This window comes from Salvelinus alpinus, chromosome 8, assembly GCF_045679555.1.
Source record: "Salvelinus alpinus chromosome 8, SLU_Salpinus.1, whole genome shotgun sequence".
Classification (NCBI taxonomy): Eukaryota; Metazoa; Chordata; class Actinopteri; order Salmoniformes; family Salmonidae; genus Salvelinus; species Salvelinus alpinus.
Window position 1 is genome coordinate 36,917,583 of NC_092093.1, and position 486,539 is coordinate 37,404,121.

The 486,539-nt window shown below is 42.8% G+C and overlaps 9 protein-coding genes across 18 annotated transcripts; 6 read left to right on the forward strand and 3 right to left on the reverse strand.

Moving 5' to 3' along the window:
* Positions 1–79,130: 79,130 nt before the first annotated feature.
* Positions 79,131–103,114, forward strand: LOC139583069 (mitogen-activated protein kinase kinase kinase 7-like). Of its 4 annotated transcripts, none has more exons than XM_071413800.1 (17): positions 79,131–80,043; positions 80,642–80,752; positions 80,870–80,935; positions 81,072–81,117; positions 82,656–82,794; positions 83,669–83,793; positions 85,160–85,288; positions 85,788–85,918; positions 86,166–86,247; positions 86,502–86,620; positions 86,898–87,045; positions 92,504–92,584; positions 94,953–95,020; positions 95,895–95,997; positions 96,482–96,665; positions 97,156–97,271; positions 99,290–99,426. In XM_071413800.1, exons 1-16 carry the CDS (start codon positions 79,963–79,965, stop codon positions 97,232–97,234), a joined length of 1,692 nt encoding a protein of 563 aa, XP_071269901.1. In that variant the 5' UTR covers positions 79,131–79,962; the 3' UTR covers positions 97,235–97,271; positions 99,290–99,426. The 4 variants fall into 4 exon arrangements, with proteins under 4 accessions (XP_071269901.1, XP_071269898.1, XP_071269900.1 ...); XM_071413797.1 differs by having other exon boundaries at positions 79,144–80,043; positions 96,604–96,665; positions 99,290–103,114; XM_071413799.1 differs by lacking the exon at positions 92,504–92,584 and having other exon boundaries at positions 79,151–80,043; positions 96,604–96,665; positions 99,290–103,114.
* Positions 103,115–124,177: 21,063 nt separating this feature from the next.
* On the forward strand, positions 124,178–260,929 carry LOC139582239 (transcription regulator protein BACH2-like). 2 transcript variants are annotated; one of them, XM_071412217.1, is made up of 5 exons: positions 124,178–124,467; positions 234,138–234,392; positions 244,149–245,732; positions 253,854–254,060; positions 255,499–260,929. In XM_071412217.1, exons 2-5 carry the CDS (start codon positions 234,150–234,152, stop codon positions 255,982–255,984), a joined length of 2,520 nt encoding a protein of 839 aa, XP_071268318.1. In that variant the 5' UTR covers positions 124,178–124,467; positions 234,138–234,149; the 3' UTR covers positions 255,985–260,929. The 2 variants fall into 2 exon arrangements, with proteins under 2 accessions (XP_071268318.1, XP_071268319.1); XM_071412218.1 differs by lacking the exon at positions 124,178–124,467 and adding an exon at positions 187,966–188,057.
* Positions 260,930–262,103: 1,174 nt separating this feature from the next.
* gja10b (gap junction protein alpha 10 b) lies at positions 262,104–265,753 on the reverse strand. The gene is made up of 2 exons (XM_071413802.1): positions 264,347–265,753; positions 262,104–264,210 (listed from the first exon to the last, which is right to left on the reverse strand). Exons 1-2 carry the CDS (start codon positions 265,751–265,753, stop codon positions 264,172–264,174), a joined length of 1,446 nt encoding a protein of 481 aa, XP_071269903.1. The 3' UTR covers positions 262,104–264,171.
* Positions 265,754–267,453: 1,700 nt separating this feature from the next.
* LOC139582241 (CASP8-associated protein 2-like) lies at positions 267,454–278,403 on the reverse strand. Its single transcript, XM_071412221.1, has 10 exons — positions 277,899–278,403; positions 277,098–277,197; positions 275,781–275,858; positions 275,523–275,626; positions 275,313–275,387; positions 274,896–275,011; positions 272,213–274,677; positions 268,796–271,613; positions 268,587–268,686; positions 267,454–268,440 (listed from the first exon to the last, which is right to left on the reverse strand). The coding sequence occupies exons 2-10, from the start codon at positions 277,150–277,152 to the stop codon at positions 268,381–268,383; spliced, it is 5,871 nt and encodes a 1,956-aa protein (XP_071268322.1). The 5' UTR covers positions 277,153–277,197; positions 277,899–278,403; the 3' UTR covers positions 267,454–268,380.
* A 6-nt stretch (positions 278,404–278,409) lies between these two features.
* On the forward strand, positions 278,410–321,942 carry LOC139582240 (midasin-like). 2 transcript variants are annotated; one of them, XM_071412219.1, is made up of 101 exons: positions 278,410–278,692; positions 279,058–279,284; positions 279,539–279,763; positions 279,920–280,027; positions 280,127–280,319; positions 280,516–280,725; positions 280,895–281,026; positions 281,158–281,261; positions 281,357–281,471; positions 281,671–281,864; positions 282,791–282,872; positions 283,370–283,465; positions 283,583–283,695; positions 285,924–286,072; positions 286,191–286,251; positions 286,382–286,596; positions 286,831–286,934; positions 287,059–287,203; positions 287,362–287,458; positions 287,566–287,679; positions 287,783–287,930; positions 288,040–288,147; positions 288,319–288,470; positions 289,168–289,346; positions 289,479–289,687; positions 291,258–291,404; positions 291,491–291,632; positions 291,807–291,941; positions 292,437–292,575; positions 292,775–292,913; positions 293,144–293,274; positions 293,461–293,599; positions 293,908–294,037; positions 294,270–294,527; positions 294,716–294,913; positions 295,129–295,337; positions 295,638–295,760; positions 295,907–296,104; positions 296,233–296,340; positions 296,796–296,984; positions 297,083–297,172; positions 297,360–297,623; positions 297,948–298,215; positions 298,769–298,928; positions 299,108–299,224; positions 299,306–299,514; positions 299,661–299,809; positions 300,040–300,239; positions 300,399–300,628; positions 300,773–300,886; positions 301,028–301,157; positions 301,370–301,476; positions 301,601–301,734; positions 301,891–302,051; positions 302,298–302,418; positions 302,622–302,835; positions 302,930–303,173; positions 303,409–303,532; positions 303,694–303,861; positions 304,159–304,373; positions 304,576–304,981; positions 305,152–305,264; positions 305,400–306,069; positions 306,198–306,359; positions 306,687–306,969; positions 307,190–307,428; positions 308,133–308,228; positions 308,578–308,672; positions 308,883–309,007; positions 309,230–309,391; positions 309,526–309,709; positions 309,841–310,024; positions 310,279–310,432; positions 310,657–310,803; positions 310,916–311,042; positions 311,208–311,313; positions 311,494–311,609; positions 311,861–312,265; positions 312,381–312,601; positions 312,774–312,911; positions 313,193–313,374; positions 313,622–313,783; positions 314,006–314,143; positions 314,373–314,511; positions 314,749–314,930; positions 315,058–315,186; positions 315,358–315,508; positions 316,200–316,492; positions 316,597–316,755; positions 316,840–316,941; positions 317,218–317,416; positions 317,564–317,731; positions 317,821–317,975; positions 318,090–318,179; positions 318,328–318,443; positions 318,638–318,812; positions 319,315–319,388; positions 319,497–319,611; positions 319,784–319,850; positions 320,384–320,526; positions 320,715–321,942. In XM_071412219.1, exons 1-101 carry the CDS (start codon positions 278,597–278,599, stop codon positions 320,898–320,900), a joined length of 16,638 nt encoding a protein of 5,545 aa, XP_071268320.1. In that variant the 5' UTR covers positions 278,410–278,596; the 3' UTR covers positions 320,901–321,942. The 2 variants fall into 2 exon arrangements, with proteins under 2 accessions (XP_071268320.1, XP_071268321.1); XM_071412220.1 differs by having other exon boundaries at positions 313,196–313,374.
* A 101-nt stretch (positions 321,943–322,043) lies between these two features.
* Positions 322,044–323,246, forward strand: lyrm2 (LYR motif containing 2). Its single transcript, XM_071412228.1, has 3 exons — positions 322,044–322,194; positions 322,501–322,641; positions 322,715–323,246. Exons 1-3 carry the CDS (start codon positions 322,129–322,131, stop codon positions 322,799–322,801), a joined length of 294 nt encoding a protein of 97 aa, XP_071268329.1. The 5' UTR covers positions 322,044–322,128; the 3' UTR covers positions 322,802–323,246.
* A 769-nt stretch (positions 323,247–324,015) lies between these two features.
* Positions 324,016–384,908, reverse strand: LOC139582242 (ankyrin repeat domain-containing protein 6-like). 5 transcript variants are annotated; one of them, XM_071412226.1, is made up of 16 exons: positions 384,783–384,908; positions 339,298–339,625; positions 334,947–335,045; positions 333,479–333,577; positions 332,692–332,790; positions 332,283–332,381; positions 331,680–331,778; positions 330,995–331,093; positions 329,965–330,042; positions 329,289–329,393; positions 329,080–329,190; positions 328,815–328,970; positions 328,234–328,386; positions 327,824–327,937; positions 325,281–325,578; positions 324,016–324,873 (listed from the first exon to the last, which is right to left on the reverse strand). In XM_071412226.1, exons 2-16 carry the CDS (start codon positions 339,421–339,423, stop codon positions 324,233–324,235), a joined length of 2,376 nt encoding a protein of 791 aa, XP_071268327.1. In that variant the 5' UTR covers positions 339,424–339,625; positions 384,783–384,908; the 3' UTR covers positions 324,016–324,232. The 5 variants fall into 5 exon arrangements, with proteins under 5 accessions (XP_071268327.1, XP_071268328.1, XP_071268326.1 ...); XM_071412227.1 differs by lacking the exon at positions 384,783–384,908 and adding an exon at positions 379,440–379,914 and having other exon boundaries at positions 325,281–325,575; XM_071412225.1 differs by lacking the exon at positions 384,783–384,908 and adding an exon at positions 379,440–379,914.
* Positions 384,909–394,975: 10,067 nt separating this feature from the next.
* On the forward strand, positions 394,976–431,045 carry ube2j1 (ubiquitin-conjugating enzyme E2, J1). The gene is made up of 8 exons (XM_071413803.1): positions 394,976–395,309; positions 414,691–414,764; positions 414,984–415,115; positions 415,791–415,875; positions 418,888–418,993; positions 423,288–423,414; positions 423,685–423,804; positions 429,637–431,045. The coding sequence occupies exons 1-8, from the start codon at positions 395,279–395,281 to the stop codon at positions 429,901–429,903; spliced, it is 942 nt and encodes a 313-aa protein (XP_071269904.1). The 5' UTR covers positions 394,976–395,278; the 3' UTR covers positions 429,904–431,045.
* A 3,017-nt stretch (positions 431,046–434,062) lies between these two features.
* LOC139582244 (gamma-aminobutyric acid receptor subunit rho-2-like) lies at positions 434,063–465,493 on the forward strand. Its single transcript, XM_071412229.1, has 10 exons — positions 434,063–434,283; positions 443,581–443,690; positions 448,268–448,335; positions 462,816–463,039; positions 463,233–463,315; positions 463,425–463,565; positions 463,848–464,000; positions 464,179–464,387; positions 464,499–464,522; positions 464,671–465,493. Exons 1-10 carry the CDS (start codon positions 434,165–434,167, stop codon positions 464,977–464,979), a joined length of 1,440 nt encoding a protein of 479 aa, XP_071268330.1. The 5' UTR covers positions 434,063–434,164; the 3' UTR covers positions 464,980–465,493.
* The last annotated feature ends 21,046 nt before the right edge of the window (positions 465,494–486,539 follow it).

Here is a 486,539-nt window from a genome sequence, read left to right on the forward strand (position 1 = left end):
AGTTAGGGTCACCACTTTATTTTAAGAATGTGAAATGTCAGAACAATAGTAGAGAGAATTATTTATTTCAGCTTTTATTTCTTTCATCACATTTCCAGTGGGTCAGAGGTTTACATACACTCAATCAGCATTTGGTAGCATTGCCTTTAAATTGTTTAATTTGGGTCAAACGTTTCTTGTAGCCTTCCACAAGCTTCCCACAATAAGTTGGGTGAATTTGGGCCCATTCCTCCTGACAGAGCTTGTGTAACTGAGTCAGGTTTGTAGGTCTCCTTGCTCGCACATGCTTTTTCAGTTCTGCCCACAAATGTTCTATAGGATTGAGGTCAGGGCTTTGTGATGGCCACTCCAATACCTGGACTATGTTGTCCTTAAGCCATTTTGCCACAACTTTGGAAGTATGCTTGGAGTCATTGTCCATTTGGAAGACCCATTTGCGACCAAGCTTTAACTTCCTGACTGATGTCTTGAGATGTTGCTACAATATGTCCACATAATTTTCCTGCCTCGTGATGCCATCCATTTTGTGAAGTGCACCAGTGCTCATCGGCTTGCAAGCATCCCCCTTTTTCCTCCAAACATAACGATGGTCATTATGGCCAAACAGTTCTTTTTTTGTTTCATCAGACCAGAGGTCATTTCTCCAAAAAGTATGATCTTTGTCCCCATGTGCAGTTGCAAATCGTAGTCTGGCATTTTTATGGTGGTTTTGGAGCAGTGGGTTCTACCTTGCTGAGCGGCCTTTCAGGTTATGTCAATATAAGACTCATTTTACTGTGGATATAGATACTTTTGTACCTGTTTCCTCCAGCATATTCACAAGGTCCTTTGCTGTTGTTCTGGGATTGATTTACACTTTTCGCACCAAAGTACGTTAATCTCTAGGAGACAGAACGCGTCTCCTTCCTGAGCGGTATGACGGCTGGTGTTTATGCTTGCGTACTATTGTTTGTACAGATGAACGTGGTACCTTCAGGCGTTTGGAAATTGCTCCCAAGGATGAACCAGGCTTGTAGAGGTCTACCAATTTTTTTCTGAGGTCTTGGCTGATTTCTTTTGATTTTCCCATGTCAAGCAAAGAGGCACTGAGTTTGAAGGTAGGCCTTGAAATACATCCACAGGTACACCTCCAATTGACTCAAATTATGTCAATTAGCCTATCAGAAGCTTCTAAAGCCATGACATCATTTTCTGGAATTTTCCAAGCTGTTAAAAGGCACAGTCAACTTAGTGTATGTAAACTTCTGACCCACTGGAATTGTGATACAGTGAATTATAAGTGTAATAATCTGTCTGTAAACAATTGTTGGAAAAATTACTTGTGTCATGCACAAAGTAGATGTCCTAACCGACTTGCCAAAACTATAGTTTGTTAACAAGAAATTTGTGGAGTGGTTGAAAAAATAGTTTTAATGACTCCAACCTACGTGTATGTAAACTTCCGACTTCAACTGTAGATGTAAAAAGCTAATGTTAACTAGCTAAAGTTGCCCTTGAAAGGAAGTTAAGCTAGCAAGTAAGCATTTTAGCCAGGTAGCCTAAGACAACAAAAAATAAAAACATGTACTGTATGAGTCATAGACCGGTTCGGCAACATGATAGGGAGGATGGCATTGGCATTTCTCTATAAGTAGGGTGAGTCAACATGTTTTTTCTACTTGCACGAACGCACACACACACACACACACACACACACACACACACACACACACACACACACACACACACACACAGATATCAGAACCATGGACAGCCACATCATATTTAGCTTACATTGATTGGACTAAATAGTTTTACTATCTTTTATTTGTCACTGCAGAGGTGATTTGATGAAATGTTAAAGTTCAAATGGTGCTGGAATAGTGGAGGCAGCTCCTGTTTTCTTTGCGACTTGTGGTAACTCTCTGGGGTTCTAAATCAATAGTTGTTTATTGGTCTGAAAATGTTGGAAACATTAACTTGCCTGACGATGCTGTAGGTCATGTAACTGTTTCTTACATGCAATATGCTTTGTGGACTTCACCGGACAGAGGTTGCATTCCGGTATGGTGATGAAACAAAGGTGTGGTTACATTTATTCTGCCACTGTGTCATCTTATTGTCTCTGCCTTTAGGCATATACTGTGCATTCGGAAAGTATTCAGACCCCTTGACTTTTTCCACATTTTGTTACGTTACAGCCTTATTTGAAAATGTATTAAATATAATTTTTTCTCATCAATCTACACACAATACCCCATAATGACAAAGCAAAAACAGGTTTGTAGAATTTTGCCTAATTTAATTTTTAAAAAAACATTTACATGGGTTTTATATAAGTATTCAGACCCAATAATTTGTTGAAGCACCTGTTGAAGCGATTACACGAGTCTTCTTGGGTATGACGCTACAAGCTTGGCACACCTGTATTTGGGGAGTTAGTCCCATTCGTCTCTGCAGATCCTCTCAAGCTCTGTCAGGTTAGATGGGGAGCGTTGATGCACAGCTATTTTCAAGTTTCTCCAGAGATGTTGATCAGGTTCAAGTTTGGGCTCTGGCTGGGCCACTCAAGGACATTCAGAGACTTGTACCGAAGCCCCTCCTGTGTTGTCTTGGCTGTGTGCTTAGGCTCGTTGTCCTGTTGGAAGGTGAACCTTTGCCCCAGTCTGAGCGCTCTGGGGCAGGTTTTCATCAAGGATCTCTGTACTTTGGTCCGTTCATCTTTCCCTCGATCCTGACTAGTTTGCCTGCCACTGAAAAACATCCCCACAGCATGATGCTGCCACCACCATGCTTCACTGTGCCAGGTTTCCTTCAGATGTGACGCTTGGCATTCAAGGCCTGACAGGTGTGTGCCTTTCCAAATCACGTCCAATCAATTGAATTTACCACAGGTGGACTCCAATCAAGTTGTAGAAACATCTCAAGGATGATCAATGGAAACAGGATGCACATGAGCTCAACTTCGAGTCTCATAGCGAAGGGTCTGAATACTTATGCAAATAATCTATTTCTGTTTATTTATTTTTATTTGCAAAAATTTAAGAAACTGTTTTTGCTTTGTCATTATAGGCTATTCTGTGTAGATTGGTGAAAAAAATAATTGAATCCTTTTTTAAATAAGGCTGTAACGTAACAAAATGTGAAAAAAGGAAAGGAGTCTGAATACTTTCCGAATGCACTGTATATCACGATCACAAGGCATATGAACTAACAAGTTGTAGCGCAAACATTTCCATTATCACAACAGGTTGTAATATTGCTTTTTTCTGGTTTCCCCAGTGATTTTACCCACACATCCCTACTGCTGATGAGGCCTATTTTATGTGGCACATAAAAAGTTTATAATTGCAAAAGTGCTGCATAATGCATGACGACACTGTTACTACTACCACTGGTACAAAGTCACAGATACTTAGAGGTATTTTGGAAAGTATTGTTACATGTCTTCAAGGTATATGCCCAGAGCAATACCAAAGTATTTGATGCAAGATCCAGGTTTGTCACAAGTTGTTATCAAGCAAGCACTGAATATTGTGACTGAGGAAGGTAGAAGATTGACCAGTAAAAAAGTGGACTCAATACTGCAACACACCAGTCCCTCAGCACTGAAAACGTTTTCATGGGATATAGTTGGAAAACGTCAGCCCTAAAATTTCTGGAATTTTTGCGATGTCTGAGCACTTTCTCCATGACTGTTGCTACAGGAACAAGGAAAAGGCCTTCAGACTGCAGAAAATGTGTGCACAATGGCCATGGCAGGTGCCACCCTTTTAAAGGACACGTTCGACATTTAAGTGTGCACCAATGTTACGTAAATGCGCTTGTCATGCATCATGGTGCGGACAAAAATTAATTATTTGACCAACTATCCAGGCTAGGTGTCTGTGTGTCCAGGAAGAGCTGTAACGCTCGTCATCCTCCTCATCTGAGGAGGAGAAGTTTGAAGGATCGGAGGACCAAAGCGCAGCGTGGTAAGTGTTCATGATGAAACTTTAATAGAACAAACTGAACACTGAAATACAAAACAATAAATTGAACGAACGAAAACCGAAACGGTTCCGTGTGGAACACACAGACACGGAAGACAACCACCCACGAAACCCAGGTGAAAAAAGGCTACCTAAGTATGATTCTCAATCAGAGACACCTAACGACACCTGCTTCTGATTGAGAATCATACCAGGCCAAACGAAAAAAACAACATAGAAACACAAACATAGATAACCCACCCAACTCACGCCCTGACCATACTAAAACAAAGAAATAACAAAAGAACTAAGGTCAGAACGTGACAAGAGCACAATGACAAAATGTAAATAGATTGTTGAGTCACAGGATGAGAAATGCCATCAGTGGAAGAGAGATATGGAGAGTCCAGACTGCAGGGAGTATAGCTTGTCTTGACAACCCAACACAACACAACGGTGACTGAATGGTATGTACAGTGAATTGCGAAAGTATTCACCCCCATTAGCATTTTTCTTATTTTGTTGCCTTACAACCTGGAATTAAAATGTATTTTTTAATAACTATTCACCCCCCCAAAGTCAATACTTTGTAGAACCACCTTTTGCAGCAATTACAGCTGCAAGTCTCTTGGGGTATGTCTCTATAAGCTTGGCACATCTAGCCACTGGGATTATTGCCCATTCTTCAAGGCAAAACTGATCCAGCTCCTTCAAGTTGGATGGGTTCCGCTGGTGTACAGCAATCTATAAATCATACCACAGATTCTCAATTGGATTGAGGTCTGGGGTTTGACTAGGCCATTCCAAGATATTTAAATGTTTCCCCTTAAACCACTCGAGTGTTGCTTTAGCAGTATGCTTAGGGTCATTGTCCTGCTGGAAGGTGAACCTCCGTCCCAGTCTCAAATCTCTGGAAGACTGAAACAGGTTTCCCCCAAGAATTTCCCTGTATTTAGCGCCATCCATCATTCGTTCAATTCTGACCAGTTTCCCAGTCCCTGCCGATGAAAAACATCCCCACAGCATGATGCTGCCACCCCCATGCTTCACTGTGGGATGGTGTTCTCGGGGTGATGAAAGGTGTTGGGTTTGTGCAAGACACAGATTAGATTTTGCTTGATGGCCAAAAAGCAAAATGTTTGTCTCATCTGACCAGAGTACCTTCTTCCATATGTTTGGGAGTCTCCCACATGCCTTTTGGTGAACACCAAACGTGTTTGCTTATTTTTTTCTTTAACTTTTCAGTGATACCCATCCCGGATCCGGGATCCTCCTCATCAAAAAAGCTGACTAGCATAGCCTAGCCTAACGGGACAGGGATATCATATAATATAGTTTTCATGAAATCACAAGTCCAATACAGCAAATGAAAGATAAACATCTTGTGAATCCAGCCATCATTTCCGATTTTTAAAATGTTTTACAGCGAAAACACAATATGTATTTATATTAGCTAACCACAATAGCCAAACACACAACCGCATATTTTCACCATGTTTCCACCGCATAGGTAGCTTTCACAAAACCGACAAAATAGAGATATAATTAGTCACTAACCAAGAAACAACTTCATCAGATGACAGTCTTATAACATGTTATACAATACCTTTATGTTTTGTTCGACAATGTGCATATTTGAGGTATAAATCATAGTTTTACATTGCAGCCACCATCAAAAATAGCATCAAAGCAGCCAGAATAATTACAGAGAGCAACGTGAAATACATAAATACTCATCATAAAACATTTATGAAAAATACATGGTGTACAGCAAATGAAAGATAAACATCTTGTGAATCCAGCCAATATTTCCGATTTTTTAAAGTGTTTTACAGCGAAAACACAATATAGAATTATATTAGCTTACCACAATAGCCAAACATACAACCGCATTTATGCACCGCAAAGGTAGCTTTCGCAAAAACCAGCAATAAATATAAAATTAATCACTAACCTTTGGACAACTTCATCAGATGACAGTCTTATAACATCAAGTTATACAATACATTTATGTTTTGTTCGAAAATGTGCATATTTAGAGCTGCAAATCGTGGTTATACATTGTGAATACGTAGCAACATTTTCCCAGAATGTTCGGAGATATTTTGGACACTCACCTAATCTGACCAAAGAACTCATCATAAACTTTAGATAAAAATACTTGTTGTATGGCAAATGAAAGATACACTGGTTCTTAATGCAACCGCTGTGTTAGATTTTTTAAAATAACTTTACTACAACATACAAAATACATTATTGTGAGACAGCACTCACATTCTCCGCCCTGTTGGATTCTACATATTCCACAGAAATACGAAATAACATCATACATTTTTTCTTACTTTTGCTTCCATCAGAATGTTGTGCAAGGAGTCCTTGGTCCAGAATAAATCTTTGTTTGGTTTTAGAATGTCCATTTCTTCTGTCGAATTCGCGCCACAATGCTAGCCAAGGTTGCTAACATTCCCATCCTCTCTTGGCGCAAAGAACGGAAAACTCCAAAAGTCCCAATAAACGTTGAATAAACTGATAAAACTCGGTTGAAAAAACCTACTTTATGATGTATCAAATAAAATCAGAGCCGGAGATATTCGCAGTGTAAACCGAACGCTTTTCAGAAGACAATGTGGAGCTCCTTCGCGCGCCTTGGAAAACTGACAAAATGGCAGACCTGTCACTCCAAAAGCTCTTGTTCGACCTCAGATCAGTTAGACACCCCATTCCACCTTCCACCGCCTGTTGACATCTAGTGGAAGGCGTATGAAGTGCATGTATATCGATAAATAAAAGCCAATTGAATAGGCAGGCCCTGAAACAGAGCCTCGTTTTCAGATTTTTCACTTCCTATATGGAAGTTTGCTGCCAAATGAGTTCTGTTTTACTCACAGATATAATTCAAACAGTTTTAGAAACTTGAGAGTGTTTTCTATCCAATAGTAATAATAATATGCATATTGTATGATCTAGAATAGAGTACAAGGCCGTTTAAATTGGGCACGATTTTTTCCAAAGTGAAAACAACGCCCCCTTATTGACAAGAAGTTAAGCAATGGCTTTTTTCTGGCCACTCTTCCGTAAAGCCCAGCTCTGTGGAGTGTACGGCCTAAAGTGGTCCTATGGACAGGTACTCCAATCTCCGCTGTGGAGCTTTGCAGCTCCTTCAGGGTTACCTTTGGTCTCTTTGTTGCCTCTCTGATTAATGCCCTCCTTGCCTGGTCCGTGAGTTTTGGTGGGCGGCAGGTTTGTTTTGGTGCCATATTCTTAAAGATTTTTAATAATGGATTTAATCATGATTTAATGTCCAAAGTTTTGGATATTGTTTTATAAAACAACCCTGATCTGTACTTCTGCACAACTTCATGGTGCCCCTTGCTTAGTGGTGTTGCAGACTCTGGAGCCTTTCAGAACAGATGTATATATACTAAGATCATGTGACAGATCATTTAACACTTAGACTGCACACAGGTGGACTTTATTTAACTAATTGTGTGACTTCCGAAGGTAATTGGTTGCACCAGATCTTATTTAGGGACTTCATAGCAAAGGGGGTGAATACATATGCTTGCACCACTTTTCCATTTTTATTTTATTAGAAGTAATTTTTTTAATTTCACTTCAGCAATTTGGACTATTTTGTGTATGTTCATTACATGAAATCCAAATAAAAATCCATTTAAATTACAGGTTGCAATGCACCAAAATAGGAAAAACGCCAAGGCGGATGTATACTTTTGCAAGGCACTGCATATAGCCATTGAAATGGGTTGATGGTTTATGTTCATTCTATATCCGGCTGTGTACAGTGCATTTGGAAAGTATTCAGACCCTTTTACTTTTTCCACATTTTGTTACATTACAGCATTAAAATAGATTTTTTTAAATGTTTCCTCATCAATCTACACACAAAACACCATAATGACAAAGCAAAAAAGGGTTTTGACATTATTGCAAATGTATTCAAACTAAAAAACAGAAATAGCATATTTACATACAGTACCAGTCAAACGTTTGGACACACCTACTCATTCAAAGGTTTTTCTTTATTTTTACGATTTTCTACATTGTAGAATAATAGTGAAGACATCAAAACTATGAAAAAACACATGTAGTAACCAAAACAAATCTAAATATATTTTTTATTTGAGATTCTTCAAAGTAGCCACCCTTGCCTTGATGACAGCTTTGCACATGATATATTTCATGAGTGTGTGTGCTTAACATCTGCCTAAGTTACTGCCCAGATCTTCCAGTCTGGACGACCAGACGACGGGTCCGGAACGGCGACGCCATCCGGACATCCGCTGCTCAGCCTTGGAGCGGACTTCTTCATTTGCAGACACCCTACCCGGGTCGACCACCAGAGGGGGGACTGCAACAGCGATCACCAACTGGACATCTGCTGTTCAGCCTTGGAGCGGACTTCTTCATTTGCAGACACCCTACCCGGGTCTACCACCAGAGGGGGGACTGCAACAGCGATCACCAACTGGACATCTGCTGCTCAGCCTTGGGGCGGACTTCATTCGCATAAACCCTACCCGGGTCGACCACCAGATGGGGACCACAATGATGGTCCACAACCAGGACAACCCACGGTAATTTTTATGTTGGTTTGCAACATGCAGGTTAATCGCAAGATTGAACCCAACATGGGGGGACTGTCATGACGTTGGCCTGTGGGTACGGTTTATGACCCCCCCCATAAATACATTTCTCCCTTCCCTCTCACTCTTGAATAGCCTTTGTTAAACATAGAGAGCCTGGGAACATCAAACAAGTGGAGGGAAAGGAACCATATTTCGGTAATAGAACCAATTGAAAATATGCGTTGGTACTTAATGAATATGATGTCAGTTCAGTTGTTATCTGAGCCATTATGACTGATGACAGGACGACCTAAACAGTATCTGGGAATACAGAGTCTACACATTATAGTTATCAGATTCACATGGAATTGTTGTGCAATTCAAATGTTTAAATATACAATTATTGGTGAAGAGATGAAATTTAATTTTAGCTTCCAAATGAGAGATTTGGGTTTTCATGAGGTTAGGGCTCTGCTCAATCAGTGTCCCGCCCCTGTGAAGAGACATGGGCTGTAGACTGTGAAACACGCCCTTCTCCCTCCACTATATAAGCCCTTGACGAAAATGTAACCTCCTATTCCGGGAACATTAGGATGACGATCCGATGTCAGAAGGGTTCAGATAATAACTACAGAATGAAGCCAACCTCAGCGTGAGCTTTGGTTGCGAATGGTATGAACTTTGAACTCTTATTCGCTACAGAAGTGATACCTCCTAGCCGTTGAGTTAGCAGCGGCCGCTGTAAACTGGGCTAGGAGAGGACAGACAGAGTATCCCGTCTACCACACAACGACGACACTACAACGTTTCCCGTTCACCACCAGAGACACTCTTCAAAGGACAAAGGACTCTGTTGGGCAACACGGCCTTCCATCTACCACCAACCTATTGAAGCGCAGCTCAGAGTAAATATTTATTGCATTTTCCTTTTCCAAATGGGCGGTAATTTAGAATGCATAAGATTCTGTATTTATGATAGAGTAGCTGCCTACGGCCCGATAGAGACATCGTTTCTCCCTTTGTTCTTCAGTCTTCCTGCTCTTTCACTCAAACGAAGCCCCCTTTTCTTTGTGTATCCAGCTGTCATTTCTGTTCCATCCGCTAGGGACGTTTTCCTTTATGACATCATTTGTAATCAATGTATGATTCATTCTGTGTATATGTAATTCTGTGTGATTAGTTAGGTATTTAGTAAATAAATAATTAAACCCAATTTTGTATTTGTAACGGTCTTCTTCATCTTCCTCCTCCTCGGACGAGGAGGAGCATGGATTGAACCAAAATGCAACGTTGTAGTTCGACATATTATTTATTTACAACAAACAGACGAAGACGAAAAACTCTTGAATAAAATACAAAACAACAAACGAAGTAGACAGACCTGGACTACGAACTTACATGTAACGAAGAACGAACGAACAAGTACTGACTACAAACAAACGAACGAACGATACAGTCCCGTATGGTGCAACAAACACAGACACAGGAAAACCACCCACAACATCCAATGTGAAAACACCTACCTTAATATGATTCTCAATCAGAGGAGATGAAAACCACCTGCCTCTAATTGAGAACCATATCAGGTACCCATAAACCAACATAGAAACACAAAACATAGACTGCCCACCCAAACTCACGTCCTGACCAACTAACACATACAAAAACTAACAGAAAACAGGTTTAGGAACGTGACATAACCCCCCCCTTAAGGTGCGAACTCCGGGCGCACCAGCACAAAGTCTAGGGGAGGGTCTGGGTGGGCATCTGACCACGGTGGTGGCTCAGGCTCTGGGCAAGGTCCCCACCCCACCATAGTCAATCACAGCTTTATTATCCCCCTCCCAATGACCACCCTCCAAGTACCCCCACCTAAAATAATAGGCCTCAGCAGGACAAGGGGCAGCACCGGGACAAGGGGCAGCACCGGAACAAGGGGCAGCACCGGGACAAGGGGCAGCACCGGGACAAGGGGCAGCACCGGGACAAGGAGCAGCACCGGGACAAGGAGCAGCACCAGGATGAGGGGTAGATCCTGGCTGGCTCTGGCGGATCCTGGCTGTCTGGCTCTGGCGGATCCTGGCTGGCTGGCTCTGGCGGATCCTGGCTGGCTGACGGCTCTGGCGGATCCTGGCTGGCTGACGGCTCTGGCTGGTCATGGCTGGCTGACGGCTCTGGCTGGTCATGGCTGGCTGACGGCTCTGGCTGGTCATGGCTGGCTGACGGCTCTGGCTGGTCATGGCTGGCTGACGGCTCTGGCTGGTCATGGCTGGCTGACGGCTCTGGCTGGTCATGGCTGGCTGACGGCTCTGGCTGGTCATGGCTGGCTGACGGCTCTGGCTGGTCATGGCTGGCTGACGGCTCTGGCCGGTCATGGCTGGCTGACGGCTCTGGCCGGTCATGGCTGGCTGACGGCTCTGGCCGGTCATGGCTGGCTGACGGCTCTGGCCGGTCATGGCTGGCTGACGGCTCTGGACGCTCATGGCTCGCTGACGGCTCTGGCAGATCCTGTCTGGTTGGCGGCTCTGGCAGATCCTGTCTGGTTGGCGGCTCTGGCAGATCCTGTCTGGTTGGCGGCTCTGGCAGATCCTGTCTGGTTGGCAGCTCTGGCAGATCCTGTCTGGTTGGCGGCTCTGGCAGATCCTGTCTGGTTGGCAGCTCTGGCAGATCCTGACTGACGAATGGCTCTAGCGGCTCCTGACTGACGAACGGCTCTGACGGCTCGGGACAGACGGGCGGCTCTAATGGCTCGGGACAGACGGATGGCTCAGACGGCGCTGGACAGACGGATGGCTCAGACGGCACTGGGCAGACGGATGGCTCAGACGGCGCTGGGGAGACGGATGGCTCAGATGGCACTGGGCAGACGGATGGCTCAGATGGCACTGGGCAGACGGATGGCTCTGGCCGGATGAGGCGCACTGTAGGTCTGGTGCGTGGTGCCGGAACTGGAGGCACCGGGCTAAGGCCACGCACCTTCAGGCTAGTGCGGGGAGCAGGGACAGGGCACACTGAATTCTCAAAGCGTACCTTGGGCCTGGTGCGTGGTACCGGAACTGGTGGTACCGGGCTGAGGGCACGCACATCAGGACGAGTACGGGGAGAAGGAACAGTGTGTACAGGGCTCTGGAGACGCACAGGTGGCTTAGTGCGTGGTGCCGGAACTGGAGGCACTGGGCTGGAGACACGCACCATAGGGAGAGTGCGTGGAGGAGGAACAGGGCTCTGGAAATGCACTGGAAGCCTGGTGCGTGGTGTAGGCACTGGTGGTACTGGGCTGGGGCGGGGAGGTAGCGCCGGAAATACCGGACCGTGCAGGCGTACTGGCTCCCTTGAGCATTGAGCCTGCCCAACCTTACCTGGTTGAATGCTCCCCGTCGCCCGACCAGTACAGGGAGGTGGAATAACCCGCCCCGGGCTATGTAGGCGAACCGGGGACACCATGCGTAAGGCTGGTGCCATGTATGCCGGCCCGAGGAGACGCACTGGAGACCAGACGCGTTGAGCCGGCTTCATGGCACCTGGCTCAATGCCCAATCTAGCCCTACCAGTGCGGGGAGGTGGAATAACCCGCACCGGGCTATGAACACGTACAGGAGACACCGTGCGCTCTACTGCGTAACACGGTATCTGCCCGTACTCCCGCTCTCCACGGTTAGCCTGGGAAGTGGGCGCAGGTCTCCTACCTGCCCTCGGCCCACTACCTCTTAGCCCCCCCCCAAGACATTTTTGGGGTTTCTTCTCGGGCTTCCAGCCACGTCTCCTTGCTGCCTCCTCATACCACCGCTCTTGGGCTCTCGCTGCCTCCATCTCCTCACGAGCGCGGCGATATTTCCCAATATGTGCCCAGTGTCCTTTTCCCTCCAATACTTCTTCCCATGTCCAAGACTCCTGTTTAGTAGGCCACTGCTCGAACTTACGCTGCTTGGTCCGGGTTTGGTGGGTGGTTCTGTGACGGTCTTCTTCATCTTCCTCCTCCTCGGACGAGGAGGAGCATGGATTGAACCAAAATGCAGCGTTGTAGTTCGACATATTATTTATTTACAACAAACAGACGAAGACGAAAAACTCTTGAATAAAATACAAAACAACAAACGAAGTAGACAGACCTGGACTACGAACTTACATGTAACGAAGAACGAACGAACAAGTACTGACTACAAACAAACGAACGAACGATACAGTCCCGTATGGTGCAACAAACACAGACACAGGAAACAACCACCCACAACACCCAATGTGAAAACACCTACCTTAATATGATTCTCAATCAGAGGAGATGAAAACCACCTGCCTCTAATTGAGAACCATATCAGGTACCCATAAACCAACATAGAAACACAAAACATAGACTGCCCACCCAAACTCACGTCCTGACCAACTAACACATACAAAAACTAACAGAAAACAGGTCAGGAACGTGACATAACCCCCCCCCTTAAGGTGCGAACTCCGGGCGCACCAGCACAAAGTCTAGGGGAGGGTCTGGGTGGGCATCTGACCACGGTGGTGGCTCAGGCTCTGGGCAAGGTCCCCACCCCACCATAGTCAATCCCAGCTTTATTATCCCCCTCCCAATGACCACCCTCCAAGTACCCCCACCTAAAATAATAGGCCTCAGCAGGACAAGGGGCAGCACCGGGACAAGGGGCAGCACCGGAACAAGGGGCAGCACTGGGACAAGGGGCAGCACCGGGACAAGGAGCAGCACCGGGACAAGGAGCAGCACCGGGACAAGGAGCAGCACCGGGATGAGGGGTAGATCCTGGCTGGCTCTGGCGGATCCTGGCTGGCTGGCTCTGGCGGATCCTGGCTGGCTGGCTCTGGCGGATCCTGGCTGGCTGACGGCTCTGGCGGATCCTGGCTGGCTGACGGCTCTGGCGGATCCTGGCTGGCTGACGGCTCTGGCGGATCCTGGCTGGCTGACGGCTCTGGCTGGTCATGGCTGACTGACGGCTCTGGCTGGTCATGGCTGGCTGACGGCTCTGGCTGGTCATGGCTGGCTGACGGCTCTGGCCGGTCATGGCTGGCTGACGGCTCTGGACGCTCATGGCTCGCTGACGGCTCTGGCAGATCCTGTCTGGTTGGCGGCTCTGGCAGATCCTGTCTGGTTGGATGGCTCTGGCAGATCCTGTCTGGTTGGCGGCTCTGGCAGATCCTGTCTGGTTGGCGGCTCTGGCAGATCCTGTCTGGTTGGCGGCTCTGGCAGATCCTGTCTGGTTGGCAGCTCTGGCAGATCCTGACTGACGAATGGCTCTAGCGGCTCCTGACTGACGAACGGCTCTGACGGCTCGGGACAGACGGGCGGCTCTAATGGCTCGGGACAGACGGATGGCTCAGACGGCGCTGGACAGACGGATGGCTCAGACGGCACTGGGCAGACGGATGGCTCAGACGGCGCTGGGGAGACGGATGGCTCAGATGGCACTGGGCAGATGGATGGCTCAGATGGCACTGGGCAGACGGATGGCTCAGATGGCACTGGGCAGACGGATGGCTCTGGCCGGATGAGGCGCACTGTAGGTCTGGTGCGTGGTGCCGGAACTGGAGGCACCGGGCTAAGGCCACGCACCTTCAGGCTAGTGCGGGGAGCAGGGACAGGGCACACTGAATTCTCAAAGCGTACCTTGGGCCTGGTGCGTGGTACCGGAACTGGTGGTACCGGGCTGAGGGCACGCACATCAGGACGAGTACGGGGAGAAGGAACAGTGTGTACAGGGCTCTGGAGACGCACAGGTGGCTTAGTGCGTGGTGCCGGAACTGGAGGCACTGGGCTGGAGACACGCACCATAGGGAGAGTGCGTGGAGGAGGAACAGGGCTCTGGAAACGCACTGGAAGCCTGGTGCGTTGTGTAGGCACTGGTGGTACTGGGCTGGGGCGGGGAGGTAGCGCCGGAAATACCGGACTGTGCAGGCGTACTGGCTCCCTTGAGCATTGAGCCTGCCCAACCTTACCTGGTTGAATGCTCCCCGTCGCCCGACCAGTACGGGGAGGTGGAATAACCCGCCCCGGGCTATGTAGGCGAACCGGGGACACCATGCGTAAGGCTGGTGCCATGTATGCCGGCCCGAGGAGACGCACTGGAGACCAGACGCGTTGAGCCGGCTTCATGGCACCTGGCTCAATGCCCAATCTAGCCCTACCAGTGCGGGGAGGTGGAATAACCCGCACCGGGCTATGAACACGTACAGGAGACACCGTGCGCTCTACTGCGTAACACGGTATCTGCCCGTACTCCCGCTCTCCACGGTTAGCCTGGGAAGTGGGCGCAGGTCTCCTACCTGCCCTCGGCCCACTACCTCTTAGCCCCCCCCCCAAGACATTTTTGGGGTTTCTTCTCGGGCTTCCAGCCACGTCTCCTTGCTGCCTCCTCATACCACCGCTCTTGGGCTCTCGCTGCCTCCATCTCCTCACGAGCGCGGCGATATTTCCCAATATGTGCCCAGTGTCCTTTTCCCTCCAATACTTCTTCCCATGTCCAAGACTCCTGTTTAGTAGGCCACTGCTCGAACTTACGCTGCTTGGTCCGGGTTTGGTGGGTGGTTCTGTGACGGTCTTCTTCATCTTCCTCCTCCTCGGACGAGGAGGAGCATGGATTGAACCAAAATGCAGCGTTGTAGTTCGACATATTATTTATTTACAACAAACAGACGAAGACGAAAAACTCTTGAATAAAATACAAAACAACAAACGAAGTAGACAGACCTGGACTACGAACTTACATGTAACGAAGAACGAACGAACAAGTACTGACTACAAACAAACGAACGAACGATACAGTCCCGTATGGTGCAACAAACACAGACACAGGAAACAACCACCCACAACACCCAATGTGAAAACACCTACCTTAATATGATTCTCAATCAGAGGAGATGAAAACCACCTGCCTCTAATTGAGAACCATATCAGGTACCCATAAACCAACATAGAAACACAAAACATAGACTGCCCACCCAAACTCACGTCCTGACCAACTAACACATACAAAAACTAACAGAAAACAGGTCAGGAACGTGACAGTATTGCTGATTTAACTTGTTAGCCAAGGTTCGTGAAGATAACCAAGAATTTACAACTTTCAGATGAGACTGAAATAAGGTGACGATTAATTTTGACTGCTATTGATGTAAAATATTACTAGGTCTTTAAGAGTTTATTCGGAAGATAACAGCTCTATAAATATTATTTCGTGGTGCCCCGACTTTCTAGTTAATTTCATTTACATGATTAGCTCAATCAGGTAATATTAATTACAGAGAAAGGATTTTATATAATAGCATGTCATATCACTTAATCCGGCATAGCCAAAGACACGACAGACGCATGCTAAAAAACTTTAATGAGCAAGCTTTCCTTTATTGTAACTGACAATTAACCTGTCAGTCTATGTCCTTGTTTTTTGTTTGAATTGTTTACGTGTTCACTATGCGGGGGAAATGGTAAGACAAGCGGAACTACGTGGCTAAGAACTGTTGTAACAGGGATTATTATCGTAGCAACACACTTTTAGAGTGAAGGCAATCCCACGCTGTGTTAGCTAGGTTTTTCGTGTCTTCGGGTGTAGCTCGTAAAGGTTGAAGCGTGTATGTTAGGATGGTAACATTGTAATAATTAAGGATGAAGCGTGAATTCATGCCAGGAATAAGAAATGTGAAGCTTTTGATTTCCTCCCTTCTGTAATAAGCAGCCAATAAGGTATTTTCCTTTATTCATGTGTTTAATCAGATACTGTTATATCTCCGGATAAACTGTTTTTATGCAGGTAAGCACTTCAGAGTAATATCAAGCTAATAAGTCACTCATAAGACAAGAAAGTTGTAAGAGTGTCCTTAACTGTATTTTCATTTACTTAATAGTTCTCACAGAAGGTGATCATTCTGACTAAAACTACAGAATAAAACCGGCAGTTAAAATCAAGGAACAGTTGTGTTCGTGGTTACTGGAGGGAGCTACAGTGAGAACTTAATGCAAGAGAGAAAGAAGAATCTCATCCAGCTGTAAAATGTCTACAAGATTCCCATGTCCTGGTAGGCCCTGTCATCTGCCAGATAAGAGTTTTGCACCTACCTGCAACCTAAGAAGAAAATCTAAACATAAGGAAGCATCGTGAAGCAGCATAAGGTCAAGGCTAACAGGAAAGTCAGACACGCAAGTACAAGTCAAGGTGTTTGAAGGTGGTCCTAGCCTGGTGAACTGCTAATAAGAGACTTTATTTTTGCAATTCGTAAGGGCTGGAGATATGGATTGTGTATTTCATCACTTGCTGGTATTATGCATCTGCTCTTTCTATCTTAATGTATAGCTGGTATGTGTATTACTGGAAATTATTTGATACTTACTAAATAATATATATAGTTGCAAAACATTAAGGGTTAGCGTACACCTATTAATTATATTTTCCCCTGTAAGTTAATAGTGTAGTTGTTTGGTAAAGTATTTGTTCAAGCTTTTGTTACAAGCGTTATACATGTTTATACCACGTACCAAGGTTTAAATTACAGTGAATTAGAGTATAATTTACCTACTCACCTATCCAAACCTTACCTACATAAGGGACGTGAGTGGCATTTCCCGTATGGATGATGAGGATCTCCATATTGCAAATGTACGGTCCCTTACTAGACGTCCGCGAGTGTTCTTAAAATAGGCTGACGACCTCAGGTCGTGCCCCATTGCCCGGTATTCCGGGAAATTATTGAATAAAGTCTCTCGGACATTTGGTTTCTGTCTTTTTTTAATTCTACTTTTTTTTTTAATTACATTTTTTAATTTTTTGTATTATATTTAGCTGGCATATGGAGATCCTGGCATCGAGGCCTCAACACTTTTTGAGTTAAGTCCCATTTTCTGGGATTAAAGGTCAAAAACGGTAATACAGTGCTAATTTGACCGCTTCACGTCAAAGTACATAAACCTACGGTGTAAGGAAAAGAGAACCAGCCATTTATCTATCGTAATTTACAAGAAATCGTACAATGTCCATTTGGTGAAGGTTTACAAAAAGGTTATAGATCCAGTTGCGGCGTGTTCTGACAAATCCGTTAAGGCGGGTTTTGGAGCTCTACGGGATGTATGTGATTTTCTGAACTCACACACACACACACACACACACACACACACACACACACACACACACACACACACACACACACACACACACACACACACACACACACACACACACACACACACACACACACACACACACACACACACACACACACACACACACACACACACACACAGTCAATGGGGAGTGACACAGGGTGAGGCTTACAGACACACACAGCCTGCAATACATTTACATTTACATTTAAGTAATTTAGCAGACGCTCTTATCCAGAGCGACTTACAAGTTGGTGCATTCACCTTATGATGTCCAGTGGAACAACCACTTTACAATAGTGCATCTAACTCTAAGGGGGGGGGGGGGGTTAGAAGGATTACTTTATCCTATCCTAGGTATTCCTTAAAGAGGTGGGGTTTCAGGTGTCTCCGGAAGGTGGTGATTGATTCCGCTGACCTGGCGTCGTGGGGGAGTTTGTTCCACCATTGGGGTGCCAGAGCAGCGAACAGTTTTGACTGGGCTGAGCGGGAGCTGTACTTTCTCAGAGGTAGGGAGGCGAGCAGGCCAGAGGTGGATGAACGCAGTGCCCTTGTTTGGGTGTAGGGCCTGATCAGAGCCTGAAGGTACGGAGGTGCCGTTCCCCTCACAGCTCCGTAAGCAAGCACCATGGTCTTGTAGCGGATGCGAGCTTCAACTGGAAGCCAGTGGAGAGAGCGGAGGAGCGGGGTGACGTGAGAGAACTTGGGAAGGTTGAACACCAGACGGGCTGCGGCGTTCTGGATGAGTTGTAGTTACCTTGTAGTTACCTGCGTTCGAACTATCAAAGAACCGTCAGACCTAGAGCTCTGAAACTTTATATACATGTTTTAGAACTTAAGTCGATAGTGCACGGTGGCTCTAGAAGGTTCTCAGGCCGAGAAACAGCCTCGTCCATTTGCAATGACTTCCTGTCAGCAACGACTGTGGCTGAATTAGCCGAATCCACTCATTTGAAGGGTTGTATAGATACTTTTGTATATACAGTGCATTGGGGAAGTATTCAGACCCCTTGACTTTTTCCACGTTTTGTTTCGTTAGACTTATTCTTAAATTGAATACATATTTTGTTCCCTTATCAATCTACACACAATACCCCATAAAGAAATGTTTGCAAATGTATAAAAAATAACAAACAGAAATAGCTTATTTACATAAATATTCAGACACTTTGCTTTGAGACTTGAAATTGAGCACAGGTGCATCCTGTTTCCATTGATCATTCTTGATTGGACATGATTTGGAAAGGCACACCCAGTTTGGCCGGGCGACCAGCTCTAGGAAGAGTCTTGGTGGTTCCAAACTTCTTAAATTAAAGACTTATGGAGGCCATTGTGTTATTGGGGAATTGTTTTGGCACCCTACGGACAATTCCTTCCTCATGACTTGGCTTTTGCTCTGACGTGCACTGTCAACTGTTGGACCTTACATAGACAGGTGTGCCTTTCCAAATCATGTCCAATCAATTGAATTTACCACAGGTGGACTCTAATCAAGTTGTAGAAACATCTCAAGGATGATAAATGGAAACAGGATGCACCTAAACTCAATTTCGAGTCTCATAGCAAAGGGTCTGAATACTTATGTAAATAAGGTAACTTTTTTATGTTTATTTGTATTGGCAAAAAATTATAAGAACCTGTTTTTGCTTTGCCATTGTGTGGTATTGTGAGTAGACTGAGGATTTTTAAATATTTTTTATTAATTTTAGAATAAGGCTGTAACGTAAAACAATTTGAAAAAAATCAAGGGGTCTGAGTCAGGGATGTTGCTAGGCCTATTCATATTCATTAGCCCCCCCTAACTAAATCAATATATCAGTCAATATATTTTCTCTGTGATTTCTTTTTTTGTCAACCATTCCGTCGCATCTTAAACTTCTTACCGGGCAGGCACTAGGACCTGAGGGAGGTTGCTGCTGCAGAGGGTGCTGCACGCGCTAGTGACTGTTAGGCCTACTTATAGCTAACATTTTGGTTAACGTTAGCTACTTCTGTGGCTTGAGACTGCTAGCTCCCAGTAAACGGACAGGAAAAGGCTCTGACAGGACGGATTCATGCAGATAGGCTACGATGTAAATGTGTGGTAAGTTTGTTAACCAAGAACTTTGTATGTGTTTTTATGCTGCCTGTTTTATGCTACAGTGTAACAGACGTTGCGAGCTAGCTGACAGTAACATTAACGGTGTCTTTTAAAATCGACATAAGTTATGTGGTGACGATATCTAATTAACGTTGTATTTAATGTAGTTTTGCTATCTGTGCCAGGCTATAAATGAGACTGACTTAACATCATGCACATATCTTTTCATACTCAATTGCTTTCATTCAGTGGGCCATTGCAAAACAATTATCAGTAGGTCATGTGTAAAAAAGGTGACAAAGTGTTGATCACAATGTCATTGTATTATCCTCAATTTCTCAACTGTAGGCTACAGTAGCTAACGACTAACGTTAGATGGATATATGGAAATTCTTCGAGAGGCAGTGCCAGCAGCTCTGTCGAAGGCCAATCCGGTGAGAAATTAAGATGCAATGTGTTCAAACAAACAAATTAAAACTTAAACTAATTAATCACGTATTAAGCCTTGAGTTATTGTAAATATGATGATACATGTCAAACACAGCAGACAAGAATGAGGGAAAGAAGCTGAAGTCTGACAGGGCTGAGGGAGCATGTCTGAAGTTTAGTGATAAAAAAAGCGAGTAGATGTTTAAGCTTTCAGTTAAATTTGTACAGCATATGAGAGCATACAGTGAGGGAAAAAAGTATTTGATCCCCTGCTGATTTTGTACGTTTGCCCACTGACAAAGAAATTATCGGTCTATAATTTTAATGGTAGGTTTATTTGAACAGTGAGAGACAGAATAACAACAAAAATATCCAGAAAAATGCATGTCAAAAATGTTATAAATTGATTTGCATTTTAATGAGGGAAATAAGTATTTGACCCCTTCTCAATCAAAAAGATTTCTGGCTCCCAGGTGTCTTTCATACAGGTAACGAACGGAGATTAGGAGCACACTCTTAAAGGGAGTGCTCCTAATCTCAGTTTCTTACCTGTATAAAAGATACCTGTCCACAGAAGCAATCAATCAATCAGATTCCAAACTCTCCACCATGGCCAAGACCAAAGAGCTCTCCAAGGATGTCAGGGACAAGATTGTAGACCTACACAAGGCTGGAATGGGCTACAAGACCATCACCAAGCAGCTTGGTGAGAAGGTGACAACAGTTTCTGTGATTATTCGCAAATGTAAGAAACACAAAAGAACTGTCAATCTCCCTCAGCCTGGGGCTCCATGCAAGATCTCACCTCGTGGAGTTGCAATGATCATGAGAACGGTGAGGAATCAGCCCAGAACTAAACAGGAGGATCTTGTCAATGATCTCAAGGCAGCTGGGACCATAGTCATCAAGAAAACAATTGGTAACACACTATGCCGTGAAGGACTGAAATCCTGCAGCGCCCGCAAGGTCCCCCTGCTCAAGAAAGCACATATACATGCCCGTCTGAAGTTTGCCAATGAACATCTGAATGATTCAGAGGACAACTGGGTGAACGTGTTGTGGTCAGATGAGACCAACATGGAGTTCTTTGGCATCAACCCAACTTGCCGTGTTTGGAGGAGGAGGAATGCTGCCTATGACCCCAAGAAACCATCCCCACCGTCAAACATGGAGGTGGAAACATTATGCTTTGGGGGTGTTTTTCTGCTAAAGGGACAGGACAACTTCACCGCATCAAAGGGACGATGGACGGGGCCATGTACCGTCAAATCTTGGGTGAAAACCTCCTTCCCTCAGCCAGGGTATTGAAAATGGGTCGTGGATGGGTATTCCAGCATGACAATGACCCAAAACACACGGCCAAGGCAACAAAGGAGTGGCTCAAGAAGAAGCACATTAAGGTCCTGGAGTGGCCTAGCCAGTCTCCAGACCTTAATCCCATAGAAAATCTGTGGAGGGAGCTGAAGGTTCGAGTTGCCAAACGTCAGCCTCGAAACCTTAATGACTTGAAGAAGATCTGCAAAGAGGAGTGGGACAAAATCCCTCCTGAGATGTGTGCAAACCTGGTGGCCAACTACAAGAAACGTCTGACCTCTGTGATTGCCAACAAGGATTTTGCCACCAAGTACTAAGTCATGTTTTGCAGAGGGGTCAAATACTTATTTCCCTCATTAAAATGCAAATCAATTCATAACATTTTTGACATGCGTTTTTCTGGATTTTTTTGTTGATATTCTGTCTCTCACTGTTCAAATAAACCTACCATTAAAATTATAGACTGATCATTTCTTTGTCAGTGGGCAAACGTACAAAATCAGCAGGGGATCAAATACTTTTTTCCCCCACTGTATGTCTTACTTTTGTTAGGCATAAATAAATGATGTTCATGATTAAAGGGTCATGCAGAAAGAGAGGCTTCTGTGCAAGGCAGAGATCAACATGCGAGCTGTATAAGTGAGAGTATGCCCAGTTCCCCCCCCCCACCCCCCAAAAAAGAGGCTTATCCATGAATGACGTCCCTGGTCTGAATACTTTCCGAAAGATACTGTATACACAAGGAGCAAAGTTATCATGCTGTTTTTATATGGCTGCTATGAAAGTGAACTGTGTTTGCATGTGATCAGGGGTGTATTCATTCCACTGATTCTCATGAAAAACATTTCTTAAACGGAAGCAAAAGAAACGGGGATAAACATATCTGAATTTGTCCAATAGAAACTAATTTGCAACTGTTGGACTAATGACTACACCCTTGATCAGCTAGATGCAGGCAAGAGTGTGCAAGGCGGTATTGAATGTGTCAGTGTCTGTCACCTTGATTACTCAAAATTCTCTCAACCTGTGCACCTACGTTGTAAACTTTAAGAGCGGGTGAGATGGCGATGACGAGACTGGCTTCCTCTCTCACATCAAAACATACCTGCAGGCGAGAGACAGATGGATAGAGAGAGAGCATGATTAAGCCTTGTTTTTTTTATTCTAACACGGTCAGTCATCATAATCATCAGGAGGTGAAATGCAAAACTGACCTTGGATCATTAACTCTGAGACTACTACATCTCTGTCTGTATTTCAATGTAAAGCATCTCTTTAATAATACTTCCTGTTGGCCCGACTAAGTGACATCTCACCTATGACCATGCAGTGCCCTCTGTGTCAGCCAGTTCAGATGCGGGAGGGGTTCACCAAAACAGCTGATATAACCTAGAGGATTTAGGGAGAAGGGGGAGAGGGATGAAGTGAAGAAGATAGACTGTTATTGTGTGTGTGTCTGTGGTCTCACCTGGTGTCAATACTAAGTGGCTACAGAGTACTTTAAGCTGAAAAACAGACACATGATGACAAACATTTTTTTACATTTACATTTTAGTCATTTAGCAGACGCTCTTATCCAGAGCGACTTACAGTACAGTGCATACATTTTATTACATTTATTTTATTTTTTATTTTTATTTTATTTTATTTTTTATATACTGAGACAAGGATATCCCTACCGGCCAAACCCTCCCTACCGGCCAAACCCTCCCTAACCCGGACGACGCTATGCCAATTGTGCGTCGCCCCACGGATCTCCCGGTTGCGGCCGGCTGCAACAGAGCCTGGGCGCGAACCCAGCCCAGCCTGGGCGTGAACCCAGCCCAGCCTGGGCGCGAACCCAGAGACTCTGGTGGCGCAGCTAGCACTGCGATGCAGTGCCCTAGACCACTGCGCCACCCGGGAGATGAACAAACAATAGAAGATACTGTATGTGACGCAGACACCTATCGGACTGTACCTGGAACATTTCAATATAGAGGGCTATGTGTCTCACCACTTGGTTATTGCAAGGCTAACCCCCAGGGAAATCATGACTTGGCAGCAACAGATAATCCAGTGAAAATGGCTATGTGTATGTGGTGTAAATCTGAAAATTAGCAGCTGACATCTTAAGGGTTTTTTAATTAATGCATGTGAGACAGGTTCCATGTACAACAAGACAGGCAGAGGTGAAGAGAGAAAAAGAACACAGTTTAATTACCTCTGGTTATGGACACTTTAAATAAAGCTTCCACGGCCTGTTCCTCGGACAGTGAACATCTGGCAATATCTACATTTTCGACCCCTTGATCAGCTCGCTCTCTGAAAGTAAAGAAAATAGCTTATTTTTTGTAGATATGAAAACAATAACTAAGATATGACCGTTCAATCTAAAGCAGCAGATGCCATTTTCAGGATACGTCAGTACAGCACAGAAAGCTTAACAGCAGACTGGTATTGTGGTTGTTAATTAGGTGATGGGAAATATGCAATGATACCTGCACCATCTACACGCTGCAGACAACCCTATCTCTTCGTGACAGACAAATTGTGTTCTTTCATCCTTCAGTAAAAAAAGCTAACCGTTATGACTGTCATGAAATATGAATTATATATCGACTATGAAAGAAATATGACATGGCCTGTTTATGAGATGAAAATTGCGAGAACAGGCGTTCGTAGCTAAATGCTTTTGGTTAGCTTGAGAAAAATCATGCAATTATTAATCATTCTACGGTATGTATGTAATGTATGTAATATAGTAGAATGTTATGAACCGACACTGAATCGTAGGAGCTATGTAAAAGTTGGACGGAAGAACGCCCAGTTCTTATATATCTGCTTACCTGAGATGCCATCATCACACAGTCCTTCTTCGTAGGTGTCCGCTATGACTTCCTTTGTGTCGGAAAAAGGTTGCTTTCAGAACAATTTTGATTGGAATTTTTGATTGAAACAAGAACACACAAATGTACCTCCATAGCATATAACAATTTGCCTGTGAATAACCCCACCCTCATACAAATGTGCTTCTGTAAGCAGAATTCTTGACACACAACCGAAGATGCTGCCATACTCTGTCAGCACGCCCACAAGCAAGCCACTCAGGTGCAGAATGATGACATGTGGAAGAGGGAAAGGAACAACAACAATTTGTTGCAAGTTGGGGAGGGGGGCTAATAGCTGAACAATAGACTATTCAACCTTTACTAAAGAATAGTCTAATAGTGGAGATAGGTGTGGGAAAAAAACTCCTATCACAGACCAGATTTGCCCTTACGACCAAGGGGTAGCTTGCTACTCAATGTAATAAAGTAATGACTTTTCAAATAAGTTACCTTACACGTTATGTTGGCTGACAATTTGTTAGCTACACTGTCTTTATGAACCATATATCATTACAGCAGTATGTACAGGTTTGTTAGCTAGCTATCTACCTAACGTTAGTAGCTATACATCAATATACATATACATCAAACATGACAGTATATTAACTATAGGCTATCTAACTACCCAACGTTTATTGACTTGATTATTCTCGGTCATTCTTAGCTTAGCTAAATGGTATAGTCGTTGTGCGTTCTCAATGGACATTTGGGTGCTTTCGTAAATTCGCTTTGGCTATAATTTACATTTACATTTAAGTCATTTAGCAGACGCTCTTATCCAGAGCGACTTACAAGTTGGTTATCTATAGGCTGGACAATAGAACGAGTCAAAATTCACCCAAGGCTGAAAAACGGCTTAAGAACGTTGGCTAAGCTGGAGCACTAGCGCAAGCCCATAGCAAATGAATGGAATCGAACGAGCCTGTTTTGACTGGAGTGATGCTTAGAATTCCATTTAGCCTAAATGGCACAAAAAAAGGTATCCTTTTTTATTTTATCACTATAATCTGTTCTTCGGACGAAACTGGAAAAAAACAACTTGTGTAGAAAGTAAACATCCACACCTCAATGGTGTCAACTGTGCTTGTCTGCGTAATAAAAACTTCTGACTATTTCTGGTCTAGCGATCGATGACAAACAAGCTCGCTGCCCAGACTTACATACATGAAGGGAACATTTTGACATTTGCCGTATGGTTGATGAGAAACTCCATATTGCAAATGTACGGTCCCTTACTAGACGTCCGCGAATGTTTGTAAAATTCGCAGACGGCGGCGGGCCGGGTACGGGGGCCAGATCTTCCGGGAAGTCATCGAACGAAGTCTCTCGGACATTCGGTTTACGTTTTTTAAATTTTCTAATTTTGGTCATTTTTCCGCTGTCCCGGTAAATCCCACCAGAGGGTGAATGGAATCAGATTACAAATGTACAAAACATCACCAATCACGACGTAGCCTTTTCTCCTAAACGGAAAAGACTTCGAAGACAAAACTTGGTGAGCATAGGTTTGGCATAATGGGCAGTTGGCCCCGAACAAGATGGCGTCGAGGCCTCAACGCTTTTTGAATTATGCCCATTTTTCTGGGATTAAAGGTCAAAAACAAAAATAGAGCGCTAATTTGACCGCTTCACGTCAAAGTACATGAACCTACGGTGTCAGGAAAAAAAGAACCAGCCATTTATCTATCGTAATTTAACTTCTTTGATATAGGGGGCAGCATTTTCACTTTTGGATGAATTGCGTGCCCTTAGTGAACTGCCTCCTACTCTGGCCCAGATGCTAATATATGCATATTATTTTCACTATTGGATAGAAAACACTCTGAAGTTTCTAAAACTGTTTGAATTATGTCTGTGAGTATAACAGAACTCATATGGCAGGCAAAAACCTGAGAAAAAAACCAAGCAGGAAGTGAGAATTCTGAGAGTGGTCGATGTTAAAGTCATCGCCTATTCAATTCCCTGTAATATACTTCCTACGCCTTCCACTAGATGTCAACAGTCAGTAGAACGTGGAATGAAGCTTATGCTGTGTTGTGGGGCCAGATGGGAGGTGTTTGAGTCAGTGGTCTGGCAGAGTGCCAGTTCTTGGTCACGCACTTTCCTCATGATATCGTCATGCGTTCCATTACTTATAGAGACTGAAAAGAATGCTCCGGTTGGAACGTTATTGGATATATATGATAACAACATCCTGAAGAATGATTCTCTACTAAGTTTGACGAGTTTATTCGACATGTAATATAACTTTTTGAAGTTTTTGTCCGACGTTTGCCTGCATCTGCGCGAGCGTTTGGACATGTGTACTACACATGCTAGTAAAATTAGCTAATTAGACATAAGTAATGTACATTATCGAACAAAACAACGATTTATTGTGGAACTAGGATTCCTGGCACTGCATTCTGATGAAGATAATCAAAGGTAAGGGAATATTTATGATGTAATTTCTGTTGACTCCAACATGGCGAAGAAATGTTGTTAAATCTGAGCGCCGTCTCAGATTATTGCATGGTGTGCTTTTTACGTAAAGTTCTTTTTTAATCTGACACAGCGGTTGCATCTTTCATCAAAGTTTATGATGAGTATTTCTGTTATTTGACGTGGCTCTCTGTAATTACTCCGGATATTTTGGAGGCATTTCTGAACATGGCGCCAATGTAAACCGAGATTTGTGGATATAAATATGCACATTATCGAACAAAACATAAATGTATTGTGTAACATGATGTCATATGAGTGTTATCTGATGAAGATGTTCAAGGTTAGTGATTAATTTTATCTCTATTTCTGCTTTTTGTTACTACTATATTTTGCTGGGAAAATGGCTGTGTTTTTCTGTGGCTATGTACTGAGCTAACATAATTGTTTGGTGTGCTTTCCCCGTAAATCCTTTTTGAAATCAGACATGTTGGCTGGATTCACAACATGTGTAGCTTTAATTTGGTGTCTTTCATGTGTGATTTCATGAAAGATTGATTTTTATAGTAATATATTTGAATTTTTTCTGGATTTTGGCCAAGTGGGACATTAGCGTCCCACATATCCTAGAGAAGTTAAGAGAACCTTTTATGGCTGCAGTGGCAGTATTGAGTAGCTTGGATGAAAGGTGCCCATTTCAAACGGCCTGCTCCTTAGTCATAGTTCCTAATATTTGCATAGTATTATTAATATTGGATAGAAAACACTCCAAAGTGTCTAAAACTGTTTGAATTATTTCTCTGAGATTAACAGAACTCATATTGGCAGGCAAAATCCTGAGTTGAAATCAAACCGGAAGTCAGAAATCTGAGATTTTCTGTATTCAACAGAGTCTCAAAAGAATTCCAAATGACGTATGGCTGAAGTTGCACTGCCTAGGGGTTCCACTAGATGTCAGCAATAAATAGAAATTCCAGTGAGACCTCTATGGTGTTCTGGGAGATAATGAGAGCAGAATCAGTCAGGTGACCATCAAGCACCCATTTCCTGATCATGCGTTTTCTTCATGCAAGCCACTGCCGTTCCATGGCTCACGCAGACAGAAGGAATATTCCGGTTGGAACTTTATTGAAGCTATATGTTAAAGACATCCTAATGATTGATTCAGTACTTAGTTTGAAATGTTTCTTCGACCGGTAATATCACATTTTGAAGTTTTTGTCCGATATGAAGCTGACCAGAATTAGCGTTTGGATATGTTTACCAAACGCGCTAACAATTGGACATAAATAACGGATTTTTTCAAACAAAACAAACATTTATTGTGCACCTGGAGTTTTTGCTAAGCCTTCTGATCGAAACCAACAAAGATAATGAAATATTTATAATATATTTTGTTGTTTATAGTGACGCTATCTTTGTTAGCTGTGACATGCTAATTTGAGCGCTGTCTCAGATTATAGCGTGCAGTTATTTTTCCTTCAAGTTTTTTTTAAATCTGACATTGCGGTTGCATTAAGGAGAGGTATATCTATAACTCAATGTGTATAACTTGTATTATCATCTATATTTATGATGAGTATTCATGTTGAAATGACGGGCTATGCAAAGTCACTTGATGTTTTTGCATTTAGTGATTCTTGTAGCCTCAATGTAAACTCAGATTTTTTCATATAAATATGAATTGAATCAAACAAAAAACGCATGTATGGTGTAACATGAAGTCCTATGAGTGTCATCTGATGAAAATAATCAAAGGTTAGTGAATCATTTTATCTCTATTCTGGTTTTTGTGATGCTATCATTAGCTGGGAAAAATGCTATGATTATTTTTAGTTTTGTGGTGACCTAACATAATCGTTTGTAGTGCTTTCGCTGAAAAGCCTATTTGAAATCGGACAGTTTGGTGGGATTAACAACAAGATTATCTTTAAAATGATATAAGACACATGTATGTTTGAGGAATTTTAATTATGAGATTTATGGTTTTTGAATTTGGCGCCCTGCACTTGGACTGGCTGTTGTCATATTGATCCCGACTTAGGGCTTGCAGCCCAAAGAAGTTTTTAAGAGAAATCGTACAATGTACAATTGGTGATGTTCAAAAAAATGTGGGTTTTTTTCAAAAAAGTTACAGATCCAGTTGCAGCGTGTTCAGACAAATCTTTTTTAAGTGGGTTTCGGAGCTCTGCGAGATTTCTGTGATTTTCTGAAATAACACACACTCATTCAACCCTCTGTAAATAAGTCAGTTCTTAACATAAAGACTTAAAACTCAAAATTCTATAAGAGCATACCCCAATCAGGATATGTGTTCACTTTCAGCTTCCTGTGTCAACCGGAAGTACCTTAAAATGGTGTCACAGTGGCTGTTTTGAAGGGTTAAAAAGGTCAGATCTTTTCAAAGCTTCATATGTGTGATTAGGCAACCCTCATGAACTGTAAATCAGTCATTTCTCCCAACAGATGTCAAAGAAAAGCTCACACACACACACACACACACACACACACACACACACACACACACACACACACACACACACACACACACACACACACACACACACACACACACACACACACACACAGCAAGGATGGAGTGAAAAAGTGCGGTGCTTAAAGACACTCAGAGCCTGCAATGGCATTACCATAATCTCGAGGCTGTGCCGAGTTCAACGAGATGCCCCGCTTGACCGTAGCTCGCTCGGTCTGAGTGCAGCGACCGTGAAAATAAGAAGGCCCAAAATGAAGCCTGGCTCTAAATTTCAGGTGCTTTCAGGTGTTCCTGAGGTCCTCCCGATCTGTGCAAGCCTAACCTTGACTGTGTGGCATTACCCCTAAACAGTGAAAAGAAGGTGTTTACATCAAACAGTTTGCATTGACTTCTCTCCCCATAGGAATACATTGCCTGCACCCCTAAATTCAACCTGAAGCTTATGTAGGTTATTAATGCCTTATGAACCTGTCTTCGATGACAACTCATCAGGCCATTATGAGGTCTACCTGTGTTGATTCTAAGCTTCCTGGAGCAACCGGAAGTGGTTAAATTCACCCTAAAGGTGTCTTGATATACATAACCTGCAATTGTGAAAATCACTGCATTCAACCCTGTGTAGATCAGTCAATTCTTAACGTATAGACTTTAAACTCAGGATTCTGTAAAAGCCTACCCCAACGAGGATATGTGTTCACGTTCAGCTTCCTGTGCCAACCGGAAGCGCCTTAAATTGGGGTGTTAGTGGCTGTTTCGAAGGGTTAAAAAAGTCAGATCTTTCCAAAACTTTAAATATGTGATTAGGCAACCCTCATGAACTGTAAATCAGTCATGTCTCCCATCAAATTTCCAAGAAAAACTCACACACAGCTAGGACGGAGGGACACAGTGTGGGGCTTAGAGACACACAGAGCCTGCAATAGTTACCTTTGTTCGAACTATTAAAGAACCGTCAGACCTAGAGCTCTGAAACTTTAGAAACCTGTTCTAGAGCTCAGGTCGATAGTGCACGGTGAGTTATGTGGCTCTAGAAGGTTCTCGGACCGAGAAACAGCCTCGTACATTTGAAAAAACTTCAATTCATTTTGACCATTACGAAAATGACAACATTTAGAAAAGTCCCAGAGTCGCAAGACTAGGTGCATTGAAACCGGCTCGGCCCATAGAGACGGACCCCAACGTTTCTGTCCAATAGCTCATTCAAGGACCCCGTAGCAAGGCATGGGAAAAAAGTGGATTTTCAGCACCAATTAAGGTCGTTGCTCGGGCACCGAATAACCTATCGAGCCGAAACTCGGGATTCGGGGTCGCGTCACATAGGTCTACACATAATGTCAGAACTGGACCTGCAGCTAGAACATAACTATGTGTTTTATGTTTTTATTATGTTTTAAACTGAAGGCGCTATGAATTATGGGCCTGCTCTGAAATATGTGATAGTTGGCTTCTAAACGAGTTGGGAAAAGTGGGTCAGTTTGTATCAGTTTGGTGTCATAATGATATCTAATTGACTGATGGACGATGACTTGCTGGCTGACTTTGTCCATTTGCAATATGTTTAAACAGTGAAGTACCATCACCAAAATGACATTCTGAAATCAACACCAACGAGTGATGGAGAAGAACCAGAATCACTGCCCGGCCATCCCGAGTTCATCGGGCCAGTCAATTTCGCATTCCTGCAGTTTTTTTGAGCATGTCAAATTCGTGATGGTAAATGCCCATTGAAACATATTGCAAATGGACAGCTGTGCGCCTGGTGATTGGAATGGGTTACCAGGATAACATTTTTATAATGGTTTTAAATGCCTTTAGGGGTGTGCAAGGGGTCCACGGTTGGGTAGGGAGCACTCCCCCCCCATCCGTGCCCATCCATTTTGGACGTTTTTCAAAAAATCTTTATTTTCGACTTTGACTTCCTATGAAATCATATTGCAAATGGACAAAACATATGCCTTATGGACAAGTAAAAAAGTTTTTGAAAATGTTTTGACATTTAAATTTTTTTACTCTTGGGTCTTGACTTGTGTTACAATTGCAATATGAAAATTTACGGTGGAGCGCGCTCACCATCTATTGGATTTTTGGAGTGTTACACTTGACATTTGCAATCAGTTTTTAATGAAACAACGTCCAATTGAGTGGTATTGTACATTGTGTATATGTTTCGTACGGTGCCAATAACATCCCATTCATTTTTGTCCATTTCAGGGGGATGTTCCCTTACATAATAACAAAGAGGAGATTCTCCTGATTAAATTGGTGCCTGACTTGAAAAAATCTAAATACACACAGTGAGATATTTGGCGAAATAGACCGGCATGCCTATCCATAGGAAAACAATAGGGGGAGCTCAACAATTGTTTACAGACAGATTATTTCACTTAGATATCACTGTATCACAATTCCAGTGGGTCAGAATTATGCATACACTAAGTTGGCTGTGCCTTTAAACAGCTTGGGAAATTCCAGAAAATTATGTCATGGCTATGGAAGCTTTTGATAGGCTAATTGACATCATTTGAGTCAATTGGAGGTGTACCTGTGTATCTATTTCAAGGCCATCCTTCAAACTCAGTGCCTCTATGCTTGACATCATGGGAAAATCAAAAGAAATCAGCCAAGACCTCAGAAAATAAACTGTAGACCTCCACAAGTCTGGTTCATCCTTGGGAGCAATTTCCAAATGCCCAAAGGTACCACGTTCATCTGTACAAACAGTAGTACGCAAGTATAAACACCATAGGACCACGCAGCCATCATACCACTCAGGAAGGAGACATGTTCTGTCTCCTAGAGATGAACGTACTTTGGTGCGAAAAGTGCAAATCAATGCCAGAACAACAGCAAAGGACCTTGTGAAGATGCTGGAGGAAACAGGTACAAAAGTATCTATATCCACAGTAAAACGAGTCCTATATCGACATAAAAAGGCCGCACAGCAAGGAAGAAGCCACTGCTCCAAAACCGCCATGAAAATGCCAGACTACGGTTTGCAACTGCACATAAAATGTCAGGAATTGTGAAAAACTGAGTTTAAATGTATTTGGCTGAGTTGTATGTAAACTGACTTCAACTGTAGCTAGCAAGCTAGCCAATGTTAGCTTGGGTGCTCGACTGCCTTTGTAAGGCCAGAACACTCAAATCAACCCTACTCCTCGGCCCGAACGTCCAGTGTGCGCTCAAACTGACAATCTGACAGCGCTCTGAATTTATGAGCGTCACGTTGTACAGTGCCATATTTTCTGTTCCATCCTAACGGAAACCCAGAGGGTTTTTCATTTTTCATGGAATAGAAACACCATAATATTAATCAAATTCATTAACCTTTCACGAGCCTCTACCCCGGGTCCGGGATCACCCCCCACCCCCCCCACACACTGATTAGCATAGCTAGCATAGCTTCACAAGTAGATAGTAGCATCTAAATATCATTAAATCACAAGTCCAAGACACCAGATGAAAGATACAGATCTTGTGAATAAAGCCACCATTTCAGATTTTTAAAATGTTTTACAGGGAAGACAAAATATGTAAATCTATTAGCTAAACACGTTAGCAAAATACACCACTATTCTAACTCCATCAGTTTCTTACTCCTTCAGGTGCTATCACCAATTCGGCTCAACTAAGATATTGATAGCCAATAACCTATAAAAAAAACCATCAGATGACAGTCTGATAACATATTCATGGTATAGGATAGTTTTTGTTAGAAAAAAGTGCATATTTCAGGTAGAAATCACAGTTTACAATTGCACCGACCATCACAAATCGACTAGAATTACTAGATAGAGCAACGTGTATGACCAATTTACTCATCATAAAACATTTCATAAAAATAGACAAAGCATAGCAATGGAAAGACCCAGTTCTTGTGATTTCAGACCATATTTCAGATTTTCTAAGCGTTTTTCAGCGAAAACACAATAAATCGATAAGTTAGCATACCACATGTGCAAACGTTACCAGAGCATCGATTCCAGCCAAAGAGCGCTATAACGTAATCACCGCCAAAATATATTAATTTTTTCACTAACCTTCTCAGAATTCTTCCGATGACACTCCTGTAACATCATTTTACAACATACATATACAGTTTGTTCGAAAAGGTGCATATTTAGCCATACAAAACCGTGGTTATACAATGGAAATAGTCACAACTCAAGCCTCAAAATGAGGAACGTCAGCTTTCAGAGTGATCTAGTTTAATCGAAAGCTAATCATATACTTGACTAAAAAATACAGGGTTGACAGGAATCGAAAGACAAATTAGTTCTTAATGCAACCGCTGATTTACATTTTTAAAATTATCCTTACTTTTCAATACAGGGTTCGCCAAGTGAAGCTATACCAAACAAAATGGCGAAATATGCGTTTAAAATATTTCGACAGAACAACAATTTATCATATTAAATATTGCTTACTTTGAGCTGTTCTTCCATCATATTCTTGGGCAATGTATCCTTTCTATGTTATAAACGTCTTTTGGTCGATAGATGTCCTCTGTCCTTCGAAATATCCACTAACGATCGAACGGGACCCCAAAACGTGTCCAAAGTTTCAGAGTGCACAACAAAGAAATTCCTCAAAATCGCACTAAACGGATATAAATTGCTATAAAACGGTTCAAATTAACTACATTATGATGTTTTTAACAACTATAACGACTGAAAACATGACCGGAGAAATATTGCTGGTTAGACAAGGATTTGGAATGAGGCAAGTCCGATGTCCTTCACGCTTCAGGCGCGCGACGAGAAAGGGCGGTCCCTATACATTTTGTGGTTTTATAATGGCTGGGATTGTGCAATAGACTCCATTCAAAACGTGATGACGTACAGACACCCAGAGGAAGACGTAGGCAGTGTCGGTTTCTTCATAGCATTCACTGTCGCCTTAAAAACAGACTCCAGATCAGGGGTAAAAATTTCTGAAATCTGACCCCTGTCATGAAAAGTGCTGTAGATATTGTTCTGTACCACTCAGAGACAAAATTCCAACTTCTATAGAAACTAGAAGGTGTTTTCTATCCAATAATAACAATAATATGCATATTGTACGATCAAGAATTTAGCACGAGGCAGTTTAATTTGGAGACCCAAATATGCTAATGCGGAACAGCACCCCCTATAGTTGCAAGAAGTTAAGCAAGTACCAGTCAAAAGTTTGGACACACCTACTCATTCCAGGATCACAACTATGAAATAACACCGGTCTCCCGTGTGCCCTGCATTCTGTAGTACAGACATGGCCTGCTCTCCTTGATGTAAGGAATTAGGCACCCTCCCATGTTTACTACAGTATGTATTGTAGACTGCACAGTAGCCTAATAAACAAATAAACACATTTCTTTAATAAAATTATGATTAAAAAAATACTCTTTCAAATTGCAGATGTTGATTTAGTTATGGATCCATAACGAATTACTATGGGAATGAATATCACTGATTTACAGAAATATTGGAACAAAGTTGTCTAATGAAGGCAAACAATTTAGAATCATCCAATCCTGTAGCCTACTCCCTACCGTCACATTCGACAGCGCCATATTTTCCATTCCATCCTAACGGAAACCCTGAGGGTTTTGTTTTTCTCTGAATAGGAACACCATAATATTAATAAAATTAATTAAGCCACATTTATTCAAATCAATCCCATATACTATGTTATTACAAAAAAAGGTTTTAAATTCTCTGGTAATGCCAATACGGAGTACTATCAAATGCTTCTCAAAGATGCCCTCTGGTGGTCAAACTAGCAATAACTTGCAGTAACAGAAAAAATTGTTGACAATTTAATGACGTGCCTCAGAATTCTGCGGCAGCACGCAGGTGCAACTTTTAAAGGAGGAACCACTGTAGCTAAGCGCACTGGCCCATGCAAAAACAAACTGGTCCACATGGATCAAGCATGGTGTTTGGGGATGGAATAAGCTAGCTAGCTAATTAGAAAGCAAGCTACAACTCCATCAACACTGTATGCTTTGCAGAAATGAATGGTTAAATACCAATTGGATTAATGTCATTGTTTATTTCAAGGTATGTCTTTATTTTTGTTGAACTTCTTGACCTTTATTGGCTGATATAACTTGCAGGATATCATGGTAGCCAATGTTTGTGTTAGCCATTATACCTGGATTTACTGTTACTGCTGCTAGTAACGTTAGCACTCAGGTTAGCATGTGGCTAGCTATAGCTACCATCGGCCAATAACCGAGTTTTAAACGTTCAATGTCTACTATGATGGTAAAGGTTTATGTTGAACTGCTAATAAGTGATGTGTTTCAATGATGCTAGTGGGAAATATGCAGGGGTGTAAAAGGAACTATGCTAAAAGCCTGTGCGCTGTATAAGTGATTAAAACATTTTTACAGAATAAAGAAAATCACTCGGTATGATGTGGGTCTTTACGGACTTATGTGGACAGTGGCTTCACTCCTGCTGTGTGTTCACTCGTGTGTTCTCTTGACGTCACTTTTCCGAACACTTTTTGGCATGACTTCGGTCAAATTCTGATCATAAGTCTCTCCTAAAATGCAAATGTAACGTGATATGTTGTATTGGGACATTTAGTTGGAAGGATGAAACCAATCAGAATGTTTAACAGTAACCTAATTCTGCAATCTTCCCTTTAACTTCCCTTATTCGTCTGTGAGATCACACAGTCTTCACACAGGCGGTGGAGACGTTATGAGAGTGTACAAAGTACCCTCCATTTATGTGGACAATTGATTAACTCATGGCCTGCCATGTCACAGAACAATACAGGCGATGAATGGGGCTGACCCAGCCCCAGGAACTATTCCCTCACCGGAGCCAATCACAGCTCTCCAGACAGGAGGCCTCACCTCTTCCTGTCCAGGACTATAAACTGAATATGCTAACACCACTCCTTGTGTTCTGACGGCAACCAGCCATATGGTTGCTGTCATTTATAAACTACAACATCATTCAAGGTCTACCTCCCCGCTGGGACCTTGAGATACTGGACTCTTTTGTTTTGAACTCTACACCATGGAGAGTTCCCTGAAGACTTGGTTCCAGACAGGATATACATAAGAGTATCCAGCTCTATCTCACCTATCTTTTCCCTGATTTGAAAGTGTAAGCTGTATATGTTATTTTTATTATTACTATCTACAGTATATTTCTCCTGTAATCCCTTCCTTGTTTCGTTCTGAAATATCAAGAATAACTGTCTGTTTGATGTTAGGCCCTCTAATTCACTGTTTGTGATTGATTCTGTAGCCTATCACATTAGTATTTAATTTTGACATCACAATCTCCTTTATTCATTCATCACGTACATTCATTGCTTTACCCTAGTTATTTCTAAATACATTTTTGTTTTCTAAAACACAGTATCCACTGTCTCCAAGAATGCATTTCCATGTCATTTTATGACCTTAAAAAACTTTCAAAATTATAAGTTAACCGTAGTTATAATTGTCACCATTTTTTGGTTTCTTGCTGAATCATAGCAAGTGTTAACCCGTTAATAATTTCAGAGTAATAAGTGTACACTCCCTTACACAGGCGTAAAATAAATGCTTGAGCGGGGTCACTACATCTGTTTTTTTTAGGGTAAAAGGAAGATAGGTTGAAGATACTGAAAACCGGATGTTTCCGGTTTCTCTAGACACATTGGAGGGTGGGGTTGAGGCTAGGTTTAGGATTGAGCCGGTATGTGGATATTAAGATAGGGTTAGGACTGAGGCTAGGATTAGGGTTGAGGGTTCAATAGGCGCTCCCGATCAACGCAAGCCTACACATAAACATGTGAAATGAACTCTTCACAGTGAAAACTTGGTCCCACAGAGAACAAGGTCTTTCTTCCATAGAAAACCATTACCTACAGCCCTCACATAACCATGACGTACCCATGGACTGCAATTGAGCTAGCTAACTGTCCTTCAACACAACCCACCATGACCTGAAAGGGATACCCTGTGTTGAGATTCAGTTTACTGTGGCAACAGGAAATGACATGATGCTTCATTCTCTCCCTGCAGTTGCACAAAAATACTGTTTTCTATCCTCTGTAGAACTGTAAATTCTTAACATAAAGACTTTCCATTGTTAAAGAGTGTCCACAGGAGGCCACACATTGAATTTCAATTGCAGGAAGTGACTTAATTAGGGGTCATGAGGGAGGTTTTGAAGGGTTAAACATGTTGAATCTTCCCAAATTGTACATATTTGTGATCGGGGGACCATCATGACCTGACATATGAAATTTGAAGTCAACGACCCAAAAGCATTTTTGACCTACGTTGGACACAATGTTCTTGCAGTTCTAGAAGCTAAAAGCCTTATTATAATTAATTCTGAGGAGGATATTGTTTTTTTTTTAATACTTGAAACTGTCTGTCTTTCACCAATTATAACTCCAACTGTTTTGCCTTGAATGCATTGTATTGACTTATGCATCAATGCCCTTGATGCATATTTATGCATCAATATCCTGTCTGTGGAGGTGGTAGAGAGGAGGAAGAGAGAGGAGGGAGAGAGGAGAAATTGGAGAGGGGGGGAGAGAATGGAGGGAGGAGGCAGAGAGAAGGGGGGAATGAGGGAAGGGGAGAGGGAGGGGTGAGGGAGAGAAAGAGAGAGGAGGGAGAGAGGGGGAGGGGTGAAAGAAGGGGGATGAGAGAGAAGAGGAGGGGGATGAAGAGAAGGTAGAGAGAAAGAGACGCATCGAGGCAAGGAGAAATAGAGGGAGGGAGAGAGGGTTAGAGAATAGAGAGAGGGAGAGAGAAAGAGATGTTTGTCTGTGAGTCATCTTTTCCCATTGACTGGAAATGTATTGGCATAAGCATCAACCCTGTGACACTCATCTTTTCCCATTGAATGCAATGTATTGACATATGCATCAATTAGTTAACACATTTTCCCATTGACTGCCAATGTAGTTGACATAAGCATCAATTGGTTGACACTCATTTACCCATTGACTGGAATGTTCTGGTCATGTGCATCAACCTTGTGACACTTATTTTCCCATTGAAATTAATATATTGACATAAATCAAATCAAATCAAATCAAATTTTATTAGTCACATACACATGGTTAGCAGATGTTAATGCGAGTGTAGCGAAATGCTTGTGCTTCTAGTTCCGACAATGCAGTAATAACCAACAGTAATCTAACCTAACAATTCCACACTACTACCTTACACACACACACAAGTGTAAAGGGATAAAGAATATGTACATAAAGATATATGAATGAGTGGTGGTACAGAACGGCATGGCAGATGCAGTAGATGGTATAGAGTACGGTATATACGTATGAGATGAGTACTGTAGGGTATGTAAACATAAAGTGGCATAGTTTAAAGTGGCTAGTGGTACATGTATTGCATAAAGATGGCAAGATGCAGTAGATGATATAGAGTACAGTATATACATATGAGATGGGTAATGTAGGGTATGTAAACATTGTATTAAGTGGCATTGCTTAAAGTGGCTAGTGGTACATTTTTACATAATTTCCATCAATTCCCATTTTTAAAGTGGCTGGAGTTGAGTCAGTATGTTGGCAGCGGCCGCTAAATGTTAGTGGTGGCTGTTTAACAGTCTGATGGCCTTGAGATAGAAGCTGTTTTTCAGTCTCTCGGTCCCTGCTTTGATGCACCTGTACTGACCTCGCCTTCTGGATGATAGCGGGGTGAACAGGCAGTGGCTTGGGTGGTTGTTGTCCTTGATGATCTTTATGGCCTTCCTGTGACATCGGGTGGTGTAGGTGTCCTGGAGGGCAGGTAGTTTGCCCCTGGTGATGCGTTCTGCAGACCTCACTACCCTCTGGAGAGCCTTACGGTTGTGGGCGGAGCAGTTGCCGTACCAGGCGGTGATACAGCCCGACAGGATGCTCTCGATTGTGCATCTGTAGAAGTTTGTGAGTGCTTTTGGTGACAAGCCGAATTTCTTCAGCCTCCTGAGGTTGAAGAGGCGCTGCTGCGCCTTCTTCACAACGCTGTCTGTGTGGGTGGACCAATTCAGTTTGTCCGTGATGTGTACACCGAGGAACTTAAAACTTTCCACCTTCTCCACTACTGACCCGTCGATGTGGATAGGGGGGTGCTCCCTCTGCTGTTTCCTGAAGTCCACAATCATCTCCTTTGTTTTGTTGACGTTGAGTGTGAGGTTATTTTCCTGACACCACACTCCGAGGGCCCTCACCTCCTCCCTGTAGGCCGTCTCGTCGTTGTTGGTAATCAAGCCTACCACTGTAGTGTCATCCGCAAACTTGATGATTGAGTTGGAGGCGTGCATGGCCACGCAGTCGTGGGTGAACAGGGAGTACAGGAGAGGGCTCAGAACGCACCCTTGTGGGGCCCCAGTGTTGAGGATCAGCGGGGTGGAGATGTTGTTACCTACCCTCACCACCTGGGGGCGGCCCGTCAGGAAGTCCAGGACCCAGTTGCACAGGGCGGGGTCGAGACCCAGGGTCTCGAGCTTGATGACGAGTTTGGAGGGTACTATGGTGTTAAATGCTGAGCTGTAATCGATGAACAGCATTCTCACATGGGTATTCCTCTTGTCCAGATGGGTTAGGGCAGTGTGCAGTGTGGTTGCGATTGCGTCGTCTGTGGACCTATTGGGTCGGTAAGCAAATTGGAGTGGGTCTAGGGTGTCCGGTAGGGTGGAGGTGATATGGTCCTTGACTAGTCTCTCAAAGCACTTCATGATGACGGAAGTGAGTGCTACGGGGCGGTAGTCGTTTAGCTCAGTTACCTTAGCTTTCTTGGGAACAGGAACAATGGTGGCCCTCTTGAAGCATGTGGGAACAGCAGACTGGGATAAGGATTGATTGAATATGTCCGTAAACACACCAGCCAGCTGGTCTGCGCATGCTCTGAGGACGCGGCTGGGAATGCCGTCTGGGCCTGCAGCCTTGCGAGGGTTAACACGTTTAAATGTTTTACTCACCTCGGCTGCAGTGAAGGAGAGCCCGCAGGTTTTGGTAGGGGGCCGTGTCAGTGGCACTGTATTGTCCTCAAAGCGGGCAAAAAAGTTGTTTAGCCTGTCTGGGAGCAAGACATCCTGGTCCTCGACGGGGCTGGTTTTCTTTTTGTAATCCGTGATTGACTGTAGACCCTGCCACATACCTCTTGTGTCTGAGCTGTTGAATTGCGACTCGATTTTGTCTCTGTACTGAGACTTAGCCTGTTTGATTGCCTTGCGGAGAGAATAGCTACACTGTTTGTATTCGGTCATGCTTCCGGTCACCTTGCCCTGGTTAAAAGCAGTGGTTCGCGCTTTCAGTTTCACGCGAATGCTGCCGTCAATCCACGGTTTCTGGTTTGGGAATGTTTTTATCGTTGCTGTGGGTACGACATCGTCAATGCACTTCCTAATGAACTCGCTCACCGAATCAGCATATTCGTCAATATTGTTGTTGGACGCGATGCGGAACATATTCCAATCCGCGTGATCGAAGCAGTCTTGAAGCGTGGATTCAGATTGGTCGGACCAGCGTTGAACAGACCTGAGCGCGGGAGCTTGTTGTTTGAGTTTCTGTTTGTAGGCTGGGATCAACAAAATGGAGTCGTGGTCAGCTTTTCCGAAAGGGGGGCGGGGGAGGGCCTTATAAGCGTCGCGGAAATTAGTATAACAATGGTCTAGTGTTTTTCCAGCCCTGGTAGCACAATCGATATGCTGATAGAATTTAGGGAGTTTTGTTTTTAGATTAGCCTTGTTAAAATCCCCAGCTACGATGAATGCAGCCTCAGGGTGTGTGGTTTCCAGTTTACAAAGAGTCAGATAAAGTTCGTTCAGGGCCATCGATGTGTCTGCTTGGGGGGGAATGTATACGGCTGTGATTATGATTGACGAGAATTCCCTTGGTAGATAATGCGGTCGACATTTGATTGTGAGGAGTTCTAGATCAGGTGAACAGAACGACTTGAGTTCTTGTGTGTTGTTATGATGATCACACCACTTCTCGTTAATCATAAGGCATACCCCCCCGCCCCTCTTCTTACCGGAAAGATGTTTGTTTCTGTCGGCGCGATGCATGAAGAAACCAGCTGGCTGCACCGACTCCGTTAGCGTCCCTTGAGTTAGCCATGTTTCCGTGAAGCAGAGCACGTTGCAATCCCTGATGTCTCTCTGGAATGCTACCCGTGCTCGGATTTCATCAACCTTATTGTCAAGAGACTGGACATTGGCGAGTAGTATGCTAGGGAGTGGAGCGCGATGTGCCCGTCTCCGAAGCCTGACCACGAGACCGCCTCGTTTTCCCCTTTTTCGGCGTCGCACAGGGTCGCCGGCTGGGATCAGATCCATTGTATTGGGTGGAAGGCAAAACACTGGATCCGTTTCGGGAAAGTCATATTCCTGGTAGGAACGATGATGAGTTGACGTTAATCGTATATTCAGTAGTTCCTCCCGACTGTATGTAATGAAACCTAAGATTACCCGGGGTACCGATGTAAGAAATAACACGTAAAAAAACAAAATACTGCATATTTTCCAAGGAACACGAAGCGAGGCGGCCATCTCTTTTCGGCGCCGGACATAGGCGTCAACGCTGTGACACATCTTTTCCCATTGAATGCAATATATTGGCATACAGTGGCTTGCGAAAGTATTCACCCCCTTGGCATTTTTCCTATTTTGTTGCCTTACAACCTGGAATTAAAATAGATTTTGGGGGGGTTGTACCATTTGATTTACACAACATGCCTACCACTTTGAAGATGTAAAATATTTTCTATTGTGAAACAAGCAAGAAATAAGACAAAAAAAACTAAACTTGAGCGTGCATAACTATTCACCCCCCCCCCCCAAAGTCAATACTTTGTAGAGCCACCTTTTGCAGCAATTACAGCTGCAACTCTCTTGGGGTATGTCTCTATAAGCTTGGCACATCTAGCCACTGGGAATTTTGCCCATTCTCCAAGGCAAAACTGCTCCAGCTCCTTCAAGTTGGATGGGTTCCACTGGTGTACAGCAATCTTTAAGTCATACCACAGATTCTCAATTGGATTGAGGTCTGGGCTTTGACTAGGCCATTTCAAGACATTTAAATGTTTCCCCATAAACATCTTGAGTGTTGCTTTAGCAGTATGCATAGGATCACATCTAAGACACAGTATGCTTCCATCGTTCCTTCAATTCTGACCAGTTTCCCAGTCCCTGCCGATGAAAAACATGATGCTGCCACCACCATGCTTCACTGTGGGGATGGTGTTCTCAGGGTGAGAAGAGGTGTTGGGTTTGCGCCAGACATAGCGTTTATCTTGATGGCCAAAAAGCTCAATTTTAGTCTCGTCTGACCGGAGTACATTCTTCCATATGTTTGGGGAGTCTCCCACATGTGTTTTGGCGAACACTTTAAGCAATGGCTTTTTTCTGGCCACTCTTCTGTAATGCCCAGCTCTGTGGAGTGTACGGCTTAAAGTGGTCGTATGGACAGATACTCCAATCTCCGCTGTGGAGCTTTGCAGCTCCTTTAGGGTTATCTTTGGTCTCTTTGTTGCCTCTCTGATTAATGCCCTCCTTGCCTGGTCCGTGAGTTTTGGTGGTCGGCCCTCTCTTGGCAGGTTTGTTGTGGTGCCATATTATTATTTTAAATTATAATGGAGTTAGTGGTTCTCTGTGGGATGTTCAAAGTTTCAGATATTTTTGTATAACCCAACCCTGATCTGTACTTCTCCACAACTTTGTCCCTGATCTGTTTGGTGCCACTTGCTTGTTGGTGCCCTTTGCTTAGTGGTGCCCCTTGCTTAGCAGTGTTGCAGACTCTGGGGCCTTTCAGCACAGGTGTATATATACTGAGATCATGTGACAGATCATGTGACACTTAGATTGCACACAGGTGGACTTTATTTAACTAATTAGGTGACTTCTGAAGGTAATTGGTTGCACCAGATCTTATTTAGGGGCTTCATAGCAAAGGGGGTGAATACATATGCATGCACACACCACTTTTCCGTTTCAATTTTATTTTTTATTTTTTTGAAACAAGTAATTTAAAAAAATTCACTTCACTAACTTGGACTATTTTGTATATGTCCACTACATGAAATCCAAATAAAAATCAATTTAAATTACAGGTTGTAATGCAACAAAAATAGGAAAAACGTCAAGGGGGATGAATAAATTTGCAAGGCACTGTAAGTGTCAATTAGTTGACACATCTTTTCCCATTGACTGCAAATGTTATTGACATAAGCATCAACCCTGTGACACATCTCACATTGACCCCCTATCACTATAGCTCTACTGAGCCACTCTCTTCTTCCCATGACTGCAAACCAAATGGAAGCAATAGGATTCAATAACAGTGTTCTTTTTCACTGAATTGTTTTGTAGTCAATGATGAAACAAAAATGTGGTACTTGGAACCATGATTGTAGAAAAAAATACAAAGCACCTTTAAAACATCTTGGCTCACCACTTACTGAAACAGTTTTAGATTGTGAAATCTTATTCATTCACAAAGCAATTGGCCCGCAGTTAGGAACCGTTTATGTAACAGTATAACTTTACGTCGTCCCCTCGCCCCGACACGGGCGCGAACCAGGGACCCTCTGCACACATCAACAACAGTCACCCACGAAGCGTCGTTACCCATCGCTCCACAAAAGCCGCGGCCCTTGCAGAGCAAGGGGCAACACTACATATTGGTTTCAGAGCAAGTGACGTAACTGATTGAAATGCTACTAGCGCGTACCCGCTAACTAGCTAGCCATTTCACATCCGTTACACTCACCCCCTTTCAACCTCCTCCTTTTCCGCAGCAACCAGTGATCCGGGTCAACAGCATCAATGTAACAGTATAACTTTACGTCGTCCCCTCGCCCCGACACGGGCGCGAACCAGGGACCCTCTGCACACATCAACAACGGTCGCCCACGAAGCATCGTTACCCATCGCTCCACAAAGGCCACGGCCCTTGCAGAGCAAGGGGCAACACTACATATTGGTTTCAGAGCAAGTGACGTAACTGATTGAAATGCTACTAGCGCGTACCCGCTAACTAGCTAGCCATTTCACATCCGTTACATTTAGTTAAATGAAACTGCAGGGGAGGCGGTCACATTAAGCCATTTGTGGAGGATATTACCATAATTTAAGAACAGTACAGACCTGATTGCCTGGGTACACTGTCTGTCGAGGTACATTTCCTGACGTGCTAACTTGGTTAAAACTTAAATTATTTTATTGCATTTGTATTCAACTATTTATAGGCCTAAACTCTCATATGATTGAATACCATTTAGCTTACAATCAAACTCAGACCGATTTTAATTCTAATCTGTATGTAATTACCTTTCCAGCAACGCAAATATCAAGCATGTGCATGTGGGTAAAACGAAACTAAGTCTCCAATGACAAAGCATTAATTGTGAATACGCACTGTCAAATGTCATGTCAGGATTGAGCCTGAACCCTCAATTCAACCTCTTTAATAATCAATGCCAATAAACCAGGCTAATACCAACATATTTAATACTCAATAGGCAAACACTTCTTCACCTTGAACATACCACCTTTGAAAATCAAATGGTAATTCATTCCTAACATTTGTTAGAAATTGCCTCATTGCTTAATATGCCCGGTCCTTTCAGTCAGTCGCCAGTCGCTTGTAGCAGCCAGGGGATGAGTGAGGCGTTAATGATGCTTGGTACACTACAGATATGCTTGCTGCTGTAGCCTGGCACAGCACAGCCCAGACCAGCGTTCTCTAATTAAATGCTGCAGACTGTATGCCATCATTACTGCTGGGAGAGGGAGCTAGCTCATCTTCTCCCATTGGGGATCTTCATATCATGACAGCAGGGATGTGTTCCACTGCTTTAACTTTCAACTAGGTACTTCACACAGAACACTGAACACAAGCCACAACAGTCTTTATTTTTCTAACCGCTCAAAACTATGATTTGTTTCTAATGGTTTGAAATGTACTGCTTACTTAGTTTATATGGGGATATCACGACCACAGATCAGTTATCAAATATTGGATGATGGCTGGCCGCCCAACCCTTTGCCTTCAGGGCCAATTGTTTCCTCTTGTGTGATAGTCCATTGTTTGCTGAACCCTACTTATGTACCTCAGACAGACATTGTCTGGAACGTCACGAGTCAAGATCCACAGATCCTCTTTTTTTCATATCATATCATATATCTCCATCTCAGATTAGAATATCAGTGACACTTGGGTAATGATAAGCAGACAAAATAGATAATATTATTCATGAAGATTTGCTGCCCTCTGAACTACATTGTTTATGAGAGAAAAGGGACGCTCGTTCTTGATGGTGTACTTCAATGGACATCACAAATCCTCTAGGCCGATTGTCCTAATGCGGGGGAAAGAGTGGAAAGATTTCTTCTCTCATGATGATGGCCTCAGCCTCACACAGCTGTCATTGGTGTTCTTCTCATTAAAGATTAACAGGATTCTGTGCATAACGGTGTACACAGGTTGCCCCTTATGACTTTTTCGTTTTTCCCTTTCATGTTTCCTGAGACCAAAAGCCTGGATAGGACCCACTGGCTCCACCTCACTCTCTCTGTCATTCCCTTTGTGGCTGGACAATGAAGTGTCTTAGATGTGAAATTCGAGATGTAACAAACAATGTCGCTGGGTCTCCTTTTTCTGGCCCTATCTCCACCAGCCGATCAAGGAAACAAAGGGAGGATTAACGTTTGAATAGATTTAAACAGCAGTGTTTCTACTCGGCCATATTTGATCTAATCCCCCCCGTTTGAGTTTCCATTTCAGCCTCGCTCATCGAGTCATTCTTTTCAGACCAACAGAACATGCTGAAACGTTCTTTCATTCCTCCCCTCTCACTCCCTTTTTTCAATCCCCGAATGAGTCCCTCTATAGGTCAAGTTAATTTTGGTGCTCTTAAATGATTGGGAAGTTTTGTAAAACTAGAAATATAGAGTTCTTTTTCACAGCAAAACAAACTAAACTGCCAATGTCAACCTTGGCACAGGGGCTTGAAGGTAAATTGCTCCTCCTTCACGTTGACATGAATGGCACATCTGCATTGATAATGCCAGTTTCAAAGCACTGTACTGTAACTCTGGGAAATAACAACAGCAACTCAGCTGGCAATCTTCACAAATAAACAAATCTTAAAATGCTGGGAGTAACATGTTTTTCACATTGACTATGTCAGCACATTAATAGCATTGACATGGAAATATGTCAATGACATCATTCAGCTGGTGGCCAGTGGGCATATTGCAATTGGTATTCTCTGATATGGTACAGTATGTTTTACATAGGAATGAGAAACATGTTGGTCAATTATACTACATCCATCCAACCATATCACATAACATAAATCGTTTCAGATGTTGGTCAATTATACTACATCCATCCAACCATGTCACATGACATAAATCGTTTCAGATAGGCTCATTATGGAAATGCACAGGTAGTAAAACCGATGATAACGTTACATTAAAAGACAGGGTGAGAAGCTCTGGAGAAAAAACTGCCTCCTACCCTAAGAACAGTCACTTTAACAGAATAAAGATCCTGCAAGCAGAGGGAGAAAGCATTCGGCCAGGCAACTGCTTGTCAGCCTACACGTATGTGGCATTCACGAAATTGCCAAACTGATTTCCATAGGCTCCATTTCTCAACCTGGCCCCGATAATAATTATAGGAAATGTTTCCTGTGCATGCACACCCATGGAGAGCCTGCTATGTGTTCCCAGCCTGTCGTCTGACAGCCACGAAGCTCGTATTAAAAACACAAGTTGCCAGTCTGAAAGAAGACTCATGTGGGTTGGTGGATACGCCAGCCGCACCCTGAAAATGCTCTGGAGATAATAATTGGGCCCAGCTAGCTGGGAATTCAGCTCCAGCACATTTCTATCCAAATGTGGTGAGTTGTGAGTGGCTGGTGCTAGATTGCCTTGGATATAATCTCTCTGCTGAGGTTGAAAGAAGGCTCCAGAACATGGGCTGATGAAGAGACCGACAGGTCCCTGTATTAGACACTGTGGTGCATTGATTAGGAGGACAGTAAGGCACTCAACCACCAGTACTGAGGATACCTGTGCTGGACCAGTCAATATCAAACCATCTTGGGGAAAGCATCCCAAACCAATCAATCAATGGGTAAAGTATTCAATCAAGGAGCTGAGGACATGAGTTCAGATTACTTTCCTGAATCAACATCATTTGTTTTGCTGGAACGAGAATTGACATTTATTTAATCTGAGCAGCAGGACGTCAGTGCTCGTTGGTGGAGGACCTTATTGTGCCAATGGTGTGTGGAGATGACGTCTGTCTGTTGTGCATGTGCATGCAGCGGTGTGTGTATCAATGTGAGTATGCAGCATAGGACTCTGGAGAGTACAGCCATAGAGTTGATCAGGCTATTGGTTGTGGCCTGTGGAATTTTGTTCTATTCCTCTTCAATGGCTGTGCAAAGTTGATGGATACTGGTCAGAAACTGGAACACGCTGTCGTACACGTCACTCCAGAGCAAATTTGAGAGAAATAAGCTTTGTGGGGATAGAACATTTCTGGGATCTTTTATTTCAGCTCATGAAACATGGGACCAACACTTTACACGTTGCATTTATATTTTTGTTCAGTGTATATACATTTTACAGACACAGTATATTTTTACATATTTTTTTATTTCTTTTTTACACCCTTCAGCTATCCTCAACCCCTCTCATCTATCTCTGGAAACCATCCAGTTTTGATTACTAATTGCCATATATTTTTCAACTGTGCTGTAATGTTGAATAAATGTTCTGAAACCTTCTATTCTCATAGTTTGTACAGATTGTAAATTAAAGATACCATTTTTGCTAAGAGTATTATCATGTTATTGATCAGTTGACTGTGACTTTTCAAAATCACCCAGCAGTGCTATTTGCAGAGTTAGCTCCAGGTAAACATTGCAATTCTCCAGCCATTCCTGAATCTGCGACCAAAAACAAGCTACATAAGGGAAGTACCAAAACAAATGATCTAATGATTCTGCCTCTTCGCAGCAAAATCTGCATAGCTAGGATGGTGTGTTCGGAAGTATTCAGACCCCTTGACTTACAGCCTTAATCTAAAATTGATTAAATTGTTTTTGTCTCCTCATCAATCTACACACAATAGCCCATAATGACAAAGCAAAAACTGGTTTGTATACATTTTTGCAAATGAAATATCACATTTACACAGTATTTAGACTTTTAGACTTCTTGGGTATGACGCTACAAGCTTGGCCCACCTGTATTTGGGGAGTTTCTCCCATTCTTCTCTGCAGATCCTCTCTACCTCTGTCAGGATGGATGGGGAGTGTCGCTGCACAGCTATTTTCAGGTCTCTCCAGAGATGTTAAATCGGCTTCAAGTCCAGTGCTCTGGCTAGGAAACTCAAGGACATTTAAGCCACTCCTGGGTTGTCTTAGCTGTGGGCTTAGAGTCGTTGTCCTGTTGGAAGGTGAACCTTCGCCCCAGTCTGACGTCCTGAGCACTCTGGAGCACTCTGGAGCAGGTTTTCATCAAGGATCTGTCTGTACTTTTCTCTGTTCATCAGGCGGCCAGCTCTAGGAAGAGTATTGGTGGTTCCAAACTTCTTCCATTTAAGAATGATGGAGCACACTGCGTTCTTGGGTAGCGTCAATGCTACATATATACTTGATTGGAGTCCACCTGTGGTAAATTCAATTGATTGGACATGATTTGGAAAGGCACACACCTGTCTATATAAGGTCCCACATTATACAGTGCTTGTCAGAGCAAAAACCAAGCCATGGTGTCGAAGGAATTGTCCGTAGAGTTCAGAGACAGGATTGTGTCGAGGTACATATCCGGAGAAGGGTACCAAAACATTTCTTCAGCATTGAAGGTCCCCAAGAACCCAGTGCCCTCCATCATTCTTAAATGGAAGATGTTTGGAACAACCAAGACTCTTCCGAGAGCTGGCCGCCTGATGAACAGAGAAAAGTACAGACAGATCCTTGATGAAAACTTGCTCCAGAGTGCTCCAGAGTCTCTTTGTGGAGATAGGAGAACAATCCAGAAGGACAACCATCTCTGCAGCACCCAACCAATCAGGCCTTTTTGGTAGAGTGGCCAGACGGAAGCCACTCCCCAGTAAAAGGCACATGACAGCCCACTTGGAGTTTGCCAAAAGCCACCTAAAGACTCAGACCATGAGAAATACGATTTTCTGGTCTGATGAAACCAAGATTAAACTCTTTGGCCTGAATGCCAAGCGTCATGTCTGGAGGAAACCTGGCACCATCCCTACGGTGAAGCCTGGTGGTGGCAGCATCATGCTGTGGGGGGTGTTTTTCAGTGGCAGGGACTGGAAGAATAGTCAAATCAAACTTTATTTGTCACATGCTTACTAACAAGCCCTTAATCAACAGTGCAATTCAAGAAAGAGTTAAGAAAATATTTACCAAATAAACTGAAGTAAAAAATATAATAAAAAGAAACACAATAAAATAACAAAAACAATTAATTGTTCAGCAGTCTTATGGCTTGGGGGTAGAAGCTGTTAAGGAGCCTTTTGGTCCTAGACTTGGCGCTCCGGTACCGCTTGCCATGCGGTAGCAGAGAAAACAGTCTAACAAATTTTGGTGCTTTTCTCTGACACTGCCTAGTATATAGGTTCTGGATGGCAGGAAGCTTGGCCCCAGTCATGTACTGGGCCCTACGCACTACCCTCTGTAAGTCCTTACGTCAGATGCCGAGCACTTGCCAAACCAGACGGTGATGCAACCGGCCAGGATGCTCTCGTTGTGCAGTTGTAGAATTTTTGAGGATCTGGGGACCCATGCCAAATCTTTTCAGTCTCCTGAGGGGGAAAAGGTGTTGTCGTGCCCTCATGACTGTCTTGGTGTGTTTGGCCTCCTTGCTCGCACACGCTTTTTCAGTTCTGCACTCAAATTTTCTATAGGATTGAGGTCAGGGCTTTGTGATGGCCACTCCAATACCTTGACTTTGTTGTCCTTAAGCCATTTTGCCACAACTTTGGAAGTATGCTTGGGGTTATTGTCCATTTGGAAGACCAATTTGCGACCAAGCTTTAAAACTTCTTAAGACTAGGGGGCGACATTTTCGTTTTTGGCTAAAAAACGTTCCCATTTGAAACTGCCTATTTCTCAGCCCCCGAAACTAGAATATGCAGATTAGGATAGAAAACACTCTGAAGTTTCCAAAACTGTAAAAATTTTGTCTGTGAGTTAAACAAAACTGATATTGCAGGCTAAAACCTGGGGAAAATCCAATCAGGAAGTGACCCTGTTTTTGAAACCTCTCTGTTCCTATGCATACCTATTGCCCATTGAAAGGGATATCAACCAGACTTCTTTTTCTATGGCTTCCCTAAGGTGTCAACAGCCTTTAGACATAGTTTCAGGCTTTTATTTTGAAGAATGAGCGTGAAAGGGCACATTGCTGAAGTGGATAGGTGGGGACTCTCAGAGTGAGTTCTGCGTAACAGAGAAAGGTGGCCAATGTTCCTCCCTGTCCTAGTGAAAAGCCAACTGTCCCGGTTGATATATTATCGAATAGATATTTGAAAAACACCCTGAAGATGGATTATAAGAAACGTTTGACATGTTTCTGTGGACATTATGGATATAATTTGGGATTTTTGTCGGTGTTGTCGCGAGCGCTCTTTCCGGTGGATTCCTGGGCATAACGCATCAAACTAACGGAGGTATTTGGATATAAAAAATATCTTTATGGAACAAAAGGAACATTTGTTGTCTAACTGGGAGTCTCGTGAGTGAAAACATCCGAAGATCATCAAAGGTAAACGATTAATTTGATTGCTTTTCGGATTTTCGTGACCAAGTTACCTGATGCTAGGTGTACTTATTGTTTTGTCGAGCGATCGATAAACTTACACAAATGCTTGTATTGCTTTCGCTGTAAAGCATAATTTCAAAATCTGAGACGACAGATGGATTAACAAAAGGCTAAGCTGTGTTTTGCAATATTGCACTTGTGATTTCATGAAATTCTATTATATTATATACCTGTGGCGCTAGGCTAGGCTATGCTAGTCAGCGTTTCTGATGACAATTATCCCGGATCCGGGATGGGTGGTTTAGAAAGGTTAACTTCCTGACTGATGTCTTGAGATGTTGCTTCAATATATCCACATAATTTCCCCCCCTCAAGGTGCCATCTATTTTGTGAAGTGCACCAGTCCCTCCTACAGCAAAGCACCCCCACAACATGATGCTGCCACCCCCATGCTTCACGATTGGGATTGTGTTTTTCGGCTTGCAAGCATCCCCCTTTTCCTCCAAACATAATAATGGGCATTATGGCCAAACAGTTCTATTTTTGTTTCATCAGACCAGAGGACTGAGGACTTCTCCAAAAAGTACGATCTTTGTCCCCATGTGCAGTTGCAAACCGTAGTCTGGCTTTTTTATGACAGTTTTGGAGCAGTGGCTTCTTCCTTGTTGAGCGGACTTTCAGGTTGTCGATATAGGACTCGTTTTACTGTGGATATAGATACCTTTTGTACCTGTTTCCTCCAGCATCTTCACAAGGTCCTTTGCTGTTGTTCTGGGATTGATTCACACTTTTCAAACCAAAGTACGTTCATCTCTAGGAGACAGAATGCGTCTCCTTCCTGAGCGGTATGACGGCTGCGTGGTCCCAAGGTGTTTATAGTTGCGTACTATTGTTTGTACAGATGAATGTGGTACATTCAGGCGTTTGGAAATTTCTCCTAAGGATGAACCAGACTCGTGGAAGTCTACAATTTATTTTCTGAGGTCTTAGTTGATTTCTTTTGATTTTCCCATGATGTCAAGCAAAGAGGCACTGAGTTTGAAGGTAGGCCTTGAAATACATCCACAGGTATACCTCTAATTGACTCAAATTATGTCAATTAGCCTATCAGAAGCTTCTAAAGCCATGACATTATTTTCTGGAAATGTCCAAGAAGTTTAAAGGCACAGTCAACTTAGTGTATGTAAACTTCTGATACAGTGAATTATAAGTGAAATAATCTGTCTGTAAACAATTGTTGGAAAAATTACTTGTGTCATGCACAAAATAGATGTCCTAACCGACTTGCCAAAACTATAGTTTTTGTTAACAAGAAATGTGTGGAGTGGTTGAAAAATGAGTTTTAATGACTCCAACCTACGTGTATGTAAACTTCCGACTTCAACTGTATACACCTGTTCTGAAAGACCCCAGAATCTGCAACACTGCTAAGCAAGGGACACCAACAAGCAAGTGACGCTATGAAGACCAAGGAGCTCTCCAAACAGGTCAGGGACAAAGTTGTGGAGAAGTACAGATCAGGGTTGTGTTATAAAAAATATCTGAAACTTTGAACATCCCACTGAGCACCATTAAATCCATTATTAAAAAATTGAAAGAATATGGCACCACAACAAACCTGCCAAGAGAGGGCCGCCCACCAAAACTCATGGACCATGCAAGGAGGGCATTAATCAGAGGCAACAAAGAGACCAAAGATAACCCTGAAGGAGCTGCAAAGCTCCACCGCGGAGATTGGAGTAACATCCATAGAACCACGTTAAGCCGTACACTCCACAGAGCTGGGCTTTACGGAAGAGTGGCCAGAAAAAAGCCATTGCTTAAAGAAAAAAATAAGCAAACACGTTTGGTGTTTGCCAAAAGGCATGTGGGAGTCTCCCCAAACATATGGAAGAAGGTACTCTGGTCAGTTGAGACTAAAATGTAGCTTTTTGGCCATTAAGGAAAATGCTATGTCTGGCGCAAACCCAACACCTCTCATCACCCCGAGAATACCATGGGGGTGGCAGCATCATGCTGTGGGGATGTTTTTCATCGGCAGGGACTGGGAAACTGGTCCGAACTGAAGGAATGATGGATGGTGCAAAATACAGGGAAATTCTTGAGGGAAACCTGTTTCAGTCTTCCAGAGATTTGAGACTGGGAAGGAGGTTCACCTTCCAGCAGGACAATGACCCTAAGCATACTGCTAAAGCAACACTCGTGTGGTTTAAGGGGAAACATTTAAATGTATTGGAAAGGCCTAGTCAAAGCCCAGACCTCAATCCAATTGAGAATCTGTGGTATGACTTAAAGATTGCTGTACACCAGCGGAACCCATCCAACTTGAAGGAGCTGGAGCAGTTTTGCCTTGAAGAATGGGCAAAAATCCCAGTGGCTAGATGTGCCAAGCTTATAGAGACATACCCCAAGAGACTTGCAGCTGTAATATCTGCAAAAGGTGGTTGTACATTGACTTTGGGGGGGTGAATAGTTATGCACGCTCAAGTTCAGTTTTTTTTGTCTTATTTCTTGCTTGTTTCACAATAGAAAATATTTTACATCTTCAAAGTGGTAGGCATGTTGTGTAAATCAAATGATACAAACCCCCCAAAATCTATTTTAATTCCAGGTTTTAAGGCAACAAAATAGGAAAAATGCCAAGGGGGGTGATTACTTTCACAAGCCACTGTATTTATTTGAATTGACTGATTTCCTTTCATGAACTGTAACTCAGTAAAATCGTTTACATTTTTGCATGTTGCATTTATATTTTTGTATAGCTAATAGTAGACAACAAAATGTACAGCTATCTAGACTTGGGAGCCCATGGGCACATAGGCTACATTAGCCAACTGGTTAGACATGATTAACTTCTCTGGGATATGTGGGACGCTAACGTCCCACTTGGCCAAAAGCCAGTAAAAATGCAGAGCGCCAAATTCAAATAAATTACTATAAAAATCTAACTTTCATTAAATCACACATGAAAGATACCAAATTAAAGCTACACTGGCTGTGAATCCAGCCAACATGTCAGAATTCAAATAGGCTTTTCGACGAAAGCAAACGATGCTATTATCTGAGGATAGCACCATAGTAAACAAGCCAGTTTTGCTGGCTAGCGTTGGTGTTTCAGCTGCCCACGTTTTGTGGTCATCAGCTATTCCTTTAGCTCGATAATCTACCGGCACTTTTGTGCAACGCGACTCGGACCGGAGCATACCGGGCCTTTTTTTTCTTCTCTCAGTTTCCCCGGATTTCAGCCGCAGGCTCTGGACATTTGCACCTTGATTTCGCAGCTAGCTAGCTGCAAACCGTGTGACTATTGGCTTACGTCGATCCCGGAGCAAACTTAAATTATTCCGGAGCTAGCCAGCTGAGGAGTTCCATCAGCCATTCCTGGGCTACAGTCACCTATCCGGACCCGTTTTTAAAAAAGAAATTTAATTATTATTTTTTTTGCTGCAGATACGGAGCCCCACCGGGCCTTCACGACTGACTGCCGACGTTATCTGCCCGAGGGAGTTATCCAACTGGCACCTCCGTCGCGACGTTACCTGAACGCTCATCTGGGGCCCGCTAATCGTTAGCTGTCTTATCGGCTGCTATCTGAATAAGTATATCGGACAATTTTTTTTCTTGGGTCACTATATCTCTTTTTCCTAATTGGATTGATCCCCTCTACCACACGGAACCCCACTAATCTACCGACGGAAACGCACAAGGTGTCTAAAAATAGACCTCCATCCTATGCTATCTTGCTACCGATAGCCATCTACCCGGCCAGCTGTCTGGATCGCCGTGACCCCAACCAACCTCTACTCACTGGACCCTTATTGATCACTCGATTAAGCATGCCTCTCCTTAATGTAAATATGCCTTGTCCATTGCTGTTCTGGTTAGTGTTTATTGGCTTATTTCACTGTAGGGCCTCTAGCCCTGCTCACTATACCATATCCAACCTTTCAGTTCCACCACCCACATATGCGATGACATCACCTGGTTTCAATGATGTTTCTAGAGACAATATCTCTCTCATCATCACTCAAAACCTAGGTTTACCTCCACTGTATTCACATCCTACCATACCTTTGTCTGTACATTATTCCTTGAAGCTATTTTATCGCCCCCAGAAACGTCCTTTTACTCTCTGTTCTAGACATTCTAGACGACCAATTCTCATAGCTTTTAGCCGTACCCTTATCCTACTCCTCCTCTGTTCCTCTGGTGATGTTGAGGTGAATCCAGGCCCTGCAGTACCTAGCTCCACTCCTATTCCCCAGGCGCTCTCTTTTGATGACTTCTGTAACCGTAATAGCCTTGGTTTCATGCATGTTAACATTAGAAGCCTCCTCCCTAAGTTTGTTTTGTTCACTGCTTTAGCACACTCTGCCAACCCGGATGTTTTAGCCGTGTCTGAATCCTGGCTTAGAAAGACCACCAAAAATTCTGACATTTTCATCCCCAACTACAAGATTTTCAGACAAGATAGAACGGCCAAAGGGGGCGGTGTTGCAATCTACTGCAAAGATTGCCTGCAGAGTTCTGTTTTACTATCCAGGTCTGTTCCCAAACAATTTGAACTTCTACTTTTAAAAATCCACCTCTCTAAAAACAAGTCTCTCACCGTTGCCGCCTGCTATAGACCACCCTCTGCCCCCAGCTGTGCTCTGGACACCATATGTGAACTGATTGCCCCCCATCTATCTTCAGAGCTCGTGCTGCTAGGCGACCTAAATTGGAACATGCTTAACACCCCAGCCATCCTACAATCTAAGCTTGATGCCCTCAATCTCACACAAATTATCAATGAACCTACCAGGTACCACCCCAATTCCGTAAACACGGGTACCCTCATAGATATCATCCTAACCAACTTGCCCTCCAAATACACCTCTGCCGTTTTCAACCAAGATCTCAGCGATCACTGCCTCATTGCCTGCATCCGTAATGGGTCAGCGGTCAAACGACCTCCACTCATCACTGTCAAACGCTCCCTGAAACACTTCAGCGAGCAGGCCTTTCTAATCGACCTGGCCGAGGTATCCTGGAAGGATATTGATCTCATCCCGTCAGTAGAGGATGCCTGGATATTTTTTTTAAATGCCTTCCTCACCATCTTGAATAAGCATGCCCCATTCAAGAAATTTAGAACCAGGAACAGATATAGCCCTTGGTTCTCTCCTGACCTGACTGCCCTTAACCAACAGAAAAACATCCTATGGCATTCTGCATTAGCATCGAACAGCCCCCGTGATATGCAACTTTTCAGGGAAGCTAGAAACCAATATACACAGGCAGTTAGAAAAGCCAAGGCTAGCTTTTTCAAGCAGAAATTTGCTTCCTGCAACACACATTCAAAAAAGTTCTGGGACACTGTAAAGTCCATGGAGAATAAGAACACCTCCTCCCAGCTTCCAACTGCACTGAAGATAGGAAACACTGTCACCACCGACAAATCCACTATAATTGAGAATTTCAATAAGCATTTTTCTACGGCTGGCCATGCTTACCACCTGGCTACCCCTACCCCGGTCAACAGCACTGCCCTCCCCTCTGCTACTCGCCCAAGCCTTCCCCATTTCTCTTTCTCCCAAATACAGTCAGCTGATGTTCTGAAAGAGCTGCAAAATCTGGACCCTTACAAATCAGCCGTGCTAGATAATCTGGACCCTTTCTTTCTAAAACTATCTGCTGAAATTGTTGCCACCCCTATTACTAGCCTTTTCAACCTCTCTTTCGTGTCGTCTGAGATTCCCAAAGATTGGAAAGCAGCTGCGGTTATCCCCCTCTTCAAAGGGGGGGACACTCTTGATCCTTCAGGTTTCGGGGCTGTCGCTGGGCAATACGGACTTTCAGCTCCCTCCAAAGATTTTCTATTGGTTTCAGGTCTGGAGACTGGCTAGGTCACTCCAGGACCTTGAGATGCTTCTTACAGAGCCACTCCTTAGTTGCCCTGGCTGTGTGTTTCGGGTCGTTGTCATGCTGGAAGACCCAGCCACGACCCATCTTCAATGCTCTGACTGAGGGAAGGAGGTTGTTGGCCAAGATCTCGCGATACATGGCCCCATCCATCCTCCCCTCAATACGGTGCAGTCGTCCTGTCCCCTTTGCAGAAAAGCATCCCCAAAGAATGATGTTTCCACCTCCATGCTTCACGGTTGGGATGGTGTTCTTGGGGTTGTACTCATCCTTCTTCCTCCTCCAGAGTGGAGTTTAGACCAAAAAGCTCTATTTTTGTCTCATCAGACCACATGACCTTCTCCCATTCCTCCTCTGGATCATCCAGATGGTCATTGGCAAACTTCAGACGGGCCTGGACATGCGCTGGCTTGAGCAGGGGGACCTTGCGTGTGCTGCAGGATTTTAATTAATGACGGCGTAGTGTGTTACTAATGGTTTTCTTTGAGACTGTGGTCCCAGCTCTCTTCAGGTCATTGACCAGGTCCTGCCGTGTAGTTCTGGGCTGATCCCTCACCTCCCTCATAATCATTGATGCCCCACGAGGTGAGATCTTGCATGGAGCCCAGACCGAGGGTGATTGACCGTCATCTTGAACTTCTTCCATTTTCTAATAATTGCGCCAACAGTTGTTGCCTTCTCACCAAGCTGCTTGCCTATTGTCCTGTAGCCCATCCCAGCCTTGTGCAGGTCTACAATTTTATCCCTGATGTCCTTACACAGCTCTCTGGTCTTGGCCATTGTGGAGAGGTTGGAGTCTGTTTGATTGAGTGTGTGGACAGGTGTCTTTTATACAGGTAACGAGTTCAAACAGGTGCAGTTAATACAGGTAATGAGTGGAGAACAGGAGGGCTTCTTAAAGAAAAACTAACAGGTCTGTGAGAGCCGGAATTCTTACTGGTTGGTAGGTGATCAAATACTTATGTCATGCAATAAAATGCAAATTAATTACTTAAAAATCATACAATGTGATTTTCTGGATTTTTGTTTTAGATTCCGTCTCTCACAGTTGAAGTGTACCTATGATAAAAATTACAGACCTCTACATGCTTTGTAAGTAGGAAAACCTGCAAAATCGTCAGTGTATGAAATACTTGTTCTCCCCACTGTATATCCAAAATGTCCATTTATTTGGCACGTTTGATCCAGAAAAACACCGGTTCCAACTTGTGAAACGTGACTACAAAATATCTCAAAAGTTACCTGTAAACTTTGGCAAAACATTTCAAACTACTTTTGTAATACAACTTTAGATATTTTTTTACGTAAATAATCAATCAAATTGAAGACGGGATGATCTGTGTTCAATACAGGATTAAAACAAACTGTAGCTAGCTTTCTGGTCACGCGCCTCTAACAAACAGGACACTTCGAGTGACCCTCGTTCAAGATGGCCGTACTTCTTCATTACACAAAGGAAAAATCCTCAACCAATTTCTAAAGACTGTTGACATCCAGTGGAAGCGGTAGGAACAGCAAGAAGGTCAATTAGAAATCTGTATTCCCAATGAAACCTCATTGAAAAGAGAGTGACCTCAAAAAAAAAGAAATCTGAATGGTTTGTCCTCGGGGTTTCGCCTTCTGTTATACTCACAGACATGATTCAAACACTTTTAGAAACTTCAGAGTGTTTTCTATCCAAATCGACTAATGATATGCATATCTTATCTTCTGGGGATGAGTAGCTGGCAGTTGAATTTGGGTATGCTTTTCATCCAAACGTGAAAATGCTGCCCCCTATCCTAGAGAAGTTAAACCACAGGCAACAATAACTGGCGACTAGTTTTTTACTTTTTTCAGACAAATATTTTAGGAGGATAGCGAATTACTTAAATGTAGCTAACTAGATCACTGGCCAGGCAGTAGCCACTAACTGTGGTCACAAGCACAAGCATTTCGCTACACTCGCATTAACATCTGCATGTGACCAATACATTTTTATTTGATTTGATCTATAACCTATAACCTATTCTTTGGTTAACTTGCTCATATTAAGCTGCACATACCAGAATGTTTGTGGAAAGGTAAAAATAATGAGTTGTTTTATTCTTATCGGACAGTGAAACTAGATTGGTAGCTAGCTGGTGAGGCTTTCATTAATTTCACAACTAATTTGGTGATCAAAGTGAAGCTGGGTTTCCCAAGTTGCTTGGTCGGTGCTAACTGCTCATGCCGGCGGCAAGAGCTAGCTAAACAGACGGCTTCGTAGAACATCTGTGTGACGTAACGCACTCGAAGGCTCAACCAATCACCTGACGGGTTATATGTCGAGACTCATACATATTCATGATTGCACAAAGCCTTCTAATGGAAGGAAATTTTGCATACTGTAACACCAAATAGCCAAAGAAACTTACATTAGGTAGGGCATTGTGACAACTGATACATCAAAATGATTCGATCTTTGCTTAGCTTTCACAAAGTTCTATCAGCTGCATACTGACTCTTCCGCAAAAATCCACAAGAGCAAAGCCTGACAGGTCATCTTAAAACAGCTGATTTGTTGCTTTTACAAAACAATCTGAAAGGTTTATACTGCCAACACAGAGAACACTGACTGCATCGTGGTTGAAGCTGGAAAATAAGGCACTGGTTGTATGTGACCTTTGCTTGACAGTTTTGCTGATGTGCCTGCTGAGGCTGGCATGTATAAATGAATCTCAATTTCCTTTATTAATTGCATGTGTCACTATAAATTTGTTTCTAAGTGGACCTGTCCTGGCATTTAAGCTTGCTGCAGTACATTGAGAAGTCCCTCTCATTCTCAATCGCACGGCATCATACACTTTTCTAAATGAGATCCCCAGTCTTTACCTTAAATAGCTGCAAACAAATGCCCATCTTTAGACATCCAGTTGGAATTACACAACTAATGTCACTTTTACATACAGACTTTGCAAAGCCTTCACTTTTTAAACAATGAATAGCAATGAAGAATGGGGAGTAAATGAACCCTCTGTCTGAGGATTTTGTGCCCATCTGGGTTCAAAGATAGAGCCTTACCTAATCAACAGTCTTAGCATCTGTTCAATTTTAACAGACACCATGCCTCCCATTCCCTTCCCTATTGTTTGAAAGACAAACATTAGCCAGATCTCGGAATAGCTCCCCATGTGACAGGCACCGGCGTATGGTAGAGGGGGGTAGATTGAGCCATAAACATTTTTTTAAACATTTGACCAAATAGTTACCACATGTAAAGTGGTAAGAAAGGTTAGGTCAACATTTTCACCAAGTCAAATAAATGTATTGTGTTTGAGATTTCATGATGCTTTTATCTAAACCAAAGTAGACTATTTTAAGATTGTTCTATACATCCGTTGACGTTTCTATAAGCTTCAATATGAGGTCTTAAACCTAGCAAGAAAGTGCATCCTTACAGCTGTGTGGGATAATAGTCCAAAGGTTTGCCTTTGGGTAAGTTGAGCCAATAACCATGGGGTATGTTGAGCTAATGGTTGAGTAAATGGCAAGTTGAGGAAATTGAAGTGTTTTCTTCCAAGGCGTAATGCAAGGCATTATCACTGGGATATGAGGTAACAACAGAGGCTGACCTATGTGAAAAGTGTTTGTTATATGTTAAGCCTGTGGTAAAAGATGCTTAAAATTATTAAAAGACAAAAAGCTATTTAGATTGTGTTGAATTGTGTTTGGAAAATAAAGATATTTTAATAAAGGTAGTGCTAATATTGAATGCAGTACAGAAATCTATAGTTAAACTTAATTTACCCTGCCCCATGTCTCAACTTGCCCAATAGCCGGGGTAAGTTGTGTGGCAAGGGACCACTTTTTTTGGACAAGCTACACTATATATACAAAAGTATGTGAACACCACTTAAAATTTGTGGATTTGGCTTTTCAGGCACACCCATTGTTGACAGGTGTATAAAATCGAGCACACAGCCATGCGATCTCCATCGACAAACATTGGCAGTAGAATGGCCTTACTGAAGAGCTCAGTGACTTTCAACGTGGCACCGTCCCCGTCATGCCACCTTTCCAACAAGCCAGTTTGTCAAATTTATGCCTTGTTAGAGCTGCCCAGGCCAACTGGAAGTGCTGTAATTGCGAAGTGGAAACGTCTAGGAGCAACCACGGCTCAACCGCGAAGTGGTAGCCCGCACAGGCTCACAGAACAGGACCGCCGAGTGCTGAAACGCGTAGCGCGTAAAAAATAAAAAAATATCTGTCCTCGGTTGCGACACTCACTTCCGAGTTCCGAAGTGCCTCTGGAAGCAATGTCAACACAATAGCTGTTTATCGGGAGCTTCATGAAATGGGATTACATGGCCAAGCAGCCTCAGACAAGCCTAAGATCACTATACGCAATGCAGTGGAAACGTGTTCTCTGGAGTGATGAATCACGCTTAACCATCTGGCAGTTCAACAAACAGACGAATCTGGGTTTGGCGGATACCAGGAGAACGCTAACTGCCCCAATGCAAAGTGCCAACTGTAAAGTTTGGTGGAGGAGGAATAATGGTCTGGAGCTGTTTTTTTCATGGTTCGGCTAGGCCCCTTAGTTCCAGTGAAGGGAAATCTTAATGATACAGCATACAATGACATTCTAGACTATTCTGTGTTTCCAACTTTGTGGCAACAGTTTGGGGAAGGCCCTTTCATGTTTCTGCATGACAATGCCCCTGTGCACAAAGCGAGGTCCATACAGAAATGGTTTGTCGAGATCGGTGTGGAAGAACTTGACTGGCCTGCACAGATCCCAGACCTCATCCCCATCGAACATATTTGGGATGATTTGAAACGCAGACTGCAAGCTAGGCCTAATCGCCCAATGTCAGTGCCCGACCTTACTAATGCTCTTGTGGCTGACTGGAAGCAAGTCCCCGCAGCAATGTTGCAACATCTAGCAGAAAGCCTTCCCAGAAGAGTGGAGGCTGTTATAGCAGCAAAATAGGGACCAACTCCATTGTAATGCCTATGATTTTGAAATGAGATGTTTGACGAGCAGATGTCCACATACTTTTTAGTCATGTAGTGTATGTTTTCAAAACTGTACTGTTTACATGCATTCTGATTATTTCCAGGAATACACAACATCCTGTAATATATGTAGATATCTTTGTTAGAAAGTATACTATATTTCCCTTGACTGAGTGATGCTGAATGTAAAAAAAAATTTTTAACTCCACTCTCCCCTACATATATTCTGGCTGTCAGAGTCGGAATGCCAAAAAGAGAGAAGGGGAATAACTTTATCTGAAATATGATGGCATCTGTCTCTCAGACAGCAGAATCCTCATTACAGGCAGTTTCTTTGACTGGTTGTTCAGACATCAGCTGTCTCAGTTCATCAGCCATGCCAAGACAGAGGCAAAATAGGCAAAACAGCTGCCAGAAGAATGCTCAGTATCATCAGAGCTGCAGACAGGCAAACACTGAGACAATGTTATTTAAGAAATTCTCCAAAGGCTGGCTGATTATGTAATAAGATATTGTTTGAACTTATGATAGTGAGGCCTCTCATACTATTGGGTAATAATAGCAATAAAATAAATACAAATACAATACAAAATACAATCTGCAATATTAAAGCTGATCTACCTCCTAATTTTTTTCAACTAAATAAAAGAAGCATACAATGACCAGAATCTTTACATACAATGACCAGAAAAAAGTGAGACCTTACGACCACCAAACGGCCCACCATATGCCTTTAATAATATATGCTGTAAATAGCAACAACAATTAATGAAACATATGACCTGCCAAGTGCAAGTGGGTATGTAGAGGGCTGTGGGAGAGGTAGCGTTTATTTAAGCGGTGCTGTGAAAAGGTACAAAACCCTAGCAGGTAAAGGGACCTAACAGTCTGCCATGTCCTCCTGTCTGACCCTCTGTGCCTTTATCTTTGGGCCAATTTGATAAAGCCCTCATCCCTGCAGGGCTTTACTATCCTTCCATCCCATCGGCATGGAGGCGCTCCACACACCTGCTCCCACTCCCAACGCTTCCTAGTGATCCCACAGCCACATTCGGAAGAGCGCGGAAACTGAAAAGCTGAGGCTTTGCTCAGACCGCGGTCATTAAAGTCAGTGGTCAGACGGGAAGCTGTTGCTAAAGGGTGGTCATAATCCTCCTAAATCCTTGGAAGCTTGTATACCTGACCCGATGGCACTGAAAATAAATTAGTTCCCTGCTCTGTACAGATTTATTTTGGGAGGTTCCAACTCTGCCATGAGCTGCTCTCTAAGACTCTCTCTACTTTTCAGGCTTTTTCTTATCACCTCCAAAAAGGAGTCCTGCAGACACAGAGGAATCATCACAAATAACAAGGATGTCCTTGATCCCTGCCTGACCTCCCTCTGGAGGCTGGCCGTCTGTCTGACACATTCTGTCCCTCTGTGTTCTATCCGTGAGACTGTCCGCCTGCCCGGCTCATGGGTACAGACATCACCTTATCCCAGTCCTCCAAGCGTCTGACACAAGACTGACATGTCAGAGGTTGCATCCAAAAGGCACCCTATTCGCTATATAGTGCACTACCTTTGACCATCACTGGTCAAAGGGAGTGCACTATATAAGGAATAGGTTGCCATTTATGGCGCATCCTATGTGTATCTGAGAAACCTCCATAAAAGTCACTGTGATAGTTCCAAATGGAGCATTCTCATGAAATGAAAAGCCAGTCTATCTTTCAGTGTGTATATATTCATGGAATTCTTGGAAATAGACAAGTCAACAAATGTGTGATAAATGACTCTTTATCAGAGACTCTGGAAATGTAATCTTAATCTCATCTCATGACTCAATTCTAGAACATTCTTTTAGGCAATGTAATCTACGAGGCCTGAAATAACTGCACATTACATTTCCAATGAAAACAAAGCATGGATTCTGAACCAGTATTTACCATCGAAGGTAATGAGTCATTTACATAGTCTAAATAACCTCACAAACAGATATGTTGACCTGCATGGCTCTGAATGAAATGGCTGCTTACTGAGATGAGTCTCAGGGGAGAATCTTTTTAAGCGAATCTACAACTCCTGACACCGTCCATGAGTCTGAAATCACTTTAAATATGATTCATTCTCTATGAAATCAGATATAGGTACTCTGAACTAATTGGAGGAAATAAGAAAGAAAATAATCAAAAAATTATTTCACAAAGACCAAAGACGCAACAAAGACGCAGAGATATTCAACAGGCGCATGTTTCCTACATGTGGCTGATAATGGTGAAACCCAGACTGTTGGAATCAGGGCACTGATTGTAATGTGGTTTACTAAACATAGAACACACTTTCTAGTCTACATTCTATAATATCTTCCGTTGTATTAAATGTCAATAATTCATTAACATTCTGTGAGCTAGATCTTTTTCCTATTACCCTGTAAACATGCCTCCATGGCTAGGACCAACTCAAAAGCCAAGAACCTTTTCAATCAAAACCTATTTAACCTAGTATTAAGGACCTTTTTGTTTTATTTTTACTTGTGCTGCAAGACGGTGCTTATGCCGTTTCGATTAATGTAGTCAAAAACACAACTTATTGAGTGGATCATAAAGAAACAACTGTAGGCCTATAATACGTCAAATATGCTTCAAAGGAAACTGAATTGGTTTGGATTGACGACGAAGATCATGGCGTCTAATGACACATTTCCCTCATTAAAAAAAAGTGCATTATCCCAACTTGTCAGAGGATAAACAATTAGCCGAGTGAGAGACCTAGGGCTGGCACAATTATTATATAATTGTGTAAAGGACAATTATTATGGACTATAGACATATAGACAGAGTCTGTATTAGATAGAACGTCTCGGCCCCGCCCGCCTGTAGGGAAAACAACCTGTGGTTACCTAGGTTACCCCACTTGCTCACAGAAAATACTTGGCCTTTCTCAAACATCATTTTACTTTTGCCTGCATGTTTTAGTCAATTGCAAAACGACATTTAAGCAAAGTACATGTCTAAATATTATTTTTCAACATTGCCTGCTCCAGAGTGTTCTCACTACTTAGAAAAATACGTCAAATTGTAGGGCTTCCCTCATACCCCTTTCCGTGATGGTGCTAGCAGCAACATGAGTGAGTGAGGGCTACATTCTTAGAAAAAAAGGTGCTAGAACCAAAAAGTGTTCTCCACCTGTCCCCATAGGAGAACCCTTTGAAGGGTTCCCCAGAGGGTTCTACATGGAACCCAAAAGGGTTATCCTATGGGGACAGCCAAAGAACCCTTTTGGAACCTTTTTTCCATGCAGCTATAGCTACCAACCGAAACATTAAGCTAGTCAAAAGCAACAACACAAACAAACAGACTAGTAGTGAGTGGCGTTACAAACGGACTATACTAAACAAGTTAAATGTCTTACCTGTGATTATATGTTTCCACACACATAGCTACGCATAGCTTACTTGGACACCGGGTCCCTACATTTCCCACTCTACCACGCTGAATAGTTTGAAGCCACAATACTCTTATCTGTGACCAACAGATGCATATCTGTATTCCCAGTCATGTGAAATCCATAGATTAGGGCCTAATGAATTTATTTCAAGTGATTGATTTCCTTATATGAACTGTAACTCAGTAAAATCTTTGAAATTGTTGCCTGTTGCATTTATATTTTTGTTCAGTGTAGAAAGAAACAAACCTGTCTACATAAGGTCTCACAGTTGACACTGCATGTCAGAGCAGAAACTATACCATTAAGTCCAAGGAACTGTCTGTAGATCTCTGAGATAGAATTGTAATGAGGCATATATGTGGGGAGGGTTATAAAACAGAACCTGCCAGAAGGACAACAGTCTCCACAGCACTTCACCAATCTGGGCTTTATGGGAGAGTGGTCAGACGGAAAAGGCAAATGACAGCACGCCTGGAGTTTACAAAAAAGGCACGTGAAAGACTCAGACCATAAGGCAAAAAATTCTGTGGTCTGATGAGACAAAACATGTATTATTTGGCCTGAATGCAAAGCACAATGTGTAGAGAAAACCACATACAGCTCATCACCCGTCTAACACCATCCCTACCGTGAAGCATGGTGGTGACAGCATTATGCTATGGGGATGTTTTTCAGAGGCAGGAACTGGGCGATTGGGTAGGGGTAGAGGGAGCAATGAATGGAGCCAAACACAGGCAAATCCTTGATGAGAACCTGCTTCAGAGTGCAAATGAACTGAGACTGGGGTGTAGATTTATGTTCCGACCAGACAATTACCCCAAGGATACAGCCAAAGCAATGCTGGAATGGCTTCAGAACAAGAATGTGAAAGTCCTTGAGTAGCCCAGACTTGAATCCCATTGAATTTCTGTGAAAAGACTTGAAGATTGCTGTTCACTGCCCCTCCCCATCTAATTTAACAGAGCTTGAGAAAATCTGCAAGGAAGAAGATCCCCAAATCCAGATGTGCAAAGCTGATACAGACATACCCAAGACGACTCAAAGCTATAATCACTGTAAAGTATTGACTCAGGGGTGTGAATACTTATGTAAAGGAGATTTCTGTATTTCATTTTCAATACATTTGCAAACATTTCAAAAACATGTTTTCACTTTGCCATTATGGGGTATTGTGTGTAGATGGGTGAGAGAAAAAAAAATATTTAATCAATTTTGGATTGGCTGTAAGACAATAAAATGTGGAATAAGTCAAGGGGTATGAATACTTTCTGAAGGCACTGTATGTTGTAGCTCATTTTCAAAGATGCATTATGTCATATGTTTGTTTAGTCAGCATGTGTTACAATTATGATACATTACAAGCTCCAATCTTTTTTTACAAAAATGACCATTATGACCATAACCGTGGCTATTTGCATGACAATTAATCGCTACCGAAAATTCCATAATCGTCACTAACCTAGAGAGACCATGTCCAAAAAGTTAATGTCACTGTTTGCGTCAAAATTATAAAGGTCACTCGCTCACCTCAGTTCTTTAAGCCTGAGCGGAGAAATTACAACAAAGGGACAATGGATGGAGGCCTTATCACTGGGATCGGAGAGGTGGCGGCATGACGTGGTGAGGTGCAGAGCCGGAGAGAAGAGGGGCTGCTGCTGTGCTGGCCCCTCAGCCCACACGCACAGCACCACCACTTATCAAGCGTGATGTATCTGAGCTTGCACGGAACAATCGGGAAAGGTCATTCTCAGCTGGTCCCCGTGTGCAACAGTCAATCTGTGAGGAGGAAACAGCAGCCACCAGCTGCGTAGGGGGAGATCAGCTTTGTCACCTGTCGGCCAGGAGGGCCTACCAGTCTGATTCAAATCAGCTCGCTGAACTAGAATGGAGGGCAGGAATTTTAAATAACATGGTCTATGAAGCCGGCTTCAAATAAAACCCTGAAGTTACCTATTAGTATGGACCATATTATTCCCTGGGCCAATCTTTAATCTGCTTTAATCTAACAGTTCCACCCATTGATCTAGACTAGAGCTTTAGAGCTTCTCATTCGGGAGGGCCTCTTTGAGTCACAGGGGCTACTATGTTCTAGTGGGTGTTCAGCCACCGCAAACTGCAAGCAGAGTACCTCAGACTAATAATAATTAGGCTGCAGGAATATTTTTCAGTCAATTTTTTTTACTGTGTCACATAAATTCAGTGTAAATGAATGGAGCGTTTAGATAAAGTTAAAATGATTTAGCAAAATGACTGCATCGTGGTCCCTGGTGCCTGCGCTGTTTACTTGTCGGGGTGCAGCCCTGGGAATTGCTCTACTTACATTAAATAATTTGTGTGAATATTTGCAAAGAGTGGTCTTTTTTTCTCTCACCACTCTAATTAAACAATGTTAGTTATTATTTAGGACATATATATTCATAATGCCAACCTAGGAGAACTGGTGGTAACTAAAAGCCATAAACATAAAACAAATGTTCATCAGCTGCAAGAGTGTTATGTCATCAATCTTGTGATTTATTGGATGAAACAGATTATTTCCAGTGTAAGAGAGTGCTGATCCTGGCATAACGATATTAATGAAGGCATTCTAATTGTATAAGATCTATTCATATACCCAAATGCCTGAAATATGCTGTCGGTTTTTTTCACTGATTAGGCCTAGACCATAAAAGGAGTAGCACATCACTCTCAGCAGAGACCAAGGCCTCCTCTCTGAAGTACACCAGCATCACCCTGTGGTGATAAAACCACAGCACACCAACTACAGGAGCTCTACAATTGCATATCGTAAGTCTGTGACCTTTTTTGCTTCAGTTGAATTCATGCTCCTTGATCATGAATGATATATGCCTAATTAACATCACAAAGACATTAAGCCAATAATGCTACAAAAGAGATAACAATTGGGCAGACCTTTCAAAAGGGCCAACATCAACATGATTAGATACCTCATCAAATCTACAAATATGAACAAATTGACTACGACGGATGACGAAATGTGATAAGTTAATATAATTGGTCAATCATGATTATTCAAAACTTTAAACGTATCTGGCTACAGAGGGTAAACAAACCTGCTAGATTCTGAAGAGCTCAGATCCCCAGCCATATGTTGGTAGTCTCAGATAACACTAATGGAAAAGCATTTTAAACAACCTTTCAGTCATATGATTAAAAATTATTATTGCTGTGGGATTTGGAAAGCACTTGCACACTTCCAGTTCAATATACAAAAAATAATTTATGCTCATTAGTACAAGTTATGCTTGCCTTGTGGTTTACCAAGCTTGATGTGGGAACTCCTTTGAGTGCTCTTTGTAAACAGAGATCCATGTGTTACTGTTTCATCATGCACTGTGTTTCTAAATACATAGCCTAATTTCTCTTTTACAAAGCGTGGTAAGCTAGGATATTGGTTGTTAAATGTTTACCACAATATTACTTATTTGAAATATTGTTCTTATGGAGCAGCACTGATTTACTTGTATGCGAAAAGTATTCTCATGAGACACTTACCTCGACTGCTGTCTGCCTCAGCTAAGAAATTAGTTGGAAGGGACATCAGCTGTATCCTTTTTTGGACTTGCATTTGGTCTGAGGGTCCTTCTGAAAGTGACATGGAGAACATCGGTAAGTTGGCCCAATTACTAATAGATGTACAGTAGATATTAGACCAATATCAGAATAGCAAGTGGAAAATCAGTGTCTTTCAAAGGAACTCCTATCTATCGATGCTTCACCAATATTGAAATGAAAAGAGTATGTATTTATTGAATGTATTGTAGTGCCTCAACATTCAGCAGTTAATCTAGCCCTACAGAGCTTGCCATCACGTATACAGGTACAGTTGAAGTCGGAAGTTTACATACACTTAGGTTGGAGTCATTAAAACTCGTTTTTCAACCACTCCACAAACTTCAGGTTAACAAACTATAGTTTTGGCAAGTCGGTTAGGACATCTACTTTGTGCATGGCACAAGTCATTTTTCCAACAATTGTTTACAGACAGATTATTTCACTTATAATTCACTGTATCACAATTCCACTGTGTCAGAAGTTTACATACACTAAGTTGACTGTGCCTTTAAACAGCTTGGAAAAGTCCAGAAAATTATGTCATGGCTTTAGAAGCTTCTGATAGGCTAATTGACATCATTTGAGTCAATTGGAGGTGTAACTGTGGATGTATTTCAAGGCCTACCTTCAAACTCAGTGCCTCTTTGCTTGACATCATGGGAAAATCAAAAGAAATCAGCCAAGACCTCAGAAAATAAATTGTAGACCTCCACAAGTCTGGTTCATCCTTGGGAGCTAGTAGTAAGCAAGCATAAACACCATGGGACCACGCAGCCGTCATACCGCTCAGGAAGGAGATGCATTCTGTCGCCTAAAGATGAACACTTTGGTGCGAAAAGTGCAAATCAATCCCAGAACAGCAGCAAAGAACCTTGTGAAGATGCTGGAGGAAACAGGTACAAAAGTGTCTATATCCACAGTAAAATGAGTCCTATATCGACATAAAAAGGCCGCTCAGCAAGGAAGACGCCACTGCTCAAAAACTGCCATAAAAAAGCCAGCCTACGGTTTGCAACTGCACAATCATTGTTCTTCCTCTGTCAACCATGGTTACCCGCAAGGAAACACGTGCCGTCATCATTGCTTTGCACAAAAAGGGCTTCACAGGCAAGGATATTGCTGCCAGTAAGATTGCACCTAAATCAACCATTTATCGGATCATCAGGAACTTCACGGAGAGCAGTTCAATTGTTGTGAAGAAGGTTTCAGGGCGCCCAAGAAAGTCCAGCAAGCGCCAGGACCGTCTCCTAAAGTTGATTCAGCTGCGGGATCGGGGCAGACATCCTCCAAAAGTCTGACACCAGGCCATCCTCAAAAAGTCTTCGCCTCACTGTGCATGCAGATGCAGTCACACCTTAACATTGGAGAAACGTTAGAGTTAAGGAAGCAGCAAATTACTGTGCCTGTTTTGTAATGTGTCGACATTGGAATGTACAGTGCCTTAAGAAACTATTCACGCAAATGTACTTTTTCAACATTTTGTTTTGTTACAGCCTTAATTTAAAAGGGATTAAATTGAGATGTTTTGTCACTGGCCTACACACAATATCCCATAATGTCAGTGGAATAATGTTTTTCAAAATTATTACTAATAAATTATTCACTGTGGGCAGTAATTATGTTTAACATGATTTTTTTATGATTACCTCATCTCATTATCTGAAAGGTTCCTCAGTCGAGCAGTGAATTTCAAACACAGATTCAACCACAAAGGCCAGTGAGGTTTTCCAATGCCTCGCAAAGAAGGACACCTAATGGTAGATGGGTAAAAAAATAAATGTTTAAAAAGCAGAGATCCCTTTTGAGCATGTTGAAGTTATTAATTACACTTAGAATGATGTATCAATACACACAGGCACTACAAAGATACAGGCATCCTTCCCAACTCAGTTGCCGGAGAGGAAGGAAAATATTTTACCATGAGGCCAATGGTGACTTTAAAACAGTTACTTTAATGGCTGTGATAGGAGAAAACTGAGGATGGATCAAGAACACTGTAGTTACTCTACAATACTAACCCACATTTTATCAGGTAAGTTGACTGAGAACACATTCTCTTTAAAAATAATGACCTGGAGAATAGTTACATGGGAGAGGAATGACCCAATTGGAAGCTGGTGATGATTAGATGGCCATGATGGTATGAGGGCAAGATTGGAATTTTGCCAGGACACCCCTACGATTTAACACCCCTATGATAAGTACCACGGGATCTTTATTGACCACAGAGTCACGACACCCGTTTAACGTCCCACCCGAAAGACGGCACCCTACACAGGGCAATGTTCACAACACATCACTGAGTACCACTCTTTATATTTTCAAGTATGATGGTGGCTTTACATGTTATAGTATGCGCGTCGTCAGAAAGGACTAGGGAGTTTTTAGAGCTAAGCACACGCAAAATGCAAGAGGAAATCCTGGTTCAGTTTGCTTTCCACCAGACACTGGAAGAAATTCACCTTTCAGCAGGACACAACCCAAAAGGCCAAATATACACTGAAGTTGCTTACTAAGACCTGGAGTTGCTTACTAAGACTGGCCTAATTACAGTTTTGACTTAAATCGGATTGAAAATCTATGCCAAGAATAGAAAATGGCTATCTTGCAATGATCAACAACAAACTTCACAGAGTTTAAAGAACAAATAATGCACACATATTGCACAATCCAGGTGTGCAAAGCTCTGACAGACTTACCAGAAAGACTCACAGCTATAGTCGCTGGCAACGGTGATTCTAACATGTATTGACTCTGGGGGTTCAATACTTATCAATATCAATATATATAGATATCAATATATATAGATACACACAGTGGCCAGAATATATATATAAGGTATGTGAAACCTTTTGAAATACTTGGATTTCTGCATAAATTGTTCATAAAATTTTATCTGAACTTCATCTAGGTCACAAAAATAGACAAACTGTCTACATAAACTAATAACACACAAACAATATATTTCCATGTCTTTATTGAACACACACAGTGCAGGGTCAAAAAAGTATGTGAACCCTTGGATGTAATAACTGGTTGACCCTCCTTTGGCAGCAATAACCTCAACCAAAGTTTTCTGTAGTTGCGGATCAAACCTGCACAACGGTCAGGAGGAATTTTGGACCATTCCTCTTCCCAAAACTGTTTCAGTTCAGCAATATTCTTGGGATGTCTGGTGTGAACTGCTCTCATGAGGTCTTGCTACAGCATGTCAATCGGGTTGAAGTCAGGACTCTGACTGGGCCACTCCAGGAGTATTTTCTTCTGTTGAAGCCATTCTGTTGTTGATTTACTTCTGTGTTTTGGGTCGTTGTCCTGTTGCGTCACTCAACTTCTGTTGAGCTTCAATTCGCAGACAGATAGCCTAACATTCTCCTGCAAATAGTCTTTATAAACTTGGGAATTCATTTTTCCGTAGATGATAGCAAGCTGTGCAGGCCCTGAGGCAGTAAAGCAGCCCCAAACCATGCTGCTCCCTCCACCATACTTTACAGTTGGGATGAGGTTTTGATGTTGATGTGCTGTGCCTTTTTTTCTCCACACATAGTGTTGTGTGTTTCTTCCAAACAACTCAACTGTAGTTTCATCTGTCCACAGAATATTTTGCCAGTTGTGCTAGGGAACATCCAGGTGCACTTTTTTAAACTGTAGACGTGCAGCAATGTTTTTTTGGACAGCTGTGGCTTCTTCCATGGTGTCCTCCCATGAACACCATTCTTGTTTAGTATTTTACGTATTGTAGCCTTGTTAACAGAGATGTTCGCATGTTCCAGAGATTTCTATAAGTCTTTATCTGACACTCTAGGATTCTTCTTAACCTCATTGAGCATTCTGCTCTGTGCTCTTGCAGTCATCTTTGCAGGACGGCCACTCCTTCAGAGAGTAGTAACAGTGCTGAACTTTCTCCATATATAGACAATTTGTCTTACCGTGGACTGACGAACATCAAGGCTTTTAGAGATACTTTTGTAACCTTTTCCAGCTTTATGCAAGTCAACAATTCTTTATCTTAGGTATTCTGAGATCTCTTTCGTTCGAGGCATGGTTCACATCAGGCAATGTTTCTTGTGAATAGCAAACACAAATGTTGTGAGTGTTTTTTATAGGGCAAGGCAGCTCTAACCAACATCTCCAATCCCGTCTCATTGATTGGACTCCAGGTTAGCTGACTCCTGACTCCAATTAGCTTTTGGAGAAGTCATTAGCCTAGGGGTTCACATACTTTTTCCAACCTACACTGTGAATGTTCAAATGATTTTTTCATTATAGACAAGAAAAATACAATAATTTGTGTTATTAGTTTAAGCACACTGTTTGTCTATTGTTGTGACTTAGATGAAGATCAGATCAAATTTGATGACATTTTTGTGCAGAAAAGTGTTCACATACTTTTTCTTGCCACCGTATATATATATATACATACACACACACACACAAATATATATACATATTAATACATACAGTTGAAGTTGGAAGTTTACATACACTTAGGTTGGAGTCAATAAAACTCATTTTTCAACCACTCCACAAATTTCTTGTTAACAAACTATAGTTTTGGCATTTCAGGTTAGGACATCTACTTTGTGCATGACACAAGTAATTTTTCCAACAATTGTTTACAGACAGATTATTTAACTTATAATTCAGTGTTTCACAGATCCAGCAGGTCAGAAGTTTACATACACTAGATTTAAACAGCTTGGAAAATTGGCTTTAGAAGCTTCTGATAGGCTAATTGACATCATTTGAGTCAATTGGAAGTGTACCTGTGGATGTATTTCAAGGACATCCTTCAAAATCAGTGCCTCTTTGCTTGACATCATGGGAAAATCAAAAGAAATCAGCCAAGATCAAAAAAATTAAATATTAATAATTGTAGACCCCCACAAGTCTGGTTCATCCTTGGGAGCAATTTCCAAACGCCTGAAGGTACCACGTTCATCTGTACAAACAATAGTAAGCAAGCATAAACACCATGGGACCACGCAGCCATCATACCGCTCAGGAAGGAGACGCGTTCTGTCTCCTAGAGATGAATGTACTTTGGTGCGAAAAGTGCAAATCAATTCCAGAACAACAGCAAAGGACCTTGTGAAGATGCTGTAGGAAACAGGTAAAAAAGTATCTATATCCACAGTAAAACTAGTCCTATATCGACATAACCTAAAGTCCGCTCAGCAAGGAAGAAGCCACTGCTCCAAAACCCTGATTAAAAAAGCAAGACTACGGTTTGCAACTGCACATGGGGACAAAGATCGTACTTTTTGGAGAAATGATCTCTGGTCTGATGAAACAAAAATATAACTGTTTGGCCATTGTTATGTTTGGAGGAAAAAGGGGGAGGCTTGCAAGCCGAAGAACACCATCCCAACCGTGAAGCACGGGGGTGGAAGCATCATGTTGTGGGGGGTGCTTTGCTGCAGGAGGGACTGGTGCACATCACAAAATAGATGGCATCATGAGGCAGGAAAATCATGTGGATATATTGAAGCAACATCTCAAGACATCTGTCAGGAAGTTAAAGCTTGGTCGCAAATGGGTCTTCCAAATGGACAATGACCCCAAGCATACTTCCAAAGTTGTGGCAAAATGGCTTAAGGACAACAAAGTCAAGGTATTGGAATGGCCATCACAACGCCCTGACCTCAATCCCATCGAACATTTGTGGGCAGAACTGAAAAAGCGTGTGTGAGCAAGGAGACCTACAAACATGACTCAGTTACACCAGCTCTGTCAGGAGGAATGGGCCATAATTCACCCAGCTTATTGTGGGAAGCTTGTGGAAGGCTACCTGAAATGTTTGACCCAAGTTAAACAATTTAAAGGCAATGCTACCTAATACTGATTGAGTGTATGTAAACTTCTGACTCACTGGGAATGTGATGAAAGAAATAAAAGCTGAAATAAATCACTCTACCATTATTCTGACATTTCATATTCTTAATATAAAGTGGTTATCCTAACTTACCTAAAACAGGGAATTTTTACTAGGATTAAATGTCAGGAATTGTGAAAAACTGAGTTTAAATGTATTTGGCTAAGGTGTATGTAAACGTCCGACTTCAACTGTTTATGTGGAATGAGTAATGTAAGATATATAAACATTATTAAAGTGGCATTATTTAGAGTGGCATTGTATAAAGTGACTAGTGATCCATTTGTTAAAGTGGCCAGTGATTGGGTCTACAAGTAGGCAGCAGCCTCTCTGAGTAAGTGATTGCTGTTTAGCAGTCTGATGGCCTTGAGATAGAAGCTGTTTTTCAGTCTCTCGGTCCCAGCTTTGATGCACCTGTACTGACCTTGCCTTCTGGGTGGTAGCAGTGTGTACAGACAGTTGCTCGGGTGGTTGATGTCCTTGATGATCTTTTTGGCCTTCCTGTGACGTCGGGTGCTGTAGATGTCATGGAGGGCAGGTAGTTTGCCACCGGTGATGCGTTGTGCAGACTGTACCACCCTCTGGAGAGCCTTGCGGTTGAGGGCAGTATAGTTGCTGTACCAGGCTGTGATACAGCCTGAGGATGTTCTCAATTATGCATCTGTAAAAGTTTGTCAGGGTTTAGGGTGACAAGCCAAATTTCTTCAGCCTCCTGAGGTTGAAGAGGCGCTGTTGTGCCTTCTTCACCACACTGTCTGTGTGGGTGGTCTTTTTCAGTTTGTCTGTGATGTATACGCCTAGGAACTTAACTTTCCACCTTCTCTACTGCTGTCCTTTCGATGTGGATAGGGGGATGCTCCCTCTGCTGTTTCCTGAAGTCCATGATCATCTTCTTTGTTTTATTGACGTTGAGTGAGGTTGTTTTCATGACACCACACTCCGAGTGCCCTCACCTCCTACCTTTAGGCTGTCTCGTCATTGTTGGTAATCAAGCCTACCTCTGTGTCGTCTGCAAACTTGATGATTAAGTTGGAGGCGTGCATGGCTACGCAGTCGTGGGTGAACCTGGAGTACAGGTGGGGGCGGAGCACGCAACCTTGTGGGGCCCCGGTGTTGAGGGTCAGTGAAGTGGAGATGTTGTTTCCTACCTTCACCAACTTGGGGCGGCCCATCAGAAAGTCCAGGACCCAATTGCACAGGGCAGGGTTGAGACCCAGGGCCTCCAGCTTGATGATGAGCTTGGAGGGTACTATGATGTTGAATGCTGAGCTATAGTCAATGAACAGCATTCTTACATAGGTATTCCTCTTGTCCAGATGGGAAAGGGCAGTGTGCAGTGTAATGGCGATTGCGTCGTCTGTGGACCTGTTGGGGCGGTATGCAAACTGAAGTGGGTCTAGGATGGCCAATAAGGTAGGGGTGATATGATCCTTGACTAGCCTCTCAAATCACTTCATGATGACAGAAGTGAGTGCTACGGGGCGCTAGTCATTTAGTTCAGTTATCTTTGCCTTCTTGGGTACAGGAACAGTGGTAGCCATCTTGAAGCATGTGGGGACAACAGACTGGGATAGGGAGCGATTGAGTATGTCCGTAAACGCACCAGCCAGCTGGTCTGCGCATGCTCTGAGGACGCGGCTAGGGATGCCGTCGGGCCGGCAGCCTTGCGAGGGTTAACACGTTTAAATGTTTTACTCACGTCAGTCCTTGTTAGCGGGCCGCAATGGTGGCACTGTATTATCCTCAAAGCGGGCAAAGAAGGTGTTTAGTTTGTCTGGAAGCGTGACGTCGGTGTCCGTGACGTGGCTGGTTTTCTTTTTGTAGTCCGTGATATCCTGTAGACCCTGCCACATACGTCTCATGTCGGAGCCGACTTATAGGAAACAGTCAGGATGCAGAAATAAAACACTTTCATATTGTCCAACTTGAAATAATAAACACTGATAATCATACTCAACACTTACTGTACCTTCTGACCACAACTGCAACAGTTGTCTTCAAGACAGCATGGTTATCAAAGGTTCTAAAACTGTTTCTCAAACAGACGTGATGCCAGGCAGTCTTTACAAACTTCATGTAGGCATGCTCTTACACATTCTTCTTCTTCAATGAGGTTTAACGGCAGTTGGCATCCAATATGTGTCATTACCGCCACCTACCAGACTGGAGTACAACTCCCTTATACCTTGCCTGAATTTTTTTTTAAATAACCCTACCATTTAACACTACACTCATAAAAAATACTAAATAACACCACCCTACTCCACTATTTAAATATATTTAGTCCTACCTCATGCCAACAACCTGAAAGGATGGGACATCACCACTTAACACACCATGTAACTCTTCTGATGTTAAGTCTCGCACACCAAAATACCTCTCTGCAGCTGCCACCACAACCTCTTTTCTACGACTTACATTCCATCCCTGCAGTACAGTTGGTAACCATTGCTATAAATGCTATTAAAAACAATCTTACTGAAACATATCACTTGTTGGCCTATCCCTCTGTACTGGTACAGATCTACTCACACCACTCCTCTCAGGATCCCTCCCACCCATCTTCCTCTACTTTCTTCACTGCCACAGCATATGACAACTTCTGCACTACTCTAACCCTTGAAACCGCAACCTGCCTCTCTCGCACAGGACATTTCTGATCCCCAGCCCCATGGGCATCCCTACAATTAACACACATACCACTACTTTTCCCAGTGCTACACATTCCTTTGTCTCATGCCCTTCTGCACACTTCTCACACCTAGGAACCTCCCTCCTACACATTGCTGCCACATGCCCATAAGCTTGACACCTGTAACAGCGTAATGTATTTGGCACAAAAGCTCGTACAGGATAACTTATATATCCTAACATCACTTTGTCTGTCGGGCAAAGACAACATCAAAATTCTAAAGAACAGACAATGACTCTTATGTTTCACCACTCTCGCCAGCCTGTCTGCGTCGCACCAAACGACGAGCATCACAAACACCGGGAATCTTCCCCTTCAGTTGGTCAACTTTTAAATTTACTGCTACCCCAGTAATCACTCTTCAATGGCGCCCTTTTCTTGAGAGAGAAACAATTCACATTTACTGCCCCCCTTCGTTTAACGCTGAGCGCTTTCTCCCTCTGACCAGCAGAAACACAAACAATTATCACAAGACCACTTCTGGTTACCCTCACCAATTCCAAAGTACCAAAAATGTTTTCACCCACCCTGAAACCACAAATGTTTCAGCCAAAAGGCAAGGGTCCACTTTTTCCAAAAACTTAATTTCTACTGTCACAGACTCATCTTCATACTGACCCTCGGTGCAAGCCTCGGGCTTACACTTTGTACCATTCTTCTTTAACAAACGTTTTCTCCCTTTTTTCCGCCATTTTTAACCGACTCAAGCTCACCGTCTTCCTCCCTCTCTCTCCCAGACCTCCTCTGCCTCTCTTTTTCCCTCCATTCCTCCTCCGTATTCCAAGTATACGTCTCCTTATGATAATACTGCCCTTCTGACATACATCTTGTTCTTGCTTTCTCAAGAGACACCTTTTAACCGGCTGTCACAATTTCCGTACAATCAGCATGAACCCCTTGGGATATAGTGCTCAACAGTACATCCCACTTATAAAGCAGCTGCTTCGTCTTGATGTTATTCTTTATCAAAAGCTAACACAACACTTTTCCATTTCAAACAAGCACGCTCTTCCAACCACCATCCCGTGTTTATAGCTCACTCTGGACATGTACTCTCAGCTACATGTACTCTCAGCTTCCCTGCTCTTATACATCTGCGCTATTATACTTTTTGAACTGTCCACACCCTAATTAGGCTTCCCTGGGAAACGCTGACCAAAATGATGGTTCCTACTCTGTCACTTGATTCTGGGGTGAATAGGGATTTACAGATTTAATCAGGGGCGAAACTTTCACTGGCGACAGGGGACATGTCCTCCACCATATTCTGAAATTGCACCCCCCCAGTTTTATCTTTGGAATGTGATACAAAACGAGGCAAGGATGTGCTTTAGGACCATGCAGACGCCTCCGAGCGGGCGGGTTGGCTGTTTGGAGTGTTTATCCGACTGGATATTGTTTTTAAATAATAATAAATTATGTCCCTCCCACTTTTAAAACCAAAACTGCGCCCCTGGATTTAATCCACATTAAATGGGCAACAACTGAATTGTATTTTGTCCTGAGTACCAGACAAACTCTGATTGATGGATCATGATTGATGCGCCATTTGATAAATTTACAATTTCATTTTGAAACACTAAAATGAGTAGCATTGTATTATACCTGTGTCACTCTAACAACGTTTCCATTCAGGCAGTAAATCACAGCTGTCATTTGCGTTTTACAACTGTATGTATATTATTAACATGTACGATACTTATACAAGAGGCACACACTTATGCATGCATCTATTGTAATAATGTTAATAAAACTAGCATCCTTTTTATTATAGCAACACTATTTACGAAGTTGCATCTGCATGCCATTCGGGGAACAAAATTGGTGGGTCATAATTAAGGTAGCAAACTTCCTGGAGCTGCTGCCTGCAACAACTGCGGGGGAAAAACAAAAGTATATAATGGAAGAAGTATCAGAGTCGTCATTTTAAAGTTATGTCCTCGAGTCAAATCGATTCTCTGAGTTTTAAATGTTGAGGAAATCAATCACCCAATGTCTCGAGCCACTGGTACCGGTGGGGTGCACCTCAGTCTACCGCGGCGACGGGCTGGCATACTAGGCCAGCAAGCGGCCTAGTGTCATGTATAGCTAGCTAACTTGCTGAATTACTTTAGTCAACAAACGTCGTTGGCGTACATGATATGGCAATTGAAAATTTATTTTATTCAAATTGTTCGCTAACTAGTTAGCTTTTTAGGTAACGTTACTAAACTGCCTTAGCTAGTTAACTAGCTACAGTAGCTAGCTCAGTTAGCTACCAGCTGGCTGTGTATGATTGTACTGAGCTGGCTATCTAGCCAGCTAACACAGTTTATGAGCTCCAGTTTTTAAAGTTTATTTATTTCCGTGTTAAGTCCACCAGTGTCTTGGCAAGTTATGTCATGCAATATTATTTTTAGCTGTTTCTTCGAGTGCGCGTGTTATGCATGTTTTAGCTATTCATTGATTTGATTTTGGAACATCTTGGTTTTAATGAGTAACGTTAGTTAGCTAGTTAGCAATGTCTTCCGCCGATATGCTCGAAACTCCACCTGGATATCCCTTTGAAGAAATAGATTATGTGGATATTGAAGTTGAGGAGGTAAGTAGTTCAAAAGCTATATATCAACAACATTCCATTTGATTGGCACGTGTGGGGTCATCCTCTTATGTTAGTGGCATGACCATATACATTAAAACCAGGTCATGACACTGAAGTTGCCACAATGCTTTATCTCAATCGTCATACTAGATAGTTCTACCATGCAAGGAATGTTTGTTTATTCTGGTTTTGAAAAGCTTGGTAATTAAACATGACCATTAACTATGTCACTATAGCTATGCCATTCATCAATGATTTTGCCCAAGCCATAGACATGATACAGCTAGCTACCTATGTTCCAAATCGATTTGGCAGTTCTTGTTTTGATTATGTATCGAGTTAGTTAGTTGCAGTTCCCCACAGGTGGGCCCTACACATAGACATAAGACCCCTCTCCATCAGCTGATGTTGACTGCGCACATACTGTGATTGATATGCTGGATTGTGTAATGGAACTTGTCCACAAAAAATAACGACAGTGTTAGCTAGGCCAAATATATCCAGGTGGAAAGTGGATTTAGTATTGTCATGATTATAAGGGATTAATAACAATGCAACCAACACACTTTGCTTATGTTGTCTACCTCTTCTCTTTCAGGTCGTGGGGAGAGGTGCTTTTGGTGTTGTCTGCAAGGCCAAATGGAAAGGGAAAGATGTCGCAATCAAGACAATAGAGAGTGAATCTGAAAGGAAAGCGTTCATAGTTGAGGTACTGTCATATTATCCTGGGCTACAAGTAGAGATGTTCTGCAGAGTGGTGACAATGCTGTTTATTACAACTAAAGGAAACCAATCTTGATTGTGTTGCCTTCTCTCCCCTCCCTAGCTGCGGCAACTTTCACGTGTGAATCACCCCAACATTGTGAAGTTGTATGGCTCATGCAATAATCCAGTAAGTCAGCTTTTAAACACTCCAATATTTCAGTGTGTTATAGCCTATGGTTTTGCCAGTTGTTGTTGTAAATACCTTAGAACAGTACATTGTTAGCCTTCTGTTATTCTTGCCTAATGCTAATTTTCCCATCTAGGTCTGCCTGGTGATGGAATATGCTGAAGGGGGGTCCCTCTACAATGGTGGGTCTCTGGGCAATTATGTAGGATGGCCTACTGCACTACCACAGTAGACTTGGCCATTGCAAATTAGTGCAACACATGCCATGCCATACCAAACAAGTGGAAATATTGCAGTCAATGTGTCATTAACTCCAATACCCACATGCAAACTATTCTCTTAATAAGCACACTATTGGCATGATTCCTTAAATAGCCCACTATTACATTGGTCAGTCCTTGCACAGTGAACTGCAAGTGGAGTATCAGAGTTAGGAAGTGTAAATGGTCCTTTACCTGCTCAAGCACTTTACCACCTTGTCTCCTGTGATCCCTCTGAATCTCTATCAAAGTAATATTTTAGGATCATTAAAGTTGACGTTCTTAGTTGTGGTCGTCAAAACTTTGAATACTTGAAACTATAACTTTGATGTTATTCGGTGGTTATTTGTGTATTTGAATGGTGTATACCTACTCTCTTAACTCTTTGTCTGACATGTCTGTAAGAGTGTGTTCTGTGCAGTGGTGTAAAGTACTTAAGTAAAAATTATTTAAAGAACTACTTAAGTAGTTTTTGGTGTATCTTTACTATTTATATTTTTGACTACTTTTAATTTTACTCCATTACATTCCTAAAGAAAATAATGTACTTTTTACTCTATACATTTTCCCTGACACCCAAGAGTACTCGTTACATTTTGAATGCTTAACAGGACATGAAAATGGTCAAATTCACGCACTTATCGAGAGAACATTTCTTGTCATCACTACTGCCTCTGATCTGGCGGACTCACTGAACACAAATGCTTTGTTTGTAAATGATGTCTGAGTGTTGGATTGTGCCCCTGGCTATCCGTAAAATAAAGAAATAAGGAAACCTGTCCCTTCTGGTTTGCTTAATATAATTAATATAAGGAATTAGAAATTATTTATATTTTTTGTTTTTACACAGCTGTTTATTATCTATGCATAGTCACTTTACCCATACCTACCCAGTCACTTTACCCATGTACAAATTGCCTCGACTAACCTGTACCCCCACACATTGACCTTGTACTGGTAACCCCTGTATATAGCCTCGTTATTGTTATTTTATTGTTACTTTTTATTTTTTACTTTAGTTAATTTAGTAAATCTTTTTTTAAACTATTTCTTGAACTGCATTGTTGGTTAAGGGCTTGCAAGTAAGCGTTTCACGGTAAAGTCTACACCTGTTGTATTCGGCACATGTGACAAATACAATTTGATAATTTTTTACTTTTGATACTTAAGTATGTTTTAGCAATTACATTTACTTTTGATACTGAAGTATATTTAAAACCCAAATGCTTTTAGACTTTTACTCAAGTATTATTTTACTGTGTGACTCACTCACCTGAGTCATTTTCTATTAAGGCATCTTTACTTTTACTCAAGTATGACAATTGGGTACTTTTCCCACCACTGGTTGTCTAGATGAGTGTTTGCATTGGTTTCGAGGTCTCTGTGGAGATGTGTGTGGTGCATCTGTTCTGTGTTTATTTGGAGCTCTCTGTGGTAGTGACTGTGTTCTCTGTCCACAGTTCTGCATGGTGCTGAACCTCTCCCCTGTTACACTGCCTCCCATGCCATGAGCTGGTGTTTTCAGTGTTCCCAAGGGGTCGCCTATCTCCATGGCATGAAACCAAAGGCTCTCATTCACAGGGACCTCAAACCACCCAAGTATGCTCCTCCCCACCTCCTCACTCTCTGTTGTCTCTCGTTTCACTGCCCATAAAGTGGCCGCCACTCAAGGTTTCATTTGTTAGTTGTAGCCTATGTTATACTATGCAATAGCGTGAAATGCGTTATCTGACTTTTTAAACCAAAAGAGCATAGCTTTTGTCATCTTCTAGTCCTCTGTTATGATAGACCAATGTTTGTTTATTTTTTTATCTGGCTTCAGTAGTGAGGCCTTAGTGTTTTTATAGTATGCCTCTGACTGAATTCCTTAGAGTAGCTGTACCGGGTCCAGAGGTTATTTATTGGGCTCTGACGGGGAAAAAGTCCCTGGCAGTGGCAGGGCACTGTGGGAATGACCAGCTGGTCCATATCCTAGAAACCTGTCCAGAATTTACTCCCTGGGAAGAAATGGGTCAGGCCTGTCGACCACTGGCTGAACTCACAGGCTACATCCCAAATGGCACCCTATTCCCTTTATAGCACACTGCTTTTGACCAGGGCTCATATGTAGTTAATAGGGTGCTATTTGGGATGCTGCCACAGAGTGCTGTTAACTTAACCTTCACTTCCTTTGTGTTACACAGTGGGTGCTGCCAGAATGTTTGTGTGGTTGTAGAGTTATTTTCTATAGGGGATTTGACTTCTCCCCCTTGTATGTTTAAAAGTAAGAATCTTACTTACTGTATTTCCTTTTTCAGTGTTTTTTATGATTAGAAATGTTTGCATGGAATCAAACGTGGATTTATGAAGTGTTTGTAACCCAGTAAGACCTCAGCAGCCTCTGGTAGTTACCCTCACGTAGTCTCACACGTCACCAACCACTAAAGTTCACGTCTAGCATTTGAGTAGATCTTTGTTTCCTTGTTTGTTTCAGCCTGCTCCTTGTTGCCGGTGGCACCGTGCTGAAGATATGTGACTTTGGGACTGCGTGCGACATTCAGACCCACATGACCAACAACAAGGGAAGTGCAGCTTGGATGGCCCCTGAGGTGTTTGAAGGCAAGCATGAGCTGCATGGGGAGCTTTTGAAACACATGCAAAGAGATGTCTGTCCGGCCTAGATAGCACACATCTGAGAACAAGGGCTATCTAAACAGGTGTAGCCTTTCACGAATGCGTTCACCTAGAGTTCATTGATAGTCGGCGTTTAAGTGATACTACTGTTAAGACCAGAGTGTTTATAGTAGAGCTCATGTCTAGTGGTGGAAGTGCTCATTAATTGTAATAGTGCTCCACTTTCGATTTGTCACTCACTAGATCACTGGAAGGCACTGCAAACACGTAGACGCCATAATTTCTCAAAGGATGATTTATCCAACTTTTGTTAGTATTCTCTTAATTTACAATCATTCATATCTTGAGTGGTATGCATGATTACTGCACACAGACTTTTAGGTGAATGCAGTGTTTCACTGTTAAATTAAACGACTTAAACCAGATATAAAGTATGTAGAAAAATGGCGCTATATATTTTGAAATAAGATAATCTTTAAGAACTACCAAATAAAAACAAGACAGTCAGGGAGAATCTAAAATTCCCATAGATTTAGTTATGTTTGAGTCACTCGGATAGCATAAGCCATGGCAAAATGTGTAGAATTGCAGGAAACTAGCTTTTAAACAGCAACATTTTGTCTCTACGCAAACTTTGCCACCACTGCTGAAAATCCTCAGAGAAAAACTGGAATGGAAGGAAAGGTTTCATCCCTGAGAGAATGTAGCATTTGAGTCTATGCTCTCGGGTGGTAGCCTAATGTACTTTGTTTTACAAAACACATTGAGGCGGTCAGGAGGAAACACAAATGAGGTAGTCATTATCTTGTTTGTTGAGGGAGTAACATGACTCCATGCAATTAAGCACCTCACATTTGCCCCCAGAATGACCTCCTTAAAGCTAATTTGCATCACAGGGAGAAATGTTTTCAAAAGGCCTAAGCAGCACATCAACTTTAAGGCTGAGTCCCAAATGACACTATTCCTTATACAGCGCACTACTTTTGTCCAGAGCCCTGGTCAGAAATAGTGCACTAAATAGGGAATAGAGTGCCATTTGGGACACAGACCATAACATATGTGTGAAGAGCAGTTTAATTCCGCAGTAATAGCCACAGTAATTATGCATCTCCGGAGAGGCCCTGAAGTAAAATTGCCTCCTTGTTTTCATCACATTTGTGGTCTAAAGGTGCAGACCAAATAAAGGCTTCCTGTGCTTTCCCATAAACATCCCCTCCCTCAACACTCCTCACTTAACTGTGCCTCAGAGAATTACCTTTCATCAGTCAATCAGAGCTATGTCAAGCCCATCGTTTTTTTTCCCATCTGAAAGGCCCTGAGTTGGAGCTCTTTCTCTCCTCTGTGCTTTCAGGCAGCAATTACAGTGAGAAGTGTGATGTGTTCAGCTGGGGAATCATTCTCTGGGAGGTGATCACGCGTCGGAAGCCCTTTGACGAGATCGGTGGGCCGGCCTTCCGCATCATGTGGGCGGTGCACAACGGTGAGTCCAAGTGGTGGGGGTGGAGGTTGGGGAGGTGAATTCGTTCATGGTGGTGCTGACATGTCAATCGCCCTGGTGTTTCAGAGCCAGGTCCCCAGTGAGACCTGCTGAGAGATTAAATTAGTTACGAGGCTGACGGTGAAGAGCAATTAAAAGACACTCGCCTGTGAGGCGCTCCCCGCGGTTTCTTCCGTCACACACAGAGTGATGGCGCAGAATGCTAACGAAACACTGACTGTCTGAGAGCAGGAGCACACCTGGGGCCACGACACTGCTGCTGCGCCCGTTTCTCTGACACGTTAGCAGAGCCTCCACAGCAGGGGCTGTCATTTGCAAGTGTTCTTCGTGTTTTGTACCGCAATGAACTTTCTGGAACGTCCTCATGTTAACAGATTTGAGTTTCCATACGTTTTACTGTGACTGTTTTGTGATTGTTTGTATTCATAGAGATGAATATTGATCTAATTTATCCTTATCTGTTTGTGTTGATGGTGTTCAGGCACCCGGCCACCGCTCATCAAGAGCCTTCCCAAGCCCATCGAGAGCCTGATGACCCGCTGCTGGTCCAAAGACCCCTCCCAGAGGCCCTCCATGGAGGAGATAGTCAAGATCATGACCCATCTTATGAGGGTAAAAGCCCTCCTAGACACACTCATACTCATAGAGATGCATTAAATGAAAGATTGCTTGACCAAGATGGCAGCCCTGCAGTCATTAACCGCCACAATGTCCATTCCAGTGTTCTTTTTAATTCTATGCCGACACTAACCCTGGATGCATGCAGGACTCTTTCCATGGTGTCCTGTTCTCAGACTGCTTATCTACCGGTCAGTGTTGGTAATGGCACTCTTACATTCTCTGTCAACCTCTTTTCCAGTGCTTCCCAGGATCTGATGAACCCTTGCAATACCCTTACCAGTATTCAGATGAAGGGCAGAGTAACTCGGCCTCGAGCACAGGTATTTTACTGAGTAATGTTGTTGCTCCTATGCTGCTGATTGGGTTATTGTTGAGATGCAGGGCTCCCTTGTAAAAGAGACCTTGGTCTCAATCGGACTCCCTGCTAAAATAAAGGATAAATAAATAGAAATCTATATCCTTGAAATAATGGAAGCTTTTATTACCTGCACTATAGTTTTACCTTCATGAAACATCATTGACGTAATGTGGAAATATCTCCATTGTCTCACTACCTCTCCATTGGGTATTATAGGTTCCTATGTGGATTGCACTAGCAGCAAGAGTGACACAAACATGGAGCATGGGGACTCTCAAGGGAGCAACGACACAATCAAGATCAAACCTCAGTTTGCACATCAGTTCAGGCCAAAGGTAAGGCAGCAAGCTGTACTGTACATTGCTAGCCATTTCTACCACAACAATTAAACTGGAACAATTGACTTTGTCAAGTGACTAGAAAGAAAAGGTAGACAAATTAAGGCAATTACGTTTGTGTTGATATAAACAAAACGATTTACACAAGCCTCGTATGAAAGTAATGGTCATTTTGAAGTAACCATCAGTACTCTAACCCATAATTTGGTGACCTAAGTGAATATTAGTAAAATGTACAGTAGCCCAACAGTATCTGTTTTGTCTGTGCTCTCAGGGAGACCCATTGCGAAGCCTGCCTCTGTCCAGAGGGGGCAGTGTTGAGAGCCTGTCGGGGCGAACCCACAGCCTGGTGGCCTCCGAGAGCAAAAGAATGAGCGCAGACCTGTCAGAGCTGGAGCACAGGGTGCCTTTCGCTCCTGCAGGTAACGTCAGAATCTACAACCTACATACCCCACAATGGATTATGCAAGAGGACAAGTATAGGTCTACATATTTTCGTAACACACCCACACACTGCTGTAGAGTATGGAGATCAGTGTTGCGGGTAACAATATAACGTTTTGCGGTAATGAATAATATAACAGAGTTACTGTTCCAATTTGAGTAATAATATTACAGTTACTGATCAAATAAATAGGTTTTTACTTTTGCTATCATTCCCTTCCTATTACAGTTATTGATCCTAATAAATATGAGTGATTTATTCCCTCTTGGCGCAATATAAAAATATAATGAATTTGTCTTCTCACCAAGTTCCTGTTTATACACACACTTTTAATAACTGTTTTAGTGAGGGAGATGAAAAATGTCAGAAGCATCTAAAACATTGACTTTCTCAGCATGGTAGTGCTCCCATTACTTTGATTTGGTAGGACAAAATGACAAGAATATAACTGTAAAATGTCAGCCGTGCCCAAGCGAGAAACACGTCTCCACTGCTAGAACCACGACTTCCAATCTCTTGAAGCACCTGCAAAGGCAACACGCCAACACAAAACTCTTAGCGGAAGACCCCCGAGACCTGACCGTTGCTGCTGAAGATTACTGTAGTCCAGTGTTCCCCAACTGGCAGACCTGGTTTTATTTGGCCTTGAGTTTTCTGCGCTAAAATAAATTAACTAAAAGATATATACAGCGCCTTCAGAAAGTATTCAGACCACTTGGCTGATTCTACATTTTGTTGTGTTGCAGCCTGATTTCAAAATGGATTAAACTGATTTTTACACACAATACCCCATAATGGCAAAGTGAAAACATGTTTTTAGAATTTAAATTGTTGCTAATGAAATACTGAAATATCTCATTTACACATTGTAAGTTTTCATACCCCTGAGTCAATACTTTGTAGAGAATCACCTTTGGCGGCAATTACAGCTTTGAGTCGTCGTCAGTATATCTATCAGCTTTGCACATCTGAATTTGGAGAATCTCTTCCTTGTAGATTTTCTCAATGGGATGGGGAGGGGCGGTGAACAGCAATCTTCAAGTCTTTGCACAGATTTTCAATGGGATTCAAGTCTGGGCTTTGGCTGGGCCACTCAAGGACTTTCGCATACAGCCATTGTCCTGTTAAAATGTAAATCTTTGCCCGAGTCTAAGGTTGTTTGCAGGTTCTCATCAAGGATTTGCCTGTATTTAGCTCCATTAATTATTCCCTATATACTTTCCAGTCTCCCAGTCCCTGCCGCTGAAAAGTATCCCCATAGCATGATGCTGCCACCACCATGCTTCAAGGTAGGGATGGTGTTAGATGGGTGATGAGCTGTGCTTTGCATTCCGGCCAAATAGTACAAATTTTGTCTCATCAGACCACATTGTCTTTTGCCTTATGCTCTGAGTCTTTCACATGCCTTTTTGCAAACTCCAGGCATGCTGTCATGTGCGTTTTTCACAGCAATAGCTTCCGTCTGGCCACTCTCCCATAAAGCCCAGATTGGTGAAGTGCTGAAGAGACTGATGTCGTTCTGGCATTTTCTCCCATCTCAGCTAAGGAACTCTGCAGTTCTGTCAGAGTGGTCATTGGGTTCTTGGTCACCTCTCTAACAATGTCCTTCTAGCCTGGTTTCTCAGTTTGGTCGGACAGCCAGCTCTAGGCAGAGTCTGGGTAGAAAATGTCAACACTCTAGAAATAGTTGTATACCCCTCCCCAGATATATGCCTCGTCACATTTCTATCTCGGAGATCAACGGCCAGTTCCTTGGACTTTCTGCTCTGACACTGTCAACTGTGGGACCTAGACAAGTGTGTTTCCTTCTAAATCATGTCCAAACAATTGAATTGGCCACAGGTGGACTCCAATCAAGTTCTAGTGACATCTCAAGGATGATCAAAGGATATTGGATGCGCCTGAGCTCAATTTGGAGTGTCATAGCAAAGGGTTGTGAATACTTATGTAAATGAGAATTCTGTATTTCCTTTTCAATACATTTGCTAAAATTTCAACAACAAAAAATTCCTCTTGTCATTATGGGGTATTGTGTGTGGATGGGTCAGAAAAAAATATTGAATTCAGGCTGTAACGCAACAATGTGGAATAGGTCAAGGGGTATGAATACTTTCTGAAGGCACGTGCTCAGTACCAGTCAAAAGTTTGGACACACCTATTCATTCAAGGTTTTTTCTTTATTTTTACTATTTCCTACATTGTAGAACAACAGTGGAGACATCAAAATAACACATGGAATCATGTAGTAACCAAAAAAGTGTTAAACAAATGTCAGAGATTCTTCAAAGTAACCATCCTTTGACATGATGACAGCTTTGCACACTCTTGGCATTCTCTCAACCAGCTTCACCTGGAATGCTTTTCCAACCGTCTTGAAGGAGTTCCCACGTATCCTGAGCACTTGTCGGCTGCTTTTCCTACACTCTGCGGTCCAACTCATCCCAAACCGTCTCAATTGGGTTGAGGTCGGGTGATTGTGGAGGCCAGGTCATCTGATACAGCACTCCATCACTTTCCTTGGTCAAATAGCCCTTACACAGCACAAACCAGATGGAATGACGCTATCGTTGCAGAATGCTTTGGTAGCCATGCTGGTTAAGTGTGCCTTAAATTCTAAATAATTCACCGACATTGTCCCCAGCAAAGCACCATCACACCACCTCCTTCATGCTTCACGGTGGGAACCACACATGTGGAGATAATCTGTTCACCTACTCTGCGTCTCACAAAGACATTGCTTGTGTTTCTTGGCCCAAGCAAGTCTCTTCTTCTTATTTGTGACCTTTAGTAATGGTTTCTTTGCAGCAATTCAACCATGAAGGCCTGCTTCACACAGTCTACTCTGAACAGTTGATGTTGAGATGTGCCTCTTACTTGAACTCTGTGACGCATTTATTTGGGCTGCAATTTCTGAGCCTGGTAACTCTAATGAATTTATCCTCTGCAGCAGAGGTAACTCTGGGTCTTCCTTTCCTGTGGTGGTCCTCATGAGAGCCAGTCATCATACCGCTTGATGGTTTTTCCAACTGCAACTTTTCTGGATGGACTGACCTTCATGTCTTAAAGTAATTGATGGACTGTCGTTTCTCTTTGCTTATTTGAGCTGTTCTTGCCATAATATGGACTTAGCCCTATTTGGTAAAATAGACCATCTTCTGTATACCACACCTACCTTGTCACAACACAACTGATTGGCTCAAATGCATTAAGAAGGAAATAAATTCCACAAATTAACTTTCAACAAGGCACACCTGTTAACCTGCATTCCAGGTGACTACCTCATGAAGCTGGTTGAGAGAATACCAAGGGTGTGCAAAGCTGTCATCAAGGCAAAGGGTGGCTACTTTGAAGAATTTCAAATATAACATATATTTTGATTTAACACCTTTTTGGTTACTACATGATTCCAATTGTGTTCATAGTTTTGATGTCTTCACTATTATTCTACAATGTCGGAAATGGTCAAATAAAGAAAAACCCTTGAATCAGTAGGTGTGTCTAAACCTTTGACTGGTACTGTGTGTGTGGTGTGTGTGTGGTGTGTGTGTGTGTGTGTGTGTGTGTGTGTGTGTGTGTGTGTGTGTGTGTGTGTGGTGTGTGTGGTGTGTGTGTGTGTGTGTGTGTGTGTGTGTGTGTGTGTGTGAGACATCAAGTTATAAAAAATATATTTTTTTTTTAAATGATTTATCTGTTCACAAGTATTCCCACGCGTAATAGAGAGACGTGATCGTATACAAATGTAAGAAAGGTTTGAAATTATTGTTTTAGTCAAATATTATATATGTTTGGGCTTCTTGCGGTTAGTTTGCAGTCTACAATTATTTGTAATTATGTTCCGAATTTCGGTTGAAATTAGTTGACGATCCCTGCTTTAGGCCTATCTCATCCAAACAACCAAGATTTGATTTGAATCGTTTTGGAGGACACGCTGTAACCCATGGAGAGCTCAACAAACTTGTAGTTGAGGAAATGCTGCCCTTATCAACAGTAAAATCTGTCATTATTGGGCTACTTTTTTTAAATGTAACCTTTATTTAACTAGGCAAGCCAGTTAAGAACAAATTCTTATTTACAATGATGGCTTACCCCGGCCAAACCCGGACGATGCTGGGCCAATTGTGCGCCGCCCTATGGGACTCCCAATCACGGCCGGATGTGATACAGCCTGGATTCGAAACAGGGATTGTAGTGACGCCTCTTGCACTGAGATGCAGTGCCTTAGACCGTGCCTTAGGCTTACGTAACGTTGACATTGTTTACATTGAGTGAGGACGCACAACATTTTGGAGGTGTAATGCAAAAGTAATATAACAAGTAGTGGAACTAATTACTTTTCCCAGGGAGTAATAAGTCAAGTAATTTGTTATTGTTAAAAGAAATAATAGGTAATATATATTTTTTTAAATTAGTAAAGACCCCAACACTGATGGAGATACAGATTCTGTCACATTGAAGTAGGCCTAGCCAACGATATAGTCCTCAGAGATGTACATATGAATATGCAATTTTTTTACATAGACTGCCCATGGCGTTCTGTAAGAGATTGATAGATACACGCATGCATACATACATACATACATACAGTAATCTTACATCAGCTACTGAAGTGGGTTTCATCCCAATACGAGAGATGGAGAAATGTCTATGCCATCAGAAGCGACTATCATGTCTCCCTCTCCGTCAAACTGCATGCCTCACCCCTCATATAAGCGCCTCCATATGCCCCTCTGGTGCCAATCATCTCCCCTCCCTCACACAGATCGAAGGCTGAGAGGATGTCTTGTATTCATCATCAGCCCTGTCATGTCTAAATTTTAAGCTTCGGAGGCAGTCAAATACTGTTTGGCATGAAAAAGCTATAATTAAGTCTCTTGTCAGGGTTTTCCCTCATGCTTTCTTTCCAGCTTTCTTTGAGAATGTTTTTGCGATGTCAATTATTTTCAACGTTCCATGTGTTATTGTTGTCAATGGTATATCATGAATAATAATCATGTATTTAGCTTTAATCTGTATATTCTCAAAGCTCTTCAATAGTTAAATAAATTATGCTGTAGTTACTGTGTATATTACAATCTTCAGAGCCATCTATATGATTTGATCATCTTTTCTAAGTGGATTCATAGTAAATATTCCTATTAGTACATTCAAACTGCTTGCTACGTGTAGCTGAATGCCTAACATGTCTGTGCTGAGACTTCCCATGCCGGGCCTAAATCGGCATCGCTAGCACTGTGATGTCGAACCAATCAACTAACCACAGGACGCATACTTCCCGTGCAATGTGCATGTACTTTTGTGCTCTGCATGCCAGTAGAGTCCAGAGAGGAGTGAGGGGGAGAGGGCACCATCTGACATGTATGCTCCAGCTCTGGGCCCTCTCTCTTTGTCTGCATGCATGTGTACGCCAGCTGTGTGTGTGTGTGTATCTGTTGCAGCACGTCCCCAGTATAAACGAGGCCACCGTAAAACGGCGTCATTTGGCACCATTCTGGACGTTCCCAAGATCGTCTTCACAGGTACCAGTGCGGACCACCAGGCTACCTGGTGCCCTGGGTGTAGCTGGCTTGACTGAACTGAATCAGCGGGTTCCTCTGTTTGCACTGGGCTCTGACACTGCTGTTCATGTAGTGTCTGTTACTCCAGGTATCACAGGCTACAAGGGTCACTGGCTCCTGTAGGGGCCAACTGGCCAAACACCTTATACTTATACTTGTCTTTGCATTTTCCATTTGAATTGAAATATGGGGATATTAAAAAACGAAATATTCCCCAATCTAAATAATCATTATTTTATGAATGATGATAAACCTGGAGTAACACAGAGTTCTCTTTCCTCTCTTGTCTTTTGTGGCTTTGACAACATGTTAAAAGGGGCATGAGTTAACATGGTGGCGGTCTTATTGGGGTTTCCGCCATGGTGGCGGTCTTATTGGGGGGGGGGGGGGGGGAAATTGGTGTGACGATAAGATGCATAACTCATGGTCCTGTTTGTCGCTCAGATGTCGTTCTGGTTTTACTGCAGGCAGGGAGGGAGTAAATCAGTTGGCTTGGTTGCTAGCTCCCCTCTCAGCTCTCTCCTCTCAGCTCGTCCTTGTCTCTCATGCATAGAGGACGTCTGTTTAAAGCTCTGCGAATATATATTTTTTTGCTTCTTCTCTTTACATCCATTAACTTTGTAAAAGTCATTTTGATTAATTTCCCTCACATTGTGGGTCACACAGCTATTATTACCATCCGAGATAAGGATGAAAGAAATGGGGACAGCAGCCCTGGATATCACAGGCCTTTTCTATTTAGGAAGTAGGAGCTGTTTAAGACATGTTGAATGAGTAGTTAATTAAACTGAGTGACTAAGGGAGAGGGCTGACGTAAGGGGATATTAAAAGTATGACAGGGTTGTTATCACTGTATGTGGCACACCTGGGTGTCACTCATTCCTACAGTTCATTTGACACCAGTCTCTATTTAGTAGCTCAATTAGTACGAAGCGTTACTTTATTTTTTTGTTGTTGACGTTTTGGATTGGCATTCTAATTCAATTGTCTTTGGGTTTTGTATCGTAGTGAGCTGGAACTTAAAATGGCTATAGTCGCAAAGTATTATTTTTAAACACAACACGACAATAACAGGACCTTGTTCTGATGTATAGGCCCTAGAGCAACAATCACTGCAGTGACAGATGAGCATGCGTCTCAATCCAACGTTCAGTGTATTGTTTCTGTGTGTCTCTGCCTGTGTGTCTCTGCCTGTGTGTCTATTTAAACGTGTTGTGCTATAGATATATCCTACTTTGGAGAGGTAAAGTTAAAATGGTAAGACCATTAGACCAGTACTTAGACCTACTGTACCAGAAAATAGACAGAGGACCAATTTCCCCCATCCCTGTTTCCTGTAGTGCCACATTTCACAAACCTACATTCCTGGTAGTTTTAGATGTTAGGTTCCATATCAGGAATTTTATATAAAAAAATAACTATTTCAGGTGTTGGCAAGTATTTCAAATTACAACCCTAAACAGGTTTGTCATATTGCAATGTCATATTTCTAGCAACTGACTTCAATTGTCCCAAATCTAGTATTTTAATGGTTACCTTTAATGTTTCTCACATTGCAGTAGTTCAAGTGGTATTGTATGGGTCTCTGAGATTGACAGCAAGGAGTGTGCGGGGGTAAAAAGACCACAATGCTCTCATTGTCAGATCATTTCCAGCAGCTTGATATTCCAACAGTAAGACGTGACTCTGAAGACATTGTTCAGAGTTCTCTGGCAGAGATGGAACTAATAATATCTTCAACTGCCAGATGGCTGGAATTTCTCCTGTTATTCTGAAGATGCCAGGCAGGTCAGAGCCAACCTCAGGTTTACCTTGGCTGGGGATTATTGAGGAAGACTGCAGGACAGGGCCAGGCCTGCTAGTCTTGTCTGAGACCCTGCAATGTGTTGTGAGCCCTGAAATAGCCTAGTTCCCCATCACCAGCCCCACCAACCCAAACAAGCAGATCTGCACAAACACGTGACACAGTGAGGCTTACCTATTCATGTGGTACAGTAGGTGTGGTCTGCAATGGAGTGATGGTAGTGGTGGTGATTGTCTACGCGTGTGTTGTGCCGTGTTAGTGTAAAGGTTGGGGGGATAACTGCTGCTCTATGGTCATTTTATGGCCATGCCATAGCACATGTTAATAGGCCAGGGAGTCGGGGGTTAAATCTGTGCAGCTGTCCTGGCTCTGTGGATCGGACCCCCCCCCCCCCCCCCATCCCACACCACAGGCAGGCAGACAGGCAACAGACAAGTCCCCCTGGAACTGTCTCTGGGTCTCGCTCATGTCCCCCCCCTCCATTTCTTCTCTCTATCTCTCCCTTTCGCTCCATCCTTTCCACAGCCTCCTGTGAGGCGCAGAGGCGTAGATCTGTACAGGACCTCCCGGGGATCGGCACAGACTCCAGCCAGGTAAGATGCTCTGCAGTAGAACAGGGCCTGGGTTATCGAGTGTAGCACCGTACAGAAGCCTTTCATTTGATTTCCTTTTCAGAGTGGTATAGTATATTCTCTCCCCTCTTTGGATTGTTTTGCATTTTGACTGATCACGCCTATCATGTTTTGCTTGCTCTCGGAGGATTTGATACATGCTCGGTCAAACAAGGTGTCCCATGGGGGGAAATGCTACAGGATGTGACGGAGAATACTGTTTGATATGTCACTTTTGAGAAGATCAAGATATTCCAGGTGTAGAAAGAACATTGTCTTTCCCCCCCTACGGACAACCTTCAAATAAGCCCCTACATCCTTGCATTCTGAAATGTTGATTTCTACAGTATATTTTGTTAAAAGGCACACCTCTTCCTGTGCAGAGCTATGCAGTAGCAAAGTTCACTGAGTTTAGTAAGAAACTAGACTTTGGACACGGGTTTATTTATTTTTGTGTTCTTATACCTTTTGTGAATTAGGAAAGAGAATATTTTGATGAATTCCCAATAGTGTGACAGAGATGGTGGTTCCTCTGATTTTCTTCCGTGTTTCTCTCTTCCGGAAGTGTGTACATAACCACAAACAGACTTTAGACCTTGTTTTTCACCCTTTTTATACTTGACACTTTTTACTTGACAAACTATGCATTGTTTTACCCCACTGGGACAGGCTCAGGATTTCCATGTGGGTTTCTGTTGCCATAGTCATTGTTGACTTTGCTTGAGTGTCAGATGTTGTATGCGCCATGGACAAAAACAAAAGGGCCATTTCTTCTATCTGTATGAGTGATTGACAGTGTTGTTGGCCTGTTACAGGGGCTGTATGAGTGATTGACAGTGTTGTGGTTCTGTTACAGGGGAGTAGGAACAGCAGCAGGTCTTCCAGTCCCAGTGTGAGGATGATGCCGCCTGATAAGACCAGCAGCCGAGGGTACAGCTTCTCTCCCGATGACCCCACAGGTATAGTAGTCTACCTCTCTCACTCAAACATGCTCATCTCACTGTCTACAGCTACTTCTACAGATGGAGCTGGAAGGAGTTTGGTACATGTACTAATAATAATTTGATGAGCAAATTCACTCATACTGCCCATGTTCCTTACTGTATTATCTTATATTGATGCTGGTGCTCAACTTGTTGCTTAATGTAAGATCCCAAGACATTGTATCCCATTCCCTTTGTACTGTTGAGAGACGAAAAAGTGAAGGTTGGCGTTTAGAACCAGTTTGATTGAATGAAGTCAGCGTCTCGTGTTGGTTGTGTCACCCTCTCACAACCCTGAGTGCTGTAATGGCATCAATGTCATTGTGGATGGGGGTGTAAATCACTTGAGCAGGTTCTGCAGACATTACGTAATCCTCATCAATGATTTAAGGCGCTGGTCTCCTGTCACACGGAGCCTGAGAGGGGCGGGGACACTGACACAGGTCTATTTCTGTTGAAGGACTTCTGGTGTCTATTGATAACTGTGTGCCTGCCCAGTCGACTCATCTTGCACCGCCTGGGCCTGTGCTGGTGTCACTGTCAGACCAAAAACAAACACAAGTCTTGCTCTCTCCTGCCCAGATACCAACGGCTCAGACAACTCAATTCCCATGGCATATCTCACTCTGGACTACCAGCTGCAGGTAGGGTTCCATTTCATACCGGACCTCCCCCGACCCTGTCCTGCTAATGTTAAGCATTCTTTTATGCCACAAAACAGCTTGATCCCACTCCCATCCCATTCAAGTGTTTGTGTGACCTGTCAAAATTGGCCTCGAGATTGGCCATTTGACAAACTCTTGATTATTTTTCTTTTGTAGATTGCTCTATTTTGTGTTTGTTTGAATTCAAATGTTGAGGTTTTCCTTCTCAACGATGTTTTCAAGGACACTGCAAATTGACTGTATTAACTCAATTAGTGCAGGGATTACGTCTGTTGTCAGTGAGAAAATGATGCTATCTCAAAAGCGGAATGTCTTTATAAATACCCACCGGCAACGGCGGTGAGACATGTTGTGTATTTTTAAAAGCTCAGACGATTCTGAGAGCTGATAGATGTATTGCAAAATGTATTTCTAACTGGCTATAAGCTCCCTAGATCAATTAATGACAACATGCGTGGTTTATTTTCAGCCCCTCGCTCCTTGCCCGAACTCCAAAGAGTCCATGGCCGTGTTTGAGCAGCACTGTAAAATGGCCCAGGAGTACCTGAAAGTGCAGACAGAAATCGCCTTACTGATCCAGAGAAGGTGAGTAGTGAACCCTTACTGTACCTCTCCATCTTGTAGGGCAAGCGTTCAGCCACTACCAAAGTGCTGAGGTAATACTCTATTTGTTCATTCTGTTTTTTTGTTTTTTTAAGGGACTGATGTGGTACTGCAGTGTCTAATGTAATTAACTCTTGTATTGTAAGCCCTGCTGAATGTGACCATACACATATATTTTTCATATAAACAGACAACAAATCGTCTCCCGTGTTAAGGGGTGGGCTGTCTTGTGATTAACATAACAAGCAGCTCCATCAGATGTGTAGCACGTATTTAGGCTTGGGCGTATGACTATGCAGAAGGCCACCCAAAGGCAATTACTGAATTTCGATGACAAATCCAAGGCAGACAGGCCTTCTATGCAGTGGAACAACTGGCTGTGTTTGGCTAAAGAGCTCAGCTCATATTTATAGACGATGACTTTAGCAAGGAAACTACCGTGTTTGTGGAGTCAGCGTTTTTCTCACACGAGCTATCCGATGCTTTGGTGCTCCTTTGCATCTCTCTCCAGCCTCTGTTGTGCTTATTGTGAAGTGCCCCTGTTTAAGCACAGCTGAGTAATTCACAATTATCGGAATAAAGGCCCAATGTAGTCAAAAGCGTGATTTTTCTGTCTTATATACATTTCCACACTATGAGATGCAAATAATACTGTGAAATGGTGAAAATTATGATCATGCCCTTTTAGTATAAGAGCTGTTTTGAAAAGACGAGCTGATATTTCAGCCTGTTTTGGTGGGATTTAGTTTTAACCTGCCTGGTGACATCACCATGTGGTAAATATACCAATAGAAAGAGTTCCAGACCTCTCTGCCAATAACAGCTAGTTTTCTCTCCAATCAGAGTACTCTGACAGTGCTGAGTTAAATTATTGCTTGAGAAAGTGCGCTTTGCTGAGAAACTATATTTGTTTTAAATGAAAACTGTAACAAATAAACAAATCACAGTAACACAGTAAGGTACTTGTTAACCAGAAATGATTTGATATTGAGACAAAAACGGCTGCATTGGGCCTTGTAAATGCAACAGTTTCAATGATTTTATCCAGTTACAGTTCATATAAGGAAAAGTACATTTAAATAAATTACTTAGGCCCTAATCTATGGATTTCACATGACTAGGCAGGAGTGCAGCCATGGATGGAGCTAGGCCCACCCACTGGGGAGCCTGGCCCAGCCAATCAGAATAAGATTTTCCCCACAAAAAAAGACAGAAATACTCCTCAGTTTCATCAGCTGTCCGGGTGGCTGGTCTCAACGATCCCGCAAGTAAAGAAGCCGGATGTGGAGGTCCTGGGCTGGCGTGGTTACACGTGGTCTGTGGTTGTGAGGCCGGTTAGACGTACAGTACTGCCAAATTCTCAAAAATTATGTTGGAGTCTGCTTATGGTAGAGAAATGAACATTCAATTATCTGGCAACAGCTCTGGTAGACATTCCTGCAGTCAGCATGCCAATGGTGCACTCCCTCAAAACTTGAGACATCTGTGGCATTGTGTTGTGTGACAAAACTGCACATTTTAGAGTGGCCTTTTATTGTCCCCAGCACAAGGTGCACCTTTTTAATGATCATGCTGTTTAATCAGCTTTTTGATATGCCACACCTGTCAGATGGGTGGATTATCTTTGCAAAGGAGAAACACTCACTAACAGGGATGTAAATACATGTCTGCACAATTTGAAATAAATACTATTTTTGTGCGTATGGAACATTTGTTGGATCTTTTATTTCAGCGCATTAAACATGGGACCAGCACTTTTACATGTTGCGTTTATTTTTGTGTGTGTGTGTATAATATTATAATAAATAAAAATGTATTGTTCTTTCTGTTTGCATTTTTACCTTTTCTCTTGTGCAATGTGCTTCTCTTTTTAGTAATGTTCTTGTTATCTGATGTAAGCTGCAGCACTGCAATTCAGTTTTCCATATTGTAAACTGCTCAAGTCCACCATTGTGGCAGATATATTTGTATGTGTAAATAAAACCAATTTATATCTCCAGGAAAGAGTTGATCGCTGAACTGGACCAAGACGAGAAGGACCAGCAGAACACGTCCCGCCTGGTCCAGGAGCACAAGAAGCTACTGGAGGAGAACAAATCTCTGTCCACCTACTACCAAAAGTGCAAAAATCAGCTGGAACTGATCCGTGCTCAGCAACAGAAGAGACAGGGCACCTCGTGATGGGCCACAAGCTGGCCGCCACCTGGATCATGCTGCAGAGACACACAAACAAACTGTCCCCATGTCATATCCCCTGTTCTCCTCCCCTGCCTCTGCTCTTTCCTGGGTCACCTGTAGTCTAGTCTGAAACCCAGACCCTACCTGCAAAAGAATTGACACTATCTCTCTCCTCCTCCTCCCTCTGCCCCATGACAACTATGATCTCAACCTAGGTGCCCACGCCTTCACCCTGTAGGTTCCAGTGAGTGGATCTTGTTTTACCTTGTACTGTAAAGAGACCTGTGTTTTACTGTGTACCTGCATGTTGCGTTATAGACACACCCTGCTGATAACATGGAATGGAATATGAGGTGTGCACTCAATCAAGCTGTTATGGAATGTCTCTTGCACATCTTTACAGTATATTCTTTGATAGCAGGCCAAAACAATCAGCATGCATCTGCTCTCTCTGCCCATAAAGAGCTGGAGTCCTGGGGTTGCCTGCCCTGGGTTCAGTGAACACACGGGACAGAGAGATGGGCTTCTAGGCCTCGATTGTCAGCCATCCTTTTAGTCAGGATGCGATGCTTCTTGAGGTGTGTGAGCGTAGTACAGTAACTGCTGCTGCTTCTTGAAGTATGTGAGTACAGTAACTGCTGAGCCTGATTGGAGGGGGAGGCCAGTGAGGGGTGTGAAATATGTTTGTCTCTATTGCTCTCAGGGCCCCTCGGACCCTCCCCTGGGCTGCCTGGTCAGTGTGTGTCCACCCCTCCTCCCACAGTCCAGTCCTCCCATTGGTTAGTTTTACCCTGACCTGTCCTCCTAACTGGCCAATGGCCATGTGTCCTTGAGAATGTGAAAAACAAAGACGGTCTAGACGACAAGTGTGAATTATGTGCAGAAGTTGGTGTTTTAATGAATTATGACCAGAATCTATTTGACTAATCTTTGATCTCTAAGTGTTTTTTTGTTGTTGTTTTGTTACCCTTTAATGAAAAAATAGCCACCCTTTTTTGGGGGTGAGCACAACCCCTTACAAAAGAAATCCACCACAACCTATCTGAAAGTATTTAATGTATGTTCTATTTATTTTACCGGGGGATGTATTTTAGATATACCTTGCACATCCATGATGTCTTTGATAAAAAGGAAGGACTTGGCTTGTCACAAGTACCTGGATAGAAACATGGGTCGGGCCTCAAACAGAGATTAAATATTTATAGTTTGCTTTCAACAACCACAAAAAACGCAAGCAAAGACGACAGACTTCTTATCTCAACCTGTATAATTAAAATAAACTATGCACGAGGTTCAAAGTGTAACATGTTTATCATGACTTAATTTAGTTTCCTTTTGTTTTTTTCCTATCCATTTTGGTGTTAGGGATTATACTTTTATCTGGTATGGGAATGCAGAGATGTACAAGAGGCCTATCCCTCGCCTATATGTATTTCGTTTTTAGTTCACATGTTGCCTTAGAATTTGATTGCTAGATTTGAAAGTATTTGACTTGTTTTTCGTTCCTTTATTGCGGTGTTCACTTGCGCCTCATTTGAATGTAATGGACAGTCAGTCAGTGAGAATGGTATGACTTTTGTTTTAAGGGAGAATTGTATATATAAGTCGCTCTGGATAAGAGCGTCTGCTAAATGACTTAAATGTAAATTATGCCAATGGTTTACCAGGAGGCTGATTGTCTGGTCAAATGAATGATGTCAATAGGCTGCAAAAGAAATCATGATCTCTGTCACTGCTTTTCCCAATTTAACAGAATGAATCCCAGTAGGTTTAAGTATCCATGCAAGAAGAAAGTTGATTTAGAGATCTACACTTACAATGAGAATTGGTCTTATTTTGTCTTGCCGTTTCATTTGACCAGACCTGACGTCGCTGCTACAGTCCTCCAAATGTTTTGCACACTCCTCTGGTTTTACTGATTTACATGTAACTAACTGGGTCTTGTACTTCAAAGTGTATATATTATGATGGTTTACAAGGGAGGTGACAGGTGAAATTGTGTAAGGGTTCATTTGCTGCAGTTATATCCCTACTTTTTCCCTTTTCTTAAAGTTATATTCACAATCATTTTATTAACCATTACTGTATATAAAATGTTTTCTTAAACTATTGGGAACAGGTACAGTGCCTTCGGGAAGTATTCAGACTCCTTGACTTTTTCACATTTTGTTAGGTTACAGCCTTATTCTAAAATTCATTAAATATCTACACACAATACCCCATAGTGACAGAGCAACAAAAAAAATGACATTTTTGCAAATTAATATAAAAAAAAAAAAAAAAAAGGCTGAAATCACATTTACATAAGTATTCAGACACTTTACTCAGTACTTTGTTGAAGCACCTTTGGCAGTGATTACAGCCTTGAGTCTTCGGTATGATGCTACAAGCTTGGCACACCTGTATTTGGAGTTTCTCCAATTCTTATTTGTAGATCTTCTCAAGCTCTGTCAGGTTGGATGGGGAGCATTGCTGCACAGCTATTTTCAGTTCTCTCCAGAGATATCCGGGCTCTGGCTAGGCCACTCAAGAACATTCAGAGACTTGTCCCGAAGCCACTCCTGCATTGTCATGGATGTGTGCTTAGGGTTTTTGTCCTGTTGGAAGGTGAACCTTCGCCACAGTCTGAGGTCCTGAGCACTCTAGAGCAGGTTTTCATCCAGGATCGCTCAGTACTTTGCTCCGTTCATCTGTGCCTTGGTTCCTGACTAGTCTCCCAGTACCTGCCGCTGAAAAACATCCCCACAACATGATGCTGCCACCACCATGCTTCACCGTAGCGATGGTGTCAGGTTTCCTCTAGAAGTGACACTTGGCATTCAGGCCAAAGAGTTTAATCTTGGTTTCATCAAGCCAGAGAATCTTCTTTCTCATGGTCTGAGAGTCTTTAGGTGCCTTTTGGCAAACTCCAAGCGGTCTGTCATGTGCCTTTTACTGAGGAGTGTCTTCCGTCTGGCCACTCCATAAAGGCCTGATTGGTGGAGTGCTGAAGAGGTGGGAGAACCATCTCCACAGAGGAACTCTGGAGCTCTGTCAGTCTAACCATTTGGTTCTTGGTCACCTACCTGACCAAGGCCCTTCTCCCCCGATTGCTCAGTTTGGCCAGGCGACCAGCTCTAGGAAGAATCTTGGTGGCTCCTAACTTCTTCCATTTAAGAATGATGGTGGCCACTGTGTTCTTGGACCTTCAATGCTGCAGAAATGTTTTGGTACCCTTCCCCAAATCTGTGCCTCGACACAATTCTGTCTCGGAGCTCTACGGACAGTTCCTTCAACCTCATGTCTTGGTTTTTGCTCTGACATGCACTGTCAACTGTGGGACCTTATATAGACGGATGTGTGTGCCTTTCCAAATCATGTCCAATCAATTGAAGTTACTACAGGTTGAAGGACATCTCAAGGATGATCAATTGAAAGGATGCACCTGAGCTCAATTTCAAGTCTCTTAGCAAAGGGTATGAATACTTATGTAAAAAGGTTTTTTCAGTTTCTTTCTAAAAACCTGTTTTCACTTTGTCATTATGAAGTATTTGCTGAGGCTATAATGTAACAAAATGTGGAAAAGGTCTAGGGGTATGAATACTTTCTGAAGGCACTGTATGTGCCTGGGAGGGAGGCATCATGAAATAAACTTTAACATTAAGAAATTGTATTTTTTAACATGTTTTATATACACTGCTCAAAAAAATAAAGGGAACACTTAAACAACACAATGTAACTCCAAGTCAATCACACTTCTGTGAAATCAAACTGTCCAATTAGGAAGCAACACTGATTGACAATAAATTTCACATGCTGTTGTGCAAATGGAATAGACAAAAGGTGGAAATTATAGGCAATTAGCAAGACACCCCCAAAAAAGGAGTGATTCTGCAGGTGGTGACCACAGACCACTTCTCAGTTCCTATGCTTCCTGGCTGATGTTTTGGTCACTTTTGAATGCTGGCGGTGCTCTCACTCTAGTGGTAGCATGAGACGGAGTCTACAACAAGTGGCTCAGGTAGTGCAGTTCATCCAGGATGGCACATCAATGCGAGCTGTGGCAAAAAGGTTTGCTGTGTCTGTCAGCGTAGTGTCCAGAGCATGCAGGCGCTACCAGGAGACAGGCCAGTACATCAGGAGACGTGGAGGAGGCCGTAGGAGGGCAACAACCCAGCAGCAGGACCGCTACCTCCGCCTTTGTGCCAGGAGGTGCACTGCCAGAGCCCTGCAAAATGACCTCCAGCAGGCCACAAATGTGCATGTGTCTGCTCAAACGGTCAGAAACAGACTCCATGAGGGTGGTATGAGGGCCCGACGTCCACAGGTGGGGGTTGTGCTTACAGCCCAGCACCGTGCAGGACGTTTGGCATTTGCCAGAGAACACCAAGATTGGCAAATTCGCCACTGGCGCCCTGTGCTCTTCACAGATGAAAGCAGGTTCACACTGAGCACATGAGCACATGTGACAGACGTGACAGAGTCTGGAGACGCCGTGGAGAACGTTCTGCTGCCTGCAACATCCTCCAGCATGACCGGTTTGGCGGTGGGTCAGTCATGGTGTGGGGTGGCATTTCTTTGTGGGGCCGCACAGCCCTCCATGTGCTCGCCAGAGGTAGCCTGACTGCCATTAGGTACCGAGATGAGATCCTCAGACCCCTTGTGAGACCATATGCTGACACATGCACATTTGTAGCCTGCTGGAGGTCATTTTGCAGGGCTCTGGCAGTGCACCTCCTTGCACAAAGGCGGAGGTAGCGGTCCTGCTGCTGGGTTGTTGCCCTCCTACGGCCTCCTCCACGTCTCCTGATGTACTGGCCTGTCTCCTGGTAGCGCCTCCATGCTCTGGACACTACGCTGACAGACACAGCAAACCTTTTGCCACAGCTCGCATTGATGTGCCATCCTGGATGAACTGCACTACCTGAGCCACTTGTGTGGGTTGTAGACTCCGTCTCATGCTACCAGTAGAGTGAGAGCACCGCCAGCATTCAAAAGTGACCAAAACATTAGCCAGGAAGCATAGGAACTGAGAAGTGGTCTGTGGTCACCACCTGCAGAATCACTCCTTTTTTGGGGGTGTCTTGCTAATTGCCTATAATTTCCACCTTTTGTCTATTCCATTTGCACAACAGCATGTGAAAATTATTGTCAATCAGTGTTGCTTCCTAAGTGGACAGTTTGATTTCATAGAAGTGTGATTGACTTGGAGTTACATTGTGTTGTTTAAGTGTTCCCTTTATTTTTTTGAGCAGTGTATTTTTTGAATGTATGGTCTACACGCCCACCCAAATAATTCATAAAACTTATTGATCCACATGGCTCATTATTACAAAAAATGCCAAAACGTTATCCCTTTTGTTATGATTAGATGATGAGCTAAATTCATCTTGCAGAGGTGATTTCATCTTATATCTCAAAGCTTCCCATAACACCCTTCTGTGAGGGTTGTGGGGTGCTGGGTAAGGTGTTTGTTCACACCTGAACTGGCAACACAAACAAATTAGTCTGCTAAAGGACTGACTACTGATGACTGGCATCACATCAGTCAAGGACCTTACTGTGTGTAAGTTCAATCATTACTGGTTTTTTTTTTTGTCCCGCTCATCTTTTTTTGCTGTTCTTTATCTTATATAATGGGGATTTCTGGGTGTTGGGGTGTTCTGCCAGGAGGTGGCGTACAAGATCTAGACATGTTCTCTGTCCAGGAACTGAGGCTGTTTTTCACAGACAAAGAAACTGAGCGTTTGCCACTGTATGGTGTAACAATTGAGGGGCTCAAACCTGACCCTTAGTACTTTGTGTAATGATTCAAGACTTGTAACCTAATTTATTGATTGTATGAAATTATAATCTTGTTTTATATGGCAAAAATAGGATTAGTTACACAAGTCCCTAACAACGCTGGTCAGATTTGCCTTTGAAGTCTTAGCAAAAACCGATGATCTGATTCCTCTTTCAAGGTCAAAAGGTATGTAACACAATGTTTATATTTTTTGTTAAAATTATCTCCCTTCTGCTTACAAAGGCTTTGTTTTCACCCTCACAATAGAGTTAATCTGGTGTGTTTTGAAGTTGACAGCTAAAGAGAAGACAATTAATAATTTTGAGGAGAAATTATGTCATCTTCCTTGTGCGGCCAGGTATTGTTGCTTGCTTTGGCTGGCCTCCATGCCCTTGTTGAACTGTTGAGTGTGGTGGAAATAAAGAACTGAGCGTTTTGTTAGCAGGCCTATCCTGTGCTGCGCTGCTTTGTTCTCACAGTGACATTCTCATCTTGTGTTTTGCTTCTTGTCTCTGCAGAGAGGAAATGGATGGTGAAGGTCTGTGTCTGGCCAAGGAAACAAGAATGCCATCTTTGGGTCTGTCTCCCAAATGACATACTATCCTGTATAACAAGGGTAGTAGGAAACCCTGGTCCTGGAGTGCCGCAGGCAGTGTTGAATTTGTCCGTGTTGAATTTAGGCATTCACTGAACTGATCAATTAGCTCACTTGGTCAGGTGTGGTGCCTAGTTGGTGCCTACCCCTGCCCTATATAATGCACTACTCCTGGTCAAAAGTAGTGCACTATAAAGGGAATGGGGTGCCATTTGGAATGAAGTCCTTGTCTCTTGCCTAGATATGCAGATGTCTTTCTTTTGTGAGTGTGTTTGTATGCACACATCAACACTGATTTCAAATTCTATGCTTGGATCCAACTGTTACATATTTATATTCTTGGTAGAGGATTAGTTAAATATGTAAGAACTATTGTGCATCTGTCTTAGGAAGATATGACATACTGCATTACATGATTACAGCCAAAAATACCAGTTTTGTTGTCAGTCATCATGCTTTTGCAGTCTTTCCTCTAGACTTTGTCTAACAATGATGTAAGTGGTTGGCAATATGAATGCCTATAGTACAACCATTTCACTACATCCACAATAACATATGTGCGTGACCAATGCAATTTTATTTGAAATATTGAACAATGATATTGTTTATTACTACTATTTGTAGACACGGCTGTTGAGGAGAAATTACTGCTTGCGTTGAAGTTTAACAATGTGTGTAGGCAGAATGATCATTCATCTTCTGTCTGAAAAGGAAAGTTGAAGTTGCACTTAATGTGCACTAGAATTTCTCTATCTCATGGTAGCCATGGAAACTGTGTGACATAAATAGGCTAGAAATGGTCAGAGAGATGTTGCAGTTTTTAATAATGGACAGAATTTGGGTCATAATATCGTGTATGTTGGTCTATAAATTGCACTGTGTGCCAGATACGTATTCCATTAATCTGTATGAATCCCTAGTTGGCCTTCAAAAAGGCTGTGGGTGATTATTTAAGTTCTCGTCTGCAGAGTCAAAGACATCATGCAGAAAATGACTGCGGTTTCAGCTCTGTTGTCAGTTTACTTTCTGTAGGCTACATCTTACCAGGTGTAGTATTTCATGTGCATTTCATATATTTGGATGGTAGTAATTTAACTTTGACATTGTCTTATTACATTTTTCTCTATTTTACCATAAAAATAAACAATCTTATTTTCTTCAATTACTTGATCAGAAACAAATTAGCAAATGAAACAGAAAATTGATTGCCCACAAATAACAAAAATATTGGGTAGTAACCCACTGGGCACACACTGTTGTTTCAACATAATTTGTCAATGTATTGTGATGTAGAATCAATGTGGAAAATACATTTAGATTTGAAAAAAGTCATCAACCAGTACTGTTTTCATCTCATTTCAACCATTGTTTTAAACATAAATACATTGACATAAGTACATTGACTTAACCTGATTTAACAGGTTGTTACATCATTCTAATTTCAACATAATCATCAAACCACAGTACCTGTCAAGTTTGGACACACCTACTCATACCAGGGTTTTTCTTTATTTGTACTATTTTCTATATTGTAGGATAATAGTGAATATATCAAAACTATGAAATAACACATGGAATCATGAAGTAACCAACAAAGTATTTAAAAAATCCAAATATATTTTAGATTCTTCAAAGTTGTATTTATTTTACCTTCATTTAACTAGGCAAGAACAAATTCTTATTTTCAATGACAGCCTAGGAACAGTGGGTTAACTGCCTTGTTCAGGGGCAGAACAACAGATTTGTTTTACCTTGTCAGCTCGGGGATTCGTTCTTGCAACCTTTCGGTTACTAGTCCAACGCTCGAACCACTAGGCTATCTGCCGCCCTAAGTAGCCACCTTTTGCCTTGATGACAACTTTACACACTCTTGACAATCTCTCAACCAGATTTGTGAGGTAGTCACCTGGAATGCATTTCAATTAACAGGTCTGCCTTGTTGAAAGTTAATTTGTGGAATTTATTTCCTTCTTAATGTGTTTTAAGCCAATCAGTTGTGTTGTGACAAGGTAGGGGTGGTATACAGAAGATGGTCTATTTTAAGAAATAGGGTTAAGTCCCTATTATTGCAAGAACAGCTCAAATAAGCAAAGAGAAACGACAGTCCATCATTACTTTAAGACATGAAGGTCAGCCAATCCGGAAAGTTTCAAGAACTTTGTTTCTTCAAGTGCAGTCGCAAAAATCATCAAGCACTATGATGAAACTGGCTCTCATGAGGACCGAACAGAAAAGGAAGACCCAGAGTTACCTCTGCAGGGGATAAGTTTGTTAAAGTTATCAGCCTCAGAAATTGCAGCCCAAATAAATGCTTCACAGAGTTCAAGTAACAGACACATCTCAACATCAACTGTTCAGAGGAGACTGCATGAACCAGGCCTTCATGGTCGAATTGCTTTAAAGAAACCACTACTAAAGGACTCCAATAAGACGAAGAGACTTGCGTGGGCCAAGAAACACAGCAATGGACATTAGACCGGTGGAAATCTACGTCATTGTTTCAACATCAATAAAGAGGTACATTGAAATAAAATGTGAAACCAGTCTAATGATTTCTGCCTGAACAGTGACTCCTACTGGTATTTGAGGGGTGATGCACTTCAGTGAGAACAAGTCTACCAGCCAGAGGCCTACCTCTATGTACCCAACTTAGCTTTAATTCAGCTGAGCTATCATGTCAACACAGTTAGACAATGATCAGCTTCCATACTAAATAACATTGAATAGTTGAAAGTAACTACTCTAACTTTTCTTACACAAGCTGTATGTAAAAGTAAAATAAGAATGAGGTTGGGTTTATGTAAGCTATATTGACATCTAACTTGCCCAACAAAATGCACCATCATTTCAATGTGTAGGTAGGTATACTATCATTCATCCATGGTTGATTGGATCTTTAGAAGTTTAGAAGTAATTACTATAAATAGGATGGCAAATTCATAATATTAACAATACACTTTTACCTTTTGGATATTGTCTTGTACATGAAGGATGGTTGGTTGGTTGATTTCAAATGTAATCTATAAGTTATTAATATGTTCGATTCACGTCTCCATCTCAACCAAAAATCTAAGTTGAAGAATAGGACTAAATCAAATCAGACTTTATTTGAAGTGCATTTAAAGTTTGATTTGATTTCATACCATTCTTTAACTTAGATTTTTGGTTGAGCTGTAGATGTGAATCCAACATATCAACATACATTTTTAGACAAACTGGATATTGAATTTTGAATGCATCAAATTATCAACATTTGAAGGAGATGTGTCTTCTGCTTGGATAGTATATTATGAATAACATATATAAAATACAATATTAAAAGGCTAAAGTTTCTTATTAATATCATGAATTTGGCATCCTATTTATAGAGCTAATGGTAACTACTAATCTTCCAAAGATTCCATCAACCATGGATTAATGATAGTATTCATATTATGGTGTGTTTTAGGCAAATCAGATGTCAATGTAGCCTACATAAACCCAACTTCACTCCAAATTGACTTCTACACACAGATTGTGTAAGAAAAGTTAGTGACTTTCAACTATTCAATGTTATTTAGATAGTCTACGTTAATGTAGTCTATTTTTAACGTTTCTATGTGGAATTTTCAATGCCCTTTCAACGTATTCATAGTTCTGATGATTATGTTGATATTGTATCAACTTGTTATTCAGGTTAAGTCAATATGTTTAAGTTTTAACCTCATTTCAATGTTTACAACGCTGATTAAAACGAGATGAAAGCAGTACTGGTTGATTACTTTTTTCAAATCCAATCTATTTTCCACGTCGGTTCCACGTCACAATACGTTGACAAATTAAGTTGAAACAACGTTGATTCAAACAGTGTGTGCCCATTGAAAATACTGCCTCCCTCCCTTGCCGTTCACAATTATCCTCATTAGCACCCGTCTTAAGATAGCCTGGCATAAAATGTTCAATGGAAAATGATTAGATCTAATGGCAATTAAGCAAAGACACCCTATTGTATAATTATGTGCTGAAATTGGCAGTTGTAATGTTCACACATGTTGATGATGTGAAAGGTTCAAGCTCTCTGCAAAGCATGCGGAGGAAAGGACTGAGGATAAGTACGTATACATTATGCCATTCCTAGTAGGGCTAGCACAATTATCGAATAATCACTTAACCAACAATTATGGATAGTTCACCAAATAGCAGTTTTTCATTTTTACGTGAAGTTGGTAATCATTTTACGAGCAAAACGGCACAGGCGGGAGGAGAAGCTTCGTTTCCAAAAGTTCAAAGCGGTCCAAACCATTCCTTTTTGAGACAGAGGTGTCGCCGAAGCTTTGTTGTATGATTAGGTATACAAACGCAGAAAGTTTTTCTACATAAATGCCAATTATAACAATAACCGTGCCTATTTGCATGACAATTTATCGTTACCCCAAAATGCCATAATTGTCACAGCCCTCATGTCTAGTCCTGTTGAGGGTGACAGTGACGTTCTCCCACCAAGACGGAGGCAGAGAAACACGAACAAGAGGTCTCCAATGTGTATGTATGACAGACCAGATGTAAGGTGTTGTGGTAGAAAGGGTAACACCAGGGAAATGTCTGTTGGCATGTTATATTTTTTATTTATGTGCTGACAAGGTGTTTCCATTGAGATGACTCGCTGTCTCCTGCACTGTACTCTGTACAGTGTGGGTGAGAGGTGACGTGTCTATCTTTTATCTTCGATCATGAGAGCCGCATACCGCATCTTCTCCCCAGATGGGTCTGGGGTGGGGAGAGGAAGGAGGGAGGCCTGGCTGTATAATAAGGGCTAGCTATATAACAATCCACCATTCCCTTGCACCATACAATCTGCACATTTTCCTCCACGAAGCAGACAACTAATACCAATAAAACAGTAATCATAATCAAAATATGTGTGTACAATTGTATGTACTGTATATGTGACACAGAGAGAGAGAGTGGGAAAAGAGGGGAGCGCGCTGAAGCGCTGGCTGTGTTGTGACTGAGTGGGACAGTGCGACAAGCTGTTATTTCAGGCCCATGTGACTGACAGCGTGTGGGCGAAAAGCAATTGCATTCAAGCATGCGTGTGGTGACGACGGCCTCTAGGGGAGCAGATGTGTAGAAGACCGAGGCTCTCAGACAGAGAGAGAGGCGGCCAGCTCAAAATGTGATGACTTATCGCTCACACCCCATTCACTCTGTTTGTTTACTCGGCCCGTTCATCGACAGAGAAACGAGCGAGCGTGGTGATGACAGGGCACTGTCTTAAAGGATTTCACCTGTTCAGCCATACGGAAAGCAGCTTAGAACACAGTGCATATTGGTCCGCTTCCCATGTAAACAGCCCGTGCAACCCCGCTGAGTCTGACGAGAGTCTAGACTAAACAGGGAGCTTCTCTGTTTACTGCGCTATCCAGGCACACAGTGAATTCTTCAAAAGCATCTGTGTATAAACTCCTTATCAACACAAGAGTTGTGTCATGGCTATACCCTCTCCAGCTTATCTGCTTAAATACTTTTTCCTGGGTGGAACTGGCAGCCACTCAGAAATTCCTGTTCCTGTTCCTGCTCCTCCCTCCCTCACTGGCCAGAACACACACCAGTGGCTAAAACTGGCAGTAAACAAAGCTCTGTTACTGTTTGGGTTTGTGTAGACCATATGGGTGATTGAGGGTTCTGCTTATGAGCCAAGGCATTGGTTTGGCATTGGTGTGAACCCTGCAACCCCAGCCTCACCGCCCACGCACATACACACACTTGTCCACACTTGATGAACATAAAATAACAATCTGTCAGCCAAGGAAGTTCTGGTTTTTATTTTTCCATCTCAAAGGTAAAGAGAAAAAATGCAAACCAACTAAAACTGCCAGACAAGTATTGTATGGGGCCTGAGGCAGGCACTGACTGTCTGTTATTGTGTTTGAATGTGTCACCTGTTCTGAAGGTAACCTGAGCCAGGGAAGTTGTTCTGTGGCAGGCTTTGTTATGAATGGTGGTAGAACGGTCCCCGGGGCACTGTTAGAGCTACTGTAATTGACGTAATCAAGGTATTTGGCTTTGGGTCTCATGCTAGCTGACAACAAGGCTGCATTTACGTCTGTGCCTAGGTCTGAGCTTGCCGTACTCCTTAGCCAGCAAATTCATGCATGATTTCTGTCTCTGGGTCCTATCGTTTGACCGCAAAACCCAATGAATCCCTTTGAAATGAGTCATCCCTCCACGCACTAAGATGTGACTGTTTGACCGACTTGTCTCTCTCAGTTTGTGCAGAGCTTTTGTTTCTGGTTTTACTCCGAATACTTTTGCTATGAGTCACTCATTTCGACAAATGCAGGATTGTACAGGCTTTGCTTGCGATGTAGTAGTGTATATACTGTACCTTTAAATATACAGTGTATACATGAAGTATAAGTAATGCATGTAATTAATAAACATCAAAAGCCATTAGTGTGTATGTTCTACTCTTTCCAAGAACTGCATTTTCAAGATGGAATTTCAGCGAGGTGACTCTCCCTGAATGTACTGTATGTAGATATACAACTCCTGTGTGGTCTGTCTGGATTGCTCTGAGGTACATCAGTTAATCTGAGTACAGAACACAATCATGGGATAGTATGACGTCCCAGGAGAGTTGAAATGTACTTTTCAAGATTTCTCAAAATTGCATCGTTGTATCTGTATTCACTTATCTCTAGTTTGTGAAAATTGTTTCCTCATAATGGATAGCCTTCTGCCTATTGTTTATGCAACTCCACACAAAACAACATTCCTCCCTGTTGAGCAATCCGTGCAACTGCCTTTTCCTCACTGCTGAAAGTTCATGGTTTCTCAGATTCCACTCTGTGGGTGAGTTGAGTCAAACCTTTCTGTAGTGTCTCACTACACTATGCTACCATACCTCCAATGTCTTGCCTGAATGTCAGACACTGAACATGCTGTTTAGATTAGTTCTAATTAGTCTTTCGGACATAAACTTCAGTGTTTGTCCCCAGTGAAGGCGGGAAACCAAGGCCTTGCCATCCCCACTTTAGACTCCTTATATTCCACAGACGTTTGAAATGAACTTCTCCTCGTGCACTTTTGAGCATTCTCAGCATAGGCACGATGTTGACTTCAGGAGCATTGTCTGCTGAGACAAAAGAGTGAGCCATGTCTATCTGTCTCTCAGTGCTAAGATATGGGACACCTTCCCTCTGGAGGCCCCCAGCCCAGCTTTGGTGCTAAACCATTTGCATGGGTATAAAAAGCTTCAGATGGCCTGAAGGTTTCTGTGGATGAATATGAATGTCTTCTCTAATCTGCTGGATTACTTTGGGTTTGTCAAATGGTGTGTCTCTGGCCTCCCATAAATCTCTCCTTCACGGACCTCCTTGTCTTCTCCTCCCAAAATGTCTCACTTCACACGTTTCCTGTCTTTTTTCCTCTAACAAGGGTCAGTTCATTTTGACATTTTACATTTAGTACCTATTATCTCAAATGTAAGTTTAACTTTTGTGTGGGTTACACATTGACTCTAAAATTACAATCGTGCATGTTGCTTTATCCTAAAGGCAAACGAAGAAGAGCAAGATCAACCATGACCTGACGCAGATGTCTGACCACGGAACTCAAAAACATCCACTTGTCATGGGCAGAGGCAAAGAAAGTAGCCCAAGATCAACAGCGTTGGAGATCTTTAGTACGAGTCCTATGTTCCTACAGAAATGAAGGTGATTAAGTAATTCTGCTTCATATCTAATTGACACACAGTACAGTAAAGGGGTAAAAAAGAGAATCTACAAATATGCATCTAGGGGTGGCCTACAATTACTCATGCATACAAAAGCCACCCTGTAATAACGGTTAATGTTATAACTCTGGTTTATGTACTAACTTTGAGATTTTTTGATGTAATAAAACCGGTTAATAACACTGGTTTAATGTAATACCTTGCCGGTTAACGTAATAAAAGATTGAACGGTTAATGTAATCATTTTTTCTGCTAAATGTAATGTTATTACATTAAATGTTAGTTGTTACATTAACCAGTGTGTAAAAAGGTATTTTTATTAATAATGTGAATACTCATACATAGAAGCACTCACAAGCACACATGTACAGTCACACACTCGATGGAGTAGTCCCAAAAGTACAAAACTCATCAATCTGGCAGTCCAGGCAGGCTCAAGCAGCTTAAAGTAACTATTTGAAGGATTTCAAATGCTATTTGAACCCAGATCTGGATGGTATCAGGGCAAATGCTGTAATTTTAACATGTTGAGTAACCTTGCCTGAAACCTGAAGACTATTAGCTCCACAAGCTAACACCTTGGCTTAAGCTGAGCAGAGGCTATCAAAGTCTTGTGCTACGCATAACTAACCCAGTCAGTAACACCAGCAACCATCCAGCTCAGTCTCACCAGACATTTCTACTATAAAATAACAACCAATCATTGACAATGCATTACCGCGAGGTTGATCGTTTCCGGTTCATTCCTTCCTGTAGGCTAGCAATTATGATTTACAAGATCAAGGTCAACCAAAATCTAAGTGTCTCAGAAAAGTATATCAGATTTCTTCAATACTGGTATAGCCAACCAAAAAAACCCGCCATCAGCCTCAGTTCTTTGAAATCGGTGGATCTGGTACATTCAGAAATAGAGAGAAGATTCGACCAGAAAGAGCTAGGGATATCAGCAAGATGAGAGAAAAACATCATTAACGCTGCAAAAGGAAGCACAACTCAGCTGGATGAACAGTCCCTTGACTCCCTTCACCCCCCCATGCAGCTATACACAGGCCACCTGCTGCTCTAAGTCCACATGTTGGGAGACATCACAAAAAATGCCCCATGCAGCAGTCCCAGAGGATGCTTCAACTTCTTATGGCTGGGGGCAGTATTGAGTAGCTTGGATGAATAAGGTGCCCAGAGTAAACTGCCTGCTACTCAGTCCCAGAAGCTAAGATATGCATATTATTAGTATATTTGGATAGAAAACACTCTGAAGTTTCTAAAACTGTTTGAATGATGTATGTGAGTATAACAGAACTCATATGGCAGGCAATCCAACCAAGAAGTGGGAAATCTGAGGTTTGTAGTTTTTCAACTCATCGCCTATCGAATATACAGTGGGATATTGGTCATATTGCACTTCCTAAGACATCCACTAGATGTCAACAGTCTTTAGAACCTTGTTTCAGGCTTCTACTGTGAAGGGGGAGAGAATAAGAGCTGACTGAGTAAGAGGTCTGGCAGAGTGCCATGAGCTGACCACGCGTGTTCACGTGAGAGTTAGCTTGCGTTCCATTGCATTTCTGAAGACAAAGGAATTCTCCGGTTGGAACATTATTGAAGATTTATGATAAAAACATCCTAACGATTGATTCTATACATCTTTGGACATGTTTCTACGGACTGTAACGGAACTTTTTGACTTTGTCTGCTCGAGCGTCATGAATTTGGATTACTGGGCTAAACGCGCGAACAAAAAGGAGGTGTTTGGACATAAATTATGGACTTTATCGAACAAATCAAACATTTATTGTGGAACTGGGATTCCTGGGAGTGATGAAGATCATCAAAGGTAAGTGAATATTTATAATATTATTTCTGACTTTGTTGACTCCACAACATGGCAGATATCTGTATGGCGTGTTTTGTTGTCTGACCGCTGTACTCAGATTATTGCATGGTGTGCTTTTTCGGTAAAGCTTTTTTGAAATCTGACACAGCGGTTGCATTAAGGAGAAGTGTATCTATAATTCCATGCATAATAGTTGTATCTTTTATCAATGTTTATTATGAGTATTTCTGTAAATTGATGTGGCTCTCTGCAAAATCACCGGATGTTTTGGAACTACTGAACATAACGCGCCAATGTAAACGAACAAAACATACATGTATTGTGTAACATGAAGTCCTATGAGTGTCATCTGATGAAGATCATCAAAGGTTAGTGATTAATTTAATCTCTATTTCTGCTTTTTGTGACTCCTCTCTTTGGCTGGAAAAATGGCTGTTTTTCTGTGACTAGGTGCTGACCTAACATAATCGTTTGGTGTGCTTTCGTCGTAAAGCCTTTTTGAAATCGGACACTGTGGTGGGATTAACAACAAGTTTATCTTTAAAATGGTGTAAAATACTTCTATGTTTGAGGAATTTTAATTATGAGATTTCTGTTGTTTTGAATCTGGCGCCCTGCACTTTCACTGGCTGTTGTCATATCGATCCCGTTAATGGGATCCCAACCATAAGAAGTTTTAAGGTGGCGCCGAAGAGGATGGCTGACGTTTTACATGCTCGTAACCAATTGTGCTATTTTGTTCTTTTATTTTGCGTTATTTGTAACTTATTTTTTTACTTATTTTGTACATAATGTTGCTGCTACTGTCTCTTATGACCGAAAATAACTTCTGGACATCAGAACTGGGATTACTCACCACGAACTGGAAGAAGCATTTTCCTTTAACGAGTCCGACGAGAAAGATATACTGCTCTCCCGGGAACATGCCCAGATACCCGTCATTTGCATGAAGAAAAGACGGAGGAAAAGGGCGCAGATTGGGCTGCCTTTTGAGAATCAGTAGGCGAGCGAGTAAACTCCCACTGCCATCAATTCTACTTGCTAACATGCAGTCATTGGAAAATAAAATTGATGACCTACGATTGCGATTATCCTACCAACGGGACATTAAGAACTGTAAAATCTTAAGTTTCACCGAGTCATGGCTGAATGACGACACGGATAATATAGAACTGGAGGGATATTCAATGCACCGGCAGAACAGAAAAGCTATGTCTGGTAAGACGAGGGGTGGGTGTGTGTGTCTTTTTGTCAATAACAGCTGGTGCGCAATATCTAATATTGCTCGCCTTAAGTAGGATACTTTATGAAAAACTGTAGACCACACTATCTACCAAGAGAGTTTTCATCTATATTATTCGTAGCCGTCTATTTACCACCACAGACCGATGCTGGCAATAAAACCGCACTCAACCAATTCTATAAGGCCATAAGCAAACAAGAAAATGCTCACCCAGAAGCGGTGCTCCTAGTGGCCGGGGACTTTAATGCAGGCAAACTTAAATCAGTTTTACCAAATTTTTACCAGCATGTCACATGTGCAACCAGAGGGAAAAAAACTCTAGACCACCTTTACTCCACACAGAGAGATGCAAACAAAGCTCTCCCTCGCCCTCCATTTGGTAAATCTGACCATAATTCTATCCTCCTGATTCCTGCTTACAAGCAAAAACTAAATCAGAAAGTACTAGTTACTCGCTCAATACAGTAGTGGTCTGATGACGCCGATGCTACACTACAGGACTGTTTTGCTAGCACAGACTGGAATATGTTCCGGGATTCATCCAATGGCATTCAGGAGTATACCACCTCAGTCATCGGCTTCATCAATAAGTACATCGACGACGTCGTCCCCACAGTGACCGTACGTACATATCCCAACCAGAAGCCATGGATTACAGGCAACATCCGCATTGAGCTAAAGGCTAGAGCTGCCGCTTTCAAGGAGCGGGACACTAATCTGGACACTTATAAGAAATCCCGCTATGTCCTCAGATGAACCATCAAACAAGAAAAGCATCAATACAGTATTAAGATTGAATGCTATTACACCGGCTCTGATGCTTGTCTGATGCGGCTGGGCTTGAAAACTATTACGGACTACAAAGGGAAACCCAGACACGAGCTGCTTAGTGACGCGAGCCTACCAGATGAGCTAAATGCCTTTTATGCTCGCTTCGAGGCAAGCAACACTGAAGCATGCACAAGAGCACCAGCTGTTCTGGATGACTGTGTGATAGTGGAGCGGGTCGAGAGTTTCAGGTTCCTTGGTGTCCACATCACCAACGATCTATCATTGTCCAAACACAGCAAGACAATCATGAAGAGGGCACGACAAAACCTATTCCCCCTCAGGAGACTGAAAATATTTGGCATGGGTCCCCAGATCCTGCAAAAGTTCTACAGCTGCACCATCGAGCGCATGCTGACCGGTTATATCACTGCCTGGTATGGCAACTGCTCGGGCATCTGACCGTAAGGCGCTACAGAGGGTAGTGCGTACGGCCCAGTACATCACTGGGGCCAAGCTTCCTGCAATCCAGGACCTATATAATAGGTGGTGTCAAAGGAAAGCCCATAAAATTGTCAGAGACTCCAGTCACGCAAGTCAAAGACTGTTTTCTCTGCTACCGTATGGCAAGCGGTACTGGAGCGCTACCTACATGTACAAATGACCTCTAACCTGTACCCCGCACACTGACTCGGTACCGGTACCCCCTGTATATAGCCTCGTTATTGTTATGATATTGTGTTACTTTTATAATTTTTTACTTTAATTTATTTGGTAAATATTTTCTTAACTCTTCTTGAACTGCACTGTTGGTTAAGGGCTTGTAAGTAAGCATTTCACGGTAAGGTCTACACTTTTTTTATTCGGCGAATGTGACAAATAAAGTTTGATTTGATTTGAACTCTGGCACAACTTCACCCACAAACGAGAGGTCTCTTCAGAGAAGTAGAAACCCTAATCAAACTGTGCCTCTGTCTTCCGATCGCTGTCGCGTCCTCGGAGAGGATAGTGTGTTGCTTACTCTTGTGCTTTATGCGCAAAAGCTTGTGGGTAGTATGGTGTTGGCTACTGAAATTAGTCAACTGTGCATTTTCTCTTTAATGCAGTTGTTGTGTTGTGGTTTGTTGAGCAATTATTTCTAACGATTGTGTGCTTTGGTGGGAGGTTCTGTTGATAAGTGGGTCAACTTTGCTGGATTTAGTTGGGTGGCATCGGTCCAATTCTGCGTGGAGAGTTCTCAGCTCTGTTTTGTAAGCGGTGCGCTCATGATTTACGCTCTTATCTATTCAGTTGTGATGGTTAGGAGTTGGACAAATGCTCTGCTGTATGATACACAGTTTAGTTAGAGTTTAGTCGGGTCTCTCTCTCTCTCCCTCCTATGGCCCTCTCCCCGTCTCTCTCTGCCTCTTTTCTCCTCTCCACCTTGTGGTGGATATCAAGTGATCTGGAGTAGTGCTCACAATTACTCTTTCACTTTTTCTACTAGTTTACTATTCTCAACTTGGCGAAAAGGGAATGGGAACAATATCAAATAAGGGACATGGCACTCTTTCGCCCTCAACTCGTAGGCCTGTTCCTGCCAAACAAGTAGGTATAGGCTTATAGCTCACCACACAGCCCTGCCTGTGCTCGATCGATCGAGGTGAGCACTTTTTTCCACGATGGCTTGCATAGATGTCCATGGTCCTGAAACCATCTCTCACATACACCCATTGTAATTATGCAGTACCAAGAAATATGCGTGCTGTTCACAACAGGCTTTTTTGCAAACAGCCATGATATGAAATTAACTTAGGCTGCAGTGATACTTTTACCAAGTCTTGTCCTACTAATCACATTGGGAATAGTATTTTGTTGTAAGTCTGCATAGATGCATGCAATGCTTTATTATAAAGATTATATATTTTTGATGGTATTAAAAAAAAAAAAACTCTAAACAACTTCCCGCGGCTATGCACCGTACCCAACCCTATGACACACCAAACACATAACAGGCTTGACGTAGAACACGGTCAGCCTTGCCCTTGTAACAGTTTAGGGACAAAGTGCCTTATTCATGGCAGGGGATTGCACCTGAAAAGTGATTTAGGTGTAATTAAACTTATCTGAGACCTAAAGATTTGTGTAAGCTCCCTGATCTAATGCCTATGCTTAAGCTTAGCAGGGTAACACAGTCTTGTGGCCTGCAGGAGACCTACACTACATGCCCAAAAGTATGTGGACGACCTGCTTGTCGAACATCTCATTCCATTAATATGGAGTTGGTCCCCCCTTTGCTGCTATAACAGCCTCCACTCTTCTGGGAAGGCTTTCCATTAGATGTTGAAACATTGCTGAGGGGACTTGCTTCTATTCAGCCACAAGAGCATTAGTGAGGTCGGGCACTGATGTTGGGTGATTAGGCCTGGCTCCCAGTCAGCGTTCCAATTCATCCCAAAGGTGTTCGATGCGGTGCAGGTCAGGGCTCTGTGCAGGCCAGTCAAGTTCTTCCACACCGATCTCGACAAACCATTTCTGTATGGACCTCACCTTGTGCAATAGGGCATTGTAATGCTGAAACAGGAAAGGGCCTTCCCCAAACTGTTGCCACGAAGTTGGAAGCACAGAATCATCTTGAATGTCATTGTATGCTGTAGCGTTAAGATTTCCCTTCACTGGAACTAAGGGGGCTAGCCCGAACCATGAAAAACAGCCTCGGACCATTATTCCTCTTCCACCAAACTTTACAGTTGGCACTATGCATTCTGGCAGGTAGTGTTCTCCTGGCATCCGCCAAACCCAGATTTGCCCGTCGAACTGCCAGATGGTGAAACGTGATTCAATTCTCCAGAGTCCAATGGCGGCAAGCTTTACACCACTCCAGTCGACACTTGGCAGCTAATGCTTGGCATTACGCATGATGATCTTAGGCTTTTGTGCAGCTGCTCGGCGATGGAAAGTCATTTCATGAAGATCCCGACTAACAGTTATTGTGCTGACGTTGCTTCAAGAGGCAGTTTGGAACTTGCTAGTGAGTGTTGCAACCGAGGACAGACGATTTTTACGTGCTGCGCGCTTCAGCACTTAGCAGTCCCGTTCTGTGAGCTTGTGTTGCCTACCACTTCGCGTCTGAGTTGTTGTTGCTACTAGACATTTTCACTTCACAATAACAGCACTTACAGTTGACCGGGGCAGCTCTAGAAGGGCAAACATTTTATGAACTGACTTGTTGGAAAGGTGGCATCCTATTACGGTGCCACGTTGAAGGTCACTGAGCTCTTCAGTAAGGCCATTCTACTGCCAATGTTTGTCTATGGAGATTGCATGGCTATGTGCTCGATTTTATACACCCGTCAGCAACGGGTGTTGCTGAAATAGCAAAATCCACTAATTTGAAGGGTTCTCCACATACTTTTGTATGTATAGTGTAGGTTAGACACCAGTCTGTCCCATTGGTGCTGTGACCTGGATAGGAATCTGTGAGGAGTTGAAATGGGTGGTGGGGTGTAACGAAGGTGGTCTGTAAACTATTCTTGTTGTGTTTAGAAACCTTTTTTGATACCTAAAGAGATTAATTTGGTAGTAACTGTAAGGCCAGTAACTGTAAGGTTGCCGTTTTGGGCTGACAGGCTAAATCTGGCAGGTGTGAGCCAGACAGTTGCTGGTGTCATTGACTAAGTTCAAACTTGGGTCACTTGTTACCTTGCCGAACTATAGGCAAGGTAACTATAGGGGGGCAAACAACCAGAGGTTTGCTGGTTTGAATCCCAGGTCTGATTGGAAAAATCTAGTCTTTGTGAACCGGCAAATGGAGGGTTTCTGGTGTCTAATCCTAGATGCCATATCCTGTCATTGTGCCCTTGAGAAAGGCACAACCACAAAACGGCTCTAAAGTGTAATATTTTTGTATCTTGGGGGAGCTAACACAAGTCTTCAGGTCTCACACGAGGTTACTCAACATGCAATTGTGGTTCACCAAACTACAGATGTAGGATCTTAATTACACCAGTTTCTCACAGCAGGAAAATAATCCTGCAGCAACAAGAAATGTGAATTATTGTGTAAATTCTAATTAATATACATTTTTGTAGAAAAATCAAGTCATAAACAAGGTGATCAAATTAAGATCCTATATCTGTACCAAACCACCTCTGTTACACTTCCAGGCACAGACTAGATTCTAATCCGGGTCTCTCTAACCCCGTCTACCACAAGGTCTCAAGCAAGGTACTCATCCTGATATATAGGTACTGTGATAGCAAAAAGGCATGTTCCAGTTGAACAATGCCCAGGATTCAATTTGAGTCTTGGGAGCTGCGTTGTAGCACGATTGACATTAAAGGTTTGAGCGGACATCTGCAGTGTTTACTGAATCTTCGCGACAAGAGTCAAATTGCCTTTAAATGGTGGATAGCCGAAAAGGGCGGATCGGATTGAATCCCAGCCTAAATTGATCTTGGGGCGGCAGGTAGCCTAGTGGTTAGAGCGTTGGACTAGTAACCGAAAGGTTGCAATATCAAATCCCCAAGCTGACGAGGTAAAGATCTGTCATTCTGCCCCTGAACAAGGCAGTTAACCCACTGTTCCTAGGCCGTCATTGAAAATAAGATTTTCTTCTTAACTGACTTGCCTAAAAATAAATAAAATAAAGTAAAGATGTGTTCTATTGAAACCTTTATTCGAAAAATTAATGTCAGGAATGGTTTTGTAAAGGTTTCATGAATGCCAATCTATAATCAAGTAAAGTGTTACCCCGTGTGTGTGTGTCAAATTGAGGAAAGTATAAGGCTACATAAAAACATTTATTTGGTATGTTATTACTTGATTGAAGTTATTCAATTATTCATCAAAAAAGTTGCTACTCACCGATTAATGTAATAACCACCTGTTAATGTACTGACGTATTACATTTAGCAGGAAAAGTTCTTACGTTAAAGTTCATCATTTTATTATGTCAACAGGCAAGTTATCTTACCCGTTTCATTCCATAACAAATCTAAAAGGTATTACAAATAGAAAAGTTATTACATTAACGCTGTTCGTACATTAACCGTTGTTACACCCCCCCCTGAGTCTACCATAGTTTACATGAAGAGCAGTACATAGTTTGATCTAGTCTGCTGTCTAACATACCATTGCAAGCCTTCCAAGAGGCTGCTCTGAGCCTGTCTACTTGGAATCAATTGTCCCTATCCGTGGGAGTGTGCTGAACTATCCAATAACTATGCAATCCTTTGTCATTTCCAGAAATATCCCTTGCAGGGAATGTGTTTTATTGTTTGTGATGCTGTGCAGCTGAAAGTATTGAGGAATATCCCACAGGCATCTATGAAAATCATCATGCATTTATTGTTTGCAGGAATCATCTTTTTGAGGAGCACACAGATGCTCAGGCAGGCTTCTAGATGAATTGTGATTAGTTTGTTGAGTTGTGGAATAGAACTGGGGAACAGTATAGACTAACACTAGGCCCACATTTCAGGTTTCAAGTCCCAGTGCAATACATCTCAAATAACATGTTTAATGTGTTTTCTTCCGTTTCAAATGTAAGTCTTACGTCACTCATAATAATATGTTGTTCCCATATTGCTCTGCTGTTGCATAAACAAATGCCTGTTGGTATTTTGATGTCCCTACCACCAGTGAGACACGTGCAGCAACATGGGCTGTTACAGCACTCATTGAGTGCCACTGTAAAATGTCGAGTGAGTGAACTGAATATATTGGGATGAAAACTAAAAGCTGTCTGTAGCATCATGATCATGCATAATTACATGCAAACTCCCCTGAGGAAGAATCTTACATTATAAATGAAAACATTTCCAGCCAAAGCTCTCTTGTACAAACAGTATGTGGGCTGATCCAGAACAAAACGTGCCTGAGTAACATGCCTCATGTTCTACCGCCAGCTTCCCTCCATGCCTACACTTTGTCCTGAACAACCACATGGGTTTACATGTTCAAGATCTACTTAAACTCTTGTAAGAATGTATGTTCTCTCTAGTAAAAGGAAGTTGCCGTTCTAGAATCAAACTGTACATCAAACATAAGGCTACCACATCCTGTATTCTTTGTTCCTTGATTTGGAAATTCTCATTGGTAATAACGTAATTATAAGTATATTATTCAATTCAAAAGGCTGGTTTCAATATCCTCCTTTGTAAAGGAATATATATTTAGAGCTGTAACTATGCCCATCCTTGCAGCTTTTGTGCATGTTCCTTAATTGCCCTGTATATTGTATTAGTCATGGCAATATACAGTCCGGGTTCGATTCCGGGCTGTATCACAACTGGCCGTGATGGGAAGGGCAGCGCATAATTATTTTTTATTTAACCTTTATTTAACTACGCAAGTCAGTTAAGAACACATTCGTATTTTCAATGCCTTGTTCACTGCCTTGTTCAGGGGCAGAACGACAGATTGTCAGTTCGGGGATTCAATCTTGCAACCTTTCGGTTACAAGTTCAACTCTCTAACCACTAGGCTATTTGCCGCCCGCGTCGTACGGGTTAGGGGAGGGTTTGGCCGGGGTAGGCCGTCATTATTATTTACAATTTGTTCTTAACTGACTTGCCTAGTTAAATAAAGGTTAAATAAAAAATTAAATACAACTGCTCATATTGACAGAGGCTGCTTGGACAGATTAGGGTGGCGCGTTGCACGTACTCGAAATAGGAATTCACAAACCTCAACTGCGGACATTTTTTTTGAGTATGTGCCTACTGCCCGGGGCGCTAACGCAATCTGCACCGCGTAATGTTGTGAATGAGGGATAGAATGACGTCAGTGGCCCAATGTCAACAATGTAGCCATTCAGAGTAGGCGTTCCATTCGAGTGTAATAAACAGCGGAGACGGAGAAGCACGCTGCAAAGGATCATCACACACACTGACATTTGCCGAAGAAGAACAACAACACTTTTTATAACCACAAAACTTAATAAAAAAAGAAAGAAATAAACGAATAGTGTAAAGTAAAGGTATTCTCCCTGCAGTCGGGGGCTTTAGGAAACTGCAAGGAAGTCACCATGTGATAAAAAACTATTTGGTAAACGGACAAAAAGGCTGGATTACAAGAAAACAAGCGAAAGTTAAAAGGTGAGCTGCATGCATATTTCAACCTTTTTACCGAAATGTGTTATCGAATGTCTTAATTATTTAATTATTGTGCAAGTGCTCGAATAGACTATAGTATGTTTATAACGGCGAATGGAGTTCCAAACGTATACGGTGAGAGGACTGTTAATGTTTGGAGTTCGAAGATATGAAAACCTCTCCAAAATAATACATGCGTAAATCTCCAACACTTGGCGGCATGCTTCTGATCATTTTTGTCTGGTTGTAGCTATTAGGCTAGTTTTGCTTGTGAACACTCGTTTTAAGAGTGAAACATAAGGCTACCACATCCTGTTATGCTCTGAGTCAGTCCGATTTGAGCTCCCTCCGATTTGAGAGTAGTGAATGCATCGCTATCCTGGAGGAGGAGGAGGCACGTCTGGGTTAGGCATGACTCTTGTTTTCGCTGAGAGAAAAGAAGCTGTCACTTGCAAAGGCCTTAACCGTTTAATGGGCCATGGAAAATACCCCCAGTCCGAATTCCCGCCCTCATTCACTGCAGAAATGAACTCGGAGTGATTCAAATGTGCAATGCAATTCAACTTAAAACGAGTATAGCTTACACATTAACGATTAGGCTACTCTAACTGACAAATTCTATTGACGATAATAATGATTAGGATTAGTATCATTATTGTTAGGCTAGTATTACGTTATTTAGTAATTATATTATATTCCTTAAAGCTACCCAATGTGCTCCTGCGACGAATCGGATGTTGGAAAATACTTTACTCGCACACCTTTTACAGTGCAACTTGTTGCTTTTGAGTAACAAAAGCAATTTGGCAACAGTTGGCTGAACTGCACTCATGTAAAACTAGTATCCATTATACTACAGTCACCCCATTAATCCACAGAAAATCTGCGAAATATTTGCTGTGTAAGGACTGCGAGCTTTATTTGGTTCAGCAGCCAATGCGATCGGCTCAATAGCCCGAGGGTGACATTTAAAGAGCCAGAACATATATTTCAATGAAACCGGGGGAATGTGATCCCCCTCTCCATATTTGCATTATAGTCCTAACTCAAGTGTAATTGAGGTTACATGTGTTTACAATAGCTCATATCCTCAGCCTGGTCTCATAGCAGCCCAGCATTTCCTACAGCAATGTGGCTTGAGAAACGATATACTGTATAGCCTACCTGCCACAAAAGCTTCGCCTTTACGCACGGACGGTCCTCGTGCTTTGTCATCGCTCACTTTGCATTGGCAACAACGTGGAGGGCATTATTGCCGTTATACATATTTAGCCTATTTCCCATAATTTCATTTTCTATTCAATGTTTTTATTGACGTTTTAATTGACGATGGGATAATTGGTGCAGTGACTTAGCGGCTTTGTCCTCATCTTGAAATCACCGACGGAAAGCGGCTCTGATCCGTCCATTAGGCTACTATAGTTTACACACCATCTCTCGCATGCTGTGCAAAGGCGACCACGCTGTAGTAAGAATGTGTCATGTGTGTTCTCTCCGCGACGCACATTTAGGCTATCTGAGATTGCGATGCGTTGGCTACTTCCAAAGAATGACACCAATAGCCTTACAAAACAACGAAATCATAATCTCTAACATCGGCCATGTGTTGTCATAATAGAATATGTCTGGAAAAAATAAGCGTTGCGTTTCAAATGAATGATGTTGACATTTTAATGCAGTGTTACCGCAGTTTGTAGCCTATAGCAGTGTGACATGCACCTAGAGGATCAAGACATTCCTTTGTCTACTAGTGCATTTGAACCGAACTGTTCATGCCACGGAATAACAGTGGCTGATTGTGCCAATGAATGTGCGCGTTGAAAATATGTTTTCAGTGATCATTCATGATTTGGACTGATGTATGTAATTTTGAAAACGAATTTCCCATTAAATTGAGCCTCAACGCTTGAGAAGGCTATAACACCATTATAACTCATAGGCCTAGGTATAGGCTATCTAATTGGATTACATTTCCTCTGTTCTTGAACCAAGAAACAACAACAGTAGAAAATATACACTTTTAAACTATGCCTCTATCCCATTGGTGTAATTGATGCGCATTTTATTAATCAATATAGCAATGTACGCTATGTAGCACTTGTGTAATCATGTGCTGCAGATATGATGCCATTGTTCTGCTGTCTTTATCTTCTGTACATGTGCATGCTTCCCCTATTAGTGTCAGTGTATGCTTCACTTTCCCAGTGAATCTGAATCTATCATTTGAGGCATTGACAGTGAACCTTGGCTGGATACAGTATATGATGCAATATCACACCAACAACCTACATCAGAAATGATATAGACTGTTTAGTTTTTTTGCTTTGATGAATTTGTTTTGGTTGGAACAGTTCTTTCCTTTTATACGTTTTTTTTGTTGCATTATTGTAACTGTTTTCAACAGCATAATTTTACAGTCAAGGAAATTATGAGAGTCAGTTACTTCTATTACCTACGAAGACAAAGAAGAAAAAAGCATATACCTTATGTTCCAATATTATCATAAAATCCAAGTTTCCCTCACAACTTACCGTTCATCACATAATGACAGACATGATGACTGGTCAATGTCCCTCTCATGCAGGGATTGACTATAGGGAAGGTGTCTCAATTTGACTGTCCCCGTCTCAAATGGCACCCGTTTCCATACATAGTGCACTACATTTGACTTACCTTTGATCTGGTCAAATGTTGTGCACTATGTAGGAAATAGGGTGCCATTTGTGATGTAAACAGATTGTTTGGGGATCCACACATAATGAGTCCCAGCTGGTTCCCTCCCAGCGCCTAACCACCACAGAAATCCCACACTTGAACAAGATCTCTTCACCTGACACTGTTTGTCCCTCCCATGCAGACTTTCCATTCTCATTCTACGTCCTTAAACGCAGAAGTACCAGGCCTACATACTAACTCATCTTTGTGTTTCCTTTGCTTTGTGGTTATCAACCCAATTGTGTTCCAACAATAATGGTGTCTTATGTTGCCATGTTAGCAATGCCCTGTACCTTGCATGTATTTAAAACAACCACACACAACAACAAAACACATTATTGTCCTTGGAGTAGGCTAAGAGCACTCCAAAGTTAATGATTCATGAAATCACACTTTCCCATTTTCTTTTGCACTGTGATTTGTCAGGTGATTAAGACCTAGAAGAGCACTACTTATCATGAATTTTGTTGAATAATCAAGACAAATCTGTTTTAATGTATTTAGGCACCTAGAGTGGCAAGAAAAAGTATGTGAACCCTTTGGAATTACTTGGACTTCTGCGTCTAAGTCACAGCAATAGACAAAACACAGTCTGCTTAAACTAATAACACACAAACAATTATACGTTTTCATGTCTTTATTGAACACACTGTGTAAACATTCACAGTGCAGGGTGCAATAAGTCTGTGAACTTTTGGATGTAATAACTGGTTGACCACCCTTTGGCAGCAATAACCTCAACCAAACATTTTCTGTAGTTGCGGATCAGACCTGCACAACGGTCAGGTGGAAATTTTTCCACTTTACAAAATTGTGTCAGTTCAGCAATATTCTTGGGATGTCTGGTGTGAACCACTCTCTTGAGGTCATGCCACAGCATCTCAATCGGGTTGAAGTCTGGACTCTGACTGGGCCAGTCCAGAAGGCATATTTTTATCTGTTGAAGCCATTTTGTTGTTGATTTACTTCTGTGTTTTGGGTCGTGGTCCTGTTGCATCACCCAACTTCTGTTGAGCTTTAATTCGCGGACAGATAGCCTTGCATTCTTCTTCAAAATGTCTTGATAAGCTTGGGAATACATTTTCCCGTCGATGATAGCAAGCTGTCCAGGCCCTGAGGCAGCAAAGCAGCCCCAAACCACGATGCTCCCTCCACCATACTTTACAGTTGGGATGAGGTTTTGATGTTGATGTGCTGTGCCTTTTTTTCTCCACACATAGTGTTGTGTGTTCCTTCCAAACAACTCAACTGTAGTTTCATCTGTCCACAGAATATTTTGCCAATAGCTCTGTGGAACATCCAGGTGCTCTTTTACGAACTTCAGACGTGCAGCAATGTTTTTTTTAACAGCAGTTGCTTCTTCCGTGGTGTCCTCCCATGAAGACCATTCTTGTTTAGTGTTTAACGTATCGTAGACTCGTCAACAGAGCTGTTAGCATGTTCCAGAGATTTCTGTAAGTCTTTAGCTGACACTTTAGCTGATTCTTCTTAACCTCATTGAGCATTCTGCGCTGTGCTCTTGCAGTCATCTTTGCAGGACGGCCACTCCTAGGGAGAGTAGCAACCGTGCTGAACTTTCTCCATTTATAGACAATTTGTCTTACCGTGGACTGATGAACATCAAGGCTTTTAGAGATACTTTTGTAACCCTTTCCAGCTTTATGCAAGTCTTCTGAGATCTCTTTTGTTTGAGGCATGGTTCACATCAGGCAATGCTTCTTGTGAATTGCAAACTCAAATTTTGTGAATGTTTTTTATAGGGCAGGGCAGCGCTAACCAACATCTCCAATCTCGTCTCATTGATTGGACTCCAAGTTAGCTGACTCCAGACTCCAATTAGCTTTTGGAGAAGTCATTAGCCTAGGGGTTCACATACTTTTTCCAACCTACACTGTGAATGTTTAAATTATGTATTCAATATAGACAAGAAAAATACAATCATTTGTGTGTTATTAGTTTAAGCACACTATGTTTGTCTATTGTTGTTACTTAGATGAAGATCAGATCAAATTTGATGACCAATTGATGCAGAAATCCAGGTAATTCCAAAGGCTTCACATACTTTTTCTTGCCACTGTAGATATTAGGTAGATTATGCACATGAATGGAACTGTCTGTAGGAAAATAAATAGGTGTTTTTTACGAATGAACAATCAAAAAGGCAATGAAATGTATCTGTCTTGAGCAAGTTTTCACACATGCAACTTTGTTTTCGGCATCATTAAAGGGGCAGTCTGCAGCTGCTACATAAATGTTTTGACATATAAATTATAAACGCTATATACCCATTGATTCTTGAAGAATTATAGATGTCTCATGAGTTTAGTTCAACTGTCACACCCCATCAGAACCCAAAATATAAGCTTGTTTAACTCAAATGTTTGTAAACATTGCCAATGTGAACAAACACTGTAAATAGCCTCAAAACATGTTTATAATCATTTAAAACATAGAATAAAACTATAATTTTGATATCTTGGATGGTCAGTCCTTGCATCCATAGCTCTGACTATGAATGTGATAGTGGTTACATTTTCTCCAGGCCCATCCTTCAGCTTTTTACCAAAACAGAGGCGGGGATTCCCTTTTTGAATTGTTTCAACTGCGGATTGCCACGTTAAGACGTTGTTCTCATCCCTCCAGGCATTTTGAGTAACCCCTACCAGCAAAAACTCAACATCTCTAATCACAGTCTTGAGTACGAAAAAACCGTGTTCCCATAGTTCACCTACGTCAGCACAAAGGCATGTTTGTTTGACTGGGCTCCAGCCAGTGGGAGCCATAGATGGGACAGCACTGCTGGGAGAACTCTAAGATCATGCAACTCAGACCAAGTGCTTTTATTTCTCTCTCTCTCTCTTTCCTGGGTGTTTTGTTCCTCCTCTCCCATTGTCCGGGGCAGTGATGCTTACTGACATTATCATGCACCATGTGAAATCAGACTTCATTATCGTGCCAGACCCAGCTCCATCTGCGGTTGCAAAAGCCCTCCATGAAACAGCCCTGTGTTGCCTGCCCCTCACTGTGTTCCCTTCCAGTTCACTGCACCTATCCGGTGTATGTGACGATAAAACATATCACAGACAGAGTGCCAAAAACATATCACACGCAAAACACTACAGGCACGATACTGATTGCTTTGTTTTGCTTGGAGTTTTATACTGCCTGCGAGAGATTATCAAGACCCCTAAATAACCCCGGTGACTGTGTCATCAGACTGTCTGTGATAATCTGCTGTATTTTCCACCAGGATGAGAGTGACTGACTAGATCACCTCCGCGCCCCACCACGTGGCCTCAGGCCTTGACGCAGACAGTTAACTTAATGCTCATTAGGAACACACCCTGTGATCATCCATTACTTTTTAATTGTGCAAAACGGATTTCAGCAAACTAACACTCACATCTGGTCTGAATTGGGCTTAAGTGAAAACAACAGAGACTAGGGACGATGATGGAACCACTAGTCACACAAAATAATAGACATCCAATGAAGTGAATCATTCAAGGAGAAGTACTAATGAGGCCATTCAGATCACTTTGCAGTGATGTCTTTGTTCAGAAGTTAATTGGAAGACGCCACCATGTTTGATCACTTTCCCTAATGGGCGCTCGGCTTGGAGGTGCTGTGTGCTTGGAAGTGTCCTCACATTGCTGGATCCTCTGGTTTCCTTTGTGAAGCGTAGAGAGGGCTGGGGGAGTATGAGGAGCGGCCTGGTAAAGCCGGCACAGCTGCCATTTGGACACGGTGAGCCCCTCACAGAAAGGGCGCCAGCATAGGAGTGCTCTCGCGCTCTCTGGTGAGAGAGACAAGACTATGCCAAGGAGTGGGCTTGCAGTGCTCTCAGCCTCAAGTGTCACTGAAGAGCCTCAATAATCAGCTCTTATCTGAGGGCAAAGGCGTGAGTATCATGCCAAAGGAGTCCCTTTCAGCTCCTGCTTGACAGTACAACTGTTGTTGTATTGGTGATGGGATACCAGTGTGCTCCTTAAATGGGAAGTCAATACAAACACCTGCATTTCCTGTCCAGTTCCATTGAAATGAAACCGCTTTTTCAGTTCCACTTGTAGATGTATAGCAATGGTATTCATAGCCTAGTGTCACTGTCAATGTCTGTTTTAATTATTTTTTCACACCATTGTTTTCTGTACATTTGCTCATTTGTATATCTTCTTATGGTATCACGTGAGAGTGCATGGCTACATATCTTAAAATTGAGTATTTAAATGTAGGCTGTGCATGTTTTCACCAGCCCTGCCACTGTGTGTGGTCCTCTCCTCTTAAGCAATTGAGGACTTGAGTGACGTACGTGATGCAAGTCATTTTTTTCTGTAGTTGACTCGGAAGATGGCGGCATAGGAACCACATCAAGAGCCTCAGCTGGGCCTATTTGTCTGACTGTGTCAGGCAGCACAGTTACAGTCCAACATGCACCAGGCAGGCATTGGTTCTTTACCAGAACCACATCCAGCTAAGGAACGGCCAAAGAGCAAATGCACCAGTGTGTCATGGGAGTAGTTGTATAATTTACATGACAAATCCCTGTCTGCATTTTGTTTCGTTTCCTAAGCCTTTGTTAGTGTTCCTAAGATGCCTGTTCTATATTTAGAGCAAAGCAAAACACCCAGTTCTGTTCCAGGTGTTGTCTACTCCCTTGGGGCCCCTCCTCTCATAGTGGTGATGACATGCATGTTACACACCTTATCAAATTAAGGCTGTTTTGCTGTGAATTTGAGGCAGAACAACTGGATGTTGTCTGCAGGGTGTCTGTGTTGTGTATGGGGAACTCAATAGATCATATAAGTCATCTCCTCCTAGTTAAATTTAGAGCCATCCCCTCCCGCCCGTCAGCATTTTCCATCTGCAGCAGCTGAGTCAAATGTGGAGGCGAACCTTAGCCCCTCTGACCATTGACCGACCGCTCACTCGTCAACCTCCCATTACTAAACCAACCAACTTACACTGCCGTACTTTCAGCTCCAAGTGGAGCAGAGGGGCTCAACAGTCCGATTTACGGTATCTAGACGTTTTATTAATCACTCGTCTGCCTGTCTCTAACTTACTCAATGCGTCCTCATTCACTACTTGTTTTACACTGCTAATGCTTTCCTCTTAAATAGTTTAAAGCATGAGTCTGCGAGGGCTACTCTTTTTGTAAAGGTTACCCTCTATCTCTGTCTGACGCTAACTGATTGTGTTGGGCCACAGCCTGACACGATGTCAAACAAAAGAATGCTGTTCTGTTGTCTTCCTATTTAGCCTGAGGTCATATCCTTGCTGTTATCCCTGTGACAATCTCTTTTGTTCTGCTGGTGTTCAGCATTACAGGACGTATTGTTGTGCAGAGAAATGTACAGCTCATCAATGAGGGTGTGCCAGAAAGCTAATGTGTGGGCTTTAAGTAGAGTTAAACTGTATCTCTGCACAGGGTCTACACAAACCTGTGAGGGAGGACATACAGTAGGAGTCACATGAGTGGCACACATGAATCACATCAACTATTGCATGTCAACATCATGCTTTGTCGTAATCTACAGTGGCTTGCGAAAGTATTCACCCCCTTGGCATTTTTCCTATTTTGATGCCTTACAACCTGGAATTAAAATAGTTTTTGGGGGGCTTTGTATCATTTGATATTCACAACATGCCTACCACTTTGAAGATGCTAAATATTTTTTTATTGTGAAACAAACAAACAGAAAACTTGAACATGCATCACTATTCACAGCTGCAAGTCTCTTGGGGCATGTCTCTATAATCTTGGCACATCTAGCCACTGGGATTTTGGCCCATTCTTCAAGGCAAAACTGATCCAGCTCCTTCAAGTTGGATGGGTTCCGTTGGTGTGCAGCAATCTATAAATCATACCACAGATTCTCAATTGGATTGAGGTCTGGGCTTTGACTAGGCCATTCCAAGACATTTAAATGTTTCCCCTTAAACGACACGAGTGTTGCTTTAGCAGTATGCTTAGGGTCATTGTCCTGCTGGAAGGTGAACCTCCGTCCCAGTCTCAAATCTCTGGAAGACTGAAACAGGTTTCCCTCAAGAATTTCCCTGTATTTAGCGCCATCCATCATTCCTTCAATTCCGAACAGTTTCCCAGACCCTGCCGATGAAAAAAAAGAAGGTAATTCTTGGGGTGATGAGAGGTGTTGGGTTTGCGCCAGACATAGCGTTTTCCTTGATGGCCAAATAGCTCAAGTTTAGTCTCATCTAACCAGAGTACCTTCTTCCATATGTTTGGGAGACTCCCACGTGCCTTTTGGCGAACACCAAACGTGTTTGCTTATTTTTGTCTTTAAGCAATGGCTTTTTTCTGACCACTCTTCCGTAAAGCCCAGCTTTGTGGAGTATACAGCTTAAAGTGGTCCTATTGACAGATACTCCAATCTCTGCTGTGGAGCTTTGCAGCTTCTTCAGGGTTATCTTTGGTCTCTTTGTTGCCTCTCTGATTATAGATAATGTTAAAAGTGCAAATCTAAAAAATATGATATTGTAAAATGTAATTTGAGTGATGCAACAGACCTGCAAAATCTCAACTGAACAGTCCACAGGCATACTGTCAATATTTCCGTAATCTTCATTTCACCAGAGATATGGTATTAGGTGTTGAGGTATTCCTTCACTTCATTCACCTTGGCAACCCATGTCATCATTGGATTCCTCACAATCCTGCCAACAACAATTCTTCCGCAAAAAATGTGGATCTTTTTTCCATGTGTGCTCTCTCTCTCACAGAGCTTTATTAAATTACAAGGGTTTTGTCGTCGTTGTCGGTCATTTAAAATAATATAGGTTGATACCTGAGTGAACCCGAGTCCCAGGGTGGCTAGAGGGCCCAACGTTTCCTGCCAAGGTAATTTTGTTTCCCCCCCTTTTCCTGTTTCTCTCCTTAGTCGATGGGGAGGGGGGGGGGGGGGAAGAGGCAGCAGTCTTTCAAGCATTGGAGAGTGGAAGGTATTTAAAACAATCAGTGGAGTCCTGGTAAGGGGAGTGAGTTTGTTGTTATAGTGAGGGAGGGAGAATAGAGGGAGAGCTGGGATGATCCCGTGGCAGTCTGTTGTCTGTCTGCCAGACCCAGGCCCAGGGCAAGTCAGCCATTACTGTGAACTCTGAGGTAACCCTTGGCTTTGGCAAAGGTCACCATTCCTTCTAGACGTATTTATTAGTACTGCTTAGCATATCAGAACGGCTCGCCCGAAAAACAAAATATTCCCTGTGTGTGTGTGAGGGGATGGTAACACAGAGCTCCAACATCTGTGTCTGATGATTTACACTGTATGAATAATGTTTTTTTTCTTTTCTCGAATGAGTCCCTTTCTCCAGGGTCAAGATAAACAAGTCAGGACATAATAATGATTATCTATGAATCAGCTTCATTGAACTTCTCTTTATTTGTTTTTATGTGTAGGCTACTTCATTGATTTGCCCCTGCAGTTATACAAGTATAACCATTTCATACTTAGAATCATGCAGTTACTGTCAGTTATTAAAAAAAAAAATTTGAAATGTGTTTTATTACGGTCAAAATACAAGTTCCAAAAATACAGAACAATATTTTCATCTGAAATCATTGAAATCGAAGCAGTGGAGTGTAAAAGTACACAAACACGTACGTAGTGTGGTTTTGGGTATGGCGCAGCTGTAGACCTAGCTAGTGTTTATGAGACTGGTGGGTGTTGGGGATCTTCATCCTGTGAGACTTGCACAGGTGGTTGGGAGGAGGGCGGAAGGAGAGGAGGTGGGCGTGGAGGAGCAGGGGCGTAGTGCCCACTTCCTGTTGAAATACTGTAAACCAGTTGGCTCACGACCAGATCAACAGGATTTGCCTTGCGGTGGCAGCTCTCTCTCTCTCAATAGGCTGCCATTGGTGGAGAAGCTTTGTGTGGTGGTGTGGCTAGTTGTGCCTGTTTCTTGTATATGGTGTGTTTTCTCGATAAAAGAAAACAAAAGTGTAGCAAAGAAAACACATTCGTAACAGAACATTCAACTCTCCCATAAAGAAAAAGAATAGCAAAAAATATACAATTACAAATTTGCTAGTATTATTAAATATGAATATTTACCATTTAAAATGGTGCATGTTTTAAAAGAGAGAGTGAAAGTTAAAACCACGGACAAAAGGGATGGATTTTCCATTTAGTTTGCACACTTGTGGAATGGAAAACATTAAAGTATGGCTCAGTAAAATCCACAATGGAGTTTGACATTTTGGAATGTAGCTCTTCCTGTACAGAGTATTCCTAACGTGGCTACTTGTCACTCTGTATTACCATCCTATAACCTGCATTATAAACTGGGTGGTTCGAGACCTGAATGCTGATTGGCTGACAGTCGTGGTATATCAGACCGTATACCATGGGTACAACAAAACATTTATTTGAACTGCTCTAATTACGTTGGTAACCAGTTCATAATAGCAATAAGGCACCTTGGTTGTTTGTGATATATGGCCAATATACCACACCCCCTCGAACCGTATTGCTTAAATATGAATAGACTGAACCAAGAATTCTCAATATTGATCATTGAGAAAGTTACAGACCCACAAATATCATACCCCCAAGACATGCTAACCTTTCACCATTACAATAACAGGGGAGGTTATCATTTTTGGGGGTGGTATTATATTTGTGTGTCTCACTCATCATTATTCGGCAGGGGCGGTAGGTGGTTAGAGTGTTGGGCCAGTAACCGAAAGGTTGCTAGATCGAATCCCAAGCTGACAAGTTCAAAATCTGTCGTTCTGCCCCTGAACAAGGCAGTTAACCCACTGTTCCTAGGCTGTCATTGTAAATAAGAATTTATTCTTAACTGACTTGCCTAGTTAAATAAAGGTTAAATAAAAAATTACATTCACAATTCATTCAGGATTATCCGTAATCATGGTAGCATCCACATTAATGTAGAAGTGTTTAGAAACATATTCCCTTCTTGTTTACAATAAAAGTACTCCAGAATTATTTACCATTCATTTTTATTGGGCACAAAGTAATCTGAAACACAACCAAAATAAACAGCGAATGCTGTAAAATTACATTGTAGTTTGTGTGTATTTGTTGATATGTAGGCTACGTGTGCTTTTTTCAAATTTATGTAGTTCTGTCCTTGAGCTGTTCTTGTCTATTAATGTTCTGTATTATGTTTTGTTTGGACCCCAGGAAGAGTAGCTGCTGCTTTCGCAACAGCGAATAGGGATCCTAATAAAATACCAAAATACTAAAAATACCAAATGCCTATTTAAAATTATTTTCGCTCTTCTCACTAACGGCAAATGATTGCATCTTGTTATTATATTTAGCTACCTGTTTTTTTGTTGTTATGAATAAGAGTGTCATCATACATTCCCCATTTGTACAAGGCTACGAGGCTACTTTTGCCTTCTTGCAGTGCAATACTTCAACCACTACAAACTGTGCGTACGCATGGTCTAAAGTTTGCGGGAGGGTAAGCACATTCTCACGTCAAGTTTGGTTTTTATAAATACTAACTTCTATGTGAAAAGCTGACACACGCATGTTTTGTGGCATGTTTTGTGCATTCGCAACATTTATACATGAGGTCCCAGGCGTTTACATTTGTTAGATGACATGACAATAGAGTTCTTTGGCCACGCACAACGGTGTTGGGTTTGACGTCGAAATAAGAATGCATGAGCATAAAAGAACCCCATACCTACTGTAAAATATGGTGGTGGATCTTTGATGTATGTATGTTTTACATAAAATAGGATGTTGAAGGATGTTGCTTGGAAAACCACCCCCATTGTTACAAATGTGATGTTCCCTTTTGAGTCTCCTTTTAGTCCACACAATTAATAAATGTTCATGTATTTATCTACATACACTACTGTTCAAAAGTTTGGGGTCACTTAGAAATGCCCTTGTTTTTGAAAGAAAAGCACATTTTCTGTCCATTAAAATAACATAAAATTGATCACAAATGCAGTGTAGACATTGTTAATGTTGTAAATGACTATTGTAGCTGGAAACGGCAGATTTTTAATGCAATATCTACACAGGCGTACAGAGGCCCATTATCAGCAACCAGGACAAGTACATTAGTGTCTAGTTTGAGAAACAGACGCATCACAAGTCCTCAACTGGCAGCTTCATTAAATAGTACCCGCAAAACACCAGTCTCAACATCAACAGTGAAGAGGCGACTCCGGGATGCTGGCCTTTTAGGCAGAGTTGCAAAGAAAAAGCCATATCTAAGACTGGCCAATGAAAAGAAAAGATTAAGATGGGCAAAAGAACACAGACACTGGACAGAGGAACTCTGCCTAGAAGGCCAGCATCCTGGAGTCGCCTCTTCACTGTTGACGTTGAGACTGGTGTTTTGCGGGTACTATTTAATGAAGCTGCCAGTTGAGGACTTGTGAGGTGTCTGTTTCTCAAACTAGACACTAATGTACTTGTCCTCTTGCTCAGTTGTGCACCGGGGCCTCACACTCCTCTTTCTATTCTGGTTAGAGCCAGTTTGCGCTATTCTGTGATGGGAGTAGTACACAGCGTTGTACAAGATCTTCAGTTTCTTGGCAATTTCTCACATGGATTAGCCTTAATTTCTCAGAACAAGAACAGACTGACGAGTTACAGAAGAAAGTTCTTTGTTTCTGGCCATTTTCAGCCTGTAATTAAACCCACAAATGCTGATGTTCCAGATACTCAACTAGTCTAAAGAAGGCCAGTTTTATTGCTTCGTTAATCAGAACAACAGTTTTCAGCTGTGCTAACATAATTGCAAAAGCGTTTTCTAAAGATCAAGTAGCCTTTTAAAATGATAAACTTGGATTAGCTAACACAACGTGCCATTGGAACACAGGAGTGATGGTTGCTGATAATGGGCCTCTGTATGCCTATGTAGATATTCCATAAAAAAATCTGCCGTTTCCAGCTATAATAGTCATTTACAACATTAACAGTGTCTACACTGTATTTCTGATCAATTTGAAGTTCTTTTTAAAAACTTTTCTTTCAAAAACATGGACATTTCTAAGCGACTCCAAACTTTTGAATGGTAGTGTATGTTTTTGACCTGCACTTTGTATTTACCCAATCATGCTTTACAAAATCAAATTTATCATTTTGAGGCATTTACACATTTCTAATACACCTACAACTGAAGTACATGAGTTTTATCTAGAGAGATGTTTCACAAACCATAGTATTGTATTTCTTCTCTATGGTTTGATCACCGCATTCAACCCACATATTGCGTTTAAAATAATAATAAAATAAAATAAAATAATTATCCAAACCCCAATTCAAAATCTGTGATAAGTTAAAAAAATTATCGAACCGAAACCGGACCGACTTCAAGAAGCACTAATTGCTCAGCACTACTTTGAACACAAAGGAGGATAGTTTTAGATTAATTAACTTGATAATTCTGTAGTATAATCAATTGTCAGTTGTATCTATGGCCACGTCAATAGCATTTGCTCTTTTCTCTCACTTGTTCTCGAGACAATAGCTCCTCTTGCCGTGTTTTTTCCATCACCGACAGAGAGAATCTGGATCGATAGTGCCGCCTGCATGAAAGGCTTTAGTAGCTGGCGTTAAGATGGATTACTGTTGCGCCGCATCTCTTTCATCTTACACTCAGAAACTGTATTTGGAGGGGAGGAAGCAAATTAGTCCTAATCATAATTAGCATCCACTTTTAGGTTAGCTTAGCGTTCTCTTACTGTATTCATAATTGGCATTGTGTCATCTGTTTGAACAGGGTAATGAGTAGCTATGAAGCATTGTAAAGTCAGTGTGATTCATCAATAGATTGCGATCAATCCAGTGACTGAGCCCCAGTAAACTACGCCATACTACAATATGTTTGCAGCTCTTAAGCACCTTCCTTGGTTCAGTGGTTTGATTATCATGCACAGTCAACCATGTTCAAATTTATAGTGTAGTATTGCGGTTTACAAGCTTCTTCAATTTGATTTGCCGCCTCTTTGGTGGACATCAACGTTAGAACTGTTAGCACTTCAGATCTTTTGTTGTTATAATGTGATGATGGTGCAGATTTGATCTGATTTTTATTTGAAGGGTAAATTGTGGCGTAACATAAACTACGTAGGCACATCTGTGCTTTGTGACCTTTATGTGCGCTTGTGTTTGGAATGTTTTATTTCATTTGTGATAAGATAGTTAGATTGACATCACACATATTTGGTTGTGAGTCTTTGTCATTGGTCTGGGCCATAAGCCAATGGGAAGTGCTACTGCGAGGTGTGTGTGTGTGTGTGTGCGTGCGTGCGTGCGTGCGTGCGTGCGTGCGTGTGTGTGTGTGTGTGTGTGTGTGTGTGTGTGTGTGTGTGTGTGTGTGTGTGTGTGTGTGTGTGTGTGTGTGTGTGTTTGTGTGTGTGTGTGTGTGTGTGTGTGTGTGTGTGTGTGTGTGTGTGTGTGTGTGTGTGTGTGTGTGTGTGTGTGTGTGTGTGAGAGAGAGAGAGATACATGAAGCCCACACTACAGACCACTGAGCTGCCAATCAAATGACTGGCATAACACCTCAACATAGCAGTGCGACTGACGTTATAGAGTCACTGCTGCTGGTGAATGACTTGTTACTGATTACTAACACCATGGACGACAAACCTGTAAGTAACTGATGTTCTCAAAGTAACATTTATGTTGTCAAGGAAGCTGTTTTCATGTTATACAGCAAAGTGTTTTTGTGGTCACAAAGGCTACTTTTTATTGCTAATGTGACTATAACCTCTATCGACTATTTACCACTTATCTAGTATTATGTTTATAAAGTCATATTCATCAGCACATGTTACTTGCTAGAAATACGTTTCTTTGGGTTTACTTTTCCCCCATGTTTTTGAACTGCATAGCAAGAAAGATGTCCTCAGTTGCTTAGCTTATGGACCATATCAGAAGAAAGAGGAGAAAATCGACAGGTCTATCTCAACCTAATTCACGGAGCCCTGGTTTACGGCAAAGCCGGGAGGAAAGACGTTGAGCCACAAAACTCTTTAAGAAAGCCTTGGAGTCAGATGATTGTAGTCTCTAGGAATTATACCCCAAGTTGAACTGTGTTGTCAACTGTTAGTTGACAGAGTTCACTGCAACACATTTTCAGCCAGACTAAATATATTTAAGCGATTCAATTTATTTAAAAAAAATTGCTACGGAAATAAAGCTTCCTTTTGTGACTTCCTCTGCAGGTGCTAGAATTTTGGCCGTAGCCAAATTTATGTACAATTAGTAGCACAATGGATCATTGTGTCTCACTGCTGTTAGTCTCATATACAAGGTTTGTAGCTTAGAGCTAATGCTAATGGATAATTATAGTAGGAGTACAACCCATAAGAACGCTTAGCCCCGGACCACACCGGACCACATGGAGGGCCTCTAGGCAGCTATGTAACATGGCTAAGACCTGCTCAGAGTACATGCTAGTGCCTTAGGATCAGTGGCAAGGTCTGTCTCAACCCAAATGTCCTGATTCATTTTTTTTATTCCATGATGCCTATCTTGCAAAGGAACCTTTTTGGGGGGCTAATTGAACTGTATAGTTCAAGAGCAGATGCCTGTGAGTTAAAGGGACATTAACCAATGCTTGGATTCCTTGAATGTCTCACGATTATCCACCAGCACCACAAGCAAGCAGTCTGGCTCCCATGGTGCACCTATTCTCATCCAGCATGGGGAAGGCAGTGAAACAGGCCATTGTCTGTGTCACTCTGAGGCATGATGCATGTAGGTATGACACTGAGAGGGAGATATGATGCCACTTTATACATCGGGAATATCTTTGAATCAATCAATTGTATGAGAACAAATACATTTTATAACCAACTTCAATTTGAGAAGGGCAAAGTAGTTTAAATAAAGTTGTATTCATTCCAAATATCACTGTATGCAAATATCACTGATAAGTAGGATAATTTAAAGTTACAATATTGTGAGATAAAATTAATGGAAACACTCAGTTCCCTCTTTAAAACCAAGAGCGTAGCAAAATTAGAATTGTTATATTTCATTGTTACGCAGAAGAAATGGCTCATACAATAACATGACTCAGTGCTCATTGTTTACGGGTTGGAGAATAACTCGACCTCCGGAGTGTGATTCAGATGTCTGATCTATTGAATCAAGTCTTCTGCTAAACAAATAGCTTTCAGGGATCCTCTCTACCTCTGTCTTCCCTTTCCTTCAGAAGGCATTGATTGATGTGCAGTAAACTGCACCTGTCAAGGTTTGATTTCTCACTTGGATTTTTCTGGTGTGATGTAACGTTTTCATGATCCTTAACATGGTAAGATGTCATGTATAGCAGCACTGACATAAAAAAAACAACAAAGAATACCTCTATCTGAAAAGGCAGGATCCCAGGTCTTTTCAGGGTTGTCTATGCCTCACGGATAACATTAGCCCCATTTAGACATTGTGGAACACTTTGGATCAGCGAGACAAAGGCATTTGTGAGAATGTTTTTGTTGTTCTCATTGGAAGCCGAGCATCTCAGACAGACGCACAGTATGTTTTCAGTGGTTGTTGTTCAGCATCTTGTCTGGAGTGCACCATTTCTATCAGCGGTGCTGTGACATTCTCCCAGAGCTACATAGTCACCACGCAAGAGTGTAAATGCCAGAAAAAAAAATCTGTATCTGTCCCAGAGAGGCCTATTTTTAACACCTACTGTGCTACTTATCGCCTCTTGCCATTTTGGTATTTTGTTAGGTGAGGATGATATTTCCGGATGTTCTTGAGTAGCCTGGCGAAATGAGGTAGAATCTCGTCACAACAATCCATCTTGTGACTGTGTACGTGTGTGTTTGCTGTGCGAGGTGAACCCGACATCCAGGACTGACCTGTTGCAAAGCTGCAAATGCACTCATTTCACAGCCTGTGCCACTACCAGAGTTGTCACTGCATCTGCACTTCCAGATAGAAACCAGATGGCAGTCTGGAACACCCGTGCAGACCTCATAGGAGCTGAACCTATACGGTAAACAGCTATGAAATTATTTAAAGGAGCTCCACGTCAGGACATTCCTCATTGCATTTGCAGCACTTAAGTCTCTTGCTCAGCGCCAGGACCGCTACTCCTCAGACTTAAGACTGTTCAGATTGATGGCCGGATGGGGGGACTTCAGTTCTCTCTCAGAGCCCAGAGAAAGTCTGCTGTGTTCATGTTTGTTTCGGTTGGATTCTGGAGGCTGGCTCTGAGTTTGCTGCTCTGTTTTGGAGTGATGTCTCTTTTATAAATTTGGAGTGGGAATGTTTACAGGAGGGGCAAATTGGGAGAGTGAGTGAAAGCACAGGAATTCCCTCTCACTTTGGCTCATCATGTATTCGTTCTGCTACTCCCCCCCCCACTTTCTCTTTCAGTACTCCCCTCTGTTGAGAAAAGGGGAATGCTTGTTGTTGGAATGCTCTCAGCACTCTGAGCCGTGCCCAGCATTAGAACATCTTTGTTCCGAGCTGAGCGGGTCCTCCCGGAGACGCTGCGTGGCGCGGGGGGAACTGGGAGGCCAGTTATCAGGGGGGACCGCTGGGTTCATTCATCCGCCTGTCGTGGGCTCCGCTTTCTTTCATTTTTAGCCAAATTCACCAGGCTTGACAAGCGGGTAATTTGAGCCAAATCGAGGGCAGAGCTCCGGGTCCCTTCCACAAAGTCATTCTTCGTCCTCCTGGGAAAGGCTCTGGACAGCCCTCTCCAGGCCCAGAGTTTTGTTGAGTCATGTGAGATCATGTACACACAGAGACAGAACCACACCAGGGTGAAGGGAGGGGTGAGGACAGGGGCAGCAGGGGGGTTAAACGCTGCTCACAGGCTAGGGGAGACAGAAGAATGCACTGGAGCCAGCCTTGTATAAGGTAATGTCTGGCGAACATGCAGGGGTGGGACCTGTGCACAGATTTATTTTAATACACTGCTGGCAGAGCCAGAGGGGAGGGGAGGAACGTCCAGCTCCCTGCCAGCTTGTCCCAGAATCACAGTCACTCGTCGGACAAGACAGGACATTGTATTAGGTTAACCACCACAGACGACAAAAACACACAAAGAGGCAAGTTTCAGTTGACCTATTAATCTGCTAGTTTGACCTATTAATCCGCATGATCAGATTGGGTTGTTTTTCGTTCCACTGTCAGGAGCTTGTATTCCTTTTCCATGGGGTTGTTGTGCTTCCCTGCGGTTGGAGTGATTCCCCTGACACCAGCATGTTTTGAGTTCACTGCCCTGCAGACAGATATGGATTTGTCATGTCAGTCTGGCATTTAGCATTGCAGTGATGCATAGAGTACGTACATGTAGAGGCTATATAGAGGTTTGATGTTATACTGTAGTGGTAGGTTATGTTGCGGTGCCCCAAAGCTATGTATGGTTATAATCAAAAGTATAGTAGTGTATTGTTCATAGACTGATGGACATTATAGGTTAACAGATAAAATCCCAGAGGAATGTGACGTAGTAGCCTACAGTGCCTTCGGAAAGTATTCATACCCCTTGACTTTTTCAACAACAAATAAATGGTGCTACAAAGTGGGATTAAAATGGATTGCATTGTCATTTTTTGCATTCATAAAAACAAATCTGAAAAATAAAACATTAATATATGCTGATTAGATAGGTATTCAACCACATGTTAGAATCAATACATGTTAGAATCACCTTTGGCAGCGATTACAGCTGTGGGTTTTTCTGGGTAAATCTCTAAGAGCTTTCCACACCTGGATTCTTCAGGTCTTACATGTACATTCACTATCTTCTTGGTAAGCATCTCCAGTGTATATTTGGCATTGTGTTGTAGGTTATTGTCCTGCTGAAAGGTAAATTCATCTCCCAGTGTCTGGTGGAAAGTAGACTGAACCAGGATTGTGTTTAGCTCCATTACATTTATTTTTTATCCTGAAAAACTTGCCAGTCTTTAACGATTACAAGCATACCCATTACATGATGCAGCCACCGCCATGCTTGAAAATATGGAGAGTGATACTAAGTAATGTGTTGTATTGGATTTTCCCCAAACTTAACACTTTGTATTCAGGATAAAAAGTGATTTGCTTTGCCACATTTTTCGCAGTATTACTTTAATGCCTTGTTGCAAACAGGATGCATGTTTTGGAATATTTGTATTCTGTACAGGCTTCCTTCTTTTCCCGCTGTCAATTAGGTTAGTATTGTGGAGTAACTGCAATGTTGTTAATCCATTCTCAGTTTTCTCCTATCCCAGCCATTAAAATCTGTAACTGTTTTAAAGTCACCATTGGCCTCATGGTGTAATCCCTGAGCGGTTTCCTTCCTCTCTGGCAACTGAGTTAGGAAGGACGCCTGTATTTTTGTAGTGACTGGGTGTATTGATCCAAAGTGTAATATTAACTTCACCATGCTCAAAGGGATATTCAATGTCTGCTATTGTAGATGTTTTACCCATCTACCTTTGCTAAGCATTGGAAAGCCTCCTTGGTCTTTGTGGTTGAATTCACTGCTCGACTGAGGGACCTTACAGATAATTGTATGTGTGGGGTACAGAGATGAGGTAGTCATTAAAAAATCATGTTAAACACTTATTGCACACAGAGTGAATCCATGCAAGGTATTATGTGACTTGTTAAGCAAATCTTTACTCCTGAACTTTGCCATAACAAAGGGTTTGAATACTTATTGACCCAAGACATTTCAGCTTTTAATTTTTTATTCATTTGTAAACATTTCGAAAAACATAATTCCACTTTGACATTATGGGGTGTTGTGTGTAGGCCAGTGACAAACAATCTAAATGTTATCCATTTTAAATTCAGGCTGTAGCACAACAAAATGTGGAAAAAGTCAATAGTGCCTGAAGGCACTGTAAATGTATAGAAAACGAAAACGTTTGTTGAATCCAATGTTATCCAAAACCCTCAGTCAGGACAAGGAAGTAGTATACCAATAGATTGTAACCATAGCTTTTTTTCACAAAAATACATGTACATATCTTTAAACCCTTTAAATCCCTTGCCTTTACATCTCCTTATGAAAGGTTTATGCAAATAGAGGCAGTAATTATGCGCTTTAAATGGGTGTTTTTGGGGGGGGGGGAACAAGCAACTAAAAAGCATTTTTTCTTAATAAACTGCCTGTAGATGCTGTTGATTTTACATTACATAGGTACGTAGAAAAAGAGGCTAGTGGCTTCAGCATGAGAAGGCACATGATGTCAATGTCTAGCTAATGGATTAAAGAATAGAGTGAAATTGAGCAAATGTCTACAAGAGAATGTGCATACTGCCCAAATGTTCCCCCAGAATGCACTTTGTAGCATTAGCTGGTCAGTAATATGAAAATGGTCTCAAGGCCTAAACCACTTTGCCAGCAGTGGCGGTGTGTTTGTTTGTGAGCTGGCTCCTTAACTGACAGAGCAGCCTCTGGGCAGGGCAGGGCAGGCAGTGGTTGATCTGGATTTAGCTTTCCCACTGACCCCTGTGGACCCTGTGGCCCTGCTCAGACAGACTGAAGTATGGAGTGCCCTTGTTCACTCTGAACTCTATACTGTAAATAATTGAAGTATGTGTAGCAGGTTAATGGATTATTGACTACCAGACGGGTGCTAAGAAGAGCTGGAACAGTTGGAGAGAATGGAACCCCAGTCATGCTCAAGCTTTAAGAGCTGGTTACAGTTAGAGCTGTTTTTGCTGCTTGTTTTTATTAAAACGACTTGCTTCTAAATCCACATCAGTAGAACTCTTTACTTAGCCAAAAAGCCTTATCAAAATAACTAATACATGGTTAGATGAATAAAAATAAAGTCTCCCTCCCTTTGGGGTTTCATGTTTTTAGCTCTGTGTTATCTTAAGGAAGCGTTCTCGTAGCTGAAGACCTCTATTGATGCATCGAAATTCCTGCTGAGCTTTGGAGACCGAGGACTGAAAGGATACTCTTGGGATAAATGTTCTTGGAACTCTTGGGATACGGCCACGACTCATAGGAACAGGAGTGCTGTGAGAGGAATGGCGAACAGCCAACAAAGGAAGAGTCCTTTTTCCCAGCGAATGGAAGTTTGTTTACTTCAGGACACTAAAATGAACAAAATACTTGTGTAAAAATGTCCTATAATATGGAGGTGGGAAGTTGTTGGCCATTGATCATCTAGTTCATTTCTGGACTAGAGGTTTGCAACCGAGATCTTAAAGTCTGATTGCCATGGGAAACCATTATGTGGGACAATTGTCATGGTAGACCACTTTAGAAATCTCCTTGGAATAGCCTCTATATATTATATATTACTATTACTTATATATTACTATCCTACTCTCCTCATCTTCAACCTCTCGCCATTGGCTCAGACAGTTTACTTCAGCCTCCTTTCTCAGAATTGCAGTGGGCTACTAAGCTCGGGAATTAACCATTTATACCCTGTCTGTCTGCGTAATGTACAGATTTGATATCTGTAGTGAGGCGTTTAAGAATAACAAACATCTCTCATCCATATTACAGTATCTCATGATTTATAATCTTCATCACATTTAGACCTATGTTTACAGTATATCACATTTATGCTCAAAGACGAGAAATGAACATGCCCTCATCCTCTGCCTGGAACGCTTAGAGCAGCAGTCTGGCTGTGAGACCGATTTTTGCTGTTGCTTTCACCTGGTACTGGGAGTGACTTCAATTTGGAGATTCATCAGGCAAGTAAAGTGGGTTGTGCAGCAGCCTTGAATAACCACTCATATTTTCCCTAACATGGCAAAAGCCCAATTTAAATTATGAAGACTTCATTCAGAACAGATGTGCTGATATTTGCATTCTGCCTTTAAAGTGCCATTCATTCAGTATGCCCACCTGTTGTCGATGAATTGTCAAAGCTGCTTGATGAGTGTTTTCGAGGACAGGCCTGCTTGGTTATTAACCTAGATCTGCAGTCCCTTCTGGCTGGCCAAATGGACTCTGGACTGATCTCAATATCAAAGTTTTAAATCAATGACTCTTTGCCCTTCAGAGGCACTACTTGGTCCTATTAGAGAAGTGTTCAGTAGCACTGTGTGTAATCGTCTGAGCAGTCATGAATCTTCAAATGGCTCTATAGGCAATTTAATCAAACGCTCTTCTTGAAATCCTTTCCATTTTAAAACCGAGAGAGGAGGAAAAAAAGCAATATTCATTTCTGCAGCTACTCCAGTTAGTGGGCCGGCGATGCTCACATTTATTATGCAGGAAAACAACCTTCCTCGAAGATCTGCTACTAACCCATCTGGTTGAGGTGATTAGCAAAAGCCGGGGCAGATGGCGCCACGGCCAGATTCTGCATTGCTTCAGGCAGGGTGTATTAATCTGCATATACTACTGACTGGCTTGTTTGAATGCAAGGATTATTTTGGTGTAGTAATACATTTCTAGCCATGACATTTCTAGCCATCAAAGATTTTTAAAAACACCCTCTTTTCCAGTGTTAGGTTTCTGAAGGAATTGTCCACCAGCACAGGGCTCATTTACTGTGGTGAGTGGAATTATGTTTTTGTTAGGGACAAGGCAGCCGCTAATTTGGCCTTCCTCCTGTCCTCTTCTATGTGCAGTGAACACGCTACACTGAATAAGACCACAGCCTCCACTGGCAGTCCGTCAGGAAATGTTGACACACCATTGGAGAGTAGAGAGAGAGAGCAGCCTCAGAAACCCCAGGAATACCCGAAAAGAGACTTTGGACCAGATGGCGGGAGGGTGAGGTGGAGCCTTGGAATGCGTTCAGAGCAAATGACTTATTTACTAGCTGAACCCAGTGACCCCTGCCTGAGTCGGCGACTTCCCAACCAGTCTCTCTCCTGTCACAGTTGGTGAAGAGTCCGCCCCTCCCTCTTCTCTCTTGCCACCCCCTCTCTTTCTCTCTCTCTTGCCTTCTCCTTGTCTATAGGACTCCGTTCCCCACCCCCCCTCATTGATCGAGACTCGAGGCTGCTGCGAGCCTATTGGCTGGGCTGTTTGCCCTGCTCTCAAAAACAACCCTGTCCACCCCCCTCCCTCTACCACCACACCCCACCTGACCCCCCGTAACTCGCCCTCCAGTCCCAGTGTTGAGGTCAAGATGAAAATTTGTTGAGGGATGAGTGATGAAATATCAATGTCAATGTGTTCCAGCCTGGCAGTGGAAAGAACAGTGCAAACGATCAGCCACGCACGGACATTTGGAACACACGCTATTTATCACAGTCTGATAAATGGTTGTTCGTTTGTAGAAGTGAAATTACCGTGTCCGCACCATCTCCCACCCCTGTTTCTAAACAGGATAATCTCCCGCTTGACCTTCTCAGCTACACATTTTACTGAATATCTTTGTTAAGTACTGTGTGGATCCTCGCTTGGCACCAGCAAGGAATAGACGCTGAATCTGTCTGTGCCCAGTGGGAATGGTACAGTGTACATAATGAATGAACAAATATTTTCACACTGCAATATATTCATGTCACCCTGGATGTAACCTGAACCCTTTGTGAATATTGGATTGGCAGTCTATTCACAATCAAGTCCAGATTAAACATGGAGAGAGAGAGAGAGAGAGGTAGAGAGAGGGAGGGAGAAGAGGAGTAGTGTAATTCAGATCAGATTTTCCTTTGAAGACAGTATGTGTTTGTGCACTTGAACGTCTGTCTGCATTGTGTGCCTTTTAAATGCCTGGCGTGGCACGCAGTGGATATTGAATGGACTGTCAGAAGTGGACAAGATGTCTGGTGGACAAGATGTTCTCACGTGGAATTATAGTTCCATGTCGCAGCCAACCATATGCTGTATGTGTTAGTCCTATGTGCATGCGTCACCCACCCTCTTATGACTGCACTGGTCTAGTATCTAGACTTTTCTCTCAAGGGGTTTGCAGTTGGTTTTCTCTTGGTTGTGGCTGGACTTTCCTCGGTTCCCCGTTAGACCTCTCTCGGTGGTTTACACACTGTGATTTCCCGGCTTGTGTAATGCACACATTATCATCCCAAAAGATCTACTCAGAGCAGAGTGGAGCCCGCCAGTGCCAGAGGCCGATGGAGACGGTTTGTGCACGCTAGTGACGAACGAACACACAGGCAGATGTGTGTTCGTTGGCTGGCTCACCAGATCATTGCTTGACTAGCCTGATGAAGGATTCTGATACAGCTCATTTTTGGGGCATCTAAAGCTAATTTCCCATTTCTTCACAATCTAATATGACTCATTTGGGGTCTTTCAAGGATCACTTTTATTATTAAATAGAATAGAATATGTTTCTAAACACTTCTACATTAAGATCCTACCAGGATTATGGATAATCAATCCTAAATGAATGATGAGTGAGAAAGTTATAGACGCACAAATATCATACACCCCCCCCCAAAAATGCTAACCTCCCCTGTTATTGTAATGGTGAAAGGTTAGCATGTCTTGAGGTTATTATATTGTGTGTCTGTAACTTTCTCACTCATTATTATTCACGATTCATTCAGGATTATTCATAATCATGGTAGCATCCAGATTAATGTAGAAGTGTTTAGAAACATATTCTATTCTTATTTACAATAAAAGTGACTCCAAAATGACACAATACATTACCATTCATTTCTATTTGGCACAAAATAATCTGAAACACAACCAAAGCAAACAGCAAATGCATCCAACAAATGTGTAGAGTCACAAGCTTGATGTAGTCATTACGTGCTATGAATGTGGGACCAAATACTTACCTTTTTACCACATTGATACACATACAAGTGAATTTGTCCCAATACTTTTGGTCCCCTAAAATGGGGGGACTATGTACAAAAAGTGCTCTAATTTCTACCCTCAAATTACAATTTGCACTTTAACTTCATAGTCATTGTTTGATTTCAAATCAAACTTTTGGAGTATGGAAGAAAAAATGCTTCACTCTCCCAATAATTATGGAGGGCACTGCGGTTCATATCATAGGCCTAATAGTACTGTAGAGCTCTTTTTACTTTACTTTAATATAGCTGGGTCACATCGTCCTGTCCCTAGGGGTCCACGGCCCTGCAGCACCTCAACCCAACACACCCCACTCAGCTTTAGGATCTTAGTGAGACATTCATTATTGGTTTCAGGTGTGTTAAGCCAAGGCCAGCGTGAAAACCAACAGTACGGCAGAACCCCAGGGCGAGGACTGAGCAGCCCAGCAGCTAGGGATTGCCTAAATAGGTACCTCCCCTGACGTGGGCACGTTTTCAATACAGACTCCTTTTGTCATACAGTATTCCATATAAGCATTCAGACCTTATGAAAGTTGCACAGTATATCTTTCATCTTGTAATAAATCAAATCTAGTGATACATAACTTGACATTTCTGCCATCCATTGTGACATTGTGGGAAGGTAACCAACCTTCCAATTAATGGCAATGCATTTCTTAGCCGCTATAAATGCTAAGAGAATAAAGTGTTGCATCTGTAAAAGTTCATCTCAGCGCCGTCACAGACTGGTCTTCCCTGGTTTCCGGACCCTGCTGAGACCCCTGTCACCATTTTATCCTGCTCAGATGAGGAATGAAAAATAATTACCTCGGTGTACATTTATACATTATGTTATCCAGGAATAGAATCTATGGTTCAATAATTGAAATTGAAATTAATCCCAGATTCCAGACTGTACCCATCAACTCAAGATGGAACTTTGTATCCATTCACTGGTTGTTATAATATACTGCAAAATTCACCTCAGCTCCGTAGACTGGTCTTCCCTGGCTGTCTGACCGTACTGCGACACCTATCACCACCTGATCCTGCTAAGAAATGATGAGCATAGTGTTGTGTACTGACTGTGCACCATGACAGTGAAGCCTGTAGAGCTGTTTATAGTGTGTCAGTGTGAAAAGTAGGGAATGAGAAAAAAACTAAAATAATAGCTATAGTTAGTGAGCTAGCTAGCTAGCTAACATTAGCCAACTTTTGGCTAGCTCTAATGGTACATCTACTGGCAAAAACCAGCCAAGTTAATTTACTTCTGTTGAAACGGGACAAAATAAAGGCTTCAAAACATTTCCATACACACAACAGCGCTTAGATACTGCTACTTGACAGATAGCTAGAGGATAGAGTGGAACTGGCTGTGGTAGCTATAGCTAGTTAGCTAGCTAGCTAGTTTATTCACTTTAGACAGAACTTCAGTCAAGGATGGATGAAACATGTATTGCATTTGCAGTGGTGTAAAGTACTTCAGTAAAAATACTTTACTTTACTATTTATATTTTTGACAACTTTAACTTCTACTTCACAACATTCCTATAGAAAATAATCTACTTTTTACTCCATACATTTTCCCTGACACCCAAAAGTACTTGTTACATTTTGAATGCTTAGCAGGACAGGAAACTGGTTAAATTCACACACTTATCAAGAGAACATCGCTGGTCATCCCTACTGCCTCTGATCTGGAGGACTCACTAAACACAAATGCTTTGTTTGCTTGGTTTGTATATGATATCCTAGTGTTGGAGTGTGCCCCTAGAATTGTGCCAGCTGGTTTGCTTACTATAAGGAATTTGAAATTATTTATACTTTTACTTTTAGTTTTGATACTTAAGTATATTTGAGCAATTACATTTACTTTTTATACTTACTTTTACTCAAGTAGTATTTTACTGGGTGACTTTCACTTTTAATTGAGTAATTTTCTATCAAGGTATCTTTACTTTTACTCAAGTATGGCAATTGTGTACATTTTCCACGACTATGTATTTGCCAAAGTTACGTGCCAGTTACACTACTAACTCCACACTGGTGATCAATACATTTTTCTGTTAAGTCAAACAGCAGTTACTTTGCCAGCTAAATCCAAATAAAGAGTAGGTAGTTTCTGTTCTGCTTGCTTTTACAACTCGGAGAAAATGCACAACACACACAGACAACAGCTGCCTCTGCACGCTCTGTGCTGTCTGCGCGGTCCTAAATCCAGCTGGTTTATACCACCAAACAGCCTACCCGACCACTCTAAAGCATCCGCATGGTCCTAAAGCACACCGATGCCGCTTTTTGTATCACAGTGCAATGATAGCTGGGGGGGGGGGGGGGTGGATGAATGAATATGAACCTCAAATATGGTGAATTGCTCTTGATGTCTCGTTGTGTCCTATTGCGTGTGAAAGCCGACGCTGGTCTGATGCTTTGAAAGTGTCTCTTTAGTACTACTCAAGGCCATAGCAGGCCCTTGGTGCGTCGCTGCAGAATGCATTAGTTGTAATTGCGCGGAGGGAGCGAGCTTGGCATTGTGATAATTGTGGTGGGTGAGGTGTTCTATCTATAGAAAAGCAGATGATGGGGAGCAGTTGGCCTTTGAAGCTGGTGCTAAGTTGTTGTTCAATTATCACCGTTGAACCGTTAACTCAGACAGAAATACTTGTATTTCTCTGTGCATAATAGAGCCTTACATCTCAGCATGATGATTGCTGTGTTCATTGACATTGTAGAAATGGGTCCATTTGAAAAAATAGCAAAGCAAGGATCCCCTTCACTTCTTACGCTGCGGGTGATGCTTATGTTTAGCTGTTTTTCTGGATTTCGTAGACGGATATGATGTGATTGATGTATTGTGCTCAATTCAACCATGTACATGAAGAAGTACATCAGTTTTACTAACATGAAATGGAATTCAGTGTGCACTACCTGTACTGTCTGCTTGTGGAGATTCAGAGAAGTTTAGCCAAGGGCTAAACACACAATATGTGACTATTGTGCTCCAACTCTATTTCCAAAGCAAGCGCAGAGGGGTGAATGTGGAATGTGTGTGTTATGTTTTTATTTTGTTTTGACTCTTTCCAACACAGCCGAAACTGGGTCACAATCTGACAGAGGTAAAGGATGAGGCAGCAGTTTGCAGGGCGGTTGGCCCATGAGAGAGAGAGGCTGCATCTGTCTCCAGGAAGCTTGTTGCAGAGGAGACGTTAAACACAGAGTTCCTGTTTGACACCTGTTTCCACCGAGCCAAGTAGACCAGGCTTTTCGCTGGCAGGCAGGTTCATTCATCTCTCTCTCTCTCTCTCTCTCTCTCTCTCTCTCTCTCTCTCTCTCTCTCTCTCTCTCTCTCTCTCTCTCTCTCTCTCTCTCTCTCTCTCTCTCTCTCTCTCTCCCCTCCCTCTCTCTCTCTCTCTCTCTCTCTCTCTCTCCTCCCCTCCCTATCTCTCTCTCTCTCTCTCTCTCTCTCTCTCTCCTCCCTATCTCTCTCTCTCTCTCTCTCTCTCTCTCCCCTCCCTATCTCTCTCTCTCTCTCTCTCTCTCTCGCTCTCTCACTCTGCCAGGGAAAAGAAGCTGTCTTTTCAGTTTAACTGCTCTGTGACCCCTTCCTCCCCACCCTAAAGAAATGCATATGATGCTCCTATCGATTGACCTGGTGCCCAGAATAACTAAATGCCAAGAGATAAAAATCAGGCAAGACAGGTTCTTACACATGCTGCTAGCTAGACTGTTGACCTGCAGGATTGTGAATAATAAACAAGCTGTATAGAAAGAGAGAGAGAGAGAGAGAAAGAGAGAGAGAAAGAGAGAGAGAGAGGAACAGGTCTGAAAATGTGTGGAGAACACTTCAGCAAAGGTGACTGATTCCGTTGCAGGCTACCAATTTACAGTTCTTTCACAAGATCTCTGACCAAACTACAACCTTAAAGTATGTGTTAAGTAACACCACTTGAAGGCCCACAAGTAGCTACATTACAAAAGATAAACATGTAGGCTTATTTTTAAAGGAAGAACAGTGTATTGGAACAATTCTGCTCCATTGTTTCCATTCTGGTCACTTTGAATTATCTCGTATTTGTTTTTCCGTCATCAATATGGCCAATGTAAACCTCCTGCCCGGCTACCTTCTGCCCGGGCTTCCCCACCCCACATGTGAGCGAGGACACACGGCGTCGCAGTTTATTTTTTGCATCTAGCCATAGGGTGACCTGCCAGACATCGGAGGACCGATTATACACCTACTACACCTTACTTTACATGAAACCCTGGAATGTAGAGCGGAGCCACCCAGGCCTTTCAGGCACTAATGATGTCAGTGGTGGAGGCTGAAAGAGGACACTGAGCCAGTGTGGGTGACTGAGCCCGGGCAAAAGGCCAGCCATGCAGGGAAGGGGCAGGGCGAAACGTTTCATTCAGGACCGGCCCTAGCCTTTTGGGGGCCCTAAGCGAAATTTGGTTGCCCCCCCCCACCCACCTCACGGTCGGTATTTGGCCATGATTACTGCAAGTTTAGATAGCTGGCTAGACTAATTTACCAATCTAAAATCTCCTGTTTTTCAAAAGTGCATTGAAAGACTGAAACGTCTCAAAAGGTTGCCTGGTTGCTCATCAATAGATTCAATTGATGCCATCGTTACTTCCACCATTCTTAGAGGAGATAAGTACCCCTACACTTAAATAATGTTTTACATTTTATGGTCATATAAACCCTGCACATTTTTCCCTGTATGGAAACTCTGAGGGGTATAGGCACAACCCACATTTCCACAGATTTTTGTCTTCATTAAAAGTGACTGTTTAGTGATTCATACTTTCCACATACAGTATGAGCCACTTGGCAGACAGTGATTTCTTTGTTTGTGAGTAATTTGTTTGCTACATGGTGTGACACCATTTTAAATAGTTGCTCTACTGCATGCCTAACTACATCACATAGAGAGTTGACAACTTAGCTTCAAGGATAATCAACTGACAGTTCAGGTAATATAACATAAGCTTTATTGAAAGTCAAGGCCATTGCCTCTCTTTAACGGGCAGTTTAAGTTTCAATCAGATATATTTCCATTAACTGTACACTACAATTAACGAGTGACATTTAAGTCACCGCGCTTAATGCATATATCAAGAGTAACATGTTGTCCCAGAGGCAGCCCATTGTAAGTGTGTGTCTGTGTCTGTGATGCTGACACACAGTCACCTCAGTCCATTCATCCCGATGGATAGAGGGAGAACTTATTCACTTACGTGCAGTGTAAGAATTGAGAGATGCAGGGGGAGAGACAATGTGAACCCAGCACGCTGTCTGGGTAAGAGAGAAAGGCAGGGAGGGAAAAAGAGACAGACAGACAGACAGACAGACAGACAGACAGACAGACAGACAGACAGACAGAATGCTGGTTGGTTTAGTGTGGCTCTGCAAGGCTGAGATCAGCCTAATCAATAGAGAGGATAATGTGGGATGAGTAGTATGACATCAATATTAGGCTCACAGGTCCAGGAGCACCATTGTTGCCTGTCTCCCCCTCTCCTCCTCTCCCCTCCTCCATCCCTCCCTGTACTTAGTGAACAGTGGGTCCCCAGGGAGAAAGGCAGTCATTGATGGGCGCCGCTGGCTTCTCAGGCCTGGCAGTCTACTGTGAATTGTTACAGGCCCTGAATAGAATCCATAGTGACCTCATCCATGGACAGGGACCCTTACCTATCACCGGCTGTCATAGAGGTAAAACAGAGAGAGAAAAACAGGTGAGATTTATTCGATTACCAGTAAAATACGATGATGTCGGGGGTTTTGACATTGACCAAGTGCTTTGTGCCTCTTGTGGCTCGGTCTTTTTATTGAATCGTAAAATAAAGCGTTTGACTTGTGTTGTGTTCGGCGAATCAGGGCATATTGAGGTGATCATACTATAGGCCTACTCCGTCTCTGACATCAGAGGAAAGACGTGCCCACTTCACTAAAGGAATGCATGTGGGGTATCGGCATGCTGTGTTGCCTCAGGAAATCTATGTGGCAGGATTATAAATCAATATTTATTGGAGAAAGAAGATATTTATGTGGGGCAACTATATATGTTTGAACTAAAAGATTACATGCAACAACGATTAAATGAAATGTAAACAAGAAAACATGAAATTGAATAGTAATGATTTATGACGTTAATACTATATACAATATTTAATCATGTTGCAGTATGATGGTGAAAATAATAGCCTAATATATTCAACATGCTGTAAACCAGTGGTTCCCAAACTGTTTATAGTCCCGTACCCCTTCAAATATTCAACCTCCAGCTGCATACCCCCTCTAGCACCAGGGTCAGCGCACTCTCAAATGTTGTTTTTTGACATCATTGTAAGCCTGCCACACACACACTATGCAATACATTTATTAAACATAAGAATGAGTGTCACAACCCGGCTCGTGGGAAGTGACAAAGAGCTCTTATAGGACCAGGGCACAAATAATATAATCTTACATATATAACCTTATTTGTTCATCGAAAATTGTGAATAACTCACCACAGGTTAATGAGAAGGGTGTGCTTGAAAGGATGCAAGCACACCCTGCAATGTTGGGTTGTATTGGAGAGAGTCTCAGTCTTAAATCATCTTCCACACAGGGTCTGTGCCTGTATTTAGTTTTCATGCTAGTGAGAGCCGAGAAGCCACTCTCACATAGGTAGTGTTTGCAAAGGGCATCAGTGTCTTAACAGCACGATTTGCCAAGACAGGATACTCTGAGCGTAGCCCCATCCAGAAATCTGGCAGTGGCGTCTGATTAAATTCCATTTTCCGCAGAACCGCTTGTTGCAATTTCGATGAGGCTCTCTTGTTCAGATATTGGTAAGTGGACTGGAGGCAGGGCATGAAAGGGATAACGAATGCAGTTCTTTGTGTCATCCGTTTCGGGAAAGTACCTGCGTAATTGCGCACCCAACTCACTCAGGTGCTTCGCTATGTCACAATTGACATTCTCCGCAAGCTTGAGTTCATTTGCACTCAAAAAATCATACAATGATGGAAAGACCTGTGTGTTGTCCTTGTTAATGCAGAAAGAGAAGAGCTCCAACTTCTTAATCATAGCCTCAATTTTGTCCCGCACATTGAATATAGTTGCGGAGAGTCCCTGTAATCCTAGAGTCAGATCATTCAGGCAAGAAAAAACAGATAGGCCAGTCGTGTGACAAACTCCTCATCATGCAAGCGGTCAGACTTGCATGAAAATTATGGTCAGTGAGAAAACTTTAAGCCCGTCTCTCAATTTTAAAAAAACGTGTCAATACTTTGCCCCATGATAACCAGTGCACTGCTGTATGTTGTAAAAGCATTACATGATCGCTTTAACAAAGTTATTTTCACTGTAGTGTCCAAAATGTCTTTCAAGCTGTCAGGCATTCCCTTGGCAGCAAGAGCCCCTCAGTGGATGCTGCAGTGTACCCAAGAGGCGTTTGGAGCAACTGCTTGCACGCGCGTTACCACTCCACTATGACTCCCTGTCATGGCTTTTGCTCCATCAGTACAGATACCAACATGAGCAGCAGCTACGCTTGGCTACATACGGACCGTCAGTGGAATTCCCCCGAGAGAGTAACGGTTAATGTGATTGGATGTTAATTATTTGACGAGGCTACCTGTATTTGACATTGTGTTGTTATTTCGCTGAACACTAGATGGTTGAATTTTATTTTTGGCAGTGAAACGAGGCTACTCAGGCGAGAGGGGAAAAAACTCACCCAAATGTATAGCCCCGTTGGGAAATATAAATGGACTGTTTGAAAATGTGAATAAACATTTTTATTTGGCGTACCCCAGTTTGGGAATACCTGCTGTAAACGATTATTTTTTAACAGTTCCACTTTTTCATGTCTCATCACTCTGTGGTCGTTGGTTGCACAAATTGTACTGTTTGTCTACATAACCCTGTTCAAGCATTCATGATATTACCCTGAGTAAGGCACTATGATGCCGGGAACTGATCTAAAAAGTTTGTGACTCTATTTATTTATTTTTATAGTCTACAATTTACTTTCCGTTAGTCAGCACTAGGGATTAACATGGGTAACTGGGATCCAGGGACTGTCCCAGGAACACTCTTCACATTTATCCGAAAAATGTCATGAAAAGACCCGGGAAATTACAACATTTTCCCCCAAGGTCACACTAATGCAATTCCACAAAATACACATTATGCGCAGCAGCAGATTAGCCAAATGATGATCAATCTATGTTGTTCTGTTGCCTGGCTACCCATCCACATCTGGCCAAACGCCGCGTCCACTAACGTTTCTCCGCGATGAGTTTGGATTTGCATCCTCCCCGACGACTTCTCAAAAGTGAACACGTTCAAACCATTCTGATTGGTCCCAGAAACGGATGGGTTGGACCAGAGCTGGCCTACACGAATCATGAACCACATAATTTTGACATCAGCACAAACAACTCTAGGATGACAGGTTCAGACTGATGTATGGAATGATCGATGGAGCAGCGGAATTAAATTCAGGATGAGTCGTCAGGCAAGTTGTTCTGACTCCTACTAGAGATACAGTATCATGCACTGCCTGGCATAAAAAAGCTGAAGTACCAAAGTATACTATAGCCACCTATACAAGACCCCAAAAGACCTAGACACCTGGCTTGAGTTATATTGCAAGAATGTGCTTTGTGTTTAGTTTGGATTATTTCAAGAATGTCTGCTGCTCTGTCATGATGTATATGAATGCAGAGTAGTCTCTTTCAAAACTGTCTGTTCTAAAAACACTGATACCTTGATCACAAAACTCTGACAGGCTCCCTCAATACATCGAACAAAAGACCTCTTTCACGTCTCACCAAAAGAAAATCCTGACTCTGTGCACTGGGTGCAGAAGGTTTGTTTTGGGTGAATAGCATGACTAAGTTGACCGCACTTCAAACAGCGGCGCACTTGTAGTGCTGCCCAAAGTTTGATGAATGGCTCCTATCCCTCCGTGGCTCACATGGAAGGGCTGAGGTATTATGTGAGGAATCATCCATCACCTCAGTTCGTCCCAAATGGCACCCTATTCCCTGTACAGTGCAGTAGTTTTGGGGGATAGTGCACTTCGTGGGGCATAGGGTGCCATTAGAGACGCTACCTTACTCCTCCTCCCTGCCTACACTACAGCGACAGCTACTTTCTACTGAACACTACTGTCTTCAACCTTGCGGTCTATATTCCAAACCAAATTCCTGTAAAGCTTAAAGAGGATCTCATGTTAAGTACTGTTTAAGTAATATGGCTACAGGTTCATCTGCCTCACCTAAAGCCCGTTCTTGTGGGAAGCTGACATAGACCACCAAGTGCTAACAGTCAGTATCTGGATAATATGTGTGAAATGCTTGATAATGTACAGGTCATTCGGAAAGTATTCAGACCACCTGACTTTGTTCACATTTTGTGACGTTATTTTATTCTAAAAGGGATAAAATAGTTTCCCCCCCTTATCAATCTACAAACAATACCCCATAATGACGAAGCAAAAACAGGTTTTTAGAAATGTTAGCGAATTTATTAAAATAAAAAAAATGGAAATATCACATTTACATAGGTATTCAGACCCTTTACCCAGTACTTTGTTGAAGGACCTTTGGCAGTGATTACAGCCTTGAGTCTTCTTGGGTATGACGCTACAAGCTTGGCACACCTATATTTGGAGAGTTTCCACCATTTTTCTCTGCAGATCCACTCAAGCTCTGTCAGGTTGGATGGGGAGCGTCGCTGCACAGCTATTTTCAGGTCTCTCCAGAGATGTTCGACCGGGTTCAAGACTGTGCTCTGGTTGGGCCACATTAGGACATTCAGAGACTTGTCCCAAAACCACTCCTGAGTTGTCTTGGCTGTGTGCTTAGGGTCATTGTCCTGTTGGAAGGTGAACCTTCGCCCCAGTCTGAGGTCCTGAGTGCTCTGGAGCAGGTTTTCATCAAGGATCTCTCTGTACTTTGATCCGTTCATCTTCCTCTTGATCCTAGTCTCCCAGTCCCCGCCGCTGAAAAACATCCCCTAAGCATGATGCTGCCACCATAGGATGCTTCACCGTAGGGATGGTGCCAGGTTTCCTCCATTAATGATATGCATGTCAGTCTCTCATGGCTTAAAGTAGAGGAGTGATTGACTTCATCACTATTTGTTTTTGTAAGAAGTGCTGACAAGCTGAATGCACCGAGCTGTCTGTTTAAACTACTAGCACACAGCTCGGACTTCCATGCATACCCCAGAAGACATCTTATACCCCACCAGAGGTCTCTTCACAGTCCTCAAGTCCATAACAGACTATGGGAGGCGCACAGTACTACAAAGAGTCATGACTCCCTGGACCTCTATTCCACATCAGGTAACTGATGCAAACAGTAGAATCAGATTTTAAAAAACAGAAACAAATACACCTTATGGAACAGCAGGGACTGTGCTGCCAAGGCAGCAGCTAATGGGGATCCCTAATAAATACAAATACGCCTTAAACCTCTGGCATTGGTGGCAGAGAGGGAAATATACAACGTAAACTGCCTTCATTACTTTGATCTGATCATGGAAGGTCTCTGATTTGGGTTTGAGTTAAAACACCCATGTAACAAAACTTTACCTTACCTTGATGTGTGATATTGCTTGATATAGTGTACTGTTGTAGTATGAAAGGTGTGGACCTCAAGACTTCTATAAGTCAGGCTCTGTGACAGAGCCATCCATGGGCACCATGACTATACATTGTCTAAGAGCAGTGATGTTGGGATGGAGAGGTGTTCCCAGGGGTGTGTTTCTCTGCGTCTCAGGGGAGCAGCTGTCTGGAGAGAAGCCTGACTGAATGGGTAATTAGAAAGGACCCTTCATAGTCACGCCCTGCTCGTCAGCCCTAGCCCTCTGAGTGGAGCAGGGGAGACCCGGTCTAATTGGCCGAGCTTTGATGTGATGCACGCTAAGCCTCTCAATGCAGCACTTAGCACTTAACAATACACTTCTCTTTCATCTGCAAAGCCAATTAATTTCTATTGTGGAATATTATTTCAAAGAGAGAAAAAAGCTAATTTTGAGACTGTGGTAACGGTTTATTATCATATGTGATATATTTGACGCTACGCGTGAATGTATTACATGTTCATAATAAAGGGTCGTTGGCATAGAAAGCTGTTCATATGTTCTTATGACTGATTGTGTCATGAGATTATGCATATACTGTAGTATCTCATTCATAATACCGCAAACAACAGAAGGAAAAGGCCATTTTATAACATTTCTCTACTATAACTGGTTCAGTCTGATGAAGGAAAACTAGACACTTGAGAGTCTGTCATGGCGTTCTGACAATGTCACGTTCTTGGAAATGAGCGGACCAAGGCGCAGCGTGAATTGAGTTCCACATCTTTAATTACAAAGTGAAACTAGAAACAAAATAACAAAACTTACAAAGACCGTGACGACATTGTGCTCAAACACACTAACACAAACAATATCCCACAAATGCAGGTGGGGAAAAAGCCTACCTAAATATGATCCCCAATTAGAGGCAACGATTACCAGCTGCCTCTAATTGGGAACCACACAAACCACCAACCTAGAAATCTATAAACTAGATAACCCCCCCCCCCCCCCCCAGTCACGCTCTGACCTAAACACCATAGAGAACCTAGGGCTCTCTATGGTCAGGGCGTGACAGACAATGTACTATTAGCCTTGTGGAATATTCTCTGACTCATTCCTGGCTTCCTCACTGAAATTATGACTCAGAGGGAGGGTGCAAAAAAAAAAATCAGACATCAGAGCATTCTTGGAGTGCATCTGGGTGGGGGGAGTTGGAGGTGTACACGTGGTTGTGTCTGTGTGTGTGTGTGCATGCGTGTGAAAATGTGGAAGTCAAAATGTGTGTGTGTGTGCACGCTTGTGTGTTTGGGGGGGGGGGGGGGGGGGTGTATTCCCTGCTGTTGCCTCAGTCCTTTGCGAGCTGTTTATGATTATCCTCTTTAGCCCTGGGACCCCTCTCTCTCCCCACCTTAGCTTACCTCCACCACCCTTTGCTCCCGCTCTCCCCACCTGACCAGGAATGGTAAAAGGTTATTCGATTCGCTCAGGCAAGATGTGAAAGGAGTGGGATGAACATTACTGATAGAATCATTATGGTATGCTACAGTACATTCCCCCCGTGCATTTCCCCATGCACACTAGTCATCTGAGTCGACCTTCTTCAGCAGGACTAGGGGAACAATTGACTGGTTTACATCAGCCAACCATTCCCTCAGATGACCTTCACTCTGCAGAGAAAGCAGTGATGAATCCTGCCATGACTCACTGCTGGCTAGTGCCTTGACAGTTGGAGTCTGGGCTTGGTTTTGGAGCTCTCCCAGTGAGAAGCAGGTCTTATGGTGTGGAGTAAGGGGGTCTTTCTATAGATAATGGGGCCAATGTGTGACATTGGGATAAAAATTTCAAAATGGTTTGAAACAAAAAATGTAAAGTATTTTTGTGTAGTTCCACGTGTGTATTTAGAGGATAATATGCAAATTGCCCATAACTCCAGCTACACAACAACATAGGACTAGGACGATACATCCTTAAAAACAGGGTTAATACAGACATTGGCAGGCACTTCATTGTAATGTTCAAGGACCTCAATGTTACAAAACTGTGCGGCAGGTAGCCTAGAGCTTAAGAGCATTGGGCCGGTAACTGAAAGGTTGCTGCTTTGAATCCCTGAGCCAGCTAGGTGAAAAATCTGTCGATTAGCCCTTGAGCAAGCCACTTAACTCTAATTGCTCCCGTGAGTCGCTCTGGATAATAGCGTCTCCTAAATGACTCAAATGTAATCATTTATGTACATATAGATGTACATATAGGGCTTAATATAGAACCACCCTCCCCAAAAAAAATAAAAGCATGCTGAAAGTGTCAAAAAAGTAAGCAATTACCACAAACTAAAGTGGCCACATCTCTCACAAAAACGGATCAAAAATTAAATCACTGATTGATGATAATAATAAGGGAGCAGGAGAACTTATAAATTGGCAACAATGATTACAAAGACTTTTCTAGCACCAAATTGAGGAAATATCTACATTTCAAGATAGGCCTATTCCAGTACTTGAATTTCTGAGCTCCAAATTCAAGTTCTTGTATTGTTTAAAATTGCAGGTGTAGCATGGAAAACAAAATGTATTTGTCATGTTATTTCATTATCAGATCATGTCGTGAAGAAGCCATCTAAACTATGTAATTTGTTGTCACTCTATCCAGAATAACTCATAGGAATAGCGTTGGGTGTAGTGTATCCTACACAATTGCACAGAATAGACTCGGTGTCCAATCTGAGGCACAGAAACATATGAAAACGTGAACTTATTACCTTGATGCTTCCTCTGTTAAATCTAATGAGACCCTGCTGTAAATCAAGCAGACAACAACAGATGATCAGCATCAATTCGCTAGGGATATTAGATCCAGCGTGGATCCAGGTACAAATGTCTTCACCGGCATAACGAATGAGACACCAAAATATTATGGACATTCCTCGCATTTGGCCTGTTGTAGCATCACATGTGCTATCACAACAGCTGTTCATCACTGGATCAGATGATGATGTGTAATTAAACAGCTTGACACCAAATGCACATTCAACAAGTATTATACATAATTATTGAAGAACACACATTAATGATAGTAACAATTTTGTTTTTAAGTGTCAATGTCACTCTTTCGGTTAGAAGCATTCTATTTTTCCATTGCATCATTCTTTGGGGATTGTTGTGCCCATGAAAACTGTTTTCACCACGTAACATAAGGCGGCACAAAATGTTACATAGTTACACTGCATTTCAAAAGATCTCTACATAAAATTGTCTGACAGCTAGATCCAGGATTCTTACAGGGTTCAAGTTCAATGTCTAATTTAACTGATTAATGCTTAATATATGATACAATGACAATTTAATCTACCATAAATGCAAGGACAGAAAAGTCATGTTTTATGTCACACGATTTTGGACAAATCTGTCAAGACAACAACCATGAGAAAGGGTTAAACATAGGCTTTACATCAACTTGGGAATTTTATGGAATATAGCTATGTTCCCCCCTTATATCTTAAGGTAATGACATGAAACAAATTGGCAGATTATTATCAATGACTTATCAACAGCTGTAACAAGTTGTCCAGTGTAGGAAATCCTCACCGGTACCCTAGTTTATAGAAAGACCCAAGGACAGGGAGAGACTCTTCTGCATCCCAAATGGCACCCTATTCATAGGGTTCTGGTCAAAAGTACATAGGGAATTGGGTGCCATTTGGCATGCATCCACAGGCTCACCCTCTGACATGATGACTCTGCTGTTATTTATCCTCTTATACCAGTCGGGATCAGGCACATCGTACATACACTCTGCTTTAGTGTCATGAGTAGTTTACAGAGTTTTTCCCCTTGAACACCTTACCCAAACCTCTCATCTATACTGAACAAAAATATTAACGCAACATGCAACAATTTCAAAGATTTTACTGAATACAGTTCATACAGGGAAATCAGTCAATTTAAATAAAGTAATTAGGCCTTAATCTATGGATTTCACATGACTGGGAATACAGATATGGTCACAGATACCTTAAAATAAATGGGCCTCACAATGGGCCTCAGGATCTCGTCACGGTATTTCTGTGTATTCAAATTGTTATTGATAAAATGCAATTGTGTTCGTTGTCCGTAGCTTATGCCTGCCCATACCATAACCCCACCGCCACCATGGGGCACTCTGTTTGTGTTATTGACATCAGCAAACCGCTCACCCACATGACGCCATACATGTGGTCTGCATTTGTGAGGCAGGTTGGACGTACTGTCAAATTCTCAAAAATGATGTTGGAGGCGGCTTATGGTAGAGAAATGAACATTAAATTATCTGGAAATAGCTCTGATGGACATTCCTTCAGTCAGCATGCCAATTGCACGCTCCTTCGAAACTTGAGACATTTGTGGCATTGTGTTGTGTGACAAAACTGCACATGTTAGTGGCTTTTTATTGTCCCCAGCACAAGGTGCACCTGCGTAATGATCATGCTGTTTAATCAGCTTCCTGATATGCCACACCTGTCAGGTTGATGGATTGTCTTGTTTTAATAAAAAAAATTAGGGGTGGATCAGCTTAATATTGCGGAATGATTGTTGCTTCCATCAATGTAATTGTCTGCATAATTTCCAATCCCCCATATCTTTTGGGGGAAATATATATATCCATATACATACATGTACATACCCATACATATACATATGCATACATAAACATTCATACATATACACATATATACATACATACAAACACATACCTACAGTTGAAGTAGGAAGTTTACATACAGCTTAGCCAAATACATTTAAACTCAATTTTTCACAATTCCTGACATTTATTACCTGTCATAGGCCAGTTAGGATCACCACTTTATTTTAAGAATGTGAAATGTCAGAATAATAGTAGAGAGAATTATTTATTTCAGCTTTTATTTCTTTCATCACATTCCCAGTGGGTCAGAAGTTTACATACACTCAATTAGTATTTGGTAGCATTGCCTTTAAATTGTTTAACTTGGGTCAAATGTTTTGGGTAGCCCTTAATGTTTCGGGTAGTCCTTAAGCCATTTTGCCACAACTTTGGAAGAGATGTTGAGATGTTGCTTCAATATATCCACATGATTTTCCTTCCTCATGATGCCATCTATTTTGTGAAGTGCACCAGTCCCTCCTGCAGCAAAGCACCCCCCAGAACATGATGCTGCCACCCCCATGCTTCACGGTTGGGATGGTGTTCTTCGGCTTGCAAGCACTCCCTTTTCCTCCAAACATAATGATGGTTATTATGGCCAAACAGTTCTATTTTTGTTTAATCAGACCAGAGGACATTTCTCCAAAAAGTAAGTTCTTTGTCCCCATGTGCAGTTGCAAACCGTAGTCTGGCTTTTTTATGGCAGTTTTGGAGCAGTGGCTTCTTCCTTGCTGAGCGGCCTTTCAGGTTATGTCGATGTAGGACTCGTTTTACTGTGGATATAGATACCTTTGTACCTGTTTCCCTCAGAATCTTCACAAGGTCCTTTGCTGTTGTTCTGGGATTGACTTGCACTTTTCGCACAAGTAAGTTCATCTCTAGGAGACAGAACGCGTCTCTTTCCTGAACGGTATCAGGCGTTTGGAAATTGCTCCCAAGGATGAACCAGACTTGTGGAGGTCTACAATTTTTTTGCTGAGGTCTTGGCTGGTTTCTTTTGATTTGAAGGTAGGTCTTGAAATACATCCACAGGTACACCTCCAATTGACTCAAATAATGTCAATTAGCCTATCAGAAGCTTCGAAAGCCATGACATCAAGTGAAATAATCTGTCTGTAAACAATTGTTGGAAAAATGACTTGTGTCATGGACAAAGTAGATGTCATAACCGACTTGCCAAAACTATAGTTTGTTAACAAGACATTTGTGGAGTGGTTGAAAAACGAGTTTAATGACTCCAACCTAAGTGTATGTAAACTTCTGACTTAAACTGTATATAGATATATATACTTTTTTTTAGAATATACCTTTATTATTCCCCGCAAACCCTACCACCCTTCCAGCAATTGAAGTAAACCAATAAACAATAACACTTAGGCTTCTACCTTCAGTTTATACATATTATACACATTTTACAGACACAATCTATTTTACAATAGTTATATTTTGTTTGTTTTTAGTCCTTCTTCTATTTCTGATGTCCATCCGGTTTGATTTCTATTTGTAACTGTGCTATTTCACAAAATGTCTGAACCTATATACATTTTACAGACCCATATGTTTTACATTGGTTATCTTTTTATTAGTCCCACCCTTCAGCTCCATTCAACCCCTCCCATCTATCTCTTTACACCATCCATTTTGGATTTATATTTGCCATATATTTTTCAACTGTGCTGTGATGCTTCACAAAAGTACTGAACCTTTCTATTCTCATAGCTTCTACAGATTGTAAATTAAGGATAACATTTTTTGCTAAACTAATTATTATATTATTGATTGATTGACTATGGCTTTTCATAGCACCCAGTAATGCTATCTGTAGCATTAGTTCTAGGCAAATGTTGTAATTCTTCAGCCATTCCTGTACCTGTGACCAAAAACGAGCTGCATGTGGATGGATTATCTTGGCAAAGGAGAAATGCCCACTAACAGGGATGTAAACAAATTTGTGCATAACATTTGACAGAAATAAGCTTTTTGTGCGTATTTCAGCTCATGAAACATGGCACTAACACTTTAAATGTTGCGTTTTATATTTTTGTTCAGTGTACATGTACATCACTGTATGCTACTGAAAAAGTCAGCTTTGACACACTCTTTGACTCAGTTTCAAGGTGCTGCTTAGGGTTTCAGAGAGTTCGTGCAGAGAGTTCATAGACTCTGGAATACGTTTGTCACAAGAGACTAATACATACAGTACATGTAGAATGTGCTTCTGTTGCTTTAGCCTGGTATCAATACAGACACTCACAGTACTGCGCTGTATGCACAGACCTCACACTAAATGAGATCCATAGGCAAGGCCGACCTGACTGACATGCATGTGCTGCAAGTCACTACTCTGGTCCTTTCTTACTTTTGTTATTATCTATACCCTGCCTACTGTATATGTACATATGTACTTCAAATACCTCATTTGTCTGGTGCTGTTACTCCCTGTATATACTGTAGTTTAATTCTCGTCTTTCTCTATTTGCTCTGCTGCCCCCCCCCCCTCCCCCCAGCCCTCTCTGGGTTTGACTTCATTACACAGCCTCACCACAGGCACAGGACAGAACAGGGCAAAGCCGCCGCTGGGTTTTCCACCAGACACAGGCTGGAATGTGGCCCATTCATCAAATAGAGAGCAAATACATCACCGAGCTACTATCGCTTCATCACAGAGAGCAGATCATTATCAGGGTGTTGCGTGTGGAGTTTAGATCCAAGGCAGATCAGAGCCTATCGTCCGATTGTCTGGGAGTGTGCCAGGCAGGCTCGAGAGGAGAGCGCTACATAGAGAGTTGATGTGTTTGTTCTGACTGAAACGTGCCTCATGCCTTCCCCTGTTTCAGCAGGACTGCATGTTTGTTTGTGTTTTTACTACTACTTGGCTCGTTATTCCTTGTTGTGCGTGTTTAGCCCCCCCCCCCTTGTGAGAATTACGATGTGCGACTAGACAGTTTCCTATTGGATTACGCTGACTCATTAGCAGGCAGGCTGCAGCTATAAAGGGCATTTTTGTCCACAGTGGGCTGCTGATCTGTTTCTTTCTTTAGAGCCCTAGGAGGCAGGCGAGAGGCTGAGGCTGAGGCCAGTCAGTTAGTCAGAGTGTGTTTGTGTCCCCCAGGCCTTGTTTCATGTGTGGTGGGAGAAGATTAGAGCAGTTTGTTCCTAATAAAAGCCTAAGGATGAACGAGCAATGTCTCTCTGTGTGAGGTCATTTTTGATCCGGAGCTACAATAGAGACAGTACATTAGCAGCAGGCTGGGGGCATTAATGTGCAGTGTAGCAGTATGTGTAGGATCTGGACTGGACAGACAGCAGCGCTAGTTTGTTATAGCTACCAACTGAGTTAATGGAACTGAGTGAAGAATGCACTCAATGAATATAGTGGGTTGATTTCCTAGCCAATGAAATCCTCCGACTGGTAGTCATCCTGGAAATGTGTTAATGTTAGACAATGTGTCTGACGTTTGTATCTAAATGTAACAGTGTTCATACTGTAACTTCAACATTTGGTTCAGAACACAGGTCTCGCAGTCCCTACCATTAGTTTTTAAACCTGGGATATTTTAGGAGCACAACTAATGAGAGATCAGACAAAAAACCTGTGTGGGTACACTTTAACCACATTTAACCTGTTGTTATTCATGTTTTTTCATCTGCACAATCTGAGCCATTATAAATCCATTGATGGATTAGACTTCCATTAATAGCCGCTTACGAGGGGGGACTTATTGAGGTGAATAAAAGTTCCAATTGTTGAATATCCCCACTCTGGCTGGATTCCAATAGGAATTTAACATCACTTTGCAAGCCAGCATAATGTGACTTGTAGGCCTGATGTGACCACTGTGTTAGGGGAAAAACTAGGCCCTCAAAGTAAGGCTTTATGATATATGTAATGTATTGTCTGAAATAATTATGTACTTTGATGCTGTTTTTGCTGGTGACTAGCAAATGCAGGCACATTGGTGACCAGCTCATGTTGGTCGTCAGTGTCCAAAACACAGGGCAAGCTGGCCACCAGCAAAAACACAGCAAATGCTGGTCCCCAGCCAAAACACAGCGAAGGCACCAGCAAAAACACAGCAATTTTGGTCGACACTGTTTTTTTTCAGCAGGGTAGTTAGAGTGTGTTGGTGTCCCCAGGCCTTGTTTCATGTGTGGTGGGAGAAGATTAGAACAGTTTGTTCCTAATAAAAGGACGAAAGACCAATGTCTGTCTGTGTGTGTGCTCATTTTGATCCGGAGCTACAATAGAGATTAGCAGTACATTATAGTACATTAGCAGCAGGCTGGGGGCATTAATGTGCAGTGTAGCAGTATGTGTAGGATCTGGACTGGACAGACAGCAGCGCTAGTTTGTTATAGCTACCAACTAATTGAATGGAACTGAGGGAAATCCCACGACTAGTAGTCTTCCTAGAAATGTTTTAATTTTAGATAATGTGTCTAACATCTGTATGTACATATAACAGTGTTCATAACCTGAACATTGTTGGTGCAAAATACAGGTCTCTCAGACACATCTCAGTTGAATGCATTCAGTTGTACAACTGACTAGGTATCCTGCATTCCCTTCCCCACATAAAAAAATGCTCTAGTATACTATGGTATAAATGCTAAAGTATTCACTGTAGTGTTTTTGCAGACTTTACTGTAGTATTTACTGTAGTGTTTTCGCGGACGTTACTGTAGTATTTGTTTTATTATCTTTGATATAGCAGTGGGGGCTTTCTCATTGAAGAAACAACCTGGACAAAATACTCAAAGAGCAAATTTTCAGTAACCTGTAGATAGGTAGGACAGGTTTGAATGGATAGTTCAGAGCTTCTGCTCTTTTCTATAACCTGTAGGGAACACAATATATCAGCTACTGACAAAACAATGTTTGTATATTTACTGACATGCATGTGTAACTGATAGATGATCACACACACACACACACACACACACACACACACACACACACACACACACACACACACACACACACACACACACACACACACACACACACACACACACACACACACACACACACACATGTATGTACAGTGTAAATTGTAAAGTATTTTGTATGTAATGTCTTTTTCATTATATGTCAGACCCCAGTAAGACTAGCTGTCGTGGGTGGCGCCAATGCCGATCCTAATGAAAGTTTTCAGACCCCTTGACTTTTTCACATTACAGCGTTATTCTAAAATTGATTAAATTGTTTGTTTTCCTCATCAATCTACACACAATACCCCATAATGACAAAGAAAAAACTGGTTGTATTTTTTGTGTGCAAATTTGTAAAAAATAAACAAGCTGAAATATCACATTTACATAAGTACAGTGGGGCAAAAAAGTATTTAGTCAGCCACCAATTGTGCAAATTCTCCCACTTAAAAAGATGAGAGAGGCCTGTAATTTTCATCATAGGTACACTTCAACTATGACAGACAAAATGAGGAGAAGAAATCCAGAAAATCACATTGTAGGATTTTTAATGAATTTATTTGCAAATTATGGTGGAATTATGACACGTCGACTATTTCTCTCTATACCATTTGTATTTCATATACCTTTGACTATTGGATGTTCTAATAGGCACTTTAGTATTGCCATCCTAATCTCAGGAGTTGATAGGCTTGAAGTCATTAACAGCGCTGTGAATCAAGCATTGGTAAGAGCTGCTGGCAAACGCAGTAAAGTTTGAATGAATGCTTACGAGCGTGCTGCTGCCTACCACCGCTCAGTCAGGCTGCTCTATCAAATATCAAATCCTAGACTTAATTATAGTATAATAAACACAGAAATACGAGCCTTTGGTCATTAATATGGTCAAATCCGGAAACTATCATTTCGAAAACAAAACCTTTATTCTTTCAGTGAAATGCGGAACCGTTACGTATTTTATCAAACGGATGGCAACCCTAAGTCTAAATATTGCTGTTACATTGCACAACCTTCAATGTTATGTCATAATTATGTAAAATTCTGGCAAATTAGTTCACAACGAGCCAGGCGACCCAAACTGTTGCATATACCCTGACTCTGCGTACAATGAACGCAAGAGAAGTGACACAATTTCCCTAGTTAATATCACCTGCTAACATGAATTTCTTTTAACTAAATATGCAGGTTTAAAAATATATATTTCTGTGTATTGATTTTAAGAAAGGCATTGATGTTTATGGTTATGTACATTCGTGCAACGATACTGCTTTTTTCGCGAATGCGCTTTTGTTAAAGCATCACCCGTTTGGCGAAGTAGGCTGTGATTCAATGATAAAGTAACAGGCACCGCATTGATTATATGCAATGCAGGACAAGCTAGTTAACCTAGTAATATCATCAACCATGTGTAATTAACTAGCTTGTCCACATAACTAGTGATTATTAATAACTAGTGATTATTATTATTGTTTTTTGTAAGATAAGTTTAATGCTAGCTAGCAACTTACCTTGGCTCCTTGTTGCACTCGTGTAACAGGTGGTCAGCCTGCCACACAGTTTCCTCGTGGAATGCAATGTAAATGGCCATAATCGGCCTCCAAAATGCAGATTACCGATTGTTATGAAAACTTGAAATCGGCCCTAATTAATTGGCCATGCTGACCACTAGTTTCATCAGACCAGAGAATCCAATGGTTTCAGTTTTTGAAATATTAAGGACTAACTTATTCCTTGCCACCCATTCTGAAACTAACTGCATCTCTTTGTTACGTGTTGCAGTCATTTGAGTCGCTGTAGTAGCTGACGTGTATAGTGTTATAGCCTTTACTCAAAGCCAGTGTGTCTGACATGTCATCGTAAAGATTGAAAAAAGTTAAGGGCCTAGACAGCTGCCCTGGGGAATTCCTGATTCTACCTGGATTACCTGGATTATGTAGGAGAGGCTTCCATTAAAGAACACCCTCTGTGTTTTGTTAGGTAATTCTTTATCCACAATACAGCAGGGGGTATAAAGCCATAACACATACAATTTCCATTAGCAGACTATGATCGATAATGTCAAAAGCCACACTGAAGTCTAACAAAACAGCCCCCACAATCTTTTTATCATCAATTTCTCTCAGCCAGTCATCAGTCATTTGTGTAAGTGCTGTGCTTGTTGAATGTCCTTCCCTATAAGAGTGCTGAAAGTCTGTTGTCAATTTGTTTCAAGTAAAATAGCATTGTATCTGGTCAAACACAATTCTTTCCAAAAGTTTACTAAGGGTTGGTAACAGGCTGATTGGTCAGCTATTTGAGCCAGTAAAGGGGGCTTTTCTATTCTTAGGTAGAGGAATAACTTTTGCTTCCCTCTAGGCCTGCGGGCACACACTTAAATTGAATATATTCCTGTGCTATTTGTAACTACCCTGGTAGGTTGACTGAAAATCTATACCAGGTGGCAGGCACTGGTTACAGTTTGAAGTAGTGATGCCATTTTATGACATTTGACATTTTTGACCGAGACCGATATCCGATATTTTCCTTGCCCAAAAAAATAACACATTTTAGAATCCAGGTTATATCACATCTGGCTGTGATTGGGAGTCCCATAGGGCGATTTGCCCAGCGTCGTCTGGGTTTGGCCGGGGTAGGCCATCATAGTAAATAAGAGTTTGTTCTTAACTGACTTGCCTAGTTAAATAACGGTTACACACTGACCAAAAAGTAATTTTGGGGGCATTTACGTATGTCCCCATTACCAGTAAACACATAATCAAAACCTATTTCTTTCACTTACTTGCTGTGCTGTTTCATTGTTCAGTCATTTAATTCACAACCAGGATTTCTCATACTATGGAACGCCGTTTGGGTCTTTGTGTGTTAAATAACACTATTTCACGTGTCAAATTAGCTTGTTGACCAATCAGGACCTGAATATGACTGCACGTCACATAATAATTTAACGCGTTCATAAAAATTGTACGTAGTTATTACACATTGATTACACTATCACTCGTATTTCATATGTCACAACGATTCATCGATACGTATGCTATGATGCTGGTAAAGTTGTCTCGTGCACCTACAGTGCTGGTCATTTTAAAAAAGCTAGCTAGCTCATGGATGCAAACAATGTTCTTCCACAAAAATATAGCAAAATTACATAATCTGTTTCAGTAGCTATAGTTAGCTAGCTAACTATATAGCTAGGTGTCATCATCTAAACTAACCCTAATTTATGAGACAGTTCTTATTTGATTAATGGTGGTCGAACCCATCTATGTGAAGCTAGCCACAATAAGGATTAGCCACAATAGTGGACTTTGCAGTTAGCCTTCAAAATAAAAGTATGTCATTGACAGTGATGCAAATGAATACAAATAGTAGAATTATGCCATAATTAAATAGATCATGCTTAACGAGGTTGGAATGTTGTTATATAAAATCAACAACAAAAAATCTGTTGAAATCACACTGGATGTATTATACTTTAGAATTGCATTGGGGGGCATACTTATTTCACTGTACAGCCTTACCTATGGATTGTGGATCAATGACATGGGGTATCAGTCTACTCAGTGACACCCAGAGAACATTAGCGTCGTAGCTCTTATTGCGGGACTCTGAAACAACTGTGAATTGAGCCACATTTATTGTCAACCTATGTGTATTGAACACTACTCTGGAGGAAAAACAATACTGCATGGATTTTTTTGAGTCTGATAACTCTGAGGAGGACGTTGGGAAAAAAATATCTTGGGTATTGAGTAGACTGATACCCTATTTCATTGATCCCCAATTCTTAGGTACAGCTGTACAGTGCACTATGAATGTCAGTACACACAATAGGCTGACTGGGGAGGTGATTTCACACAGTCACAGTCCCGCGATAAGAGCTACAACGCTAATATTTGCATAAACTCTTCACAGTTTTATTGTGCCTAATCCTTATTGTGGCTAGCTTTACAACACATAACCCGGTCCAGTCGAGCGCCCACTAGCCAGATGAAGCTAGCTGGCTGCTTATAACGTCAGCTGTGGGCAACAGGATTAAGTACCTGGCTAGATATTTATTTTCATGAACTGAAGTTCAATTTCAATAGGTGAACAACAAGTGGCTACCTAGCTAATACTTACTCGCAAGGATTCCTAAATAATTTCTAAGAAAAATGACTGCAGTTTCTACTGGTCATTGTTTTAAGGCTGGTGGTATTGGTGCTAGCTAGGTACCAAGCTAAAGCTAGCTAATATCAATGCGGTATTGTAAACACATCATTCGTGGCCGGTGTTTGCTTGTTTGCAGATTTTTTTGTACAGCTTTGACAGTGCTACTGAGAGTAGGGATGGCGCTTGGCTTGCACATGCAAATTCAGAACATGCAACATTCTAAAATAGAACTGTGTTTGCTTTATCTTGGCCAGGTCGCAGTTGTAAATGAGAACTTGTTCTCAACTGGCCTACCTGGTTAAATAAAGGTGAAATATAAAAATATATATATTTTCACCGATATATCGTGCATCCCTAGTTTGAAGCCTTTTCTTGAGTGCATTTCATCGCCATGCTAGCTGTGCCTCTAGAGATTCTGGGTTCGAGGCCAGGCTCTGTCGCAGACGGCCGCGACTGGGAGACCTATGGGGCGGCGCACCATTGGCCCAGCGTCGTCCGGGTTAGGGGAGGGTTTGGCCGGCAGGGATATCCTTGTACCATCACGCACTAGTGACTCCTGTGGTGGGCCGAGCGCAGTGCACGCTGACACAGTCGGCAGGTGTACGGTGTTTCCTCCAACACATTGGTGCGGCTGGCTTCCGGGTTAAGTGGGCAATGTGTCAAGGAGCAGTGCTGCTTGGTTGGGTTGTGTTTCGGAGGACTCACGGCTTTCAACCTTCGTCTCTCCCGAAGGTCGAGAGGCGAAGGAATCCTTTTCCAACAGTCTTGAAGGAGTTCCCACATATGCTGAACACTTGTTAGATGCTTTTTCTTCACTCTGAAGTTCAAAACACCCCAATTGGGTTGAGGTCAGGTGATTGTGGAGGTCATCTGATGCAGCACTCCATCACTCTCCTTCTTGGTCAAATAGCCCTTACACAGCCTGGAGGTGTGTTGGGTCATTGTCCTGTTGAAAAACAATTGATAGTCCCACTAAGCACAAACCAGATGGGATGGCGTATTGCTGCAGAATGCTGTGGTAGCCATGCTGGTTAAGTGTGCCTTGAGTTCTAAATAAGTCACTGACAGTGTCACCAGCAAAGCACCCCCACACCATCACACCTCCTCCTCCATGCTTCACGGTGGGAACTTCCGGCGCCGACCGAGATGCGCAGACCAGCGGCGCCGACCGAGATGCGCAGACCAGCTGAATTCTCGAAGAGAATTCCCTTGGTAGATAATGCGGTCGACATTTGATTGTGAGGAATTCTAGATCAGGTGAACAGAATGACTTGAGTTCCTGTATGTTGTTATGATCACACCACGTCTCGTTAATCATAAGGCATAGTGGTAAAAATGTACCACTAGCCACTTTAAACAATGCCACTTAATATAATGTTTACATACCCTACATTACTCATCTCATATGTATATGTATATACTGTACTCTATATCATCTACTGCATCTTGCCATCTTTATGTAATACATGTATCACTAGCTACTTTAAACTATGCCACTTTATGTTTACATACCCTACATTACTCATCTTATATGTATATACTGTACTCTATACCATCTACTGCATCTTGCCTATGCCGTTCTGTACCATCACTCATTCATATATCTTTATGTACATATTCTTTATCCCTTTACACTTGTGTGTATAAGGTAGTAGTTGTGGAATTGTTAGGTTAGATTACTTGTTGGTTATTACTGCATTGTCGGAACTAGAAGCACAAGCATTTCGCTACACTCGCATTAACATCTGCTAACCATGTGTATGTGACAAATAAAATTTGATTTGATTTACACAGGCGTAGATCATCCGTTCACCTACTCTGTGTCTCACAAAGACACAGCAGTTGGAACCAAAAGTCTCACATTCGGACTCATTAGACCAAAGGACATATTTCCACTGGTCTAATGTCCATTGCCCGTGTTCCTTGGCCCAAGCAAGTCTCTTCTTATTACTGGTGTCCTTTAGTAGTGCTTTCTTTGCAGCAATTTGACCATGAAGTCCTGATTCACGCAGTCTCCTCTGAACAATTGATGTTGAGATGTGTCCGTTTTTTTAACTCTGTGAAGCATTTATTTGGGCTGCAATGTCTGAGGCTGGTATGTCTATTGAACTTATCCTCTGCAGCAGATGTAACTCTGGGTCTTCCTTTCCTGTGGCGGTCCACATGAGAGCCAGTTTCATCATTGTGCTTGATGGTTTTTGCAACTGCACTTGAAGAAGCTTTCTAAGTTCTTGAAATTTTCCGGATTGACTGACCTTCATGTCTTAAAGTAATGATGGACTGTCGTTTCTCTTGGCTTATTTGAGCTGTTCTTGCCATAATATGGACTTGGTCTTTTACCAAATAGGGCTATCTTCTGTATACCACCCCTACATTGTCACAACACAACTGATTGGCTCAAACGCGTTAAGAAGGAAAGAAATTCCACAAAATAACTTTTAACAAGGCACACCTGTTAAATGAAATGCATTCCAGGTGACTACCTCATGAAGCTGGTTGTGAGAATACCAAGAGTGTGCAAAGCTGTCATCAAGGCAAAAGGTGGCTACTTTGAAGAATCTTAAATATAAAATACATTTTGATTTGTTCCACACTTTTTTGGTTACTACTTGATTCCATATGTGTTATTTCATAGTTTTGATGTCTTCACTATTATTCTACAATGTAGAGAATAGTAAAAATAAAGAAAAACCCTGGAATGAGTAGGTGTGTCCAAACTTTTGACTGGTACTGTGTGTACATTTAGGCAGGGAGTAGTAGAAAATGACTGGTAGCAGGATTGGTAATAATAATAAAATAAAAAAATAATAGTATTAATAATAATAGTAAACAGTATGGCAGCAGCATAATTCGTGGGTGGGTGTGTGCATGTAAGTGTAAGTATGTGAGTTCAAGAGTGTCCGTGTAGGCGTGACAGGTGGATATGTACTGTTTGTAAACAGGGCTGAAAGTGACTGGTAGCAGGAATATATACAGTTTAAGTCGGAAGTTTACATACACTTAGGTTGGAGTCATTAAAACTTGTTTTTCAACCACTCCACAAATGTCTTTTTAACAAACTATAGTTTTGACAAGTCGGTTAGGACATCTACTTTGTGCATGACACAAGTAATTTTTCCAACAATTGTTTACAGACAGATTATTTCACTTATAACTCACTGTATCACAATTCCAATAGGTCAGAAGTTTGCATACACTAAGTTGACTGTGCCTTTAAACAGCTTGGAAAATTCCAGAAAATTATTTCATGGCTTTAGAAGCTTCTGATAGACGACTAATTGACATCATTTGAGTCAATTGGAGGTTTACCTGTGGATGTATTTCAAGGCTTACCTTCAAACTCAGTGCCTCTTTGCTTGACATCATGTGAAAATCAAAAGAAATCAGCCAAGACCTCAGAAAAAGAATTGTAGACCTCCACAAGTCTGGTTCATCCTTGGGAGCAATTTCCAAATGCTTGAAGGTACATTGTTCATCTGTACAAACAATAGTAAGCAAGTATAAACACCTTGGGACCACGCAGCCGTCATACCGTTCAGGAAGGAGACGCGTTCTGTCTCCTAGAGATGAACTTACTTTGGTGCGAAAAGTGCAAATCAATCCCAGAACAACAGCAAAGGACCTTGTGAAGATGCTGGAGGAAATAGGTACAAAAGTATCTATATCCACAGTAAAACGAGTCCTACATCAACATAATCTGAAAGGCCGCTCAGCGAAGAAGGAACCACTGCTCCCAAACCGCCATTAAAAAGCCAGACTACGGTTTGCAACTGCACATGGGGACAAAAATCTTACTTTTTGGAGAAATGTCCTCTGGTCTGATGAAACTAAAATAGAACTGTTTGGCCATAATGACCATCATTATGTTTGGAGGAAAAAGGGGGAGGCTTGCAAGCCGAAGAACACCATCCCAACCGTGAAGCACGGGGGTGGCAGCATCATGTTGTTGGGGTGCTTTGCTGCAGGAGGGACTGGTGCACTTCACAAAATAGATGGCATCATGAGGGAGGACAATTATGTGGATATATTGAATCAACATCTCAAGACATCAGTCAGGAAGTTAAAGCTTGGTCGCAAATGGGTCTTCCAAATGGACAATGACCCCAAGCATACTTCCAAAGTTGTGGCTTAAGGATAACAAAGTCAAGGTATTGGAGTGGCCATCACAAAGCCCTGACCATAGAACATTTGTGGGCAGAACTGAAAAAGCGTGTGCGAGCAAGGAGGCCTACAAACCTGACTCAGTTACACCAGCTCTGTCAAGAGGAATGGGCCAAAATTCACCCAACTTATTGTGGGAAGCTTGTGGAAGGCTACCCGAAACGTTTGATCCAAGATAAACAATTTAAAGGCAATGCTACCAAATACTGATTGAGTGTATGTAAACTTCTGACCCACTGGGAATGTAATGAAACGAATTAAAATCTGAAATAAATCAGTCTCTACTATTATTCTGACATTTCACATTCTAAATATAAAGTGGAGATCTTAACTGACCTAAGACAGGGAATTTTTACTAGGATTAAATGTCAGGAATTGTGAAAAACTGAGTTTAAATGTATTTGGCTAAGGTGTATGTAAACTTCCAACTTCAACTGTAAATACTTACGGTAATATACTAATGGTAATATACTGTATACATGTAAAAAGGAGTAATAGTGACCAGTAGCTGGATAAATCGATACATACTAATGGTAATGGCAATCAATAATCAATGAACAGCAGTGTAGTGGTAGTAATAAATCTAATCAATAAAATGTGTAGCGGCAGCGTAGGTATGAGGGGGAGCAGTAGTTGTTAGACATTAACAATCTTATAGCCGTGGGATAAAAGCTGTTAAGGAGTCTGTACTCTATATTATGGTCTGTACTTGGCATGTAAGTTTCTGCCATTTGTTTTTAAACCTGGGATATTTTAGGAGCACAACTAGTGAAAGATCAGACAACAACCCCGGGTGGGTACACTTTAACATGAACCTTTTTTTATTCATGTGTTTTCATTTGTAAACTTTGAGCCTGTATTAGACTGCTAAAAATAGCAGAGGAGGACGTGGAGGAACAAAAAATATATTTTCTCCGCTGGCCTGTCTGCCTGCGATTCAGGGAGTAATTTGTGGTTTGCCAGAGGTTGACCTTGGTCAGGAAGCGGCAGCAGGCGGCGGGATAGAAAAGTGCTATTTAGCCCTGCTGTATGTTGGGACCTGGAAGAGTGGCCTTCTAGCAGGCAGGCAGGCAGACAGGCTGAGGCCGGTAAGGCTATGTCCAGTCTGTGCGTGGGTGCTCTGGCTAGCCCACAGACTAGAGCTAAACTGCTTAAGATGCAAGAGCATGGCTCAGCCAGACACGTCGCATTGATCATTGCCTTCCAAGAACTGTCCTTTCCTCTCCTCCCGCTGGAAAAGCAAATGTCCCTCCTGTTCGTAGACCTCCGCCTGGCCCAATGTGTAATTTCAGTCAGCGTCTTGCCCTAATCTGCAAATAGCAACAGCCTGTGTGTGTTCTTTTTTTCCCCCACGAGATCCCTGCTTCCAGAAGAAAACACTGCATGGTCTGATACATCGGTCATTGTTGTGTTTGTTCTGCACTTGACTTCAAACAGAGCGCGAGTTGAAAAGGAGAGTGACCTTTGGGAATCACACAGTCAGGAGCCAGGGCCGGAGTCAGACTCAGCCCAACATCTACTGTGCATATGGGAGGAGTCCTTTATCGCGTATAAAATAAATAATTTAAAATGTATGCATGCACACTGCCTGTAAGAATAAAAGTGTCTGCTAAATGGCATATATTGTTATATTATTATACCATTCACCTCTTTGTCTACCTTCAACAGGGAAAAAAGCACGTATTAAAAGAGAAGTTGGACAGCTTTAGTTGCATGAGGTTGTCCTTATACCTCAGATGTCCTTGCATAAAAAATATGACAAAGCTGTTGATACGGTTCTTTATCTTTGTACACATTTCTCTAGATGTGTCTTCTCCTTCTTTCGAGTGGCAGCCCACAGGTACAAGTAAATGTATATGATATAAAATGCAAATATGATAACTAAATATGTGAATATATCTGAATCACTATGACTTTGAATGTTATACCTGTACCTGTAACCCCCTTCTGAAAAAAGAACAAACTAAATATATCTTATATTTGAGATTCTTCAAAGTAGCCACCCTTTGCCTTGATGACAGCTTTACAATGTAAAAAATAAAGAAAAACCCTTTAAATGAGTAGGTGTGTCCAAACTTTTGACTGGTACTGTACATGGAAGGAATGACTAACTGTATCCAGTAGAGTCCTATTAATCTACCGGATCTTTACAACACACTAAGCCCTGAAGTATAGAAACCAATTTTCATTCTCGTTTATTTTAATATTTGCGGGGCTGGATAAACCTCTTGAGATGAGACGTCTTGTTTTCGAGGGCATCATGAGAAATATAGTTACTTCACTAACAGAATCAATGTTTAAACAATGAAATAAATAAAACATTTCCTGTTCTCTACCTCCATGCAGCCTATAGATATGGTCCCTTTTGATAGAAACTCAATTGTACTAATTTCAAGCAACCATTTTCAACCAGCCTCTTCTACAATATACTGTACACTGAGTATACCAAACATTAAGAACGCCTGCTCTTTCCATGACATAGTCTGACCAAGTGAAAGCTATGATCACTTATTGATGTCACTTGTTAAATCCACTTCAATCAGTGTAGATGAAGGGGAGGAGACAGGTTAAAGAAAGAGTTTGAAGCCTTGAGACGTGGATCGTGTATGTGTGCCATTCAGAGGGTGAATTGGCAAGGCAACAGATTGAAGTGCCTTTGAACAGGGTATGGTAGTAGGTGCCAGGCGCAACGGTTTGTGTCAAGAACTGCAATGCTTCTGGGTTTCTCACACTCAACAGCTTCCCGTGTGTATCAAGAATGGTCCACCACCCAAAGGACATCCAGCCAACTTGACACAACTGTGGGAAGCATTGGAGTCAATGTGCCAGAAAATCCGTGTGGAACGCTTTCAACACCTTGTAGAGTCCATGCGCCGAAGAAATGATATATTGGTATACTCGGTGTATATGCTGTATTTCTATAATGGTATACTCTATAATGGTATAGATACCATTTTATCCAGTCCACCTACCCCACCCGTAGCCTATTATCCTGCTGTTTATTTGTCTTCTTTTCCACAAGTTTTGCCCTTCACAAGACCTTGTGTGCACTCAGTGTACCCACTCCTCCCTCTTTCCCTCCCTTCCTGGTCTGGAGGTCTTATTAAGATGCAGTGTTTTAATCAAGTGGAAATCAATTGCTACAGAGATACAGTGCCTTCGGAAAGTATTCAGACCCCTTGACATTTTCCACATTTTATTACGTTACAGCCTTATTCTAAAATGGATGAAATTGCTTTTTTCCCTCATCCGATCTACACCCAATGCCCCATAATGACAAAGCAAAAACGTTTTTTTGGAAAATGGAAATATCACATTTACGTAAGTATTCAGACCCTTTACTCAGTACTTTGTCGAAGCACCTTTGGCAGTGATTACACTCTTTAGTCTTCTTGGGTATGACGCTACAAGTTTGGCACACCTGTATTTGGGGAGTTTCTCCGATTTTTCTCTGCAAATCCGCTCAAGCTCTGTCAGGTTGGACAGCACAGCTATTTTCAAGTCTTAGTCTCCTAGTCCCTGCCTCTGAAAACATCCTCACGGCATGTTGCTGCCACCACCATTCTTCACCGTAGGGATGGTGCTAGGTTTCCTCCAGACATGAGGAAACTCTTAGGCCAAAGAGTTCAATCTTGGTTTCTTCAGACCAGAGAATCTTGTTTCTCATGGTCTGAGAATGAATTAAAAAGTAGGATTATTATTTTATTTTTTAAATAAATGAATAACATTTAAAGTCAAATCGCCAATTGGCAACCCTTATGGGATTAATTGACACATAAACAAGCATTACAATAATTCACTATGGTAATTATTGTCTGAGAGTCCTTTAGGTGCCTTTTGGCAAACTCCAAGCTGGCTGTCATGTGCCTTTTACTGAACAGTGGCTTCCATCTGTCCACTCTACCATAATGGCCTGATTGGTGGAGGGCTGCTGAGATGGTTGTTCTTCTGGTAGTTTCTCCTATCTCCACAGAGGAACTCTGGAGCTCTGTCAGAGTGACCATCGGTTTCTTGGTTACCTCCCTGACCAAGGCCCTTCTCCCCCGATTGCTCAGTTTGGCTGGGCGGCCATCTCTAGGATGAGTCTTGGTGGTTCCAAACTCCTTCCATTTAAGAATGATGGAGGCCACTGTGTTCTTGGGGACCTTCAATGCTGAATAAATGTTTTGGTACCCTTCCCCAGCTCAATTTTGAGTCTCATAGCAAAGGGTCTGAATAGTTGTAAATGTAAATAAGGTGTTTCTGTTTTTTAACAGACTTTCAAACATTTCTAAAAACCTGTTTTCCCTTTGTCAATATGTGCTATTGTGTGTAGGTTGCTGAGTTTTTATTTTTATTTGATCTATTTTAGAATAAGGCTGTAACTTAACAAAATGTTTACAAAAGTCAAGGGGTCTGAATACTTTCCCAAGGCACTATATATATTGATCTCTCAGCCCCAAGAGTGTAACATAGTCATTTTCCCAGTGGCTCTGTACTACAGCATCTTAATTTCAGCCAGTTTGGCAAAGTAGGAAAGTATTCCTGCAGCATCAGGAAATGTGAATTATTATGTGGATTATAATTAATGAATATTTTTATAGGGGTTGATACATTTTTTGTTACGTCAAATCAAGTCTGACATTTTGATGTGGAAATTGCAAACTTTAGAAGCCTTTTTAAACCTTGAACACACTACACGTTTGCATTTCTTAGCCACAAAAGAGCGATCAAATTAAGATCCTACATCTGTATGGTCATGCAAACAGCCTGATGCTGTGGCTGTTTAAAAACACAGGCAATACCTGAGGGCGGTATGAAGGCTGAAACATGTCTGGATCAAGTTGAATTTGAGATTTGAGCACCATTGATACTAGACAGCATTTGTCACATATAGCAGCTATCTGTCCACAGTAAGTGGTAATATCAGATGTCTGATGAAGGCCGAGGATAACCATATCCCACTTTACCAAAATGTGGTGGATGAGAAAACCCCCCCCCCCCCCCCCCCCCCACTAAAACAATACTTCAACCAGTACTCATCTCAAAAAGCAATGGTGAGTGTTGCTCATGTACATAACATTTGCATTGTCTATTGTTGTATCTAAAATCACCTCTGTCAGTGATGGACATGAAGGTACTGTAGTCAAACTGATCATCGCCACAGATACAGTCAGTATCTCCTCCCTCCGAATATTTCCACCGTGTCTCAAGTCCCTCATCCGTACAACAATAGTACATATGGCTTTCTCTTCTCACTTTGAGTCACCAACAGCTCTGTCTGTCTTAACCCACACTAACCACAGTATGTGTCACATCTTCAACAACTTCAACCATAACCTTTCAGTCCGTGCCCTCACAATGTATTTCAGACGCACGTGGGTTGTATTTACGTAGCTTCACCTCCTATCTATGACTGAGCACATCTGGGGTGCCCCAGATTGATTGTTCCATGTCAGTCCCTCATTAACCTTATCATGGAGACTCCATAGTCGAGTCACCACTGTAAGAGGCCAAATCATGCAGATGATGCATTTTGAAGAAATACATCATATGACTTGCGTGTACAATGAGTGGGGAGTGAGTGGTCAAATGTATTAAGATGATTTTTTAGGATCTGCATGGCGTTCATTTCAGAACATCTAGACTAACCTACTCCTCTGCTGATGTTATGGCTTGTCTTTTACATTTTTTACATTTATTTAACTAGGCAAGTCAGTTAAGAACAAATTATTATTTACAATGACAGCCTAGGAACACTGGGTTAACTGCCTTGTTCAGGGGCAGAAGGACAGATGTTTACCTTGTCAGCTCAGGGTTTCGATCTTGCAACCTTTTGGTTACTGGCCCAATGCTCTAATCACTAGGCTACCTGCCACCCCTTTCCCATCTTAGTGTGCACATGCAGACTAATTATCCCCACTCACACATTTACGTATCCATACTGTATGTGTTGTAGCCCCACCTTAGTTCCAAAATTAGCTTTCTTACACTCTTGTCAGTGTTGCTGCCAGCGGGTCATCTGACTTGGTATGGGCACTGGCAGTCACTCTCTGCCTGTGTAATGTGAGCTAGCCCCGCTTGGCCAGGTCCAGGGACACTTCATGTATTGGTATGTGTGAATGTGCTTTAACCCCTCACCATAGCCAGGCAGCCACAGTACAACAGTCATGAACGGGTTTACAGGCAGGCAGTGTATCACTAGAAACCCTTACTAGCACACTACATGACATCCATTTATGACACCTGTCCAATTAACCAATAAGGCCCGAGGGGGTGTGGTTTATGGCTGTATCCAGGCACTCCGATGCAAAATGGAGTGCCTGGATACAGCCCTTAGCCGTGGTATATTGGCCATATACCACAAACCAACGTAATTAGAGCAGTACAAATAAATGTTTTGTCATACGCATTGTATACGGTCTGATATACCAAGGCTTTCAGCCAATCAGCATTCAGGGATCGAATCACCCAGTTTATAATTTACCTTATAGCATAGTAGAGGGAGTGATGCTTTGTTTAACACAGGCCTATGAAAACTCTGGACAGATTATTTTTATGGAGTCTACTGTTGGTATCTATGGAGGATCCTTCTTTTTTTAATCATTCAATTGGCATTACAGTATTTGTGTAACCATATTTAATTTATTCATCTTTTCATCAATTCGATTTTGAGGACACATTTTGCGGATTTTGAGTTTAAAGAGGAAATGCTGACGGGGGTCAATGTAAAAAAATATGAATGGCTGAAATTCTCAGTCACATTTCACAACATTGGTGGAAAAACTAAAACTACAGACTTCATTAATGATTACGTCGTTTTTCAGCTTTTATGAATGAGCGATAGCCTTCACAGCGATAGCCTTCACAGCGATAGCCTTCACAGTGATAGCCTTCCTTTGCACCATTCGTATGGTTCTCTTTTCTTTCTAGTGTATGATCGTGCTTCCTGCAAGAACTGGGCTTATTGTGGCATATAATGACAACTGTAAATAACCATAGAAACAGGATTGTCATGTGAAAATGGTGGATCTTTTTTCTGTGTCCTAAATGGCACCCTATTGGTCGAGATTGGTGTGGAAGAACTTGACTGGCCTATACAGAGCCCTGACCTCAATCCCATCAAACACCTTTGGGATGAATTGGAACGCCGACTGCGAGCCAAGCCTAATCGCCAAACATCAGTACCCGACCTCACTCATGCTCTTGTGGCTGTATAGAAGCAATTCCCCACAGCAAAAAAAAAACGCTTTTGATTTCACCTCATTTTAACATTCTGTCATAAAGAGCACATGTTCATCTTCATAAAAAACACATTTTCCCATCTCAAGAGGTCAAATAAAAAAAATGACTATAGTTGGTGTCTATTAAAGATAGACTGAGTGAAATGAATTTGCCATGAGCAGCACCGTATCTATGCATTTGCACGGGTTCTCTTCGCGCTGTTACAGTGTGGCAGCCTCTGGGCCAATTTAGCAGAGAAGTTGAGCCTCACGGTTCAACGCTCTTAGTTGTTGCAGAGATTGACCCACTATGATGTTAACTTTCTGCATCTAAGTGCCAAATAAAGTAATAGGGGTTGACTAACAAGGTTGATGATTTCATCTTTAAATAGCCATAAATCCCTTTGTGACAGGTGGAATGGAAACTTGTTGTGTACAACAGGGTGTGGCACAAAAATGTTTTTATTGTTAAAATATTTTTAGCCTGTCTATCTGTGGGTAACAGGGATGACATGTTATGTTCGACACGTTCAGTTTTCCACCACAAAAGACAAATTGCCAGAAGGAGTAGAACTAGCTCACCTGCTTTTACACTATGATTTCACTATTAGATGTTCAATGATTCTTTTGAAAAAAAATATTTGAAAAAATAGTAGTTTCACCATATTAAAACAAGAGTACAGTTCAGGTAACAGGGTTCACATTAACATGAGGGACAGATGTAAATGGATCACTAATCACATGAAGTAAATAATAATCTTTAGAAAATGACTTTGTCAACGCAACAAAATAACTCGGGCTTTACAATGATGGTGACAACTTAGGGAAATCTTTGGGTCAAGTGGGTTAAAATCTTCCTAGAAGTCACAGAGGGTGCATGGAGGGTCATGTCAAAATGCTGAAATGTGGCACTTTAACAAGTCTTTATTCATATGACAAATCGGATTTATTGAATTCTCCATGTGGTTTATATTAAAGGGCACTTTGTTTAATTTAACAGGCTTTTAAATTGAATATTGGTGCACAATTTCTACTTCAAATATCAAAGGGACGCAAAACGCACTCATTTCCTAGAGTGACCTACATACACATGCACGTTCACATACACGCACACACACACACTGAACAACACACTCAGCCTTTGAAGGCTTCATGTGGGTGGTTTTGTGTGTCATATTTTTCCTATGGGGAGAGTCTCCATTTGCAAGGTGTTGTTTTATTTTGTTTGTTGTTGAGCTGTTGAAGTTTCATTTCATTGCCAATTATCACATCAACTTTTCTCATATGAGCTTTTTTCTTTCTCTGTATTGTTGTTTTGTGTAAAGCCCTCCATCTGGTCTCTCTCCCACCACTACCCCCCATCCCCTACCCATCATTCCCTACCCTCCTACCCCTCATCCTCCAGCCAGCCCCTTCCATTGGGCACCATTAATAATGCAGGGGACAATCCCGCCTCGGAAACAGTCCTCCCCCCTGGCCTGCCAATCACCCGGCTTAATTAGCACGTGAGGGCATGGTCGCCAAGCGCCCAGCCACCCATTCACCAATCACCACACACCTCTGTCTCTGGTGGCAACGCTCAAAATCCTCATGGTAACCAGATTCATCTGAAATACCCCCCAATACTAACTTTATCACCTTTTTGGCAGTTTCAGGCCAAAGTGATGGTGTGAGTGTTTTGCTTGTGTCAGAGTTTTGTGTGGTTGATATCGCCGAGGTGTCTGTGGTTGCTGTGGTGTAGCTTCATTAGAATGGGTTCTGTGATTATTGAACTGATCACAGGAGGAGGAAGGGGGTCATTAACCGACGAGACAAAGGAGATTTGCTTGAGGTGCAGATTAGGATAGTTAGTGATTATCCTGTTGCTTTAGTCAATACCAATGTACTCTCCGAGATTAGACACACAAAAGCATGGGCGCCACATGTATTACTTTTCTACCATTTCTAACTTGTAAGTAACAAAAAGTTGCTAGTTACAATTCAAGTAGAAACAATGTCTGGATACAGTGGATTGTCGTACTCTTCTTGGAGACAGCCATTGCCTCATCTACCTTCCAAATCAACAAAATGTTTGTCACTGACACTGGCCAGCTCAGAAATACAGTAATAGAAACATGTTAAAGTATGGAGGAAACTACTCTACTGTATTAGAAGTGTGGCCACAGCGTTAATATCAAAGTAGACACAGAATGAGATACAACAGTGAATATTATTTACATTTGAGTCCATGCAGAATTACAGCCAAGGTCTATAGATAACTCCGTGTTTCTATCACATTTGCAGTCTGTTACCATATAAGACAGCGTAATGACTCACCCTGCTTTCTGACCTACAATGTGGGAAGGGAAGTCATGATTCATGCAAGCTGCAGCTAATGCAGGCCGGAGCCTAAAATACTCTGGTATGCCATCTCACACACTCACATGCACACCCACACACTCACATATGCACAGATGTACTCAGCTTGTGAGACATGAGAAAGTTACCAGAGTTTGGAGAGTAACAGAATGACTGGGCAAGTTGAGAAGTCTTTCTGAGGTAATGCTAGCATGTTTGTCTATATTGTGAGATTCATTCCAGGTATGAGCTACATAACTTGCATTTTGTGTCAGGAAGTGGTGTGAAGAGTTGCTGTGTTATTGTTTTTGGTAAGTCACGTAGTTGTAGTCTTAACACTCTTGTCGTAAAGTAGATTCTGCAATTAAAGCAATTAAAAGCTGAGTGATCACTCCAACCTCATTACAACTTCATCTAAATGAGGGACTGCTTCAAAGAATCTAATTAAACGTTGCTGCTTATGTTGACATACTAATTTGACTAAGGCACTGTGCGGTGGAATTAAAGAGCACTGATTAGATAAAAAAAAAAATCCCCTTAACTTCATCATTAGAATGAATTTGATACTCTTAAAGAGAGGGATTTACTCTGTAGGTAAGATCAGAGGGAAGGCTATACAGTACGATGTATGTTTCATTTCAATCAACAGTAAGTCATGACTCATGAGAGAGGTGCCTGTAATGTGGACTGTATGGAATAACTTCTCTGCTAGCTACATGTATAAGGACCACCCTCTTGTCTCACAGGCAATACGTGAGGATTTTAACCTGCTTTAATCTGGCTAACAGTTGTCTTTGATAGTTTAAACAGTGTATGCTATTGTACTTTTTACTAATTGTTTTCTTTCTGAGGGTGAATCCCGATGGTGTTCTTAGTATTGATTACATTCTGAAGGATATGGCGCTCTGCCTGCCTCATTAAGACATTAACTACCTTTGATTTTAATGGTAGATTGTACAGAACTCTAAGGGCCGGTTTCCCGGACACAGATTAAGCCTAGTACTGGACCAAAAAATTTGGGGGGGGATATTCTCCATTGAGTTAGCTTTTTAGTCCAGGACTAGGCTTAACTTTGACACGTACCAACACACAGGTGTAATCATTCTACAGTGGTCCCTGCAGCGTACGCTCAAACTGGTGTGATTAGAATGCTTATTTAAAGGGCCTCCCGGGTGGCGCAGTGGTCCAAGGCACTGCATCGCAGTGCTAGCTGTGCCACCAGAGATTCTGGGTTAGAGTCCAGGCTCTATCGCAGCCGGCCGCGACCGGGGGGCCCATGGGGCGGCACACAATTGGCCCAGCGTCGTCCAGGTTAGAGAGGGTTTGGCCGGCAGGGATATCCTTGTCTCATCACGCACTAGCGACTCTGGGTTGTGTTTCGGAGGACGCATAGCTCTCGACCTTCGCCTCTCCCGAGTCCGTATGGGAGTTGCAGCGATGAGACAAGACTGTAACTTCTAACAATTGGGGGAAAAAAGGGGGTACATTTTTTCGATTGATGCAACAGTCCGCATTTGAGCTGGCCACGCTGTTTTTTCACAGAAATTTGTTTCACAATCACAGTCCTTACAACGTTATATCCTGAATGTGACCAGTTTATTTTTGGATGCAATGTTCAGACATCCACAGAAGTAGCGTTAGCATAACACATTCATCCAAACCAGAAAATGTAGGCTACATTAGTCCCAGCGCTAGCTGAGGAAAGATTGACGTAACACAAGCGGTCAACTCTCAGCTGACAGAAACCATAATATCAATTAGCGAATAGCAATTACTATTTACAAGTCATCACATCACGGGTGAGCTCACCATTGATCAAAATAATTGAGTAAAACACGTTCTAAAAATGTGAAGTAATCCAACGATGGGTAGTTTGTGCGCGCCGCCATGTTTTTTTTTGAGGCAACCAAAGAAAAGAAGATGAGACAAGATGAGTTTGGTCTGTTTGCAATATGCATGTTGAAGAGGGTGTGTCGTCTACCATCATTCACTTCCCTTCATTCACTTCCGGAAGTTTACTTGAAAGATGAGTGAACCATCCCACCTCATTTTGTTATAACATCTTTTGTCTGATAGACTTTACGTGACACCCAGAATGCATTGTATAATGTCAACAAACATGGCACCACACATAGCTGGCAAATAGCTTAGCATTAGCTCATCAAAATCAGTACAACCTTCATAAAAGCATTTTACACACATCATATGTGTCCATTAAAATCTATGCAAGAATCGGTGTCACCAGTACTTGAAAACGTGAATAAGACTGTAAATACATTGTACTCCATATATACATACGGTATGCTCCACTAGAAATGACAACACGATATACAGAAAATAAGGCACTTACTTTGATAGGAACGCACACACGTCCAAAGTTATTATTTGTAAGGAAAACAACAATGAAGGCAATTCGAGCACCAGCCAGAAAATGTGCCAGGGGGGAAAAGTTTGTGCAAGACTGCGCAAATGTCTGCATACTTGATCTGCGGAAACACTGGGGAAGTGCTTGGCCTCTACTCGAAGAGAGAAGTTTGTCCTGCTCAGTAAAGCCTTAAACATAAATTGTCCGCAACAGTAAAATGGGCTACTTCTATGTGAATTAATGAGAAGACGGAACACACCTCAATTCAAAATGTTGTTAGAAAATAAAACTTGAAACTAATTTGAAATTGACAAATTTAAGCATAGCCTATAAATAATTAGCAGGCAGCGTGTCTTGGTTTGAGGGCAGCGCGGGTTAACTGTCCTGTTGCGTAGCAATCACATTTTGGAACAGTGAGTGCATTCTGAAATCACGCGCATAAGAAGAAACTCACAAGTGAAAATGTTAATCTGTGTGCCCGGAAAACCACCCCTTAATGTTATTACTGTGCAAGTCTCCCAGTGCTCCGGCAGGTGTGCAAAATCAGATGAGCTCTCTCCTCTCCTCCCTTCTTCCTTCCCTCTCCTTCCTCCTCTCCTCCCTCACTTTTCTCTCCTCCCGCCTTCACAATCACCAGACACAGAGCTGATCCCATTCATCAATGTCAGCAGGCAGGAGCTCCAGGGTTTGGTCTGCAAAACTGCAGAGAATCACCTTAGGGAGTCATAGACCCAGAGGCTCTATTCCAAAAGACCTTCCCGAACCAGGTCTGAGTAACATTGCATACCACACCTGGGATCATATTATCCACTCATTTCAGACTCTAACCATTGTAAAGCAATGTTCCATTTTTCAATTATGAACATGGCACATGCACAGTGTCTTACAAAATTCCTTAAATTAATATTTCAAGTCTCTGGCAACCAGAGGTCATGGTCAAAAATGTATGATATGCTGTTTTTAGCTCTGGCTCGGGATCAAAGCGTAAGGAGACAATATCGATCTCTATCTGGGTGAAAAGGCTCTGGGTCCATTTGTTGATTGAGTTGGGCTTTAATGAACCCCTGGCATAGCCTGACTCATCTCTGTGTCTTTGGCCCAGCTCTTTGCCTTGAACTCTGAGGTCTCCCCCTAACCATTTATCTTTCCTGCTTACGGTCTGTCTGCCACATCTGTAACCCCTCTCTGTGGCCTGAGCAGACCCATAGTTCAATCCAGATGCACTATCCACTGTGCTCTCATAGCCACGTGTTCCTGTTGAGACCTCTGTTACTGAACACATCATAGATTCAGCATGAATCTCGCTTGCGTAAATGGTTCTACATCATTTAATGAGTTAAAAATTAGATCAGAAGTGACAGAAAAGTAACCATGCAGTATGACCGGGCTAAACCAAAATTGTTCCACGTTAAATAGGTTCAACAAGGTCAGTTCAGTGGAGTCACATTGTTTACAGGTAAACTGTATTCCATAGAAAAGCTCAGTCAGCGCCGGGATAGCACGTCGAGCGTCTGTGTCCTGTATGCATGGTCTCAGGTTCAATATGAGTATCCCATTGAACTGATGGAAGCCAGATTGATCCATATCTTGGCCTCTGAGAGCAACAGCTTTTCTCAGCCACTGACGTCACTGTCTTTATCTGTCTGCGGTTACACAGTCAGCTGGAAACCCCCGCTGAGAAGAGATCCTTTCTTTCGCTCTCGTTTCTTACATTTTTCTCTCTCAGGCAAGAGAATCATTCTCTCTCTTTGCGTGATACATTTCTTTAACATTTTAGTCATTCATTTAACAGACGCTCTCATCCAGAGCGACTTACAGTAAGTAGCGAGTGCATACATTTTTGTACTTTTTCATACTGATGATCTGCTGTAGTACTTAAATGTACATTTTGTCGTAAGCAAAACGTGTTTACGACAACATATGTTACATTGCCAGCCTCTGTCATTAACCAGTCATTAAAGCCCCGGTTACTCCTTAGCCCAATAAACAGTATCGGTCCTTGAATGGTGCCTTGAGGAACACCAGACACTGATAAAGCCCAGTGGTACATACCGCTATGTGTGTGTGTGTGTGTGCACAATGACCAGAGAGACATCTAAGGTCACTTAAAGGCAGCGCTTCTGAGTCCATTCTCATTACAATTCTTCATTAGCCCTCTGATAGTGATCTCTGTTTCAATCAATTCCTATTCTCAAACATCCTCACTCTGCATATTCTATAATGAAGCATTAACATGTTTCCATCGCTGTGGTTTGGCTCGGAATGAACTGCCACCTTCGGTGTGATATCACAGATTTTTGCTGAATATCAATGAGACCTACAGTATGTGCTCACTTCGACTTGTCTGTTATTTATATATCTTTGTATTATCTATTTATATGCAGAATTAGGGAGAAACATCTCCACAAATTCTGTCACCACCTTAACAGCTCTCTGCCCAGCCCTCTCAGGTGTCTGACTGTCTGCGCCTCTCAATGATTCTACTACAATTAATTTACCCAAAGCCCCAGACCAAATCCCTCTAACAGGCTGAGGAAATAATTACCTTGATGGCAAGGAGAACATGTACTACATGTATTCCTGCATCACTGTTGTAATATCAAGACATGACTTCATGATTTAATAGAAACAGTTGAACAACTACCCATGAGGCCCTCCAGGTGGTTTAATAATCAGAATTCTGTCATTTCCTGCGGGAGAGAGAGAAATCTAGCTGCATGAAGAGAACCATGCAGGAGCCTGAGAGCATTGAGTTGAGGAAATTGCCACTTAGGTATAATGGAATAGTCATCTGGGTTGACCTTCATGTTGCAGTGAGTGGAGGGATCTGCTCCCTCATTTTAGAGAAATTGCAAAGATGAATGTATGCATTTATAGGAACATACAGCAGGCACTGGGAGAAACTCATGTCTGTCTGTCTCTCTCTCTCTATCCCTTTCTCTCTCTGTCTGTCTCTCTGTCTCTGTCTGTTAATATTGGAGCACTATTGAAACATATCAACCCCTCACAATAGAGTGACTGCCTTTAAAAACCAACAAATCCCTTTGAAAACTGTAGCATCAATTCGATTCAGAAACCACTATTCCACTGTCAAAATGTAAATAGGATAATTTGGGTCATGAAGTCAGTCTTGTCTAAAACGGAGTTTGGAACATCCGTGCGTCATAATGGGTAATTGAAGGTTGGTTTTTGATTTGACGATGTCCAGTTGCCCGCTAACATGCATGGGTAACAGCTGTGATTGCTCTCTATCCAATAGCATAGGCAGTGATACAGACCTGCCCAGCAGCTCCGACTTTGTTTACATAAGACAACATGTCACACATTTTTTTACTTGACAAATACTGCACCAAACACCTTTGTTAGAGGTAAAATTGTCAGTTTACTTATTTGATTTTAATTTCTCTAAAGATAGATCACATCCAGTCTGAACTGTGCGATGTAGTAGGGAGTTTTAGTTTGCAACTTGCCAATATTATACATAGTTTAGCGCTTAAAATGTGGTAATGAACTACAAGGACCATAATCCATTGCACATCTACTTGTCCAGTCTGTGTTTCTTTTATGCCTGCTACAGAAGAGACAAAAGAATGCACGATTGTGAGGTTATATAGAGAGCAGCTGTTGCTTTGTGAGGTATCTCTACCTGAAAATACATGATCTAAGTGATGGATAGTCAGTATTCAGCAGTCCTAAAAATATGCCTTATTTACTTATAAGAACTACTGATAGTGATTTTGTCAGAGAGCATAAGCAGCAGCTCTACAGAGATGAGATGACTTGGAATGAAATAATAAAGTCTTCAAATTAAACAAATGTAATATACACAACAACTGAAATATTTTATTAAAGTCAAATAATGTGAATAAATGATGGTTAATAAGTGATCAGTAGTAATCGGCTGTCACCACCATCATGGGACTTCAACCCACATCACAGCATTCAACCCACATAATGCATAGCGCATTTAATGTTTAAAAAAATTATTTAAATCGTGATTTATTTTTTATAGAACCAACTTAATCGCTCAGCACTTAGAAACAGAAAAACACACGTGCCAATCGACGTGTTCAGTGGCTCTTTAAAGCCATGTTTGACATCTGCTGGGGTATACCTCTACAAGCATATATGTTATTGCAAGCTACTTCATTTGGATTCTGTCATTAAAGCCATGCTCATCCTCGGAGTAATTACAGACATCTGTCCTAATGGTACACAGTAACACAGTGTTCTCTCCCGTTCCTCGTAGCCTTGCTACTATCCTGCTTAGGAGACTTGGGCTTTCGTCCCAAATGGCACCTTATTCCCTAGATAGTGCACTATTTTTGGGCCAGAGCCCGATGGGCCTTAGTCAGACAGGGCTTGTTTTACGACCAGCAAACGCAATCATAGAGAGTGATTCTGACTTTTTGAATGGGAACTGTGCTATTTGTTTGTTTTCGAGGCAGAAACTTTCGTAAAACTCTGGCCAAGCTGCTCCCATGATGAAGAAACTCATTTAACTCATGTTCTTAACCACAGCAGGTAAAGCACTTCAACTTGTTTGGTTTATACTGTAAGCATAGGCCTATATGCTTTCAAAGAACGATAAGGTATACAAATATAAGGGTTTGTCGTTGGGGTGTCGGCACTCAGCACAGTAGTTCTATTGTTTGTTGAAGAAATACTTGTTTCAGTTTTGGAATGGGTGGGGAATAACAAGACAAGTTATTCAGATGAGAGTTGAGACTATCAAAGAGACCCCAGTTTAAATTCATTCCTAATCGCTCTCTTTCTCCCCTATATTTCTCACATATACTGTAAAGGGAGATACCTAGTCAGTGTCTCTGAAATATGTCTTCCACATTTAAGCCAACCCCTCTGAAACAGTGTCACGCCCTGACCATAGAGAGCCCTTGTTTCTCTATGGTGTAGTAGGTCAGGGCGTGACTAGGGGGTATTCTAGTTTAATGTTTCGGTGTTGTGTTCTAGTTTATACTTTCTATGTTGGTGTTTTGTATGATTCCCAATTAGAGGCAGCTGGTAATCGTTGTCTCTAATTGGGGATCATATTTAAGTAGCTATTTTTCCCACCTGTGTTTGTGGGATATTGTTTTGTGTTTGTGCATGTGCACCACTTCTTCACGTTTCGTTATTGGTTTATTGTTTTGTTTAAAGTTTCACCGAAATAAATTTCTGGAACTATACTCACGCTCCGCTCATTACGACAAACAGAGAGGTGCAGGGGGCTGCCTTAATCAACATCCTCGTCTTCGGCGCCCGAGGAACAGTGGGTTAACTGCCTTGCTCAGGGGCAGAATGACAGATTTCTACCTTGTCAGCTCAGGGATTCGATCCAGCAACCTTTCGGTTACTGGCCCAACGCTCCTACCCGCAAGGCTATCTGCCGTACATACACACATTGTTATTGTAGACAATACATGTTAAATGACTCAGGTTTTTAAGAAATGTGTTCATATTACTCACTCACGTCATCTCAATAGCAGCAACATCAGTATGCTCATTACCTGCATGTTGTGCACAGGGCCTCTGGAGGACAAACCTCTTACATCATGGTCGTCTATGTTTAATTTTAATGAATAACATTATAGCCTTGCATTGGAAAATATATCAATTCCAGATACATTTCATGTTGAACAGGTCTGTATGGCCTGTACAGTGGCGTCATTGCTTATAGCCTATATAATGCCTCTTGAAGGTGAATTTATACTAGTGGAACAACAGGATTTGTCATAGAGACCCATGATTAATGCCAAGTGGATCTTGAACGTAATGAGCCATTGAATCTGATTCTGTGTCAGAGCCAATGAAGGAAATAACTCACTGCACACTAGACTGGCATTTCCTACCAATCAAAGGAGCTCAGTGAGGCCCGTCTTATATAAGACAGCAAGGAGACTTCGAATTATATATTTCCTAAGCACAGGAGACTGGGTTTTGTAGTTTCCTGAAAATGCAACTGCTCGGTTTTCAACTTGATTCTCCTCTAAAGGGAAGATGGCGTAGTGAACGATGTCAAAACAGTCTAACCTTTCTCTTTTCCTTTGTTGTCCGTTAAGACACCTCACATCCTCCTCCAATCTGTGGAAATGGCTGGAGAGAAATAGAGGCATGTAGGTCTGAAGAGGAGTGCGCTGTAATGGCATCCAGGGTGTATGTGTGGGGGAGGGGGTTCGGTCGCCATTAGAGGGGATGATGCCCTGCTTCTGGTATGAGTCATGTGACCTCTCTCTTGTCATGAGTGTGGCGCTCTCAGCTTTGTTTCATGCTCAGAGAGAGAGAGAAAGAGAGAGAGAGAGCCCGGGGGCTGTTGGTGTGGAGCCCTCCCCATTTCCCCCTCCTCTCCCTCCTGTCAGTCCCCTCTCTGCATATGGCTCCTCAGAGACACAGAGAGAGAGGAGACATCACAGAGCCCATCATGATGCTGTCATCGCCCCCTCTCCTTCAGAGCCCCCTAAGCTGGAACACATCTTACTGCCATGTCGTAGGTGTATGAAACCATGCACTGTTTTGTCATACACAAGAAAAAATGTTTGCTGTGAGTAGCTCCTTTGTGTACTGTACTGTATGCACATGCTGCACTGTAGTAACACATACTATACTGTAGTAGCACATACTATACTGTAGTAGCACATACTATACTGTATGCACATACTATACTGTATGCACATGCTGCACTGTAGTAACACATACTATACTGTAGTAGCACATACTATACTGTAGTAGCACATACTGTACTGTAGTAGCACATACTGTACTGTAGTAGCACATACTATACTGTATGCACATGCTGCACTGTAGTAACACATACTATACTGTAGTAGCACATACTATACTGTAGTAGCACATACTGTACTGTATGCACATGCTGCACTGTAGTAACACATACTATACTGTAGTAGCACATACTATACTGTAGTAGCACATACTGTACTGTAGTAGCACATACTGTACTGTATGCACATGCTGCACTGTAGTAACACATACTATACTGTAGTAGCACATACTATACTGTAGTAGCACATACTATACTGTATGCACATACTATACTGTATGCACATGCTGCACTGTAGTAACACATACTATACTGTAGTAGCACATACTATACTGTAGTAGCACATACTGTACTGTAGTAGCACATACTGTACTGTAGTAGCACATACTATACTGTATGCACATACTGCACTGTAGTAACACATACTATACTGTAGTAGCACATACTATACTGTAGTAGCACATACTGTACTGTATGCACATGCTGCACTGTAGTAACACATACTATACTGTAGTAGCACATATTATACTGTAGTAGCACATACTATACTGTAGTAGCACATACTATACTGTAGTAACACATACTGTACTGTATGCACATGCTGCACTGTAGTAGCACATATTATACTGTAGTAGCACATACTATACTGTAGTAACACATACTATACTGTAGTAGCACATGCTATACTTTAGTAACACATACTGTACTGTATGCAAATGCTGCACTGTAGTAACACATACTATACTGTAGTAGCACATACTACACTGTAGTAGCACATACTGTACTGTATGCACATGCTGCACTGTAGTAACACATACTATACTGTAGTAGCACATACTATACTGTAGTAATCCATACTGTACTGTATGCAAATGCTGCACTGTAGTAACACATACTATACTGTAGTAGTACATACTGTACTGTATGCACATGCTGCACTGTAGTATAACATACTATACTGTAGTAGCACATACAACACTGTAGTAGCACATACTGTACTGTATGCACATGCTGCACTGTAGTAACACATACTATACTGTAGTAGCACATACTATACTGTAGTAGCACATACTGCACTGTAGTAGTACATACTGTACTGTAGTAGCACATACTATACTGTAGTAGCACATACTACACTGTAGTAGCACATACTGTACTGTAGTAGCACATACTGTACTGTAGTAGCCCATACTGTACTGTATGCACATGCTGCACTGTAGTAACACATACTATACTGTAGTAGCACATACTATACTGTAGTAACACATACTGTACTGTATGCAAATGCTGCACTGTAGTAACACATACTATACTGTAGTAGCACATACTATACTGTAGTAACCCATACTGTACTGTATGCAAATGCTGCACTGTAGTAACACATACTATACTGTAGTAGCACATACTGTACTGTATGCAAATGCTGCACTGTAGTAACACATACTATACTGTAGTAGCACATGCTATACTGTAGTAGCACATACTGCACTGTAGTAGTACATACTGTACTGTAGTAGCACATACTATACTGTAGTAGCACATACTGTACTGTAGTAGCACATACTGTACTGTAGTAGCCCATACTGTACTGTATGCACATACTGCACTGTAGTAGTACATACTGTACTGTAGTAGCACATACTATACTGTAGTAGCATATACTATACTGTAGTAGCACATACTGTATTGTAGTAGCACATACTATACTGTAGTAGCACATACTATACTGTAGTAGCACATACTATACTGTAGTAGCACATACTGTACTGTAGTAGCACATACTATACTGTAGTAGCACATACTGTACTGTAGTAGCACATACTATACTGTAGTAGCACATACTGTACTGTAGTAGCACATACTATACTGTAGTAGCACATACTGTACTGTAGTAGCACATACTATACTGTAGTAGCATATACTATACTGTAGTAACACATACTATACTGTAGTAGCACATACTGTATTGTAGTAGCACATACTATACTGTAGTAGCACATACTGTATTGTAGTATCACATACTGTACTGTAGTAGCACATACTATACTGTAGTAGCACATACTATACTGTAGTAGCACATACTATACTGTAGTAGCATATACTATACTGTAGTAGCACATACTGTATTGTAGTAGAACATACTGTATTGTAGTAGCACATACTATACTGTAGTAGCACATACTGTATTGTAGTAGCCCATACTGTACTGTATGCACATGCTACACTGTAGTAACACATACTATACTGTAGTAGCACATACTGTACTGTAGTAACACATACTATACTGTAGTAGCACATACTATACTGTAGTAACACATACTGTACTGTATGCAAATGCTGCACTGTAGTAACACATACTATACTGTAGTAGCACATACTGTACTGTATGCACATGCTGCACTGTAGTATCACATACTATACTGTAGTAGCACATACTACACTGTAGTAGCACATACTGTACTGTATGCACATGCGGCACTGTAGTAACACATACTATACTGTAGTAGCACATACTATACTGTAGTAGCACATACTGCACTGTAGTAGTACATACTGTACTGTAGTAGCACATACTATACTGTAGTAGCATATACTATACTGTAGTAGCACATACTGTATTGTAGTAGCACATACTATACTGTAGTAGCACATACTATACTGTAGTAGCACATACTATACTGTAGTAGCACATACTGTACTGTAGTAGCACATACTATACTGTAGTAGCACATACTGTACTGTAGTAGCACATACTATACTGTAGTAGCACATACTGTACTGTAGTAGCACATACTATACTGTAGTAGCACATACTGTACTGTAGTAGCACATACTATACTGTAGTAGCATATACTATACTGTAGTAACACATACTATACTGTAGTAGCACATACTGTATTGTAGTAGCACATACTATACTGTAGTAGCACATACTGTATTGTAGTATCACATACTGTACTGTAGTAGCACATACTATACTGTAGTAGCACATACTATACTGTAGTAGCACATACTATACTGTAGTAGCATATACTATACTGTAGTAGCACATACTGTATTGTAGTAGAACATACTGTATTGTAGTAGCACATACTATACTGTAGTAGCACATACTGTATTGTAGTAACACATACTGTACTGTAATAGCACATACTATACTGTAGTAACACATACTGTATTGTAGTAGTAGCACATACTATACTGTAGTAGCACATACTGTACTGTAGTAGCACATACTATGCTGTAGTAGCACATACTGTACTGTAGTAGCACATACTATACTGTAGTAGCACATACTGTACTGTAGTAGCACATACTATACTGTAGTAGCACATACTATGCTGTAGTAGCACATACTGTACTGTAGTAGCACATACTATACTGTAGTAGCACATACTGCACTGTAGTAGTACATACTGTACTGTAGTAGCACATACTATACTGTAGTAGCACATACTACACTGTAGTAGCACATACTGTACTGTAGTAGGACATACTGTACTGTAGTAGCCCATACTGTACTGTATGCACATGCTGCACTGTAGTAACACATACTATACTGTAGTAGCACATACTATACTGTAGTAACACATACTGTACTGTATGCAAATGCTGCACTGTAGTAACACATACTATACTGTAGTAGCACATACTATACTGTAGTAACCCATACTGTACTGTATGCAAATGCTGCACTGTAGTAACACATACTATACTGTAGTAGCACATACTGTACTGTATGCAAATGCTGCACTGTAGTAACACATACTATACTGTAGTAGCACATGCTATACTGTAGTAGCACATACTGCACTGTAGTAGTACATACTGTACTGTAGTAGCACATACTATACTGTAGTAGCACATACTATACTGTAGTAGCACATACTGTACTGTAGTAGCACATACTGTACTGTAGTAGCCCATACTGTACTGTATGCACATACTGCACTGTAGTAGTACATACTGTACTGTAGTAGCACATACTATACTGTAGTAGCATATACTATACTGTAGTAGCACATACTGTATTGTAGTAGCACATACTATACTGTAGTAGCACATACTATACTGTAGTAGCACATACTATACTGTAGTAGCACATACTGTACTGTAGTAGCACATACTATACTGTAGTAGCACATACTGTACTGTAGTAGCACATACTATACTGTAGTAGCACATACTGTACTGTAGTAGCACATACTATACTGTAGTAGCACATACTGTACTGTAGTAGCACATACTATACTGTAGTAGCATATACTATACTGTAGTAACACATACTATACTGTAGTAGCACATACTGTATTGTAGTAGCACATACTATACTGTAGTAGCACATACTGTATTGTAGTATCACATACTGTACTGTAGTAGCACATACTATACTGTAGTAGCACATACTATACTGTAGTAGCACATACTATACTGTAGTAGCATATACTATACTGTAGTAGCACATACTGTATTGTAGTAGAACATACTGTATTGTAGTAGCACATACTATACTGTAGTAGCACATACTGTATTGTAGTAGCCCATACTGTACTGTATGCACATGCTACACTGTAGTAACACATACTATACTGTAGTAGCACATACTGTACTGTAGTAACACATACTATACTGTAGTAGCACATACTATACTGTAGTAACACATACTGTACTGTATGCAAATGCTGCACTGTAGTAACACATACTATACTGTAGTAGCACATACTGTACTGTATGCACATGCTGCACTGTAGTATCACATACTATACTGTAGTAGCACATACTACACTGTAGTAGCACATACTGTACTGTATGCACATGCGGCACTGTAGTAACACATACTATACTGTAGTAGCACATACTATACTGTAGTAGCACATACTGCACTGTAGTAGTACATACTGTACTGTAGTAGCACATACTATACTGTAGTAGCATATACTATACTGTAGTAGCACATACTGTATTGTAGTAGCACATACTATACTGTAGTAGCACATACTATACTGTAGTAGCACATACTATACTGTAGTAGCACATACTGTACTGTAGTAGCACATACTATACTGTAGTAGCACATACTGTACTGTAGTAGCACATACTATACTGTAGTAGCACATACTGTACTGTAGTAGCACATACTATACTGTAGTAGCACATACTGTACTGTAGTAGCACATACTATACTGTAGTAGCATATACTATACTGTAGTAACACATACTATACTGTAGTAGCACATACTGTATTGTAGTAGCACATACTATACTGTAGTAGCACATACTGTATTGTAGTATCACATACTGTACTGTAGTAGCACATACTATACTGTAGTAGCACATACTATACTGTAGTAGCACATACTATACTGTAGTAGCATATACTATACTGTAGTAGCACATACTGTATTGTAGTAGAACATACTGTATTGTAGTAGCACATACTATACTGTAGTAGCACATACTGTATTGTAGTAACACATACTGTACTGTAGTAGCACATACTATACTGTAGTAACACATACTGTATTGTAGTAGTAGCACATACTATACTGTAGTAGCACATACTGTACTGTAGTAGCACATACTATGCTGTAGTAGCACATACTGTACTGTAGTAACACATACTATACTGTAGTAGCACATACTATACTGTAGTAATCCATACTGTACTGTATGCAAATGCTGCACTGTAGTAACACATACTATACTGTAGTAGCACATACTGTACTGTATGCACATGCTGCACTGTAGTATAACATACTATACTGTAGTAGCACATACAACACTGTAGTAGCACATACTGTACTGTATGCACATGCTGCACTGTAGTAACACATACTATACTGTAGTAGCACATACTATACTGTAGTAGCACATACTGCACTGTAGTAGTACATACTGTACTGTAGTAGCACATACTATACTGTAGTAGCACATACTACACTGTAGTAGCACATACTGTACTGTAGTAGCACATACTGTACTGTAGTAGCCCATACTGTACTGTATGCACATGCTGCACTGTAGTAACACATACTATACTGTAGTAGCACATACTATACTGTAGTAACACATACTGTACTGTATGCAAATGCTGCACTGTAGTAACACATACTATACTGTAGTAGCACATACTATACTGTAGTAGCACATACTATACTGTAGTAGCACATACTGTATTGTAGTATCACATACTGTACTGTAGTAGCACATACTATACTGTAGTAGCACATACTATACTGTAGTAGCACATACTATACTGTAGTAGCATATACTATACTGTAGTAGCACATACTGTATTGTAGTAGAACATACTGTATTGTAGTAGCACATACTATACTGTAGTAGCACATACTGTATTGTAGTAGCCCATACTGTACTGTATGCACATGCTACACTGTAGTAACACATACTATACTGTAGTAGCACATACTGTACTGTAGTAACACATACTATACTGTAGTAGCACATACTATACTGTAGTAACACATACTGTACTGTATGCAAATGCTGCACTGTAGTAACACATACTATACTGTAGTAGCACATACTGTACTGTATGCACATGCTGCACTGTAGTATCACATACTATACTGTAGTAGCACATACTACACTGTAGTAGCACATACTGTACTGTATGCACATGCGGCACTGTAGTAACACATACTATACTGTAGTAGCACATACTATACTGTAGTAGCACATACTGCACTGTAGTAGTACATACTGTACTGTAGTAGCACATACTATACTGTAGTAGCATATACTATACTGTAGTAGCACATACTGTATTGTAGTAGCACATACTATACTGTAGTAGCACATACTATACTGTAGTAGCACATACTATACTGTAGTAGCACATACTGTACTGTAGTAGCACATACTATACTGTAGTAGCACATACTGTACTGTAGTAGCACATACTATACTGTAGTAGCACATACTGTACTGTAGTAGCACATACTATACTGTAGTAGCACATACTGTACTGTAGTAGCACATACTATACTGTAGTAGCATATACTATACTGTAGTAACACATACTATACTGTAGTAGCACATACTGTATTGTAGTAGCACATACTATACTGTAGTAGCACATACTGTATTGTAGTATCACATACTGTACTGTAGTAGCACATACTATACTGTAGTAGCACATACTATACTGTAGTAGCACATACTATACTGTAGTAGCATATACTATACTGTAGTAGCACATACTGTATTGTAGTAGAACATACTGTATTGTAGTAGCACATACTATACTGTAGTAGCACATACTGTATTGTAGTAACACATACTGTACTGTAATAGCACATACTATACTGTAGTAACACATACTGTATTGTAGTAGTAGCACATACTATACTGTAGTAGCACATACTGTACTGTAGTAGCACATACTATGCTGTAGTAGCACATACTGTACTGTAGTAGCACATACTATACTGTAGTAGCACATACTGTACTGTAGTAGCACATACTATACTGTAGTAGCACATACTATGCTGTAGTAGCACATACTGTACTGTAGTAGCACATACTATACTGTAGTAGCACATACTGCACTGTAGTAGTACATACTGTACTGTAGTAGCACATACTATACTGTAGTAGCACATACTGTACTGTAGTAGCCCATACTGTACTGTATGCACATGCTGCACTGTAGTAACACATACTATACTGTAGTAGCACATACTATACTGTAGTAACACATACTGTACTGTATGCAAATGCTGCACTGTAGTAACACATACTATACTGTAGTAGCACATACTATACTGTAGTAACCCATACTGTACTGTATGCAAATGCTGCACTGTAGTAACACATACTATACTGTAGTAGCACATACTGTACTGTATGCAAATGCTGCACTGTAGTAACACATACTATACTGTAGTAGCACATGCTATACTGTAGTAGCACATACTGCACTGTAGTAGTACATACTGTACTGTAGTAGCACATACTATACTGTAGTAGCACATACTATACTGTAGTAGCACATACTGTACTGTAGTAGCACATACTGTACTGTAGTAGCCCATACTGTACTGTATGCACATACTGCACTGTAGTAGTACATACTGTACTGTAGTAGCACATACTATACTGTAGTAGCATATACTATACTGTAGTAGCACATACTGTATTGTAGTAGCACATACTATACTGTAGTAGCACATACTATACTGTAGTAGCACATACTATACTGTAGTAGCACATACTGTACTGTAGTAGCACATACTATACTGTAGTAGCACATACTGTACTGTAGTAGCACATACTATACTGTAGTAGCACATACTGTACTGTAGTAGCACATACTATACTGTAGTAGCACATACTGTACTGTAGTAGCACATACTATACTGTAGTAGCATATACTATACTGTAGTAACACATACTATACTGTAGTAGCACATACTGTATTGTAGTAGCACATACTATACTGTAGTAGCACATACTGTATTGTAGTATCACATACTGTACTGTAGTAGCACATACTATACTGTAGTAGCACATACTATACTGTAGTAGCACATACTATACTGTAGTAGCATATACTATACTGTAGTAGCACATACTGTATTGTAGTAGAACATACTGTATTGTAGTAGCACATACTATACTGTAGTAGCACATACTGTATTGTAGTAGCCCATACTGTACTGTATGCACATGCTACACTGTAGTAACACATACTATACTGTAGTAGCACATACTGTACTGTAGTAACACATACTATACTGTAGTAGCACATACTATACTGTAGTAACACATACTGTACTGTATGCAAATGCTGCACTGTAGTAACACATACTATACTGTAGTAGCACATACTGTACTGTATGCACATGCTGCACTGTAGTATCACATACTATACTGTAGTAGCACATACTACACTGTAGTAGCACATACTGTACTGTATGCACATGCGGCACTGTAGTAACACATACTATACTGTAGTAGCACATACTATACTGTAGTAGCACATACTGCACTGTAGTAGTACATACTGTACTGTAGTAGCACATACTATACTGTAGTAGCATATACTATACTGTAGTAGCACATACTGTATTGTAGTAGCACATACTATACTGTAGTAGCACATACTATACTGTAGTAGCACATACTATACTGTAGTAGCACATACTGTACTGTAGTAGCACATACTATACTGTAGTAGCACATACTGTACTGTAGTAGCACATACTATACTGTAGTAGCACATACTGTACTGTAGTAGCACATACTATACTGTAGTAGCACATACTGTACTGTAGTAGCACATACTATACTGTAGTAGCATATACTATACTGTAGTAACACATACTATACTGTAGTAGCACATACTGTATTGTAGTAGCACATACTATACTGTAGTAGCACATACTGTATTGTAGTATCACATACTGTACTGTAGTAGCACATACTATACTGTAGTAGCACATACTATACTGTAGTAGCACATACTATACTGTAGTAGCATATACTATACTGTAGTAGCACATACTGTATTGTAGTAGAACATACTGTATTGTAGTAGCACATACTATACTGTAGTAGCACATACTGTATTGTAGTAACACATACTGTACTGTAGTAGCACATACTATACTGTAGTAACACATACTGTATTGTAGTAGTAGCACATACTATACTGTAGTAGCACATACTGTACTGTAGTAGCACATACTATGCTGTAGTAGCACATACTGTACTGTAGTAACACATACTATACTGTAGTAGCACATACTATACTGTAGTAATCCATACTGTACTGTATGCAAATGCTGCACTGTAGTAACACATACTATACTGTAGTAGCACATACTGTACTGTATGCACATGCTGCACTGTAGTATAACATACTATACTGTAGTAGCACATACAACACTGTAGTAGCACATACTGTACTGTATGCACATGCTGCACTGTAGTAACACATACTATACTGTAGTAGCACATACTATACTGTAGTAGCACATACTGCACTGTAGTAGTACATACTGTACTGTAGTAGCACATACTATACTGTAGTAGCACATACTACACTGTAGTAGCACATACTGTACTGTAGTAGCACATACTGTACTGTAGTAGCCCATACTGTACTGTATGCACATGCTGCACTGTAGTAACACATACTATACTGTAGTAGCACATACTATACTGTAGTAACACATACTGTACTGTATGCAAATGCTGCACTGTAGTAACACATACTATACTGTAGTAGCACATACTATACTGTAGTAGCACATACTATACTGTAGTAGCACATACTGTATTGTAGTATCACATACTGTACTGTAGTAGCACATACTATACTGTAGTAGCACATACTATACTGTAGTAGCACATACTATACTGTAGTAGCATATACTATACTGTAGTAGCACATACTGTATTGTAGTAGAACATACTGTATTGTAGTAGCACATACTATACTGTAGTAGCACATACTGTATTGTAGTAGCCCATACTGTACTGTATGCACATGCTACACTGTAGTAACACATACTATACTGTAGTAGCACATACTGTACTGTAGTAACACATACTATACTGTAGTAGCACATACTATACTGTAGTAACACATACTGTACTGTATGCAAATGCTGCACTGTAGTAACACATACTATACTGTAGTAGCACATACTGTACTGTATGCACATGCTGCACTGTAGTATCACATACTATACTGTAGTAGCACATACTACACTGTAGTAGCACATACTGTACTGTATGCACATGCGGCACTGTAGTAACACATACTATACTGTAGTAGCACATACTATACTGTAGTAGCACATACTGCACTGTAGTAGTACATACTGTACTGTAGTAGCACATACTATACTGTAGTAGCATATACTATACTGTAGTAGCACATACTGTATTGTAGTAGCACATACTATACTGTAGTAGCACATACTATACTGTAGTAGCACATACTATACTGTAGTAGCACATACTGTACTGTAGTAGCACATACTATACTGTAGTAGCACATACTGTACTGTAGTAGCACATACTATACTGTAGTAGCACATACTGTACTGTAGTAGCACATACTATACTGTAGTAGCACATACTGTACTGTAGTAGCACATACTATACTGTAGTAGCATATACTATACTGTAGTAACACATACTATACTGTAGTAGCACATACTGTATTGTAGTAGCACATACTATACTGTAGTAGCACATACTGTATTGTAGTATCACATACTGTACTGTAGTAGCACATACTATACTGTAGTAGCACATACTATACTGTAGTAGCACATACTATACTGTAGTAGCATATACTATACTGTAGTAGCACATACTGTATTGTAGTAGAACATACTGTATTGTAGTAGCACATACTATACTGTAGTAGCACATACTGTATTGTAGTAACACATACTGTACTGTAATAGCACATACTATACTGTAGTAACACATACTGTATTGTAGTAGTAGCACATACTATACTGTAGTAGCACATACTGTACTGTAGTAGCACATACTATGCTGTAGTAGCACATACTGTACTGTAGTAGCACATACTATACTGTAGTAGCACATACTGTACTGTAGTAGCACATTCTATACTGTAGTAGCACATACTATGCTGTAGTAGCACATACTGTACTGTAGTAGCACATACTATACTGTAGTAGCACATACTGCACTGTAGTAGTACATACTGTACTGTAGTAGCACATACTATACTGTAGTAGCACATACTACACTGTAGTAGCACATACTGTACTGTAGTAGCACATACTGTACTGTAGTAGCCCATACTGTACTGTATGCACATGCTGCACTGTAGTAACACATACTATACTGTAGTAGCACATACTATACTGTAGTAACACATACTGTACTGTATGCAAATGCTGCACTGTAGTAACACATACTATACTGTAGTAGCACATACTATACTGTAGTAACCCATACTGTACTGTATGCAAATGCTGCACTGTAGTAACACATACTATACTGTAGTAGCACATACTGTACTGTATGCAAATGCTGCACTGTAGTAACACATACTATACTGTAGTAGCACATGCTATACTGTAGTAGCACATACTGCACTGTAGTAGTACATACTGTACTGTAGTAGCACATACTATACTGTAGTAGCACATACTATACTGAAGTAGCACATACTGTACTGTAGTAGCACATACTGTACTGTAGTAGCCCATACTGTACTGTATGCACATACTGCACTGTAGTAGTACATACTGTACTGTAGTAGCACATACTATACTGTAGTAGCATATACTATACTGTAGTAGCACATACTGTATTGTAGTAGCACATACTATACTGTAGTAGCACATACTATACTGTAGTAGCACATACTATACTGTAGTAGCACATACTGTACTGTAGTAGCACATACTGTACTGTAGTAGCACATACTATACTGTAGTAGCACATACTGTACTGTAGTAGCACATACTATACTGTAGTAGCACATACTGTACTGTAGTAGCACATACTATACTGTAGTAGCACATACTGTACTGTAGTAGCACATACTATACTGTAGTAGCATATACTATACTGTAGTAACACATACTATACTGTAGTAGCACATACTGTATTGTAGTAGCACATACTATACTGTAGTAGCACATACTGTATTGTAGTATCACATACTGTACTGTAGTAGCACATACTATACTGTAGTAGCACATACTATACTGTAGTAGCACATACTATACTGTAGTAGCATATACTATACTGTAGTAGCACATACTGTATTGTAGTAGAACATACTGTATTGTAGTAGCACATACTATACTGTAGTAGCACATACTGTATTGTAGTAGCCCATACTGTACTGTATGCACATGCTACACTGTAGTAACACATACTATACTGTAGTAGCACATACTGTACTGTAGTAACACATACTATACTGTAGTAGCACATACTATACTGTAGTAACACATACTGTACTGTATGCAAATGCTGCACTGTAGTAACACATACTATACTGTAGTAGCACATACTGTACTGTATGCACATGCTGCACTGTAGTATCACATACTATACTGTAGTAGCACATACTACACTGTAGTAGCACATACTGTACTGTATGCACATGCGGCACTGTAGTAACACATACTATACTGTAGTAGCACATACTATACTGTAGTAGCACATACTGCACTGTAGTAGTACATACTGTACTGTAGTAGCACATACTATACTGTAGTAGCATATACTATACTGTAGTAGCACATACTGTATTGTAGTAGCACATACTATACTGTAGTAGCACATACTATACTGTAGTAGCACATACTATACTGTAGTAGCACATACTGTACTGTAGTAGCACATACTATACTGTAGTAGCACATACTGTACTGTAGTAGCACATACTATACTGTAGTAGCACATACTGTACTGTAGTAGCACATACTATACTGTAGTAGCACATACTGTACTGTAGTAGCACATACTATACTGTAGTAGCATATACTATACTGTAGTAACACATACTATACTGTAGTAGCACATACTGTATTGTAGTAGCACATACTATACTGTAGTAGCACATACTGTATTGTAGTATCACATACTGTACTGTAGTAGCACATACTATACTGTAGTAGCACATACTATACTGTAGTAGCACATACTATACTGTAGTAGCATATACTATACTGTAGTAGCACATACTGTATTGTAGTAGAACATACTGTATTGTAGTAGCACATACTATACTGTAGTAGCACATACTGTATTGTAGTAACACATACTGTACTGTAGTAGCACATACTATACTGTAGTAACACATACTGTATTGTAGTAGTAGCACATACTATACTGTAGTAGCACATACTGTACTGTAGTAGCACATACTATGCTGTAGTAGCACATACTGTACTGTAGTAACACATACTATACTGTAGTAGCACATACTATACTGTAGTAATCCATACTGTACTGTATGCAAATGCTGCACTGTAGTAACACATACTATACTGTAGTAGCACATACTGTACTGTATGCACATGCTGCACTGTAGTATAACATACTATACTGTAGTAGCACATACAACACTGTAGTAGCACATACTGTACTGTATGCACATGCTGCACTGTAGTAACACATACTATACTGTAGTAGCACATACTATACTGTAGTAGCACATACTGCACTGTAGTAGTACATACTGTACTGTAGTAGCACATACTATACTGTAGTAGCACATACCACACTGTAGTAGCACATACTGTACTGTAGTAGCACATACTGTACTGTAGTAGCCCATACTGTACTGTATGCACATGCTGCACTGTAGTAACACATACTATACTGTAGTAGCACATACTATACTGTAGTAACACATACTGTACTGTATGCAAATGCTGCACTGTAGTAACACATACTATACTGTAGTAGCACATACTATACTGTAGTAGCACATACTATACTGTAGTAGCACATACTGTATTGTAGTATCACATACTGTACTGTAGTAGCACATACTATACTGTAGTAGCACATACTATACTGTAGTAGCACATACTATACTGTAGTAGCATATACTATACTGTAGTAGCACATACTGTATTGTAGTAGAACATACTGTATTGTAGTAGCACATACTATACTGTAGTAGCACATACTGTATTGTAGTAGCCCATACTGTACTGTATGCACATGCTACACTGTAGTAACACATACTATACTGTAGTAGCACATACTGTACTGTAGTAACACATACTATACTGTAGTAGCACATACTATACTGTAGTAACACATACTGTACTGTATGCAAATGCTGCACTGTAGTAACACATACTATACTGTAGTAGCACATACTGTACTGTATGCACATGCTGCACTGTAGTATCACATACTATACTGTAGTAGCACATACTACACTGTAGTAGCACATACTGTACTGTATGCACATGCGGCACTGTAGTAACACATACTATACTGTAGTAGCACATACTATACTGTAGTAGCACATACTGCACTGTAGTAGTACATACTGTACTGTAGTAGCACATACTATACTGTAGTAGCATATACTATACTGTAGTAGCACATACTGTATTGTAGTAGCACATACTATACTGTAGTAGCACATACTATACTGTAGTAGCACATACTATACTGTAGTAGCACATACTGTACTGTAGTAGCACATACTATACTGTAGTAGCACATACTGTACTGTAGTAGCACATACTATACTGTAGTAGCACATACTGTACTGTAGTAGCACATACTATACTGTAGTAGCACATACTGTACTGTAGTAGCACATACTATACTGTAGTAGCATATACTATACTGTAGTAACACATACTATACTGTAGTAGCACATACTGTATTGTAGTAGCACATACTATACTGTAGTAGCACATACTGTATTGTAGTATCACATACTGTACTGTAGTAGCACATACTATACTGTAGTAGCACATACTATACTGTAGTAGCACATACTATACTGTAGTAGCATATACTATACTGTAGTAGCACATACTGTATTGTAGTAGAACATACTGTATTGTAGTAGCACATACTATACTGTAGTAGCACATACTGTATTGTAGTAACACATACTGTACTGTAATAGCACATACTATACTGTAGTAACACATACTGTATTGTAGTAGTAGCACATACTATACTGTAGTAGCACATACTGTACTGTAGTAGCACATACTATGCTGTAGTAGCACATACTGTACTGTAGTAGCACATACTGTACTGTAGTAGCACATACTATACTGTAGTAGCACATACTATGCTGTAGTAGCACATACTGTACTGTAGTAGCACATACTATACTGTAGTAGCACATACTGCACTGTAGTAGTACATACTGTACTGTAGTAGCACATACTATACTGTAGTAGCACATACTACACTGTAGTAGCACATACTGTACTGTAGTAGCACATACTGTACTGTAGTAGCCCATACTGTACTGTATGCACATGCTGCACTGTAGTAACACATACTATACTGTAGTAGCACATACTATACTGTAGTAACACATACTGTACTGTATGCAAATGCTGCACTGTAGTAACACATACTATACTGTAGTAGCACATACTATACTGTAGTAACCCATACTGTACTGTATGCAAATGCTGCACTGTAGTAACACATACTATACTGTAGTAGCACATACTGTACTGTATGCAAATGCTGCACTGTAGTAACACATACTATACTGTAGTAGCACATGCTATACTGTAGTAGCACATACTGCACTGTAGTAGTACATACTGTACTGTAGTAGCACATACTATACTGTAGTAGCACATACTATACTGTAGTAGCACATACTGTACTGTAGTAGCACATACTGTACTGTAGTAGCCCATACTGTACTGTATGCACATACTGCACTGTAGTAGTACATACTGTACTGTAGTAGCACATACTATACTGTAGTAGCATATACTATACTGTAGTAGCACATACTGTATTGTAGTAGCACATACTATACTGTAGTAGCACATACTATACTGTAGTAGCACATACTATACTGTAGTAGCACATACTGTACTGTAGTAGCACATACTATACTGTAGTAGCACATACTGTACTGTAGTAGCACATACTATACTGTAGTAGCACATACTGTACTGTAGTAGCACATACTATACTGTAGTAGCACATACTGTACTGTAGTAGCACATACTATACTGTAGTAGCATATACTATACTGTAGTAACACATACTATACTGTAGTAGCACATACTGTATTGTAGTAGCACATACTATACTGTAGTAGCACATACTGTATTGTAGTATCACATACTGTACTGTAGTAGCACATACTATACTGTAGTAGCACATACTATACTGTAGTAGCACATACTATACTGTAGTAGCATATACTATACTGTAGTAGCACATACTGTATTGTAGTAGAACATACTGTATTGTAGTAGCACATACTATACTGTAGTAGCACATACTGTATTGTAGTAGCCCATACTGTACTGTATGCACATGCTACACTGTAGTAACACATACTATACTGTAGTAGCACATACTGTACTGTAGTAACACATACTATACTGTAGTAGCACATACTATACTGTAGTAACACATACTGTACTGTATGCAAATGCTGCACTGTAGTAACACATACTATACTGTAGTAGCACATACTGTACTGTATGCACATGCTGCACTGTAGTATCACATACTATACTGTAGTAGCACATACTACACTGTAGTAGCACATACTGTACTGTATGCACATGCGGCACTGTAGTAACACATACTATACTGTAGTAGCACATACTATACTGTAGTAGCACATACTGCACTGTAGTAGTACATACTGTACTGTAGTAGCACATACTATACTGTAGTAGCATATACTATACTGTAGTAGCACATACTGTATTGTAGTAGCACATACTATACTGTAGTAGCACATACTATACTGTAGTAGCACATACTATACTGTAGTAGCACATACTGTACTGTAGTAGCACATACTATACTGTAGTAGCACATACTGTACTGTAGTAGCACATACTATACTGTAGTAGCACATACTGTACTGTAGTAGCACATACTATACTGTAGTAGCACATACTGTACTGTAGTAGCACATACTATACTGTAGTAGCATATACTATACTGTAGTAACACATACTATACTGTAGTAGCACATACTGTATTGTAGTAGCACATACTATACTGTAGTAGCACATACTGTATTGTAGTATCACATACTGTACTGTAGTAGCACATACTATACTGTAGTAGCACATACTATACTGTAGTAGCACATACTATACTGTAGTAGCATATACTATACTGTAGTAGCACATACTGTATTGTAGTAGAACATACTGTATTGTAGTAGCACATACTATACTGTAGTAGCACATACTGTATTGTAGTAACACATACTGTACTGTAGTAGCACATACTATACTGTAGTAACACATACTGTATTGTAGTAGTAGCACATACTATACTGTAGTAGCACATACTGTACTGTAGTAGCACATACTATGCTGTAGTAGCACATACTGTACTGTAGTAACACATACTATACTGTAGTAGCACATACTATACTGTAGTAATCCATACTGTACTGTATGCAAATGCTGCACTGTAGTAACACATACTATACTGTAGTAGCACATACTGTACTGTATGCACATGCTGCACTGTAGTATAACATACTATACTGTAGTAGCACATACAACACTGTAGTAGCACATACTGTACTGTATGCACATGCTGCACTGTAGTAACACATACTATACTGTAGTAGCACATACTATACTGTAGTAGCACATACTGCACTGTAGTAGTACATACTGTACTGTAGTAGCACATACTATACTGTAGTAGCACATACTACACTGTAGTAGCACATACTGTACTGTAGTAGCACATACTGTACTGTAGTAGCCCATACTGTACTGTATGCACATGCTGCACTGTAGTAACACATACTATACTGTAGTAGCACATACTATACTGTAGTAACACATACTGTACTGTATGCAAATGCTGCACTGTAGTAACACATACTATACTGTAGTAGCACATACTATACTGTAGTAACCCATACTGTACTGTATGCAAATGCTGCACTGTAGTAACACATACTATACTGTAGTAGCACATACTGTACTGTATGCAAATGCTGCACTGTAGTAACACATACTATACTGTAGTAGCACATGCTATACTGTAGTAGCACATACTGCACTGTAGTAGTACATACTGTACTGTAGTAGCACATACTATACTGTAGTAGCACATACTATACTGTAGTAGCACATACTGTACTGTAGTAGCACATACTGTACTGTAGTAGCCCATACTGTACTGTATGCACATACTGCACTGTAGTAGTACATACTGTACTGTAGTAGCACATACTATACTGTAGTAGCATATACTATACTGTAGTAGCACATACTGTATTGTAGTAGCACATACTATACTGTAGTAGCACATACTATACTGTAGTAGCACATACTATACTGTAGTAGCACATACTGTACTGTAGTAGCACATACTATACTGTAGTAGCACATACTGTACTGTAGTAGCACATACTATACTGTAGTAGCACATACTGTACTGTAGTAGCACATACTATACTGTAGTAGCACATACTGTACTGTAGTAGCACATACTATACTGTAGTAGCATATACTATACTGTAGTAACACATACTATACTGTAGTAGCACATACTGTATTGTAGTAGCACATACTATACTGTAGTAGCACATACTGTATTGTAGTATCACATACTGTACTGTAGTAGCACATACTATACTGTAGTAGCACATACTATACTGTAGTAGCACATACTATACTGTAGTAGCATATACTATACTGTAGTAGCACATACTGTATTGTAGTAGAACATACTGTATTGTAGTAGCACATACTATACTGTAGTAGCACATACTGTATTGTAGTAGCCCATACTGTACTGTATGCACATGCTACACTGTAGTAACACATACTATACTGTAGTAGCACATACTGTACTGTAGTAACACATACTATACTGTAGTAGCACATACTATACTGTAGTAACACATACTGTACTGTATGCAAATGCTGCACTGTAGTAACACATACTATACTGTAGTAGCACATACTGTACTGTATGCACATGCTGCACTGTAGTATCACATACTATACTGTAGTAGCACATACTACACTGTAGTAGCACATACTGTACTGTATGCACATGCGGCACTGTAGTAACACATACTATACTGTAGTAGCACATACTATACTGTAGTAGCACATACTGCACTGTAGTAGTACATACTGTACTGTAGTAGCACATACTATACTGTAGTAGCATATACTATACTGTAGTAGCACATACTGTATTGTAGTAGCACATACTATACTGTAGTAGCACATACTATACTGTAGTAGCACATACTATACTGTAGTAGCACATACTGTACTGTAGTAGCACATACTATACTGTAGTAGCACATACTGTACTGTAGTAGCACATACTATACTGTAGTAGCACATACTGTACTGTAGTAGCACATACTATACTGTAGTAGCACATACTGTACTGTAGTAGCACATACTATACTGTAGTAGCATATACTATACTGTAGTAACACATACTATACTGTAGTAGCACATACTGTATTGTAGTAGCACATACTATACTGTAGTAGCACATACTGTATTGTAGTATCACATACTGTACTGTAGTAGCACATACTATACTGTAGTAGCACATACTATACTGTAGTAGCACATACTATACTGTAGTAGCATATACTATACTGTAGTAGCACATACTGTATTGTAGTAGAACATACTGTATTGTAGTAGCACATACTATACTGTAGTAGCACATACTGTATTGTAGTAACACATACTGTACTGTAGTAGCACATACTATACTGTAGTAACACATACTGTATTGTAGTAGTAGCACATACTATACTGTAGTAGCACATACTGTACTGTAGTAGCACATACTATGCTGTAGTAGCACATACTGTACTGTAGTAGCACATACTATACTGTAGTAGCACATACTGTACTGTAGTAGCACATACTATACTGTAGTAGCACATACTATGCTGTAGTAGCACATACTGTACTGTAGTAGCACATACTATACTGTAGTAGCACATATTATACTGTAGTTGCACATACTGTACTGTAGTAGCACATACTATACTGTAGTAGCACATACTATATTGTAGTAGCATATACTATGCTGTAGTAGCACATACTATACTGTAGTAGCACATACTGTACTGTAGTAGCACATACTATACTGTAGTAGCACATACTGTACTGTAGTAGCACATACTGTACTGTGGTAGCACATACTATACTGTAGTAGCACACACTGTACTGTAGTAGCACATACTATATTGTAGTAGCACATATTATACTGTAGTTGCACATACTGTACTGTAGTAGCACATACTATACTGTAGTAGCACATACTATATTGTAGTAGCATATACTATGCTGTAGTAGCACATACTATACTGTAGTAGCACATACTGTACTGTAGTAGCACATACTATACTGTAGTAGCACATACTATACTGTAGTAACACATACTGTACTGTATGCAAATGCTGCACTGTAGTAACACATACTATACTGTAGTAGCACATACTGTACTGTATGCACATGCTGCACTGTAGTATCACATACTATACTGTAGTAGCACATACTACACTGTAGTAGCACATACTGTACTGTATGCACATGCGGCACTGTAGTAACACATACTATACTGTAGTAGCACATACTATACTGTAGTAGCACATACTGCACTGTAGTAGTACATACTGTACTGTAGTAGCACATACTATACTGTAGTAGCATATACTATACTGTAGTAGTACATACTGTATTGTAGTAGCACATACTATACTGTAGTAGCACATACTATACTGTAGTAGCACATACTATACTGTAGTAGCACATACTGTACTGTAGTAGCACATACTATACTGTAGTAGCACATACTGTACTGTAGTAGCACATACTATACTGTAGTAGCACATACTGTACTGTAGTAGCACATACTATACTGTAGTAGCACATACTGTACTGTAGTAGCACATACTATACTGTAGTAGCATATACTATACTGTAGTAACACATACTATACTGTAGTAGCACATACTGTATTGTAGTAGCACATACTATACTGTAGTAGCACATACTGTATTGTAGTATCACATACTGTACTGTAGTAGCACATACTATACTGTAGTAGCACATACTATACTGTAGTAGCACATACTATACTGTAGTAGCATATACTATACTGTAGTAGCACATACTGTATTGTAGTAGAACATACTGTATTGTAGTAGCACATACTATACTGTAGTAGCACATACTGTATTGTAGTATAACATACTATACTGTAGTAGCACATACAACACTGTAGTAGCACATACTGTACTGTATGCACATGCTGCACTGTAGTAACACATACTATACTGTAGTAGCACATACTATACTGTAGTAGCACATACTGCACTGTAGTAGTACATACTGTACTGTAGTAGCACATACTATACTGTAGTAGCACATACTACACTGTAGTAGCACATACTGTACTGTAGTAGCACATACTGTACTGTAGTAGCCCATACTGTACTGTATGCACATGCTGCACTGTAGTAACACATACTATACTGTAGTAGCACATACTATACTGTAGTAACACATACTGTACTGTATGCAAATGCTGCACTGTAGTAACACATACTATACTGTAGTAGCACATACTATACTGTAGTAACCCATACTGTACTGTATGCAAATGCTGCACTGTAGTAACACATACTATACTGTAGTAGCACATACTGTACTGTATGCAAATGCTGCACTGTAGTAACACATACTATACTGTAGTAGCACATGCTATACTGTAGTAGCACATACTGCACTGTAGTAGTACATACTGTACTGTAGTAGCACATACTATACTGTAGTAGCACATACTATACTGTAGTAGCACATACTGTACTGTAGTAGCACATACTGTACTGTAGTAGCCCATACTGTACTGTATGCACATACTGCACTGTAGTAGTACATACTGTACTGTAGTAGCACATACTATACTGTAGTAGCATATACTATACTGTAGTAGCACATACTGTATTGTAGTAGCACATACTATACTGTAGTAGCACATACTATACTGTAGTAGCACATACTATACTGTAGTAGCACATACTGTACTGTAGTAGCACATACTATACTGTAGTAGCACATACTGTACTGTAGTAGCACATACTATACTGTAGTAGCACATACTGTACTGTAGTAGCACATACTATACTGTAGTAGCACATACTGTACTGTAGTAGCACATACTATACTGTAGTAGCATATACTATACTGTAGTAACACATACTATACTGTAGTAGCACATACTGTATTGTAGTAGCACATACTATACTGTAGTAGCACATACTGTATTGTAGTATCACATACTGTACTGTAGTAGCACATACTATACTGTAGTAGCACATACTATACTGTAGTAGCACATACTATACTGTAGTAGCATATACTATACTGTAGTAGCACATACTGTATTGTAGTAGAACATACTGTATTGTAGTAGCACATACTATACTGTAGTAGCACATACTGTATTGTAGTAGCCCATACTGTACTGTATGCACATGCTACACTGTAGTAACACATACTATACTGTAGTAGCACATACTGTACTGTAGTAACACATACTATACTGTAGTAGCACATACTATACTGTAGTAACACATACTGTACTGTATGCAAATGCTGCACTGTAGTAACACATACTATACTGTAGTAGCACATACTGTACTGTATGCACATGCTGCACTGTAGTATCACATACTATACTGTAGTAGCACATACTACACTGTAGTAGCACATACTGTACTGTATGCACATGCGGCACTGTAGTAACACATACTATACTGTAGTAGCACATACTATACTGTAGTAGCACATACTGCACTGTAGTAGTACATACTGTACTGTAGTAGCACATACTATACTGTAGTAGCATATACTATACTGTAGTAGCACATACTGTATTGTAGTAGCACATACTATACTGTAGTAGCACATACTATACTGTAGTAGCACATACTATACTGTAGTAGCACATACTGTACTGTAGTAGCACATACTATACTGTAGTAGCACATACTGTACTGTAGTAGCACATACTATACTGTAGTAGCACATACTGTACTGTAGTAGCACATACTATACTGTAGTAGCACATACTGTACTGTAGTAGCACATACTATACTGTAGTAGCATATACTATACTGTAGTAACACATACTATACTGTAGTAGCACATACTGTATTGTAGTAGCACATACTATACTGTAGTAGCACATACTGTATTGTAGTATCACATACTGTACTGTAGTAGCACATACTATACTGTAGTAGCACATACTATACTGTAGTAGCACATACTATACTGTAGTAGCATATACTATACTGTAGTAGCACATACTGTATTGTAGTAGAACATACTGTATTGTAGTAGCACATACTATACTGTAGTAGCACATACTGTATTGTAGTAACACATACTGTACTGTAGTAGCACATACTATACTGTAGTAACACATACTGTATTGTAGTAGTAGCACATACTATACTGTAGTAGCACATACTGTACTGTAGTAGCACATACTATGCTGTAGTAGCACATACTGTACTGTAGTAACACATACTATACTGTAGTAGCACATACTATACTGTAGTAATCCATACTGTACTGTATGCAAATGCTGCACTGTAGTAACACATACTATACTGTAGTAGCACATACTGTACTGTATGCACATGCTGCACTGTAGTATAACATACTATACTGTAGTAGCACATACAACACTGTAGTAGCACATACTGTACTGTATGCACATGCTGCACTGTAGTAACACATACTATACTGTAGTAGCACATACTATACTGTAGTAGCACATACTGCACTGTAGTAGTACATACTGTACTGTAGTAGCACATACTATACTGTAGTAGCACATACTACACTGTAGTAGCACATACTGTACTGTAGTAGCACATACTGTACTGTAGTAGCCCATACTGTACTGTATGCACATGCTGCACTGTAGTAACACATACTATACTGTAGTAGCACATACTATACTGTAGTAACACATACTGTACTGTATGCAAATGCTGCACTGTAGTAACACATACTATACTGTAGTAGCACATACTATACTGTAGTAACCCATACTGTACTGTATGCAAATGCTGCACTGTAGTAACACATACTATACTGTAGTAGCACATACTGTACTGTATGCAAATGCTGCACTGTAGTAACACATACTATACTGTAGTAGCACATGCTATACTGTAGTAGCACATACTGCACTGTAGTAGTACATACTGTACTGTAGTAGCACATACTATACTGTAGTAGCACATACTATACTGTAGTAGCACATACTGTACTGTAGTAGCACATACTGTACTGTAGTAGCCCATACTGTACTGTATGCACATACTGCACTGTAGTAGTACATACTGTACTGTAGTAGCACATACTATACTGTAGTAGCATATACTATACTGTAGTAGCACATACTGTATTGTAGTAGCACATACTATACTGTAGTAGCACATACTATACTGTAGTAGCACATACTATACTGTAGTAGCACATACTGTACTGTAGTAGCACATACTATACTGTAGTAGCACATACTGTACTGTAGTAGCACATACTATACTGTAGTAGCACATACTGTACTGTAGTAGCACATACTATACTGTAGTAGCACATACTGTACTGTAGTAGCACATACTATACTGTAGTAGCATATACTATACTGTAGTAACACATACTATACTGTAGTAGCACATACTGTATTGTAGTAGCACATACTATACTGTAGTAGCACATACTGTATTGTAGTATCACATACTGTACTGTAGTAGCACATACTATACTGTAGTAGCACATACTATACTGTAGTAGCACATACTATACTGTAGTAGCATATACTATACTGTAGTAGCACATACTGTATTGTAGTAGAACATACTGTATTGTAGTAGCACATACTATACTGTAGTAGCACATACTGTATTGTAGTAGCCCATACTGTACTGTATGCACATGCTACACTGTAGTAACACATACTATACTGTAGTAGCACATACTGTACTGTAGTAACACATACTATACTGTAGTAGCACATACTATACTGTAGTAACACATACTGTACTGTATGCAAATGCTGCACTGTAGTAACACATACTATACTGTAGTAGCACATACTGTACTGTATGCACATGCTGCACTGTAGTATCACATACTATACTGTAGTAGCACATACTACACTGTAGTAGCACATACTGTACTGTATGCACATGCGGCACTGTAGTAACACATACTATACTGTAGTAGCACATACTATACTGTAGTAGCACATACTGCACTGTAGTAGTACATACTGTACTGTAGTAGCACATACTATACTGTAGTAGCATATACTATACTGTAGTAGCACATACTGTATTGTAGTAGCACATACTATACTGTAGTAGCACATACTATACTGTAGTAGCACATACTATACTGTAGTAGCACATACTGTACTGTAGTAGCACATACTATACTGTAGTAGCACATACTGTACTGTAGTAGCACATACTATACTGTAGTAGCACATACTGTACTGTAGTAGCACATACTATACTGTAGTAGCACATACTGTACTGTAGTAGCACATACTATACTGTAGTAGCATATACTATACTGTAGTAACACATACTATACTGTAGTAGCACATACTGTATTGTAGTAGCACATACTATACTGTAGTAGCACATACTGTATTGTAGTATCACATACTGTACTGTAGTAGCACATACTATACTGTAGTAGCACATACTATACTGTAGTAGCACATACTATACTGTAGTAGCATATACTATACTGTAGTAGCACATACTGTATTGTAGTAGAACATACTGTATTGTAGTAGCACATACTATACTGTAGTAGCACATACTGTATTGTAGTAACACATACTGTACTGTAGTAGCACATACTATACTGTAGTAACACATACTGTATTGTAGTAGTAGCACATACTATACTGTAGTAGCACATACTGTACTGTAGTAGCACATACTATGCTGTAGTAGCACATACTGTACTGTAGTAGCACATACTATACTGTAGTAGCACATACTGTACTGTAGTAGCACATACTATACTGTAGTAGCACATACTATGCTGTAGTAGCACATACTGTACTGTAGTAGCACATACTATACTGTAGTAGCACATATTATACTGTAGTTGCACATACTGTACTGTAGTAGCACATACTATACTGTAGTAGCACATACTATATTGTAGTAGCATATACTATGCTGTAGTAGCACATACTATACTGTAGTAGCACATACTGTACTGTAGTAGCACATACTATACTGTAGTAGCACATACTGTACTGTAGTAGCACATACTGTACTGTGGTAGCACATACTATACTGTAGTAGCACACACTGTACTGTAGTAGCACATACTATATTGTAGTAGCACATATTATACTGTAGTTGCACATACTGTACTGTAGTAGCACATACTATACTGTAGTAGCACATACTATATTGTAGTAGCATATACTATGCTGTAGTAGCACATACTATACTGTAGTAGCACATACTGTACTGTAGTAGCACATACTATACTGTAGTAGCACATACTATACTGTAGTAACACATACTGTACTGTATGCAAATGCTGCACTGTAGTAACACATACTATACTGTAGTAGCACATACTGTACTGTATGCACATGCTGCACTGTAGTATCACATACTATACTGTAGTAGCACATACTACACTGTAGTAGCACATACTGTACTGTATGCACATGCGGCACTGTAGTAACACATACTATACTGTAGTAGCACATACTATACTGTAGTAGCACATACTGCACTGTAGTAGTACATACTGTACTGTAGTAGCACATACTATACTGTAGTAGCATATACTATACTGTAGTAGCACATACTGTATTGTAGTAGCACATACTATACTGTAGTAGCACATACTATACTGTAGTAGCACATACTATACTGTAGTAGCACATACTGTACTGTAGTAGCACATACTATACTGTAGTAGCACATACTGTACTGTAGTAGCACATACTATACTGTAGTAGCACATACTGTACTGTAGTAGCACATACTATACTGTAGTAGCACATACTGTACTGTAGTAGCACATACTATACTGTAGTAGCATATACTATACTGTAGTAACACATACTATACTGTAGTAGCACATACTGTATTGTAGTAGCACATACTATACTGTAGTAGCACATACTGTATTGTAGTATCACATACTGTACTGTAGTAGCACATACTATACTGTAGTAGCACATACTATACTGTAGTAGCACATACTATACTGTAGTAGCATATACTATACTGTAGTAGCACATACTGTATTGTAGTAGAACATACTGTATTGTAGTAGCACATACTATACTGTAGTAGCACATACTGTATTGTAGTATAACATACTATACTGTAGTAGCACATACAACACTGTAGTAGCACATACTGTACTGTATGCACATGCTGCACTGTAGTAACACATACTATACTGTAGTAGCACATACTATACTGTAGTAGCACATACTGCACTGTAGTAGTACATACTGTACTGTAGTAGCACATACTATACTGTAGTAGCACATACTACACTGTAGTAGCACATACTGTACTGTAGTAGCACATACTGTACTGTAGTAGCCCATACTGTACTGTATGCACATGCTGCACTGTAGTAACACATACTATACTGTAGTAGCACATACTATACTGTAGTAACACATACTGTACTGTATGCAAATGCTGCACTGTAGTAACACATACTATACTGTAGTAGCACATACTATACTGTAGTAACCCATACTGTACTGTATGCAAATGCTGCACTGTAGTAACACATACTATACTGTAGTAGCACATACTGTACTGTATGCAAATGCTGCACTGTAGTAACACATACTATACTGTAGTAGCACATGCTATACTGTAGTAGCACATACTGCACTGTAGTAGTACATACTGTACTGTAGTAGCACATACTATACTGTAGTAGCACATACTATACTGTAGTAGCACATACTGTACTGTAGTAGCACATACTGTACTGTAGTAGCCCATACTGTACTGTATGCACATACTGCACTGTAGTAGTACATACTGTACTGTAGTAGCACATACTATACTGTAGTAGCATATACTATACTGTAGTAGCACATACTGTATTGTAGTAGCACATACTATACTGTAGTAGCACATACTATACTGTAGTAGCACATACTATACTGTAGTAGCACATACTGTACTGTAGTAGCACATACTATACTGTAGTAGCACATACTGTACTGTAGTAGCACATACTATACTGTAGTAGCACATACTGTACTGTAGTAGCACATACTATACTGTAGTAGCACATACTGTACTGTAGTAGCACATACTATACTGTAGTAGCATATACTATACTGTAGTAACACATACTATACTGTAGTAGCACATACTGTATTGTAGTAGCACATACTATACTGTAGTAGCACATACTGTATTGTAGTATCACATACTGTACTGTAGTAGCACATACTATACTGTAGTAGCACATACTATACTGTAGTAGCACATACTATACTGTAGTAGCATATACTATACTGTAGTAGCACATACTGTATTGTAGTAGAACATACTGTATTGTAGTAGCACATACTATACTGTAGTAGCACATACTGTATTGTAGTAGCCCATACTGTACTGTATGCACATGCTACACTGTAGTAACACATACTATACTGTAGTAGCACATACTGTACTGTAGTAACACATACTATACTGTAGTAGCACATACTATACTGTAGTAACACATACTGTACTGTATGCAAATGCTGCACTGTAGTAACACATACTATACTGTAGTAGCACATACTGTACTGTATGCACATGCTGCACTGTAGTATCACATACTATACTGTAGTAGCACATACTACACTGTAGTAGCACATACTGTACTGTATGCACATGCGGCACTGTAGTAACACATACTATACTGTAGTAGCACATACTATACTGTAGTAGCACATACTGCACTGTAGTAGTACATACTGTACTGTAGTAGCACATACTATACTGTAGTAGCATATACTATACTGTAGTAGCACATACTGTATTGTAGTAGCACATACTATACTGTAGTAGCACATACTATACTGTAGTAGCACATACTATACTGTAGTAGCACATACTGTACTGTAGTAGCACATACTATACTGTAGTAGCACATACTGTACTGTAGTAGCACATACTATACTGTAGTAGCACATACTGTACTGTAGTAGCACATACTATACTGTAGTAGCACATACTGTACTGTAGTAGCACATACTGCACTGTAGTAGTACATACTGTACTGTAGTAGCACATACTATACTGTAGTAGCATATACTATACTGTAGTAGCACATACTGTATTGTAGTAGCACATACTATACTGTAGTAGCACATACTATACTGTAGTAGCACATACTATACTGTAGTAGCACATACTGTACTGTAGTAGCACATACTATACTGTAGTAGCACATACTGTACTGTAGTAGCACATACTATACTGTAGTAGCACATACTGTACTGTAGTAGCACATACTATACTGTAGTAGCACATACTGTACTGTAGTAGCACATACTATACTGTAGTAGCATATACTATACTGTAGTAACACATACTATACTGTAGTAGCACATACTGTATTGTAGTAGCACATACTATACTGTAGTAGCACATACTGTATTGTAGTATCACATACTGTACTGTAGTAGCACATACTATACTGTAGTAGCACATACTATACTGTAGTAGCACATACTATACTGTAGTAGCATATACTATACTGTAGTAGCACATACTGTATTGTAGTAGAACATACTGTATTGTAGTAGCACATACTATACTGTAGTAGCACATACTGTATTGTAGTAGCCCATACTGTACTGTATGCACATGCTACACTGTAGTAACACATACTATACTGTAGTAGCACATACTGTACTGTAGTAACACATACTATACTGTAGTAGCACATACTATACTGTAGTAACACATACTGTACTGTATGCAAATGCTGCACTGTAGTAACACATACTATACTGTAGTAGCACATACTGTACTGTATGCACATGCTGCACTGTAGTATCACATACTATACTGTAGTAGCACATACTACACTGTAGTAGCACATACTGTACTGTATGCACATGCGGCACTGTAGTAACACATACTATACTGTAGTAGCACATACTATACTGTAGTAGCACATACTGCACTGTAGTAGTACATACTGTACTGTAGTAGCACATACTATACTGTAGTAGCATATACTATACTGTAGTAGCACATACTGTATTGTAGTAGCACATACTATACTGTAGTAGCACATACTATACTGTAGTAGCACATACTATACTGTAGTAGCACATACTGTACTGTAGTAGCACATACTATACTGTAGTAGCACATACTGTACTGTAGTAGCACATACTATACTGTAGTAGCACATACTGTACTGTAGTAGCACATACTATACTGTAGTAGCACATACTGTACTGTAGTAGCACATACTATACTGTAGTAGCATATACTATACTGTAGTAACACATACTATACTGTAGTAGCACATACTGTATTGTAGTAGCACATACTATACTGTAGTAGCACATACTGTATTGTAGTATCACATACTGTACTGTAGTAGCACATACTATACTGTAGTAGCACATACTATACTGTAGTAGCACATACTATACTGTAGTAGCATATACTATACTGTAGTAGCACATACTGTATTGTAGTAGAACATACTGTATTGTAGTAGCACATACTATACTGTAGTAGCACATACTGTATTGTAGTAACACATACTGTACTGTAGTAGCACATACTATACTGTAGTAACACATACTGTATTGTAGTAGTAGCACATACTATACTGTAGTAGCACATACTGTACTGTAGTAGCACATACTATGCTGTAGTAGCACATACTGTACTGTAGTAGCACATACTATACTGTAGTAGCACATACTGTACTGTAGTAGCACATACTATACTGTAGTAGCACATACTATGCTGTAGTAGCACATACTGTACTGTAGTAGCACATACTATACTGTAGTAGCACATATTATACTGTAGTTGCACATACTGTACTGTAGTAGCACATACTATACTGTAGTAGCACATACTATATTGTAGTAGCATATACTATGCTGTAGTAGCACATACTATACTGTAGTAGCACATACTGTACTGTAGTAGCACATACTATACTGTAGTAGCACATACTGTACTGTAGTAGCACATACTGTACTGTGGTAGCACATACTATACTGTAGTAGCACACACTGTACTGTAGTAGCACATACTATATTGTAGTAGCACATATTATACTGTAGTTGCACATACTGTACTGTAGTAGCACATACTATACTGTAGTAGCACATACTATATTGTAGTAGCATATACTATGCTGTAGTAGCACATACTATACTGTAGTAGCACATACTGTACTGTAGTAGCACATACTATACTGTAGTAGCACATACTATACTGTAGTAACACATACTGTACTGTATGCAAATGCTGCACTGTAGTAACACATACTATACTGTAGTAGCACATACTGTACTGTATGCACATGCTGCACTGTAGTATCACATACTATACTGTAGTAGCACATACTACACTGTAGTAGCACATACTGTACTGTATGCACATGCGGCACTGTAGTAACACATACTATACTGTAGTAGCACATACTATACTGTAGTAGCACATACTGCACTGTAGTAGTACATACTGTACTGTAGTAGCACATACTATACTGTAGTAGCATATACTATACTGTAGTAGCACATACTGTATTGTAGTAGCACATACTATACTGTAGTAGCACATACTATACTGTAGTAGCACATACTATACTGTAGTAGCACATACTGTACTGTAGTAGCACATACTATACTGTAGTAGCACATACTGTACTGTAGTAGCACATACTATACTGTAGTAGCACATACTGTACTGTAGTAGCACATACTATACTGTAGTAGCACATACTGTACTGTAGTAGCACATACTATACTGTAGTAGCATATACTATACTGTAGTAACACATACTATACTGTAGTAGCACATACTGTATTGTAGTAGCACATACTATACTGTAGTAGCACATACTGTATTGTAGTATCACATACTGTACTGTAGTAGCACATACTATACTGTAGTAGCACATACTATACTGTAGTAGCACATACTATACTGTAGTAGCATATACTATACTGTAGTAGCACATACTGTATTGTAGTAGAACATACTGTATTGTAGTAGCACATACTATACTGTAGTAGCACATACTGTATTGTAGTAACACATACTGTACTGTAGTAGCACATACTATACTGTAGTAACACATACTGTATTGTAGTAGTAGCACATACTATACTGTAGTAGCACATACTGTACTGTAGTAGCACATACTATGCTGTAGTAGCACATACTGTACTGTAGTAGCACATACTATACTGTAGTAGCACATACTGTACTGTAGTAGCACATACTATACTGTAGTAGCACATACTATACTGTAGTAGCACATACTGTACTGTAGTAGCACATACTATACTGTAGTAGCACATATTATACTGTAGTTGCACATACTGTACTGTAGTAGCACATACTATACTGTAGTAGCACATACTATATTGTAGTAGCATATACTATGCTGTAGTAGCACATACTATACTGTAGTAGCACATACTGTACTGTAGTAGCACATACTATACTGTAGTAGCACATACTGTACTGTAGTAGCACATACTGTACTGTGGTAGCACATACTATACTGTAGTAGCACACACTGTACTGTAGTAGCACATACTATATTGTAGTAGCACATATTATACTGTAGTTGCACATACTGTACTGTAGTAGCACATACTATACTGTAGTAGCACATACTATATTGTAGTAGCATATACTATGCTGTAGTAGCACATACTATACTGTAGTAGCACATACTGTACTGTAGTAGCACATACTATACTGTAGTAGCACATACTGTACTGTAGTAGCACATACTATACTGTAGTAACCTCATATTGTACTGTAGTAATACATACTGTACTGTAGTAGCACATTGCATTGAATTCAAACAGGCTGTGTGCAGGTGTGTGTGTGTGCGTGCGTGCGTACGTACATTGTGTATATACGTGTGTATGTGCATGCGTGTATATACATTGTAGTTCGAAATTATTAACACCCTTGATAAAGATTAGCAATAATGACTCTATAAAATACATAATTAAAATACTGAGCTTTATTGTATGCTAAATAAAAATTTATTATATTAATTTATACTAGTACAATTGCTCAGAGAGAGATTCTTTTTTAAATGTTTTTTTCTCATAAAGGTAGGGGTCAAAATTATTAACACCTAAAGATTCATATAAATAAATGAGTCAACATTTTAGTATTTGGTCCCATATTCCTAGCACGCAATGACTACATCAAGGTTGGGACTTGTTGTATGCATTTGTAGTTTGTTTTGGCGGTGTTTCGGATGATGTTTTGCCCAATAGGAACTGAATGGTGTATTGTGTCATTTTGGAGTTATTGTAAATCAGAAGATAAGATGTTTCTGAACACTTACATTAATGTGGATGCTACCATGATTATGGAAATCATGAAATAATCGGGGTTTAAAGATCATACCCCCAAGACATGCCAACCTCTCACCATTACCAATAACATGGGAGGTTAGAATGTCTTGGAGGTATGATCTTTGACCCTCTGTAACTCTCTCACTCAGAATTATTATATTATTGCTCATCTTTATCAAGGACGTCAATCATTCCAGACCCCACTGCATGTACAGAACATGTAACGTTTCAACCGTGATGTGTGAAGATCAGAGCTGAGAACTGACTCCTCTCCAGCCTCATTAGTGTTAATCAGTGCCACTCAGATCAGTGTTCGTGCTTCAGGAGAATGGAGTTGTGGTAAAGCCCCTGGAGTCAGCTCTGTTGACGGGTGTCGGGAAACTCATCGCCACGCTACTGCGCTTTTTGATCTGTGCAGGAGTGTTAGTTACAAAACCGGTTAGCTGCATCGGTTAGCGAAAAGAGCTACAGTTGAAAAGAATGAACCTTGAAAAAAGAAAAAGAGCTTTGCATCCCTCAGCAATTCGAATCAGCACACGACCATAACCAGTAATTTTGTGGTGCGTGCGTGTGTGTGTGTGTGTATATATCCCTTGTATTTTCATTTCCCCATTGCGAAACAAACGTCTGAAATCGAAGCAAGGCGAATGCCCATTCCAGGGTTAGAAATAGCATGTTTGAATTGTTATGAACCTTGCAACCACATCTGGAAACATTATTCTTGGAAGACAGGTCATTATCCTGCCAAGCCAACTGAGAAATGTTTGGTGGAAATAAAAAAACGAAACAATAATTAGGGCTGGCCACTCAGACAACCACTGTAAATGTCTGGACAGGGGTTCCCCGCATGGAAAACATATGATATCCTAGCCTGGAATGATGTCTGGTATAGTACCAGTTTGTTTTTATACCTGGAGAGGTAAGAGCCAGAACTAGTTGATGACTACATAGTGTGGACTGTAGTAGAACCTGGACATGCATGGCATGCCACCAGCACACCTGGGTCCACATCCATTTACAAGACAGGATTCCCATTTTCAACAGAGACATTTCCATTTGCAAGGGGAGAAGTCTCCATTCTCACCAGTAATGTCGTCCCCCCTATGGCGAGACGGTGTGTTAGAGTCGTGTTACCGATATTATATTTGCCTGTCTGAGAGCCAAGACTCCTTCAAATGTGGCACAGTGTCAGAGGGTTAAGGAATGCACGGTCTGGCCGGTCACAAGGGACTCAATTTAATGTGACTGAGACTCAATTTAATGTGACTGATCGCTACATGTAGACAAAGTGGTCTGTCTTCCACGTGAACAACCAGGAATGAAGTAGGGGATGTCGGGTAAGCAAACTCAGGGGACGAAAGAGTCATATGACTTCTCTGCGGAAAGATAGTTTCATGTTTATCGATCACCAGGGGGTGAGCAGAGGGGAAAGTCAGGCTGGCACTGACTTCGTGCAAATACACAGCCGGTTCCCAGTGCAGGACTTCTTAGGATGTGTGTTTTGAAAGAACTATATAGGCACGCAGCAGTTCTGATTCAGTCATGTTTAAACTATACGTTAGTGGCAAGCGCTGCGAAAGTGAAGAGTCATTATGTGATGGAAAACAGCCTGGCAGGCACTATCTGTGTTCATTACTTGGTTTCTATAGTGATTTAAAACAGTTTAATTTGATCATTTACATTGTTCTTCGGTCATTTCCTATTTAATAGTCACTCGAGACGGAACGTTCGTCCAAACGTGCCGTTGTTTGAGTGCAAAAAGATCCCCTTTTGCAGATTCTCACTGCACGGTGTATGTGGACAACTGATAACATTAAAACGCATTTGAATAGCTTGACAGTATGCATTTCTTCCCTGCCAAATCTCAGCCTTCTGATGCCTTAAAGCAACATGAACAACTGCATTCCCTCACACAGTTTACACAGCGGTGGTGAGGAGGCTGGAGTTGTGTTTGTGTAGCGGGTGTTCGTTCCTCTCCCTGTCGAGACTCGTGTTACTCAGTGCTGAGTGTGCTCGAGTGCCACTCATAGTCGCTATCCCTCCCAACCTGGATAGATTACCAGCATGTGGCCTTTTCTTCTTACTGCCTGTGTGAAAGGACGACACCCTTGAGACTAAGCCTTCTGTTGTGCTATGTCAGTGTCTGTGTGCACTGAGGTATGCAAGCCGTTTTTCTGTTTGCGCTGTGGCGTGCGTGCGTGCGTGTGTTTGCTTGGGAGTATGAGGAGGTCAGGATTGGGTTGTGTGTGGGGTTGTCTACAGGAGTCTACGTGAAGGTGTGTGTGTGTGGACGGGGGAGGATTGTATTATTGCTTGTGTGTTTGCATGCACGGGTGTATATGAGTGGGAATGTGTTAGGTGCCTGTGACTCGAGTGTGTGTGTGTGTGTGTGTGTGTGTGTGTGTGTGTGTGTGTGTGTGTGTGTGTGTGTGTGTGTGTGTGTGTGTGTGTGTGTGTGTGTGTGTGTGTGTGTGTGTGTGTGTGTGTGTGTGTGTGTGTGTGTTGATGCTAGACCAGGGAAGGGGAAAGTGAGAGAGTAGAGCTGAATGCTGAGCTAAGCGGAGGCGGGTTTAATCTGGTCGTGGTGCAAGTGTTGAATCATGGGGTTGACTGTGTTTGGGGCTGGTGGGGTGGGATGAGGCTGTGCAAGGAGAGGGCCACTGATGTCAGCCCTGCAGTATGCGCAAGCTTACCGACAGGGCCCGCCGCATTATGCTGAAAGCTAACCCCCCCCCCCCCCCCCCCCCCGTTGTGCTTCTATTTCCAGGGCGTGAGCGGAATGTCCGTGGATGAGAAGCCTGAAGCCCCCATGTACGTGTATGAGTCGACGGTTCATTGTACCAATATCCTCCTGTGCCTGAACGACCAGCGGAAGCAGGATATCCTGTGCGATGTGACTGTCCTGGTGGAGGGCAAGGAGTTCCGCGGCCACAGGGCCGTGCTGGCCGCCTGCTCAGAGTACTTCTCGCAGGCTCTGGTTCGACAGGCTGAGAATGGCTTGTTCCTCAGCCTACCTGGAGAGGTACGTATCTACTGTATTAAAACCCTGTGCGTTCAGAAGAACCTCTTCGTTTCCACACCTGGTCAAACACACAGTTAGATATTCCCTCCAATCAGGTTATTTTATCATCAGCCCATTTTTATCACTAGTCACTTGATAACTTCTCATTCCAATACTGAAACTCACTTTGCCGTGAACGGTGTCAAGGGGAATGGTATCGAGATGAATGGTGTCAGCCAAGCAGGAAACAAGGCAACATACGTGTTTTAATTGAATCTGTGAGGTCTAGTAGCTGAAGGCGAGAGAGTGAGATAGGGAGGTGTGCTAGCGACGGTGCTAGTAGATAATGTAGAGACATGATTAGCAATTATCACCTTTCCCTCAGCTCACTGCTCTCTTCAGCTCCTCAGCTCTCTGTCGCAGGTAGAGTCCTCTCCCTCACACAGCCAACACTCTGCTTCCTCTTCCCAGCACCCCTGTCATTCCAGCCTCCAGTCATTCACTCATAGATGTGTCATAGAGTGATTCAAGTTCTCCACAGATGTATTCATTTAACACACTTACACGTCACATACCGTACAAACATGTGGTGCGCGGAACTGGGGCACACACCACATGTTTATAACATGAACGCCTGTCAAAAGGCTTCTGCTGTCGCGGGGGCTCGCGAGAAAATAAGTCGTCGTCACTCGATCTCGGCGGAGATCTCTCCTGAAAGATCAATCCGTTCCTGCCTCATGTACAATGAGCATCATGTGTTGAGTGAGTTACTATCAGTTACTCCTGGGAATGGCTCCGCGACACACACCGAAGCAGAATCCCTTTCATTCACACTTTCTGCGTTATGCATAATGCATGAGCAGCTGTGTATTTCAGGTGTGAGCGTGTGTGGAAAGTGACATGTTTCTGAAAGAGCCTGTGCCTTTAATGTCCATGGGCCCTGGTTGAAAGTAGTGCACTATATAGGGAATAGGGTGCCATTTGGGACACATCCAATATTTCACTCACACTGTCCTGTCTAGACGGGTCACTGTCCCAACATGTAGGGAAGGTCATTTCATTGATGTCATCAATCAAGTTTTAAGGTCCTCTGTCACCCGCGTCTTTATGGTCCGTGACTCACAGGCGCTGACACATTTGTGTCCGTTCTGCTGCGGTTGCCTTATGGCCACTCTCGCCCCACCGATTTGTGTCGGCAACAATGCAGCACCGACCAACCTTTAACTCACTAGGCCTCCTTGATACTGGTGGGTCTGGCTCCAGTCAGAGAGATCGAGAGGGGCTGTGTTCCCCAGCACTACAGAAGGCTGCCACCTATGTGCAACAAAGGGCAACTAACCGAGGAGGCCTTGATGATCACCACCGACAGGCAGGGAGAGAGAGAGAGAGAGAGTGATAGAGAGAGAGGGGGGGGGGGGAGAGAAAGAAAAAAACACACTGCAGATGAAATGTGAAACAAAGACCATTGCGGGGGCTATGACGCTATCCTCTCCTCCCCCGAACTGTATCATTCCTCGCTCCTCCCAGATGACCTTGTCAGTTCGAAGTCGCCGGGGCTGCAACCGGTTAGTGACCTCATCATCCATTTAATGTCATAGCCGTTTCAGAGAGAGAGAGAGACGGGGCCCGTTCGTCAAGGTCTTTGTTCGTGATCAGATCACGAAAGTAGAACAATCAGGTCTTGTCTCCTTTAAGTCCTTCGCCAAGCAAGAGCAAACAAACAGAGGACACTTGGTTTGCATTGGATGATAGAAGGCTGCACTCACAGTCACAATAGACCATTCCTCCACATCACAGAACAGGGCCAGAACAAAGGGCTATTCATAGACGGACCAGTATGATGTAATATGAGATCGAATGAAGGAGAGGCGTTTCAGAGAGTGCCCCCCGCTGGAGAAGAGCGGTCATCACGCCACGGCGGGCAGCAGCGCGGCGACGGAGCGAGTCCGCGTCGATCAGTTCAGAGCTGCTCTTCTACATGATGAAACTGGGCGTAAGTGTAATGTCTGACTGGATCCCCGCTCGCACCATCTCACTGGAGCCCGGCTGGGAGGGTGTCAGTTTGACCTACTTGTCAGCACGTCCCCATGGTTTCCTTATCAAAAATATCCTCATAGAAAATATACAGCGACCGAATTCCATGCCTACTACTGTAGGGGTGATTTGATTATTATTAGTGAATTTGCGTTAGGATTCTAATGCACCGAATAATTGCACGGGATGCGGCGCAGGATTTGATAATGAAATCAATTCAAATCAAATGTTCATTCATACACAGGCAAGCCGACTGACTTGCTCCATGCGTCCTTTGCACATTCCTATTTCACCACAGTATGGGAAAGCAGCTCTGACCAGGGTGAATAGACTGGAGAAGATTGATTGCAGATCCAGACTGCTGGAGGATGGGGGGGGGGGGGGGGCCCCTTGCTGGACCGGTAGCCGTCTCTGGCCTCTGGTTTACTCAGCATGCTTCGGGAGGGGTACCTTATACTGTATATAGTCCACTGCTTTTCACCAGGGCCAATAGGGGTCTGGTTCAAAAGCAGTGGACTATGTAGGGAATAGGGTGACATTAAGGACGTTCAGTACCTTCCCTGTGATTCAACAGAGGGGCAGATGGTTGAAACCTCCACCCGCCTCCTGTTTGTCAGTTCCCTCAGTCATGACTCAGACCCATTGGTGCGTATTTTTTAACTCCCTCTTCAGCAAAACAGAAAAATACAACCCCAGCCACACTGCTTCGATTGCAGTGATTTGGCAATCTGTACTAAGTATCATTTTGAGCCCTGGTGAAGTGGGTTGGGAGGGAATGGTGGATGAGTGGCTGATGAGACAGGGAAATGTAATGTGCCTTGAGAGGTTTAGGGTTGGTGAGTGACATCCCCCAACACCACCACCACCCCCCTCCACAGACACTTGATCAGGTCGGGACCTGCAGAAGCCCGGCTAACTAATCTGAGGGACTCAGGGTGAGGTGGAAGCAGAGCCGCAACAGCATGGCTTTACACAAACAGGGAGCCTAAGCAGGAGACTATCACACATTTACAGCTTATTAGACAGATGGCGGGAGCCGGGCGCGTATCTCCAACTCAGTCTTCCCCATACTGATAGTGGGGGAGGGGTGGGAGAAGAAGGGAGGAGAGGGGAGTGAGACAAGGAAGAGAGAAGAACGAGTACGCTAGCGATACTCCCTGGTGTAACTGCTGGTGCTAATGCCAAGCCCCCCTGGTCGTAGCAGGGGGTCTCCGCTCCGCCAGCACAAGGGCACAGCGCTCAGCGCTAAGCTGACAGTAAGGATACAGGCTCTTTGTCTGCTGTTTGAGCAGGCTGCTCTGACAAGCACCTTGAGCAGCTTATGTTCCCCTCCCAGCCTACTAGCCAGCCAGTCAGTCAGTCAACCAGCCAGCCAGTCAGTACGGAACACCCGGTGAGAGCCTGCAGAGTGATCCCTGTGTGTTTATAATAGCTGGACTTAACCCACGAGACCCAGACAATTAACCACTGGCTGCGCTGTATTTTCAATGTCTCATCTCAGACGCAGGGTGTCTCAAACGGGGGACGGCACTAATGTTCTGCAGTTAGCCAGTTTGTATAGAAACAAAACAGGATAGAGTGCAGCATCCTGAAGAATAAAGACAGGGACAGTGTGTGAAGTCAGAGCTGAGCGTACTCCTAGCAAAGCTGCAGGGTCATGTCCTCCCCAATGTCTCACCATGGACAGTAAACTACAAGAGGATTAAGCAGTGCAGTGTTTGATTTAATCCACACTGCCAAGGGAGGTTTACTGGGGCGGCAGGTAGCCTAGTGGTTAGAGCGTTGGACTAGTAACCGAAAGGTTGCTAGATTGAATCCCCGAGCTGAAAAGGTAAAAATCTGTCGTTCGCCCCCTGAACAAGGCAGTTAACCCACTGTTCCTAGGCCGTCATTGAAAATAAGAATTTGTTCTTAACTGACTTGCCTAGTTAAATAAAGGTCAAATAAAACTCTACAGTTACGGCTAAGCTGTAGCTAGACGTCCCAGTGTGGAAAAACATGGTGTTCCTTTCCTTCTCATCACGGATGAGACATTATGCATTCATTCACATTAGCCGTCAAATTGACTTTATATGACTTGTATTTCCCTACTGTTATTGGCACAGTGGCCTAAATGGATTCAGAACAGACTGACCAATGGGCTTGGCTCTACTGCAGCAGTTCATTGTCCCTGTGCTCCCTCCTCCACTCTCTCCCATCCCCATCCTACTACGGTAAATCGCAATGGCAGCCAACCGTCCATGCAGTATCTCCCTCCATTAGCGCTGTGCTGTGACTCATAGTCGTCGAGGTTACTCGGCAGAGCTGATATTAAAGCATCTAGCGGGTAGACTCTCCAGTGGAGATGGAGTATTTATCTTCAGGCTCGGCGGCGGCGGCCGGGGAAGTACTCCATTGTCATGCCATGCAATGTCGTCATTAGGATGCATGACATGCAGGGATTCACTGGAGTGCATTTGCATAAATTAACCATCTCTACTTCAGAGAGGGGTGAAAGGCTGATGTAAGAACAGAGAGAGAGATAGACTGGAGGAAGAGGGCGTGTGAGAGCGAGAGAGAGGGGCAGGATAGTATTCCACACTGCCTGTTTATGAAAGGATATTTGAAAAGGACTTCCCAAAAATGGCATGGGAATTGTCAGGGTTCTGTGATGCACTCTTGCTATAATTTCCTACTCTGTAATGGTATCGCCTCCCCCCGGTCCCCAGACACAGAGTAGGGCCAGATCCACCCAGTCCACAAGCCCACATTAGCATAAATGGCCCAGATCTGTCACCTTGATTAATTTGTCCCTTTGTCTTAACTCATGCAATAAGTGCTGCTAACGGCCTGAAACGCTTCATATGTCAAAGTCGATCCACTAATGACCAGGAAATGCTCTTTATATCCTATATCCTTTGCTTTTTGTTCACCCTTTAATTTATTCTAGTGTGGCTTTCTCTCTCTCCCTCTCTCCCTCTCTTCTTTTTCTCTCTTTCTCCCCCTCCGGATCCCTCACGCTTGCCTTCATTGGGCTACTGTGCTGGTTTCATCACTGGAGTAATCACATATGGTGCAGGGCACACATAAAGAGGTGCTCCCGCAGGCAGCAGCTGCTGATACAAGCTGAAAATAGATCCCGGCGACGCTCAGCACTTTTCCCCCAGCCCAGCAGCAGCTCCGTGTCTGTTTGTCAGCAGCCCTGATGCGGCGGGCCAGCCAAGCCCAGCCGACCAGCCTCATTTAAGCCCAAACCACTTTCACGTTTAAAGACGGCTGGTTGGATCTGTCCTGTTTGTGGGTGTGTCAAAGGAAGTGAGGGGTGGACAGTGCGTGGCGAGGAGGCGCTCTCACTCTCTCTCTCTCTCACTCTCTCTCTCTCTCTCTCTCTCTCTTTCCATCTGTCTGCAGGGAGGTGTCTGTGTTCCTGTGTTGTGTGCACGCGTGTTTGCGCACACTGATGTGCCAGAGTGGTGCTGCAGTGGTATAGTAGAGGTGCTGTGCTCATCAGTAGTGGCGAGTCCAGTCAAAGCCTCTTCCCTCCCACTGTGCACCGTACACAGGCACGCACGTATTTTCTATAGTAAACATCTGCTTAGTGGAGGTATTTTGTAAGATCATTAGTATACATAACAAATGTTGAACAAATGTTGAATTATACTGATACTGTATAATGATGTCACATAGTGTTTTGGGCAGGTAGTCCATAGTTCAAATGATGATATACATCATGTGTGGCATAACTGAATGCATATACTGTAAGTTATCTATTCACAGAAAAGTGTGTAACATCAGTATACTCTCCCCTACGTGTTTATTTGGACTGTAAAGCTAAAACATTTAATTTGGCTCTATACATTTTGGATTTGAGATTAAATATTTAATATGAGGCGACAGTACAGAATGTCACCTTATATTTGAGGGTATTTTCCATACATATCTATTTTACCGTTTAGAAATCAATGCACTTTAGGTATCTAGTCCCCCCATTTGAAGGTGTATTTGGACAAAATCGCTTAGAGTGTAATAAATGAAGTCAAACGTTTTGTATTTGGTCCCATATTCCTAGCATGCAATGACTACATCAAGGTTGTGACTGCAAACTTGTTGGATGCATTTGCAGTTTGTTTCGGATTATTTTGTGCCCAATTGAAATGAATGATAAATAATGTATTGTATCATTTTGGAGTCACTTTTATTGTAAATAGGAATAGAATATGTTTCTGAACACTTCTACATTAACGTGGATGCTACCATGATTAAGTGATAATGGCCGACAAGCCGGTGTTTGGAGGATATATTGTCACGGGTGTTGTTAGGTCCGAGATGAAGTCGACGGCTGTCAAACCGTGCCAATATATCCTCCAAATACCGGCTTCGACGGCATTATCACACAACGGGTTACCAATTTATTCAAATTATGATTGACATATTTTCGTTAACTTTATTTTGATGTATTTATTCATACTATTTCGTCCTTCCACAAGATATAGTCCTGACACAAATCTAGGGTTGCTACCCAAGCTGGCTGGTTGTTCGTTCTATCGGTTCGGTTGCCAGAGATGCGACCCAGTCGTTTTTTGTTCTATATCTATGGACGCAACCCAGTCGTTTGTTCTAAATGTTCTATTGCCATACTGGCTGGCAACGTTCTTATCCCTTGCTTGCTAGCTAGCCAACTATGGTTAATTTATAGTCACATCAAACAGTGCAGCCAGAATAACAACAGTAGCTGCATTTGCATTTGTTTAAGCTGTTTTCTAGTGACATTTATTTGGATACATCCATAACAGTGAGCTAATGAGGTGCGATTTCACCTGGCATAGAAAATGTGCTCTCTCCTCAGAACACTGTTGTTCAGAGGAGCTAGCCAACAACACCGCTAACACAATCACTTCAAACACTGAAGCTGTAAAGACTGCAAATTATTTGCACTTCGTTTAGTTTTACCTGTTTTCTATCGATATTTCTTTGTATATATCTATAAAAAATGATGCAGATTCATGATTTCAATTGTCTGAGAAACGCTGCCTGCCTGTATGTCTCATCCAGACTCCCGACACCTTCATTACTATGCAACAGCTGGAGATCAAATTTGAGTATTGAAACAATGTTGCAAATGTCATAGAGACTGGCAGCAAGGTTTATACAAATCTCTGCTGTTGAAAACGAAATGTTAGTCTAAAAGATATGTGAGATAACGTCTAGATGCTTTTTATAGTGGAGATCAAGTTTATAAATTGCCTTGCTGGGCTGATGAGTCAGTGGATTGCACAGTCAAATGGAACAGAGTAATTAGGAATTTTAACGTCATAGATTTAGCCGGTGGTAACTTGTGGAATAAGTTTTAACCAATCAGCATTCAGGGTTACACCCACCTGTGTAAAATTACGGATAATCGTGAATGAATCGAGAATAATGATGAGTGAGAAAGTTACAGAGGCATGACTATCATGCCCCCAAAACATGCTAAACATGCTTTAGGCTAAATCTAATCAAATAAAAGTTTGTTGGTCACGTACAAAGTTTAGCAGATGTTATAGCGGGTGCAGCGAAATGCTTATGTTACTAGCTCCTAAAGTGACCAGTGTTTATAGGGCAGCAGTCTCTAAAGTGCAGGGTAGAGTACCGGGTGGTAGCCAGCTAGTGACAGTGTCTAAGGTTTAGGGCAGGGTACTGGTCAGAGGCCGGCAGGTGGTGATTGTTTAACAGTCTGATGGCCTAGAAATAGAAGCTGTTTTTCAGTCTCTCGGTCCCAGCTTTGATGCACCTGTACTGTCTCCGCTTTCTAGATGGTAGCAGGGTGAACAGGCCATGGCTCAGGTGGCTAAGTTTCTTGATTATGTTCTTGCCCTTCCTGTGACACCGGGTGCTGTAGATGTCCTGGAGGGCAGGCGGTGTGCCCCCAGTGATGCGTTGGAATGACCACACTACTCTCTGGAGATCCCTGCGGTGCAAATACCGTACCATGCGGTAATACTGTCATTTGTCCACATACTTATGACATCTTCTAATGGGGGGGGCTAAATACAAAAAGTGCATTCATTTCTAAACGGTGAAAACAGATATGTATGAAATACCCTCAAATAAAAGGTGACATGCTATACTGTCGTCTCATATAAAGCATTTGATCTCCAATCCAAAATGTTGGAATATAGAGCCAAATTAAAAGTTTTAGTGTCACTGTCCAAATAAATACGTAGGTGAGTGTATCTAGTGTTATTGTTTGATCCGGCCAAACCCTTCCCTAACCTGGACAACTGTGGGCCAATTGTGCACCGCTACATGGGTCTCCCGATCGCGACAGAGCCTGGACTCGAACCCAGTGGCACAGCTAGCAGTGGCTTAAACCACTGCGCCACTCAGGAGGCCCGATCTTGTGTATTTTAAACCCATTTAGAATAATCCCTCCAACACAATCAACACACATCTCAGTGATTTCATTCCTTCTGCTAGGAATGATTGAATGACCTCAGGCTTTTTTTTCTTTTTTTTTCCCCCTCTATGTTTGTATTTCCTTGTATACACTGCCCAGTTGTTTTTCCAAAAGCAAATTTCTGTGGTTTGTGAGCTTGATTTCTGAGGAGGGAATATCCTGTTATACTAGAAGGGTGCGTGGCACCGAGCATTGGAGTGCCGGTTTGCCTGCAGCCTCTACTGCTGACAGTGGGCAGCGGGCAGTCTTCTCTCTCAGAGAGAGAGAATACCATTGCACCTAGGTAATTCATCTTGTGTTGTTCCTCGCAACAATGGGAAGCACAAATAATCAGTAAACACTGGGCCTTTAGTCCCTGCTCATTAAAAACCCATTGAGAGAGCCCGTTAAGTGTTACCGGGAACTTGACATCGCTCAGACAAAGAAAAGTGCTTTGCTGAACAATGCCGCTCCCCGATTCAAAGTGAAGCACTCGTAATTGTGTTTGTGAGCACACCTTGCCTTGTGTAGTTTCACGTGGCATTCCTCGAGCAAGCCCCTAACAGAGGTGCATTCGTCATCAGAAACTGTAGTTAAACAGCACTGTGTGCTACTGTTGCCTGAGCAAGGGATGTGTCTCTCAAATTGAGCTTAACACTGGTTTCCTTCTACAGACACCAAGCAGAATGGTATTAAACAGCTAGCTAGCCTGGCTCCTTCCTCCTGTCTCTCTGTCTTCAGTAACAACTGTAGTAGAGGGCGGCCAAGCTTCTGCAGTCTCAGGAGTTTACCTAATTATCCAGCATTAAGTCTAAATGGTAGGATTCCCTCTCTCATCCTAGTTTACTCCACATGGCTGCAATAAAGATTAGCCACTGTCTTGCAAATCATTAGGCTTTAGAGGTACTTCACCTCAGAGGGGCTGCAGGGGACTGAACCTGAAAGTGAGGCAGCAGCACGAGCTGCAATCCATATGGTCCTACACTGTACATCAACACAACACAAGACTAGGGGTGGGCGGAAACTTCCGGGGAGAATGATAGGCTACCGCCGGGCGGCAGGGCAGACAGACTGGGGTGGGCCAGTGGAATGTCAGTATGCCACAAGGGTTATTGTAATGAAAATGGGAGTTGGACACAACCAGCCAGCCAGCTAGCCCAGCACCACTGGGTTTTTTTATTTGCTAGGCTGTATAGAAAGTTCGGTGCTGACCCGATAAAAGATTAACTGGTACTTTAAAGTGTTTGTTTATGATCATTAGAGCTGTCGGGTTGTCTCACCACACTCCAAGGGCTCAGAACAATAGCAGTGCTGATGGTAATGCTGGCAATTTCCCTGTTTTTTCGCAGGTCACTGCCAGGGGATTCGCACCATTGTTGCAGTTTGCCTACACTGCTAAGCTGTTACTCAGCAGAGAAAACATCCAGGAGGTCATCCGCTGTGCCGAATTCCTGCGCATGCACAACCTGGAGGACTCGTGCTTTCGCTTCCTGGAGGCCCAGCTCCGCAGCGAGGAGGACGGCCTGCTGCTGTGCCGCAAGGTGGCGCCGGCCGAGGGGAACCACGAGCCCGAGGACGAGAGCATGCAGTCTGAGACGACAACAAAGGTTGCCTCCCCCCGGGTCCGGCGGCGCGCTGAATGCTTGGCCTCCTTGCGGCAAGCACCAGACGCGGACCAGCTAGCCATGGCGGTGCCCAGCGACTTCGCAGATGGACGGCTGGACTTCGACAGGCACGGATCGTCGGACCTCCCTCGCTGCCCCAAATACAGGAAGTACCAGTGGGCCTGCAACAAGCACAATAACGACACTTCCTCACACACCAGTACCTCAGGTTTTCCAAGCACATTATTATTTAAGCAGACCAGCGGTGGCATCAGCGACGGGGCGGTCCGGGACCAGAGTAGGCCGCCGGTGGCTCAAATCAAAGTGGAGCCTCGGGCAGAGGAAGAGGCCATCTCGCTGTGCTTGTCAGGGGACGAGCAGGATGGCCATGACAAGGACGATGTGACAGCCATGGAATTGGACAGTGTCCCAGTGGTATCCCCCTCTTCCGTCAAGAGGAGCAAGTCCCCCACCTGCCTCCGCGCCTTCTTCAAGAAAGGAACGGACCTGCCAGGTCTGCCCAACGTGTCACAACAGCTATTCGCCAACAGACTCGCCAGCGTCTGCCCCGAAGACAAAGAAACCACTCAGGGAGATCACAAAACAAAAGATTTCAGGCCTTTCACTGCAGTGGAGCTGGGCCTGTCTGTTACATCCCCAAAGGTAGTGGACGGCTTCCCTCCGATGCTGTCGTCGCTGAAGTCCGCCTCCTGCGACGGCGTTTGCAAACAGGAAGTGGAGCTGGACCGCCGCAGTGTCATCTTTTCCTCCCCAGGGGCCTGCGACCGTCTGGGAACCCCGGCGCATTCCTACCCTGGTGGGAACTCTTTGGAGATGGAGCTCTCAGAGCACACGCCAAAGAGTCTGTGGGCTGGTGCCAGCCAGTCCCTCCCCACCTCACAGACCTACTCTCCCAGCAGCGCCCCCACCCTCGCTTCCACCACCACAGAGCCCCCGCCGCTCCTCTGCCACCCGCGGCCCAACACCAGCTGCCCAGTACCAATCAAGGTGTGCACGCGCTCGCCGCCCTCCGAGACCCGCACGCGGACCTCCAGCTCCTGCTCCTCCTACTCCTACGCGGAGGACGGGAGCGGTGGCTCACCCTGCAGCCTGCCCCAGTTTGAGTTCTCCTCCTCGCCGTGCTCCAACGTGGCGATCCGCCTCGCCACCGACCAGCAGGACCAGGGCGTGATAGGGGGAGATGCCCTCTTCAACCAGGTGCGCCCCAAGATCAAGTGCGAGCAGTCGTACGGCACCAACTCCAGCGACGAGTCGGGATCCTTCTCCGAGGGTGACAGCGAGTCGTGCCGAGTCGAGCAAGGGCCAGAGGTGAGTGAATTTAACACTATCACACTGCCTTCTCTCATGTTGTACACAATGCCTCATACACCCAGTCCCACCTTGTAGACGAATCATCATCTCACAGTGACCTAGCTCTCTGTGTCTGCATTTACAGTCATTAGATCATCATGTAATTGAAGTGGGAGTCTTTTCTTTCAATAAAAGATTTACAGCAACGCCACCGTGAACAGAACAGGGGCACAGATGTGCCTTGATAATGTTAATCGGCTTTACGCACTGTTTGAGATCTGTGTAATGAGTTTGAATAGGAGCGAGGGTCCAAACCAGTCGCGCTCGCTAGAACAATCTGAGCCCACACACACACACGCACGCACACACTCCCGAGGATGCGGTGGTTGTGTCGAGGGCTGTGATTGGTTGATCCTATGGACAGGGAAGCGCTGGTGTGTGTAGAAGGGCTAATAGACAGATGTAGATGGCCGGAGCTGGGGAGGAGTCCGTGTTCTCTCTAAGGCCGGGGTCTGAAGACGTTCTCCTGTGGCTTTATCTCTGTCCCCCTAGCTGTCACAGGCTAAATAGCTGATATTATCCCTCCACAAACCGGACACCTCTAATCCAATTCCACACAATCTGCATCTGCTAATTGTTGAGACACCTCGCTGGGCATGTACACTGTATACATGTATGCTGTATCACCAAAACACCTGCACTACTTGACGGCGAATTTAGCCTTTGTTGTATTATAAACAAATATAGCTTATAATGTATGTGACAGATATACGCAAGGTAGGCTATGTTGTGTTATACACAGCTATAAAGCATATACAGTATGTTTGCGATAGCGATCGTACAATAGCAGCGTAATGAAACAGGATGTAGCTGTATTGTGCACGTGGTTTGGTGGAGGGGGGGGGGGGGGGGGGCTGCTCCGCGTTGTGTCATGATGAGACTGCATCCTGCAGCGCCTGGCGTGCTGCTGACAAGGATGGATGGCCAATCCCCTAATCATCGCCTAATCCATCTGGCCAGACAACCGATGTCCTCCAGGCTGACTGCAGAACAGGCCTGATGTTGTTGTTGATGTTGTCGTTTACTGTGAGGTCACGAAGGATAAATAGAATACAGCCTAGTCAAGTGGACAATTATAATCAGGATGGAAGTTGTTTTGTTCCATCCAAAGGAAATGTAAAATTATCCTTTTTTTCTTCACACAGAATGCCTCTGATGCCTCTTTCAATTTCATTTTGAAACTATTGCATCCGTAGCATTTGCTTTTGTTGTAGGCAGACGTGTTTTCTCTTTGCCTGGAAGATAAAGGCTCGCCGCTTCTCAGCCTGAGACCTTGAAGTGCGCAGGGAGCCGAGAGAGAGAGAAACTGGTGCGTTGCCATGGCGATCAGATTCACAGAGCCTAGTCCCTGTTTCGCCGGTGTTGGAGCCACATGACAGGGACTGTGGAAAGAACCCAGTCAGTCACTTCTTCTGTGCACAAACAGAGAGATTAACAGCCCTAGCAGTAATGTGTAATTATTACCTTAGTGGCACCCACACCCAGTGATTTATGGGCCGTTTGAAGGACTGTTGAGTGCTCTACTATAGACAATTGTAATTTACAGCGTTGAGCTGTCAAGGAAGAGAAAAGCAGCCCCAAAATGACTCTTCAGACATTTCCAGTTCCCTTTGTTATCTTGTATGAGTCAAAGAGTGTATGGAACACACACTACACTCTATTGTAGGCAGTCGATTAGCAGCGCACAATATCCACTGTCAGATCCAATGACTGTATATATGAATGGACAAAGTCACTGATCACGTGACACCATTCATTCCTATGTGAAGACTCAATAGCGCATTGAAGCCAAATGAAGTCAGTTAAGATGGCGTCTCATGGAGACATAACATGCGCAGTTTGAGCTACTCCAGGAAGTGACGTTGCAGGCTAGCTCAGTGCTGCCCCCTCTCTTTGACTAACTCAAGTTAAGGGCCGCCCGGGGTACTGCAGGCTGCCATTAGCAACTAAATTATCCTTGTAATTTCTTCTTTGTGCAATTAAAAAATGATTGGTTCAAGGACAAACATCTGGTGCATTAGAAGCAATTATTGGTACCGTGATTGTCTTCATTTGTATTTTTTTTTTACACAATTATTGACCATGAAGATTTCCATTCTTCCATTCACTATAATAGGGGGATCCTGTTTTCTGCTAACAATGCCTGCAGTGCCCGGTCGGCCTTGAACTTCCGTGGCTTCAATGAGAGGGGGCAGTCGTTCTCCCCTGGTCAGACCTCTATTGACCCGCATGGAGTTATATCTGCCTGCTGCTGATAAGATGGATTATGAATGAGGCTGGCTGGCTGTGCCTGGTCTCAGATGCTGCTGATAAGATGGATTATGAATGAGGTTGGCTGACTCTGCTTGGTCTCAGATGCTGCTGTGTGTGAGAGAACCTCTCACAGTAGTGCTGTTTGGTTTATTACATGTTCTTATGGATGGAGGCGTAGGAGAGCATTTACATAAGGAGCCTCAGTGTGGGGCCAAATCCCGCCGTGCTTTTTCCTCCAGCTTTATCTGGCAACAAAACTGCTACCTCATGCTTCCTGGGGCCCTCTTTTCCTTATTCCCCCCAGTGAGTCGGCTGTACAAACAAGCACAGCTCGCGTCCAGGGAGGGCTCTGCCATGCCTCTCCCTCTGTGTATTTGCAGAGCAAATGACAGGCAGACCGGGCCCCACTCAGGGAGAGCTCGGCAGGCAAGCGCCCAACGCTGCTGCTGTTGAAAATAGCTGCAGCCCCAGCGCTGGGAACAATGAATTCTGACAGGGAAGGAAGTTGTTAAACTGGAGGCTAGTCTGGCAGAGGGAGGCAATAGTCATTCAAGGTAGTCCGAGTCAAACAAGGTCTCCTGGCTGCTCCCAGTACTGAGGCTAGAGGGTGTTGCATACGAGCCCACATCTGGTAGCCACATTAGCAACACCCTCACACATAGCAGACACTACACTACTCTGGGCTAACTTTTTAATTGCCACAATTTTACACCTTAACTGTATTTCTACTGCTTCCCAGCTGGACAACATCATACATAGTGAATCGGTCAATAGGGTCAGGAGAGGCCCCTCTGTAACATGGACCATGGCCCGGATCATAAAGAGTCTCAGAGGAGTGAGTGCTGATCTACGATCAGTTTTGCCTTTTCAGATCATAATGAATCCGATTATGTGAACAGGGGGAGCTGATCCTAGATCAGCACGCTTTGTGAATACGGAACCCAGTACAGCACCACCAGCCAATGTTTTTGCACTATACACCCACAGAGGAGGAAGCAGAGATGGAATGCACAGTGATAAAGGAGATGGAATTCACAGTGATAAAGGAGGTGGAATTCACAGTGAATAAGGAGATGGAATTCACAGTGAATAAGGAGATGGAATTCACAGTGATAAAGGAGATGGAATTCACAGTGAATAAGGAGATGGAATTCACAGTGATAAAGGAGATGGAATTCACAGTGAATAAGGAGATGGAATTCACAGTGATAAAGGAGATGGAATTCACAGTGAATAAGGAGATGGAATTCACAGTGATAAAGGAGATGGAATTCACAGTGATAAAGGAGATGGAATTCACAGTGAATAAGGAGATGGAATTCACAGTGATAAAGGAGATGGAATTCACAGTGATAAAGGAGGTGGAATTCACAGTGAATAAGGAGATGGAATTCACAGTGATAAAGGAGATGGAATTCACAGTGAATAAGGAGATGGAATTCACAGTGATAAAGGAGATGGAATTCACAGTGAATAAGGAGATGGAATTCACAGTGATAAAGAGGATGGAATTCACAGTGATAAAGAAGATGGAATTCACAGTGATAAAGGAGATGGAATTCACAGTGAATAAGGAGATGGGATTCACAGTGATAAAGGAGATGGAATTCACAGTGATAAAGGAGAATTAAAGGGCTGAGACCTTTTTCTCTGTCTTTCTTTCTTTCTTTTTCTCTCTCTTTCTCCCCCCCCCTCGCTCTCTCTCTCTCTCTCGCTATCTCTCTCCCTGTGTAGGCGTTAAGCTCAGTCTAACTGTCTGGTCACAGTATGCTGCAAATATTGATCTGAGAGTGAGGTGGGAGTGATAGGGAAGTAGAGTTGATATATTAGCAGCACAATGTTTCCTATCTCGCCCACCACCAAATGTTAACCCCTGAATGAACGTGTGACACAGGAAGCGCACAAACCTAAATATCACTTCTGTTATTTCTATTATAGTCTAAAGTAAAAAAAAAATTAAAAAAAACTCCTTGCTCCACCCTTGTTATGATGCATCTGTGGTCTCAATAATTTGTGGCATACAGTGTAAACCACATTATACTGATTTGGTGCAGCCTTTTTTATTTTCTTTTGTAGGTTTCGTTATTTGTCTTGTGTGCAGACAGAGCCAGGCTGTTGTTGTGCCCAATGGGGAACGGTCGGATGCTGGGGCTGGCAGCTGAGATCCAACAGGCTCTGTGTCAGCTTTAAAGCCAGCTGGGGTGCTGCCACTTTGCCTTCCATCCCCTGGGACCTGGCGTCCTGCAGTAACAGTACCCACAGACACACAGCCCATCTCTTCACCACAGAGCCTCTCTAACTCATCTCCCATAGGGGGTTCCGGCAACAGCGTTTGTTTACGGTGGAAAAAGCAATACGATACTAAACGGAGTTCTGTAACAACATGATCTTCTCCCAGATCTTCATAGGATGCATAATGCTCTAATCACATTATAAACCAACAAGTGATTTATCACTGTGTAACTGGGAGCACATAGTATATAATCAACATAGAAAGACGCTAGTGTTCACATTCATGTTTATCGTACTCGCCAGATAAAGGTCTCTTTTTGATGCAGAGACAGAGCCACAGTCACAAGAGCAGCGCTGTAGAAATCAGGAATAACTAGTGGGAGACAGTTAGACCTGAAAAACAAGCCAGAGTGCGTGGCCATTTTAGTCAATTGCTTCACCTTTCAGAAATAAATAGCTCTGAAAATTGGAAGTACAGATGTAGGATCTTAATTTGAGCCAGTTTTCTACAGCAGGAAAATATTCCTGCAGCAACAGGAAATGTGGATTATTATGTACATTATAATTAGTGGACATGTTTTGTAGGGGTTGATACATTTTTTTGTTAGGTGAAATCAAGTCTGACATTTTAAAGTGGAAATTACAAACTTTAGAAGCCTTTTTAAATCTTGAATACACTACAAATGAGCATTTCCTGCTCTGCAGGAAAATTCTCAGCAACAAAAGAGAATCAAATTAAGATCCTACATCTGTATTTATTGCCTCAGGGCTTGTGTCAATAGCTAGGAAGGAACACAGTAGTAGGTGGCTTTGCATGCCTCTCTCATGCACAGTACGCTGCAGTGTTAAACTCCCTCCCAGGGTTCAACGTGGGTCACCAACCCTACAGATGAGGACTGGCAGTCAGGCTGTACAGAACCCACTGACCCCAGGCGTTGGCCGTCATCATCGGGCCGCCCCCACCATCTGACTCCTAAGGCTCGGCCCAAGTCTGGACCTGCAGGCAGCCAGATGCCCAGCCTCTCTCTGTGTGTCTGAGGGGAGAGGGAAGTAGGGTAAAGAGGCAGTGCACACACAGTGCCGCCCGGGTAACAGATAAGCCCTACTTTTCACTCTGGACCTATTTGCAGCATAGTGACCCAGAGAAAGAGTGAGTCTGGGGGGAATAGAGGGGGAAGAGGAGAGGAAGGAAAGACAGAAGGGGAAAGGGGGGAAAAGAAAGTTAGTGAGAATCCAGAACACATTGGGTCTGAATTAATTACTGCCGTCAGAGCTGCTGCTGGACTGATTCTCCTGGTGGAGCCACTAAATATATCCTAGATACCCACGAACGAAGAAAAAAGAAAAGAACATTACAAGGTCGCTCGCTGTGGAGAGGTAGCTCTACATCTCCTTCCTCCCCTAGCCTGTCTCAGGGAAAGAGCCCCCCATCAGGACTGGTCACTCCATAGACCTCTATAACTAGTGGTTACTAGATGGCGCTCAATGGGGCCATCATCACCGGCAGAGTCATCTTCTGTTTGTTTTCAGATCACATAGAGCAGGCAGGATGTGGATGTGTTCCATTGCCCTCCCTCTCTTTCTGCCTTCATTCTCTCTGTAGCTACTGTCGTACCCTGGCTGGTAGTGGGAGGGAGCCTGCAGGGCCTAGTGTGGCCTTGAAATCTCCTCCCATTATTTATTCATGTGTTTGCATGCAGCGGCCAGATGAGAAATAGGCTCAACGGCTCGGAGGACTGAGGGCTTCTAATGAGGAAATTCAAGCCTGTCTCTCTGGGATAAATTGACATCTAGATTTGCTCTTCAATGGAGAGTGATTTCGATGTGCTCGTGAATAGGCAACTTGCTTTGTCCCTTGAAGTGCAGCACTTACCCAGGTGATGCCGTATATCTCGGCTCACTGTCGTGTGTGTGTGTATGTGTGTGTGTGTGTGTGTGTGTGTGTGTGTGTGTGTGTGTGTGTGTGTGTGTGTGTGTGTGTGTGTGTGTGTGTGTGTGTGTGTGTGTGTGTGTGTGTGTGTGTGTGTGTGTGTGGTAGCTTGAGGGAGTGTAAGCAGGCTCCAGCCCAGTCCATTGTCCTCTAGTCTTCTGTTTTAGTGGGGCTCAGTTTGCAGTCACGAGGGGCTTTTGGATTCTCCATCTGGCCCTGGTTCAGCAGCCAGGTACAGAGAGAACGGGGAGACATTTCTCCTCACCCCTCCCTCCCTCCTATCCCTCCTCGCCGTTTGACTTTGTTCTTGACGTGCTCCAGAGAGGCAGCCGCGGGGAGAGAGAGCAGAGCGGAAGAGAGCAGCAGCTCATCTCATCTTGGCAAAAGCTCTCTGGCTGTCTTCCTCTGGCTCTTTGTTATTCCTCCTCGCCTCCCTCTCTCTGCCATCCTGTTTCTTTCTCTCCTTACTTCTCCCCCCCCCAAGCTACTCTGCTACGGCTCCCTGGTGCTGTGAGGTACCGCTGGGGTATGTCGGTATCAGAAGGTTTGTGAGCACCTAAGGGAACAGAAAGAATCAGGCGATCTATTGATGCTTTGTGGGAGGAAAAATCACACCCTCGTGGATATTGGCAGCAAATCCATGGAAATAATGTATCGTGATTTTGCAATTATCTGTATTTTATAGCCAATGATTTTTCTCCGGATTAGTGTTGCACTATGTGACTGAAGGTGTCAAAGAAAGTATGGCTTTGCGTGTTTCTTTTGTTCTGCAGTCCCTGTGGACTATTGTAGGTTGATAGTATAGATCTGGCCTGTTTGCCTCCCCGCCTAAAGTTTGTAGTGTTTTGTGTCAAAAAAGACGGTAAAATCACCAGGAATTCAGCAACAAATGTGTTAAATTCAGGAAATCTGTTCCCAAGTATTCCCATGAATAGAAAAAGAGACATATGTGATCGTGTCTCAATGTTATTCAACTTATGAAATGATTGTTATTTTCAAATACAATCTATTTTTGGGCTTAGTTGGGGGTCAATTTGCAGTGTACAAATTATTATGATTATGTTCCGTTCCTCCAACCATCTGCTCCGACAAAAAACGTCCCATGGCTGAATCTAGTTGCCTACCCCTAGTATAGATGTTACATATCATGCCCTACAGATATCACCTGACACCATTATGGATGGGGGTGACAAGTCCCTGCCTGTCCCTCCTCGATCTGTCACGCTGGCACCTCTCCAGGCTAGCAGGGACAGATGGAGAGACACTCATTTCTTGGATCACGTTGTCTCCCTCTGCCCGAGAATAGGTTACACGATGTTCAATATTTCAGGTTGAGAGAGAGAGAGAGAGAGAGTGCTGAAGGCTTTACATGTGTATGTAAGTCACATTCTCTATTTCTGGTGCTGACGGCACTCTGGCACCATCTTGTGGTAAAATGTGGCTGACCGTTTTTGACATGTACATAAAGTCTAATCAGCAAGGGTTCGTCAAACTGTTACATGTTCATTCACATTCATGTTAATTCATATTCATGTTCATTCACATTCATGTTAATTCACATTCATGTTCATTCACATTCATGTTCATTCCATATTCAATTCAAAAGTGAACGCAGTATCACGTCAGATGTGAAAAGTCATTTTTGTAATTTCTTTATTTTGCAGGTTAAGCTTCCTTTCCCTGTCGATCAAATCACAAATCTTCCACGGAACGACTTCCAAATGATGGTCAAAATGCACAAACTGACCTCAGAGCAGCTGGAGTTCATCCACGACGTCCGGCGGCGGAGTAAGAACCGCATCGCAGCGCAGCGCTGCCGCAAGAGGAAGCTGGACTGCATCATGAACCTGGAGTGTGAGATCAGAAAACTGGTGAGTGTGTCTCTAGCCATGTCTCTCTCATAGATACACTGTGCACACCAGAGGAGGCTGGTGGGAGGAGCTATAGGAGGACGGGCTCGTTGTAATGGCTGGAATGAAATGAATGGAGTCAAACATGTGGTTTCTATATGTTTGATGTGTTCGACACCGTTCCATTCCAGCCATTACAACGAGCCCGTCCTCCTACAGCTCCTTCCACCAGCCTCCTCTGGCGCATACAGTACTACAGCACATAGTGTGTGGACCTACTGGCATGTAAAGTAGTAGAACCATGTGACGTCTATATAGTACCGTTCTCTCCCTGGACTAATGATAACTGTTGGCTCCCGAGTGGCACAGCGGTCTAAGGCACGGCATCTCAGTGCTAGAGGCGTCACTACAGACCCTGGTTAAATCCCGGGCTGTCTCACAACTGGCCGTGATCGGGAGTCCCGTAGGGCGGCGCACAATTGGCCCAGCGTCGTCCGGGTTAGGGTAGGATTTGGCCTGGGGTAGGCCGTCATAGTAAAATAAGAACTAGTAACCAAAATAATTCTTTGTGAGCCTTGACAGATTTTCACCATTTCAACTGTCCACGAGAGATTGTGTAACAAAAACCATATTAGATTATTATTACAGCCTACTGACTTGCCCAGTTAAATAAAAATACATAAAAAATACTATGTTGACAGTGCAACAAGCATTACCTTGGGATAGAGTGATATTAATTACATCAACACCGTGTCAGCACTTTCACGCTGGCCGACTGCCCTCTAGCTGCCAAGCTGTCAAAGTACAGCAATGTGTGTAGGGGGAAGAATATTAAGAGCAGAGCATCCGCAGTAGAGGGCTGGCTGTATGTCTCTCTTCCTACATCCTCGCCTCCACGTTTCCATGGCATCGCGGCAGGTGGTCTCTCACAGGCAGCCAGTATGCTTTTGTTCCATGATGGGGGTGGAGCTGCGGGCCTTTGATGTGTTGTGTGTGTCAGCCACACACACATATACACACACGAGTGCTTTACACTCCACAGTGGACTGACAGCCTTCCCCTTGATGTCACCCAGCAGCATCCTAGATATGAGAACAATTTCATCATCTCAAACCCCTTTCCACCACCTGTTCCCATGTTACCTCAGTGCACACAGCATCCCGGAAATGCTTGCTCATCACAAACCTTATCAAAAGCATGCATTATTTAATATAAGCTCAGTGAGCAAGCAATAAAGCTAGGTCATGTGAACTCTTTTATGTTGATACAAAGAGGTGAATGTCATGTAGTAATGTGTCTATGTCACGCTGTTGCTATAGGTAGTATGAAGCATTTATAGAACGTCGACTGTGCAGCTGCAGTGTCAAAGTGCATCACAGTATGTACAGCGTGTCTCTTTGCTCCTTGTCAGACCACAGCTCATGACACTAGTCCTAATATTTCCTTGTGTGTCCACCAGGTGAACGAGAAGGACAAGCTGCTGACGGAGAGGAACCAGCTGAAGGAGTGTATGGGTGAGCTGTGGGAGAACTTCTCCTGTCTATCCCAGGAAGTGTGCAGGGACGTGCAGCTGAGCCCCGAGCAGGTCCAGTCCCTGAACCACTACTGCCCGGTCCTGAAGCCCGGCACCACCAACACCACCACCACTGCCAGCAATGCTGCCTCCAACAGCATTGACCTCACCACCCACTCCGGCTCAGCCACCCCGGAGCCCAGCTTCCTCAAGTCCCCCGGGCCCTCAGAGAGCGAGCCTGACTCGGTCATGGGGAATGGGGCTGACGGGGGGGCGGCCAGCAACGAGGCGGAAGGCCAGGAGACGAGGTTATACATGGAGGCGGGGCTCTCGTTCAATGAACAGTCCAATCAGACAGTGACGGTAGACTTCTGCCAGGAAATGACTGATAAATGTACAACTGATGAACAGCCAAGAAAGGATTGTACTTAGTAAACGGTGGTTTTAATATCTGTGTTTTTATTATTTAATTTTTTGTTTTGATTTTCTTCTGACAAGCCCCTTTCTCGGGGTTGTTGAGATGGTCAGCCTTGGCCAGTGTCCTTTGAAAATATTTTTTGTTTGTATGTCTTTTTGGTTGTCTTTTTAAAGGTTGACACTACAGTTGTCTTAAGAGCAGCAATACTGTTCTCCAGGTATTCTCCTCTCTGTAACCATGACAGAGTGGGAACTTTTCACACAAAACTCCTCTTACAATGGTGCTACACCGTGTTCGGGCAGGCAGCGATCTCCACAGTGTTCTTTATCCATGTATTACAGTCTACTCACAGGGATGGGCAAAGATCACATCTTCAATTCAAACCTCAATGGACCTAACAGCAGCTCGCTTTGTCTCTCGATCAACCTACAGTTTCTATCTCCCTGTCTCTCCTCTCTCTATTTCTCTCACTCTCCCTTTCTATGTCTCTCTCCCAATCGCTCTCCTACTCCGTCTATTTTCTATCAATCTATTTCTACCTCTTAACACTTTCGCTCTCTGTATTACCTCTCTCTCTTGCTTATTCTCTCACTCTCTCTCGGTGGCCCTTGTCACAGCAATTCAAACTCAGGAAGAAATCTTCTGAATGTTCGATATGATTCATGAAAATAAGAATACAGCTTCTGTACATGAGAGATTTACGAAGCAGTTAGACTGTAAATGTTCATATGCAAAAATGTCTTCTACTTCACTCATTTGCATTTTTCTGTACAGCAAAACAATGTGTACAGACAGTACCTAAACATTCCTCCTTTGCCTTCCGCAGCACTGAAACGAAAGAGAAAAACAAACGGTTAAGTAACCCCACCAGGGTTGGGGTCAATTCCATTTCAATTCCAGTCAATTCAGGAAGCACACTGAATTCCAACTCTCTTGACGTTTTTTCAATGAGGAAAACGTGAAATTGGAATTGCAGTTTGGTTTACTTTCTGAATTAACTGGAATTGAAATGGAATTGACCCCAATCCTGGTTCCCACACATCAGCAATACCATTGTATTTGGATGTTGTAATGGTAACTTTCAAGTGCTTGCTTGGGCAGAACGTATAATGTATATAGTATGGAGCATGGTGACTGTCACAGTAATATTATACAAATAGAAGCTTAGACGTTTCTTTTCACTGGGGTTTTTGCTAAGGGAAAATATTTGCTTTGCTGTTTCCTGCCTAAAGGAAAATTCCCCATAAGGGTGGGTGTTCTTAAACTCAGGAAATTAGCTTGTGACACACACTCAGACACGCACACACAAACATTCATTTCAGAGCCCCTTGCATGAAAATGTGGATGTTGCTGGCAAGGACAGTGTAAGTATGTTATTAACCAGTGGCTCAAGCCACATCCATTCCAACTTTGACACCACTTTAAATGTGAAAACGAGTTTCAGCTTGTTGTGTTTTTGAGGAAACTTTATTTCTTCTTATCAGTATTTAAAGATGCTATACGTATGATGGGGGGAAACTCTCACACACACCCTTTGGATTTCTTCGGTGTTATGTTTCAATGTTGTCAAGGAATGTGTGAGTAGACATCTTCTCAAGCTGAGGGATAGCTATTCTGTCTGCAACACAAAGAAAACAGACACAAAACATTTATATTTACCAAGGATACTTTATCCTAATGAATCTGTGCTCAATTCAGGCTCTTTCCTTCCAGCACCAGATGCTTAGTTGTAACTAGTTCTAATAGCACTTCATAGAGGGTTTATGTCAGGTTCAGAACCCTGAAAAGTCTGATACCGAAACACTTGAATTGGCACTTAAATGAAAACATCTTATTGAATGTTAATATTGATATAAATATCTCCATGAAGACATTACATTTTTAAGAACTACAGTAAACAGGGTTATTAACAAAAAAGGAAGCTAACATAATATTGAGAGTGTTCACATCTTATATTTGTAATTCTTTAAGAATTGAATAAGCTAATTGAGACTTCAGTTCATGTGAAAGCACTGTGTGTGTCACCATCAAACTGATTGAGTAACAATCATATGATATAGTAACATGTTTGCCCTGGTTGTACATTTGTTGAAAACATCATATTCTGTGATGTGAATGCATGCCCCTGTATATTTTACCTAGTTAGTTTGTCTAGCTTACGTTTGCTTCTAATGATAGTCCTCAGCTAAATGATTTACTCTGTCTTTTGTTGATTAACCATATTTACATTTATAATGTAAATATACAGAAATACTTTTCTTATCTGTTCAACAGTCAGAGATGTGCTTGAAAATACAGAATACAAGAAAATAGAGCCATAACCTATGAAGAGGAGTGAATTCAATTGGAATATAAAGCTTTGCTCATAACTTTAACTTCATTCAGGACGAAAAGCTATACAGTTTGTCGGAAAGAGCGATAATACAACTGTATATATTGAGGAGTCTGCTAATTCCTCTTGGCGTTACTCTGCTGCCCCCTGTTGGACACAGTTATGTAGTTCTCCAATCAGTCCTGACTGAGAACAAACATTGTGGTATTAGAGTGCTCTGTGTTTTGCGGTGTGTTTGCTAGTCTGATTATTTGACCATACACCTAAATTTCCCTAAGGTTGTAGCTAGACTCATATACAGTCTCACACAGAGAACCACAAGCATACGCACAAATATGAATACATACACACACGATGCATGTCGTAACGGCATCCTTGCTTAAAGGCTTCAGTCTAGAGCAGTTGTGATTGCCTGTTGAAATTGTTTGCGAGGTTATTTTTCCACTTTGCTCTGATTCATATGCTACCACTGAAGTGGAACAGTATTCATCCCCATTATCAGATACAAAACAGAAAACGAAAGATAGATGGATTCAAGTGGACATTTGTGCAAAACATATGCAATTCCCGACTTTTTCTTACTCGTTTTTGAAGTAAATGGGAAAAGCATGACGTTCCACCAGAAAAAGCACACTCACTAGGCTACACTTTGACAAATGTCAAATCCTGGGAAAATTTATTGAAATGCATCAAGTTTATATTGTCCTCCATCAAAGCTAGACCAATAGATATCCTTCTATCTGTTTTTAGATGTCCTTATAATGCTATTATGATTACTGTTGATGTTCTTTGGATAGCAATGAGTGCCACGCATATTTCTGGTGTGTAGGCTACTGTACGTAACATTTCTAATTCCTCATCGTTTTTTTTTTGCTCTACCATGAGAGCCCCCTGGATTCATGTAAAGGCTGGTTGGTGGATGCAGATACATGAAGAGTTTTTAAAGCCTCACCATCCCTCCAGTCATTTGACAGTCCAGTCCATACCTCTTAGCCCTCTAGCCTTGAGAGAGCTGCTCCATGCCTGATATGCTGTGTGTGGTGTTACTATGGTGGCCAGTGTGTGAAATTAGAGCACGGCCACCTCAACGGTCACCCGCCCCCAAGCATTTCCAGGTGAAATAAGCTTGTTGTGTCATCATCTCAATCACACGGTGATTCGTCTGGTTAACTTTAACCAGGATCAGTCATTGCTCTTGTACATCGTCTCAGGGTGCCAAGTGATTTTATTTCTCAATTTCCGAATTTGGAGCAGACCTTTGTAACTTTAGCTGGTTTTTATGTTTGCTTTGATGTTTTGGGCTTTGCTTTGAGTGTGTGAAAGTATAGCTTTAAACTCTGGTTTTATATTCCCGAAGCTTATTTCTACCAATGCAAATACTGTGTAATGAGCTTGGCCCGATACAGATCAACCCCATCAAGAGGCTGCAGAGAGTACACAATACATTGGAGTACAAATATGAATAATTGAAATATGTTTTGGTAATACATTTCGTTATTAGTTGGATTTCCCTCAAGTTCTTTACCTCTGCAGTTTTTTTTACAAGCCAAACACACAACAACAACAAAAAATCCATGTAATTTGATTTGTTAACTGGCTTTGGTTGTTAGTTGGTGGATGTTTGTTGTGAAACTAGGTGCATTGAATGCATTGTCTTTTTAAAACCCTTTTGCGCTCTATTATTTTCTCGTTTAGTTGAACTTTTGTTTGTTTTAGTTTTTCTGTGCTGCTTCTCTGAAAAAAAAAAACACTGTCTCTCCAACTCCAAAGTTTGTTGTTTTGAAAAGATGAACAAAACTTGCCTTTTTCACATATTGCTCAACTTTATAATACAGTATACTGGTATCCTGATTACATGCACAGGCTGAGACCATTTTAGGAGTAAAAGAAAAGTTAAATATGTTTACAAAAAGGTGTGTTTATTCAATTTGCCATGTATATAGAAATTGGTAGGTTAAAATTGGACTGATGGTTAGTGTTTTTACATTTGTAAACCGAAAACGATGTGTTTCCTCAACTTGTCTTTTCATTCAACTGGGGGTGTTTCAGAGTTACATGGATACAAGTGCACCTCCGATTTTTGCCTTAGAATTTGCAGAGGTCATAGTTCACATTCAAGTGAAGTGAGTGTATGCAGGGGCCTACGCCCCCCATTTCTGAGTAACCACCAGTGCGGACTTTCTCACACTTATCTACCTGTGAAATCCTTCATACCTCTCATAATTGGTCAATGACTGTATCAGCAAACTGCATCAGGTGGGTTTTTTTTACATGCTTTTTACACAGATTATATGGATTATTGTATTAGTAGATTTTGGTGCATCATAATAACTAGTAATAACTCTTAAGCTTGTAGTCACAAAGTTGTTTTTCTCTCTCGTTTTTCTAGAAGACTGTTTTGTGTTAATATTGTCAATTTGAAATAACTGTTATTTGCTTATTCTCTACTTAACTTGTTCATTTTTAAATGCTACACAACCCTAATGAATTCAAATGACTTAATAACCATTGTAAATACAGTGTTGTGTAAACCCCATTTTCATTCATTTCAATTGCTAGTGTTATATAAATGACATTTTTTGTCTAGACACCATTTCTGTTTATGAAATAAAGAAACATATCATGTATATTATTTTTGTCATTTTTTTATATCTGCAAATGCAAATAAATATCGTTTACTTCGTCATATTCTTTCACTAAATCATAATCTGTGCTTTTAAGGTGTAATTCTAAATTAATCAAAGGTATTATGGATTATCTGATTAAAATAATATCAGATTTGAAATATGGTGTAATATAGTCACATAAGAAGAGGACCCAAGTGTTTCTTGTCCCTATGCACAGTGAGAAAGATGGGAAGTTTGGGAGGCAAAGAAAAGTCCAAGAGCCACAGTTGGAGAGTTGCAGAACTTGGTCACATCTTGAGGTCACCAAGTCTCTAAATCTAAAATTAGACGCCACCTCCATGCCAAAAGGCTATTTGGAAGGGTTTCTATTAAAAAAAGGCCTGTATTGTGAGGAACCAACAATTGTAAACACCTAAAGTTTGCTAAATGGCATTGGCACTTGGATTGGAACCAGGTGCTATGGTCAGATGAGATTAAAATAAAGCTCTTTGGCCACGAGTGATCGGTTTGGCCTCGAAAGAAGGATGTATATGTAGAAAATACCCCATACCTACTGTAAAATATGGCGGGGAATATTTAATGTTATGGGGCTGTTTTGCTTCCACTGGTACTGGGGCCCTTGTTAAGGTCCACGAGCTCTACCAAGTACCAGGACATTTTAGACAAAAACCTGGTTGCCTCTGCCAGAACACTGAAACTTGGTCGCAAGTGGATCTTCCAGCAAGACAATCACCCCAAACACACCACAAAATCAACATCTCAGTCTCCGGACTTGAACTTCATTGAAAACCTGATGTTTGAATTGAACAGGGCATTCCATAAGCACAAACTGAAGGATATCAAGGATCTGGAAATATTCTGTATGGAGGAATGGTCTAGTATCCATCCCAATGTGTTTTTCAATCTCATAAAACATTATAGAAAAAGGCTCAGTGATGATATCCTTGCAAGGGGAGGGTGCACAACGTATTGAAAACGGGTGCCAATAATTTTGACACATATCTTTTTGAGATTTTTCATATTACTTGTTAAACAAAATATTGTTCTCTGAGCAATTGTATTAGTATAAAATAAAATAATATTCAAATTCTCTTCAGCATACAATATAGCTCAGTATTTGTTTTATATCTTTTATACAGTCATTTTTTATCAATGGTGCCAATAATTTTGGATGTGACTGTACACGTTTGCATTTTAATAGTTGTACATCAGATCCCAGAAAAAACATTATGTACAAGCAAACAGGTTATAGATTTCTCAACGATATCAAGAAAGTTGAAGATATTGTATTACATTTTTTGTAAAGCATCCATTGCAGGGTTTACAAAACATTTCAAGATATTCATCAATAAATTCACATTTTGTTAAATTTGAAGAGCACTTCCATCTCCAACTTTATCAACGTTCTGTATGATAAACAATATCAAAGTGCTTCAAAAAATTATCATATTTACATTTTGAGATAAAATATGTACATAGTGGAGTTTATCATCATATCCCACAATGTTTTACATGTATTGACATGTATTATCAATCTTTTAGCAAAATGTCATTTTAATGTGTGCAAAATGTCACTACAAGTAGCTTGCAGTATCACTTTGACAAAAAATATAAAATTCCACTAATGCAATTACATTTGATGCCACAGATATTTCTTGCAAAGATAGCATGTGACATATCTAAAATTTGAAATTAGAACTACCCATGCAAACATACACTGAACAAAAATATAAATGCAACATGTAAAGTGTTGGTCGCATGTTTCATGAGCTGAAATAAAAGATCCCAGAAATGTTCCATATGCACAAAAAGCCTAATTCTCTCACATTTTATGCACAAATTTGTTTACATCCCTGTTAGTGAGCATTTCTCCTCCCATAATCCATCCACCTGATAGGTGTGGCATATCAAGATACTGATTAAACAGGTGCACCTTGTGCTGGGGACAATAAAAGGCCACTTTAAAATGTGAAGTTTTGTCACACATCACAATGCCACAGATGTCTCAAGTTTTGAGGGAGCGTGCAATTGGCATGCTGATTGCTGGAATGTCCACCAGAGCTGTTGCCAGATAATTGAATGTTAATTTCTCTTCCCTTAAGCCCCCTCCAATGTTGTTTTGGAGAATTTGGCAGCGCGTCCAACCGGCCTCACAACCGCAGACCATGTGTAACTACGCTAGACTAGGACTTCCACATCCGGCTTCTTCACCTGTGGGCTGGTCTGAGACCAGCCACCTGGACAGCTGATGAAACCGTTTCAGGGAAGCTCATCTGCGTGCTCGTCATCCTCACCAGGGTCTTTACCTGACTGCAGTTTGGTGTCATAACCGACTTCAGTGGGCAAATGCTCAGTTTTGATGGCCACTCGCACGCTGGAGAAGTGTGCTCTTCACGGATGAATCCCGGTTTCAACTGTACCGGGTAGATGGCAGACAGCATGTACGGCTTGGTGTGGGTGAGTGGTTTGCTGATGACAACGTTGTGAACAGAGTGCCCCATGGTGGTGATGGGGTTATGGTATGGGTAGACATAAGCTTCCAATACTTTGATGAGATCCTGAGGCCCATTGTCGTGCCATTCATCCGCCACCATCACCTTATGTTTCAGCATAATGCATGGCCCCATATCGCAAGGATCTGTAAACAATTCCTGGTAGCTGACCACCAATTTTCCTGTTGTTCCATGGCCTGCATACTCACCAGACATGTCACCCATTGAGCATGTTTGGGATGCTCTGGATCAACGTGTACGACAGCGTGTTCCAGTTCCCGTCAATATCCAGCAACTCCGCACAGCCATTGAAGAGGAGTGGGACAACATTCCACAGGCCACAATCTACAGCCTGATCAACTCTATGCGAAGAAGATGTCGCGCTGCATGAGGCAAATAGTGGTCACACCAGATACTGACTGGTTTTCTGATCCACGCCTCTACCCTTTTTTTAAGGTACAGTATCTGTGACCAACAGATGCATATCCGTACTCCCAGTCATGTGAAATCCATAGATTAGGGCCTAATTAATTTATATCAATTGACTGATGTCCTTATATGAACTGTAACTCAGTAAAATCTTAGAAATTGTTGCATGATGCATTTATATTCTTGTTCAGTGTAACTATACTAGTGTGCTTACTGCTCATCCACAATACATATGTTATTATGAATACAATTAGGGAATTAGAAGGGGAATGTTGCTTCGTGATCAGGGTCCTCAGATTCTTCTGGTCCCTCAGCCAGTTCTCACTTTTTCATGATTGAAGACAGTTCCAGAATCATGCTCTGAAAGATTGAAATATGCAACATGAGTTAGTCAGTAGTTATTTAATCCGAATCTTAGCCTTAGAAATACATGATGAGAATCCTACAATGCATCCTCCATTCAAAAAAAATAACGTTGTGTAATAGGTCTACTTACCATTGACATTCTTCGTCCACTGGCTGGAGGCGGGGTCATAGGTGGGCTCTCTCCTTGGGCGATACGCTTGGCCTCTGTGTCCGTCCCACTCCCGGAGTTCGGGCTATCAGAAGGACTGTCCAGGTTGGTCTGAGAGAGTCCCCGGGACATGAAACTAGCCTTCCTCCCCGTGGGATAGTGACCACTGTCAGGTGAATCACTCATGTCACTGTAGTCCTGCAGAGCGCTGACCCGACTCTGTTTGCGTAGCTGGTTCCACAGGGCTGCTGGTATCTCCATATGGCTAGCCATGAGGGAAGGCCGTGGCTGTGCTCCGCCGTGCCTGGGATGGCCTGAGCCTTTAGGTCCGTTGGAATCATCACTGCTGCATGAGTGGTTCCTCTGGTCCAGGGTGTAGTGGTGCTCCACGGTTCCCAGCTGTCGCAGGGACTGGAGCTCAGTCTGTCTGGGGTACTGCTCTGAGTCGTTGGTGCCACCACTATCGTTGTGAGGAGCTACCGAATGCAGGTACAAGGGGACAGCATCCACATGGCTGTTAGGGACCATTGTGTAGGCCGTTTGAGTGAGCTGCGTCATCTTTTGGGGTGATGAGTTTGTAAGGACACACACCTGCTGGACCATGGAGTTTTTCTTGGACCTGAAAGCTAATAAGCTTTCATCATCTGTGCCTTTATTTCCATACAGACTTTGCTTGACTTTCTTCACTCCCAGGTGGAATATCTCGAGGAGATTCAAGAACAAAGAAACCCCAGCGATGACGAGCATGAAGATCATGAAAATGTTCTTCTCAGTTGGTCTGGACACAAAGCAATCCACACTGTTCGGGCAAGGCAATCTCTCACATTTGTACAAAGGATCCAGTCCAACTCCGTACAGCACATATTGTCCCACTATGAAGCCAACCTCCACCACCGACCTCGTCAAGATATGGAAGACATATGTGCGAAGCAAGGAGCCCCTGAGTGGAGCTTTCCTTACTCTCTTCTGTTCCTCCAGCTTCCTCAGCTCCCTCTCTATCCTCTGTCTGTCCTCATGAATGGGCTCAGCGCCCTCTAGCTCTGCTTTCAGGAAAGCTTTTTTCTTGTGTCTCTCTTTTTCAAGGGCCCTCAAACGGTACAGTGCATGTCCCATGTACACCAGAGAGGGAGAGGACACGAAAATGATTTGTAACACCCAGTATCGGATAAGAGAAATGGGGAATGCATCGTCGTAGCACACGTTCTTACACCCAGGCTGGTCAGTGTTGCACACAAACTCACTCTGCTCATCGTCCCAAACATCCTCTGCTGCCACACCAAGAACGAGCATCCGGAATATGAAAAGGATGGTTAGCCAGATTTTTCCCACGATGGTTGAATGTATATGTACCTCTTCTAAGATACTCCCCAACAAGCTCCAATCCCCCATCTTCTGAGTCACATGTCCTTATGCTATAAAAAGATTTTACACAAATAAACTTCCACTGGGCCATGGTATTGTAGAAATACCTCACAGGATAAGCAATTTTTTCATAGTTTAGTGTGTATATTTTTCATGATTCCAATGCAATTGTCCTCTTTCAAATGTAGACTGTTCAAGCATGCAATATCAAAAATAAAGGATTTAAGAGTAAGAAATAACTTACATTTCAACTAGGTTGTGTGTTCCACTTGCTTCAGAAATACCTGAATATTTGGTAGAATGTAAGTTTTGTTTCCACCCATTGAAGAGATAGGCGACCCATCTCTGAGCATCGCTATAGTGAGTGTATCTCCAATCTGTTGCAAGCAGGATTCATAGATTGCGAGAATCGATCCACCAAGCGACTGGACAATGGCCTGGGGATTGTTTTACCACACAATTGTTGATGGCAGGACACAACACAGCAGGACATGTAACGTTACCAGTAGTGCCAATCAGCTCATGGCCTAGCTTTGAATGTCAATGCATGTCAAATGCATGCTATTTTTACTTTCCAAATAGCTTTTATCTTTACTGTATGTTGGTTTTATGTTTATATATGATCTAAATCTGCTAACTAAATGTTTTCAAATGACCAAGTCAAAATGAACAATCTATTAGGCCAGACAGAATGATCAATGAGTCATGCCTCATCTCATAGTTCACTGCATGATGGGCTATTTAAGGCACTGGACTAGTCTGGCAACAAACCAACAGACCTCCCCAAAAGTTCTGTTAATTAAATAAATGAAAACTATAACAGATGACACAATTAGAACAACATATTCACATTGTTTCCATTGATATTTAGTAGCCCATTTAGATTCCTAAAAATGAGTTCACTTAATCATTTTAATTGTTAGAAAGAAAAATTAATTATGGAATGTATTGAACCCTTACTTTTACATTGCGTGGTTCTGTGTGGTTGCAATAGCCACCATTAAAGGGATAGTCCACCCAAATTATAACATGGCATATTGGTTTCCTTACCCTATAAGCAGTCTATGGACAAGGTGTGACAGCAATCTATGCTTTGGTTTTGTTTACCTGGCTGTTTCAAAGGCTAACCTTTTAGCATTTGTGGTACAAATCCAATGCAAGTCAATGTTACCTACATTAGTGGCCAGTTAAACAATACCAAAGCCTGGATTGCTGTCATACCTTCTCCGTAGACTGTTTACAGGGTAAGTAATTCAAAACATATTTTTGTGAAATATCCCTTTAATACATCCAAATGTGAGTCTAACCCCATGATCCCATTCCATGACACTGATTTCTCATGAAAGAGGTGTCCTTACAATCACTCTGCTATAACCAACTTCATTCAACTTTGTTTCAGTGAGCTAAGGCAAGTACATCCTTAGGCACTGACCTCAATTCCCATACTTCGTGGCCCAGTTTCTGGATATTTATATTAGAGCATGTATTACCTTGAAACATTGCCCTCCAGAAGGATTAATTATTAATGAACAATATCCCATGACAGCTGTTACAGCAAAAATAAGTGCTGAACTATGACCATTAACCGTTTATACTTTTGGCCAGAAGATATGCTGCCCGTTGCTATAAAACCTAAGCAGCAGTTGAGAATGTGCCTAAAATATGCTGTACTCATTCGGGTGGTAAGTAGTCATTGAGTTCAATTACCATTAATAATCAAAACCATGTTAAATAAATACACTTTATTTACAAAACCAAAATATGTACAATATACAGTGTACATTTGTTAACCAGGTAGTCACTCATCCAAAACCAACCAACCAAAAATCTGTCGAGAAATGTTCCCTTTAAAATCCTTAATTTCTATAAACATACCACCTTGAATCGTACATAAAAATGGAACATGTACGCCTTATTTATTAATTTAACTGACCATCTTGAAGTCAGTACAATATATATCCAAAATAGAATACTGTTGACATACTGTACAGTAAAATGTACTTTCTGCCATGTGACCTTACAGCATGAAATAAGATATAAATGTGACCTGAATTGTAGTTCCAATCTTTATTTCCAAACAACCTCCCCCAGACGTTGTATAAAAAGTAACATTATTACATGCGGCAATGCTCCATAAAAGTATTAGAGACAATTCCCCATTTACTGCTAAAATGTGTCAATTACACGTATGATTGCTGCAGTGTTTAACTCATACGGTATAAACTTGCTGGGGCATATTAAGAGTTGTGAAATTGATATGGGATATTGCCCAGGATCAATATGGTAGATTAGATTTAACGCAACAAAAATAAAAAATACCTTACAAATCCGCTAAATCAGCAGATGTACCAAAACAGCTTATTAATTTAGGCTGTGGGGAGATGATACATTGAAGCCTGTGTGGATGTTACCTCAAGGATATTCTGATCCATGCTGACCACCCCACAAAAAAAACATTTCAGTTTGAGATCTAGTTGATTTGGCCTTCATCTGTTCCAAGGCCATCAATTACAGGGATCAAATTCAGATGATCTGCTTCTGCTCATTCGTCAACTGGGAAATTTGAGCATTGACCTTGCAACATCTGAGTTTAAAAAAAAGCATAGTACATGAAATCGTCATTGAATAAAGAAAAATTCTACGATTCTGGAAAGTCAACTTGCCATCTTCTTCTTCTTAAAAAGCTTCATCAGCTGAGAAAATCTCTCTGCAATCTAAAAGATAAAAATAAAAAAAACTCAACAAATATACAGAACCAACATTAATGCTCAGCAATAACTACTAGTCTCATATCAAAAAACATAGAATTCCATTACTATGAAAAAGAAACTCCAAACACAGTAAATGGGTAAAGACATACCTGAGCGGGTGTCTTGTTCATCTTCTCCGATAGGGCAGAGAAAGTACCCGGAGAGGCACCTTTCATCTTCAGCGAGAGGAGAATATCTCGGTCTTCATCCCTTTAAAAGACAATTATGGTTTTAGCGACAATCATGACATGAAGACTCTCCAACAGCTAACATGCAGATGGTACATAACAAAAAGGCATGAATGTTAAAACCAACTCACCTTGTCCAAGTCACCACCACTGCACCCTTTTTTATGATGATATTCTTGGCAGACAGGCTGTTGGGTGATGGGGTAGATTGGGGCGGAGTAGTGACTTTACTTCTCTCTCTCCTGGAGCTTCTAGTCTCCTTTCCTTTGGCACTTTTTGAGGACTTATTTTTATGCTTGATCTTCTCAGGGATCACCTCCTTTTTAGGCCGCTTTGCTTTCATTTCAACATGGTGCTTTGTCCTCTTTTTCCCGGTCTTACCCTTGCTGTGGTCTCTCTCCGGTGTGTCTTCTATGATGGTGAGGCATGGTGAAGATAGCGCAGATGCTGTTTCGGTGCTTGTGGAAAGGTAGAAAGGAGGACTGGCCTCTGAAAAATGGGTTTTAGAAGGAGTTTTTCCTGTGGGATGAGCTTTGTCTTTGCCATGTTGTTCTTCTCCTGGTGGTGTTTGAGGGCTTGAGAGAGCCCTTGGATTGATGTCTGCACTTGTGGGGTAGATGCCTGGGTTGGTGCAGTTGACTTGTGGGCTTGTGGAGTTGACACATGGGTAGCTTGAGTTTGTGTCTGGGTTGGTGGAGTTATTTCCTGGGTAGGTAGATTTTACACTTCCTGGGCTTGAAGAGTTGACTCCTTGGCTTGATTTAACTCCTAGGCATGTGGGGTTGACCACTAGGCTGGTGGAGTTGTTGCCTAGGTTGGAGAAGTTGATGCCTGGGTTGTTGGAGTTGATGTCTGGGCTGGTGTTTGCATGCCGTATCCTCACAATGAAATGATCATTTGACTTCTCCATCACTACTGCCTGCATGGGCAAGTGAGGCTTGAAGTGAAACAGGGGGTTAACAGGAGCCTCCCTAGTCCTGCCACCACCGCTTGACGCACCGCTGGAGTTGTCTGTGTCCAGGGCAAGGTGAATATCCTGCTCTGTAGCATCTTCCTCATCCATAAGAGCATCCTCACTGAAGTGTGCACTGATGACACTATCTGGAGCAGACGTGGGCTCCACGTTGGCTGGGTGCAAGAAGCTGAGGTGATTGTCAGACTTGAGAGGCGAAGGAATTGTGAGGGAGACAGCCAGATCTTCTGCCAAAATGGAATAAGATCTCTGCGAGAACACACTGGACTGTGATGTCCTTTTGTCTTCTGGTAGGCTGGAGGGCACCTCTAACATGCAACTCTCATCCAACAGAGCTGGATTTAGTGGAATTTGGACTTTTGAATTTGGAGAGGAAAACTTGCAAGGTGAAATAGAAGACCATGTGGCAATGACTTTAGAGGGAGTACCAACTTTGGTTGTGGTACCAACTTTGCTTGGGGTGGTAACGCCTCGGAAGCGCTCTCCTTTGCGAGGAGTACCAAGAGGCCAGCCCTGATTGTCGCCAGCTGAGACACTAGTTTCTAGCAGATCAGACCCTTGTAAGAGACACTTGAAGATCTCTCCCATCTGGGAGTCTGTCACCAGGTTGAATGTTAGGTTGGAGGCTTGCTGTTCTGTGAGGATTTCGAAGTCAGACTTGTCATGGAGTGAGCCATTTTGAGACAGCCGGCGAACATAGGCTGCTGTTTTCTCAACAGATGAAGAGCTGTTTGATGGTAAGATCTCTAACCCGTGTTGCAAAGGAGGTTGCATTGGACGTTGCATAAGAGGATGATCTGAGGTTTGAGGCTCTGATTCCTTATCTTCTTCAAATGACATTTTAATATTTTTGCCTCTTCCAAGACCGGTTTTGCAAGGGGGGAGAGTCTGAGCCCTGGTTCTTTTTATGTTGGGTTCAACACACTCTGTTAATTCCTCTCGCGGTCTTTTACTTGCAGATGTTCTGGACACACAATTAGTTTTTTGTACCGCTCCCTGCGGTCTTTTAAGTTTAGAGGCTGTGGACACCGATGACTTCACTGGCTGCTTGGGGGACTTCACTGGCTGCTTGGGGGACTTCACTGGCTGCTTGGGGGACTTCACTGGCTGCTTGGGGGACTTCACTGGCTGCTTGGGGGACTTTACTGGCTGCTTGGAGAGACTCAAGTCCCTTTTTTCAGCTCCTGCAGACTGGTTTCCATTTGAGGATTTGCAAACACTTCTCAGAGCAGTCTGAATTTCCTTGAATAAGAAGTCTAACTGCACATTCACAAATTCCCACAGCTTCGACTTCATATTAAGTGGTTCCTGGTCAAAGATGCGGTTGACAATGCCATTATTTGATAACTTACTCAAAACAGACAGTATGTTATTCTTCAGTTTCACTTTGAGGTCATCTTCTTGGCTGCATAGTTTAGTGAAGCTAACACTATCAACAAAGTCTGTAAAAGAGTCAAGGGACATGTCCATAACACCGCAGAAGCGTTCCTTAGAGAAGGTTGAACGAAGCTTCATGTACTTTTTCCTGCACGCATAGCGGATCTTTACAAACATGGCCATAACCTCCTCCACGGTACACAAGGCAGCTTTGGGTAACGGAGGTTGAACAGTTTTATAGCGAGCTTTCGACATGGGGCTTCCAACTGGTGAACTCAAGGTTTTACTTAGGAGTTTAGAATTCCCTTGCTCTTCAGGCGACTTCTTGGAAAGTCTAGGGGATGACTTGGGAATTTGTTGACTTTTAACAGTGCTTGTGGGCCTAACCGTTTTGGCTGGAGAACTTGGCGTGATTGGAGGTTCTTCCCCTTCACTAAGAATTTCTCCCTCTTCCAATTCATCCTCAGGGCTGGAAGAACGGACAGAAGCCCGATCCACATTTTGTTGTGTAGCACTTGCAATGGAGAGGCCAGGATTCTTGTTCTCCATATTCACATCCAACTTCTTTGAATTGGGATCCCCAGCAGCACTGGTCAACTCTGTCAAATACAATATTTTGGTTTCATTAGCAAAGTAAAAGGCATAACCTGTAGGCCTATGTTGACAAAGTAAATTCAGTGTCATGGAATTAGGCAGATGATTACAAACATAGGCTATTGCTGCATCTTCTAAACTTTGACAATAATGAAACATTTTCAGAAAATGTATAAAATCTTAACCATACCCATAGTGACATATCTTAAAGAGCAACTCCACCACTTTTCAACCTCATTTTATTATCTCCAGGACAATACCATTGTCTACATGTGAAAGCAAAGTTTGAAAGTTCTACCCGATTACATCATCAAAAATTGCAACATTTTAAACCTGAGATTCGCTGTGATGTGGGGAGCAAGAAAATACTCTCCCCTCTGGCTAGAAACTCGTTGCCGACTTTGAAAAATTAACGTTTTTAAAGAAATGTTTTAACTAATAATCCTACCCTGTTATGTCACAGAGAAGCATTTTTTAGGACCTTTCCCATCTTTTTTAACAACAGATCATACAAACGCGCCTTAGATGTACATGTAGACTCTGGTATGGTGCTGTAATGTATACGAGGTTGAAGTGGCAAAAGTGTCATTTAAGCGATGCTTACCTTTGCGAAGACTCTTGACGTAAGCAGGTTTGCTGTGACATGGCGGCTGATGGCTTTTCCTCATTGGACGGACTGGGCTTGTGAGTGGGCTGATGGCATCTGGAATACCTTTAAGGCTGCTCAGTGTAAGCCTCATCGAGTCCTCATCATGGGCCAATGGAATGGAGCTAGAGGTCTCGACATTCACATCCTCATTCTCTGGCTCAGAATTGAGGGACTTCTTTGGTGTTTGTGACAAACCACTGTTGTGCTGTGCTGATGGTGCAACCTCTCCTGTTGTGCTGCTCACCTTAGACACGGCAATACTGCTCAACGGTGAACTTTGTTCCACAACAGCTTTCTCTTTCACACACTCCAGAGGTATCTCTGTGACATCATTAACGATCTCAGATGTAATGCAGATCTCTGGAATTACCTCCATGCTAATCGTACTGGAAACACCATGCTTGGAAATATCTTGCACCTCCGCCGTCACATCTAGACTAGAATTTGAAATAACAGAGGCAGGCAGTGGCAATTGCAGAGATTCCGATTGTTCTTTTCCTGGAACACCTTCAACAGCAGGATTTCCCACACAGACAGCAGCAGCAGGTGGAACTTGTGTCACAGTTTCAACAGCTTGACTTTTACAGACCAAAGCACTGGGAGTTTCATTTTCCATTGAATGGTCAGGGGTAAATCCGTTAGAAGATAGGCCAGTGCCATTATTTGAATTGTTTCCACAATTCCCAGTAACAGTAGTAGCAGTGACAGCAGCAGCAGTAAAATCCTCAGACTCACAAATGTTATTTGCAGAGGCACATTGTTCAGGTCTGCTTTTCAGTGGAGTTCTCAAAACAATGTCACAGTCTCGAGCTGAAACACAAATCTTCCTGAGAGGTTCTGGTGTGGTGGGTTCAGTCCTCTGATCCACTGTGGCCTCCGGCAGCTCAGGCCTACCTTCTGAGACATCTTGGACAATAGTGTCTTCCACTTCTAACTGGCACTTAGGTTGCTTTTTGGCCACTGTGGCCTCAGCCAGACCTTTGCTAGCATCCTGACAAGGTTCTTTGTCTGTATGTCTAAGGTTAATACTTTCAGGTTCTGAAGGCATTGGGATTTCTGAAGAGGACTGTACCACACTACTGTTGATTTCGTCTAAGATTATTAATTCGTCTAGATCAGGCTGTCCGCTGTCTTCCGCTGACTGGTCGTCAGGAACTTCCTCAGGTGGTGTGCCCTCCTGTTCCTTGGTTTCAGCAGGCTGTCTTGGTTTTTTAACTGGTGACAGGGTAAGATTCAGAGTTTCCATGAAACTTAACTTTCTGTTTGGACCGTTTTCCTCTACAGAGCTTTTCTCAGCCACTTTAGCCTCAGATGGAAGCAATTCAGACTTCTCATCTGTCTTTTGCCCCCCGACTTTACTGTTGTCCATTGTCTTGTCCTTACTTACGTCCGTACTGCATCGGTCACTTTCCTTTGTTCTTCTTCTCTCTGTACAAGTGCTTTTTCTTTCTCCTGATTTTTTTGATCTATTCTTTTCTTTTCTGATCTCATCCTCTCTTCTTCTCTCCTCTTTCCTTCGATGGTCCCTTGGAGGACTTGTCCCTCCCTTGCGATTAAAAGATTCACTGGATCGTTCAGTGACACTGGCTTGATTCAAATAGGCGTGCTTTCTGTTAGAGGAAATGTCTTTAGTACTTCTACTATGCCTATTATCATCATCCTTATCACGCCTGAGCTCCTTATAATGCCGACTAGAACCTTTTGATTGATAGGCTGCACAATCTTTAGACAATCCTTCAGAAGTGCCGTTAGAGGAAGCACTGCAATGCAAAATGTCTGAGGTTGGATTTTTAGCCCGCTCTGATCTCCTGCATACTTCAACATCTGAGAGACGAGGGTATTTGCTTGACTTGGAGTTACATTTCCGCTGCTCTTTTGAGTCGGGCAGCCTGGGATTTTCACCTCCGCCTTCTCTGTGCTTGGTTTGTTTCGGCTCGTCTGACGGGCCAAGTTCACGTGTAGGGTGTCTAATCACAGAGTCCTGGCTGGAACTACTAACAGTGCGTTTCACGAGAGCTTCTGAATCTCCTCTAGCTGTCTTTGAAGTGACAGGAAGAGGTGGTCTGAGAACTGTTGCATCAAGAAGAGGTGGTCGGAAAACTGTTGCATCAGAGGGGGTTGGAGGGAGAAGGGGGTGGACCACATCTCTGTCTTTACAGAGGAGCTGGCTAAGATCCTTTACAACACAATCCTTTCTAGGACCCGGTGGTTGGCTTGGTGGAGGCTGCCCTGTAAGATTCTGTCTAGTTGGAATTAGTGGTTGGCTAAGTTGAGACGGCCCCGTAGGATTCAGTCTGGTTGGAACTTGTGGTTGGCTAGGTTGTGACTGCTCCGTAGGATTCTGTCTGGTTGGAATTTGATTTCTCAGGCAGTTCATCTGAGATTGATGGTGAACTACAGGACCCCTCCTTGGCCTGAAACTAAAAGTTTAAACATAAATTACTCACATGCCCGAGATTTACAGAGAGAGGTCATAGAAAGTATACATTTACCTAACGGGCACATAGAAAAAGTGTATTTTTCGTTCTTGCCTGTCCCCATTGGAGACGTACATCCCTAAAATAACTGTAAGTACCCTGCCAACTACGAGTTACCACTTCGCAGGTGTATATGAAGTACGAAGGTTCAAGACACTTACCTTTGGCTCAACCTATTTATCTCCTCGTCCTTCCGCACAACCTCCATTTTAGCTGTTTTGATGAGCGCACAGATGTTCTTCTTCAGACGGCTGTTCTCGGTGTTCAGCGTTGTATTCTTCAAAGTGAAAATGCACGTCAAGCACGTAAGTGGTAACACTAACTGTAATGTAATTAGTTCTGGATAAGAGCGTCTGCTAAGCGACTAAAAATGTAAATGAGATAATCTATGTAATAATTTTGTCAATTTAGCCCTTTCATCACAACAGAATCACATTCATGATTGTCATGGAACATTTTTATTTGTACAATCTAATTCAAGTCAATGTATCCAGTCATTTCAAGTACTGGGTATTTTCCTCATATTTCAAGGGGTACTACAAATACATGAGTGACACTTAAGACTTTCTATTACAAACCTGTGTTTCAGTCTGCTGCAACCTTCTCATTAACTCATCAACTTGGCTTTGTGCTGCATTGAATCTTGTCCTCAACTGTAATGAGATAGATGGTTATTCATTTCTAATGGGAACAGGAGCTGTGTACCAGCATTCCATTTAAGACAAACGGGGGGTGGTAAAAAAAAAAAAAATTGCATACATGAATTGGATAAGCATTATGGTACAAACCTCATTGTAGGAAGACTCTCTATCCTGCTGTTCCTCTGTTATGATTTCTTCATATAAGTCCATATATTTCAGATTCTGTGGTGAGAGGAGCGTGTAGTTCCTTTCTGTAATAAGATCGCACAAATACAAAGTATGTTATCAGTTCTCATATTCTGAGAGAACACAGCAACGCGGGTATCTTTTCTACTTCTAAAAAAACACCTATCTGACTCAGACCACCTCGTAAAGAACCACTGTGTATGTTTGAGTGGCGTTTACCTGAATTTGAATTCATCTTTGGACTTTCTAAACCAAAATAAATATCCACAGAATCTTCATTGAAAGCTGCTGTGGTGTCTGTGGGGTAAAAGTAAGGCAAAGTTACCCACATATTGCACTTCTGTAATTTCATCACATGGAATAACATTGCTGTAGAAATGCCTTGCATTATTGGATACAGTACAGATAATATGCTTATGTAATAAGGGATCCACATAAGACATGACCCTTCCCGAGCCATACAAGAGAGAATAGGAGAATTCATACTTTTCCATAGGAGTGCTTTGTGACAGAACAGTTATACAATAAGAATTTCAGATCAACTCATGGCAGTAACTATACTGAACAAAAATATAAAAACGCAACATGTGAAGTGTTGGTCTAATGTTTCATGAGCTGAGATAAAAGATCCCTGAAATGTTCCATATGCACAAAAAGCTTCTCTCAATTTTTGTGTACACTTTTGTTTACATCTCTCAGGTACAGACAATTTTGTGAGAAGACCGATTTTAGGGATAGCTCACGGGCTGACAAACACTGCTCTAGCTCCGTCACCTTTCACCGCAGATGTGGAAGTGCGGCATAGGCAGATACGGCGGATTGAGACGCATCCAATGCAAAAAAAATATCTCTAGCTTAAACAGATTTTTATGGGGATTGTTTTTATTATTATGCTAATTCGATGTTCGACCTTAGGGGGATTTATTAAAGTATCTGTGACCAACTGCACATTTGTATTCACAGTCATAAGAAATCCACAGATTAGGGCCTCATAAATTTATGTAAATTAACTGATTTCCTTATATGAACTGTAACTCAGTAAAATCTTTGCAATTGTTGCATTTATATTTTGTTCAGTGTACTTCAGGGAAGTGGACCATGTCTTTCAGCAGCCCATCTGTAAATAACCCACCCAACTACCTCATCCCCATATTGTTATTTATTTTTGCTCTTTTGCACCCCAGTATCTCTACTTGCACATCATAATATGCACATCTATCACTCCAGTGTTAATGCTAAATTGTAATTATTTCACCACTATGGCCTATTTATTGCCTTACCTCCCTAATCTTACTACATTTGCACACACTGTATATAGATTTTTATATTGTTTCATTGACTGTACGTTTGTTTATCCCATGTGTAACTTTGTGTTGTTGATTTTGGTCGCACTGCTTTGCTTTATCTTGGCCAGGTCTCAGTTGTAAATGAGAACTGGTTCTCAACTGGCCTACCTGGTTAAATAAAGGTGAAATAAAAAATAAATAAAAATCCACCATCTATGGACAGTGAAATAGGTTATAGCATTGTACTCACTATGGTGGTCTTGGCTGAGGTCACCATACACTTCATCCATCAAATCCCCCTCCATTCTCCTGATGCTCAATCAATGGCTCAGAGATGTACCTGGAAGTAGCTGGAAGAAACGATGCATCATTTGTGTGGCAAGCCATGCATTACTTGCAAAAGAGTCCAGATATCTTGAAATTTGTCAGTTCGATGGGAAAAGTGATCAGCAAAACATTTTGACCTTCTAGAGACTAATGCCTGGATTTTAAAAGTAGTAAGTTAGCTTGTAGCATGACCACACAACTAGCTAGCTCTTATAATTATCAGTAAGCTTTCTAATGTCAACTACTGTAGCTAGTTATTAACAGTAAGCTGCCTAATGTCAACTAGCAAGCTACCTAGGATCTAAGAAGCATAACGTTACAAAACATGTTACTCTGGCTGGAATGGAAGGCACAAGGGCTTCTGCTGGGTTGGTGGTAGCTACTAACTAGTACCAATCCCTAGATTGAGTAGCTATTAAGCTTGTTAGTTAGCCAGTCATTTAGTTAACAACAAAACAATTATGTTTGTAGTTCATTGAGCAAACTTAAAATCAGCTATGTCGGCTCCTTGTAACGTTACATGCACCAAGGGCAAGGATACGATGGAATAACACAGCCACAATATAGTTACCGTTATATTACTTTAGCTAGCGGACTGACACAAGCCAGCTAACGTTAGCTAGCTATGGGACCCACACAAACCCATCTACAAACTCAAGACACGGAGGAACATTAAATTATGAAAAAACCTTGGAATGTGAATTTACACAAAATATCTACTCACCATGTGAAAATCGATTCTAAGAATGTTGTTTAGGATGTTATTATGCTTTATCATCTGTTTACAATCACTGTCGCGACGACCCAACAACCTTCTTCAGGGAGCAGGAAATAACGACATTTTCCCGCGGTCTCTGCAAGACACATGCAGCGCCTCTTCCGGGACTTTCAAGCGTTCAAAATAAAATTATTAAATTAAAGCAGCCTATTGTTTAGGCCAGACTCAATCAAAGCCAAAGTCAATAAAACACTTTCTAATCATAGGACACCACAGTTTCTGACCTCGAAAACGTTGTTATTAAATTGTGAATAATCTTTAATTGGAACCTCCCAGTAAGTATATTTATAACTATGTCCTTGTTCTATTTGTGCTCTTGGGTGTCTTTTATGAAATTTGTTTAGATTTATCCAAAGCAAAAGCATCTATCTCAAGTAGGTATGCCTGTCGCTTCCAATGGCGTCATCTAAGCGACATCATTTGGACAATCGCCCGAACCGGAAGTGTTTCTGATTTACTCACATGTGGACTGGATTTTAACAGTAACGGGAACGTGCTTGCTGTGTTGTGATTCAACCTAGACAGACAAGTGATGTATGTACCTCACGATTTGGTCAACGACTAATATAACAATCTATTACAGTTTTTATCCATTATCGTACATTTCGCTGTGGATCTCTCTGTTCTAAACGACAAATGGTACGATGGAAAATTTAGAATTGAGCCTGTCATCACTTGGCACCATATCCAGACATATTGACAAAAGTCACAACGAACTCAGCAAGTATTTAACTAAACAGGTAAGATATATTTCTCCTAGACTTATTAAAACCATAGTGTCTGTAATATGTCTCTTTTATATGACTTATTGATAGGTGATGCATCCTATCTGTGCATATTCCACCATCTTATATATGCATAGATTAGATGTCTTATTAACCATCCAAGAAATTGCACTACGCCTACACACCATCTTAATGAATGCAAATGTGACCCAATTACAATTGTCTTTTATCAGGACGCTATTTACATTACATTGATGGATGTCCCTTGAGATTGGAGGGTATAGACTTAGCCAATGCTTATCTACAGTTGCCTGGAAAGTCCTAATGAATTCAATGTCAATCTTGACTTTCACCTGATATGTCTTTCTGTCTGTCTGTAGATATGGAGCCAGCAGGACAGACAGAGCATTCTGGTATGTTTGTCTCAGCTGCTGTTGGAGAAGGACTATACACTGCTGCTCGCCCGCCACCTCCGGCCGCTGATCCTGGACCTGCTGGAGAGGAATGCGCAGAGGATCAAAGCAGACGGCAGAATCAACCATGATCTCCACGAGCGCCTGTGTGTGGCGCTCAGCAAACTCCTCGGCGTCAGTCCCGATGCACAGGCGTAAGTGAACCCTCTGTGATCTCCGACGTGACGAACACTTCCTAAACACTAGTTATCTTTTCTATTCTCGTCTAAGTGCTTGAAGTGGCATGAAAAAGCTGCCAATACTCACTTTATTTTTTACTGTACCAGAGTTTGTATTTTAGTGCTGGTATTTTTTATGAGGGGCTTGTACTCAAGCAGTAGAAAATTCACAGTACTACCGGCCCACTTCAACCACTACTTCCAAGCTGTTACACTCTTTTCTTTCTTAGGTTTGCTGCGAGGTACTTCAACGATGCCCCTCCGGTGTTCCAGAGGCTCTTCTTCACCAGTGAAGAGTCCTCGTCTGTCCAGTATGGCCCCAGGAGGATGAAGCTGCGGGACCTAATGGGTGCTACCCTCCGCTTCCTCCAGAGCGACTGTGCCAAGTTCCGAGTCCTCTGGGACTGGAGTGCGTGTGTTTCTCAACTGCTCACCAGCGACATCATGGTTCGAGGGTGCGTATCTACCTTGTCTACCGTTTTCACGGTGTCTATTCTCTCAAGCTGCCTCGCACTACGGAAACGGGCTGAATGTTTTGATTGATGCTTTTGCGACCGTCTGTTTGTTCATGTGAAGTCAACTTGCGGTCGTCTGGATTCTTTCCCATGTAGTTACACTGCCCAGTGTCTGGCCCTGGTGTCCCACATGACTGACAATCAGAAAACCATATTTTTGAGAAAGGTGCTGTCGAGTGACGAGATTCAGCACATGAAGATAAAGTAGGTTAATTTCTGTTTCTATTATTACAATCTGTTGCAAGTGCATGAATTACATTTTCAGCTTATAACCTTTGCTTGTATCGGTTCATAAACATCTAGGTCACTGGAGGAAACTCAGCAGTTTGAGGTAGAGAAGGCCCTGGTCCTGGCTAATCAGGGCACTGTGATGTGGCACCAGGAGAAGGGGAACAAATTCACCCGGGGTCAGGTGGTGTCAGAAGACCTGTCCCAGACTGTGGTGGCTGTCTGTGGGGTGGTGCTACCTAGGATCGCCCCCAAACAGACAGAACAGGTAAGACTTCCTGTTGAAATTAAGGGGCGATTTCCTGGACACAGATTAAATCTAGTCCTAGACTAAAAAGCAAACTTAATAGGGAGTCTCCATCAAATTCTTTATAGTTTTGTTATTTGAAAAAGTGGATTTGATATATGGTTCAAACAACATCGGTAGTGTTGATTTGATTCGTGTAAATATATTTAAAATCTAGGGTAACCTAAAGGATCTGGTGCTAGTGGATTCGACCTGTCGCAACCTGAGGAGACTGGCCATGGCAGTGGCATCCCAGAAGGCTGTTCTTCTGGAAGGGCCCATTGGATGTGGTAAAACTGCACTGGTGGAGTTCTTGGCTGCCGTGACCGGACACACCAAAACACCAGAGATTCTCAAAGTCCAACTTGGGGATCAAACTGACAGCAAGGTAAGAGCAGTGATTTAATATAGGCAACCTATGAAATCATTTTAGGTATCAGTCCATATAGAGGGAGAGTCCAATGACACTAGTATGACCTCAACCTCTGAGAGTTTTCTGACGTTTTTTCAACGGTAGCAAATAGGAATTGTCTAATCTGTTTGCTGTATTTTTGCAGATGTTGCTCGGGATGTATCGCTGTACTGATATCCCAGGGAAGTTTGTGTGGCAGCCAGGCACCCTGACCCAGGCTGTCTCTAAAGGACACTGGATCCTGTTGGAGGACATTGACCATGCTCCTCTAGATGTGGTGGGTATTTGCACACCTGAATCACACATGGAATTACATGAAGTGGCCTGTCCAGTTATTACCATAGGAGTGGGTTCAAGACTACAAGGTATTTTCTAGTATGTCATCCTATGAGTTTGTATGCCTTGCAGATATCTGTACTCCTTCCCTTGATGGAGAATAAGAAGCTGATGATCCCAGGACGGGAGGACTGCGTCGAAGTGGCCCCAGGCTTCCAATTCTTTGCTACGAGAAGGTAAGAATATGATTATATTTGGCCCATGTGTGACTCTATAAATGTCATCCTCTTTTTAAACACAGAAACTAACTGATGTTTGTGTTTGTTTGTAGGATGTTCCACAGTGCCGGAGGTTGGTACAGACCACAGAACACCCACGCAGCTCTCTTGGACAAGTACTGGACTAAACTGCAGATGGGAAATATGGCACGAGAGGAACTGAAGAAGGTGAGACGACTGAGGACTTGATCAAACGGAGTCCACGTGGATTTCCTGTCGTTTTATATTTTGACCATTGTATCAAGCGTAGTTTCTGTAGCATGATGTACTATGGTACCCATAATGCTCAGTACACTGATTCCGTTTAACCTTACTAAACTAAAGAAGTCCCTGAAGCTACCAGTAATGTTATTCTTTGTCTGTGCAGGTTCTGGTGAGCAGGTACCCTAACCTGACGGTTGTTGTGGAGCGCCTCCTGGATATTTACTGCCAGCTGACTGGGGAGAGTCATCCTGACCCGGTGGCACTGGGCCACACAGACAGCCTGCAGCCCCCAGAGGTGTCCCATCACAGGCTGGAAGGCAAGACCACGTCCCTTGAGGGGAGGGGACTGTCCCTGAGGTAATGCCCAGTAACATGCTAACATTTTTAAATCTTGAGATTTTGAGAACTGGTACATGTTGAAGCTTGGAAAAAACGGTTAAAGGAAAGATTTACCCATTTTGAATGTTTTTTTTAAAATAGTTTTGTTGCGTCTCTGAGTGATGTTCTATCGATACCCAGGGTCATTTCATGTTTTAATGTTTATCTGAGCTTATTCCCTTCATATAATGCAAAACGTGTCATACTGGCTGTATTTCTGCCTGCTTAAACGGCTAGCTCAAACCCAGCAAGCCCCATCCATCGGACACACCAAAACACACCACACGTGTCCCAGAGCAGAGGAAGGTTGTGTGGTTTACATTTGGCTCTGTTGCGGCCTATTGGGAGATGAGATGACCAGCCAGCCCTCAGGACTTTAATTCGCTTTCCACTGGGTGCTGCTGCCTGCGCTCCATGGCCCATTGATTGGCCCCGTCTTTCTATAGAGCTTGTTTCACTAATGCTAGACGTCACACCAGGACAGCCCTTATCATTAGATAACTAGTTCAAGCCTGACCCCCTCATTTGTAGGAGATCCCTCGTTGTTCGCAGCACGCTTTTCCATACGGCCTCTGTGGCCCTCTTCAATGTGGTATATGGTTTAGCTGCATGGATCAATGCAATAAACTTACATACTGAATGTATTTTTTCATTTGCAAAACTTAGCTTGCTCCTAGATCAGTATCTAGCCTGCTCCTAGATCTGTATCTAGCCTGCTCCTAGATCTGTATCTAGCCTGCTCCGAGATCTGTATCTAGCCTCCTCCTAGATCTGTATTTAGCCTCCTCCGAGATCTGTATCTAGCCTCCTCCGAGATCTGTATCTAGCCTGCTCCGAGTGTCCTTAAGCCAACTCCTCTGTCTATCATTGTCATATTTATGTAACCTCTGCACAATATTTTACAGAGACCTACTGAAATGGTGTGATAGGATCAGCAGTAACTTTGACAGCACCTCGTCTGCCACCGCTCAACATGTCTTTCTGGAGGTAAGCCTCGAGTCACAGCCTAGGCTGGCATTGCAATGTTATCGCCCACCTGCCATATTTACTTTGCAAATGAAGCTTTCTGGCTTGAACCGGCTTAAATCAGAGATCATTATTCACCACTGATCATCAGGCACTCTGTAACCTAGAACTCTGTGTGGAACTGAGGAGTTATAGAGACTATTATTAGATTAGATTATAACCCAATCTTGGTTCGGAAAGAAAATCCTGCAGCTGCGCTAGCACTCGATGTCTTTAACACTTTTTCATAGCTGTTTCGGGTTAGCCTCGTGAACCAGAATGTACTGCTGCTCAGGATGGTTGAACAAGGCTAGTTTAGGATAGACTATGGATAGATTCATTGGCATAGCACAATGTATCTTTGAATGGAAAAATCAATGTGGCTGTAACAGTCTCAGAAACATTTAACAGTTTGACTGCCCCCCCCTCCCCCCCCGCTCTTCTTTAATGTACTGTTTTGTGGCTTTCCCCCCTTTTAGGCCCTAGACTGCTTCACGGCCATGCTATCCCGACCAGAGAGTAGGCTACGCATGGCTGAGGTCATCGGGAGCAAGCTCAACATCTCCAAAGAGAAGGTAAGTGCAGCACCACTGGAAATGACGGGCCACTGCCCGACAAGGTGGGCCATTTGGGACTCAGACATTGTGACTGTTTGCTGTTGACTGTCGACGTGATGGTCGTGTGCCCCTCAGGCCGCACATTTCTGCCAGATGTACAAGCCTGGCATCTCTGGGACGGAGTTGGAGGCCTCGGTGGGCAGAGTGACCCTGGAACGGAAGCAGAATGAAGTGGTCCGCATCTGCAAGTAAGTCAGCAAACTGTGTGACCTAAAATAACATTTGGTGGCATCTGATGCATCGCAATTTGTTTAAGCCAGTGAAGTAGCCGGCCACATAAGGGTTAGTAGTCAGTTATTTGGCTGGCAGCTGGGGCTTATGGAACGGACTGGGTCAGGCTGCCAGCCCTGCCAGTATGTGCACGTAATCTCTCTGTTTTACACAATATAGTCACTGTGCCAGGCCAAACACTTACCCAACCTGGGGAACAGCCAAGTAGACTCCCCGCTGGTTGATGGAATAAACTTTTAATTGATCCCTACAGATGTCGGATCTTAACTTGATCACGCTTTTGTTGCCGGGAATTTTCCTGCTGCATCAGGGAATTCAAATGAGCCTATTGAGTCCCGGAAAAGGTGTCAGTGTGGGTTCGATTCCGGCCCACACCCTTCTGGCACAAATAACTAAATTCCCCTGATTTACTTGATTTATTTACACCTTTGAAATATGGACAGTCCAGGGATATTTTACCCCCTTATATTTTATCCTGCTAAGAAATTACCACGCCAGACACTTTTGGATAACATAAATAGGAAACAAATAAAATAATAACAATAGGCTACACCAACATTAGTTTCCATTCACGAAGTGTCGGGTAAATTGTCACAGTAGGAAATCTAGCACGTGTTGATGTTTTAACAGGCAATGGTTGCAATAGATCCCTTGTTATTTGATTATATTCCAATAGGTTACATTCTGTAGGCTACCCGTCAGCCCGGGGCTCTCCATCCCCATTCCTGTAGAGCTACCCTCCTGTTGGTTTTCAATCCAACCCCAGTTGTAACTAACTTCATTCAGTTGGAGCGAAAACCAACAGGACGGTAGCTCTCCAGGAACATGGTTGGAGAGCCCTGTGTTAGCCTATCCATTGTCACATATTGAAAGGTGTAAAAAAAAAAAAAAAAACGATGATAAGCTAGTTGATGAGCAGATTTTTTGATTGACAGATATAGTGGTACTGTAGAACGATAACATTTCCTCCAATGTGGATGCTCGTCCACGTTTCATAGTCTGTGTATCATTTGTCAATATAGTTTTGGTCTTAGGCGTGGGATTGAAAGCCTGTATTGTGTGAAAGCCTGTATTAATGTTTCGTAACGCTGTCAAGATGTTTATGCATTTGAGCCTACCGAAAGACGATTTTGTTGAGCTGAAGCATTTTTCTTTGTGTAAATTATTAGAATATTCGTTTTACTTCTTAAATTAATGCTATTTACATGTATGCCTAATGTATGCGGCACTATATCGCCCAGCGCTGGGCGCAAACTCATGAGGCTCGCAGTTGGAGTGCGCTGCTTAGACCACAATGCTACAGCAGGCACTAAGAATACTGATGGAACATAGGCGTGTCGTTTTTTTAAATGTATTTTGTTTTAAGCGTTCCCCAAACCATAGTTCCAACCTTAACCACTCGGAATGAATGCCTAAACTGTTAACCTTTTTGAGTTGTTTCTCTTTTAACCCTGTAACCACGCGGAATGAATGCGTAAAAAATAGACATTCAACCATGAGTCAAAGGGCAGTGGGCCGGGTTTCAAACCTACGCCGACTCTGGCATATGTGTGCCAGGGTCAGTGGCTGTAACCACTGGACCACACATGCACTGAGGAAACCGTTAATTTATTCTGCCTGTTGCTTGCCTTCGACATACAGTACCAGTCAAAAGTTTGGACCCACCTACTCATTCAAGGGTTTTTCTTTATTTGTACTATTTTCTACATTGTAGAATAATAGTGAAGACATCAAAGCTATGAAATAACACATGGAATCATGTCGTAACCAAATTCTAAATATTTCTTCAGATATTCAAATCCTCCCGCTGAAGGATTATTTTCCTCCTGCGACGAAAGGGGTCAAATTAAGATCCGACATCTTTAACGACACACTATGATAAACCAGCAAATATTCCAAGCCTCCGCATATGACTAAAAACATGTGGATTCTTCCTTTCCAAACCTATCAGATCTATTGTACCCGGCTCTAAAACTCGAAAAAAGCAAATGCACATTTGTTTTTGAAAGGCATGTGCTAAATAGAAATACAATCGGCAATTCACGCAATAAGATAGAATAGGCCTATTTGTTGATTTAATGTGTTATTTGGTCTTTTGACCTTGTTTTATGCATTTGCATGTTGAAAGCATAACCTAACCTATATATATATATATATATGTATATGTGTGCCTCCATGTCTACAGCGAGAAGCAAACATTTGCTGCCACGCGACCCTCTGCGGTGCTTTTGGAACAGCTAGCTGTGTGCGTTACCAAGGGGGAACCCATCCTCCTGGTTGGCGAGACGGGCACGGGCAAGACGTCCACTGTGCAGTACCTGGCTGGACTCACTGGTGAGACACACAACACTGCCAGGAAGCTCCTCTCACAGACAACATGGAACAATGGGAAGCCACTAACCACCACCTCTGTTCGCCTCCTGTCCTCGCTCCCTCTCTCCTCGCTCTCCAGGACACAGGTTACGGGTGGTGAATATGAACCAGCAGAGCGACACAGCTGACCTGCTAGGAGGGTAAGTGAATTACAATAGAAGACCTAGCTAGTCCTCTTCTTATATGACCTTTCACCCATACCAGCATATTCAGACTGGGGAAATGCCCGTGTTGGTACTGAGTGCGCATATTCTCTTCCCCGATCTGCAGGTATAAACCAGTGGACCACAAGCTGATCCTGCTTCCCCTGCGTGAGGCCTTCGAGGACGTGTTCTCCCAGACGTACTCCCGCAAGCAGAACCTGACCTTCCTGGGCCACGTGCAGACCTGCTTCAGGGGCAAGCGCTGGCCGGACCTGCTCAAGCTCATGGACCACGTCTGCAAGTCGGCCCTCGGCAAGTCGGAGCTGCAGGAGAAGAACAATGGTACTGTCACACACTTTTTAGGTGTTGTCTGTGTCCTAAGTGGCACCCTATTCCCTTGGGGATCTGGTCGAAAGTAGTGCACTGTTTAGAGAATAGGGAGCCATTTGGGGAACAACGACAGAAGTACCTTAAACCCCTGTCATCTTGAATAGCTTAGCCTTACTCTCACTGTGACAGCGATGTGAGTGTTGCCTCAGGCTATTCTCAGTGTGTGGTTTTGTGTGTCTCCTCCAGCTGCCTTGCTGCAGGACCAGTGGGAAGCCCTGGCCGTGAGGCTGGCTCAAACCCAGCAGCAGATCAGAGCCTGTGAGACCACACTGGTCTTTGCCTTTGTGGAGGTAATGGTTTACCTAAAGCCTCTCCTTTCTTATACACACACACGCTACACATCCCTGTTGCTCACCAACCTGTTATTATGATGCTAAACTCTGTGTGTGTGTGTCTGTGTCTATCTTTCCACAGGGGACTCTGGCCCAGGCGGTGAAGAAAGGAGAGTGGATCCTGCTGGATGAGATGAATCTGGCTGCAGCAGAGACCCTGGAGTGTCTGAGTGGCCTGCTGGAGGGCACCGCTGGCTCTCTGGTGCTGCTGGACCGCGGAGACACTGGTGAGGCTCCCACTGCGCTCCATAGCACGTTATAACACTATTATATTACATGTAATAAATGACATATTATTATTCTCATGATTTTGGTCAAAGTTATTAGTTGATCATGACCTTGGAAATCACTTTGATGCTGACAGAATAAAACTTTTTTTGCACAGAGCCCCTGGTTCGCCATCCAGACTTCCGTCTCTTTGCCTGCATGAACCCAGCGACTGACGTGGGGAAGAGGAACCTGCCCCTGGGCATCAGAAACAGGTGAGAACATGCGAGAACCAGGCCTGGTGTGGGGCTGAAATGTCTTTAACTTACCGACAAACCCATACTGATGGTGGTTTGACTTTGTAACCTTTGTCTTTTCCCAGGTTCACTGAGCTGTATGTGGAAGAGCTGGAGAATGAGGGAGACCTGCTCATCCTGGTGTCTGACTACCTGAAAGGATTGAACCCTAATAAAAAAGTCATCAACGGCATCATAAGGTCAGGGGTCAGAACACAGACTGTCGTAGCCATCACGTGGCTCGTGAAGTTCCCACAAAATCACGTCGAATGTCATATTGATTGGATTATTTTGTTGATGCAGCTTTTACCTGGCGGTGCGTAAGGAGGCTACCTCCAAGCTGGTGGATGGGACAGGACACCATCCCCACTACAGCCTGCGTACCCTCTGCAGGGCGCTGAAGTACGTGGCAGCCAACCCCTGCCACAGCGTCCAGCGCTCTCTCTACGAGGTAAGAGGCCAAAGGCTCTGTCACTGTTGATATCCTTAGTAACATCATTGATTTAGATGGGACCAGAGGTTCAGACGTCACCAGATTCTCCATTGGTGTCTTTCTCCAGGGCTTCTGTCTGAGTTTCCTCACCCAGCTGGACCGCAGCTCCCATCCCATGGTCCAGAAACTGGTGTGTCAACACATCATGGGGGGAAACATCAGGTGTCTGAAGCAGGTAAAACAGCAGTCCCGTACAATGACTAATTAGGTCAGAAGACATTTATGCATGACGATTTCTGAGTGTTTTGAACATTTTAAAAGGCAGAATCTGGGGTCATTTCAAATGCTTAATTAATCATGAGTTCATGAGTGAGCCGTGTCTCCTGATCTGTGTGTTTTCCCCCAGCCCATCCCGGAGCCCACTGGGCGGCCCTGCATCCAGATGGAAGGCTACTGGGTTTCCCAGGGGGAGATGGAGCCAGCCCTGGACCCCAGCTACATTCTTACCACCTCCGTCAAGCTCAACCTGCGTGACCTGGCCAGGGTGGTGTCCGCCGGGTAGGAAAACCGACCTGCTGCCGTCAATCAACCTAGTCAATAACCGTGGCGCCCAGAACCATTTATTTAGTTGGGCCAATGAAGTTTCTGCGTTGTGATGCGTTTACATGACACGTCAACGTTCTATGGCAGCCATGTTATTTCCGCATTAACATTACATGGGGGATATTTTTTTTTTAAGTCCTATAAAACTGATGGCACTGGAAGAGCCTAGTCATAGTAGCCACTATCTGACTGCTGTATTCAGGGTTGATTCTGTTTCTTTAAAGGGGAATTGTGTTGTCAACCTGAGCGTCACACGAGTTGTGTTAGCGAAATATTAGTTGCGTCATCACTCGCTGCTGCCATAGATACGACATGACTGGTTTTTCGCACGTTGTTGCGTGTTTCCATGCCCGCACCACACGGGTCAATCGTCCCCACTAAGTGCTTGATTGTTTCTCTGCCCTTCATTAATTCAGTCGTCTCTGGACACGTGGGCTTGCATCCCAAATGGCACCCTGTTCCCTACGTAGTGCGCTACTTCTGACAAAAACCATAGGCGCCATTTGGGACACAGCCATGGCCTCTACTCTCGAGGCCAAGGAAAATCAATCAACTCCTCTTCCAGGAATTGCACAGTGGAACACCACTACAAGCAGACGGTGCCAAACGCTAGTAGAAGTGTTGTGTTTATGTATTTCTGTTTGTTCTTCAGGAGCCACCCGGTCCTGATCCAAGGAGAGACATCGGTGGGAAAGACCAGCCTGATCAGGTGGATAGCGGCCGCCACGGGGAACCAGTGTGTGAGGATCAACAACCACGAGCACACAGACATCCAGGAGTACATGGGCTGCTACTCCTCTGACGGCAGGGGCAAGCTGGTCTTCAAAGAGGGTACGGCCTGTTCCATGCTGTGGCCCTGCAGTGTCTCACACAGCCTGTAGTAAACACTGTTCATGATCACAGTGTAATGTCTTGTGTGTGTCTCTCTCTGTGTGTGTCTCTCTGTGTATGCTTCCCCTATAGGCGTTCTGATTGACGCCATGAGAAAAGGCTACTGGATCATTTTAGATGAATTGAACTTGGCCCCTACAGACGTCCTGGAGGCCCTGAACAGACTGCTGGACGACAACAGGGAGCTGTTTGTCGCAGAGACACAGGAAGTGGTCAAAGCTCACCCCCGATTCATGCTGTTCGCTACCCAGAATCCTCCTGGTTTCTACGGAGGCAGAAAGGTACGCGTCACTCAGGCCATAGTGGGATATTAAGATTCAATTGGGATAGTGTAGTTTGGTTATTTCAAGCAAGCACACAGATTTTCTCACTGAGTACGATGTGATCTCTCCCTTAAGAGAGTCAAAGCGGGATAGTGTAGCAGTTTTAATTTCATCAACAAAAATAGTGACAAGAATATTTGTCAAACACACTTTTTTTTGTGGCAATTGACAAGACTATAACTGAGTAAATAGACCCAGAAAAAACTATAACTAAACAGAATAGATTTTTAATTTCAGTTGGCTAAAATGAGACGAGTCAAAATTGTCTCTAACTAAAATCGGACTACTAAGTAGACTGGACAATAGTTTTTAGAGAGATTGAGAGCTTTTCAGTGATAAGCACAATATTAATATTAGCAGCCCTGATGCGCAGCGCAGTTTTGTTCAGCAGTGAGAAGGACACGCCACACCTGGTACACACAGCCTACTGTACATCAGCTGGTGAGCTGCGGAGGAGCAAGCGAGGAGTGTGGGCAGACAGGCTCCGCCTCCGATTATACACATCGCCAGGCGACTGTCTTGCTTCCCCGTAGCTAACCAGTCACCACCAGCCTTCTAGTTAACTACCCTTTGCCGGGTTAAGAAACACAAGCTGCTTTACAAAATTCAAAACAATAGCAGCATTGAGTTTAATAGTAAAACAACAGTGTAGCTATGTTTTTCTCTCCCTTGAGTATATAAAAGTAGGCGGTCTTTGAATTTGTAGTCTCGCTCAACCCTCCTACTTTCCCCACTGAATTTCATAGCCAGGTTATGCTGCCAAATCTCCCTCTTTTCCTCAGAGAAAACATCTTGATTCTACCCCTTAGGCTAATTCTAGCCCGTAGGCTAACCCAAGACGCGTTCAGCAGGACCCCACGTTTTGGAATGTTCAGATAGAAATATGCTTTCTGACATGTTGAATACGGAACAACTTTGGCTCTATTCATGGGATTTCTATCTGCAACGTTTGAGAATATTTTGCAAAGAACGTGGCCCTGGTAACATTACCGGTAGCCTACATAAAAACATTTAGTGGCACAAAAATAAAGGTAAAGGGATAGTAAGCAATTTATCGACTAAATCCCTCTAGCCACTTCACTATATCTGACTGGGTAAATCACTTTCTCGAGCACTGGGACTTGGACTTCAGAGATAGGGACTCGTGACTCGACCGACCATTGGTGACTCGGACTCGATTACAGGGGACACTCTTGCTCTCACTCTCTTCTGTGTGTCCCTGTTTGTTTTGTATGCAATGTGCAGTATCTCAGCTGAATTCGGAATATATAATTCTTATATATGTTAGTCATATTTCTGCTTTTGGGAAGAGAATAGGATGTTATGCAGTTGGACAAGGACAAGGCTATGTATGTTTGTGCACATGGAATAACTAGACTAAATCATTATTGAAAGACATGATATTTTAGTCAGAATGACGTAAGACTGGACTAAATCTACAACAAAAAAGAGTGTCAAACACAAACGCTGCAGCGTAGTTTGACAGGCCGAGTCTCATTGATTGCAATGTAATCTTACCCCCCGTCAGGTGCTGTCCAGGGCCTTCAGGAATCGTTTTGTGGAGCTTCACTTTGACGAGTTGCCCAGTGACGAGCTAGAGACCATCCTCCAGCAGAGATGTAGTCTTCCTCCATCCTACTGCTCCAAGCTGGTCAAGGTCATGCAGGATCTCCAGGTGAGTGTCACATATTTGACCTCCCTTTCACATGCTAACTCATTGCTTTTGGCATTAAGGTAAAGCTGTTGTGTGTGTGTGTGTAGTCTCTTCGCAGGGGATCCACAGTGTTTGCTGGGAAACATGGCTTCATCACCCTGAGAGATCTGTTCCGCTGGGCCGACCGCTATCGGCTGGAGGAGCAGACAGACGCCTCCCGCGATTGGCTGCAGCATTTAGCTGATGATGGCAAGGCCCAATCGAATCACACCCCTATCTTATGCAAAATGCACATTTTCGTTTTTTGTCTCTTGCTTTGTCTGTGCTCTTTTTTACATTTTTTTCAATTTGATTGTGTCGATGACACATCCACTTCATATAATGTAATCAAACCCTGTCTCTTTCTCGCTCTCTCTCTATCAGGGTTCATGCTGCTGGCTGGGCGAGTGAGGAAGCCAGAGGAGGCCGCTACCATCCAGTCTATCCTGGAGAAACACTTCAAGAGGACGGTGAACCCTGACAACCTGTTCTCAGAGGAGCAGCTCACCACACAGTTTAGTGAGTAGAGCAGAGCCTGGTTCACACAGACAACAATTGAACCACAACCCAACTGAGTGCATGACCCTGTTCGTTCACAGCCAATTCATATTGGAGGAGAGTGTCAACGACACAGGAAAGCATTCAACTAAAACTATAATGTCAAAAGTGCAGAATGTGGTATGGAGAATGTTCAATATAAAGGCGGTGTCCTGTGAGTGCATGTAAGAGGAACCACAGATTACCCGCGGTTGTACGCACTCAATATGTACTTCAGATGTTGAGAACACGAGGTGTATATATCACTGTTCTCCATTATTTGGGGACAATAGTGTGTGAACATGAATATTGAGTGTGAAGTGGATGGAATGTGTGTCACGTGGCGTTGTCCATCTCAACTGGAATGACACCACCTCCCTTTGCGTAACGTACCCGAATGATTTCAATCAAGTTTAGTAGGCCACTTTTATTGGTCAGTGTGTCCGAAGAATTAATCTGGGTTATTGTGATTGGCAGGTCCGTCCGTGGACAGCATCGCGGGAGTGCCTGAGGAGTTCCGTCACGTGGTGTGGACGCGGGGGATGAGGAGACTGGCCGTGCTGGTGGGACGGGCCCTGCGTTTCGGGGAGTCCGTTCTATTGGTGGGGGACACTGGGTACGATTCATACGGAGTCCCTGATTGTCCATTTTTAATTAGAAATATAATTTCCAAAGCAAGCATGGTGAAGTGAATGGCTCAGTAGTACCTACAGAACGACAAGTCTCTGTGTCTACTTATCCGGAAGCCACTACGTTAAAGTATTAGCCTCCAGAATGACAGGTCAGTTTGAACGTAAGTTCTCCCCCCTCCCCAGGTGCGGTAAGACCACCATCTGCCAGCTCTTTGCTGCGCTGGCCGGACAGAAGTTCTTCTCCCTCAACTGTCACCTGCACATGGAGACGTCTGACTTCCTGGGCGGCCTGCGTCCTGTCAGACACACTGGGACACAGCAGGTAGATGGACACCACACTGATATTGGGCACAATCTAAATGAACTATGAACGTATAAGGCTGAATGAAGCCGTCATAAACTCTTCATAAGGCATTTTTAACTTATTCATTGAGGTAAAAAATCAATTAAATAAAGTGATGCTGTATTGGTATAGATAATGCAGTCACAAATGATAATGCAACAGATAATGCGGTCCCACTGACCCCCTCCTGTCGTTGTGTGTTGGTACAGGCGGACGCTGAGGACGGCAGGTTATTTGAGTGGCACGACGGGCCCCTTGTCCTGGCCATGAGAGAGGGAGGGGTGTTCCTCATGGACGAGATCTCCCTGGCTGACGACTCTGTGTTGGAGAGACTCAACAGGTACACACCCTGACTATGTTCCAATATCGGCACTAATAGAATCCTTCCCCAATACATGACTTCATTCTAAATGGAATGCTAGTGTGGATATGGGAATAGAGCCGCTTCCTCACAAGAATTAGCGTATAGCACTTCATTAGATAGCATTGACCTCTAAGCTCTGACCCTGCTCTCTGATTGGCTCAGTGTCCTAGAGACGGAGAAGTCTCTGGTGCTGGCAGAGAAAGGAAGTGGCGATGACGACGACGTGGAGGTGATTACAGCAGGGCAGAACTTCCGCCTGGTAGCCACAATGAACCCTGGGGGAGACTTCGGGAAGAAGGAGGTGAACAGTCTATATTCTTTTCCAACTCTGCTCCTAAAGGACCACAAGCACGTTTGTTTGTTAGGTTGATGATCAGTCCAACTTGTTAACATTTCTGTGTGTGTGTGTGTGTGTGTGTGTGTGTGTGTGTGTGTGTGTGTGTGTGTGTGTGTGTGTGTGTGTGTGTGTGTGTGTGTGTGTGTGTGTGTGTGTGTGTGTGTGTGTGTGTGTGTGTGTGTGTGTGTGTGTGTGTGTGTGTGTGTGTGTGTGTGTGTGTGTGTGTGTGTGTGTGTGTGTGTGTGTGTGTGTGTGTGTGTGTGTGTGTCCAGCTCTCACCTGCACTGAGGAACAGGTTCACAGAGATCTGGTGCCCCCAGAGTAACAGCCGCAGTGACCTGGTGCAGATCATCCAGCACAACCTGAGGACTGGCCTCTCATTGGACGATAGCGACCAACAAGGTACTCCTCTCCTCCGCACACCACAGACGTAATACAGCTATTCATCTAGGACTAGCATTTGATAGGCTAGAATAGTCTGACCGCATATTTTATATAATCTTCTCCAGTTTTGGTTGTGATTTGCTTCAAATGTGTTGCACCCTCTGTGTTATTTAGCACCAGTACTTTCAATATCCGTTTTACTTCCTTTTTGTGGCCATCTCTCACCATGACCCTTTGACCCCCAACCCAGGAGGACACATCGCCGAGCTCATGCTGGACTTCATCGACTGGCTGACCAACCAGGACTTTGGGCGGCGCTGCGTGGTCAGCGTCAGGGACATCCTGTCCTGGGTCAACTTCCTCAACCTGGTGTGTGAGCGAGACGCCGACGGCTTCATGACCATGGGGGACGAGGGAGAGGAGGAGGCCGAGTGGGATCTCCGGCTGGACACAGTCACCGCCTTCATCCACGCAGCGTGCCTGGTCTACGTGGACGGCATCGGCTCAGGTCAGACACCGGGACGCAGACTGTTGTTGATGTGTGGAATTACAACAGCAAATTATCCGGTGCCAGATTTTGTTTTGCTTATGTCATGCTAGAATACACAGCATGTGGAAGACGCTGGCTGCTATTGTGAGAGGCTTAGTAACTACTAGAATTGTTTAATCTCACGCGTCCCTCCTATGATGTCACAGGGACCACGTCGTCTGCTGCGGAGAACGCCCTGGTGGCGCGCAGGGCCTGTCTGAGCTTCCTGCGTACCAAACTGGGTGGGATCACCAAGCTGGACCAGGAGATGCTAGACGCGCTGAGGGTCTACGACACCAGCCTGTCCAGGGAGCCCCATTGGGGGGACGACTTCTTTGGCATCGACCCCTTCTACATCCCCTCAGGTGGGGACACTTTGACCCTAGACGAGAGCATGGGCCATTGGTCAAAAGTAGTACACTATATAGGGTGCCATAGGAAGCAAGACTGGAGCGTGTGGTTTAATGGATCTGTTTTTGTAAAACATCCTTCAGTTTCTGTGTGTCGTTGAATGTGTTTACCTTTTTCATTGATTTTGTTTCCTTTTTCCATCCGCTTTTCGTCCTTTTATTCTGATCAGGCCCGGAGAGGGAAAGCAGGAGCCTGACTGACTATGCCATAGCCGCAGGCACCACAGCGGTCAACGCCCAGAGGCTCCTACGGGCCCTGAAGCTGCAGAGACCTGTGCTGCTGGAGGGCTCCCCTGGAGTGGGCAAGACCAGCCTGGTGGCCGCCCTGGCAAAGGCTTCTGGGAACCACCTGGTCAGGATCAACCTCTCTGAGCAGACTGTAAGATGCTGTTCACTAACTTTCACTGGGGCTCTTGTGTTAATATAGAAGGCTTTACTATGATTATGCCAATTTCAAATGCTACATAAAGTTTCTGGATTCATATTTTGTATATGTGTATACCATATAGTATTATTATGTCATTTCTGAACTTTCAACTTCTGGTACATGTTGTCATATCGTTGTACTGGTATAAATTCATGAGATTGTGAAATTAAATGAGCAAGAAATGAACAACACAGTAATGGACAAGTGGAAGCACTTTTAACCTATGTACGATGTCATATCCTTTCCTGACAGGATGTGACAGACCTGTTTGGGACCGACCTGCCTGTGGAGGGAGGAAAAGGGGGAGAGTTTGCATGGCGGGATGGCCCTCTCCTGGCTGGACTGAAGGCTGGACACTGGATTGTCCTGGATGAGGTGGGGGCTCTCACAGTTTTTTGTATTAACTCCCCAGCAAATAGACATTTGTATAAACTTACTTGAATTTGTGTTGTTTTAGGTGATATAAATGAAACGTTTCGGAGAAGAATGCGATTTTATGACACGTCTATTTTTCTGTGTAGTTAAACTTGGCATCACAGTCGGTCCTGGAGGGGTTAAACGCCTGCTTTGACCACCGTGCTGAGATCTACATCCCAGAGCTGGGCATGAGCTTCCAGGTACAACACGAGAAGACCAAGCTCTTTGGCTGCCAGAACCCCTTCACCCAAGGAGGGGGGCGCAAGGGCCTGCCCAAATCCTTCCTCAACAGATTCACTCAGGTAAGTGATAAAGAGCCAGTGTTTTAGATATATTATGTAATGATACGTTGAATAAATATTATGGTTGATTTGAAAATATTTTTGTCATTTGGGGGGGAAATAAACTGACATTTCACCTATTTTCTCAGGTGTTTGTGGATCAACTGACCAGTGAGGACATGGAATTCATTGGAGACTCCATCTTCCCGAACATTGACAATCAGATCATCTCTAAAATGGTGCAGTTCAACAACCGGGTAGGTAGAGCAGTCCTGTTATACTGACTCCCCCCTTCAGCCCTTTTCAACTCTTTCGTTTTTTCTGGCTCTCTGTGACCGTTGGGGAGGTGACATGTGTCCATATTTGACCTCACAGCCAAGGACAATGCCCGCCAGCCTGTAGAGCTGCGGCCGATGTTCCTCACATTTAGTGCCATTAGTGCATGGCAAAGTGACCAAAAAACACGTTGTCCTTGTCAAATGGGTCACTATAGTCCCTCTGATTTATATTGAGGACTTGTTTGATAGAGAATCAATTCTGTTTTTGTCTTTTCCACCTGTAATGTCATGAAGTAACTGAGCCCCCCCCCCCCCATTTCTTTGTTGGCCACCATATTTCTCCTAGTCCGTTTTTGCTGTCTTAAACACCATTATGTCCAGCCACTCATATTCCTTAACTCTGTTCCCCTAAAAAAACGCTTATTTTCTCACAGCTGGTCCATGAGGTGTCTGTGGAGAGGAAGTGGGGTCAGAGAGGAGGCCCCTGGGAGTTCAACCTGCGTGACATGTTCCGCTGGTGTCAGCTGATGCAGGCCGACCAATCGCCAGGGTTCTTCAACCCGGGTCAGCATGTGGGGTTGGTGTACGCTGATAGGATGAGGACCGAGGCAGACAAAGCCCAGGTATGTAGACTACAACTCCTGTACATATGTAGCACCTTTACTCAGTGGGGTTGTGTTCAAACTTCCTTTTTTATCTCTTGACGTGTTTTTGTCTTCAGGTGCTGTCTGTGTTCAGGAAGGTGTTTGGTGAGGACTTTGAGCCCTACACCGGATCAAGACAATTCCACATCACTCCACTCAATCTGCAGGTCAGTCATGTTGCGAACTCCATCCAATTTTCGGTTGAAAGATATTATTATTATTATTATTGGAAGATATTATCAAGAAATGTTTTGATTGTACTGATAAAATGGTGTCATTCAGAGCCAATTATCGAGAAAGTGAATTGACCCTCTTCTCTGTTCCTCCTTGTCCTCCTCTCTCCCTCTCATCCAGGTGGGCTTCTCTGTGCTCCAGCGTAGCGGAGGTGCCCCTGTGGCCCTGGACCCTCCTCTGTCCATCACCCACCAGGCGCTGCGGCCCCTGGAGTCCCTGATGAAGTGTGTGGAGATGGGCTGGATGGCGGTGCTGGTGGGCCCCACGGCCAGCGGGAAGACCAGCCTGGTGCGCCTCCTGGCCCTGCTCACCGGACACCGCCTCCGCGTCATGGCCATGAACAGCGCCATGGACACCACCGAGCTGCTGGGAGGGTTCGAGCAGGTAACCAATCACAGATAGACTTTTGAGAGGATCCGTTTGAGCAAGGCGATGAGCAGAGTAGTTATGTGATCAAGACCCCTAATGAGTAGTAATTCAGAATGCACGGGGATTTGTAGATCAGTGATTCTGTGCAGTCCGACTGCAATTTAGTCAAACACGCACACTATAAATGCTTCTTTGTACGGGTAAGTTCTTTGTAGCGTTTGTGAGCTCGTAGTATTGAGTGTTGAGTTATAGTGCTGGTTGAGTTGGGATTGCAGCACGGGTCGGGTGGGCTCCCGTTTTCCTTTCCAGAGTACCGAGTTGGGTCCGTTCTCTTTCCAGGTGGACATCGTGCGGCCCTGGCAGCAGGTGCTGGAGAACGTGGACTACATCGTCGCCATGGTGACGCGGCGGGGTCTGATGTCGCTGGACGGAGCGGGGGTGCAGGACACCGAGTTCCTGTTGAAGACCTGGAGCCTGTTCTACCGCCGGCTGAAGGAGGAGGGGCTGGAGAGGACCGGGGGGGCGGTGACCTCGGAGGCGCTCAACAAACTGGAGGTCATCATCCTCCTGCTGCAGAAGCTCAACACCAAACTCAAGGTGTTCACGGGTACGGTATATTTGACACTTTATTTTGATTGAAGAACACAAACGGGCAGGAAGGTACAAGTGCATCTTCCTTGAGGTCATGTCAGGGCCAGGCAGCTCCCTCTGGAACAGAAGATCACGAGAGTCATGATGACAGTGTATGAGTAGTTGATTAATGAAATGTTTGAAGCAAGTAGTAAAGAAGGGCAACACTGGGTCGTTGTACACTGGGTCGTTAGGAATACCTAGGATAGGATAAAGTAATCCTTCTAACCCCCCCCCCCCCCCTTAAAAGAGTTAGATGCACTATTGTAAAGTGGTTGTTCCACTGGATATCATAAGGTGAATGCACCAATTTGTAAGTCGCTCTGGATAAGAGCGTCTGCTAAATGACTTAAATGTAAATGTCGTTGTACACTGGGTCGTTGTACACAGGGGCTGTGGGGAAACTAACCATAGCATTTTGCTCACGGCACGTATCGTTGCTCGAGGAAAATATCTACCCGTCTACATGTGATAAACTCTGGGTGAGTAGTGTAAACTCTATGTTCTGTGTCCCCACCCTCTCTCTCCAGACATGTCCAAGCTGCAGATGGACTTCACCCTGCTGAAGGAGCGTCTGGCCCAGCTGCAGGACGGCTGGAGTAACGGAGGCTTTGAGTGGCTGGACGGCATGCTGGTGCAGGCCCTGCAGGCTGGGGATTGGCTGCTCATGGACAACGTCAACTTCTGCAGGTGAGAAATGGCCTGCATCTGAAATGATCACATTGAAGGAGAAGATACCGTTATATTTACAGGTAGTTCCTGAACCCCTTGGTTTGTGTTAACCCTTGGTCTGATGCAGGATGCCACCAGAGTGTGTTGCAGATGGTAGAGATGTGGTAAATGGCTGTTGTGTTTCTGTTTGTGTTAAGTCCCTCTGTGTTGGACCGTCTGAATGCCTTGCTGGAGCCCGGCGGCTGTCTGACCATCAACGAGCGCGGGGTCATCGACGGAACCACCCCCTCCATCACCCCACACCCCAACTTCAGGTACAATACAAAAGGTTACACACACACACACACACTCTGTTTGAATAGTCCAGTCTCATCACGTCTCCCCATCTGCTTTAGGTTGTTCCTGACCATGGACCCAATCCATGGAGCGATCTCCAGAGCCATGAGGAACCGAGGTGTGGAGATCTACATCCCAGGGGAACACGAGGGGGTCTGCTGGGACACGCTGGACCTGAAGACTGTACTCCACACCGCCGGGGTGACCGGAGACTGTGTGTGTGACCTGCTGATCGAGATACACACCGACATCAAAGCTACCATCTGGGGTAAGCCCTGGGCACTGAGCGAAACCTCTCCAAAAGATGGAGGATATCAGTTAGATATCAGCTGGGGTTGGCACGTTGCTTGTTTCTTCCAAATCAAAGGTATCCATAGAAGGAGTCATCTGATATGAATCTCTCTGTCCACCCAGACTCCCCTGCGTCATGCGTCTCCTCCCTGCTCCACGCTGCAGCCCTCCTGTCCTGCCAGCTGCAGAGAGGGGTGGACCTGCCCAGTGCCCTACAGCACGCCTGTGGGGAGGCCTACTCCCTCTGCCAACGCACCAACGCCAGCCAACAGGTACCAACCAACACCACCATGTCTATTATAGACCACCGTTTGAAACTCTCACCGCTACCCTCAGCCAATCAGCCTCTCCCTGTTACTCTGTGATGTAGGATACCCCGGCGACCAGTCTAGATTTATGTAGTGACATCCCACTGTCCAATACGACTTCTATTCTCATATATTTATATTCTATCTTCTTTATAAGCTTGACATGTTTTGTCCCCTGCTCTGTTTTGTTCCAGCAAGCCCAGGAGGTGATTGAGCGTCGCCTGTCCATCCTGGACACAGAGGACTGGGGCAGCGGGCTGCTGTGTGCCGGGGTGTGGCCCGACGGCTTCCCCTCCGCCCTGCTTTCCACGGAGGACTCCTGCTTCTCCTCGGTCCTCCGCGACGGACAGGTCCTCTCCTTCTGCCTCAACACGCTCAGCATGCAGGGCAAGAGGTGAGACTCGTAGGTCACAGGTCGGGCCAGGAGTTTTTACTGATCATATGACAAGGCCTGGAAAAACAGATTAGAACTAGGACCCAGAGTTTTACCGGGTCTTATTGTAGCTATAATGCTACCGTTTGGATTGACGTGTGTCTGTGCGTGTGTCACCAGGAGCCGTCCGCTGAGCCTGTGTGACCTCCAGAGGGCGCTTCAGAGCGGGACAGCGCTGCACGAGGGTCTGGTGTTCTCCGGCGGCGTGGTGGACCTGGTGGAGGACGGTGACGCCCTACGCCTGCTACCCACCGCCGTCAGGCTGCTCATCGAAAGGGCCTCGCACTCCGACTGGATGCTCCGCACCGCCTGGCTCTCCAGCCTAGCCAAGAGCTACAAGCACGCCCCTGGTAGGGAGATCCACTCACTGCCCTTATTCCTATGTTTTTTTAAATCCTTTTTGGAGCTTTGTTGCTACCTACCAGGGGTGTGCGTTTGGTGTATGTTACTGTTTGTGTCAAGGGGACTACTCTGAGATCCGTTTGTTGTTTCAGAGGTGGCACTGGTGCAGCTGGAGGCAGGGAACAGAGCTCTGAAGGCCTTGTTCAGCAGCAAGCTGACTGTGAAGGGGAAGTGCCTCACTGAGCTGCTGCAGCCACACAGCACAGGTAGGCTAAACTAACTCAATTAGATTTCCGAACACCCTCCAAGCTCTTTTGCACAGATCTTACATACCATATCTCCCATCAAAACAATCCCTTTTCACAAATTGCACAATTGACGTTAATGGGCATGTCTGTTCTTGTTAGATGACTACAGGATTCTGGTGGACATGCGTTGGAACAAGCAGTACCTGGACATTCTGGCCAACACGTGCAACTTTGAGGACGAGGAGAGGTACATGGAGTTCATGGAGGCTCTCAACGCAGTGGCCAACAGGTATGTGTCCGGCTGTGTCCCATATTGGACCCTATTCCCTATATAGTGCACAGCTTTCTTTGACCAGGGCATATTGGGCTCTGGTCAAAACTAGTGCCTCTTATATATAGGGAGCCATTTGGCATTTCAACCTCCGTCCGGTAGTCTGGATGTTTAGGGGCTGGGTTTACATCGGTGGCTGAGTAACCTGGGTGTGATGTGCGTCTTAACAGGATCATACTGTTGACGGACAGAGAGGAGAGGGCCGCGGTGGGAAGCTGTGCTATCAAGACATCAGCACACAACAGCGCGTTGAGGCTGGCCACTGCTTTCTCCAAAGGTACAGTACACCATGTTGAACAAAACCCAGGGGAAGTCCTCGGTCAAGTATATAGTAATTGGGGGGGGGACTGTGGAAATATGAATGTTTTAATATTGATGGTGTTTTGTTTCGACCGTTAAAGGGACGGTGGACATTGGTCGTCTGCCTCACCCAGTGCTGATGCACCTGCGCTCCTTCTTTGACCTGTGGGACGCCTTCACACTGCAGGCCGTGCAGACTGGACAACCCTACATATCTGACCACCTCATGTTCGAGGTTCGTCGTAATACCGTCCAAGTCATTGCAGTTGCATTTTAGTTTCTCTCATTCAGCAACCGTCGTCAACCTTGGCTTAACCTTGGTGTGTGTGTGTGTGTCCACCACGGAATAAAATAGAATGATGGTAATTAACAGGATCTATGTTGTCCACAGATCCTGCAGCTGCTGCAGTGGAGAGACCGGTTCTGGCAGGTGTGTAACTCGCTGCCTGCCGACTCCCAGGGAGTGTCGGTCCTCTCGCTACACTGGCAGTGGGTCCAGAAACACCTCATCCTCCGGCTGCCACAGCTGCTACTGGGAGATGGCACCCATGAGTGAGTGACGCCTTCCTTTTTTTTACCCAGGAGTCAGTATTCGAATCCTCCGACGGACTTTCTGGACATTAGAATCAAACACCTTGACTTGACAGTAAAAGTTGTCGCGTCACCTAATTCCCTACATTGTCCACTACTTTTGACCGGAGTCAGCGTACTAATATAGGCAATTTGGGAGGCAGACTTTGTGTTTTCTGGCTGCAATGTAATGACTGACAACAACCCTGTGCTGCCCTGCTGTTCCAGTGGTCAGCAGGAGCTCCAGACGGTGTCGGCTGCCATCCAGACCGTCCTGTCCACTTCTGTTACCGTGGCCACCGCCCTGAAGGGGATCCAGAAGACGCTGGGGAAACCCCTTCCATTCAAGGTACAGAGGAAGGGAGAGAGCATTCAATCCACTATGACAAACACCTTTACACTGCCCTAACTGTTATTGTCACTCAAGTGATATATGATTTATTGTAAAAGTTAAAACATTGCATAACGGTATTTGTCAGACACCTTCATCGGGTAGAGTTCATGGAGATCGTCCATGTTATATGAAGCTGTCTCCCTCTCCATCTCCCATAGCTGGAGTCTGTGGCTGAGTGTGCTTCCCAGCTGAGGGTCCTGAGCAGGGCCCTGGACGTGGGCGACCTGAGGCTGGACAACACAGCCTCCCTGTGGAGACAGGAGCTGGTCCGCCTGCAGGGAGCCGCCCTGGGCCTGGACACCAAGGAAAGACTGCTAGAAGCCTGGGGCCTGGTCCTGCTAGCCAACAACCAGCTAGAGCCCCAGAACTCCGGTAACCTGGTGCTGCAGTGAAGTGTCTATGTGTCGATCTTTCAGTGTTTGCATCTGTCTTAACTATTCATTATTCCATTCTATCCTGACCCCAGGTGTCCTAGAGAGGCTGGTGTCGTGCGTCCAGCAGCAGCAGGATCACATGACCTCGTGCGGCCTTCTGGAGGTACGCCCCTCCATGCATGACGAGGGGGACCAGGGGGACAGCGCCCCTCCCTGTAGAGAGGTGCTCCAGCAGCTCAGCCGCAGGGCCCAGCTCTGGCCTCTCATGGAGGAGCTGGCCGTACTCAACCAGCTCCGGCTCAGCACCGACCTGCTGCAGCTGGCTCTCACACAGGGGTAAGAGAACGGCCAAACCGGGTCAATGGAGGAAGTACATTCATGACGGATGGAGGATTATCTCGCTTGACTGAGTCAGATTTTGAATCATGCCTGAAAGTATCTAGCGTTTCAAATGTATCACCTTTGGCATATTAGAAACCTGACACGAAAGCAGCAATAATGCCATCAAAAATAAGTTTGTTGTGTCATGTTGTTGTACCGATAACTAACTAGTGTTGACTTTTGCCCACAGGGACAGGGAGTCAGAGGACAGCCTGCGTCGTGAGGTCTCCCAACACCTGCGCTTCTGTCTCCAGTCCACCCCCATGAACGTCAGCCAGCTCCAGCCCCTCTGGTTCCTCCTCAGCAGTGACCGGGTCAGTGGTTCATCCAGTTTACACAGTATAATTGATTGATCGTGTTGTTGTATTGTCCTTCAAGAGGACATCCCTGTACCTGTGCCTCAAAACAGAACAGAAGATGTGGTTTTGTGTCATGTGTTGTTGACTGTGGTGCCTGCCTGCATTTCCCCTCCCAGCCTGTGGAGGAGCTGCAGTTTGTGTGGTGTGATCTGCTGTCGGAGGCCCTGTCGGCCCTGTGGAGCAGCAGTGTGACCGCTGACCCCGAGCGCTGGCTGAAGTGGGACCCCCTGTGTCCCGAGGGCCAGATGATATCATCCAAGTCACCTCTGGGACCTGGAAAAATGGTAGCTAATGTAACATCTATGATATTAGAGAGGCTCATAGCTTGCCAAAACAATCTCAATGTGTGTTGATGTCAATGATGTTGATTTGTGCATTAGGATTTGGACCCATTTACATCACTGAATTTAATTCCATTTCCTGCCATTCTGATTCCAATATGTTACTTCTTAACCTTGTCCCCAGGCTCAGTTGCTACCACATACAGAGCCGGCTGGTGGACGAGATTTAGTTAATTATTGAATTGAATTTGAGTATTCCATAACAGACGCGTTCACTCACTCTCCTTGCGTCACCTCTAGGGTCCTGACATGCTGAGCAAAGCAGTGTGGTCCAGTTGCATGTTAGGGGTTCTTAGCAGCAGCGAGACAGGGGGACGTTGGGACCCCACGGGGAGGTCCCTCCTGTCCTCGTCCCGGGTCACCCTGGGGGAGTGGAGGGAGAGGACCGAGCAGCTCCAAGACGTTACCGCCGTGCTGTGGGACAACATGGCTGTTCCGGCCCTGGCCGAGTTCAGGTACACGCACTGGAGAAGACACATGCACCTCAGGCTTATAGAGAGGAATCACCACAAACGACATATAGAACGCTGACACTGTCAATAGGAAAAGTCCTAACCCTACCTATATCAACAATCTATGGTTTTGGTGTATATCTATTAATATCCATTTGACTCGGCTAGATTATCTCTGTCTCACCCTCTCTGTTGGTTCTCTCAGGAGTACTGACCTGCGGCTGCAGGGCGTGGTGCTGCGCAGGCAGCTACAGTCCCTGTCAGAGCTGCTCCCCCCGGGGCTGCAGGAGGGCTACACCGAGACCTGCGAGAGCCTGGTGGACGACCAGGACCCTCTGGTAGCTGCCCAGGAGGTCCAGACCGCCCTCAGGGACTTCCTGCCCTCCAACCTGCTCCCCGAAGGCCTGCTGGACGCCCTCCTCACCTGCCTGCAGCAGTTTGTCCAGAACAGGGTCCAGGGCTCCATCCGCGTCCAGGGCTTCAGCCAGCTGGTCCGCTCCGGGGTCTTCTGGGTCAACATGGGCCTGCTGCAGATTAAGACCTGGACCCCACAGACCATCTTCGACCCGGCCGTGAAGAGGGCCTACAAGCTGGACTACGCCCAGGAGGAGGTGGGCCACTGTCAATGCAGCAGTCTCTTAACCCTTTCAACCTTGTACAGTAGTAGAGTGTAGTAATGACGGGAGATATTAAGTCTCTGGTCTTTTTTAACATTGAAGTTGAGTGTCATTCTCTTACCCTATATGTGACGTCGACAGTGACCCTTCCTTTTCTTTCCCAGCTGGCTTTGCTGCAGGAGGAGTGGCGAGGACGCAGTCTGTCCTCTCAGCTGCTGACGGGAGTTGAGCTGGAGGAGAGCAGCATCACCGACGGCTTCCAGCATCCTCGCATCAGGTGAACAACCGTCCACAGTATCAGAACTCAACGTGTCCACAGACACCATGGCAATATATTATGCATTTGGCCACTGATAGTTCTGGTTTTTGCCAGATGGGGTCTTTTTAAACGTCATTGTCTCTGTGTCCGCAGGTACCTGTGGATCCGTATGCAGCAGGTGAAGGAGCAGATAGCAGAGCTCTCCAGGAAGCAGGCCTGCAGGCCCAACGAGCCCCAGTACGGCAAGCTGTTCCAGGAGCTGCAGCACTACCTCTGCAGCATCGGCCAGCCGGCCACTGTGGAAGACCTGCTCTCCCACCTGCTGAAAGCCCTCCAGGGGAGCGGCCCCAAATTCAGGTCGGGGACTCAGGGCCTGCTGAAGGAGGAGGCTGTGTGGCAGGCCTCGCAGCACCGCTTCGCCCAGAGGCTGGTGGAGGAGTACCCGCTGTACCCTGACGTGGTGGGGCCACTGAGGACCGCCATCCTCCAGCTCCGGCACGGCATGAGGCTGGTGGCATCCCAGGTGGACTCCTCCCTAACCCCCATTCCTGGCCTGCCCAAGCTGGTGTCCTGCCTACTGGCCTTCCCTTCCATCTCCCCCAGCCTGCCCTCTTACCTGGCCAGGGCAGACTACCTGTGCTCCAGGGGCTGCATGGATGTTCTGAGGGGCCTAGGGAAGCTCTTGCCCCAGCCGGACCCGGATCACGTGGTCCCAGAGCCAGGGACGTTACTCCTGAACGCTCTGCTGTACCTGCAGTGTCACGCCCTCTCCACAGGCCAGCTTAGCCAGGACACACTCAAACTCTTCAGACACATCTGTCAGGTGGGCGTCACACGTTTTGATTGGATAACATTGGATGTTGACTTTTTGATTGGCATTTGTTGATTTTATTGATTGATAGTCAGGTGGACCAACCAGTGTTCATGTTGTTTGTCATGCGATATGTCCAGGCTCTGGTGAACGAGTGGGACGAGCAGGAGAGACGTGCGCGGGAGAGAGAGCAGCTCGAGGCCAGTCTGTACCGTCACCGCAGCAGACTCCACGGAACGGGCCTGAGCGAGGACGAGCAAGAGGAGAGGGACTTCAGACGCTGCTTCCCCCAGTTTAACAAGGTACAGTCACTTCAGGGCTAGCCAATGGATCCAATGTAATCTCTCTTTAGTTTGTTACATTTCACTATCACCTAGTCAACTTTTGCAACCGTAAACAACCTGCCTCCTCTAACTCTCTCTCACTTTCTCTTCTGTCTCTCTCACTTTCTCTCTCGCTCTCACTTTCTCTCTCACTTTCTCTCCTCTCTCTCTCTCACTTTCTCTTATCTGTCTCTTTCACTTTCTCTCTCGCTCTCACTTTCTCTCATCTCTCACATCTCTCACTTTCTCTTCTCTCTCTCACTTTCTCTTATCTCTCTCTCTCTCTCTCTCTCTCTCTCTCCTCAGGACTTTTCTGACATCACTGCCCAGCCCAGTCTGGAAGGACCGGCAGACAGGGGAGAGCCAGAGGAGGAGGAAGTGATAGAAGATCCCAGCGAAGCTGGCTGCCTGTCTCCAGCCTGTATGAACACTGTGGTACAGGTCCATCAACGCCTCTGTCTGGGCTACACCCAATCACTTTGGTACCAGGCCAGTGCTCCAGCCAATCACAGCGGAGATCACATCCGAGCTCTGGTCTCCTCCTATCAGACCACAGCCCCTGTGATTTCACGCTTCTACCATCTCATGGGTGGGTAGTACACTTAGTCATGCCATGTCTGTATTTATATCTACACAAAATCTGAAATTGAGAGGTGTCGGGACTTTTAAGCCCTGCCTACAGGTATTTTATCCTATGATTTAACTGAATCCTGCTTTTCTCTTTAGAATATTTCCATTAACTCTACTGTTTGCTGTGTTAAGACATTACGACTTTGTCTAAAACGGTATTTCCCCCATGTGGCCCTCAGACTCTGAGATGGACCAGCAGATGACAGGCACCCAGCTGCTCCTCAGCGCCCTGCTCCAGAACACTGTCCAGGGGACCCCGGGGCCCGAGGGCCTGACCCTCCAGCCAGACGGGCCCTATGACTTCTACCAGCAGCCCAACATGAGCGAGGCCCGCATGTGTCTGCCTGTACTGGAACAGCTGGCCCTGGCCGTCAGACAGAGGCTGGAGGATTGGCCCGAGCACCCCGCCCTAGTGCAGGTAAGAGCCATGAGTGACCCAACCTATGGGCTTATAAGTGTCTCGTAGCTCATATCCCCTAGTGAGGGTTCGCTGATCTTAGTAGTTGAATGCTATTTTAAATGAATATTACTTATTACTTAATTCCCGTGCGGAACATACGGCTTTCACAAGAGAGAAATTTAACATAAGTGTTGGATTCGAATATTTTGAACAGTGAGATATTAAAGACACGATAGATCAGACGCATAGTATATAAAGGCCTGAGATCTGTAGAAAGACCGAGTGGCTGTGGAATGTGCTGGGTGGACGGAGATCAAAAGATTGCTATACGGGAAGCAGATGAACATCTGTGGATTCGGCGAAGGAGGGGTTGAGGTCAGGAGGTCAGGTCAGATCCCCTGAAGGGAGTAATAAAGGTTTTACTACCCTCTTCCTGTTTAACCATAAGATGTAAGGATTGGAGAGAAGGAGGAGTGTCTTAAGTGGGATATATATATATATATATATATACCTGTGATGGTGAGAAATGTCTGGTTGTCTGAATTACAGCTGTCACGACCCTTTTGGGAAGAATTCAACTTGGTTAAGCTTCTCTAGTGTCCGTGAGTTATTTACTCTGATAAAATAAGAACCTAACGGAAGGCTAATGCATCCTGCCACCAGCGTAAGTAAGCATTCAGGAGTTTAGTGTTGCTGAGCTTGTGTCTGTCTCTCTGTTCCAGTTGACGGTGGTGATGGAGAGGATCATGGGCTTCGGTCTGGCCAGCCCACTGGCCAAGTTCCTCAACGGCCTGGAGATCCTGCTCAGCAAAGCCCAGGTGCGTCCTGCTGTTATGCTCCCGCTCTTAGCCTGGTCCAAGATACAGTATGTTTGTGCTGTCGTGACCATAGAAGTTGGCGAGAACCGTACAAACAGACCTGTGACCAGGCTATCCAGCGGCGGCAGGTAGCCTAGCAGTTAAGAGCGCCGGGCCAGTAACGGAAAGGTCGCTGGTTTGAATCCCCGAGCCGACTGGGCTCCATACCCACTCCCCAGATGTCTCCCTATAGCCCTGAGCCCTAGTCATAAGTAGTGCCTTATAAAGGCAATAGGGTGCCATTTGGGACATATCTTCCTATAATGGCCCTATAACCCTGTTCTAACTTCAGCCCCTTTGCCCTCCTCAGGACTGGGAGAACAACGCCAGCCGCAAGGTCTCTCTGAGGAGGGAGCTGGAGCCTGTCACTAACCTCATTATCCAGTGGCGCAAACTGGAGATCAAGTAAGGAACAGAAACAGCAGGCAGGGTTATACTCCTGGTTGTAATACTGTTACCTTTTTTTGTATATAATATCATTTCCTGTTGGAGTTATTGTAGTGTTTGTAGCAGTTAGCATGCATGTTGACACTATGGGAGAAAAATGGATGTGGTTTCCCACAACCCGCGAGACTTTAAGGTCTTTCTATTCTCTTTCTTTCTACGCATCAACAGCTGTTGGTCCAGCAGTCTGGACAACGCCTTGAAGCGTCACACAGAGAGATCCACCAAGCACTGGTTCTCCCTCTACCAGCTGGTTGAGAGGTACCTGGAGGAGCAGAGGATGGACACCAGCACAGGTACCTATTGCACATCCATGAAAATGTTGGGTCACATTCATAAGGTACCGAACGGAAGTAAACGGACTTAAACAGAAAGGGACTACCTGGACCTGTCCAATAAGAAACAACATTTTTTGGGGGTTTCTGTTGAAAAAAAATTTTGAAGCGTTTTCCATTGCATGCCCTAATGAACACTGGAGTATTAGCCAGCTAACTCTCCCTGTCCTCTGTTGTCTCCAGTAGAGGGCGATCTGTCTCTGGAGAGTCTGTCCCTGTCCACGGTGTCGTCCACGCTGCAGGCCTTCATGGAGGGTTCCACCCTAGGGGAGTACCACACGCGGCTGGCCATGCTGCTCAGCTTCCACTGCCACCTCCTCCTGGCCCCCAGCCAGCACGGAAAAGGTGGGACCCAACCCAGCGTCACCTCACATACTTTACAGACACACAGTAGTCTGCGCTATGTCCGTTGACTTGGTGTTCACCTTTTCAAACATGCAGATGTAGTCCTGACTAGGAACTCCTTCCTGCTTTCACAGAACCTCTCTGCAGTCTCCTCTGGAATCTGCACAAGTACTACACGCAGTTCTCAGAATGCATCCAGACCAAAGTCACTCAGCTCCGCCAGCCCATTGAGAAGGAGCTCAAGGACTTTGTGAAGATCTCCAAGTGGAACGACGTCAGTTTCTGGTCCATCAAACAGTCGGTGGACAAGACCCATCGGTAAGACTGCCTGTTTAATAAAAGATCCTCATTTTCTTGTTTATTTAAAAAATGACCGTTACACCATACCATTTGGCCCTTGATCCCCATCCAGTAAATACATAACAATATCCACCACTCTGGTTTCCCAGCACCCTGTTTAAGTTCGTGAAGAAGTTTGAGGCAGCGCTGAGCGGGCCGTGTGCCCCGGCACTGATGGAGCAGGGCGGCAGTGCCAGCCTGGACAGTGTGGATGCCAACCAAGAGAACACCCCGTTGCACAGGCTTCACCATGCCCTGAAGAACGCCCTCCCTGGCAAGGCCAGAGACCTACAGGTGCAGTACAAACCACCCTCTATCCCCAATCACTCGCATCACACAGACGAGTGGCAATAATATACAATGTCAATATGCCATGTATACTATGGTATCAACATCAGTGTTCTGTTCTGACACAAAAACATTATTGTTCTGACTCATAAAATGACAGTTTGGACCAGTATCGCTATCCACAAAGAGCTCTTTCAGTACATTCTTATGATGTTGGCAATGACTGTGCTTGTGTGTGTGTGTGTGTGTGTGTGTTACAGAGTGAGTCCCCAGAGGAGGGCCTGGCAGGTGTGGAGCCCTCATCTCTGCAGGGCCGTCTTCCCCTCCTCACCAGGAAGATGAGGAAGATGTGTGTGACCCTGGTGAAGAAGAACCCCCTGCCCGAGCTCTCTGAGGACCTGGACGTCTTCACCGGTAAGAGCTGGAGAAAAACTATGGCCTCACAGGTTCTAGATGAGAAACGTCTGAATGTACCGCCTCGTTGAGAATCCATCACGAATGACAATGAGAAAAACAAAGATATCAAAGGTTTTGGATGAGAAGCGTTTGCTGAAGTTCTACTGCCTCGGATTAGATTGTTGAAAAAGTCCCTCTATGATTTATAGTTTCGACCAAGATATTTGTGTTTTTTATTTCAGGGGAGATCATCAGCAACCTGCGTGACCTCCAGAGCCTCACGATCGACCTGAAAGCCGAGAAGGAGAAGCAGAAGTCTGAGGTCAAACACATCCTCCAGCAGAAGCAGAGGGCCCTGTCTGACCTCTTCAAGATGCTGGCTGAGATCGGTGAGTCCCTCTACATAGACTTTGTATCCCAAGTACAGCGTATGTCAGAACACTGACACGGTACAGTATTTTATGACCGGAGTTTACTGGCGGTGCTGCTGTCTTTGTGCAGGTCTGTCCTACCGTAAGGGCCTGAACTGGAACAGGACAGCGGACCCAGAGGAGACCCTGTGTCTGCAGCCGCTGGAGCTGCAGACCGCCCTGGCAGCAGTCAGGACCCAGGAGCAGGCCGAGAACAGGTAAGACAAGACGCACCCACCTGGCTGCTACACACACCTGAAATATTACTCTTTGAATAGCTGTGCGGTACGTCTTTGAATAGCTGTGCGGTACGTCTTTGAATAGCTGTGCGGTACGTCACGGAGTACCTGGTTGACTGTGGCATGGAACTATGTCTGTTTCAGTTTGTTTACTGAGATGAGCGCTGCGTGGGACGGCTGTCAGAAGTACTTCTACCGCTCCTGGACCCGCAGAACGGCCATGATGACTGCTCTCCAGAGCGCTGCTAAGGTGAAAGACTGAAATGGAATGACCGACAGATTGACTTCATTGCAACGGCGAAATATTGGTTATTTTGTGTGTTCTAAATGGGGTCTAAACCACTGAGTTACGTGCCAAATGATAGGATATCCATGGCCTTAACGGCGTCTGAAAAACTGTGACGTGGTTTGAACTGTGTGTGTGTTCCAGGAGCTGGGGATTGGGAACATTGATCGGTGCCGAGGCTTCTCCTCCCACCTGTTCAAGCTGCTGCTCAGACAGAGGCGACGCCTGGCCAAGCTCACTGAGCAGTGGGTCCACCACAGGTGAACCTTAACTTCTAACCTATGACCTTACACCTCAGAGCTTACAGTTTGGATAGAGGATCTGTGTATCTCTTAGTATGGTTGCGTCCAAAATGGCAGCCTATATGGCACCTTATTCCGCATAGGGCCCTGGTCAAAAGCAGCGCACTATATAGGGAATAGGGTTTTATTTGGGAGACATTTTGAGTATCTCTATCTGTAGTTGTCCTTCTAACACTCCTTTTGGCTTGTATCCCCTCTAACACATGCAGGAGGCTAACAGTCAGTGTTCAGGGCATCCAGGCTCACCTCCAGGCCCACAGTGAGGACCGTGGTGGCCTTCCCCCCCAGGCTTCTCTCCAGGGCTGGGTGATCAAGGCCCAGGGCCTGTCGGCGCAGTGTGTCACCCTCCTCCAACAGCTCTCCTGGCTGCTGCAGTGTTGCCCTGAGGGGCCCCGGCAGACGGACGGGTCAGGCGGGCAGAGGGAGCCCACCCTGAGGTGCCCGTCCCCCCTGGCGTCTCAGAGGCAGCCCCCTGGGTGTTTGCTGAGGAGGGGAGACCCGGCCTGGAGCCAGCTGAGTCAGCGCGTGGCGGACATGTTGGGTCAAACCCAGAGCCTGAAGGAGGAGCTGGATGCAGTGGCACTGCAGTCCACACAGGGGGCGCTGCACTCCTGGTAAGGCCTAGGAGCACAAGATAGCATTAGGAATACTGATAGTACTAAACAGGAACTTAACACAGATAAGACCATTAAGCTTTGGTCTTCATGCCTTTCCTCCACATCTCCCCAGGAGCCACTTCTCTGTGTGTTGCTCGGGCTATGACCGGCTGGGTTCCGTGACGGCGCAGATGCCCGCGGTGGAGCAGCTGTTCACCACCCCCGAGGGCACGGCCGACACCCAGCCTGGCCTGACCCGGGGCTTGCAGTACGTCAGAGGAGAGGTGGAGGCCGCCCTGACGGAGTTCACCACCTGGAAGACCCAGCTACTCTCTCTGGGCCACGGACACACAGGTGAAAACAGACCGATCATGCTAAGTTAATCAATCAGTCACATGTATATTATAATGCCCGTTTCTAAAAATATATATATATTCCATTGGTATTACACTGGTGTTAAAATTGTATCACAGTGTTATTACATTGTTAAAATAATTTTCCCTCCACCTCTTTTTTCCCCCCTCAGATTACCAGCAAACATTCCGCTCAGAGTTCTCTGCTGAACTTGAAAAGGCCATCAACACTGTGCTGGTTGCCGTGCAGACCCTGGTGAAGAGGAGGGAGGGGGAGCAGCAGGGAGAACAGCAGACAGACACCAAGAGAGGTGAGGAGAGACCCCTGCTGTCTTCCTCCAATAACACACCTGGGTCATATTCGCTAGGCACCAGACGGAAGAAAACGGACTGGAACTGGGAGGGGCTTTTCTTTGTGTGGTTATTGCCGGGGGACTGTAGGAGAACTAACTGTCTTAAAAAGCAACCCAAGCAAGCCAGAGTGAGACTGGGCCAAGATGTATTAACGTGATCAATCCTAGGGTTCTGTGAAGTGTGTTGATCATTGTTTGGGAATGGGGATGTCATTTCCTGTCGTATCTGCCTGTTCCAGAAGGTGAGGAGGAGGCGCCCCAGGAGGACCTGCTGAAGCCTGGTCACCTGAGCCGTCTGCTGGAGGAGGAGTTAGGAGCCGAGGTGGCGTCTCTCTCCCTGGGGGAGGTCAGCGACACGCTGGAACAGCTAGTGGAGAGACTCCGAGTCCACCGAGACTCTTGTCCATCTCACCAGCTACAGGTGGGTGCAGTCACACAGCATATACTGTAGCCTATACCGCCCTCTAGTGTAGTGGATATATACTAAAACGCAACGGTTCTGTAAGGTAGCCAACAATGTCAAAGTCGCCATAGGAGTTCATTATTTCTTTCTCCTGAGGTTTTCTGAACGATGATGTCCTGTCGTTTCAGATTGCTTTGTTCGTGATATTCATCCGTCACCGTTGACCTTCTGTTCTACTCCTTTGTCCCGTGTGCCTTGTTTTTAGGAGCTGAGTGAGGCGTGCAGGCTGCTGGCGCGTCTGGAGCCCATGCTGGGGCTGTACTCAGAGCTGGTACGCTATTACCTGGCCGTGTCACTGGGAGCGCACAGGAGCACTGGGAAACTGCTCTCTGTCCTGGCCGGCATCTTCACTGAGCTAGCCCAGAAGGTAGTGTACTGTATTCTACTGGGATCTGCTTTGAAACATAGTATAAGGTTCTTTTGTGAAACTTGTTTTATTTTTATTGAGTAGTGAACAACATTAGGACAAACTGTAGTTTTCAATACCTGTTTATTTTGACTGTTTGGGTAAGTTACCTACGCTGCAATGGTGCCTACAGTACAGCCACTTTTTTCCCCTTGTTGATTGTCCTGTTGTCTTGTCCTGCAGGGCTTCTGTCTACCCCAGGAGCTGATGGAGGGAGGGGACGGAGAGGGGGCCACAGAGTTCCATGACTATGAGGGCGGTGGCATCGGAGAGGGAGAGGGCACCAAAGACGTCAGCGACAAGATCGAGAATGAAGAGCAGGTGATGCCTACAAGAACGACAATATAATGCAGACACCATAAGATCTGTTTTTTGACTAGCATTGCTCATGAAAGGGCCGAATCCTAACTTCCACTAAAGTCTATTTTCACTTAGTCTCCCACTGACATCAATACATGACTAAGTAAAGACAATATACTTCGTGAGAGTTGGGATTCACCACAAAAGTTATAACGTTTTGCTAGCTAAAATTGCTATGTTTCTGTCGTAGGTGGAGGACACGTTCCAGGAAGGCCAGGAGAAGAAGGAGGAGGAGCCTGACAAGAAGAACATTGAGGAGGAGGACAACGCCATCGAGATGTCCGAGGACTTTGACGGCCAGATGCATGATGGAGACCAGCAAGAGCCAGGTGGGAAGACAGACCTCTTTAACGCACAGCCTCATGGCAGTCTGAACTTTCTCCTGGGTCATGTTCATTAGGCAGCAACGGGAGAAAATAGACTGAAACATTAAGGGACTACCTCGAATTTGTCAAATTTAAAATGCTAATTTTCATTGTCTGTTGCAAAACAGTTTTCTGTTGCACGCCCTAATAAACCCAACCCTGGTCTCACATCGCAAAGCGCTCTTGGTTATTCCTTTTCAGGTGAAGATGACAAGGAGGAGTCTGACAAAGAGGAGGATGAAGATCTGGATAAGAAGATGGGTGACCTGGGCGAGGGCCAGACGGACACGCTGGATGAGAGGATGTGGGGTGATGATGAGGATGATGAAGAAGAAGAGGAGGGCAGTGACAAGGAGGAGGTGTCAGGCCAAGGAATGGACCAGGTACGGGGAGAAAGAATTTGATTAAACTGTTCACATATCTGACAGCGAGTGCAGTATCTACCACTTGCGACCAGTCAGCACGCTACTGTATTCGTTGTGTAGTAATTGTTCTTCTGTTTGTCTTCAGGGGGAATCAGAGCTGGTCGCCAAGGACGACAACCTGGATGCAGCAGACCCCAAAAAAGACAAGAACAAAGACGACAAAGACCAACAGTTGGACGAGGAGGAAGAGAAGATCCACGAACAAGGGGACGAGGTAAACTTTAACTAGGAAACAATGTTTACTTCGAAAGACCAGTAGTTTGGTCAAACTATCCCTGGCTGTGTAATGAGCATGCGGCCACTAAATCTCAGGCTGTAGTTGGGTGTGTTTTAGCAGGACTTGCCAGACCGTATCTGATTGACTTTTTCTGTTTGTGTGTTCCAGCGGGAGTTTGATGAGAACGAGGTGGACCCGTACCACGGGAAGCAGGAGAAGAAGCCTGACCCGGAGGCCATGGACCTGCCTGATGAACTCAACCTGGACCAGGAGGAGGAGCAGGCTGGGGACGAGGGGGATGGAGAGGGAGAGGGAGAAGGTGAGGCTTCAGCAAGGGTCATGGGTCAACAGGGGAGGAGAGGATCATACCTGTATTCAAATATTATTTGTCTTCTTTCAAATACTTTCAGTGTTTGAGTGCCAGGTAGGCAGGGTTTGCACTTTGGTACTATTCCATTGGGTCCATTGTGCTAGGCAAGCTTAATTAAAGCCCACATGCAGTTTCTGTAATTGTATTTATAAATCAAAATTACTGTGTTTATGTAATGAAAATAACTCCAATATATATTTCCCTGATCCTCCTTTGGCCCTTGAAATGCTCAGTCTGATTGTGTGGGCTTTAGGAAACACATTTGAAGTTATTTACATACACATCCCTGATTGGCTGATAGGTCTAGAGCCCACCCTCTTACCCAGATGAACAGTCATTGGTCTATTACAATCAGATCACATTGTGACATGATGTGGGCCAAAAGTTCCAACCCACCCGAACAGGCTGAAATTCCTGGCATTTGTTTCCATATAGATCTTACACAAAAATGGCATTATCAATTTCAGAGTTATTTTGACCTCCGTGTGGAAGTATCTTTAATAAAACAGCACAATCGTGTTTTTAACTTTACTGCCCTTTGAAGCGCAGCTAAATAATTTGAAAGATAATAAATACTATTTGAGAGGAACAGGTGGAGACACCACAGAACCAGTGTCTGACAACTGTTTATTTCCTCCAGAGGAAAACCCGTTCGACATTGACGAGAAGCCCATGGAGCTGGACGAGAAGGAGGGAGCAGAGAAAGATGAGGAGGGAGGAGCGGAGGAGATGGCTGAAGATCAGACAGACAAACAAGGAGAGGAGGAAGGCCAGGAACCCAAGACTGAGGAGGAAGAGGGAGGTGGAGGAGAACAAACAGAGCAGGACAAAGAGGCGGCCGAGGAGGATGATGAGGAGGAGAAGGACGAAGGACGGGAGGCAGGGAAAGAGGAGGACATGGCCATCCCTGCAAACGAAGGCCAGAAACCTAAGGTTGTTTGACTTGTCTCTTCTTGCACATTGGGGATTCAGATGTACCTAGAACAGATTGTTTTGCTAGTCGGGTGTTTAACACCTTTCTTCGTCATTGCCCACAGGAGGAGGAAGAGGAGGGTACGGGTGAGGATGAGGAGCAGCCAGAGTCGGCAGAGAGGAAGGAGCACAACACGGACGGTCAGACGGGAGAGGAGAACGTCCAGAGTGAGACGGCCGTGGAGCTGGCAGGAGAAGCATCCGAGAGAGACCAAGCTAAAGAGGTACACACCCACCTCACCCAACCCATTTACAGCCCATGTAAATGTCTAAATTCACACATTTGACCCTCTTGTGTTGTTGTCCAGGAGCATGGTAGCGGAGCGGCTGATGCCAGTCAGTCAGAGGGACACGAGTCCAAACTCATGGCAAGGATGTCCTCTCAGAAACAGAGCCAGAGCAAGACACAGGTATGTCTGGTCAACGAATCTCAACGAATGTCAAACTCATTCCACGGAGGGCCGAGTGTCTGCGGGTTTCCACTAATTACTAAAGAACTCCCCTCACCTGGTTGTCTGGGTCTTAATTGAAAGGAAAAAAACTAAAACCCACAGACACTCTGGCCCTCCATGGAATGGGTCTGCTCTGCAGCGTGTTCTTGAGTTGAAGTCGGTTCTTGAGTTTTTGTGTTTTAAGATGAGCAATATATTTCCAAATGGGTTCTAATTCCGACCTGGCTGTTCCAGAGCTTCAAGAGGAAGCCTGGTCAGGCGGACAACGAGCGCTCGACGGGCGACTACAACGAGCGCATCAGCAAGCGCCTGCGAACAGTGGAGAGCAGTACGGAGAAGACGCAGCAGAACAACCAGACCGAGGCCCAGCAGGAGTCGGACCTGTACGAGCACATCAAACAGGGAGAGACCGCCTACGACACACAGACATACGGTGAGGCAGCGACACACCACAGAACACTGAGCTGCACAGATATCCATACCGCGGAGTTCACCTCACACTTTTATCAGCGACGGAAGACGACCGTTGAAGACGACAACCGGTACCGTTCTAAAACCACCGTCTCTTGATATGTTACAGATGTTGCCAGTGCAGACCAGCAGAAACCAGCCGGAGCCCCCCAAGAGGAGGACCAAGAGGATGAGGACATTGCTATGGATACAGAGGAGCAGGAAGAGGACCTGCAGGCTGTTGAAGCCCAGGAGTTGAAGCCAGAGAAGCTGGAGTCGAACAGAGCGTCGCAGAAAGGTGCTCCAGCCATCTACTCATCTCGTGTGTGTGTGTGCGCGCGTTTGCCTGTTGTTAATGTTTCTTACTGAGTCTGTTCTCCACTGTAGGTCTAGACAGCGGAGAGCTGGAGGCTCAGAGGCAGTGTGAGGAGGACGAGGAGAGGCCAAAAGACACACAGGGTCACAGTGACGAGGAGCACCCAGAGAGGAGCACAGAGTCTACCTTCCACACCGTCCCAGAGCTGCTGATGGACACACTGCAGGTACCCGAGAGATGATCCGAGACCTGCTTTGTGCTCTACTACTAAAGAAACAGATCTGTCAGAAAGCTCTGGCGCGCTCTGTGTAAGATTAGCTGAATGTCTGTGTGTCCCCAGAACCCAGTCCGCGACCCAGAGGAACTGAGGAGGGAGATGGAGCTGCAGCTGGAAGCCTGGATGAAACAGGCCCCTGGAGACCGGGAGGAGGTACCAGCACTTTGGATGTCCTGCAAAACATTCCTAATACCGGACACTATTTACCCTGTCATTCTCTGTTCCCATTACCTACCACTAGAAGGTCAGATCTCTGTGTGCAACGAAGATGTGTAACTCATGCCGTGGTCTTGCCCTGTAGGAGAGTGCAGCGACAGCCATGTGGCACCAGTACCAGACGTTGACCTCGGCCCTGTCCCAGCAGCTGTGCGAGCAGCTCCGTCTCATCCTAGAGCCCACGCAGGCGGCCAAGCTCAAGTGAGTACCTACCGCAACGCCTAGACGATCATTCAGGGAGCATGGTCATTGGTCAACTATTCGACAACACTCACAACCTTTTCTATTCATTCATTTCTATTTTTTCTTTTCATTTTTAAATCATGTTTTTTGTTTTTAATTTCAGTACAAATATTAGCCTTTTTTTTTAATTCTGTTTTCTCGCTGTGTCACAGAGGAGACTTCCGCACAGGGAAGCGTCTGAACATGCGGAAGGTGATCCCGTACATCGCCAGTCAGTTCCGTAAAGACAAAATCTGGCTGAGGAGGACCAAGCCCAGCAAGAGAGAGTACCAGATCTGTTTGGCCGTGGACGACTCCTCCAGCATGGTGGACAACCACTCCAAACAGGTACAGTAGGCCTTCTCAGAGGGATGAGTGGATACAATAACCTTAGAGCAGGGGTACAGGCCCGTGGGCCAAAACCGACCCGCAAAGGATTTTATTTGACCCCCCCCCCCCAAAGTTTTTTGCAAAATAAAATAATCAAATCACCAGGAATTAAGCTAAAAAATTGTTTAGTTTAGGAAATCTGTTGATCAAGTATTCCCACAAATAAAAAAGAGAACTGCTTGTGTCTCAATGTAATGAAGGTATGAAATTGTCATTTTCAAATACTATCTCTTTTTGGCCCCCCGACCAGCCGCTCCGAGTCTAGTTGCCTTAGTCATTTTGCTGCAGGAACAATGAATGAATCCCAAATGGCACCCTATTCCCTTCATAGTGCACTACTTTTGACCAGGGCCTCATAGGTGTCTGTTCAAAAGTTAGTCCACTATATAGGAATAGAATGCCATTTGGGAAAAAGACAATGTCTCATTAATGTCTCACCTCTGTCTCCCGTGTGTCACAGCTGGCCTTTGAATCCCTGTCTGTTATTGTCAACGCTCTCACTCTCCTGGAGGTCGGGCAGGTGTCCGTGTGCAGGTGAGAGGAGCGGGCCCTCTGTAGATGAATGAATATTGATGTCCAGGTGTTGCCCTTCACCCAGACGGCGCTGTTACATTTTGTGAAATGTTTCTGTTGTCACCTCAGCTTTGGTGAGACGGTGCAGCTGCTCCATCCGTTCCAACAACAGTTCAACGACCAGTCTGGCGCCAGGATACTGAGGCTCTGTCAGTTCCAGCAGAAAAAGACCAGGATAGCCCAGGTGGGGGGTCCCGCTTTTTGTTCGTTTGTTTGTTCCCCTTGATATCTTTTGTTTTCATGAATTGAACGCCTTCCAGGCCCATTTTGTTTACGCTCTGTGATATTAGATCACATCTATTTAGTGAGCGACTCTTGTTTGAGACTGACCGCCACATTGTGCTCATGTCCTTTAGTTCCTGGAGACCTCAGCCAACATGTTTGTGGCAGCTAAGCAGCACCGCCCTGGATCCATGAACACAGGTAATGTATTGCGGTGGTGCAGCATCTCCTTTCACTTGATCAAGGCAATAAGAATATTTAGTATGATTACCGTACAAGAGAATGGCCTCCTCCCCTAGTCCGTTCTTCATTTGCTAATGTATTCAAGTGGGTTTAGAGCCCACTATTCCTTACAGTAATGAGTTTACATATCGATCAATGCCTGCTGATTGCATCGTACTCTGAGCCTGTGGGGTCCGTGCCCTGGTTGTATTTGATGTCCAACAAACAAGCCCTGAGGGAAACAGTGGGAGAGTAGGGGAGGAGCAGAGCACAATGACTGTTATTCAAAGGCAGGCTATTGTTCCTGCTACAGTGCCCCTGGTGAAGCTAACATGTCCTCTATGGAGCCGTGGTGAAGATCACAGTGCAGAGCTGGTATCTGAGCTTTCACTGCTCTCCCTCTGCAGCCCAGAGGACTTGAACCTGTAAGCAGACACCTCAGGGCCATTGTGGTGCAAGAGTAAACTGACCGTCTCCTCTCTCCCTCTTTCACCCCCCCCCCCCACACACAGAGACAGCCCAGCTGCTGCTCATTGTGTCGGACGGCAGAGGGCTCTTCCTGGAGGGGAAGGAGAGGGTGACGGCGGCTGTGCAGGCGGCTCGCAGCGCCAACGTCTTCGTCATCTTCGTGGTGCTTGACAACCCAAACTCCAGGGTAAGGGACTTAAGTTGGTTTCAATGGAATCCATGTTATGTATCAAGGACTGTGGATGGTAATGCAAAATCTAATGTACATGATACATTTGTTAATGTGAATAATCAAATCACTATAAGATATGATATTCATATAGAACTATTCCCTTCAATATTCCTATTGGTGTTTCTTTTGTCATTTTTCTACAGGATTCCATCCTGGACATCAAGGTGCCCATCTTCAAAGGTCCAGGAGAGATGCCTGAGATCCGCACCTACATGGAGGAGTTCCCCTTCCCGTTCTACGTGATCCTGCGGGACGTCAACGCCTTGCCAGAAACCCTGAGTGACGCACTGAGGCAGTGGTTCGAGCTCGTCACGGCAACCGACCAGTAGAAACCATCTTAGAAGGCAGCAACCAACCGCACAACGCCACTCTGCTGCTAGCCTCGCGAACAACACACGGACTCAAAAAACAAAACAGGACTCACAAAGAAAGACGGACTTGCCGCTGTGTATGTGCCTTTTTATCTCATTTTGTTTTTTTACTGTAGTTTTAGTAGACTGTAGAGTTTGATAGCGACTTCCGCCCATTTAGTCCTCGACTTCAGGCCAGGGGGATTCTGGAAGTTCTTTCGTAATGTAATAAGCATTGCTTTAACTTGCACGTCTATAACAAATGATTAGAAAAGGATACAAAATGTGATTCCCTTCCGTGTAAACGACCTCAGTGAAGAGATACTGTACCTCTTTCCCCTGTGTACTATAACCCCCTTCATGTCGTATGGATGTTTTCACTGTTACACGCTCATCATCAAGTCATTCTACTTCCATGTGAACACATCAACTGATAATGTGCGGAGCTGACAGTAGTGTTGTGATGAAGTTGTTTTTGGACAACTGTTTGCAAAGAACAAAAAAATAAGAAAAGCACCCCTTTCGTTATATCATGGCAAAACAAAAGCATGCCGATATGGTCTTGATCCATTTCTAAAGTAATCCCAAAATTGTGCCTTGAAGAAATGTTATTGCATCTCACTTAACACCCATGTGCTTATAAAATAATCCATTATTTACATGGAAATTATCATTCTGCCCAAATGTGTTATTCATATAAAGCTTAACCCTCTCCCTCTCATTAAATGTCAAGGTTTTGGGAAAATTTAAGCACAAGGACGACTAATAACAATTTTGATAAACGCTCCAATCGATGCCATTTCTCTGGTCTAAGAGACATATCCACTACATCTTACTGTAGATAAGGTTCATTCACTGACATGAAGACACCATTAGGAAATGTCATTGCTGTGGCCATATGGAACACAGTTGTAACTAAGTAAACATATGATATTCATGGAAGTTTTTTCTTCATACCATCCATAAATCACATCATATGACATGATACATTGTATGATGATAATAAACTTTTTAATCTGTGTTTTGAGCACATTGTTTTATGTAATATGTACTGTATTTGGTTGTAGCCAATTTACATATAGTATTATTTTATGGCCCCTAAAGAAATAGATGTTCAATAATACTCCACCCCACAAGAGGGCGACATTTATATTTGTATCTATGTTGACTGCCAAAACAGGTCAGCTGTAGAGCTGCCTCTGCAACCATGTTTGCTACAATTCACGTCATGGCTAGCTCAAGGTTACCCGCGGCAGCACTTACATTAAAACAGGTAATAAATACATATTTGTCGGTTTCATGACCTGTAAACCATGCGGTTCGAGTACTACTGCCAACTAGATAGTGTTCTCGTTCATTCACATTTGGGAAATAGCCATGGCAGCATGATGAGCTAGCTAGCTAACGTTAGCATTTCAGCAGCAGCTCTAGTTAGCTCATCTGACAATTTGGTCTTAAGTGTAATATCCTCACTACGTAGCTAATACTATGCCTTTTTTGTTAACTTTTTCTCTTTCAGCAGATTGCTCTGCTAATATGATTATTGATAAATTAGCCAGGTAACTTGCTATTTCTACAGTTTATACAGAGGCAGAAAGTGTTGAGTCTCTACAGAAACATGATGAGAACCATAAGACAAGTGCCAGACGAGGGAGACCGAAAATACCTGAGGGATTGGGCGAGAGATGAGTTCAAGAGGAATAAAAATAGCACAAATCAGGTGAGATATGGTCTGAAATTACGTCATTCTGTTTTCTACCCCTGTTCTAACCTTCATTGTCACGTATATCTAGGACGCCATCCGAATGATGATCACACAGGCAAACATGCATCATGATGAGCTACAGTCATCCCTTGCATTGGCTAACGTTAAGAAGTAATGTCACCTGTCTGGGGCTGAGGTAATCCACCGATTTATCCTGGAAGTGAATGCTAGAAGCTTTGCTATGCTGCCTCAAATGGACTGTGAAAGCCATAGGAATCAGTACTTGGACAGTACACCACTTACTGTGGAAGCACCTTGGCATTTGGCCAGACCAGCTCGTTGCCGGTTCATAATGTGATTTGGACCATATGAGATCTGTCACGAGGAGTCCCATATCAGATGGTTGCCATCAACATGTCTGTGTCTAGCAGTGGTGACGCTTTCAGCTTTCAAATCACTTTTGAGGAAAGCTGTGAGAGCCATGTGTGATATGCCATTTGCAATCATGTCTGACATGATACCATCGTCTCACGTTGGGCTATTGTAAAGCTGTTTGTGTCCAGAGGACCCTCATGAAATGTTATGTACATGTTGAACATAAAACCAAAATACATTTTGTAGTTTGTCTCTATTTTTTTTTTTTACAAAATCGATTCGATATCTTCTATTTTACTACAAAGAATGTGTGTTCATATCCAAAAAGCCATCAATGTACACGACCTCACACCTGAACAGAACAAATGTCACACATGAGCACAAACTAATATACTGTTTGCGCAGGTCTATTTCAGACGATTAAAAACGGACTTTCCACCATGCAAACAGGTTCTTCTTAACAGTACCTCATTTTAGTGCTAAGGACAAGCAGTAGGATGTTATGGTTTTTACCATTAAAGAAACATACATTAGTGGGTTGGAGTAAAGGTTATGAATAGTTAAGACATTGCCAGTTTGGCTGTATTCTCTTGAGTTCTGTTACCCTTGTAAGTCACATACCTGTATGAAAGCTTGCAGTAGTGTATTCTACTGATATGTTAAGCATCCTGGTTACCTCAACTATTTCTGCTGTCTGCGTTTGTCTTTCTCTACTCATTGAATATACACATTAAGAACGTCACAAAAAAATGACACACATTTTCCACAAGCAAACCTCCAGAATCTTTCACATAACAGGCTATGTCATCACAGGATAAAAAGCACTGGAGTATTGGCATGTCGACTTAATGACAGCGTGACATTGTGCCCAGGTGTGTGCGTGTACCAGTTCTGTGATGGCCCCATGACATAATACATTATAAATAACTATCAGTAAATCTACTAGGGGTTTTACAAAGCACAAACACAGGAGCCGCCCAAAACAAATGAATAACAAGACCACATTATACTGAATAGTCTGGCATGCCATAACATGTCTTTAAAATAAGTTACTATACAGATGATTTTCTACTGTTGCATGACATTATTTACCAAAAGTATTAAATCTGCTAAATTCAGTCAATGACAATTTTTTGGTCAGTTGATCCAGGGTGCCATCTGTAATGAGCTCAGATGATGATTTTTGATGTTCTGAAGGTGTAGCTCTATTCTCTGCAGTGGTGTCCCTGTGTTAGCTGTCGTCGTGCCTGTTAGTCCTGAGCATGCGTAGCTCATCCTCCAGGTAGGTGATCCTCTCCACCAGGGCAGCCCTGTCTGCCTGAGCCCGCTGGTCCGCCTGCCACCTGGCCTCCTGGATCTTCCTTTCATACCAGTGCTCCATCTGGGTCGACACCGCCTCAAAGAAGTACTGTGTCACCTCCAGGGCGTGCATGTTCTCCCTCTCCTGTGCAAAGCCCTCCCCCACGGCTCTCTCCCCAAACACCCCCAGAGTCTGAGTCCCCTCGGCCTGCCCCACCGAGGCCCCCTTGTCCCCCTTGGCCTTAGTTCTGCCCTGGGAGTGCCTCTTGTGGTGCTTGCCCTTGTCCCTGCCCCGCTCCCTGTCTCTATCCCTCTCCCTGTCGCAGTCCTTGTCCTGCCTGCTGCTGCAGCGGTGCTCGGTGGCTGGGGACAAGCTGCTGGCCCGCTGGTTGTTGCCGCCTCTGCTCGGCGCCAAATCCAGCAGTGCCATGTCCTGCAGTCCCTGGTATGGCCTGCGGGGGTCAGTAGAACACAGCGAGCGTTCCTTGGGCCGCACCACTTGGGGAGATGGGGACAGGGATTTAGCGGGAGTTGGGGAGGAGATCTTTTCTCGCTTGTGATGTTTACCACCGTCTGGGAGATTTCCGAGAGCCAATTATTAAGTGAATTAGAATTAAAAAGTCAACCTTAGAGCACGGCACACAATAAATAATTTATGATTATTCAAATTAGTTCCAGTGAGATTGCCATCTTCAAATGCAGTGTGATAGATTAGGATGATAAATTAATTAATCTGCCAAAGGCAACTTTACATTTTGAGCATTTCTGTGAAAATGTTCTATTTGGGCCACATTCTCTGTTATTTACTTCTAAAAAAGGGTATGACCTAAGAATAATATACTTAGATTACGTAACGCTTACATAAGCCTGTATCTGTGTGAAATGAGTTCCCTCTCCATTGTGTGTGTGCGTTCGTGCATGTGCATAAGAGTAGTAATTCGGAGCGCTGGCTATTTCACTGAGTTCTGTTTGAACCGTACCTGGAGAGCTGTCCACCTGAACCCCAAAGTTGTGATTGGCTGAGGGGTCCCCTGTGGCGGCCGTGTTGGGGTCTCCCTCGGTGAGGTCAGTGGTGTGGAGGGCCAGACACTCGACGCTGCACCCAGGCCCCCCTGCAGGCAACACAGTGAGGCTCCCAGGGTCCATCTCACACAGGCCTTCAGCCATGGACGAGGACTGACGCAGCTTGGCGTTGCGGGGGTCTCCAGTGAAACGCATCTCAATGTTCTGGAGCTTGGCCATGCACCAGTTTTTCAGCTCGTTCACCACTGATGCCTGCTTGAAGGGCAGGCCAAGACAAGAAAAGGTTTCGTGACAGAGGGTATATACAGTGCCTTCGGAAAGTATTCAGACCCCTTGACTTTTTCCACATTTTGTTACGTTACAGCCTTAATCTAAAATGAATTAAATAAAATAAAATCCTCAGCAATCTACACACAATACCCCATAATGACAAAGCAAAAACAGAAATACCTTATTTACATAAGTATTCAGACTCTTTGCTATGAGACTTGAAATTGAGCTCAGGTGCATCCTCTTTCCATTGATCATCCTTGAGACGTTTCTACAACTTGATTGGAGTCCACCTGTGGTAAATTCAATTGATTGGACATGATTTGGAAAGGCCCACACCTGTCTATATAAGGTCCCACAGTTGACAATGCATGTCAGAGCAAAAACCAAGCCATGAGGTTGAAGGAATTGTCCTTAGAGCTCCGAGACAGAATTGTGTCGAGGTACCAAAACATTTCTGCAGCATTGAAGGTCCCCAAGAACACAGTGGTCTCCATCATTCTTAAATGAAGGAAGTTTGGAACCCCAAAGACTCTTCCTAGAGCTGGACGCCCGGCCAAACTGAGCAATCGGGGGAGAAAGGCCTTGGTCTGGGAGGTGACCAAGAACCCGATGGTCACTCTGACAGAGCTCTAGAGTTCCTCTGTGGAGATGGTTGTCCTTCTGGAAGATTCTCCCATCTCTGCAGCACTCCACCAATCAGGCCTTTATGGTAGAGTGGCCAGACGGAAGCTACTCCTCAGTAAAAGGCACATGACAGTCCACTTGGAGTTTGCCAAAAGGGACCTAAAGACTCTCAGACCATGAGAAAAAAGATTATCTGGTCTGAAGATTAAACTCTTTGGCCTGAATGCCAAGCGTCATGTCTGGAGGAAACCTGGCACCATCCCTACGGTGAAGCATGGTGGTGGCAGTATCATGCTGTGGGAATGTTTTTCAGCGGCAGGGACTGAGAGACTAGTCAGGATTGAGGCAAAGATGAATGGAGCAAAGTACAGAAAGATCCTTGATGAAAACCTGCTTCAGAGTGGACCACTTTCCAACAGGACAACGACACTAAGCACACAGCCAAGACAATGCAGGAGTGGCTTTGGGACAAGTCTCTGAATGTCCTTGAGTGGCCCGGATTTGAACACGATCAAACATCTCTCGAGATACCTGAAAATAGCTGTGCAGCAACGCTTCCCATCCAACCTGACAGAGCTTGAGAGGATCTGCAGAGCAGAAACTCCCCAAATACAGGTGTGCCAAGCTTGTAGCGTCATACCTAAGAACACTCAAGGCTGTAATCGCTGCCAAAGGTGCTTCAACAAAGTACTGAGTAAAGGGTCTGAATACTTATGTGAATGTGATTTTCCCATATTTTTTATTTTAGAAATTAGCAAAAAATTCGAAAAACCTGTTTTTGCTTTGTCACTATAGGGTATTGTGTGTAGATTGATGAGGGGGAAAAAACGATTTAATACATTTTAGAATAAGGCTGTAACCTAACAAAATGTGGAAAAAGTTAAGTGGTCTGAATACTTTCCACACTGAACAAAAATATAAATGCAACATGTAAAGTGTTGGTCCCATGTTTCATGAGCTGAAATAAAAGATCACAGAAATGTTCTATACGCACAAAAAGCTTATTTCTCTCAAATGTATTGCACAAATGTGTTTACTTCAGGTGTGGCATATCAAGAAGCTGATTAAACAGCATGATCATTACACAGGTGCACATTGTGCTAGGGAAAATAAAAGCCACTAAAATGTGAAGTTTTGTCACACAACACAATGCCACAGATGTCTCAAGTTTTGAGGGAGCGTGCAACGACATCAGAGAGGGCCAAGTTTGGGAAACCCTGGGCTAGAGGAGGATGAGCTGGCCAATCAGCGGTCTACTTGGGTGAATATTTTTTATGACCGGTATATGCCCACACCATTCTGTTGTTGGGGTACGCAAAGACCATTCCAACATAAAAATATGCTTTTTAACATAGCTAATTAAAACAATTTGGGAAGGAAAACTTTTTCACTCATTTAAGTCATTACAGGTCATATTTCATAGAAATCTGGAAACACTGGGCAGTTACTTTAAAGCATTGTTAGCTATGTTAATATTTTAACGACAACCTTGAATTAAAAAGTTTAATGACGGCACGTGAAGGTATTGGAACTAGTGTTTAGTCCATCTGAGACCCGCCTCTCCTGCGGTGTCGAGTGAGTTTGACACTGCTGTTAGTATTACCTGTCTCTTCTCCCCCTCCTGTCTCTCCTGCATGGCCCTCTGGTCGATCCTGTGTTGGCACTCTGTCCTCTGCGCTGAAACTCTCTCTACTGTCATCTTATCTAGGGCACGGATCTAGAACCGCACAATCACAAACCACATAGTTAAATGCCCGAGCCTGATAAAGCTGTCATGATTTAATGCAAGACGCCGGTTGTGAAACAAAAGCTCACAGCTGCTTTTGACTTTAGTAACATTACACTTCATTTCATTAATAGGTCAAATCAGCTAATTACGAATGCATGCCTGGCCCACATCCACTGCTGTGACTTCAGAGGCTTGTGGGATGTAGGTCGAAAACGATCATTTTCAGTTTACGTTGCAAAAAGTTGAAAACGCCCTAATGAACAGGACCCTGGTCCTCTATGTACCTGATGTTTGTTCTTGCGGTCCAACTGTCCCATCTTGTTGTTCATCAGGTCCTGCACCGTGTGGATCTCCGTCTTCATCTCCTCCTTGGTGGCCTCCAGCTGGTTCTCCAGCTTGATGATCAAAGGCTCACAGCGGCAGCCATTGATAGGTGCCTGGGACACAGAAACCAACCATGGGCACTGATCCACTTGATAGCAGACACAAACTCAGGCTGAAATTGTATTAATACTAAGTATGTAAGTCTTGTCCGAGCCAGAATGGCCCATAGGACAGGAGCCTATCATGTTTCTGTAGCATGAGGCAGCTAGATGTACAAGTACACCTCCTGGACAGGATGTTAGTCAGTCGCAGGGCCTTGCTCCGACTAAAATATGTGTTTTCTACATAGAAGAAAATAGCAGCAAAGCCCGTTACAAGGTTTCAACATGACAGAAAATCTCTGACACTAGCTTCTTTCACAGTGCTTTCAAAGCAACACACTTTAAATGTGAAGCCAAAGCATAATGAAATCATAGCATCACATAGCATCACAAAAATGTCAAACAAAAGCACAGGCGTCTGTGTGCTCTTTCCTATCTACCTGCATGATCTTGCCATCCTTGCCGCGGTACAGAGTGTACAGCTGATAGGCCTTGTAGTTGTGAGGTGGGGGCTGGGGGGAGGAGCCACGCCGTTGACCCCGCCTCTTCTTTCCGTGTTTGTTCTCTCTCCGGCGGAGGGGGTCGGAGAGCGAGGGCTGCAACCACATCACACCGCATCACATATTCCATCTGTTTAATATTGATAACATATCTCACCTGGGTAAACATGTGCGGGTTGTTTAGAAGGTTAAGGTAATAGCTGACCTTCTCTTTGAGCTTCCTGTTTGTGCTCTTGCTGGCGCTCGCCTCGACCACCTCGTGTTTGCGGGCGACGAGGTCGCTGCTGTGGGTGTCGTCGGCAGCAGATGCACTGTCCTGTGAGGAACAACAAAAATCAAACATCTCCGCATCTGTGTTATAATATGCTGGTGCACACGGTAGGAGTGAGACCGCCAGCTGTACTGTAACTGTACCTTCCTGGGGAGCATTTCATCCCTGGGCACAGACTGTGCCCGGCGCTCAGCCTTCAGCTTGTCCCTCCTCTTCCTCACAATCCTGCCTCGGGTGAAGCTCTGGACCTGAATACACGCAGGGAGAGCAGTGTGAGAACTAAGGGCCAGTCTTATTATTCACTGAGGCTTTACGTTTACTGACGGCCATTGATTGGTTGAAGGTCCTGTTTTTTTGTTTACTTCAGCTTGTCCAGCTCTTTACATGGAGCAAATGCAAATTCTTCAGTTAGTGAAGGTTTCTTGATTAAGTAGGGATATAGCTACAGCTAAAATAGCACAAATAATGCGAGCTAGTTTAGCCTCTCCATTTCCCTATCACTTCCAAGTGCCAGTGCCTATCTAGATCTATAGCAGTTTCCCATGGACTCTGCCCATACTTGCACTTGACGCAGAAACACCTTTACTGCCAACCCACAGGAATGATGTCAGGTAGGCGTTATGGAGATATGAGAATTTCAGACAGATAAAAACGCCAGTCAAACACCTGAAGTATCGTAATTCAAGTCCAAACAGAGGCTGCAGCATACATTTTTTCTATATAAATATATAGATAAGGTTGGTAATGTGAGTTGTGAAAGTAAAATAATAACACCGCCTAGGTGCCCCTGCTGGACAGACTGTGTAAACCTGTACTCACCTGAGGTGCTTTGGTCAGAAGCAGAGCTATGTCTGGGTTGTTGTGGTCTCTGGCCTGGTCCAGTGCAGTCTGGCCTGCCTGCTCACACACAGCGACAAGAGGCCAGTCAACCAGGGCTACAACGCGTAGTTAGAGATACATGATTCAACTGGCTATGGCACCTTGTTCATTGCCTGGCTACCCAAACTCCTTGCTCCGGCCAAACAGACGTTAGCTTCTTCTCCGCAATGAGTCTGGAACTGAGTACCTCCCTGACGTTTTCTAGAAAGCAAACACATTCTAACCATTCTGATTGGTCCCAGAAACTGATGTGTCGGGCCAGAGCCAGAACACAAGTGGGTAAAGCTGCGTTTTGAAAAAGTGTCATTGGCTTTGATACTCTGATTGGTTAAAGATTAGCCGATCGTTGATGACTTGGTTTTGTACAACAGATCTCATTTAGAGGTCACCACAAACGACTTCAACGACGTCAGTCTCAGACTGAAGTATGTAGCGAACGTAGAACAGCGGATGAATTCAGTTTGAGTCATCAGGCAACGAAGTTAAGGGTAAATAGAAATAGATATTTCCCAGTAGCTATTTCAGTTGTAAGTATGTCAAAATTACATTTCTTAAACAACATGCTGTTGTTACTCATCAAAGTCCACATGGCTTTACTGTGACTGAGTAAAAAAACACAGCCATGGCTCCAGAGCAGGTTATTCACCAAACAGAATGTGCGGTGACATTAGTCATGATTAAGACGGCCTTTAGAAGTGCATGACTGCTCCAGAGCATAGTGAACATAGTATAGTATAGTATAGTATAGTATAGTATAGTATAGTACACTCTAAAACCTAAAATAGTTGTTTGGCTGTCCTCATCGAAGAACCCTTTGAAGAACCCTTTTTGGTTCCAGGTAGAACCCTTTCCACAGAAGGTTCTACCTGGCAACCAAAAAGGGTTATCCTATGGGGACAGCCGAAGAACCCTTTTTTTCCTAAGAGTGTAGAACAGAGCCTGGTCCGGGGGCCTAGGGCACTCCACTCACGTTGTTGCGGATGCTGCTCTCTGTTCCAGCCTCTAGCAGAAGCCGCACCGTTTTCTTATGATTCAGCGCTGCTGCAACATGCAGTGGTGTGTCCCCAGCCTGGCCCAGAGAGAGAGAGAGAGAGGAAGAGAGAGAGAGAGAGGAAGAGAGAGAGAGACTTAGCATAATGAAGTGGATGTTCCGCTGGGTTTTTACGCTTCAACAAACAAATACAGAACAATGTTACACTCTAAGTCCCTGCTCTTTGCTATTAAAAGCTAAACACAGCCATACATATAATATATCCAGTAGGCTTACTGCACTATGCTACGGCTAACTTAGGGTAATTCAAGACCTTTGACAAAGGTATGATTTACATAATAATCATAGGAATAGTATTACATTATGAGCGGATAAAAGCTACTGAGAAAAGTATGTTCACATATTGCGTGTACATGCATCGCATACGATTTCTGATCAATAGGATTTCTACCCAGAAAAAAAACGGGTGAAGAAATGACATAAAAGTTGTAATACATGCAATTTTCCCATTACATCTCAACGAGGGTGAGCAGAAAGCAGAGAAAAAGTAGTGTCAAAGTATGGGTCTCGATTCAAACCCCTTTCCAAATATACAAGACAGAACGTAAAAAGCTGGAAAAGCCCTCTTGTGTGAAACTAGTGTCAGTCACATCCTCAGACCAACCTGGTTCTTCTCTGCCACGGAACAGAAGGCTCCCAGGAGGACACGGAGCATGGACACGTGGTTGTAACGGGCCGCCACATGCAGACACGTGTCACCCACCTGGAACACAATGAAGAGAGACCACCGCCGCCACACGCGGCTTGAGTTTCCTCTCACGCAGACGTTGGGAGAGCAGTCAATGGAGAAGTATAGTAGCGCTGCATGACACTGGGCAGTGGTTGGTGTAGCAGAGGACCAACGAACTGTATTGAGGGCTACTTCCTCTGCTCAGCAGCTTTGTTCAATTCACCCATGAGGGGCGATTATGTTTGAAGTGCGGAGCAGAGCACTCACATGCATACGTCGTTTCATAATTAAGTGACTGCATGCAAACTGCTCTGTGGTAGTAGTTAAATGTAGAGAGGCTTCTGTTGTCAGCATGTTTTCCTAAGCAGTGGTTCAGAGATACCTGGAGATTGTGTATCAAATCATGGGAAGGCTACTTTGGAGTGCCATTTGTAACATGCTATATTTTGTGACACGGAATTATTATTGTTCACAAGTTATAGGACGGTACAAACGGTGCCCCGTAGACTAGCCAACCCATGGAGGAGGGGGACTTACATGGTTCTTGCTGTCGGGCCTGGAGCCACCTAACAGCAGGACCTTGGAGCTCTGAGCGTGGCCGTTCTGACAGGCCAGGTGGAGGGCTGTGTTCCCTGCCTACATGGACAAACAGACAAACAGACAGACACCAGGGTTGTGTTTAATAGGGAGACAACATTTTGGAACAGAGTGAAACTGGGAGGTATTGTACAAAACTCAACTTGTCCAATTAGAGCACAGCTTTCCGTTTGCAGTTCTATATCTCTGCTATGGTGTGCCCTACTGAAAACCACCCAGGTCAACACTAAGCACCACTAAAAGCTCTCCAGTCGTATAATAATCTGCAGTCACAGCACCGGACCTATAGGAACCACAGCTGTTTTATAACTGTGAGCAATCACATCTACAGTATTTGCAGTAGAATTACCTTGTTTTTTGAGTGAACGTTGGCTCCGGCCTTGACCAGCAGTTTGACAGACTGGCTGAAGCCGTGCCACGAGACCTCATGCAAAGCAGTGTTACCGTCCTGCAATAACAAACAGTCAAGAGCTTCACACATCCACAGCCTGACCTCTGGATTGGTAACTATCATACTGGACAACAGTGTTATTGTTACTCTTACAGTCAAAATAGCTAACATGGCAAGCTAAGTAGGTGATTAGTGAGGTAACGTAAGAGGCTGCGTGTCTAGGCCTAGCTATAAACACACTTTCTATTCACATGGACTATTCACATTGGCTATGAATGAATCCCAAATGACACCCTGTTCCATATTTAGTGCACTACTTTTGACCAGGGCTCATAGGGTTCTGGTCAAAAGTAGTGCCCTATATAGGGAATTGGGTGCCATTTGGGACACTTCCTATTTCTTCGCTGGGAATGAATGGGGGATAAGCAGATTACAGGCGCAGTGTGTTCTCTATAGTTTTAGTGCTGTCTGACAGTTTGTTGGGGGTTTAAAATCCCTCTGTGCCTGTGAGTGCATTGGGCCGTGCTTTTAGCCCTGTGTGAGTGCTGCTGTGTGTGTGTGTGTGTGTGTGTGTGTGTGTGTGAGCGCTGTGTGTGTGTGTGTGTGTGTGTGTGTGTGTGTGTGTGTGTGTGTGTGTGTGTGTGTGTGTGTGTGTGTGTGTGTGTGTGTGTGTGTGTGTGTGTGTGTGTGTGTGTGTGTGTGGGTGTGTGTGAGCGCTGTGTGTGTACGTGTGTGTGATATGTACCTTGTCCTGTCTGTCCAGAGCACACCCTTCCTGGATGAGGGCAGAGATAACATCACTGTTTCCCACCACGGCTGCCCGGTGTAAGGCTGTCTGCTCACCCTGCACACACACACACACGCACACGCACGATGATCAGTTAGGGATTTTCACAACAATGATGAATACAAATACCACATCCACTGGTTAATAACTTTCGATTCCATTGCAGTTGGCAAACTGACTTGAATATGATGGGTGGACTTTTTAGTAGAGTTTCTCAAGTACAATGTTTCAGGTTATTATTAACACAAGAAATGACAATGATGTTACAACAATCATCCAACACCGCAGTGTGACACCAGATAGGCCTCCATACGATCAGTCTACTACAGTGGGCATCCTCCATACAAAGCAGTGAACACAGCAGCAGCAGGCAAAAGCACTCAGTTCAGCCCAGCTCATTTATGCTCTACCATAAATGGAAATCCTACAAACATGGAGAACCCCTCCTACAGCCGCTCAACAGAGTGACGTTTTGCAGACCAGGTTCGACATGTCACGAGAAAGAGTGGAAGAAAGAAGAGCAAGAAGGAGCACTGATTCCTGTGAGTGGAGGAGGTGGGGTTGTGGATTGTTCATTCCAAGCGAGATAACTAAGAGGCGTGCCCAACAACCAGAGGACGTGCAGTAGTAGAGGATTGGGAGAGTGATTATTTTCCACGGGCTCAAAGTAGCTTTTCTCTAACCTCCTTCTTCACTCTCCCTGATCTTCCAGGCTCTCTCCCAGGCCTAGTTCCAGCAGCCTTCCTCCACTGCCGTCTCTCTCTCTCCCCTCCTCCCCCTCCTCCTTGTGACCACTCCCCGCCGTTGGTGGCCGAGGACGTGCTGTGGCCCGTTCGGGATCGGGAGCTCATTGACCAGATGGAGAGAATTTGGGAGCGCCAGAGCTTTGGACCATTATCTGTGGCTGTGGGACTGCAGAGGGGGAGGAGGGTTGACCTGCACCCAGAGGGCGAGACCCGTGGAGGAGTGCTGCATGCCTCAAGCTGGCAATCCAAATAATCCCACTCTAGGCCACTGGAGGTCATTATACTACTAGTGTGACAGTCTTAGAGAAATGGAAAGGTTGTCCGCACGCAGGAGAAACTACACTGCAATCAAAACACACCAGCAGCCAGACTCAGAATCTCCATGCAGATGTCATGTCGTTTGTGTGCTTCAAAAAGTGACCTAGTTCACATTTGAAGGTCTATGTTAAATATTCTGCCGTTTGTTTGTGTGATTGTACAAATATGACATGGTGTTAAATGGGTGTGATGTTCATTTGGGAAGATGGTGAGCGACACTAATGCAACGCCAGCGAAAACCAAGCGATGGTCCACCCACAAGTCCATCATCACAATCATGACCGTGGTGCTAGCTGGAAACATGGAAAGAGGGCAGTGCAAATGGAAGGCAGTATACAAACAGACCGTCTCTGGGTACTTACATCGTCCTGGATGTCCAGATCGCAGTCGGCCTTCAGGAGAATGCGCACAACCTCGGTGTGGCCCTTATAGGAGGCCAGATGCAGGGGACTTCTGCCGTACTGTGGACACAGAACACACACTCTCACACACAGAAGAGAGGGCCACAGCAACTGAAGACAGACACGCCAACTGAAGAGAGAGAAACCAAGTGAAGCCAACCAGACAACCAGACCGTATATCAGTGTCCCCAACTGAAGCCAACCAGACTGTATGTGACAATGTGTCTACAGTTCAGCCATACCCGGTAACACATGGTGCTGTCATCATGGCACAGCATTTAGCCGCATGCAATCTGTCTGTCATGGCCACACAGGCCATTTGAATAACGAGTCGCCAGTAAACAAACAAATATTTAATCCACATACGGTTTAAACGAGCTAGAATGGAAGGGAACCTATATAGCTGCTTATGGATAGGCCGCCCACATCCTCCGGCTCTTAGGCCCAGACTTATGGACCTGCAGCCTGCTATGGAGAAAATGTGTATTTATAGTTTTGGGAGGTTTCTCTTTCTATGGTAATAATGGATTGTTTGCCAGGTTAAATCAGTGATACTACCCGACATTACGATCATATGCTGTATTGGATTAGATAAGGTTAGAAATGTAAAGGCATGCTGGATACTCGTCATGGAATGTTCCTTTTCTTATAACAACTGAAAGGAATCCAAGCTGTTGCTCTTTATGAAAACTAGATTTCAGTCTTGGGAAGTGTGTTTCCTGACTGATTCCGTGTTTGGTTAATTATGTTTGTCCCCCATGAGACACTGTAGACACAGAAGCTTAATTCACTTCCTCAATATCCCCAGAATGAATCTAAGATAACTCAAGAAATCTGTAATGAATTTCGACGTTTTTGCCGAGGATGTTTAAGTTGTGCAATTGTACATCTTAAGGTGATAAGTACCAAGGTTCTCAAGTAAAAAAAATGTGCGACGTGTTATGTAAACAAAGTCGGAGCTGCTTGGCAGGTCTGTCTCACTGTCTATGCTATTGGATAGAGAGCAATCACCGCAGCTGTTCACCCCATGTTAGTGGGCAAATGGACATTGTCAAATCAAAACCCAACTTTCATTTACCCGTTGTGACGCACGGATGTTCCTAACTCCGTTTTAAGACGAGACTGACTTTATATCAATTTTGACACTAGAATAACTGTTTCTGACTCTAATCGATGCCACATAGGCAGTTTTCAAAGGATTTGTTGCTTTTCTGAAGGCAGTCGCTCTTTAAGTAATAGGGGTTAAGCTAATGTAAACAGATGCTCTCAGTAAATCTTAAAGCATTATTTCAAGATACCGAACCCTATCTCTCCACATAGGCTACAGTAAAGGAAGACCCTAAAAATGGTCAAAGACTCCAGCCACCCTAGTTATGGACTGTTCTCTCTGCTACCGCACCGCAAGCGGTACCGGAGCGCCAAGTCTAGGTCCAAAACAGCTTCTACCCCCAAGCCATAAGACTCCTGAACAGCTAATCAAAGGGCTACCCAAACCCCTCTTCTAAGCTGCTGCTACTCTCTGTTTATTATCTCTGTACATATTACCTCAATTACCTCAACTAACCGGTGCCCCGGCACATTGGCTCTGTACCGGTACCCCCTGTATATAGCCTCGCTATTGTTATTTTACTGCTGCTGTTTAATTATTTGTTCTTCTTAAAGCATTGTTGGTTAAGGGCTTGTTAGTAAGCATTCCACTGTAAGGTCTACACATATTCAGCACACGTGACAAATAACATTTGATTTGATTTTGATTTAAAACCCAGTAACAACCTGGGAGTGAGAAAATATAATGCAAACGTACTGTCTGCCTGCTGCAGAATCGGTCTCCTGAAACATGTAACTGGCAGCCATATTTAATCATCCACGTTAATTCAATGTAATTAGAGATCAGGTGTGCAATCACAAAGAACCACATCAACACAACCCCCTTATTAACACCTAATCCTCACAGCCCTCCATTAAATGGGTAGAGACGGGAGAGACCACAATCCCTTTAGCAGGCGAGTGTGGCCTGATATATGGGTGCGGCTCGGCACTGCCTGGTATTCACTACGGCCAGGCAGGGGTTGAGTTTCACTGGGCCAGGCTTGGATGCCTGCCATGGAAGCGTCTCAGGTAAACACAGTCAAGGCCCAGCCAGGGTGAAGTCTATTATCTCAGGAGACTGTGAATGGAAAGGGCCTGCTCTCTGCTCTGTGGCCTGGTATGACCTTAGATAGACTCACGACTGGTTCTATTCTAACTCCTCTCTTTCGCATTCTCAAAAGAGTTTCTCTTCCACAGAACTAAAACCTCCATCCAAAACTTGACACTTTACCTCACACTCCCCAATACAATACCCTCCTCTTCCCCTGAAGTACCGGAATTTCCAACTGAAATATAATCCTCATGTTTCTAGTTTTTTTTGTTACTAGGGAACCCAGCCAAAATGTGAAAATACAGCTGAACGTAACATTATCAAAGAGACAGGTAGGCCTAGCAGATACAACCATGTAAGACTTTCAATCGTCTTTAATTTGTCAAGAATGCTGCATTTGTTATCGTTTCAGGAAGTGAACTGTAATTCTTACACTTACAGCTGAATATGAGTGAAATATGAAAACATGACTGACTGAATATATGAAAGTTGTCAGCTATCTGTCTTCCTTAAGCCGTAACTCTTGTGCTCTCTTAAAGGGGCACACAGCATTTAACATGAACATCACAGAGAGCAGAAAAAAAGCTTCTGCCCAGAGATGTGTTATTGAGGAAGTACATTTATGAGGCTCAGGAAAAAAGGCCTCTGCCTGGCTGTCTTATCGGCCAGTATCAGTCTATCAAGAGAAAGACTGTGGAGATCTGAGACCTGACCTAAATACTATCTCGACACCTCAGGTCTGTCTTAATTATTAGAGCTGCTCTGACAGAGACACAAAGACAGGCTATTCACTTCACAGACAGATAGGATTGCTACTGCCGCACATTACTTCAATCAAGCATGTCTGTCTGTGACTCTCACAGCAAACACCCAAACACACAGGTGTATTTACTGTATTTACTGGGGTGGCAGGTAGCCTTGTGGTTAGAGCATTGGACTTGTAACTGCACTGTTGCAAGTTCGAATCCCCGAGCTGACAAGGTACAAAATCTGCCGTTCTGCCCCTGAACAAGGCAGTTAACCCACTGTTCCTAGGCCGTCATTGAAATAAGAATTTGTTCTTTAACTGACTAGCCTAGTTAAATAAAGGTACAATAAAAAACACTACAGCACACACCTAAATTCACTGTCTTTGGGAGATCCATTACCACATTCTGTAAAGCCATGTCATGCAATGATGACAATACATTATTGTCATATGATAACACTGTTGATTCAAGCTGAACATACCTAGCCTATATTAAATGTGTCAATCTTTGTACTGTATTCCTCCTCTGCTCCTTTCAGTGAAGAGGCTTGGGGCTACATGGCATGTTTAAGAAATCTTCTCTCCCAGCGTTGTGTGGTGTGACCTCAAACAGAGGTTTACACTGTGTCAGCGTGTTTACCCAGATCTGTGCTCCCACAGCTGTGGTCGCGGACAGCCAGATGGAGCGAAGGAAAAGCTCCTTCGCACAAGTGACACACACACACGGGTAAAATCAGCATCAGAGAGAGTCCCTCATGGCCGTGTTCATTTGTAACCAACACATTCCTCTTCCTCTCCAGATACTGCAAATTCAAACCCCTCCTCCTTCCTGTAAAATACAGCTACTGTAACTTACTGTGAGGAAACGGGGTAGTTTTACAGATAGTACTAGTATCCATGAAAGTGAGGATTATAATATATTCATATACTGCTCCAGTCCCATCTAATCTTTTGACAGTGGACTGTAGAGGGGGATCTAATCATAGCATGAATGATGTACCACACTACGCACATACATCTGCCCCATGGTCATTGCCCTGGTGGCCCAATGAGGCTGCAGTTGAGTGAGACACAGTACCCACACAAACCCATATTGGCTACACACAGAAACAGTACACAGCAGTGGAGGCTGCTGAGGGGAGGACGGCTCATAATAATGGCTGGAACGTAGCAAATGGAATGGCATCAAACCATGTGTTTGGTGTATTTGATACCATTCCACCTATTCCGCTCCAGCCATTACCACGAGCCCGTCCTTCCCAATTAAGGTGCCACCAACCTCCTGTGGTACACAGTACACGTTTGTCAGAAAAAAAGCCTGGTGGCCCAGCCTGTGTGACCACTGCTACTTAGTCAAATAAACACATTGAAAAGACAAAAGTCTTATGAACACACAAGAAGACAACCTCCTCTAATCCACTTACCTTGGTGACGGCTACTTTGGCGCCCTTGTTGATGAGCTGGACCACATTGTCGGCCTGGCCCTTGTGCGAGGCTACAAGGAGGCGCTCAGAGAGTGCAAGGACCGCAGCCGCATCCTGCTGGCTCATGTAAGCAGGGCGAGTGAAGCACTGACTCCAAGACGCAGTGCTCCAAGGAAGGGAGGGTGGGCTCACACCAACCCTAATTCATGACCGTCACACACAGAGGTAGTGGGCAGAAAGAGAGGAGGAGAGAAGGAGAGAAGGAGAAGAGAGAGGGCTCGGACCTCCGGACACTCCCAGGTTGGCTCCCTCATGTCATCCTCAGCGCCTGGAAGAGAACAGGAAACACGTGTGTGGTTATAACAGGCTAGCGCGTGTCACATGGTAGAGTAGTAGAATGGCAAACAGGAAGCCAGGAGGGAACGGGGAGAATAGATTGAGATTTTAATGGCGGTCGCATCAGTGCTGCTAGCTATCTAGTTTCAAGTTGTATTAGTCGTATGTACGGGATACACATGGTATACACTGTCCAATGAAATGCTTACTTGCAAGTTCCTTATTGACAATGCAACAACAATAAGAAATAAAAAAAGATAAGTAGTCTGATGGCTTGTAGATCAAAACTGTCTCTGAGCCTGTTGGTATCAGACTTCATGCCCTGATACGTCTACCTGACGGTAAGGGAGTGAACAGCTTATGACTGGGGTGTGTGGTGTCTTTGATGATTCTGCAGGTCTTCCTCAGATACTGTTTTGAGTAGATGTCCTGGATGGGTGGGAACACAGTCCCAGTGATGTACAGGGCCATCTGGAGGGCCCGCTGGGGGGCCTTGCGATCGTGGAAGGACCAATTCCCCTACCAGGCCGTGATGCAACCGGTCAGGACGCTCTCGATGGTGCAGTAGTATTATTTGGAGAAGACCCAGGCTGGCATGTAGAATTTCTTCAGACACCTTAGGAAGTACAGACGCTGTCGTGTCCTCTTGACAAGAGTGGTGGTGTTGTTGGTACATGACAAGTCCTCTGTGATGTGGACGCCGAGGAACTTTAAACTGCTGACTCTCTCTACTGCAGTACTGTGGATGCGGATCAGGGCATGTTCCTTCCTCTGCTTCCTGAAGTTAACAATCGACTCCTTTGTTTTGCTGACGTTGAGGGAGATGTTGTTGTCCTGGCACCACAATGCCAGTTCACTTACCTCCTCCCTATAGGCTGACTCGTCGTTGTTGGTTATCAGGCCTACAACTGTGGTGTCGTCAGCAAACTTGATGATGGAGCTGGTGTCGTGCAAGGCCACGCAGTCATGGGTGAACATTACCAATCCTCACAGCCTGTGGTCTGCCCATCAGGAAGTCCAGGATCCAGTTGCAGAGGGTTGTGTCCAGACCCAGGGCTCTGAGCTTGGTGTCGAACTTGGCGGAAACAATAATGTTGAATGCTGAACTGTAGTCAGTGAACAGAATTGTCACATAGGTGTTCCTCTTGTCCAGATGTTTTACGGCCGTGTGAATAGCGATAGAAATGGGATCTTCCGTGGATCTGTTGGAGCGGTAGACAAATAGGAGTATGTCCAGTATACCTGACATGCTGGCCTTGATGTGGGCCATGACCAGCCTCTCGAAGCATTTCATGATGACCGAGCGCGACGGGGAGATAGTCATTTCGGCATGTCACCCGGTTTTTCTTGGGCACTGGGATGACCCAATATAGTCAGCTGTGGGAGTTGGGAAAACAGGCTAGTTCCTGTTGGGGGAGACAGCAGCTGTACACAGTAGATCTGTCTGTCAAATGAGTTCATACAGGTTGAATAGAGGTTAAGGATTGGCATTTCCAACAACAGGGAGTACTTTCTACACAAACACTGTTTTGTTTTCACTTTTATGCCATATCATCAGGCATAAAGCTATAAAAAAGCTAATAAAATAGCTTTAACCAACCACACACAGGAGTCAGACTTCTGCGGTTAGCTGAGCGAGAGTTGGTGTGACCGCAGGCAGAGTGACTCACAGGAAAAAGGTTGTCTTTCCAGGAGTTCCTACTACCATCATTACAACCCGTCAATGTGTTGAGCTGTCAAATCTGTCAATGTTTCTAACTGGCTCAGAGGAACTAGGTAATTGATTAAACACACCAGCATCTGGTGAAAACCACTATGGTCAATTGAATGTAGCTTATTAGCTCAATTATAAGGCTGATCATCTGCCAGGCTGTATTCAGGCATACTTGTAGAAACTAAATGAACTGCCAAGAACATTCTCCATGGTTATTTAAGATGAAGTATGTGTGAATTAGCTTGTTGAAATTACAGCTTGCATGGCCTGTTTGTGTTCCTTCATTATGAAAGGTGATGAGGTCAAAGGACACAGCCACAGTAAGCGATATGACAAAATAATGATTTCTTCCATTCAGACCCATAGGCATTATATGGGTTTGTAATGGTACACCAGATGAAGCTATACCAAGGCAAAAAGATATATGCATAATGTAGCATATCAATGCATACTTTAAATGCAGACCTATTGCTTGTTTTTCTCTTTCGCCAATCTTTTACTAAGATCAAATACATTTAGAAAATATTTTTTTATGGGGTAAATCAGCTTTAATATTGCACATAGATTGTGGCTTCCATCAATGGAATTGTCTGTATCATTTCCAATCCCCCATAATTATTTTGTAAATATATACAGGGCATTCGGAAAGTATTCAGACCCTTTGACTTCTTGCATATTTTGTTACGTTACAGCCTTATTCTAAAATGTAATAAATATTTTTTCCCTTCATCAATCTACACACAATACTCCCTAGACCCTTTACTCAGTACTTTGTTGAAGCGCCTTTGGCAGCGATTACAGCCTCGAGTCTTCTTGTGTATGATGCTACAAGCTTGGCACAACTGTATTTGGGGGGTTTCTCCCATGCTTCTCTGCAGATCCTCTCAAGCTCTGTCAGGTTGGATGGGGAGCGTTGCTGCACAGCTATTTTCAAGTCTCTCCAGAGATGTTCGATCTGGTTCAAGTCCGGGCTCTGGCTGGGCCACTCAAGGACATTCAGAGACTTGTCCCGAAGCCACTCCTGCGTTGTCGTGGCTGTGTGCTTAAGGTCATTGGTCCTGTTGGAAGGGGAACCTTCGCCCCAGTCTAAGGTCCTGAGCGCTTTGGAGCAGGTTTTCATCGAGGATCTCTCTGTACTTTGCTCCGTTCATCTTTCCCTCAAACCTGACTATTCTCCCAGTCCCTGCCGCTGAAAGATATCCCCACCATTCTTCACAGTAGGGATGGTGCCAGGTTTCCTCCAAACGTGACGCTTGGCATTCAGGCCAAAGAGTTCAATCTTGGTTGCATCAGACCAGAGAATCTTGTTTCTCATGGTCTGAGAGTCTTTAGGTGCCTTTTGCCAAACTCCAAGCGGGCTGTCATGTGCCTTTTACCGAGGAGTGGCTTCCGTCTCGCAACTCTAACATTAAGGCCTGATTGGTGATTTGCTGTAGAGATGATTGTCCTTCTGGAAGGTACTCCCATCTCCACAAAGGAACTCTGGAGCTCTGTCAGAATGATCATCAAGGCCCTTCTCTCCCGATTGCTCAGTTTGGCTGGGCGGCCAGCTCTAGTAAGAGTCTTGGTGGTTCAAAACTTCTTCCATTTAAGAATGATGGAGGCCACTGTGTTCTTGGGGACCTACAATGCTGCAGAAATGTTTTGGTACCCTTCTCCAGATGTGCCTCGACACAATCCTGTCTCGGAGATCTACGAACAATTCCTTTGACCTCATGGCTTGGTTTTTGAGCTGACATGCACTGTCAACTGTGGGACCTTATATAGACAGGTGTGTGCCTTTTCAAATCATGTCCAATCAATTGAATTTACTACAGGTGGACTCAAATCAAGTTGTAAAAACATCTCAAGGATGATCAATGGAAACAGGATGCAAATGAGCTCAATTTTGAGTCTCATAGCAAAGGGTCTGAGTACTTACAGTTGAAGTCGGAAGATTACATACACTCAGGTTGGAGTCATTAAAACTCGTTTTTCAACCACTCCACAAATTTCTTGTTAACAAACTATAGTTTTGGCAAGTCGGTTGGGACATCTACTTTGTGCGTGAAACAAGTAATTTTTCCAACAATTGTTTACAGACAGATTATTTCACTTATTATTCACTGTATCACAATTCCAGTGGGTCAGAAGTTTACGTACACTAAGTTGACTGTGCCTTTAAACAGCTTGGAACATTTCAGAAAATTATGTCATGGCTTTAGAAGCTTCTGATAGGCTAATTGACATAATTTGAGTCCATTGGAGGTGTACCTGTAGATGTATTTCAAGGCCTACTTTCAAACTCAGTGCCTCTTTGCTTGACATTATGGGAAAATCAGAAATCAGCCAAGACCTCAAAATAAAATTTGTAGATCTCCACAAGTCTGGTTCATCATTGGGAGCAATTTCCAAACGCCTGAAGGTACCACATTCATCTGTACAAACAATAGTACGCAACTATAAACACCATGGGACCACGCAGCCGTCATACTGCTCAGGAAGGAGACGTGTTCTGTCTCCTAGAGATTAACGTACTTTGGTGCGAAAACTGCAAATCAATCCCAGAACAACAGCATAGGACCTTGTGAAGATGCTGGAGGAAACAGGTACAAAAGTATCTATATCCACAGTCAAACGAGTCTTATATCGACATAACCTGAAAGGCCGCTCAGCAAGGAAGAAGCCACTGCTCCAAAACCACCATAAAAAAGCCAGACTACGGTTTGCAACTGAACATGGGGACAAAGATCGTACTTTTTGGAGAAATGTCCTATGGTCTGATGAAACAAAAATAGAACTGTTTGGCCATAATGACCATCGTTATGTTTGGAGAAAAAAAGGGGAGGCTTGTAAGCCGAAGAACACCATCCCAACCGTGAAGCACGGGGGTGGCAGCATCATGTTGTGGGGGTGCTTTGCTGCATTAGGGACTGGTGCACTTCACAAAATAGATGGCCTTATGAGAAGGAAAATGATGTGGATATATTGAAGCAACATCTCAAGACATCAGTCAGGAAGTTAAAGCTTGGTCGCAAATGGGTCTTCCAAATGGACAATGACCCCAAGCATACTTCCAAAGTTGTGGCAAAATGGCTTAAAGACAACAAAGTCAAGGTATTGGAGTGGCCATCACAAAGCCCTGACCTCAATCCCATAGAAAATGTGTTGGCAGAACTGAAAAAGCATGTGCGAGCAAGGAGGCCTACAAACCTGACTCAGTTACACCAGCTCTGTCAGGAGGAATGGGCCAAAATTCACCCAACTTATTGTGGGAAGCTTGTGGAAGGCTACCCGAAACGTTTGACCCAAGTTTAACAATTTAAAGGCAATGCTACCAAATACTAATAATAATTGAGTGTATGTAAACTTCTGACCCACTGGGAATGTTATGAAATAAATAAAAGCTGAAATAAATAATTCTCTCTACTATTATTCTGACATTTCACATTCTTAAAATAAAGTGGTGATCCTAACTGACCTAAGACAGGGAATCTTTACTAGAATTTAATGTCAGGAATTGTGAAAACCTACATTTAAATGTATTTGGCTAAGGTGTATGTAAACTTCCGACTTCAACTGTATGTAAATAAGGTATTTCTGTTTAGTTTTTTTTATCAATTAGCAAAAATTTATAAAAACCTGTTAACACTTTGTCATTATGGGGTATTGTGTGTAGATTGATGAGATTTTTTTTAAATCCATTTTAGAATAAGGCTGTAATGTAACAAAATTTGGAAAAATTTGGCCACATTTTGAGTTTAGCTACTGTAACTATAAATGTCTTCTTATGCAATCATAGAAAGCGTGCATGTTCAAGAAAGCATGCAAAGGTCGCAGGTCGGTGGAGAGCTTCACAACTGCTGTAATAACCTGCACAGAATCTTAAACAGCATTGATCACTTGCACTATGTACTTTTAATGTAATCTCAAATACAATCCACGTCATTTGTTTGTGCTGTTAGATGAAGCACAGCGATAACACATTAAAGCTGCAATATGTAACTTTTTGGGTGACCCAACCAAATTGACATGGAAATGTGAGTTATTGATCTGTCATTCTCATTGAAAGCAAGTCTAAGAAGCGATAGTTCTTAAGTTTAGTTTTTAGGGTTATTTAGGGTTATGTAAAATATATTTCATAGCGGTTTAGATTCTGTACACTATACTTGCTTGTTTTGTCACATAAACTGAAATTAGGCAAACGATTAGCTTTTTAGCAACCAGGAAATGAAAGAGCGATTTTTGCACATTGCACCTTTAAAAGTTATTGTATAAATACAAAATATCTGACATTCTATTCCTATTTGAACTTTGTTGTCTTTTGAAATGTTTGAAAGCGCAGTGATAACACATTGAGAATTCAACAAATAAAGGTTGAAATCTCGTTGATCGAAGTCTCAACCAAATATTACCAAAATGTCCATGTTGAAATGATGAGGTGTGCCCAGTGGGTCCTTACATGTCTTAACATTACTCACTATTTGATTACAGAGCTTCCAATTCACGCTATTTGCTATTTGTGCTGTAAGTGGAAGCAATTATTTGAGGATATTATGTTCCCCCTTTTGCCATGCGACATATAGGCTAGGTCTACAGCAGGTGAATGAAATTCAACGATTCGAGAAGTAAGTTAATGGGCTGGTAAGTCTTAAATTACACATTCCAGGGACAGCTGTAAATCTATACCACGAAAGAACATTACGCTTCCATCGAGGCAAAGTAGAGTTACATGAAGAAAAAGCTCACCATGTCTTCGTGTAATCGTGCAAAATACAGGTCCCTGCACTAGTTACCCTGTTTATTTTCCTGATGATGGACCTCCCATTTCTGCATCTGAGACGTATGGCAGATAATCCTAATTATAGAGCCATGAGGAATCTCAGTCTACTGCTTGGTCCATCGCACCTAGTCTAAGGTTTCAGACATTCCTATTTCACAGGCAATACCGAACCAACCAAAAGAACCAAACAAGTTGGCTGTCATGCTATGTCTTAATAATAGTTTGGATAAGCTGGTCTATGTCTCCCTCAGCCCCCCTACCGACTTAAACAGATTGTCTAGATAAAGCTCTTTGAAAAGCTAGATAAATCAAACAAGCAGACTATACTGTAGCCATAGACCATAAGTCTGTTGATAACACTTCAAAACATCTGTTTCATCAGGGACATATGCTACATACCTTCCTAATCTCCATATACTAAGAGTAGTGTTTCTCTGTCAGAACTTCTGTCATGAAGGGACTGGGCATGCTCAGAGCAGGCAGGTCCCTCTGATCATGCCCCGGAGCGGGGCCCACCTGCTCCTCTCACACTGTGGCTTTAATCAAGTTTCTCACAGTCCCTCAAACCTCTAGGCCTGGCCCCAATGAACCAGATGAATGTTGGAGTGTGTATAATACAGCGCTGCGGTTAAAGCAAAGATAACCGCCGGGTGCCTCTAATCCGGAGTCTATTGAATCTATACGCTGTAAAGCCTCAAGGTGGCTGGATCATTACACAGCTAATGGCACCCACCTCGGTGTTATCTGTGGCTTCTGTCAACCATTATAAAAGGAAGGGGCCAGGGCACCTCTTCACCAGTCAGTTCCTCTCTCAGTTCACTTTAAATGGCCTCTGCCATAAAGGACTGTTGTTTGGGGAATTCAATGGTAAAATCGAAGTGAGAAAGATGGTACTAGACAGGAATGTCCCAACTTGTATTATTCTGGGCACCTTACAAGTCCAAGGATACGACTACGAAACATGAGACGAACCTGAGCTATTAGCTCAAACGGCCATCTTTCCAGAGGAAGTGAGAGACACCAAGAAAAATCTGAACTATTTTTCTGCAACATTGTTCAGCTTCAATCTGGAGAGGAAAAGGCATGTCCCATCAGATCCCCTGAGTCTAATCCACTCTGACAACTACTCTAGTGGCTCTGTTGAAATGATTTCTCTGCAAATAGTTGTCACACGCATGTATTGCATGTGTGATGTACACTGTACATCATACTAACAGGGTTCTGCATTACTAGACATTTGAAAATATAGAAATGAAACTCTACTCTTCTTTTAATGACCTGTTGCACAGTGAATGCATTGCAGGCTATTCCTGTTTAATATTTTGCAAACATATTCCAGGATGTATCACAGTTGCCAGGTTAAAATAATAGATTACTGAAGCCATGTCCTTTCTATTGTACACCGGGAGGACCTCATTAAAAAGAGTTAGTTACCATTCCTGTACGGTCATGTGGAACTATGCCATTGTCAGGCCAAGGTGATCACACTAGGATGAGCACTAACACGTCTAACAAACATAGCAGACCCAAAACGTCTGTGGTGTTTAGAAAACACTGTGCCTTTTCTGTAACCCTTCATTACCTACGATACATCATTTTCACATTTACTGTGCCTTCAGAAAGTATTCATACCCCTCGACTTATTCCACATTTTGTTGCGTTACAGCCTGAATTCAAAATGGATCAAATCCATTTTTTTTCTCACCCATCTACACACAATTTTTTTGCAAATGTATTGAACATGAAATACAGAAATGTTTCATTTACATACTGTAAGTATTCACACGCCTTGGTCAAAGCATGTTAGAATCACCTTTGGCAGCTATTACAGATGTGAGTCTTTCTGGGTAAGTCTAAGAGCTTTGCACACCTGGACTGTACAATACTTGCACTTAAAATTCTTCAAGCTCTGTCAAGTTGGTGGTTGATCATTGCTAGACAGCCATTTTCAAGTCTTGCCATAGATTTTCAAGCCGATTAAAGTCAAAACTGTAACTAGGCCACTCAGGAACATTCAATGTGGTATTGGTAAGCCACTCAAGTGTATATTTTGCCTTGTGTTTCAGGTTATTGTCCTGCTCAAAATGTAATTTGTCTCCCAGTGTCTGTTGGAAATAAGAATGAATCAGGTTTTCCTCCAGGATTTTGCCTGTGTTTAGCTCTATTCCATGTATTTCTATCCTAAAAATAACCGAAAGGATGCTTGTTTAAAATAAATTGTCTGTTCTGCCCTTGAGAAAGGCAGTTAACCCCCACAACAATTGCTCCCCGAGTGCCGATGACGTGGACGTCGATTAAGGCAACACCCCGCACCTCTCTGATTCAGGGGTGGGGTTAAATGTGGAAGACTCATTTCGGTTGAATGCATTCAGTTGTGCAACTGACTAGGTATTCCCCTTTCCCCTTTCTTTGCGAGGCATTGGAAAACCTCCCTGGTCTTTGTGGTTGAATCTGTGTTTTAAATTCACTGCTCGACTGAGGGATCTTACAGATAATTGTATGTGGTACAGAGATGAAGTAGTCATTCAAAAACGTTTCAATTTTTATAAAAATCTAAAACCATAATTCCACTTTGACATTATGGGGTATTCTGTGTAGGCCAGTGACACAACATCTCAATGTAATCCATTTTAAATTCAGGCTGTAACACAACAAAATGTGGAAAAAGTCAAGGGGTGTGAATACTTTCTGAAGGCCCTGTAGCTGTGCTGTAATCTTCTGTCACTTTAAAATAGAAGCATAGCAAATATGTTTTGTTCCCTAATATGCTATGACAAAAAGTTTAATCAGACCAGGGGAATATCTTCCATACAAGCATTACATCTTAAATCCATTAGAATCAAATGGAGAACATTACTTTTTATGAAGCCAATATTGAAAACACTTACTGGAGTCCAAGAGCAGATTTTCTTGCAATATCAACCAATATCTCATTCCACAAACATCTATATAACTCTCAATGATGTCATCATACTGAAGCTTCTGAAGGAGGAAGCCATTTCCTCTCTCTGGGTCTTACAGGCAAAGACATTCCGGAGCTTTCTATCTAGAGATGGTGAGTCTCTGAAATGTCCTAAGGGGGGGTTAAGAAAAGCAAGGCAGTGATTATACCCTTACAAATCTGCAGAATGCCATGCGTGGATAATTCACACACAGATGAAAACATGTTGAAATGTTTCTGATTGACAAGGGCTATTTTTTAACATGTCATAAACTTGACAAGGAAAAAAAGTCACCTTTCCGTTGGCTATTTAAAAGAGAATGCCTATGCACAATGCAAAAACGACTATTCTATTCATCAGGAATGCACTATAACTAGTCAAAGAAGAGTTTTTTTCTGAAATACATTTTCTTTGCGTTAAAATGGTTGCTAAATGTACTATGGTAACATTTAAATGACTCCCCCCTGCCAGCTGAGAAATTAATAAGATGAAGTAAGGAGAAAGTCTCTCCCCCTCTGCATTCTTGTGGATCTACATAAGAGGTCTGTTCAGCCATATAGCCACACACAAAGGCTGACAGAACAGGGATCCTCACAGGCAGCTAGGCAACGGGGCTTTTGTGCGAACCTTTCAGGAACTCAGGACTCGGTTCAAAACTACGAAATGCCAAGCTCTCTTTGATTTTCATACCAATTTTGAGAGGAAGGAGGCCTAAAGACACAAAGTATTTTTATACAGGCATGTTTTGAGACTGCTAGATTTAACCTTCTTCTCCCTCAATGTAGTTTGATCTATACCTGGATTGGCATCTAGTGAATCTGAGGGAAAGTCAGGTCTCCAGACGGTTTCCATCCACACCAATGGGAAGATGGGTGGACTTGTCTGGGATAGTCTCTGAGGTGATATACTCAAGCATATTAATAAATCCTTGTCACGTTCCTGACCTTATTTCCTTTATTTTGTCTTTGTTTAGTATGGTCAGGACGTGAGCTGGGTGGGCATTCTATGTTATGTGTTTCTATGTTGGGTTCTTTTCAATTAGCCTGATATGGTTCTCAATCAGGGGCAGGTGTTTTACGTTTCCTCTGATTGAGAACCATATTTAGGTAGGCTGTTCACACTGTTTGTTTGTGGGTGATTGTTCCTGTGTCAGTGTTTGTGCCACACGGGACTGTTTCGTTTGTTAGTTTGTTCCTGTTTGTGCATTCTTCGTTGTCTGTAAGTTCTCATGTTCAGGTCTGTTTACGTCGTTTGTTATTTTGTAATTTATCAAGTGTGCTTCGTGTTCGTCTTTCTTTAAATAAATCATTATGTCTTCAAACTACGCTGCATATTGGTCCGATCCATGCTCCTCCTCAGATGACGAGAACGAACGTTACAATCCTCTTAAATATAAAGTGGTTCTGGTACCTGCTCAGATCAAACATTTTCGCTTATAAATCAATCTGTGGATACCGTAGATCAAAATGGCTAGCATTGAGCAATAGCCCTGGTTCCCACTGACACAGTGGTATAATTGAGCCTGTGTGATGTAGGATGTGAAATCTGAAACCACTTGTAGCTGGGATGTCTCTCCTACCTTTTTATTCACTCTTCTGACTGTCCATCAACTCTTGGCTGAACCCTATGTCACAAACCTACAATCCTTACATTGTAGCGCAGCAGGAGAGAGTGGTTTCATCATGGTAGCACATTCAGAGATCGATTTATAGCCATTAATGTAAAATAGATTTGAAACAAACAAAAAAACTTTTGGTTTGTCATAGACACAGAGTTCAAGAAGTCAAGCTAGAGCTCTGTGAGACGTTCACAGTAATGGGGGCAGACGTTTTGATCAAGATAGACTTTTAGAAAAGATGCACATTTTGTCAAACACTAAACATAGAAATATGTATTTTACAGTTAAGGAAGGTGAAATCTTATAGTTAGTAGTTTCATAATTTCATATATTTGGAAAGCATATGTAATTTTAAGCATTATTCATACAGTTTTGTTGAATAGGAAATACATCAACTATCTTTATCAGAACGGTGAGATTTGAGCCTTTTTTGGAGTATGTAGTATTACTAGTTATTGTTTATGAGCCGATCATCATAAATAATTACTTTTGGGGATTACGTAGATTACATTTTCGATTACATTTAATTACAGTTAAATGGTTATAAAGGAGGCTGCCCGCCTCCAAACTAGCTTGACCACGTTGGAATGTCTTAGGCCGCTGTTTATTCCTTGAGCTGTCAAATAGCAGCGACAAGAGATCAGCCAAAATACTCAAGCATAACTCTTTCAACTCTGGGTCACTGTCATGTATTAGCCTACACTGTAGTTCTGACATCAGACATGCTTCGAGACTGTAGGCTACTTGTTTTAAAAGTTTGAGAAAAACTTTGTGAACGTGAAGGACTACATTCATAGACGCACCAAGAGACATAAGCCGTACTACTGTAGCTGATGATAACTCATTCAGCTAATGCTTGGTCCATCATCATTGTGCCATTTTTATCTTTGGCATAGACAGCTTATTCTCCTGTAAAACAGATGGGTGGCTGAAACTGCCCATACTTTGGGGTTTTCTGATGGTCTGACCCACTGGAATTAACAAATGTCAAATGTGATTAAGGTATTGACCGAGTTCCTGTCTGCACCAAATGTATGCTTCCCAAATGGCACCCTATACTATACTACTATTCTATACTACTATACTATAATATACTACTATACTATAATATACTACTATACTATACTACTATAATATACTATAATACTATACTAATATACTATAATATACTACTATACTATACTACTATAATATACTATAATACTATACTACACTGCTATAGTACTATACTGCTATACTATACTAATATACCACTATACTATGCCACTATACTATAATATACTACTATACTATACTACTATAATATACTATAACACTATACTATACTGCTATACTACTACACTATAGTACTATACTACTATACTACTATACTACTATACTATACTATACGACTATACTACAGGGTGCCATGTGGGACACACACAATGTTATTACATATTGAAGGGAATCCGTATTGAACTGATTTTAATTCTATTCAAGACACTGCAATATGGCATGGTCTAAAGTAGGGCCGGGCAATATGGCCAACATAATATATAATTATATTATTCTCAATTTTGACCGTATTGCGTCATGACCCTAAGATTGCAAGAAATTAATTCTAAGTGGTTTTAATGGGCTTTTTCGGATTATTTTATACTCAACCAAACTAGGACAAAGCTGACAGTAAAGTAGTCCAATTTGTAGAACTTTTCATTTGTTTAGCACTGTATCAAAATATTGTTATAGACGGTATTGTAAAAACCTAAGTACCTTAAAACCAGAGGAAAAATAACTCTAGACCACCTTTACTCCACACACAGAGACGCGTACAAAGCTCTCCCTCGACCTCCATTTGGTAAATCTGACCATAACACTATCCTCCTGATTCTGTCATGTTTTGTCTTTGATCATCATGTCTTGTCCCTGTGCTTCCCTCTGCTGGTCTTATTAGGTTCTTTCCCTCTTTCTATCCCTCTCTCTCCTCCTCCCTCTCTCCCTCTCCCGCTCTCTCTCTCTATCGTTCCGTTCCTGCTCCCAGCTGTTTCTCATTCTCCTAACGACCTCATTTACTCTTTCACACCTGTCCCCTATTTTGCCCTCTGATTAGAGTCCCTATTTCTCCCTCTGTTTTCCGCTTCTGTCCTTGTCGGATTCTTGTTTGATGTTTGCTGTTCTGTGTCCTTGTTCCGCCCTGTCGTGTTTTTGCCTTCTTCAGATGCTGCGTGTGAGCAGGTGTCTATGTCAGCTACGGCCTGTGCCTTCCTGAAGCGACCTGCAGTCTGTGGTCGCGTCTCCAGTCGTTCCTCTCTACTGACGAGAGGATTTCGGTTTCCTGTTTTGGATTTACCTTTGATAATATCCAGGAGAATCATTGTTTGTTTAAGACTGGAATAAAGACTCTGTTTCTATTACGTCGCTTTTGGGTCCTCATTCACCAGCATAACAGATTCCTTCTTACAAGCAAAAACTAAAGCAGGAAGCACCAGTGACTCGGTCAATAAATAAGTGGTCAGATGACGCAGATGCTAAGCTACAGGACTGTTTTGCTAGCACAGACTGGAATATGTTCCGAGATTCTCCCGATGGCATTGAGGAGTACACCACATCATAAATTTAAAAAATAAAGGTAAACATCAGTCACTGGCTTCATCAATAAGTGCATCGATGACGTCATCCCCACAGTACCCCAACCAGAAGTCATGGATCACAGGCAACATCCGCACTAAGCTCAAGGAGCGGGACTCTAACCCGGAAGCTCATAACAAATCACGCTATGCCCTCTGATGAACCATCAAACAGGCAAAGCATCAATACAGGACTAAGATTGAATTTTACTACACTGGCTCCGACGCTTGCAAACTATTTCAGACTACAACAGCCGAGAGCTGCCCAGTGACATGAGCCTACCAGACGAGCTAAATTACCTCTATACTTGCTTCGAGGCAAGCAACACTGAAGCATGCATGAGAGCATCAGCTGTTTCGGACGACTGTGTGATCATGCTCTCCGTACCCAATGTGAGTAAGACCTTTAAACAGGTCAACATAAACACGGCCGCATGGCCAGACGGATTACCAGGACGTGTACTCCGAGCATGTGCTGACCAACTGGCAAGAGTCTTCACTGATATTTTCAACCTGTCCTTGACTGAGTCTGTAATACCAACATGTTTCAAGCAGACCACCATCCCTGTGCCCAAGAACACTAAGTTAACCTGCCTAAATGACTACCAACCAGGAGCACTCACATCTGTAGCCATGAAGTGCTTTGAAAGGCTGGTCATGGATCACATCAACATCATTATCCTAGATACCCTAGACCCACTTCAATTTGCATACCGCCCCAACATATCCACAGATGATGCGATCTCTATTGCACTCCACACTGCCCTTTCCCACCTGGACAAAAGGAACACCTATGTGAGAATGCTATTCATTGACTACAGCTCAGCGTTCAACACCATAGTTCCCTCTAAGCTCATCACTAAGCTAAGGACACTGGGACTAAGCACCTCCCTCTGCAACTGGATCCTGGACTTCCTGACGGGGTGCCCCCAGGTGGTAAGGGTAGGTAACAACACATCTGCCACGCTGATCCTCAACACGGGGGCCCCTCAGGGGTGAGTGCTCAGTCCCCTCCTGTACTCCCTGTTCACTCATGACTGCAAGGCCAGGCACGACTCCAACACCATCATTAAGTTCCTCCGACAACAAGGCACTACAGAGGGTAGTGCGTACGTCCCAGTACATCACTGGGGCCAAGCTTACTGCCATCCACGACCTCTATACCAGGTGGTGTCAGAGGAAGGCCTTAAAAATGGCCAAAGACTCCAGCCACCCTAGTCATAGACTGTTCTCCCTACTACTGCACGGCAAGCTGTACCGGAGCACCAAGTCTAGGTCCAAAAGGCTTCTTAACAGCTCCTAACCCCAACCCCCAAGCCATAAGACTCCTGAACAGCTAATCAAATGGCAACCCAGACTATTTGCATTGACCCCCCCCCCCCCCCCCCCCCTCTTTTACACTGCTGCTACTCTCGGTTTATTATCTATGCATAGTCACTTTAACTCTACCTACATGTACATATTACCTCAATTACCTAACCTGTGCCCACGCACATTGACTCTGTACCGGTTCCCCCTGTATATAGCCTCACTATTGTTATTTTACTGCTTCTCTTTGATTATTTTTTATTTAAATTTAAATGTTTTACTTACCTATTTTTTACTTAACACTTATTTTTCTTAAAACTGCATTGTTGGTTAAGGGCTTGTAAGTAAGCATTTCACTGTAAGGTCTACAACTGTTGTATTTGGCGCATGTGACAAATAACATTTGATGTGATTTGAACACGATACATCGCCCAGTCCTAGTCCAAAGTCAAAAAGTCTAAAGTGTTTTAACAACTCTAGATCGGCTTTATTTTCCAGCACTTAATCTTCAACGGAACTTAAGCAGTCAGTTGTCAGTTGGTAGGTGCCAAGAACGATAAGTGAGGAGAAAACTGCACACCTCCTGAGTAACTGCACAGCACTTGATATCCATGAAGCACGTCAGGAAAACCCACAACCGCTATTCTGGTTGACAGAAACAAACGATTCCCCAGGGAGTCCAGCGTAATGTTTTCAGACAGCTGGCAACAGAAACAGTACGGGGAGCCAGCCAACACTGCCGGGCCTTCGTGTACTGTAGAGTGAGTCAGAGCAATGCTCACCTCCACCTGAGACATTAACACAGCACAGCACGGAGCCGGTCCAAACAACATTACATCCACACAATGAGACATATAACAAACGCGCTAGAATGAACGTGTTTGTGCTCTTGTCATTCTAAGTCGCTGCCCGCTGTCTCTTAACATTCCCATCAGTGAGGGCACTTTCTCCCTCCATTTGTTTAAGGTCACATCCATCGTCTTTCATGCTCTGGGGCATAGACTAGCCTAACACACAGGGATTTAACCTCTTGTGTTCTGGACCAGCTGTCGCTCTACTCTAGAGATCTCCCTCTACTCTTACATAGACCTTCCAGAGCTAGCGCCGATGGGGACAGAAGGGGTTACATAAGAAGACATGAAGCCACAGCAAGATGAGAGGAGCCTCTGGATTGAAAAAGAAGGCCTTGCTTGTGTTGTTTTTTTGGTCTCAGGGCATCTGCTGGACCAGTTTCACTAACTCAGTGAGCCGCCAGCCTGGCTGGGACCCTTATTGCTTGGGTCAAGCATCTTTGTTGTTTGTAATGAAGTAAGCAGAGACAAGATTCCTGAGTCTGACCCCAAAGGATTGTGATCTATTTGATTTTCTGGCAGCACATTAAAAAAATAAACATTTGACTGAAATACAACTTGTAGCTGTGGATGTGTTCCATGTTGGAGGGGTGTTCCCCAGCGGAGTATGGAACAGGGATCAGCGACGTGATTGGACAATGACTGAGACGAGCACTCAGTCCAGAGCAGGATTGGCTCCCCAGTCCCCAGTATTTAATCAAACTCAGCCATCTGTCTTTCCCCACCCCCACTTCCAGCAAACAGAGGCAGAAACAGAGAGAGAGACAAAGACAGAAAGAGAGAGAGAGAGATGGCGGAGAGAGGAGAGGGCAGAGAGAAGAGAGAGCAGAGAAAGAAAGGGCCGAGAGAAAGAGTGGGCAGAGAGAGAGATAAGGAGAAAGAGAGAGATTAAATCAAAACTTTGACCCTTTCGCTAATCCCAAGATCTATTTCAGAGCTCATAGCCCCGGTTCCTCCAGGGGTGGCGCCTTGGAAACCTCTGACACACACAGATCAAGGAGTTTATTTCTGAATCAGAGATTTATGGTAATCACTAATCACAAAATCGAAATAGTCAGATAGTCAGTTTAAATAGTCTAAATATAGATCATATACTTTCAAATTACCCAATTCCAAAAGTCTATTTAGGGCGACTCGTGAGTGTCAGCCTTGAAGAAAGACTCCGGGGCTGTTGTTACTCTGAGGTAGTTGGACAGTGATAATTAAGCTGTTCTGTGTGTTACTGATGCCTGCCAGATGTGAGACTGGAGATAACGCAAACAGCACTTCGAAGAAACTCAACATCAAAGGTATTACCAGGGGTCGTAACCTCTATAGCAAGCCAAGATTTCAGCCTCATATGCAGACATTGACAAAAAAGAAGTGAGGTTTAGGATGTTGTCACAAGACCAGCGCTGCCACAGTTGTATACACACACTTCCAGCTGTGGGAAGATACTGTACTGACCAAAGACTCTAGACTCTGGCCAATCTAGTTATCATAATCATCTGATTTGGATTCATTGTCCTGGACCACTGAACAGAAAAGGCCCCTTGTGTTAGTCAGAGAGAGGCCAGTCAAACACAAATTTCTCTCGTAATGGAATTACGCTTTGACTCAGATTTCTCACTTTAAAATGTATGCCAGACAAAACCCATTGATTTCAAGGTTGAACAAACCATACAACTCTATGCACAAGGACTACTTTGAACACAATTTTCTGGAAGACCTGCACAGGTGCAAAGTTTGGTAACAGAAAATCTCCTTTGTTTTTTATGCGAACACCTTTTCCAAAAACTCTGTTAAATACAGATGTAGGATCTTCATTTGTGCCCGTTTCTACTGCAAAAATATTATACTGCAGCAACAGAAAATGTTAATTATTATATGGATTATAATATAATAATAAACATTTTTCATTCGGACAAATCAAGTCTGACATTTTAAAGTGGAAATTACAAACTTTAAAAGTATTTTTAAACCTCACATACACTACAAGTTTTCATTTCCTGTAGCGCAGGGAAATTCTCAGCAACAAGAGTGATCAAATTAAGATCCTACATCTGTATCTGCTCCGATTAAGTTTCAAAGATGTCTGCAGAAAGAATGGAGTGTCAGCTATAACATTACACTTTGAGTTGGAAACAAATATTTTGGTTATTGAAGTGGATTTACATTCGGTAACGGAATTACAGTAACAGAATTACATCATGGGTCCCTGATCTGTACTATACAGAAATTCATAATTATGGATATGAATGTCATTCTCTTAATGGTGATGTTTCCTGAATAGGCACACAAAGGTAGAAATATGCAATATCCAAATCTGAAACAATCATAGACAAATATGTTTCAGAAGTTTGGAAATCACGGTACAGCAACGTAGAGTACAGTGGAGTAAAGTACTGTACAGTATAGCACAGCACAGTTCAGTAGAGTACAGTAAAGTACATACAATAAGATATGTTCAGTAGAGTAGGGTATAGAACAATACAGTACCTCATACTGTACTGTACTCTAGTGTGTTCTACTGTACTGTACTGAACTATCCAAACTTGTGGAACATAGACGTCTATGATTGGTTCAGATTGGCTCCGGCCAGGGTCAACTGATCAAATTTCAACTATTTTTCAATGTCCACGGACGTCCGTTGTTGGTCAGTGCTCAGAGGGTGAGAATGCGTGTTACAGTAAATGGAAAGAGGGTAGGTGGTAGGTGTCCCGTTTGGTGTCAGTAAGAGCCGGGAGAGGTGACATTAACTGGAGAGAGAGAGAAGAGAGAGTGGCAGTGAGAGAAAATGAGAGGGAGGTGTTGTTCAGACTGTTTTCACAGTCTTGCTTTGACCACCAGACGACAGAAAGCGAAGAAAAAAAATGATGAGCTGAACATAACAGTATGCCAGTGGAAGAGAGGACAGTAGCATGTCATTTCTATCTACTATGATTTACCATTGTGGCCAATTCAATTGCAGTAATTTTGTTACTGAGTTTTAATCACTTACAGTTTTTTTATCGCTTTGGTACTATTTTCACGAGTATGTGGTAAAATTCCACAACTCTTAGTACAAAAATCAACATAGATCTTCAAAAAGGCTGTTTAAAAAAAACTTTAAAGCACATTTTCAATTGACTAAGTACAACACACAACACTCGCACAGTAACCTTTCTTTATATGAAATACCTTTCATATAAAGTAATTTCCTTTCACAATGCAATGCTCACAATACTTTTCATATGATTCTCTTCTCATTTGTTTAAATACATTTGACCATCACTTAATCCAACTGTGCTTAATGGTTAATCACTTAACCATTTGGAAAAGCTACAGATTTTACACTGGTTTGTCTACTATATATGGATTTTGAGAACTACAAAAATAAAATGTATGTTTGTAAAGTATAAACATCAAAATTACATGTAAGATACATCATAACCATACATAATAACTACTCATTATTGCTAATTGATTTCACATAGTGGTAACCACAATTGGCCACCATATAAAAGTAGGTGTGTGAACACTTGCAATTTCTTTCAACACGGAGCAGGATAGACAGCAAGGGAGAGGAAGAAATCAAAGAGCTAGTGGACAAGGGGCCCGTCAGAGAGGTGGGCATGGGCCCAAACAATCAGGTCAAAGAGGTGGACATCAGAGAGAGGGAGGCAGACGGCAGGGAACTGTTGCGTCTAATGAAGTCCGGACCATCGTCGTTGACCACGTGGTAAACAGAGGCCACATTGCAGAGGCTGCCAAAATAGTTCACCCCAATCTAAAAAGATACATTCAATCTTGAGAACATTTCGCCAAGAGAACTGGTAAGTCTGAAGGATATGCACTATGCTTTACAATTACATTTACAGTAAATTCAATTGTAATGCATGTAAATTCACAAAACATGTTACAGTAGGATCTATTGACAGTATACTCTGTTTTATACTCTGTTCTACCCTCAGAATTGACAGAAGACCCCATGGTGGTGTCTGTGGCCGTGTGTTGACCGACCAGCAGGAGTGGGCAGTGGTGGACAGGGTGAGGGCCAGGAATGACATACGGCTGTCCGAAATAAAGCAGGCCATTGGGGAGAACGATGACACCTTTGCCAACGTGTCATCCATCAACCTACCAACAATCACCCGCCTTTTGAAGAGACACCAGGTATCTATGAAACCCATTTACCCGGTGCCTTTTGAGAGAAACAACGACCAGGTGAAACAACTGTGGGCCGAGTATGTTCAAGTACAACATTATATACTGTATTACTGATACTATTTTATGCACATGCTATTTCACAACATCATATTGGAACTATACTGTAAAACATGTATTTTTAAAGGGTGATTGTGTGTGATGCTGCTGTGAACTATCACAAGTATACACTACATGACCAAAAGTATGTGGACACCTGCTCGTCGAACATCTAATTCCCAAATCATGGGCATTAATATGGAGTTGATCCCCCCCCTTTTCTGCTATAACAGCCTCTACTCTTCTGGGAAGGCTTTCCACTAGATGTTGGAACATTGCTACGGGGACTTGCTTCCATTCTGCCACAAGAGCAATAGGAAGGTCGGGCACTGATGTGCAAATAGGCCTGGCTCGCAGTCGGTGTTCCAATTCATCCCAAAGGTGTTCGATGGGGTTGAAATAAGGGCTCTGGGCAGGCCAGTCAAATTCTTCCACACCAATCTTGACAAATTTCTGTATGGACCTCGCTTTGTGCATGAGGGCATTGTCATGCTGATACAGGAAAGGGCCTTCCCCCAAAGTTGGAAGCACAGAATCGTCTAGAATGTCCTTCTATGCTGTATCATTAAGATGTCCCTTCATTGGAACTAAGTGGCCTAGCCCAAACCATGAAAAACAGCCACAGACCATTAATCCTCCCATCAATTTTTAAAGTTGGCACTATGCATTCGGGCAGGTAGCGTTCTCCTGGCATCCGCCAAACCCAGATTGGTCCGTCGCACTGCCAGATGGTGTAGTATGATTCTTCACTCCAGAGAACGCGTTGCGACAGCTCCAGAGTCCAATGGCAGCGAGCTTTACACCACTCCAGCCGATGCTTGGCATTGCGCATGGAGATCTTAGGCTTGTGTGTGTGCGACGGCTCGGCCATAGAAACCCATTTCATGAAGCTCTCAATGAACAGTTCTTGTGCTGACGTTGCTTCCAGAGGCAGTTTGGAACTCGGTAGTGAGTGTTGTGACCGAGGACAGGCAAAAAAATTTAAGAAAAAATAAAATAAAATTCTGCTTCACACTTCAGCACTCGGCGGTCCCTTTCTGTGAGCTTGTGTGGCCTACCACTTCGCGGCTGAGCCGTTGTTGCTCCTAGACGTTTCCACTTCACAATAACAGCACTTACATTGACCCGGGCAGCTCTAACAGGGTAGACATTTTATGAATTGACTTGTTGGAAAGGTGGCATTCTATGATGGTCACTGAGCTCTTCAGTAAGGCCATTCTACTGCCAATGTTTGTCTATGAAGATTGCAATGCTGTGATTTTATACCTGTCAGCAACCGATGTGGCTGAAATAGTCGGATCCACTAATTTCAAGGGGTGTCACATACTTTTGTATATATAGTGTTTCTTTGTTGATGAAGCTGGCTTCAACCTGGTCAACACTGCGCCGTGGGCAGAACCTCATCGGCCAACGAGCAACCGTCCATGTGCCTGGACAACGTGGGGAGAAACATCTCTGTGCGCAGCTATCTCTGAAGATGGTGTGGTAGGACGTAGGCCATTACTTGGATCCTACAACGCTGCACATCTCATTGTTTCTCAATTGAATTGAGCAGGCCTGTGAAGGTGTCATTGTGTGGGACAATGTCTGATTCCACCATGCAGAGGTAGTTCAGGCATGGTTCTTGACCCTATACCTGCCCTCATACACTCCTTTCCTCAACCCTATTGAGGAATTTATTTTCAGCATGGGGGTGGAAGGTGTACAATCGCCATCCACATGAGCCTGCCACCCTCCTTCTGGTCATGGATGAGGCATGCGACGACATCAATGTAGATCACCGTCAAGCTAGGATTCGCCATGCCAAAAGGACCCAACCCCCGGTGCATGATCAAATCAAATGTTTGTCAGATGCGCCAAATACAACAGTTGTAGACCTTACAGTGAAATGCTTACTTACAAGACATTAACCAACAAGTAAAAAGTAATAAATAAATAAAAGAAAAATAACAAATAATTAAGGAGCAACAATAAGAAGAAGAACAGGGCTCCGGGCAGCCGAGCGGAAATGGAGGAAAACTCGCCTCCCTGCGGACCTGGCATCCTTTCACTCCCTCCTCTCTACATTCTCCTCTTCTGTCTCTGCTGCTAAAGCCAATTTCTACCACTCTAAATTCCAAGCATCTGCCTCTAACCCTAGGAAGCTCTTTGCCACCTTCTCCTCCCTCCTGAATCCTCCTCCCCCTCCTCCCCCCTCCTCCCTCTCTGCTGATGACTTCGTCAACCATTTTGAAAAGAAGGTCGACGACATCCGATCCTCGTTTGCTAAGTCAAACGACACCGCTGGTTCTGCTCACACTGCCCTACCCTGTGCTTTGACCTCTTTCTCCCCTCTCTCTCCAGATGAAATCTCGCGTCTTGTGACGGCCGGCCGCCCAACAACCTGCCCGCTTGACCCTATCCCCTCCTCTCTTCTCCAGACCATTTCCGGAGACCTTCTCCCTTACCTCACCTCGCTCATCAACTCATCCTTGACCGCTGGCTACGTCCCTTCCGTCTTCAAGAGAGCGAGAGTTGCACCCCTTCTGAAAAAACCTACACTTGATCCCTCCGATGTCAACAACTACAGACCAGTATCCCTTCTTTCTTTTCTCTCCAAAACTCTTGAACGTGCCGTCCTTGGCCAGCTCTCCTGCTATCTCTCTCAGAATGACCTTCTTGATCCAAATCAGTCAGGTTTCAAGACTAGTCATTCAACTGAGACTGCTCTTCTCTGTGTCACGGAGGCGCTCCGCACTGCTAAAGCTAACTCTCTCTCCTCTGCTCTCATCCTTCTAGACCTATCGGCTGCCTTTGATACTGTGAACCATCAGATCCTCCTCTCCACCCTCTCCGAGCTGGGCATCTCCGGCGCGGCCCACGCTTGGATTGCGTCCTACCTGACAGGTCGCTCCTACCAGGTGGCGTGGCGAGAATCTGTCTCCGCACCACGTGCTCTCACCACTGGTGTCCCCCAGGGCTCTGTTCTAGGCCCTCTCCTATTCTCGCTATACACCAAGTCACTTGGCTCTGTCATATCCTCACATGGTCTCTCCTATCATTGCTATGCAGACGACACACAATTAATCTTCTCCTTTCCCCCCTCTGATAACCAGGTGGTGAATCGCATCTCTGCATGTCTGGCAGACATATCAGTGTGGATGACGGATCACCACCTCAAGCTGAACCTCGGCAAGACGGAGCTGCTCTTCCTCCCGGGGAAGGACTGCCCGTTCCATGATCTCGCCATCACGGTTGACAACTCCATTGTGTCCTCCTCCCAGAGTGCTAAGAACCTTGGCGTGATCCTGGACAACACCCTGTCGTTCTCAACTAACATCAAGGCGGTGACCCGTTCCTGTAGGTTCATGCTCTACAACATTCGCAGAGTACGACCCTGCCTCACGCAGGAAGCGGCGCAGGTCCTAATCCAGGCACTTGTCATCTCCCGTCTGGATTACTGCAACTCGCTGTTGGCTGGGCTCCCTGCCTGTGCCATTAAACCCCTACAACTCATCCAGAACGCCGCAGCCCGTCTGGTGTTCAACTTTCCCAAGTTCTCTCACGTCACCCCGCTCCTCCGCTCTCTCCACTGGCTTCCAGTTGAAGCTCGCATCCGCTACAAGACCATGGTGCTTGCCTACGGAGCTGTGAGGGGAACGGCACCTCCGTACCTTCAGGCTCTGATCAGGCCCTACACCCAAACAAGGGCACTGCGTTCATCCACCTCTGGCCTGCTCGCCTCCCTACCTCTGAGGAAGTACAGTTCCCGCTCAGCCCAGTCAAAACTGTTCGCTGCTCTGGCACCCCAATGATGGAACAAACTCCCTCACGACGCCAGGTCAGCGGAGTCAATCACCACCTTCCGGAGACACCTGAAACCCCACCTCTTTAAGGAATACCTAGGATAGGATAAAGTAATCCTTCTAACCCCCCCGCCCTTAAAAGAGTTAGATGCACTATTGTAAAGTGGTTGTTCCACTGGATATCATAAGGTGAATGCACCAATTTGTAAGTCGCTCTGGATAAGAGCGTCTGCTAAATGACTTAAATGTAAATGTAAATGTAATAAAATTACAGTAGCGAGGCTATATACAGGGGGTACCGGTACAGAGTCAATGTGCAGGGGAACAGGTTAGTCGAGGTAATTGAGGTACTATGTACATGTAGGTAGAGTTAAACTGACTACACATGGATAAAAAAAACAGAGTAGCAACAGTGGGTAGCCATTTGATTAGCTGTACAGGAGTCTTATGGCTTGGGGGTAGAAGCTGTTAAGAAACCTTTTGAACCTAGACTTGGTGCTCCGGTACAGCTTCAGTCTATGACTAGGGTGGCTGGAGTCTTTGGCAATTTCTACACTGCCAGGTCTCTGACCTCCTCCCTATAGGCTGTCTCATTGTCCGTTATCAGGCTGTTGTCGTCTGCAAACTTAATGATGGTGCTGGAGTTGTGCTTGGCTATCCAGTCATGGGTGTACAGGAGGGGACTGAGCATGCAAGAATGCTTTCTTCTGAATGTTCACCTGTTAAAAAAGTCTTACTCACATTGGGTACGGAGAGCATGATCACACAGTCATCCGGAACAGCTGATGCTCTCATGCATGCTTCAGTGTTGCTTGCCTCAAAGTGAGCATAGAAGTTATTTAGCTCATCTGGTAGGCTTGTGTCACTGGGCAGCTCGTGGCTGTGCTTCCCTTTGTAGTCTGTAATAGTTTGCAAGCCCTGCCACATCTGATGAGCGTCGGCGCCGGTGTAGTAGGATTCAATTTTAATCCTGTATTGACGATTTGCCTGTTTGATGGTTCGTCGGAGGGCATAGCGGGATTTCTTTTAAGAGTCTTTGAAAGCAGCAGCTCTACCCTTTAGCTCAGTGCGGCTGTTGCCTGTAATCCATGGCTTCTGGTTCGTATTGCCACTGTGGGGATGTTACGGGATTTTTGTGTTTAATGACTAAAATATGTATACATTTGACTTAGAATTATCATCGGTGCACTTATTGATGAAGCCAGTGACTGATGTGGTGTACTCAATGCCATCGGATGAATCCCGGAACATATTCCATTCTGTGCAAGCAAAACAGTCCTGTAGCTTAGCATCTACGTCATCTTACCACTCCCTTATTGAGCGAGTCACTGGTACCTCCTGCTTTAGTTTTTGCTTGTAAACAGGAATCAGGATAGTTATAGTCAGATTTGCCAAATGGAGGGCGAGGAAGAGCTCTGTGTGTGGAGTAAAGGTGGTCTAGAGTTTTTTTTTCTCCTCTGGTTGCACATGTAACATGCTGGTAGAAATGAGGTATAACAGATTTGTTTCCCTGCATTAAAGTCCCCGGCCACTAGGAGCACCGAGTCTGGATGAGCATTTTCGTGTTTGCTTATGGCCTTTTACAGCTTGTTGAGTGCCATCTTAGTGCCAGCATCAGTTAGTGGTGGTAAATAAACGAAGAATGTGGCGAAAAATATAGAAACTCTCATGGTAAATAGTGTGGTCTACAGCTTTTCATGAGATACTCTACCTCAGGTGAGCAAAACCTTGAGACTTCCTTAATATTAGATTGTGTGCACCGGCTGTTATTTACTAATAGACAGAGACCGCCACCCCTTGTCTTACCGTAGGCAGCTGTTCTATCTTGCCGGTGGACCGAAAACCCAGCCAGCTGTATGTTATCCATGTCGTCGTTCAGCCACAACTCGGTAAAACACAAGCTATTACTGTTTTTAATGTCCTGTTGGTAGGATAGTCTTGATCTGAGCTCATCCATTTTGTTATCCAATGATTGCACGTTGGCTAATGGTAGAAGGGGATTACTCAATTGCCGTCGGATCCTTACAAGGCACCCCGACCAACGTCCCCAATATCTCCGTCTCCTCTTCATACGAATTACAGGGATTTGGGACTTGTCGGGTGTCTGAAGTAAATCCTTCGCGTCCCACTCGTAATTTTTATTTTTTTTGTCCAGTACGAGGTGAGTAATTGCTGTCCTGATATCCAGAAGCTCTTTTCGGTCATTGGAGACGGTGGCAGAAACATTATGAACAGAATAAGTTACAAATAATGCGAAAACACACAATAGCACAATTGGTTAGGAGCCTGTAAAACGGCAGACATCTCCTTCGGCGCCATCATCAGCTCATTAAGTAGTGAATGAGGACATTCACTGTGATGTGGATGAGAATTTATGGCCAAATGCTCAAGACAGGCTTGATGCAAATGAATGAGTGCATTTCATTACAGATAGTAGACCTACTGTATTTGGCAAATATATCTGAAAAATAAAATGATTGATTACACATTGGGTATATATTATGGAAATTATAGATTTTGTCAATTTTTTTGGGTAATGTAAGTGTATTGCCTAACACTGTAATCTGCTGTAATTTACAGTACTATAGCATATTACTTTCAGCATTTCTAAGGACGATTTGAAACGTTTATCTTGCATTGTATGCTATTGGATTAACTGGTAGTTAAAATGACTAAATTTATCATGTTGTGTTTTGGTGATTAAACCAATGTTCTATTACATTTCCCAATAAACTTATATTTTGAATCAAATGGTTGTGATGAGATGTTTACATCCAAACGAATGCACAAAATGACAGGTTTTGGATGAAAGACTGGCTGTGTTTCAAGTGGGGCCAGTTTTGTACTAAAAGTTGTGAAAATGTACCACATACTTGTGAAAATAGTACCAGTACCAATTCATTACCAAACCTTATTTCAGTAAAAACACTAACTAATTGCTAGGTCTACCTTTACTGCTTACTTATGGAAACTTTCATTATCCTCCCTCATGAGGGAGAGAAATTAGAAAATATCTTTAGTCTCTTTATAGTTTTGGTAATAGAATTACAAGGCACAAGGTAATGTTTCTTAAACTTACAGTCCATAAGGCAAATGATTTCTCCAACTAAAAATAAGTGATCTTTTTGGGCAAGGGTATTTACTTCAGCTTTATTATGTTTTGATGTATTTCAAAGGCCCACTTTCCATCTGTTTGACCAGAAATCAAAGCTTTTGCTTTTTAAAAAAAGAGCTTTCATTTGACACGCTCCTATGACCTTCCGTTGGTGCTCACGGGTTCGTTTATATGGAAATGCCCCTCTCCCCACACACACACACACACTAGCAAGTGCACAGCAAAGGGCCTGCCAGCCTTGTCGCCCAGTCTCCAGCTGCAGAGGACTAACAAATGTTTGTGAGTGAAATGACGGCTGAGGCGCAGCCTGAAGAGAACTTACTCCCCCCACTACCACAGCTTTGTTTGGGGCATCTCCTTTCAGCCTCTGAAAAGAACCAAACATCAATATGTTTCAGCAGCGTGGGGGAGGACCATCTCCGACCCACATTATTTTTAAAGGACCTCTTGGCAGCAGAGAAAGCTCATTTCTACACATTTTGCCAAGGCTTATGCCGTGTTCTTCATGCTATGTGAGTGACTGAAACATAACTAAATCAATGGTGGCCCCATGTTATGACTGTTTTATTTTGGTGATTGTTAGTTCTCAAAGATAATCTTATTTGAAAATACACTGAACAACAATATAAACGCTACATGCAATGTTTTGGTCCCATGTTTCATGACCTGAAATAAATATCCAAGAAATGTTCCTTGGCAGAAAAATATTATTTATCTCAAATTTCTTTTACAAATTTCTTTATATCCCTGTTAGTGAGCATTTCTCCTTTGCCAAGATAATCCATCCACTTGAATGGTGTGGCATAACAAGAAGTTTATTAAACAGTATGATCATTATATAGGTGTACCTTGTGTTGGGGACAACAAAAGGCCACTCTAAAATGTGCAGTTTTGTCACACAACACAATGCAACAGATGTCTCAAGTTGAGGGAGCGTGCAACTGGCATGCTGACTGAAGGAATATCCACCAGAGCTGTTGACAGAGAATGTAATGTTAATTTCTCTACCATAGGCCGCCTCTAACCTCGTTTTAGAGAATTTGGCAGTACGTCCAACCGGCCTCACAACCGCAGACCATGTATATGGCGTCATGTGGGCGAGTGGTTTGTTAATGTCAACATTGTATAGAGTGCCTTGTATAGAGTGCCCCATGGTGGCAGTGGGGTTATGGGCAGGCATAAGCTACGGACAACGAGCACAATTGCATTTTATCGATGGCAATTTAAATGCAAAGAGATACCATTACGAGATCCTGAGGCCTATTGTCGTGCCATTCATCCGCCGCATCACCTCATTTTTCAGCATGATCATGCACGGCCCCATGCCGCAAGGATCTGTACACAATTCCTGGAAGCTGAAAATGTCCCAGTTCTTCATTGGCCTGCATACTCACCAGACATGTCACCCATTGAGCATGTTTGGCATGCTCTGAATTGACGTGTACGACAGTGTGCCAATTCCCGCCAATATCCAGCAACTTCGCACAGCCATTGAAGAGGAGTTGGACAACATTCCACAGGCCACAGTCAACCGCCTGATCAACTCTATGCGAAGGAGATGTCGCACTGCATGAGGCAAATGGTGTTTGCACCATGTACTGACTGGTTTTCTGATCCACCCCTCCTACCCTTTTATTTAAGGCATCTGTGAACAACATGCCTATCTGTATTCCCAGTCATGTGAAATCCATATATTAGGGCCTAATGAATTTATTTAAATTGGCTGATTACCTTAAATGAAATATAACTTAATTTTTGCATTTGCGTTTATATTTTTAAGTATACTTTTTCCACTTTTTACATTACAGCCTTATTTCAAAAAAATATTATACATTTTACTCATCAATCTACACACAATACCCCATAATGACAAAGCAAAAACAGGTTTTAGATTATTTTTTTGCAAATTTATTTTTAAAAAAGATCACATTTACATAAGTATTCAGACCCTTTACTCAGTACTTTGTTGAAGCACCTTTGGCAACAATTACAGCCTTGAGTCTTCTTGGGTATGACGCTGCATGCTTGGCACAGCTGTATTTGGGGAGTTTCTCCCATTCTTCTCTGCAGATACTCTCAAGGTCTGTCAGGTTGGATGGGAAGCGTTGCAGCACAGCTATTTTCAGGTCTCTCCAGAGATGTTCGGAATATGGCTGGGCCACTCAAGGGCATTCAGAGACTTGTCCCGAAGCAACTCCTGCATTGTCTTGGCTGTGTGCTTAGTGTTGTTGTCCTGTTGAAAGGTGAACCTTCTCCCCAGTCTGAGGTCCTGGGCACTCTGGAGAAGGTTTCCATCAAGGTTCTCGCTGTACTTTGCTCCGTTCATCTGTCCCTCAATCCTGACTAGTCTCCCAGTCCCGGCCGCTGAAAAATATCCCCACAGCATGATGCTTCCACCATCATGCTTCACCGTAGGGATGGTGCCAGGTTTACTCCAGAAGACGCGCTTGACATTCAGGCCAAATAGTTTAATCTTGGTCTCATCAGACCAGAGAATCTTATTTCTCATGGCCCGAGTCCTTTAGGTACCTTTTGGCAAACTCCATGTGGGCTGTCATGTGCCTTTTACTGAGGAGTGGCTTCCGTCTGGCCACTCTACCATAAAGGCCTGATTGGTGGAGTGCTGCAGAGATGTTTGTCCTTCTGGAAGGTTCTCCCATCTCCCACAGAGGAACTCTGGAGCTCTGTCAGTATGACCATTCGGGTTCTTGGTCACCTCCCTGACCAAGGCCCTTCTACCCCGATTGTTCAGTTTGGCCGGGCGGCCAGCTCTAGGAAGAGTCTTGGTGGTTGCAAATTTCTTCCATTTAAGAATGATGGAGGCCACTGTTCTTGGGGACCTTCAATTCTACAGAAATTTGGAGCCTGTCTTGGAGCTTTACGGACAATTCCTTCAACCTCGTGGCTTGGTTTTTGCTCTGACATGCACTGTCAACCTTACAAAAAAAACTTGTCACTTTGTCATTATGGGGTATTGTATGTAGATTGAAGAGGAACATTTTATTTAATACATTTTAGAACAAGGCTGTAACGTAAGAAAATGTGGAAAAAGTCAAGGGTCTGAATACTTTCCGGATGTACTCTATAGCTCCATTATCTTTTCTACATACTTTATCTGGTTTTAGTCATTGAAATTTACACTGAAAACATTTTACCATCCCTAAAATAATGTTCTAAACATATATATATACTGTATTTTTTGGAGTGGTGGCCTGTCGCTTCTACATTAATATAGGCGAAACACCTTAAATCCTCTGCGCTAAAACACTTAATGATAGCAGATGTGGCTGTGCTGAAAGAGCAAGGAGCTGTGGGTAATGACAAGCGTTTACTGTACCAATAAAGAGGTTTAGAGCACCTGCAAGGCAAAGGAGTGAAGAAATATATTTTTATTGTCCCACCAGGCTATTCACTTGCTCATTCAATGGTCTATTTATGTCAAAAGGTGCACTTCTGTTTTACAATCACACAATTACCTAAAATTTCTATAAAAAAATACAAAACATAGCAGTAGTAGGCTAGTAACCCATCATTAAATGGCCCCTTACTTCCTCTCCTTTTCATTTATCTTGAACGTTGATAATAGGCATTGTCTCACCACCTGGGAAGTGAAACCGTAATCAATGTAAAAAGAATCTCATCCATATAACACTATCTGGTTTCCTCATCTCATATAAGTTTAATGGGCCCCCAGCCCCAGACGTCCATTATGGGTCATCCTTTCCCAGTTACACACCTGGTGCCGCGCTGACCTCTCCATCACACTGGCACGCTAATCAGCTCCCCAGGGAACCCAAGAGACGGCCAGGCGGGGGAAACAGCTAGGCAACTCCTACACACACTGACTGCATGCATGAGCGCTTTCATGATAAACACAAAACTGAAGACTGAAGACACTGGCTATACTCCAATGCACAATTAGGCTAGGTCTATGCATCACCCTCAGACAAACATAATTCAATCACACATATTGTTTTAAGATTGATTGGATAAAATGGGGATATCATTTACAGCACAATGCATGATTGCATAATTTCCTCCCATTATGATCCCTTTATGTCACAGTTTTAATGTCTCTTGTCACATCTATAATTTGTAAAACTGAGTAGTTGGTTCTGGTTTATCTCGGCATTAGTTTTAATATGGTTGAAGAGAATTCTGATTAGCCCTCTTAAAGGCGTCCGCATGCTTCCCAGCCGAAACGTTTCGGAAGAGTTTGTTCATATAATATGGCAACATTTTGTGCAGTTTTTTTAAATTTTCGGACTTCGGTAAGGGTTTTTTCAGCTGTTCGGGCACACACAAAAAAAAATCTTGAGGCAAGCCGAAGTTGGTAACTGAAGTCTACGCCCCTTCGTCGGTAATTGGTCAACGGTAGGGATTCTTCAGTAAAGTCTTTGTTGTCATTCAATGAGAAATGAATGAAATACTGCACCAAACATCTTAGTTAGATGTAAAATTGCATGACTAAGACCTCCTCGTCAAAAACATCAATCAATGACAGATTTCTTGAGTTATCTTATATTAATTCTGACTATTTTGAGGAAGTGTATACTGGCTACAGCATCTCTAAATGGACAAACAGTATTATTGACGTTTTTTTGTAGTTTTTCAAGCGACGGTCTTTTAAAGGAGTAGCCAGTATACCCTTCCTCAAAATAGTCAGAATGAATCTGAATTAACTCAAGAAAATCTGTCATTCATTTTCACGTTTTTGCCAAGGAGATCTTAAAGATCGCAATTTTACATCTAACTAAGAAGAATACCTTTTTTATTTTTTAAAAGGTTTACTCTCTCAAAGTCACAAGTGCGCAGACACCTAGCACTGTTATTTGGTTAGCATGTTTCTGCAGTGCACATGAGATGGAGTTTGCTTCCATCTCATCGTCCCACACACAATGGCAGACCAAAGGGAGGGTGGTGCGGCGGGGGCCGCTTCTCCTCCAGATGCTGTTATTTTATCTAAAACATCAGGTGTACGCCGACTCCAGACAAGTAATTCTTGCAAAGATTTAAAGTACAATTGTGTTTTTCCAGTACATTGCCACGATTGTCAATTATGTAGCTGCTCTACTGATAATCTCAGTGCGTCCTTGCTGGGATGACACAATCAATCTACTGTCGAGGAATGCCAACACCCCAGACAAACACATTGGTTCACTGTTCCATGGGAGCGGACAGTACACAGCATACCGTACCATAATGTTCTGAATAATGACCAAGTGTACCTCGCTCCCTATTCTACTGAATCGGTTAGGAGTAAGAAACACAAGTCCAACATATATCGGAAACTGCTAAACTACCTGTTCACCACCCTCCTGCTCTCCGGGGATGTGCACGTCAATCCTGGGCCTAACACCACCGAGTGGAAAGCAGTGGATGGCTGCGTCCTCAAATCATCGCCGTCGCGGAAGTGGGTGAGTGCTATGATTTCTCCCATGATTTCTCTCGAGTCACCCGGCTCCAAGATGAAATTTGACTCCCCAAAAATATCCAAGTCGCTATACGTGATCCCCGACTAGGTCTGTTGCGGTGACTGTATTACCGCCACACCGGTGGTCAGGAGTCATGAAGGCAGTCAAATTCCACGTGACCGTTTAGTAACGGTAATTAGACTTCTCCAAGCTCTGATGCTGCTGATGGTCATTAGTAGCCTACCAAACTTGATAACTGCCTGGTACTCAGAACTCTGTCTCTCTAATCACTCTGACATCAATGCAAATGTATTTGAAAATCTAATCAAACACTTCATGAGAGCCCATGAGCTCATTTCTATAGGCTATGCAAATGCATGAGAAAACAGTGATGGCCTCTACTAAACAGAGGAGGATCCCATCAGCTTTCTATAGGCTAGGCCTACTATATTTATTTCTATATATGTTTTCCTAATATTAAGCACATTGTTTATCTTTACGACAAGAGTATAGCCTACCTGGCTGGCATGAAAATTAACCACAGGAAAAGCATCTTCCATTCGCTATTTAAGTGCATAGAAGACATTAATTTCCCCCGCTGCCCCTGTTTTGAGACAGGTGCATGATAATGATCCATTCTAAATCAAAACAAATTTAACACGTATATGTAAAGACGAGATTAAATCAAGAATAGTCTGATGGGTGACAATATTAGCCTATCACTTGTGAATTATACCCAGCATAAACTGCCTTTTATCTGTGCGACTATTTCAAATGATAGTCGCCCACCTCATGTAGCCTAACCCATAGGCCTATATGTTTTGAAAAGGTTTGTATGACAACAAAAGTGGCCAAATAATAACTTCTTAAAATTAAGCACATGAATCCGCTTTACAAGGGGTTTCGAGCCTAACTGGCATACATAAGCAGAGCTTGAGTTTCAAGTTTGGGGAAGATCATTTTCACCATAATGCACTCAATTTTGATAATGGTGTTTTCCCGCTCATGGAACATTCGTGCTTATAACCTACTGCCATGTGCGCATTGCTGTACTTATAATGTGAAGAAATAGCCTAATAGTCTATCAACATTTTAAGGTAAATGTTCTGATCTGCTATGTCAGCCACATTGCTTAAAATAGTTTTTTTGATGCTAGTGGTTGTATTAATTTGGGATCTATTGCATCCCACAACTGTCGGGGACTATGTTTGGAATATTTATTTATCGCATAGAATAGGTTGACTTTTATGGGTGATAGTAGATTGACATAGGCTAGTGCTTTTGCTGTTCGTTAGGCCTACTCATTTTGTTGCCTGACAAAGTAAATGTGGACAGTTCTTCCAATATCTTCAATATGCACCTCCGAATTGGATAAGAACGCGCACATTTGCGTCCCCGGTGTGTCTGTCTTCACTTGTAGCCTGTGAGAAAGAACCGATCAAGTGATGGAGAGCCATGTGAGTAAGGGGTGATTAAGCGCACAACGGCCACTGGCTGCAAAAGGTATGTATTTTTTGGGGGTGCATTACGGCCACAAAAGCATCAAGTGCTTGTCAAATTGTGAATGAGAGACTAATGAAGAGTGTACAACCTGCGCAAAAAAACTGAGCAGAGCTCATGCCTTTCAAGCGACTTTTTTCAAATCATCATTAGTCACATCATGCAGCCTTGCAATGTATAAAAAATCTAAACATAAAGCCCAACGTTTGTAGAACAACTAAAGTTACCTTAACTCAAAATTAAGCATATAGGAGTACCTATTTCTTTGTTAACTTCTCAACACAGAATAGCCGCATGTGCGCACTCCCTCATCATATTGTAGCCCACAGCCATTTGCATTAGCCAGTTCAGGACCTAACATAAGGACAACTCAGAGTATTCTGTTCTTCTGAAATAGACTAGATGTTCTTCATATCATGCTTCTTTAGACATGTCTACAATAAATGATGGATTTATTGTGAAGGTGTAGGCTATATTACATGGATTTATTAGACTTTTTAAATGTAGATGTTCCAAAGGTGTGTGTGTGGAAGCCAGGCGAGCTAAATATGTTTGTTAATTAAACTGTGAGACCGACAGTTATTTGCTTGACAATCACCGGCTGACGAAATTTCGTGACTGCCACAGCCCTATCCCCGACTCTGCTTCTGGCACGCAAAATGTTTTAAATAGTTCCCTGCATCCAGTGCAAGCGCAAGGGATAGTTAATTGTACTACCGAACTACTTTTTTCAATGTGTAAATCATGCTTGAGTCATCTGGGACCCACAAGCTAATTCCAAGCGACTACTAGGGGGGCACTTGAAAATTCGCAATGTCATTCCAAAAAGTGATAAAATTCAATATCTTCTCGCAGACTTCCGCTGCCTTTCAGAGACATGGCATCTGCTGCTTTGATTGTGCCTGGCAACAATGTTATCAGGAGTGACAGGATTGAAGGAAGAGGAGGGGGTCTGATGAGTTATATTAAAGAACATATCCGATGTAAACAAATTGATAAGTTCCAAAAAGTGATAAAATTCTATATCTTCTCGCAGACTTCCGCTGCCTTTCAGAGACATGGCATCTGCTGCTTTGATTGTGCCTGGCTACAATGTTATCAGGAGAGACAGGATTGAAGGAAGAGGAGGGGGTCTGATGAGTTATATTAAAGAACATATCCGATGTAAACAAATTGATAACGTGATAATGAACTATTATGTATTGGCCTAAACGTTACACTGTCTCCCCAAATGTCTTCTACCCTTATTGGAATGTACACACCACCTTCCACCAAAAGTGTATTTTTTTATCAGTTTAATAACATGCTTAGGGAATGTGATTTTGGGAAAGAGGTATCTTAATGTGAGATTTTAACATTCATTATGAAGACTTTGTAGGAAATCCCTCAAACGGATCACTAATACCTTTGAACTCACACAGCTAGTTAAAGGGCCAACCAGGGTGAGTAAAACACATCTGGTGTTCAGTAATAAACCAGAAAGAGTGACTAAATCATTCAATATGGTTACTGGGCTGTCTGATCATAATCTGACACTTATAGTCAGAAAGCTTTCTAAGTAGAGGTTTAACCTCTCTACTGTTAGAAAGCCTGATCAGCTCAGAATACCTAAAAGTGAATTAAATCCTTTTGAAAACATAATTAAGGGAATTAACTGGAATGATCTCTTGTCCTATACAAATTATGTGGAAGCTGATAGTCAGGCTTTCCTAACCACAATCCAAACTACAATAAATGGCTTCCTAAAGAAAATCTAATACAAACCTGGCCAAAAGAGCACTCTTCCTTGGCTAAATGGAGAAATCTGGAAACTGATGAAAGAAAGAGATCATGCTCAAATCAACCCTAAAGTCCAAATTAGAGGGAAATTATAAATTGATCTGGGAGAATCTAAAAGAGTTAACAGGGAAAGACCATAGTAACACTGCAAAAAGGCTAGAAATCGATGTGAATGACAAGATGCAGTCGAAATGGCAACAGCCTTCAATTTCTACTTTGTTGACTGTCAACGTACTGACACAGAGCCCCTCCACTGGTTTCTTGGGCTCAGCGCCAATGAATGACACTCAACCTGTCTTCATCATAAGGGGGGTTTCTGAGTCAGGTGCTCACTAAAGCTCACATTAGCTCACTAAAGAACTTTAAAGCCAAAGATGTGTTTGGGCTGGACTCTACCTTTCTTAAAAACTACAAAGAGTCACTCATTGGCCCCATTACCAAGGTCACCAACACACCTATTGGTCGGGGGGGGTTCCAAGGGTCTGGAAGTTGGCCATAATAACGGCCATCTTTAAATCAGGTGACCCTGTGGACATGAGTAACTACAGGCCCATTAGTATACTACCTGTGGTGTCGAAGGTTGCTGAAAAGTGTAGCAGAGCACCTGATTGCCCACCTCAACAACAATCTCGTCACATTACACTCCATGCAGTTTGGCTTCAGAGCAAAACACTCCACAGAAACGGCCAACTGCTTCATTCTAGAAAAAGTGAAGTCCAAGATGGGCAAAGGGGGCGTTGTTGGGGCTGTATTTCTAGACTTAAGGAAAGCTTTTGATACTTTTAACCATGAGGTTCTTGCAATGGAAATGTGAATGTTTGTGCTTTTCTTATAACTAATTTCTGTCTTCTATTCATGTACTGTTCTAATAACCAATTTCTGTGTTCATGCAAGTGGCTGACTGTACAAATCCTCACTATCAGTAGCTGCAATTTGGCAGTACGCCCAGACTGTGTTTTGAGAACGAATGAAAGATATCTGTTTCAAGGACTCAGTTTAGAGAGAAAGAAGCCTCATGAGGTGTTGGTCTGTCACATGTTATGAACCAGTATTGGTCAGTCACATGAATGAAACAAAACAGTAATGATTAATTAATTATGCTAAATCATGCAAATATAACTGGTCTGTGTAGTCATGTATATAAGACAACTTCTGGGTCTGCCCAGGCAGAGCTCCTGATTGACATGTGTACTATGGTGCATTGAGTTGGTTGGAACCTCTCCAGCACACTGACAATAAACAATTATTCATTTAAGATTGACTTTGAGTATCCCTGTGTATGAATTTCCACCATGTTCTCATCACAAAACTGTCCAAGTTCAACATTTCCCCCGATGCCTTGAGATGGATGAAATCATACCTTGAAGGCAGAACCCAGTGTGTCAGAATGAGCTGTCGCCCACCCTCAGCTATGATGTGGGCGTGCCCCATGGGTCAATACTGTGGCCCCTCCTGTTCAGCCTGTACATTTAATGATCTGCCTTCTGTCTGTACAGGGCCTGAAGTTCAAATGTATGCAGATGATACAGTGATATATGTGCATGCAAAGAGCAAACAACAAGCTGCACAAGAACTCACCACTGTAATGGTCCATCTTACAAAGTGGCGCAGTGACTCATGTTTGCATCTCAATGGGGGGAAAAAAGTCTGCATTTTCTTCACAAAGAGGGAAACTGATGCTTCTGAGCCAGATGTCTATGTGTCAGGGGAGAAGCTCCAGGTGATATATACGATTTTAAGTATTGTACCTTGGCCTAATACTTGATTCCAATCTCTCTTAAAAAGCATGTGAAAAAGGTAACTCAAATAACGAAATTCAACCTATCTAATTTCCAATTCATATGAAATTGTTTGACTACAGAGGTAGCAAAACTATACTTCAATGCTATGATACTCCCACACTTAACATACTGCTTGACTAGTTGGGCCCAAGCTTGTTGTACAACATTAAAACCCATTCAGTCTGTATACAAACAGGCTCTCAAAGTGCTTGATAGAAAGCCCAATAGCCATCATCACTGTTACGTCCTCAGAAAGCATGAGCTCCTGAGTTGGGAAAATCTTGTCCAATATTCAAGATCCTAAATGGTCTGGCTTCCCCTCCACTTAGTACTTTAGTCAAACAGAAAACCCATGGCAGCAGATCCACAAGCTCTGCCATGAGAGGTGACTGTATAGTTCCCTTACAGAAAAGCACCTTTAGTCAATCTGCTTTCTCTGTGAGAGCTTCCCATGTCTGGAACACACTGCCATTAGACACACGCAACTGCACCACCTATCAAAACTTCACCAAAAAAACAAAGACATGGATAAAGGTCAATCAGACTTGTGAACATAATGCCTAGCTGTGTATTGCCGCTTTCCATGTTATCTGTAGCTTGTGAGGTGTGGAACCACTTTGCTGCTTTTATGTATTTTTGTTGTTGTTGCATTTTGTGCCATTTCTCTGACTGTGTGCTATGTGTTGCTTGTCCTATGTTGCTCTGCATGTGCTCACTGCTCATTGTTTGTCTGTATTGTTATTGTAATTGTTTTCAATAACCTGCCCAGGGACTGCGGTTGAAAATTAGCCGGCTGGCTAAAACCGTCACTTTTCTTCAAACGTTGATTAAAGTGCACTGTCCATGTAAATAAAACTCAAACTCAGGATGTTTGATGCAGTATTTCTCAATGAAAAAAATTTGCATGAAAATGAGTCACTCATTGAAAGACAACAAAGTCTTTATGGAAGAATCCCTACTGTTGACCAATCACCGACGAAGGGGCATAGACTTTGGCCCCGAACGTCGCCTTGCCTCTAGAAAAATGCAGTGTGTCCGAACAGCCGAAAACAACAAAAAACCGTCTTCATAATATACGCACAAACTCTTCCGGTTGGGAAGCATCCAGACACCTTTATCCTCTTCTGACAGAGCTGTGACTCAGAAATGTCTACCTAATCTGTCATCACTAAAGTGTCCAGCAGCTCCATTTTTATCACCTTTATATAACTAGGCAAGTCAGTTAAGAACAAATTCTTATTTACAATGACGGCCTACACCGGCCAAACCCAGATGACGCTGGGCCAATTGTGCACCGCCCTATGGGACTCCCAATCACAGCCGGTTGTGAAACAGCCTGGATTTGAACCAGTGTGTCTGTAGTGACACCTCAAGCACTGAGATGCAGTGCCTTAGACTGCTGAACCACTCGGGTGCCCAAGGAATGCTTCAGAGACTGTCTCAGAGTTCCCTTCCCCAACAGTATGTTTTACAGAAAATTACAGCATTTGACTTCTCATGTCCTTCTTATTTCTTACCATCCATAAAAGCACATAAAACAATCTAGCTGGAGGAGGCCATGGTAATGAGGGGAAAGAAATGAGTTTATAGTTCAACAAACACAGATCAAATCTACTTGAAACAGACAGTTAGCCCTTGGAGTGTGGTTGACGCTCAATCATGCACCTATTTACATAAATGCACCACCTTGGAGTGTCTTTCTAATGATGAAAGGCAATAAGCTTAACTATTCTGCATATGCAAAACAGTGAATGTATTTTCCACTTCAGAATGGATTATTTAACAATCGAAAGCTATCCAAGAAAACAGTCATTTCTTTACATTTATATAAGCTTTATTTCTATTAAATGGGGTTTTGTACAGCCTAGGGGATTTCTGCTAATGATTTCCTCTTAGCACGGTAATTACCCTCGACCTGTAATTGACAATAATAAGGCCCTTACTTACAAGCTCTGCTTACAGTCCACTGAGACGCAAAATGTGGCTGCCTGTGTATATCTCTGATATGCCTGTTTTTTTTCTCCAACTTTCCCCTCAATTTAAAAACGTTCTCCTTCACCCTGTTAGGCTAGGACATATACTGAAATAGATAATACATTATTTTATTCATATAGGCCTAGATATACAGTATATGGCATTGTCGTTGATACCCCTTGGGCACGTGGAATTCTACTACCCATCTGGGACCAGAGATGTCCCGCTAAACATAAAACTGTTCAAAAGGCATTCATTTGTCTCAAATTATCAATAATCCAAATGGCCAAGAAATGTAATTTGACCATCGCAGCATAGGCTACACATGGTCCTAGATTTGAACATGATTAAATAAAGAAACCAATGAAAATATTTGATATGTTCGGGGTAAAACATACATCATAGCAAAAAGTATCAGATATTGAGCTCATACCAAAATGTTCCGCGCGTAATTCGCCAGACGAACTCTCCGTCCGATTACAAATCCTTGGAAGCTAAACCCGATTCGAAAAACGAGAAGCGGTGCGGGCTATTTACATAGAAGGACAACAAGAAGCTTGAGGGGTCTGTCGATGGCTCCGTAGTTTATCCAGGCAGAAAGTAAAAACAGATGGGGCGGGAGCTACGCGCACTGAGTCCCAACTCCCAAGTAAACTCAGTCCGAGCCTGTCTTCACACTACCACCCGCTCTATCCAATTTGCATGTCAATAGATCTTGTGACAGCCTCTGTTAATGAGGTGAAATGAAGGAGCGCTGATACAATCCCGCTATTTGGGAAGAGAAGCAGTCCATCGGTTCTTCACCCGGCGTCACCCTATGGGACAGCAACCCTGTCACTGGCCTGTCACTTTATTTCCTACTAGAAAGTGAAAGGCAATTCCGGTTCTTTCTGTGCTATCAACAGGCTACTCATGTCATGCTATGAAATGCATCTTACTGAGTAGACTAGTTTATCATTAACCAGCAATGACCAACATTTGGGGGGGGGGGGGGGGGGGGCTATTTCAGCAATCAACTTGGCAAATCATACTTTACAAGCAACTAAATTAGGTGAGTGGGGCATGCAAGATTATCCAAATCTGGATCATGTTAACTTTGTCTTTGAACTACACTGTTAAAATGAAGTGCGTTCTAACACTAAAGCTAGTGGCAACTGAGCTGCCACCACCTTAAATGAGACAACCTTAACTTTGCTGGAGTATTGAAACACATGTTGTGAGACAAATGGAAGGTGTACTGAAACATTTATTCTGAGGTGTTCTGAAACATCATATTGACATGGTGTGTGTTGTAACGCCACATAATGAAGAATTGTGCAACACCTTGACAGAGATGGGTAGCACGAACACGGAAAAGGTTGAAAATACTTATGGTGTTTCGAGTCCTGCCTAGAGCAGAATTAGCTCCCTTCTTCTGGAGTTTCCAAAATCTGTAAATGGGAGGAGTCCCTTTTCTTATTGCATATTCATTATATTGGTAACCCTTTATTTTAAGGGTCCATAATAAACCATTTAAGGCTGTTAAATTGTGTTTTCATCATTTATTAATCATTACTCCCACATTAACAAACCTGAAGACTGGTTGAGCGCACAAAGGCAGTGATTTGACAAGCAAAAGACCTGGGTTCACATCCACCTTCTCACATCACATAAATACCAGTGATGAAGGCCCACTTTCCACATGTTCAGAAAGTATTCACAAACCTTGACTTTGTCCACATTTTGTTCTATTACAGCCTGAATTTAAAATGTATTATATTGAGATTTTGTGTCACTGGCATACACACAATAGCGCATAATGTCAAGGTGGATTTTATTTTTTAAATGTCTTGAGCCAATTACTGGAACTTGATCAACTAAGAAACAGCTTCTGTGAGAGTGTGGCAATCACAAGTTCAACTTTTTTGAGAGGTGGGTATCTTGCTGTCTCCTCACATTCCAGAAGAAAAGGTGTGAAATAAAAGAAAAGTTTGGGTGTCTTACCCTTAGTGAAGGGATACAGTTTCATACACAGAAACCACATCATGGAGAGTGGCAGCCTGTCCCCATGATGGCAGCTGCTTAAGGGCTAGCCTCCGTCATATCCTTTCACCTAGACGATGTGAGCCAAGCTTGGGAGGTTATTCAAGTGCCACTGTTAAGAAGAGCGTGAGCGTGCACAGATATCTCTGCCTGTGGTAGAGCGAGCCCTTTGTGATTCCTGCTCTACGCCCTGGAGATGTGGAGATGGTTGTAACCTGACCTACCAGCAGCTCTCATCCATGGGAGCCGTGAGAGATTCTTGTGCTGGGTTGACCTGTAGCTGAGGCTAACGGTAGCACAGCGGCTTTGGTTGACCACATTAGGCAGGGTTATAGCTTAGGTGTGAGAAACATATTTTGTCTGTCCGCCTGAGCCGCCTTGGCTTTGACCTTATTTTATTGTTATTATATATATATATACTTTTTGTATTACCTTGATGTGTGCAGATAGTAGTTAAGAAGCATGAGCACCCTAACAGGTACAGATAGAGTCGTACAGTGAAGTACTTTTCTGTTATATTATTTCATCATCCAGGTAAACATTAGGAACACCTTCCTAATATTGAGTTGCACCCCCCTTTGCCCTCAAAACTGCCTCAATTTGCCATGGGCATGGACTACAAGGTGTCGAAAGCCTTCCACAGGGATGCTGGCCCATGTTGACTGCAATGCAGTTGTGTGGGGTGGCAGCGTAGCCTAGTGGTTAGAGTGTTGGACTACCAACCGTAAAGGTTGCAAGATCAAATCCCCAAGGTACAAATCTGCTGTTCTACCCCTGAACAACCACTGTTCCTAGGCTATCATTGAAAATAAGAATTTGTTCTTAACTGACTTGCCTAGTCAATTAAATGTAAATAGGATGGATGTCCTTTGGTGGACCATTCTTGATACACACTGTTGAATGTGAAAAACCCAGCAGCATTGCAGTTCTTGACATGCTGCTGGCACCTACTACACATACCCTGTTCAAAGGCACTTTTGTCTTGAATATTCACCCTGTGAATAGCACACATACATTATCCATGTCTCAATTGTCTCAAGGCTTAAAAATCCTTCTTTAACCTGTCTCCTCCCCTTCATCTACACTGATTGAAGTTGATTTAACAAGTTGATTTAATAAGGGATCATAGCTTTCACCTGGATTCACCTGGTCAGTCTATGTCATGGAAAAAGTAGATGTTCCTAATGTTTTGTACACTCAGTGTAAGTCATTGCATTGTAACCTGCTGTACTTTGAGGGTAGAATTGCCCTCGGTTATCGGTCTGTCTGATTTGTGTGCGTTAATACTGTTAATACTGTTAATACTGAGCCTTACTGTATGATATACCATGTGGCAATAGCATCTATGGTTTGAAAGCGTTCAATAACCCTCATCGAGTTAGCAGTGTTTGTAATTTGATGCAGGCCATTAAGACAAACACCTCACTTAACAATACTCAGGGACCTAAGGGGACAGCGGCCATTTCAAAGCAACAAGCAAGGTAGAACATTTTCAGATGAACATTCAAACTCGTAAAGAGTAGGCCTGATATCTGTTTAGAAGTAGGTAACTAATGGGATGTATTCATCAAAAATCGAAACTTAGTTTGTTCAATAAAGTTCCCAAATAATTAAAATGTAACTTATTATCTCCAAGAAGTAGCAACAGTATCTTCAAAACAAATAAATCTATATGTGGTAATAAAACGATACTGAAAACACCTCAAAGATATTGCAAGCCTCCTGCTTTAACTCAGGCTAATCCCACATAAGAAGGTCCCATAAATCTGACAGTCATATCTCTGTCAGATTCATAGAACCCCACTGGGCAGGCAGCTGTTATTGGAAGGCTGACTTTCAATAACAGCATTCCCATAGTTCACCACAGTCATCTCCTTATTCAGTTGCTCAAATTGCACCACATAATTGACAACACAAGCAAAATAGTGAGTGAATGACAGAGCTGCCACATAAAAAAATACTACAGTTTACTATAGAATACTATAGTACTTACTATAGAATTATGTAGTAAACTGTAATATACTATAGAATAATATACTACACACTGTAGTATACTTCGATGAGGTGTAGTACTTACTATAGAATTTGGTAGTATACTGTAGAATACTATAGTAAATACTACAGACCACAAAAACACTACAGTAAATACTACAGTAATGTCCGCAAAAACACTAGTCTGCAAAAACACTACAGTAAATACTACAGTAATTTACACAAACATACTACAGTCTGCAAAAACACTACCGTAATTACTATAGTATATACTACAGTATTTCATTTGCATACACCCTGCCCATTCCCCTCACCCTTACGGAATAAAAATGCAGTCTGAGGGCAGTATAACTGCAGTACACTGTAATACAACTGTAGTTAGAGTGCAGTATAACAGCAAGATGCTGCAAATAACACATTTTTTTTTACTGCAGTACTTTTTCAGTGTAACTGCAGTTACAGTGCAGAATAACTGCAAAATACCACAGTCGACTGCAGTTACTGCACTTTTACTGCAGTTTCAATACAGGTTATGGAAAATTTTCTCTTTGAGTAGGCCTATTTTATTTTGGTCCAGTAGGTTTCCTTAAGGAGAAAACCACCACTTCTGTGTCAAAGATAATAAAACAAAAACACTACAGTAAATACTACATTAGAAACTGGGTGGTTCGAGCGCTGAATGCTGATTGGTATACCACGAGTATAACAAAACGTTTATTTTTACTACACTAATTACATTGGAAACCAGTTTATAATAGCAATAAGGTACCTCAGGGGTTTGAGGTATATGGCTACAATAATTACTATAGTATATACTACAGTAGTTTTTTACTACAGTATTTACACTTGTAAGCTGTAAATACTACAGTATAATAGTTATGTCCGCAACACTACAATAAATACCACAGATATCAGTGTAGTATTTATTCTGCAAAAACACTATAATGCCTTTACGAAAAAAGATTGTAGTCAGAGCGCAGTATAGCTGCAGTACACTGTAGTATAACTGTAGGTATAAACGGGTTCGAGCCCTGAATGATGATTGACTGAAATCCGTGGTATATGAGACAGTATACCACGGGTATGACAAAACATGTTTTTTTACTGTTCTAATTATATTTGTAGCCAGTTTATAACAGCATTAAGGTACCTCGGGGTTTTGAGATATATAGCCAATATACCACAGCTAAGGGATGTATCCAGGCGCTCCGTATTGCGTGGTGGATAAGAACAGCCCTTAGACTTGGTATATTGGCCATATACCACACCCCCTTGGGCCTTATTTGCTTAATACGGTATAACTGCAGTATGCTGCAAATACCGCGTCCAAAATAACAGTCTACTGCAGTAACTGCACTTTCCTGCAGTTTCAAAACGGCATAATTTTTTTGTAATGATGAAAACTACAGTAAAGTCTGCAAAAACACTACAGTGAAAACCTATAGTATTTAACCATAGCATACTATCGTTTTTTTCATGTGGGCTAGCATGAACAGCATGGCGTGAGGCAATCTTTTAAAACATTGTAACAATAATTTTCACGAATACTGTTATGTATTTCAAATTCTTACATTGTTTACTTTGTACTGGCTAAGCAACAAGTAAAGAAATGTCGACGTACTGTAAACACTGAGAACATTCACATGAACATATGACGCACTTAGCTACTGTTTTTACTGGATGTGACGTCCCCTCAACAATAAGGTGGATGAACACTTGCTACTCATGGTTATTCAAAACTTTTTAGAGAAGAAAAACGTACCTTGCCGACATAATTGATGTGAAATTATTTCAGGTGTGTGCATCTGACAGACAACGCAGCCTAGCAAACCTATTCACAAGGAATTATTAGAGAAAGTTCAGCTCAACATTATTTAATGTAGTGCAGATATATCACCGCTCTCAAGCGCCATCTGGTGGTGACTGGGGTGAGTCTCCTTAAAACTATGGGCAAGTACACTATATGCGTTTTTATTATTTCTTGTGTTAACAGGATTTTAGGAGAGCAATAAAGTAAAGTCTAGGTGATGCCAATTAGTCTGATGCCAAAGGAGCTTCCTCTGCTTGTGTCCTTTCCTTCATCTGGCAGGTAGCCTAGTGGTTAGAGTGTTGGGCCAGTATCTGAGAGATTGTTGGATTGACTCCCCAAACTGACAAGGTACAAATCTGCCATTCTGCCCCTGAACACTGTTACCTGTAGGCCGTCATTAAAAAAAAAAATTTGATCTTAACTGACTTGCCTAGTTAAATAAAAAAATCTGCACCTATGTGGCAGAACCTGGAAGCACACCTGTTCAGGTGAGAAGTGAAGCTGCAAACGTTGAAGACTGAGGATTTCCTAAAATGGATTCTGTACATTGGAATATCCTGCACTGCCTGTGTTCTAGGACTGACGGGTGTCTGATGTTAAGTGACATAGTTCTGCTTTAAAAATGTATATTGACATTTCACACAGATTGCCTATTATTTTTGAGAATGCCCCATTCGTCTCACTCTTGGACACTGTCCAAACACTGAATTTGCAAAGTGCATATAGTTTTATAGGTTTCGCTTTAAGACTAGATCTAGGGCAAAACTATTCATACATTGACCAGCAAGTGTCAGCAGAATACAAAGAAACAGCATGGCAGCAAGGTATACTGAACAAAAATATAAACGCAACATGCAACAATTTCTCTATATTTTATTGAGTTACAGTTCATATAAGGAAACCAGTTAATTTAAATAAATTCATTAGGCCCAAATCTATGGATTTCACATTACTGGGAATACAGATATGCATCTGTTGGTCACATATACCATTAAAAAAAAGGTAGGGGCATGGATCAGAAAGCCAGTCAGTATCTGGTGTGACCACCATTTGCATCATGCAGCGCGACACATCGCCTTCGCATAGAGTTGATCAGGCTGTTGATTCTGGCCTGTGGAATGTTGTCCCACTCTTCTTCAATGGCTGTGCAAAGTTGCTGGATATTTGCGGGAACTGGAACATGCTGTCGTACACGTCAATCCAGAGCATCCCAAACATGCTCAATGGGTGACATGTCTGGTGAGTATGCAGGCCATGGAAGAACTGGGATATTTCAGCTTCCAGGAATTGTGTACAGATCCTTGCAATATGGAGCCGTGCATTATCATGCTGAAACATGAGGGGATGGCAGCGGATGAATGCCACGACAATGGGCCTCAGGATCTCGTCACGGTATCTCTGTGCATTCAAGTTGCATTGATAAAATGCAATTGTGTTGTCCGTATCTTATGCCTGCCCATACCATAACCCACCACCATGGGGCACTGTGTTCACAACATTGACATCAGCGAAGCGCTCACCCACACAACGCCATACACGTGGTCTGCGGTTGTGAGGCCGGTTGGACGTACTGCCAAATTCTCTAAAATGACGTTGGAGGCGGCTTATGATAGAGAAATGAACATTCCATTCTCTGGCAACAGCTCTGGTGGATATTCCTGCACTCACCATGCCAATTGTACGCTCCCTCAAAACTTGAGACATCTGTGGCATTGTATTGTATGACAAAACCGCACATTTTAGAGTGGCCTTTTGTTGTCCCCAGCACAAGCTGCACCTGTGTAATGATCATGCTGTTTAATCAGCTTCTTGATATGACACACCAGTCAGATGGATAGATTATCTTGTCAAAGGAGAAATGCTCACTAACAGGGATATAAACAAATTTGTGCATAAAATGTGAGAGAAAAAAGCTTTTTGTGCACATGGAACATTTCTGGGATCTTTTATTTCAGCTCATGAAACATGGGACACACACTTTACATGTTGCGTTTATATTTTTGTTCAATGTATTATTTATATATTTAACCTTCATCTGACCAGGAAGTCCCTTGCGATAAGAAATCTTCTCAATGAAGACTTGGCCCTGGCCAGGACAAGGGCAAACCAGCTCTTAGAGGAGAAAGGATCTGTGCTGTGTTGACTGCTAAAGCATGACTTGGAGGGCCCTCTGTGCCCATACAGGACAAATAATATTGATCTGAAGGACAGAATGTATGGGAACACAAGCATTGAAGCAGAATAACAACACCTGCAGTGGGAATTCATATGGAAACACAAGTCAGTCAAGGACCATCCCCTTTATAGTACTTTGCCAGTTGATCTGGAAAGATACCATTAGGCAAACACTGTGCCCATGGTGTTTGTTTGTGTTCTTGTCAAGAAATTGACCTTGACACATGTTAATATACACTGCTCAAAAAAATAAAGGGAACACTTAAACAACACACTGTAACTCCAAGTCAATCACACTTCTGTGAAATCAAACTGTCCACTTAGGAAGCAACACTGATTGACAATAAATTTCACATGCTGTTGTGCAAATGGAATAGACAACAGGTGGAAATTATAGGCAATTAGCAAGACACCCCCAATAAAGGATTGGTTCTGCAGGTGGTGACCACAGACCACTTCTCAGTTCCTATGCTTCCTGGGTGATGTTTTGGTCACTTTTGAATGCTGGCGGTGCTTTCACTCTAGTGGTAGCATGAGACGGAGTCTACAACCCACACAAGTGGCTCAGGTAGTGCAGCTCATCCAGGATGGCACATCAATGCGAGCTGTGGCAAGAAGGTTTGCTGTGTCTGTCAGCGTAGTGTCCAGAGCATGGAGGCGCTACCAGGAGACAGGCCAGTACATCAGGAGACGTGGAGGAGGCCGTAGGAGGGCAACAACCCAGCAGCAGGACCGCTACCTCCGCCTTTGTGCAAGGAGGAGCACTGCCAGAGCCCTGCAAAATGACCTCCAGCAGGCCACAAATGTGCATGTGTCTGCTCAAACTGTCAGAAACAGACTCCATGAGGGTGGTATGAGGGCCCGACGTCCACAGGTGGGAGTTGTGCTTACAGCCCAACACCGTGCAGGACGTTTGGCATTTGCCAGAGAACACCAAGATTGGCAAATTCGCCACTGGCGCCCTGTGCTCTTCACAGATGAAAGCAGGTTCACACTGAGCACATGTGACAGACGTGACAGAGTCTGGAGACGCCGTGGAGAACGTTCTGCTGCCTGCAACATCCTCCAGCATGACCGGTTTGGCGGTGGGTCAGTCATGGTGTGGGGTGGCATTTCTTTGGGGGTCCGCACAGCCATCCATGTGCTCGCCAGAGGTAGCCTGACTGCCATTAGGTACCGAGATGAGATCCTCAGACCCCTTGTGAGACCATATGCTGGTGCGGTTGGCCCTGGGTTCCTCCTAATGCAAGACAATGCTAGACCTCATGTGGCTGGAGTGTGCCAGCAGTTCCTGCAAGAGGAAGGCATTGATGCTATGGACTGGCCCGCCCGTTCCCCAGACCTGAATCCAATTGAGCACATCAGGGACATCATGTCTCGCTCCATCCACCAACGCCACGTTGCACCACAGACTGTCCAGGAGTTGGCCACCTCATCTCATCACCGCCACCTCATCAGGAGCATGCCCAGGCGTTGTAGGGAGGTCATACAGGCACGTGGAGGCCACACACACTACTGAGCCTCATTTTGACTTGTTTTAAGGACATTACATCAAAGTTGGATCAGCCTGTAGTGTGGTTTTCCACTTTAATTTTGAGTGTGACTCCAAATCCAGACCTCCATGGGTTGATAAATTTGATTTCCATTGATAATTTTTGTGTGATTTTGTTGTCAGCACATTCAACTATGTAAAGATAAAAGTATTTAATAAGAATATTTCATTCAGATCTAGGATGTGTTATTTTAGTGTTCCCTTTATTTTTTGAGCAGTGTATATACAGTGGGGAGAACAAGTATTTGATACACTGCCGATTTTGCAGGTTTTCCTACTTACAAAGCATGTAGAGGTCTGTAATTTGTATCATAGGTACACTTCAACTGTGAGAGACGGAATCTAAAACAAAAATCCAGAAAATCACATTGTATGGTTTTTAAGTAATTAATTTGCATTTTATTGCATGACATAAGTATTTGATACATCAGAAAAGCAGAACTTAATATTTGGTATAGAAACCTTTGTTTGCAATTACAGAGATCATACGTTTCCTGTAGTTCTTGACCAGGTTTGCACACACTGCAGCAGGGATTTTGGCCCACTCCTCCATACAGACCTTCTCTAGATCCTTCAGGTTTCGGGGCTGTCGCTGGGCAATACGGACTTTCAGCTCCCTCCAAAGATTTTCTATTGGGTTCAGGTCTGGAGACTGGCTAGGCCACTCCAGGACCTTGAGATGCTTCTTACGGAGCCACTCCTTAGTTGCCCTGGCTGTGTGTTCCGGGTCGTTGTCATGCTGGAAGACCCAGCCACGACCCATCTTCAATGCTCTTACTGAGGGAAGGAGGTTGTTGGCCAAGATCTCGCGATACATGGCCCCATCCATCCTCCCCTCAATACGGTGCAGTCGTCCTGTCCCCTTTGCAGAACAGCATCCCCAAAGAATGATGTTTCCACCTCCATGCTTCACGGTTGGGATGGTGTTCTTGGGGTTGTACTCATCCTTCTTCTTCCTCCAAACACGGCGAGTGGAGTTTAGACCAAAAAGCTCTATTTTTGTCTCATCAGACCACATGACCTTCTCCCACTCCTCCTCTGGATCATCCAGATGGTCATTGGCAAACTTCAGACGGGCCTGGACATGCGCTGGCTTGAGCAGGGGGACCTTGCGTGCGCTGCAGGATTTTAATCCATGACGGTGTAGTGTGTTACTAATGGTTTTCTTTGAGACTGTGGTCCCAGCTCTCTTCAGGTCATTGACCAGGTCCTGCCGTGTAGTTCTGGGCTGATCCCTCACCTTCCTCATGATCATTGATGCCCCACGAGGTGAGATCTTGCATGGAGCCCCAGACCGAGGGTGATTGACCGTCATCTTCAACTTCTTCCATTTTCTAATAATTGCGCCAACAGTTGTTGCCTTCTCACCAAGCTTCTTGCCTATTGTCCTGTAGCCCATCCCAGCCTTGTGCAGGTCTACAATTTTATCCCTGATGTCCTTACACAGCTCTCTGGTCTTGGCCATTGTGGAGAGGTTGGAGTCTGTTTGATTGAGTGTGTGGACAGGTGTCTTTTATACAGGTAACGAGTTCAAACAGGTGCAGTTAATACAGATAATGAGTGGAGAACAGGAGGGCTTCTTAAAGAAAAACTAACAGGTCTGTGAGAGCCGGAATTCTTAATGGTTGGGAGGTGAACAAATACTTATGTCATGCAATAAAATGCAAATTAATTACTTAAAAATCATACAATGTGATTTTCTGGATTTTTGTTTTAGATTCCGTCTCTCACAGTTGAAGTGTACCTATGATAAAAAATTACAGACCTCTACATGCTTTGTAAGTAGGAAAACCTGCAAAATCGGCAGTGTATCAAATACTTGTTCTCCCCACTGTATATATATATGTGTGTGTACATATTTTTTTTTTAACAGCAGCGGTGTCCTTTGCAATTAAGTATGAAAGCTAAAGTAGTCTCTCGAAGTGTCTCTGGTTGAAGATAAATGCAAAAATTAAGACAAACCAAAATAGTGAGATCCAAACGATTGTAGATTCAGTATTAAGTGTATGATTGCCCATTTGATTCTGTACATATTCTGGTTCAAGATATTGAGGACATTAATCTATCATTAAAGTATAGACAGGCCTTACAACTAGGCATGGATAATGTTATTTTTCTCGCCCATATTTTCTACCCCAGTTTCTCAGAGAAGCATCTGAGTTCTCGTCACTTGTTCTACAAGGGCTGCTCCAATTAAAGCCATATGTTCCAGCCTTTTGATCAAATCCTCCACCTGAAAGCACACTGCCTGATCCTGCCCAGACAATTCCATATGGTTTATTTACTTATAAGTAAATGAGATTTTTTTTACTTTTCAATCTACATTAAAAAACATGAGCTGGCGCACACCCAGAAAAATGAGTGTGTGGAGGTGCTAACGGCGAATACTCTGTTAGCTATCAAAATAAAGAAAGTCGCACACTCAATGTATCAACTCCCAGAAATGTAATGGGTATTTACCAACGTTTCGGCATCACTGTGCCGAGCTGTTAGTTTGTTTTGCCATTATCTCATTTGTTGTCAGGTTAAGGTTTCTTTTATTTTCAAATATCAGTTTTACAGTGATGCTGAAACGTTGGTAAATACCCATTAAATTGCTGGGAGTTTATACATGGAGTGTGCGACTTTCTTTATTTTGATATTGCCGTTAGTCAGCACCTCCACACAAACTCATTTTTTCTGGGTGTGCGCCAGCTCATGTTTTTTAATCGAATACTCATACTAACCACACCAACCTTACTATATGTGACGTAAATTGATTATGTGGTATGCTTATTGGTCATAGTATGTATATAGTTAGTGTTAAAAAAAATCCCAGATGTCATACTACATTCGCCAAAATACAAAGTCTACAAGCAGTGGACACTATTTCCGTGCTTTTATGGCCCATAATGCAATTCTTCGTGGCTTCACAACGTTTTCAGATTTGAAGAAAATGGTGGAAAATATGCAGCCGGAATCCGACAAGAGCTGATACAAATTCATTGCTTTAACTAATTATAACAAATGTTAAGAACATGTTTAGCAATGTAATAAAGTAATGGCTTTTCAAATAAGTTACATTACACGTTATGTTGGCTGACAATTTGATAGCTATGCTAGCCTTACGAACCGCATAGCATATCATTACAGCAATTGATTGTATGTACCAGTATGTTAGCAAGCTACCTAAAGTTACTTGGCTACTAATACGTCGAACTTGCCAGTATATTAACATTATGCTATCTAACTACCCAACATTTATTGACTTGATTATTCATGTCATTCTTAGCTTAGCTATGTGGTATAGTCGTTGTGCGTTCTCAGTGGACATAGTTAATGAAGTCGTAAGATGTCTAGCTAGCTAGTAATTTGTTATGCTAACAAGCTAACAAGAAGTTGCATAGCAACAGCATCAACTTCCGGTAGACAGGACGAAGCACTTGTACACTCAACTGAAAGGATACCGTTCATTTACAGTATACAAAAATGTACTTATAGTATATACTCATTAAGTATGTTTGTATGGGTATTCAAACACAGCTGAACATTTTCAGCTACCCCTTTAAGGGATGGGCTGTTACCGTGGTAACTTGGTCACTCCCTTGTCTGATGAAAAAAATCTCTGACTGCAATGTCTTCCTAGAAGCAGGCAGTTGCAATAAACTCAAAATGAAATTGAAAACAATCTAGCGGGTGAACAATACGATGTAACTGGCAAAGAAACACTAGAACAATGTCACACCTCAGTAGCCTTTCTTGTCAATTCGACCAACTTCTACATGTGGGGTTTTCATTTTTTTTTTTACTGTTCCCAGATGCTCTGTGTGACCACCCAACAACGTGGCTCGTAAAATAGACATTCTTATTTAGCCGCCAATGACAAAATCTACCCACATTTGGAGGGTGGCGGGTGTCAATATCCAACCCTGATTATGTGCTGTCTTTTATGATGAGGTTATAAAATGGGAGTCAGTCATGGAATGGCCGGGCCACATTAGTAATGCACACATAGCTAGACATTTCCTGCTGGGCACTCATTGATTTTGAGTGTGTGATATCAAAAAATAATATCATGTATTTTTTGTGAATCATTTGAGGGGGATTTAATCAAATGAAGATTAAAAAACACTTATAATCCTGTGCACTCATTTTTCTCTTGATGCAAATTGGCAGGCTGATGTGGGGGACATCTGGCTGGCAGTCCAGAGACAGAGTCGACTGGAGGGCAAAGAGGTAGAAGGGAAGGGCCCTGGGGTACTGTAGAGATGACATTAACCACAGCTGCACAGCCCTCCCTTTAATCCTATTTCACCATGGAGCTATGAAGGGGCACTGCAATCCCATTAAAAGTGTTTCTGGATAAATAGCTAATATCCTGCTTTGGCTCAAATGATAGAATATGCTCTCAGTAAATTTTGAGTACAGTTTTGTTGAATACATTTTGAACATAATCACAATGATGTATCAATTTCAATTCAAATGGCTTTATTGGCATGGGAAACATGTGTTTACATTGCCAAAGCAAGTGAAATAGATAATTAACAAAAGTGAAATAAACAGTCAAAAATGAACAGTAAACATTACACTCATAGGAATAGAGTTATAACGATGTGCAAATAGTCAAAGTACAAAAGGGAAAATAAATAAACAAATATGGGTTGTATTTACAATGGTGTTTATTCATCACTGGTTGCTGTCACGCCTGCTCCCGCTCTCTCTCTCTGGCGCTCGAGGGGCACTACGCTGCCCTTCATTTTACGCACACCTGTCACCATCATTATGCGCAGCAGCAGTCATTGGACTCACCTGGACTCCTTCCCTTCGTTGATTGCCCCGTCTATAACTGTCTGCGCCCCCGTTTGTTCCCTATGTCTGCATTAATGTTATGTGTTTATGTCCAGACACTGTTCTGTTCCATGTCCGTGCTAATTAAATGTTCACTCCATGTACTTGCTTCTCGTCTCCAGCGTCGACCCTTACAGTTGCCCTTTTCTTGTGGCAACAGGTCACAAATCTTGCTACTGTGATGGCACACTGTGATATTTCACCCAAAAGATATGGGAGTTTATCAAAATTTGATTTGTTTTCGGTGTAATCTGTGGGAAATATGTATCTAATATGTTCATACATTTGGCAGGAGGTTAGGAAGTGCAGCTCAGTTTCCAGCTCTCTCTCTCTAGCTCTCTCTCACATGCACGCAAATATAAATAATGAACAAAAAATATAAACGCAACTTGTAAAGTGCTGGTCCAATGTTTCATGAGCTGAAATAAAAGATCCCAGAAATGTTCCATATTCACAAAAAAGCTTATTCCTCTCAAATGTTGTGCACAATTTGTTTACATCCCTGTTTTTTTATTTTTTATTTTTTTTTATTTTTAAATTTTATCCCCTTTTCTCCCCAATTTTCCGTGGTATCCAATCGCTAGTAATTACTATCTTGTCTCATCGCTACAACTCCCGTACGGGCTCGGGAGAGACGAAGGTCGAAAGTCATGCGTCCTCCGAAGCACAACCCAACCTAGCCGCACTGCTTCTTAACACAGCGCGCCTCCAACCCGGAAGCCAGCCGCACCAATGTGTCGGAGGAAACACCGTGCACCCGCCCCCTCGGTTAGCGCGCACTGCGCCCGGCCCGCCACAGGAGTCGCTGGAGCGCGATGAGACAAGGATATCCCTACCGGCCAAACCCTCCCTAACCCGGACGACGCTAAGCCAATTGTGCGTCGCCCCACGGACCTCCCGGTCGCGGCCGGCTGCGACAGAGCCTGGGCGCGAACCCAGACTCTGGTGGCGCAGCATAGCACTGCGATGCAGTGCTCTAGACCACTGCGCCACCCGGGAGGCCTTGTTTACATCCCTGTTAGTGAGCATTGTATCCTTTGTCAAGATAACCATCCACCTGACAGCTGTGTCATATCAAGAAGTTGATTAAACAGCATGATCATTACACAGGTGCATCTTGTGCTGGGGACAATAAAAGGCCACTCTAAAATGTGCCGTTTTGTCAAGCAACACAATGCCACAGATGTCTCAAGTTTTGAAGGAGCGTGCAATTGGCATGCTGACTGCAGGAATGTCCCCCCAGAGCTGTTTCCAGAGAATTGAGGAGGTCCTGAAGAGAATTGATGTCTGTAATGAAGCCCTTTTGTGGGAAAAAACTCATTCTGATTGGCTGGGCCTGGCTCCCAAGTAGGTGGGCCTATGCCCACCCATGGCGACGCCCCTGCCCAGTCATGTGAAATTCAGAGATAAGGGCCTAAGGAATTTATTTGAATTGACTGATTTCCTTATATGTACTGTAACAGCAAAATATTTGAAATTCTTGCATTTTGCATTGATATTTTTGATCAGTATATCTTAGAGGGAAAGAAAAAAGTGTGTTAATAAAGTTTTGTCGTTCAAATCCTTTACAGTTCTACTACTTCCTGTTTACGTTTTCATGTGACGTCAAACGACTGATATTTTTCTCTGTTCGAACAGGTCGTTCACCAAATTCGTGGAACAACAAACTTGTGCCACGTCAGGACTTCCTTTCCAGCTAACTAACTCATATGACAGCTGTTTAGGGTAAACTGCATACGACTTTTGGCTCTCGGTCAGCTTTACCGAATACATTGCGCGCATGTTTTGGACGAATCAAAAGTCAGTATTGGCTAGTGTTAGCTGGATGAGCGTATGTCAGCTGTCTCTCCTAAACAGACGCGAGCTACATTTTGAGTCCATTTGACTTGTTAAAATGGAGAACAAATATAACCTCAAGAGCCCAGGTAAGTTTGTAAATGACACAGACTGCAATATGTCGAACTCGCTAATGCTATTTAGCCTAGCATAAAGGATTTGGCTTTATTTGCTTTGGGTTTCCCATCATGAAGAAGTGACTCCACCATCATGCTGATAATATCTAGCGTTAGCTAACTTGTTTGACTGTATGTTTAGCTAACTATTTGCCCAATGATATTTGAATACAAATGATAATGCCATAATATTAAGAAATAATCAAGACGTTATGGCCTTTTACAGGCGTTTTGTCACTTAGTAGCTAACACGTAGCCTAACCTCAACTTCACGGACACTAGCAGACTAATTGAAGTCATGATATACTTTTGTCTATTTTCGTGTTGCTGTTCATTTGATCAGACTTAGTGGAGTCTTTGAGCATAGATAAAAATCAAAAGTTGGTGTCTTAAGTGTTGTAATTTGCATTCACTAACACCTTACCCAAAAAGACAGTAATCTGAGCAGTGGGTCCTGGTTATGATCACTCCAAAAGAGTGAACCTATATCAGACACTTCTGGGGTTGACGTTGTTATTCGGCCTCTGACTGGCTTGCCTGGTCCAAGGACACACACGTGCACACTGGTGGCAGGTGCAGAATTCTCTTAAACAGCTGAGTGGGTTGGAACATGTCACTTTCAACCACAGCTAATCAGTTACACTAAGCTCCATGTGTTCAGTCGGTTCTGTGGTTTCCTCACTAGCTCAAATTAGACATGGTTTCTAGATTTCATTTTCTGCCTTCTTTGGCCAGCCTTGGGCTGTGTCAAGAAATATGTACCGAAACCTTGTTTTTGCATAAAGCATTTTCTGGCCTGTAGTTCCTGTCCTCCATGCTAGATCAAGTATAGTGTGGAGGGTTGGGGAAAGATTTTCAAATTCTCTGCTGAGAATATTGTAGATCAAAGTTGTCTTGTCCTTGCGCACTGGTGTGGGCTGCATTTAAGGTCTTCAAGAAAGGGTTTACAAATACAGCTCGAGTTAGCTAGTGTTAGGATTTTGAGAGGGGGTCAAAATAAGGCTGAGGCTATAGTTGAGTCAGGGTGTTGAGAGAGGATCAAATAAAGATTTGTTTCCAGTTTTGAAAGGTGGTCAAGTCAAAATAAGGAAATGGCTACACCACTTTCTGGTTGTTGATGCATTTACAGTATCCCATTTTTGTGTGGATAAGCAAATGGGGAACCTATGCTTAGAGTATCACTGTCCCCATTTTTCAATAGCCTATTGTTGTAAGGTGAGCGTGACATTGTCTCTGAGACATGTCCCAAAAGCTTGTAGAGCTGACTTCTGTTAAGAAACGGCATTTGAAACCCACAATGAGGGCCTCTCGAGTGGCGCAGTGGTCTAAGGCACCTCATCGCAGTGCCAGGGTTTAGAGACCTGGGCAATGATGGAATTGTCTTTTGAGCAGGGCCCATTGTGCTCTGATCAAAAGTAGTGCACTATATAGGGAATAGGGTGCTATTTGGGACATAGACCTCCTCTTGGTTAGGAAGGGGTAGTGGTCAGTTGTAAACTCAGACAATTCCATCATTGCCCAGGTCTCTAAATCCTATTGTATTATTATTAGTTTGGTTAAAAGTCATTATGTAACGGTGTCTCCCTGCTCACAGGACCCAACCTGTCTGAATCGTCCCCAGTTGCCTGCAAACACTAAAATGCGTTACGTAAGATTTTGTGTACAGGATTATAATCCTATCCCCCAGGTCCACTGACTGAAACCCTGCTCACCGCAGGAGTCAGGAGGCCCATGTGGCAGCAGAGGCTTTTCTTCTGTCACACCCACTCATTGTTATTATGAGACGCAGCTAAAGGGCTCCACATAGAATGCATCCCAAATGGCACCCTATTCCCTATATTGTGCAATACTTTTGACTAGCGCTGGGAATTGCCAGGGATTGCCAGATATTATCACGATATATAGGTGCCAATATTAGAGGTCGACCGATTATGATTTTTCAACGCCGATACCGATTATTGGAGGACCAAAAAAAGCCGATACCGATTAATCGACCGATTATTTTTTTATTTTTTTAAGTATTTGTAATAATGACAATTACAACAATACTGAATGAACACTTATTTTAACTTAATATAATACATCAATTTAACCTCAAATAAATAATGAAACATGTTCAATTTGGTTTAAATAATGCAAAAACAAAGTGTTGGAGAAGAAAGTGCAATATGTGCCATGTAAAAAAGCTAACGTTTAAGTTCCTTGTTCAGAACATGAGAACATATGAAAGCTGGTGGTTCCTTTTAACATGAGTCTTCAATATTCCCAGGTAAGAAGTTTTAGGTTGTAGTTGTTATAGGAATTATAGGACTATTTCTCTCTCTACGATTTGTATTTCATATACCTTTGACTATTGGATGTTCTTATAGGCACTTTAGTATTGCCAGTGTGACAGTATAGCTTCCGTCCCTCTCCTCGCCCCTACCTGGGCTCGAACCAGGAACACATCGACAACAGCCACCCTCGAAGCAGCGTTACCCATGCAGAGCAAGGGGAACAACCACTCCAAGTCTCAGAGCGAGTGACGTTTGAAATGCTATTAGCGCGCACCCCGCTAACTAGCTAGCCATTTCACATCGGTTACACCAGCCTAATCTCGGGAGTTGATAGGCTTGAAGTCATAAACAGCTCAATGCTTGAAGCACAGCGAAGAGCTGCTAGCAAAACGCACAAAAGTGCTGTTTGAATGAATGCTTACGAGCCTGCTGGTGCCTACCACCGCTCAGTCAGACTGCTCTATCAAATCATAGACTTAATTATAACATAATAACACACAGAAATACGAGCCTTAGGTCATTAATATGGTCGAATCCGGAAACTATCATATCGAAAACAAGACGTTTATTCTTTCAGTGAAATACGGAACCGTTCCGTATTTTATCTAACGGGTGGCATCCATAAGTCTAAATATTCCTGTTACATTGCACAACCTTCAATGTTATGTCATAATTATGTAAAATTCTGGCAAATTAGGCGGCCCAAACTGTTGCATATACACTGACTCTGCGTGCAATGAACGCAAGAGAAGTGATACAATTTCACCTGGTTAATATTGCCTGCTAACCTGGATTTCTTTTAGCTAAATATGCAGGTTTAAATATATATACTTCTGTGTATTGATTTTAAGAAATGCGTTGATGTTTATGGTTAGGTACAGTCGTGCAACGATTGTGCTGTTTTCGCAAATGCGCTTTTGTTAAATCATCCCCCGTTTGGCGAAGTTGGCTGTCTTTGTTAGGAAGAAATAGTCTTCACAGTTCGCAATGAGTCATGTTAGCAGGCAATATTAACTAAATATGCAGGTTTAACAATATATACTTGTGTATTGATTTTAAGAAAGGCATTGATGTTTATGGTTAGGTACACATTGGAGCAACGACAGTCCTTTTTCGCGAATACGCATCACAACGATTATATGGAACGCAGGACACGCTAGATAAACTAGTAATATCATCAACCATGTGTCGTTAACTAGTGATTATGATTGATTGATTGTTTTTTTATAAGATAAGTTTAATGCTAGCTAGCAACTTACCTTGGCTTCTTACTGCATTCGCGTAACAGGCAGTCTCCTCGTGGAGTGCAATGTAATCAGGTGGTTAGAGCGTTGGACTAGTTAACTGTAAGGTTGCAAGATTGAGTCCCCGAGCTGACAAGGTAAAAATCTGTCATTCTGCCCCTGAACAAGGCAGTTAACCCACCGTTCCTAGGCCGTCATTGAAAATATGAATGTGTTCTTAACTGACTTGCCTAGTTAAATAAAGGATAAATAAAGGTGTAAAATAAAAAATAAAAAACGGCCAAATCGGTGTCCAAAAATACAGTTTTCCGATTGTTATGAAAACTTGAAATCAGCCCTAATTAATCGGCCATTCCGATTAATCGGTCGACCTCTAGCCAATATGATATGTATTGCGATTCTTTGTGTTACGATTTTATTGCAATGTTATGTGTGTGTGTGTTGGGGTTTGTGTGCACAGAGTTAGTTTAAAAAATGGTCAATGCAGGTAGTCCGGGTATCCATTTGATTAGCTGTTTAGCAGTCTTGTTTAGCAGTCTTATGGCTTGTGGGTAGAAGCTGTTTAGGGTCTTGTTGTTTCCAGACTTGGGGCACTGGTACCACTTGCCGCACGGTAGCAGAGTGAACAATCTATGGCTTGGGTGGCTGGAGTCTTTGAAGAAACGTTGGGCCTTTATCTGACACCGCCTGGTATAGAGGTCCTGGATGGCAGGGAGCTCGGGCACCAGTGATGTACTGTGCCGTACTCACCAATTGAAACGTATTTTATTGTACTGATCAACAACATTTGCATAGAAGTAGCAATCTCTTATTTTAAGACTAAGTAATGATGTCATTCATTCATTTGATTTGCCCACCCAGTCAGTTGAGCTCAGTTAGGGAGAGACATGACAGACAAAGGGGGAAAGTATCTTTGGATGTGAGGGAGAGGCGATTAAGTGAATTAATGTTTTTGTGGACAATCAGCTTTGAAATCAGCATATCTTTGCTTTATGGTTTCACAAACAAACAAAGTACTAGGGAAGTGAATCCCGACTGAGGACAGAGATCCCGAATGAGTTCCTCCTCGTCTTTCAGGTTGTCTGCACTTGACACTTACATGCGACTTCTGCTCTCAGAATATGAGGATCGCATTGAAAAGACTGGTCTGATTGTGTTCAGATCTGGTTGACCACTTCAGGAGGTGGTCAGGGATGCATTGTGTGCTTATTTCTCTTCAGTCTCCTCAGAAAACTGGTGTTCTGGGACCGAGAGGCATCTTTTCATTATAACATTGGAGGAAATACGTTCCTAGTATGTGAGGAACGTGTTTGCTGGCCTCATACATGCTAGTCAGCTAGCTAATATTTAGAACAACTTTTGTTTGGCTAGAGTTATGTTAAACCCTTTGCAATCCCTTTAGCGTTGCTTGTTGGCTAGCTACAGAGGTTAGCTGGCTAGTTAGCTACAGTAGTTAGCTACTGCCATGAGTTGTTGTGTTATAATATTTTGCCTATTCCACCGTTTGTAGAATGCATACTGGCATTTTAATATCGCGGAGGAAAAGAGAATCCGGGCACACTGGACACGGTAGACACATTTTAAATGTAGGTGTAGATGCGTTCGGAATTCCATGATCGGAACTCTATGATCAGAGTACTGAAGCTGCATGAACTGTCAAGTCTAGAGACGGCCTCTGTCGCAACTTGCCACCGTGTCTGTTCCTCTTTAGGGACAGTCACAGCACAACTTCAAATCGAATGTTATTTGTCACATGCGCCGAATACAACAGTTGTAGACCTTACAGTGAAATGCTTACTTACAAGCCCTTAACCAACAATGCAGTTTTAGGAAAAATAAGAGTAGTAAAATTTGTTTTTGAAATCTAAAAAATAGAAGCGCAACAATTAAATAACAAGGCTATATACAGGGGGTACCAGGTCAATGTGCGGGGGTACAGGTTAGTCGAGGTAATTGAGGTAGTATGTAGATGGGGGTAAAGTGACTATGCATAGATAATAAACAGCAAGTAGCAGCAGCGTTAAAAAAAAGGTGAGGGGGGGTCAATGCAAATAGTGCGGGTAGCCATTTGATTAGCTGTTCAGCAGTCTTATGGCTTGTGGGTAGAAGCTGTTCAGAAGCCTTTTGGACCTAGACCTGTCCTGGTATCACACTTCCAAGGTCTCTGATCTCCTTCCTATAGGCTGTCTCATCGTTGTTGGTGATCAAGCTTACCACCGTTGTTTCATCTGCAAACTCAATGATGGTGTCGTGCTTGGCCACACAGTCATGGATGAACAGAGAGTACAGGTGGGGACTAAGCACGAACCCCTGAGGGGCTCCTGTGTTGAGGATCAGCGTGGCAGATGTGTTGTTGCCTACCCTCACCACCTGGGGGCAGCCCTTCAGGAAGTCCAGGATCCAGTTGCAGAGGGAGGTGTTTAATCCCAGGGTCCTTAGCTTCCACAGGGAGGCAAGTGCTACACACCTGCAGACAGAGTTCCACTTATCCAGCAGAGCAAGCAACTGATACAGTTCAGAAAGAAACCTCACTGTCTGTCTGCAACACATCTGGTTTATGTGTATCAGCAGTAGTGTTGCATGGAATACCAACATATACTAGAACATGAAAAATGGTTCGGTACTAGAATTTGTTACTTTCGGTACTTCTGTCAAATGTGTCTCACGTTGTCTACTGATTGGGGCGATCAAGTCTGTCGCAAGCGCACCGTGCATGCCTCTCGCCAACTCCACTTACTCATACATTGCTAGAGCACTGGGAGTCTGGGCTGCAACATGTTAGCTCCCCACTCATGCTGCACAGAAATTAACACACTTGAATATTGCGACATGGCATGTTGAAATGTTAAAACTGTTAATTCCTGTTTGCAAAACAATGCCCATACAGGCTTGAACACTTAACAATGCAATAAGATACTCATAACTTTCAGCTTTGTAGGCTAACATTCCTTGCTAGCCTACAGCTGAAGGACGCTAACATCAATTCACTACCGAAATACTTTGTAAAGATATGCTGATTTCAAAGCTGTTTGTCCCCAAAAACTTTATTGATTCACTTAATCGTCTCTCCCTCACATCCAAAGATACTTTTGTCTGCGTCATGTCTCTCTCCCTCACCTAACTCAACTGACTGTGTGGGCATGTGTCCATGACATCATTATTGGGTCTTAAAGACAGCGTGTAATTTCATAAAATAAGAGATGGCTTCTTCTATGGAAATGTTGTTAAGCAGTACAATAAAATAAGTCCCAAATGGAAGGCAACAGGTTGTCATCTGTAGCCCCATGAAATCAACCTCAAATGTGTAGCAATAGAGATTTAGTATTAAAATAAATGATTACCATTGTGTTATGTAGTTAGATTGGTAAAAACAAAGTCCAATTTAATTGTATAATTAATTCATTAATGCATACATGGCTGTCTGAAATGTTGACATCAAATGTCAGATGTAATGATATTGAACTCAGAAGATGCCCAACGATTGAACAGAGCAGTAGCTGAGTTTATCTGTCTGGATCAAGTGTCATTTTGGGACTTTGGCTAATACACATTTTATTTTTATGCTGTGGTATAATTTTTTTTAGCGTTTTGGTATTGAGTATCGTGATACTAAACCTGGTATCGGTACTGAAGTCAAAATGATGGTATCGTGACAACACTAATCAGCAGTGAGTAACAGTATTGATTTAAAAGTCTGAGCCTCAGTAAGAGCACTTGTGCAAGGCTTGATGTCATTGTTGTCCAGATCAGGGTTAATATAGGATTTTGAAGCTCGATTCTTACTGAGCAAATGATGCTATACTGTTGTTAAAGGTTCAATGCAGCCTTATGTCAATATCAAATAATTTCTGAGTAACAATTAAGTACCTTACTGTGATTGTTTTAAATTAAAATGGTTAAAAAAAATTACAAAAATAGCTTCTTAGCAAAGGGCAATTTCTCAAGCAAGAATTTTGCTGTTTGGGAGTGGGCTGAGTGGGGAGGGGAAAACTGAAAATTAGCTTTTATTGTCAGAGAGGTTTGGAACTCTCTTATTGGTCTATTAACTAATTTGCCACATGGTGATGTCACCATGGAAGGCCAAAACTCCATCCCACCAAAACAGGCTGAAATTTCAAACGGCAGTCTTTTCAAACAGCTCTTACACTAAAAGGGCATTATCACAATTTCCCAGTATTATTCCAACCTCCATAGTATGGAAATATAAATAAAACACAGGACAGTCCAGTTTGAGTGCACTGAGCCTTTAAGGATTTCCTAAGGTCCTGTTAGTTCTTTGTCCTACCTAGTGAATTATTACGATACATCATCATGCTTAACCGATAGCCTGACTCTCACTGCAAAAGCCCCTCACCTCATAGTGGCTTTAATGAGGGATGGCTGAGTTGTTTCGCCTACACGAGGGTGCATGTTCGCTGTCGGAGGATGTCCGAAAACAGCATATTTCCTCTTTCTATCCCCTGGGAAACACAATGAGTACGGACTATACCAAACTGCTCCGAGACAATGTCGATTCGACCACCCACATACAAAACAATGCTTTTATTTTCTTCAGGCTTTTCTTCTCTTTCCCCGCCATAACCAAAATAAGTGTTTTTGAAGCCTGCTGCAGTGCTTTCAAAGGGAGCCAGTGTTTATTCCCCAAACCGAAGGAATTGGACTTAGTAGGGACATAGGCTATATGTAAACTTTTAACTCAGAATCTGGGGAGTTTGATGCATAGCCTTATTTTTGACGAGCTATATTATAATACGTGTAAGGTTATGTAAAAAGTAGTGTTGGGGCCTATGTTTATTCCCCAAACCGAATGAATTGGACTTAATGATGGGTGGTTCTTGGTGTGCTCAGTGGCCCTTCAGGGTATAATATAGCCCATGAACAATAAGGCTATGCATCAAACTCCCCAGATTCAGAGTTAAAATACATATAGCCTATGTTCCTACTAGGTAACAAATGGGCAATGGCAACTTCATGACAAAGTAGGCTAAATGTTCAATCTTGATAGGAAGTGTTATGCTATATTTTATGTTCATTACAATAGCAGGGCAATATCACGGTAACGGAATTGCGGTGAGACTCAGCTCTTTCACATTAAAATGTATGCCAAAGAAAAACAATTGATTTCAAAGTTTAACAAGCCATAGAACTCTATGCACATGTACCACTTAACAATTTACACTGAACATTGGACCAAACACCACATTTTGGAAACAGAATTTCGGTAAAATCTCCCTCACTTTGTGACCATGTTTTCCAAAAACTCTTAAATATCTGTTGCAAATGAAGATTCAACTATGTCTGCAGAAACAATAGGGTGTCAGCTTTTCGAGTTTTAATCACTTAATAATTCATAAGCCAAATAGATATCAGTAGAAACACTATGTAGGTCTACCTACTTGTTTAGTTTTTTTGGTGAACTTTCATCATCCTCCCTCATGAGGGAGAGATGTGGGGTTTTGGTAATGGAATTACAAGGCACAAGGCAAAGTTTCTTAAACTTACACAAGATTGATGTATTTCTAATACCTTAAGACTTTTTTCCTGGTAGGTGTTTTCTTAGACCCCTTTTCCGTCTTTGAACAGAAATCAAAGCTTTGCTTTTTCCTAATATTTAGGATAGAAAATGGTTGAAAAATGTGCAGTGCCTTCAGCAAGTATTCACACCCCAGGCCTTTTTCTGCATTTTGTTGTGTTACAGCCTGAATTTAAAATGAATACAATTTAGATTTTGTGTCTCTGGCCTACGAGACACACTAACCCATAATGTCAAAGTGGAATAATGTCTTGAGTCAATAAGTAGTCAACCCCTTTTTTGTTATGGCAAGCCTAAATAAGTTCAGGAGTAAAACATTTGCTTCACAAGTCACATAAGTTGCATGGACAAGATTTTTGAATGACTACCACAGCTCTGTACCCCACACATACAATTATCTGTATGGTCGATCAGCACAGATTCAACCAATGCCTTGCAAAGAAGGGCATCTATTGGTATAAAAAAAGACATTGAATATCCCTTTGAGTATGGTGAAGTTATTAATTACACTTTGGATGGTGTATGAAGACACCCAGTCACTACAAAGATACAGGCGTCCTTCCTAACTTAGTTGCAGAGAGGAAGGAAACCGCTCAGGGATTTTACCATGTGGCCAATGGTGACTTTAAAACAGTTAGAGTTTAATGGCTGTGATAGGATAAAACTGCGAATGGATCAACATCGTCGTACAGAATAAAAAACATATTTCAAAAAGATCTATCCCGTTTGCAATAAGGCACGAAAGGAAAACTTCTGAAAAAAATTGGTAAAGAAATTAACTTTATGTCCTGAATACAAAGTGTTTGGGACAAATCTAACACCACACATCACTGAGTACCACTCATATTTTCAAGCATGGTAGTGGCCACATCATGTTATGGGTATGCTTGTAATCGGCAAGGACTAAGGAGCTTTTGGGGGGGATAAAACGAAATGGAATAGAACTAAGCACAGGCAAAATCCTAGAGGAAACCTGGTTGTCTGCTTTCCAACAGACACTGGGAGACAAATTCACCTTTCAGCAGAACAATAACCTCAAAAACAAGACCAAATATACACTGAAGTTGCTTACCAAGACAACATAGAATGTTCCTGAGTGGCCTAGTTACAGTTTTGACTTAAATCGGATTGAAAATCTATTGCAAGACTTGAAAATGGCTGTCTAGCAATGATCATCCTCCAACTTGACAGAGTTTAAATCTTTTTTTAATGAATAATGTGCAAGTATTGTTCAATCCAGGTGTGCAAAACTCTAAAACTTTGTTCACACTGCATGCCTTAATGCTCAAATCAGTTTTGTTTTTGAATATCGAATGTCCAAGTTGCAAGTGACCAAATCGGATTTGTGTGTGTTCAGACAGCAGTCATTTTCTGACATGGTTACGTTAAATCAAATCAAATCAAATTTTATTAGTCACATACACATGGTTAGCAGATGTTAATGCGAGTGTAGCGAAATGCTTGTGCTTCTAGTTCCGACAATGCAGTAATAACCAACAAGTAATCTAACCTAACAATTCCACAACTACTACCTTATACACACACAAGTGTAAAGGGATAAAGAATATGTACATAAAGATATATGAATGAGTGGTGGTACAGAACGGCATAGGCAAGATGCAGTAGATGGTATAGAGTACGGTATATACATATGAGATGAGTACTGTAGGGTATGTAAACATAAAGTGGCATAGTTTAAAGTGGCTAGTGGTACATGTATTACATAAAGATGGCAAGATGCAGTAGATGATATAGAGTACAGTATATACATATGAGATGGGTAATGTAGGGTATGTAAACATTATATTAAGTGGCATTGTTTAAAGTGGCTAGTGGTACATTTTTACATAATTTCCATCAATTCCCATTTTTAAAGTGGCTGGAGTTGAGTCAGTATGTTGGCAGCGGCCGCTAAATGTTAGTGGTGGCTGTTTAACAGTCTGATGGCCTTGAGATAGAAGCTGTTTTTCAGTCTCTCGGTCCCTGCTTTGATGCACCTGTACTGACCTCGCCTTCTGGATGATAGCGGGGTGAACAGGCAGTGGCTTGGGTGGTTGTTGTCCTTGATGATCTTTATGGCCTTCCTGTGACATCGGGTGGTGTAGGTGTCCTGGAGGGACTGTTAGTTGTCATGGTAATGACGGTTGTGTGTGCAGTGATATAGGCTGATTGGTGGTGCTCGTGCTTCCTATCAATCAGAAGTTATGTAGCAAGCTAAGGTGACAACAATACCTGCCATGGACGTTTCCCAGTTGCTTTGAAGGTTCCAAGTCATAGTGTAAGAACACTTTTAAAGCTTCAAAGGATAAGATGATCCAACTTTCAAAACGAGTCCTTTTGGCTAGCCAAGGCAGGCAACTAAGTAGCTGTTTAGCTTTTTGGCACATTCACTCATTTGTTTGTAAACAATTAGCAAGCTAGTTGGCTACCACATACACGTTCTTGTCAAACTGTCAACAGAGTAGCTAGCAAGCAACAAGATATGCCAAATAACAGTCTAAAAACCACTTGAGGGCAAATAAATCAGGTTTGACCATTTAGACGCAAGTCACATGGCTAGGAATCAGATTTGTATCGGACTTCAAATGACCTACGAAGGTGGCTTGAAATATCCGATTCCATGTGCTTCTTGGCTGTTCAGACAGCAGGAAAAAGAACAAGTTCAAATCAGAAATGCCCCAAAATATGAAGTGAGTCACTTCAAACTGCCAATGTGAACACTGCTTTAGAGACTTACCCAGAAAGACTCACAGCTGTAATTGCTACCAAAGGTGATTCTAACAAAGGTGATGTATTGACTTGGGTGTGAATACTTATCTTTATGAGGGATTTCTGTATTTTATTTTCAATAAATTTGCAAACATTTCTAAAAACATGTTTTCACTTTGTGGCGTATTGTGTGTGGATGGGTGAGGGGGGGGGGAATCTATTTAATACATTTTGAATTCAGGCTGTAACACAACAAAATGTGGAATATGTCAAGGGGTATGAATACTTTCTGAAAGCACTGTGTGTGTGTGTCTTTATATCAAAAAATAAATAAAAAGCTTTTATTTAACACCAGATTTGACATGCTTCTATAAACTTCACATTGGTGCTCATGGGTCCTTTACATGGAAATGCCCAACAGCTGTCTCATCTAGATAATCATCACAGAAGGGGTGGTGTGCCCACACAAGCAGACCACACTGTGCTAGTGTTTAATCTGGAAATCAACCCTACAAAAACCTGTTTTGATTAGTCAAATCAAATCCCAATTTAAACCCTTCACTACACAGTATTTTCATAGTGACTGCTCATCCCACCAGCCTACTGTATCAACCATGGTTAACCAATAGTGGGGTGTTTCTGAAAAACGCTCACAAAATGATTCAGCCAGCTGCTGAGAGAGACGACCACTATGTGGGAGTTGGAGGGGGGACCCATATTACCCAATGAGATCTGGGACAAGCTACTGTTGACAGCTGCCATGGCCCGGGGATCAGGCCCATGACTGGAGGGTTTAGTGGCACAGACAGTGTCTGAGCCGCCATTGGCACTGCTATCAAAGCTTGGAGCTTTGTATTCAGGCTGGATGAGACATGGAGCTGTGGAGCTGAGACACTCCAAGTGGCTCTAACTTAGCAAGCCTGCCCTGCCCGCCTCTCTATACCATATCTCACCTCAGCCATTTTCCCACCGCTCAACCACTTATTTGTATTTTTTTAATTTAACCTTTATTTAACTAGGCAAGTCAGTTAAGAACAAATTCATATTTACAATGACGACATACCCCGGACAAACCATAACCTGGACGACGTTGGGTCAATTATGCGCTGCCCTATAGGACTCCCAATCACAGCTGAATTGATACAGCCTGGAATTGAACCAAGGTCTGTAGTGACGCCTCTAGCACTGAGATGCAGTGCCTTAGACCACTGTGCCGCTCGTGAACCCTAAAAGAAGTCCCAAGTGTAAGATTTTGTCTGCCACCGCACAACAGGAGAGGTATCAACTTAAATATGGTTACAACCATGAAAAACGATATCCACGCGTAGCATATAGACTCCCTCGCTTGTTCTTTTTAGACCAGGAAATACACAGTTTTCTGCTCATAAGCACACTCCAGGGATTTGTACACATGGTCCTCCTCTTCCACAGTAGCTCCTTCAGTGTGTGAATGCATCATCCGTTGCTGCTGGGGAGAGAGAAAGGAAGGGTTGATAGCTCTGCAGGCTTGTTGTGTGAAGGCCTGCTGGGGAGTCGTGCTCCAGTTTGGACAGTGTTAAAACTCAGTGGCTGTCAGGGCAACTTACACCACGCATCGCCCATGCTGACTCTTCTGGTCCAGGGTTTCTGTGGGCCAAATGCATCAGTGCGTTAGGGAAGAGGTTGTAGTTCGTACACACACGTTCCACTATACTGTGCAAACCATATAGGCTATTTTCTACAATGACCTCTTGGCTCCCTACATTCTTTGGTCAATATGTGACTGACCGCCTCGATTCGGTCTTATGTAGAAAAATTTGAAATTGTGTTTTTTACATCAGATAAAAGTAGGGACTCAGCTAGCAAATGGTATATGATACACTGCAGTTGAGGAACAATGGGGAAAGTAATTATGCTTTGAAAGTAACCCTACTTTTGAGAAAATGGCACCTGAATGTTTCGGTACACCTACTGGAGAGTTCTTCTTTGTCTACACCCATTCAGGATCGTTCACACCCTCTTAAGCCTTAGTCCCACACTTCTCTTTAAGGATTCACATGTGAGGCCATGTGGTAAACGCACGCTGTATCAAATAAAATCGATGTTTATTTGTCACACGCACAGGATACAGAAGGTGTAAACGGTACAGTGATAGTACTTGCATAGTAGCAATATCAAAAACAAAGTGTCCAGATAAAAGATATTTTATAAATATTTGATCCTTAGTAGATGACGCTTACCCGACACACTTGTCTAAATTGATGGAATACAAGTTTGCTATTAAGGCTCACCAAAGTTCACATGTTCCAGAAGGGATTTAGATCAAATAAATGTTTACGTTCACATGCTGCTCCTGTGAAGTAGTGACGTGTGACATACGCCTAGTTTCCTGAAACAAGTCGCATACATTTGAAGTCAGAAGTTTACATACACCTTATCCAAATACATTTAAACTCCGTTTTTCACAATTCCTGACATTTAATCCTAGTAAAAATGCCCTGTCTTAGGTCAGTTAGGATCACCACTTTATTTTAAGAATGTGAAATGTCAGAATAATAGTAGAGTGATTTATTTCTTTCATCACATTCCCAGTGGGTCAGAAGTTAACATGCACTCAATTAGTATTTGGTAGCATTGCCTTTTAAATTGTTTAACTTGGGTCAAACATTTCAGGTAGCCAGCCTTCCACAAGCTTCCCACAATAAGGTGGGTGAATTTTGGCCCATTCCTCCTGACAGAGCTGGTGTAACTGAGTCAGGTTTGTAGGTATGCTTTTTCAGTTCTGCCCACAAATGTTCTGTAGGATTGTTGTCAGGGCTTTGTGATGGCCACTCCAATACCTTGACTTTGTTGTCCTTAAGCTATTTTGCCACAACTTTGGAAGTATGCTTGGGTTCATTGTCCATTTGGAAGACCCATTTGCGACCAAGCTTTAACTTCCTGACTGATGTCTTGAGATGTTGCTTCAATATATCCACACAATTTTCCTCCTCATGATGCCATCTATTTTGAGAAGTGCACCAGTCCCTCCTGCAGCAAAGCACCCCCACAACATGATGCTGCCACTCCCGTGCTTCACGGTTGGGATGGTGTTCTTCGGCTTGCAAGCGTCCCCCTTTTTTCCTCCAAACATAAAAATGGTCATAATGGCCAAACAGTTCTATTTTTGTTCCATCAGACCAGAGGACATTTCTCCAAAAAGTACGATCTTTGTCCCCATGAGCAGTTGCAAACCGTAGTCTGACTTTTTTATGACGGTTTTGGAGCAGTGGCTTCTTGCGGAGCGGTTGAAAAACGAGTTTTAATGACTCCAACCTAAGTGTATGTAAACTTCCGACTTCAACTGTGTGTACTCTACAAGGACAGTACAAGCTCGTTACGCACTCTGTACATTATTCACATTTTATAAGAATGCAACATATTTTAATTGCTCCCCGGGAGACACGTTTAGGATTCGTCAAAAACCGGTAGTAATAAAGAGGGGACAACGTAAAACAACCTATTGCACAATTCCACAGAAAATTACGAATATTTCCTTTATAAAGGGGTGTAAGTTGTTTTAAATAAATGTTATTCCAATTCTACTATTAAACTTTTATTCCAGTGTAGTCTCCAACACTGACAGCTTTGACAGCTTTGTTGTACTGTGCTGCTTTCTGTTGAAGCTTAGTATCTATTGTTTTTTTTATTACAGATTTCCAAGCTGTAGTTAAGGATTGTTTCTCCAATGTTGGTTCTAGACGGAAATGCATCTGTTGGTGTATTCTACAAGATGACTTCTAAGCTTGATTTAAAGTGTCAATAGGAACCACTGGCATCACTAAGCTGACATCTGGATGTAAAAAGAGATTTCTCAGGACAGTAATTCTCTTTGGAAAATATGATTTCCCCCATTGCTTTGGTCACACTGTCAACTGTCATGTCATTCGCTCACGGAAAGGTTTCATGCAAACCATCAAGTTGTTATTGATAGTCTTATGCACTTATTAGCATGTAATAAAGTTGGGGGAGAGAGACAAATCCATATCGTGATAAATTGCCTGAATTGGTACGATAAATAATATTCTACGTTTATTAACATTATTGTGCACCTCAGTTATTTTTTTGTTACCCTGTAACTACTACTACTAGTTTGACAGTTGTAGCCATCAATTTTTCCATTAACAATCACCCATATTAGCAAACGTATTTAATTTCAAATTTTTCTATTATAGGCTGCTTATCGTAAGGCAAAATGATTGCGATAAGTGATTGGTATGGTCTGTGTCGATTATGTTCGGTTTTTCGTCCCAGTTCTATTTCAACCTCCTCTTGTGATTAATCTCATCTTGTGTTTACACCCCAAAAAATGTTCAGGAAGCTCAACTTGATCTGGGTTCCTACTTCCTACCGTCTGTGACCCTGTTGTCTGTGGGCAAACACGTGAAGGGGGGGGAGTTTAATCAGTGCATTCTTATCACTCGCACACACACACTGAATTTCCTTCATTTTTCTTATCTTTCCAGTGCAGGATTACAGAATGGTACAGATAGTTACATCTTTAGAGTGTCTGGCCAGAGGCGGGATCAGATCTGGAACACGTGCCCTGGGAGTTGTGATGTCAGAGCCTCTTCCACTGCCTTAAACTGCTTTCCTTCCCCTGCTCTCTGCCCTACAGTCACACGGGGGTCTGAAAAACATTACTAGCTGTCAAATCTTTGCTTCTTCTGTCCTTGTTTCCTCAATTCCTTAAAAAAAAACTTAAAGCTCATTGGAGGAGCAGGTTCAAGGGAGGGACCTTGAATCGTCTCCACCAATCAATGTGCTTTGAAAGGAATTGAGGAAACAGCAATGGAGGAAGCAAGGATTTGATTGCTGGTCCCCACTCCTCCTGAGCTCATTTCACAGGCTCACTTTTAGTCTTTTATATTTGGAATTCCCATTGTTAGAACCTATGCTGCCCATGATATACTAGACAACATACACATGGCCAGTACATTCATAAAAAGTGCCATCTGTTTTCGTCATTACCTAGCAATGCACTACTACTACTACTTTTACAGATCCACTGCCCAGCTATGCAATTTATAAACTTGATCTCCACTGTAAAAAGTGTCTAGACATAATCTCCAACATTTGCAACATTGTTGCAATATTGAAATTCGAACTCAACCAGTGTTCAGTGAATGTAGCATCAGGTTTTATAGAAATTGTATGGTTTGGGAAAGAATCTTGCTTTTTAATGCTGGTAGCTCATTGTTAAAAAGCAATATACACTCGAGTCCATGTGTTATGACATCATGTCACAGCTATGATAAAAATGTTATGACACATGACCTTTCATGTATTATTGCTGAATTGTCCCTGTGAAATAAACGTAATAAATAACATGTCACCTATACAAACTCCAGCTCTTTTTCGTGGTCCTTTGAGCTGGATAAGAACAATGGTCCTGCAACCTGGCTAGTGGGTCTTTTTCATTGTCTTGTGACCTTAAGAAGATTGATTGAGAAGGTTGGAGGTGTCAGGAGACCATGCTCCGAGCACGCAAATTGGAGCACGGGAGGGTCCAAATCAAAGTATGCGAAACGGAGCATGGAGGGCACTTCTCGAATGCGTACTCAGTTTGTACATATTTTGAAGCATGCATCGATACAAAGTGTGCAAAGAAATATGACGCAGCCATGTAATAAATTATGCAACATTTCTTGAAATCAATATTTGAGCTGAATACACTAGTATGCATATTGAGAAACACCCAGTATGTCCTGAGGTGACATGTGGTCATCAAAATGTCCTAGTTCACTTCCTGCCAATCAGTCTGACCAGCAGCAGAGGTGTAATAAGGCTGCTGGTCATTAAATCAAGGAGAATGTGTCCTTTATGGTTATAGAGCCGTATTGCAAACATCTGTATAAAAGGGACTGGTCCAGATGAACACAGTCCGGAGGCATCAACGTTCATGTCATAGGGGTTAATACACACCGACAGATGTTTTCAGCTGTTGAGAGCACATCGTGTCTGAAGTTGACCCTGGCTTTACTGCTTGACCCTACTGCTATACGAACGTGTTTACTTCCTCTTCCATGAGCCCTAGTTACATGGAGTTTAGCGTGCACAAATTTGGCATTGCGCGTGCTTCCTGTTTCCAAGCCAGGCAGTCTCCTCATATAGCCTAGGCTACTCATTTGCAACTGATGGGTTTTCAGTCTCTCATAGAGATTTTTAACTCCTCCAAAGCTGGATTTGTGTTGACATTTGAATGAACACCTGCTGAATGGCACAATCCTTGCATTATTTGTAATGATTTTATGATTAACATTTAGATTTTTGGCAGACATAGATGAACAGTAATTAACACTACCAGGGTTTTCGGTGACAAGCCATATTTTTTCAGCCTCAAGGTTGAAGAGGTGCTGTTGTGCCTTCACCACAACAGCACCTGTCTGTGTGTGGACCATTTCAGTTTGTCAGTGATATGTACACCGAGGAACTTAACTTTCCACCTTCTCCACTGCTGTACCATACCGTCTGTGGATAGGGGGGTGCTCCCTTTGCTGTTTCCTGAAGTCCATGTTCATCTCTTTTGTTTTGCTGACATTGAGTGAGAAGTTATTTTCCCGACACCACACTCCGAGTGCCCTCACCTCCTCCTTGTAGCCTGTCTCGTCATTGTTGGTAATCAAGCATACCACTGTTCTGTCGTCTGCAAACTTGATGATTGAGTTGGAGGCGTGCATGGCCACGCAGTCATGGGTGAACCTGGAGTACAGGTGGGGGCTGAGATCGCACCCTTGTGGGGCCCCAGTGTTGAGGATCAGCGGAGGGGAGATGTTGTTTCCTACCTTCACCACCTGGGGGCGGGCCGTCAGGAAGTCCAGAACCCAGCTGCACAGGGCGGTGTCAAGACCCAGGGACTCAAGCTTAATGATGAGATTGGAGGGTACTATGGTGTTGAATGATGAGCTGTAGGCAATGAACATCATTCTTACATAGGTATTCCTCTTGTCCAGATGGGATAGGGCAGTGTGATGGTGATTGCATCGTCTGTGGACCTGTTGGGGCGGTAGCAAATTGAAGTGGGTCTAGGATGACAGGTGGGGTGGGGGTGATATGATCATTGACTAGTCTTTCAAAGCGCTTCATGATGACAGAAGTGAGTGATACAGGGCGAGAGTCATTTAGTTAATTCAGTCATATAAAGCAAACATAAAAATGGAATGGAATAAATACTTTTTTTCCACTGGAAAATACATGCATTATAAGGCGATAAACGTAGAGGTTTGAGCTGGTTTGACAGACAATGTGCGTTGCACTGGCTAGTTCGAGTCAGCACTGTAACCTTTGTGGAGCCCAGTCTGTCTGTGTTAGCCTCCTCTCAGCCCAAGCTGAAGTGCTTTTCCAGCCCTGTGCATCTCAAATCAGGAGTTTAGCCTGCTGTAGCGTCTGTTTATGGATGGATATGGGGATGTAGAAAGACAGCTGGAGAAGCTGGGACATCACATGCCAGTGGAAGTAAAATGCAAACTCTGTGTCTGCTGGGATAAAGAGTGAGAGGATGTCTGGTAGTCGTTTTACCTGGGGCTTACTGGGATGTTCGTTTGTTTTTGTTCTCTTCGCCGGATCGGTGCTAGCTGTAAAGCGGCTGATGAAGGAGGCTGCTGAACTGAGGGACCCCACAGAGCACTACCACGCCCAGCCACTGGAGGTGAGTCACACACCTGGGACTCACTCGGGCTCATCAGCACCACAAACATCCCTGTCCTCCTCATTATCAACATAGTGTGTCATGGGTGTGTGCTTCCCTATATGTTTCTTACAAATCAACAAACAACCCCACACAAAACACATAGAGAAGGATGTTCTCTAGCTAGCTGGACCAATCATTGAAATGTGTTAATTTGACTGACTTGTTGTGTACCCGCAGGATAATCTGTTTGAGTGGCACTTCTCTGTCCGCGGACCCCCTGACTCGGATTTCGACGGTGGGGTTTACCACGGCAGGATCGTGCTGCCCCCGGAGTACCCCATGAAGCCCCCCAGCATCATTCTACTCACAGTAAGCACCCAAAACACACACACTCATACACACACACACTTATGAAGATATCTCCCTCTCTCGATCAATCACAGCCAATTATGTGTTAGTTGAAGTAACGATGAAGGGCAGCTAATCAAATGATCAAGGCTGGAAGATGGACAGCTATAGACATCTTGCCATAACCAACAGCCACATCTGGTTACATCACACCGAGCCACTACTGTCAGAACAAGACCTAGCTGTCTTTGCACGGTCATTGCCCTGTCACAGAGGATTTGAATGGTTCTGTGGTAATGCACCAATAATAACCTGAAGAACCCAATGACCTGCTGATAAAAGCCAGTGGATCCGAAAGGTTGTGACAGTCTTTATGCCCAGTCTCTTTTTTTTCTTTTTTTTCTTGTCTCAGCTCAGGCTGGCAGGTTTTTCTTGATCTTTGAAGGCGCTCTCTTTTTCTTAACATCTTTTTCTTAACATCCCATCCCTCCCATCAACCACTCCCAGCCTCCCTCTACCATCCCCCCCCCCCCCCCCCCCTCTGTCGGTTTTCACTGTCTCCTTGTTGCTTGTTCAGCCAGGTTGTCATAGACAGCGATATGGTAATCAAGATCCTATCATAGAAATCCTATAAATCACTACTCTATATTATATATGTGTTCTATATGTAATTCTATAGTTATGCTTCTTTTTCAGCCCAATGGGAGATTCGAGGTGGGGAAGAAGATCTGTCTGAGCATCTCCGGCCACCACCCAGAGACATGGCAGCCATCTTGGAGCAGTAGGTATCCCTGTGTAACAGGTGTCACTGTGCCTGCTTTAACAGTATAGCTTCCTTTCCTCACTGGCACTCGATTTCGGATCCTCTGTCTCGCAAACACACGTGACTGCCCGCTTGATAACATCTTAGCCAACTACGCTACCGAAAATGTAGCAGTTCGGTAGTGCGAGTAGAGAAATTTCAAGCATAAGAGTCAGGTTACCAATCCAACTCCGTTACAGCTATATGCCTCCTCTAGCCTGTTCCCCCTACTCCTCCAGCTGCTGCACTAAAACTTAGCCTAGCATCCCCACTCACTTGCTCTCTGCCTGGCAGGTACCAACAGGAAGAAATGAGACGTAGCTGACGTAGTTCCCAAAATGTTTTGCATACGGGATGATTTCTGTATTTTGAATGTTACATATCTTGAAAACTTGATTGCTGACAAGCAAAATATTTTGGGACTATGTCAACAATGGACTAATGATACAAATACCCAAAGATTGTTTTTGGATAGAGTTTTCCTTTAAGACTTTTCGTTTGAATTTAAGTGAAGTCAGATATGCAAATGTTTTAGTTTTTTTTGCTCAACTTTGTTCTACATTGTTCAGTCATTGGTTGGGCTTTTCTCCCACAATTTAAGGAGTCAAAACTGGAAGCGGCTGAAAAGAAGCCTTCATAGCAGAACAAAGTAAATAATATAAAGTTTTACTTGAAATATAGATTTGACACGTCTTATTTACTCGCAAAAATCTGTGTTGGCAGCAGGCAATCTGCTTCGTACCTTAATTAATTAAGTCGAGTATTTCCATTCTTTTCTGGCCTGAGTTCAGTTACCACCATTAAGCCATCCTTTTTCAGAATATTCCCCTCATCTTACTCTCTGTACCAAAAGCATGAAAATGTTATCAGATAGAATTCAATGGGAGAATCTAGATGTCCCACACTGCATTTATTTCTATTACGTTAGGGGTATTTTGGATGAGCCAAAAAAAGCTTAGTCCACAGTAAGGGTGAGGGAATTAATAACAGAATTTAATCATGTGGACAAACAGGTTGTGACAGACAACCTCCCCCTTTTGCCCTCCAGGGTCACATGGCAAAACAATGAGGCCATGCCCCAGAGATTGGACCTCCCCGGCTGTGTTTTTGGTGTCTCAACTCTCCAGTATAAGTTCACTCTGGTGCATTACCAGCTCACAGTGGTGGAAAAGCTGGATAATAAATTCCAGTAGAATCTCAAAGACTGGGTCCCAAATACACTGAACAAAACAATTTTAAAGATTTTACTGAATTACAGTTCATATAAGGAAATAAGTCAATTGAAATCAATTCATTAGGCCCTAATCTATGGATTTCTCATGACTGGGAATACAGATATGCATCTGTTGGTCACAGATACCTTAAAAAAAGGGGATGTGGATCAAAAAACTGTCTATTTGGTGTTACCACCATTTGCCTCATGGAGTGCGACTCTTCTCCTTCGCATAGAGTTGATCAGGCTGTTGATTGTTGTTCCACCCCTCTTCAATGGCTGTTCCAAGTTGCTGGATATTGGTGTAAACTGGAACACGCTGTCGTACACATCGATCCGGAGCATCCAAAACATGCTCAATGTGACATGTCTGGTGAGTATGCAGGCCATGGAAGAACTGGGACATTTTCAGCATCCAGGAATTGTGTACAGATCCTTGCAACATGGGGCCTTGCATTATTATGCTGAAACCTGAAGTGATGGCGGTGGATGAATGACACGATTATACAATGGGCCTCAGGATCTCGTCACGGTATCTCTGTGTATTCAAATTGCCATCGATAAAATGCAATTGTGTTCGTTGTCCGTAGCTTATGCCTGCCCATACCATAAATCCACCGCCACCATGGGGCACTCTGTTCACAACGTTGACATCAGCAAACAGCTCGCCCACACAACACCATACACGGTCTGCCATCTGCCCGGTTACAGTTTAAAACCGAGATTCATCTGTGAAGAACACACTTCTCGAGCGTGCCAGTGGCCATCGAAGGTGAGCATTTGCCCCCTGAAGTCGGTTATGACGCCGAACTGCAGTCAGGTCAAGACCCTGGTGAGGACGATGAGCAAGCAGATGAGCGTTTTGTGCAAATGGAACATTTCTGGGATCTTTTTATTTTAGCTCATGATTTTAGCTCACTTTAGATGTGACATTTTATATTTTTGCTCAGTATAGCACCCTATTCCCTTTATAGTGCCTGTAGGCCTCTGATCACAAGTGGCGTACTATTAAGGGAATAGGGTTCTATTTGGGACACAACCAATGTCACCGTAGGGCCACCCACATTGATTCCTAGCTTATGCTTGTTTTCAGTACACAAGCCTACACTCACTGGTTTTGTAATTTGTGGAGAGAGAATTCAGACTATCATTTTGAGAGCGTTCTTCAACTAAATCCTGATCTGGGTAGCAAGCCTCCTTAATCTCTCTCTCTCTCTCTCTACCTCTAGCTCTTTTCTCACTAGCTGTCCATTTTCTGCTCTCCGTTAGCCTGCTGCTGATGTTTTAGCCTTGATTTCATTGCTGCTTATACCCCGACATTTTTTTTTGTGTGAAAGTGTTGTAGTTTATACCCTTTCTAGCCTTTAAAACAAAAGGTTTGTTCGTTCAAATCATCCATGGGTTTTGAGCTCTTCGTCAATTCAACATCCAGGTGCTCTGAGGTTGAATAGAGAAACCCCCTCCTTAAAGCAGCCATATCATTGAAATGTAGAGAAGCTCTGTCTGTCTCCTGAACATGTTGCTATAAGCGTCCCGTCAGCTGGAGAAATGATATTTGAGGAGTTGCAGAGTGTGAATGTCCTGTAAATCTAGGCTTCCGCAGTAGAAAACAAAGCATCCCTTCCGCAACGCAAGACGTAAAATGAACGGCGAACTTTACAGAATGTGCCGTGGTATTTCGCGACTCACCTTATAAGAGTTGACAGAAAGTATGATTTTTTTTTTGTTGTCTTTCATAACTTTTTTGTTTCTCCCTTTTTGTTTTTTCTCTCTTTCAGTCAGAACGGCACTAATAGCTATAATCGGATTCATGCCAACCAAAGGAGAGGGTGCAATCGGATCTCTTGATTATACCCCAGAGGAGAGGAGAGCCCTTGCCAAAAAGTAAGATTACATAGATTAGAGCTCTCCACTGTTTACTCTCTCTCCAGTGCATTTACCCTGTGTGCACTAACGGATGGATGAGTGGTGCTGATAACAATGTTGTGAGAAGGGGGGGACACAACAGTCTGGAGTGAAATGTCTGTTTGCATTTTGTTTCAATGTGTCCCTAACCCTTATACGCATCATTACACAATACACACATTAGGCCTGTATGTACAGTGGGGAGAACAAGTATTTGATACACTGCCGATTTTGCAGGTTTTCCTACTTACAAAAATCCAGAAAATCACATTGTATGATTTTTAAGTAATTAATTTGCATTTTATTGCATGACATAAGTATTTGATCACCTACCAACCAGTAAGAATTCCAGCCTCACAGACCTGTTAGTTTTTCTTTAAGAAGCCCTCCTGTTCTCCACTCGTTACCTGTATAAAAGACACCTGTCCACACACTCAATCAAACAGACTCCAACCTCTCCACAATGACCAAGAGCAGAGAACTGTGTAAGGACATCAGGGATAAAATTGTAGACATGCACAAGGCTGGGATGGGCTACAGGACAATAGGCAAGCAACTTGGTGAGAAGGCAACAACTCTTGGCGCAATTATTAGAAAATGGGAGAAGTTGAAGATGACGGTCAATCACCCTCGGTCTGGGGCTCCATGAGAGATCTCACCTTGTGGGGCATCAATGATCATGAGGAAGGTGAGGGATCAGCCCAGAACTACACGGCAGGACCTGGTCAATGACCTGAAGAGAGGTGGGACCACAGTCTCAAAGAAAACCATTAGTAACACACTACGCCGTCATGGATTAAAATCCTGCAGCGCACGCAAGGTCCCCCTGCTCAAGCCAGCGCATGTCCAGGCCTGTCTGAAGTTTGCCGATGATCCAGAGGAGGAATGGGAGAAGGTCATGTGGTCTGATGAGACACAAATAGAGCTTTTTGGTCTAAACTCCACTCGCCGTGTTTGGAGGAAGAAGGATGAGTACAACCTCAAGAACACCATCCCAACCGTGAAGCATGGAGGTGGAAACATCATTCTTTGGGGATGCTTTTCTGAAAGGGGGACAGGACGACTGCACCGTATTGAAGGGAGGATGGATGGGGCCATGTATCGCGAGATCTTGGCCAACAACCTCCTTCCCTCAGTAAGAGCATTGAAGATGGGTCGTGGCTGGGTATTCCAGCATGACAACGACCCGGAACACACAGCCAGGGCAACTAAGGAGTGGCTCCGTAAGAAGCATCTCAAGGTCCTGGAGTGGCCTAGCCAGTCTCCAGACCTGAACCCAATAGAAAATCTTTGGAGGGAGCTGAAAGTCCGTATTGCCCAGCGACAGCCCCGAAACCTGAAGGATCTGGAGAAGGTCTGTATGGAGGAGTGGGCCAAAATCCCTGCTGCAGTGTGTGCAAACCTGGTCAAGAACTACAACGTATGATATCTGTAATTCCAAACAAAGGTTTTTGTACCAAATATTAAGTTCTGCTTTTCTGATGTATCAAATACTTATGTCATGCAATAAAATGCAAATGAATTACTTAAAAATCATACAATGTGATTTTCTGGATTTTGTTTTAGATTCCGTCTCTCACAGTTGAAGTGTACCTATGATAAAAATTACAGACCTCTACATGCTTTGTAAGTAGGAAAACCTGCAAAATCGGCAGTGTATCAAATACTTGTTCTCCCCACTGTATGTATGTTGGATACTGGTGTGGTACGCACTAGCTTTACATAGAATTTTGATGGACTAGCTGTACATGGAGAACATATATTGTGTGACAGGCATCTGTTCAACAAAGTTGAGCATAAAGCAAAGCTTATGCAAGCATGTCATGAAATTAACACCCTGGCCACAGTGGATATGCCCTCTACAAATAGCTATGCTCATTACCAGGGAAACCAAGGCACCAGCATTGGACCTTATGAGATGGCAGCATTAGTGGCTGAGGGAAAGGGTCTCTGGCTGACACGTCTGGGCATCTTGATGCTCTTCTTCTCGCATTGGTACGGGTCTCTCCCTCTGAAGAAACTCGCACCGAGCTCTGACTTTGAGATCAAAAGAGCAAGGGGTCCAGCGGTTGCGTCCCAAATGGCACCCTATTACCTTTTTTTAAAGGGCTCTGGTCCAAAGTAGTGCACTCTCAAGGGAATCGGGTGCTATTTGAACCGCATCCCAGATGTCTGTTGTATTTAACATATCAGGACAGGGGTCTTTAACAACTGGCTGTTTAATTAACACATGAAGATGAGATGTGACACAGGAACATATCCCTGTCTATAAATACATACAGTGCACACCCTGCCTGCGTGGCTGTTTATCTTCCGGATGAAAGAAAGGCCCGTTTCACGAAAGGCTGTCGTGGCTGCTGCTGAGAGAGCAACTTCGCTTTGATTCAGATCTCCTGTCTTGGTTGTCTCCGTGCCCTGCGGTAATTGTGAAAGCTGTCAGTCAACGTCGGGGCCAGGGGCACCCAGCAGGAAGCAGCGAAACAGGAGAATAATCCGTAGTTTTCAGAGTTGGCTCTGTTTCCTGACAGAAAAGTAAACTGATAGGGAAGTTTTGCTGGCTCCCAGACTGCTGTAATGACGAGTGTTAATAATGCAGAAGTTAGAGGAGGAAAACATTTCAGATGGTTGTATTTTCTGCCTATTAAAGCATGATTTTGGTTGGGGGGGGGAGTACATTGGAAGAACAGCAACTCTTGGGATGTCATGCTTGACTTCGTTGATGGAATTGTAACTGTCAATATCGCTCTCCAAGCCACAGTTGAATATTTTCTTCACATGATGAGTTTCAATCCATACGTCTTGTCAGATTGTCTGAGTCATCGTTGACTAACCAAATCTCCAAGAAGTTTCTCTAAGTTTGCTATTGTTGTGCTTGGAGCTCCAGCCAAACGACTCCGTGCTCTATTTGAACAAACCTAGCGCAATGGTAAATCTTAGCGCTGGTGGTAGCGTCATTGGTTCGGTTCAGGGTGTGTCAGAAATATTTGTTATTTTCACAACTGGAATTATGGGCGCGGTGGCATGAAATTGCTAGGTTTTGATGAATAAACAAGTTGTGTGTGTCGACGCTTGGCCCCTCACTGGTCAATCAGAACTTGCGCCAAGGCTAAATATGTGGTTGCTTCAAGTGGTGTATTTATGGTCTTTTATGTATTGCATTGTCATCAACTACAATTCAAGTGTTAGTCTGTTATAGCCTAGTTCTTTAAATAGCCTGCCCCATATTTGCTAAGTATGTTGAGCATGTTTGCAGTCCACACTGTTATAATTGCATTGCTTCAATATGAAAATGCACTGTTAACAGAGAATTTGATGTAAATGGCATGTTATAGAAGGGTCCAGACACTTTTCTTTTTAAATATTTTTTTTATAGCTATTTTACTTTGTTTTTGAGAAACTTACCCCCAACCAATGATTTAATTTCCTGATCTTCGTTGTGCAGTATGGGGGCTCTGAAAAAACACGAACAAATTGTAATTCCCGAACTTTATCCGCAACGTTCTATTCCATGGATAATAAGATTGTGGGAGCTATTTTGTTGGAATCTCTCCTGGCTCAAAGTAGAGGAGATATTGACTGCACCACTACTTGTCTTTGTGCGATGTGTTGAAGTCACAAACTATCTGTTCAAACGGCTAACACACAGCTCAAACACCCATACAAGACATACTACCAGGTGTCTCTTCACAGTCCCCAAGTCCAGAACAGAGGCTTGGAAACACACAGTACTATATAGAGCCATGACTACATGGAACTCTCTTCCACCTCGAGTAACTCAAGCTGGCAGTAAAATTTGATTAAAATTTAAAAAAAAAAAAATAAACATAAAACAACACCTCAAGGAACCACACGGACTATGAAAAGTCATACATACACACACATTGCAATATTGTACATTTTATATTGTACATTAGTAATATAGGAGCAATGTACATGTGTATAATGCACAATGCCTTGTATGATGTTTTATTTATGATGGAGGCTATTGTTTTATTATGATGCACTGTTTTATTCCTGTTTGGACCCCAGGAAGAGTAGCTGCTGCCTGGGCAGATCGTACTAAATACTAAACGAACACAAATCCAGGCCCTCTTTTGCCTAGAGGACTGCTGGGGTGAATTATTCCCCATCATTTATAAACACTGAGTTTATATATTGAGTCACATTTTCTCTACCCGGCTTGTCAGATTAATCCATTTGACTCCAGGAAAACCAAGAAAAATTCAATGTAAACACTTTTGTCTATAACTCGCTCTCGCTGACCCTCTGACAGATCCCAGGACTTCTGCTGTGAGACTTGTGGCTGCTCCATGCACTTAGCCCTTCTGGCTCCCTCCCCCACAAACCCCAGCCCCGAGGACCAAGAGGACCAAGAGCTTGCCCAGCAGATCAACTTCAAGGTACAACTGCCTACCAGCCACAATCCTACCCCAGCCACGGTGTGTTGTTTATTTACATTTTAGTCTCGTCAGTTTTCTTCAAAACCTTTTACCGGATGTCAGAACTGGATGAAACACGTGTTTCCATGTCTTAACCCATTTGTGCAGTCAACCAGTCACATACAGCAAAGATAGGGCTTTGCACCTGAGGAATATTGTCTCAGCCCGCTGACAAGAGCTGGAGTACATTGTGTGTGACAGCAACCGTCAACTGTGTGTTTGCTTCTGCAGGCAGAGTCCAGGCAGGGCAGTGTGAGCACAGGGGCAGAGAGTGAGCCCCCCACAGAACCCCAGGGAGAGGCATCCTCCCCGGGGAGACAGGAGGAAGAGGAGAACGCCCAGGCTGAGCAGGTGAGGAACACCATCGGTGTTATAGTAGCTGGTGTTGGACTGTGAGATCAACCAATTAAAACCCAGCAGCACTTTTTCCTGCTCCTGACATAGGCTCCATTCAAGTCCCTTTCTGAGGCACTGTGAAAACAGACAGTTGGAAAGCGAGAGCGAGACGGCTGGCGGATGAGATTACCCTGCACCACAAACCTCCCACCTACACATATTTTAATAAGCAATCTCTGCTACCTACGTGGGCAGAGACAACTGCATACTGAAGATATTTGCTATACTAGGGGATTATTCATGTATTTGCTATAGAACAGGTTGGTATGGTTGCGTAGTTGGCATGGTTGCGCACGATTGTGCCACCTTTGTCGCAGACGACGTCCCCGAAGACTGTTTTCTCCGGCGATGTTGTCGTTATTATTCCCGAGCCATTAAATGAAAGAGTTATTTATGAGAGGAGTGGCGGGGGTGTCCCGGGGGGGTCCCGAGGCTCCAGAATGGGGTATAAAAGGGAGAACATGGCAACGTTGTTACCCCGTAAATGATCCCTAATCTCTCATAGTGCTTTATATAATGCCGTGGCTCCACTGTGCTGCATCAGCCTCTGTCACTCACTCAGTGAACAGCACCTTTTTTTATTTTTTTTTTATTTTTTATCAATGTGTTTAATGGCTCGGGAGGTAATCATACTGTATGATGACGGTGCAGGCAGCACTCTGCTCTCTGGCCCTCCAGGTTCTTCACTGTGCACCAACTCGCTGCCAGTGAGACATGATGCCACTTTCTAGCAGTCCCCTATGACAACACTCATAACTGATGTTTTCTTATAAGCCGATTTACAGCTAGATATCAGCGTTTATAATGTATTATTTAATAGCATAATTATTTATTTGGAAAAGATGATTAGCAATTTTGGGGTTGCAGTTTCCAAGCACGGTGAAGATGAATGAAGGGATTATGTTCCTTCATACTTCATACATAAGGGTCTATGTGGATTTGGATTCAATCCCTCTGAACTGAACTGGCCTGAGTAGGAGAGAAAGAGCGGGGATAGTCAAAAAAATAGACTGCTGGATGCAGTAACAAACGACTGATGTAACCTCTGGCCGGGAGGGGGACCATTCTGGTTCTGTGGTTATCCCACACCTTGACTGCATCATCACGGTCTGCCTTGCTCTTCCTATGTCAAACTGAACAGAGTGATATAGGCAGGGTTATAGCGTGTTGTTCACTGCTCCCTACTCTGTCCCAATGTCTGTCTCTCTGCGCGCCAGCCCTCCCTGGCCTGCAGCCATCCCCTAACCAGGAGGAGGGAGATTGAACTTTCTCTCTCTCTGTGTAAAACCTGAGCTGTACCCTATTGCTCTCTGTTTAGTCATCACCTTTAAAGCAACTTTAAATAAGACTGTTCCCCCTTCAAAACAATCAACGGTAGCCTTTTTAGTTGCTATGACCTTAGTGTATTTTCATGGCTGCAACTTAAGTGTTATTCCCAAGACCAACTGTTAACCAATATGCACATTTGCTGAGAAGCTCATGAATTAAACACGTTTTGCTGTGAAGTAACACCATGTCTCTGGTGGTGGGAAAAAACGATGTGCTTCTAGAAAGATTTAACATTTAACATTTAAGTCATTTAGCAGACGCTCTTATCCAGAGCGACTTACAAATTGGTGCATTCAACTTATGATATCCAGTGGAACAACCACTTTACAATAGTGCATCTAACTCTTTTAAGGGGGAGGGGGGGGTTAGGAGGATTACTTTATCCTATCCTAGGTATTCCTTAAAGAGGTGGGGTTTCAGGTGTCTCCGGAAGGTGGTGATTGACTCCGCTGACCTGGCGTCGTGAGGGAGTTTGTTCCACCATTGGGGTGCCAGAGCAGCGAACAGTTTTGACTGGGCTGAGCGGGAACTGTACTTCCTCAGAGGTAGGGAGGCGAGCAGGCCAGAGGTGGATGAACGCAGTGCCCTTGTTTGGGTGTAGGGCCTGATCAGAGCCTGAAGGTACGGAGGTGCCGTTCCCCTCACAGCTCCGTAGGCAAGCACCATGGTCTTGTAGCGGATGCGAGCTTCAACTGGAAGCCAGTGGAGAGAGCGGAGGAGCGGGGTGACGTGAGAGAACTTGGGAAGGTTGAACACCAGAAGGGCTGCGGCGTTCTGGATGAGTTGTAGGGGTTTAATGGCACAGGCAGGGAGCCCAGCCAGCAGCGAGTTGCAGTAATCCAGACGGGAGATGACAAGTGCCTGGATTAGGACCTGCGCCGCTTCCTGTGTGAGGCAGGGTCGTACTCTGCGAATGTTGTAGAGCATGAACCTACAGGAACGGGTCACCGCCTTGATGTGAGTTGAGAACGACAGGGTGTTGTCCAGGATCACGCCAAGGTTCTTAGCGCTCTGGGAGGAGGACACAATGGAGTTGTCAACCGTGATGGCGAGATCATGGAACGGGCAGTCCTTCCCCGGGAGGAAGAGCAGCTCCGTCTTGCCGAGGTTCAGCTTGAGGTGGTGATCCGTCATCCACACTGATATGTCTGCCAGACATGCAGAGATGCGATTCGCCACCTGGTTATCAGAGGGGGGAAAGGTGAAGATTAATTGTGTGTCGTCTGCATAGCAATGATAGGAGAGGCCATGTGAGGATATGACAGAGCCAAGTGACTTGGTGTATAGCGAGAATAGGAGAGGGCCTAGAACAGAGCCCTGGGGGACACCAGTGGTGAGAGCACGTGGTGCGGAGACAGATTCTCGCCACGCCACCTGGTAGGAGCGACCTGTCAGGTAGGACGCAATCCAAGCGTGGGCCGCGCCGGAGATGCCCAGCTCGGAGAGGGTGGAGAGGAGGATCTGATGGTTCACAGTATCAAAGGCAGCCGATAGGTCTAGAAGGATGAGAGCAGAGGAGAGAGAGTTAGCTTTAGCAGTGCGGAGCGCCTCCGTGACACAGAGAAGAGCAGTCTCAGTTGAATGACTAGTCTTGAAACCTGACTGATTTGGAGCTAGAAGGTCATTCTGAGAGAGATAGCAGGAGAGCTGGCCAAGGACGGCACGTTCAAGAGTTTTGGAGAGAAAAGAAAGAAGGGATACTGGTCTGTAGTTGTTGACATCGGAGGGATCGAGTGTAGGTTTTTTCAGAAGGGGTGCAACTCTCGCTCTCTTGAAGACGGAAGGGACGTAGCCAGCGGTCAAGGATGAGTTGATGAGCGAGGTGAGGTAAGGGAGAAGGTCTCCGGAAATGGTCTGGAGAAGAGAGGAGGGGATAGGGTCAAGCGGGCAGGTTGTTGGGCGCCCGGCCGTCACAAGACGCGAGATTTCATCTGGAGAGAGAGGGGAGAAAGAGGTCAAAGCACAGGGTAGGGCAGTGTGAGCAGAACCAGCGGTGTCGTTTGACTTAGCAAACGAGGATCGGATGTCGTCGACCTTCTTTTCAAAATGGTTGACGAAGTCATCCGCAGAGAGGGAGGAGGGGGGAGGAGGGGGAGGAGGATTCAGGAGGGAGGAGAAGGTGGCAAAGAGCTTCCTAGGGTTAGAGGCAGATGCTTGGAATTTAGAGTGGTAGAAAGTGGCTTTAGCAGCAGAGACAGAAGAGGAGAATGTAGAGAGGAGGGAGTGAAAGGATGCCAGGTCCGCAGGGAGGCGAGTTTTCCTCCATTTCCGCTCGGCTGCCCGGAGCCCTGTTCTGTGAGCTCGCAGTGAGTCGTCGAGCCACGGAGGGGAGGACCGAGCCGGCCTGGAGGATAGGGGACATAGAGAGTCAAAGGATGCAGAAAGGGAGGAGAGGAGGGTTGAGGAGGCAGAATCAGGAGATAGGTTGGAGAAGGTTTGAGCAGAGGGAAGAGATGATAGGATGGAAGAGGAGAGAGTAGCGGGGGAGAGAGAGCGAAGGTTGGGACGGCGCGATACCATCCGAGTAGGGGCAGTGTGGGAAGTGTTAGATGAGAGCGAGAGGGAAAAGGATACAAGGTAGTGGTCGGAGACTTGGAGGGGAGTTGCAGTGAGATTAGTGGAAGAACAGCATCTAGTAAAGATGAGGTCAAGCGTATTGCCTGCCTTGTGAGTAGGGGGGGAAGGTGAGAGGGTGAGGTCAAAAGAGGAGAGGAGTGGAAAGAAGGAGGCAGAGAGGAATGAGTCAAAGGTAGACGTGGGGAGGTTAAAGTCACCCAGAACTGTGAGAGGTGAGCCATCCTCAGGAAAGGAACTTATCAGGGCGTCAAGCTCATTGATGAACTCTCCAAGGGAACCTGGAGGGCGATAAATGATAAGGATGTTAAGCTTGAAAGGGCTGGTAACTGTGACAGCATGGAATTCAAAGGAGGCGATAGACAGATGGGTCAGGGGAGAAAGAGAGAATGTCCACTTGGGAGAGATGAGGATCCCAGTGCCACCGCCCCGCTGACCAGAAGCTCTCGGGGTGTGCGAGAACACGTGGGCAGACGAGGCGAGAGCAGTAGGAGTAGCAGTGTTGTCAGTGGTAATCCATGTTTCCGTCAGTGCCAAGAAGTCGAGGGACTGGAGGGACGCATAGGCTGAGATGAACTCTGCCTTGTTGGCCGCAGATCGGCAGTTCCAGAGGCTGCCGGAGACCTGGAACTCCACGTGGGTCGTGCGCGCTGGAACCACCAGGTTAGAATGGCAGCGGCCACGCGGTGTGAAGCGTTTGTATGGTCTATGCAGAGAGGAGAGAAGAGGGATAGACAGACACATAGTTGACAGGCTACAGAAGAGGCTACGCTAATGCAAAGGAGATTAGAATGACAAGTGGACTACACGTCTCGAATGTTCAGGAAGTTAAGCTTACGTTGCAAAAATAAAATAAAATCTTATTGACTAAAATGATATAGTACTGCTGGCGGTGAAGTAGGCTGGCTAGCAGTGGCTGCGTTGTTGACTTTGTTTGAACGTGTAGCTGGCTAGGTAACCTCTAACTGGCTAGGTAACCTCGACAATTTCTCAAAACTAAACAATTATCTTGGATACAAGGACAGCAAAGACAACTATGTAGCTAGCTACAATGTGTAATGTGAGTTTCTACAGTGCTGCTATTCGGTGGAAGTTGGCTAGCTAGCAGTGTTAGCTAGCAGTGTTGACTAGGTAGGAGACGGCAGCGCAGCGCGGCGGACGAAAATAGCTGGCTAGTTAACCGAATAATTACTCTAACCAACTCTAAGCTACACAATTATCTTAGATACAAAGATAGCAAAGACAACTATGTAGCCAGCTAACACTACACTAATCAAGTCGTTCCGTTGTAATGCAATCGTTTCTCCAGTGCTGCTATGCTGCTATGCTGCTATTCGGTGGCTAGCTGGCTAGCTAGCAGTGTTGACTACGTTACGTTACGAAAATAGCTGGCTAGTTAACCGAATAATTACTCTAACCAACTCTAAGCTACACAATTATCTTAGATACAAAGATAGCAAAGACAACTATGTAGCCAGCTAACACTACACTAATCAAGTCGTTCCGTTGTAATGTAATCGTTTCTCCAGTGCTGCTATGCTTCTATGCTGCTATTCGGTGGCTAGCTAGCTAGCAGTGTTGACTACGTTACGTTACGTTCGGACGAAAATAGCTGGCTAGCGAACCTCAATAACTACACAATAACTACACAATTATCTTTGATACAAAGACGGCTATGTAGCTAGCTAAGATCAAACAAATCAAACCGTTGTACTGTAATGAAAATGAAAATGGTAAAACTACCTGTGGAGCGAAGCGGAATTGCGACTGCACGCTCCAAACCGGAAGTGACATAGAAGATGGCCCAAAGTGTGTGTGTGTTCATGCAGTGTGTGTGTTGGTCCACTGTCTGATCCTGTATATGCTATGCTGTGCTCCCTGCAGGCCGAGGCGGCTCCACCTCCCAGTGAGGAGGAGACGAGTCCCCCAGCCCCCAGCACCCACCAGCGCCGGGCCCAGCAGCAACAGAGAGACCAGATAGAGCCCCCCAGCAGGCCCACTTTCCCCCACACCGCCACCCCCCACCCTCCTCAGGACACCAGCCATACGGGCTCTGTGGTGCTCATCGTGGTGCTCGCCCTGCTCCTGGCTGCCCTCATCTTCCGCAGGGTCTACCTGACCAACGAGTACAAGTTTGACTACGAGCTGTGACAAAACTAACCTTAACCTCCTCAGCCCCACCACCGCCCTGAGTCGAGTGAGTCAACCGCCCCTCCTATCACCTGACCTGACACCCTAGCTGGCAACAAACTGACTTTCTCTTTACCGTGGGCTTCGAAGACGGCTTGGTTTACAATGAGGGTAACTTGCATTCCTGTGGAGGATGGGGTTGACTCACCACCACAACACCTCCCAAGGTGTCTTCTATTACTTTGAATTGACTCTAGAGTGTATTACATTTTTTAGAATGGGAGTATTGTATCCAAACCTCCCCAATGGAGAGACACTGTATCAGACCTGGGTTCAAATACTATTTAAAATCTTTCAAATACTTTTGTTTTTGCTCTAGCCTCCCTGGAATGCCAGTTGTTTTTTGTTTTGGAATATGTAGCCAGGCAAGCTCAAGCAACCACAGATAAAGTATGTGAAATTATTTCAAATAATATTTGAACCCAGGTCTGCTGTAGTTCTCCTTTTTAATTTGTCAGGCATCTGTTTATCATAGAAATTGCTGATTGCTCTCAATATTTAAACAAGACAATGCTGTGTCATATAACATGTAAACAATGAAGGCTATTAAATTGTTTGTCTCAAAATTATTATTTAATTGTGCAAAGGGAAGCAATATGATTAACATTTTGTATACAGATAAGATGCTAACAATTTCTGCTCAACTGTTATGTCGTTTACATATCTGACTGCCTAGCCAATGCTCTGGCTGTTCCTACTTTGCAATAGCAGATACAACCTAGCTAGTATACATACTCTTGTCTGTCAATCTTATAGCCTGAGTGCCAGTCTGTTTCTGCTCTCTTGCCAACTCCTTGTCACTCAATTTCATGAGCTTAAAGGAAAGGGAGATTATAAGAGACTGTACGACTATAGCCTCTCTTTTGAAGTCCTCAAAAGAAATGGGATTGGGGACTAATGGAGAGGTTTAAATGTTGTGTGCACATTTTACTTCCAGGCAAATAAAATGACCAGAATAGGGCCTCTCTAAGTTTGAAACATGTAAGACCGCTTGATTCATGTCTCAAGATGTAATTTAGACATCTCTCCATCTTTTCAGACTGTATTTAAACCATACATTAGGTTTGAACATTGTATCAGAAAATAAATGCCTTGGAATTTTTTTTCGGTGTCAGTCTTATTTCTTTCTGTGTCATGACGGATGGCTGAAAGTAACACTTAGTTATCCATCTCTGCTCAAACCATTAAGTAATCTGGAGAGTGTTGAAACACATGTACACATAAAGGATCAGATTTCATCATCCAGTAAGTTCTCTAAAATATGTACAGTGCATTCGGAAAGTATTCAGACCTTGACTTTTGGACATTTTGTTACGTTTCAGCCTTATTCTAAAATGTATTAAATCGTTTTTTTCCCTCATTGATCTACACACAATACCCCATAATGACAAAGCAAAACAGGTTTTTAGAAATGCTTGCAAATTTACTTAAATGACACATTTATATAAATATTCAGACCCTTTACTCAGTACTTTGTTGAAGCACCTTTGGCAGCGATTTAAAGCTTCACGTCTTCTTGGGTTTGACGCTACAAGCTTGACACACCTGTATTAGGGGAGTTTCTCCCATTCTTTGCAGATCTTCTCAAGCTCTGTCAGGTTGGATGGGGAGTGTCGCTGCACAGCTATTTTCAAATCAAACTTTGTCACATGCGCCGAATACAACAAGTGTAGACTTTACCGTGCAGTGCAAGAAGAGTTAAGAAAATATTTACCAAATAAACTAAAGTAACAAAGGAACACAATCACGAGGCTATATACAGGGGGTACCGGTACCAAGTCACTGTGCGGGGGTACAGGTCAGAGGTGATTTGTACATGTAGGTAGGGGTGAAGTGACTATGAAGCTGTTAAGCAGCCTTTTGGTCCTAGACTTGGTGCTCCGGTACCGCTTGCTGTGCGGTAGCAGAGAAAACAGTCTGACTTGGGTGACTAGAGTCTCTGACAATTTTATGGGCTTTCCTCTGACATTGCCTATTATATAGGTCTTAGATTCCAGGAAGCTTGGCCCCAGTGATGTACTGGGTTGTACGCACTACCCTCTGTAGCGCCTTGCGGTCAGAGGCGGAGCAGTTGCCATACCAGGCGGTGATTCAACCGGTCAGGATGCTCTCGATGGTGCAGCTGTAGAACTTTTTGAGGATCTGAGGACCCATGCCAAATCTTTTCAGTCTCCCGAGGGGGAAAAGGTTTTATCGTGCCCTCTTCACGACTGTCTTGGTGTGTTTGGACCATGATAGATCGTTGGTGATGTGGACTCAAAGGAACTTGAAACTCTCGTAGGGATGGTGCCATTTTCAGGTCCCTCCAGAGATGTTCGATCGGGTTCAAGTCTGGGCTCTGGCTGGGCCACTCAAGGATATTCAGAGACGTGTCCCAATGCCACTCCTGCGTGGTCTTGGCTGGTTGCTTAGGGTTGTTGTCCTGTCGGAAGGTGAACCTTCGCCCCAGTCTGACGTCCTGAGCGCTCTGGAAGAGGATTTCATCAAAGGTTCTCTACTTTGCTCTGTTCATCTTTCCCTCGATCCTGACTAGTATCCCAGTCCCTGCCACTGAAAAACATCCCCACAGCATGATGCTGCCACCACCAGGCTTCACCGTAGGAATGGTGCCAGGTTTCCTCCAGACGTGACGCTTGGCATTCAGGCCAAAGAGTTTAATCTTGGTTTCATCAAACCAGAGAATGTTGTTTCTCATGGTCTGAGAATCCTTTAGGTCCCTTTTGGCAAATTCCAAGCGGACTGTCGTGCTTTTTACTGAGGAGTGGCTTCCGTCTGGCCACTCTACCATAAAGGCCTGATTGGTGGTGCTGCGCAGATGGTTGTCCTTCTGGTAGTTTCTCCCATCTCCACAGAGGAACTCTGGAGCTCTGTCAGAGTGACCATCGGGTTCTTGGTTACCTCCCTGACCAAGGCCCTTCTCCCCCGATTACTCAGTTTGGCCAGGCGGCCAGCTCTAGGAAGAGTCTTGTTGGTTCCAAAACTCTTCCATTTAAAAATGGAGGAGGCCACTGTGTTCTTGGGGACCTTCAATGCTGCAGAAATGTTTTGGTACCCTTCCCCAGATCTGTGCCTCTACACCACCCTGTCTCTGAGCTCTACAGACAATTCCTTCAACCTCATGGCTTGGTTTTTGCTCTGACATTTCCTGTGAACTGTGGGACCTTATATAGACAGGTGTGTGCCTTTCCAAATCATGTCTAATCAATTTAATTTAACACAGGTGGACTCCAATCAAGTTGTAGATACATCTCAAGGGTGATCAATGGAAACAGGATGCAACTGAGCTCAGTTTGAGTCTCAAAGGATCTGAATACTTATGTAATTAATGTATTTTTCAGGGGTTTTTGCAAACATTTCTAAAAACCTGTTTTCACTTTGTCATTATGGGGTATTGTGTGTAGATTGATGAGGAAAACATTTAATTGAATCAATTTTAGAATAGGGGCTGCAACAGTAACAAAATGTGGAAAAAGTGAAGGGGTCTGAATACTTTCCGAATGCACTGTATATTACGATATGCACTTGCTGTTGATATGATACTTGATGACAGTATTGTGTGTAGATTGATGAGGAAAACATTTAATTGAATCAATTTTAGAATAGGGGCTGCAACAGTAACAAAATGTGGAAAAAGTGAAGGGGTCTGAATACTTTCCGAATGCACTGTATATTACGATATGCACTTGCTGTTGATATGATACTTGATTCCAGGCCTGTTATATTATAGTTACATGCATAGTGCTATCTGGGTTGTTTCTGAGAGGTTTAATAAGAACAGGCGCCGTATATCTACGTTTTGGTTTTTCGGGAAGCGCCAGACAGCTGTTGAAAATCCTTACATCAGTTGATCGAGGATTCCCTGTGTCAAGTAAACGTCTTCCCACCGTGAAAAGGTTGCCAATCAACTTCACACTGACACCCTGGAATGTGGTCATGTCATTATACCGTAGCTAAACTAGAGCTGTTGCTGAAGCTGCGCGCGCGGTGCCTTGGTTCGGAGCGCTTGGAAACCAACCACTGTAGACCGTGGACCAATCAGGGAGCAATAAGCGGGACAAGCCGCTTGGCCTTGTAAACATATCAGTCATTGTTACTTATTCAACCGGCAAACTGCCTCACTACAATGCTTGGGAACAAAATATGCTACAATGCTCAAACCATTGCGGACGTGGATTAAAGGGATCGCTTCACTCATTCGAAGACTTTTGAGTTTTCACACATAATGCCTTATATTAAGTTTTTGTTCTTACTTTTTTGCTTGATACTTATCGGGGAATGCCGAAAGCACAAAAGTAGGAAAAGGCGGTGGTCCGGGGCGGTGGAATCTTACAAGCATGGCGCGTAAGTACCTGGATCCTTACCCTTTTTGAGAGTCCATCCAAATGTGTTTCGTTCTTTCACTCTTTCGTTTGCACTTTAAAACAACTGGAGGTCTTCATGCCATCCTCTTTGTTTATTTGGTTAAATTCCACACTTGTGGAACCCTACGTTCCGTTTGATGTAGCCTAATACTGGGCTATTTATTCGACTACATATTTTACATTGAAAATGATTTATGGCTCGTTTCAGTAATGTTAAACCCGTTCTAGTCGTTAACACGGAGATTGTATGTAAATATTAGCCTTCGTGGGGTAGTCTCGACTCGAACACGCACGGTGCCCGTGCGTAAAGATGATCCAGAGCGCAGTGCGCATATGATGGACGGATGCAATCAATGGATGGACCCTGCATGAGCAGAGATGTCATGAATCATCACTATCTGCAAGTGTCATCATCCATGCCATTCATCTGAACTTGTCATCATTATTCTGCATCATGCTTCACTGACGGTTGTGACCAGTGATGTGTTCCGTCATTGTTAATAATCGTATCTGTGAAATGAGAGGTGATCCCACTGTGAGGCTGTTCAATGACACAAAGCTCTCAAATGCACTTGAAGTAGGCTACAGTAAGGGCAGAACATGGTTCATGTAATCTGCAAGATTTAACAGATTTAACAGTTCCATGGGGACAGTGGATTAATCGGGTTCTCAGGATCCCCTGCTGTATTACAAGTAACTAACCAATTATGTTATTCTTGTATATTGAGTTATAACATGAGACATTTTTGTCCAGTAGACAGTTATAGGATTACAATTACAAATCAACCCCTATAGCATGAAGTGGAGGTCCCCAGGGGACAATGTGTGTTCATTATTAGTCTTAACATGCTGTATATTAGTAGTCTTATTAGTAGTCTTAACATGCTGTATACTCCCCTTGTTCTAAGGGTGTTCCCTTCACTAAACCCCTAAAATAAAGCAGCTTAATTGAATTTTAAACCCCAAATCTATTTTGCATGAAGAAACAACCTGTCATTCAACACAAACTTTGTGAATACACAAACTTTGTGAATATCACAACGCAAAAAGACTGCATTTAAATCAGTGTACATCACTCGTTTTTTATTACAACACATAATTGTTTTCTTTGCTAAAGTAGAGGTTTATTATTATTATTATTATTGCTAAAGGTACTGCATATGTGTGAACATTACTTTTTTTAGCAAGAGATAGCACTTGTATAGCCTAAGAAAGTAGCAGAAATGTGCAGAAAGGTGTTTTGAATGCATTTTATTGAAGGGAAACAATAACAGTCTTCAACTTTTGATATATTCTTATATACTGTACAATGAGGAATTCAACTACAAAATACTAGTCTTCTCCCATTTTTTTTAACCATTGCCCCCACCCACAAGGTGTATAAACAACAACAATAAATAAGAATAAAATAAGATAATAGATACAAAACAAAAACGTGAAGAACATAAATCAATCAACTCTAATTAGCACACGTAGGACAGTATGAAAGTGTGTGTGCTTGGACTTTGCAGATGTATTTCTCCCATGTGCAGCACATAGTATTGTTTTACAGTCCTTCTTTGGGGGGCAGAATTGGCATCTCCTCCTCTTGCCTGCCCCAGCTGCAGTCTCAGGTGGATCAGGACAAGATTCAGCCCTCTGAACAGCTTTCACAAGCGCTGCAGAGGCTGCTGTGCGGGGGAGGCGCTCCCTTCTTTGAATGTGTGGGGTTACAAGTGCCTTTCCCAGCTGCTCCAGGAACACCCATCTCTTGTTCCGCTTATCAGGCATCCACCGGTACGGTTGATCTTGTTCCATATCACAAAGGCATTGTATGAGGACCCATCAATGATGTTATGGAAGATGACCAGAGGCCAGGGGGCAGTCATCCTCCTGCAGCTGTAAGTTCCAATCACCTTGTCCAGGTTGTTCACGCCTCCTTTGTTGTGGTTGTAGTCCAGGATGATGGCTGGCTTCCTGTCCTCACGATCACGGATCTCAACCGTTTTGTGCAGTGTGCTCAGGAGGACCACATTCTTGACCCTCTTTGGGAGGTAAGAAACTCGAGTGGTGGTGGGGATGAAGGCAAACTTTGATGAGAAGGCCTCTCTCCCCCTTGTTGCGAGGGGTGCAGGGTGGAGCTCAGGCTTGTTCTTTCTAACTGTGCCAACCATGGTGATCTTCCTCTTCAGGAGCTGCTGGCTGAGTTCATAAGAGGTGAAGAAATTGTCACACGTGACATTGTGCCTCCTCAGTCCATCTGTCATATCAAGCACAACCCTCATCCGCTGGTTCTTCTCCAGGCCTCCGGTGGTCGGTTTCCCTGTGCAGACTTGCATCTTCCAAGCTTAGCTGGATTGTGTGTCAAAGGCCACCCATATCTTGATCCCATACTTTGCTGGCTTGCTGGGCATATACTGCCGGAAAGGACAGTGACCTTTTGACAAAAGAGATTACTATCAGTAATTAGTATTAGTGTCACAGAAAACAATCACATAAATCAAGGATATTACAGCAATACATAATAAAATTAACACTGAAAATCATTACAGATTTGAAAATAAAAATGTACCTCTGAATGGAACCAGTCGCTCATCCTGTCACGCCCTGACCGTAGAGAGCTTTTTATGTCTCTATTTTGGTTTGGTCAGGGTGTGATTTGGGTGGGCATTCTATGTTCATTGTCTATGTTTTGTATTTCTTTGTGTTTGGCTGGGTGTGGTTCTCAATCAGAGGCAGCTGTCTATCGTTGTCTCTGATTGAGAACCATACTTAGGTAGCTTTTTTCCACCTATGCTTTGTGGGTAGTTATTTTCTGTTTAGTGTTTTGCACCTGACAGGACTGTTTCGGTTATTCTCTTTGTTATTTTGTTATTAGTGTTCAGTTTCAATAAAAAGCATGAACACTTACCACGCTGCGCTTTGGTCCACACCTTCTTCAACAGATGACCGTTACACATCCACTGTTACTTCAGGCCCAGGGTTGTAAAGGTATGGCAGACGCTCCACCCACTTCTCCCAGACCTCTCTTATGGCCGCCAGTTTATCTCTCACACGTCTTGCAGGTCTTGACTCACGGTTATCAAAACATAACATTCTTGAGAAAGTGTGAAAGACTTTCAGTGGCATCGTGGCACGGAAAATTGGCCTTCCACTCTCTGCATCGCAGAGACTACATGTAGCCTCGCCTCGGGACCTATACACACCCGCTAAGATTAGCAGCCCTATGTAGGCACGCAGGTCAATCTCATCCATCCCTTTCCAGTTGTCTCCATATTTAAGGAAACCCTCCACATTTGTCATCTCCAGGATGATTTCTTCGATGGCTGGTGTGATGAACATGTAGAATGTTGAGGCGATGTCCTGGGCATGGGCCACTGCATGTCTTGTGGGCCCTGGGGTCATCCTTATGGCATTTTGTGCTGCCATCCTGCCCTGGTTGTCATATGGTGACAAGGACCATGTTATTTTGCTGCTCTTTGACAAAAATGTCTCTCTTTCAGCTTTGGGGATTTCTTCTTCATCTGAAGATGATGCGTCATGCTCTGGGTTGTATTCTTCCCCATCTTCTTCTTCAGATACCTCCTCCTCTTCTAAATCATTGTTCTCTTGTTCCTCCTGGACATCTGAAAAAATCGGATCTACGACCTGTACGTGCACTCATGGCTTCAGCAAAGAGAGAACTGGGGAGACTGTCATCTGCAGCACCTTTATAGCCTCTGACTGCATTCCCCATTAGTAAACAATGCTTTCAATAAATGTTTATTTTGCCTGAAATTGTTTTTATTTTGTCTGTGGACTTGAGTCCTGTGGGGTCATGGAGGGGAGATGCTGCACATGCACATTAAAGTTTTAGTTTTGTCTGAGTTCAATCAAGTAGCACACAATGTGTGTGTGTGTGTGTGTGTGTGTGTGTGTGTGTGTGTGTGTGTGTGTGTGTGTGTGTGTGTGTGTGTGTGTGTGTGTGTGTGTGTGTGTGTGTGTGTGTGTGTGTGTGTGTCTTTGTGTTTTTGTGGTGTGTAAATTATTTTATAACTGTCGGGTCAAAAATGACCCTAAGGCAATCTTTGTACCCTGGTGGTGTACAGCTTTCATGGAAATATGAACAAAGGCAATGTTTCACTTTTTCAAAATTTTCGGTCACTCTAGGAAAAGTCATCAAATTTCAAGTTGAAAAAATATCATTTAGGGGGTTTTCTCTGCTGTTAAACATAGTGGCTGGTCATTTTTACCCTTAAGACAATACAAGGGTTAATTGTGCAAAAGCACAAACACCAAGTGTGCATACCTGTATACACTGCAAAGGCTGGCACGGTCTAATTGGTTGTCTGATGGCCTAATTTGCCTCCATTTACTCAATAATTGCAACCCCTTCTATTTTGGGAGAGCCTTGAACAGAGGCGGACTGGGACCAGATATCGGCCCTGGCATTCCTAACTCACCGGCCCTTTCTTTGACGCTCCCACACCGGCCCATTTCCCTCCCCCCGCGGCCCCAACACAGGCCCAATTCTTTCCATGAGGCTCTCATTATTAGCCTAAACCAAATTTTGAGCTACAAATCCAAGTTAGACATGCCCTCTTGGGCTAAAAATATGACCAGCCCATTTGGCATTTGCTTGAAATGCCAGATGGCCAGTCCGCTCCTGCCCTTGAAACTGGCATAGGTGCAAAATGCCTAAATAGATGGGGGTCTGTTCGGAACAGTCTTCCCTGTCTTCCCTTAACTTTATACCCACAGAACATATAATGTTTACAGAGTATGGAAACGAACTTCCACCCATGTTATTCTCAAACGACAAACGTATCATGTGGGTTAGATAAACTCACTTTGACAGCAAAGCATGTTTCTCTTGATTCTCTGAGGGCACACACACCCACACACATTGCAGTTCTGCTCATGCAGACAAATGGCCCATAAACAGCCATGCTCAAGTCTCAATGCTGATAAAAACACCTGACACCACACCTTGAACATGACAGAAATAATGTTTTTTTAAAGAACAGGGCCCGGTTTCCCAAAAGCATCTTAAGGCTAAGTTCATCGTCAGAACATCGCTAAATCTCAGAGCTGTTTCCTAAAACCATCGTTATTAACGTCGTACTTGACAACGCTCGTAATCTAACGCCTGCCTCAGACTACTTGTAGAACAGCTAAGTACGTCATTAGATGCTTTTTTGCCCTCCTATTAATGTGTGGATCATCCATTTTGTATGGTATGTTACCAATTACAATTCGTATGATATGTTACAATTTAGCGAAATGTTACAACATTTCTAAACATATGAAATGTTACAAATTCTAACATGTTGTGGCAAACATTAGCTAACACACTAAGTAGCAGTAAGTAGTTGCCCAGGATGAAATTTGAACACACAACCTTTGGATTCCTAGACATTTGCATTATATGCCTGCCCGTCTGTCTGTCCATCCATCCATCCAGACTAACCAACCACCGTCTTTTTCTTTTTACCTTAGGTAACCTTATATCTTATGTAACCACACCAAACATAACATCATGCTAATTTGAGTGTCCCGGATTGACGTTTACTGTGTTACATCTAGTCTATGAGACCAGTCTGGAAAGGCGCATCGTTTAAACACTAGTAAACCTAAATTCAATCACTATCAGGAAACCTGCCCCAGGAATGTTAACATAACTTCCATTGCTGTTTCATCCATTGCGCAACATCCATATCTTGGTTTCAGAATTCCTGCCAATCGATCATATTTTTTAAAAAGTCACACCTGTGTTGTAAAGTCTGTGTTCTTACACTTATTCATTCTGAGCTCGGTTTCATGATAGAGATGGAACCTATGACTGTGGAGCGGCAGGTAACTTAGTGGTTAGATCTTTGGGCCAGTAACCGAAATGCGCAACCAGAGGGAAAAGAACTCTGGACCACCTTTGCCCTCCATTTGGCAAATCTGACCATAATTACATCCTCCTGATTCCTGCATACAGGCAAAAATTAAAGCAGGAAGCACCAGTGACTAGATCAATAAAAAAGTGGTCAGATGAAGCAGATGCTAAGCTACAGTACTGTTTTGCTAGCACAGACTGGAATATGTTCTGTGATTCCTCCAATGGCATTGAGGAGTACACCACATCTGTCATTGGCTTCATCAATAAGTGCATCGATGACGTCGTCCCCACGGTGACCGTACGTACATACCCAAACCAGAAGCCATGGATTTCAGGCAGCATCCGCACTGAGCTAAAGGCTAGAGTTGCTGCTTTCAAGGAGCGGGACTCTAACCCGGAAGCTTATAAGAAATTGCGCTATGCCCTCCGACGAACCATCAAACAGGCAAAGGGTCAATACAGGACTAAGATTGAGTCGTACTAGACCGGCTCTGACGCTCCTCGGATGTGGCAGGGCCTGCAAACCATTACAGACTACAAAGGGAAGCACAGCCGGGAGCTGCACAGTGACACGAGCCTACCGGACGAGCTAAACTACTTCTATGCTCGCTTCGAGGCAAATAGCACTGAAACATGCAGGAGAGCACCAGCTGTATTGGAAGACTGTGTGATCACGCTCTCCGCAGCCGATGTTTAGACAAGTCAACATTCACAAGGCCGCAGGGCCAGACGGATTACCAGGGTGTGTACTGCGAGCATGTGCTGACCAACTAGCAAGTGTCTTCACTGACATTTTCAACCTCTCCCTGGCCAAGACTGTTATACCAACATGTTTTAAGCAGACCACCTGTGCCCAAGAACACTAAGGTAACCTGCCTAAATGACTACCGACCCGTAGCACTCACGTCTGTAGCCATGAAGTGCTTTGAAAAGCTGGTCATGGCTCACATCAACACCATCATCCCAGAAACCCTAGATCCACTCCAATTTGCATACCGCCCCAACAGATCCACAGATGATGCAATCTCTATTGCACTCCACACTGCTCTTTCCCACCTGGACAAAAGGAACACCTATGTGAGACATCCGCCACGCTGATACTCAACACAGGGGCCCCTCGGGTGGGTGCTCAGCATCCTCCTGTACTCACTGTTCACTCATGACTGCACGGCCAGGCACGACTCCAACACCATCATTAAATTTGCCAATGACACAACTGGTAGGCCTGATCACCGACAACAACGAGACAGCCTATAGGGAGGAGGTCAGAGACCTGGCCATTTGGTGCCAGGACAACAACCTCTCCCTCAACGAGATCAAGACAAATGAGATGATTGTGGATTACAGGCAAAAGAGGACCAAGCACGCTCCCATTCTCATCGACGGGGCTGCTGTGGAGCAGGTTGAGAGCTTCAAGTTCCTTGGTGTCCACATCACCAACAAACTAACATGGTCCAAGCACACCATGACAGTCGTGAAGTGGGCACGACAAAACCTATTTCCCTCAGGAGACTGAAAAGTTTTGGCATGGGTCCTCAGATCCTCAAAAGGTTCTACAGCTGCACCATCGAGAGCATCCTGACTGGTTGCATTACTGCCTGGTATGGCAACTGCTCGGCTTCTGACCGCAAGGCTCTACAGAGGGTAGTGCGAACGGCCCAGTACATCACTGGGGCCAAGCTTCCTGCCATCCAAGACCTCTATACCAGGCGGTGTCAGAGGAAGGCCCTGAATATTGTCAAAGACTCCAGCCACCCTAGTCAAGCGGCAAGCGGTACCGGAGCACCAAGTCTAGGTCCAAGAGGCTTCTAAACAGCTTCTACCCCCAAGCCATAAGACTCCTGAACATCTAGTCAAATGACTACCCAGACTATTTGCATTGCTCCTCCCCCTCCCCTCTCCACACCACTGCCACTCTCTGTTGTCATCTATACATAGTCACTTTAATTAACTCTACCTACATGTACATACTACCTCAACTAACTGTTCCCCCCACACATTGACTCTGTACTGGCACCCCCTGTATATATTGTTATTTTTTTTACTGCTGCTCTTTAATTACTATGTTACTTTTCTCTTATTCTTATCCGTATTTTTTTAAACTGCGCTGTTAGTTAGGGGCTTGTAAGTAAGCATTTCACTGTAAGGTCTACACCTGTTATATTTGGCGCATGTGACTTTGGATTCGATTTGATTTGAACTAGAATGAGATTCACTTTATATGATGTTTCACCCTCTCTACTCTGATAGACATGAGCCTGCGTTGCACTCAATCATTTATTTTCTTATAGAACCGCGAGAAGGGTTCTGAAGGAACTGCAGCACCCCTGATCAATTTAAATACATCTTCAGAAAAAAATGAAATAATTCAGAATAGCCTACTACACCACAAGAAGGCCTATTATTTAGCCTCAGAGGATCAATAGTTTAGTTTTTAAAATAGCCTAGCTGTGGATTGGTTCCCAGTAAAAAGGAATAGTCAGGAATAGTGCTCATATTGCAGCCTAAAATATGTCTCAACACACCTAGGCCTAGGCTATTTATGGATTCAAGACAGGGTTGTTTTTATTGATCTCAGATTCCCAGTTTGTCAGTGTCAAAGTATTGATTGTCTTGGATTTACGTACAGAATAATACGAAATGCTCTGGGACCAGGTTGGGTAGGTCTGTCGATTGCACATACATGAACGTGATGTCAATATTTAGCCTAATAATCTTGCTATTCTATAATTAGGTTATCTCGATTTTTATTTTAAAAATGTAGGCCTATCCATGCTTTGCTTGTTTATAATATTGCTAACTTTTTATATATTTATTTAACTAGGCAATTCAGTTAGGGACAAATTCTTATTTACGACGCTGGGCCAATTGTGCGCCGGCCTATGGGACTCCCAATCACAGCCGGTTGTGATACAGCCAAGGATCGAACCAGGGTCTGTAGTGATGCCTCTAGGACTGAGATGCAGTGCCTTAGACCGCTGAGCCACTTGGGAGTGTGGCGGTCTAAGGCAACTGGCTATGACGTTTTCGGCGATCACATAGAAACAGCTTCATTCTATGTTTAGCGGATATTGTGTGTAAAGTGACGCGGGAGGGTCAAACAGTGATCTAACGGCGCACTTGCTCTACGAGTGGTCTGAGGCCGGAGTCAGCTAAGGAACGATTTCAAGTGCAACGTTAGGCTAAAAAATACTATTTTGGGAAACGTCTCGAAAATGTAAAGATGCTCTTGTGAAGGTTCTAACGATAACCTTAAGATGCTTTTGGGAAACCGCGCCCTGTTCCTTTCATAATCTGACTGTTGTGGTTTGAAGGTCATTTTAAAAGTGGTTGGGTGGTTCTCTGTAAGGAGTAAGGACTGGATGGAGACAGATAACTGTTATCCATCAATATTTTCAGAAGTAGCCTATTGATTGCCGTTTTCTTTTGCAGTCCCCTGACTGGAAAAAGGATGGTTGACAACACCAAATCTCGCAAATTGAAGACAGACAACCTGCTGCGAGTGGATGACCATGATTTCACCATGAGACCAGCCTTTGCAGGTAAGGACCTGGTTCTAAACATCTTGTTGACTGATTTAACGAAAGTAGAAACCAGAGCCCTCTAAACCCGGCAAAGGGGCACTGATATCACTGTTCAGATCAGGGGGGCAAAACTGTTCCTTGAGGGCCGCAGTGTATGACTGTTTCCATATTTGTACGTCTCTGAACATTAATTAAGTGCCAGTGTGGAATGAAAAAAACAGCAAGATTGTGGCCCTTGAGGACTGGAGTTGTGCTACTCTGGTTTAGATCTTGAATGGCATTGAAGCATATCCAGCAGAGAACGTACATCTGTGTGAAAAAGTAGTCTCATCATATCAATACACACAGGAGCTAGTTAGATATGACACTTTGAGAATGAATTCTTCTGGTATCAACACCTGTTTTGACATGTTTACCGAAGTGTAAGGCGGCAGGTATAGGAGGAGCTTTTGAAAAGCATAAAATGGGATGCTGCATACTTCCCTGGTGAATAATGTACTGTATGTAGTGTTACTGAACTTGAGTGGCAGCTCAGACACTAAGAATTTCAAATAGAGGATCCTACATAAAACCCTTCAGTGTATCTGTAAACGGACACGCAGACACAGCCTCGTGTCCCAGAATAGAGAGCTTTGGGAGATTCAAATTGTCTGTCTTATACAAACATTATGAAAAGTTGACTTGTGTAAGCCTGTGATAACTGTCTGTATTAATTTGGGTGGGAGATGTATAGCGGTGGCTAGGTTTTCTTCCCTAGCTTCAAACGGAAGCAGGCGTACAGTGAAAGCCTCTTACATAGCCGCTCCCCGCTCACTGGGGGAATGTTATCTGTGTGACATTGTGGCGTGCCAGCATGAGGTCTCTTTCCACACAAGGGTGGAGGAAAACAGCCCAAAACACAATCAGAGAAATCCCACTGGGAAGGAGCAACTGCATTGTCCCATTGCACACAATGAACAGCTTTGTGTGGCATAATTTTCACAGAGAGATAAAAATTAATTGTTTGTTTAGAATTAGGGCTGTGCAAATGTCGTTTTTTTTCCCAGCGACAGCGAGTATGTGAGGTTTTGCATTATGCATACGGTGCTCTGCCGGTGGGAAGGCCTTTATGGGGATAAGGCTGTAAATATCCCCAGTATAAAGGTTAGAGCTGTTCCCATGTGTTTCAGGTTACGACTGTAGGGAACCCCTGCTGCTCAATTACCATTTCAACTTTTATAAATAGCAGAGAAAAGAAGATTCACTTTTATTTCCATGCCAGTTGTCTGCACAAAGCTACCAGGAACATTCCATTCTGTGGATCCTTGGAGGTTTGGTTTCTGATTGTTTTCTGTTTGAAAATCCACCGTCTAAACAACGGTGGAGATTTGCTATTGCAGTGAATGTCATATTTGTCATACAGCACAGCAAGTTCAAATTTCCCGGGTTTACCTATAAATGTAAGTATAAAAACAAAGTATTTTAATAATCTTCCAATGGGTAGAAAAAAAAGTAGTGAGTGTATACATTTACATACTGGTCCCCTGTGGGAATCAAACCCACAACCCTGGTGTTGCAAGCACCATGCTCTACCAACTGAGCCACACGGAACCACCATTTAATCAAATTTGCGTTACAGAGATAGCTTGTTTCCTCCCCCCCAATTTTATTCCTATGATTTTGAAGAAAATCCACCAAAGCCATTCCATCTTTGGGATTTCTTTCAGCAGTGAGCAGCGGTGTCTAATGCATGGGCCTAGGCTAGCCTTAATCTGGCCAGTGCTACCAATAGTTGATTTACAATTGCTCAAAGGGGAAGTAATCCAGTGTCATTATGTGAAATAGATAAGGGCTCTTTCCCCCCGTTGAGCATTCATGTCATTGTCACGATCGTCTATAGGAGAGAGAGATGACCAAGGCGCAGCGTGTGCAAAATACATCTTCTTTTTATTATAAGAAGGAAAACGAAACAAAACAACAGACGAACGTGAAGCTATTAAAGAACTAGTGCACACATGCAACATAGAACATAGACAATTACCCACAAACACATGATGCCCATGGCTGCCTTAAATATGGCTCCCAATTAGAGACAATAAACCACAGCTGTCTCTAATTGAGAACCAATCCAGGCAGCCATCGACATACAAACACCTAGACAAGACATTTCCCCATTAAACCTACAAACCCCTAGACCACCCAAAACACATACTTCCCCATGTCACACCCTGACCTAACTAAAATAATAATGAAAACAAAGATAACTAAGGCCAGGGTGTGACAGTCATGTCTATTTAAAGTCTTAAGACAGATTTGGTGATCTTTCCTGATCTGCTGGTATTTTACGGAAAGGTTACATCATTTTGCTGTGCAGAGATTCGAATAGCTAGCGGTTGTCCTGTGTATGAGAAAACAGACTGATGAAATGCCGCTGATCAACCTATTTTCCATGGGGGGGGTTGTGTTCATATTTTTTTGTTGTGTTTCTGTTATTTCTGTGTAATCATCTTTGAAGCCTTTATGCTGGCTGAGGAATAGCTTCCTCTGTCATGTTGACTTCTTGATGACTCAATGAATCGGCACAGACCATGGATTTTTTTAACTTGTGTGCCCCACTGACAACTGTTTACCAGACCGTACTAAGGTCCCACTCTATGAAGCCACTCTATGAAGAGACTGAATAGTTCAGAACATTTCAGAGGACGTTCTCGATCACACAGAGCTGGGATCTGATCAGTTGTATGATCATACATTGTATGGCTCTGATTGAACATTTCAGATTTGCATCATCAGAATATGTTTTAAGAGAGCTTTAACAAACAAGTAACTGCTAGGAGAACAGGGAAACTGATATGAATTTAACTTGAGGTCAAACGCACTGTGAAAAGGTCAAACACACAGTGCTCCATCCTCTGGACCGGACCCCAACGACCCATAATGATTGTTCTCAGCAGTGGTCTTTTTACAAGATCACATCTCCCACAGCCTCTACAAAATAACCGGTGGCTCCGCGATGGCAGGAGGAGCAGATGGAGAGAGCACATGTAATCACTATGAATGAAAGATAAACATTTTCTTCAATAACAGCCCAATCCCCCGCAAGCTCTATCTATTACAGGGGTAGAGGCTGTGGGAGGCATTTCTCCCAGCAGCTGGCAGGTGTGGCGGGCAGCATCGTCCACACAGGTCCTGGGACGGGAGTTGGTGCTTGGGTCCCAGTTTAGGATCTGATGGATGGCATATGGTGTGAGTGAGGGATGACAGCGCACCCAGCTGGCACAAGGCGATGAGTTAATATCCTCTCTTCCAGGCAACAGGCGAGGGGAGGCTGAGTGAAATGAGGCTTTAGTTACTAGCGATTACATGAGGGTTCAGAGGCTGGTACTACAGCAGCTACCGCAGATTATAAACTGGGTGGTTTGAGCCCTGAATGTTGATTGGCTGATAGCCGTGGTATATCAGACCGTATACCACGGGTATTACAAAACATGTATTTTTACTGCTCTAATTACGTTGGTAACCATTTTATAATAGCAATAAGGCACCTCGGGATTTGTGGTATGTGGCCAATATACCACGGCTAAGGGCTGTGTCCAGGCACTCCGCGATGTGTCGTGCCTAAGCACAGCCCTTAACCGTGGTATATTGGCCATATACCACACCCCCTTGGGCCTTGCTTAATTAGACAATGGCAGGCGATCAGGACATTACCCACAATGCATAACACACAAATATGTATTATGCATTACTTGCGCTTCTTATGTGAACCTTTAACATGGGATGGATGAAACTGTAATTGCCATATAATTGCATATAGAACTGATTCATAGGATGTATGTGCTGTGAAAATATACATGACCTTATATGGAGTTATTTGGATTCAATATCCTCGCAAATCCTAAAATCTAACCCAAATCTATCACTCATGACTCATCCACTTCAATCAAATGAATACTTCGACATATGAGTGTGTGGTATTGCCCTCAATACTGAAACGAAAGGGTTTAGAAAATGAGCTGAAGATATCTGTAGCTGTAATACCGTGTAATACCAAATCTTTCTGGGATTGTGGTAGTGATCAAAGGAAAAGTAAACTACTAGAGATAACAAGGAAGCAGTATGGCGAAAATATCAGAGCCTCTATACTGGGGCATGGAAATCCAAGTTAAGACGTCAGGTCAGACAGAGATTCTTTTTTTTAATCGACACTAGTGCAGTAGAATAGTGCTGCACAGTTTTCACATTTTGTGGTGTTAGTCTGAAATGTTGATAGGTTCAATGTATTTTTCTACTGATCTACACAGCCTACTTCACAGGTTAACAATTGAAAGTGTCAACATTTCAGACTCAACACAACAACATTTGAAAACTGTGCAGGGGTTCACATACTTTTTTACTACACTGTATATCTACCAAGAGAAAGTAGAATTGTTATGTTTCATACTAGCTTACCCTAAATCATGTTATGTGACTATGGCCACTCTCAAGGGGAAACTGTCTTTCCACCTGAGACTGAATCCTTGACTCTCACTGTTGGCCTGAATATGATGCCACTGATAGTCAGAAATATAATAATAAGAACGAAAATAATCTCGTTCTTGTGACTTGTTTTGCAGGCCCTGCTGTCCCTGTGGGGGTGGATGTTCAGGTGGAGAGTTTGGACAGTATATCAGAGGTGGACATGGTAAGTGAATTGATAATCATACAAACATGAAACCTTATAACATTTCAATGAAGTCAACGTTAACCGTTATTATTACAGGTCAGTGGAACATTTGAAGAGGTCATTGTGATACAGTGTTTTAATTCAACAACTACTGAACACAATGGGTAGGGATGCTGGCCATTCCTATAACAAATAAAGAAACACCCATCAGTGTTAAATACAAGTATTTTAGAGTCAGTAACATCAATGATTGTGCAGCCCACCACTTCCCATTGAACCAAAGAAAATGAACGTATCCTTCACAATCTGCTAATAAGTAAATAAGACTATGAAGCTGTTTTGGGAAGGGGGGGGGGGGGGGGGCACTGTTTTGGAGCTGATAAACTCTCAAATTAATTATATTGGTCATGCTTATTAATCTCTTATTCTCAGATAATCCAAATAATAGGAGCACAGTGTTAAAAATGATGTTTTGTCTTCAAAATGACCTTGCAAATGACCATGCACATGTTCCACCACAGTAATATAATTACATGGGCCCGCTGTCCTAAGCTATAAATTGGAGCCGAACTGCCATCCTGATGTTCTGTAAGCCTCTATGTGAGCATTTCAATGTTTGTATATAATTGTATAAAAATAGACCTGGCAAATTATTGCTTTCAGACGATGACTGTCCTTAATGCCAGACTGATGGAGGACAAAGGTTCAGTCATCCGTATCAACCATTTTAATATCATTATGAAATGTTACAGTGGACTAATATTTGTTGAATGTGTCCAAATGTGATGTTATACACACATTGTATTTAATGACAAAAGGTACTGATTACTTCATTGGTGCCATTATTTCAAGTTGTGTTATTACTGATCTAATATTAAGTGTAATGCTGTGAAGTGAATGGAAAAGGGGATGATCTTCTGTGGTAGATACAGTGGCGTAGTCGGCATGAAATAGACCCTTTTGCCTAGTAACATATACAGATCAAGGAGCAGAGAGGAAGGAAAAGGATATGTGTGACCAATGCAACCTCTAACCCAGAGCTGTCATTACTGTATGTGTCTCATCATCACTAATGTCAACTCTGACTGCCCTCTCTGGACATAATATGACATAATATGTTCCCTGCTCATACTAGGGACATACACTGAGTGTACAAAACATTAGGAACACCTGCTCTTTCTTTGACAGACTGACCAGGTGAATCCAAGTGAAAGCTATGATCCCTTATTGATGTCACTTGTTAAATCCACATAAAAAAGTGTAGATGAAGGGGAGGAGACAGGTTAAAGATGGATTTTTATGCCTTGAGACAATTGAGACATAGATTGTGTATGTGTGCCATTCAGAGGGTGAATGGGCAAGACAAAATATATAAGTGCCTTTGAACTGGATATCGTAGAAGGTGTCAAGAACTGCAATGCTGCTGGGTTTCCCCTTGTGTATCAAGAATGGTCCACCACCCAAAGGACATCCAGCCAACTTGACACAACTGTGGGAAGCACTGAAGTCAACATGGGCCAGCATCCTGTAGAGTCCATGTCCCGACGAATTGAGGCTGTTCTCTGGGCAAATGTTGAGCGCAAACTTGAACGTTGTGAAAATTCTGTGAAACTTCCAGCGCGCGTTTTCTGTGAACACTGAGGCTGTACCCACTTTAAGTTAGTTTTAACAGTGACCATGTAGGCTACTGTGGCTATTTGATCATAATGTAGGCCTACCGGAGTGGCCTACCATCAAAAACAATGGAGAAAATGCATCCCATAACATTTTAACATGGAAATAGCTGTTCTATCATAAAGCCTACAGTAGCAGCCAATTTCTGTTGTTCAATGTAGACCTACATTCCATGACACTTTTGAAAAAAACTTACAGGGCTTGACATCAACCTGTTTATCCACTTGGTGACTGAAAATGCTGTTGTGTTGTTTGATGCAAGAAACCACTTTACAAAATAAAATGCATTATTATTGTCATACCATTAATACAGAGAATCAGAAATATTGTGCTACCCTCTGCCTATTGGCTACTTAGCTTATTCAAGCCTGTCTCAAAATACACACTGCCCCTTTAAGACAAGAAAAAGCTCTTTACCCGACTCACTTTTCAAAGATATCTAGAAATGTACATGTTTTGTGCTCTTGGCTCATGTAGCTCTCGCTTTGATCTCAAAACAAGCGCATCTACTCACGATTGCTCATGCTGCAAGCACAATCCAGTTCAAAGTAAATGGCACAGATCCATATACAGTGCATTTGGAAGGTATTCAGACCCCTTGACTTTTTCCACATTTTGTTATTTTAAAGCCTTATTCAAAAATGGATTAAATTGTTTCTACACACACTACCCCATAATGACAAAGCAGAAACAGGTTTCTCGTATTTACATAAGTATTCAGAGCCTTTACTCAGTACTTTGTTGAAGCACCTTTGGCAGCGATTACAGCCTTGAGTCTTCTTGGGTAAGACGCTACACCTGTATTAGGGGAGTTTCTCCCATTCTTCTCTTCAGATCCTCTCAAGCTCTGTCAGGTTGGATGGGGAGTGTCGCTGCAAAGCTATTTTCAGGTCTCTCCAGAGATGTTGGATCGGGTTCAAGTCCGGGCTCTGCCTGGGCCACTCAAGGACATTCAGAGACTTGTCCCGAAGTCACAGCTGCGTTGTCTTGGCTGTGTGCTTAGGGTCGTTGTCCTGTTGGAAGGTGAACCTTCACCCCAGTCTGAGGTCCTGAGCGCTCAGGACCTTTCATTAAGGATCTCTCTGTACTTTGCTTCGTTCATCTAGTCTCCCAGTCCCTGCTGCTGAAAAACATCCCTGCAGCATGATGCTGCCACCACCAGCCTTCACCAAAGGAATGGTGCCAGGTTTCCTCCACATGTGACGCTTGACATTCAGGCCAAAGAGTTAAATCTTGGTTTCATCAGACTCATGGTCTGAGAGTCCTTTGGGTGCTTTTTGGCAAACTCCAAGCAGGCTGTCGTGCCTTTTACTGAGTGGCTTCCGTCTGGCCACTCTACCATAAAGGCCTGATTGGTGGTGCTGCACAGATGGTTGTCCTTCTTGAAGGTTCTCCCATCTCCACAGAGGAACTCTGGAATTGGAATCAATGGAATTTAACACAGGTGGACTCCAATCAAATTGTAGAAACATCTCAAGGATGATCAGTGGAAACATGGTGCACCTGAGCTCAATTTCGGTGTCATATCAAAGGGTCTGAAAATTTTTGAATAAGGCTTTAACATAACAAAATGTGGAAAAAGTCAAGGGGTCTGAATTCTTTCCAAATGCACTGTATCGTGTCTGTGACTATCATTAAATGTGAAGACTGTTATTTTATCAAATCAATTCTCTATGTGTAATTATTATTACGTTATTAAACTAATAATGTAAACTTTAATTAATTAGGAAGTCGGGGCACCATGGGAAAATGTTTATAGAGTCTCTATTTCCCGAATCGACACTTCAGATATTTTCATATCTTATCAATTAGTCTTCTATTTATGAATTATTAATTGTTACCTCATTAGTCTCATTCCAAACATTGTACAATTCTTGGTTATCTGCATGAACCCTGGTTTCCATAATGAATCAGCAATAAACAAATTTGCTTAATTATTTATTTACTAACTAACAAAATAATCACACAGCATTACATAACAAACAAACAGTAGATAATGGTTACTAACAGTGATAGAAAAGTCCCTAGTGGGCTAAGCCGATATGACAGCATGGTAGTCAACGGAACGGGGTGGGGACTGAGAGAGCGGGAAAGACTAAGTGGATTCACTACACACAGTCTATAATTATATTCATTGAAATGCTAATCCTTTGCACATGAACGGCCACTCAATCGAGAATAATTGCAATGTATATATATTTACACCCGTATGTCGTTGTTGTCTTCTCTGTTGGATTCCTCGATCGTCCTGTAGAGTTCATCAGAGTCTCTGGTTAACTTTCCTAGAAGTCACAATGTCTTTCGTGGTTGTAGGTGGATAGACTGGATACTTCAGAGTAACATTCAGAAATGTTCTCATAGAATAGTTGATTTGGCGGTTGTCGGTATACGTAATTTCTAGCTGCAGACTAGTAATTCGTGTCGCCTAGAATTTCACCCTTATTCTGTAGTGATCGATAGTCTCAGAGTTGAACCATTTCCAGCCGTGTAGCCAACTACCCGCGGTCTGGTTTAATGGTCTATAGAGTTGTAGCCATTCCAATGTGGGGACGACGTTCTCTGACTTATCCTTTGGTAGAGTTGAAGTTTAAACCACTTCACACACCAGCATCACCCGGCATGTTTTGGTCACAGAAATTCAACCATTTGGAACCTTAGCTTACACCGGGGTTTGTGTGGTCTGGTGTGAATTGTGCCCTGAGTGGGTTTTATACATTTCAGAGAAAATGGCAGTTCATGACGCTGACGTAACGTCTATGCTCACGTGGGCGTGGCCATTGATTTGATTAACTTTATATGAAAAACCCACGCTCTCATTTAGAAGGTTAACATCACATTACATCTTTTCACAAATAGTTTCATATTTAATCACATATGTTTCACAATATTTAGATGTAAACCTGATAGCTGGAAAAATGTACACTTTAAGAGATACAGTTATGTATAGTCCCGTGTGGCTCAGTTGGTAGAGCATGGCGCTTGCAACGCCAGGGTTGTGGGTTCATTCCCCACGGGGGGACCAGGATGAATATGTATGAACTTTCCAATTTGTAAGTCGCTCTGGATAAGAGCGTCTGCTAAATGATGTAAATGTAATGTGTGTTTCCTGTCCTTCATGAGATCACCAAATGAAACACACTGGTCATAACTGTCCCTTAATTGCCCATGGACCATTCTCAAAAGTAGAAATATTGTTTAATTCTCCCATTTTGTGGATTAGTTGTTTGGCCAAGAGAGGTTCTTTGTTCTGGTAGACTCTCTCAATACCGCATGGCAGTTTCTACCAGGTATTTATGACCTGTCGTAAAGTCATAAAACTGTGGAGAGAAAGAGAGAGGGGGGGGGACTATGATCCTCCCCCCAGGGCACATCATGACAGTCCCCCTCTGGTGGGTTGAATCTTGTGATTATCCTGCAAGTTGCAAAACAACATAAAAATAATGACCACGTGATGTCCTGGTTGTGGATCATCATTGCGGTCCCCCCTCTGGTGGTTGACCTTGGTAGGCTCTCTGAAAGTGGAGCAGTACACCACAAGGATGGGCAGTGGATGTCTGGTTGGTCATTGAAAATCATTGAACATAAGAATTTGTTCTTAACTGACTTGCCTAGTTAAATTAAGGTTACACACACACCACACTGACCAAAAATTAATTTTGTTGGCATTTACGTATGTCCCCATTACCAGTAAAATATAATAAAATCCTATTTCTTTCACAAACCTATTTCATTGTTGATTTGTTCAGTCTTTTCATTCTCAATCAGGATTTCTATGGAACTCCGTTTGGGTCTTTGCGTGTCAAAAAAGATACACGTCAAATAACACTATTTGATGTGTCAAATAACACGACATAATCTGTTTCAGTAGCTATAGTTAGCTAGCTAACTATATAGCTAGGTGTCATCTAAAATAACCCTAATTTATAAGACAGTTCTTATTTGATTAATGGTGGGCGGACCCATCTATGTGAAGCTAGCCACAATAAGGATTAGCCACAATAGTGGACTTTGCGCTTAGCCTTCAAAATAAAAGTATGGCATAATTCTACTGTTTGTATTAATTTGCATCACTGTCAATGACATGGTTTTATTTTGAAGGCAAACTGCAAATTCCACTATTGTGCCTAATCCTATTTGTGGCTAGCTTCACAACACATAACCCGTTCCGGTCGAGCGTCACTAGCCAGATGAAGCTAGCTGGCTGCTTATAACGTTAGCTTTTGGCAACAGGGTTAAGTAGCTGGCTAGCTATTTATGTTCATGAACTGAAGTTCAATTTCAATAGGCGAACAAGACGTGGCAACCTAGCTAATACATACTCACATGAATTCCTAAATCATTGCTAAGAATAATGAAAATGACTGTAGTTTCTACTGGTCATTGTTTTCAGGCTGGTTGTATTGGTGCTAGCTAGGTACCAAGCTAAAGATAGCTACCCCAGAAGTTGCGGTCGAACAAATTATGCTTTATTACCAACGCGGTATTGTAAACACATAGTTCGTGGCCGGTGTTTGCTTGTTTGCAGACTTTTTGTACAGCTTTGACAGTGCTACTGTATCTTTTTTGACACACAAAGACCCAAATGACGTTCCACAGTATGTATGTCATGAAGCTAATAGCAGTGACGCTATTACTGTCTAACTCCGGTAGGGCAACATCTGAAAAATAGCGCACTTGGTAATGTGTACCGGTGCTCGACCAGTCGGCGAAAGCCAACCTCACCCACAACAGAGAACGGTTGATTGTCAAGGGCAATGAATTCAATTATCTTGGCTTTAATGGATTTCGCCTTTGAGTTGTCTTGCAGAAATTTTCTTCATCTTTCAAATGATTGCCCGACTTGTTGACTGCTCGATCCACACAGCAGACACTGTGTGGGCTAGGTTAGGAATGCTGTGTTGCACGTGTAGCGCAACATTTTATGTGGTGTTATTACGTCATGTACCTACGTTATATAGGTATGCACGATAGCTTTGACAACGGTTTTTAACATCGGTGTTAAACTAGACATTGGGCCGATACCAATGTTGGCATTTTTAGCTAATATCGTCCCGATTCTGATATGGTCACCGATATATTGTGCGTCCCTAAATTACATTTCTTCCGAAATGAGCGGCTTTGTGGCACTAAGTGATGGTTGTATGGTGTTGGAATCGGCTAAACTTTGAACATTGAGATATTAAATAAATGATAGAGACAAAGCCTTGAATAGAAAGAGTTTGTAAAAAGCCAGAAGGCTTTGGAATGTGTTTGATGGAGGAGAGGAGAGCGATGTGTTGATATAGGGAAGACAGATGGATATCTGTGGAGTAGGTGAAGGAGGGGTTGAGGTCAGGAGGTGAGGGGTGAGGTCAGTTCCCCTTAAGGGAGTAATCAGGGTTGGTATCTGGTTACCTTCTTTCCTGTGGAGAGCCATAAAATGTAAGGATTGGAGGGAAAGAGGAGTGTCTTAAGTAGGATGCATATAAACTGTGATGTCTGAAATCGTTTGCTGTCTGTTTACAGCTGTACAGAACCCTTGGGGAATGATTAAACTTGGTTAAAGCTTCTCGAGTTATTTACTCTGAAAAATAAGAACCTAACAATGGGGACTTTGTTTATGGCTCTATCACTTCCTACGTGTCAAAGGAACTGAAATGAAAAGGAATGAAAGCATAAACAAAAGATATAGAAAATAAAGTTATCACACCAAAATCATCTAATTGGACTGTATTCTATATACGTCCAAGGTCCTGGCAAAATGACCCTATCATTGCATTGTCTAATGTCATATCTAGGGTGTTCCTAATGTGCGGTGTGTTGCTTAGGGCACTATCCTAAGTTGATAACTACATGATAAGTCTACAGCTGCAAGGCACCAGCTTCGGGCAGTCTACAGGGATGACCTATGGACCTCTGTGGAGAAACTGGTGAGTTCTGTAGGTGTAGAGTCAATGGCCTCAGAGTACATTTTCAACTTTACTAAGGCTGGTATTTTTTTCAGACCCTTAAGTGATCCGAGCATAAATCCTCATTGAATGTTCTGTTGTACGTCTGCGTTTATGCTTACATAAGTGCACATGCCAGAATGAGTCTGACGTCATCAGATAATCTCCAGGTCAATGCCAGGTCAATGTCGACCTCAAGACATATGTTAAGGGGACCTGTAGTAGTTTTCCTACAAGTCACTGTGTCTTACATCATTGTAGCGGTGATAGGTATGAAGGAGTCTATTTCATAGCTATGTTATCCACAGAGGAGCTAACCTCACAACAGAAGTACTCTCTAAGAACTGAACCAGTCGTACGCGGTGTGATCATGGTTCATGACTTCTAATAACTTTCCTCCTGAATGGAGGGTTCTATATATTAGTGGCATGTGTGTTGACCATCAGAAGAGTGTTCTGGAGATTCCCTTACACGTGTTGCAATCTGAGTGACTACTAACTCCTCTGTCACTATTTATCAATAGCAATTTGACTTATGAGGTCTCTAATCCTCTTACTGATTGTTGCTGGACTGACTGTTGTAGCATTGGTATTGGTACTCAAGGGATCAGTTATCCTACCGATTTATTCTGAAATATTATCCTACCGGAACACATGATTAAAGTACTTTACTAGTTGTATTGTAGTTGAAACTACATATGGAAAGGCATTGCTATTTTTTCCATTTGTTTTGGAGGTGAAAGTCCACTGGACTTCTTTTACAACTAGTGTGGAACACCTCAGTAATATCTTAGATGTGTTCTAAGATGATCCCCATCTAGGGGCCTGTCTGCTCCTCACTGTTCTCATAGGGGAGTTTACAACTAGATTTGTTTTCTGCTCTGACGGCCTCATACGGTGTTGCACGTAGTCTCGACCCCCCCCTCCCTCACCGGCCTCAATGAGGCTCATCATGGGTCTGGGCTACTATTCACCCCTTTGTGGCTCGGGACCCCCCCCCACCAGCGGTTGGTGTTTGGTGTTGGTATCCGAGGCACAAACGAAAAGGTCGGACCCTATGTACGAGTTGTCAGCGGCCACGTTGTTATGAGAATGGCTGAAACCTTTCAATCAAATCTCCTGGAGTTTGTGCTTCAAAATGCTCAGTGGCTGTCGAGGCCTGTCAGTCACCACAGCGTCCGCGTGTGGCAACCTCTTCAGTACCTGCGAACTGAGACGAGGATATCTGTCTGTGATATCACAATGTGTTTTACCAGTGGGAGTCATCGGGTCAGTTGCTGGACTGACGGCGTTAATGTCATTGTAAGGGGTGACAGTCCCCCACAAAGCGGAAGATGTATCATCGGAAGCAGAGTACACTCTGCTCATTGATGTGTTTCTTGCTGAGATGGCCGCAGGGCTTGCGCAAGTGTTCAAAGAGCAAGAGAAGTTCATCTCAACTACAGTATTGCACGACTTCAAGGAGGAGAGAAGTTGCTCATTCTCAGGGACTCGAAATCATGAAAATAATGGTCAATCAGGTTTGCTGATGGAATGTGTCGAGATATCGTAATATCTCCTTGGATCGGATTCTGCACCAAGAGGTTTCTAAACGTCTTTTTCCCAAGGGGTGCGACAGATACCCCTCGTGGATGACTGCATTGCAGCTAGCGTTAGGGGAAGACAGTGTGGTTAGTGAAGGCACTGTGACCTGTGACCATACATGGTTGGTTTTCCAATTCATCAGTGGGAGTAACCGATCCATCAAGTCTGCTCCGAGTAGCAGGGGTTCAGATTCGAGGCTGGTAACATACACAGGGTGAACGAGCGATACATCCTGGAAGTATAGTTTCAGCATGACTCTCAATGTGAGAGGCGAGGTAGTCTGAGTGACCCTGGAAGTGTAGTTTCGCATCATTCTACATTTAACCAACGTTTAGTTGGCTTCATAACCCTTTTGAGATCATCGAACAATGTTTTAGAGATAAGCGATATTGTCGCGCCTGAATCAATTAGCGCATGACAAGTTAAGCAGTCCTTCAGGACTGTTTCTAGGTATGGCCGTTTAGAGTCAGTGGACATATTCCCCACAAAGTGGAGTGTTTGTTCGCAACGACGTGATGTGCCATTTCTGTTCAAGGTGTTCTGTTATTCTGTTATACTCACAGACATAATTCAAACGGTTTTAGAAACTTCAGAGTGTTTTCTATCCAATATGAATAATAATATGCATATATTAGCAACTGGGACTAAGGAGCAGGCCGTTTAATATGGGCACCTCTGTGCACCTTTCATCCAAGCTACTCAATACTGCCCCTTCAGCCATAAGAAGTTAAACAAAGCTTTTGACCTTTTTCTTCGCAACCTTTGTATCAGAGTCTGTAGACAAAGCCTGCGGGCTTGTTTCTTGACTGAGCGGGCCCTGGATAGGGTCTCTTTTTTACTTCCTTGCTAAGAGCGTTAATTCCAGTCTTTCATGGTTAGATGGATACTTCAGAGTACCATTCAGAAATGTTCTCATAGAATAGATGTTTCGGCAGTTGTCCGTCTTCGCTTCCCAGGTTGACATAATTTCTAGCTGCAGACTAGTAATTAGTATCTAAGATTTGCTCTTATTCTGTCGGGACCGATAGTCTCAGAGTTGAACCATTTCCACCCATGTAGCCAATGCTCCACATGGTATGGTTAGGAATTCAACAACCATTGCAACCTTAGCGGACACTGAAGTTTTTGTGGTCTAAACTCAACCTGTGCCCCCTTAGCTGACCGAGGTACACGTGGTCGGAAGATGATTTAGAAAACAGTAGAAAAGGGCTCTTCCATGACGCCAGATCATGTCTGTGCTCACGGGGGCAGGCCAATGACTTAGTTAAACTTTAAAGGGAATACAGTTCTCTTTCATTTAAGGTTTAACATCACTTTACATCATTTCACAAATAGTTTCATCTTTACTCATTCATTTTATACAAGAATTAGAATCAAACCTCATAATTGAGAAATGTACACATTCAGAGATATAGTCATGTGTGTTTCCTGTCCTCTCTGAGGTCACCAAATGAAACACACTCGTCATACCTGTCCCTTGAGTGTCCACGGACCATTCCCACCTTCTCACAAGTGGACATTTTGTATCAAATCCTCATTTTGGGGATTTAGGAGTTTGTCATGTGAAATCCTTTGTTTTCTCTATGTGTCTCTTTCTGCATGGCCAGGGGGAAAGAGTCTCCTCCACGAATTTACGACCTCAGATAACAGAACCTGGGTGTAGGAGAGAGAGAGGGGGAAGCCACTAGCTATACCCAAAAAGGGCCAAGTCATGACATATTATAGGCTATTTGGGAATTAAACTTCTTATGGCAGAGATCCCGTTAACGGGATCGACTTGACAACAGCCAGTGAAAGTGCAGGGCGCCAAATTCAAACAACAGAAATCTCATAATAAAAATTCCTCAAACATACAACTATTTTACACCATTTTAAAGATAAACTTGTTGTAAATCCAGCTTCAGTGTCCGATTTCAAAAAGGCTTTACGACGAAAGCACACCAAACGATTATGTTAGGTCAGTACCTAGTCACAGAAAAACACAGCCATTTTTCCAGCCAAAGAGAGGAGTCACAAAAAGCAGAAATAGTGATCAAATTATTCACTAACATTTGATGATCTTCATCAGATGACACTCATAGGACTTCATGTTACACACTACATGTATGTTTTGTTCGATAAAGTTCATATTTATATGCAAAAATCTTAGTTTACAGTGGCGCGTTATGTTCAGTAATGTTTTGCCTCCAAAACATCCGGTGATTTTGCAGAGAGCCACATCAATTTACAGAAATACTCATAATAAACATTGATAAAAGATACAAGTATTATACATGGAACTTTAGATAAACTTCTCCTTAATGCAGCCGCTGTGTCAGATTTTTTTTTTACTTTACGGAAAAAGCACACCATGCTATAATCTGAGTACAGTGCTCAGAGCCCAAACAAGCCATACAGATATCCGCCACGTTGTGGAGTCAACAGAAGTCAGAAATAGTATTATAAGTATTCACTTACTTTTGATGTGTCACGTTCGATGCTGGAGGAAGACCAAAGTGCAGCGTGGTGAGCGTACATTTCTCTTTTTATTTAAAATGTCGCCAACAAAACAACAAATGAAGAAAACAACCGTGAAGCTTACAGGGCTAAGTGCCACTAACAAAGTTACTACCCACACTGAAAGGAGGGGAAAAGGAGGGAAAGGAGGGTTAAAGGGCTACCTAAGTATGGTTCCCAATCAGAGACAATGATAGACAGCTGTCCCTGATTGAGAACAATACCTGGCCAAAACATAGAAATAAAGAAACATAGAAAACAAAACATAGAATGCCCACCCCAAATCACACCCTGACCAAACCAAATAGAGACATAAAAAGGCTCTCTAAGGTCAGGGCGTGACAAGAAGGCACTCCCAGGAATCCCAGTTCCACAATAAATGTTTGTTTTGTTCGATAACGTCCGTAATTTATGTCCAAATACCTCCTTTGTGTTCGCACGTTTAGTTCCAAAATCCAAATTGATGACGCGCAGGTCAGACGAAAAGTCAAAAAATTCCATTACAATTCGTAGAAACATGTCAAACGATGTATAGAATCAATCTTTAGGATGTTTTTAACATAAATCTTCAATAATGTTTCATCCGGAGAATTCCTTTGTCTTCAGAAATGCGATGGAACGCAGGTCGTCCTCCCGGGAGTGCGCGTGGTCAGCTCATGCCAGACACCTGACTCAAAGAGCTCTCCTTCCCTCATTCTTCCCAGTAGAAGCATCGAACAAGGTTCTAAAGACTGTTGACATCTAGTGGAAGCCTTAGGAAGTGCAATATGACCAATATCCCACTGTATATTGGATAGGCAAACCTACAAACCTCAGATTTCCCACTTCCTGGTTGGATTTTTTCTTAGGTTTTTGCTTGCCATATGAGTTCTGTTATACTCACAGACATCATTCAAACAGTTTTAGAAACGTCAGAGTGTTTTCTATCCAAATCTACTAATCATATGCATATCTTAGCTTCTGGGACTGAGTAGCAGGCAGTTTACTCTGGGCACCTCATTCATCCAAGCTACTCAATACTGCCCCCCAGCCATAAGAAGTTAATTCTCCCATTTTGTGGATTAGGAGTTTGGCCAAGAGAGGTTCTTTGTTCTGGTGGACTCTCTCAATACTGCATGGCAGTTTCTACCAGGTATTTATGACCTGTCATAAAGTCATAAAACTGTGGAGAGAGAGCGAGAGAGGAGGGGGCTATAATCCTCCCCCAGGGCATGTCATGACAAATGTATGCTACTCCGTTCTGCCTACAACAAAATCTCTTGCATAGTTTTGTTTCGGTATGTTGCATTGAAAGTGGTTAATACTGTGTTGATTCAATCACAATTGCCACAGTAAAGGGAAACCTTGATAGTGTTAACAGGGAAAACTCTAGTCAAGATCACTTTCTGAATCAAAATGCAGGCCGCGACCTACCTCTCAGAATTGTATTTAACATTTCCTAAAAAATGTAAGCCTATACAATATTAACCAATGAAAAACAGTACTGTAGCAAGTCAGTCTGTGTAGTAAGCTATAGGCCCAATACATTATCACTGCATATTAGCTGTGCAAAATTGCCTTGCTAATGCATTATTGTTCGGGCCATTTTAAGTTTGAGGTAGGCTAAATGATCACACCAGTAATAGATCCATTGTTGTATTACTTATGAGGCACAGCTGAGTGAGCATACATTTAAATAATTCGCTTTTTATTTGTATTTTACTGGGCTGATGGTGCCTGCATCTGATGTTCAGTCTCAGTGGAGGGAGAGAGCAGAAGCCTCTCAACATCCCTCCGCTCTCCCTTTCCTCCACTGACACTGGCCAAAAAGGGACAAAGTCTTACAGCTGATGGTGACTCGAGTCACACCTCATGCACAAATGAATGTTGTTACTCCCATGAACAGAGAAAGTGAAATAGTCCTCAATATTAAAAAAGGCACAAGCCACTAATAATAACAACAATGCTAGCCTATAGATACACTTTCCTACTCATTCATTACTTCTGCAGTGCTTCTTGTAGTGCTGAGTGGAAATAGGAAGAACGTGCATTTTATGGCTTATAAAAGTATTGAATACAAAGTGTTGACAGTGCTGAGTAAGAACTTAAACATGAGCTCACTCATAAAAACAGCATCTCTTTGCTGTATTTGTTGACAGTCTGTCTCTAGTCGTGTTTTTAACCGTTTTGAAATCTCACAGTATCAATTTTGCTGTAGCTTTCTTTTATGCCTGCTACGTTACTGCAGACACGGTAATCTGAGCCATCAGATTGGCCAGCGGTAGGCCTACAGTGCACTTGATTTGCTCTCTGGGCCCACAGGGAAGGTAGAGTGTGTACCTTCAGATGCATGAAATGGTTCAAAATGGCAACAGTTCGCCTACCCGATGCGCAAGGCAGCTGAATCGGGTGCACCTACCATCAACAGCCCGAGACAAAGAAAAAAAATAGGAACACAAGGCTTTATCGTTGAGTTTTTTACAGAAATGATTGATTAGGAATGCCTTGGAGATCGATTGGTTGGTGACTACTGCTCTAGAAAGTTGAGTGAAGGGGCAGTCTCTGGGCTACTGCGCGTGTGCGCAGTTTAGAGGGAACATTTGGCGCAACTCAATATTAGTAAGGTGTTTCTAATGTGTGGTATACTCAGTGTATATCTGATCATAAATATACACTATAATCCAGGGAGAGGGTGAGAACCTGGTAATCACAACATATACAATCAATGGCTTAATCTAGAACTCTAAATCCAGGAATGGGTTCAGAGGATTTATACAAGGCTGCAACCAACTAACAAATGAATCCAAAAGCCATCTCTGTCTGTTTCGATGACCTGCAGGACTTCACCATGACCCTGTATCTGAGGCACTACTGGAAAGATGAGAGGCTGTCCTTTCCCAGCACAACCAATAAGAGCATGACGTTCGACGGGCGCCTGGTCAAGAAGATCTGGGTGCCTGATGTGTTCTTCGTCCACTCCAAGAGGTCGTTCATTCACGACACCACCACTGAGAACATCATGCTCAGGGTGTTCCCAGACGGACACGTGCTCTACAGCCTCAGGTGAGGAAACTGGAAGCAGCAGCTTCGTTTTGTGTCATTTCTACGATGGCAGCGCAGAACTCAGTTGATCCACATTTTCCCAGCACACATCTACCCATCTCACAGAATCATACTTTACTACGAGGATGTAGCATGTTGACATTTTTGTGTTTTCGTCGTGGTGGATATAAAGATGTTGTGTTTGAATCCCAAGGGTGACGGTTACTGCTGCCTGTAACATGGACTTCAGTCGTTTCCCTCTGGATTCACAGACCTGCACCTTAGAGCTGGAGAGCTGTAAGTAGTGGTACTCTGATTGTCTCACACTGTGTTATGAAGGGATTTGGTGTGGCGGTACAGTACATTAGGCAGATTTCAATTAGAAATCCATTTCTGTTGTCTCCAGATGCTTACACGGACGAGGACCTCATGCTGTACTGGAAGAGTGGGGATGAGTCCCTGAGCACGGATGACAGGATCTCTCTGTCTCAGTTCCTCATCCAGAAGTTTCACACTACCTCCAGACTGGCTTTCTACAGCAGCACAGGTAGAACCACAAATAATCTCTGAGGGTCGGATAAAATGACGACTGGATGTTGCAAGAAGTCAACATTTATTCAACTTCTCAAGAAGTCAACATTTATTTGAATAACAAAATTGAAGTATATTATCTGACTGTTTGTATGGATATTTGTATGTGACAATTTCACTGAATCCAAACACAGTACATTGTTGTACAAATACATCTGCTCTTAAGTTCTTCAGAGAAGCAAAACCCATTTTCATATTTATGGTGATATCTCACGTGTCTTTCACTTCTTCCCTCCAGGCTGGTACAACCGTCTGTACATCAACTTCACCCTGCGACGCCACATCTTCTTCTTCCTGCTTCAGACCTACTTCCCTGCCACTCTGATGGTCATGTTGTCCTGGGTGTCCTTCTGGATCGACCGTCGGGCCGTACCGGCCAGGGTCTCATTAGGTAAGATACGCTCTTAGAAGAAAAGATTCTACCTAGAACCTAAAAGGGTTCTTCAGTTGTTCCTGTGGCGGGGAAACCTTTTTCTAAGAGTGTAGATGGATTGGTTGGTTCATATCTATGAGGATACTTCCTTGAGTCTCGTGTTCACACGGACGTTGTGTGTTGTACTGTGCTCCAGGTATCACCACTGTGCTCACCATGTCCACCATCATCACTGGAGTCAACGCCTCCATGCCCAGGGTTTCCTACATCAAAGCTGTGGACATTTACCTCTGGGTCAGTTTTGTGTTTGTGTTCCTATCGGTGCTGGAATATGCTGCCGTCAACTATCTGACAACGTTGAGGGACGGGAAAGATCGGAAGCTCAGGGAAAAGGCCAGAGAGCAGGTAAGGTTCCCATCTTACTATGCTGTACTGTTCTTCTTTATGTCCTTTCAGCATTTTTCCTAGTCTGATCTCTCTTTCTTTCTCTTTATCTCTCTCTCTTCTGTGCTACAGTCCCTGGGCCTGGCGAGAGAACAGGTAAAGGTCCTCATCATACCACACTGAACTACAAGTCCTTTCATCGTTTTTCCTACTCTGATCTCTCTCTATCTCTCTTTCTCTCTCTCACCCACCTGTCTCTCTCTCTCCCTCCCTCCATCGCTCTCTCTCTCTCTCTGCCCTACAGTCGCTCCCCTGCACATGTGGCATGTCCCACACCGGGACCATGATGGTGGACGGGACCTACAGCGAGTCCGACACCAACAGTCTAGCCGGGTACACCAGGGCCCCCGCTCCTGAGGACCCCCCGGAGAAGCAGGAACGCATGGTGGTGCACATCTCCTTGGACAACGAGTCCACGGCAACCAAGAAGAAGACGCGCTTCCGCAGCTTCAGTTTCATGCAGAACACCCACGCCATAGACACCTACTCCCGCATGATCTTTCCTGGATCCTACATCATTTTCAACCTCATCTACTGGTCTGTGTACTGCTGAGGCTCTCCCGGACAGCCTTGTCACAGTCAGCAGAGAGACAATCTACTGATGTTGCTGTACCAGATGAAACAGGACCGTTATTTAACTCTGGCTGACAAACTGATTGACTCAAAGTGGTAATGACCTCCATAATGCACATTGAGGTGGTGGATTTCTTATAACACCTGTGCTCACCAGCAGCACTCACAAATGTTTTCACAGATCTCTAGATGGATAACACCCTTCTATCCTCACCATCAGCTACAACCATCTTACTACTTGATTCAACTGTACAGCTTTCCTTTTTTTGCTATATAAACTATTTACGCAACCATGCAGGTCCAAGCACAAACTATGATGAATTTTATACTCATGGTACTGTCAAAGCAGGAAAACCGTATCTGTATTACTGATAGTATACGCACTTCTAAAATGGACTAAGTGTTGCCCAAGCTTGCCTCTTTAAGCAGAAAACAGAAAGCTTGATCCATAATGTGAGGGTTTGACCTCTAAATCGACTATGTTGATTTGGCAAGCATCAATTGCTCATGAGCAAATTGAAACACAGCCACAGACTCATGTCTTCTAGGAATGCACCAGGTGTTATTATTTTTAACAGCTGATCATGATTGAGCAAACCACACACAAATCTAAATCTACATTTATACAAGCTGGAATTTTCATCACATAGATGTTCACTTAGATTACAGTATTTCAGTATTTATTTAATTATTTATTCATTATCTATTTATTCAATTATTTATTCATTTTAGGCCTATCAATTTACTTACTTAATAAATGTTTAGTGCACTAATATGCCATTATACCTTAAGTTGTTAAAAACAATGCATGGGGCTAAATAGGTTTTTTCATGGCTGGCCACAGAAATTGTGAGGGTGGGTACCATTAATGAATGCTTATGTGAACTATCATTCAGCTTGTTTCAGGAACTCAATGTTATCAACCAATTAAAGAGTTGTTTCTGTTTGTATATTATTCAGAAGGGGTTTTAAAGACTTATAAACCTTTATCAGTGATGTATTGAACTTGAACAGCCTTAAGTGACCTGGTTTCACGGCTATATCTTTTGTGTTTGTTTGTTTGATTGACTGTTTGGATTACAAGTGACTGCATATTGCTTTTTTATATCCAGTATTCTATCCAACCAGTATATTAGTACACATGGTATTGTATGTAGTATGTAGATAGCCACAAGCATGAGCTGGATTTACTAGGCATCCATATTGCCACTGTAGACATGTCAGCATGTTGGACAAATGCTCAACCAACGCAAATCACCTCATACAGATGCTTGTCCACAAGCTGCACAACTACTGTAGACTGAATTATTGTTGCGTCAAAATACTTAGAATGTATGCTTTTTGGAGCAGATTTATAAATAAAGGCTTTAAGCTAAAAGCATGTTTGCCGTCAATGTGTTTGAGCATGATTCATGACCATACATATTTTGTTTGCCTGTTCTCAATCTAAAGAAAAGTCTGTAAACATTATCTTTCAATTGCTGGAGGTCGGGTTGCAAAGTTCCAGTAACTCAAAATCCCCAACTTCTTTCAAAAATCCTAGTTGGAAGATTCCCTGAAGCAAGAGGTGATAAGCAGGAATTCTGAAATTCTCCAACCAGGATTTCGGGAGAACCTGTGAATTTTGGAAAAGCTGCTGGATTTTTGCAACCCTAGCTGGATTATGTCATTGTTTCCTTATGGATGAGGCAACATTACTAACGACTATGAGATAAGATGACTGGAAATACAGCATTCACTTTAAGAATAATGTGTTTGTGAGACAATCTTGCCATGTGCTGTACATCTGTCTGTCTGTAATCCAGATTTTAGAGAGCATTCATAGCACATTTAATCCCCAAACAAACAAATCAAATTAAATTAGCCTCAGTGAGAATGTCTAAGCTGCCCCCACCTACACAGCCGCTATATGTGTCTCCACACTGAGTGTACAAAACATTAGGAACACCTTCCTAATATTGAGTTGCACCCCCCTTTGTCTCCAATGCTTCCCAAGTTGGCTGGATGTCCTTTGGGTGGTGGCCCATTCTTGATACACACGGGAAACTGTTGAGCATGAAAAACCCAGCAGCGCTGCAGTTCTCGACACACTCAAACCGGTGCGCCTGGCACCTACTACCAAACCCCATTCAAAGGCACTTAAATCTTTTGTCTTGCCCATTCACCCTCTGAATGCCATACATACACAATCCATGTGGGATCATAGCTTTCACCTGGTCAGTCTGACATGGAAAGTTCCTAATGTTTTGTACAGTCAGTGTATATTACAACATAACATTGTAACATAATGGCGCTACAGTACAGTTGCCTATTGCCTACATATCCCTTTCAGCAGGATATGCCTGATATAGCATTGACCAATCAAGTGAGGTTGACCTACTGGTTGACCTACTGAACATCATAGATGTCATGTGATATGGCTAACTCATTCAGCAGAAAAATGACATCACTGTCATTGATCCACAGCACAGTTTGATCCTTCATCCTCTGTCTGCAGAGAAACAACTGCTGTTTCTGTTAACTGGCATTTAGGCAATATGCTAAACCCTGTTATGTTGCAGTGATGCCTGTTACATTGTGTAATCTGTCTACAAATGTTGTCTATTGTTGTCCCATCAGATGACCGCTGTCTGTGGTACTCAGTAAACCATTAACAGAGGGTGAGTTGGGATTGGATGCCCAGTGCCCTACCCCTCCATGGCAATCCAATCCTCACTACAAATACACCCTAATACAGGGCTTAACTATTATGATTAGGCAACTCTTCGTGTGTGTGTGTTGGTTCTATCCTTGTGAAGACCTGAAATCCCCAAAAGTCACTATAAGGATAGTCCCTATGAGGACAAAGGCTTAAACTTAGGAGTTAGGTTTAGGGTTACAATTATGGTTAGGGTTAAAATTAGGGTTAGGGTAAGTGGTTAGGTTTAGGAGTTAGGTTTCGGTTACGGGTTAAGGTTAGGGTTAGAATTAGGTTTAGGGTTGTTTACCCAAGTTACCAAAGTTTATGAAATCAGCTTAAAATAGAATATATTATATCCTAAGTATATCATAATTCATATTCATACAGTATATTGTAAAAAATATTTTGACAAGCATCTACAGTAAATATTATACTATTGTATTATGCCATGCTCACTGTCATATTCAACAGAACCATCATCATCAGTTGACAGTTGGTTAGTGCAGATTAATTTATAATGAAGAGAGATAGACCAATATTTTTTTTAAATGTAATGTCATGCGGTTGGCTTTGCATCAAGTGCTGCAATCTTCCGCCCACCAAATCCAGATGAATTATGTGTGGGGAGAAGTGATTGGGGAGGTGGGAGAAAATCAGTCAGTTCAAACAAAATGAAACTGCCACACATGCTATGAAAGAACTGCAGCAGCATTCTAAATCATTTATGTCATGGGAGACCTATTTGATTACCTCTGTGATAGCTGATGTGTTGATGAGCTTTCTGAAGCTATGGCTGCTTTGGCATCACCCAGGTGGGTGATACACATTGGTAGCAGTAGATAAGGTGAGTTTCCCCCATGTGCAAATCACTTTAAGCATCTGTAAAAGCATCTTATAATTCCAATCAATTGTTCATTGCAATTTTTAAAAAATCATTATTATATCAGATATATACAGTATCTCGTAAAAGAAGACCTTGCCATCAGGTACTTTTCTATCTGGTATGTATTTCTGTAAGACAAATTTCCACTCTAAAGCTTGTTTTAGACCATGCCGCCCTCTATTGGTTGAAAGGTATGCAATAGAATGTTTGTTCAAATGAAATCCAAGTAAATGTGTTCCCTGTAGTCTTGTGTGTGCCAGTGCTCTGGAACAGCAGGTGGTGGTGCTATAACACTATGTATTGCACTTGTAGTGTACACTGCTGTCATTGAGAACTACCGCATTTTACATCCTGATATCTTGAATACCGGGTTAGGGTTAGGGTTGAAACGGGATGTGGACATTCATCTAGGGTTTAGGGTAAGGGTTGTAGTTGAGGCTGGTTTAGTGTTGAACCGGGATGTGGACAGCTAGGGTTAGGGTTAAGGTTAGGGTTGTGGTTGAGGGTTAGAGTTAGCCCCAACCTTGGCTCCAGCTCCAATCTTAACCCTAACCCTAGCTTCATGTCCACATCCCAGTTCAACTCTAACCCTAGCTTTAACCCTAGCATCCAGTTTATAAAAAATACAAAAATGGGTTAGGGTTGAATCTTACATAACATGTAGCCTATGTAATCTGAGGCAGATTAACCTCCATTTGAATGCCACATACAGTAATAGGACAGCTCATATCATGACACCATGTGCATCAGAGAACATGAAGTTAGTAACTTACAAATCTTTTCTGCAGAGAAATATTGGCTTTGCCCTGTGGTGCTGCCCTAGACCACAAAAAATGTCTACATCCATTTTACTATTTGTGGTGCTGACAGCCAATCCCTAAATTGTGTTGACGCGCCCTTGTGACTCTGCCTGGCCTGAACAGATGCTGCGTTTTAGTATGTTAATCTCAGATTTCAGTTTGGCACAGAATAGTATTACGCTCCCTGTGTTTTAGCCTATTCAGACACTTCCAGGTTCTGTCCTGATCCTGTTTGCAGGTCGGGATAGGCTAATGATACAGTAGTATCAGGAGTATACTTATAGTACTATCAGGAGTACACAATGAGCGCAGGAGTGCAGGTGCATACTGCTACTCCTCCATAAGGAGTATAGGAATATACTGCTAATCTTCCTTAAGGAATACAGGAGTAAAAGAGGGGGAATAGCCTTTGTCATGCACTCTTCACAACTGTCTTGGTGTGTTTGGACCATGATAGTTTGTTGGTGATGTGGACACCAAGGAACTTGAAGCTCTCAACCTGCTCTACTACAGTCGATGAGAATGGGGGCGTGCTCGGTCCTCCTTTTTCTGTAGTCCACAATCATCTTCTTTGTCTTGATCATGTTGAGGGAGAGGTTGTTGTCCTGGCACCACACGGCCAGGTCTCTGACCTCCTCGCTGTCTCATTGTTGTCGGTGATCAGGCCAACCACTGTTGTGTCATCGGCAAACTTAATGATGGTGTTGGAGTCGTGCCTGGCCATGCAGTCATGAGTGAACAGGAAGTTCAGGAGAGGACTGAGCACGCACTCCTGAGGGGCCCCCGTGTTGAGGATCAGCGTGGCTGTAGTCAATGAACAGCATTCTCACATAGGTGTTCCTTTTGTCCAGGTGGGAAATGGCAGTGTGGAGTGCAATAGAGATCTGTGGTTCTGTTGGGGCGGTAAGCAAATTGGACTCAGTCAGGGACAGATTGAAAATGTCAGTGAAGACACTTGCCAGTTCGTCAGTGCATGCTCGGAGTACACGTCCTGGTAATCCGTCTGGCCCTGCGGCCTTGTGAATGTTGACCTGTTTGAAGGTCTTACTTAGATCTGGTACGGAGAGCGTGATCACACAGTCGTCCGGAACAGCTGATGCTCTCATGCATGTTTCAGTGTTACTTGCCTCGAAGTGAGCATAGAAGTAATTTAGCTCGTCTGGTAGGCTCGTGTCACTGGGCAGCTCGCGGCTGTGCTTCCCTTTGTAGTCTGTAATAGTTTGCAAGCCCTGCCACATCCGACGAGCGCCGGAGCCGGTGTAGTACGATTAAAGCTTGGTCCTGTATTGACGCTTTGCCTGCTTGATGGTTCGTCGGCGGGCATAGCGGGATTTCTTATAAGCTTCCGGGTTAGAGTCCCGCTCCTTGAAAGCGATGCATCATTGCAGATGTTGCCTGTAATCCATGGCTTCTGGTTGGGGTATGTATGTACAGTCACTGTGGGGACGACGTCATCGATGCACTTATTGATGAAGCCAGTGACTGATGTGGTGTACTCCTCAATGCCATTGGAGGAATCACGGAACATATTCCAGTCTGTGTTAGCAAAACAGTCCTGTAGCTTAGGATCTGCTTCATCTGACCACTTTTTTATTGACAGTCACTGGTACTTCCTGCTTTAGTTTTTGCTTGTAAGCAGGAATCAGGAGGATAGAATTATAGTCAAATTTGCCAAATGAGGGCGAGGGAGAGCTTTGTATGCGTCTCTGTGTGCGGAGTAAAGGTGTTCTAGAGTTTTTTCCCTTCTGGTTGCCCATTTAACATGCTGGTAGAAATTAGGTAAAAGGGATTTAAGTTTCCCTGCATTAATTAAAGTCCCCGGCCACTAGGAGCGTTGCCTCTGGATGAGCGTTTTCTTGTTTGCTTATGGCCGTATACAGCTCATTGAGTGCGGTCTTTGTGCCAGCATCGGTTTGTGGTGGTAAATAGACAGCTACGAAGAATATAGATGAAAACTCTCTTGGTAAATAGTGTGTTCTACAGCTTATCATGAGATACTCTACCTCAGGCGAGCAAAACCTTGAGAATTCCTTTGATTTCGTGCACCAACTGTTGTTTACAAATGTCACCCCTTGTCTCACAGTGGCTTGTGAAAGTATTCATCCCCTTGGAATTTTTCCTATTTTGTTGCCTTACAACCTGGAATTAAAATTGATTCTTGGGGGGTTTGTATCATTTGATTTACACAACATGCCTAACACTTTGAAGATGCAAAATATTTTTTACTGTGAATAAAACAAGAAATAAGAAAAAAAAACAGAAAACTTCAGCGTGCGTAACTATTCACCCCCCCAAAGTCAATACTTTGTAGAGTTACCTTCTGCAGCAATTACAGCTACAAGTCTCTTGGGGTTTGTCTCTATAAGCTTGGCACATCTAGCCACTGGGATTTTTGCTCATTCTTCAAGGCAAAACTGCTCCAGCTCCTTCAAGTTGGATGGGTTCCGCTGGTGTACAGCAATCTTTAAGTCATACCACAGATTCTCAATTGGATTGAGGTCTGGGCTTTGACTAGGTCATTCCAAGACATTTAAATGTTTCCCCTTAAACCACTCAAGTGTTGCATTAGCAGTATGCTTAGGGTCATTGTCCTGCTGGAAGGTGACCCTCCGTCCCAGTCTCAAATCTCTGGAAGACTGAAACAGGTTTCCCTCAAGAATTTCCCTGTATGTAGCGCCATCCATCATTCCTTCAATTCTGACCAGTTTCCCAGTTCCTGCCGATGAAAAACATCCCCACAGCATGGGGTGATGAGAGGTATTGGGTTTGCGCCAGACATAGCGTTTTCCTTGATGGCCAAAAAGCTCAATTTTAGTCTAATCTGACCAGAGTACCTTCTTCCATATGTTTGGCGAGTCTCTTATTTTTTTAATTTCACTTCACCAATTTGAACTATTTTGTGTATGTCCATTACATGAAATCCAGATAAAAATAGATTTAAATTACAGGTTGTAATGCAACAAAATAGGAAAAACGCCAAGAGGGGTGAATACTTTTGCGAGGCGCCTGTTCTATCCTGCCGAAAAGCGTAAAACCCGCCAGCTGTATGTTATTCATGTCGTCGTTCAGCCGCGACTTGGTGAAACATAAGATATTACAGTTTTTAATGGTAGGATATACATACTCGTAGCTCGTCTATTTTATTATCCAATGATTGTACTTTGGCCAATAGGACCAATGGTAAAGGCAGATTACCCACTCGCCGTCGTATCCTTACAAGGCATCTAGACCTACGTCCCCGATTTCTCCCTCTCTTTCTCCTGCGAATGACGGGGATGAGGGCCTTGTCGGGTGTCTGGAGTAAATCCTTTGCGTCCAACTCGTTAAAGAAAAAGTATTATTCCTGTACGGGGTGAGTAATCGCTGTCCTGATATCTAGAAGCTATTTCCGGTAATAAGAGATGGTGACAGAAACATTATGTACAAAATAAGTTAAAATAACACCAAAAAACACACATAATAGCACAATTGGGTAGGGGACCATACAACGGCAGCCATCTCCTCCGGCGTCATTATTGCTCTTCCAGCGCCAATTGACTTCCAAACAATTTATGAGTTGAAATTCGAATTTAATTACACCTCACAGGATGTAGAATTTGAATTGGAGTTTGAGAGACAGGAAATAGAATGACTTTTGTCTGGAAACAATGTTCATATTCTTTTAACCTTAGTGCTTAGAATAGCCAATTATACACTACATGACCAAAAGTATGTGGACACCTGCTCACCTCAATCCAAAATCATGGACATTAATATGGAATTGGTCCCCCCTTTGCTGCTTTAACAGCCTCCCCTCTTCTTAGAAGGCTTTCCAGTAGATGTTGGAACATTGCTATGGGGCCCTTCCCCAAACTGTTGCCACATAGTAGGAAGTACTGAATTACCTAGACTGTCACTGTATGCTGTAGCGTTAAGATTTCCTTTCACTGGAGCTAAGGGTCTAGCCCGAACCATGAAACACAGCCCCAGACCATTATTCCTCCTCCACCAAACTTTACAGTTGGAGCTATACATTCGGGCAGGTAACGTTCTCCTGGCATCTGCTAAATCCAGATTCTTCCATCGGACTGCCAGATGGTGAAGCGTGATTCATCCCTCCAGAGAATGTGTTTCCACTGCTCCAGAGTCCAATGGCGGCGAACTTTACACCACTCCAGCCGACACTTGGCATTGCACATGGTGATCTTAGGCTTATGTGCGACTGCTCGGCCATGGAAACCCATTTCATGACGCGACCGACGAACAGTTATTGTGCTGACGTTGCTGGAAGCAACGTGCTGCAACGTGCTGACGTTGCTTCCAGAGGCAGGTTGGAACTCGGTAGTGAGTGTTGCAACCGAGGATTTTTACGCGCTATGCGCTTCAGCCCTCGGCAGTCCCTTTCTGTGGGCTTGTGTGGCCTATCACTTTGCAGCTGAACCTTTATTGCTCTTAAACGTTTCCACTTCACAATAACAGCACTTGAAGTTGACCGGGGCAGCTCTAGCAGGGCAGAAATTTGATGAACTGGTAGCAGGTAGCATCCCACGTTGAAAGTCACTGAGCTTTTCAGCTCAATGTTTGTCTATGGAGATTGCATGGCTGTGTGCTCAATTTTATACATCTGTCAGTGACGGGTGTGGTTGAAATAGCTTTATTCACCAATTTGAAGTTGTGTCCATGTAACCGATGTGAAATGTCTAGCTAGTTAGCGGGGAGCGCGCTAAGAGCGTTCCAATCGGTGACGTCACTCGCTCTGAGACCTTGAAGTAGTTGTTCCCCTTGCTCTGCAAGGGCCGTGGCTTTTGTGGCGCGATGGGTAACAATGCTTCGAGGGTGACTGTTGTCGATGTGTGCAGAGGGGCCCTGGTTTGAGCCCAGGTAGGGGCGAGGAGAGGGACGGAAGCTATACTGTTACATCCACATAATTTTTTATATATAGTGTATTTCCACCAACCATTTTGTTTGTTTGGGTTATTTTTGAAGGGTTTAGGGTCAACATGAGAGATAAACCAATGTTGTCTAGAAAATGTAGTATTTTCTCCATATTTAAAAATATAAGTGATTAATGAAATACAATAACTTAGAATATTCACATACAGGTTTTGTTTTCCTTGATCATTCATTTTAAGAGCTTGTCGGCAAAATCTATTGTTTCATCAATATCTTATGTGCATGTAGCCTATATAACGACATGTTTTATGTACAAGATGTATATTTGTATAGACTACGCCTAATATACACTGAACAAAAATACAAACGCAACATGTAAAGTGTTGATCCCATGTTTCATTAGCTGAAATAAAAGATCCCAGAAATGTTCCATATGCAAAAAAAGCTTCTTTCTCTCAAATGTTATGCACAAATTTGTCACACCCTGATCTGTTTCAACTGTCTTTGTGATTGTCTCCACCCCCCCCTCCAGGTGTTGCCCATCTTCCTCATTATCCCTTGTGTATTTATACCTGTGTTTTCTGTCTGTCTGTCTGTGCCAGTTCGTCTTGTTTGTTCAAGGCTACCAGCAGTTTGTCTCAGAGCCTGGGTTTCCACCAGTCTTGCTTTTTCCTCTCCCTCCTGGTTTTGACCCTTGCCTGTCCTGTCTCTGAGCCCGCCTGCCTGCCCCTGAGCCTGCCTGCCGTCCTGTACCTTTGCCCAACCTCTGGATTACCAACCTCTGCCTGACCTGAGCCTGCCTGCCGTCCTGTACCTTTCCCCCACTTCTCTAGACTATTTACCCCTCCCTGCCTTGACCTGTCTATTTGCCTGCCCCTTTGGGATGATTAAACTATTGGTTATCCGACGTGGGTCTTACCTTCATAGCTGATACAAATTTGTTTACATGTTAGTAAGCATTTCTCCCATGCCAAGACAATCTATCCACCTGACAGGTATGGCATATCAAGAGGCTGATTAAACAGCATGATCACTATACAAGTGCGCCTTGTGCTCGGGACAATAAAAGGCGACTGTAAAATGCCCAGTTTTGTCACACAACACAATGCCACAGATGTCTCAAGTTTTGAGGGAGCGTGCAATTGGCAGGCTGACTGCAGGAATGTCCACCACAGCTGTTGCCAGATAACTGAACGTTAATTACTCTACCACAAGCCACCTCTAACGTTGTTTTATTGAATTTGGCAGTACGTCCAGTAGTGGCAGTGGGGTTATGGTATGGGCAGGCATAAACTACGGACAATGAACACAATTGCATTTTATCAATGCCAATTTTAATGCGAAGATACCGTGACGAGATCCTGAGACCCATTGTCGTGCCAGTCATCCGTCGCCATTACCTCATATTTCAGCATGATAATGCACAGCCCCATGTAGCAAGGATCTGCAAGGATCAATTCTTGGATCCCAGTTCTTCCATGGCCTGCATACTCACCAGACATGTCACCCACTGAGCCTGTTTGTGATGCTCTGGGATCAAAGTGTTCGACCACGTGTTCCAGTTCCCGCCAATATCCAGCAACATTCAACAGCAATTGAACAACATTCCACGGGCCACAATCAACAGCCTGATCGACTCTATGCGAAGTAGATGTGTTGCGTTGCATGAGGCAAATGGTGGTAACACCAGATACTGACTGGTTTTATGATCCACGCCCCTACACTACCTTTTTAAGGTATCTGGGACAACAGAAGCATATCTGTATTCCCAGTAATGTGAAATCCATAGACTAGGGCCGAAGGAATTTATTTCAATTTGACTGATTTCCTTGTACGAACTGTTTATATTTTTGTTCAGTATAGAATAGAAGAGGCATTTGAATTTAATTGAATTCAATTATATTTCCTTTCATTCGATTTGCAATTCTGTGTCCTGCTTGAATTGAAATCTCTGAGCCATTCTCAATACAATTCTGAATTGAGCACAACCCTGCTAACAATGTGGAAGTATGAAAACAATGAGTGGACATTATTGTGAAAACAAAGAATAGCCATTGTTTAAAACGATTGTCATAGGATTTACTTTATAAAATGTTTTACTGTATTTATTGAAGATGTTTGGTAGAGGGCATGTTAGCCTAGTGTCAGGTGTTCTGAGGCCCACATGATCATTTGAAATAATTCCCGCCCTATAATAATATCATATAATGTGCTCAATTACGTAAATATGTTAGGCTAGGGACAGAACTGCCTTGTAGCCCACTCTCGCCTTTTAACCTGATCTAACAGATCTGCTCTTGAGAGCCGGAAAACTGGACGTGCTGCGCAATGCTCACACATATACGATGGGGAGAACATCTGAGCCATCTGACGTGGAAGGATTTATAGGTTTAGGCGAAATTGCTTTCCCAACAGTGAGATTAAATACCTCGGATGTTTCAGTGTGTATTTGTGTCTATAGTATTTTGGCGCGAACGGTACCAGGGATCATGCCCGAGGCACATAAAAAGTTCTCACTGTAGCCTTTATTTTATGAAACTAGACTTTTGGACAACTGGGTCCAGAACGCTGTCAGTGTGGACACTATGCCCACGGATGTCCTCCTACTGCTGCTGCTACTTGCCTCGATGGTTGGCGCATCTGTGAGGTCGGTTGGTCCAAGGGGGCATGTGCTTCAGAACTACAGACAAATCAGGTAGGCTACATGATTGATGTGTTTGAAATTGTCATAGACTAATATCAATCACCACAGGCAGCACTTGATGTGTATTGCAAGATGCTCATGTACATGCATAGGATATGCTAATGAATACTGAGAATTAAGCTCTATTGTGAAAGTGTACTTGGCTGCTTCTACCTCTGCTGTGAGTATTATTGGCGGGTACATTTTTGGCAGGTAAGCAGGACAAAAAGCGCGGGACAATCACTTTCCCTCCCTGCTGTAAGTAGCGTCATACCATTTAGATGAGATTTAATAGCCTTCAAAACAGAAATTCATCTGAAATTGGTTCATATGCTTCTCTGTAGGGGACCTTTATATATATATATATATATATATATATATATATATATACACACACACAAAGGTATGTGGACCCCTTCAAATTAATGGATTATATAGGGTATATACACTAACGGTCAAAAGTTTTAGAACACCTACTCATTCAAGGGTTTTTCTTTATTTTTACTAATTTCGACATTGTAGTATAATAGTGAAGACATCAAAACTATTAAATAACATATAACAAATCAAAATATATTTTATATTTGGGATTCTTCAAATAGCCACCATTTGCCTTGATGGCAGCTTTGCACACTCTTGGCATTCTCTCAACCAGCTTCACCTGGAATGCTTTTCCAACAGTCTTGAAGGAGTTCCCACATATGCTGAGCACTTGTAGGCTGCTTTACCTTCACTCTGCGGTCCGACTTCACTGAGCACTCCATCACTCTCCTTCTTGGTAAAATAGCTTACACAGCTTGGAGGTGTGTTGGGTCTTTGTGCTGTTGAAAAACAAATGATAGTCCCACTAAGCCCAAACCAGATGGGATGGCGTATCGCTGCAGAATGCTGTGGTAGCCATGCTGGGTAAGTGTGCCTTGAATTCTAAATAAATCACAGACAGTGTCGCCAGCAAAGCACCCCCACAACATAACACCTCCTCCTCCATGTTTTACGATGGGAAATACACATGCGGAGATCATCCGTTCACCCACACCGCGCCTCACAAACACACTGCGGTTGAAACCAAAAATCTCAAATTTGGACTCCAGATCAAAGGACAGATTTCCACTGGTCTAATGTCCATTGCTCGTGTTTCTTGGCCCAAGCAAGTCTCTTATTCTTATTGGTGTCCTTTAGTTGTGGTTTCTTTGCAGCAATTCGATCATGAAGGGATTCACACAGTCTCCTCTGAACAGTTGATGTTGAGATGTGTTTGTTCCTTGAACTCTGTGAAGCATTTATTTGGGCTGCAATTTCTGAGGCTGGTAACTCTAATGAAGTTATCCTCTGCAGCAGAGGTAACTCTGGGTCTTGCATTTCTGTGGCGGTCCTCATGAGAGCCAGTTTCATCATGGCGCTTGATGGTTTTTGCGACTGCACTTGAAGAAACTTTCAAAGTTTTGAATTGACTGACCTTGACTGACCAAATTGACTGACCTTCATGTTTTAAAGTAATGATGGTCTGTCGTTTCTCTTTGCTTATTTGAGCTGTTTTTTCCATAATATGGACTCGATGTTTTACCAAATAGGGCTATCTTCTGTATACCACCCCTACCTTGTCACAACACAACTGATTGGCTCAAACGCGTTAAGACGGAAAGAAGTTCCACAAATTAACTTTTAAGAAGACTCACCTGTTAATTGAAATGTATTCCAGGTGACTACCTCATGACGCTGGTTGAGAGAATGCCAAGAGTGTGCAAAGCTGTCATCAAGACAAAGGGTGGCTATTTGATGAATCTCAAATATAAAATATATTTTCATTTTTTTAACACTTTTTTGGTTACAACATGATTCCATATGTGTTATTTCATAGTTTTGATGTCTTCACTATTATTCTACAATGTAGAAAATAGTAAAAAAGAAAAGAAAAACCCTTGAATGAGTAGATGTTCTAAAACTTTTGACCGGTAGTGCGTATATATATATATAATGAGGAGGGAATTACTTGAATTAGATGCTGGCATGATGCATTTAGACTATAGCTGTTCACATCCATTGCTATTTGTGATGAAGCTTGGCCTATATCCACATTCTTAGGTATAGGCTATTATTGTATAGGATATTCCCTTGTTGACCTGAATGGGTAAATTCATATTTTAAAAGTTTGTGCTGGGAATATTTATGAAAATGTCATTATTTCACAATTTTGTGTGTATTGAGATGTGCCAGCCTGTGTTATTTATGTAGCTGGGATTGGATCCTGATGCCTACTGCATTATAGAGGGTTTTGTTTGGTTGATGCAAGGTGCGTGGTTCGAAAAATCACTTAATCAGATTACGTAACCTACATTTATTGTTATTGTTGTGGCTTTGCTACCTGAAGGTTATCCGATTGGAAAGCAGAAGAGCAAAATCTCATTGTAATTAAAAGTGATTTTTAATACATCAATGATGTCACCATGTTGATTTATAGACTAGTAATTGGCTGCATTTGGGCTACATCTAGTACAGTCTTTCCCAATTCCAGTCCTCGATTCCCCCCAACAGCACACATTTGTGTTGTAGCCCCAGACAAACTCACCTGATTCAACTCACTTGAGGGCTTGATGATTAGTTGACCAGTTGAATCAGGTGGACTTGTCTGGGGATACAACAGAAATGTGTGCTGTTGGGGGTACAATTAATGGACATTTTTGCAGTGGTTGATACATTTTTCGTAAGAGAAAATAGAGTCTGAAATTTCAAAGTGGAAATTACATACCTTTGACTTTTTAAACCTCAAATACACTACAATTTCTTTTATTTTTTTTATTTAACCTTTATTTAACCAGGTAGGCTAGTTGAGAACAAGTTCTCATTTACAACTGCGACCTGGCCAAGATAAAGCAAAGCAGTGCGACACAAACAACAACACAGAGTCACACACGGAATAAACAAACATACAGTCAATAATACAATAGAAAAAGTCTATACACAGTGTGTGCAATTGAGGTAGGATAGGGGAGGTAAAGTTTAACATTTCCCATTCAGGTCAACAAGGGAATAACAAGCCTTTATTTTCTGAAACTGGACTTTTGGACTGATTGCAGTTATCCTGCAACAGGGTGATCAAATTAAGATCCGACATCTGTAGTTCAATGTGGCTGTGCACGGGTATGCCATGCAGTCGCCTATGTGGTGCTTTGAATACAGCTGGCCCCTGTCCAGTCACATAGGAAGGACTGTAGTTAACTTTTCCCTGCAGTGCTTCTTCACTGCAACCCTCACACCACATCATGTCGTGTCTCAGTGCCCAAGGACTAAAGAGACAGCAGGTTTTCTAGTTACATCAGTGACCTTCTGTAGGAATAGATGTTGGTCGCAGCATGTTTAGCCATCAGCATGGCTTTTGCCAAGTGCTTGTCCTGACCAATCACATCACTTCCTTTCCCAGTCCACCTTGTACCTCACACGCAGGACAAACTCCTCATCGTATTGACCCAATGTATTCAAACTTGTGTGAACAGGCACTGTCTGTGTGTCTTGCGCTGTACTGCACAAATTACACTGCACAAATGAGGGCCCACAGTCCATTTGGTTATAAAGATTACACTGTACTATGTTTAAATAGCGATGATCTCCTGTAGGCCTTGCGTTGATCCTTAGATATTGCATCAATTCACATTTGATGTGACAGATGTCTGCTTAGCCACAAATGGATGTTCTGGCCTCACCCTTATCGTGGTGGACCAATCCCGTAGCACCGGCAGGGGAACTCATTGAAGATCATTGCATTACTGACTCAGTCAGCGCCTGCCTAAAACAATCAAATCAACGATACTGTCATGTTATTTAAAATCCCAGAGGCATCTGCTGAGAGAGTTAAGATTACGTTGCTTCCTGAGGCTTATTGAGAAAGAATTTAGCAGATGTGTGTACACCTTCCACCTTTACTTTCCATTACAATACCTAGAGAGGATCATAGTCCAATATTAATCCTCTCTGACCTTGTGAGAAGAATATGGCATTGATTTGATTGGAACTGTTTATGTGGGTGATGATTCCAGTGGTTTTCTTATTTAAGCAACATGATGTTTGAAGCGTTACTTGAGATTTGCAGGTCAAAATAGGAAATGGCCTCGCACATCACTGTCGTCTTCTTTTAAGATTTTTAGGTCAACCACCTTTGAGGAGCTTCACTCATGCCTCTCTCTTATTGCCACCAGAGTTCTTTCTACTGAGGCTTTTCGTTTTAAGACCAAGCTTAAGCTGCTTGGAATGTTTTATAGCTTTGAGTATATAGGCATTACGAGCCCGATTCAGACTTAGGAAATGTACGTCTTTCCTACGCAAGCTTTCCTATGCACTTCTCAATAGTTGGTATTCAGACTTACCTTGCGCAGGTATGTAACAGGATTGGCAGGCGTGGTGCCCTTGCTCACGCTGAATACACGCTGAATAAATGTAATTAAAACGCTGAAACCCTCCCACATCCCAACAGATTTTCTCGTGGAGTTTTCAGTACAATCAGTACGTTTTTTAGTACATTTATCTAAAGCCATCCCTTTAAATTTGGTGTACCTTTAATCTTAATTTTCTCAACAGACTGACTAGAATATATGGAGAGAACGGTTCAGAATATTAGGGATCAATGGAAGAAAGCCATGTAAACACATGCATATTCATCTCCTTTTCAGCACCAGTTGGTAGATTGGTTGGTAGGTGTTAGGATAAAGGGTTAAGGTTAAGGTTAGGGTTAGGGTTAGCTAACATGCTAAGTAGTTGTAAAGTAGCTCAAATGCTAAAGTTGTCCTTGATGAGATTCGAACACGTATGCTAGACGTTCGCGTTATACGTCCACCCCACCCTCTTTTCATTTTTACCTTAAGTAACCTTCTTTCTGTCTTTCTGTCTCATACCAAACGTAACATATCATACTCATTTACGTGTCTTAGATTTTTGTTTACTATGTTACTTCTAGTCTATGAGACCAGCTTGTGCCATGTGACTGGTTTTACAGTTGTATCCAGCTATCATAAGGTACAACTAGAATGTAGCCTATGGAGAAAGCATTCAGAATGGAGATCAACAAAATACAGTCATCAAAACATATGCATATCTCAGTTTCGGAACCCATGCATAGATTTAAAAACACTCTGATGTTTCACAATATGTAGGTTTAGGGAAGTTTTCATGATCCCTTAGCAATCATGGAAAAATGGGTTGAGAGTCTTTACGCACAAAAGAAAAGGAAAAAGGTGGTTTGATTCATTTATAGAATTTCTACATTCAGTTCTTCAAACCATGGTAATGTTGGAAGATTAGTGTACATAGAATTATTATAGGGAGAATAGTGTACAATACCCTGGCCTATTGTCCGCACTCGCCATGGAACTGTGTGATGACACAGTCAAGTTTTGCGTCATACATCAGGTTCAAACTGCTTGGTGTGCACTTATTTAATTAGCCTACATGACATTTTTTTTACATTAAATATGGTTAACTGTTTGTGATCCTCAGCAACAACCACCGTGACAGCATTTACAGAAGAAGAAGAATGAAACGAAATGTGGACTATACCAACTGAAGGGATCCAACAGTACATTGACAGTTAAATATGTGTGGATATTAAGCCTACTGACGGACGATATTGAAAGTGGCTAATATTTAACATGATAGAAATAGGAAACAGAGAAAGTCTGGATATATAATTAAAACATTGGAGTGTGACCAAATGTTAGATTTTCCAGCGACTGTCATTGCGCAATGCATCATCACATTCAGATATACCCATTTGGCTTGCGTCTCCAAGTTTCATCCCTTGAAGTTAAAAGGCCATACAATTTAAATTCTGCACAATGGCACGTTTCATAAACATCACTGTGGGAAAGTTGAAATGTTAATATGCTTTAGTTTGCTGCCATATACTGTAACTGGTTTCACATTTGTCTCCAGTGATTATAAGTTAAAATAGATCTAAAACAATTTTCATTTTTATTTTGTGAGAGAAAAATGACCTATTTACCTGATTTGTTTGATATTAATAGTTAACAATTAATACTTAACAAATAGTAAGACATTTCTGTTCTATTAATGCTGTGTTTCTGTAAAGGGATGGTTTCCACTCTAGCTTCCTGCAGTTAGCCTGGGCATATGTTCAAGGAAATGGGTTTTGATAGAGATAACTTGAGCTGACAATGACTTTGTGATAAAAACCTACAGCTGGCATTCCATAGACAATATGTGGTGTGTGTGACCCGAGATAAAGATTTTAGAACAATCCCTCATTGTTTCATCTTCATCCTGGCATCTGGGAAACTAAGCCGGGTTGGGGGTAAAAGAAAATCCGTGCAGATAACCAGGAGATGAACCCAAGGTGGCTTATGATGCCCACCGATCAGCATGGGAAGGGTGGAACCAGCCCTGTATAAGCATTTTTAGGTCTCCTATATAAGATCTCCGTTTTTTTCCTTATCAGTTAAGATCTCGGCAACACACTCAAGAGGGTGGGGTCGACGGCTTCATTATTGCAATAATTCATCGATATTAAATAAAGATGATAGTTTGAAGAACTGACAGTCTCTTTCAGTATGAATTTCCATGACAATTTACAATCCCCATATCCAAACAGCTTACTAATTTACTTAGCTCTTATCAATAGCTCTTATCAATTTGTAAATTACAGTGCATCTATCTGAAAAAATAAAGTATATATTCCACTTGGAATCAACAGGTTGCTCGACCTTATTCATCTTTTCATCGCTTAAAAGTGGTGGAATTATGAGGGAAATAAGTCAAAGTCAGAATGTGGCATATCTATAGACACACCTTTGTCATACCTCCATTTCTGTGATCTCCACCCTGAACGAATAGCCGGTTGAAAAGTGTTACCTCATGCCTAAATTCAAGGTCAGAATACGTATAGTGAGAAAAGTGCATAAAAAGGGAATTAACTTCCATTTAAGCATGCATAACTCAAAGGGGCTTAAGTTATTGTACAATTATATGAAACTATATTGTTCTTCTACAAAGAAGGTTGTCTTAAATTGGAAATTCATTGCAAATCATAAATGGACCAAATCAGTCAACCTCTGAACTGACGGATTCTAAAGCAGGGCAAAAAGTCTTCTGTAAACTGAATTTGCTTAACGTCTTTCTGACACCAATTATAGAATAAAACATGTTTTATGCAATGTACAGTACCAGTCAAAAGTTTGGACACACAAAACTATGAAATAACCCAGAGTTACCTCTGCTGCAGAGGATAAGTTCATTACAGTTACCAGCCTGAGGAATTGCAGCCCAAATAAATGCTTCACAGAGTTCAAGTAACAGACACATCTCAACATCAACTGTTCAGAGGAAATTGCGTCAATCAGACCTTCATGGTCGAATTTCTGCAAAGAAACCACAACTAAAGGACACCAATAAGACGAAGAGACTTGCTTGGCCCAAGAAATACAAGCAATGGACATTAGACGGGTGGAAATTTGTCCTTTGGCCTGATGAGTTCAAGTTTGAGATTTTTGATTCCAACCGCCGTGTCTTTGTGAGACGCAGAGTAGGTGAACGGATGATCTCCGCATGTGTGGTTCCCATCGTGAAGCATGGAGGAGGAATTGTGATGGTGTGAGGGTGCTTTGCTGGTTACACTGTCTGTGATTTATTTAGAATTTAAGGCGCACTTAACCAGCATGGCTACCACAGCATTCTGCAGCGATACACCTTCCCATCTAGTTTGCGTTTAGTGGGACTATCATTTGTTTTTCAACAGGACAATGACCCAGCACACCTTCAGGCTGTGTAAGGGCTATTTGACCAAGAAGGAGAGTGATGGAGTGTTGCATCAGATGACCTGGCCTCCACAATCACATGACCTCAACCCAATTGAGATGGTTTGGGATGAGTTGGACCGCAGAGTGAAGGAAAAGCAGCCAACAAGTGCTCAGCATATGTGGGAACTCCTTCAAGTCTGTTGGAAAAGCATTCCAGGTGAAGCTGGTTGAGAGAATGCCAAGAGTGTACAAAGCTGTCATCAAGGCAAAGGGTGGCTACTTTGAAGAATCTAAAATTTGGATTTGTTTAACACTTTTTTGGTTACTACATGATTCCATATGTGTTATTTCATAGTTTGGATGTCTTCACTATTATTCTACAATGTAGAAAATATTAAAAATGAAGAAAAACCCTTGAAAGAGTAGGTGTGTCCAAACTTTTGACTGGTACTCTATATGTTATGAGGGAATCATATCATAATTCCCAGATTAAGATTATTTCTAGAGAAAAAGATTACATCAGTGAAAAAGATATGGCAGAATACCCTTTGCCTTTTAATCCCTTAGGTCAATGCTAAAGTAGTGACTCCTCTAATAGCCTGGAGAATATTCTCCTAAAGAGCTTCTAACCTGCACACTCAAATTGAATGGTGCTCAGTAGTCCTAGCAGCTGCCTGGACAAAACAAACATGGAAATGGCACCCTATTCCCTATATAGTGCACTACTTTTGACCAGGGCCCTATCCTACTGTACTTCCTACTTTCAAGCAATGCTTTAAGCAATGCCCTGGTCAGCAACACCATCAAGCAACACCATCAAGTGGATGAATGCTGGTGCAAATTGATGGTAGTGTTATTTTTGAAGATGTCTGAATGCACATGTGACTTGGGAACAACTCTTCTGATGGGCTGTTTGAATGGACTGTCATGTTGATACCGTGTCCTTTAGATCCCATTTTTCTGGTTTTTCTTATAGATTCAAAAGAGAAGTACCACTGACAGTAAAAGGACATCAAAAGGTTGGCAGGTAAGAATTCTTAATCTAAATACAGTCTCACTGACATAGAGTTTAGTCCAGAGGATCTAATTAAGGGGAGCAAAGCAACAATCACCACTGGATTATTTACTTGGTTATTTTTATTTAACAAAAAAATAAACGCAACATGCAACAATTTCAAAGATTTTACTGTGTTAAAGTTCATATGAGGAAATAAATGGAAATAAATTCATTAGGCCCTGATCTAAGGATTTCACATGACTGGGAATACAGATATTCATATGTTGTTCACAGATACCTTAAAATAAATGGGCCTCGTAATGGGCCTCAGGTACTCGTCACGGTATTTCTGTGCATTCAAATTGCCATCAATAAAATGCAATTGTGTTCGTTGTCCGTAGCTTCTGCCTGCCCATAACATAAACCCACCGCCACCATGGGGCACTCTGTTCACAAAGTTGACATCAGCAAACCGCTCGACTACATGACGCCATACACTTGATATGTGGTTGTCAAGCCAGGTAGATGTACTGCCAAATTCTCTAAAATAAAATTGGATGCAGCTTATGGTAGAGAATTGAACATTAAATTCTATGGCAACAGCTCTGGTGGACATTCCTGCAGTCAGCATGCCAATTGCATGCTCCCTCAAAACTTGAGACATCTGTGGCATTGTGATGTGTGACAAAACTGCAGATTTTAGAGTGGCCTTTTATTTTCCCGAGCACAAGGTGCACCTGTGTAATGATCATGCTGTTTAATCCGCTTCTTGATTATCTTGGCAAAGGAGAACAGGGATGTAAACAAATTTGTGCACAGAATTTGAGAGAAATATGCTTTTTGTGCATATGGAAAATGTCTGGGATCTTTTATTTCAGCTAATGAA

Bases quoted from the DNA above. Each gene is read 5' to 3' on its own strand.
- LOC139583069 (XM_071413797.1), top strand. From the start codon at position 79,963: ATGTCTTCCGCCGATATGCTCGAAACTCCACCTGGATATCCCTTTGAA. The intron at 80,936-81,071 runs GTAAGTCAGCTT...TTTCCCATCTAG, and splicing joins ATGGCTCATGCAATAATCCA to GTCTGCCTGGTGATGGAATA. The intron at 83,794-85,159 runs GCAAGCATGAGC...CTGTGCTTTCAG, and splicing joins GGCCCCTGAGGTGTTTGAAG to GCAGCAATTACAGTGAGAAG.
- LOC139582239 (XM_071412217.1), top strand. From the start codon at position 234,150: ATGTCCGTGGATGAGAAGCCTGAAGCCCCCATGTACGTGTATGAGTCG. The intron at 245,733-253,853 runs GTGAGTGAATTT...TTTATTTTGCAG, and splicing joins GAGTCGAGCAAGGGCCAGAG to GTTAAGCTTCCTTTCCCTGT. The intron at 254,061-255,498 runs GTGAGTGTGTCT...TGTGTCCACCAG, and splicing joins AGTGTGAGATCAGAAAACTG to GTGAACGAGAAGGACAAGCT.
- gja10b (XM_071413802.1), bottom strand. From the start codon at position 265,753: ATGGGGGATTGGAGCTTGTTGGGGAGTATCTTAGAAGAGGTACATATA. The intron at 264,211-264,346 runs GTAAGTAGACCT...TCAATCTTTCAG, and splicing joins GTGGACGAAGAATGTCAATG to AGCATGATTCTGGAACTGTC.
- LOC139582241 (XM_071412221.1), bottom strand. From the start codon at position 277,152: ATGGAGGGGGATTTGATGGATGAAGTGTATGGTGACCTCAGCCAAGAC. The intron at 275,859-277,097 runs GTGAGTACAATG...TTTACCCCACAG, and splicing joins CCTCAGCCAAGACCACCATA to ACACCACAGCAGCTTTCAAT. The intron at 275,012-275,312 runs GTTTGTAATAGA...TTCACTTTGAAG, and splicing joins TGCAGCAGACTGAAACACAG to AATACAACGCTGAACACCGA.
- LOC139582240 (XM_071412219.1), top strand. From the start codon at position 278,597: ATGGAAAATTTAGAATTGAGCCTGTCATCACTTGGCACCATATCCAGA. The intron at 302,836-302,929 runs GTAACCTGGTGC...TCCTGACCCCAG, and splicing joins GCTAGAGCCCCAGAACTCCG to GTGTCCTAGAGAGGCTGGTG. The intron at 307,429-308,132 runs GTAAGAGCCATG...TCTCTGTTCCAG, and splicing joins AGCACCCCGCCCTAGTGCAG to TTGACGGTGGTGATGGAGAG.
- lyrm2 (XM_071412228.1), top strand. From the start codon at position 322,129: ATGTTTGCTACAATTCACGTCATGGCTAGCTCAAGGTTACCCGCGGCA. The intron at 322,195-322,500 runs GTAATAAATACA...CTATTTCTACAG, and splicing joins CAGCACTTACATTAAAACAG to TTTATACAGAGGCAGAAAGT. The intron at 322,642-322,714 runs GTGAGATATGGT...ACGTATATCTAG, and splicing joins ATAAAAATAGCACAAATCAG to GACGCCATCCGAATGATGAT.
- LOC139582242 (XM_071412222.1), bottom strand. From the start codon at position 334,545: ATGACCTCCAGTGGCCTAGAGTGGGATTATTTGGATTGCCAGCTTGAG. The intron at 333,578-334,203 runs GTTAGAGAAAAG...GTGTGTGTGCAG, and splicing joins CAGGGAGAGTGAAGAAGGAG to GGTGAGCAGACAGCCTTACA. The intron at 328,971-329,079 runs GTCAGCTATTAC...ATGTGGTTGCAG, and splicing joins ACAGGAAGCTCAAAGAGAAG to CCCTCGCTCTCCGACCCCCT.
- ube2j1 (XM_071413803.1), top strand. From the start codon at position 395,279: ATGGAGAACAAATATAACCTCAAGAGCCCAG. The intron at 415,116-415,790 runs GTAAGCACCCAA...CTTCTTTTTCAG, and splicing joins CCAGCATCATTCTACTCACA to CCCAATGGGAGATTCGAGGT. The intron at 418,994-423,287 runs GTAAGATTACAT...ACCCTCTGACAG, and splicing joins AGGAGAGCCCTTGCCAAAAA to ATCCCAGGACTTCTGCTGTG.
- LOC139582244 (XM_071412229.1), top strand. From the start codon at position 434,165: ATGCCTTATATTAAGTTTTTGTTCTTACTTTTTTGCTTGATACTTATC. The intron at 434,284-443,580 runs GTAAGTACCTGG...TTTCTTTTGCAG, and splicing joins GAATCTTACAAGCATGGCGC to TCCCCTGACTGGAAAAAGGA. The intron at 463,566-463,847 runs GTAGAACCACAA...TCTTCCCTCCAG, and splicing joins GGCTTTCTACAGCAGCACAG to GCTGGTACAACCGTCTGTAC.